Source organism: Sciurus carolinensis, chromosome 5 (genome assembly GCF_902686445.1).
Source record: "Sciurus carolinensis chromosome 5, mSciCar1.2, whole genome shotgun sequence".
Taxonomy (NCBI): domain Eukaryota; kingdom Metazoa; phylum Chordata; class Mammalia; order Rodentia; family Sciuridae; genus Sciurus; species Sciurus carolinensis.
Window position 1 is genome coordinate 154,578,553 of NC_062217.1, and position 576,716 is coordinate 155,155,268.

General features: G+C 39.1%; 1 protein-coding gene and 1 pseudogene across 6 annotated transcripts; one reads left to right on the forward strand and one right to left on the reverse strand.

Moving 5' to 3' along the window:
• Nucleotides 1-9,521: 9,521 nt before the first annotated feature.
• Nucleotides 9,522-480,367, reverse strand: Sorcs1 (sortilin related VPS10 domain containing receptor 1). 6 transcript variants are annotated; one of them, XM_047552965.1, is made up of 27 exons: nt 479,580-480,262; nt 309,643-309,710; nt 228,367-228,466; nt 185,165-185,323; nt 168,524-168,597; nt 143,093-143,157; nt 124,266-124,384; nt 122,250-122,339; nt 116,179-116,358; nt 107,120-107,266; nt 97,675-97,777; nt 97,330-97,406; nt 95,409-95,500; nt 93,748-93,855; nt 92,166-92,283; nt 90,564-90,694; nt 87,362-87,475; nt 74,299-74,470; nt 55,350-55,536; nt 48,877-49,010; nt 46,784-46,907; nt 40,815-40,927; nt 37,401-37,532; nt 29,553-29,652; nt 14,949-15,054; nt 14,670-14,830; nt 9,522-9,792 (listed from the first exon to the last, which is right to left on the reverse strand). In XM_047552965.1, exons 1-27 carry the CDS (start codon nt 480,135-480,137, stop codon nt 9,713-9,715), a joined length of 3,612 nt encoding a protein of 1,203 aa, XP_047408921.1. In that variant the 5' UTR covers nt 480,138-480,262; the 3' UTR covers nt 9,522-9,712. The 6 variants fall into 6 exon arrangements, with proteins under 6 accessions (XP_047408921.1, XP_047408922.1, XP_047408919.1 ...); XM_047552966.1 differs by having other exon boundaries at nt 9,522-12,926; XM_047552960.1 differs by lacking the exon at nt 9,522-9,792 and adding an exon at nt 13,065-13,196.
• Nucleotides 181,149-181,447, forward strand: LOC124984870 (acylphosphatase-1-like; annotated as a pseudogene).
• Nucleotides 480,368-576,716: the final 96,349 nt, after the last annotated feature.

Below are 576,716 nucleotides of genomic sequence, written 5' to 3' on the forward strand. Positions count from 1 at the left end.
TTCAAGCTCTAGAATTACAGGATTTGAGTAAAGCAATTTTGTCAAGCTTGATTCCTAATAGAGATAACGCTCTGAGCTCTGAAAATTTATAGTCATGCTGAGTTACTTCCTGCCTCCTCTTCCCAAGAGGGCATGGCAGTTCCACTCTGAAATTATGCAGAGTGGGTCACTGTAAATATGCTTAATAAACCACCTTGGCATTGCTTTTTCTTTGTTCCTAGAAACTGCCAAGTACATATTCTACCAGAGAACTCACATCCACAGATGCACAGAACAAACGAACCTGCTGGTTTCCTAGAAAATTTTGTTTGCCAAGGAGTTTAAGGTGAGTTGGTTACACGTTCACCCACTGTATTTGTTGTTCCCTAAAACTACAGAGAGCTAGGAGCCAAGTCAGTGTTGGGAAAAGGAATAGTATGAAGAATGTGGAGGGAAAGAAAATACAGATAAAATCAATTGGACCTGATAATAAATGGACAGTGACTTTAGTTATGTGGCTGCTTCTTTATGTCATTTTCTGAAGCTCTGAAATTGATCAGCAGATAATTGATCCCCAGAGGGTTTGAAGAAAATGGAGTCCATGGTGTTCCAGATCATCCTTCAGCCAAGGATGGAGGTGCTGTTAGGAGTCCCTGGCTCCCTCCTTCAATCTGACAGAAATTGAGGTGCTTTCAATGGTAGGTCTGATATATCTGGGATCAGATCTGGGCTCTTGTTTTCTGAATCCCAGTTATTCTCTTGTCTTTGCCACAAGATTGAACTGTGAACATTGTCCTTTGCCTCAGTTTTTGCTTAGACTCCAAATCTCTTATATTCTGATGCAACCCACCTGAATCCTTATACCCTGATTTATTTGCACCATTCCCTTTCCTGTAGGATCAGCCCTTATGCCTTTCCACCCGAGGTCTCTGCCAAGTCTTATAACAGATTCCCATTATTGTCGACTCACAGGGATCACTAAGAATTGGACCACCAGCTTGACTCCTGGCATGATCTCTGATTGAAATATTGATCTAACTTACCTTTGGTTTCAGGACTGGCACAATTTAAGTTTTCTACACCACTTTGGATACTGGATTAAATTCAAGAAACAGCCTTCCTGTTGGGTCCATCCTGCCTCAGCACCTTTTCCTTTCCTATTCTTTCCCATTTAAGTCCCAGGGTGTTTCATAATCGGTAGAACACCCCAAACAAGTTTTTCCTATTTGCAGTGATATGGTGAGTTCTCATGAGTTAAACAAACAAAAGCCCAACCAACCAAACAAGCAAAAAACACTTCTTCAAATATATTCATTTGTAGTAGAGTCACAAGGCCTCATTCTGAGGTTTTGCAAGAAAATTGATACTTTATGGGAAGAAGTGCAGAAGGAAGATCTTGCCCTGCAATGAAGTCACTGAAGAGAAGCCTCATGCATGGGCATGAGAATTACATGGAGGGATCAGATCTGTAATAGGCTAAGCCATATCTAATTGTGCATGGAATTATATACATTCATATCTGAATATGTATATTATACATGTATCTAATATACATATATGTTACTTATATAATATGCATTTTACATATTTATATATCATATAGATATACATAAATAGGTGAGTTGATAGAGAGCTTACATAAGCTGTATAAGCTGCTAGGTCTCAGATTACTTAGTGACAGTATTTGGAAAACATTCCAACTCCACTTATTTACTGAAGTTGGCAAATATCATTCCTTTCCTTTGGGAGAGCTTAGATGCTCCACCTACCAAGTATATCATGTCAAGTAAGGTCAAACAGAGTAAGTCTTTATTTGTGTAACTCAGCAGCAAGGCTGAGATAGGATTCGCTGTATGCCTTCAGAAGAATGATACTGTTTTCCTTGTGTAAACTCTGGAAACTACATTTGGAACAGAACTGCATGAACATGCGATTCCCTCTCTTGAATCATCTCTTATTTGTGGCTGACCCATAGGAGGACTGGAAAGGAGGGTCGGGGAATGGAAAGAGAAGTGGCCACATCCATGAGTTGAAATTCTGATATTGCTACTTTACTTCTTATGTGAACTTGGAGGAGGGTATTAATCTTTCCAGACTAATATTTTCACATTATTAGATGAACATACTCATCTTAAAATATTTGCATATTTTAAATCATTTATTCCCTTATTCCTGAAAACATAGACAAGTACCACACAGCACAACCTTTAACTCTCCTTCTTTATAGCTCATTGCCCCTGACTTATATAAAATGCTTCACATCCTCCTGTCCCATAGTCCCTACACTCTTTGGGTAATGTTTGCATAAATTCAGGAGGCAAAAGGGAAGAAATTATATTTATGGCACATTTGTAAATGCATTTAGGAATTATGAAAGATACACTTGACAGACCAAATAGCTTTCTGATTTGTCTTCCATATTAAAAATAAAAAACAAATACTACCTTCCCTTTTGTATTTCCTGGAAGTAATGTCTGAATATTTATATGGGGAAATTCCATCTCATACTAATTATTCTTTTGTGCTTTACTTGTTTCATACACACACACGCAGTGAGTGAAAGAGAGAAATTTTATCAACTTATGCTGACCCTCCTTCTCTGGATGCCCAGAGGTTTTGATTCCAAAACTCCCCAGGGACATCTATTAAATCTCAACCAGAAGAGAAGCTCTGAAGAGCAACAGGGAAGAATTGAATCTTTTCTGGGCATTCTTCCAGACAGAAATTTGGCCATGCATGTCACTGAGGACAACTGTGTCTGCCTTTGAGCCATCTAAAATGTAGCACACTGAGGACTTTGGAAAACAGTCCACGGCTCTCTCTCTCATTTAATCCAGCACACAACTGAGCTTTGATAAGGAACAAATCCAGTGGGGTTTCTGAGTTTTGTGACTGTGATCACCAGTGAGTCTTTTCAGTTCTCTGAGCTCTACCTTCATCGAATGTAAAAGAAGGGAAACTTTCCTTCCTAGGAAACTTGTGCGGATTAAGTAAGGTAATGAGTGAACAGTGACACATGATGTTAAAATAATTGTAGCTGCTCTCCTATGGCCATTATCATGAATGTTTTCCATGCATGACTTCCTCATTCTTCACTACACTTTTAGTTTATTTATATATTTTATGTTCATATAAGTCTTAACTCTTAGCTTGGGAATTACAATCTTGGTAGCCTTTGGTCCTTCAGACCTGGTGGTCATAGATACTCACCTGTGTTTGGATCTGGCCTTTCCACTGTTAATTCAGTTGACTTATATCTTGACTGTCAGCATCGCCTCCTGGCTGTGACCCATGGGAACTTCCTGTCCTCAGTACTTCAACAAACACTTAGCTACACCAGTCCCAGCCCTTTGTGTGTGTGTGTGTGTGTGTGTGTGTGTGTGAGCAAGTGCCCTTTGTGTGTGTGTGTGTGTGTGAGAGCAAGTGCCCTTTGTGTGTGTGTGTGTGAGAGAGCATGTGCCCTGTGTGTGTGTGTGTGTGTGAGCAAGTGCCCTTTGTGTGTGTGTGTGTGTGTGTGTGAGAGCATGTGCCCTTTGTGTGTGTGTGTGTGTGTGTGAGTAAGTGCCCTTTGTGTGTGTGTGTGTGTGTGTGAGCAAGTGCCCTTTGTGTGTGTGTGTGTGTGTGAGAGCAAGTGCCCTTTGTGTGTGTGTGTGTGTGTGTGTGTGAGCAAGTGTGAGAGTTAATGTGTGTTGGTGTTATTACTAAACCAGGTTATCATCCTTCTTGTGGCTAACAGGTGGTAAGGGAAGTGATGAGCTCCTGATGAGGTAGTTAAAAAGATGGTACAGTAGTTCAAGTGGAGAGGGTCCATTCTCCAGCAGCTTCCATACCTTCTCTCCTGGGAAGCACTTTTCTGTATACATCTCCCCTCCCACCTCAGTCCATTGCAGACCAAAGAAAAACAAAATCTTCCAATAGTTAACATACAATCTATGCAATTGGTCTAGAACCTTCAATAGCACATCTTTTGTATGTTTATGGTGCATAATTAACTACTGTTACTTATTTGTTTAAATCTAAATTTACTTCTGTGTGCATGTGCATATATCTAAAGCATGCACAAATATGCATATATACATATTAACCTTATTTTTTTTTCTAGCATGTACATTTTATAGTCCTCTTTAAAGAATCACGTGTAGAGGATGAATGGGAAAGGAGTTGTTGGTTCAAGTAACTTATTTTTAAATTTTTTATTTTTACAGACTGCATTTTGATTCATTGTACACAAATGGGGTACATCATTTTGTTTCTATGGTTGTGCATGATGTAGATTCATGCCATTTGTGTAATCATACATGTACATAGGGTAATGATGTCTGTCTCTTTCCACCATTACTTTTATGCTGAAAAATTGTATTACTCATATACATATATGGATCTCTGTGTGAATATATACATGTAAATAATTAATATGCCCATGGATAGCAAACTTACAGTTTAAAAATGTTAAACATTTGAAAATTCATGAATTAAGTTGCAGGTGCCACAAGAGCAAAATAATATTTTCATCTCAATATGAATTTAAATTGACAAAAATGAGATAAAATTATCTTTTTATCTAGAAAGCTGTTTTGATTTATTAAAGGAATTTAAGTATCTGCTGTTGGCAATAATGAATTTTTGTATAAACTTCATATTTTGTTTATAAATAATTATACAATTTAAAGAGAAAATATAACCTTATACTAACTTCATAATATATTTCTTGTAAATTTTATTTAGCAGTTTTTTCCAAGCATGCAATGATGTTCTTTTTAGAAAATCTTAGAAAGTATACCAAAAAATAATGAAAAGAATTAAAACATTCCATTTATAATTAGAAATAACCAGTGTTACTAATTTTTAATCTTTCAGTCCTTATATGTCCATACATATACATTTTATTTTCAGTACTGGGGATGGAACCCAGGACCTTGCACACTCTAGGCAAGTGCTCTACCCCTGAGCTGTACCTTAGTTCTATATTTTCTGAAAAAATTTACCTTACTATATAAGACTTTAAATTTGGTTCTTAACATCAAATAGTTGTCCTATGCCATTAAATATTCCTTAGAAAAGAACTTTAATAGAAACTTTCTGTTATGGGTATATATGCATATATATGTGTATATGTATATCATATATAAATGCATTTCTAGTTACCTACTTAGTTTGTGCATACTACTTATTGAATTTTTATGCATCCACAAATTGTTATTAATACTTACAGGTGCAAGATTTTATGATCGTACATACATAAGCATATATGGAATTGGTAGAATAATGTTCGTATGATTCATGTAGTGATTTTATTATCATCTAGAAACTTATGCTTAACTTTAAACATTTCACAGTTGCCTTCTGTTTTTCTTTTCTTTTCTTGTTTTTTGTTTTTTGTTTTCTGCTACTGGGGATTGAACCCAGGGCTACTTTACCAGTGAGGTACACCCTCGGACCTTTTCATTTTTTACTTTGAGACAGGGTCTCACTAAGTTATTGAGGGTCTCACTAAGTTGATGAGGCTGTCCTCCAACTTGCTATTCTCCTGTTGCAGCCTCCTGAGTCCCTGGGATTACAGTTTTTAGTAACCATCCTGGCTGTTTATTTCTTATTGAACACCATATAAATTTGTTTTTCACACAATCTTCTTCATTAAATAGGAGTTCTGACTACAGTTTGACATTCTATGGAACCAGAATAAAGTTCCCCAATATGAACTGCTGGGGAGGTGGGAACTGTACACTCGCTCCCAGGTCTCTAGAGGTGCATAGGGCTGCTGGTCCCACACCAAAGACCTCAAGTGGAGGCCAAGAGGAATACAATGGGAATGGCATGATTTCTTCTTTTCCCTCTGCTGTCAAGCAGGAGTTCTTCCTTCTGTAGTATATCCAAATTACTTTTCAACTATACTCTGCATTAGTTTGCTCTGCTATGAAGTATTTTTTGAATATGTAAATTTGTTCTAACATAACTGATGTATTAGAGAAGAGTTTGAAGATAATTCAAGTGTTGTGTGTGCTTGTGAATGACGGCATGGTTGAGCAATACCAGGTGAATGCAGAACCCCACCCAGATGAAACCAGCTGCTATGGTTTGGATTATGAGGTGTCCCCCAACAGCTCATTTGCGAGACAATGCAAGAAGGGTTACAGGTGAAATGATTGGATTATGAGAGCCTTAACCCAATCAGTGAATTAATCCCCTGATAGGGATTAACTGAGTGGTGATTATAGGCTGGTAGGGTGTGGCTGGAGGAGGTGGGTCCCTGGGCGCTTGCCTTTGGGGTAGATATTGGGTGAGCTGAGTTTAGTCTCTCTCTCTCTCTCTCTCTGCTTCGTGATCATCATGTTCTGAGTTAATTTCCTCCACCACGCCCTTCTGCCATGATGTTCAGACTCATTCCAGACCCTGAGGAATGGAGTCAGTCATCTATGGACTGAGACCTCTTAAGTCCCAAAACAAACATCCTCCTCTAGTTGTCTGATCTTTAGGTCACCACAGTAAAAAAGCTGATGAAAATACTAGTTATGTAAAAATACATATAATACACACACCCTACAATTTTGACCAAATGCCCTTTTTCCCACACTGACCACATTTAGTGTTACAAACTCTTGTCTAATTTCAGGTAACTTTCTGTGCATCATTCCACAACAACTTATAAGCTGCAAGCATTCGAATGACCACTCTCACAAGCAAACTGCACATCTTCTTCAAGTGTTTCCTGCATGTGTATTTCTTAACCATTTCATGTATGTAAAACAGCTACCATTTTAATTAGGCTTGTACCTCTTTTCAATGTGTCCAGGGACACACTTACCCTGAGATATGAAAGAGGTTTTGTGTTCCTAGGCTTTGTGGTATTTCACTTGTGCCCTTTTTGCATAGTGAGGTGATTTTTCCAGAACACCATGTCACATCATATCATAGGACAACAGATTATGTATTACAATCCTCTGGGGGAAACCCTCTGCATATGTAACATGAGAGAATTTTCCTTCAAACTCACAAGCATTTCTGATTTTGTTCAGATTCAAAATTGTTTTTTCTGGGTCAGGTGGCTTTAAGGTTGACTTTAAACACACTCGGACTATGCACAGGTCTCCAGATTGCTGGTCTTGTTCCTTGTTTAGATGGGAGACAGGTTGGCCCTTAACATGGAGACATTTGTGCTTCTGAGGTCCAAATCTCCCGCACGGCCATCCTGAACCCCAATCACTCTGCTGCTTATCATGTTTTGTATATCATGAAATTATATGTATGAGCATGTTGTGTATGCTATATCAAATCACATCATTTGTCCATGGTTTCTGTTAAAGTATGTGCTTCCCGAAGGCAGATATTTTATCTGCTTTGTTGGCAGTTGTGTCATCTCCACCTCTAGCAGTGTCCGCCACATACAGATCAATAAATATCTGTATCCTGTAAACCACAGAATCCTTTTCATGTATTTAACACTAACCGTATAATAGCCATTTCCTTGCAGGTGTTCATCTGGAATTATTTTGGGATTTCCCCCACCATGCAAGCATCAGCCAAACATGCATTCTCAAAATCCTATTAACTCCTCAGGAACTAGGTAAACAAATTATATAACAATCTAGAAATCAAACTTGGACCTTTGATTTTTATTCCACTTTCTAGCCAATTTCCCCCCTCTTTTCTAAAGTGCAATTATTTCACTTAAATTAATGTCTAAGAATAGCTCACTGAATCCTGCAGCTTGCATGGTAACAGAGAGGAAGGGCAGGAGGTGTTGGTTCTTGACAAACAGCAATTGGACATGTAATTAGAGGTGCAAGCTGGGTTAGGTTTGACCCGCGATGCCACCTCCAAGATCGTGGCTAAATAAAATGGACTTACTCACAGCGCTAAGCTGAAAATCAAGGGTTGAGTTTCATCAAACATTTATCTAGTGCCCCCTAATGGCAATGTCCAGAGCTGAATGCTGAAGGAATGAAATTAAAAAAAAAAAAAATGAAAGAAAAATGATCCTTTTCTGAATTAGCATAAAATTTAAAAAGAAAGCAATAACATGCTACCCATCAACATAATGCCAAGTTCTAAATATGTGGGGAAAAAACACAGAACAAGGAGCTCCTCCCTGTGAAGACTGCCTTTGGGCTGAGAGAGAGTTGCAGACTCCACGCAGGCTGGATTTGAAGGGAGTCTGCCAGTCACTGGCCAGTGTTCTCACCAATCCACTTCCCACCCCCACTTGCTCTGCTAGTTCAGTAAATGACATTTCCCAGGCCCCATTGCCTGTTGGCTTTTGGCCAGGTTTGGGCAGTGAGGTGGATGGCCCAGGAAGGAGAGGACCAGAGTGAAAAGCTGCTTTTTACCCTCTCCACTCCTTGACTAGCCATGGCTGCCCTGCTCCAGCTCCTGCCAGACACGTCCTCTGTGACTTTGGCTTCCATCTGTCAGAACTGGCTCCAGGGAGCTCATCATGCCTGGTATTTCCAGACCAGGGAAATTAGAGACTTCCTCATTAGGTTAATCTCATCATGGCCTTCTCTGCTCCTAACTGCCATCTCAGCTCTTCCATTTTTCAAATAACAAATTCCCTGTTTTAAATCACCTCTGTGTGAAATATCTAGGCAAGGCTCTCTATTTGCCTTGCTAACCCCTGACTGACACAGGAGAGAGACTGCTTTTGGTGGGGCACAGAGTGGTCTGAAGAGCCATGCAGGGTGAGAGGAGTTAGTCTGTGGGAAAGGAAAACAAAACTAAACTAAACTAAAGGCAACGTTAAAAAAATTTTAAAAATGAGGAAATTCCCATGCATGCTGAGACAGCACTAAAGACACAAGAACATTCTGACTCTGGTAGGATTCGGGAATGTTGAGGAAGGTTTTGTGCCTGCACAATGTTTTGACCTAATGTAAGGAACAAATGGTGCCCAAAGAGAGCAGATGCGGTCCACTTCTTTATTTTCCACTAACTTTGAATCATCTGTTTGGAATTCTTGGGAATGACTCACCCACTCAGAACACCAGAAATTTAAGGGGTCTTCTTCCTCCAAATTATACACATGGAGGCAGTGAATCTTCTGTGTGTTAAAGTGATTTGCTCAAGGTCACACAGCTGGTAGAGACAGAAGGGAACTCCTGTCTTCTATTCCAGGTCCAAAGCTATTTTCTTTCTACCATCTGAGCCACTAGCAATTCTTCCAAGTCTCAGTTCATTACATGTAGTTTGGTCCTTCAGTAACTACAAGGTTATGAACAAATTTGAATGAGTTTACTCCCTGTTAATTTGTAATTTTGAACTGATAACAATGATCATGTTATTCATTTCAAAGTAACCAGTGAAAGGAAATAATGCAATTTAATTAAGTGACAGGTATTATACAATCAACTGAAATGCAGGCACAATTTAGATTGGAAGATGTATTCTACTTTGTTAATAAAAACAAAACAAGAAAACCTTGAGCTTGTGGTGTTTAACAGTATTGCCTTGTAATTAGCCTTTATGAAATCTTGGAAATGCATCACTTTTTGACTGAATACCGAGTTTGGGGATAAAAATAAATATCTGAGACAAAGGCTTTAGAGACATTATCTGTTTAATAAATATGATTGTAAAAGCAATAAACAAGAGCAATTATACATTACACTACATAGTATTTAACAAAAAATACATCAAAAAAGTCATTTTAAAATTAGAAGTAGTTCCAATACTATAAGAAAACTTTCATTTTTTTTTTTAAATTGGCTTCCTATAAAAATAAGTTGGCAAATGAGGGATTTCAATGCTCAGTTGGAATCCTGGAAAACACAGAACAGCTGCCAAGCACCCCATTGCTCTCAAAGTTGCTGTTTGGAACTTCTGAAAAACAAGCAAAGCGAACCTCTGCATTTTGGACAGTGGATTCAATTAGGAATAAGGCAAAGGAGAAAATGTTGGTTGGGTAGTTCAGGGTACAGCATGCACAGTTTGTCTTCTGGGGTTTTAGAAAATGTTGCAGTGTTCTATTTTTAGCTTGCCCTGAATCTCACCTTCCACACACATCCCTCCCCATACTCCTCTGGCCTTAAGCCCACCAAACTCCTCATTGTGTTTGCATCTGCTATTAGCGAGTAGGTAGGCACTTGGGTCCCTCCCATTTGTAGGCTGACATCACTGCCTTGTCTTTGGGCTTGAGCTGGAATGGCCTGTATTGGTGGTTCTCAAACTTGAGCATGCATCATGATCACCGTGATGGCTTGTCAAAACTGATTGCTGGGACCACTCCCCTTCAGAAATAGAGAGCAACACTATTCATCCCCTAGAGTTTCTGACTCAGTAGCTCAGGGGTACAGACCCAGAATTGGCATTTCTAACAAGTCAGGGTGATGCTGATACTGACAGCCCGAGTCCCACACTTTGAGAACCACTAGCCACAGTCACAGGAACAATGAGGTCCCCTCTGAGCAGTAAGTACCTTGCCTCACTAATCACCTACAGGTGGGAGGGAGCTTTGAGGAGAGGCACATGAGGACGCTGGAGATGCTGAATCTATAGCTGGCCACCTCTGGTCACTCTCCAAAATGTCAGGCATCTCATGTCTGCCTCTATTGTAAATTGGGACTGACAGCCCCTTCTTCCCTATGTCTCTCCACTCATTTATTTCATTGACAAATAATTTTCACAATACTACTCTAGGCAAGGCACTGTGCTACATTAAGAGAATTATACCCTTTTTTCACAATTTTCTAATTAAAATGAATTGAACTGCAACTCTGAGGACTCCCTGTGCTGGTGTGTGTGAGCCTCTTTTGGTTTCTAAACACTTTGTCTTCCAGATGAAATTTGGGAGGCTCCAACTGAAGAGAATCAATGAGGATGTTTTCTATGAGTTAGGAAGCCTGGCAGGTTGGGAATCAATTGAGTTTTACAAAGAGGTGGTTACCCCAGGCCCAACCCATTGCCCAGATTCACATGGGGCCTCCTCAAACATAAAACCTTCTGCATGGTTAATTTCTGGCAGCAGTTTTGCTACTCTTCCCCTGCCTGAGCAACATTAGGGCAGGGAGCATCAGGATCTTTAGGATATCTTCATTATCACCAGGTCCCCTGTGATACCCTGTTGTTGGCTTGGGGACACAGCCAAGAAGGAGACTAGGTTCTCTGGGTGGTTTATCAGAATTGATTTCTCCTGCCCTTCAAGTGGGCTTTGTCCAGTCCAATACTGAAGGGGCTCCAGTAGTGGATGGACTTTTGTTCCCTTCTTTCTCTGGTCCTTCTATCATGATCCCCCTTGGATAAACGGGAATTTCTTCATGGTTTGAGGATCTAAGGATTGTGAGGATTTCTTTTGCTTTGCTGGAGTGGGGTAACTCCTCCCCTACATACTGACTTATCTTTCCATTACTGATACCGTGATACTCAGAGATCAGAGAGCACATGTGAAATCACCAGGATCACCCTAAATAATCAAAATCTCATCCTAATGTAAGATAAGACCTATTTTCTCAGACATTTTGACATTCTCAAACATTAAGTCCATTAACCTGTTTCTCCTTCTGGTTAAAATCAGTTTTTATTTCACAAATATTTCGTATTCTCCTGTGAGAAAGGAAGTATATGGTAACAGCAACTATCACAGGAAGACATTACCCTGCAATACAGTCACATGTTCTACACATTTCTCACAAGAATCTTCCAGAATCTGACCACATGAGATGTCTGTTAATGTGCGACAACACCACTATTCAGCTGTGAACTTTCTTTTCCAAAGAATATGGCCAGGTTTGACTGCTTTGCATATATCAACTCTTTCACATTACATGTTTCCAGGTGGGAAAAGGCAAGGATATTTGAAAAAGACAGGTTCTGGAGGAAGAGACAAAGGGTACATGAAACTGAACCCTGCTGGGCAGGATGCAGCCTGAGCAGTGTGCACAGAAGCTGGCATGCTTGGGAGCATACAAAACAGACAGAGAGCCAAGACTCGCAAGTGGTGGGGTCAGGGTTGGCAGAGCCTGGGCCAGTATATAGGAGACATCAGGGGTCATGTCCAAAATCTTGCAACATGTTTGGGAAGAAAAGTAGGAACAGTTGAAAGATTACTTGGGGATTGAAAGGAAGAAATTCAAAGACATCGACAGATCATGGGCACACATGAGTGGCGGACAAATGGGAAGGCAAGACAAAGGGTAACAACTAGAAAAAATCCCATCTTCTACATCAGTTGGGGCAGGAGTAGGGAAAGCTGCAAGGAGAAAAGTTGAACAAGAAACAAAGGTCCGTCTCTGACATGCTTTGCGTCCCTGTCTCCCTTCCTTTCCTATTGTACCTGCACGCACGATCTTCAGCTTGCATCTTTGTCCCTGTGGCCACAGAGAATGGAGAGAAAGCAGCCTTTGTGACCACTGCTGACCAACAGAGCTACCAATGCTAACTTAGAAGGGGAAAGGACAGTAAGGACAGTGGAACAGAGAAACAGCTCAGGGTTTCAAACTCCTGTGCATGTCTTTGTGTCTTATGAAAAGGCCTGGGATGGCTAATCCACCCCTCAGCCAGGAGTGCTAAAATAGCTGTTAAATCTAGAGCCAAGAATGTTTCCAAAAATACATGCAGGTTTCCTTGGCCTATATATGTTATGAATTTTCTACAAACACGACCGATCAGAAAAAAGAGAAGAAGAAAAGGGGAGGGGAGTGTTTTCCATTAAAATAGAGCACCTGTACACTGCCCCTCCAAACATGTCCTCAAGGTATTGTCCACATGCACAGGCTTAAAGCTAAAAACCCTTGTTGTCTGTGTCAGAAGAATTAAAAGTCCCGGTGCAGTGAGTGTTTTGTTTTTATTTGTTTGGATTTTGATTGTTTTTATTTTATTTTTTGTTTTGATTTTTGTTTGTTTGTTTTTTGGTTTTTTTTTTTTGTTTTTTTTTTTTTTACTGGCGTCCTCCATTCAAACATTTACATAGGTAGGGATTTCTTTTGTGCTTTGATTCTCAGCAACTATGGAAATACTTCCTGGCAAAATAGGAAACAGAACAACAGAGGAAAGAAAAGAAACACAAAGTTAGTGGTCATGAAGGATGATGCGCTGGACAAGAGCGAAATTCTTTCCTGATCAGCAGGTCGCCTGTAGCCTTTGGGGGTTTTCCTTAAATTGCAAATTGTGACCCAGCAGATCCCCGCTTTGGCGTTGAAGGTGGAGTGGCGTGTCTTGCTCTTTGCAATCGGAGAGATGAGTCACCAGGTTGAGTAGAAGGGGAGGGAGGGGAGGGTAAAGCTACTCTCCTAAGAGAAAACGTGTAACACTTACTCATTTAATGACACTGGAAATGGAAAGGTGTCAGAGAATTTGCAATGTGTTGTGAGATGTTCCTGGAGAAGGAGGAATTGCTACTTTAATACAGTAAGCAGCCACTGTGCTTCACATCCTTGCAAATGGGACTGAAAACCAAATAACCCCAAAAGGCAGTGTCTTAGAAGCTTTGCAAGGGAACAGACGGAGGGTGGGGTTGGGGGGTTGGGGGGATGCTTTTCTGGACTTGCAGACAGAAAAGACTTTTCCCTTCTTAACCCAAAGCCATATGCATTTATTACCTTGTCTCCCCACACCCCGTAAAAGAAAATGCACGGTGAAAACTGGATACCACATGTGGCTGCAGTTGTCACTATTACCTATGATATGGGCCAGTCATTGCACTTCAGTTTCCCCTGAATGTCTCCACAGACCTGCCCCATGTAGTGAGGGTTCTGTTTCTGCTTACATGCTCATTTTATCCCCCAAATAACAGATTAAAATTTTTACGTTAAGGCCTTCTGGGTAGTTTGGCATTATGACATTAGAGTGAAGTGTGAAAACTTGTGTAATAATTTATCCTTCAAGGTCAGCAGTGCAGGATCTAGATGTGAACATTTACAGCTTCAACTCCTGAGGCCAAGGAGGAGCCAAGGAGAGAAATGGATCAGCAATGGTGGCTCCATGGATTTGTCTAACTTCCTGGGAAAGTTCTTCTGCAATAAATAGTAGGACTTAGCAACTGAGACCTGCCTATTGGTCTCCCATGCTTACTTCACAGGCAGAGAGAGGTTATTGAAATATGAAATATGAAGTCCATTTTAAGGACTATAAGAGACAGTTGAAAAAAAAAAAAAAAAAAAAAGAGGCATTTGCTGATCTGCTCTGCAATAGTCTAATCCTGCAGTTGGGCTCTCTCAGGATCCTCACTCCCAAATTTTGTGCTTCTTGTTCTCAAGTTCTCAGAAACCATGTTTCCTGGGGGACAGTTTCTAGACAACTGCTAGATTAAAAACAAATCTCTGATGTTCAGACTGGCCACTATCAGTATGTCCCTTCTTTAGTAGTACTCTGGAGCCCTTTGCTTCCACAGGGTTGTCCAGAGTTGAGCTGCCATGTTGGGTTCTGGTCTTACACATCCTGTCCTCCAAACCCTTCCCAGTCCTCCAGTTCACCATCCCCAGCCTCTGGGGCCTCCCATTCTTGTCTATTGTTAGGGCCAACATCTGTTCTTTGCTCATAAACATATGAAGCCCAGCGTTTTAGGGAGGGTTTTTGCAAAAGGGGAAATTAATTAATGAGGGGGGATACTAAATAGAAGCAAGAAAGAGGCATCTTAGCTGTTTCTCTCAGGGATGTTAGAACAGAAGGAAGTGATTATATGAAGCCAGAAAGCAGTTAGAGGGAGGAGAGTCAGCTATTGGTTACTCAGGCTGAACAACTGACAGCTACTGGGAATCATTTACCTACGAGCTGTGATTCCACCTTCTCATCTCTAAGCAGGCCAGGCCTCCTTAGTTCAGTCTGAGGGATATTGGGCCTGTTTTCAGTGTGACTGACTGGACTGATCATCTCTTGTTCTTTTTCATTCTGCATCTGGGCATAAACATTAATCCCCGGGATCTTCCTAAAACATTAACAGAAACCATCACTGCTGTGCAAGGGAGAAGCACCACACTGCCACATGTGCTTCTGAACCTGTCAGAGGGAAGAGGTAGGGGAGACATGGGTGGAGGGACACGCACCTTTTAAACTTGTAGATGACGAACACGGCCAGCCCCACAAACACCACCGAGAGCAGCATCAACATGGCGGAACCACTGTGGGTTGGAGTGAGGTCCACCAGTGGGGCTGGGGGAGGAAACAAGGCATGGTCATGAGCAGAAACTCAGGCAGGTGAGACTCCATGAGAGACTCACGCAGTTCCCACACAGGCTTGGTGAGTCCCAGAAAGCCACACAGGATGAACATATAAGGTGCACATCGTAAGGCTGATAGGTGTGTGCATCTGAGCCTGTCCCAGTCCCCAGAATGCTCCAGTTGGGGTGTCCAAGTGCTGCAGTGGCGCAAGGAAGAGCAAATACCCTGAAGCCAAACTGCTGGGATTCCAGCCTTCCTCTCCCACCTGCCGCTGTTATATCCTGGGCAAGTTAGTCCACCTTAATGCCTCTGTGGTTAGAGGAGACTGATGGTCCATTCCTTTGTGGTCACAAAGATTAAATGAGTTAATGTACCTAATTATTAAGAACCTCTGTAAGTTTTGCTTTTATTTCTAAGGCTGCTACTCTTATTATTGTTATTACTAATCAATACACATGCTCCTCAAGTTACTACGGTTGGGGTAATATCCTGATGAACTCATTGTAACTTGAAAATATCACAAGTCAAAATGCATTTTATACATTGAACCTACCAAACATCACAGCTTAGCCCAGCTTACCTTAAACTTGCTCAGAACACTTACATTAGCTTACAGTAGGGAAAAAAGAAATCATCAAACAAAAGCCTATCTCATGTCACTTACTGAATACTGTACTGAAAGTAAAAAACTGAATGGTTTTTTGGATAAATCTCCTAAGTCCAACCAGTGTAAGTCAGGGACCATCCATATTTATAGTAATAGAATGCTAATTGTTATTAAATTTCCCATACTCTACATGCAAGTTTTTCCCACTAAGCATAGCAGATAACCAGTAAAACCACCAGTGGGAATATTTTTGTGAATTATCCAATCTATTTTGCTCCTTTCCCATCAGTTGTAAGGAACAAAACTGGAAAAGTGACAGCACGTGTTATATTTTTGCGCACGACAGGGAGTTGATGGCTAAGTGAATATTTCACAAGGGCAGTCACTGTGATGCTGGGGAAGAAGTATGCCATCCAGATGGCTCTACAACTTCCTGAAGTCCTAACAGCAAGTTCCTTCCCTTCAAAAGCAGTGATTTCTCCTCCCAGATATAACAAAGCTTCTGCATGCACCAGTCTCCCCGAGTTTCCCCTTAGAGTACAGTGCTGGAAAACATCTCTCCTGAACTCAAAATCTTCTTGCACCTCAGGGTCAAACCTGTTGTACTTGTAATGACTTTGTTTGCAATTAATTTCTACCCTCTCAAGAACTGACAGTTTGCAAATCTGGCCCAGCTCCAGCCTAAGCAATGATCCACGTGAACCCCGTGGAAGCCAGGATACTGACCTTTACCTTCCATCAATTTAAGCAGAGTCTGATGCCCAGAAATGCAGGTGACCTTTAAGCACCATTTTCTGTGGCTTGTCTCTGTTGAGAGCCGAGAGGGCTACATTCTGGTCATCAAGGTAAAAACGTTCAAGAATAAGTGACTGCAATATTAATGGTCTCAGACCAGACCCTCAGTTGTTTCTACTCTGTTTGGTTTTCATAAGATTACATCCCTGCCACTCAGTGGCCACCACTAGAAAGCATATTTCACGTAACCACACAGTTCACTGTAAAATGAAAGCCAAGTCTTCTTCTTTCTCAGAAAATGGGATTAGTAAGTTTAGTAGAATTGGCTCACTGAATATAAGGAAGCCCTCTGCTCTTTTCTCTACCTGTGGGTCAAACAGGTGTGTAAGTCAAGCAGCTGTGTCAGTGTATGTGAGAAGACGGGTACAGCCCCACTGTTGTGGAACACTCAAGGAAAATTTGCTTTCCATTTGTAATAAGAAAATAAAGTCTCAGTGCGATCAGCCAAGTCCAGAAACACTTCGGAATGAGCACTGCAGTTGGTGGGATATCAGCAGGGAAGAAAACACCTGCCATTTATTATGGACATTATCCCTACTTATTTTCACAAATGAAATGGGGACCGTGATCCACATTATACAGATAAGAACAGTGAAGTTCTCCTTGGTTACTGTCACTCCAAAGACTTGGAACTAGTAACTGGAGAACGAAGACTTGAATCACGGACACATGCACACACACTTGCTATATATTCACCCTGGTGGGAGATAATTAGAAATTTTAAAAGATATTCCTTAATCTGGGCATTAGGATTAAGACTGTATAGCACAGGAAGAAATAGCAAGCAACAAGCTAAAATATTGTTTTTAAAGGAGCAGTTAGAATCCTAGATCATATACTTTGAAACTTCGATGGCATGTATATGTACAGATTAATGTGGTGTGTGTGTGTGTGTGTGTGTTTGTGTGTGTGTGTATGTGAAGAGAGAGAGAGAAAGAGAGAATAGAGAAATTAATCCTCATGTACTCTTCATTTAAGTCTCAACAGCCATCAGTTGATCGCCAATCTTATTTTCTTTCCATTCCCATCTAATCCCCACAATCCCAACCACCTGATTATTTTGAAGAAGCTCTCAGATATCATACAATTTCATCATCTGCCACACTAAAAGATAAAATCTCTCTCTTTTCATTATCACAATACCATCATCACATTTTAAAAAAAGATATTTGTAAGGTAATTTCCTAATGCAAACCCTTCATCTGTCAGGGAGTAAATGAAGGCCTAGAGATGGTTAGGGTCAGGAGTAGTTAAATTTCTAAGCCTAGAAGTGAGCTGTCGCCATAGCTTCTTGGTGCAACCAAGAAGACACAGCTTGCTTGAAGCGATGGCATGGAAATAAATGGAAAACTGAGAGAGGAAATTCCTTGGCTATGTTCTCACTAACACAAGAGCAAACACACATAAGTAGCTACATACATGCGCGCGTGCACACACACACACACGAGCTTCATTGCCCATCTTTACCTTCCTCCTCCCATCTTGCTTCCCATCACAAGGTTAAATCTTTTAATCCTAAACCATTCACACTCAAATTGTTCTTAAAGCAGCAGTGTTAACACTGTTAGGTAATTAGCACATCTGTGTGGAAAAATAAGCTTTCCTCTCCCCAGTTCCCAAACTCATGCCCTCCACTCCCTCTCCATCACTTCGTTACTTCTCAGAGGCAGCCAGCCGGAGCAGCGGACAGCAGCGGAGAGAGACTGAGTGAGTGCCACTGCTCTCTGTGTCCCCTGGGTGGCTTCTGCTTGCTGATCTGTGCCTGAATATAAACGGGTTGACTGCTACCCACAACAGCGGCTGCGAATCTTAGTTTGCCCAATACTTAGGTGCATTTCTGTGTGTTTTGCTGAGGAATGGACAGTACTGATAAATGGGCTTTGGCTTGTTGTGTGGAATTAGCATAAATTAATCCCTCTTCAATTGCAGCCTAAACAAGGTAGATGGGTGGGAGAAAAGTGCTGAGCAGTTTTTTTCCATTATAAGTGAACAGAGCAAAACAGGGATACAAGCAGCGCTCCAAGTGACTCAACATTTCTAGGCCTCGATGCTGGCACCCGCCATTTGAAAAATCCTATGAGGATCTTAGCAATGCTTTGAATTATTGTATTCTCTTTGTAAGGATCTGGGTTGATTATCATAATAGGAATGCTTACAGTAATAAACATACCTTTTGTGAAAAATGATTTACATATATGGTCACAGCTGTACATCTGAGAGTAAACTCAGAAATTTGTGTTTGGAGTTAAGTTACTGATAGGGTCCCATTTTGGAATCTGATCCTGGTTCTGCCACTTGTAGACTAAGGGACTTAAACTTACACTCAGTTTCCTCATTTGCAAAATGGAGATAAAAATCATGTTTGGTGTAGTAAGTTGTGAGAATGAAAGGAGATGGAATTTATAAAACACTGTCACAGTCTCTGGCACATGGGATATGCCCAAAATTTTTACACTGTTATTATTACTATCATATTTCTGAAAGTATATTCTGTAGAAAAACAGTCCTGAAAGAATTCCAGAGTGAAGTAATTTTGGGAAATGGCATACCCCTTCTGAAGATTCATGATGCACATCAGGGTATTAAAGGTTTGCAGTCCTACAGAAGAGGAACTCATTTACCATTACTACAGTTTTTCACAAACTCCTCAGACCAGTGTCCCACAGAGAACTTGCTAGGGAATGCCTCACCCTGAGAACCACTGTCCCCCATACTGCAGCTTTGCCCTATGCTTGGTTGATTTTCAAGTTTTGAAAACAAAGGCATAGTAGCATAAACCAGCGAAGTCAGGCAAAACACATGGTGGCTATCTTGTGTTCACTCTTGTTCTATTAACGGCACCATCTTAGAGAACTTCCACCTGCACTATGACCCTGAAACTCTCAGCTTTAACTACATTTCTAATCCAAGAACTGATGCTGTCAAGAAGTTACAAAAGCAAGTTAATTCACCTTAGCTTGATTTTCTTTTTTCCAAAGCACGCCCAAGTCCAACTTGAATTATCAGCCTCCAGTATGAAAATCCTTGTGGTCTGGAACCTATTTTAGATAATTAAGATGGTATGGTAATAGCACAGTGCTATTGTGCAAAATGGGCATAAAGACTCATGCTCATTTGACCAATGAACTTCCTACATTTGTCTTAAATGGTATGATTTGGTTATAGTTTGACTGTGCCCCACAGAGGTATATGTGTTAAATTTAATCCCCATTGTGAGGCATTAAGAGGGTGGGAACTTAAAATGGTGGTTAGAGGTGAGTCCTTTAATTGGTGATTAGCAGTAGATAAGATTATTAGAATGAAACTCCTGTAAGTGAATACTAATGGATTTATAAGAAGAGAGAGAGGGATCAAAGAATATAGATATACACATGTGCTCCCTGTTCACTTCCATGCTGTACCAGCAAGAAAGCTATAACCAGATGTGTGCCTTGAACCTCCAGAACTGTGAGTTTAATAAACTTCTTGACTATATAGTCATCCATTCTCAGGTATCTCATTACAGTTATGCAAAATGGACTAATATGGTCTTTGTGAGTCTCCAATATCCATATATCTATGTATACATATACATATGTGTATATATATATATATATATATATGACTATTTTGCATAATAGATTGAGTCTCATCATTCATGAAATTATCTAGCCTAGGGCATGCCTGACTTTTATATTTTCTGGGTCACTAACATAAAACAAAACAAAAACCAAAGTTTCTTCTTGTTGCTATTAGTAGTTGTATATGATTATGGCTCTCAGAGTTTTCTAAATTATCTAAAAACATTTCAAGTCTGCTCTAAGTGAGTTGTCACCCTCATGGGCACTGACTACATTGCTGGTGCAATTCTCTACCACTCTCTGTATCCAGGTCTTGTACAATGAGTTTGTGGCTTCTCCCACCAAGAGGTGAGATCTGCTTCTTTCACCCTGCGAGTCTGGGCTACCATTACAACATGCATTTGGCAACGGGAGACAACAGCAGTGATGGTGTGCTCGTCATGTGTTTGAAAAGCTGTGTCCTTCTGCTCTCTGTCCCTCTGGGAACACTGCTGTGGCATGCAAACTCAGAACAGTTGTCCTGAAGGATGAGAGGCTGCATAGAGGACAGTTGAGTCATGCCAACCAATGCCAATCTAGAGCAGTCGGTATCCAGCCACCCTCCCACATGTGGGGCAGTGCAGGCCAAGATCATAAGCACTCCCTAAATGTTGACAGACAAGACCAAAAGAACCACCCAGCTGATCTGCAGACTCAGAAGTAACAATAAAAGCTTGTTGTTAAGCTGCTGAACTTCTAGGTGACTTGTTACATAGCAACAGCCTACCTCCTCTCCTTACCATTTTCTTTCAATCACTTAAAATCCAACTAGCAAGTCTCACCTTTGGGTTCTACATTATCCAATTCTTGGAAAGGACTTGGTAAGGGTAAAAATAAGCCAATCTTAAAGGGTTTCCTAAAAGAGAACACTTTAAAAGAATGTGCTACTAAAGCTTATACTGACAAATAGGTATAATCCAGGACAGTCCTGATCACTTAAGGTGTAAGAAACATGGTAGTGTCTAAAGGGTAGCTGGACCTAGGTTCTGAATTCTTCTCTATATTTTATGTGTTTTCTCACTTTTTTCCCCAGACCAACAATTTCCAGGCGCCTCTTCAGGCCTGGTTTACTTAGGCCAGTTACCCTTGAGGCTATTTCAGTCCTTTTATGAGCTCGGATAATTATAAAGAAGGAAAAAAAAAGCTGATAAAGAATCTATTAGAAGTTGAAGAATAGTTTCATTGCCTATCTTGATAGATTTAGGAAAGCATCACATTCATTTCATCACCTTGGGGTAAGGGAGCTATTTAGATCTCTCAGCTCCTGTGAGTACTCATCGTAACACCACAATGAGTAAATAATTTTCAAAAGTCAGTTTCTGTGTATCTGTGAAACTACTTAATTATTTGAAGAGGAAAAAATTAATTTTAGGAAAAACAAAATGAAGGACAAATACTATCACTCTTAATTTACTCACAAGAGACCTATAAGTGATAACTGTGTAGATAATAAGGCAACCAGAGACTAAAAAGACCAGAGAAATTTATTGGCTGTGGAAGTTTCATTAGTACTAATTCTATTCCTAAATGGAAAAATGTTATGGCAACAATTTACTTCACTTTACATTTCAGAACTCCACCACAACCATTTGACATGTGCATCTGTAACGATGTGGCTTAGGTTATGTTGTAGTGTCCAAAGCTTCTTGACTAATATTGGGCTGTATCTTTCTCATTATGAAGCCAGAGGGCAGAATTCATGAGTTTCACAGCCTAGGTTGAAATTTGGAGCTGCATACTCGCAACCCTTACTCATAACATGTCTGGTGGCAGCAACTGAAGCCTGGAAATATTAATTCTCTAATATCTCTGTGATAATATCTTTTTATTACACCCACAAAAGAAATTAAACCAGTCAGCAAAACCATGGAAGCCAAGATAACACAAGATAACGGTTTTATTACAAAACCCACATATACCCTTGACAAAGGACAGTTATCCTAAATGTAGCTGCTTAAACGAGGTAACTGATAGACAGGAGGCAAGGGGGTGACATTTTTTAATATAAAATTTTATTTAACCTGAGATTTGAGGCTCTTCCTTTGAGAAATATTAACTTTTCATCCTCTTTTTTTAATCTTGGAGAAGACCCATCTGGAAAGGTAAGGATAGGACAGCATCCGGATTCTGAGGTATGTGCATGGATACAGTGAGATGTGGATGTATCATTTTCTGCTCATGCTAGCACATGAATAGCATCTAGATAATATCATTTATTTAACTCTCATAAAGCTCACGGTTATTCAATTATATCTGCCATTAAGATTCTTGCTCACGTTTTAATCATTTTTCAACAGCTTTACAGTCACAGCACTTGGCTGGCCTTTGCTATTTCTCTAGATTATGGATAGAGCATATCCCAGATTTGGAGGCATGCTTCATTTTTCTCCCCGTCATCTACCTATTCTGCCAATTACATTGTCTCCAACGACACCAGGAAATTAGATTTTAATGTGTATTAATAATTTTCTCCTATACTTAATATTACCGGCCCTTCTTATTTCTGAGTGGATATTCTACTTATAAATCAGATGTATTTCTGGAGATGGTCCTACACCTTCCCTTGTTTGGAAGATGGAGTTTTGTCTGTGGAATGCTTGCCAACATGGGTTGTTGAGGCTGGTAAAAGGGATGGCTGTATAAGAATCATTTGGGAAACTTGCTTAAAAAAATGCAGTTCCTGGATAGCATCCCTTGGGAATCCCTGGGATTCTTTACTGTGTGCAGTGAGGTCTGAAAATTCTCTTATTTTCACAAAGCTTCTTAAGTTTACTGAAACGTGCTCTGCTTTGAGAATAAATGATTTACAACAGAGATCGCCTACCCTGGGTTAGAAACAGCTTTTCCAACCATAGAAGAGGATTTCACTTATTCTAAGTGGTTAGAAGAAATCAGTTAGCCCTGTCCCTTCTTGTCCCTCTGTGCAGGAGTATCACCACCCAGATTTTTAGTACATTTGCCCAATAAACAATCCTTGTGATATGCCAATAATCCCTGAAAAGGTACTGTTTGCAGTTTAGTATGGATTATTCTAGTTAGACTTTTGCATACTTAGATAAAATATCAGTGTGACCCCCTTTCTTGCTGTCTCTTTATTCTCATGCAGACCTCTTATCTGTTCTACCATAGAAGAATCAACACATTTTTATGCCACTTCCCAATGTCCCTGACCCCAGTCAAATATAAGGACTAAATTTATGCATGAACATGACCGCCCATAAGAACAAAGATTACAGTTTGACGACACTTGAAAGATTTGTACTAGCAAATGAGGGTTTTAATTTACTACCTGTCAGCAGATTCCCCTCACCTGAGAATCTGGTAGGCGGTAGAAAATTTAAACTCATAGTTGAATGTATATTCAGGTCCTGGTCTTCTCACCTGTTTTCAAGCTCTTATTTCCAGCTTCTTGAAGGGGTATTTCACTTATGTGCTTTATGACATCAAACCTAACATAAACCACCAAACTTACCTTCTTTGACAACCAAGAAAGAGGCTTCTCCTTCTAGATCCTCAATGCCATCAAATAAATTACCATCTTGGGGTTGAAAACATCTATGTTATAAAGAGAAAGGATTCTAGACTATTACTCAAACTAATTATTTTTAAAAAATCATTTTTTCTACTTCTTTTCCTTTTCCCATGTTTATCATATTTTAATATCTCAAACCTACACTAATGAGATCTTCCTCACTAGTACATATGGATGAGGGTCAATGAAGTTTATGAAATGCTGGCATATATGTTTACCTTGAATTTTTATAATTTTCCCCTTGATCATAATTTACTTACAGTAAACATACCAATATTAATATTTGATAGTACATGCTTAGATGCTCTGAAACACATCAAACAATGCATAATTTGACACATGAACCAGTTGTTAATGCAACTTTGTTCATATAGCCTTTCCTTTTGGTGAACTTCCATTCAACCTAAAGGTTCATCCCTACTAAACCTTCTGTATGTAATATTTTTATTGTTTTTATTTGCAATTAGTAAATGCTCATGGATTAGCATTGGTGCTTCAGGTCTAGCCAGTATGGAGTGGAATGAGGGTCCTAATTTATCTCATGACTGCTGAGAAATCATAGGTTTAAAGTAATAATGGCAAAATGGTAACAATTGCCTAGAGTCATATGAAGAATATGATAAATCTGAAGTTACCGGAAGCAATGAAACAACTTTTGGCATTTCACGGGATATTTTCTAAATGGCTTGGGTTTGTTCTTCCACAAATACCTATAGAAATCAAATGGTTTGAATCAGAGTCTTCCAGAATCACTGGAAAAACTCTCCTTAAAATGACTTCATTGCTCTTAAAACATATGATTCAAGTATTGTGCAGGCCTGTAAACCCAGTGGCTCAGTAGCCAGAGGCAAGAGGATAGTGAGTTCAAAGCCAGCCTCAGCAATTTAGCAAGGCATTGAGTAACTCAGTGAGACCCTGTTTTTAAATAAAATCCAAAAAAATGTCTGGGGATGTGGGTCAATGGTTGAGTGGTCCTGGGTTCAGTATGCAGTACCAAAACACACATGTGCACACACACACACATAAATATGATTAAGAAGGACAGGGTAAATGCATAAGTGAGAGAGAGGGGAGGTAAGGGAGATGTTGTAAATAAAGAGGAAAAGGTCTGGATGGTTTGGTAAGGTAAGGATGGTGTCATCACAGGTGTGACTTGGAGTGGAGCTCTCTCATGAAGTGACACTGATTTCTGACATTGGAAACACTCCTGTAGGGGAGCGCAGTAGTAGAATGAGGATCAATAAGTTCCACTTCTGATTAAGTCTCTTTCAATAATAGCCTCCTGCTGGTCCTTCTTAGAGTCCCTCTTGCACCTCTTGTTCTGGGACACAAAATTCTAGGGAGTATGGGTTCAATTTTCCTTCAACCTGCGTATCCCAATGCTTGCCACATATAAATAGTTTAATAAATGTACTATGGAAAAAATGAGCTGGGTTTCCCCTGGATGCTTACTGGATATTTATGCAAGGCTCCACAAACCAGTTGTTTGATTACAAGGAATATGATTCCCAACTGAATAAGTTGGATCTAAGGATTAACTGAGAAGAATGAGATTTTGAATATATTGCCAAGGTTATACATTACACACATTACCAGGTTATACGTTATACACATCTAATTGCAGCAAAAGTCATATTTGTTGTTGAGAACCTGATGGGTACAAGTTCTCTGCTAGGTACAATGATGGGGACAATATAAAGATACAAGGAACTGTACCCACAGGATTTACACAGGAATGACGAAGAGGATGGAAAACAATTGGTCGTGACCGTTATCATCGGATAGATATAGATTTAAAACTACATGTCTGGTCAGACCTGGGGAAGATGTTATTTAGGCAAAGCTCTCTGGAAAGAGGCTATGCAAATATTGGCATTGAGCTGAGTCTTAAAATACAAGTAGAACAAGGGATATAAAGAAAGGCAAAGAAGTGGGGAGAAATATTCCAGTCAGGAATAGCATAAGCAAAGATGCATTTTAGTCAAAACACTGGTGCCTACAGTCCAATTACCAGATGATGATTTTTACTCCCTTCATAACTCTCCTGGTTATTCTGCAATGGCATAGTCTTTGTCTGCTAAACATGGACACAAGCAGCCATGAAGTCAGAAATGCCCAAGGGAGCCACTCGGGCCATGCACCTGGAACTTACTGATACAATGTTTCTCATCATCTCCTTGTTCTCACGCAATTTCCAAACTCTTTTGCAAAGAGAATTTCTGAAACACAGCTGTCAGGAGGAGTTAGACCTTCAAGAGGAATTACACGGTAACCAAGGAGCACAGGATGACTAAAAACGAAATAAGGACTGCATTCAAGTTTAGATAAGTTTAGATACCAAAGTTAATAGATTCTGAAATATAATATATAGGAGGAAACCAGCAAAACCAATCTCCAATGACCTCCAGGTATCTGCAAATGCTTACCTTGTATTCTCATGAAAGAAAACAGGGAACTGAATTTGAAAACTAAAATAAGGTTAGTGAATTCCTGAAAGGAGACAGTTCTTTTTCCTTGGAGATAAACCAAATTATGCATTGCTGTTCTCACCAGCAACATACTCTGGCTTGAACATTTTTAAAACAGGACTGCAGAACATCTGCTGAGCAATTAATGGAATGCAGCAGCATGGTATAATGGTCCCTGGGAAGGTATTAGCAATCCTGCTTATGAGACATGAAATGTTGCAAACAGTGGTCCTTTTCTTAAAACAAAACAAAACAAAACAAAACAAAAAAAGTCATTTCCCCTCCCTTCAGGGGAGATGAGAAGGGAAAGGAAGTTGAGGTGATAATTCTTTCCTTACTCTTCCTCCTTTTCTTCAGACTTCCTCCTGCTTCTCTTCCTAGCCACCCAAATATGAATATGTTCATTTCAACTTAAAAGAAATTGTGGCAATTATCTCATCCCACAGATCCTTCATTCAAAGTGTCAGGCTTTCCATGTGTGAAAGGAGAACTATCTCTACTGCCTTTGGTAGACAGAGTCTAACACCTGTTCAAACAGTTTTTGTATTGCTTTTCTAAATCAGCAAGGGCTAACTTAGGATCAATCTCAAACAAGAAGCTGATCCCTCTTAAATTTTGCTTCCTCATCATAATTGTTGAAAAGTACCCATCTTGACACAAATCTTATTTTTTTTTCTATCTGGAAGTCCAGTCTATAGTGATTCTACACCTGGGAATACTACCAATTCTAATACTGCTACGAAAACCATGGTCAAACTCAATATAGCAAAAATTTGCAAGATTCAGTCATTTTGTCTGCTTTGGACATTCTCTTCCTATAATCTTTAAACTGGAGCTAATTACCTGCATATAAGTTTACATCTAGAGCAGTTGCCTGTCAGTCATGACAGAAAGCTTAGTGACGCCAGGTTTGGAATTTGCTCAAAGACCCTACTAGCAAATCTCACAGGAAAGAACCCCCAGTAGCCAAATAGTTGGAACTCAAAGAATTTTCCTACTCTCCAAATTGGACCAGTGTAAGATTGCATTTTTTCCAGGAGCTGCATTTTTCTTTCCTTCATCTTTGTAAATTTACATCCTACGCATCTCTGCTGCAGAGGGCTTTCATTCAAATCTCAATATGGTTTTCTGGGTTCTCAGTAACATACCTCTCTTCTGCCAGCCATCTTTTCCAGGAGCCTAAATTCCGCTCCTCAAATCCCACCTGTGAATGAACTATGGACATGAATTAGAGAAAATTTTCTGGTGTATTATTTCCTGCCACATGGAGTTCATACCAGTGGGATGAATCCCTCATGATTTTCAGGAATGAACTTTCCACATGGAGATATGGGTGCACAGATGCTTTGGGAGGTCCTTCCTGGATCAATTTCACAGCCAAGCCACTGGCCAAAACAGTCTCAGTTAATTTTCAACTTTTTTAATCCTTATTTTTCAACTTGTTCCCAGGAGCCTTTATAAACTAGCATTAGATGGAAGATATCAAATTCCCTAAAATAATATGAGTCATATTTAGCATGTAATAAAATAGTAAGTTAAATGAAAGACAAATAGAGAAAATAAACTATGGAAGATAACTTTGGGAGAAAGAAGAAGGATGAAATGTTGGTGGACTCCAGAGTTGAAGAATTGGAGAAATGGGACTAGCTGCCTGTACAGCTGGACATAGGATGATCCCTTTTTTAGGAGAAGGTTCTAGTAAATGGTAAAAGGAGGGTTTACTTATAAATCAAGCCAGTGCACAGCACAATAGACAGACTGAGGACAGCATTCTGAAACTGAGTATGCCCATAAAACAAATTTTAGACCACAAATGATGGACTAGTTGGTACATCGCTTCAGAGTTCCATATGAAACAATAGGCTCAGTTGTTTTTCAGTCTCTAAACTCAAAGGGAGGAAGTAGCTCCACTTACCATAGGAGAAGATTATGAGGTCCAGCCCACCTTCTTAACAGGATAGATAATTTAATTAAATAGCTTTCACTCCTCTTTTCAAAGGTCTGGATGGCTTCTCAGAGCCCACTCAGGTAAGTACAGGTACTCCCCCTGACATGTGGCACACCCCTCCTCCATATCACATATCTATGAACAATGACTTCTAAATGTTTATTTCCTTAAGGCAAAGAAACTTTTAAAACACAATTTTCCTTGAAATTCTAAAAAATAAAAAAGACAAAATCCAAGAGGAAGAAGGTCAGTAGCCAACCTGCTTGGCCTTTCTCTAGACCTAGAGTGACTTCCGAGAATTTTGTCCTCACTAATTCCACACTCTCAATGCAATGCCCTTGTGGCTTTCTTTCCCTAGTACTTTGGTGTTTGGAATGATCTCTTGAATTCAGTCCTATTCATCCTCTGAGATCCTTCCCAAAGACCACTTCTTCTATAAAATATCCTACATCATTTTGACCATATATAATTGATCTCTGTTTTAAATTTCCCACATAACTTTGGTTTGGTTATTAACAACCAAAAACCAGAAAGCATTACCCAAATTAACCCAATCCTCACACAATCCCATTGATATACTGTGGTTACCAATTCTGATGCACACAGAATTTTAGTTTTATTTTCTCAGTCTGCAAAGTTAGTAGTAGAACAAAACTGAAACAATGACCTGGCTGCAAAAATGTAAAATAAAATAGAACTTAAGTGCTTAAATATGTTCTCTCACTTCTTTATATAAATATTTATGCACTTTAGTCAATTAAGGTACCTCCATGACCCATTCTCTTTGTCCCACTGCATCACCCTACTGCTACCAAACTTTCCCATGCCATAACCAGATTATAAGTTTTGTAAGTACACATATCATTTTCCACTAGTATTTATAGTCCATGAAAGAGCAGCCCTGTACTCTGTAAAAAAAAAAAAAAAAAAAGTAATTGATAAAAATTGTTCTTTTTATTTCTTATTAATATGCACAATAATATTTATAAAGTTCTTGGGACTATTTGTTTAATCACTGAAATTTTTCCATAACCTTAGAAGGAGGATTACCCCAATTTTTACAGAAGAGACAAAAGCTCGATGACATTAAGTACGTTGCAAAGTCATGACCAACTTGAGTTTTCCTTCTTGACTATGGCCCTATGTGACTTCTAAGTCCCTGCAATTCGCCTGCCACACATTAAAGAAAGCAAATTATTTTTAAGGTGAATTATTTTTAAATAGGGTTTTGTAAAAAGAAGAGAAAAACAAGGTTATTTATAAGATTAATGTTATTTTCAAGAGTTCCGTTGAGATGAAGCATGTTATCGTGTGAGGAGATGTATCTAAGTGATTCACTGACAGTTTTTGAAGAAAGACTTACACCTGTTGCCTAACTGATTCCCACTGAGGCAGAACCATCAAGAAAGTAAACTTCCAAGAATTGGTGCCCAGTTTAAGAATAGCAGTGACATCATGTAGCCTTGGTATGACGGAAACACAAAATGGACTTTCCCATTAACCGGGCCACTAGCCAGAATCCTGGAACACAGAAACTGACCTGCTGTTAGATGAGCAGCATGGACCAGAACTTGGACCCCAGGCTTCAGCTCAAAGTGCACTGAGTTTTGATTGAGCTTATGGATCAATACTTCTGAGATCTGGAAGAAGAAGCATTATCGTTAGTTCTACCAAAATTGTTGCACTAACCATGAATAAAAATGCTGAGAAATATTACTGTTTTTATTGAGATATCCCAATATATATATGTATACCTGTAAATTGTATAAGGAAGCCTTATACGATTTTGAGTTTATTCTGGAATATGTGGATATAACTATTTTTTAAGTATGACCAGACTTTACATCCTAATTACTACAAAACAAGACAAACTATTAGTAAATAAGAACACTTCTACTCTTAAAGCTATCCTATATTACCTTAAAGAAGTCACCCTCAGTTTTCTCAGAAAGCATTTGTTACGTATAAGGACTTAAAAGAAGTAGATACGTGTAAGTCACACATTCTGGTAAGATTCATATGATTTCGTTCCCCTTCTCTTGCCTTCCCTTCCCCAAAACATACTCTATGGCTTTCACAGAAGAGGTACTTTGTGAGTACTACTGAATGGTAAATATTATTCTGCTGAAATAATAAGCTGTATAGTTGAAACAAAGTGCATTCACAACACAAGACATAGCCATAGGACAGCTGATCCGAACTGCTCCTCTGGCTGGCATGTGAACTGGACAGAACCATGAATTCTGGGCCATGGAATACTGAACCTGACCATGGGGTACAGAACTTAGTTTTGGTAAACGGTAAGAGGTAAGGTTGATAGATATGGTAAAATCCTGCTCATTGTTTAGACATTTACTTGTTTTTTGTTGTTTTGTTTTGTTTTGGGATATCAGGGATTGAACTCAGGGGCATTCAACCACTGAGCTAGATCCCCAGTCCTATTTTGTATTTTATTTACAGACAGGGTCTCACTGAGTTGCTTAGCACCTTGCTTTTTGATGAGGCTGGCTTTGAACTCATGAACCTCCTGCCTTGGCTTCCCAAGAGGCTGGGATTACAGGCGTGTACCACTGTGCCCAGCCATTTACTCAGTTTTGCTTATACTTATGAAGAATTTCTGCAAAGCTAAGAGGGATAATCATACCCCTATTATTTTTATCTGGTATCCTTGCCTATTTTTAATATTCTGTTTTAATTATGAAATTCATATTTTATTTGATACACTACTTAAATCTAATTAGATGCTTTCTGAGCATCATTCTCCTGGTAAAATTAACCATTTCCCTCCTTTTTCTATTTATTGAGCTTCATTTTCTCCTCTAAGTTGCCAAAATCACACCTTTGATTCTTTTAATAATTAAGCAGGGCCTGATGGCTTAGTTTGGCAGACGAGATCCTTAAAGAAGCCCCTGGTTGGCAATAGAACTAAACTGCCCTGCATATGAACTTCTTTGCTGAACAACAGGAGTCTGGGATGACTCTCCATGCACTGTGGATGAACACCTAGGATCCTGAGTAATCCCAGCCTCTCAAATGCTGTCATTTGGCAAACCATAGAGAAAAAGGAGACCTTAAAACTATGTCGAAAACAACTTTTTACCTCTCTATTAAGATACTCCTTTGGCAATCTTCCCAAATGGCTCAAGTTTATACAGGGAATGGGTTTCTAACCAAGAGTCCAACAAATGAGTTACCTCTGTGTTCTGTAGTTCCTTTCCTATCTTATTATCATTCAGTTGGTAGGATCTGGATAGGAATCTGACAATGGATTTTTAATATAAGTTTTGTCTATGAAATACACACATGCACATACAATATTTAATATACACATGTATATACATACATGTACAATCACAGAAAAATATTTTAACTCAAATATGAAGGACTTGTCATAAGTAATTTAAAAACTGACCTGATTTGTAGAAATTATTGCAGACAAAAGGGAACAATGTACTAGCAAAAAAAAGGCTTCCCTCTTTCAACAGGGTGAAGTGATACTCATTTCTTATCCCTATAAATGTTTTTCCTCAAGTGAGAGATATAAATAAGCAAACCAGAAAATAGATTTCATCAGAACAGCGTGCTTCTCATTTATAATCTTCAGGAAACTCCCTTCTGAAAATGATTAACTTCCAAGATGTGTTTGGTTCCTAGCACTGCTTCATTGGCTTTTTCTGTATCATTTACAAAACTAAGCAGGCTGTGCAAAATAATCGGGTAGCAGAAAGTATGTTTCATGTATTTAACTTGCATCAAAGGACATTCAATAAAGAACACATACTCTGTAGGAAAGAAATTGTGCATAAGAAACAAAACTAAATGAAATTTACATTCCATACAAGAACAACCTCAATTAGAAACATATACTTTTCTACTCAAATAAATTACTGTGAGGCTGTTGACAGATTTTGACAATATTTTAAATGGTTACTATTTCACTTGCAGAAATGCATATCCTGTATTGTAAGCATCAGATCATGAGCTGGTTGCATATATTTTTTTTAAGTCTATTTTATGGGTATTGGGCACTTTATTTTGGTAAAATTACTGTTATCTCTAACACTATGTGCCTGGTATCTCCTGGACATAACTGTTTATCTCGTTCATATTTGAAGAGTTGAGACTTTACTTCAGCTTTGTTGAACCCCTAATCTAGAGAATTTTCATTAAAAATGTGTTCTGTGAACCAGATGACAAAGACAGAAGATATTGAGAGAGAGAGAGAGAGAGAGAGAGAGAGAGAGAGAGAGAGAGAGAGAGAGAAAGAGTTCTGACTAAGTGGGCTTAGAAGATAAAGAAAGCATCATTTTAATAATTTTGCTGCTATCTCTGATTCATCTCTGAAGCACACAAGTTAAAACATCATCCCCAATGTCAACTGACTCATGTGGACCACAGGAATAGGCAATTCCTAACACTAATCTCAGGACTGTCACATTACTTTCACTAGTATGTACAATTTGTAATATTTGGGAGTGTCTGGGATTTGAAAAGAGTACAATAAATGGCAGTCCACAGAGAGGCAGAGCAAGACCTAAATGAGAAGATCAAAAACACTGGCCAGATAAAGATCCAAGTGAAACAATATGTGATGTTTGGGAGACTGAACCTGCCAAAACAGGTAGAATTTACTTCTGTTGCTTTTTCTGTCCAGTCAAGTTGTGTTCCTGTAATGAACTGATAAAAAACATGGAAAACAAAACAAAAATTCTTAGCAACTACATCCTAATAGTTAAAAACATAACATGAACTTGATTAAAGGTTTTGGTGTGTAACCTTAAAAAAGGAGTTTTTTGTTTTTGTTTTTGTTTTTTTTTTTCCAGCAAATTTCATTTATCCATTTCTCCTCTGCCTGCCACCCTCCTGCTGCTGCCCTCCCACATGGTTCATTTCCTATTGTACTAAGACTAAACAACCATGGTCAAAGAAAGAGCAATTTATTCCTGGCGTCTACCTATTAGGAAGATTATGCACATGATTCAAATGCAGCCCACACTTCATTTACATTACCACATCAGAGGACAGTGGGGACACAATACAAATAGGATTAAAAAGCTACCATCCAAAGGTGGGAGGAACCTGAGATAGGAAAAACACCAATTTTCTTCTTGCTTTCTTCACAAAAGATGAAGATGGAGTGTAGCAGTCAGAATCAACTAGGTTGGGCAGAAGTCAGCAAGGTAACTTCCTGGGGGCTTGAATCAACAAAGGCACACTTCTTGCTTACACAAGGTATCCACTGCAGATAGACAGCTCTTAATAGTCACACAGAGAACCAGGCTAGAAGAGCAGCCATCTCAAAGATTTCCATTTGCTATGCCTTGGGAGAGGGAGAAAACTCTCAAAGTTTTATGGGCATTTGAACTTGTCAGTCTGGACGTGGACACATAATCCCTTCAAATCCCAACTCATTGGCCTGCCTAAGTCCTGGGTCTCTGCCCATCCTGAAGAGATGCATAGGTAGGATCCTACACAGTAACACAAAGGCAGTGGACTGGAATCATGTAGTCAACAACTGTGATGATTACCACACAAAGAACACATTCAACATCTAAACCACTTTTAATTAAATTCATTAGGGATAAACAGTCTCGGATTTTCAGAAAAAAAATGTCAATCGTTGAAACATGAAGAAAAGAGAAGTTTAAGAACGACAGAGCAATTGGCACATTTATGAAAAAGGTAGTGCAAAGAAGTGGCATAAGATAAAGATTCAAAATGGGTTTCGACACATTTATCAATGACAAGGTTAACCTTGGCTAAAGTACAGTGCTTATCCATGAATTTGGTATGAGGAACACAAACTCTGGTGAACATAAAGAGAACTGTAGCAAGATGTTGAGACAGAGCCTGCCTTGGAACTGACCCATGTGGTCAAACTTAATGCTGTCACATTTTAAGGTCCCTTCAAATAGCACTTGAGGAATCTTCCTCTGTATTCAGTGGAGGAAGATTTTCCCGAAATTACACAACACAGTATCTGGATTAAAGCATGCAGAAGCAATGCAGCCAAATGCTACCTTAGAGTTAACACAGTTCACTCAATTCAATTCTTTCTTATCTGAAAAAATTCAGCTTAATCAAAGTGCTGAAGGAGTTTTCTGGATGATATACAAGATAAAACAAATTGGCCACCAATAATTCTTTCCCCATTGCCAGTTTTAAACTTCTCTGTCTTCTGCATCCCAAAAGGGTCCATCTCTGACTTACTCTACTTTTAATCATAGTTTCCTATTTCAGTGACCTTCCTTGTGAACTTCAGAGTATCTTCATAATCCAAATCTTTGCATTAAAACTTCAGGACAAACAAGGTAGACCAGGTGGGTGTAGAATACAACCTGAAAGTATGAGCTACATTTCATAAGTGAAGTTTTAGTTTTTTTTTTTTTTTTTTTTAATTCTGCCAAGAGACTATTCCATGTTTATATCTGCCTTTGCTTTCTCCTTTTGATTTTGTATTCTGCCATCTGTCAAATGTGAAAATTAATACAAACAGACAAGGAAATGTATTGTGATTGACATATTTACACGGACTTTTTTTGTTCCTTTTAAACATCCTCATAGCCTTTAAGGATTCTGAAAGACAACACCAATGGGCTCCCTATCTCCCCAGAACAGCCTCACAAACAATCGCCCTGAGCATCACGGCCTTCCCTCCCCCAAGGAGAAGAGATGAATCCAGATGTGTCACCCCTGAGGACTCAGGGGGAAGCAGGGAAGCACAGCACCTGGAAGGCAGAGCCTGCTCCATGCTTGAGCATTTAGCCTCAGCATAGCAAGATGTGCTACCTCTGAGGAGGCCGCTGAGGGCAACAGAGCCTTTTCTCACTTGCTAGAGACGGGGAAGAAAGACTGGTGGAAACCTCCCAGACAAGGGTCACTTGATTAACCCAGTCTGTATCATCCCGATAACAGCATCAAGTACTCTCAGAGTGAAGAATTTTCAATTTACTTCACAGACAAGACAGCTCCATCCGAGCCAGCATCTCTGCTCTCCTGAGAAAGCTCTCCAAGGAAGCTCAGGGAGCAGAGCCCGAGCCTTTGCTGGGTCTTTGCCCTTCCACTCTTCAGGACCCACTGGCCAGGATCCTGGTTCTTCCCTGCTGGGCTTCTGTACACTTATTTTTATAAGAAAGAAGCCAAAGCATGAAGAGAGGGGATGAGGTCAGCCTTTCCCAAGTTGCCACTAAGATTCCGAATAGTCTTCAAGGGAGGGGTTCATTTTTGTTGTTCGGCTTTGCTTTGCATTTGTTTTAAATTTGTGTGTGTTTTATTGTAATGAAAGTCAGTTGTGTTTGCCTGTCCGGTGGTCCTTCTCTCTCCCTTCCTCTTTCTGGGAGGAACCATGTACCCTACTCTTAGTCCATTTGGTTCATGAAGGGCTGTCCTAACCCCGTGAGGCACAGGCCTGCAGGGATTGGCTGGGAGGTCCCACTTCACCCAGGCTGAACTGGTGAGAACCGCTGTGTTGGGGATGGAGTTGACGAAAAGGCTAAACAGCAGTTGGTGCTGGCCGTGGTCATCCTTGTTTTATGTGCTGGCTTCATTCCAAAATAGGCTTCCCATGTGGTAGCAAGGAAAGCAGATGAAGAGAGAGAGGGGAGCAATTTGTAGACACTTCTGAGTGGGTCTGCATCCATCCACACCTGAACTGCACGTCTGGACTTCTAAATTGAAGGAGTTCGTGAGCGCACTTGTTTTCCCCAGGAAGGTGTATGGGAGACTGAGTCAGAGAAGAGGCTCAGAAGATCCCACCTAGATTGAAAACTAGGGGTCTCCAGTAGGCAGCCCATTTCACAGGCTCATGAGAGGTGTCTTGTTTTAAAAGTTGATTTACTGTACTTTTCTCACAGGGTAATAATGTTAGTCACAACCAAGGCACCAATTTCTCAGGGGCTTTGTGTAGTCACTGTGTTTACTTTGGTTTGAGTCCTGATAACTTCCTTAATCAGAGTCACAATTTCTAGCTCGGTATCCTATTTTCTTTTAAAATGACATAAGTCATTCTATCTCCTATCACATTACAGTGTACAAAATAATTTGTAGAATATAATGGGAAGCTGAGCATGGTGGGGGCAAGGTCAGATGCAAATCCAGTGGGTTACCTGCTGCCTGCTCTCCAATCGTTCCTGGTTAGGGAATGATATCAAAAGGGACTTCCGGACAGCTATGTTCTTCATGACACGCACGGAGAGAATTAGGCGTGTTTTCAGATGGGTGAGAAAGTGGCAGCTGAAAGCAGGATATGTGCTCAGAGGTGGGCTGAGATGCCATTTGGGGTTGTTGTTAATAATCGTGTTGTGGTTCTCAGGCCACCTTGGAAGACTAGAGATCATGGGACTGGATTATGGGTTTATTCAAAGTAAATGAAAAAGCTCCAAGTACTGGAGGGGTCAAATCCAGTACTTATTTAGTGGTTGAGAGGAATCCCATTTTAAATCTATGTTCCTGGAAGACTTGAGAAATGCAAATCCTTAGGTTCTTGTTAGAACAACAGACCAAGACTAATCATTTTAGTTGAATGAATGAAGAATATAAATATATTCCTCAATACAGAAGTGGGAGAGACTTTTGAAGTTAAAAGGAAAAGAAGAAAAAAAATGGCCAAAGTGGGCAGACACACACAGACATACACACACAGACAGACACACAAACACACACACACACACACACAGAAACACACACACACATACACACAGACACACACACACACACAGACACACACACAGACACAGACACAGACACACACACATACTCACACACACACACACTCACACGAAGGCTCCAGAAGTGACAGAAATGAAGAGAAGGTGAACCTACACATAGCCGGAAGAGGTGCTCTGGAACCAAGACTACATAATCATTATAAACACAAATCAGATCATCTTAGCACAGTGATAATAAAAGGATAAATGTTTGAATCAAAGCTGTAGCTTTTATAAAACATATGTATCATGTCATTGTCACGTCATTGTCATTGGACTCTCACGACACTCAAGATGAAAGAAGTCAAGCAAACTCTAAGTGGGTTTTCGGCCACGTGTGATCAGCTACTTGCTTTTTTCTCTTAATACCTTGGACGTGCTTTCATACCTATGCACGTAGATTTCTCTAATTAATCATAAATGCTGCAGAGTATTTCTCAGTATGAATAATTCAGTCATCTCCTACAATAAGCACTACAGTACGTGTTGATTTTATGAAACTACAGTTAGGGCCACCAGTGTGTGACTGAGAAATGGGAAACCAGAAAGCTGAAGACTCCCCAAAGATGTGGTGCTCCCAGGTGAGGTGCCCCAGGATCCGTCAGAGCTGCTGTGGTGTTTAATCTAGCCATGGGGGTGGCTCAGTGCAGGAAGAAGCTGGAACTGGCTGCTAGGGGACTCACCTGCTCCAGATCCTCCAGTGACCTTTTGTTTTCTCCTGTTGGATCCTGATAAGGCAAGACAAAGAGCTCAGCAGCGGTGGGTAAGCCAGGCAGTACTGCCACCAGGATGTGCTGGCTTGGAATTCCTGTGGCCTAAGAAAGAGAGACTCAGATGAGTCCTGCAGGAAATGAGGAGAAGGGACCAGGTATTCGGCTGGGGCCTGGATTGAGAAAATGCAATCACATTCCCCTGTCCAAAATGCTTGCGCTCATTCCCATTGCTACAGAGATGAAGTACAGATTCAAGATCTTCTGCAATATGGTCACACTTCCTTTCCAAACTAATAACCCAAACTCACACAGGCCTTTTATACCCCAGCCAAATGGCAGGATAGCCAATTTCCGAATATTCCAGCATTTCCCTACCAGTGTTTCTGTGAGTGCCTGCCACCTCCCTTAGGATGTCTTTTCTCTCTGCTGATAGAACTCTACTTATCTTTCATGAGTCATTTTAAAATCCACATACACTGTTCATAATTTCTCAATTAGGTGACTGTTTTTGAGCTACCTTTTTGTGAACTAGTTACAAATTCCGTGCACTTGGTTCCTTACCATGTGCCTGGAATTTTGCTAAGTAACCTAGTGATATTCTTTTATGCAATAAGTAAATAAATAAAGCAAGCAAGTATAATTCCGCCTCACTTGGATGGTGAAGAACACATCACAGGTTGGTGCCTCAGGAAGTTCACTCTGAGTTTAGTGTTTGGGGTACTTAATAAGAAGAGCTCTTGGGAACAATGCCTATGGGTTAGGGACAGGGGAGGAACTGAGCTGCTGTGCAGCTCCAGTAACAGCCTCAAAGGATCTGTGGAGAGACAGGCTGGCCTCCAGAGTTGTAGGTTGGGCTGAGACGGCCAGGCCTTTATGTGTACAACCATACCTGTCCATCACTCGACTTGAGCCACCCTGTGAAATGACATGATTCAGGACAAGGCAGCTAAGCCTCTGTCTACAGCAACCTAGCAGCTAAGACAAGTCTCTTCTGAACCGGGATCTAGGAAAGATGGAGGCTGAGGGCAGGTAAAACAGTGGCTCAAGGCCATTTAGGAAGAGGCTGTGATGTTTCTGAAGCTGGGTTTCATGGTGAAGCCCATAAAGGCATCCTGAACCCCAGGCCTCCTTTTCCTGACACACAGCAACTCCCCTTACAGCTGACCACATGCTGTTTAATATCCCTATTAGATTGTAAACTCAGAGATTAAACTAAATCATTCTCATTAGACACAAAAATACTTCCTGAATGACATTTAATTAAAGATTTCATCATGATATGTCAATAGCAAAAGCCAATTTGATTAGGAATGAACAACAAATTTTATACCAAATTCTGTCACATAATGAATAGGAAGAAAACTGCCAATAAGCCGACTTTAAGTTTTACATTGTATAGGGATTGTTAGGGTACACTTGGCAATGTGTCTCTTAAGACTTAGAAAGTGGCCAAGTGTAAATTGCTGATCTCAAAGACAGGGATGCAGGGGACCAGGGACTGGATCAGCTACCTCTTGGGATGTGGTAACTGCAGAGTCTTGGGAACTAAAAGGCATTAACACCCCCACCCCACCACCCTGTCCTGAGGGATGTTGATCAACACTTTTATTCTGTGCTCAGCTGATTATAATATGCAGTAGCCTTAGAAATACTGATGGGCAGTGTTTTCTAGCCTCCTGGACAGCTGGTGGGAAGGAGGTGGCCCAGGGCATCTGACCCCTGGACACGTGAAGAAAAATCAGCCCAGAAGGCTGGTCACTGCTGAGCAGGTGCCTGGTGGACAAATCACCTGGTGGGTTTGGATCGCTGCCTGGGATACCTAGGTTCCTAGGGAGGCCCATGTCCCTAGAAGGTTGCAGAGTGAAGGAGGCGGGCTGTGGGTTCATGAAAAGGTCTAAGTCTTCTAGCCTGAATAGCAGGGGAAAGAATCCAACTGTCACTCCAGGGTCAGATGGTTCCAAAGGCCGACAGTTCTTAGTCGGGTAGCTGTTCTTTCTGGCGGCCATAATGCTTAACCATCAGTCACGTCAGGCATGGTGACGCCATGAGGACAGAGGTGGATGGCAATTATTTAGAGACACGTGGAGATCCCCCTTCTCCACCCCAATGTTGCTTCCACCTCCGTTTCTCCTCGTAGAAAGGCAAAAGACAGTAGGGTGGAATAGCGAGGAAACCACAAAATGCAGATTCTAGCCTTGAAGGTCTGATCCCAGAACTGGATGTTTTAACAGCATGACCTTGGACATGTTCCCTGATGACTCTTATACCCAGAAATGAGTATAAGCTTCATATCAATGTCATAGGCTCATCCTTGGTATTAGACGGTACACAGTATGAAGCACTGACCGGAAGGTTCAGAATATTTTAAGTGCTAAATAAAAGTCAGTAAAGGTGATGGTGTGAGGCTTGGGATGCTGAGAGGCTGACGCGGATCTCTTTTCTGAACAGAGTTCTCTGCATGTCTTATTTCAGCACCTTTTTATATCAAGTGGCACCAAGTGTGGGAAGCAGCATATACAGAAACCTAAACTGATTTTCCTTAAGAACCCCAGGACAAAGCAGCTTGTGCCTAATTTCCTGGGTGTGTGTGCTAGGTCCAAGCAGCCCCAGGAGCTCACGGTGCTCACTCATGCAAGTGAAGTAGGTTGGGGGAAATGGGGCCCCCCAAGGTGTGTCTTATCCACTCTTTGGGATCATCTGCTCAGAGAAGGGTAAATCGGACCATCTTGGCATGTTCCTAGAAACATCAGGAGATCATGCTGCATCACAAAACCTCCAACATTAGACTCAGGCCTTTCCTTTCAATTCTGAAGCTTTGTCACCTATTGGCTGTGAGAGTTTAGGAAAGTTACTTAACTTCTCTGAACCTCAGTTGCCTCATCTATAAATAATAATAATAATAAAATAATAATAATAATAATAACTTCCTCTTGAGACTGATATAAGAGGGAAATGTCTGTAAAAGAAGCAGGACAAGACAATGTGACCAACCATCATGTACGAGTCCTGACTGCACTGTTACGCACACAGTGGTGGAGCTGGAACCCAGGCTGCTCTTACTAATTACAGCTGCCCTTGAGCACACTCAGCACCGTGGCCCTCCACTATTATGCACCGTTACTCAGCTTACACCAAAGGCCTAATTGTGAACTCTAAGTAGAATCAGCTTCAGGAGGGACAAGGACCTCGTGACTCTCCTGGTTGTTCTTTCCCCAGTGCCTGCTACATGCCTGCATGTGGGGCTCCCACGGATGACACCCCTCTGCTGAACTAGCTTCCTGTGACTCCAGCTCTTTCCTGTCCCTTCTTTGATGTTCTTCCAAACAGTTCTCCAAGGAAGAGAGAAAATGTGTCCAAACAAGAGAAGGAACTCTGTGCACTCACTTCCACCAGGGATTTTTTGATGACTCTGCTGATGTCCCTCCTCCACTCGGGAATGTCCGGGTTGTAATCATCCAGGTTTGGAGAAAAGGACAAGCGAAGAGAACGGAATTCCTCTGGGGATACAACAGGAGGTGGATTACTGTAAGTTAGGTAGTCTGAACTTTGTATTTCATGCAAAGCCCTCATGGAAGGTCCTCTCCCTTCATACTTACCATAGGGATCCTTCTAGAAGGCAAACTATTCTTGTCCCTGGTATCTCATTAGCTTTTCACTTTCTAAACCAAATCTCTGGACTCTGACCCACACCTAGTTATATAATCTGACCATTATCCTCAGTGCCAGACTTTGCTCTCCTGGACACTAACTGACCCTATGGCCTGAATACTTGACAGGTTTATGACCCCAGGGACTTTGCACATCCTCTTTTGCACATGCCCATTCACCCCACTGTCTATCCACAAAACATTCAAGCTCTATACTTTCCCTAACTAACCATTCTTCCCCAACCCAAACATTTTAAATATTTAATGAAACTACTATGTTTTTCACATTTTTATTATATGATTGTATAATAATAGTTATATAATTATATGCTTTTATCTATTACAGTTAATTTATCTTTTGTCTGCAAGAAGTTTCATTGAAAGGAATTTTAAGTTCCTTAAGTTGGGGATTGTGTTAGTTTTTTGGGCAACCTCTGAATTAGGCCTGGGTTGGTCTAGATCCTCCAGGAAATAGGTCGGCAATTAAACAAGCAAAGATTTTATGAGCAGAATCATCTTTGGGAGAAAATGAGGAGAGAGCCAGGGCAGGCATGGAGAGCCATTGGGCAGGCCACAGGCATGCAGGACAGTGAGAGAGAGGAAGATGACTGGTGACTGCCCTGCTGCATGCTGAAGGCTGAGCAAGACTCTTAGGAGACCTTGAGCCAAAACTGGCTGGCCAAGGAGTCCCCTGCATCCCAGGAATGGGCCAGTCTTAGTACCCTGAACAGACCATCACAGGCTGGGACCCGACCTTAGAAGCAGCAGCCAAGGTCCACCACAGCAAGGAGTTTCAGAGTACAGCATCCAGGGGCTTGTCAGCTTTGCTCCCCATGGTTGGAAGTTTCTAGGGTGCATTTTTGTGGCTTCCAGACCCTTAACCCAGCAGAGTGTTTGCCAAAGAGCATGCTCAGGTAAGATGTCCCCTACACCTGTGAGTGACCCCCACATTGCACTTAGAACGAAGTTCACACGCCTACCAGGTCTTCCTGTCCCACACAGCCTGGTGCAGGCTCACTCTCCTACCCCGTGTCCGGCTAGGCCTCCCTGCACACCTGTGCTCCAGGATCCCTGCTTCCTCTGCTCCTCCCTCCCGCCATCTTCCCTCCATAGCAGCTCACCTCTGCCTCCCCAGATCACAGCCTCCGTAGCCCTTGTCATTATTTGTCTGCTTCCGCAGACTTCCTGACCACTCAGTCTCAGGCAGTCTCCTGTTCACCAGACCCAGGCACACTTCATCTCTGGGCCCTATATTCTCTATATTCTTCTCTATATTTAATATTATTTAAATTTGTCTTCACTGTATACCTCCCAAACCGGAATATAAGCTCAATGAGAACATAGACTGCATTCCTGGCTGTGAGAGAGCTCTAAAACATAGTAGGTTTTCAATTATTATCTCTTGGACATTTAATTAGTAATTAGTAAGGAGTAAATGTTTATTGGATAAATAAATGATTAAATCGTACTGAAGGCTCTCTGTTATTTCTGCATTTACTACTTCAGTACACAGTTCTCGTTTTAAGCATGTCCTTGGATTTCAGTAGGGGCTCAGTGACATCATTGGTATAGATTATACATTCAGGAAACATAAAAGCCCACTTGTGCACTTCCTAATGATGTTGATGAGTTCTCAAACACATGCTTTGAGGACTCTTACATTAGAAGATGGGAATTTATGGCAGTTACCCTATACCAAAGACATATTTTTCAAAGCTTGACTATTTTATGAGTCACTGGTCACCTAGGAGAATCTCACTGATTCGGTTCTGATGGAGAATAATGAAACACATATTAATTAGCAGTGTGGTAAATGGCGGTTCTGAAGATGCACCAACCGAGTCCTAGCTTTGCTGCTCTGAAGGTATAAATTTAGGTCACTCTCACTTTTTCTTCACCTCTCACCAAGCTCTAGAGAGTTCATTACAAGGGACAGTGTTCATCTTAGTGAAAGGATATAAATGATACAGCTACCTCCGTGATGATGGTGATGTCCAAGAAAGGCCACCTTTGTGGCTAAATTTATTCACCAAATAGGGGCTGCATGTGGAAGGACTGCAGGCAAACCCCAGAGATAGAACTCTTTTACAGGTGCCAAAAGAGCATTTGCATTTTTTATTTAAAGGCAAATCCGTGCCCTGGAGCAAATTAATGGAAATAATGCAAACCAAATTTTTTTTTCTTCTAGTCAATTGGGTGGCTCTGGGTAGCCGAGCCTTCCTCTGTCAAATTTTGTTTCCTTGTGTATATGTGGTCCTGGGGATTGAACCCAGGGCCTCCTGTATGCTATGTGTGTTGTTCAAGTATCTACCATTGGGCTACATCTCCAGCCCCTCCATCTACTTCTCTGGAGGATGCCTCCTTCCTCTGACCAAAATGGTATCCTCTTCCCTCTCTATGACTAAGCTTTAGACAGGTGGCTAATGGGAGGCCTCTGGCATTTACTCTAAAAATCTGCAACTATAATTTCTCTCTCTGCCCCACTGAGATGCTACACATTCTAATCTGCTACAACTCAGGAAGGGGTTCATTATCATCAAGAAAGAAAGGTCCCCTGTCTCTCCTTGGCTATGTGGGAGGATGGGAAACTAACTTCCCCAAAAGGGTCATTAATGAAGGCAGTGGCCTAATCACACTGATAACTCCATGTACTCCTTAATATTCTCCAATACTTTCCTATTAGCTAATCTCAGCATTTAGGAATCTTCTGCCTTTTGTTTCGGTTGGGTTCAATCCTGCCTGTTTAATTCTGTCTGATGTGATTCTCCTTTAATAAGTCAAACTTGTCGCTAAAAATTCCAAATCCTATGTATACCACACCCTGGGTAACTCGATTGAAGATGAGTTAAGGATGGTTGTTAGCTCAGGAATTTGGTTAGAGGGGGGAGAGACCACTTCCCTGCTAAAAACTTTAAAGAAGAGGCAGGAGATAATGCATTTTATGTAGGGTGAGTCACCCTTGGGTGACGCCTTTAAGGAGACTGCAGAACAAGGAAGAAGGAAGATCAGCAGTGGGGTAGAAGGTGCAGAGAAACTTCCCCTCTGCGTTCACAATTCTTAGGCTATGAGCTCATTATACTTATCTCATGTTTGCTTATCTGTAAAACAGAGATAATTATAGATTTTTTTCTTGTCTGTTCAAAGGATTCAATAAAACAGATCATATATATAAAGTGCTTAGAACAGGTATCTGTGGGGATTAAGGGCTCCATCAAAGTTAGTTATTATCACCTTTGCCATTATCATCACTGGGTCTGCCATTAAGTAGCAGAAATGACTTTAAACCAGTAATTATCCATGTTTGGGTCTCAAGTTCCTATATGTAAAATGACACCTGAGAAGAAAAGTCCAAAGACCCTCCAGATTCAAAGTTTTCTTTCTGATTCCAATGAGAAGGCCACCCATACACTTAACCAAGAGGACATCTGTCAGGCTAATGGGTGAGTGTCCATTAGTGCAGCCTGTGACATCCAGAAGGGGTAGAGAGAGGACAGAGCATCTGACGGAAAAGAAATCAAAGTCGGCCCTTTAGGGTGATTTCAGACCATGGTCTGGGTGAGAAGCTCAACTCTACCTCTTACTAACCAGGGCAAGCTATTTACCTCCAGGATAAAATGATTAATAATATCACCTGCCTTGTACTATGAAGATTAAGTGCATGCCCAGACCAAAGAAAAAGAGGTGGGGAAAGAAAGAAAAGCAGAAGTTCTCCCCATTTGCACATAGCCACTGCATGACCCCCTGGCAGAGAGGCCACCTGCCTGATGGGGGCCTAGTTAGAAAGCGCGTAGCCCTCATTTACTTCCGCTTACTACCTGGACTGAGAAGAGGACGGGAGAGACAAGAAATCATGAAATCTCATTCTTGGCCAGCCATGCATGGAACAGTGTCCTCAGACACGCTCAAAGGGCGCTACGCATGATTTTCAGGTTTTGAACATCAAATTGGCAAGATGAGAACTGAAAAACAAAACCTGACTCCCCACAGAAAAACGAAGTCTTAAGTGATCTGTCGGAATTGATTAATTAGGGAACTGGGGTCTTGCTGCCCTCTCCCACCCTCTCTTTCTCCTTCCCACCTTCTTGTTCTCTCTTTCTACCTAGCACACACTCTCCCCATATCATTTTAAAATCTTTTTTTCAAATATTTCATGAAGCATATGTACCACTTCCATATTAATAATAAATGTTTGCCTTTTTACTCTCTACTGATAATACCTAGTTCATATCCACCTGAACAGCTTTCTATGCAGAAAAAAATACCAAAAATGGGATCAATGTGGACATATTGTTTTTATCTCCCATTTCCCCAGCAATGATCCCACCTTTCAATTTCAGCATATTATCATTCATCCAGTGCTCTGACCACATTCAATTACCCCCGTTGGTCACAAAATTGTTCGGTACAGCAGATGGTTCCATATCCAGTCTATGGCTACAAGTGACATTCACTTATTATGACCCTTCCTTTGCTTGGTTTTTTTCGTTTTTTGGTTTTTTTTGTTGGTTTTTTTTTTGAGAGCAAAGTAACAGGATTTATTAGAAAAACAAAAGAAAGCAGAGCTTCCAAAGGGGAGAGGATCCAAGAAAGGGATGCCAAAGGGTATCTGTTGTGTAGGGTTTTTTTGTTTGTTTGTTTTTTAATTATTGTAAACAAATGGGATACATGTTGTTTCTCTGTTTCTACATGGCGTAAAGGCATACCATTTGTGTAATCATAAATTTACATAGGGTAATGTTGTTTGATTCATTCTGTTATTTTTTTCCCTTCCCCCCCATCCCTCCCACCCCTCTTTCCCCTCTATACAGTCCTTCCTTCCTCCATTCTTGCCCCCCTCCCTAACCCTAACTCTAACCCTAACACTAACCCCTCCCACCCCCCATTATGAGTCATCATCCACTTATTAGCGATACCATTTGTCCTTTGATTTTTTGAGATTGGCTTATCTCTCTTAGCATGATATTCTCCAGTTTCATCCATTTGCCTACAAATGCCATAATTTTATCATTCTTTATGGCTGAGTAATATTCCATTGTGTATATATATATATATATATATATATATATATATATCACATTTTCTTTATCCATTCATCAATTGAAGGACATCTAGGTTGGTTCCACAATCTGGCTATTGTGAATTGAGCAGCTATGAACATTGATGTGGCTGTATCTCTGTAATATGCTGATTTTAAGTCCTTTAATCTAGTAGAGGGTTGTTGTTTCTTTTGTTTTGGGTTTTGTATGTTTAAAATACAGATTTTGGGAAGAGATTTTAAAAGTATTTAGATAATGGAAGATTTCTCTTCCATTAAAAAAAAAAAAATGCCTAAGCATTAGCCGTTTTCTTTTAGAATTAGTTTTAGCTATTCAAATGCTACCAGCATCCCAAGTGGAATGAGTCAGTCTTACTCATAATGAAACCCAGTCTGCTCTACCCAAGGTAAGTGAGAAAACAGTTTCTCTAAGTGCTCCAGACCAACTTCAAAGAGTACAAAACCAACTTTTTCTAGGTCCTGTGACCACAGTTTTGTTGGTGAATCACATTTCTCTAAAGAAGGAGACCAGAAACACCTCAGCTCTTTCTCCATTCCTGCCCTCTATTGTCTAGGTGAACGTCTAAGCCAGGAGGGCCCAACTGCCAGGGTACCAGACGTCCTCATCTGAGCACGGGGGTAGGGACAGATCAGAAAAGACAGTCACTCACCATATACTGCTATGGTCTTCGTATCCTGCAGGATGGCGTTTCCAGCAGATACCTGCACTGTGATGGTATTCATTCCTTCTGAAGTAAATTTGAATGATATGCTTCCCTCCAAGGTGATCAAGGGCTAAAATAAATCAGACACAGAGTAAGCAGAAAAATGCTTAATTAAAGTTGAAAGAGCAGCTAGCTCTGAGCCATCAGCCGGCTGGTCAATAACTCTGCAGAGACTCTTCCTGGTACACTAGTGTTGAAATTTCTATGCCTCCCCATCACCTGAAATGCGGGCCAGAGAGGAGGGTGGACATTGCATAAATGGTCCCAGGCAATTCTATCCATTCCTTGGGGATTGGACACCTCTCTTTTAGTATCATCCTGACTCAGAGCTGGAAAATCAACAGGTCTTGCTTGCTGATGAGATACATGTCTCTCTTTTTGCACAATCTGTTCTAATCAAGCACATCTTTTAATCCAAGGATACTTTCAAATCAAACAAGAAAGGGGTTTGCTTATTAATCCGAATTTAATAGCAGCCATGGAAAATCTATAAGTTGCCAAACATTCATCTCTAGGATCTTCTAGTAATATGAAATTCCAATGGAACACAGCAACTGTGGACACCTAAACTGGACAATAGTTAGGGGTGGGTGGTGTGCCAGCCTCCTGTGAGAAGCACCATCAACAGTTTCCTGAAAGTAGCTTCCATGAAAACCTAGTGATTGGATTGTGGTTTGAGGACTAAAAAAGAAAAAAAAAAAAAAAAAAAGTGTTGAAGGAGTGCTACCTGTCATACAAGCAGATGCCGGGTTTCTAGAATAAAAAATTATTAATCTGCTGACCTCCCATGACTCAACTCCTCACAAACATTTCTTTCCCATCTTTTCTTAATTAGCTTTAAAATCAAAATTCATTTAATTCCCTGCATGGTGAGGGCAGACTAAAGTCTAGCATAAGAATTATTCTTAATAAGATCAGTTGAGAATTTTGTGTTATATTCAAATTAAAAAAAAAAAAAGGAGACAGAGAAGGAAGTTGTTCAGTGCTTTCATGGTCTCTACCAGCTTTGGGGCAATTAGCATTGAATTCTCCTTTCCCACTGTCGACAGTGGACCTCAGCAGGCTACATCTGCACAGAATAAAGGGCTTCTTCAGTACTCTTGTGTCAGAAAAGTGGGTGTGAGAGCTTCTCTCCCTATCAGGCTTGCAGCAGGTCCTGGTGTAGGAGAGCTCTCCTTCCCACATGTGCACAGCTAGGTCTCCAGTTAGGGCCAAAACTCAGTTCCAGAAAAGAAACACGTTTTTACCAAAATGAGGTGCCTTATGTTGGAAGAGCAAAGCCACCAAGGGAAGGCAACTCCGGGAAGAAGGTGGAGCTGCCCTGTCCAAGGGCAGTTCATCTGGGTGCCCTATGGGGAGGGATGCTTTGGGTCTCATCCCTACTGCCTCACTGTCATTTGGAAGGGGTTTATCTTCTGAGAATGGAATGAGCTCGAAACTGGCACAGACCACGCAGCCTGGAGTGCAGGGAAGAAAAAGGACTAAAGGGATGGGAAGGCCTTGGATTTTGCCTCTCTGGGAAGCAGCTAGAGGAGACTGGAGGAAGCTACTTCCACTGTGGCATCCTCACTAGTCTCATCTGCAAAAGGAAGGACTAGAAGAAAATGAGGATTAGGGTCTCCACTGGCTTTAAATTATTAGATAATTATTAAATAAATAATTAAATAATAAATTATTAAATAATTATTAAAATTATTTCTGACTCTTGAGCACAAGGAATATTTAGGGAAAATATAAAAGATGAGGCTGACCGAAAGAAAGGGCCATGTCTGATTTAGGGTGAGGCCACTGTGTGTGTGTGTGTGTGTGTGTGCGCGCACGCGTGCGCGCATGTGTGTTTATGTGGCAGTGGGGAGGGGGTTGTCATGGATGAGGGTTGCTTTTCCTGGATGCAGGTTGCCTCTCTGTAACGAGATACTTAACAAGACTGCCTGCTGGCCTGAAGCTGGGTGTCCCCCTGAACTCTTGTGTTCATAAGCCAGATTCCCTTCTGCTTGGCTGAGCTTCTGTCACCAGCCCTATTCAGAAGGCAGACTCACCTCCGTGTTGTTTCCGTACCACCACACGTAAGTGAGGGTGCCCACTTGGCTGGGCCACAGCACAGCAGTTGCATTGACTTCTTTGTTCTTTGTGGTGACAAAGGGAAGAGACAGGTGCACATGCTCCAGGGGACCTGAGACACAAGAGAAAGAGGGGCCGCCATGGAGAGGGAAGAGCTTCCACTGCTCTGCCTTCCCTGCTGTGAAAGAACACAACACATATTTCCTCAGAAGCCTCCAAAACATCACAGCCACCTTCACTAAAAGAAGTGCCTGGCGCTTTTGCCATTTTGGGGAAAAGAAATATATTACAAACAATTTCATCTTGTCATTTTGTATTTACAGATCTTATTGCAGGGTCTAAAACGTGAGTTATGGATGTGTGAAAGTTAAAAAATTTACAAGTAGTTTATGAAGTCCTTAAAATGAACAGACATAAGATTTCACAGGGAGATGCAAGCTCTTTCCAAGAGATGATATCCCTGGTGATAAACCAGAATCATGGGAACCTTCCTAGAATCATATTGGGGAAAGGAGTACATAAATCCCCAAGTCATTCCACAAGTCATTTTTCTTCATTATTTCTGCATTTCAAAGGTCTGTGTAGGGATGTGTGTGTGTCAGTGTTTGTATGTGCATGTGTGTGCACATGAGTGTGAAGCTGTCCTGGAAGCAAGGAACACACTATATTTGGGGTTCAGTCAGGCTTGCCCAGGTAAGAGACACTCATGAGGGGTCTGCCAATGTGCTCCAGGCTTTAGAACGCGCCCTTTGTTCTTGCTCTCATTGATTATGCAAATCTTGCCCTTGCCAGTCACTCTTTTCCCCAGCAGGCATGCCTTCCCCCTCTGCCCGGCTGGTGCTTATATACCTTTCTCATAGCCTCATCAGCCTTCAAGTTTCACTTCCAGAATTCATTCCTTTCTCTGCATTTCAAAGATCTATGCAGGGATGTGTGTGTGTGTGTGTGTGTGTGTGTCTGTGTTTGTGTGTGCACATGAGTGTGAAACTGTCCTGGAAGCAAGGAATGCACTATATTTGGGGCTCAGTTAGGTTTGCCCAGGTAAGAGATGCTCCCCTTGACTCATCTGACCTGAGCGAAAAGGATCAGAAGATGGGGACTGGTTCAGTTGTGCTAGAAATCCATTGATATATTTTTTTAAGTCAGAGAAAATCAGAGTAAGACCAATGTCTGTGTGCCATTGTGTCAATGATAAATATGGCACCTTGTTAGTGAGTCATGTCCATTCAATCAATAGTTCTTGAATACTTGTCATGGTTAAGATATGGGGTATCCCCCAAAAGCTCATGTGTGAGACAAAGCAAGAATTGTTCAGATGTGGAATGGCAGAATGGAGAGATACAATCTAATCAGTGTAGTCATCCACTGATATAGAACTGGTAACTCTGGGCAGGTAGGGTAAGGTTGGAGGAGCTAGGGGTGAGCGTTTGGGATTTATATTTTGTGCCTGGGGAGCCAAGATCTTTCTGCATTCTTGTTGCCAGATCCTGAGCTGCTTTCCTGAGCTGCCATGCCCTTCTGTCATGATGTCCTGGCTAATCTTGGGTGCAGAGCTATGGAACCAGCAGTCTATGGACAGAGACCTCTGAAACTATGAGCTCCAAATAAAATTCCTCTCCTCATCATTGTTCTTGCCAGGTCCTTTGGTCACAATGACGAAAAAGCTGACCAAACAGTACAATTAGGTATTGAATACTATCTTCGGTCCCAGAGATTCTTGGTGCTTTATAAGCTTAGGTATTTTTAAGGCATTGAAAACATAAGCAGGGAGAGGAGATGCAGGGCTAATTTTGGTGGAGTGGTAAAAGAAGGCTTCTCAGAAGAAATGACATTGGAACTGTGGCCTGGATAGAGTGAAAGATTAAACCAAGTGTCTATTTGTGATGCTCCAGTGTAAAGACCTTGAGGAGATGTGCTTTCCATGTTGACCAAAGAACAAGGAAGCCAGAATAGTCACAGTGAGAAATGGAAGGAAACATGCAGCCAAGCATGTCTAAGAGGGTTCAAGGACACACAGCACAGCGGCCTTGTAGGCCCTCAGTACATATATATGGGCTTGTATAAATTTATGCTGCAGGTATATACATTATACTTGCATATAAGTGTGACATTTTTCAGATTTCCATGGACTCTTGCATTCATCTACTTTTCTTGGGTATGAACTACTTGTTTTTTCTGTCCAGAACCGTACCCATTAAGCATCTCTGTTCTGCACAGAGGATGAGTCTGCCCTAAAGGAGCCACAGAGTAAAATTCCACCCTGTGTAAGTCCCTGGTTGGTTTTCTGCGTTCAACAAAGTTGAGCAAATTGGTAGATGCTGCTCTACCATACAGGTGCCTGCGATGCACAAAAGGGACAGCAGGTGGAGCTGTATCACTCCATATGAATATTCCTGGCAAGATGGTTGAGAGAATTCAAAATGACTTGGGTGAATTGGGTTTCCCTATTTTCTTGTATAGCTTTCTTGGGCTGCAGGAAACAGCTTACATCTGTGATACTGAACATTATGTGTATGTGTGTGTGTGTGCGTGCTGACTGCTCTGATCTGCGTCTAGCATTTATGTCCTGAAGACTTCTGGCCGCTTAATTAAATATTGCAAATACGTCATTCTTATTTGTCTGAATTGATTTTTAAAAAGTCATCAGAAGAAGTAAAAGGGATTTGAACTTATAAGGATGATATCCAAAAACAGACTTTCTCAAACTTCAGTGGATATAAGAAGCAAACAAATCTGTTTAAAGCATGATATGAAAGCACATTTCCAATTATCATTCAACCATTCAACCACAGGCTCATTCAACCACACTTTACAAAACTGTGCTCTGATTTGCTGGACAATGTAATGAATATTTGTAAAGCAACATATTTTTTCAAGCCATAGGGATCATTTTACCCTAAGGTGGGACCAGAGAGACCTCTGAAACTTGTTCCTATGTAAGGGAGCATTTAAGGAGATGTGTGGACAAAGAACTAGAACATCCACCTCATCTTTTTTCACCTCCCATCCTGCAAGTTTGCAGTCTTCAATGATTTTTTTTTTTTTTTTTTTTTTTTTGCAAGATGGCTGTTGATAGGGCAGTTTTCTGAGCAGAAATCTGCATGCCCTCTCTGCCCCATCTAGCTGAAGCCAATGCTGGCTGCATCACGTGTCTCATTAGTTTGCAAAATAGCAGAGCACAGTGAATACTATCCCCAAGGAATTTCCAACTGTCAGCCTTCAACAGATTACCCAGCGCTCTGTGAGAGTGGCTGGCCCACTCCTGCACGCATTAAAGCAGGAACATGAGCTCCATTTGTTTCTGATGACCTTTGCAAACCCATATTGAAAAACCTCTGATTTGGAATAAAATCACCTTTCTGCACTGGAGAGCGGAGAGATTGTGTATGTAAGACAAGAAATAGGTTTTCTGGGGTTGCTTGACAGGGAGTCAGTGGGGCAGGGGTGGTGGGGAGGCTTAGCAAGCTAAGAATTGTGGCTAATTCTGTAGCTCAGAATCTATCAAGTCCAAAGGCACATGCTACTTTAAGATGATAGAAAACCAAATTTTATTAGTTGACAGGGTCCTGCATATTTTGCTTGATGGATCCTTTGAGAACAAGATGTGCTTCCATTTGACAGAGGAGAAAATCTAGGTTTGGTGAGAGAGAGGAATATACCTAGGATTTGGACTTAATCAGCATGCCATACTGGTCTCTCACAAAGCCAGCTCTGTCCCCACTTGGCACTTAGGCACCAAAAGTCACTCATTACACCTCCCAGGCATTAGAAGCTTGAGAGTGTGACTCAATGCTACTCTTACTGTGATTTCCTTTTATTGTAAAACAGTGCCCAAATTATACAGCTTCTCCAATTCTTGTTTTCTCTATCTGAAAGGAGGGGACTAAGTCATCTATTATGGTACAGTTGTAAAGACAGACAAAGTGAGTTTAAGGGCATAATAAAACACACCGGGCCCTTCAGGAGAGGTGCGGAGCTAACGTGTCAGAACCTGTGGACATTGCTGTGGTATGGACATTAGGTGAAGGTGAGCTACAAACAGCTTTAAATGTGATCCTGCTTTAACACAATCAGTACAAAAGAGTGAATTCTCATCCCTAAGGCCAGGCTCAGAAAAGGGTTCCATTAATATGAAGAGGCAGGCTTACCCAACCACTTCACCCAAGAGGAGTCTGAAAGATTAAAATCAGAATGCAAACATTCAACCACAAATCATCTCCTGCTGTTTTACCTGATCAACCAGGTTGATGGAATGAAAAATAAAAAATTGCAGAGGAACAAAGACACTTATTTCTCTTAGAAGCCACAGGTTCCAGCAGTCCTTAATCTTGAGCAGAGGCAAACTGTCTGCTGTTTTCCTTCCCAGAATTTAGGAAACTGGGGAGGATCCTTGCAGAGAAGCAGGGGATCCCATGAGGGATCCGATCAGGTGTAGGAATGAGAAACAGTGCACAGGGTGACAGGGAGGTTGAGCCATGGAGGGCTCAATGGGAGGCCCCGAGAAGCTGAGATCAGAGCCACTCCTGAATTCTAAACTCAGCGCTGCGCATGGCTGGGGAGAGGTGCCTGCATAATAAATATGTGAGATGTGGACTGCAGCTACAGTTCCCCAGCAGGGTAGCTGGGTCAGAGAAATCCCCTCACAGAACAAGTCGTGGGAAAGGAGAAGCTGCTAGAGAGGCCACCATTCTCAGCAAATGAACTGTCATATGTGTTGCAAGTCATGTTTGTCACTAATAATTAACATGTGTTTGTGGTGTACCTTAAAGATTTTTAGATTGTTCTCATGCTATCTTCCTTGTACTCCCCTCAGCACCGATGGATGGGGTGTCGTGTCTTAAACTATGTGGGAAGGAGTGGAACCTATGCTATGTGTCTTGAACCTAAGTAGCTGTCTAGCAAGCACACTGCTTCCAACCTAATGCTCGGTTTCTTCAGGATGTCTGCAGAGGTGTGGAGAGAGAGAATCCACGGACGGAGACAATTCCTGCAGCCCCTAGCCACCTTTCACACGGACCCTAACTTTAAAGATCAAGAGCTGCAATTCCCGAGACAGGCAGGCCTGAGTCTGGGGCCTGGCTCTGCTGGGTAGTAAGTCTGCTACCTCAGACAAGTCACTTTAGCTCTCTGGTCCTTTGCAAAGCAGGGTTTCTCACGGCTCCTACTTCATAGGACTATTTTGAGAAGTGTGATAATACCCACAAAGAGCTTTTAGTGCAAAGCCTGGCTGGCATACAGGGCAAGAGCTTAATAAAGGGTAGCCAAATTGGAGGAGATAGTGTTAGTCAAATGGGAACCATGTCTAACTCGGTTTAGACCCAAAGAAGGGAGCGTGTGCCTCCTCAGAGCATCTCAGCCACGAGTGTTCAATAGATACAGATCAAAAAGGACTAATATATTTGGAGTCCTCAGCAACCACAGAACCTCTTAGGTATCCCTCAATAGTCTTGTCCTTTCATGTAGCTTTATTATTAATGTTATTATTATTACTACTTATTATTATTAAAGAAAGGAACCTAGTTGGTACTTTCTTTACTCAATTTTGTTCCATGGGTAAGGTGCAAGGGAGAGATAGAGTATCCTGTGTTATTACTACTCTTGCTCTGGAACTCGAAATTTGAACTAAGCCACTCATATAGAGAAATTAATTTAAATTAAACTATTTTTCTAGTTACCAGAACGAGTCCGAGGACTGTAGTGGACACCTTCACACATATGATATTTATGACACACAATTTATCCAACATAATTTAGCTGTTATCTCTTCCTATCCACTCATGACTTCAGATTCCTCAATGGGAGAAAGCTTCAGCATGTCTTGGAACTCTTTCCTAGAGCAGCTTCCTTGACACTGACCACACTCTTTCCCCCTAGATCACCTTCTCTCGAATACAAGGCCATCCTTGGAAGCCCAGGAATCACATTAAAAAGAAAAAGAAAAAAAAAAAACCAACCCCCCCCCCCAAAATAAAACAAGAGTGGAAATTTTAAAAGGATGATTAATAGTAAGACATAACTTGGAAAACGAAAACAAGTGGGTAGGAATCCTTTTGCTTGTGCTAATTGAATTGAATTGTGCATTGGCAGTGATTCCAACCATTTGTAACCAAAGAGCTGGTGGTGGGGGCAAATCATGCCATGTTTCCACCGAGAAGTTCTGCAAATTGCTCAGGTCCAGGCCCAGATGCAGGCGCTGTATCTCTGGGGTACCTGGAAGAAATAATCTCACTGCAGTAACAATTGGAAGCAATTCAGAGTCCAAGACTGCTCAGATTCCCCTTGTGGATTTTCTTCTTACTCTCTCTCTGCTTTGCTCTCTTCCTTTCTTATTTCCTTTTCCCCCTCAGCTAAAATGCAACTCCTGTGTTTCTTCTGGATAAGAAAGGTGGGATTAAATTTTAAAAGGACACAAATTTAAGCTATGTCAAAGCCAACAACAGTAATAACATACAAGTTACATGTAAGTACAGGACGGCGCTGTCAGACCCCAGACTGTTGTCCACCTGCACGGTCACTCGGAAAATGCCCACGTTCTGATAGACGTGTTTGATCCCATCTTCCATGGAGCTGAGGTTGACATAAGACACTGCGATGCCATCGCCAAAGTCCACTTGGATAAGCGTCCGCTGGACATCACCCTGCAAAAGAGCCCAGCGTCAGCGGGAAGGGAGTCAGAGCTTGGCTGCTCTTGTCTAGGGCCCCGGGGCTTCTTTGGTCCTGACTCCCTCCAACAACCAGGAGCGTCCGTCTGTTTTGATAGAATCCCTCTGACATTCCCTGGCAGGAAGAAATTTGCTAAGATGGATACTCTCCAAATATGAAGGGCACCAACGACCAGAAATTTCAAAGTTTTGGAGATAAACAGTGTTTGATTATCAGGTTCAATTTGATATCTAATTACTCAGAAGGTTTTGTTAACAGTCTTATCACACACATCAATAAAAATGGCCCACAGGCAGCTTCAAAAATTCAACCTACCTGTTGTGGTCACCAAGTACCTCCTGCGTCCTGAGTCACCCTCTTTATTTCTGGTTCCCTAACCAGGCTGGAGAAAGGGTAGAGGACAACCTGCCTGACATCAGAGAGTACGCTACACTATTACTTAAAATCATAACGGTGAATTCTCTTAGAATGCAGGATTTTGTACTATGAAATGGTCTCATTTTACTCTTCACAGAATCTGAGTCTGGACAAAAGAACAGGCGAATTTCAAACACTTTATAGATGAAGAATCTGAAGTCTATAGAGGTTTCCTCATTCACTCAAGGTTAACACAACTAGTAACTGGTTGTCCTGGGATTCTGACCCGGTCCTCTGGACTTTGGTTCACCCATTCAACAGATCACCGTGAGTTAAGCATTGAAGACCCCCAAGGCTTGACTCCTAGTGTGCTATTAACAAGCTGGATGACCTCAAACACATCATTCAGCCTGCTTTGGTTTCAGTTACCAAATCTATGAAATGGGCACAATAATACCTTACCATCTTAACTCAAAAGATTCTTAAAAATATGTAGGTAATTAGTAATCTATAAAATGCTACACAAAAATAAATGACTATAAAAATAACACAGCTATAAAAGACCTACAATATTTCTACAAAGCTTGACTGGAATTATATGATTCTAAATCTCCCATGAGCAGCCAAGAGAAGGTAAAGTCTCTATTCCAAAATCCCAGAGCTGTTTAGTTTTTCAAGGAGCAAAGTTGTTAGACCCAACTGGCAAAAATAAAACAACAACAACAACAACAACAAAAACAACAAAAACACATTTCCTTCACACAGTTCATCCTAATCAATCTTTCTTTCTTTCTTTTTTTTTTTTTGATAGTCTTTTGCATTTTCAGGTAAAAAATAAAAAAGGAAAAGAAACACCTTTAAACTAGAAATGTATTTTTGATTAAGTACGGTTTATATGGTATCCTATTTTTTGAAAAGGCCAAGTTTAAAATGCTGACATTTAAAGAATTAATTCACAGGAAAAGCAAAAGCAGTTCAGATGCTATGAATCGGTGTGAACTACTCCTCTGATCTATGCTCAGCCAAGCACTGTCCAGGGGCTCGGTGAGCAGCTAACACTCGGTGAGAACCTTGCACAGCTCTCAGTAGACTCACAGGCCAAAGTCCTCCTCTGGGGTAGGAAAAGAAACTCGACTCCAAATGAGAAGTCAAAAAACCACAAGTTCGGGCATTGTGCAATTACTTGAATTCCCTCTACTCATAAATATAAATGTCAACTCTTCTTGCTAACTTGTCCTTCACTTGGGCAAACAGAGTGGACTGATGAATCTGTCATTCTGTTTCTGGTGAGTTTCCACTTCCAGGTTGTCTGCTTTTTTTAACAGAGTGGCTGGGAAGCCAGCCCTCTGTGTGCACCTGGGGGAAGAGATCACCTCTGGGAACAAGGGTCTGGGGTAAACATCAGGGGTAGATGGAGTTCTCCGGGTCCTGAGACAAGCAGTAGAGTAGGACAGGGGAGAGACGGGCTTCGTGGGGACATAGAGAGCATCAGGCAGGGTCATCCTTGACGAGAGAGCAGAGGGGAGATTCCCACCTGTAGGCAACACTGCTTCATTCTCCCAGTGGGGCGGGGGTGGCCGGTGAGAGCAGCCACCCACAGAACTGGCAAGAGGAAAATGTTAGCCGCTATCACTTTAGTCTACCTTGCCTTGAACGTACGGTTGGGTATTCATTATTTTCCTTTAGTTGACCTTGATTTAGACCTCTTGTCAGTTACATAAAATCCCTCCCAGTTCTGTCTGAATTTCATGTGGTTCTTTGGCTTGATAATATTCCGACATCTTGACTCACAATGAAGTTCTCTATACATACAATAGGTGAAAGAAGGGAGTTACTCAGTGTTTACCTGAGTGCATCAGTAAGCCTCTCTAATGGAAATTTTTAAAATATTTTGCAATGTTGAGGCCCAAATACCACCCAAGACCACTGCAGTCAGGTTTTTAGAAGATTCATTTATCTATCTAGACATATGGTACATACGTCTAGATAGATATATATCTCACCTTAATATACATCATATATCACCTAAACACACACACACACATATTTTGCAGGGAGGTAAATAATAACCAAATTAACAATGCCAACATCTTCTGGGATTTCATGAGCTTACACATCATTAGTGGGATTGATGCACTTTAAATAATCACACCAGTAAGAAAATGGTATGGGGGAGTGTCCCAGGGCATGGTCAGCATGTGCGGTCAGGAGAGTTGGGAAGCTGACCTACTGGGAACTTCAAGAAAGTCTAAGAAAATGAACTAAGAAAACCTGAAGGCAGAAAATAAATTAGCCAAATGGAGAAAGTGAGTGAGTGAGGTGGGAGGTGAGGGAGTCTAGGTAATGGGAACAGAGAGAAACTGATGTGCAAGGGCCCCATGGCGTGTGGGAGGTGGTCCTATGGAAACAGGTGAGGGAGATGGAAGAAGAAAAAGAGACAAGATCATGTTGTAAAATGAGGCAGACAAAGGCCTGGGGGGATCTGTGGGCCCAATTTCTGAATCTGATCTTTCTTTTAAGAGCAAAGGGGAGCTGTTAAAGTGTGCCAAGTAGGAGTTTGGGGTAAGACGGCATGGTGGTACCTGACCTCTCTGGCTACCATATAGAGGACAAAGTGAGAGAGGTCCAGGTATGCTGGGAAGCTCATGAGTGGGTCATTCAGTGTAGATGATGGCAGACTGAAAGAAAGCTGCCTCATGAAGTTTTATGCATCTCTCTGAAAATTAACTCCAATACACCTTATTGGTGTTGTCATCAGTTATTCTAAGAATTTGACAGCAGCATCTCTTATAGATAGACATGATAGATATTGTTTTGGATGTTGACACCCAACTACTACCCAAGAACCACCTGTTTCAGGGCTTTTGGGAGGATGCTCAGTCCTGTTGCAGACCTAAAAGGTCCCCAGTTGATGTGCACTCAGGGTTGAGATCCTCTGGTTCAGACTGTTGAATGGCAGGCTTTCTTGTGATTGAATTCATCCAAAGTGAATATGAGACAGCACAAATAGATGCTATTCTTATTACATTTTAATGTGATTGATAAAATTTCATCAGATGCTTTATGATTCTAAGGGCTAAAGGTGCATTAATAAAGCCAGGAATGGAAGGACTGAACTCACTGTTGATGGACAACAGCGTAATCACTTAAAGAAGTTCCAAGATATGTACAGTCAAGATTTGCTGCCTTCTCTAGGACAAGGAGTTGCTGGCTAATACCATAGTCATTTGCGAACTCCTCAGAGCTGGATGTGTTCTGTTAATGGCTGGATTCTAGGTGCCTAACAAAATGCCTGCAGATAAGTCTTTTTTGTTGAATGTAGTTTGAACACTGTGCATTTATAATGTGTTTATCAAAAAAATTTAACATATTATCTCATTTAGCTGTTAAGATAACTGGGAGATTGAAAGGACAGATGCAATTTCTATTTGATATGCTAGGAAAACTGGGGCAAGGATATGTTAAGTAAGATTCCTAGAGTCACACAGTTATTAAGAGGCTTACCAAGGGGCTTTAGATTGTCCATTTAGCACAGTCTTCACTAAGTTTCTTCAGATGAAAGTTGCTAATAATACCTTTCAGGTGAGAGAAAGGTGGTATCAAAGTTGAGGCTCCATTTTTTCTCTTGCTTGACTCTATTTCTGACTTTGACTCTGTTTTCCCCTCTGTCGACATTTTTACTTGGACACTTCTACCTAAAGAATAGTTGGCATGAACTCCATACTCTGTACCTTCTGTCTGCCCTCCAGTGAAGCAGTATCATGCTCAAGCCATAGAGAAGATAGAGAATGCAAGAAAGAATCAGTATCCATAATCCATGGTTGAAGAAGTCTCGTGGGTAATTGCGAGTTACTTGAATCTAATGAGTTAAAGCCAATGTTTCTGCACCTGAACCCGGGTCAGCAAACACCTGGGCTATCATAGAACATTCTTTACATCCATTGCCCCTTAGTCACATGCCCTAATATAGATTCAGAACTGAGAAGACTGGCTCAAATAAGTACCTGACAAAAGCAGAAAAGCTACAGGAAATCCAGATGGGGATTCTCCAGGGGCATTGCTGACTTCTGTAATAGAAAAACAAATGTATCAAAAGGCCACAAGGAAGGCGAGACTAACGGGGGCAGCGAAAGGTGGACGAACCTATCAGATCCTGTGACACGGACTCAGAGAAGAACGGGAAAATAAATGCCACAGTAACTCAGCACGGAGGCCTCAGTCCAGAAGTGAGACACAAAGAAGTGTCAGAGACCCGCTGCATGGAAATCAGGCTCATGCTGGTCTGCACAGAGCAAGGCAGTGGGCCCGACTCATGCTTCAGTGACATTTTGTCTCAGAAGAGCTTAAATAAAGATCATCCAACAAAAACTGCCTTGTAGAGACATGGTTAGCATAACCCATTTTTATTAAAAATAAACAAAAAATGTCACAGTTTATATACCACAAGTCTGAGCGTGTGGGTATGGGACCAGAGAAGGTGCTGACAATGTGACCCATACTGATTACTCTGGTCTGGGTGGCATGAAGGGAGGAGTAAGAAGACACCAGGAGCTCTGAAGGACAGAAGGGAGACATGCAGGAAAAGCACTATCCCATCAGATTTCAAAGGGGATAGAAGCATTGCACATCACAACATTTTATCTCCACTATTACTGTAAATATTGAAATATTGATTAAATACATTGAACCTAAGCAGAAGGTGACACAGATATTATATTTGATGATGAGATACAGTCAGCTTTGATTTGGGTATCTGTTGTTATTTTAGTACTCTTTTGGCCACAAATTAAGACCAAAATAAAAATCCTTAAGCAGCATTGAGCATCCTAAAGAGAAATCATAAATCTCAGCCCTTTACCTTTATGGCAAAGAAGCTCTAGGAAGGGAAAAGTCACTCAGCACCACCCAGCATGCTACTCCAGGTCGGCAGACACAGGTTAGCAAGACCTGGACAAGTGGGAAAGGAGAAAACTATGGAGCAACGTGCCCTGGACTTCAAGTGAGGTGCTTCATCTGTCAGTTGAAGGAGTACATGGGGAGAAGTGTTATTCACACAGTACTTATTCAATAGGATCGAACCCACGTGACTCACACACAATGGGAGGTGGGCAGTTAAGATTACTCTTGAAAACGCCCTGGTGGTCACTAGGAAGCAGAGAGAGGTTTCTTGAAAGTTTATTGTGCGAGAAATAATAGGAACTGCTTTCCATGTATTATCTTATTTAATCTTCAACCCCGGAAGACTCAGGCCTGTTTAAATTTCCCTAGAATCATTAGACTAGTCCTTCTGAATTCCAAGTCCCACACGCCCGCTCATTCACAAGACACTCAGACTACTCTGCTGTGCTCATGCCTGCTTGGGTGCTGACGTGGGCATTCATTCACTGTGAAATCAGAGGGCTAACTGCTCTGGTTTGAAGGTGCCCTCCAAGGGTCATGAGCTGGAAACTTCCTCCCCAGCATAATGGTGCTGAGAGGTGGGACCTTCTTGATAAAAACATGAGTGCAGGCCCCTTCTCTCTCCTGAACACACATGCTCTCTTGCCCACCTACCTTCCACCATGGGATGAAGCATGAGACAACTCTTACCAGATGCGAGTACCTTGACTGTGAACTTCCCAGCTTCTGGAACTGTAACTAATAAGTCTCTGTTCTTTAAATATTACTCAGCCTCAGTCTATTAGAGCAGCACAAAACAGACTAAGACACTAATTAAATCCTTTAGGGGCATGCCGACATGGAAAAAATTCTTCTGAAAATACTGATGTAAGAGGATCCCAGTGCAATGTGCCAGGTTCTATAAAACAACGTGGAAGCTGCAAAACTATAATTGTGAGGACCCCTGGTGGTGTCATTATTTGACAAAGGATGAGAAACTGTAATCTGGAAGGAACTGTACCGTGTTGGACCTTCCCATGGGACATTTTATAATGGTGAGCTGGGGATTTCATAGGCAGGACGAAATAGTCTACCATAAAAGGCAGTTATGCCTTGTCTCCAGGCACGTTCCTGGTCCTCTTGTGCTCCTTTCAAGAGGTGCTGCCAATGCTGAAAGCTGAGTCTGCCACGGCAGACTGACTGGGAGAGAGTCTCCCCAGCATGTCTGGTTTGAATCAGGCCCTATGGGCTTTTCTTCAGTTTCAAATCTGAGCTCTGGACAACACTAAGAGGTGTAGATACCTGCATAACTGCAGAACAGAGGCAGCCTCCTCCCCTTGCCTGTTCAGAGATGATTTTCTAAAGCACAGGGTCTCCCCAGGTGCACAGGTCTCCTGAGCCTCTCTGTAAGCAAAGGCAACAGTGAACTTGTATGGTCTGACCTGGAGAAGGAACGGCCACCCGCTGAAGAGGATGATGCACAAGGTTTAAAGGCACAAGTCAGGCCTGTCAAGGCCAGAGATGCCAGAGAAGTCACAGTATTGACCGACACATGATTGGACTGGATGCATGATATTTTACCATTTCTTAATCAGATGGCAACTAGCTGGGTTTTTAAGCCTTTCGCTGAAGACTCTGATTCTTGGAATTTGCCTAACTAAATTTCCAAGTATTTCTAGATGTAATATCCAGATCAAGAACTGCCAATAGGAACCTCACAAAATGATTTAGTCCTTCACATAACACCATATGTTTGAAGGAACCACAGATTTTCAAATTTTCTTTTTGTGTCTTTTGTACTTGGTGTCTGGCTTAGGGTAGAACAGCACATAGAGAGAAAGAGGGGCACTGGGTTTGTGTAAGTAGAGACATGACTATAAATAGGGCCTCTCTACTGCATGTAGATATTTTTGGATGATTAAAGACTTTCTCTACATCACCATCACATGGTGGCTTAAGGAATTAGCTCAGTTAGGATTTGGCAGGAAAACTATGGGGTTACCAAAGGACATAAATCTTATAAATGTTTTTGAGTTGACTTTTAAATCACTCATAAAGTAAAACATTCAACTATGTAATAAGAACAGAACTACATTTTTTAAATGAGTAGTAGGAAGGTTTCCTTAGGAATCAACCTGTGTAACAAGATTTTCCTAGTAGTAAAAGATGTAATAGAAATATGTAAGTTTTATGATAAGAAAGAAAAAAGAGAGAAAAGGCACAGTAGAGTCATTGGGAAAATGTGGAGAGTGATGGAAAAGAAAACTAAAATTGCACACAGTGAATAGATTGGTGAATATCATCTTAAACAAGGAGAATTCAGGGACACATACACACAACCAAGACCACCATGACAGCAGCAGAATCACTATTTTAAGTCTTGCTGTGAATGTTTTCAAATAGCTTGCGTTTTACTCCCTGCCATAACTTGGTGGACTTAACCAAGTCATACAAGCCCTTCTATGAAATGCATGTACCATTTCTTACCCAGGAAGATGCTTCATCTCCTTTCCAAATTATTAGGCTGTTGTGGAATTGAAGCGAGTTTACAGAGGCCTATGGGGGCGCTACATGGGGAAGAGGTGCCCTGCAGAGGTTAGTTAAAAGTGACTATTACATGTCCTTTGAAACACTTGAAGCATTTGGATCTCAATTTTTTCCCCTGTAGATTAAAGATGGGCAGATCCCATCAAGAAGAATAAAATAATAGCATTTGCAGGTAAATGGATGGAGTCGGAGAGTATCATGCTAAGTGAAATAAGCCAATCCCAAAATACCAAAGGTTGAATGTTTGCCCTGATGTGTAGATGATGATATATAAAGGGGGTGGGGAGTGGGGGTGAGAGAAGAAGGGAGGAACTTTAGATTACACAGAGGGAAATGAGAGGGGGGAAGGGGCGGGTGTATGAAAGATGGTGGAATGAGATAGACACCATTACCCTATGTCCATGTATGATTACACAAATGGTGTGACTCTACATCGTGCCCTACCATAGAAATGAAAACTTGTGCCCCTTTCATATACAATGAATCAAAATGCAGTGTGTAAAAATAAAAAAACAAAAAAAGAGAAAAAAAATGATGGGCAGAACAGAGGAGTCTCATTGCTACTTCTAGTTCAAATAGCTCTGACTTTTATAATTCCATTAATGCTTGTCATTGGTAGTACTGACACCCACACAGTCATATCCTAATATATCTTTGGGTTGCAGTAATCATCTCAACTCAGAGGTGAAGGTACAGGACTTGGTGCTACTGGGACATGGTAGAAATTTTACACTGTACCTCTGTCCTGGATCTGGTTGAAGACTGAGCTGCTGAAGCCGAGGCATGGAATAATGACTGGTAAACCGTGAAGCCAGAGCTGAAGGAAGTTATCCACCGTCAAGGATTGGCTGGTGTTGGTGTGGTAAAGCCCTTGTTCAAGAGTGCCTGCCACCACGTGGATGACATTAGAGCCGTGTGGCCTCAAGCAAGCAGGCTAGCAGGATGAAATTCCAAACTGCAGATTATTTCAGGACTCCAGGCCCTGGGGTGTTCACTGGGCTGAAATCCTCAGTAATAAGTCAGGTACTTCTCTTTGCTGGTCAAGACAGAGTAAAGCTCTTAGCAAACATCTCTCCTCTGAGACCCCAAGGGACAAAAGTATCCCAATTTATGTGTACTGCTTTTGAGAGGAGAGAAAAATAGAGCCCAACCAATGCAACTTGAACTTCAGACAGGAGGCCGCTGGCTAAAGACAACCCATACTGCCTGTCCCAATTCCTTTTGTCCTTTGTTACCTCAGGCAACAAGGGAGAAGAGATGAAGTGGCTCAATTGCCTCATTAGAGTTAAAGAGAGGAAAGCTGAATGGGTAAGCAATAACACATGAGAAAGTCTCAAATCTCATGGCTCATTGAAATCAGTTCCCGCTTCTTTGTGTGGAAGGAGAAAACACTGAGGCTTCTATGTCAGGACTGAGCTGGCCTTGAGTCTGATACCTGCCCCAACTCAACACTGTCTGCCAATCCTTTGTGCTACTTCTAAAGGCTCCAAATAGGCTTTCCTCTAGATGAAAAAGTAGGTCAATTTCTGTCATGAATTCAAACAAAGGAGTGTCTCACAGCACGTTTTATTAAGGCCATCTTCTCTGCCATCTGATGGCAGCCAGCACCCTGCAATATTTATGAAGTGTTATTACATTGTGGGCACTTTCCTGCCCCCATCAGTCTTTGAATGTATGTGAAATTACGGCTCATAGGAATCCATCTAATGAGGACACAGCCCTCATGTTTCACAGTTAAATCTCACTAAAGTTATAACCATGAATTTTCCTTCTTAAGTTTCCCTGTTTGTATGTAAATTGAGGTATTGAAACAATGAGATACAGATCAAAGTTTTAATTTCAGTCCCTTGCCTCAGATTTAATTTTAAAGTCTTGAAATATGCAGAGAATTGCATCCCTTTATTCTTACAGCTGTGTAAAACAGACGTAATTTATCTTCTGTAACATGCAGACACTACTTCCAAATTGGGTGTGTTGAGTTCTAGAAACTGATTAGGTCCTTCACCTGTGCCTGCAGGTTCTCGCACTGGATTTCTCTGTGACGTTATCATGCTGAAAGTCTGTAGGCTCATTAGGTGCTGGTTAGTGGCTCAGAGGTCATCCATCTTGAGTCAGCCTCCAAATGCTGAGATGTCACTTCTCACTGCATGATTGGGTCTCAGTGCAAAAACACCTTTGATGGACTTGGTGAGACTCAGGCATAGTTGAAAAGGTTTGGTTTCTTAGACACCTCATGGATTCTTCCACTCCCTTTGTGGTTGGTTCCTGGATCAATTGTTCTTTGTTCTTAGAGAAAATGACGCATAAATACAATGTATGAGCGTGTGTGTGTGTGTGTGTGTGTGTGTGTGTGTACATGCCTGTGTGTATGTGCATGGGTATATTCTCCTCAGTTCTGCTACAATGAGTCTGAAACGGAAGCAAGACCGCTCCTTTGTCTTTCCAATCCTAATGAAGGCCCCCCTGCTTAGCATACACCAGTGAGAACTCTAAAAGCAGCAGGGATAGATGCTGACAATAGAAGTTTTCATCACGCTCAACTCTTAGATTGCTCTCTGAGTAAGACTTCAGGTAAGACAGGCAAGCGGGTTATAGAGAAATGGTGTTATGGAGTCACCTGCATCACCTAGATTTTGAGGGTGACTTCATATGCTATTTGTAGGAAGGAATTTAATATCTTACACATGTGAAATCTGCAGTATTCTGGCTCAGGCGCATACTGTCATGTGAAATGACAAGTTAGCCTCCGTACACCTTGCCTTTGACTTTCTACTGTCAATAAGAAGTTCTCTGCTTTGCTCTGGTTTTAGCAATGTTATCAAGCTTTATCAAGGTCATATTCTCTACCATTGGTGGTCCTCCCCCTCCCGCCCCCTCCTTCTTCTTTCTCTCCCTCCCTCTCTCTCTCTTTGTACTAGGGAGTGAATGCAGGGCCTCACACATGCTAGGCCAGTGTCCTACACCTGAGCTACCTCCCCAACCCTTTTGACTTTTATTTTGAGATGGAGTCTTGCCAAATTGCCCAGGCTGATCTTAAACTTGGGACCCTCCTGCCTCAGCCTCCTGAGTAGCAAGAGTTATAGGCATGGGCCACCATTCTTGGCTTCATGATATTCCTGTGTTACAATTAGAACATGTACTAGTAGAGGATAAAGGAAGAGATTTAAATGTCAGATGGAGATTTTAACATGTTTTGTAGGGTATTCAAATTTTAAGAGTCTTTTCAAGTCTGGGCTTTACTCTTCCTGGGGAAGCTTAGTCAAGTCCACATACAATTATTGAGTTACTTTTTCTCTATCAGTATGCTAGACATGTTGAACAGAGATGCTGAAATTGCCACCAGAAGTGACATGATTCCTACATTAATGATATTCATAGTTCATTGGAGAATGTCAAATATATTACTATGATATGATGCAATAAATCTGTTTTTGGTTCTCTACTTTTTAGTACTTTATGCTTCATATGGATGGATTTTCACATAGTGCTCAGTACAGCAAAGGTTTGAGTTAACTCAAAACATGCATTCCCACTTACATCTAAAGTAAGTCTGCTCATGAATAAAAAGTACATGACTTAAAACCAGTGCTTGGCAAAATATTTGTTGAGGATCATATAAAGAGGCATACATCAGACTATGGATTCCTTAGCCTTTCGGTGCTTTAGTTGATATGCACAGGAGACAGAAACTATGTGGAGGGATTTGGATGCAAACAACTGAGAACAAAGAAGCGGGCTTCATCAGCCCACAGGGCCTCCAAGTCCCACACAGGGACTCCAAGACTACAGGAGAAAGTTGAACCACCACACAGAGACAAATTTCAGTGCATGAATGAAAAAAATGTCCCTCTTGGGGAGGGGAATCTTTTTTCCATTTCTGCATTAATCACAACTATGGTGTCATGTCAGAAGGTAGTAGGGACCTCTGGTTCCCTCTGGCACCTGAATGACTTGCTATTTTTCAGGCATTAGAGGAATGACATTAAGTATTCTTGTTGTTATAACACCTGGCACCAGATATGGGGCGTGAGTGAGACACTATTTCCAAAATAAATTAGGTGCATCAAATCTAAGTGAGAAGTGAACTCTCAGAGATTTCTGAGAAGGACGTAGAGGCACCATGTATTGCCAGTGGTGGGTGAATTTTTAAATTCATTTTAGCTTTGGATTTCATTTTTGTTAAAAATATCATATCTTAATTCATATCTAAGCCTCAGGAGAAATTTGATTTACCATACATGGTTTCTAAACTCCTTGGGTACTGCATTCATAGCTTATGCTTTTCAATACTCTTTAGAATAAATTAAACAATGTCAGATACAAGTAGGCATTCATGAAAGGCAGGGTTTTGTGAAGAGGGGGAAACTCAAGAGAGGATTTAGTTATCTCTCTTTGCTGAAATGTTTTTCAACAAACTTATCTGCAAGCATAAACAGTCTAATAAAGGAAAATATTGGTCGATTTGCTGACTAGCGTCTGAGAACACTGGAAAAGTTGTAGTCCAAAATGGCTCGGGCAGAGATGGTGCTGGCTTTTCTTTGTACTTCTTCGTCTTTGTTGCTCTCTGCCCCCAGTCAAGGGTTTCTACAGAAGCATACAAAGTACAGGAAGTTCTTGCCCAGAGAATGTTTCTTTCCACAGAGAAGCAACGGAAAGACAAGATGCCACCAACCTTGAACCTGACTCCTGGCTCTACTACTTAGTAGGCGTGTGATCTTGGGTGAGTTACTTTGCCTTTTTGTGCCTCAGCTACGTCATCTATAAATGACAGTGATGAAACACCTACTCACAGAGTGCTGTAAGATCTAAGTGAGATCATCCAAGCAATGCACTTGCAAACTAGAACAGAGAGTGCTTAATAAATGTTGTACTTCCAAATTGTTGTTTCATTGTGCAAATTTCAATGCTCCCTGGCTACATAGAGACATTTATTCTTCAGTGTTTGTTACATGCACCACACACACCTATGTATATAATCAAGAGAGCAACAGAGACAATGAGGTTGTTCCTGCAAGAGTCTGTAAAGCACTGGCACAGAATCTCACATTCAAATGTGTGGTCTCCAGGGTGGGTTGTCTTGGCTTCCATCTCTGCACAGGAGACAAGAGCCTCAAGAAGTCACGTCTGAAACAGAAGGCAGCAGACTTCACCCATCACTGTATCTTTGCCCTCTCAAGTGGAATGAATTGACTTGGTACTTCTTCCTTTCCCGAGAGCAGAAGGCATGAAGTCACACATCTTAGTACCAGTCTGTTCCCACATCATGCAGTCCAGTGTGAAATGCCTGATGATCTTTATGACATGGAAAGCCAAGTGGAACCGAGACAAGGCCTTGTCCCTCAAGTGTTCTTTTGTGCAAAGGCATGAGCTGACCAGAAGCTCTCTGCTTCAGAGAGTGCTCTAGTATGTTCTTAGAAATGAAACAACAATCTCAATTCTTCAACAGAATAAACTTCTACTACTTCAAAAGAGATACCCTTTGGGGTATCCTAATCAGGTTGCTGGTGTCTCTGGGAAATATACCATGCAGGTAAACAGGGTAGAGGGTTGGTCTAGGAAATGAATCCTTCCCTAAGAATCCAAGAAAGGTTGTTTTTGTTTTTTGCTTCCCCCACCCACAAAGATCTAAATACAAAGTACTATATTATATATGGTTTTATATGGTATTTGTTAATTAAGCTCTTTGTTGAATATAATATACATTTAAAATATACAGTTATACTTCATTTTTACAAAGGGAATACATCCATTAATCACTCAGATTAACTAATTGAAAATTGCCAGTACTACCCCAAATTTCTCTGTCAAAGGTATAATTAGTCTCAATTCTTTCACCAAAAATTGTCTATTTTTAAAATTTAATTAAATAGACTCAAACAATAGGCATTTTTTTCAGTCTGACTTCTTTAGCTCTATATTGGAGATAAGATTCACCCTTGAGTCTTTTTTGCATTTAGCTTTAATTTGTTCTTTTTCATTGCTATATGATATTCTATCCTTAAATACACTGTAAATTGTTATGGTTTAGGGCTCTTATAAATACTTCTGTCATGCACAATATTTTATATATATTCTGGTATATATATGCATGAATTTATAATGAGCAGTCTCCCCTTTATGTGGGGGATACATTCCAAGACTCTCATAGTGTGCCTGAAACCACAGATAGAAACAAACCACATACAAACTGTATTTTTCTACACATATATAAATATGGTGAAGTTAAATCTATATACCAGGCACAGTAATAAAATTTATCTACTAATAAAAAAGAACAACTATACAATGTATTGTAGTAAAAGGTATTTTAAACTGAGAATTTCTCATGTCAGCCTAGGATCTGAATCCCTTAACAAGACTCCTAAAGTGCAAGAAGTAAAATCAAGAATCAATAAATTGGATGGATTCAAACTTCTCAGAAAAGGAAACAATCAATAATGTGAAAGAGAAAGCCTACAGAGTGGGAGAAAATATTTACCACATGCACTTCAGAGAGAACAGTAAACTCCAGGATATATAAAGAACTAAAAAAACTTAACACCAAAAAAGAAACCAAAACAAATAACCCAATCAATAAATGGGCTAAGGAACTGAACAGACACTTCATAGAAAAAGAAATACAATTAATCAACAAATACATGAAAAAATGTTCATCATCCCTAGCAATTAGATAAATGCAAATCAAACTACTCTAAGATATCATCTCACTCTAGTCAGAATGGCAATTATCAAGAATACAAGCAACAATAAATGTTGATGAGGATGTGGGGAAAAGGTACACCCATACATTGCTGGTGGAACTGCAAATTGGTACAACCATTATGGAAAGCAGTATGGAGATTCCTCAGAAAACTTGGAATGGAACCACCATTTGACCTAGCTATCCCACTCATCCTTTTATACCAAAGGACTTAAAATCAGCATACTACAGTGACACAGCCACACTGATATTTATAGCAGCTCAACTTACAATAGCTAAATTATGGAACCAACCTAGGTGTACTCAACAGATGAATGGATAAAGAAAATGTGGTATATATACACAGTGGAATATTACTCAGCCTTAAAGAAGAATGAAATTACGGCATTTGCCAGTAAATGGATGGAGCTGGAGAATAACATGCTAAGTGAAATAAGCCAATCCCAAAAAACCAAAGGAGGAATATTTTCTCTGATATGCAGATGCTAATTCACAATAAGGGATGTAGGGAAGAATACAGTTACTTTGGCATGGGTAGAGGGGAGTGAAGAAAGGAGAGGGGTACAGGGGTAGGAAGGAGAGCAGAATGAATTGACAGTATTGCCCTATGTACATATATGACTACATGACCGGTGTGATTCTACATCCTGTACAACCAGAAGAATGAGAAATTATACTCCATTAATGTATGATGTGTCAAAGTTCATTATACTGTTATGTATAACTAATTAGAACAAATAAAACAAAGAAAAATAAACTAACACATTCCTGTTTTACAAAAAAAAAAGTAAATTTAACTGTAAAACAAACAAAAAGCCCCTGAGAATTTCTTTCTGAAATTTCATTTAATATTTTCCGAGTGTGGTTGATGGTGAGTAAATGAAACCATAGAAAGTCAAATACTACTGTATACACTTTGAGTGGAGAATGTTGAGTCACAGGTTGTACAAATGTTCAGCTACAATACTTACCACCAGGCAGGTCTCCAAAGTGGGCAATTCCAGTCTACGCCCCAGATAGCACTGTGTAGGGTAAGTGGTTCCACATTCTCAGCAACACTTGATATGATTAGTCTTTTAAATACAAATCTTCTGATGATATACAATGTTTTATTATAGTTTTAACATGCATTCCCTTGATGTGTAGCAGAGAATTCTATTATATTCCCATTACTCATTTGCTTACTCTCTCTGAAAATTCCTTACTTTTTCATTTGTGAATATTCCATTGAGTTGCCAGTACTTTTCTTCTTCATGTGTAGGGTATATTTATACTTTCTGGCTAACAAATTATTCATGTAATAAAAGTACACTTTTCCCTCCAAAGCTTTCCTTTTTAGTTTCTAAATGGTGTCTCTTGAAGAACAGAAATTTTTAACTTTAATATATTATCATTCATGGTTTCCTTTATACCCAGTGGGTTTTGTTTCCTTTAAAAAAAACCAAACTTTGTCAAACTCAAGGTCATAAAGACACTCTTCTCTATTTTCTTTTAGAAACTTTAGTTTTATCTTTCAGGGTTAGATTGACAATTGAGTGAGAATTATTTTGTGTATTATATGAGGACATATGGATATTCAATCACCTCGATATTCTATATAGATATTCAATGTTTCAGCACCATTTATTGAAAAGACTATAATTTGTTTATTGATATATATTTATGTATTTGTTACTGATATATATTCATTCTCCATAAGTATATGTATGCATATATATTCATTTCACTAGAGAATACATAAATATATGTTTATATATACCTATCTGTGTTTCCTGACTCTATTCCCTTTCATGGTCAGCTTGAATATAATGGATATATAAACAATAAATCTGGTAATGTAAGTCATCCAACTTTTGAGTTATCTTTGCTATTCTTGAACTCTTGCATTTTGATTTAAGCTTTATGATCTTATAAATCTTAACAGAGAGAGTGCTGGGGATTCCTTTGGGGACCTCCCTGAATTGGAATCTAGGTGGAAAAAAATTGATGTCTTTTCATAATATTGAGTCTATCAATTCATGATCAGGGTATACTACTTCATTCACTTAGGTTTTTTTCTTTTTTCTTTTTCCCCTAATGTGATGTATTTTTCAGGGTAGAGCTATTAAAAGTAACTTGTTAAATCTGCCTATAATATTTTAATGCTATTATAAATTACACATAATTGTATTTATGACTGTCTAAATATATAGAATATATACATACATCCATGTGTATATTCACATATACACGCACACTCTCCCTTTGTGCTAATTTTTCTTTACGTTATATTGTGGTGTGTGTATTTGTGCTTTTTCTGGGGTAATTTTGTTTGTGTCTGAATAATCTTTAGTGTTTCTTTTTTACAGAAATTTGTTTATGTAAGTCACATCTCAGTTTTTTCCTGAAAATATTTTTATTTTAATTTCTTTTACTTGGATTTCATATTTGTTTTTCCCATGGCACTTCAGAAATATCATTTCACTTTTTTCTGAGTTGCTTTTAAAATTTCTGTTTTTAGATTTCAGCGGCCTGAATATGGCAGCTAAGTCTGTTTTTCTTTTGCATATATCATCCTTTGATTTGATGATTTTCCTGAACCTATATACTTATATGCTGGTATCTTTTATGAGTTTTAGGAAATTCTTAGCCATTGGGCAAGGGGTATAGCTCAGAGTTGGAGTGTTTACTTAGCTAGCACAAGGCCCTGGATTCAATCCTCAGCACCACCAAAAAATAAAAATAAAAAAAAAAAAAGAAAGAAAGAAAGAAAGAAAAAAGAAAAAGAAAACAAAATTCTTAGCCACTGTCTCTTCAGAAGTGACTTTGGCTCAGTATGTCCCTTTCTCTAGGACTATAATTCCATCTATGTTAGATCTCCCATCATTTCATCACTTTCCATCATCTCTAATTTCATTTCCTTCATTTTTTTTTCCTGAATCCAACACTTTCTGACTGGCCTTATTCTAGGATTCTAAAATCCGAACCTATTATATAGTTTAACATATGAATTGGAAAAGTTCTTGAAGAGAAATATAAAATACTGGACTCGTCCCAACTAATTCCTCATGTCTCAAGAAGAGAAGTTTAGCTTCCCAGTCTTCTGGATACCTCCCTCTTCCTGCCATATATATTTGGTTTGCTGCAAGCTAATCTGTCATAGCCTCAGGCCAAAGTCCCCACAGAGTTTATTTATGTGAAATATGAGCAATTCCAATTGACCTAAATTAACTTGTTTGATTCTAGTTCCAACTACAGAAGTTTGGGAAAATCTCAGTATTTAGAATATTGGTCTTGAAAGGCACTCATTTAGGAGTATTAAGAAAAGAGTATTAGATTAAAGCACTGGTTTTTAAGTAGCCCTTGTACCAGAAGGAAAAGCTTCTTCTAAGCCAATTTCAAACTCAATATTCGTTTATCCCATAGGAACAAAAATACAAATAATTTTGATCTAACATGAGAAAGCAATCCTAATTACTTCATCTTTTTCTTTCAAGTCATGCTTCAGAGCCTCTGACTCAGCTCTCTCCCTATCACTGACCTTGTTTTTCTCCAAGTGCAAGGTATAACCCGTGAACTTGATCCAAAAGAAGTTCTTAGGCTCCACGCCAACCCTCTAAATGAAAATCTTTGGGGATGTGACTAAAACGCAGCGTTTAAACATGCTCTCCAGGGGAATCTATGCATGTCAAAGACCTGAAGCCAAGGACTGTCAGAAGAAACTGGAAGGTGATGTTCTATGTTTAATCCTGGTATCAATATTGACTTTCTAAATCCCTTTTCATTCACAGGGCCCAGTACTGTGCTAGGCACATTTTAGCTTCCCCCAAGATACCATTGAAGGTAGGACTGCCTGGTGCAATAACCGAGATAATGTAATGGAAGTACACATCCTTTGGAGGCCTTCTTCTTCATCTACAAGATGCCAAGAATCCTGTGTACATTCTAAACCACACAGGAGAAATTCCATCTTATCTACCATCTACGTAGTCAGAAATTTCAGACATCCATAGTTTGGCAAACAATAATTGATGCTCATAATGATGTGTGTGTGTGTGTGTGTGTGTGTGTGTGTGTGTGTGAAATTACTCTGGGAATGCCATTAATGTATCCTGAGGAAAATATTTTGCTGAAAGTGCCAATAAGGCAAAGTTAAAAAAACAAAAACATAATTGTAAATAAAATGAGGTTAAAAAATATACATAAACAAAACCAGACTTTGTTAGAAAAATATCACCAGCTCTAGAAGGTAGGAGGGAATCAGGAGTCAGCCTACCTCTTCCAGCTGCACCATGAGAGTGACATTGTGCCCTTGCTCTGCAGTCAGCTTCCCATCCGCAGTGACGATCCGGAGCCCACGAGGGGCCTTCCCAGGACACTTCTGGGGTTTGGCAGTGTACTGTTCCCGTACTCCATCAGTGCAGTTATTGGAAACCACCTTTCTATACCTAAAAGGAGAAAAGCTCACGTTGTAAACTAGCTCCTTACCATGCAGATTACTTCCACATTTAACTACACCTAGCTGCTTGGCCCTGAGGACCTTCAGTAACCACCCACCTTTCCTGTTACTCTGAGCGTTAAGGCTGATTCCTCTACAGCACCCAACAGAGAGGTAAATAACTGGACCAGCAATTGTTATCTATTATTCGTCTCTTAATCGACTTCTTTTATTCATCTAATCAATTGATGAATCACTTCTTTCATTTGGGAGCTGTAGGAAATGCATACAGTGGCGGACACTGTCTCTACACTCAGTAAGTCTAAAATCTAGTTGAAGAGACATAAATCGATAATCTATGGGATAATTTAAAGAACATATAATTAAGGATTAGAATGAATAATACAGTAGTTCTCTCTTACCCACTTACGTTCTAAGACCCTAGTGGATGCCGGAACATGAATAGTAAGAAACCCTATAAATACAAGCTTTTCCCTATATACATGTGTGTATTATAAAGTTTATAAAGTTTAATTCATAAATTATATTCAAAAAGAAATTAACAAAAATAACAATAAAATAGAACAATTACAATAGTAGACTATAATAACATTAGTGTGAATATGGCATCTCTCTCTCTCTCTCTCCCCCAATATCTTATTGAACTCCCAGCATCTTCTTTGATGGTGTGAGATGAACAATGGTTGTGTGATGAGATGAAGTGAGGTGAATGATATAGGCATAGTGATGTAGAGTCAGGCAAGGTTCATCTCGCTACTCAGAATGAGACACAATTGAAAACTTATGAATCATTTATTTCTGCAATTTTTCCACTTAATATTTTCAGGCTGCAGTTGACCATGGGTACCTGAAACTGTGGAATGTGAAACCGTGGATAAAAGGGGATACTGCATAGATAGCAAGGGCATTTGCAACTCAGAGAAAGGATGCTCCAGAAATGGTGTAGTATAGAAAAAGCTGTCTAAATTTGGTAATTTCTAGTCATTTCTTGATTAAACTATTGAAACCTTACATTGAGGAGGCTTCAGTTTTGGCATTCTGAGTAAATTCTTCTAACTTTTACTTATTTCTGGTTTTAGTTTTAATGAACCAATAAATGAATTATCCTACAAATGTATCCTTTTCAATTTATTAGATATTTATCAGCTTCAGAGTAAATTAGAATCTGTTTGCAGAATGAACAACCTTTACGAAATTTGAGGTTCAATATTACCAAATCATTTTTTTTCTTAAGGGTCTCAGTGACCCCCATATTTATATTTGATTTCTCAAATCCACTTGCCTGGAATTAGTGGTAGAACACACATTGGAAGAAATCGAAGTATACTAGTCCAGAGGTTGGCCACTTCTTAAGGGGTCAGCTAATAAACATTTAGCCTTGCAGGCTATGTGGTCTTTGTCACAACTACTCAGCTTGGTGACTGTACCATGAAAGGGGCACACAGTGCCTGAAAGAATGGGTAAAGCTAGGTTCCAGGAAAACTTCCTTTACAACACAGGCAATAGACTGGATCTGAGTTGCAGACAGTTTTCCAATTCATTTACATCTAGTCAATGTCCTTCCCTCTGTTCCTGAGTCTCAGGATTGATGAGCAAAAAGCAGGGTTAAGAAATCAATGAGAAACTTGCAAAAGCACTTTGGACACTATGGATCAGCACAAGGTCAGCCATTAATACTTAACCCATGTCACAGGGTAGGTGCATGGATTCCATGAATTAATGTACACAGATTGCTGACAACTGTCCTATCACTTAGCAAGTACTCATGAAATGTTTTCAACTATTTTCAGTTAATATGATTATTTCTCTTCCCTGTTCACAAGTTTCATGGCTTCCAAATGCCCTACAGATAAGTCATGAATCCTGTAATTCTTTACAGAAAGCTCTCTACAAGTTGATTTTATTCTGTTTTCCGAACTCTTTCTTCCAAGCAAGCTTACTCTGCTCCATCTGAATCTCTCTCTAATTTCCTTGAAAACTACTTCTTTTCTTCTGCTCCTGCTGCTTCTGCATCCTCTTGCATGCCCAATCTGGTTATTTGTCCCTATAAACACATCCTGTCTTTACTACTACCCTGTATTCCCTCTTTAAAGGAGTAAGATTGACCCACCTCTATACTCTTAAAGAAGTTTTCAGGATTCACTTGATAGAAATTCTTTGAATTGCCTGATTTTCTTCCTGAGAAATGTATAAGTTTAAGTTCCTTGAGGGCCTCCTTGTGCTCAGATATACAAAGCTGTGAATCTACAAAACCACTGATACATGACTGTACCAGCTTACATGTTGACATACCTGCATAGCATTGCTTGTGACTACAACCTAAAATACTCCAAGCCCCTCACCCACCAAATTAGCAGTGTTGATCTCTATCCTGGGAGTCATTGCTTCTCCTCACAATCCAGCAACTAAGGAGTTAACACCTAGCTGACTAGCCTCCAAAGCTCAGCTCTGGCAGTTAGATCACTGCCCATTCTGACTGGTCATTGTCATGTCTGAGCAATTTGAACATCAGCCTAGAAAAAAAAATAATTCTTTTTTTGACGTTTATGTGTGTACCTTGATTAAAAGAGAATAAGGACAGGTGGGAAAGAGGCAAAGGGAAGAAAAAAATCCCAAGGTGCAGACATTGGAGAATGACAGTATTTTGGTAACAACCATGGTAGCAAGAAAATGACCAGCAAAACCTTCTGGAATAATTATGGCATCTCAGTGTGTTTAACTGTGCATTAGAAATTGCCTGCTGGTTTCAGAGGTGTGGCACTGTGCACACTAAAGGCAGGTTATGATTTTTAATTGCTTAGCATCGAGCACACCTGTGGCTCCATCTTGGCAGCGCTGGCCACCATTGCCACTGGAATCATCAGCTACTGAGCACTCCTTTTGTTTGTCCCTGTTCTGACCAATCAATACATCAGGCTTTCCTGAATTCTGCAGCAACAGGAGCTCTGCTTAAACCCAAAGCACGAATCTATCCCCCTGGGATTCTGCCACAGAGAAGACTGTTGGTGATTTTTTTTTTTTAAATGCTCATTAAAAACCATTCTGAAACCATTTTATTTCTTGGATGAAAATGGCATCACATTAGCCCTTCCAGACCTGTCCCTGAAATTTAGAAGAAAATTGTGCAGAAATACTGAGTTAATTTACTCAAGTAAGCACACACCTGCTTTTTGCATTACAGAATGGTTCTATTTTCATCCCAGCAGCTGTCCCTGGGTCTGAGTTACATAAATGAATAATGCATTTAATATGTTATTAAATGGGGCTGCTACCTCCGTAATAACAAGGCAACTTATGATTATGTTGGACCTGAGCTCTGGATATTACCGAGATGCATTTAGTTGGTAAAGCATTCTTCAATCTGCCAAGAAGAAAAGTGCTTTGTAATGGCAAGGGAGTCTTTGTACAATTACTGAAAAGGAAACATTCTGCAAATGTGCCTTTGATATTACCTACGGCTCATCAGTGGAAACTGCCTTATTACTCCAACACCCCCAGTTTCAGCCATTCTCTTCATTCCTATCTTGATATGACTCTGTCACCTCTTCCTTTTTACCCATACCTTCTTTGATTTTGCTTCTGTGCTGCCTGCAAGTTTTAAAAAAAGATGAAGGACATATTTTCTCCTTTGTGATACTGAACTTGGAAAGAAGCAATTTGAATGTCCATACTTCAGATTTTTCTATTTAGCCTTTTCTTTTTAACTTTGTGAATTTGGGGTGTTGGTGTCAGATGACATGTATTTATGACTATTCACTTATTCTTTATACATTAAGGTGACAGTATTGCCTATGCTCAGTAGATCTCAAAACTGTCTTTTATTTTTTAAAAACAACATTATTTTAATTCACAAACATTAACGTTATATTTATAGGGTACAATGTGATATTTTGATGTATGTAGACATTACAGAAATATTTAATCAAGGTCACTAACATATACATCCACTTATTTATTGTGGTAAGAACATTAAAAATATATCTTTTTGGAAAATTTTACATAGATACTATGTTGCTATTAACTGTGGTCCCCATACAGTGTGACAGATGACTAAAACTCATTCCTCCAATCTATCTACATTTTGTACGCTTCAATCAACATCTCCATCTTCACTATCATCTGCCCGCTGTGGTAAACACGCTTCTATTCTGGTTCTATGAGAGTAACTTCTTAAGATTCCACATGTAAGTGTTATCATGTGGTGTTTGTCTTCCTGTGCCTGGATTATTTCACTTGGCAGCATGTCTGCTAGTTCCACCCATGTTGTTGCACATGACAGAGTGTCATTCTGTTTAAAGACTTCACAGTATTCCACTGTAACATACACCGCATTTCCCTGATTCCTTAATCTATTAACAGACACCTAGTTGGCATCCATTTTGTGGCCATTGGAATAATGTTGCAATGAATATGAGAGTCCACTTATCCTCTTTGACATTCCATAGGTTGTAGCAATCTCACTTCTATCTACCTTGTGAGTCACTAGAGGCACTTTATAAATATATGATGCCTAGGCCATGCCCCTAGGAATTCTAATTTAATTGGGAACTCTGGATATCAGTTTGTTTTTATTTTCACTTTAAGTCCCCTGGTGACTCTAGCTCCCAGCCAGGATTAAATACCACTACCCTGGAGGTTAAAACTAGTGTTGTGTAACCAAATTGTCAATTGTTCTTCATTCTCTGTGGGATGCTCTTTCCTCCTGTTACACTTTGACTTACATGTTAAAAAATGAGCTTAGAAATCATGCTTTGCTTTGAAGTTGCTTCTTCCTTTTTTATTTTTTCCCACAGTAATTATATCATGTAATGACCAAGGTAAACTGGAATGCCAGGTCTTGCTGTACCCAAGTGGGTATTATTGCCACTGAGCCATGGTTTTCCATATTAGCACTCACAATGAAAAAAAAATAGTTTAATTTTGTGGATTGTACTATGTGCTTTGGTTTCAAGGGAAAACCCTGCTTTGTTCTAATGATACTGCACTTAATGAAGTAGGAAATGGAGCAAGCCTTAAAGACAGAGAAGGGGTTGGGTCTGGGGACAGTGTGTGGCTAAGATTTAAAATATTCCTAGACCCACTGCCCTTAACAATGCATGTAATGGGGAAACAGCAATATCTGTATGTTCACGTGTATAACTGAAAGAGTTAAATACCTATAGATCTCTGATATCAGCTGTACGGCTTAACTATGGAATAGAGGTAGGTTCTTCTACCCCTTCATTTAGAGAAACTGCCCCCCAGGAAAGCTGTGGGAGGATCCCAGTTCTCCTCATCTTCAGTGAACAGGGACTGTGCCAGACATCCAGACTGACAGGCCTTACTGATGGCAGGTTATACGTATCCATTGTGAATCTTTATCTGAAGTCACATGCAGCTCAAAGATGTCCATTTATTCTTTAATTAGAATCCAGGTGATAAGTTATGCTTAAGGATGATAACGTGCCCATAAATCAACAATCATCCTAAGCAGCAGCCATAACTTCAACATTCAGAAAAGAACAGAGCTCCTGGCTAAGCAGGTCTTCCAAGTTCTTCACCTTAAAATAATAGCTCTCTGGACTTTTCCTTTAAACCAAGCAGGCAGACCTAGGAGTTAGGGGGCTGGGATGAGACAGAAGACCAGGTGGATGGAATAAAGTTTCTCTGGATTAAGCAAGAAGAAAACACAAGTCATTTAATTTGAATAGTAAATGGAATATGATTTCATTTTGAACACAAGCTTGATAAAATGGGACATATGGCCACACTTGACTAAATGACTTCATATAAAGAATCATGAGAATGACTCATAGGATTCACAATCTGAGTCAATTCATTGTGAAACTAAATGATAGAACTGTGTTTCCTTTTCTTGAGCACCTGCAGTACAAGGAATCCTACTACCAATTCATTTCAGTTGATCGAGGAAATTTTAGAGTGTAAAGGCAGCTCAGAGATCACCCAATCCCCTTATGCACATCAGAAAAAGGAGACAATTTAGAGAGTTGCATAAGGTCACACATGATCAGCAGTCCAGGGCCTCTGGTCTGATTTGGTGTTCTCATGCCACTTTGCTAGAGAACCAAAGTGAGAAATATTGGCATCAGATCTGCTATTATTCTCCCTCCCCCAACCATTTTACAACCCAGATTGTCAGTCTGTGAACATCCCAGCCAGCTATTGGTCCACTCGTCAGCCTGCGAACATTCTCGGCAGTCATTGGTCCAGATTGCCAGCCTGCAAACATCCTAGCCAGTCATTGGTCCACTCATCAGCCTGTGAACATTCTCATCCATCATTGGCCTGTTATTAGCCTGTGAACTACTTAAGAATAGTCCCCCACCATTCTCTCTCTCTCCTCCTAGCTTTCATGCTCTCTCCTTCTGGCTTTCACTCTCTCTCTTGTGCGCACACGCTCTCTCTCTCTCTCTCTTTTCCTCTCTTTCCTCTCTGTCCCTGCAGGAAGACACTCTGCCTGTTTTCTTAATAAAATCTCTTGCATGAGTTTTTGCGTCTGAAGTGGTTTCTGGGTGCTTTCATTGGTGCCATGACTCAGTGACTCAGATGGGCTCTTCTACTGCCACTTAGGCGAGTGGAATCCCATCAGTTGCCCCAGACTCCCCTCCCCGACTCCAGACGCTGGTCTCACCTCCCATTCACCCAGACACTCTCCTCCACATCCACCACCAGCTTCAGATTGCTGAGTTTTCCTCTAGGTCAACTTAACCTGACCCCCAGCCTAGATGATCAATCCAAAATGGCCACATAATGGCACACAACTTTTGTGAGTGAGTGGGCAGATGGAAAGGGATTAAGGGAGACACTGCCTGTTTGCTTAATAAAATCTCTTGCGAGAGTTTTCGCATCTGAAGTGGTTTCTGGGTGCTTTCAAGAAACACTGACGCCAATGCTATTGATATGGGTAGAAACAGCCATAAGAGGAAGTGGGTCTCCATGACAGTAATATGCATCTTCTTCATTTCGCAGTCCCTATGACTTCCCATGAAAAGGTGGGAAACCTAGTCTAAGAAGCATACTCTGAGGATTCAACTTCATATTGACAAACAATTATTGTGCATCCTCATTGAGACTGCAGAGTTCTTGGCTAGAAAACAGCTACACAGGCCCCTGCAGCGATGAGTCTGTAAATAATGCAAGTGATTTCCTTTCTGTGGACTTTAAACACATGCACCACTTTTAGGGCCAATTATTCTCCTTGATGCACACTGACAAATTCCATTGAACAGAGATCAGACAGAACATCAAAATCCCCACAGGGCACCTGGAATAGAGTCACATGGGAAGAGATCACAGCTCATGATGTCCCTGAAAATAGAAAATCCAAGGGAACAGTACATTAGATAGGGGTTCAGTGTTTCTATGGCTGATGTAGAGAGGAATATGTTTATAAAAGCTTGTTTTAAAATATTCAAAATGTATGTTAATAGTATGGAAATTGTTATTTTTCATAGAATTTAAGTGTATAATTTTTTTTCTTCAACTCACTAAACATTTTATATAGCTAGAGAAATTAAACTATCTGTTTGAAATTGTGCTTCTTGAATAAATATCCCCATCGTATATTGATAAACTAACACTGAGAAATAGTAAGAGCTGTCTTTGAACATTCTTCCATGAGGAATTAATGGCTCCTATAAAGAAATTCCACAGGCAGAAATTTCTACACATACTTTTAAAAAATATATATCTAGAAATAACTGCAACTTAATAGCAAGAAGAAATCTGTCCCTTGAGAAGATTATCTTGTTTTCTTAGAGCAAACCAACCCAGTGCCACTTTATTTGATATTTACAGAATCTTTTACTACTGGCATGAAACAAGCAATGTCCTAGTTAATTTAGCAACTTAAATTTGCAGTATGTTTCTTGGTTCCAACAAACTATAAACAAAATTTCACCATATGTATGAATAACTGAGTCTATGCTTGTATATGTGTAAACTGAGATAATTATAGACACTGTTGGAGGAAAAAGGGGAAAGAATTTGGGGTTATTTCAGTATTAACATGAAACAATATGAAATTAATAGGGTTTTCATTTTGTTTGAGCAAAAGGAACTTGTTTAGCAGTCAGGTAAGTGAGTTTTCTGTTTCAAAATGGCATGGAGGCCACAGACATGTGTTTTGATGTACCATGGTTCTATCACTTTCTAATTATGTGACTTTAGGCCCCTATTGAGGTTCTTTTTGTTTTATAGACAGGAAAGCAGAGGCTTAGATGAAAAATGTCCCAAATATCAGTACTACAGTGACAACCAGGCATCAAATACATGTCTGGGTTGTAGATTCACAATAAAAGAAAGTTCTCCACCCCTCTTTTTTTCCTCTAGCAGAGAGAGACCCCTAGATGGTAACTACTGATGGTATTTGTAATTTGTAATAATCATGCGCTCAGCATTATGCTATATGATTTCTAGGTTGTATCACAATTATTCCCACCTTGAAGGCAAATATGAAAACTTTATAGATTAAGAAACCAAGGCTCAAAGAAAATAAGCCCCTCACTAAAGATAAGTCAATGGCAGCTTGGGATGGAAAACCCTTGATCATTTCATTTCAAAATATCTCTCTTTTACACCATACAAAATATCCTTAATTATATTTCACTTTCCATCCAAGTTGGAAAATTCCTTTGCTTTTCATCTGGATGTGAAATGGTTTGTGGAAGTTTTCAGGGACCAAAGGCAAACAGGCAGGGAGCTGACCGTGGAAAACACAGCAGGGCTTTGCAGATGCACTGCTCCAGGTGTAGACATTAGGAACCCTGGGACCAGTGGACCAAGGAGTCAGGATGAAGGCCTCCTGGAGGCACAGTCTGCCCTTTCTCACTTTGTATTTGAACCACCTTTTCTAAGTTTTAGCCAAGAACTGACACAGAAATTGTCCAAGCATTCACTTCTGGACAGTGACACCAATAAACATTTTGGCATCTCCTCAAAAACAACCTTTCTATTGGGCATAATAGTAACACATGCAGGAATTTTTCCATCTTGGGGAAGTGATGGACCTGAGAACAGTACTTTATACACACAGTAGTAAGCCGATTGTGAAATCGACCATATCCATTTATACATTGAGTCATTCAAAACTAAACAAAAAAACTATAGTAGGAAGGTCTTCCTGCCTGCTTCCAACTAAACTCTCAGAAAGGTGGTGCCGGGAGGTTTGCTCACTGCCCTGGACTAACAAGGAGGATCTCTGGTTTAGTAGACCCACCCAGTTCAGGCTCTGACTGCATTTCTGCGCCAGAAGTTATGCTGTGAGGGGCAGGACAAGGCAAGCAAGACAACTCAGGAGTAACCTGTAGGCACTCACACGAGCCCAAGTCACACTTGGGATTCTTCTGCACTTTATCCACTTTATTCTACACTGACTGAGTACAAGCTTCTCAGGGACAGGTTAAAACTGGCATTGGAGACACTCAGGGTGCACAGTGGCTCCTTACTGCTATAGCTTCCAGGCACTGGCGACACAGCCTGTCCTCCAAACGATGACCAGTGGGGCCCTGTCACCAGTCATCTCTTATTAAGCCAGAAATGACCTTGTTACCTGATTAATCTAGGAAAGATTTACTTGAGCTTCCCCTCATCTTACCCTTACTGAATCCACTGGCATTTCCATTTTAAAGAAGGTGGCAAATGGTATGCCTTTACTCCATGTACAAACAGAGAAACAACATGTATCCCATTTATTTACAATAAAAAAAAAAAGAAAAAAGAAAAAAAATTTAAAAATTGAAAAAAAAAAAGAAGGTGGCAATGAATTCCAACTCCTCCCTTGTGGGACTCACAGGCAACAGGTGGGCAGAAGGTTCCTGTTTTAAGCCTTGTGAGGGAACCATTTGGCAATGCCTGATACTCAGGTCTACTTGGCTGAGTGGAATTTGCTTTATAAGCTTGCAGGAACATCTTCATTGCCGAGATTGAATTAGCCTTGTGTGTTTTTAATAACCAGTAGTATGGTATGAGGATGTTAATTGTAGCCTCGTTTATGGTGGCAGAAAAAAGCAAATAACCCGAATGTTCATGAAAGGGGACAACTAAATAATTCTATAATACTTAATACCTTGGAATAAAAAGAAATTATATGGAAAGTAGCCCTTTATATTCTGATTTGGAAAGATGTTTAAGATATGTTTTTAAATTAAAAAGGCAAATAGAAGAACAAAATATCTAGTCGGAAATCACACAAAAACAGCCTTCCAAATTAATTTTATATACTTTCTCTTGGCACAGTTATTACCTGGAAAATGCTAAGAAAAGTGTTTGGAAGCATGACTACCAAATATATAGTGGGAAAAGGGCTAGGGTGGGGTAATGATCCAAGCAGACTTTCTAAACATATAAAACATATTCATATAATTCTTTTGTAATTAAATCTTTTAAATGAAAAGGTAGCAGCCTTGTAGGGACTACAACATTAAATGCTGAGCCTGTGCCTTTGAAATATTGCTGTGAACACACAGCCAAGGGACATCTGAGGTGATGTGTTGGAGTGACATTAAGAAAGAGAGTTGGTTTTCAATTTCACCCACATTTTACCTCTTGCCAACTCTAGAGCTGATCACAAACACTGCCCATGGGAATTCGATGTAATGAGGTCTTCTTAGAAGAGGATTCAGGTCCTTGTCCCAAATGAAGGTCTTCCAGTTCCTCTTGCAAAATGTGCAATTCACACAATATACTGATCCATGAAATTATGACTGACACTTGTCCCTTTGACTGTCACCTGTAGGACCCTAATCCAGTGGTTATTCCTCCACCTATAAATACCATTCTTAGAAGTGCCAGTCATACCTACTGATGTCTAGAACTTATCACATGTTCTTTTTCACATAAGTTCTTATGCTGATGCTGATGCTTTTGTGCAAAATGTTTGAAAGGCATATACAAAACCAGAGGATGGCAATCTAACAAAAATCATCTGGGATCAGAAGCTACCATTAACACTCACTGATATGAACACAACCCTGAGGGTACAGGTTCAGCCCTGGGAGGTAGTGTTCTGATTTTGACTATTGGACATAAAAAATTGCATTGACAAATATTTATGTACCTGGACACTTATCACCAAATAATTTTCAACTGAGATTGTAATTTTAATTTTAAGGCCATAGGAGATACATGCTTCTGAATAGGAAGCTCTACTTTAATCATTTGGTATTTCATTTTCTATAAGTCAGTATATTTAGGACTTATACAATCTCAATAAACTACAAAGTGAGGGGTCATTCAATCTTATTCTTGTGATTGCATTGCATCTGGAACAATTGTGACCTATTGTGCTTCAGTCTCCTCTCATCAATACCAGAGTGAGAATAATACAAAGTCTCGGACTGATTGATTTGGTGGTTAAAAAAAAAAAAAATAGCAATTCTTAAATTACCTTTAGGACTGATTGAGATGGTGGTGGGAAAAAAAAAAAAAAGCAAATCTTAAATTACCTTTAGGGCTTTCCAGTGCCCTTTACCATGTTCAAACGTGCTGGTACCTACAAATAATAAAACCTTTGTCTTTGGCCTTCCTTCTCCAATAAGTTAATTTATCAACCCTTTATATTTTGTTCTCCAAGATCCTAGATGCTAGAGACCTCCCTGACCCATTGCATTTTTCTCATGTTTTGTGCTCTTCTTTAAATGCATCATAGTTTATTCCTTCATCCAAAGGAATTCCTAACATCAGACATAGAAATAATTGAAGTCCATTTCTGCATCTTTTATTTCCTTTAAAATATTGGATTCTAAAATTAGTTTATATTATTTAAAATAATTAATATTTTTTAAATTAAAAAATATTTTTAAATTTTTAATAAAGAAGTACATAAATGAAAAGTACACTTCCTGCAGTGGATTCTGTGTCCTGCAACTGGCATGAGAAATGAGAAGAAACTTTGTCAAATAGACCTGGAATACCGTTAAGATCTTAACTCCCATTTTTTCCCTTTTCTTTCTGTTCCCTTCCATTCCCTTCCCTTCCCTTTTCTTCCTATCATTTTAACCTTTTTAATATGAGAATTTGGAAATATGCACAAATGAGAGAAAACAGTACAATAATCCATACTCATTAAATCATCTTTTAAAATTATGAAAATCTTTATTTCTTTAACATCTAAGAACAAAACTCAGACATTAGGCATCTTTAAAAGTAAAGACTTATTTTCCTTATCCTAACCAAAATGCCTTTAACACAGCTAAATATATAATTTCTTAAAATCAGTTGTGATAGTTAATTTTATGTGTCAATTTGACTGCTCTACAGGTGCCCAGATATTTAATTAGACATTATTTTGGGTGTTTCTGTAAGGATGTCTTAAATGAGATTAATATTTATACAGGGAGACAAGCAGACTGCTCTCCCTGATGTGAATAGCTAGACCTAAACCAATCATCTGAAGGCCTGACTAGAAAGTCTAACAGCCCCCCAGGTAAGAAAGAATTCCTATGACTAATGACATTCAATGTGGGACACTTCCTGGTCTATGGACTCCAACCTAAACATTGCTTTTTTTCTGGGACTCAAGCTTCTCCATCTTTGGATAGGAACTATACCACTAGCTAAGCATCTATTTGGCCTTCCTCATGTAGATGCAGTGAGGGTAAAAGGTAACCTCACATGATTAAAGAGCTGATAAAGTATCAAAGAGTGAAGAAATTTCTGCTAATATCATCATCTTCTTCTTCATCCAAGGAAACTTTTTTCATTTGTTTATTTGCAACTGGAGTCTTAGTCCCAGAAACAATGTACACTATCAATGATGAGATGTGTTGCCTTATTAAAATGAATAAATGCACATGCATTACACAGTCTTGGATCAGAAGTAATTCTGTCAGTTTAACACGTGCTCAATAGCTGCAAAAGCTGACCCCCCTCAGATACTCACCCAGTACTATTGAGGTAACTCTGCCCCACACTGCAGTCCTTTGACAGAGAAGATGGATTGAACCAAAAAGCTGGCAGGCACTGCCCATTGCTGTGTCGCTCATAGCCATAGTCACTGTTGGGGGAGAAGCCAAAACAAACCTTTCAGTAGGTAGCAAATTACTCGGAACAATTCCATGTTAGTCCACAGCCAACTTCTACTCCAATCAGTCAAAGGTATGTATTCCCTGAATCAATGACTTAAAAATGGAGCCTGCCTTTCATAGACTATCAATTATCCATGGAAACATCCGGCAGAATCAATAATTCCATTTAAACAGCTTTAAGCTAAAACACTGGATTGTGTTTTCTTTTGAAGGATATAGGATATGGACTGTAAAGAGGCAGTGGTGGAAGCTAGAGCCATAGAGACAACTCCTCCATAGAGTTTAACACAGCCACATGTGGCACAGGCCTCCTTACTGGTGGTGTCTTTGGGATGCTCTTCCAAGACAGCTGGATCCACCAACTAGAGCTGAGCCAGGTTTCCCCGTGCACAAACCATATGTTTGAAAGTCACAGCCAAAAAAAAAAAAAAAAAAAAAAATGTCCTTCAGGAGTGTCTAGAGCATCCCCTAAGGAAGAGTTTCGTCCTAGGAGTGAGTTAGCACTGATGGTTGAGACTAATAGCTCTACATCTCTCTGGTTTGAAAACTGTCTTTTCTCTCAACCCTCTTTCATTTTTGCTTTCAGGAGCCTCTGAGTTGCCTTGTATTCTTGGCTTCTGGGAGATGAAACCCAGCACAGAGGATGACAACAAATTGTACCCCTACATGCACAGACAAATTGCAGGCAGCAATCAGCAAGCATTAGTAGGAATTGGCCCATCTGTGTAATGGAGGTGAGATACTGGCACACCAGGGGTGGGAAGGAAGACATAGCTCAGCTCAGGGGCCTGTCTCCAGGCAGCTGGTACTTAGAATTCTGCACATACCAGCTAGATTTGGTGCTGGTTCAACACAGCGTGGGTAGGAAGACTTCAGAATCCCTGCCTCCAGGACACTCAGTGCACACTTCAGGGAATCACGTTACAAATGCTGGAGCATGCCTGGCAAGGTCACCTGGGGGAATGTCCAGGGAGCCAAGCTAAAAGGGAACATCCAGTGACAGCACTTCTCATTACACTGCAGTCAGGTGGAATCACTGAAACCCTGGTCACTGGTAAAAGCCCAACAAGGTCATGGTAAGCCTTCCAAAATATTTTCAGAAATCAGACAGACCCCAAATCCCATCTGACCAGAAAAACCTTACAATGGCCTTGTTTATGATTCGTTTTCCACTTGTCTGAATGCAATTCAGCTGGTGCGATGAGAGACAGATCCCCATCACAAATGAATGCAAGGATCGGGCCAAGAGTCCTCAGGGACAGGGAAGGAGAGAAGCCTGATTGCTTTCCTTATCCTGGGTTCCCTCCACTCCGGAGTAGCTTCCAATGGAAAATGAAGAACGGGAACAACATGCTGGTTTATTTTGGAACCTTGCAGAAAATAACCCTAAAGAAGTGTTTCCAAAAGAAACCAGGGAATTGAGGCATCTCTTCTCACTTATTCTCCTAAATTTTCTAACAGAGAATAAGTTTGCTGTCTGTAAACAAATGACTGTTTCATAAGGCCAAAGCTAAACTGGTAGTGTAACAGACTAACTTCCTCTGCAAACTCTCCTTGAGTAAAGTGCACGATGGAGAAAGAGGACTGTGAGGAGTGACTTAGAACCTCATGGTAAGCTTTCCTATGAGTGTATTTCAGGGTGTCGGTGCCAACAGGCAAGACAGGGATAAAATATTTTTGTCACTGTATTAGAGTAATGTTGCACTGACTCCAACAGAAGTCCTCGCTGGGGAGGCCCCTGCAGAGCTCCTTGTGAGCTCATGTAACTGCAGCTCTTTTGCCCTTGGCTGAGTCCAACAAGGTACAGCACTGGTTCTTGAGTTGCCTTATCCACCAATAGGTGGGGGACAGCTCTGGGTTGTTGGTCAGACCACTGGAGCCCAGTTTTGCCAGACTTTCTCAGTACTACTCATTCAGAAAACATCTCCACTGGCCTACTGTAAGAGAAGGCAAAATTCTTCTAAAATATGAGGTGTGCATATACACAATCTCTCAGCTCAATTACTGATATTTTGATGATCAGGTGTTTGACCTGTGATGGTTATGTGGCTAAAAATAAATAGTTAAAAAATGACTAGCTCTTATCCAGGCCACAATTCGGTTATTCCACATCTATGTACCTATTTAGTGATTATTTTCTCTAAACTAAAAAGTACACACACACACACACACACACACAAATATAAAAGAAGAAAATATAAAATTATATAAAATATAATTTATAAAATATTATATAAAATATAAAAGAAGTAAATAGCAAAAATGTGATAGAAATGATTATTAATGGAGTAATTATTTATCATTAATAATTTGTCAACCTTACCTGATTGCTAAACACTGACTAAAAATAAGGTGAGGACATTTTTGGCCCCAAAAGCTAGGTTTCTGCTTAGCAAATGTACCAGCAAGAATTCTATAGCACTCTGAGTTTACTTTAAACCTCTCAAAGTTTCAGTACTTCTCCAATTTAACAAGCTCCTTTACCACTAGGTTCAGAATCAAAGATACATAATGCCATTGAATCCATCCTTACTTTGAGTTCACAAATGTCTTCCAGATCTGTAGCAGCTGTGCTTGGCAGATCATTGATTGACAATTTTCAGGGACAGAGAATTAACTGCCTTATAAGGTCATCATTTCCTACTGAGAACCTGGATTTCAGAAAGGTCTTATCTGGTGTGCAAATGTGTTTGTGCCCTGCAAAGTCCACTTATTGTTTTCAGCATTCCTGTCTGAAGTAACACAGGATAGACCTGGCTTTTTTTTTTTTTTTTTTTTTTTTTTTTTTTTTTTTTTTGACCAATGTATCTATCAGCTTTATGAAGGTAATTACCAACCATCTTCTCAATCCTCTTTAACTCTAAATAAATGTCTGGTTTTGTCATGACATAGGCATATAGCTAGTAAACCATGATGTCCCCAAGAGATAATCTTGTAAGAATCTAGGCTTCCAATTAGCCCTATGCATGTCACTACTGTTTCCAATCTAAACTTTCTTCAAGGGCCATATGGATTTGATACAATGAATGACTCCATGGAATAAGGATGCCGGCTCACCAGTCAAAATCAGCCTCTGTGCAAACGCAGGGTTCAGATTCCATAGCTCCTGCGTATTTTCCTTGCATACACTTCCGCTCTGATTTTCGCTTCTTGTATATCCTCTTGGCTCCCATGATACATGCTTCCCCCTGTGAGCAGACAAGCATCACACACAGTTGGGCATGTAGCTTGGATGTCCCCTGCTCCGCCTTAGGGCAGGATAGGGAGGTATTCACAAACCTTAGTGTAATATGGATTCTGGTCTTGTACTTTTTGCTATCATAATATGTGACCATAAAGGTAATCCTAAGAAATACTGAGAATTTGTCTAATAAATCCTTAACTCTTGATGTATTTAACAAACTGGTACAGGGTAGGGTTAAGTGTTAGTGCTAAGAAGAACACAAAAGTAATATAGACTATAACTAGTTGGCAAACCTGTAGTAATTAAGTTCAATTCTCCTCTAACAAAAGATTTATACAGTTGGTCATTTATAAGCAAATGAAATAAGAGTGTAGCTAAGAAGTGTAAAGAACCATTTTGTCCCTATTTATTATGCTTCTGCCCACACATCTTTATAGCACTGATTTTTTATGTTCATCTACCAGACAAACAAGAGAGCTAAATTCAGTGTTTTCCATGAAATAAATAAAAGCTTTGAATATCACAATGCTTATGCATCCCAAAGGGGAAAATAGCAGCAATGTAAGCGAGCGATAATTTTACTGTTGAGCCTCTGAATAGGGTGGGTGTTTCTAGCTAATGCAGCGCCTACTGTCAAACATAGCTCCTTTTGTGTTTCTGAAAGACAAGAACAGAAGTGTGTTTAATCTGTTCTAGGCTGTCTTTCCTGAGGAAACTCAGTTTAACTGGCTTCATTACACATCATCATGCAAATATATTACTTAGTCCAGATTTGGAGTCTACCATGTTTCCCTACCTGAATGAGGTGATGGCTTTGCAGCAAGAGCTTCCACCAAATCCTCTGAGAGGCCAGCAGAATGGCCTCTGCCTTAGGAAATTAATGGGACATTTTCACCCAAGCCTTTTGATGTGAGCTGAATAACTGAGGGGCCAGGATGTAGGAAAGTTTCCTATTCATAATTCTGTGTACTTGTACTTTGAGTACCTTAGAAAGAGGCAAGCAGCACTATATATTCCTAGGGAATTGAGGCAATGGGCAGGAAGGATTTTTCTAGAACCACTTGGGGAGCATTACTTTGTTATTTTATGCTTTGCCTCTGTCTGAATTGGTAGATAAAATGGAAGATCTTTTACTCACCCTGCCCTCACCATGCCAGAGTATGACATGCTCAGATAAATTATGTTTAGATCTCAGTGCTGAGTTGGTATTTCATTTTGAGTTGTAAGTCTAAGCCAAGCACATTTGAATTTTATCTCATTATATTCTAGCATAATAAAACAGAAATAACTTCACCACAAGATATAAATGTTGAGCTTGTTCAATGCTGTGTAATGCAAAATATGTAAGGAAGAACGAAAGGAAAAAGTGTCATTTTGGTCTAGAGAGCTCCAGTTTCTAAGCCTGAAGGATTAGCTTTCCTTCAGCACTTCCCACACCCCTGCCCAGGGCTCAGTCTCAGCTCTCTTCCCCTTACCTGGCTGTGTAGCTGCCAGGGCCTGTAGTCCTCCTCAGCACACCGTCTGTCAAAAATGGACTTGTAGTCTACTTTAACCAGCTGCCATTCAGAGCGGTGGCTGAAGTGTCCAAACACTCTACAGGTTCATGATGATAAAAATAACAATCATGACAGTATTCCCAACAGCTTGCATATGTTAACTCTGAACATGGTGCTCACAGGAATGACATGTTATGCTGAGCACATCAAATGGATCAAAACTTTTAATCCTCCAAATACGTTTATGAAGAGGATACTATGATGGACTCTGCATTGCAAGATGGATGACTTGAAGCTCAAAGAGGTTTGTCAACACCAAAGTCAAGCCACTAGTAACTGGTACAGCTGGATCCCAGAGTATCTGACTTAAAGGCCCACTTGTATATGTTGTACCACAACAATAATTGACAAAAATGACTGAGAAAAAAATTACAAGTGGTGCATTATAGGTGGCCTGAGATTATACTTGTAGATTCTAGAGTTAACATGCTTGTTTCTTACGGTTTCCATGCTATTTGGTGTTCCCACCAGCCCCTAGGGAAGTAGGCAGCAGAGCCAAATGGTAATGATTTGCTCCTACGTTGAACATTCTCCTCTCCCTACCCAGAAACCTAGGTATTTAATGCAGTGTTTGAATAAATAATCATAGGTGTAGATAAAAGCCACAAAGTGGATTTTTAGATCAGCTTTTTAAAACTTATGTTTTGTAAATATAAAAATTAAGTAAAGTTAAATTAGGGAATAAATTACTAATCTAGCTATGTTTCTAGGCATATTAAATTTTTCTTGATGTTTTCTATCATTGAAAAAAGTGCAATATGGGGTTAGAAAATATACCAATTATTGACTTCAATTTAAAAATTTTCAATGATGACAGGATCAACTAGTTTGAAACCTTTCTTTCCTGTTTTTCCATGGCCAATTTTAAAGGGGAAGCAAATAGCTCAGTTTCATATTTCAAATTCAAAGCTCATATTTTGAAACTCATAGGCAGCCGAGTCATTAATCAAGTCCTTCACAAATTAATGATCATCACTTTTCAGACAAGAATGAGTGTAAATGCAATTTCACAAGAACAGATTGTTCTCATGGTTTTCCTAATATGCCTTACAATTGGGTTAGGTAAAGAGCCAGGGAAAAATAAAATCCCTTGTGGGGTTTTGATCAAATGCTGTGTTCTGACTGAAAGAGAAATTATTCTTATACGCCTGAGATTTTCTGCATATACACTCTGCTTATATTAAAACTTTTAAGCTCATAGCTTTATTTGCTCTTGAAATAATTGCTTCTAATTTCCCTAAACTCATTGAGTACAGAAAGAAGAGAGCTTTGCCCTTCTGCTATCACCCCCCAGTCTGAGTTTCCTCAAACTTATCAGAGCCAAAAAATGGCTGCCCACATTTTTTTTTCCGTTTAGCTAGGTACTCCTATAGTAGCATGGACTGACTGTGCTAACAACTTCAAGCCTAACAGCCTCAAATCAAAGGGGGCTCGGCTATAAAACATCTTTCTGTTTACTCTCTTAAATTAAGGCTAAACCACACCATAGCTTTCCACTTACGTCATGATTAGAGTTTCTTCTCCAGGTTCACCCAGAACCCCGTCCACAAAAAGTGGAATAGATGTGAAACTGTATTTGCTCCAAGATCTCCCTTCATCGAAACTCAACCTAGCGACAGAACAAAACAACAGTCAAGATCTCAGGAGAAAATATGAAAAGTCCTTTCTAAGAAAATATACTCTCCACCAGTAGAGGATGCATTTTAAAGGCGGCTGGGATATTGTCAAAATGAGTCCTCCTTCCATCTGATTAGATATTTTTCATTCTACCAATGGGTAGAAATACAGGTAGCCAGTCCAGTGGGACCCAGTGTTAGGATCCCAATAAGGGATAACTGTGCAAAATGGGAATAAGAGTCTTCAACGGAAATTTTTTCTTAACTTGGATATTTTATTACTCTTTAAGACCTCAATGTGAGCCTCTCCAAATCCTCACTGGTATCTAGCAGCATGTGATCCTGAAAAGCAATGACTGGGTCACCTGGATTTCAACAGACCCACCTGTAAATGGCAAATTCCATACTGTGTCCAGTTATATACTGTTATAAATCATAGCTCACTTCATTGAATTAATGGATGGGAACAGAAGGACGGGTCCTTGAGAATAAAAGTGGAGGAGGGCCCCATTCTGAGGGCTACCAGTATGGTCTGAATGTTTGTGCCCTCTCAAAATTCATGGGTTGGTGGCATTAGGAGGTGAATCCTTTAGGAGGCAATCAGATGATAAGCGTAGCGATTGTGTTGCACCTTTCACCAGGGGACAACACAGCAAGAAGATGCCATTCGAGAACCAGAAAGCAGGGTCCCCACCAGGCACCGAATCTGTCAGTGCCTCCTTGATCTTGAACTTTCAGTTTCCAGAACTGTGAGCAATAAATTTCTGTTCCTCATGAGCCACCCAGTTTCTGGTGTTTTGTTACAGGAGCTTTTCTTTTGCTTTCTGTCTCTGTGGATGGCGCTCCCCACGCTAAGACTTGGTGTCTCTTCTGCAGCCTTCTCTTTGGTCATCAAAGTAAACACAATGGAGGGAAAACCGGGTTTTTGGTTTTGAACAAACTCACATGTGACACAGTCTCTTTCAAACAGAGGAAGAAGCCTATTGAAAACTCCTGTGGAAGTTAGAACTAACACATTCATCCAGGGAAGACATAGAGCCAAAGTGGCGGAATGTCACCTCAAAAAAGGAAGCTGAGGAAGCTTCATGAGAGAAACAAGGAATGAGTCTGACTGTCATAAACTGCTAATCTCTGTGCAGAATGCACATAATACACCTCCTAAACTTGAGGAGATATTATTTGGGATATAACTGCAAGTAGTTTAACTACTTAGAGACTGAGTGCTAGTGAATGTCCTTCTACCTGTGATAGAGCTGAGAGAAAAAGATACTGGTACTGTCACATTTGAAAACCAAATGCAATTCTATTGGGGACAGAAATTACCACCCCATCTCTTTTTTTTTTTTTTACTTCTAACTTGTTTATTCTTTTTTCTTTTTCTTTTTATGCAAAATTGCAGGCAACAACAATCTTCTTTTCGTGGAGCAAAGGTGTTAATTACACTCAAGCTAATCTTGACACTTTACTAAGCACAGTCGCAGTGTGATAGCCTGATGCCCAGGTCTGCCCTGTAGTGCACCTGTCCCCAGGTGGCAGGTACTCTTACCAAAGATGTCGAATTGGAAGAGAAGTGTGTTTCATGGCAACCAGGACTCCACCTTGATCTAGGTACAAAACACTGTGCTCCTCTTCAAAGATCTAGATGAGAAAAAAAGTACACACATGGACATACATCCACACACACTCATGGTACAGAGACTCGGTTTTCAAATGAGAACAAAAATCACTCCCAGGACCAAAATGGATTTCCCTAAAAATTTGGGGGAAGAGAGCTAAAAAATGCTTCCCAACAGGGGGCTACATGTTATATGACATTATTTTTAGGTAGGAAGAAAATAAACTTAAAAACATATAGCACATGTTTGTGTTAATATTTCATTATCATTATTGTAATATCCATTTATTTTCATTTCTGATGTCAGAATATCAGGAAACTGTCATATATATCCCTGGATGGAAGGAAACTCAGAGACAGGTTGCTCCAATAGTTTGACTTTTACAGATTAGAAAACTAAGGTTTAGACAGATGTAGTGACTTGCCAAAGGCCATGCAAACAGTGACTGTTGGATTTGGGACTTGCTTCATTATAGTACCCTTTTTGATCTAATTATTTCAAATTTCCAACTACTATCAAAGAAAGATACTCGTGTTTAATTCACAAAAGTTCTACCAAGTTGCAAATAGTTCTGATCAAAATGAAATTGTCACCTTGGGTGCATGTGCTGTTGGATCTTTCTCCAAATGTGAAGTGAATAATTTGAAGTCAAATGGAAACATGAAGCAACGTCTCTAAATCCTCTCTACAAGATGTGTGCTATTCTTGTAGTCAAATTGCTACTAAAGCCTTTTCTGATGTTACACAGAACATTCTTTTTTCCCCCGAGTTTCTTTCTTATACCCAAAACACACACCAGGACTGTAAAAGTAGAGATTTTCCATGGCTTGTTTAGGGTGTTGGAAGGAAGAAATGGAATGCTGGATCTCTCTTTTCCAGAGGAAGTTTCCTTAAAAGGTCTATCTTTCTACATAGCTCTACGATCTGTTACTCTGGGGTTTCTTAAGCAATTTTCCCAGACCTGGTTTTCTTAAAATATGAGAATCCTACAGATATTCTTCAAACATCTGAAGGTAGGAAGGCAACTGGACCATCATGTGGATGTTTCTAAAATTTAAAATACTGCTCTCATTGCCAAGTGTGATTACCTGTGCATTAGATTTCAATTTACAGTGCTAGTTATTGTATGATAATTAAACGTCAGTGGGTTATTAAAACATATTTATTGAAGTGTAACAACCATGCATTAGGCTCATATCTTGTTATGATTCCTAAACCTCATTAAATGCCTGGTTTATAAGCCATGGATATCTAATTTTCATTCAGAAGAAAGGCATGAAGCATTTAAGCTAAACACATTGGTTTAAAGTGATTCCATTTCTACTTTATCTAACATATGCATCCTGATGGTTATTACTCTGTCTTTTGCACATGAGATTTAAGCATCTCAAACACCACCTGGGTAATGGCTATTTCCATATCATTGCGTTCTTCTCTGTTCTGGCTTCAAGGAAAGAGAATTTATGTTGGCAACCTGGAATTAGATATGCAATCTACCCTTCAAGTTCCAGCTTCCTATTTGATAAACCCACAGGGATTTTGTTTTTACTTTTATGGGAAATATTCTGTCAGATCTAACATAAAAAATATTTTTTCACTTATGTATGTTCTTACATAAAGACCCTAATTAAGAATTATCTTTATTAAATAACAAAAGAAATTAGTGTTATAAAAATTTGCTAAACTCAATGATTTGTTCCAGATTTCATTTAAAAAAAAAAAAGCCATACAGTATGCTTTAGGATTTATTTGTAGCTGTACCACTGCTGAGTAAGTTCCTAGACTTGAACCAAGTTGGACAATTTTTATGCTGTTTAAACTTTGGCCATACAACCCAGGGTCTTTTCTTACCTGCCTCCAAGTATTCCCTGCATCTGAAGAGACAAACATGCTGATGTCACTGTCTGACAGTTCGGAACCTATATTACCTAGAAAGAGTACATCACCATTAGAGGAAAAAAAAAAAAAAAAACTTTCTGCAAAAACTAACAATGGCCTAGATCAGCAGTCTGCCTGGCCTGAGAAGGATTTTGACTGTAAGCATTTTGTCTGAGCAGGAGTTTTCAGCACACTTGCTTTAGGGTCAATGGTTTAGGTGCCTTTCAAAATATTTTTAGCCTGCTCATTAAATTCCAAGCACAGATATCTAAAGTCTGCCCCATCTACAGCAGGAAGTAAAGGAGACGAGCTTCTTACCTGAAGCAACGATGATGCTTGGAGCTGTGTCTCTGCTGGCAATGATCCCTGATGTGTAGGGATTCTCAGATACCTTCAGGTGAAGGTGGAGTGAGCAATAGGGCTACAACGAGGAGAAATGAGAGTCATAATAGCACAAAAGCTAAGGGGTCACTTAAAGCCCAGATTCAGAGCATTCATGCATCCGTCTGTCCATCCCACCAGCCCATTTATCCTTCCATCTCTGCTATCCTTCTACCACCCATTCATCCACCCAACCACCATCTTGCATTCCACAAATATCTAGTGTCTACTAAATGTAAGACAATTGCCAAGTTTGAAAAATAGAAAGCTCCTTTATTTTAGGTGTAATTTACTGACATAAGTGCCATTGGGTAATTTGATGAGTATTTAAGTACCATGTATATATAAACTAGATGAAGTTTATGACAGGGTTGCAAAAACTAAAATTGGGTCTCTGTCATTGGAGAGTTTACAATTCAAGTAGAGAACAGAAGATCTTTCTATTTATTGCCATAAAGAGAGACTATTTTAACAGTCATAAGATAGATAGAGACAAAACATCATATGAGATTCTAGAAGGTGAGGAGATACAGTCCAACTTTGGATTAGAGGTGAGTTCTCAGGAGAAAATAGTGGATGGGTAGGCTCTGAACTGTGGGTAAGATGTTCAATCATGGGTAACATCAATAACAAAGAAGCAAAAGAGTTGCAGTGTAAAATTAAGAGGAGAAATGGGATCTGAAAGCAGGAAAGTTTGAGTCAGGCTGGGAGAACTTTGAAGAAGTCAGCTGGCATCTCTTAGTCATTCTTCTCTTGAGACCCCAATCTTAGTATAGAAAAGACTATATGACATGTACCACTGTTCTAACATCCTCCAAACAACAGACATAGAGTCTCTACTACCAATCCAAAGTTGGATTACACCTCCTCACCTTTAGAATCTATTTGATTCAATATAGAAGTCATACTTTTAGACAAAATGCACTAGTAATAAACATTTAAATGAAAGTTTAAGGGGCTTGTTTATCCGTATCTAAAAACCTTGATCAAATTCCCTGATTAAGCTATCAACAGCTTTAAAAAAAAAAAGAAAAAGGAGGATAATAAATCTTGTACAAATTTTGTTTAAAATACTCCTGTACTAAGTTGTCAAAAATACAAGTTTGTGTTTGAACCCATGGTTTTTTTTCCATCTCTCAGGAAGATTACTTTCTAATCTTATCGACTTGAGTCTTTGGAATCACCAATGTATCTCTGTTATTACTTTTATTCTGCTTTGTAAGTCTCAGTCAACATATATTCAGAGAACCACAGAGATACACAATGATTAAATTTATATAGGATGGAGTAAATGATGAGCTAAAAATGAAACTCAGAAATAAAAGTAGCCAAAACACTGGCAAAATAAAACTGCAGATCGTGAGAGACTGTTTTCCTTACTGTCAACACAGAAAGTAAAACTCTTGAGGAACAATCAATTGTTTTTGTATAAAAATTGCATGTAAAACTTTCAAACAACATTCCACTTTATAATGCTCTGTAAGAGTAAGAAAGATAGCCCCTCTAAAAAGAAACACCAGAGTCACATATCTGGCTTCCTTTTGTCCAAGAGAAAGACTAGAACAGCACTTATTATTTATTGCTAAATGCTGTGGTGGGTCCCAGGACAGTATCGCCCAACACTCAGCCAAGGTTAAGACAGGATAAAGTGGGGGCATCAATCATTTTCACCAGGAATGTTTTCCTGATGGCTGCAGCCTATCAGAGCCTCCCCTTCTCTGACAAACCACAATTTGTTTTATGATGCACAACCCTGAATTACCTATTTCAGAAACAGGACAGTTTTATCCCCTCAAGAGTCACACTCTACAAATGAAAAGAGCATATCAACTGCTTCTTTGCATCTTCTGTGGAATTGTGCATAGAATCCAATAAAAAAGATGAATCAATAAAAGGATGTAATATCAAGTACTGCATTTTTTATTGGGGCATGAAAGACCTTAATTCACTATTCTACTCAGAACAATGCCAGAAGTACATGGAATTGATTATAAATCACATAATCTGAATAATGTGACCATCACTGTAGTATCCCAAGAACTGCACCAGAGTTGGGGATCATGCCTAGACATCTAGGATTAATGCAGGGTCTTTTACACCATCTAAGAGAGTAGAACATTCCTGCACCAGGAAATACTCAGCTTGCAATCCTGAGTCAGCTGCTGCCACAGCTGGAAGACTGTGAAGCTCAGTTGCCACTTTGGCCAAGGATTATTTGGTACGGGAAACGCTATTACAAAGGAAAGAGGACGCTTTCAATTGGCTGGCTGTTCCCTGCTCTGTTGCTATGGCTTTCAGTGAACCAAGACGTATTGATTGGAGAAGAAAGACACCGGTTTGCACAGTAGCAGCAACATTAGAAATGATCTTTTTGGTACATATTTTCTCCACTCTCACATTTGTAGTACTGGATTGCCCCCAGCTGGTACATGGAGAATATTCTGCGGGGTTTTTTCCCCCTTTCTTTCATATTTTTTTTTTCAAAGCACTTACACAGTCTATTCAAATGTGTCAAGAAAAATGATGTTAAGTGACTCATCATCAGTCTTTTTTTAATATTTTTTAGTTGTAGATGGTCTTTTATTTATTTATTTTATGGGGATCGAACCCAGTGCCTCACACATGCTCGGCAAGCACTCTACCACTGAGTTACAGCCACAGTCCCTCATCGTCACTTTTTAATTTAAACTTCTGTACCTGCTTCGTACATCTGTCAAAAAGTTAAAGTCACCAAAGTTAAGTCACCAAAAATAAAAGACTTATGATAAAGGCTATCAAGCGACTCCAGGTTCCTGCAGGACACAGGCCAGGCTCTGGGATTCTTATGCACATTTTGCACAGGCAGGGGCAATTTTTTTCTTTTTTCCAGTTCTGGGGATTAAACCTAGGGTTTCACAGATGATAGACAAGGTCGCTGCCACCGAACTACATCCCCAACCATTTTTAAATTTTATTTTGAGACAAGAGTCTCACTAAATTGCCCAGGATGGTCTTGAATTTGCAAACCTCTTGCCTCAGGCTGGGGAGTAGATGGGATTACGCGTGCATGCCACCATGTCCTGCTCCTTCCTTTTTTTTAATCAATGGTAAACAGACCCTGCAACCTACCTACCCTATACAAATGATCACAGGGGTTGCTTCTATGTTTCCAGGGTTGTCTCCAACCCAATAGAGTCAAAGCACAGCTTATTCCATGAGTGGTCCTCTATTTCTCTTCTATTTCCACATTAAAAAAATATAATGGAAGGGAGATCAATAGAGCAGAAGAAAGGAATGGGAGAGAGGGAAGAGTAGGAGGGAAAACCAGAAATACTGGGGAATGAGATTGGCCAAATTACGTTGTCCTATTTTGTGAATGTACAAAGAGTAAGGACAAATTCCATCATTAGGTACAATTATAATGCACCAAGAGAAAATGTGGGAAGCCACTCTTATCTAGCAGAATCAGATAACGTTGAGCTTCATGACACAGAGGCTTGACTTCGCGGAACTGGAAGACGTGGAGGTCTGTCCCAGATTGCCGAGGGATGTGTGGCACTGTGGGAGTGGTTCCCTGTCTGGTTCTGTGGTAGTTTCCCTGAGCAAATTGGCTCCACCCCATCCTGTTCATCACAGAAGAAGCCCCTCCCATTCTGGGCCCCTTGACCTGTGTAACTAAATAAAAGAGGTTTGAACTACTCCATGTCGTTAGAGGCCAGAACTGTTATGGCCAGACTCCCCCTCTCATTTAAAAGCAGTATCAGCTCTTTTGTTTTTATGATTAGATAAATTTATGGGTAATTGATTATGACTAACATCATCCTCTGGCAGTTAACCCTTTTCTCATCCATGCAGGATATGGCTGAGAGACCCCTCCTCCACAATAAAATATGAAAAAAAGACAAAAATATGCAAAAACTTTGAAAAAGAAAATACAGGAATGTACATGGAAGCCACCAATAACTCAGAAAGGATGCAGGGACCAGCACCTAAATTCCAAAGCCCTACTTGCACAAACTCAGAGACCAGGTCACATCATCAAATGGTCAATTCTAGGAACAATTGGATCCTTAGTCTTTAACCTTTTCAGGGTCAGGTATAATGTTTGAGACTCTGATGCAAATTAAGGATCATGAAAAAGCTCACAAGGACAAGTGCGCAGTTTGCATTCAATTTCAGGGAATTCACAAACCCTGAACACCCATCAGTGAACTCCTAGGTTCTAACCACCTTTCTTTTGTCTTCATGTTCTATTTTACCTGACAAAATACTTTGGATGTTACAAGTATTCCATAAAAGTCTGCTGGATTTAATGGAACCCCTACTATTTTCCACCTTAAATACTGTTCATTGACTCTTCCTGTCTAATGGAAGCATTGTGCCCTTTGATAGACACCCCCATCTCACCTACCCTCTGCCCTCTGCTCCTAGGAGTCTGATTGTTTCAGCTTCCACATATAAGTGAGAACATGTGGTACTTGTCTTTCTGTGCTTGGCTTATTTCACTTAGTGTAATGTTCTCCAGGTGATCCATTAATTATCCTTCCTATTTCAGGCACTGTGGATGGCCAGTGGGGAATTCCCAAATGATAAAAGAAGACATTTCTCCACTATGATATAAACAGAGGTAACAAATGTTCAGAGGGTATTTGAGAGTCAACCAGCTTAAAATTGTTTTTCCTCCCAACCTCTGTAACAGCCTCTAGATCCTATCTTCACAGTACCTTTTCCCCAAGACTACTAATCTGAATATTGTACTAAAAAATGACAGATCAGAATTTCATAAATGATGAGGGAGCAAGCAAGTTCCTAAATACCTGCAACCCCCTTTCCCAAAGACATGCACTTGTGTGCAGTTTCTGACTCTGAATTGCAGTTAGGACTCCATTAGTTCTTCAGTAAAGATTTAGTAGCAAAGGAGAGGGAGGCCCTCAGACAACTGGCTGGGTTTTGGGTATTCAGCTCTTTTCCAAACCAGCACAACATGTAGCGTCACACACAGTGTAGTGAGGTGGGAAGCACAGTCCTGAATCTCCTGGGGCAACTGCTTGCTCAGCTCCAGTAAAAAACTGCCAAACAAATCCATTCAGAAGTCAGAGCCCCTCTCCATGAAACACTGTGCCTTCCCCAGGGGATCAAGCACTTGTCACAGGTTCAGTTCAGCTCACATCTTGCCTCTTGGGAGCTCGATCCCGGGGCTTCGGAGGCAGGTGGACCATGACCCATAATACCCTATCTAATTGTACAATGCAGTCTTCAGAGGGAAGAAATCCCAGCTGAGCCCTCCAGGCAATCAGTCTGAAAGTCCTAAAAATACAGCCCCCAATTACCCTGGATGTCTTACTTCTGTAGAATACATTTTCCCAGGAACATTCCATTTGGGGCTGTGATTCTGAACTTGTTCCACATTTGTAACAGCCCTGCTGGAAAAATCTCTTTTCTAATCACGAGGCTCTGCTTTTGGTGACACTGTCACTTTCCAAGTACTCACAATCTAAAATCGCTTTTTATCTCCTCTCTGCCAACCAGTTCCGGAGCCTAGAGAAGGTTTTTAACAGTCTGGGTCTCCTGTAGCTCAAAGATTTTCTTTCCTATTTTGTGCCGTTGGCAGATTTTTAAAAAGTGATTTCGGTCTCTCCTCCCCAACCCCTTTGTCATTTCGCCCTCCTCCACCGGTTGCCTGTTTTTAAAGCGCCTATGTTAAAACTGAAGTAAGCGACAGGGTTAATGAGGGAGGAAGGACCAAAGACTCCTGGGTCCCATACATCCTCATCACAATAATTCATCTCTCCTCAATCTTAACGAGTCTCTGGATTTTGTGAACTTTGAAGCCGACTAGAGCTCATGAGCTCCAGGAGGTGGATGTTAGAACAAATCCCTTGCAACCATTCAAGGGAACACATGGCTTCCACCGGAGTTCAAATGTGGAACTCAAACAACACCTTTCAAACACACTCCAAGCACAACTCCAAAATACAAGGTGGATGTTGAGCACGCAGGTAAGATTCTTGGAGATGATCTTTGGAAAGCCAGAAAGACAGCCACAGTCCCGGTTCAAGGAACTCCCATTTAACAGGGGAAGGTGGCTGAGAAAGTCAATGGATGTATGTGCTGATTTCAGATAGCAGTAGAGGTCATGAAGAGAAAGGAATAAGGACAAATATAACTTTACTGGATTCTCAAGAAAGATGTTTGAGAAGGAAGAACCTGAACACAAAGAAAAAGCTTGACTCGTGGAAGGGCATTTAGCAGAAATAACAAGAAATTCAAATATTCTAAGATGAATACATAAGTTCATGCCCCGGCACCACTAGGGTTTCTGTGTAAGGAGGATGGAGGGAGAGGATAGAGATCAGGGAGAAGTAGACAGGGACCAGATCACATGGGACCTGCCAGTCATGATGAAGTATTTGAACCAGAAAACCATTTGAATGCTGAAGTGAAGGAGAGATATAATATGGTTTTTCAAAAGTTTAAGTTGATAGTGTTTTATGAAATTTGAGAAAAGAGAAATCTATTTTAATATAAAGAAAAACAGTGGGTTTCCTAGGGTCAAGAGTGTGGTTCTTAAATGCAAAGAAGCACTGATGAATTTTCAGGGTGTTGGGAATACGTCCATCTTGACTGTGATAGTAGGTATATACATTTGTCAAACTTCATCAAAGTATTCCCTTAAAATGGTCATGAGGTAGGGGGGTACTGGGAATTTAACTCAGGGGCACTTGACCACTGAACCACATCCCCAACCCTATTTTGTATTTTATTTAGACAGGAACTCACTGAGTTGCTTAGTGCCTTGCTTTTGCTGAGGCTGACTTTGAACTCACAATCCTCCTACCTCAGCCTCCTGAGTCATCAGGATTATAGGTGGCAAAGTGGTTTCTTTTTATATATATAAAACCAAAAGTTTGCTTTGGCTATTGTGTGGAGATTGGATTGCCAGATAGAAAATGGGGATAGTAAGGTTGGATCCAACACTGGGGGTCAGGGTCAGGTGGGAAAGGCTAGTGGCTTGGATTAGGATGGTCCCAGCAGGGATGGGGAAGGAACTAATAGTGTATGTTTATTTTGGAGGCACAGCAATATGACTTTGTGACTCTAGGTTGCAGTGAAGCAGGGAACACTTTGCTATGTTTTGAGTCACTTTTTTTATTTTTATTATTACTACTATTGTTTATTTTGTAGTGCTGGAGATCAAACCCAGGGGGTTATATCGTGCATACCAGGAAAGTGTTCTACCACTGAGTTTTATCGCCAAACCTAAGAGCCATTTTAATGACCCATTTATGAGGCCAAAAAGGCTAGGCAAGCCTGTTTGTGTCACATGGTTTATTCTCTCTCATAGGTTCTCTCTCTCCTCCTCTCCAAAGTACACAAAGGGAATGGAAAACCCTGTTAAGGTACTGGCACATGCAATGCATCTGTGACTACATATCACAATGCTCCAACTTAGAACAGCTTAGCTAGGAAGGTAGCCTTATTTATTTTTTTCCCTTTTTTTTTTTTTTAATGCCACGTAACTGTGCCTTGCATATTATAGGCATTCAATAAGTAGCTATTATATTTACTAGTCTGTCACTGGCTTTGTGCACTCACTATAACAAATGGCTGTTTTTCTCCCAGTTGCCAGTAATAAGGATGGAAGCTGAGGGGAAGCTGCATTTTAGACCGCTTCCCTGATGCACAGTGACAACTGCGATATCCTCTGCCACTAATAAGGTCAAGCTGTAGCTGCTGGCATCTTCTCGAGCAGGAGGGTGACCCACCTACCACTGTGCAGGAAGAACCTGCTAAGTGACCCTCCAGACTTCATGGGATGGAAGAAGCAAGCTGAGTGAGGATAACATCAAAGTCAGGGTCGGTGTGAAGAGTGTGAACAATGACAGATGGGAAGAAAGATGACAGGTCGGCTACACCCACACCATGCACCAAGCACTTCTTGCTAAAACTAAGTGGCCTTCTCTCTAGGTCTATATCCTGGCCTCTCCTTTTTCTTCACTTAAACCCAACTTCTGAACTATTTTACAGAAACTAATCATGTTAATTTAATAAAGCTTTACTTTGCAATTAATCTCTTTCTCCTCTCCTTCATTCACTGAGTGTAGCAAGTATGACACAGGACTCAGGGCTACTGAGAACAATAAAATGTGACCCTACAGTCTTTTATTTATGAATTTAGCCTCCCGGAAATAGAGAAGTAGATTGAAGTCTCCTTGAAGGCAAGATTCAGCTTTGATCCTTCTCTTGGATACTATCATATCATTAACTAAATAAAAAATTTACACTGAAATATGTATTGCCCAAATGTAAGATAATGAAAGGAAGACCATAATGAAAGCAGTGGTCAGCAACTGTTTTTCAATGGGCCATAAAATAAATGTCTTAGGGTTTTTTTTTACCGTAGTCTGTCAGCATGACTTGATTCTGCTTTTGTAGAGTGAAAACAGCTATAGACAATATATAAACAAATAAGCATGACTCTGTTTCAATGAAATACTATTTAAAAAAACACAATGGGTCACATTTTTCCCCAGGCCATAGTTTTTCCAAGCCCAAGCGTTATAGACTGAGACAAATAAGTGGAACATAATATAAAGAAAATAAACGTGTTTAAGTCAGGCATGAACTTCTCTCAAAATGCAATCAAACATTACCACAGGAAAATATACCACACAATCCTGCATTCAGTTTACCAGTTTTGCAGCTAAATGGAATACTCATTGTGATTTTCACAAGAAAGTAAGAGTGTTTAGGGGACACCCTCGCGATAGATGAATACTACCATATTCTGCCAAAACTATCATTGGAGGTGCTTTGTCAGGATGTGGGTTGTAGGGCAGGAAATGTACATCAGAGAATAAGTACATGTTTAGCGTGTATGAGAACCTAGGTTTAATTCCAAAACAAACAAACAAATAAACAAACTTGAGGGAAATAATGATACTGGACATGAGCATAGGACTGACTATGTACTCTTATCTCCTTGGCCCAGCACAAAAGGCAGCCCTGTGATTCTTTTTTTTTTTTTTTTTTTGGTAGGGGTTCTACTGGGGATTGAACTCAGGAGCACTTGGCCACTGAACCACATCCCCAGTCCTATTTTGTATTTTATTTTATTTAGAGACAGGATCTCACTGAGTTGCTTAGTGCCTCACTTTTGCTGAGGCTGGCTTTGAACTCGAGATCCTCCTGTCTCAGGCTTCTGAGTTCCTGGGATTACAGATATGCACCACCATACCCAGCAACCTTGTGATTCTTTTCTGCAAATTCTGCCTTCATACCCTTTCCTGCCCACTTTGTTCATCAACTGAGCAAAAACCCCAGAATGAGCTTCATCCTCTTGTTGAATGGCACTTCCATCCCTCCACTGTGTGGGGTGCTCAACTCCACTAAGAAGACTCACCAGCAAGCAATGCACAGGGTCCCCTCTGAGATCTGTGTCCGGAGCCTGCAGCAAACGCCAGTCTCTGCCTTTGTTGTATGTGATGAAGGTCTTCACTTGGTTGTCAATCTTCTTGTTAGCCAAGAACATTCCCTTTATCCCTGCTACCTGGGAAAAATTGACATGGCTGAAAAATACATCAATTTGAGAAGAAGGGACATCTTTGTTTACATTTTATTTTTTAAAGCAGGCTGTCAAATTCAGCTAAGAGCACACATCTTGGAGGAAACAGGGTGAGAATGGAGGTGGGCAGAAGATGCTTAGGTATGACTCCCCAGCCTATTGGACAGAAAGTACCAGATCACCCCTTTGATGTTTGGGGGTCATAACACAAGTTTGATAGAGACTTATTATTACCTTCAGGTAGGTAGGCAGCAGCCTTCAGTTGCCAAGAGATAAACTCTGGTGTTGTCAGTTCTATTACATGACAAGTAAGCAGTAAATAAGGGCTGCTTTTATTGTATGCTAGACTAGTACCCAGAGTCTTAAATATCTTATCTCATTTAATCCTTTTAACAGTCCTCCTAAAGAAAAATCACTCTATTCCACATGAGATCTCAGGTTCATCCAGGTAATGAGGCTTTCCCAAGATCACACTGTCTAAGGACACACAGTAAGTGCTAGACCTAGGATTTTAACCCAGAACTCGATAGCTTCAAAATTTATGCTCTTAATGAGAAAATCATTGAGCTATCTGCAGACTTGGACGACCGAGAAAAGTCAAAGATCCTAACATAAATAATTACTGTTGCTTTTATGTTTCTGTACAAGATCTCTCTGTTAATTCACCAAATTCCATGAACATTTTGAGAAAAACCCTAAAACTGAAGGAAATATAGTTTTTTTCTACATCACTAAATAATCCCTACCCCATTCTTATAATGCCCTTTTTTCTCACCATAAGCAGTTCTTATCAATTATTTAACTCTGAGAAGACAACTGTTTCCTTTCTCCCATATGTAAGAAAGAGATAATAATTGAACAATTGTCAAAACTGTGCAGTAACAAGTCATCCACAGTGCAGTGATTTTCAGGTGGTCTAGGGTTTATCAGACATATATTTTACCCTGTATAAAATAATCCCAACCCAGGGAAATGGGAAGGCAGTGAGGAAAAGGACTGTAATGTGTTGAGTTGTGTGATCCATCTCTTCACGGGCAGCAGCTCACTTTATGCTCTCAATAACCAAGAGATATATGTCTCATGAGTCACATTTGGAAAATGAGAAAGTGGAGATTTAGATTAAAAGCTACCCAAGACACGTGCTTAGGGCATAAGTGGATAAGCTAGTAAGCATCTCTGAACCCACTTAACTGGGGCCCAGTATATTACAATGTGAATATTTTGAACCATCAGAGTGAAACAATTACGACATCTTTCTGTCCTTGCTGAATACCAAGCACTATCCCTGGTCCTTCATATACAAATTTCAACACTTGCTATAAACCTGTATAACAACTTTTATCCCAATGCTATTGATGAGGAAACTGAGGTGTAGACAGAATTAATTTTTTATGATGACAGAGTATTGGTTTCCTACTTTAATCTGTATGCTTCTCAATATTCTTTCAATAACTACAGCTCCGAATGTGTCAAATCAAAGAGGTTGGGCTTCAATCAATAGAAGACACACGCTTTGCCTTTGCTTTGGAGGCAGTCAGACTTCATTAGTTTGTACCTGCTGATTTGGCATCTGGAATAATTTAGAGTTGGGCTAAATAAGTACTCTTTTGGAACTACAAGTTTGTTAAACAAATAAATGGTTTAAACGAGTTGCTGAGAGGAATACTTTGAACTACTTAGGAAAACGAGCCACATTCTGGGCAAGACAGCAGCCAGGACAATTTCTTGTGCATTGTCAATGCTCAAAAAAAACAAAGGTAAGCATGAGCAATTGGGGTGCTCTGCCTCCCTATGACACTATGTTAGTTGCAAATTATATCTAGTTATTTGCTATACATGCTCCATAAGGGCTGCTCACCAGGAAACTCCATATTACTTTTGCATATGTTCAAGCGGCTGTTAGAAACTTAAATGTGACAAAACTGCCTGTTCTTTAAAAATTAAATTTCATAAATCAGAACTTTCAACTAAGTCATGCTGGTGTTCGCTCTGTACCATGACCAGAAATGAGAAACGGCTCTCTTAGCCATTCAGTACTCTAGAGGGTCCCAATAAGTGCCAAAGAAATAAAAATATGACCTATTCCAATAGTTTCCTTGCCCAGTTTTCTTCCTGTCCTCTCCCTCTTTTGGCAAGAGCATCAGAGCAGGGTTATGCATGTGTAGACCTGGTTCATCTGATATGCAGAAGTGCTGACTTTATTGGGTCCCAACTGCTTGGCATTACCAAAAGACACTTGAGCAGAGAGCTGTGCTTTGTAATTCATCTCTGGCAGCTTGGCCTTCAGGTTTATCTTGAGGAATAAAAACTTGGCAAAGTAGAGGGAATGTGTATCAACAGGGGTTAGAGTCTGTTTATTTCCCTCTTACAGACAAGGCACATTATCCATTTGAGGTGTCTTTTATTGTCTTGCTGCTCTGGTTTGGTCTGTAAAGATGATCAGCCCTGCTCCTAGGTTTTCTGCCACTCACTCTTGCTCTCCCTTTGAGCTTGATAAATCTCACTACAACCTTATGCATGAGACACTCCTCCAATGCCTTCTGTGTACCCTCTCATTGCAGGCCTTCCAATATCAAAAGGGCTCCAAATGTGGAATTGTGTGGGTGTGCATGTGTCCTTGTGGGTGTAAGTGAGGAGTGGGGACCCACTGAGGATGAGAGAACATGTTTATTCTGCCAGATGACCTCTTTCTGTACCAAGAATACATGCATGTTTAAGGAATTGAGTGGAATTGAGGGATGGCCCTGGTGGGAAAATATAATATTCCCAGCAGAAACTCTGCCTTCACGTGGACATGTTCTTTCCAGCAAAGACACTTCCATGAAATGGGTACAGCATGCGGATTGGGGCTCATCTTCCTTCGGGAAAGACCTGTTAACTTTTATGCCACTGAATTCTGCGGAAAGACTTTTGAGAGGGCTGAGTGTCCTGGGAAGCTACTTTTTTCTCTTGACTTCTCACGTGGAAGAATTGGATAGGAGAAATCTCAAAGACAATTAATAATTATTTCTGATTTTTTAATAGTATAGGGGCCAAGCTATCATTGTGATTAGGTTTTAAATATGAATATACAATAGCTCAAACCTCATCCTAGCACAGAGCACTTCAAAACTTTTACTATGCCTGAGCATGAGTGTCTCAGAGTGCTACCTTTCTTATCTTGCTGTCTCCATGCTTATAGGCCACTCCCAAATTCCTCAGACAATTTCTTGATGTGTCTCTACCTCTACCTCAAGATCCAGCTCAATAAACCTTTCCTAGATCTCTTTTCATTCTGATTGCCATCAACACTTTTCTGTTCTTCAACCTGCTTTTTGTATACACAGATATATCTTGGTCTCAGCAACTGTGCAAGCTTTTTAAGGATGACAATCTTCCCCAAAACTTCTCTTGTATTCTTTACACTCCTTATCACAAGTTAATTCACCTTTGTCTTCTTTTGTGTACGCTGACATTATAGTCTCCAACCTTAAGATAACCTTCAGATTGCTGTTCACTCCACCATACTGCTTCTTTAAAATTATTAAAGGTAAAGTCGCTTTGTACAAGGAGGCTCAATTTTGTTTTTAATAAAGTAGGTAGTAAGAGTTCTGCATTAGAAGATGTAATTACCACAACACTAACATAAATTTACTGAGTGCTATGACTCACAAGACACTCCATGGAAGGCTCCAGAAAACATGAGCACCAGGGTCTCTCCATGCATTCTGAGTGGTAGAGTCACTAACGCTCATTGTGCAGATGTATGAACCAAGCCTCAGATGTGGACAATTGCTTGCCTAATGTCATTCAGCTAGAGAAATTTTGATCTGGACTACGAGTCAGTCTAACTCCAGAATTCCTAACACTGTGGCTGTTTTATTTTTTCAAACTTTTGTCTTACCAGAGTATCTGCAGAGAAACATCATATTAGGATATAATAATTATAGGAACTGCCATTAATTCATGCTTCAGTAATATACTCAATCATCATTCAGTAAGTCTTTTTTGAGCATCTACTATGTATCATGTACTCTTCTAAATACTGAGGATAAAACACATGGAGTGTCTAAGCAACTATATCTTTATTCAATAGATGTTTTTTGAGAATTAGAATGTTCTAGATGCTGGAATTTCTTTGATTATTTAAAGGAAGAACCTCACATACCTCCCTTAATTTTTTGACTCACTCTCTAGATGGATGTCCCCAGCACTAGTGCTGCAGCCTTGGTCAGCCTTGGGCAGGACTTTTCCTTATGTCTATTCTGATGGTGATTGAGAGATGATTATTCCCACTCTCAATTTAAACCACAAACCCTAAGTGTCAAAATTTGAGGAGAATAAAAAAAGACGAAACAAGTATGGCAAGAAAGAGAACATTTTCATGAGTCATTTCTTTGTGATGGAATATTTTTATCTTTTAAAGGGAAGATCTCAGCTAGGAGAGACATATACTCAGAAGCAGCCAGGGGTACCTCTTCCACCAGGGCACCCACTTGATAAAAAAAAAAGGTCTAAATATTCTTTCTCTCCCTATTCCCCTGATCAAAAAGAACTCTCCTCCTAGAGAGACAGGAGCCTGTTCTACATCCTGTAATAAGGCTGTCTTGAGTTGGAGAGCATTCTTTCTTGTTTTGTAAGAGGCAGTTTTTCTCCAAGAAATCACATCCGTAGTATTGGGACTGTTGAGTTGTCTCTTTTAAAGGTAGGGCGACAAGAGATGCCATGGAAGGAACCCTGCTCACTGGTTATGGCTTTCCTGATGCATGCTACGGCTCACTGGTCAATCCACATTCTTGTGCAGTCTGAGTTTGTCAGCCAGGTGGCTTCACTCCCCACACGACCTTTCCTACTTAGCTTGGGCGAACTGTCATTGTCCATTAAGCCAAAGGGCTCTTCATCATCATTAATTAATATTCCCTTCCCCAAGGAGGGAGGATATTGTCCAAAGCTGTCAGATTTCCTTTCATCATCCACACCACACAAATACACTGAAATCACATGTCTCAGATACACTCATCACATCTCTTTGGCTCTGGCCACCATGAAGCATGCTGTCTTGTTATTCAATTCACACAACACTACTGGAACTTTTGTGCTATTCAGGAATAGCAATGTTTTAGGACAACTTGCTTCCAGGCTTTCCTTACATACATGCATCCACTGTGCAAAAATTTGGAACCATGTGTAAGTACTGACTTTTAAGTCAGGACTCACTTCAGAAGGTGGTGTATAGGTCCGGAGTCATCAACTGCTGATTCTCTTTACAGTAACTGTTTGCTCAGATAGTTTTCTTATTCCTGTATAATTTCTTCCATTGCTCAGTAAAGTCTAACACTATTTTCCTGCCCAGCAATGTTTTCAATCTTGAGGTCATTGCTCTTCTGTAATCCGATAAAAGTGCAGATACTAATCTTTCAGGGCAGAAACAATGCTTCATAGTGAAGAGTTTGCATATTCTCGGATTCAGGTCCTAATTCTGTCACAAACTAGCTTTGTAACCTTGCAAAAGTAGCTATATTACCTCAACCTCTACTTATAAGAGGGAAGTGATTATAGTCCCTTTATATCCCAAAGTTTATATATGGATTGAATAATATGGTTATGAAAGATTATTTCCACAGTCCTTTGCACAAAATGACACCCCAAAATATTAGCTATTATTATTATATCCCATCAACAACAACAAAACAAAAACATTTCTAGTATGTTTTCTCTGTAGCCCAATTTCCTGACTCATATTTCTTAACCATCTTAAACAGAGGACAAGTTCAATGGCTAATTCACACTCAGAGAAAATTCTGGAATTTTAATAATGAAACCACAGGAGATTGTCCCCAACACTTCATCCTCAACATTTTTCCATCTCATTCCCTACATACATGTAGTGCTAGAGTAAAGAATGGAATACTTTTAGCCAGGTTCCAACATGTGTGAAACAAAATGGTTTTAATGAGATTGCTTCTTTCTGCATTTCCCATAAGGACCCACCAACAGTGTAGATTTTTGAGATATGGACCCATTTACATGCTCATAGCTGATACAGTTCACCTCTGTTAAAATAGCTTCAAGAGCATGGAGGTACAGGAACAGCAGGTGACTGGCATGCAGAAGCATATAAAGAATGAATAGCATCCTCCTTAGTAACCCCCAAATGTGAACAGGCATACACTCCATGTATTCCATCCCTGTCTCCCCCATCTCATATGTTGCTCATCTCTGCTCCTTATTAACTCATGTATGGATTTTCTTACTTTTCATTTATCTCTAAGCTCTCATGATTCATTGCAACTCTACTGGGAAATTCATGCTGGATGGCTTTCAGCTTCCTGCCAGCCAGAACAATCAGATTTAAGGGAACATTTGTGCCAGGCTCCGTGTCCGCCAATATTCTTTGTATCTAGGTAATCAGCAGATACGGCACTGCCGTTCTGATCACATCAATTTCAATTCAAGTTGCTGCGAACTGTCAGGCTAATAAAACAAAGATGCTTCGCTCTCGGCCCCAGGATGCAGAACACCTTTACATAATGCAGTCACACCACTGCTCAAAGTGATGATAATCAGATCCAGCAGTTTCCCTACCGAGAGTCAACTGCAAGAGAGACACAAAAGGGAACCGCAGGATTAACAAAGAAATGTTTGCCATGGCCAGAGGTCACCCTGCTTCCTATTCTAATTCCATACCCATGCCAACATTTGAATTCAGAAAACAATCCCTGAAAACAGTTGCAAATAATAAGACATTGCAAAGTCATTCCTGTTCAGATCTGTCATCTTTCCCATTATCAAGGGACCAATTAAAATGGTCTTTATTTCTGGCAGAAAACAAAATTTATAAGGAAAATCTACTTTGAACTGACTTGACAAAAGAGAAGGGAATAATCAGGAAGTGAAAAGGTACCTAAAATCAGAAAATGTACTGGAGAGACCAAAGACAGAACTAGACCCAAGAAGCCCCTATTAGGCTGGGGCGTGATGTCACACCAGCCGGACACTTGAAGACACTTCCATTGTAAGTGCTGGATCAAGAGAAGAGAAATGCATGGCATTTCAACAAGACACACTTGAAAGTTTAAATGTCCATAGGGCGTTTACAAAGGAGGAAAGCAATGGGCCAATATCCACTTGTTTATAAGAAGACAACTAGTTGATGTTTAAAAAAAATGAAATGAAACAAATACGGTCGCGCTAATTGCAGTATGAGAAGAAGTAGAAACCCAAAATAATGGAAATGTGTTGAACATTTCAACAACGTGGGTAGATTTTAAGACTATAAGAGCAGAAGATTATTTTGGTGTTTAAGCACATTAGAACATATTAACTGTGCCATCTATAAGTTGTTGAGCATTACTGTACTTCTGGAACTGTGCTCAACACATACAAGAATTAATTCATTTCATCCTCAGAGAGATTCCATGCTGGAGGTTCTAGGCTTATCCGTATTTTAAACAAGAACATGGCAGCTAAGAGAGTATAGATTTGGCTTAAAAATACAAACAAATGGCATAGCAAGGGTTTTCACCCAGGCAAACGGAATCTAAAATCTATACTCTAAATATAATTTCATCCAAATGGAATTCAAAACTAAATCACCAGAATATGTAAATGTTTTCCAGAATACATGCTCAGTTTGAGGCTGAGATGTGAGATACTATATTTATCTGAAACATGGGCAGGAGAGGAAGTGGGAAAACCTTGTGAAAGTATACAAAAGTTTGCAGTACATTTTTCTAAATACATACACAGAAACTAAGGTCCTTCTAGTCTGTCATAATTCTATCATAAATACTTGGGCTGAGAATTGGGCAGACCATTTATTAACAAGTCTTTATATATAGAGAGAAGTCTAGTTTCTAGAAGACATTCTTATACATATCTGAAGGGGAAGGGAGATGGAAAATGCTAAGAGGAATTACAATGATGGGCTTAGATTTTGTAAGTGAAATTGATTTCTTTCATCCTGGATATAACTCCCTTGCTTCTTATTATACAAACAACCACTTGAAAGCCTGAACTTACTCTCCATCAAATGATCGTGACATTATGACAGTACATATTTAAATCCCTTTTAGATTTTTTTCTTAGATAGAATATAGGTATGATTTTATTTCCCGAATCCTGCATGTTTTTAAATGGCTCATTGTAACCCATTATACATTCTTCATAGTATATGATATGACTGACAAATGGCTAAAATTCAACCCCAAATATTAGCTTTCTTTCTACTTAACTGTGCCTCAAAAGGCAATTAAAGCATTGGTGTTTGTCATGAAAACTGGCTGATCTAACATGGATGAATGTATTTTGAATTTTTGTTATTTTGAGAAACAAATAGACTTAGTTCCCTCAGGGAAGTCTAGTAAGCTCTGGTTTTGTTGCAGTTTGTTAAATTACTTTTTCCAGATTTTAGAGAAAAAGACCTCTTAATCTTATCTCACACTTGGCCCAGGAAGAGGAAGATCGTTAGCATGGGGAGGTCACTTGAGTTAGAAAGTATGCTCTGATGTCATGCCAGGATGTCCCTGTCCCCTTCACTCCTCAGAAAGAAATAGAGGAGCCCTGCCCACTGGTTCTTCATGCAGCACCCTGTCTGCCTTGCAAAACTATTTTCAAATGTCATATGCAGATCACACCTGTGCAAACACTTTCACTGTCTGACTCGACTCGCCCCAGACACTCTCCAAGTTCTCTGGACCTTTATATTCTGCAGACTTGGTCAAAAAAGGATTCCTCCCAGAGAGTTTTGTGGATTGCAAATTAACTAACGAAAATGTTTTGTAAATCCCTTCATCTCCCAAGTGGAATGAGACTGCACATGGAAGCAGTAATAAAATGATCAAACAGCTAGCGCTGGCTCTTCCTTGGCTGGTCCAGCCACTGCTGTGGTCCAGGACCACATGTAGCTGGTGACATACCTCATAGAGGTCGATCATGACGTTACCCTCAGGGCCTCTGCTGCTCTGGACATTCTCCAAGGCCAAGGTGAAATAGACCCCACGGGTGTCTGAGATATAGAGGTTGTAGGTGTCGTTCTGGTTCCATTCTTGGACTGCTGCAAACACTTGGTTCTCATCTGTGCTAATGACGTGCATGTCCTGTAGGAAGACACAGGAAGTGAAGAGGGAAGAAGAGTTTTATATGTTAACTGTCATGCATCCAAAAAGCATGGAGTCTACTGAGGTGTATCAGAATAGGCACTGTAATGGAAGACAGAGAGCTTCCATTTGCATATATAAGAAATAATAATTAGTTTTAAGTGTTAATCATATGTTTCCTTTGTCACATGTGAGGTTGGGCAGTAAGGTTGAAGCCAGAATTGGGGACAGGCAGTTAGTGTAGAAATAGGGGATGGGGTCAAATCGAGGAAATGGAGGCCATGAAAACCATCTGCCTCTGGAAGTTGGAGGCTACCCCTGGGAGAATGGAATGTCAAGGATCTCTGCAGCCCATTGATTACCAAATTTACCTGTCCTTGTCAAGAACTGCAGGCAAGGGGCTGCAACTTAATGCCCCCTGAACCCTTGCCTGGCTGAATCACTTTGGTCCTCCCCCTGCCCATTTGCTTCTCATTTTATGCATCTCATCTGCAAAACCAGACCTAGTCACATAGGCAGGAAGGAGAGATAAGGGGGGAGAGAACTGGAGAACAAAAGAGACCTGAACTTATAAAAGATGTAGGGTGCACTCACTTCTTGGGACTTTAGAACATCAGCCACGGCCCCCTTCTTCCTCCCGGGAGAAGTCTGTATTATTACCTTTAAATAAAACCTGCTTAATAGGCTTGCCTTGGCGTGCTTCTCTAGTGTTCAAACTTCAACATTAGAGGGAGCAGAACTTGTCACCGGTAAACAGTGGTATCAAGGTCATGAGAAAATAAGAGAGATGCTTAGTAGCTCAGTTATAATTCAATTTCCTCATTAGATAATTTGAAGAATACTTTATTAAATACATCTGACTATGGAGAACCAATCGTTCTGATATATTTGTCAAGTTTAAATATGGTACTTACTCATAAGGCTTATATGAGGCAGGTATGAGGAAAGTCTGCGGGAATGGAGAGAAAACAGAAAACCCTTCATCTCTTACCATGGTCCACATTAAAAAGGTAGGGGTGCCATCTGAAAGCTTGTTAGGCACACAGAACTTCAGGCCCCATTCATGAAGTCAAAATTTGCATTTTAATAAGATCTTTTAATAGTAAGGCAGTGGGCAGATGCATCTGGGTGGGAATTCCAACCCTTTCCCCTTGTTCAGAACTCTAGCGAAGTGGAGCCTAACACAGACCAGAGCTTGCTGTCCCTGACCAAGGGCTCCTGTCTCTTTTAAGTGATGCCTGTTCACATGCTCTCAGTTGCCTTTTATTCCAAATCAGTAGACACAATATAATTTCCAAAAATTCAAAATAAAATCAAAGAAAACACAAGTTCCCAAACATGAAGCTGTACCTATCAAAAGGGTAAAAGAACAATGTGGAAAGACTCCTGGCCTTTGTATAGCTCCTCACTTAAATCTTCACAAATGAACCTCGCTCTGTTCTCAGAAACTTCAGGAGATCTGGCTATCATTCCTTGGTAACAATTCTAGTGCTAGAAAATTCTCCTTAACTTCTATCTTAATTTTTTTCAATGAAGCCTGAGTTGGTTTTCTTTTCTTTCCTGCAGTGCTGGGTTCCCTGGGCCTCAGGCATGCTAGGCAAGTGCTGTGCCTCTGAGCTTTTGTAACTTGAATTCAAATCTTGGCTCTTTAATTTAGCCATGCAGGTGAAACTCTGTGCACAGAATTTTACCTACGAAATAGAGATAAAAATACCAACTGTTCCCACTGTATGGTGAAGATAAAAGTAGTTATTAACCGTTAACACACTTATAATAGTGTCCAGTACTTAGCATATATGCTCGAAAATGCTAGCTATTTTCAGTTAAGGGACCACTTATATACCCCTGGTCGATGAGGCAAGGTTGATTTGGCTTTTCTGTTTTGAAAATGTTAGAGTCCTCACTAGTGCATTCAACAAGGGGTGGTTTCCTTTCTAATGGAATTAGCTGTGCAAATTAGCCCCAGGGTTGCCCTTCCTTTCTCCACAGAGGGACAAACCCTCCAAGGCTTCCCTTTCATTACGAGGCTAAGACCAAAGTCCTTGCCCTGGCATTTAGAATTGTCAGATGACTGCTCCCTGTTCACGTTTCCTTCCTTCAACAGAATGCAATGTAATCCCTGAATTCAAATTAAACTATTTCAACAGTAAGCTGGTCCTAGTATAGTTATACCTCTGTGCCTTTGGAGTGAATATTTGCACAGGATGACTTCTGTGAGCCTCACAATAGGTATTTCACTAAAGAATCCTTGGTTGGGGAACTAAAGTAGATCATCTATACAATCCCACCTTGCAGAGATGTTTGTTTTGTAGATTTGAAACTGAAACACAGATGTATCAAGTGCTGTGTTCCAGGTCACTTAAGAGAATCAGACACATGATGATAGTAGATTAAAACAGCCATCTCTAGACAGGCTGAGAATATCTCTCTTTTTCTTCATACACTCTAATTACTTTGAACAGCCTTTTAAAAAATGATGTTGATCTTCAATATTTCAATTCAAAAATCAAACATTTAAATGTCACTTTTCTTTTTCCAGTTTGCCCAAATCTTCCTTTCCTTCAGGAAAATGTGTTCTTTCTTTTTCACTGAGTCACAGACTAACAAGGGAGGGATCTAATAGCTTTTCTATTGAAGCAGTTTTAAAAACTGATCTGTAGGACAACAGCATTGTTGGTTTTTAATAAAATGTAAAAGGGGGAGCAAGGGTTCTTTGATAAAATTTCAAATTAATGCTGAATTAAACAGCTTTCTTCCTGATGATGCATTCAGGGATCTTCAACATACCAGTGAACTCCTTTTAGTCTCTAGGGAAAGAACATACAGTGGAGTCTATTCCTTTAAATTTATTTGACCATAGATCCAATTTTTTGCATAACATCATTGAGGACATTTTATTCTGGGTAACACATTTGAGAAAATACTATTTAAAATCTAAGCTCCTTATTTAAAAAAAAATAGGAAAAGAAAAATTGACAAATCAGCCATCCAAGGTTTCAAAGCAAATTAGTGACAGATCCAGGTCCACTTCTGGGTCTCCTCTTGCGAATCAAGTAGCCTCCGCCCTACCTGCACCCTGGTACACATCGATCTTCCACCATGGAGACAACCAGATCCATACTAATAATAATATTACCTTGCTTTTATAGAGTATCTGTCCTCCAAAATGCTCCAAGCACTTTCCTATGTATTGCCTCATTTATCTCACTTCAGTAGCTCAGAATGAGCCCCCAGTAAGTCAAGCGAAGGAAGACTGCCACTATGTCTCTCTGTCTAGAGAACCACATGCTCAAATGGCAACATTAAAATTCACCCATCTCCCTCCCTGGTTATTCTTGACCATTATATATATAATTTTTTTTTTTTTTTTAAACACAGCTCTGGGTAACTCTGGTTTACAAGAGTTGATACTATGGCAATAGTTGATTAAAGAAGATTTGAGCATGAAAGTGCTGGTTTGTCTCAATTCCTTTGGTCAGCAAGGAGCTTTGTTCCTTTAAAATCACATCAGCCTTGGACCTGATGAAGGCCACAAAATATATGCACCTTTGCCACAGATCACTCCTCCTTCTCTTCGAAGGTGTAATGGGATTGCAATGAAGCATCTCATTGCTTTATATAATAAAATGCACGTGGACCAAATAATCCATTCATTTGTGTTCCAGCTCCCATTTTCTGTGGGGACAGGCTAAATTAGTCACTTCATTCCACCCTTAGTGCTCAAAGGAGGCTGAGCCATGAACACACTCATCTGGCAGAGCAGAGGGAGGGGACAGATGGACGATTTACGTTCAGTGTAAAACTTTTCCTTCCAAATTGGCCGCAAACCACTGGGGGCAACTGTCAGCAGTGATCTGTGTGATGGATGTGGCCAAGCAATGCAAAGTTTCTGTCCTCCAAATCTCCAGCAATGGGTCCACACAGTTTCTTTGATTTTAAACTACCATGTTGAGGGTTCCTAAGGTCAGTGGGCTTTCCCGCTCCATGCTCCTGATAATATATCAGATATGAGGGGAGGACAGTAATGCTATGTTTTAACAAGAGAAGTTATTCATTTATTTTAAGAAAATAAAATGTGTATTTAAAAAAAAACACTAGCTTAGGTATCCAAAGACTGGAGTTCTAGCCTCAATTCTGTGGCAAATAGCATTTGATTTTGGCTCAGATTTATTTTACTCAAGGACTACACTCACCCCAGGATGAGCATGAGGGAGTAACTCAAAGCTGCAGTTTCTTGATCTGGTCTCAATTCCACAAGCTTCTTGAAAAGAGCAGCTCTCTGCATTAACTATAATTCTTATTTTTAAAGATACACATCTTGCAAGTCAACTACTTCAGGTGTGTTTTTTTGTTTGTTTGTTTTGTCAAGGAAATCACAATTTATTTCAGTGCTACGAGGCAACTATTGTTTTATCTACTGAGGTAATATGTTCATCTCTTTCAGGACCCTTCCTTATCGAGTGTAATTTTAACAACACTCTGTCTTCCTGTTACAAACAAACTTCATCCAATTTTCTTCTAAGGCAAAACTTCAATGTTGTAAGTTCTTACCTCATTAAAGAAAAAAAAGTTAAGTGAAATCAAGAACAAGATGCACTTAAATGTGTATTCTAACACAGACATATAGGCCTGGGCAATTACCACTCATTGATCTCTTAGCAGCTGAAAATAATAATAGCTACTAACATGGAGGTAGTTCCTGGGAGTTAATAGTGTAACTCGATGTGCATTATCACCTCTAATGGCTGAGACTTTCAGCCCACCTTTCACTGTTCGGATAAGGGGTAAAGTGGGTGCTGCCTAAGAGGTTCTGCCTAGAGAAGTCAGAGCAACATTTTATCATTCCTCTCCTAGGAGAGAAGATCTGCTATGCCCTTGTGCTAGGTCTTTCACATAATTTCCTGTCCAGATATCTGTATTGGCTAAAGGTGGCATACTACAAAGTCATGGATGAAAAATATAAAAGAAAGAGACAGTGTTGAACACTCAATCAGAAAAAAAGAAAAAAAAAGTTCATTAGGTTCTTTTTTCAACCCCAAAGCTCAAAGTCGAGCTATAATTCTATTTAAACCTTCAAAATCCCTTTGTTAAACATTTTACATATGTATCTCTTTGTTCTAAGATCAAGCCCCAAAACACTAACAAATCAGGCACTTAAAACACATCGCATTGGCAGGGCTCCCTCAAACTGGCAGCTCTGAATGCCTGCATCAGTTTGACCTCCACTAGGTGGCGCTCCGTACCAACGTAGTATTTTAGTGTTTTCTGGAAAGACAGCCTGGGGTTGCCAGAGGTTGAGGGTCTTTAACTTCTCTTTGCCACTATGTTCAAAAGGGAATGTTTGGGGAAGTCTAAAAAGTTAGCTGGGCCTCAGAACTCTCAAGGCAATCCGTCTCTGAAGTCCCATTGAGAAAGAAAGCCATCATGTGGCTGCAACACCTCTCAATAAACAATTTGTAACAATATAATGGGATAAGATGAATGAATCCCACTTGTTGAACTGATAGGCCATTAATCCAAATAAATTGTTTATGACTTTATAGAAAACCAATGCCTACTGTTTGAAATCTTTACTACTGAAAAAAAAAAAAAAATGTAAACCATTATATGATTTGGATGCTCCCCAAACAAGAATCCCAGAAAGAGATGAAGAAAGCAAAGGAGGGTGGCATGGGGACCGAGAGAGGAGGGTGGCATGGGGACCGAGAGAGAAACAAAGGCAGCAAGACTGGCAAACAAGAAAGGAGGGCAGACTCACCCTGAGAAACGGAGATGGGGTGATAAGAAGCACTTGACTGTGAGAGGCTGAGAGGGTCTTTGGGAATGGGGTGGAGGCAGGACAACAGCGGGAATCAGGGAGCACAGAAATGGAAAAGGCCATTCCGGCATACCTTGGGCAAAGCGTATTTCGGAAGCTTCATCTGGGCAAACGCATTCCTTCGGTAAGACACGTAGTAATGTGGTCTTCCTCCTGACGTCAGCTGGATCACAAAAACAAGGTGGTGAGAGGAGCTGCCGTAAAAGTCTCAGATCACAGAAAGCTCCCTCAATGGGAAGGAGGTGGCTGCCCACTCAGCAGCACGGATGCCCACGTGGGCAACTGTAAAGAATCGGTGTTTGGTTCGGAAACAGTTAAGGCATGGTATGTGTAAGCCCACTGGACAAAAATACAATTCTTTAATTTGCGCTGTGGCTCAGAAGCCAGAAAACATTCTCTAGTTTTTGTTTGTTTGTTTGTTTCCAAATGATACAAGCCTTAAGAGTGCATTGGCTTCAGCCTGACTCTCCAGCCCTACAATAGGTTGCCCTTGCCAACCAGGGCCAGGCAATGGCTCAGTTTGAATAGTGGAAGGGAAACCTTACATCTCTGGGCACCAGGGTCTCTTTTGATGAAGTCACACTGATGACTGAGGGCATGTCCTACTGTCAGGAACGTAGCATGCTAGATGAAAGGCAAGCCAGGATCATGGTCCAAATCCATTTTAGGTCTCTATCTTTCAGAAGAAAATTGTGAAAATTTGAATCCTGGTGGGTGGGAAGGAGAGAAAGAAGTTTTATGGTCTCCACCTAGACACAGGCACCAGACTGGCCACAGCCCCTGCCGGTATCTCTCTCCTTGATTGCCACTCTTAATCTACGTGAATACCTGGACATGGAAAGTCAGCAAGAGTTTGCATATTTAGAATGTCAACAAATGCTTGGGGTGATGTTCATCAGATGCTCAGAGTGTGGCGGGGAAGTTGCCATCTGCTTGGTCATTATGTGCAGATTGCCCTAGTCCTCGTGGTGGGTTATAGAGTCGTGTTCATAGTGGCGTGGATAGAAAATGTGAAATTCTAAATGCTGAATTGATTTTGATTTGTTAAGCACAAATGTGGATTAGAAACTGTTACTAGAGACCAGAAAAGGTTCCTGGGAGAAGCACTGATAAAGAAATGAATTAGGCAGACCAACGTACATAACTGTATGAATGTCACTTGAAATTATGGGAATGTTCATTACTCATTTCCCTGAAGAAGAAGGAAATGGTCTCTGTGCGTGTGTGTGTGAGTGTGTGATCATTTATGAAACACTTAAAATTACAAAGACTGATATTGAACACCTAAACATTTTGCTTCTTCAAAGCATGGGATTAAATCTTCTGAATCAGAATTTCTCGTCCATGTGTATGTGTGCAGATACATAGTACCTATCAACTATTTAGCAATTATACCTTTGTCATTAATGGAAAGCAATAACTGAATATTTAAATGCGTTGTTCATACAAACCCAATATTTTCCTTAACTGCTCCAGAGAAGCAAAGCACACTAACTCCCAGTCCGTTCTACCCACTCAGGGAACTGTTTCCCTCTTTTCACTCTCTTAGGAGGTGCAAAGCCTGACTGAGCACCTCTCATCCAAAGTCTCTTCCTCCTAATCGCAGTCAGTCCTGACAATAACAGTCGATCCCTCTTACTCTGGCTTCTGCTGCGCACTACCTCCAGGCAGCTCAGCACCCCCTTCCCACCCTTCTCTCCACTTTTAAGGTGGTTCCAGGAAGGGGACTGACTAGCTTAGCATTCCCCTGATAGAAGAGATGGGCATATCTACGCAGCCGTGCAGTGACTGGGAGCTGCTCTTGGAAATCAGTCAAGGGGACAAATGGAACTGTGCGTCACTCTGGAGGCTACCTTCCTATTCCAAGCAGTTCCTGTGTGACCTGCGGATGTGGTTTTCCAGACAGCGCCTGCGGATCGGCATGTACAGAGGCTTCCCACTCGTAATGTTCCTTCCTTCCTTCCTTCCTCCCTCCCTCCCTTCCATTTTTACTCATGAGCTGTGTGAGCAGGCGGAAACGCTGCAATACAGACAGAAATAAGGGTGAGAAATGCCTTTGGGACAATCAGTACAAGTGGATCTTTCTTACCTGAACAAACACGTAATCATCCTGGACAATCAAAGAGTCTGGGTCAATGTAGCCTGGGAAAGGTTTATTTTTGTTGGTTTCCGTGCAGTTCTGCATGCGGCAAGTAAGATATTGTGAATCTGAAAAAAAAAAAAAAAATTGGGGAGGGGGTATACAGGTAGCACTTTAGAGTCATAGGAGTGGATGGTGTGTGTTTCCCTTGCCATCTCCACATCTTTAAATGAACTCCCAATCTTCACATTTGAAATTGTTGCATTATTGTTATGATTACTATCATTATTCTTTGACTCCCTTACGATTACCAACATCGCTCTCTCCCTGTGGTCTCACCTTGCCATCTCAGAACACTAAATACCTGTTCTTTAATTTTTCTCTCCTCACACCAAATGAAAATATTTTCTCAGGCTGAGATTAAATAATGCCTGTGATTTCATAGCCCCATTTTTCTCTTTAGCAGGCTTCACCTCCATACTCTGACTTTTGACAGAGTTAGGGAAACATGCAATCATTAACCATCTCAGGGGGCAGTGATGCTGTTACAAATAATGATTCTTTAACAATACAAACATGTTTCTTCTACGAATTAGAATCAAACAGAAGAGAGGGATTCCTGAGTCAAAAAACATCGTTCTCACTTTTACAGATGAGTAAACTGAGCCCTGGATTTCACGGGAAACTAAACCAGCTGATAAACACAGTCTCCATATTGATAAATCATCCTTACATCAATTCTATCTCTACTGCTAGAAGGAGGTTGTATTGGGGAAGCTATTTTGGTTTCTCCATCCTCACTATTCTGGCCCCTGTGTAATCAGATAGTTTCAGCTCTTACTTAAAATGGTTTTTGCCGTATTGCACCTAGAATAAATTATAAACCTGCGCTGCCCACCACTCCAACTTCCTTTTTCCTCCCACACTAATCTCTTTGTCTCTTGCTGTGATTCTTCTAATTCAGCCTACTTTATGTTCTGGCACTTGGCCAAACTTTCCACCACATCAGAGATATTTTATTTGTCTCTGCCTACAGTGCTTCTCTCCCCAGGCTACTGAAGCCAGAATTAAGGACAGGTAGTTAGTGTAGAAATAGGGAATCAGGTCAATTCGAGGAAATGAAGCCATGAAGCCATCTGCCTCTGGAAGTTGGAGACTGCCCCTGGAAGAATGGAATGTCAAGGATCTCCGGAGCCCATTGATTACCAAATTTACCTGCCTTTATCAAGGACTGCAAGCAAGGAGATGCTAATTAATGCCCCCTGGGCCCTTGCCTGCCTGAATCACCTTGGCCCTCCCCCTGCCCATGGCTTCTCACTTATGCAAAACCAGGCCTAGTCACGTAGGCAGGAAGGAGAGAGAGATAAGGGGGGGAGAAAACTGGAGAACAAAAGAGACTTTAACCTATAAAAGATGTAGGGTGCGCTCACTTCTGGGGACTTTAGAACATCAGCCATGGCCCCCTTCTTCCTCCCAGGAGAAGTCTGTATTATTACCTTTAAATAAAACCTTCTTAATTGCTTGCCTTGGCGTGCTTCTCTAGTGTTCAATCTTCAACATTAGAAGGAGCAGAACTCGTCACCAGTAAACGGCGGTATCACTACCACCAAAGAAGGTTCTAGATTCCAGGTCATGGTTACTTGCAAGGATCTTCCCTGACTGCTCTGTATTACATGCCATCATGTTAATTCCTTCCATGGAATGTCTCACAATACCAAATGTTAATTGTTTGTTTCTGTATCCTTTCCAAATTAGAATATAATCTTCATGAAGGCAGGTAACTTTCTTTTTTTTTTTTTCTTTACCTAACTCCTATGTTCCTGGCACATAATAGGCAATAATGATTATTTGTTGGATCACACCTCTTTATTGGGATGTATATTTTTAATTAAAAAAATGAGTGGGTAAATTTGATTTTAAGCCCATCATAGACATGTGCAGGAATCTGTTCCAAATGAAAATATCTGAAGGCCATGACTCAGATGCAAAGGGGATGGGAAGTACTATATTGAAAAGGACATGAGTATTAATTGGAGAATTTTAAGGACATCAGCCGGGCTGAGTTTTTCAGGGCCACTTTCACATTGGGTATTCCATGCTCAACAAGAAGAGCCACTAGGTGGCGTTATGCACAATTGCCCCATCTGACCAACAGGATTTGGTTGCTGATAAGTTTACAGGAGTCTGATGAAATAGGGTTTTCTCACCATCTTCCTCAGCCTACTGCCTTCCGTGGGGTGGGGTGGCTCCCAAGTACCCCATCTTCTCCTGGTGAGACCACTTCCTCAGCTGAACTAAAAAAAGGACCGCTGCTCATTCTTTCCCATCTTCTTTTTCAGACCTTCCTGTGGTTCTATTTTAGAGCATAACTCAAGACATTTTTTCCTTAAAAACAATGTCTGAGGCTCATCTCTTCCCCAAATGGTCCTCCCTGTAGAATACAACGTCTGTACCTCACAATTTCACATTCCACTGGACCTTTTTGCTGCCTTTAAGTGACTTCATTTACTCAAAAGGTAGCTTGAGGTCAGAGATGCTGAAAATTCGTGACTTTGAGATCTGGGCTTGAGTTCTGGTGTGGCCATTTACAAGCTGCTTAATTCAAAGGAAATCACTTCACCTTCCTGAATCTTGCTTCTTTCATCCATTAAACAGAGATGACAATATAAATTATTGAGTAGATTGACTTCTAGACAGAACCAATTATGAAATTATATATTATAAATGTTTTGAAATTCAAACTTGTTCAATTCCAGTTATATCAAGAATGAGAGTATTCTTGCTTTCCCTTTTGTTGTCACAATGATGAGATCAACTTGGGGCACATAACAGATTCTTAACAAAACTGGCTACACTGAATTCGAATACTATAGCTATATTTCTGTCTCAGGTACTACTGTTATGACCTTCTCAAAGCCCATTCTTCTCCATTTGCTGGAAAAAACAATACTGGACATGCTGGTTCATCTTTCCTCCCAATGACTCAGAAGTTCCCATATATGGGATGAATCCCATTGGGTTAATAAGCACACTCTAGCTCTTCCTAGTCCTCTTGGTGTTGGTGTGTTTAGAAGAGGGCACTTAAACCCAGTAAAGGAGAAGTGAGGGAAGGTACCAGGTGATATAGCAGAAGGCCCTCCTCTGCCTCTGGGTTACACTGAGTCTCAATGTGGTGCTTCCAACTGCTCTACTCTCCTTGTTATCTGAAACAGCCAGGTTTAGCGTCAAGCTTACATGAAGAGTAAGAAAAACAGATGGGAAGGACCCGTATGTCATCATCCAGCTACTGACTGTACTGAGTCCAGAACTGTACTACTGCTATGATTCACCTTCTGATGAGACACTGAATAAAAACTATGGTTAGAGTTAACTGAATCACAGGTTCTTGATCAGGAGTTCTTGTACCTCCAGTTACAAATGCAAGTTCCACTGTAACTTGAGAGCTGATGCATAATGAGGACTTCTGATAGATACATGGTCCTTGTCTTTTTTGTGGTACTGTCCAGTAGTGTCTTTCTTAAGACCTCATTCTTGTCTTCATAGAGCACCAACAAACATAAGATGAAAAACACAAACATGTACTTATCACATTCATAACTCATCTATATGGAAATTCTAAATCTGAGGGACTGGGGGAGAAAACAGAGGGATGTGGAGAGTAACATTTGTTGAGCAACTCTGTGCCAGATTTTCTGAAGGATGTTCACATTTACTGGGTTCACTTAATCATCACGACACTACAGACTATGATATATCAACTGATTTTTCATAGACAGAGAGTAAAACTCAAAAAGTCAGTGATTTGTAGAAATGGCAGTGTGTGTTTTGACTTGGTTGGCTTTACTCCAGCTTTGGTTTATTTCTACCACACTCTGCGGCATGAAAAACCTCACTGAGTTTGGGGCCAAATTTTTGTGATATATATTTTGGCTTCTATCATAGTATCAAGGGATATACCTAAATCCCAAGTGAAAACACCCATAAATTCTTCTTTTATGAGATAATTGGTGATAGGGATCAAGATACTTAAAAATCTTATCCCTTTATCTTAGGTTCATCTCTGAGAATTTTAAGGGAATAATGATCTATACAAGGAGGTGGTCTCTTGGTAGTTTAATATACGCATTTTTCATCAGTGAAAACAAAATGATCAAAAAATGTGGGACATGCATAGTTGGTCATGAACATTCTGCTTCTATGACGGAATGCATATTGAATTTTATGTTATAAAAGGAGGTTACCCATTAATAACATTGCACCAAAGTGAATTTCTTAGTTTTGAAAAGTACACCTTGTTTGAAGGGAAGCTGGGTAGAGAGTACATGTACTCTAAACAATCTCAGTAACTTTTCTCTTTGAAATTATTCCAAAATAAAAGCTTTTAAAAAGTAGGTTACCAGAAGGAGTGCTTTATGGGCCCAGTTTTGATTTTTTTTGTTTGTTTTTCTTTTATTTTTTTGCAAGTTGTACATATAGCTATCAATAGATGCATGCCTGCTCAGGAGAAATGAATAAAACATATATCTCAGATGTCAGCAATAGTGAAAAGTAGCCATGGGAGGAAGTCGGACAACCCATGTACCCATCTCTAGTCCTGCACCTCTGAGCTGGGTAGGTGGGGGTGGGCTTCTGAGACCAGCATGCTGTGGGTTCCTCCACCCCTGATGCTGTATTCTGCAGCTGAGTTGTACCGTGAAACCGTCTTTGGGCTTAGAATAAAAACTATACCTTTCAGTGACACCTGAAACGTCTCAGGAAGGAGTCTTCAAACCAATTCTTTCTCAGAATGGCTCAAAGTGAAATTTACAAGCTGAAGGGTAAATGATCCATTCTGAGCTGCCTGCCTGGTAAAGTGTTCCCTGGTTTGTTCCCTTTCTCCTTCTAATGGAAATAGAAAGAAATTGGCTGCAGTTCATAATGAGGGACCAATCACTCTGACTCCCCCAGGGCTTGCTGTAATAGCATTAAGTATGATGAACTCTTTCCATATTTGATTCTGGTGAGCGTATGATGCGATTCCATAGGAAGTGTCTTGTAATTTGGCATTAATTAATGTCAATTAATGTATGCAACTGCTCCACGTTAGAATTAATTTCATTACTTTTCTTACACAGGTGTTTTCCTTGCCACAGGTAATTAGGACGCTGTGCTGCTCTTTCTGAGCATTCACACTATCTGCAACAGCTGCTGCTTGAAATAATGCAGTCCCTATCCACCCCAAACCTGTGCTGATCTAGGGAAGTGGAGCTGCCTTGACAAGGCCAGGTTCTGAGTAGAGGAACAGGGGTTTAGGTGCAGGCCCGAGGGCAGCTACCTTGGTGACCTAAGCAAATCACTCATCCTCTCTAAACTCTGAGTCATAAAATGGGGAACAAAAGATATCCATGTTGCCAGTGGTTACAATAGAAGACATTAGTCCCGAAATGTGTTTAGCCTAGTGCCTGGTTAGACTGTGCTCAAATAGAGGTAGCTGTAATTATTAAAGTCCTCTGCAGAGCATCAGAATGCAAAGCAGTCGCCCAGGGATGTAGGGCTCACAGTGATGTGCTGTGAAGATGTCTTTCTCTTGGACCCTCTGCTGCCCCGTGGGCAGTGTGTATCCCTGTACCCATCTGAGGCCCCTCAGCAGGGTTGCTCCACGGCTTGGCCTAGTGGGCCGGAACTGATCACCTTCACTGACCTGAAGAACATGAGTCAGGGGGAGCCAAGACCTAACTCCTCTGAAGCTTCCCCAACCCCTGCCAGCTACACAGCCCCTGTTCCTGTATCTGACCACCCAGGTCCCAGTGGTAGCTGAAGCTGTTCTGGAAACACTGACCCATCTCTCCCAGAGACTCCAGACACCCATTGTCCATAGCCCCTCTGAGGGCAGAGTGGGCTGCCCACTTCACCAGGCAGGTTCTATTGACAATAAAACTATGTCGGGTTGCAAGGAAAAAAAAAAAGTCCTCTTTATTGCTCACTGTGTAATATTTTACAAGTGTTTACAAGTAAACACTTGTAAAATATTACAGACAGTTCTGAGATAGCGTCTTTATTTGTATTCAATGTTTGGTTTGGATCAATTTTTCCCCCTTCCTATGGAATCATAAAAGACCTCTTACACTCAAAGAAATCTTTTGAGAAAGAACAAAGGTGGAGGCATCACACTACATGACTTCCAAATCTATTACAAAGCTATACTAATCAAAACAGCATAGTACTTGGATAAAAAAAAAGCAGACACCTTGGCCATTGGAGCTGGATAAAGAGCCCAGAAATAAATCCAGACACTATGATGAACTGATTTTCCACAAAGGCACCACAATACACAGTGAGGTGAGACAACTCAGTGGTACGGTGCTTGACCAGCAAGTGAAAGGCCCTGGATTCTGTCCCCAGTGCTATGTAACAAAACAATAAGAACAAAAACCCACAATGGGGAAGGGACAGCATTTTCTATAAATAAAGGGAAAACTGGATATTCACAAGCAGAAGCGTCCATTAGACTTTTATCTCACATCATAAGTGAATATCAACCCCAAATGATTAAAGATTTAAATAGGAGTCCTGGAAATGTAATGTTACTAGGCAGAAATGCTCCTTAGCATTGGTTTGGGCAAAGATTTCTTGAATATGACTCCAAAGCAGAGGCAACCAAAGCACAAGTAAACAAGTGAGACTGTGTCAAAATAAAAAGCTTAGGCACAGCACAGAAAACAGTCGAGTGAAGAGACAACACACAGACTGAGAGAAAATATTTGCAAACCATACAACTGATCAAGAGCCAACAACAAAATATATAAAGAACTCAAGTCAATAGTAAGTAAACAATCCAATTAAGCAATGATCAAAGGACCAAAGTAGATCTCCAAAGAAGAATACAAGTGGCTGAAAGATATATAGTTAAATGCTCACCATTACTAATCACCAAGGAAATGCAAATTAAAACCACAATGAGATATCACCTAATACCCCTTAGATTTCTTTTGTCAAAAAGACAAAAGGTAACTGTCAGCAGCAAGCCAGTGGAGTAAAGGGAATCTTTGTGCACTGTTGGTAGAAATGTAAATTAGTACAATTATTATGGAAAAGAGTATAAAGGTTCCTCAGAAAAATAGAATCCATATGATTCAGCAAAACCACTTCTGGGTATATATTCAAAGGAATTAAAATCAGTATGAGGAGATAATCTGTACTCTTATGTTCAGTATGGTATTTTTCACAATAGCCCAGATAGGCGATCAACTTGTCCATCAACAAAATGAATGGATAAATCAAATGCAGGATATGTACACAACGGAATACTATTCAGCATTTAAAAAGGGGGAAATCCTGTTATTTGTGTCAACAGGGATGAGCTTGGAGGACATGATGACAAATGAAATAAAGCAACAGAGACAGAGAAAACAAGTCTTGTACGATCTTATATCCGAATTCAAAAAAGTTGAATCCACAGATAATGGAGAGCAGAATGGTAGTTACCAGAGGTCCTGGGAGGAGGATGGATGGGGGAAGGGGAGGCATTGATCACAGGGTACAAGATTTCAGTTAGACAGGAGGTATAAGATTTAGCGACCTATTTCACAGAATGGTGACAGCAATAAATACAATAAATAATAATGTCTTGCATATTTCAAAATGTGAAGAGTAGGTCTAAAAGTTTCCACCACAAATAAAATGAAGAGTGTGTGAGGTGTTGGATTTATTAACTTGATTTAATCATTCCCGGATTGCCAACATAAAATCAGAGCATCACGTTATAATCCACAAGTATTCACAATTACTATTTGCCAATTAAAAATAAAAATGTAAAAATAATTTCATCCATTATGAAAAATATGCTCCTTGTGTAATTGCTAAATAACAAACATCCTGTGTAGACAGTGTGAAATAGTGATCAACAGGCAGAACCAGAAAACAAGGAGGGGAATGAGAAGCCACCTTTGCACCCAGCACCAGGGGCGGCTGGCCTGGAGCCTCCTTTCTTTGCAGGAGAGCCCTCCCTCTGATGAAGCATCTCTTAGGTCCCAGCTCCATCTGCAACATGCTCCGCACCTCTGAGGCTTTTTACTGAGGTAGGCTGAAGACTCTCTCTAATGAGAGTCATTAGAATTTTAGAACCAAAGAGGTTGTTAAAAAGCAGACTATTACTTTAAGATCTGGCAGGTCTTTATCATGTTTTACCCACAGAAACCTGTTTCCTTCCCAGTCCTGCCAAAATAAAACAAAACTGCGATGTTGCTGGCAAGTTCATGTCTTGAGGGCTTCTGCTATTTCTAAATGGTACTCTTACTCCTGGCTGATGCCCTGTGTTCATTCAGAGAGCTCCGCTGACTAGAACTGCCTTTACTTTTCCTGTTACTCAAGCCAAACTCTTCCGAGGCCTTCTGTAGAGTTTTTCCTGAGGCGCAGGCAGACTTCTCCCTTCTCAGAATGTCTCCATTGATGGAAGCAGCAGCATTAACCTCCAAAATAACCAGAGCAACCTCTCCGCTGGGTCAGGAACTGTGCTAAGTGGATCACATGTTTTTTTTTTTTTTTTTTTTTTTTTTTAATCTTTTAAACTTTGTTTAAAAAAAAATCAGAGAGAAGTACTTTTTACAATTGAAGAAATCCCAACTTAGGTAAGAGATTTGTGCAAGTTCATATGCTAGTAAATGACAGAGCAAAAAAATATCTATCACAGACCTCTGGAACTTTCTATTCATTCTATGATTCAAGAAATATTTATTTTGCAACAAATACCTTAATGTTCCTTAGTACTGAAGACATTTAATTGTAAACAAAACTGAACGATGCACATAAAAAAGCACTTCAAAATGTTTTCCCACCCCCATTAATTTCAACTTTGAAACAGAACAATCTCTAAGACCCATACATGGGCATATAAGCTTTTTGTTTGTTCTTTCTATGGCTCCATTATTTTTAGATTACCAGTAAATGGCCCCAGTGCCCATCCTGCACACACACACCACATTTGGGATGTGTTCATCAGGCAGCTGCTCATGTGCACTTTCTTCCTATCAGCATCCTAGAGTCCTCTGTGACATGCACCATGTACAAATTGAAATCTTCAAAATTGAGACTCATCCCTCTGACCCTGAATGTTCACATAGAAGACAAGCCAGTTCAGTGAAAATGATAAACTTCCAAACACTCCTCTGTGGCATGGCGAGCCTTCACTTCACCTTGCTTTCTTATATAAAATGTCTTGATTAAAGAGTCTAAACATTGTTTTTTTATTATTGGCCTTTGGGCTTTGGGGAGTTCATGACTGCAGTAAGGAACATTCTGGGGTTATAAACTTTTTGCCAAGCATAAGATTAGGAATTGTGGATATGAGAGGAACCCCAATCATAACTGGTAGAAATACAAGAAGTCACTGATCAGTTTCAATGCAGGGTGGTGAGTGTGTCCCATGAGATGGCAGGTGCCATGGTCCACAGGTGAGAGACTTCCTACCTTCACACCTCTGCACAGATGATCTGCTCTGCACCAGGAGGTTCTACTGAGATATAGCGTTTATTCATTTTGCATCACAGAGTGTTGTGGACTTATGTCCCCCAGGACCTAGAGTGCTTTTGAGGATAAAGGAAATTTACTCTTTCCTTTGTCAGGGGTGGGGCATCAAGGAAGACTGCTTGGCATGGGGACAATGATAAGTCATCATCCCAGAAAGAAGGAACACTGGGCAAGAGCCCGAGGGCATGAGATGTGTTTGGGAAATGCCACCTTGTGCTTTGCAAGCAAGACACAGCAGAAATCCACAGCACAAACTCCTTGAGCTGAGCAAAGACATAAAGTTCTCCACAAGGTTACCCCAGCCATGAAAAACTGAGAAGCACATGGCTCATTTAACTTTCCAAATTAAGCTTACAGAAAAAATGGGGGAGGGGGTGCCAGAAAGCCCCAGAGACAGAGTGGGAAGGACAAAGGGTAGGGAAGAGCAGGAGAGAAAGTAGCAGGGAGAGAGCGAAGGAAGGGAGAAGGAAATGCAAACAGAGCAGTGCATGGGAAAGGAAACAGCTTCCTCTCCAAGCTTTTCAGAGGTGGGGAGAGGTGTGTAGTTTTTACTTAACATATATCTACGAATTGTAAGATTGATTCCAGGGCAGAGGGACAGCTCAAGGGACTGTCTCTGTGTCATGTAGATACATTCTATCAACTATTTCTCACTTATTAACTTACCGTTTCTATCACACTCCACTCTGAGTATTGTACTTTGAACACCGTAGATGCTCAACAAGGAGTGAAGTGGTATAATTCCTGTCTTCCACCATGGAATACACCAGAATAAGGGACATGACTGCCTGTCCCTTGATATTCCAGCCACCTGCCCATCATGTCAAACCTCTGCCTGCCAAGCCTGCTTGTACTCCATATCCTTAGCACATGCTATTCCATCTGTTTGGAATGTTTGTCCACCAGAGAGACATGACTCTCTCCTTTACTTCCATGATGATGTGGCTCAGCTATCAAATGTCACTTCATCAGAGATTTCTTCCTCCTCCACCTCCTTCCCCAGTCCCTCTCTATTCTGCCTGCTCTGCTTTGTTTTGCATATACATTGGCACACACTTTCCTCACATAAATGCGTTACCCATTTGCTTCTCCTGTTTTCCCCAACTAGAAAGCAACCTCTTCAAGAGCAGCCTTCCTTCCATCCCTCATTCATGCCTAGGAGAGCTCTTGCCACAGTATGGGAGTCCAACAATATTTGTCCAATGAATGAATAATGCATCTGGAGGGAACCAGACCTGGTTTTAAATCCTAGCTCTGAGACAATGGGGAAAACACTTAATCATCGTCAGCCTTGTTTTCCACCATCACTAAAATGAGGAAAGTAACCACAGCACCTACCTCTAAGGGTGGTCTTAAGTACTGCAGCTGAAAATTACGCAGGGCAGCGGCCCCCAGCCAGTAGTGGAAATACGATGCACAATACTAATGCCACTGTTGCCTAAGGACGTACAGTGCAGAAGCAGGAGATGTATGACTAGGCATCAATGTCTCCGTGGTCCCAGTTTTGTAAAAGCAAGACCCAGAAACATTACAAATTTTCCAGATTCTTAGAAAGTGTCACACAACATGCTATAGACTGCTGCAGTGGCATCCTGTGGGATCCTGAGTGCTCACCAGAAAGCCAGACCTCTGTCCTGGAGTTAAGACCTAGGGGTACCACATTTCACTAGGGCACCTCTGTCCTCATCCTCAGGGTGCAGGTGAGGCCCAGGTCTCTTACAGATGGGAGGCCCATGGGAGGCAGAGCGGGTAGTGCACACTGGCTACAGAGTCAGACTTGGGAGCTGCCAGGTGAGTCTGGTAGGGCATGACCATCGGGTTCTTCATTGCTCTGTTAGCTCAATTTCCTGCTTTTCTGATTGGTTTTCAGGCCCATCTTTAGCCTACTAAGTCAGAGAGACCACACTGAAACCACAAGTAGTTGAAATCGAAAGAGACCTTGGCAATGGGGAAAACGGGGTCAGAATGCCGTCACTCGGAAGAGCAGAGCACTCTGTGCCTTGGGACCAAGCCAACTTCGCTGCTCCCTGTGAGGGTGGAAGAGTGGGGAGGATGCACCTGTTCAGCGAACCGGGAAGTCGTAGGAATCGACCACAAGTGGACCGACCGGAACACAGATGCAAACTGCTCACCTCTTCCTCGGCTCCGCCCTAGGAGCTATTCCTCGGTTGACTGCAAGACAAGGGACCAGAAGTGTGTGGAGAGGTGGGGATGGAATAATGGCAACTGCTTTGCTGCTGCTGGAACTGGCTGGGGCTGGGTGCCAAGATTTTGTCTAAAAATACCAAAGTGTGGAACCTTCTCTAAAATATTAGAAAAATTGGATTCTTTTGAGGTTCACTGAAGAAGACATCAAAATAGCCAAGTTGTAAATGAAAACTTTTAATGCTTGCTCCTTAATTAAACACAGATAGGCCACGTTTACTGCTCATCCAATGGGTTAGATAAGACTCAATCATGACATCCTTCATGGCTGAGGGCTGGCTCACAACACAGGCTTCCTCATGCTGCAGGACTATGTGTCGCTGTAACTATTCCAGAAGGCAATGTGACAGGTCTAGGAAGATTTAAAATGCATAAATTCTGACCCAGGGATTTCTCTTCAGCAATTTCTTTCAGTAACGTGCGCTGTTTGCACAGGCATGAATGCTTGCTAACCAAACAAATAATATGTGTGTATCACTGTTAGATAAAAGTCTATGTATCTTTTAATGAGATTGTGATTATTAAATTGGAGTCCACTGCATAGTGGGTTTCTACATAGTGGTCAGCCACGAAGCTGCTACATTTCAATGTGCTGATATTACAGAAAGATTTTTAACTGGCTGTTGTGTTCACCAATGCTAAGTTTAGCACAACAGTTTACACATGAACACTGCATGAGTGTGTGTGTGTGTGTGTGTGTGTGTGTATACACCTACATATTCACTACATATCCATCCTTGTACCCTGCTCTCAAAGAACTGGTGGGGAGGAAAAGTCAAGATCAAAGGATACCCTAATGCCATGTAAAATTTCAAACCGAATTGAAAGCAGAAAGAAAAATCGTGGATGAAAGCAAATAAAATAGGAAGTTGATTTAGACTGGGAGTTTAAGAAAGTCTTCCCTTAGAAATCAGGTTCTTAGTCTGGGGTCTCAACCAGCCAAGGTGACTAATCACATTGGATCAGCCAAGACGGGAGGAAGAGAGAAGGGTGTCCCAGGCAGGGGAAGCAGCAAGGATTATATACAATATGTACACAATACTGCCTCCTGGGAACGGGAGTGAAGATCAGGAAGTGGATCTCAGGTGTGGGTTGATCTGTTTACACACTGCTTACCCTTTCTCTTATTTTAAGTTGCTATTCTGGTGTGAAAGCAAATGAGGCTCATCATGAAACCTCTGGAGCACTCCAGGGCTCAGCCATCCACCATCCGAGACTTTAGGAACTGCCTTCCCTGTCGCCTCCCGGGCTTATTTCAGCAGTGCTGGGTTTCTCTACCAGGTTCGGTGTGGAAAGCAGATGGGGAGGCAGGAGGACAGCCAGTAGGAAAGGGAGTTCCAGTTGCCACTACAGACAGAATTAGTGCATAAACGGTGACATCAAGTGGGGAGTTTCATTTTATTTTATTTCGGCTGGCAGAGTGCTAGTTTGAGGTTCATTTCACAGAGTTTGGGGGCAGTCATTTTCACAGTTGGATAAAGGGCCAAGGTTTATTTTTCCTGAGAGAGAGAGATTAGTCCTTGGGATAGTAGTTACAAGGTGACTTACTCATGCAACTAGATACTGAGACCAGTACTTGTCCCTTGTCCCCTGTCCCTGCTGCCATGGATCACCACCAGTACAGAAACACTCAGGTCACTGGCTGGACCTTTCATTTCAGAAGTCAAAGGGAGATGCAGTCATGGCCAAGCCTGGTGCTACACGTGACCCGTGCTCATGCAGAGCGAGGCTCATGCAGAGCGAGGTGCACCTGTTTCACACGCTGGTAAGAGGCATGCTCTTTCTCCTCCCAAACCACGGACACAGGAAACACTCAGTCGCAGGGAGCCAGTAAGTGTCTTGGGCTCATTATGAGTCTTACGGGACTCCCCAGACCTGTGGTTAAAGAGCCTGCCTTTCTTTTTATTGGTTCTTTTTAGTTGTACATGACAATAGAATTCATTCCGACATAAGTATAAAAGCATGGAATACGATGTGTTCTAATTCAGTCCCCAGCACTTCCCCTTCCCTTCCCTTCCTCTAACCCCTTGTTCCCTTCCCTCTACTGATCTTTCTGCTCTACACACAGTTTATTTATATTTTAATTAGTGGCTTGTGGATATACATGATGGTGAGATTCACTGTGGGATATTCATATATGAACACAGGAAAGTCAGGTCATTTCCATTCCACCGTCTTTCCCTATCCCATCCCTCCTCCCTTTTCTTCATTCCCCTTTGTCTACTCCACTGATCTTTCTTCTTCTTCTTTTTTTTTTACTACCTCTTCCTCACTTTGGATTAGCTTCTGCATATCAGAGAAAATATTTGACCTTTACTCTTTGAGACTAGCTTGTTTCACTTAGCATGATAGTGGAGCGCCCCATCCATTTACTGACGAATGTCATAAAGTCATTATTTTTTTTATGGCTGACTAATACTCCATTTTATATATATATACAACATTTTCTTTATCCATTCATCCATTGAAGGACACCTAGGTTTGCTCCGTAGCTTAGCTACTGTGAATTTTGGTGCTATAAACAGTGATGTGGCTGCTTCACTGTAGTATTTGATTTTAAATCCTTTGGATAGATATCAAGGAAGTGGGATAGCTGGGTTAAATGGTGGTTCCATTCCTAGATTTTTGAGGAATCTCCATATTGCTTTCCAGCATGTTTGTACCAATTTGCAGTCTCACCAGCAATGTATGACTGTACCTTTTTTCCATACACTTGCCAGCACTTGTTACTTGTATTCTTGATATTTGCTATTCTGACTACAGTGAGATGAAATCTCAGTGTAGTTTTCATTTGCATAAAGAAGACATGTATACACAGTGATATGCAAATATTTTCACGAATTCAATAAATCTTAAATGTTTTAGGTGCTGAGCTTTGTTTTAGATGTCAAACAAAGATTAAATAAGATATATCTTTTTATAAAGTTTGCAGTGCAACAGTTCAGTCAACATTTTCTAACAACATATATTACACGTTATACACGAATACAGCTACGTGGATAAGTCAAGAGAATGCAGGTCTTGTTTTTAAGTGTTTGTACTGGGTATAAATGATATGCACAACCTCATGCCCATACCCACATCCACACAGAAATATTGAAATTCAAAAGAATCTTGGCGTCCTGAATGAGGACCTGTCAATTTGTCCTCAGTTTAAAGTGGGGGCCAATAAAAAAATGTTCCATCTGATAAATATATTCAAAGTTTTCCTATAATACTTCCTCTGATTGATTGTAATTGAACTTGCTCTTTTCAGCTCACCTCCCAAGTCTGTGAGTAACACAAGAAAGAGTAACATCCTTGTCACAGATGTAAAGTACAAGACAGTCACAGTTCAGAGCATCCTGGGTAAGAAACGTGTGTGACAGTCATAGAACAAAAGCTTTCCAGAGCTCACCTCTTTTCAAACACAGGCAGGGACTCTGGAAAATTGATTATCAATTTTAATACAGGGATATATGAAGTGAGACCAAGACTAAACTTTGAATAACAAACCCAGGTAAGGATTTGCCACCCATCTTATAGAGATGAGCTGAACTGGCAAATGAGGCTCCAAAATTCCTGAACACATTAAAATTTTAAAATTCCATGTTAAGAGTAATATACACCCATACATACATAGGATTTGGGAACAATTATAAAAGGTGTCCTATAATATAAACAATGGGTTCCATACACTTAAGCTTTGTACAAAAAAATAACAAAGGAATAAAAAAAAAAAAAAAAAAACCAAGGGATTGTTTCAATCAGGGAACAGGAAGAAAGAATAGAGCCACAGGGCTTCTTAGAGCAACTGATCAGACTGGAGCTGGTTTTGATAACTACCTCTCAGATCCTGCCAGCAATGGCTGCTGTGCCTCACCATGTTCTGTCTTCTCTCCTGTTTCTTTTACCCTGAGCCCTGGTAATGACAGTCCCAGAGACAGAGAGTGGGGGAGGGGGAAGGAGAGAGATTCCAAAAGAGGGAAAAGAGATTATGATACTAAGACAAACTCATTTTTTTTTTCACACTGAGACAGGTCAGGTATTATGCTTAGATCCTTTATTTCAATTGGTAGGTAATTTTTTCTTTCTGTTTTGTTTTGACAGGGATAACTTTTCAAATTAAATCCCTTTATTGAATTTTCACCCTTGGATAGTTTCTGAAGATGCTGCCTTTGCACAAATACAAAAAAAAAAAAAAAGTAAAATAAAATAAATAAAATTATTACTGATATATTTCATTACTTGGGAAGGCTGAGACTGAGATGGCATTTTGGTGTGATCAACCGCCATGCCTTCAGGGAGCAGAGGAATAATGTTAGGTCTGAGAAAATGTGCAGATCAGGGAGAGCAGAGGACTTGGCTTTGGATGTGGGGTTATGTGCATTCAGTGCCAGAAGCCAGAACACAGCATTATCCCCTAAAGCCTGAAAATAAAAGCAATCGGGGATGCTACCAATTCCATCTAGAGACTTCTAAACAAGGGTGCATTCATGGGAGACAGACCCTAAAGCTCTTTCATTAGTTTCTTGTTGTGGAACTTCACTCCTCAAAGCAGGTTCCACAGATCAGCAGCATGGGATCATCAGGGAGCTTGTTAGGAATGCAGAATCTTGGGCCCCTACTGAATCAGAACTCACATCCTAATGAGATCCCTAGATGGGTTGTATGCACGGTAAAGTTTGAGAGGCAGCGCTCCAAAATGTTCAGGCCACCTGAATCAGCTAGGAGGTAAAACTGACTACTGGTCAACTATTCATCCATTCATTCAGCATGAGTTTGGTGAGCTGCTTCTACATGTAGACATTGTGGTATGTGCTGCCGAAAAAACTGAACAAAGATATATGCTCTCTGTTTCATGGAACTCAAAAACCAGTGGGGAGCAAAAGTTGGGACCAAATCATTACATACATGGAATATACTATTTCAAACTGAGATAAAACCAAAATAGAAAACATATTGGACAAAAGCAAACAAAAGAAGGAACTGGTTTAGGTTGGGAGTTTAAGAAAGTCTTTGCTAATAAACAGGTGAGTTTAACCTGAGGGTTAAACTATCTACAGTGATCAACTGCATTTACTTGGAAGAGCAGGGGTAATGGAAGAGGGTTTCCAGATAGAGGAAATGGCAAGAATGAGAGTCTTGTGGCAAAGCACAGAACCCCGTGTACTTCAAGAACTGAAGTCAAGCCAAAAGTCCTTCAGGCAGGGAAGGAGGGAAGGCAGAGTGGAGATTACACTGGGGAAAGGGGAAGGCACCAGGTTAGTTAGGACTTGGCTCTTTATCATCAGAGCAATGGGAATTCAACTGGAGCTTTAAACTGGTGATGCGTTTACTTTCACATCAGAAAAATATTGATCTTTTTCTTGTGTTTACATTTGGACCTGGAATCCAAGATAGCATCATCTGCTCCAGAGAAATGAAGGGGCCAGTCCCTGCAAGATCCCACCACAGAGATGGGAAGACGCTCTGAACTGCTGAGCTCATTACAAGAAACAGCCTGCCTGGGTGTATAGGAAGAAGGCCATGATCAGTCTCAGACCCTGTTCTGCACTCACACTAACTATGCCAAAAAAATGTATCCCTGCTCCCAAAGGGGAAACTAAGCCTCTAGAAATTATAACCATGAGAAATCTCAAGGGGGGCTTGGAGGATGTGTGGCTCCTGGGGAGTCAAGTTGCATGGGTGACTTATTTTTTTGCTTTTTTTTTTTTTCTTTGGCTCAAAGCTGGAGAAGTATAGGTATCCTCTGCCTCTGTGTTCAGGAGAGGCGAAGACAAGTACACAGAAGTAATGAGGCAACCAGAAGGAATGAGCATTCTTAAGAATTGTGAGGAATAGTATAGAAACAGGGACTGTCTTGAAATGCCATCATCGCTCCGATTCAGGGCTGGGCTCCTTACTCTGTGGCAATTTAGGTTAGTCATGCTCTTTCTCTCCTCTTGAAACTTCTTTCTTCCCACCTCTTTTCTCCCCTTGACCCTCTTCTTCTATACCCTTTCTCCTTCTTTCCTTTTCTCCCTTTCATCTGTAGTGCACTACCTCATGTGTGGTGGTACCCCAGCAACTTCTTAGCTCTTCTGAGCTTCCTCAGGACCAAAGAAGGGGTAGGAAACTTATGTGTTTATTGCTCAGATGTTTGTCAGATGCAGCCCTTCATATGCTTTGGTTTCTGTAATTCTTGCCTGAATGGGCTTGTGATAGAGACCCTGTTTTCCTCTGTGCATTTACCAAATGCCTTAGATAAATCATTACTTAGTTTTCTAGGCTTTGGTTTCTCCATCTATAAAATGGGAATAGCAACCTACAAAGTTGTCTTGATGAAGAATATGATGTGCTTAGTACAATTCCTGGTACAGGGCAATTTCTAAATCAATGTTAGCTACTAAAAGAATCATTATTATCAGTATATTTGTTTCACAGCAAAGAAACAGGTATAAAGGTTTAAGTGGATTTTCCAAGGTGACAAGATCAGTGTGATCTTAGAGACATTCACACATGGTTTGAATTGTGTATCTGCAACCCACCTCCCCCAATATCATGTACCTAAAGTCACATCCTCCACAAAGTGTGGTCCTTCATCGTGGCACGAATACCCAGGGTTGAGAAGAAGAACCAAAGTGTGAGCAATGGACTCAGATGACTTCCCCCTTACTGCCCATGATGGGGGCACACAGGATGATTCTTTCTTTCTATGTTTTTAGGTCCTTTGTGAAGCTCTAAGCAAGATAGGGAGGCATTGCCTAGATGGTATTTGACAAATAAAGAGCCTAAAAAAATAAAACAGCAGCAGCAACAACCACTAAACACTTTAGAAATCAGTTGGAATCCTCTCTTTACCTTGAAAGATATCTTGAGTGGATGAGAGGGTAGTGCTAAGTATTGTCATTATGCAAATATAATTAAATCTGGATAATATGTACTTATACATACACATGTATTAATATGTCTATATATTTTAACCATGTATGTTAATATATGAATTTATGAAAACGATTAAGTCAATCCTGGATTACTGAGAATAGGAACAGTCCTCAACTCCAAATGGTCTGGATTATTGCCACAGTGATTACACAGATGCGGTTCATGACAGATTGATAGAACTAATATGACTATGGACACTGGGGCAAAGTTGATTTACTTACGACCATCCACAGTTCTGGCCTCAAGATGCACAAGGTCTGGTTCCTTGTTCGACCCCATCACAGACCTAAAACATAGAGATGCATAAAAAGAAACATCTGGATTAATAACTTCCAATATGCCTCAGTACATCCCATAGACTATCAATATCCACACACTTCCCAATTCTCGGATGCCCCTACTCTATTTATGTATATAGTCTGACAGTAAAACTTCCACTTCAAATAAAAATGATGATAAAACCTTTTTTTGATGCTGCCAGGCTGAACTCTGGCAAGGATATTGGGTGTTGTTAGCTCGGACTTGAAAATAAGTCTCACAAATGGCCCTTGCATACTCCCATGATAACCCCGCTGGAAGTGTATTACACTTTCAAGACTTATCAGGCAGGTGACAGGCATGTTGCTTTAGCTGGGTGACTTGAACATTGATTTACATAACAAACTGATCTAATTAATTTCTTTATTTGAAATTTTCAGATGTACCTACTACTGCCATATGAACCATGATCAAATCACATGACCCAACCAAAGAAGTGGCAGCTATGGCAGAGTGACCATTCCCTGCACTGTAGAACCAGTGTGACCGAAAAGTGCAGATGCATTTCACTCTTGGATATGTACCAGAAGTCACATGTGTAAATAAAACAAAAGCCTATTCAAAATGCCTTGGAGGCACATATTATTTTGCACAATTTTGCAGTGAGCCAGTCTAAACAGAAAATAATTATTTCATTACATAAATAATATAGGCAGTCATACTTTATCTCTAGAACTTTCAAAACAGCAAGATTAATTAAAGTTGGGGCTATGTGTACTTTTTAAAAAAATAATCAGGATTGGCAGAACTTTAGTTCATTCCTTTTCTACATGAAAAACTGTCAGAGGCCTTCAAAGGGTCCCTCTGCCTGCCCTAAGCCAATCAGCACAGCCATTCGATTCACACTACAAAAGGCAGATTCCAAAAATACACATCACCTTCAGGATTTTGTGTGATACCTAAATGACAGGCCCCGTCTCACTTTTGCTGCCTCATCTGCCACACTCAAAGAATGTGCCATTCCCTGAGAGTGCTACATTCCTTTCCCACCCCTCAGGAGCCTCTGTAAGCTCTGTCTCTAGCTTGAAATGCTCTTTTCCAGCTTCTCTAGAACCTCTTAGACCCCTGGACATGACTGGAAAGTCACTTCTGTTAAATAGGTCCCAGGTACAACAGGAAAAACCTTTCCTCCTATGAACACATGTTTATTTTAATATAAATCCTATAAGATATTTATCACAGTTTATTTTAAATAATTATTTTTGTGTTTTTCCAAATGTTAAAGCAATTGCTTATGCAGATGAACAGAAACACACACACAAACACACAGACACACCCCAAACAGAGCTACCAAGGAGGGAGCTTTGTTGTAAACACTTTATATTCATAGTTGTGGCATATAATAGTCAAATGTGGAATGGCAGGAGGAAGGAGCCTAGGAAAGATTAAAGAAATGAAGGAATAAAGGAAGGAAAAGAGGGAAGAAAGGAGAAAAAGGAAAAGGAGAGGGAGAGAGGAACGGTAAAAGTCTTGTTAATTCTTTGAAATAAGAAGTAATCAATGTCCTAGGGACATTCCCAGAACTCTTCTTTGGAATGCATTTTCTCAGTCCCTCTTCATCTTCAGAAAAAAAGTCTCCTTAAGGACCTCTTATCCCTGTCAGTGAGTTTTCTCTGATTGATACCTAGCCTGAAATTCAGAGTCTACTCTCCAAACAGTAAATCCAGTTTTCTTCTTCTCCCATGAAGCAAATATTTCCTAAAATGACTTAATAATTCCTCCCAAAGAGACATGTGCCATGTGCTTGGACATTTCAAGCCATTGGGATTTGCCTGAATGAAGAAAAGATGGCCCTTTTGCCACGATTTCAGTTAATCGCTGCAACAACTGCTAGTCCATAGGCAGGAGCCCTCCTAATCCCCAGACTCCGAACCCTGGCCCAGATTTATGGAGGATATTTTCTCACAAGGTCACAAGCCAGGAGAATCGAAAAGAAAGCTGACTGCTCACCAACCCTCAAACTCTAAAGCTCAGCTGTTGACTGTTTCTTCAAAATATTAGTGGGCAGTTTCATGTTGCTCATCCGTCCCTCTTGCATGCTGCTCTGAGTGTCTTCCTCGGAAGGTCTCCCACATTTTAATCCCAGGAGAAATCTGGCATCCCACAAGCACAACACTGAAAACTAGCAAGCTGGTCTTCTTGGTTCATGGTCAGTGTCAACAGGTGGCAAAACAGTTTCCCTGGATCTAGGTGCATCTTTCCATGTGTTCCTGTCTGCAGACCAAGAGTCACAAGAGTTTATCAAGATTTCTGCATCATCTCTAAGGGCAGGAGCTGTTGTTTCAGATAACAATTCCATCTACCCTTCAACTAAAGGAAAAGATACAAGAGCAGAATAGAGTCCTTTGTTTTCCAAAATTTAACGTAGCTAACCAAACTCTTACCATAAGTTTTTTCCCCATCTTTAAACAACTATAAAATTAAAGTTTAAATACTTAAAAGGCAATGACAGGTCCTTGCTGCTTTTACTGTGTGGCCCTGGTGAATTCCAGAGAATTAAAGCCAAACAACGTGAAATCTGCATGCAGGTGCTGGTTTTGATGATCCTGTCATTGATTAGACACCTTAAAGCATCACGTCACTGCAGTTCATCAACTGATACGGTAACCACAGACCACATACATGACTACATTTCAGTTGGGACTATGGATGTTAGTAGTTGTCTGTGTGTTTTAAGATTATTGTGTTTCTTCTTCGTGGTTGTTTTCATCAAAGGAAAATGGCGTAAGCATGGGATTTAATCCAAAATGAACCCTTGATGGTCTTCCTTACAGATATTTCAAGGCTGCCTTAGAGCATCTCTATCCAAACTATTCCAATATTTAGCACAAGTGTTTGGCGCCTTGCTTTTCGCTTTGATATCACCCTGGACTTATCGCTCTCATGGTTCATCATGGTTTGCTACATACTTTGCACAAAGGACTCCCTTCGTACCCTGAACTCTCAAGTGGAGTGACTTTTATGATGGGATTCTCTGTGCTTAGCAAAGCATAAAAAAATGTATGTTTCTTCAATAAATACATGGACAACATTTTTACATTGGTCAGTATTTACTATTATATCCAATACACCAGGTTATTCAATTCTAGAACTTGGAAGGACTATCTTTCTATAACAAATAAGATGAAAAATTTGGTCCAGGATCCTTTTATTATAGAAAAAAGCTATAGGGAGCTGTATCTTGTATCCCTTTATCACTAATCATATATTGCCTTTATGTGCAACTGGGAAAACGAATTCTCTTCTTCAACTGGATTTCATGGAAGGGAAGGGGACTCTGCATGTGCTCATGCTGGTATTTCTACCTGGAATTCCTTCTTCCACTTGTATAGCTTTTATCACTGGGGCTCATTTGTAGATGACTGAAGTAGAAAGTAGGCATCCCAGAGGGGGCGCCACTTAAGCCACATTGGGTCTCCCTTCTGAGGCTTCTAGAACCACACATATGCTTTTGCACAGCAAAAAAAGGGGCTAAAATCAGTTTTCCTGGAATACACATTTAAAGTACCTATATGACTTCTAGTACATTCCAAAGACTGAGAAAAAGCAGCTGATTTCTTTATTTTTTCCTGCTCCTTTCCTTATTTCAAGAAATACATAGGGAATATTAATACTCATCTAAGGAATTAGAGTTAATATTTGAGTTAAACACTTCTTGGTATGGGTATCCCACTAACAGAAATGATTTATCCAAATGATTTATTATCTTAAGTCAATAGACAAAAAGACAGGAGTCAATATGAGTCAATGGCCCAAATGTCAACTATCAAAGTAAAATTAACTTGTTGACACATTCACTTTCTTATTCAGTGAAATATCCCAAGCCCCACACATAATAGTGAGATAAGAGCAAGGGGGGCTATAGAGACCCTGACTTTAAGGGTTGAGAACTAGAGAAGAGAGAATAATCCAATGATACAAGATTATAATACTTATTTGAAGTGTGTAGATAGAGACCTGGAGAAGAAGAAAGGTCCAGGAGACCTTTACAGCAAATGGATTGAATCTTCCAGAATATACAGCAATATGATCAATGGCCAGCAGGGGTAGAACATTCTCTTTAAATATGAATGGCAGGTGTTAAGGCCCAAAGACCTAAATCTAAAAGGGTCTTACACAAAAGCATCTGCTAGTTAGTCAGTGAGCTAGATCTGGTGTTTTCAAAGCAGAGTAGTAGAAAATAAAACAAAAAAATTAGACACTCAATAATGAGACACCTCTTGCATAATGCTAAGGTTTTATATTGATCCCAAAAGCCATGGAATGGTATTACAAATGTTAAGTATGTTATTTTTTGAAGAGCTAAAATGGAAAACCTCAGTCCCAGTCTATGTGTGTATGTGTCACTACTGGGGGAAATGAAGAGACAGTCTATAGGTTGTGCCAGATCAGCTCCAATGATGAAGACTAGACAGAGACAAATAATAGTGTGATAAGAACAAGGTGCGATAAGAAGACTAGACAAAGCTTACTGGAGCCTCCCACCACTGTGTTTCCAGTATCTTAAGTTCTTGTTCACATTTAGAAGTCAGTTTGCAATAAAACCTAAAGATTACCAAAGCCGAGAGTATGAATGTAGCAAAACCCACCCTGAGTTAGTACACTGGTGATTTTAGCAATGCAACATCAGCCTTCTGAAATACAATCAGCCCGATGCAGCCTTTGTAGACATTTTCTAGTGAGAAACTCAGAAATGTCACTAGTTTATCATTCTCCTGGCATTTTGTCTGAGTTTATACCAGTTTAATACAGTGCTCAATAAATGCTGCAGAGCCACAAAATATCCCGATGTAGATAACTGCAGAACAAGTATTAAAAAAATAAATACCATGACTGGATAGCTCCTATTTATTCAGATTTGGAAATGCACTTAATGACATATGGGGGGATGGGGAGAGATCTGCAGGAAGAGGACTGGGAGGGTGGAGACCCCTGCCTCCTGCTTTCTTTCAGATGGAGCATGCATATGTCCAGGAGCCTCTGCATGAACAATGCCGGTGAAGCAAGCAGTCCTGTCTGCAAAAGAGAAGAGACAAACTGCCTGGCAAGTATTCGCAGCAGGATGCCTTGATTTCCTCTTGTACATATGGCCAAAGGCTTCCTTCTCATCGGCCACCATAGACAGGCTCTCAAACATCCTCATGAAAACCCTCTCTAAAGCCAAAGCTTCAACCCTTGAACAAGCAGCTTAGCCTGAGGTCTCATCTGCTGCCCACCTAAGGCAAGTGGTCTAGAGAAATAAAAAAGCACACTCAAGGCATCATTTTCACATTTCTTTTTAGCTTAAAAAACATGCTTGCTTTTTGTTTCTTTTATTCTGGTTCCCAGCTTGCCACATGGGTGGCACCAAAGGTACCTACTGTGAGTAACAAATAAGTAGATGAATAAATAGAAATAATACTTAGTTTCCTGCCTACAAAATGGCTACAGACTTAAGCCCATCAAGTTCAAGTTCTGCATTTTGTCATCTCTGAGTCAGAGTCTAACTATTTAATGCTGTGAAAGAGAGTTGTGGCCTCAAAATAATGCTAAGTGCCACCAGGAGAGTGTATCTGTGAAGATGTTAAGTTCAGGGTAAGAGGAGGGAGGTTGGAGGTCCTGCTGGAACAGAAAGGGCCATATTAACACAAGACAAGGAGAAGAGAGAACATCTTCACCTTTCCTTTCTTCCTACTTCTAACAAGGACCAAGAACTTCAGACTAAAGGGTAGAGCAAATATACATTTAAACAAATGGAAACCTGAGCATTTTGCTCCTGGAGATAATATGACCCATGGAAATTCTATCTCATCAGAGAATTCCAGGGATAGCTATTTCCATTTTTTTTTTCAAACATTAATGTTTGCTTAATAGCAAAAGGAAAAAATGAATAGTCTCTCAATATGTGATAGTTTGTTAGTTGTAAGTTGTAGAAGGCACTAGAGTATTTATATATTAACTTTGGAAAATATGCACAAAACAGAAACTAAAAATAGGAGCAAAATGTAATCAGATATTCTAATATCTTTTGTGCATCCCTGACGCAATGGTGCAGGTAACACACACCATGGAGACTCTTTCTCTAAACTGAGGATGCCTGGGCTCCTCTGGCACTTAACACCAGGCAGAATACCTGTTTGATCCTAAATTATTATTGCAATGGGTTAATGAATAAATTGAAAAACATTAATGAAGACCTATAACTTGTGAGGTAGAGTTGTAAGCATACGGGGTTTAACGTTGAATAATACAGGAAAGCCTCTGCACCTCATGAAGCTTACATTTCAAAAGGGAAGTCAGGAAAATGTAGAAGATGCATAAATATGTAATATTGCAGGTGGTGATAAACACATTCCCAGAAAGCTGTGTGGGAGATAAAATATATGAGCTATAAGGGATTTAACTACACACACACACATACAAATAAAGTATTATCATAGGGTGTTGATGAAGGACCTGTGTCCATCTATTAAGTCTGAGATTGATGTTAGGTAGGGCTGTGTGGATGTGCCCTTCTCAGGGTCCCATTCATCATTTGTCAACAACTTGGATAAGAATACATACTGTATGCCTAGACAATTCAAACGTGACACAAAATCAGAAAAAATAATGACAAAAGAGAAAGGCAGTATTCCTTCTGAAAGCAATTTACTTGCTTGAGGGCACACAGCTCATAAATGATGCAATCAGACTGGAACCTAGGCTTTCTAATTTCCCTGCGGCTACCACGTGGGAAAAGGATAATGGTAATAGTAAAAGCAATTAATAATAAGATTGTGTAAAGAGTAAAAGAGTATGTCCAGCTAACCAGCTATTCTCTGGTTAATGGTATGAATTAAGGGATCCTTTGAAGACAGAAAGTATGTGAGCAATAAACTAGTGCACCGGCCTCCACTAAGTTACAAGTAAGGAAGCCAATCTTTCTAGAGGAAACACCTTGTCCAGAGTCATAACACTAAGGATCGAGATCAGACCTTCTCACCCAGGCCCTTCATTCCTTCCAGAGATGAGGTGGAGATGATGAGGAAGAAGAGGAGGAAGATGAAGGAGACAAAATCATCACCTTTTCTTTTTATTCCTTAGTGTCTCAGGTTAACTGGGAAGGGGATGTATTTATCTTACACTCAGAAGGTAAGGAGAAATAATGGGAAAAGCTCAGACATTTTGATATCCCCTAAGAGTTATATGTATTAAGGTTTAGGGAGCGCAATCCCAGGCATACCAGGAGAAGCTTCCATGTCTTAGTTGGAACCAGACTGGATACTAATCTGCAGGACAGACGTTCAAATGCAAGGTTTCTAAGTTTGAAGGTGGCCTATTCTGTAGTCATGTGCAAAATGGTTAATAAATTCTGATCCTTCACAGAATAGTGTCAGTTTACACCTGAGCTGCCAGGAATCTGGTCCTCAGATTAGGCTGGTTTAAGGACCTTAGTAAGTTGATTCTCCATATTTTACCAGCTTCTTATGACACAAAAACAGTCTCTGGCTTTATTTCTGGGTATCAGTTCTTCTGGTTACTGCCCATCAGCTCTTCAGATGAGAAGAGAAATAAACTCATTCTTGTAAGGCTCAGAGGGCAGGGCAAGCTATGGTTAGACATAGGAGGAAATTAGATTTATCTTCAGGGCAAGGATAGATATTTCTGTGGTGTCAAGTGGCAGCTATTCTTCTTGGTCCTTTCTTTATTTACAAAGAATTCCTGGAGTCTGAACACGAGGTGTGAAGGGATTTGGCACAGGGCAAAGGTGGGGATGCACTTCTGTAAAAAGGCCCTGCCAGTTTGGTTTCAAACTTCTACTAACTGCTTGCCAAAGAAACCAGTGTGCTGCTGGAAAGTGAAAAACATACCTTTTAATTTCTCTCTCTCTCTCTCTCTCTTTTGCTTGTTTTTTTTTTTTTTAATGACTATTCTGCTAGAGATGTGAATTTCTAAAGATGTGATTCCACAGCTCAGTGTGACAGAAAGAAAAGAGAGGGAAGGGAGGGGAGAAGAGGGAGAGAAAACCGATGTGGGGAAGAGAGGACAAGTGAATCTGAGGGGCAGATGCAGGCGAGGAGACAGGGTGAAGCTGACAGGAGGAGGAGAGACCTACTTTCCATGGCTATTCCACCTGGGTCACAATGACCTCCTGGGGTTTGTCTCTCATTGATTCCACAAGACATCCCCCATTTGGAAGCAAGATTGACTGTTACATTATGATTGTGGTTGGTAGTATTTACCTAAAGAGCACTGCTTTGAAAACTCTACTTGTAAAATAATATGTGTCTATTTAAACCTAATGAAAGGGATACCAAAAGAGTAAATGGAAAATAAGACATTTACGCAACCAAACCATCTAGAAATAACCGTCTTTAATATTTCGTTCAGCATTTCTTTATTTTTATACAACTTCCACATCACATCATTAACATAAAGTGATATGACATACTATTAGGGTGCACAGTTTACCAGCTGTACCATATTCCATAATTCACTTAACTAATTTGCTGACTGCAAGATATTGGCAGTAACTAACTTTTAACTTAAACAGATGATACTTTACTATCTTCACAGGTAAATATTTGCATGTCTCTCATCTCCCTGATTTTTCAAGAAGTATTACACAAAGGAACACTGGCCCATAAAGAAAGGGCATTTGAAACCGGACGTGGTGGCCCATGCCTGTAATCCCAGCGGCATGGGAGGGTGAGGCAGGAGGATCTTGAGTTCGAAGTCAGTCTCAGCAAGATCAAAATGCTAGGCAACTCAGTGAGACCCTGTCTCTAAATAAATTACAAAATAGGACTGGGGATGTGGCTTAGTGGTTGAATGCCCCTGAATTTAATCCCTGGTATCAAAAAAAAAAAAAAAAAGAAAGAAAGAAAAAAAAGAAAAAAGAAAGAAAGAAAGAAAAAGAAAAAGAATGGGCATTTGCTTAAGACTCTTGGTTTCAACAACTGCTTTCCAGAAAGGTCGTACACAATGCTTTCGTAGAAAGCCAGGTGGGGTGGTATACACCTGTAATCTCAGCTACTTGGGAGGCTGGGGCAGGAATGTTACTTGGGCCCTAGAGTTCAAGACAAATCTGGGTTCCATAACAAGATCCTGTCTCAACCCCCAGCCCTGCCCCACTCTCAAAATAAGGCCAAATAGTCTCTTCTTAAAAATTCTATTTATTTGATAGATTAATAAATGGTATGTACTTTTTGTTTCAATTTTTATTTTCTGTTCATGAGAGTAAACATTTTATGTTGTCATTTTTTAAAATAAATTGCTTATGATTTTGGTTGTTACAGAGATCATTTTACTCAAGACTTTCATTTGTGAGAATACATAAAACATTTAGGATATTTACCTAGCTCCTGTAATATATTTTGACATGTTTTCCAGTTGGTCAATTTGGAAGGTATATTCTTTGGGGAATTAAAATGACTGCTAAACAATAGAGGTCATCGTCCTTCATGGATGTTTGGTTTTGTTCCAGGGGAGCAGTTAGCCTTGTTTTTATCCTTGACTAGGACGGAGGAGAAGAGGGAAAAGAAAGGTGTGTGTGTGTGTTCCAGTGAAGGTATATGAAATGCCCAGCACAACAAAGACAGGAGAGTCTAGAACTACTAGTGAATTTCACGACTCAACAATCCACACAAGCAAATCAGTCACAGGGAAAGACATTCTCCTCTGAGGTCCCCACTTCAGGGCAGACCCAAAATTGTTCTAAAGAGCGAAAAAGAAAAAACAAACAAACAAACCAAAAAGAAATAAAAACAATTTTATTGATTCTTGTCCACAAATAGCAGTCAGCACATTAATACTACATTAAAGCCAAATAGGGATCATTTGGCCATCGGCTCAGAAGCAGAGCAGAGAGATACCTAAAGTGAGAAAGGACCACTAATAAAGGAACGACAGAATGTAATCCAGGATTGGGATTGCTCCCCATCTTTTCTGACCACTGCATTGGTTGAGCAACTAAACCACTGTTATGGTTTGGATGTGAGTTCCCCAAAAAGCTTACATGTGAGACAATGCAAGAAGGTTTAGAGGAGAAATAATTGGGCTATGACAGCCTTAACCCAATCAGTGAATTAATCCCCCTGATGGGATTAACTGGGTGTTAACTGAAAGTGGGTAGGGTGTGGCTAGAGGAGGTGGGTCCATGGGGGCGTGATTTGGGGGTATATATTTTGTATCTGGAGAATGGAGTCTCTCTCTCTGTTTCCTGATCATTGTGTAAGCTGCTTCCCTCTGCCACACTCTTCGACCATGATGGTCTGCCTCACTTGGAGCCCCAAGGCATGGAGCTGGCTGTCTTTACATTGAGACCTCTGAAACCATGAGCCATCAAATAAACTTTCCCTTCCCTAAAATTTTTCTTGTCAGGTCTTTTAGTCATTGCAGCAAAAAAAAAAAAAAAAGCTGACTAAAGCACCATGATATAAATAAATATATGGTCAAGAAAGAACAATTATTCCTTACAGAAGAAATCCAATTAGTATATGTAAAAGAAATGATCAAAATAAAAGCTTCTGAAGAACAGACAGGAATAATTTGTGCAGGTCAGAAAAACGAATGGATACTAAAATTAGTGGATAAAATGTGCAGCTTCAAAGTATCTCTTCCAAAATATTTATTAATCTTTATAGTTACTTTAATATATATTCACACAGTTTTTATCACTCCTCCTGCCAGGCGCTGGAGTTTAATTCCTTTTGCTTTGTGCGTGGGCTAGACATAGTGACTTTCTTCTAACCAACAGAGAAGGGAACAAGAAAAACAGTAACTTCACAATGGAGAAACCTGGCAGACACCACCTTAACTGAGGGTTCAAGGTCACCAACATCGGTAATAAGACATACTGATACCCTGTTCTCCTTGACGTGATGTGATGAGAAGGTCATATTGTTTCTGTGGGGTCATTTCCAGCCATCTATACTCTGTAATCATGAGAAAATATCAGGCTAACCCAATTTGAGGGACATTCTATAAAATACCTGACTGGTGTTCTTCAAAATTGCCCAGGTGGTGAGAGACAAGGAAAGATGGAGGAGCTGCCACAGAACTGAGAAGATTAAAACATCATGACAAATAAATGCTATATGAGATTCTGATTTAGTTCCTGGATCAGGAAAAGCAATATTAGTAAAAAGTCTGGAGGAATTCAAAACACCTAGTTAACAGTATTCTACCAATGTGAATTTCTTAGTTGTGAACACTTGACCATGTTTATGCAAGACGGTCAAGTCAGTGAGGCTGAGCAAAGAGAATAATGGGGATCTCCTACTATCTCCATAATTGTTCTTTAACTCTAGAACTATTTAAAAATTTAAAAAATGATTAGGGAAGGGGAAACTCTATCCAAATCTCCTAAGAATAACCTGAATGAGAACTACTATAAATAAGGAAGTAATCTATGTTTTACAAAATCAAAGTGATCACCTGTAATGGATTGGTCACATTGCCGTTTTGCCACAGAAAGCACATAAACAACTATATTATTTTGGATTTTATAAATTTATAAATCATAGACATCAACAATTGCAAAAAATGAAGTTACAATACTTTTCAATAAAGTGATAAAATTAGGATAGTGTCTTGATTACTGGGATCTACTTACTCTGAATTTGTTCAGAAGTAGGAAATTATTTGGCTGCTATAGTTCTTATATACTGAGGATTCCCTGGTTAATATGGGAAGAGCCCCATTTCAGGGGACAACAGGACCAAAAGTTGTTGCAATAGGGGTCAGACATGAAATCTGAACCTTGATGTGTCTGTATGCCCTATCTGTTTTAGATTCTTCTCCCTCAGGTCTCTTGTTTTCTTTGGCCACTGAACTGCTGAGAGAGGATAAGTGTTCATAGGAGGCATATGGAAGAGTTGCTTTGTTCTCTTGGAGGGTGATGCAGAAACCGTCCCAGGCACATAAATATTCTAACAAGTTTCATCTTGTCACAATAGAGTCATAAAGTTGCTCTGTTCAGCACATGATAATGGCTTTGTAATTCAATTATTGGTAGTATTTGTCTTCTGGGATTTATCTGCCTTAAACTTCAGGCACTCACGTAAAACCCTTTACCATAAATCTCATAAATGCAGGTTCTGTCCCCACCCCGGGGCATATCTTGCCATGCCTGTGAAAACCTTGACAGCTTTCTCTAAATTATGGAATTGTTCTATTTAGAGGTGTTGATGTTTTAAGTGCCAGAGCCCACAATAAAGAACATTGGGACAGGTCCATTTCCTCTCGAGATTCTCTTTAGAGGAAGATAGATCCTGATGGACAGACAGACAAAGTTCCATTCTCTCCAAAAGGTTCTTTTCATGCATTTATCTGGCACTTTTTCAAAGAGATTCCTGCTGGTCATAGGAGGTCTGACGGAATGACTTTTAAGTTCTCTTTGAGTCCTGATATTCTGATGCATGAACACACCAGGACTGTCATCTATATGGATTCACTAGTCCTGGTTGTTTTAGGATTTTCTTCTATCCACTCTGCATTTCTTTCCTACTCAGTCAATGAGGCAAACCTCCGTTTGGGGGTCTTCTCTACCCTCCTATATTGAATTTACTATTCTGCATCTTAGTCATTATCTACTAAGACAAGCCTATCTAATCTTTGATTGGAAAAATATCTAGGAATACCTCATCCCCAATATCCATTAATCATTTCTCATTCATTAACCACATATTTATTGGATGCCTATTTCATCCCTTCCAAAAGACTCTTTTTTCATTTCAACATCTCTTTAAATCAGAAGGTATCTTGTGATCATCATGTGAGTTTAATCAGCATATTTTTTTACTGATAAAATAATGTGCATCTTCATCTAATTAAATGTTAGATTTGATGATATGTGGCATGTGCCAGGCACTCTTCTAGGTGCTGTTTAATTTCTTCTCATGTGTGAGTGCATGTGTGTGCATGCACACGTGCGCATAAGCACACACATGTGTGAGTTTTCCCTTTCTTTGTCCTCTCGCCCATTCCTCTACATGTAAGGATTAGCTACATAGTTAACCATACATTTAACATTTAGCTATGTTAACATTGGCTACCCCTACATTTTAGTGCTTTGTTACAAGATATGGACAGGGGGAGTATGATTCAAACAGAAGTGGAATATACACAAACAGATACTGTGACACATGGGAATTTTCTCATATTTTGGGGGAGATACTTATCATGCTTTAAGATGTGGTGGGAAAAAAATCTCATCACATTAAGTTGCAGCATAATTTTGTTTTTGTTTCCATTTGGAAGTTACATGCAATGATTAATTTGAATAGTCAACTTGATTGGATTAAGAGATACTGATGATGAAGAGGCTTCTAGGTGTGTCAATGAGGGCCTGTCTAGGAAGGAGTGGAATGTGGGATAGTGAACTGAAGTGGAGACCCTCCCTAAGCATGGGTGGCACTGCCCCATAGTATGGTGGCTTGCATGGAATAGAAGTTGCAAGAACAAGGAGGAAGATGCAGATGCAAGCTCTACTCTTCTTGAACGTGTTCTTCATCACTGATTCAATCTTCTGAGGATATCAGACTCTTGCTTCTTCATTCTTCCAAAGAGGACTCTGCCAGTGATTCTCCAGGCAGTTTCCAGAACCTTGGTCTCAGATTAGAGTAGCACTGTTCATTCCTCTTGTTCTGGGATTTTTCCATCTCTTGGATTACACAGCTACTGGTTCTTCCCGCTCTCCAGCCTACAGACAGTCATTGTGGACTCTCCAGCTTCTGGTCATGTAAGTCAATTTAATAAATCCCCTTTTTATAATCATATTTCCTCTTGATTCTCTTCCTCTAGAGAACCCCGACTAATACATTACATATGTTTTTAAATGATGTGCATAGTTGACATGTTTTCATTGGCTTATTGTGGTGATTTTGGATTGGGATCAATTTGGCTAAGTCAGAATGCTATTTCCCAGAGTCTCTGCTTGGTTTCATGTTAGAATTAACCAAAAGGAAATAACAGTATATGCAGGGTTTGAAAAGCAAAAGAAAAAGAGCAGTTATTTCCCGAGGAAGGCTGGTTTGGCTAGACATAATCAGAGGCAGAAGCAGAGGAGTGGCAAGTTCTACTTTATCTTTGCTCTTCTCTCCCCGATTCCATGCCTGGTTTTTCTTCCCGACAGTCTGGTGACCTCAGGCTCCAAATCTGCTTGCCTGCAAACTGTAGTGCATCCTCTTTAGTAGGTGCTCCCTCTGCAGTTCTACCTAAATAAGGCAAGCCCCCTTGAGGGCAAGGACTACACTTCCTGAGCCATTGTGGCCAGGATTTAGCTTTTAAAATAACTCAGTTGATGTTAATTAAGTGAATTGGGTAATAGATATAAATAAAACTGGCAGCTCAATTTCCATGCATTGTTCTTGATTTTGGGGCAACAAAGAAGTAAACTATATGTATATATTATAAATTCCCTTTGAAAATGGAATTTATTATGTTGAATCTAAATGAGATTGTCACATTTCAGAAAGACACTAGTAACTCCTACCTGTTTCTTTTCAATAGTTACCATTTATTCATCATATACGACATGTGTTTAACTTAGTCATCATATACCTCATGTGTTTAACCTAAATTATCTGATTTTAATTCTAACAGCAAATAGATCAGAAGAACACTCTTTTGTGATGACCATTTTACTGATGAAGACTGTGAGGCTTAAAGAAGTGAATAGTTCCATGTTATGCTCCTTAAAAACAGGTTCCAGCAAAGGCATTCTGACTTGTTCTTGCTCTTAAACACTAATTGCCATTCTTATTGACCAAAAGACAATATTCAAAAGGTAGCCCATTAAATGAGCAAAGGTAACCATAAACAAAAACAGTCAAAAACAGAATCCCTTAAAAATGAAGGCTGAGATATTACTCAGCCATAAAAAATGATAAAATTATGGCATTTGCAGGCAAATGGATGAAATTGGAAAATATCATGCTAAGTGAGATAAGCCAATCTCAAAAAACCAAAGGACGAATGATATCACTAATAAGTGGATGATGACACATAATGGGGGGTGGGAGGGGTTAGTGTTAGGGTTAGAGTTAGGGTTAGGGAGGGGGGCAGGAATGGAGGAAGGAAGGACTGAATAGAGGGAATAGAGGGGTGGGAGGGAAGGGAAAAAATAACAGAATGAATCAAACAACATTACCCTATGTAAATTTATGATTACACAAATGGTATGCCTTTACGACATGTACAAACAGAGAAACAACATGTATCCCATTTGTTTACAATAAAAAAAAATGAAGGCTGAGGTGTGATCATTAGCACCAAGCCAATTTCTTTTCACATAATTACAAATGAGGAAGCCTTAGGAGGATTTCCCCCCACCCAATGTTTTACACTCTACCATCACAGGAATCTTAGTCAAACCTAGAGAAGTGACTGAATCTCTGTTGCTCAAAGACAGAGGAGCTGCAGCCCAAGGGGACAGGAAATCATCAAGATAAGAGAGACAGGAATCAATGACTGCCTTTAGTGAATGAAGGATGCAGGAGAGAGGAGATGCATTCAACACCTCAGCAGGGGACATTTAGCTTAATTTGTAGGGAAAACTTGCTAATCATAGGAAAAGATGAAGAAGTGGAAGCAGGTGCGAGAGGGTTGGGAAACAGCACTCATTGGCGAGATCATTACCAGGTCTTTCAAGGATAATGAAAATGATCTTATCTGGCACTCATGGTGCAGACAATAGGGATGCCCCTCCCCCAGCACTGCCCTTGGGGTGTGATCTCTAGGTTTCCTGTCACTGTTCCCTGTTCCTTACCCAAACCCCACAGGATCCAGCTCAGAGGGCAGGGTCTCCCATCCAAAAGAGACCATTGGGAGGATAAGGGAGAGTAGAAGAATGAAGTCCACAGTCCAAAGAAAAGAAGGATCTGAGTGCTTCTCCAGAAGCCCATATTCTGAAACATGCAAAGGGTCTGTTAATATCAGCAGTCTAGGGCAGACTCCCAGAGAACAGTCTAGAACACAGTCATTCTGCCTTCCCTTGAGTTCCTCTGCTGACAAGCGCACTCCTCAGGACAGGCAGCCTGTTGAGTTAATAAACAGCCCAGTGTGTAGAAAAGTGTGCCTTCTACTGCTCTAGAATTCTCCTCCCTTCAATTTATACTTTGATTTTGGATTCTAACCTCTATAAGAAAGAAGAAAAGACAGAGGTCACCAATTATGGCTGCCTATTTTAACAAATGAAGCCTATTCAAGATGTGTTTCAATTTGCATGTATTCATGGGTTTACGTATATGCATACACATGAATATGTGAGTTTGATTAATGTAACCCATATGTGTGTACACAAATGTGTGCGTATGCACATGTTTCTGCTGCTCTGTAGTGTATGAGATAGACAGAAACATGCAAAACACAGAGTCTTGGCCCTTATGGAACTTATCTTTTAGCAGGAAAGGGAAAGGAAAAAATAAAAATGATGTATTTGAAGAACATACTAAATGCTAAGTTACATACTGATAATAATGATACCGTTCCATAAGACTTTGTAGAAGGAAATTGAAGCTCAATTAAGTAAAATATTTTCTTAGAATCACCCAGTTAGAAATTAGTGAGGCTGAGATTTGAATCTACTCTAGACCTGTGGTCTTCCTACCAATCACACACGTATATGTCTAATACAGTGCATGTTATGTTGAATTACATTTCATTCATGACAAAAATGATGATTAAATTCAGAGGAGAAAGACATTCTTCTTGCCCAGAAAATTAGGATGAAACAGAAAAGTTCCACATTAGAGGTAGGCCTTGAAATAAGGTCAGTAAGGCCCCCCATGATGAAAAGGATCTCCACACGTCATCCTTGTACACAAGGACTAATGCTGTCTGGATGTACATTAATTAATCACAGCTGATATGAATAAGAACAGTTTATACCCAGGTGAGAACATACACAAAACCATACATTTAAGAAATACAGACTGGCCCATAGACTTATTATTACATAGATTCACTCTTCTGGTGTTTGGAACTTTGCATATGCAATTGAAGTGAGCAGAAGGTCTCCAAGAGAAGATGCAAGCCCAGGTGCCCAAGAATCAAGCTAGGTTCTCCCTCTTTCCAGTTTTGCATTATTAGCAATGAGGAAGGAGAACACTCCAGTAGGGAAATGCACGTTTCCTGAGGCAGTAGGATGACTCCGGGAGAAGTAGGGAGAGGCCTTTCACTACTTCCAGCGGGAGGCAGGGTGTTGAGCCAGTGTAATGGGAAGGAGAAAGGAAGAGGAAGTGGCAAACATGATATCAACAAGTAGAACCTGTGGGACTTAGAAACCCAGAGGTTCAAGAGGAGGTAAGATTCTGAAGTGTGAAGGCTGGGATGCAGGGCATATAGGAATATGGAAGCCTTTGAAGGAAGGAGAGAGAGAAAGCAAGCAAGACAGCTAGCTGATTCTGAGTGGTGACAAACTCCACGGCCACCTCAACATAAAATTGAAAGTGAGTGATGGATTCATTCAGAAATGCTTCGCTAAGACCTGTTTCACAGCTTTGGGGAAAGGATGAGGCAGAGCATCTCAAAAAGAAAAGAAAAGAAGCAAGCAAACAAACAAAACCCCAGCCATCCTCCCTTCTGGATGTATTACCGACATATCTGGTTATTTGATAGAGTCTGTTTGTCTGCCTTTCTTTCCTGCTTGCTGCCTTCCTGTCTGCTTTCCTTCCTTCCTCCTCTTGGGGACATCATCAGACTCCATTTCAATTCCAGTTTGCAGGATGTGGGGAAAGATGCAAAGCTCAGTTTCTTGTTACTGAATACACTAAATCCATATGAGGAAAGGGAAAGGGTTACAGCCATCTCGTGCCAGGTCCTCTAAGTCCTGTTGAGGTTTTAGAGGACATGGCATGTGGGTGGCTTAGAAAAGTTACTACTTCCATGTGGAATGGTCAGTACATTTCAGTGAAGAAGAGGGGCATGATAACCTTGTGTGTGTGTGGTGTGTGTGTGTGTGTGTGTGTGTGTTGAATGGATTCAGCAGCAATATTCAACAAGAACTCATGCAATACAAGTCAGAATCAGAAAGAGGAACTATTATATATCATCATCCACTTATCAGGGAAAAGGGGTGGGGGGTGGGATTGAGAGAAGAATGGAGGAACTTTAGAATACGTAGAGGGAAATGAGAGGAAGCAGGTATGAAAAATGGTGGAATGAGACAGACATCATTACCCTATGTGCATGTATGATTACTCAAATGGTATGAATCTACAACGTGCCCAAACATAGAAATGAAACGATGTACCCCATTTATTTACAATGAATCCAAATGCAGTCTGTAAAAAGTAGAAATAAATAAATAAAAGAGAAAGTATTTCATATTCCATAGACAGATGTGTGACTACAATTTTTTTTTTTTTTTTTTTTGCAGACTTGATATCTGAGGCTAGAGGAAAGAGTCCTGGATAGGCACACTAGGCCAGGTGTGTGGAATATCCTCCTACGTAATAGTTCTGAGTAAGGAGAGAACTGGAAATGAGCTGTATGGGCCCACAGCATGTTGGGGGTCATGAAATTAGACTGGAGATGGAATCGTATGATAGGCATGAAGAGCACAGGCTCCTTAGATACACTCTAGGTTTAAATTCTGTCACCACGACCTGCTAATATGTAGCACTGAGCAAAATGTTTAAGCTTAATGGGACCTGATTTATCTATTTACCTCCTTATTTCTGATCTGCACTTAGAATTAAAATATCTATGAATAATATGATCTCTTGTGGTGTTTTTCCATTACTCTCTCCCCTTTCTTGGGTAGAAGCAGCTCAGTCTTTCCTAGGGTTTTACCATTCTTTACTCCCTGTCCCTGTGGCTTACCAAGGTTGATTCTACCCCCAGGTATGTCTACAAGCATGTTACCTAATCAGGTCCATAAAATTTAATTTCAGAAGTTTTTCTGAAACAAGTCCTAAGAAGGTATTTTCTTTTCCTGTGAAGATGCAAGCTGCCAGAGGCTATTGCAAAGAGAAGGTCTGCCTGAGAGTGAAGCTAATGCAGAGGAGAATGGAGCTGAGTGACGGTGAGAGATCAGGATCCAAGCCATTTCATAAGCCTCTGGATCTAGTGGAGTCTTGATAAAGTTAGACCTTCTGATGTTTCAGACCAATGAGCCAATATCGTTAATATTTTTTAAAGACAGATTGTGTTTCTCTATCACATGTCTTGATAGTCTTGATCAAGAAACTATTTCCCATCATTGATTTTGAGGACTGATTTAAATAATACAAGCAAAACACTTGGCACCAGCCTTGACCCACCAGAAACACTCAACAAACAGAACTTGCAAAGATAAAGAATGGGCAATCTTTCCCATCCACCAACCTTGATCAATGGGAAACAATGCGGGCATCATACATGCTCAAACACATTGCCTATGGAGTTACAGGCCTTTCTTTCTCTCTCTGATAAACAACATGGCTATCGTATGATGCCTGGAAAATATTGAAACAAGGTTGGCTTTCCAAAATAACAAAGTTCACTGTTGAGCAAACTCTCACTTTTCTATGCCTGAATTAGTCACAGAAATATGTAATCACCATTCAGCTGTCCTTGATATCAGTCAGCTCCATGTATATCAGGCCAACGTGATCAATATTATAAGTCTGAACTATTTTTAACAATTAAGAGTCCCTTGTTTTTTGCATATTTACTATATTCCTATATTCCTGAAGAGTTTATAATGAGAACTATTTTCTATTGCTTTATCCTAAACTCAGATTCCAACAAACCACATTCTTCAACCTCTAACAGAGAATTTAGCTTTTGCAGAAGCTTCACTTATTTGAGTGTACCAATGACCCTTCAATTCCATGTTTTTCAATGTCAAATGCAACACCTCAACTTTTACGTACAGAACTATTAAACTAAAGAATATGTAGTTTTAGAATTTAAGCGGAGTCTTTTTTTTTCCTCCATTTTTCTCTGGGGGATGCAAATGGGAAATAAATCTTGAATGTTGGGTTGATATGAACAAATACCAGCAAGGGACAGAGACTAAATTTGCAAACCTGTCTCTTACATATTATGCATGCTGTGTTGGATAAACTACATCACTTTTCTGATTCATCAAAAAGGTAAAAAATAACCACTACTTTACAAAGGAGCTCTGAAGACAGAATCCATAAGAATCAATAAGTACCTTGTCCATTATAGTTACTCAAAATACAAACCCCTGAAGGAGCCTTATCTCGCCAACACTCAGATCTCCCATCTGTATTTTTTTCCCCTGATGGGAATCTATGCTCCCTTCTTAAAACAACAGTATTTTGAAAACATTTTCCTTTTCTTTTTTAGAAGTCATATTTTCCCCATCCAAGTCACACAGTGACTCAGCCTCCAGGGTAGACCTGGGTCTGGCCTCCATGGGTAATGAGTCCTTGATCCAGGCCAGGACACTCAGATTCAATTCCTGGAAATTCAGGCAAAGAGGCAACTGCTAGCTTGTTAGCCTAAAGCTGGTAGTGTCCATCACTTGCATAAAATGGGGAAGGACAACCTGAGAATGGACACAAAGCAGGGGAAAAGAACCAACAGAAAGAGGTAAAATCGGTCATTATTAAAAGGTTATTACTGACAGTCACCGGGCCCTCAGCACAAGTCTTAGACACTGCGCACGGAACCAATTCATAAGAAGGATCTCATTTAATGAAGTAGGTATTAATTATCCTACAGAGGAGAAAACTGAGGCACACAGAAGTGACTTAACTTCCTCTAACTCCCTACTTAGCAGACCTCAGTGTCCCTGAGGCCTTACTTTCCAGGCTACACCATCTCCCAGAACTTTTCACATGGGAAAGAGCAAGGACCACTACTGCTGTCAGTTAAATAAAAAGGACATCTATTCCAATAATGGTAATATTGTGCCAAAATGTGTTTTATATGATGCCTTATATCAGTTCTGGAAGCCATATGAACTCCTTGGAAGATAGTTCGTATTTATGGTAGTTATGATGGTATTAACAGCAATTCCTGTGATAAGGTGAGAATAAGCTATTTTAACCCATAATTATTTTACAATTGCCATTTACTGCTTCCAGGGGTGGCATGGCTATTGTCACCCCCAAATAGAAGTAATTCTGAAGTGTGTTGGATGATTTGGAAAAGATAAGATCTCATCTTCATTTTTTCTGTATGGCAAGTGTTATGTTATTACCCATGATCACTTAATGATTCAATTTAGCACCAGAGAAATCCCTCTTAGGTCCATCTGTACCTCCAGAGCCAAGATCCAAGCAGAAATGCTTAAAGCAAGTTTCTTTTAATTAAACTTGTTGAATCATCCTAAATAGCCTCATAGTTTCTATGTACTTTGAAGCAGCTTGGATTCCAGGAATGGGTCTACTAGATATGGCTTTGATTGACAACTTTTCTGCTGGCATCAGGAAGTAGCTCAGAGTCAGAATACAGGCCAGGTGGGCAGAGACCATGAGATTTTCATCAACAGGCAGTGTACACTTCACAAGGGCTCATCCCTTCTCTGGAAAACACAACCAAGCTTACAGAACTCGAGGGGTCTTTTGCCAAGCTCAGTTGGAGAGATACACAGGCAGCACTGTGGCCGAGCTTTGAGTATCTGCCACTCATCTGCCTGAGTAGACTTGATGTCCAGGCTCACCGCCTCAACCCAGAAAACAAGGCCAACAGGCAGAGGCAAGAGTGTCCACTGATTTAATAGAGCATGGTCTTTGGAGACAAATAGCCTGCATTTAAATCCTGGCTTTTGCTCCTTCTAGCTGTGTGACCTTGACCAAATTACTTAATCTTTCTGTGCCATAGATTTCCCATCTGTTGATGATAATGAATGGTTTCCTTCAGAAAGCTGTTATGAGGATTAAATAGCTTCAGTTTGAATAGTGCTTATCACACTACTAGGACTTGAATGGGAAAGATGTGTCTTTTTGCTCCCAAAGGAAAAGAGAGGAAGTTTTATTTATGTTACTTAACAAACAGATTAATTAGGATTCATATACAGTAGTGGGAAATGCTTTTATAAAGATAATAATTTTAAGACATTTGGATGCCATGGCTTTGCTAATAAAGCTTCCAAACAGAAGACCCCTCTTTAAGGAATAGATAAGAAAGGACGTGGTCTGTTCATCTTATAATAATGCCATGAGAAAATAAGACCTCCAGTGAGTTAGAAAACATTGTGTATCATGTGCGACTTACAGGGCAATATTCTTGTCTCAGTTCTTTTTCCTTCTCTATCATAGTAGTCTATGCCTTTTGTTTTTACTGGCAGGAACAAACTCTGTCCAACCCTCTGAGTGGGTACTGTCTCCTCTCTAGTTCTGTGTTCCACGTGCAGATTTGGAGTCCCTTGGAAGCTGCCATAAGTAAAAACCAGTTCCTCCTAACTCTCCCATTAGCAAAGCATTAACTTCACTTCTAGAAGGAACTTGGAGGAACACATTCATTTATTTCATTCCTTCATTTATTTGTTTTCTGAGATCTATATACATACAGCACCAAGAAAAGAACAGAATGATTAAAAAAAAAAAAAGACATGGACTCTCCTTAAAAAAATAATAGTTGACATTATAAGTTTAAGGCAAAATTACACAGAGACGAAATGGTTTCGTGAATCAGTGAGCGGGGAATGCTAACCAGGGAAGGGAAACTGCGTGAGAGGCAGAGCTGAATTTCTGGACCTGGGAGAGGTCAATTTGGACTCGGAAAGCAAGTCTCAGGTGGGCCCTATCAAGAGAAGCAGCAGGAGAGAGGTGAATAAACTTCTATGCAGCAAAAGTTTCTTTATGTAGAAAAGTCTCATTATGACAGGTGTTATGATTTAGATGTGAGGTGTCCCCAAACCAAAAACTCGTGAGAGACAATGCAACAAAGTTTAAAGGTAATTCAGCTTCCTCTTATCAGTGAAAACATTTGACCTTTGATGTGGGGGGATTGTCTTATTTCACGCAGCATGATAGTTTCCAGATCTAGTCATTTCCTGGCCAATGTCATAAAGTCATTCTTCTTTATGGCTGAGTAATATTTCATTTAAATAAGTGTGTTATAGAGAGCCTTAACCTAAATAGTGCATTAATTCTCTGATAGGGATTAACTAAGTGGTGCAAGTGGTAACTTTAGGCAGGTAGGGTGGCCTGGAGGAGGTGAGTCATTAGGTGCATGCTTTTAGGGTATATATTTTTGTCTGGGGTGAGAGGAGTCTGTCTGTCTCTGCTTTCTGGTGCTGTGTCCTGAGCCATGTTCCTTCTCCATACTCTTTCACCATGACCTTCTGCCTCACCTGGGACCCCAAAGAATGGAGTGGGCCATCTATGGATGGCAACTTCCGAAAAAGTGAGCCCTCAAGTCAACGTTTCCTCCTCTAATTGTTCTCCGCAGGTCTTTTGGTCGTAGCAACTAAAACCCTGACTGAAGCAGTGGGGGAGGAAATGGCTTCCGTCCATATAGAAGTCCCTCCGTGTTTTCTTTGAGGCAGTTTATTTTCAAACAGCTTGTCTTTCACTTTTTCGGGCAGTTTCATTTGCTTTTTAAGAGATTTCTTTAATGCAGTTCTCTGGCTTTTGACTCCCACAGGGATTTTAGGGCAGTGTTTGAAAATGAGAAAGATAAAAATGCATTCCTCTTAGAAGTTCATCTAGCAGGGGGAGAGGTGGAGTGGAGGAGGGAGCCGTTATGCTCCTTGCGCGAGCCAGTCTGCGTGTTGAGTGCTCAGGCCACCGAGAGGCAGAGGGGCCCCAGGAGGGGCAGGCGGATACTTTCACCGCCTGGTTGCAGGGAGCTCATTTTCCTTAAAGGTCACAGTCAGATGACTCTGGACAATGTGAGTAAGGGGGACAAGGGACATTTAACTTGGCTGAGCATGTCCCTTTGTAGTGCTGTTTTCAGCAGCAGAAGCCTGGAAACACCCCAGGTGATTTTTCCATAGTCAGATGAGATGAGCTGGGGCACGGCAAAGCCCATATTTTGGCAGAGGTGAGGCTGGGCATTCGAAAGGTCTTGATAAGAAATACTAAGATTACCAGAAAATGTTCCAAAATTTGTTTTTATTCTGCTGCTAGGATCTAGGCCCTTGGAAACACAAAAGCCAAAATTAGCCTCTGTTATTTCCCTTCTTTTCAAGTTTAGCCACCTATTCCCACAGACAGAGGTCACCACTAATTTAACCAGGGAGGGTTAAAAAAAAAAAATACTACCTTCTTTGCTTCCTTTTATCTCTTGCTGTTCCCTCCCTGCTCCTGTATTTCCATATACACATCCCACTAACATATATAGCTTATTTTTTTTTTCATGGTATGAGGTTTGAACCTAATGGCACTATACCACTGAGCTATTTCCCCAGCCCTTTTTCCTTCATATTTTCAGACAGCCTCACTAAATTGTCCAGCTGGCCTCAAACTTCTGATCCTCCTGCCTCAGCCTCCCAAGTCACTGGGATTACAGGCAATGTCAATAGACATTATGATTTACCTCCCATCTATATTCTTAGAGTAAAATGATATGTAGATAGATAATAACACACTCTCAAAATCAAACAAGGCACAGATAGATCAGTGTGAATAACTAGCATTTACATTACATGAATGCAAATGCCTGTATTTGTGTAGGCTATAGGCTGAATATTTATATACCCCCAAATTCACACGCTAAAGCCCTCACGTCTAATGTTGTGGTGGTATTTGGAGGTGGGGAATTTGATGATAATTAGAGTTACATAAGGAGATGTAAGGGAGATCTCCTTAGGTACACAGCAAGAGTGAGCGGAGCTCTCTCTCTTTACACCATGTGAGCAAACAGACAAAAGGCAGCCATTTGTGAGCCAGGAAGAGGGTCCTGCCAGGAATCAAATCTGCGAGCACCTTGATCTTGAGTTCCCAGGCTCCAGGATTCTGTTTAAGTCTCCAGTCTGCAGCATTTTGTTACAGCAGCCTGAGCAAAGTAAGACCGTCTATGTAACCGTGCTTGGTAATTCATAGAATATTTCTGAAAGGCTAAGCAAGAAACTAGGACAACTGATTGTGTCCCACACTACAAGAAGTTCCAGAAGACCTGAAATGCGGAATGAGGGGAAGAGCTGCATTCAGACTAAGTAAGCCCTGTTTATTGGAATATGCCACTATGTGAATAAAATGCCTTTAGTCATAGAAATCACTGTGTCTTTAAAAATATCTTTCTCACAGATTCATCGGAACATATCAAAGCAACATATACAAAGTCCCTGCTGTCCTCTAATCTTAATGATCCACTTTTGACTTATGCAGAAATTAGTGACATGACTTTTTACATTCCCTTATAATATTCACTACCTCAGTGTCACACCCTGCCGTATGAAGGTGGAGATTCCAAGGCTCATTTACAAAACAATATCTTCATATGCCAGAGGATATGGCGAGACTTACCAGTAGAACCTATTTGGTACCACCCCTTCCTGGATAAGCTGCCATCTTCTCCCAAACTCAGCCGAGCTGTATAACTGTAGAGAAAAGGAGATAATCAGCCCTATGGTACACCAAATGCACAAGCATCAGTTTTTGTTTTTGTTTTGTCAAAATTTGAAGTTTTATATGTCAAAGGATGCCACAAAATGGGACAAAAACTTACAAATTGTATATTGATGGGAAATGACTATCAGAATAAAGAACTTTTTTTTATAATTTAGTAATAAAAATAGAAATGACAATTTAAAAATGGCCAAATTATCTGAAAATGTATTTCTTCCAGGAATGTATACCAGTGACCTATCAATACCTGATAAGAAGCACAACATTCAGTTCAATGCAAAAGAAAAACAATTTAATTTAACAGGTCACACTTACTAGGATGTCTGCTATTAGAAAGAGACAATAACAAATGTCAGTGAGGATGTGGAATCCTTGGAACACTCTTGGGTTGCTGGTGGGGAAATAAAATGGTACATCTATGCTGAAAAACCATTTTCTATTACATTAAAAAGTTAAACAAAGTTACTGTATCATCCAACAATTCCCCCACAAATATAGCCAAGAGAATTGAAAACACACACACACAGAATAAGGATCCTGCTTCCCTGAAGTTTCTCCTTGGTGGAAAAGACAGGAAACACATCCTTAAAGCATGTCCTGTGTGCCCCAGGTAGTTTTTTGTTTTTTAAGTCACTAACAATAATTCCTACCATTTATCGGGCACCTGATCCATGCCAAGTGACTGTTCAGCATACCTCATCTCTACTCTTCACATAAATTCTACCAGACAGATATTAAGACCTCCCTTTGATAGTTGAGGAAACTGAGGCTCAGAAGGGTTAATTGACTTCTTAGAAATCACATGCCAAAAAACTGGAATCCACACGGTGCTCTGCTTGGAGGCAAAGTCTCTGGTCCCACTTGAGTTGGCATCAAGAGAACATCGTGGAGACTGGAGAGTGGAACATTTAGACCTGGCTCTGCAGGGGCACTCAGTGTAACTTGCACCTGACGACAATGAGAGAAAGGCAAGGGTCCCCAGGATAAAGGAAGGGTCAGACGTCAGCAAGGGGTGCTTCACAGACATTGTGGAGAACTAGTTGGGACATGAGTGAATGGCAGGATTCAAACCGAGGAAAACGGCATTACTCACAAAGGGAGCAGCCTGGGTCAAAGTGGTGATTCAGACAGGGACCCTCTATGAATAAGCCTGGCTCACTTAAATAAGTGTGAATGAGCATGCGGACAGCAACATGGAAGAAGCTTTGAACATCAAGTTAGGGAGACCAGAACTGATCCTGCAGGAATGAGGAGCCAATGCTGGTCTTTAGGAGTCACCAAAGGAACCTCAGGTTATAAAACACTCCACACTGACTAAGCTCTTACCAGTACCAAGGGTCTTGCATGCATTATCACATAATGCATCCCTGTGAGAAATGAAATTATTTTGACTATTTTACAGCTGGCCACACAGCTGGTGAGATTTAAAGTCCACTTGCCACCCTGCTTCTGTACCCTCCAAGGGCATGGAGTCCCTACTCATGTGATGGGGATTGGCCCTCACATATTTCATCCCCTAAAACATCTTTTTCTTTTCATACAGCTTATTCTTCATTGCTCCTTGACATTCCTGCCCCGGTAGTCCTCATGTCATACTGGAACTTTTTCTGCCCTGAACAGCATCCTCTGACCGCAGCCCAGAGCACCCCGCTGCTTTAGGTACTGGAATTTCCATGGGCAGTTTGTTACTGATTTGGAAAAGGTCAGTTAGAACATCTCTTTCCTGCTATGTCCCTGGTCTGTAATGCACCTGCCCCTCAATATTCCACCATGGCCTCTGCCAACTCCCACATGGAGTGGAGGGTGAGTCACACTGCACTGAGCACCACCACGGCCCAGCCTGCCCATCTCTGCTCAGCCACAGCTCTCCGTAGAGGGTCAAATGACTCACCAAGTGACTCACAATGACTGGATGCACCGGGCGTGACCGAGGAACAATGCATCCCAAGAGAATATTTACTGACCCTTTAAGGCACCTCTTATGGCATTGTTTCCACTTGATCAAAACATACCCTGACCCCACAAAAGATGCTACTAAGACAAGTAGCTGGATCAGTTAGTTATAGAGTATTTGAGCATCCAGTCAAGGAGAATCTGTGGCTTTTTTTTTTTCCGACATTTTTTTTTTTTTTTCTTAGCTCATTGTTAGATTTTGGATCTTGAATGTCTCCCAACGTCCCATGTGCTAGGTCTGGTCCCAGACTGGCCCGATTGAGAAGTGTTGGAACCCATGAGAGGTGAGGTCTCATGGGAATTCCTTAGGACACGGGAAGTACCCCCTTGTTTTAGTCAGTCTTTTCACTGTTGTGACCAAAAGACCTTACAAGAATCATTTTAGAGGACGAAAAGTTTATTTTGGGGCTCATTGTTTCAGAGGTCTCAGTTCATAGATGGCTGGGTCCACTACTCTGGGCAGGAGGAAAGGAAGAGCATCATGGCAGAAGGGTATGGCTGAGGAATGCAGTTCAGGACATGGAATCAGGGAGCAGAGAGAGACAGCTTCACACTCCAGGGACAAAATATATACCCCAAAGGCATACCGCACCCCAATGACCCGCTTCCTCCAGTGACATCCTACCTGCCTACAGCTACTACCCAGTTAATCCCTATCAGGAGATTAATTCACTGATTGGGTTGAGATTCTCATAACCCAATTTTACCTCTATGCTTTCTTGAATTGTCTCATACATGAGCTTTTGGATGATACCTCATATCTAAAATATAACATCCCTGAAGAAGGTGGGACCCCAGCCCCTTCCTCTTCCTCTTTTAGGTTTTTGGTTCAAAAGTGAGCAATTTTGCTCTGCCACACTCTCCCACCATGATGTGCTGCCTCACCACAGGCCCAAAGCAACAGAACCAATTGACCATGGACTGGAACCTCCAAAACTGTGATTCAAATAACCCTTTTCTCTTTATATGTTGATATCTCAGGTATTTTGTTATAGTGATAGGAAGCTGAAGAGCACACCCAAGATTCCTGGAAGGCAAAGGTTTCTTGGAAACAATTCATGTTTGATACATTTTAAGAATGCCAAGATGGGGAGGTAGCTCTCCTTACAGAGATAAGAAAGATGGGGCAACTCACACCTTGAGTCAGAACCCAAGAAGCCAGAGGATGCACCTCATGGTTCTTATTCCCCTGCATGACCTGGCCATCTTGTATTTTAACACTAAGTTCTGTACCACAACAGCAAGATCCCCATTTCCCACTTTACCTGTTCTATTTGTGCAGAGCTGCACTTTTTTATATGATCTTAGGGTGAAGAGAGTTCACACCACTGTCATGTGCCTATGTCTACCTGCAAATACACGTTAATATCTATATTTACATAAGATATTATGTAAATTTACAACATTTACATATTTACAAAAGTCAATACAAGTGTAACAGAATCAAAATGGCTCAAAATAATAATTCTGCACATGAAGGCTAGACTCACGTTAATCCTGCAAGAATCATATAGAAACTCTAAGGGCTCATATGGTTACTCCAAGGAATTGCCATCCCTGTTCCCATAGATAATTCATCTCTGTGATGAATCGCTGGGTACCAGCATCTGTGTTTTTTTTATTTTTTCCCCTGTCTTTGTAAATTTATCACCTAGGCTTGGATTCAGAGCCTGTGGACCAGTCAGGTATGTCCCATGATATTTGTTCATATCTTCAAAAGGCTGCTTTGTTATTTGTGAGCATCAAGAGGTCCTGGATCAGTGGGTACACAAAACAATAAACCAAGCCTCTCTCCTTCAGCCCAGTGAAATCCGTCCCAATTTCATCTCTGGAAAGGGACCCTTTGGCCTTGGTGGATGGGCCCTCTCATCCTCCCACTCCCATCTAGACACATCCCCCTCCTGCACCCTTACCCAGGCTACCCACCCTGGGGCAGGTTCCTTCAAGACTGTCCACCTTGATGCCAGTTTCCTTTCATGCCACATCAAAGGCTGCCTTCTCTATAAACCTTCGCCTACCCATGAAGAGTCCCACCGGCCTCATCTCCACGGACCTGTGATACAACAGCAGATACTGCTGAACTTCAGGCCACATACTTAATATTTATTTTTTAACAGTCTTTAAAGGGAGTCTTCTACTAATGCAAAGTAGACTTTTCTTCCTATATAAAATCACTCTAAAATATCTGAGAATATTCCCTGCTTTTTTAATGATTACAAATTGTTTAGATGTCACAAATCCCATTTTTCTATGTCTATAGATGCCCAGAGCATAGCAGATAATTGAGGGGAAAGGGGTTGATTTTGCCCAAGTTAAGTTCCCTGTCATAAATCTACATAGTCAGGAACTCAGGTTTTTCAACAGATGGATAATGGAATTAGAGGAATATGCTTTGCTTCCAAGGATACATAGCTATAGTCTAATATCTTAAAATCAAGTCTATAAATATCAGTACATTTGAAACTTCTAAAAATTTGCAAGTAGAGTCTTGCACATTCACCCTAAGATAAAGTGGCTCTGTATACCCCACCTACGACTTCAAGCATTTTCTCCCTAAGAAGTTAATTGTCCAGCCTGTTTTTATACCAAGAAAGGGAAAAAAACAGCAATGCACAGTCATTCAAGTTAATGTGTTAATTAAGCCTACGGAGTCTAACAGCAAAGTTCTCCTCTGCAAAGAAGGGAAAGGTATCAAAGCACTTTCCCCACGGGTTCCATCTCAGCTGCCACTGGAAGGTTTTCGTGTCGAACAAGTCAATGTCCTTTAATAAAATTCATAGTGTTGGCAGCACCTAAATAAGATTTATTTCCCTCCCTGTCCGTCTCCAGCTCCAAGGTTTCTTTTGACTGTCAGAACACAGAACAGAGAACTATCATTGCTATCTGTCACATCAGAGAAAGCAGCAGCAGCTTTCTCCAGCCATGCCAAGACGAGAGAAACAGAGAGAAAGAGATTAGGGAGAGAAAGAAGGAACACTCCAGCAAGTTTTAAGAGGGCAATGTGCATCTACTAATCCTTTGTCATGCACCCAAAAATGCCATTCACAAAGGGTATTTGTCTTTATTCTGCTAACACTGGTACAAAATATGGGAAAAGAATGGAAGGAGCAGAAATTTTGAAAGGGAGTAGGGAAGGATTCTGGTTAACCAAGAATACAAGGCAGAAAATCCTTCTAGTCTAAAATCATTCTATGATAGCTGAGACCACTTTCCTGTCTTTGAAAACACAACTTAATGAGCACAAACCCAACATTCAAGATCTAGTAGCAGCCCCAGGGTCTAACCCTCCACATTGTCATTATGCTGAGCTGAGGCTGCCAACACTTCTCTTTTCTGCCACATTTCTCTCCTGAGGTTTTCTTTTTCTTAAAAAATCTCACATTGACTTGTTTTCTCACCATCTGCCTTTGTCTGCTATAAGAAGAGTATAGATAAAAATAGACTTAATTGTAAAGGATGTGATTTCAAGGGTTAGTTTTGATGTGAGTTTATAACCAACTCTCAGACATCTGTGGCACCCTCTTCAGGCAGCCTGTGAAGCTAAAAGTTGGATGTGGGGCGCCCTCAGGAGATAATCAAGAAGAGTGTCAAAAAAGGACTGAATAACTTGGGTATGAGAAAGAACGAGATGCAGTGGCTTTACTCACAATTCCTAATCTATAGCAGATTAAGATGGGGTGAGAGAAGCAGGTTTGAAAGCAGTTTCCTGTCATTGCCCCCCCATCTTAACATTCACACATTGGTTCAAACCCTAGAAGAATGGCATCTTTTTCCTAGTAGAAGGGAAACTCAACATTCTGTGTTGATGCAAATGTTTGTAATTGTCACTGTCCCTGGAAAGTCTTTTCAATACTCCTCCAAATTGAATCAGTGTATCTTCAGATCTTTCAGAGTGTTGGATATACAGCATGAATTTTCTGTTACAGCTACAAAATTGGGGCAAGGACGCCAATGCCATGGGAATTGGTATAAGACAAATTGCACTAAAGCTAAGCGTCTTGGTAATGTGTTTGAAGTCTCTGGTTGCCAGAACAGGATGCTGTTCACCACAAAGCTTCCTGGGGCAACTTCCCTAGTCAGGGGGTAGTTTCCTGGGAATCCTCCACACAACTCCTGGAGAGACTTCCTTTGGCGAAACCCTTCCTGCTGTTGGCTCTTTTCAAGGTTGCTTGCTCACTCCTCTTTTCTACTTTGCCCTTAACATTTGGGAGGCAGGGGGCCTTCAAATTGCATTTCTTGAAAAGGCTCACAGAAAACCCTGCCAGTTCTATTTATTTGCCTCATCCTAATACTGCCCCAGGGATGGCTGCAGAACAAAGCACTCATCCACCTCATGACTCTCTGGTACTCTCTTCTGTTCCTGCCTTCCTTTTAGCAAGAAAGAGATGGTACCTTAAGGACTTCAAATAAATTCCTAATGCCAGGCCTGAGGCATTGCAAATACCCAGCTCTTTTTTTTCCTCCAGACTCAATAGGAAGGAAAAAGAGTCAGTCCAGAGAAACACAAAGTCTTCTGAAGTATGTTCTGATGGTTCTAGTTCCACAGCACAAGTGAGAACCAGAACTCATGGTAAGGGGAAACCAAATTCAGCAGCACCTGCAGTGGTTCCCCGGCACTTCTCTATAAGCTGAGGAGTCTTTATCATGGCTGGTTGGTATGGGCCATCGACAGTGAGACAACATGATGGTAATCCCAGATTCCACCTGCCCCTCGGAAGCCAGAATAAAAGACAGGCAGTTAGTGTAGATAGATGATCAGGTCAGATAGAGAAAATGGAGGCTGGTTTGGATCCAGGAAGCTGGGAGACTGGAATGTTAATGTCTCCAGAGCCCTTTGATAACAAGATTATACCTATGCCTATACGACCCCTCCCAAAAGGCTGCAGACAGGGAGTTGTTAATTAATGCCTCCTGGGCTGCTTCCTGCCTGGATCATTCCATTTGGCCCTTCCCCCTGCCCATCTGCTTCTCACCTTTTCGCCATCCCACTGGCAACTCCTAGTCACAAATGCAGGAAGGAGAGAGATAAGCAGGGAGAGAGCAAGAGAATAAAGAAAAAGTAAGTCTATAAAAGGGGCAGGGTGCTCTTACTTCTTGGGATACCAGAATACCAGCTATGGTCCCCGCTCCCTCCAGGGAGAAGTCTGTGCTACAACTTGTATTAGTCAGGGTTCTCTAGAGGAACAGAATCAACAGGTATGATTATAAAAAGAGAATATATTAGATAGACTTACATGACCAGAAGCTGGATAGTCCACAATGGCTGTCCGCAGGCTGGAGAGCTAGAAGAATCAGCAACTGTGCAATGCAAGAGGCAGAAGCCCCAAAACAAGAGAGATCAACAGTGCTACCCTAGTCTGAGACCAAGGCTTGTGGAAACTCCCTGGAGAATCACGAGCAGAGTTCGCTTTGGAAGAGTGAAGAAGCACAAGTTCAATATCCTCAGAAGATTGAAGTGGCAATCAAGAACCCTTTCAAGAAGAGTTGAGTTTGCAACTGCTTCTGCTTCCTTGTTCTTCCAACTTTTATTCCACCAAGCCACCATCCAATTGATGGTGCTGCCCATGCTTAGGGAGGATCTCCATTTCAGTTCACTATCCCACATTCCAATCCTTCCTAGACAGGCCCTCATCGACATACCCAGAAGCCTCTTAATCATCTGCATCTCTTAATCCAATCAAGCTGACAATTCATATTAACCATTACACTCCTTTTAAATAAAACCTGCTTTATATGCTTGCCTTGGAGTGCTTTTCTAGTGTTCAAACTTCAACATTTGAGGAAGCAGAACACGTCACCAATAAACCGGTGGTATCACTTCCAACCCAATAGATGCTTCTCCAAGAAAAAAGCTAGCTTATCAAGGATATCAAAGAAAATGCATAGTAATGGATACACTGTTTTGGAGTGCTTCAGTGGGAATTTGCAAAAGCTTTCAAGGCAAGCACTGAAGGAGAATGAGAAGTCCTAAGAAAAGAGATGTAGAGAAAAGTGTTCCAGAGGAATGGATCAGCTTAAGCAAACGGAACAGCAAAACTCAGAATGGTGTTTTGGGGATTTTTTTGACCAAGACAAGAGACCCAGTGTGGTTGTAATGCATAAAGAAAAGTGAAGTGGGATTTGAAGCTGTAAATGGAGCCCAGGACCAGGTTGGGTAGGAACAATCTTGCCAAACCTTGCAGGGAGCTACTACAGACTGGATACAAATATCCAGTCAGCAAAGTCAAAAGATGAGAGCACCGTGGCTGAGCATTCAGGCTCTGCTGATGAAGGGTGAGAGGGAATGGTGACCTACTGCCGGCTCCATCAATCCCTCCTGTGACTGGATTTGTCAGATCTGACACTGGCCATTCCTCAGCTGTCACTGAAGGCTGTCACATCCCCTGCGGTTGGGCTTGGCACTCTGAGATTGGGGAAGTAGACATATGGAACTGGAGCTGACTGAGAAGAAAAAGTCAATATGTGATGTTGGGCCACTTTATTTGGAGACACTTCCTGTGCACCCAGGTCCAGGGGTATATAGCAAAAGAAGGTTCTTAGAGACAAGTGTTGATGACAGAAAAGATCAAGAACCAACTGAAAAGTTGCACATGCAAACATATACCTCTATTTCAGAGCCTATGTAGGCCTGAGATAAACTAATTCTGTCTGTTCTAACCTTTTTCTAATCACTTGTTTTAACACATGCATTGCTCCTTGTTCTCGTACCCTATTTCTCTCAAATCATTAGGATCACATAGATCAAACTGTTCCAAATAGTAACTGAAAAATAATGATACAACCTGTTTAAACATGGCATCTCAGTTGAATGTAGGCCTTCCCTGTTTGCATATGATGGCTTTTCAGCTTGGGAATTTGTTTTATAAACAAGGATTGGGGTTGACATTTAGCAAGCTCCCTGGTTTCCACTCTAATTGCCAGTTTTGTACTTGGATACTTAAATTATTTACATATTCATGAGTTTAGAAATCTGCCCTGACATTGGGAAACTTCAAGCACATGGAAATCTTGCCAAACCAGCATGGTATATAATGCTCAACATATTTCATACGAATAACTGAGTGCCTTTTTACTTAATGCAGTGCCTTGGGGAAACGTGATCATATAAGATAGATATTAGTTTCTTAAGTGTTTATGCTTGTGCAGAAATCATTTGAATATCCCCAGGGGTTGAAATTCAAGGATCCATTTGTCTTTTATCTCCATCTTACCCTTTTGACAGTAAAGGGTCGCTAGGTCTATTCAAAAACAAACAGAATCACTATGGAGATAAATACTTTCATATTTAATGGCTTGATGTTATTATAATCAATTATATTATCCATATGCTGTATATACCAGTTCTTCTTTGTTCCATTTATCTGGTTCCATGGTAGCTTTTAGTGATTATCTAAAAGGGCATTCAACATTGAATTAAAGTGCTATATCTCCCATGGTGGAAAGACACTGGACAAGGCAGGCTTTGGCTAAGGCAGGCTGTGGCTATTTGTTGCCTGAGCTTCCTTGGTCTGCCATCTCTCAGGTCTTGAAATAGTACATTGGCTAGCATCCATGTAACGTTTGCTCTGTACCAAGCTCTGGGTTAAGTGTTTTACATACATTCTCTCAGGGTCTCCAAACAGTCCTGTGAAGCAGGTATTGTTACTATTCCTTCCACGTTACAGGTGGAGAAAATACAAAGTTAAGTGAGCTATTGACCATCATACAGTCAGGGCAGAGTAGAGAGGTGACAATCTTATCAGCTTGCTCTATTGCCTCTCAGTGGTGACATCTCATCTGCTGCTGTATTAAGTAGGCAGCATGTCTCAGGGAATGTTCAGCATTCAAAGCTACCATGAGAAGTGTTTTCCCTGCTTTATGGCCCAGTAAGGAAAAAGAAGAATCAAATAAAAAGGGATAAAGGGACATTTTATTTTTAAAAAGTAGGTAAGAAATCGCTTAAATAAAAATCTGAGGAACTGTACAATGGTGGGGGTGGGGAGAGAGAGAAAGAGAAAGAGAGAGGAGCTAAAAGTAGCTTTTAAAATTTACTTCTGTGCAAGTATCTAAAATTCTACCATTGGCCACCAAACACATTGGCAGTACATTTTTCCTTTTCTACCAATATATAATTTTAATTCAAAGTCAGCTTCCATCTATACAGAGAATGCCAACTGTTCATATTTAAGGTTTTCATTATTCCTGAACGGAATCTCCTTTATCAAAACTTGTTTCCTCCCTTCAAAATCACGTTTTCACTTTGCATGTATTGACACATATTTATCAAAATGTTGAAGTTGAGGCCTGAAAGAGTTACACTTTTGTATTTCTTTCATACACTGTGATTCCTTGGAATTTATGAGAGATCAAGGGAAAAGCAGGTTTCCTACATAGAATTACTTGGAATTCTGTCTGGTTGAGCTTCAAAATAAATGACACAATATAAATTTGTGAATTTTGTATAACTGCCACCAGAGAAAGACTGGCCCAACAAGCTGTCCTAAAGACTTTGTGCTCCTTCCACAGAACCGGTCATTCAATTTAAATGAATTTTTTTTTTCTTAAGCACAAAACAATAGGGAGAAAAACAAATATAATGTGAAAGATGAAGAGACAAAGTGAATTGGGGACCCATATGAGGCCATCAATAAGGTTTCTCTGACTTCCGCACTGTTCATGTTCAAGTTTTTGAGTTAGTTGTAAATGCTTAAAACCAAGAAAATATCCCCTTGGGAACAGAACGGGATTGCTTCTCTCTAATAAATCTGGACATTGGAGCTGCCATGCTCCACTTAGAGCAGCAGGCTGGGCCCTGGCGCTACCCTCCCCCTTCTGCATGAACGCTGGCTTTCCAGTGGTCTCCATCCAGCCTGAGTTCAGGCCTGCCTGTGCAGAAATTGATTTCATGGCTGAGATGGTCTTGGGCATCCACGAGGGTGGGGAGAAGCAGGGCGCGGCTCAGGACCCTCGGTTGGTGGTCAGGGCAGCAGAGCTGTAGGGAAAGGAGGCTGGCCAGCCTGGATGAGGAGACCAGGGGCCTCTCCTCCAGAGCTTGCCGCAGCCCGAGTCCTGGCAGCCCTCATGTTGGCTTCACAGCTTCACACTTTCTCTTTACAAATGGCTCCTACAGTGGAAACCCTGACAGAGATGCCAGCAGCCCCGTACCCGGCATGCTCCACAAAGCTGAGGTATATGCATATTCTTATACTTTTTCCTGGTTTTTTTTTTTCCCCCTTACAGTCACATCTGCTCTTTGTTTTCTCTCATTTCAAATGTTTCCCAACACATCATGTTTAGTGAGGTGTTTAAGACAGACTGAGAGATGCCGTTGGAGGCAATGTTTTATAGCACAGTTTGTACACTAGTTTATTGCCAAATTAAAATAAAGATGTAATCTGGCAGACTCAGCCTGCTGCTAAGCCTTCCTTGGGTGGTTTCCTGTATTGAGGCAAGAAAGTCAGGGAAAACTAGCAATGAACTAAAAGCCTGTATCTCCTTTTTCCTGTCTGTTCTGTTTCCAAATACAAAGAAACAAAACAACAACAAGAGCAGAATGTTCAGTTTGCCTACTGCTTAAATTACATTTAAAAAGAAACAACCAATAAATAAAAGAGCAAGATCTTCATGCTCCTATGATAAATGCCATGGATTTCTTCATGTGGTTCACAGGGATTCACTATGAATTTGAGGGGTATGATTTCCAAAGGCACATCCTCACATAGATCCTCAAGAGGTCAGAGTCTCATTCCCGTTTCCACGCTGGTAAGTCCTAGGGCAGGGTGTTCTAGCAGTAAGGCTATTTCTTTAACAACTTAAATGGGAAAAATAATTTATACTTTCCCCTTTGGTCCTTCTTGGAGAATCTATTCAAGAGAGCATTTAACTCTATGCAATAACCCCAGTGGTTGATTTTATATGTCAGTCTGAGTGGGCTGAGAAATGCCAGATAGCTGGTAAGCATCATAGCTAGGTGTGTCTTTGAGGGTGCCTGCACTTTACAGTAGCATCTGAATCAGCTGAGAAACCCCACCTCCCATGTGGGTGGACATCATCTAGTTATTTCAGCTTCCAAAGGGGGATTTGCTCTCTCTTTCTAAGCCAAGGCCTCCATCTCCTCTGCTCTCAGACACCCACATTCCTAGTTCTTAGATCTCTCAATTTGGGCCTGAACTTACATTATTGGCACTCCTCCCATCTACCCCCATCACCACCCAATTCCCATGCCTGTGGACTTGGGCTGAATCTCACCACTGGTTTTCTTCATTTCCTCCCAGCTAGCAAATGGCAGATCTTGGGCCCTCTCAGTCTCCATAACTTCATAAGCCAATTTTCATAATCGCTTTCTTATTGGTTCTATTTCTTGGAAGAACCCTGGCTAATGAAACCACCTAGATATTGAATATCACCAATAGATTCCTCCCCCCCAGGAAAAAAACTAAAACATCAAAATGTCCTAATTTTGAGAAATCTGAGGATACCATACCACATAAATTTATCCTTAATTAAAAACCACTTAAGGCAGCTAGAGGCGGGGTTTGGTGGTCCCAGGTGTGATTCAGCCCCATGGGGGGAAGAGGAGGTGGGTTTGAGCATGGCAGAAGGGGATACCTTGGTGTCAGTGGATTAAGAAATTTTGGGGAAGGTGCGAGGGGTGTTTTTCTGCAAGTACACTCAAGCTGAGGGTCAAAAGCTAGGATTGGTAGGCTGGGTCCAGAACACTGATGTGGCACAGTACAAGGACAACTGCCAGGTCCCATCTCCATGGTACCTCAGATGCAAGAATGGCTTGAGATAAGAGGAAGTTCCAAAGTGCACACTGACAGAGCAAATTTCAACCAGGAGAAAGTCATCTTGAAGTTGGATTACTCTGATTTACAAATTGAGAAATAATGGCCTGAATTTAAATTTTCCAAGAAAAACTCAGTTTGGGTTTTTATTATCAATATAGAACTATTCTGTGTTCAATATTGGAATTATTTATTTTTGTATGAGCTACTTGTTATTACATATTACATGTGTGATGGAACATAACTTTACATAATTCTAACCATAAAACCATCAGAAAAAAAAAAAAAAAAACCAGCCAGCCTCCCATGGAAGTGATGGGCAGTGAAACTCTAACTTGGGTCAGTAAAGACAATCTGTTCAACAAAACTCTTCGAGATCCTTATAATGCTCACATCAAAAAGCCTCCAACGAGTGTTCAAGGCATCCAAGATGAAACAGCAGGAGCAGAGCTATGGAACTCATAAGGGCTCTCTTCAGGCCAGAGATCCAAGTTCTGTCCTCAGGGTCTTAAAGAGTCTCACTTATGGAAGTACAGAAAAAACAATGTCAGGAGGTACAAAACAAATAAATATGACTATGTGTTTAAAGGGGGAGAAAGAAAGAAAAGAAAACGAAAGGAAAGGAAAGGTAAAAGAAAAGAAAAAGAAAAAGAAAACAGCATTAAAATAAAAAGAAAACAGCAAATATGGGAAGCCAGGAGAGACTGTTCTCAGGATAGTTCTGGAAGAGATGCTCCCCAAGGAGGCAGTTAGCTAGTTAGCTGGTGGTGATGTCAGCGCCTGTTCCCCTCTAGCTGATTCATTCTGTGGCTCAAACTTTGCAAGACTGAATCTTGGGCCCCCTTTGTATATTAGCAGATTACCCAATTTGTCCCCTGAGGATGACTTATCCTTCATTCTCTCTTGCAGAAACAGAGAGGTTGGCAGAAAACTGGCTTCTACCCATCTGTACACCTCAAATATCACCCTTGAAAACGAGAACCTATTGGATTTCATGGAATTGTTTTTGCATTCATGGGCCATCCACATATGATACCAATTGCTCGTTTTCCCTTTGAAGAAAAGTATGAACTTCTCACATTTTTGAATCCCTATCATCATATAGAACATAGATGGATAAGGCTTCATTTCAGTTCTAAAGGGTCTGTGGTGACAAAAGGTATCTTCTCTTCCAGACTTTCAACATGTGAAGCCAGGACTACCCATCTCCCTAACCTCAGCTTGACCTCAGTTCGTTCTTACATGAGCATTTTAGCCCTTGACATCCACAGCTCTGAACATATCACCCTGATCAAAATTCCCAAAGTCTGCTAATTAGGACAAAAAAAAAAAATTTATGCCTGCACAATCAGTCAAAAAGTGAAAATTAATCAAGATTAGGTTCTAAAAGAGTGTGTGTGTATGTGTGTGTGTGTGTGTGTGTGTGTGTGCGCGCGCGTGCACACAGGCATTTTAATTAGCTTTACCAAACTTCAGTTTTAGCCAAATACACAATCCTGTAAACATGGTTTTTGAAACTTTATATGATTATTTCTGACATTCCTCATATAAAAAATGTACCTCTCTCAAATAGGAATCTGATATATTCATTAAGGTCCAGGTGAAGTCATTTCATAGGACTTCAAATTTAACATATCACTAAATCTCCATCTCCTCAACTCGGGTACTAATTTCATAAATTTCATCCAGTCACTCTGATTATGCATCCATTATGCAAAAGTGAGGTTACTAACTTTTTGACCTCTCTCAGACATTGTGAAATTATATGTATTAATTAAGTTTTTTGATATGGTTATTACATACTGACATTACAACCACACAGAGTACCTAAAACATGTGGAGTCTAGTATTTGTGGTTTTATCAAACACATTGGAGGAGCATCTGCGATTATAATTACCCATACAAACATATATTAAGGCAAAGGAAATCAACACTAAAACTATTCACCACTAATGGCTGAGTTGGGATCACAGGCCACGTGCCCTACCTCCTGCAGGGTAATACACTCTGCCACAGGGAGTCAGGAAGCAGTGCTTGAAGTAATAGGACGTGAAGGGTTACATTTCTCCTCCAGCATAATTGCAAAGATGCATAGTTTTTACTTAGCCAGGTAAATCTGGCCTTCACTGTGCCTCTGGCATCAGGGGAAAAAATTAACCAACTGTCGAATAAAATTCAATAACCCAGTGGATTAAATGACTAATACTCTGTGTCCTGGGCTGCTCAGCCCTCACCTGTTAACTGAACCATCCTGGACCAGATGCACTGTGGCTTGACTCCAGGAACAAAATTGTACATTCTGTTCAAAGGGTACCCAGGCTGCTCAAGAGGAAAAAAGAAAAACCCAAAAACTACTAATTGTAAATCTTTTCTATTTTTAGGCATAATGTGCATTTTGTTTGGCAGTAAAGACACCATGAATAAAACTCAAAGCCTAAGATGTTAATTTGCTTCCTCCAAAATGCTCACATCAGTAGAGACCTTGGGAAATTGCTTACACCATTCCTCTGCCTTCAGAGAAAACCCCAAACACTGATGCATGCTCAGACAGATGAAACCCTGGAATCTCCTCCCAACTCAGGCAGGCAAGTATTTCTTTCAATATAAAAAATTTCTAAGACATGACTGCTCTAAAGTGACTCCTCAGAATGACTTCACTGATTAATAATACTTATCCTGTTTTCCCTCAGTTACAGACTCTCATATTTGCCTATGTATGTTGTTTTTTTTTTTTTTATTATTTAATTTAATTATATCTGCCATTGCCAGCCTTATATTCCAGCTGAGAATATAAGCTCCTTAAAATAGGTGTTATTTCCTTTTTGTAGTGCATAGGTAGTACAGAGTACCTAAGATACCATATGACATTTATGGGGCACATTCATGTAATAAAAAGCATAACCACATCTCATGCTTTCTAAGAAGAGGACTCCACTAATCTTCCCATTTAGTGAAGACAAGTCCTGAGGTAACTGGATTCTGAATAACGCTACCTGTGCACATTATTGTACTCTAGTCATTTCTCTCACTATTTTAGCAAACCCTTAGTGTTCTTAATCTTTTTGGAATTTATGCTTCCCTTTAAGATTCTGAGCAAAGCTATGAATCCTTTACCAAGAAAATTGATCACTACCCATATACATAAAATAGTCTTAGATTCTGTGGAGGTCAGTGGCTCCTGACAATCTTAGAGATCTGCTAAAGTTTGGATGTAAAATGTTGCCTAAAGGTCTGTGTGCATCCCAAAGGCAGGGCTACTGGGAAGTGTGGATATTTAGGAGGTGGGGTCTACTAGGAGGTCCTTAGGTCAATGTAAGGATGCTCTGTGGGGGCCCTGGCCACATCTCACACTTTCTTCCCTTTGCCTCCTTGCTGATGAGGTAAGCGATTTTATTCTGCCATACCCCCTTCCATAAAGTTGCCTTGCTGGAGGTCCAAAGCATGGGGACACTCAACTAGGACCTCCAAAGTAGAATTTCCAAAACTGTAAGTCAAAATAAATCTTGTTTATAAGTTGATTATCACAGTTATCTGTTACAGTGCCAGAATGTTCACTCACACAGCATCTAAGTTAAGAACTGCTTCTCCACAGTGTCTTGCTTAGAATCTAACCTGCATTCTGCATGCTGTTCAAGATGTTCATCTGGGTTAAGCAAGAAACGTGAGGTCCTCTTTGCTTCCCCATATCCCACTGGCACAGAGTGCAGGCTAGTGCACAGAACTGAAGCAGCACTGAGATGAAATGCAGAGGTGATTATCTAGCTCTCTTTTTCCCTGGAGATCTGAGCACCAATGTCTCCACCAGGTCATCGTGCTCACCTTTTGGTCTTGACTGTACGCCAGAATCCAGTCTTCTTGCTTCGGGTGGAAAAGCAAGCTCTGGATGTAAAAGTTCAGTCGGTACTTTTGATAAGTTGCCCCTTCATCTGAGCTGATCAATAAACTGCTCTCAATCTCCGGGTCTGTGAGTAACATGATCTGCAGGAAGAATGGTACGGGAAGAAAACAACCGAGAGGTTACAAACTTACAAAACTCAAATTGCGCCGAAATTTTGACAAGGGAGAGAAAAGGGGCAGGCAGAGAATTCTTGGCCAAAGAGCTTCACTCTGCTGTTTCCTCCACTCTCAGGGCCCAACACCACACAATAATGGGAAGTGAAAGGGGCAGGGGAATTTCTAAGGATGGAAAGGGAAGGGAGGACCGAGTTTCTTCCACAGGACTCTCACTTTTTACATTTATTTTTTTCTTTTCCTCTAAGTTCTTTCTTCACCTTGACATTTCCTTTGACTTCTTTAACGGCAGCGCTCCTTTGTCCAGTACCTTATGGGCTCCATTTGGGACAGTACCTGAGCAAGACTGGTAACTGTGCTTTGTGGGAATGGAGGACACAGAAAGAGGGAGGACTCCACTCTGCCTCCTTTTTTCCTTCCCTCTCTCATACCCCTTCATTTTGCATCAAGAGTGTCCCTTGTCATTCTACCCTCAACCGGATTTTCTGAGCCTTGAGTCAAAGCCTGGACTTTTGAAAGCTTTCTCTAGGTACACTACCTAGGTTATTTTATCCAACATATTTATCGCCTTCTAACCTCCTATGCAAGTTACTTATTATTTCATTGTTTATCTATAACCTTCTGCTAGAACACAAGATCCATGAGAATAGGGATATTTGTCTGTGGGCAAAAATAGGAGTGGAATTTCCATGGAAAGCCTACTTGTATTTGGTTGCCCTTCAAAAATTTCAGCCCAGGGGCTATAAATACGCAAAAATTTACAGCTTCAGATGCTTTGCACTCACTGGGATGCAAGCATTGCGAATAGTCCACAGTGGGAGCGAGATGGACGAGGTGGCCTGGAAGCTGCTTTCTATCCTCTCCTTTTATGCCTCCAGGAATGTATGATAAAGTGCCTCACTCGCCACCCTCTGTGGGTCTCCTTTCACTCGGTAGAAGTGCACACCTAATATCTCCAGACATGGGGCCTAATGCTACCCATTGACTTCTTCCCCATCAGCTTATTAATTGGCACTCTCTGAGTTTGGTTCAGAGAAGCAAGAAAGATGTGCTTAATGTGTAGCTGTATGAAGAGAAATCACTGCAGCCCAGGGTTTAAAGATTACCAGCCAAGGATGCAGCAGTTTCAGGAAGAGGGAGAGAGGAGAGAGAGTGAGAACAGAGCCATGACATAAAGCAGCAGACTGCCCAACAGACACATAGAGGTTTCTCAAGGATTCAGAGGCAATCATATTAAAACCTAAGAAGAGTTGGTGTGATCTTTGAAAGGGGTTGTGTTTCTCACTACAAATGGCGTAGAGTCTGTGTTCCAGACACATTGTGCCTGAACTCTATGCTATCCAGGATTAGTTAAATTTCTTGCTATTCTTCAAACCTCTTCTTGAAGAAGACAAAAGAGGTGAGGAGAATGTGGTGACTGTCATCCGTACTCCAGATGAGATAGGAAGCACACAAAACTGGAGACTAATCCCCTCTCATACCTTATTCAGCGAAGCCGCTGCCTGCCAATCATAAATTCTCACACAGTTATAGGTTTATGTGTCTCACATTCACCAAGTAGACAGCTTCCCTCACTGGATGGTTGACAAGAGTCATCAGGTAATCTTCTAAGTACAAACTCACATGGCTTCATTAAACACCAGTGCATGCATTAAGCAAAGCTGTTTAGATGGCTCCTAAATTCACAGAAACATTTCCAGGTGATTTCATATTTATTGGCACATAAAAGCTGTCATTCTTCAAATAACAAATAAGTCATCAAATGATCATATTGCTTTGTGTGTCTAACCACAATTAACACTAATTTATAACAACCTTTCACACTACTGCCAAAAAGTAATTTCCATGATAATATGAAGAGGCTCAATTTAACAGAGCATCTATTGTCTCAGACAAGGTGATGATTTTCTCCCTCCATTTTCCTAGTTATCTGCTGACCGGAATGTTTTCTTCTCTTTTTATTTCACCACCTGCTTCACCTGACAATTTCATAAAAATAAAATAAAATAATTAAAACTAGGCCTGCAGCATATACCCAATCAAGCTGATTTTTATTTATACTTTATTTTAAATATTTTATGTTCATCTAGACTCTAAAGCCATCAGACTGTGTAAAATATTTTGTGTCTAGATAATTGTGGGAAGATAGCAAATATTTTCCAATATATGGATACTTAATATAGCATAATTAAAATTAGTGTTTTTTTATTTTTATTTTTTTTTCTGAATGCTGAAAACAGACAGACCAAAATCCCACCCTGTCTATACAGCACTCACACAAAACCCTCCATTTGGGACTCGGACATTCGAGAAATGATGGAAGAGGATAGGAAATTTCTGTGAGCTTTACAGATATACCAGTACAATTCAAACTTTCTAGTAGTCCTTCTTTCAAGTTTCTGCTCAAATCTACTCAAAACAACTTGGTCAATATGGGTTCATTTTTATGTGGCCATTTTTTATTACACAAACAACTTGATTGAGATCTCAGTAGAATACAAAACAAAAGAAAAATAAATGGTATATGAGCCTATCCAGTTAAACTACATATGTTTCCTTCCTCTTCTTTAATCACATCTATATATCATATCACAGATAGAGATCTTTATTCTTATTTTTTTCATTGAATATCATGACCTATGTTCATTTGCAACTGAATCATAAGTGCACACAAGTGTGCACACATGGGCATGCCTCCTGTCTACAAGGTATTCCAATCTCTTCATCTCAACCTTTAACTAACTAGGCTATTATTGGTACAGTGGTTGAAATGTAGTAAATACTTAATTTCCCAATGATCCCTATTTTTGCTGGTTCAGGATGGCTCTCATTATGGTTTGGATACAGAAAATCTCCTCAAAAGCCCCTGTTGATGCAGAAATATTCAGAGGTGAGATGATTAGATTGTGAGAGCTATAACCTAACCAGTCCATCCTAATGGGCTGAACTGGGCAGTGACTGTAGGCAGGTGGGGCATGACTGGAGGAGGTGGGTAACTGAGGGCATGCCTGGAAGGTTACATCTTTCCTGGGGCCCCTTCCCCTCTTCTCTCTGTCTCCACTTCCTGGTCTGCCACAAGCTAAGCAGCTTTTCTCTGCTGGGCCCTTCCCTGATGATGTGCTGTGTCACCTTGAGCCCAGACCTATGGAGTCAATCATCGATGGACAGAGACCTCTGAAATCAGGAGCCCTAAATAAACTTTCTCTTCTCTAAGTTTTTCTTGTGTATTTTAGTCAGAGCAATGAAAAGCTAACTATAACAGTTTTCTACCCTCCCTTGGCTCTTCATTGACTTTGAATAAACGATGTTTGATTGCATTTAATCCTTTGTATTCTGGAGTATGATGTAACAGAATTTTAGAAGAACATAGGAAAAGGCATGAATCTAAATTTTACACATTCCCTAAGGGAGCTCCCTAAAAGGAGGGGTCTCTTTGCCTGGAACAAATCTTGTTCCATAGTAGGTCCATATATCTTTGTAAATGAATAAAAGGACGAACAAGTGAATGAGTTAATCCTTTCATGCCTGCCTTCTCCTGAAGGAACCTGCAACACCAGGACCCTGTAACACTGGGAGTCCAAGTCCTCCTGAACAAGTCTCCACTGTTCGATGTGGAAACAAGGTAGGTGAAGACAAGAGAAAGAGACTGCTTTTAACAGGAGTAATTATTCTCTGTCCAAATGAGCCCACGAGTGGTAAGGACCAGTTCACCTATGCCTTGGAGGGTGTGCAGACACTGCACAGACTGCATCTGCAGATGGATTGTTTTCCAATAAAGGCGACACAGCTCCCGCCACCCAACTCTAAGCAATCATCCATCATCCACTTCAGAAGGAGGAAGAAGCTTTATTTGCTTTTCCTCGAGGTGACAAATGAACATGAAATGCAATTTATAGATTTCAAATACGTCACTCCTCTCTTTCTTGGTAGTATTCCTTCTGACAGCTCAGTGTCGTCAAGAATTAAATGCGTCCTCACTCTCTCCAATTTGCTCTAGATTCAACAGATGGCCACATGATGTAATTCTACAAATGGTTGGCAAGCAACTCTCTGATCCTTCCAGGTGTCTACTGTGGACCTTTCTCCCAGAGGAATCATTTAGCTTTCCAGATTCCTTTTCTAGGAGAAGGTTCCAGAATTCCACCATTTACCTCTTTAGATAAGGTGGAATTAACACAGAGCACTTCATCACCTCTCTGTCTATATGTTTCCCACCATTTCTTTGGTCCTAATGCATTTTATGCATTGTTATGCATTGTTATTATTTTATGCATTGTTCATTGGCTCATTTCTCTACTCTTTGTCACTCGTGGGCTGGAATCAAAGCAAAAGTAATGTCCTGCTGATGCAGATTTCTCCCTCCTCTCTCTCTCTCTCTCTCTCTCTCTCTCTCTCTCTCTCCTTTGCTCAAGGCTTAACTCAGCTCCATTTGTCCACATCACAGGTGCATAGTAAATGCTTTTCATAATGGTAATGACAATGACAAAGAGAAACTGCAACAGCAGCAGTTATCTGCCTGCTTTATTCAAAAAGAAATGGTTCTATCTATAAACAGAATAAGAGGCTATTTGCAAGCCTTTGGCCTCAAAATTAAAAGCAAATTAGGCAAAATGTAATCAGAGCAAGGAAATAATTTGCTGACCAATGTGGGAAGAAAAGTGCCTATTCCCAATGTGGGCCAAGTGTTCATCCTTCCCAGACGAGTGGACAGTGAGAGCAGTAAGAGCTTATCAATTGCCAATTGTTTGAAGGGAAGTTACAAAGGATCCCAGAATGGGCCATGGGAAGGGAATCATTGAAGTACAAAAAAAAAAAAAAAAAAATAGTTAAAGCAGGAGAGGAAGGTGATTAAAAGGAAAAAAGTGCCCATGAAGCACACATTGATTGAAATGAGTCTGTGGAAAGATGGACACAACGTAACCACTTGTCCTAAATCCCTTCTTACCAAACTCAGTGAAGCTCACCTAATGCACCATTTTAGTTCATTAACACAAAATAGTGTCATTCAATACTAAGAGACCGAACATTTGGGCAATAGACCATCTACTTGTGACCTGATAAGTGATTCAGCAAAATTGCTGAAAAACTTTGGCATTATAGTCTAAAGAGTTCATTGGTAGAGTTTATTTTTAAACGGTTCTTTCCTTTATAATGAGGGCCCAAAGAATTCAACATTTTAGGGGAAAAAAAATTTTCAAGGAGCATACAGTACAATTTGAGTCCCTCACATGAATAGGAGACCCTACCTATTCATTATTTGCAACTATAATGAGAATTCAATTACTCCACACTCCTTTGTCCAGTCCTATGGCATTGCTAAGAGACAAGTCAGTTCACCAGAAATGAAATATATGGGGTACACTCCTTGGAAGATAATCCAAGAAAAAAATGTGTAGGGCATCTCTTATCTCTTGGAACTACTGAACACTGTCCTCTCCTTTGAGACATCTTAGAAAATCTCAAACTTAACAACAGTATGTTACTGTGAGAGTGCTTCTGTTGCTGCAGGCAGCACTGAGCCTGCATGGAGATGCTTGCTCCTGCGTGGGCAGATTGATGTGCAGACCAAGTGTGGGTGCACCAGAGACTTGCATTCTGACTGCGGTAGGTGTCTTCACCAATAAGTGCACTTCATCACTATTGAGAAAGGAAAAGAATGTGCTCAGCGAACGCCATTCAAACCACAGACAGAAGGAAAAACAAACTTTAAGTCTGTTCTAGGAACTAGCGTTAGGGCTTGAGTCCAAAGACCTGTACTTGAGCTGCTTCTCTGCCACATCATCTGTGTCACTTTGAATGCCTCATAGCTCACCTGATCTTTGTCTGAAACCCAGTTTCCTCCATGAAGGCTGTGATACCATGTACTGAGCATAAACTCTGTACCAGATTCTACTAAACCTTGGAAACATAATTATCACATTCAATTGTTTTACAAAACTACTTCAGTTGGCTGTTATTATGTCCATTTGAGAGATAAGGAAATGAAGTTTAGAGACATGAGGCTCAAGGCTATACAGCTAGTCAGGGATAAACCTGTCCATGTCATACACTGCATAGGTCTGTATGAAGGTCAAACAGGATTGTCTCTATGAAAGCAGGGTTTGGTTTTTGCAAAAGTGACTATTATTACCTCGCAAAGGATGGCACATTTGGTACTATATGTTCTACTAAAATATGATAGTCCAGTTTTAGGAAAGAGAGGGGAATGAGAAACCTTGTATTGCAAATATCTCATAAAAATATTGCCAAGCTAGGAAACAGAGTGGGCAATAAAGAACTGTATACAAGATAAGAGAGACTTTCAGTAACAAGATGCTACTAAGATATTCTTAGAGAAAAAGTTTTTTTTTTTTTTTTTTTTTTTGCTTTAGAGTCAAAATACCCAGTTTATGCCAAATTTTTCATACTGGCCTTTGCTTCCTCTTTCTTGTCCTTCACCACTACTCTCCTTAAGACTGATTTTATGTTTTATCATAAAATAGATAAGAGAGTGATAATGATACAAATGTGTAAAACACTCTGATCTAATGATAGCATTGGTGGTTAAATCCACATTTCCCCCATGCTAGTTCTCAAAGAAGTTTATGCTAAAACCAATAAGAATCATTACAAGTAACTGTTCTCCTAATAAATGCAGCCTATGTCTAATTGGCCTCTGATAATATAGACTCATTTTGCTGGAGAAATAGCTATCATTATACTAGAAAGATAGTGGAGAATATGGAATATTGATTAATTTTTAGCATTGAATCACTGGTTTAAAAATCCAAACATGGTATTTTAGAGGAAAAGAATGATGTACAAATTCAGGGGATATTTTCATTATTTTAGTCACTATGGAAACCAATTAAATATCTTGAGAATATTTGATAAGCCTTAAAAATCCCAGCATTACTCACTGCCTCTCCTCAAATGCAATCAGAACACACTTCCATGGTCATTACCAGTCCCACAGTAACTTCTCTCCTAAATCCCCAAAGATCTATAAATGCCAAAAGGTTACATCATTTTAAAATGTTCGCTGCTATCAGAGGGAGCCATGATGCTGTGAGGAATGGGCATTCATCTTCTTTGCTCACGAGAAACTTTACAAGAAATGATGTTCATTTAATGATAAGAAATCTCTTTATTCCACCCGAAAAGATAAAGGAAAGCAGGTGGGGAGGAAGGGAGGGCAAGAAATAGAAGCTATTGGTGCATTTCAACACGGTTTCAGGGGAGGGCAACTTCTCTTAAGTAATGCACTTGATTTTAGAGTTCTAGTTTGAGTAAGTGTCGAGTTGAAAGTCAGAAATGCAAGGAAAAGCCCACAGGAATACATGTTTTCTAAAAATTAGAGAATAGAATGTACCCACATTCTTCATCCTATGCTCTATTTGTATCATCTTCCTGACAAGTATGTTTTAGTTTTACTTACTGATATTAATGCTTTGCGGTAAACTGGCAAACATATGAGACTGTATTGGGGAAGATTAATGAACCCTCAACCACATGAGACCTTGCTAATGTGCTTGGCTATTAAAGCTCTTATAAAAGGACTGTGGGAGACCACCAGGGGTTTTTTCAGAGAGGATTTGCAGATTGGTGAAGTGAGAATCCTTCTGTGCTCCACTTCGGCACTCTCAGGAAGATGGGGCTAGTGTGGGTCCTACAAGAAGAGCTCCTGTTAACAGACCTAGCTCATGTAAATTTTCCTTCTTTCTCCAGTGATTTAATTGAAGACATTGATCATCTCAAGTTGTTTCTGAGAGATAAAGAAGGATGAATGTGCATATGGACATGGCCCTGAGCGTAATTATCTGTCACTTTTCCTTTCTTCTTTTCCTTCGTTCAGAGAGGTCATATTGGAGCACCATATTTTTTAGGATGATTTTGTTTCCATCATTTCATTCTTAGGCAGTTCAGTATCTGGGGCTAGTTCTATCTTTAAATACATATCTCAGAATGAGTAGAACCAACATTTTTTTCTTAAAGAGAAAAGAATCTCTATTACACTTATATATTGTTTAACAAAACGACCTTAGAAAAATGGCTCAAATCAAGCATTTTGTTTTGTTCATGATTTTGCAGCTCAGATCTGGGAAGCACTCAACTGGGTAACTGGTCCCAGATCTACATTTCAAGTATGGTGGCTAGCACTGGATGCCACACTCGCAAGCTGGCTTCCTTACCATATTTGGCCTTGTCCTCGTTCTTCATCCCTGTGTGCACCTCAGACACCAGGCCCCTTCCATGTGGCTTGATGTCACATTTTATGGCAATTTCATGGGTGGCCAAACTTTTTAAATGGTGCCTGGCTTTCTTCTGCATAATTGTCCCAGGATGAAACAATTAAGGGGCTTCAGAAATCTCAGGAGACCAGTGTTGCCACATTCTTTCAGTCAAATAAGTCACTGGTTCTAGGCCGGTTTTAACATGAAGGAGTAAAGTAGATTCTTTCAAGGAGAAAGAGTGTGTGTACTCACACTCACACACATACATGCACAGAGGGATGGCATATTGGAAGTATGTGACCACAACAATTTTCTGTACAATTTGTCACTTAATTTTTTTTAAAGGAATATGACAAAAGAGTTGTCATCATAGTCAGAATGAATAACAAGATGTTCAGAATCACAACATACCTGGAACACAAATCTTGAGACTGTCAGAATTTCCTCTGGGTTCAACTATGAAAAGCATGGTTACCCTAAAGGCTGTAAAATTCTAATCTGGTAAAAATTCAAGGTGAGTATATCTATTGAAGACAAGGTGAGTATATCTATTGAAGAATGTTACTTTTAGTTTCAAAGACATCTGAAGACCCCCAATTAGGAAATTCCTCTCTGTGGGTTTTTCCAGGTACATGAATTGCCCAGACTTAGAGGGCTAGATTTGTTAAATGTTCATTAAAGTGTGCCTAAGTGATTTCAATAAAAGGGTCTATATGTAGACATTACAATTTCATCTTTTAACTAAAGGTTCAATACCATAAAAATGCTTTTCTTTATAGCAAATTATTCTCGTTTCTCTGTGTTCACAACAAAAGCACCAATAAAACAGACAGCATATCTTAGCAACTGGAAACAGAATCCTTAGTGCATTCTTCAGTGGCTCATCAAATAAAGTTACTGACTTTTAATTAGTGTTTCACCAAAAACAATGAGAAAAGGCTATTTGGTTGGAAGGTGAATAGTAAATGTACCCCAGAAACACATACTGAGTTCGAATTCTATCAGGTCCAAGTCCATGTAAAGGTACTTTATTTTATGTTATTTTATTTTATTTGCATTTTGCCGTGCCGCTCAATCCTAGTGGTTCTATGCCAAACCTATAAAACACTTATCTGCTCCAAGTTATCACCAACCAGGAATCCACACTTTAAGAAGATAACCACAAAATCAGCTCTCTTGACTTTTGTGGTATTTCTCAGCACACTTATGAAAGTATTTTATGTTCAAGAGTAACAAAAATGTTGCCTTCATCAAACTATTGCAAAGAACATGATCTTTCAAATACCTGGGCTAATATGGTTCATGTACCTATTCACAGTTTTGCAAAGGATAGGATCCTTAATAATCAGAGTAATTCCTGACCAAGGTACAGTCATACAATTCAATTAGAAAAGTGCTGATCTATTCTGTGACAGTACAAATGCATTTTCAGACCAAGGTTAATATTTATGATGGGTTGAATGGGCCTATAAAGATACTATCATTTAAAAAGTTGGCCAATCTTGATTCAGAGGTTACCTTGGACATAGGAAAGAAGGTTCACAGTTTGGCTCTCTTTGAACACTTCCTAGACAAGGTAAACATATGTCATATGTTGCTCTGGGAAGTTCTGGCTTATTCTTATTGTGCTCTCCTAAATATCATTATTGGCACTCAGATATTTATGGTTTGGATGGTAAATTATTTGAATATCCTAATAATAGATTACTTCATCTGGCACTCTCAGAAAATTGCTCCCAAATGTGAACTTTCTAAATAACAGAGCACTAAAAAAATAGTAACTATGTTTCATTAATGAACAATTCCTCAAACTCATGCATGAATCCATGATATTTCTTAACAGGGATTAGATTACTAGATATCTTTCACCTTTCTCTAAAACTCAAGATTACATAAAAGGACATCTCAATTCACTATAATATAGCACTGCCTTCTGGAACTACTGAATTGATCCCCTGAATGTGAAATAGTTTTATTCAGCTTGAATATTTTCCCTGTGCCATGCCCCACCTACCCCTCTTATCCTTTCCCTGTCAGACAGGCTCCCATAAACATAACAGAAACCTCTTTTCCACATACATGCTAAATTCTTATGCTGATATACTGTGTTTAAATTAAGACAAAATTTCAACGCAGTCAACACCAATTTATGTTTTTCTAAAAAAACTTAAATATCTTTATCATCAAAATGGATCCATATCTGCAAAAAACACATTGGGTGGCTATTTCCCCATTCTTAGACATGCCTGATTTTCACATGTATGGAGCACCGCACATGACTGATAGGTTCCTTCCATAGCCCCAACCAATTACACACTATTCTGATGGCCCCACTTCCATTGTATCAGCCTGGAGCTTAGTCTTGCTACTGGTGAGTTCCTCAAATCTGACCTCTCCACAATCCATAAACAACTGGTACTGGACCTAATTCCTTCAATTCTGAATTGAAGGAAAAAGATAGACAAGGGGCGTTCCTGGTGATAAAAGACAGTTGTTTAAGTTACCTGTCATGTGTCTAGCTTTTGGTAAATGTGGATGCCTGTGTGAAAAGATACAACAATTTTGTTTCTTTTAATTTATTAATCTTATTAGCTTTAAAGTTTAGGAATTACATTCTAATACAAGCAAGAAGAAATATCTGTTCAATTACTGACATTTTTGAGGAATGTCTTCCAAAATGTTCACAGGTAAAAGAAAAGATAAATCACAAATGTCACTAAGTCAAGACAATTTTCACTAATATTGTAATGTTGGTTTCTCTAACATTTGTTCCTACACAGACATACACACATGTACATTAACATTTGCATGTGAAGTAAGAAAGAGAAGACCAAGCAAGAGATAAACACAGCAAAAGTATCACATGACATTTTCTGTTTTCTTCCTCTGCTTTCCCTGCTTTAAAATAACATTGCAAACAATTTTCAGATCATTAAATATTCTTCTGTGTTATCATTTTTCATCAATGACATAGAATTTGATTACATGGGTATACTACTATATAATTAACTTTGTATTAGAAGTTTCCAGTTTTCACTAATATAATCTTACAAGCTAACATAGATTAATAGTTCTCTGCAGCAATTATTATTTCTTCAAGTACTTTCCTAGAGGTAAAATTTATGTATCAAATAAGAGGAATTCTGTAACTGCTTTCTATATAGGCTACCAAATGTCTTTCCAAATAAGAATGTACTAATTTAGTTCTATGAGTGGAACTTTAAAGTACTGATCCTAGGTTTTATACTTTTATAATGATATTTTCCAAGATGACTGGGAAAAACTATGCATTTGTGCCAATACACATTGATTTCATTTCTAATATTAATGTTTTTTTTTGGTTCCTTTTCCTCTTCCTTTCATTCTTTTTATAAATAATGTGTGTATAGTCTCTTGAATAGTCTCATTTGATAGATCACCAGATCATATTATTTCTCCATTTTAAAACATAGTTATTCCTCTTTTTTCATTTGTAATATGGTTTAGGCACATTTTCTATTTTCATGCAGATTTCTGGAAGAAGGAGATAAAGTAGTGTTCTGCATGTATTACACACACACACACACACACACACACACACACACACATGTAACCCCAGATGAGATTCTCAAGCTTGAAGACAATGAAGAGATTAGGAACTCTTACCTCCAGATATCAGTAACTGTTCTGTGAATAAAGAAGCTGCACAAAAACACGATTTCTTCAGTTTTTACTATGTCATCAATTCATAGTCAAATCTTTCTTGTCACTCATTTATCATACATTGTAAAATGCTACAGTGTAGCTCTTTGCAGGAGAAACTCAAATTTGTTAAACTGCTGTTTAAGAAGATTTTCTACTCACATGACATTTTTCATTTAAGCATTACACAGTACTTTGTAAATGTTAATTAGGGTATTCCAACTGGAAATTGAAGCAAACCTCTAGAGAATGAAATTAGGCATGGAGGGGAGCAATCAGTTCTCCAAGATAATTCCAGAGCATCGTTGGCATTTCTGTGGTTCACACCCAAGAACCTCAAGCACACATCCCAGTCACTAGATCACATAACACAAGGGTTTCCTACCCAGTGAGCATGGGTTTAGAGTGGTTATCAACCAAACTTTTAAATCTATCTAAAACACCAGGGAAAAAGCAAAAAAAAAAAAAAAAAAAAAAAAAAAAAAAAAAAAAAATTATCTCATCGACATATTTACATTCATTTTATAAAGGAGGCACTAAATTAAATCTTAAAATTTGCTTTATCTATAAGATATTTCAACAAAAATATAGAAATACCTTCAAAAGACAACAACAACAAAATATTTGAATACTTTCTCAGGCAGAAGAAAGAAAGAAAGAAAGAAAGAAAGAGAAACTTTGAAACAGACGGTTTTCTGAGAGACTTTTCATTCCTGTGGGATTGCCAGATGTTCATCATGCACCCACTCATTTCTTCTTTTTCCTTCTAATTAACTTCAGCAGTTCTTAGCATCAAGTCCCTGTGCTAAAGACTGGGGATTAAACTGAGAAGGAGAAGCTCAATGACTACAACAGGTACTGCCAAAGAAAGAAGAACATTCATTGGAAGAAACACAGTGTGGAGCTATTGGAATGTACAAAGTTTCATGGCGACAGAGAAAAGCACTTTCATTTCATCCCTGTTGTTAGATTGAGGGATGGAATGACAGAGTATCTGACATAAAATGGAATTTGGAGGATGTGTGTATATTTTTGATAGGAGCTTTCCACTCTTGTGAAAGAAGTATCTGAGAAAAACAACTTAAAGGAGGAAAGGTTATTTTGTCTTATAGTTTCAGAGGATTCAGTTCATGGTCAGCTGGCTCCCTTGCTTTTAGGCTTTTGGTGAGGCAGAAACATGGCAGAAGCATGTGGTGGAGGCAAGCTGCTCACCTCATGGTAGCCAGGAAGCAGAGAGCCAGAAAGGAGACTGGGGACAAGATTTACCATTCTAGGGCATGTCCCCAATGGCCTACTTCCTCCAACTATACCTCACCCCCTCAATTTTCCACCAGTTCCCAACAGAGCCACCAGCTGGGGACCAACTTTTTAATACATAAGTATTTGTGGGTATTTAAGACCTAAACCATAAGAGATGGGAAGGATTTCATGGCACAGAATCTACAATGGGAAGGACAGAGAGGGGTAAGCCTACTTTGCATATCCAGGTAATAGCAAGTTCCTCATTACAGCAGAATAATCATGCAAAAAGGAGTGTGGCACAAATAGTACCTATTCAATCTCCAACAAATTCTCAAGCCCCAGACTGCAATTGCCACAAAGGATACTGTTAGACTGAAAAGAATGACTGCAGAGAGAGATCATTTTCCTTGGCAAAAACACAATGAACCTTAGGTGCTAAAGTGTCATGGTCCACAGGGTGACTGACCAGCACCCAAGTTCTGTCTCATGTAAAGAATGTTGGCTTACACATCAATGTTCATAGCTGCTCAGTTCACAATAGCCAGATTGTGGAACCAAACTAGATGTCCTTCAATTGATGAATGGATAAAGAAACTGTGGTATATATATATACAATGGAATATTACTCAGCCATAAAGAATGATAAAATTATGGCATTTGCAGGCAAATGGATGAAATTGGAGAATATCATGCTAAGTGAGATAAGCCAATCTCAAAAAAAACCAAAGGACGAATGATATCGCTAATAAGTGGATGATGACACATAATGGGGGATGGGAGAGGTTAGTGTTAGGGTTAGAGTTAGGGTTAGGGAGGGGGGCAAGAATGGAGGAAGGAAGGACTGTATAGAGGGAAAAGAGGAGTGGGAGGGGTGGGGGGAAGGGAAAAAATAACAGAATGAATCAAACAACACTACCCTATGTAAATTTATGATTACACAAATGGTATGCCTTTACGCCATGTACAAACAGAGAAACAACATGTATCCCATTTGTTTACAATAAAAAAAAAAAGAATGTTGGTTTAAAGAACCCTGTTGACCAGACATTTTCCAATCATATCCAGATAGAGTAGGCATGACTCCCATATGACCATAATCCACAAGAGCTCTAGAGCTGCTCCAGAAGAGTCCTATGCCTTCCTCTTTACAAATCCACATCATCCTCTGTTACCTCCCCACACTAAAAGTAGGAGTTGGTTGGCATTTGTCATTCATACAAGGGAGAGAAGCATAAATTCCAAGCTAAAGTAATATAAGTAATATATTCTTGTTGATGTTCCGAATGAGATAGCAAACGGTAGATTAGGAGGGAAGAAAGCACATTAAACACTGCTGATCTCTCTCACCTCCCACAATTCACAGGCTCTCTCTCATTTTCTTTTTTCCTTGGCATAAATAAGCTGTGCCCAAAGAATCCCTAGTGAATTCACTCATCTGCAATTTCCTCTTCAAGCCAAGAGGTATTTGAGTTGAGATGCCTGTAGGAACCAGGATCACAGACATCAAATCCCAGTTATGCCCAGGTATGTGACTTTGGGAAATCACTTATTTCATGATGTAAAAATGGAATGGGGCTAATGATCTTCCATTCACAGTGTAAGGGATCACTATGATTAAATGGTGCCAAACGAAGAAGCATAGCATTATCCAAGTGAAATGCATTGTCATAACACCTTAAATGTTCAATATTATATAAATTTGAGGAATGCCAGAATATTTTTATGAAGGTTCTCCCCCGACCCCAAGTCTCCAAAGAGTGCATCCTAAAGCAAAGAAAGGAAGATACATTCGTCAAAGGTGTTTAGAGGCACGACCCATCTCTGTCCATGAAGCTTCCAGGGAGCTAAGGTACTGAGGAACACACTTCGGAGACTAAGAGTCAACAATATACATTTCTGATTCAGCAAATGCTAAACACCTGTTAAGTTACTCTTAGCACTGAATCTAAAATTTCTGTGCTTTTTAGATCAAAATCAGTAAAGCGGTATTTTCAAATTGATCTGTGAGAACTTGATACAAAATAATAAGAATGGGAGGGACTGTGGTTGTGGTTCAGTGATAGAGGGCTTGCCTAGCATGTGTGAGGCACTGGGTTCAATCCTCAGCACCACATATAAGTAAGTAAAATAAAGATATTGTGCCCATCTACAACTAAAAATATATTTAAAAAAAATAAGAATGGGAATAGTGAGGAACAGACCAGTTGATGGTCCTAGCCCCAAGTGTGTTAAGGATGCTTTGTACTAATGATCTTACTTCTATGGCAAGATTACCAAATCCATATCATTCAGAGAGTCTAGGACTTTCCTGTTATCTTTGATCTTTATGGACACCAAGGTGATTGTGTCATACACACACACACACACACACACACACACACACACAACACTAAAGTTATATAACAAGATTAAATTAAGAAAATTTACTATGAATACATGATTAAGAAAAAGGTTCCGTGTTCCCAATAAGGATATTCTGTAAAGATGGATCAACCATCCAAGAGGCAATGGTGTAAACAGTGGGCGATGATGGGGAGAAGGGTTCACTTCTGCCACTGTCTAGTTCTAGGGCATTGGGAAAGCCACTTAATCTCTGTAAGCCCAAATGTTGTCATCTAAAAATGTTGGGTTGAAAGAGAAAGACAGTTTCTAGTGTCCCCCACATTATATTATTTTTGCTGGGGTGAAAGATAATATTTTAGTGAGGTTATGGTAAAATGAAACTGGAGAGAATCATATCCTATATACCTGAAAAAATGCACAAGGGTTGCTTGCTAATTAAAAGAGGGTTGTGTTGGTTCTCTGTGGAAAACAAAGAATTTCTTCATTTATATGTTGACTGTTCAGATTTTCTGAAATCAAGGTAAACCAATGATAAAAAGAATTTAGCAGCTAGCAAGTGTGTGCTAAATGGAAGCTTCTAGTTGCAGAAACTTCAGCATGTTTCTAAATCTAAGTTTGCAAATTTTCAAGAAGATGTAGATCTTCTTGACATACAGCATTTCTCACCAGTCTCTTTATCAAATTTGTTTTCTCCCTGAAGGTAAACTCTTTTAGTGCTGCATTATACTCATAAGCCCCGACCTGCCAAGGCTCCATTGGCAATGGCACCTAAAAGATTATATTTACTTCTTTGAGCTAAAATGTAAAGGTCACTTTGTTTATTAAAGCTAAGCCTTGGGGTTAAATATCTTTTTTTCACTTTTCGTATCTGGGGTAGGAGACAGGATGGGAGACAAGAAGATGAGAAAGGAGAGGAGAAAGAAAACCTAGAGAAACAGAAACTTTTATAGATTAATTAATCTGAAATTTTGTTCCCTGGATCCTAACCAAATTTAACTTGGCTTTTCCATAGTTAACTAGAGATTCCACTTCCAACCAAGAATAAATCATACCTAGAAGAGGCAGTGCCTTTCTTATCTAGGATAACACTTTCCTCACTGATACATCATCTTCAAAAGAGTTTCAGTAAGATTTTCTACCAGGAAAAAACATTGCCACTTTGCTCTGGCTCTTCTTATCTGCTTAAAGAGCTTCAAACGCTTCCAAGTATTTTGGAATTTATAGGCGATGGGATCAAACCCAAATGTTCACTATTCAAATATGTCATTTGACTGAAGGATACATTCGATACATTTTTCTCAAGACTGAATATTAACCTCCACGATGCTCTTAGGAATCTCAACCTCACAAACGCCCCTTTGTAGTTCAGTGTCTATATGGATGTGATTTCATGGAAACAACACATATTTTATTCTAAACTCCAAATACAACCATTTTCCAATTTAGACTCTTGCTGAGGAGGTTTTTGGCTGTACTAGAGTATGTGAAACACAGAGGGTAGGAACAAAGAACCAGGTGCATCCATGAATTTTTAAAACAGGTCTGCTGAAAAACATTCAAAACAAAACCCCTCCAACCACCCTTGGGGTAAAACATCAATCTGAATGTTATCCAGCATCATCTCTGTTATGTGTCTACACTAGCTCCAGACAGATGGCCAATTTGCTTCTACCACCTTCCGTCCCTGCAGCCAGCTGCTCCCGGGTGACGGTTTTCACAGGCTGGAACTGTGATTGTGCAGGTACCCAGGGAGCAGCACATCCCCAGAGTGGCCCAGGATGCAGAAGACAAAGCTAACTCTCACAATCCTCCAAAATAAAATTTTAAGAAAGAACAGTAGGCACACATGGGCTAAGACGTACAGCTAACTTCACTTGACTTTTCTTAAAAATATGAGGTACTGTGTCTTAATGCTCCTACAAGGGGAATTGTTTTCTGTCACCTTATTCTTCCATTTCCTACAAGAGATCCTGGGATGCTTAGTTTCATGAGTGGATCTATGTGATGAAAAGCAGACCTGTTACATGTATTTCCACAATAGAACATTTGGGAACAGGATCAAACAGGTCCTTACTGGGGAAATCAGAATTGCTCACCTGCCTTATTTTGCTTCAATGTGAACAGACCAGGCTTGTAATTTCGATACCCCAATACAATTAGGTATATTGTCTCACTGTAATTTACCTTTGGTCCATGGTATCTTCTCATACTTTAGCTCTAAGCTATGGTTCCAATCTCTCAAATGACAAATAATAATGTTCTATTAATAAATAATTAAATGCAACATTAGCACTCACACTACATAGCAAGTAATCGGTCACTTGCAAGCAGCATTTTGAAAAAATTAAAAAGTATTCTCTAAGTAGCACTTACATAAAACCAACATGTGAATATAGACTTCTTTAAGTCAGTACCTCTGTTCTGTAGAGTATTTCTAGGAGTGCACACAAAACCATTCATGAGGGTTGCTGTGTTTATGTTTCATAGTTCACCAAAAGATATCAACATTGCAGACTGAGGGGCCAGAAGTAGGTTTGATCTAGATTAATCTTGAGAAGAAACCTGAAGTCTCTCATGCCTTCACTGGCCTGGGTGAGAAGATCCTCCTCTGTCCTTCAGAAGTCCCCTGGGTGTAATGCTAACCACAAACCAATTACTTTAGGTCATTACTGCTTCTTTACTTGTATATCTCCTGTACCAGACTGGAGTCTTCATACCAGAGGCTAAATTACTATCTGTAGGGCCTTCTACAATAGGTAAGTTGTTAATCAATGCTTGTTCATTGAATGGATGATAACAAAATACTTTAAAAATTTTATGACAATTTATTCATAAATTAACTCACTAAACATTTATAAGAACACTAAATATTCACATATTATCACATTACATAAAACATGCTGTTGTTCATAATTTTAAGGCGAGCAGGAGGGACAGGGGAAAGGGAAAGGAAAAAAGAAAGATATTAGAGAAAAAAGGAAAGGGAAAGAGGGAGAAAATCTCTAAATACCATTGTTTGCAGCACTAAATAAAATCCCTATATATGTTTAATTTATTAAACAAAATTAATCAATGCTTTTTATTATTATTTCATAGTAAAAGCAAACACTTAACCCTTACCCTATGCTAGGTTCTATTTTAAGGACTTGACATATATTAACTCATATACACCAATACACTATTGGGGAGATACTATTTGTATTGCCATTGCACAGATTAATACACTGAGGCACAGAAATGTTGCATGACTAGCCCAAGATCTCACAGAGAACAGTTGATCAAACAACTATTTTATGTAGGCAGTTCAGCTCCAGTGTCAATGTTCTCACCAATGATACTGTATCTCATCTTAAATTTGTAAGCATTTATTAAGCACATTCATTTATAAATTTTCAAGTCACTAAGTGAGGCATGTGAGGCATCTGCTTGTCTTCACAATTGCCTTATGTTGTCAGTTCCTTTACTGAGGACATGCTCTCTCTTCTAGAGCAGAAAGCAAGCACCTTGAGGTATAGAGCCCAAAAAGGTCATGCATACTGTAAAAGTGCAGAGTCAGAAGAAATGTTTGAAGATAGTGCAGCCCCAGAAGCTACTATGGGGGAGACAAGGTGCATTTGAGCTTGACTTCAGGAAGACCTGAATGTAGAGTAAAATATGTGTGATGAAATGAATGCTTTGCAAAATTTGATTTCATAAATAATTATTTTAAAAACGGTACTATATGTTGGCTTGATGAACGTGATAACAGGAAGGAAGGACACAGGTTTCACACAGGAATGATCTTATCCCTTCTGATTAGGAGGACTGGCCACTTCTCTTTCCACCTGATCACAGTCAACCTACAGTAAAGACCACTGGCCCAACCCTCTCTGCTTACCAAAGCAGAATCAGATTGCAAGAAAAATACCATGGTTTAATAATGAGCTTTTCTTTCTTTTTTTCTTTTTAGTACTGGAGACTGAACCCAGCGTCTCACACAGGCTAGGTAAGTGTTCCACCACTGAACCCCAACACTTTTTTTTTTCCTTTTTCTTTGATTTTTGGAGATAGGACCTTGCTAAGTCACCAACGCTGGCCTTAAACTTGTGATCCTCCTGTCTCGGCCTCCTGAGTAGCATGAGTAAAGGTGTAGACCACCTCTCCTAGTATGAAGGTAGTGTTCTTGGTGAAAAAGATTGATGATGACACAATTCCTCCTCTAAAATTGCATGTGTTTACAAAGAAGTAAATTTTACATTATAAAAGGAACAGATAAATGTTTGGAAAATGAGGAATCGTGTGGAAATATGCAAATTAGGGACATGTAATCACATTTATTAGTGTATTTATTGAAAGAAGTTATTTTTTTTTTAACCAAAGTTTGGTCACCCCCCCCCCCACACACACACACACATACACACAGAAACACACAAAATTTTCTTCAGGCCTGGCACCAGTTTTTGCTCTCACAATCCTCTGTGCATTTGAATGATTAGATTCTGTCTTCAAGATAGCATGGCTGGGGGTTGTTAGAAGCCAGTTGTTCTGGGTACTGGTAATACTCAGTGTCTCCTCTCCCCACATCTATCAGCTCTTTAGGCCTCGTTATCTCAATGACACATCTTGGCCTCTCTCCAACTTGTATATTGTTTATTGATTGATGTGAATAATGTAGGGAGAGTAGAACATTCTCTGAAAGTTATGAACAACTGATAAAAGAGGTTCTGAATGTACTGGCAGCCAGGATCGTAACAGGCAAGGGATGGAAGGAGATAGATTACTGTGCATCTGCTCCTTGGCTCCCATTCTGGGCCTGCAGCAGAGAATTGCTGGAGAAAGTTTCCTATTACAGCTGATTTCTACAAGGATATTTTTCATATCAAAATCTCCAAACATCATACTGAACAGATGAATCCTGTTGGTGAAACTGACATGCAACCATTGAAAAATCAGTCTGTCTTACAGGTTAAATTTGAGAAGGATATGGGGTCAGTTTGTAGGGAGAGCAGGAAAAAAAAAGGCATTCCAAAACCTGAGTGTTTTATTAGAAAGAGGAAGTCAGTTGGGCCAGGCAGAGATGATCTAAACAAGTGGATAGAGAAACAAGAGTGAAAAACTATGTGTCATAATCGTTGCATTGAAGAAAATCTCTTATTCAAAATAGAGGACACTGTGCTTGGGGACAAATTTGGCTCCTTGCCATATCAGATGCAGTTTGGAAATATAATTAACAACTGTGTATGGAAATAATTAATCTCTTGCTCTTGGGGAAAATTTATAGTGAAATGTTGTTTTTCAGAATAGACAATGGGGGATTGTGTTCTGGAATTCAGACATCTGTACATGCTATGTGAGAAGGAGAAATCTGCAGGTAGTGATACCATGGGTCCAGTGCCATGTTTCTTGGGTACCTTCTGGAATAAAAAATGGAAGATACTCCTTTTTGCATCCTGCATAGCCTCCACGCTTGACCATCTCTGATTCTCTGAAACAAACTTCTGATCCTGCCCATTTTCTGCTTAAAATTTCCAATGCATCATTGTTCCTTTCAGCATAATATTCAAACTTCTCAGCATGATATACAAAACCTGGTAAGATCAGAACTCCCTGAGCCTGGAGCTCCTCTTTCCCACTACTGTTTCCTATCATCCCACTCTAAGAAGAGGCGATTTTTCTTTATTTTTCCAATTTCATTTCTCTGTAATGCCTTTCCCAATTCTCTGCTTACTGTAAAACTGGGCAGTACTGTTCTCATGGGCTTGTAAGAAATGCTAATTCTGTCATATGTATTTTCCACTAGTTTGAAAACTATAAAGAAGATGTAACCTGTTCATCTTATCCCATCTTTAGAATATTGCCTCATATATAGTGCTGATTAAATCAAATAAAGTCAGAGGCTTTGTTGAAGACAGAACTGGGGGCCGTTTGGCCATAAAACCTTGACAAATACTGTTCAATGGCCTGAATACAATTTGAAAATCTTCGGTATGATTTGAACCCCCTCTTCAGATATCTTTATTGACCTTTCAAGTTTCATCACCAATACCCCAGAGTGGAAACCAAACAAAGCCACCTATTGATTAATACAGGGGGAGGGAAAGGATATGATTTGGGGTCCCGTTCCTTCTTCAACTGGAGCCTCTTGCCCTAACAAGAAAGGCACACCAAGAGAAGTAAGGTTCATCTCTGTGGGGCTCTGTTATCCACTTGGGAGGTGAAAGGAGACATGAAAGTAGGCAATGGAAGATGTTTCTTATCTCATTTTTTTTTTTTCAGAAATGAGAAGGCACTCATTTTTTTCTCTGCTTCATGTACACTGGATGAATCTGAAGATTCAATATGGAACTTTGAACATAGATAACACTCTGACAAAGCTGCATGCTAGGAATTTGGTAGAATCAAACTAGAATTTCACAGATGAGACAAGAGGAGATGAAGGAAGTCCAATATCCAAAAGTGTTACTGGACAGGAATCAAGAGTCAGGCAGGGGAAACATATGACATTTAATAAGAATGGAACTCTTCAGAGAGGTGCTGCAGGTTAGTATGCAGGGTACTAGTTTAGAGATCCACAGAAGTATTTCATTTTAATCAGAGACCAACTCAAAATCATTTCACATTAAGTCTTTATATAATGTCATTGGTTTCTAATTTCAGATTTAAAAATTCTTTATTCAAAGTAGCAAAATAAAATCCTTTATAATCTTACTACAGGAAGTAGCTGGCCAAATAGAAATTCTTCCACAAGATGAAAAGAAGCAAACAAAGAAAAATAGGTGTCCCACCACCATAACAACAAAACTAAAGATCAATCAATGAAGAAAATATATAAATATATAGCATTTATATGCCACAACCTTTCCAAAAAATAATATAATTTAGAATTCCTATAATGTATAGAATACTTTAATAAGTAAAGAATATAATTCAAAATATTATAAAATAAAGCTATGCTTCAGTTATTTAGAAAATGTACTTAGAGCACAGAAATCCATTAGTATGTTGAACCCACAAGCAATACTGAAATATATGGATCTCTTAATGAATGAGCATTCTAGCAACCTCCGGCACTGAAGTGTTTTCAGAATTAAAGAAGGTGCTGTGGGAAAGAATGACATCGTTTCCAAAGATAGATAACCCATTATGTAGGATATAACTGCACTAAGAAAAGGGTATTCATTTATATTTACTTCTGCAATCTAGCTCCTGGATATTCAGTTATTTCCAGAATAGCCTTTCATTGATGCCCTAACATTATATGCAAACTAACCATAAGAGAAATTGAATTTCAAAACTATTTGTATCAACATCAGGATCCAATTGTCTTAACCTTTTAAGCCTTCCAAATACTACAAATATATCACTCCCCAAGCTTTCCAAAGGACATCAAAAGATACTTTATCTCAATACACAACATTTAAGTTCATTCACTATAATCACTTCCTAATAGACATCACAGCTGCAAATTAAACTAAAATGGTGTTTAGAGATAACAAATCAATTGGTTAGATTAAAGGATATTTTCAAACAAGTATCAGAAAGCCTGATGAGGATGATAAGGAACTAACTAGGGAGATTTGAAGAGATTAACTTACTCCTTGAAAAGGTATCTTGGATCTTGTAAAGCTTGGAATCTATTACCTTCAAGGCTCCCATGCAGCAAGCCAGCAGCTGCAAATTACTACTCAGTTTTACACAGTAAAGGTCAGGTAAAGAGAGCATATTGCAGTAGGCATCAAAGGAACTAGAATATGTTAAGCAGAAAGGACCTGGTGGCATTTATATGAGATCTTAAGGTTACTCTCCATTTAACTCATTTAAATAAAGATCCTATGATGCTAAGTATTTTATTCCCACATGCCAGGAAGATTAGAAATATTGCCCAAGGGTGCTCAGTCTGTTGACTGGCTTGCCATTCATAGTTCCCAATCCTGAACTCATGCCAACAGGGAACAGATTTATACACCCACATGGCATCTGGGCACAAGCACACACACACACATACACACATCCAATAATAATGATCTAAAAAAGAAAAAAAAAGGGTACTCCATAGAGCAACTTCTATCCCCATTCAGAATAATGCTATTCAGAATAATATAAAACTACAAAATAGACAGAAACCTAAGTTCTGTGGGACTGGAGCCCATTTGATTAGAGAGAAAGCCTTTTAAATAAAGGGGAAATGCTACCTTCTCTATTACCCATGACAAATGCATAATTGCTTGGTTCTTTCCAATATCCTGTCCCACTCACTTACTACTGTGCTGTAAGCGAAGCTGAGACTGTATTTTAATTCCCATAGTCCTGAACAGAATATCAATAAAGGCATGGGAGAAAAGCACATATGTTCACCATCTGACTTCTCTTCACAATTTAGCACAATGAGATTAATGCAGGGGAAACCCAACTAGTTTTATCTTTCTTTCTCATCATTCTTTTTAGGTAACTTCTATAGCTACTTAGCTTGTACTGCAATGTAGGTCAATGACACTATCAAAAGGTTTTCTGCTAACACAACAGTCTGCTCTGAAGAAAGGAGGCAGGAAGGAAAGAAGCAGGGATAGGAATTCCGTCAGTTGGGGGTTGCGGAGACGGCAGATAAAGAATTTTCTCCTCCTAATGTTTGTGTCTGGATAGATACCAAATAGCAGCCCTCTATGCCAGGCTGCCTCTGTTGAACATATAAACTTCTGTTTAAATGGCACTTAGATGCAAAAACAGTTTCATTGACTAAGCACTGGGACTCTGGATTACATCTCTCCTCCAAGAGCCCCAAGGTCCTATTGCTTGCCCCTCCTGTTTGAGCGTGGATATTGAGTTTGCAAATACATATAAGGAAAGTGGATTCTCTTGGCTGGTGATAACTGGCTGGAATTTTGCAGGCTTTTCACTGAGACATAAAACAGAGGTCCTGACCACTCAGTGTCATTAAGGCTCCCTGGAAACTTTCTGCAAAGATAGTGATATTAACAGCAATTGCCCTGGCCCGATTCCATCCCAAGTAATTGCATTTTATCAGGCAGTTTGCAACCAAGCCTCTTCCCATCCAGTCTTCTCCAGTTTCTCTGCCAGTAATCCACTGGAGGCTGAGCTCCAACTACTTCTGGGTCACATCAGGGTTTCTACAGTGAAGTCAATTGGAGAATACATACAGTGGGTCACAATCACCACAGCCTCCTTTGTCATCTGCAGACTCCCCCCTTGATTTGCCATGTCCAAACATTCTTTAAGTCTTCTTAGTTTCCAAGGTCCAGCTCCAACCTCTGCTTTTACACAAAGTTCTCCAAAAGCCTGACCTGTTGGAATCAATCACATCCTCCCTAAGTTTCCTCTACACATAGTTTAATTTAAGTGCACATCCTTTTGTGTTTGTGATTTCCTGTCCCCACTCCTATGCAGTGAGCTAGCAGGATGTGTATTATTATCTGTATTCATGGCTAAAGGAAGAAAGGCACTCAAAGCTGTATGATTTTGTGTGCATAAGAGAAGAACGTAGTTAAGACAAAGTGATCAGATGTCTTTTGTTAGCTGGGGTGGTAATTAAAATCAGAATTCTACTGCCTTTATCCCACTGAGAAGTCTTTGCTCTCCTTTTGAAATTCTCTCTGCTCTACAGATAGCAATTTCCTTGCACACGTTTGGGGAAACCAAGTCAAAACAATGAGTTCATCGTGTAAGTCTCAAGGAATCTGATCAACGCATTTTTTTCTCCATCTATCTGTTTCTTCATCACTTAAGTAAGGTCTCTTCCACACAAAAACATATCCTTCTTCCCCATGGTAACATTTTTCCTAAAGAGTTGTCTTAGAAATAACTATAATTAAATTGATCCTGTGCATAGGAACCTTAGTTTACAGATAGCATAATGTCTTTTCATATATGATTGCATTTTATTCTTAATAATCATTAGAGGCAGAACTAGTAGTTTCTCATTTTACAGATGGAAAAAGGAGTTCAAGATTTCACTATTGATTCTGAAATGAATGAGGAAACTGGGGGAAAAAAGGTTCAAATCCCTTTCAGTTCATTTTTTCTAAAACTGGACTCAGTAGTATGAACCCACCAGACTATATATACTACCCTAAGATGAGATCACCTACTCCTTGCAGAAAAAGATGGTCAAAATAGCAGGTGTCAACTATCTTCCATGGAAAAAGACTGGAAAAGATGTTTACTGTGCTTCCAATTGTATTTTGAGTTTTCTTCCAAAGACAAATTGGGATAAAATATCTTATGGATTCTGAGTTTAGAAAAGGCAAATCCTTTTGCTAGATAAAAATCTCAGCATCTAGTGTTGCAGGGTTAGTACTCAAGGATGTTAGCCATGTACTTTGGGTGTGTTCTTTCATTTAGCATTGACCACACCTCTCTTCCAGGCTATGGTCCCCACTGCATAGTGACATAGGTCCTAGGACCACTCATGTGCTGGTGTCACTGAAGCTAGAGTTTGAGAAGAGGTTGGTGCCTCCAGGGTTACACTCGACCAATCTTCAGCACTGAGTCAGGATAGACAGGAGGAAGCTTCCATCTCCCCCAGCTCATTCCACCCATTCCTGCCTCATAACAGTGTGCACGCTGATGCTTCTTGTTTTCCTACCAAATGTTAAAGCTAAATCAGAAGAGGAAAAGGAAATAAAAAGGATATTGAACTTGTTCAGAGAAAAGCTGAGAGTGTCTCATAGCAGTTGTCCATTTTATTGCAGGTTGTAAAGAAAACAAGATGTGGGATTCAAGCCAAGTCGTCAGACTTAGATTCAGTCTTTGCATAATCTTTTTTGTCCTAGTCAAGGCATCTTCTCTTTCTCTTGTATATTGGTGGATTCTTGGGGAAATTATAGAGATACATAATTCAAAAATAAAAACCATGCCCCAACTAAAAGTCTCTTCCCTGTCCTTAAACATTGGACACGAAGTTGACCTTGGGCTTGGCACAGGGACCGAAGGTGCCAGGGATGAAGGAACTCACTCCCTTTCTTTTGGCTAAGATGCTCTGCAGCTAGGCTGCCCTTTTGAGAAGACAGCATGATCTGATATGCACTGGTCTCCTAGGAAGGCCCTCACATCTTGCCAGGATCCCCCTGCTAGCCCTGTTTAATTCCACTTGTCACTGCAGGAACTTGAAAGATGTGACAGCCAAATTGCAAAACAGAGATGAGTGACAGCACATTTTGGCAGCTTTGAAACAGAGGATGGCTGAGCTGCACAGTACCATGCAAGAAGCTGCAAAAGGGGGCATCTGTTGGTACTGGGCCATCCATTCTTCCACTGGTTCTGTAGCTTCACAGACATCTGCAGCCTACCTGGTAGGCTGGCATGAGCACCTCGCTCCCTTCTGAAAGAAGAGAACCCTCTCCTGCCCATTCACATCTGTCTCTTCTTGAATAAGAGTCTTTTTTTCTTTTTTTGTGCTTTATTTTTTCACTATTTGTGTGCAGTGGAGGGGGACATTGTAGTCATGGATTAAAAAATGTCTATGTTTACACCACATTTCTCTTTGTATTGAGGGTTCAAGTTCAGGATAGGCAACAGCTCATACATCCAAGCTGCCTTAAAGTGACCCTTTCTGGGGCTGGGGATGTACTTCAGTGGTAGAGCACTTACCTCACATGCAGAAGGTCCTAGGCTCTATCCCCCAGCAAAAATCAAAAACAAACACAAAAACGGAGAACTACTTTCAACAATCCCAACTCAAAGCAATAAAAACCACCCTTTACTCATCTTGCAGATAATGACACATGTTAGAACTCCTTCCCAAATCTTTTTTTAATATGCCTGCATTTTGTTTTGTTTTGTTCATTTTCCTCTCTCAAGAATTCTTTGAATAGCAGTTTGTATCTAATAGGCCTGTGTGGGATGCCTGTGTTTCATACCAAGACAGAGCTACTTGCTGTGCAAAGGAATGAAGTAAGAACCCTGGAATAATGGAGTGGAACTCTCAAAAACAAAATTCCAAGAAGCTCCCTCCCTGAGCTTAACAAATGTCTTTGAAAACAACTATAATAGTAGCCTCCCAGGGCTCTGTGCAGTTCAATTGCCACCAGGCATCTCTGCCACGAAGAGACTAAGAATTGTTAATTCCAGCCCCAATTTCCTCCAATCTTAGGTGGAAAAGCAAAGGGGTACCCCAAGTTTTTCTAATCCACTGCTGAAGTCTGCAACTTCACAATCCCTTAAATCTCAAAGATGATTTGAGCACATCTAACATGCCCTCTGATATCACCTCCCACCCGGAGGACAAATGTAAAACACAGTTGTCTTTCTGGGAGAGAAATAATGAACCCTGAATTTTATGTCAAAGGAACAAATGGAGAGAAATCCTCTAATTTCAAATCAGATTCTAACACTGTCCAGTAGAGGGCAGCTGGTTCCAAACACAGAACAATATTGTATACTTGCATCACCAAAGCCAAAAGTCTGTTTTATTCTTTTTTAAAAAAATGCAACCAAGAGTTTCACTGAAAAGACGATGCCTCCTTGGTAGCACAACTCCCTGCTCAGCAAAGTATACAATGCAGGTTCACAGAGTTTCTAGACCAGAGTTATAAGAAACAGTCCCTCAGAGCCTACGTGTTAACATGCTTCCTAGGTGATTTTTATTTATGCTGAGGTTTCAAAGCTTCAATAGCAACTTGGTCTCTCTATTCCCTAATTCTTCAAAGGCACCTGGACATCCATGTATACTGGATTTTCATGAATATTGGGAAAAGCCAAAAATATCAAAACTCTCCAGCTACAGCTATACATGGCTAAAAACAATTGCCATTACTGCTTGTTTCACAGAGCTGATGCTATTATCTCCCATACACCCTTGGGGGAATAATGGTGGCCTTAGGGAGATTGTACCCTGCAATCTGGGGAATGTGAATGTTAACTAATAAGCTCAGAGAAATCTCACCATGCCAAGTTCTTATGCAGTTACCAGCTACATGACCTGGACAATTCCTCTCCAACCCTCAGGCTTCCCCAACTTTAAAGAGAAGTTCATAGTACTTATTGTGCTGATTTCAGAGTTTATAGTACTGACCTTGTAGGTTTCAGAATTTTGTTGTGTTTTGTTTCTGCATGAATTATCTTCAAGCCTGAGAGGTTCTCAGTACATTTCATGTGTATCTATCTTTTATTATAATCACTGATTTGAGAAGCAGGAAGTCTCACTATTTTATTCCTTCTTTAACAAGTGTGAGTCTGGGTTACTTTATATATCACTTGGTTCAAGAAACAAACATTTCTATTTCCATTTGAGGTCTAATTGTAAACAACTTCCTTTCTCAAACCTCCTTTACATCTCTTCCTCCCCAAATTTTAATAATTTCCTTTATATATTTCATATAGAATAAAAGAAGAAAAAGAGAGGGTTAGAATTTTTTTCACTAGGACCCATGTGTTCATATGCTTTCTCTCCATGAAAATGACTTGGAAGAGGAGGATCTCTTTTCTAGGGAATCATGAGGCAATATTAGCACCTACATAAAAAGTAGGTGGCTACAAATTCAGAGATGATATAACTTACTGATTAAAAGTAATGGTGGATGCCCAAGGTCTATCAGAGACCAGGAACAAAGCTATACGAGGAAAAGAGTAAGTTCTGACCACCATGTATGTGCAATGTTGAAAGAGTCAGTTCTTAGCTTTGATTCCCTTTTAGGAGCATCAATTAAAACAATGGAATCTATCTTTAAGCAGATCCTTGCCCTCTGGGCCAGCCATATTGCTCTCCATGTCTTTGAACACAGGTGTGATGCATAGGACAGGTACATTTCTGATAAACATTCCTTTAAGTGGAAAAAACACACATATTACATATCTGTATATTGTGAGTTAACAGAGTCAACCATCTAGGGCAGCAGGAAAGCTCAAAGTTAGAACAAGAAATAGTGTCCAGTTATACTAACAGCATGTCAGAGATGAAAAAGAATTATGGGAGTCCTTTGGTCCTTCTTCCTGCCAGTGCAAATCTATACTCATTATTTTTTGGCAATTTTAATCTTAAGAGATACCAAGGAAAAAGTATTCACAAAGTTGATTTTATTGATTGATTCATTTATTAGCAAGTATTTGTAGAATTTTTCCTGGAAACCCATTCTGGGACCTGGGGTCAAGATGAGGTTTCTTGGGATCTTCTATATGGAGTTCTTTTCAGATTCTAGAAGCATCTGGCTGATCCCATAAAGCTGTCAAGGCTGTTATCATGAAGTGATAAGCAGGAGGCTGAATGATTTTATACAAGCAGACTTAAAATGTGACATATGGTCTGCCTTTACATTTTCTCTGTGCATTGCATTTTATCTGAGATTGTATAATTCATATTTTAAACATGAAATGTATTACAGGTCTATAGAGGAATTAATATTTAGCCTCAAGAACACTAGCAAAAAATAACCCTCTCTGACAAGAGAATTGGAGCAGTATTTGGAAAAATGTAAACCAGGATAGACAGAAATGCAAAGACTTAGGTTCCAGTTGAAGAACACCAACCATCAACTAGGATTTAGGGATAAAACAGCAAGAACATAATCTCTTCTATCCACAGAATTTTTGCAAGGATAAGGTGATTATACTTAGGCACTCTTGCAATCATTTTGAAAACCTGGTATGTTGTAAATTTATAAGGTGGTCTTGTCATTCCCTCTTTCACACAAATGACTCTAAGGAAGGAAGAAGGAAGGAAGGAAGGAAGGAGAGTAGTAGAGAGGGAGGAAAAAATGAAAAGTAACCAACTACGCATTTGTAGATAGGCAACATTCAATTTTAACACAGTTCTCTCCCACATATTTATTTCAGAGTTCTCAGTAATTCCCCTGAGTTGGGTTTGTATGGGAGGAACATAATGAACCATGGGGAAAACTATGGATTTGTAATAAATGGAGCAGAATGGACTGGGCTTGATAATCTTCTGGGCTTAATCATAGGTGCGTCCCCAGTTTCCATTGGTCACTGGGTAATGGAATCCTGGCTGGGTCCCCAGGCACCAAGCTTCTCACTCACACAAAATAGTTATATTCCTACCACTGAGGCCTGCAGGGTGGGAAAGTGAATGTTGAGCCTCTCGGGAAATTTTAAGTCCTCAAACAAATATAATCTTCACAAGTCTATAAAATTTCAAATAGTAAAGAGGGTGGATAATGTAAGAGCAGGAACCAGTGTGGATCAAAGACTTACTTTCTCTTCTCAGTTGGGCGGTAGCACTAAGAGTGCTGAGAGAAGGTAGAGGAAGAGGCTCTTTCCTCATGGAGAGGAACTGTCAAGCTTTAACTTGCTTAGATCTGGAATTTTTAACCTAACAGGGAAAAGGAAATTTCGAGCTCCATTTATTTTCAGAAAAACGGGACTTCTGGTCTCAATCTGACTATAGTCAGACTTGTTCTTGGGTTGCGCTGTGTTTATCCTATGGCTGCTTCTACCAAAATAACTTGGTTGGTAGAATCTGGCTTCAAACCCCATTAAAATGTCAGTAGCATCATACCCCTTGGAAGAGAAGGTGGGGGAAATCAAGCTAAAGATTACACAGAGGAGGTTAAGTCTTTTTTAAAATACATTTCCATGCTCATGTCCCTAAATTAGCATATTTTAAGATGACTGGTTAGTCAGAAACATCAGTCACCTACATGGAACATTTGGGATCTCAAACTATTTCAAGCTCTAAATGCCGTAAGACCAAATTCGATTATATAAACTTACATGTATCCAAAAGGCTATCATTGTGGTATGTGTCAATAGCACATACAGTTTGACAGGTAGAGAGCTCTGTGCCTGGCTCCCCACAATCTGGGACTTTCATCTTTGTTAGCTTGTCACAGAGCAGGCTCAGCTATGCTTAGGGGAGACTGGACCTGCGGTTAGCAACACATCCTCACAAAGTAATCGGAGAATTGTGATGATATGTGTGTATCCAGGATAAACCTGCAGGTAACGTCCCAATTTTTTCCTAATTATTTTATTTATTTAGGCTCTTCATTTATATTGACACAAAAGGTCATCGAGTTGAAAACCATTGTCCACTATGGTGGTCTGCCCCTTCTCCTTCCAGAAAAAGCACACATTTTCATTTGTAGGTCACTCACTCTCTTCTCCTTGGGCAAGACAAATAAGAAGACTAAGAAGAATGTATCCCACCAGTTACACTAGGCATTGGGCCAGAATCACAGCTAACACTGCAGGGGTGAGAGGCAATAGATTTTAATTGGTGCCTAGGGGTAAAGGTCAATTCTCTTGGAACAATGGGCATCTACAGTCATAATTGACTGAGTCCTCTGTGGGAGTTTGTAAATGTCAGTAATGTACTTTCAAATGAAAGCACAAAGGCTTTGGTCCCAAGGAACAAAGTCAGCATTAGGCAGTGGAGGAAACACAGAAATCTGTTAGTTAAATAATGCACTACTGAGCCATAAGGAATAGGACACACACAAAGACTCATCACACGACATACATTCCAAAGAGAGTAGACAGCATCCCATATCAGGTAAGTGTCTTCCTAAGATCCACCATCACTTTCCCCAGCACAAGTTTGCCCATTTTGCTTGATAGTCTCTCAAATTAAAACACTTGAGTCAAGTTGGATGGGTTTGGTTCCTAGGAAAAGCTACATCCATCCCAGTGAATTTTGGGTTTGCTGGTAGGGAAATATCTGCATTTGTGAAGTTGCAGCTGTTATCTCCTTCAAGAGAATCAGGACTCTTTTTAGAAACTAGTGGAGAAAATGATTAAGAACAAGTCAACACACACTACAACTGCCACCCATTCAAGTCCCCACACAAACGCTTGGCTACTTCCCTTCATAGCAGGAATCCCTCCTTCTCTCTTCCTCACCTTCCCCAGTGTTTACCTATTACTTGGATCCAGAACTGGGAGGCCTCCTTGGCATTTCATAAGCTAACAGGGACTATATTTTCTAAATCAGTAATTAGGATGGGGACTAGGGCTGTAGTTCAGTGGTAGAGTGCATGCACAAGGCTCAGGGTTCAACTCCCAGCACTGCAAGGGAATAAATGAAAAAAAAAACAAAAACAACAAAAAAAAAAAAAACTAGGATAAATGATCTGTCAGAGGAGTGTTTTAGAGTGTTTTGTAAGCTTTGGGGTGCAAAACATGAAGATGTGCAATATATAACCATACAGTACAAATTATTAAGATTCTAGGAAATGGAAAGCATGGTATCTATGCCAATATAACCCCCCCCCCATTTCTGCCTACATCCCTTCAATCTGTGAACTCCATGCTGACAGGGCCCTTTGTTATGCATATGAGCATCTCTACTGCTAGCGCAGTTAATAAATGTTGGTTCCATTGAATTATATTTTCCTGTTGTGAATATCATGACCCTGTGTCACACAGTCTCCTTCACTGGTCAAGCAAAGCCTTTTCACATTGCTCTCCTGACCATTTCTGATACTACTGTTCTCTCCAAATTCCTGGAGCCTTTAAAAGTTTCCAAGAGTCATCGGCAATATGCAACCCATCACCCTGTGTGATTTAATCGCATCCCTGCAATGGGATGGCAAACACCATAATGCAAGGTTTATGCACCTTTTAGATTTATATTCATTTCTATCGTGCTTGCAAAGAACCAGGCTAGAGTCAGGTATTTGATTACACAAATGACAATTGATTTCTTCTTAATACGACACCTCCAAATCTCATCAATAATTATGGCTCACCAATTACTGAAGATAAAGGCTGACTATATCAAATCTATAATTAGGTACATTTTAATTCTATTAATTCAATATTAATAATGTCACCACTGCCCATTTAGTAATTTTATATGTAAAACAGAGAAAGAACACTTATAACAATTGAAAATGAATTTCATTATTACATTGGAATTATAATTCAAATGTGTTACAGAGACATTCAGGGAGTCTAAATTGTCATTATAGTCAGATAGTAATGGAAAATAATGTGTTTAAGAGTCAAATGACACACATTCATTTAAAACTGCAAATTACTCCAAGCTTATACACTATGCTCTGTGAACACAGTCCTTCATAACACATACACCAAAAGATGGTTTTCATCTTCTTTTTCCCTTCTCCTTTGACAAATATTTGCCTTTCTGTGAAAGCCTCCTGGAGTCCCCAAAGATAAAGTTCTATGTACATAGCTATTATGATACATAAGTTCTGTGCAGTAATTGATTGTTTATACATTCAAATCCTCTACTCGGCTACACAGTTCTTGAGAGCAAGAACAATGTCTGATATTTCTATTCTACCTCCTAGTTTAAAAAAATACCTGGTACAAAATAGACATTTTGAAACTTTTGGTTGAGTTGACAAATAACAGCATAAGGCATGGCCATATAATTTGAAAGAGATAATAATCAAAACAAGGAGACTAACACTTCCTAAATGCTCACCACGTGGAGGTACCGCTGTTTGCAGGTTTTGATTTTACTTCTCATAACTACCTTATGATGTTGACACCATCATTATATTTCCTTTAGAGAGAAAAAAATAAATAAAACTACATCATGGTAAGTCTCACGACACACCAGCCAACAAACAGAAACTCCTCTACAGGCACACAACTTGGATTTGGCTTAGGTGGAATTTAGAGCCAGGCACCCTGCCTGCAGGGTCCATTATGCCAAAATAAAAGACTCTGCTGAGCAAAACTTACAATGACACCTTCAAATAACAAAGGGTGACTCCACAGTGACAGGAAATAGTTGTTCAATGGTATATAGGACAAGAGCAGAAAACAGGTGTGCACAAAGCTAAGAGGCCATTCCACCCATGGGTGGAAGTGCATCTGAGAGGTGGCATACAAAGGACATTTGCTCATTAAAAGCAGGCAGCAGTATTGGTATTTAAATATGCGGCTGGGGATCTGGGGAGTCAAGATCTGTGCCTACCACACCCCCACACTTGAGTCATAATTGTGTTTTTCTGGCTGGCAAAACCAATTTCGGCCACAGCCATCAACATCGTTTGCCCATTTGAAACCACTCAGGGAGAACAGAGAGATAAAGGTAAATTGTACGCTCTCTGAAAGTCTTAATAAGTTCCTGGTAAATTAGCCCTCCTCTCTCTCTCTCAGAGAGCTCAAGAAATTCTTAAACTTCCACTGCCAGAAATATTTATGATTGTATTATTTCGTTTTCTTCTACCCACTTTCTTTGTGTGTGCTTTGCATGAGCTTTCTCCTGTCACCGCTGCGTTACTTTAAACCCTCGGCAGTAATCTCTGCCATCTTCCCTCTTTGGCCTCACATTTGTGGCTTCCCTCCTATGTCTCTTCTTCTCTTTCTTATCTGGGAGAGCTTGTGTATTCAGGATGTTTTCCTTCCCCTATTCTTTATTTTTTTGATTAGCCCACATCGTCTTTTTCTAACTCTAGGCATGCTCATTTCCTGGTGGCAGATGCTGTCAATCATGACAATACTTAGCATTCTAGTCCCCAAACACAGCCCTCGTGCAGTCCAAGAAGAAATCTCTCTCTCTCAGTCCTTGAAGTGAAGATCCCACACTGTGGACCTCTCTACCCGTGAGTATCTAAACCCACCAGGCTACCCGTGAGCTAGGTTTTTCATTCTGTAAACCTTATTAAAGTGATTGACTTGAATGGTTGAGAAATGAGATCCATATTAGAGATGAGAGACCCAGTAAATGAGGGAATTGGAGACCTGGAGGAACAAAGGGACAAAAGCTCAAAAGAAGACTTCTTAAGGGAAAGGAAGGGTCAACAGAAGGGATGTTTGAAGGGGAAGGATTTCAGCCCTACGGCTTCCCTTAATTTCCTCAGGGAAGAAAAAAGTGGTTTTATTAGAGGTTCATCCACAGTGACTTTGTTTTCCTGACAGCACCAAGAGGAAGCTTGAGGCAGATCTGATATATTGTAGTGAAACAACCCACCCTAGTAAAAATGGCAAACTTCCTGTAGCCGCCAGCATTCATCTCCATCCATCACCAGAGCAGTATGGGCTAGCCACTAGAAACAAATGTTCTAGATACAGTATGTCAAACACCGGGTGATGGAAGTTTGTGAGAAACCACAGGGAGTGCGCTGGAAGCAAACGGACCAGAATGTTGAAAAGACCTCTGACCATTTTCCACAGCAGAGCATAACTTGGAACCAACCTGAAATAAGGCATTTGACCTTCATGAAAGGGTAATAGATGGGCATCTAACACCAGGCCAGCCAGACTTCAGAGATCATGAGCTCTAGAAAGGACAGCTGATGAGGCAAAAATAAATACATAAATAGGTAGAAAAGTAATTTTTTTTTTTAAAAGTCTACTTCTCAAAAGTTAAGCAGTTAGTCTATTACATATATTTGAAGAATGGTCGGCTTCTGAGAGGTATCCTTTCATATTTGAGAATTTCTGATCACCTGAAAATAGGGGCTACCTACCTTCCTGGAACCAGTCAACCACATTAAAATTACGCAACTTTCATCAATCTTCACAATATTTGGAGACTAATTTAGGCAATCACAATCTTAATTAACTTGTTTAAGGTAAATAGAAAACATACAATTATATGTGTGGGTATGTGGGTTTTTTTTGTTTTTTGGTTTTTTTAATTATTGTAAACAAATGGGATTCGTGTTGTTTCTCTGTTTGTACATGGCGTAAAGGCATACCATTTGTGTAATCATAAATTTACATAGGGCAATGTTGTTTGATTCATTCTGTTATTTTTTTTTCCCTTCTCCCCCACCCCTCCCACCCCTCTTTTCCCTCTATACAGTCCTTCCTTCCTCCATTCTTACCACCCTCCTTATCCCTAACCCTAAGGTATGTGTTTTTTATATAAAGATTACTTGAAAAGATTACTCTGGACTTATCTATCACTTTTCTATTTGTCTAGCTAGTTACTTGCATATTTTTCTTTAAAACATAAATTTGGCCACAAAACTTCTATATCATGAGCTTAATAACCTGTAAACTTCATCCTTATAAAGTTACAACTTAGGATTTTTAAACCACTCATCATGTTTAATATTTACTATATTAGATTGCATGTGATACAGACACAGTGTATTATTACCAATGAGGGATAACATGTGTGATGTTGATTAGCAAGGAACTTGCTTCCACCAAAAATTACTAAGTACTACTTAATGTTGTGTAATGTAAAACAATAAAATACTAGTTAATGTTATCAATTCTGAGAACTCAGAAAAATTAGGTGATTTGGGGAATTAATAGAAATGAAGGGAAGGAAAAAGTAAGTTTTTAGAAGCCATGTAATGACCACAAGTCATTGCCTAATTCTGATATTATTTAAATATTTTTAAAAAATTGACTACCTAAGTTTTAGAGACACACGGGTAATATCCAATGAACATCAAAGAGGTACTTATTATATGTAATGTACATATTGTGCTAAAATTGATATGGCTATGGTTTTATCAGCATTTCTTTATGAATCTTATAATAGTTCTTTGATTTATAAAAAAATAGTATGGTGTACTTGGCTGCTTTGGGTGGGTGTGGAGTACACCCAGTGCCTTTTGGTTTTATTTCCACTATTTTGCCAAGCCCTGGAGTTCCAGAAGGTTCTCCAGGACCACCTTGAGGCACCAAGGGAGGTATCTAGGAGCACTGCTCCTGGGCTAAACTCTTGCTTCAGAGGGCACCTGTCTATGGTATTCTACAGTTCATTTGAAACAGAGACTGAAATAACTATTGGAAAATCAACCAGAGAAAAAATATAAGTGTGGCATGCTTTTTTGGATTTTTTATTTATAATGCTCAGGAAGAGAACTGAACAATGCTCAATGGACCTGAACAGTATGAACACTCAGAAGTACCCAAAAAGAATCAGAAGAAATGATCTTTCCCTTTAGCTATGGTTTCTCAGGCTAAGTGTAGAGTAGTAAGCATTTATTCACTAAAAAAGGGCATGTCCATTGAAGTTTGGGAAATGCCACTACTACTATGTCTCTGAGTTCTCACATGACACTTCTTTATGAATGAAACATACATTCTCTTTAAAAGATTAGAGGCAAACAGATGATCTTGTGTACAGAGGGACAGATAAAAGAGCTAGGGGAGAATGAGCAAGTGTCAAGTGCCCGCCAAGGGAAATGTCATCGCCCCCTTTGATGTATTATACAATACTCTAGTTCCCCTTGGCCTTGCCAGACAATGCCGGGTGAGTGCTATGCAAAGTCCTGGCATTTTAAATATTAATCATGCTCTCCTTAGTTAGGAAAGACACAATTATACATTATGGCCTAGAAATGACTAAAACCTATGGGATTCTTTACTGTCCTTGTTTATTCACTTGAAATAATTAATTATAATTAATAATTAACTTACAATTAAATTATAATTGGACTCAGAGAAATTAGTGAGTCCAAGTTGGTTTTAAGGACACCTCCTTCCCAAGTTCCAGCCTGGGTGTCCCGAAACCCACCCTACATTCAATTCAAATACTCCCCATGTGCTAAACACCAACTATATACCAAGGTCCTATGCTCAGCATGACAAAGGTTACAAAACTGATCAAGGCACTTAATCCCATTTAGGATCTTGTGTTCTAAAGGGGAGGTTAGACATCATCAAAAACAAACATAATGCCTTATGATCTGATAGAAGAAGTGGTATTTAAGGTTTACTTTTGAGACTTCACCATTTTAGCTTTTCTTTTACCAGTTGCATGTAACCTCAGGCAAGTCACAAAACTCTCTGGGATTCAGTTTCCATCTCTGTTAAAAAAAATGAGTAGAGTCTGAAAATCCCCCCACTTTTTTTTAGGGTCTAATTCCATGATTCTTCCTGAGAAAAAATTGTCTGACCTATCATACATGCCTCTTTCCTGTCCCAGGAAAATGACAAGAAGAATTAAGCATGCCCAGGGCAAAAAGAGACAGCGAGTCAATAATCAAACACTTATTTAGAAAGTGTCACATACAGTATGGTAATTAAAACCTAAACATCTGGAGAAAATGCAAACAGTGTTTAATGCCGGCAGGTACCAAGAGACCTGCAAGAATGATCAATGTGTTCTGTGGAGCGAGGGTCCTATTTATAGGATGAAAGCCTTAGAAGACTCTCAGCAGGAATGATATTAATTAAGAAGTGATAACACAGATATGAGAAGGAGCAGGGGAGCAAAAGGGGCCCAGGAAACATAAAGAACAAATACCATCTAGATTTTTTTCTTTGCGGGGAATGTAGTGTGCAGAGACCCTGAGGATATGATAACTAAATGAAATGGCTGTTCTCAGTTTTGTTTATTTTTTTCCCTCTCTCTCCCCATGAATTCCACGTGGGGTTTTGTATTCTTTAATCCTCGAAGATGCTATGCAACACCTTGTGAAGCGAGAGCAGGTAAGGTCAGTTGTAAAATATTGGAAAGGCATCACCGATAGACACGCAGGGTAAAAAAGAAATTTTCTTTTTAGGCAGAATACAAATAAACTCGAAGAGAATTTAAGAGCGAGACTGAGATTTCAACATTGATTTTTTTTTTCCTTTGCTATATTTGTATTAGTTCTCCCATCCCCCCACCCCTGCATCACAGCTGTTGCTTTCAGGTACAGGTTAAATCATCTTTTCTCAGAGCAGACTATACGTATGTAGCCAATAAACCTCTGGTGACACAAAGAAGCCACGGAATTTATCATGAAGTGGAAGTGGAGGAAATATTCTCCTTCTAAGGCATGGTGACAGATAGTTAGCCTGCCTGTCCTCTGGCACTAGGACCCACTTGGTCTTTTTCTTTTGGGCCTACCTCTTATATCAGAGGCCAGGGAATAGGAGCGAGGGTCCTATTCTGCAAGAAGGTAGGAGTAAGCCAGAATAACACCTAGGATCAGGCTCTCTAGATCTTCTAGTCAAGATTTCCTAGACTGACACTGGATGAGAAGACAGTTTCTAGTGTCAACTATCCAAGGAAAGTTGCTGTAATTTACAGCAGAGAAACGGACAATGGATGATCATCAATTTAAACAGTAAATTAGAACCTGTTTTATTCTGGACTCTGATCCCAGTAATGCACTTAACAAGCTGCCTGCAAAGCCAGGACACGGTGCCTGCTGTCTGAGGTACGATGATTGAAGAAGAGTTGTTCTTGCCTTTGCAAACACCTAAAAATAGCAATAAGGACGGGAAGACAAACAGGCTTCTGGGAACGCAGGCAGTTACGAGGATGTTGTCAGTTTCATTTTAGTGGCTCCCACCAGTGTGAAAGCAGAGAAAACTCTCTGGTACAAAAGATGTTAACTTGTAAGATAGCACCCTAGAGATCTGAAAGAATTAATGTAGCCCTTTAAGGAGCCTGCCCTTTTCACGGGAGGATAGCGGGAGTCCTAGGAGAATCGAAGCAAACCTCAATGCCTTTGTCCTCTATAATTAATAGAGCCTGATAATTCTTTCTTCTTCCTCCTCCTCCTTCTCTTTAAACATAAACTCATATTGATTGGAGCAAATATATTCACACTTTAAAATGCTGTGCAGGTGCTATCTCTTTGGTTCAAAAATGTCCCTTTGTGGGGGTGGGGGGTTACATATTTCATGGTGATAAATTCACCTCATAAGTAGAAAAACTGTACACAAATATACTGCTATGTCTACTTTATTGATTTTCGCACCATTGTAAAGACCTTCATCGTCCTCCAATATATCTTAAATCTATCAGCATCTCAGAAAGTGACCCTGAAGGCCTCGTTTATCTGTAGAGGAAAAGATCCCTTGGTTTAGGTTCACTCATAAACATTGTGATTTAAACAGCACAGGCCACCGCTGCTTCTAGAGAGCAACAGGCCCAGAGAAAGCTATTCTCTCATAGCTTTTCTCTCATAGTCATGCACAAGGACTTCTCCCTTTCTGGAACTAGGTTCTACCAAGTCAATTCAGATCAGTTAAATACCCCTGGCTAAATGCCCTTTTCAAAGTCCTCCAAATGACTACTCATCACGCATGCAGTCTGATTAGTGTCCATGTGTCTAACTGAGTGGATTCCATGGCAGGGCTCTTTGCCCTACCATCTCTGAGTTCCTTCTAGTCTCAGGAGCTACATCAGGGCCTGAGAGTGTCACTCTTCAAATCCAACTCCCGTGAACATCCTTAGTCTCAGCTACAAACAAGCCTATAATTTCATTCAATATTTGGCATCTTCATTTTTAAAATTCATGTTCCTTTCAAATAGCATCAATAAACCAGACTATCACTAGATTAGAACAATTCTTAAGACTCTTCCATATGTAATTCTTTTTGTCTTGCCTATATCATTGTACAAGGGTAAATGACTCACCCAAAGTCACCTGCTAGTTGGAAACAGATTCAAGGCAGAGAGGTAGAATTCTGTATCTTAGTTCAGGGAATGTTCAATCATAAAACATCATACTGCATTCACTACTAAGATACAGGATTTTGGAGGTGGGATTGTGGTTTGTTTTTCTATTTGTCCTGTGGTGCAAAGCACACTGTATAGCATAGAGTTTGTTGATTGCTAAATTAAATTTACTAAAAATGTGAACTAGAGGAAAAATCAATAGAGATTATGAGGATTAATTCAAAGCCAACAAACAACTAAATCTCATTACAGAAATAAAGGATAAAGGTTCAGTTCCTCAGTTTAAGTTTGTATACAGCAGATCAAAATTGTTTAGGTTTAATTATTGATGATGGGTCAATAAGTAGGCAGTAAGGACAAGAGAGGAGTGTTTATGATAGAGCTTTAATTGTGAGCTTGACATTATTGAGCTGTCTTGTCTGGTACTGTGGCCATCACTTACATTCAGTTATATAAATTTCAGTTAATTAAAATTAAATGAAATTCAAAATTCTTTCACTTAGTTATACTAGTCATATTTCACATATTCAACAGTCACAAGTTGTTAATGTCAAGAGTATTGGACAGTTTGGAGGGACATTTCTATCACTGCAGAAAGTTCTACTGGATACTGCTATTTATAGGGGATAATCACTACTATTGCTTCCAATAATTATATGAAGCAAGAGGAACAAGATGATAAGAAAGGAGAATAAAGTGAAGAGAAAACACTGATTAAGCCTTTACTGTCCTGTGCTAAGCACTTGCAATGTCTAATTTCAGATAATTCTTATAACCTCCCTTGTGGGGTAGGTACTATAATTATCCCCATTTTAAATTTGAGGACACCGTTCTTACAGAGATTAAGTAAATCACCATACTTATACATTTGGTAATTGGTTTAGCTGGAGTTTTACCCAAGCCATCTAAATTCAGAGTCTATGCTCAACTTTTAAGTTATGTTGCATTTACTGAAGCATTAGAAATGTTTAGAGCCAGAGGGAACATTAAACTTCACATCAATGGTCCCTAATCCTAGATATGTATCAAAAATATGTGATAGTCACCTGAGTCCTAATCCAGAGCATCTGAGGTGGAACCAGGACTGGCAGATTTGGGACCACTTATTGCAGTCAGAATTGAGAATGTTGCTTAAGAGATAGTAGCATTTGCCTTCCACAGTCCAAATGGCAAACAGTAGAAACTACCCAAGGTCATGATAAGTATCTAATGACAAATTGGAGATGAAACCCTAGCGATCACAGAATATGGTTTAGGACATATTAATGAGGAGCACTATTCTCTCTCCTCATGGATACTATTAGTTCATGTAATTTCTGTGACACTTAATGTCAGAGTTCAGAATTTGAGAGCTGGGCATGATGGCATAAGCCTATAGTTCTAGCTAATTAGAAGGCTGGAGCACGTTCAACACCAGCCTGGGCAGCATAGCAACCTCCCCCCGCCCCAATATTCAGAATTTGATAATACCAATTTATAAAAATGCCACTCTTCTTTTGAGACAAATGTCTTTTTTCACTTAAAATCAGACATTTTCTTTCTGAGAAAATAAAAACTCTGAAGAATAAATGGTCCTTCAGGGAAAGATATAATAAAGTGGAAAAATTAAGATGCCCAGGGAAGAAACCTGGAATCTAGTCCTGATTGTGCATAGAGCTTTGAAATACATGCAAACCACTTTCTTTCTCTGAATGTGAATTTCTCATCTGTAAAATAAGGGCACAGAGGATTATGACCTCCAAGGTTCCTTGCAGCCAAGACCCAGATCAGAAGGGACTAATCTCATCATTCTTTCCAGGCTACAGTCTTCTGCCAGATGCAGTACCTCCTTCCTGATGTTTCTATGTAGCCTGAACAAATTTTAGAAATGAACCCCCCCTGCCTGTTGTAGGACTATGCGTTCACTGAAATTCTAGTTAATAGATTTACCCCATGTCAAGGAAAAACAGGGCATCAGATGAAAATCCGTCTTTCCTCTGTCTTGTCTATTCATATTCTAATTCTTGTGACTGGTCAGTGCTTTTACAAGACACTCAGCAGCATACATTCAATAAGACTCATTCCATGTAGCTGCCTTTCCCAAATGGAAATGATACACCTACCCCTTGCCTTCCTACATTCACAGTTGCTGATTCCAAAATCACGATGTGCCAGGCAATTCTACACCTTAACACCCAACAACTCATCTTTACGTCTCTAATCGCAGTTTAACTGCAAAGGATTTTTAGCTAGCTAGAGAGGTCAGCCAATCTAGAGAGAAGTCACACCATGAATCAGTAGCATGCTTAATATACATTTCTTACCTTACGCTTGTTGGTAGGACACACGTAGAGATAGCTCAAGATTGTCTTCAAACCCACTTTATCATTCAGCTTCTCATAGGTTGTCCCATAATCAGTTGACCTGTAATTCATAGGAGGCTTTAATGAGGACAGAAGTACACGTCATTCAGCTGCTTGTCAGTATAATGCATGTTTTACGTAGTAGAATGGCTCTCAGGAGGTTTCTAAATGATTCATGTAGTATATAATGATGCTTAATTATGTACACAGTAGCATCATGTGAGTGGTCAGGATTTGCATTTAAATTGAATTGGTAAAAATTAAAACTCCATCTCTCTACTGCTCCTTAATGTACGCACTTTGCATAAAGAATGTGATTAATTTAAGAAGATTAAGAGATGAGGGTGTTCCTCCAATTGACCAAAGTAATAGACAGTTTTTCGGCTAGATATGACATTTCTGAACTTTTGCTTTCTCTCTGGCACAGTGGAAAGCAGGTTCTACTGATTTATCTACAAACTGAGTTTTCTTTCATGAGTCATAAGATATACGGTGGGTTAGTCCCTTCAAAGGTCATTCAGTCTTTTTCTATTATTTAAGAGCAAGGAAATGTCTTAATAATAAGTGAAATTTCACAACCTTCTCAAATGGCCTTTTCCAGTGTTAAGCAACCCAGAGTGAGCAGAATGTTACCTCTTGGCACTGAAACCATCTTTCTTATAGATTCTCTTCTCTTTATTTAGCCACTGATCAATAACTTATGACTTCAGATTGAATACATGGGTTTTAATCATCATCTTTATGAAATTCTACATTGTATTTTGAAAATTTAATTCTGGTCGATCATCATGAAACCGTGTACAGTAGGGAATGATAATCTGTGTTTGAAGAAAGCAACTGGAGACTATAGGTAACTATTCAACAGTGACAGTCGAGAGACAGTAATCTGGGATTTTTATCCTAAGCCCTAGGTTGTTTTCATTTTATCTCAACTTTTTTTCTTTTTTTTTTTTTTCATTTAAAGAATAATTATAAAATTTCCTCTTGGTCTTGTGTCACAAAGCCAATTTCCTATGAAATTTATTCAATCATCCACATCTGTGAACCTCCTTAAACATACCAAATACTGTGCTAACTGCCAGGATGTAACACACAGGCCCTCAAGTATTGAATAGGTAATTTCAACAGGCCAAAAAATAAAGAAATAGTTATAAAGTGCTAGACACAATGACAGAGAAGTTAATAATACTTAGAAGACAAAGTTGGTTTAATCGAAAAAGAACAAAAATGGGGTCATTTTAATTTACTTCTGATCATGATAAAAACTACAAATTCCTACAGGTCAAAATGACAAATAGAGAAAGTTTCTTTTAACAATCTCAGTTCCATCCACAAAGAGCACCACTCAGAACCAGACACTAGAGCAAGAAAGCTGGATAAAAGTATTGCTGGAATTAAGGATTGATTCTGCCTTGGAATTCAAGAGATTTCATCCTAAAATTTATACCCAGATGGCAAATGAAAAGTCAATATTTTGAAGGACTTGGATAACATTCCATATCATTGAGGACTGGAGTATTATGTAAAACTTCTTGCAAGAACTATGAAGCTTGACAATGGACAGGAGTCTAAAACCAGGAAGCAGGGTGAGAGTCATAGACAAGAAGTCACCTGGCACAAGGAAGATACCTAACAGGCTTCTTCAGGACCAGTCCCCTACACTACTACAGTCATGTGAACATTAGCTTGAAGGCCAAGAACATTTGAATAGCATCCCACATCTCTTTCACAGATCTTACTTGTGAACCACATTGAGACTTCTTAAAATCCTCTTCCCACATCCACCTTTCTTTTCTCAAATTCACAGCAAATGTGAGGAGATTTCCTGCAACTTTCTAAAAAATATCTGAGATTTCTTTCCTCCCTCGGTCCACTCTTGGTGTTGGGCTTATTTCTCATCCTCGCCTTTCTGGGCCAACATATTCTTTCTACTAAGACTTGCTTGTCTCCTAAATGTTGTTGACTTTTTCTAGTTTTTTTTATTGTATAGTTTTTCTTCTATTCAATATCTGAATAATATTTACAAATTCAAGAACAAATAAACATGCAATCTCTACTTGAGAGTTGGTGGGAGGCAGATGAAATGTATTCATGCTTCTGCAATAATACATTTTGCTTACTGAGGTGGAAATAAGACAACTTCATTGGATATGAGGGAATGGATCAAATTTTCTAGGAAAATAATGGAAAAGGAGGCTAGAGAAGTAGAAACAGTCTATAGAGACTGTAACAATGAGTTTCTTACTATTTCTATTAATGAGTATATTTACATAAAAATACTATATGCTACAAAGGCAAAGGAGGATTACTCTTTAAGTATTCTGTAGAAAATCATCCTCATTGTGTGTGTGTACATGTTCACACACCCATGCACATGTGTGTATTTAATTCTAATCCCAATGTGAGGAGATGATAATGGAATGAGTGGCACAGATTTGCATTAGATTATTTTTTCAGAATTGATCCTGTGTTATTGCATGCTCTAATTATAGCATAACTTCTCCACCAATCCAGTTTCTTCTAGATATCTGTCACTATTTTTTGTACTCTCTCTCGCATCTTGATTTTACAAAGTTCAAAGATTGAACCAATATTGTTAATTCTCCACTCCAGCAGACCTGAAGGTCTAACTATCATGACTTTTATAATAAGCAATTGACAGAAGGAGAAAAAACAATTCACTTCACGAAACCAAATGGTATAGATTGGCAGTCATCCAAGGGTGTTTCACAGTTAGAATGAGAGTGTTGGCGGGTGTTATGGGTAGAACTAACAATCAGTTGGCACACATTGATTGACACAATGGTACAGGAGTGAAAATATTAAACACTTGCAAACCAGCTGGTAAAAAGTTACAGCAAAAAGCTTTCTGAGCAGCTGCTCCTATACCCTCACCATCATGGACTATCAGGTACCTTGTGGGTTTCTTCACAGTCCAGCAAGCAAAAGATTGAGGACTGGCACAGTAGAAGTCCTCAAAAACTTTTTCAGACACCAAGACCAGCATCAGTGCTGTTTGGTCCATGTCCATGACAATTAGCCAGCATCCAGGTCGGGGAGACAGTGATCTTGGTGTGGTCCTGCATCCTGAAAGGAAATTACTAGGGCCCAATAGCATCTCCAATTCACAGTTATCAGATGCCTCCAGTTATCTTCCTGTGGTCAACTGTGGAAGCCAGAGTCTCCTAAAAACAAGGGCTCTGAACCAGCAGAGGAGAAAGACAGGTTGAGCAGCAGGTTGACCAGTAAGCTCATGTACTGTTTGTTAAGTATTTGAAGAATCACCCCTAGGCATAGGGGAAGGAATATTTTCCAAAATCAAAATATCTGGAAATGCTTGATTAGGCAAAATTTAATGTTCCTTTACTTCACAAATTTTCACAAATTGTATTATTCTAATCGGCACTGAACCTCTTACATGCATATTTCATGTAGCATTTTCCAAACACATTTGATTATAGGATCCATTACTGAATGATACCAAACGAGATTAGTGTTCTGAGCAACACTATTTGGGGAAAGGAATACCAAATACAAAAATGCAAAAGAAATAAATGAATCTTGGCTTCATGAGGAAAAGAATAAAAAATATTTAAAATAAATAAAATTTGCAAATGAAAACACCAGTCTGTGCTTACCATAAAGTGACTACTATTGCAAAGGAAAAATCAGAAATAAAAAATGCAAAAAAAAGGAAGTGTTCTTATAATATGAATCATGCACAGACCCATTTAAGATGCAATTACGAAGTCTTAAATTCTCAACTTGTATCATTTTTTGAAACATTCCAAAGCAAGCATTTTTATCTTCAGGCTTTGTAGGTTGGCTTATCTATAGATTAAAAACAAAACTTCTTTCAACACCTAGACTATGCTAGAAAAAATTGAAAGTTTAAAAAAAAAAAAGCAGCATTCCAGGAAAATAAATATGTAAGTGATTAAATCAAAGCTGCCTCCTTTTGCTTTTGATCTTTAATCTTTATTCTGCTCTCTTATAAACTTCTTAAATAGTGACTTTCAGAATATTTGAAAGCATGTCTTTAAGTATTTACTAAATACACACAACAGAGACAAGTTGCTCTGAAGGGTGGAGAAACCACATCAGAGGCATCCCACCTGCCTTCCAAGATCCTATGATCTTTCTGAGATGGCAAAATTCCCCAATACACTTGCAGAAGGGATCAATACAGGATATGCCCAGTTTCCACAAGAAGTTGCAGAAATGAAATATACAATTGGGTCTCTTGTAGTCTGTATGCAATCAAACGAGATACTAAATCAACAGCATTTTTTTTGTAAACTCAATTAATCTATAAAAATCTTTAGCACACAATGAATCAAAATGCAGTCTGTAAAAATAAAAAAATTTTAAAAAGAGCAAAGTGAAAAAGAAATCCTTAGCACATTGACTAGCACACAATAAGTAACCTATCAGTGATGGTTTTCATTATTTGTTTTATATATTTTTTCTATTTCTTTGTGTTTTTTAAAATTTTTTTTCTCAACATTTACTTTAGTGGGTTTTAACCCATAAAGTGAGTCCACAAAGAAAATTTCAATCACTGAGCCTTATTTTCATTTAGTTTGCCATGCAGAAAAGGCATTGATAGAACTTTTACAATATCTTTAAATGCAGCTGAATTTAGTCCATCACATTTTGAAGGAAATGGGCTAGTAGTTTTGTGTAGGACTTGAATCAGAAAGTTAATGATAAGAACTAGAATATGAGAGTTGAAGACTTAATGTTTTGCTTCTATGATAATTTTGTCAGAATTCCATTGCTGTATAGGGTATCATGCTTAAGAAATCTAACAGATAAAATAATAAAAAGGAGCCTTCACTGGGTGCTTACAATGGGATCCAACTTATCACATGCAGAATTTTGTGATATAAATACTGATAGTAATCGCATATTACAAATAAGGAAGACACTTTAAAAAGCAAAACCAGTCATGTATTCATAAATGAACATAGGAAAGTTATGTCCTACTCAGTCATATATAAAGAAAAAAGAACAACAAAAAAAGCAAAACCAGTGGGCACAGTGGCACATGACTATAATCCCAGTTGCTCAGAGGTTGAGGAAGGGGGATCACAAGTTCAAAGCCAGCCTCAGCACTTAGTGAAACCCTAAGCAACCTAGTGAGACCCTGTCCCAAATAAAAAATAAGGATGGGCCGGGGATGTGGCTCAGTAGTGAAGTGCCCTGAGTTCAATTTCCAGTACAAAAATAAAATAATAATAATAAAAGGAAAACCAACACACCTAAGGCCAAAGTACTTGGAAAGTACAGTTAAGGTTCTCATAACTCAACACTGCTTCCTGCAGAAATTTCTGCTTGTAAGCTTCTCCCCTGAGAAACTCTGATTTGGGGGCATCTGACTGATGGTCACTGCAATTTGGGGAGCAGCATTTGCCTTGAAACCTTATTCTCCAAATGGTATCAGGACAGGATGTCAGTAAACTTTCCATTTTGCCCGCTTTTTACTTGTTATTAGGAAGGCATGGGGACTCTAAGCTCCCTACATGCCAAACTAGAAACCAGGAGTTCACCCCTCTGCTTCTCACCAAGAAACATCTGCCTGGTACCCATATCCTGACCACTCTACATGCTATGAGGACAGTGAACACAGTGTTCCCCGGTCTCCAGGACAGTGCTGGCACATAGCAGGTGCCTTCTCCATGTGAAGGGTGAAGCTGTGCAGGCAATCTAAATGACACACTGAACCAGGAAGCACTGAGCTGCTCCTTCAATAAGGCTTTAGAATGTATCCAAATGTTTTGAACCTCTTCATCCCAGAGCCCCAGGGAAGGAAGATGCCCTATTCCAGACACATAGAGACATCCTGCCAAGGTCACAAAGCAAAGACTTGGGCTATAGAGGGAGGCATGGGGCCAGGAAGCATCAGGGTATTACTCAGATCGTTGCCAATGAGATACCCTGAAAGCAGAACAGTGCTTGCCTCTAAATCATGCAGCCGCGGCATCTGCGTTTTGTTTCTTTCCTAAAATCATTAAGAACAGCCACTTTCATTGCTCCTCCTGCATTTGGTGGCATAAAAATAGCTTCCCAAGCTAAAGGCACATGGGCTGCCTCGCAGACTCTGCTCCTTAATAACTTAGGACGCATGAGGTTACAGCAGTGAGAATAATTTAGGGTTTGGAAAATGTTTGCGAGTGAGTCGACATTTAAATAACTTCATTATCATTCATTGACAGATTTTTTTAACCTGTCAGTGCAATTGATATTTCTATTACCATGTTATAACAAACCCCTGCACATTTTAAATACAGTCACCAGATTCCATTAGTCTACCCACTGTCAAGAAAATATCTCCAAATCCATTTTTCATAATACCTCAAGAATATAATAGGCAATCTACATCAAACGATGACGTGGGGCTGAAGGAAATTGTCTGCTGCTTTCTAAGGATTGTGCCCTGAAATATGTTTGCTGTCAGCCTAAACATATAATTTAAATGTTCTGCTCAGACATTATGGTACAGCCTGAGCTGAAGGATCATCTCTCTGTTGCCTGGACAATCTGAGCTTTCCAGGTTAACTTGCAGAATTAGCTCAGGGGGTTCAATCTTGCATTTAAGGGAAGTCACATAAATTTGATATAAAGATATTTTCATTCTGCCATACTATATGAAATTTGTAATGAAACAAAAAAGTTTATTTTTTTTTAAAAGAAAGGAACAGGTATGTGTTGTTAATAAGTATTAAAAGTTCTGATCTTTCTGTGTCATTATACTCCTCCCAAGGTTTCTCCTTATGCTGTATTCTTGATGTTTCTAGTCATAAAGGACAGTTGAGATAAGGAACTTTTATAATGTATTTGATTGGAGTTTGTGCATATTTTTCCAAGGAAACAGTGGCAGTGTAGTATTATCCAATGCATTGCAGTAGCAATTTTTCTGCTATAGGTAATTTTTCCCATGATACAGAGAACATTAAAGCTAACAGGTATACTTATCTCTGACATGTCTGAGAGACATGTCTATTTTTAAGTATAAAAAATATCCAACATCACTGCAGATATACGGATCTTTGACTATTTTGTTTAAAAAGAGGGAAGGCAAGTAATTTATGCAGAGATCACCTATTTGGCTTTTTAGGAACAGGTAAGAAGTAGACATATTATCCTAAATTAGGTAGAGGTTCATGACTTCATTCTTGCACGCATGCACACACACACACACACACACACACGTTTGCCTATCTCCATTGTCTGCTCTATGCACCCTCCACTCCAGTTCTGTTTTCATGCCCTAGGACACACACTACTATTTCTATTTGGCTAGAACTTTTGCAGCCTTATAGATAAATTTACTACTAGCTCCTTCTCATAGATGCAGCCTCTCTCATCTCTCCACGTCTTTGTGACCACAGCATCCACTGCTAAGCAAACAAGTTGGGTAGCTTGGGGGAGGACAGAGAACATGTATGGCTTCTCATCTTTTAAAACTATCCTTCAAAGTTATTTTCCTTGAGATGCCTTTCCTGACCATGCCAATCAACTAGTGGTCTTTGTTCTTCTGACACTCCAGACCCTTGAAGAGTGTACTGTCATTGTTGATGTTTACAGGGTGTTTTTTTTTTGTTTTGTTTTGTTTTGTTTTTGTGTGTGTGTGTGTGCACACTAATAGATTCCAGTCTCCAAAAGCAGGACTAGTTCATATTTAGCCTTTCACCCTTCTTCCTATTGCAATTCATTTATATACTTCAAAGTTGGACTCAAATATACCTTCCTGCAATGAACTTCCTCACATACCTCTGCTCTACAGATTGACACTCTGCTTTGTACACCCAGGTAACTCATTTAAACCTCTCCTTCTTGATTTTCATATTCTGTCATGTCTCACAAATGCATGGGTCTGATCTCCCTCCAAGTGACCAACTACCAGGAAGCAAGTGCACTCGTGATTAGTTTTCTGCGTCTTACAAACCACATAGAGCTCAATGTGGCTGAATGGAATTGAACACACTACCCTGAAAAGTTCTCTGCTATCATTGAAAGTCTTAGTTGCAAAAGTTTATATTAGATTGTTATAGTACTTTTGGGAGTGTGGGGGAGCAAGAAAACATCAGGACTCCTTGCTGAGTTTGTGTCAGGCAAAGATAATTATGAGACATAAATATTAGAGAATTTAGGGATTCATTAGGGAAGAACATATACAAATGTGTATGTGAAGTGTATTATATATTGAATTAATTTATTAAACATTATGCAGAAATATAGCTATGGAAAACATACATTTATCAGCTACACAGGGCAAGATAAATTTGGGAGGGGAGGGTGCATATCTGTTAGGCTTCATAAAATGTTTTGTCTTTTGATACATGCCTAATCCGCAGGCATTTCTGATCCAACTGGTACACCATTCATCACCATAATGAGGTCAAATTTTCATAGGCTACAGCACCCTATACCCATAACTTACTATGCTAAATAGTTTGTGAATTATAGTAGCGAACATCCATGGAATGCTTAATACATACCACGTTCTGGGCTGAGCACTTTACCAGGATGACCTCATTTCCTTCTCACAAACACCCTCTGAGTTAAGTAGGATCCAGATTTTACATTTGAGGAGACTAAGACTTCAGGATCAGTGACATGCTCATTGCCACACAGCAATAATGAATCTGGCCTGTATTTAAACCAAACAAGCATGCTCAAAATAGCATGCTTGATCCATTCAGATGCCAGAAGATTGACAGGAAAACAGAATAGAGTATCTGAGAAAAATGGAATTTCCAAAATGGTACTCCCCAAGTTTAGATGATGTATACTTCCAACAGTGAACAACTGTGGTTTGTAATATGTATTGGTTATCATCCTAAAGTCAATTTTGTATTACAGGGAGGACCCCTTGCCAAACATCTAATAAATTAAGACTTCAAATACATTGATGACAACAGGAACTATTGCAGATTTTCCCTCCAGCCTTGAAGAATGCACTGCTGCAGACAGGAGATGGCAGAGGTCTACCTATTCCTTGTCTTAGGACCCACATTAGAAAATGAAGTTGTGCGGCAACTGCTATGGTCATGTTCTATTTCTGCCAGAGGGCTTCACTCTCCTCTCCTCTCCAATGACATTCAGTTGGCCTAAGGAACCATGTGATTGCTCTGTTCTTGGAATATGCAACATAAATACACTATTTATCAAATGAAGCCAAGAGTTACTTGGCCCTCCTAGCCCTTCCATCAAAGCTTACATAGGAAAGTTATGAAAAATGTATTCTGAAAGGACAGCAGCTGAACACTTAGCAGGGACAATGGAATTTAGTTGCTCCTCTGATAGTAAAATGACTCAAATACCCTCAGTTGTGTAAGCTGATCCCTGAGGGTCATGCTCTATGTTCTAAGGTCAATTGGTTAGGTGCTATTTTTTCCCCATAGACGATGGAATCCTTGGTCTCCTATGATGGGTGCTTACCTGAGCTTTTGCTACCTTTATTTTTCTAAAGATTAAATGAAGTAGATAGCGAGTGAATTACTCCCTCATCTGTAGTTGGAGAAGCCTGGACCTGCTGGTGTCTAGTATTGACCATGACATTCTAGAATTCCAGTTTGGGGAGTTTTAGGAACTCAATATCAACAGTAAACTCTACAAGGCCCTTCTGAGGAGCCCAGCTTATAGAAAAATACCATCCCAAGGTCACTGGAGACCACACCAGTTGGATGTGAAGGCAGGGTACACTGTCTATTGCAAAGGTAAAGTTATTACATCAGACAACATAGTTGGTTTGTTATGCACATCATCACTCTGCTTGAGAACATCACCATTTTCCCCCTATTACTTTGAGGAAAGCTAAAACTTCTAGAGAGAGATTCAAAGTTGTTTTAGAAATGAATTTATCTCTGTTCAATGTTTTAATTTCTTTTTTTTTCCTAAATAAGTTTAAACCCAAGTCTAATTATATATTAGACAGAAATGGAGTTATCCTTATAGAAACACTTATTCTCCTCCATCCCAACCTATGCACCAGTTTACCTCTCTTTTAGTGATTCTTTAACTCCTTCTTACAACTTTGAAGATCAATAAAATACAGTTTCCCATAAAAGAATAAGTTCACCTCTCTGATTCTTCAGGGGAAGTAACTGAGACCTGAGTAATTTGAGCATTTTGTTAAGATCAAAGTCATGAAGAGAACACAGGTTTTCTGATTTTCATGCTGAGATACTTGTCCAAATTTTATGAGGGTGTCCAGAAACACCTTCATCTCATCAAGGAAAAAATCTTATAAAGTCTAACTATCTCAGAGTTCACTAATATGTAAGAAAAAATGGTGATGCTATATCTGAAAACTCCCCCCTCCAAGGGGGCCACCGCTGGTTTTATACAAATTGATTTTCACCCACAATTAAAAGGATTTACAAAAATAAGTCTCCACCATCATAATTAAACAAGCAATAAAACAACTAAAATAGACAATGCAATCAGTTTACAGAAGTAAGGGCAGTGAGGTTGCTAATTATTTGTAAAGGAATAGGAAGAACAGCTTGGTGTCCAGGAAAGCTGGTCGCCCACCAAGCCCACGGTCTGGAGATACAGCTGGGATCATTAAATAAATTTTGTACCATCTAATTAAAAAAAAAACAAAACTCACCCCTCCAAATTAAAAAGAGGCCTAGATATATTAAAAAAAAATTGTCTTGTACACATAAGAATTACACCATACTGATAACTGATCATTCATGAGAAGACAGAATGGACATCAAAAAATATTAAAAACCACAAATAAGTATAATGCTCAGAGAATACTCCATTGTATTCCTGGAGAAGTAAAAATTTTTAAAGCCCAGAAACCAGTCACAGATCTCCATCCACTCCCATCTGCATATAGAGTCAACCCACAGACAAAATCCATTTCAAAACCTGGGGGGTTTGGCTGACAGGGATGTAGCTATACCACACACCATCACTGTGGGCCACACTGGCAACTGTCCACAAGTACCCAGGAGAACTACTGGGTACCACTTGCCCCCAGATATTCCAATTTTTGAATGGAAAAGCTTCCAGCCCTACACACAAACTTACCACAGTCATTTCCCTGGATTCTCAAATGCTTCAAGATGGACACACTATAAACAGAAGCACTGGATTCTTCTTGGTTTTGTTCTCTCCCTGGCACAAGAAGAATCTTGTCCATTAGTAACTGATGCTGTAAAATATTCACCAAAAACCCAAAACTTTGATTCTTTACAGTCAAACATATGTGCAGCCTGTTTAGAGTTAATGCGATTATTAGATATTTGTTGTGGCAAAGTAGTGGGATGGCCCCTTTGGGCACTCACTCAGCAACTACTTACAGTGAGTCTCCCACTCAAAAGCAGGCCTTGCTCTGGCACTGGCGATAAAATAAGGAGAGAAAAGAAAACATACACAGTTGGTGTTCTTATGAGCTTAAGTTCTAGTGGGAAGGGAAAGACTATCAGCACTTAATCAAACATAAATAATTTTTCCAGAATGATAAGGATAATGAAAGACAGAAAGACAAGGTATAGCGCTTTAGGTAGCACAAAGAAGTTCTCCCTAAGGATACTTTTCAGAATAAATATGAATGATGCATCTGGTCCAGGTAGAGGGAAAAATCAAGGGCACATGATAGGTCCGAGCAGAGGGCATGTGACATGTGACAAGGAGGTGAGCGTGTTGGAGCAAAGTCACCAAGAAAGGTAGAACTGTCATAAAGAGGGTCACATGCCAAGAGAAGAGTGCCGAGACCACAGGGAACCACTCAGGTCATGTGAAGTCACTGGAGCTTCCAAGAAGGGAAGAATGTGATCTTACTAAGGTTGGGGTAGAGTGAAGGTTCTGGAGTTGCACTTGGGAGCATGGTTCCTTGTCTGCAGAATGGGGAATCATCATGGTCTCTGCGCCACAGGATTGCTGGAAGGACTAAACAGGGTAACTCGCCAGGGAATTCTAGGCAGGCAGCAGACAAGCACCAGCACATGGCTCACCGTGGTGGTCCAGCTGCTCCATTCACAACCATGTGCCTCCAGGGAGCAGTCAGGAGACATCCTTTGAAGGTCCAAGGAACAAAATTACACAGGACATGAATAAATCATTGACTTGGGCCTGCTTTGCTATCTTAAATTCCCAAAGGAGAAACGATAAATAGATAATGTGTACATGTACCATTACACAAATGGAGTGAATCTACATCGTGCACAACCAGAGAAACAAAAAGATGTACCCCATTTATATACAACGAATCAAAATGCAGTCTGTAAAAATAAAAAAAAAGTTAAAAAAAAATCAATGGAAAGCGAAGATGCACTGTGATTGCTTAACATTAAAATAAGTTCCCTAGATGTATATTCCTAAGGAATATTGAGCAGAACATGTGGATAACAGTGAGAACTATATTATTTTAATATTAGATTTTGAAGTTGAAAATATTACAAACTTGAAAACCAGATTCCATAAAGTATCGACACCCTTGGATGGAGTTGAATTGGAAACATATCATTGTGGAGAGCATGAAGTTTCTGATACCATGACCTACCTAAATTCTTCCTAAAATATTTTGGCTCTATAACATCATATTTTTAGCCCCCTCCCACCCCAGAAATCACCTACATTAATTTTCTACATGCATTCCTGCTTTTTACATTCCTATTTTTTTTTAAATTACAATTCTCTCATTCTCTCAAAAAATAATATATCCTCCAATTCATCTCTCCTTTGAATAGCATTTTCGATTTTCAAAGCTGGCTGCAAGTCTTAATAGCACCAATAACTCCTTCAACTCAACACCTTTGTATTTCTCTCACTGCAGAACTTTTAGTGTTTATATGCCTACCATATAAGAAAAGTGATTAAGGGTCACCCTTCCAAGAAGAGTCAGTGCCAGGGCTTGTCACAATAATGGGCTCTGAAGTCGCCAATGCAGACTTTGCCAATGACCTGCTGAGTGACCTTGGGCAAGGTGCCCAACCTCTCTGAGATATGTTTAATAATGCTGATTGACCTCACAAGGTTGCTGGAAGGAATCACTGATCAACACTGATTGTCAAACACTTAATCCATACATAGCATTTTCTAAATATTTACTGATACACAATGAGCTCATTGCATCTGAGGACCAAAGAGATCTGCATAATCACAGGAAACCTTGAACCCCATAAAACTGTTTACTGTGCCTGAAGTGGTTATTTTTTCTTAAATATCACCAGCATTCTAGGATGGTTTGGTTTTCATATTCTAACTGAAGGAAATGAATCAGATCAAAGAATCTTTAGGGGCACCTACTAGACAAAAGAAAGATTCTAGTCCATTACAATGGCAAAATTATGAAGTGCATAAACCACTGAACTTATCAATCAATGAATCAGATGAGAAGAGTACAGCATAAGACAGAGGCTAATCAGGGCATTGTGGATAATATAAAATAAGCAAGGATCCTATTCTCAAGGAGCTTGCATTTTAGCCTAAGAAAAAAATGCATCTCACCAATTTAACAATTGCTTTTTCTTGTTTACATAAGTATTCAGATGAATAAACAGTGTTGCATTAAAAATGACAGTGGGGTAGCTACTTTGTATCGTATGGCTTTGGAAGATAGATCTGAGCAGATGACATTAATGGAGAGGGAACTGGCTACGCACTGGAAGCAGAGGTGACCATAGTGCAGGGGATTCTAGCTATGCAGGAGAAACCACAAGAGTCCCGTGCTTGTAGCACAGAGGGTGAGGAATACCAAGAGGCAGGCAGGGGCTGGCTTTGCAGGGAAGAAGTTTGGGTGTGACAGTGTAGGATGGGAAGGCACAGGAGGGAATGACAGTAAGCAAGGAACTGAGAACATCTTTAAAGGGTCATTTTGGTTGCTGTGTGGAGAGTAAACTAGAGTTGACAGAATTAAAAAGAAAGTAGGGAGATCAGTTAAGTAAGTGATAATGATGTCTTAGACTAGGGAGGAGTGCCAACAATCATCCCTTTTTTTTTTTTCTTTTTGGTAGGGAGTTATTTGCACAAAAATGGAGTCATATGAAATTGTTTCTATTTATAAATCCTATTTCTAGTCATTATTTACATTAATTTTTAGCCATAAACTTATAACGATTTCTTCACTTTAAGCTCTTCTGTAGCATAATTCTGATTTAATGCCTGAGTCTTCCGTTGCATTTAGAAGTAGGCAATTCCTGAGACATTCTGGTGAAAGATACACTGTAAGGGATGTGGCTTCTCTGACATTGAGGGTGCGGTTTTTATAATCAACATGAATAATTCAGCAGTGTATTAGTTGTGCTTTATTATAATCATTTACTTCAACTTGAACTATAGTTTGAGAGTTATGGACTCTTTTTTTTTTTTTCTTTAATCAGCAGAAGCTCATCCATCACTGTGCATCCCTGAGATCTACCAGGATATAAAACTTGCTATTTATGGCAACAATTGTGATATGAAATGAGAATCAGTATTTTGTTCCCCTGGCATCTAACCTTAGGTCAAGCACAGGATCTAGAGATGGATTTGTACAGGAAGTGAAATGAAAACCCATAGCTAGAGATTAATGCCGCTCAGGGTGCTCAAGGGAATGCCCTTTTTCTGGCTGCTTCCCAGAAGAAAAATGGTCAGTAATGTGGAGTATGTGTCAAAGCTACACCGAGGGGTAGCAGAGGGATGACAGACAGGATGCCCAAGTGTGTCAGCATCACAGTGCATAAGCCTAATTTTCTCAAAATGAGTTATGATCTCCCAAAGTCCTGTTCAGAGATTGCCTTGGGAAAAGAGTCTCCAAGACTCATTACTTAATTCACTCAATCTTCAGCTGTTTATTGAATATTATTTCTGTGGTTAGATCTGCTCTAAACTTCTCTCCCATTACAGTGTAACTTTATATGTCTCTTGCAAATACCACACCATGGACATGGATGTCATCAGTCTTTGTAGTCTGGGATGGGTAGCTGTGGGTATTTTCATGTCATGAGCAGGTTTCCTGGAGCAAGCTTCCTGAGGACAGACTGCCTGGGCAGCTACCTTTGCACAGAGCCTCCTATATGGCGTAAGTGTTTAGGTATTGACTTAATGTTTCTGATAAAGATGAGCCTAAGGAGAATCACTATAGAAATGAAGGCATTTCTACTATTGTTTGCTATAAAACATGTTTGGAAATGCTAAGGGAGACCCTTTTCTTTGCCACACCTGCATTTTTGTACAAATTCTGAATGAGAACCAATCTTTCCCTAAAATTCAGGGAAAAGCATCTCAGGCTTCTTAATGGCATTTAGGGGGAAAGATTCAAGCATCAGTCCACTTTTGAAGAAGTTGAACTCTCCCTATTCTAAAAGTGGGTATCACCCCATGTGAAAAACATGAACAATGTTTGGTGTGTACAGGCAAATGCATGGATTTGATTTACACAACATGATGGCTTTCTAGGACACAAGGTGTTAGAATTCTAAAGTAGGATTTGGAAATATTCAGGTCCTGAAAGAGGCAGTCCCCCAGAGAAGCTTGTGAGCGACTCCCCTCCATAGGTGAATAGCTTCAAAGTGTGAAGAGCTTCTCTCATGCTGTAGTGTGGAAAAAAGGAGCAATGAGAGAAAGCAGTTTGAAAAAAGTAATGTTGTTTTTTCCTGTAATTCCTTGCAAAGTACACTTATTGACATAATTTCTGATTTTACTGATGGTGAAAATAACGCTCAGTGAGCTGAAGGAGGTTTCAAGGTCAGTTTGACTACACAGTCCTGACTTATAACCTCTACTTATCCTACCTCCCTAGCCTAGTAACCAGAGATGAACGTAAGATGGCTAATTTCTACGACTCACTTCCAGACTATGACTCTTAGCATCGTATAAGTGACCAGGTCATATGTGATTGGGATTTTGTTTTTGGTAAGTTATTAAAGTTTTCTGAGCAGACACGGTTTCCTTTAAAGATCCAGATATAGCCAAATATTTCCAATTTGAAAAATCCCCTCACCCTGACAGTGTTTCTCAGCTGGGTTACTACCATCTTCTAGGGATCTCTTTGTAAAATTGTGGGTATTTTAAAACTATCATAATCATTAGAGTTATATAACATCTGGGGCCTTGGGATTAGCTATGTTCTGAATGTTTGTGTCTTTCCAAAATTCAAAGGTTGAAACCTAATCACTAATATGATATATTAGGAGGTAGGATTTGGGAGGTGATTAGCTCATGAGGCTGGAATCTTCATGAATGGAATTAGTGCCTTTATAAAAAAGACCCCAGAAAGCTGCCTTGTCCCTTCTTCAAAGGGAGGAGCCACAGAGAAGGTAGCATCTGCGAATGAGAAAAGGGGCTCTTACCAGACAATGAAGCTGCCAGTGCCTGAGTCTTGGTGTCCCACCCTCCAAGATCATGAGAAATATTTTTTTTTTATTTATAAGCCACTTACCTCATGGCATTTTGTTATAGCAGTCCAAACAGACTAAGAAAAGAAGACAGATATCGCCTATGACTTTCAGATTCGCCAAGGCTCTCAGGTGACTAGGAAAAAAATATTTCTAGAATCAAATTTGAATTTGGATTTAAGCACTTTTTTTCATTTTAAACATATACTGTTTTCATGGGATATGTCTCCTATGTAATCTAAAAGACGACTGTACTCTTTTTTAAAATTTTACTGATAATTTTATCAAGAATGAGCAAAGGTGAGTGTGCCATTTCTGCATATCGCACACTTCGCCGCTCCCACAATCTCATGGAACTGGAGTCACCATCCCTGCTCACTAATCAGTCTGCATCACAGCTCTTCTGACAACTCAGTTATTTCTAATAGCATAATGTCTACACATGTTTGAATACATTCAGTTATTATACATCTTCCTCTTTTTACCTGTCTACTACAGGTGCTGTGGTCAGCAGAAATTTTCTTCCTCCTCCTTAAAAGATATGATTCTCTAATGAATATTTTGATTTACACATGGCAAAGCAAACTTTGTAGATGCATCTGTGGTTATTAATCAGATGTCCTTAAAGTCAGAAAACTATCCCAGATTATCTGGTTAGACTCAATGTAATTTCATGTGCTCTTACAGGTAGAAGAGGAATGCAGAAGAGGACATTAGAGAGACTCAAAAGTGCAAATTTTCTTCACACCTTGAACAAACTTGCAATTGCTGGGTTAAAGTGAGAGAGCTAGATGAGAAGGGATTGGGTGGTTTGTTGGAACAGCAAGCCCTAAGCAGCAAAGAGGGTTCCCCTGGATTTCTTATCTGCAGAACTAGATAGTTCTGTATGGATGCTCTTTTAAGATGCTGAATGTGTGGTAATGTTTGGTGGCAAGAGAAAACAAAGTTTCAAAAGGTATTAGTTCCTAGAAGGCTGATAACAGCAGCACTGGGCAGTTGATTGCTAAGGTGACTATGTAAAGTTTGCAAGTGTCCTTCTTTGGAACCTGGGTCAGATACCTATTAGGCTTCAGTGGAAGTCCAAGTGTAGTCCTTATGCACTACAGTCCCATTTTACTTGTTATAAAACTGTGTTCTGGTCTTCCTGACACACTGTGAGAGGAGTTAGCACACCTTGGCCATCTTACATTTAAAAATGTTAAATCGTAAACACTAGCTTGGGAGTTAAGAACTATAAAATAGGGCTGGGGTTGTGACTCTGTGGTAGAGTGTTTGCCTGGCACATGTGAGGCACTGGGTTTGATCCCCAGCACCGCAAAAAATAAATAAATAAATAAATAAGTAAAATAAAGGTATTGTGTCCATCTACAACTAAAAATGTATTTTTTTAAAAAAGAACTATAAAATAATTTTTTTGTGGTTAAAAGTAACAACAAAAATTCCTGGGAAAACACTTCTCGGTTGATGAGTTTCTAAATATGTCATCATTACAGTGCCAATTCTTCAAAGGCTGGTCTGCTGACATTGGGTGGCGGGGGGACAGGTGATTAAAATTCAGATTCTTGATTCCTTTCCCCAGAGCTTTTCATCCAGTGGACACTGAAAGTGTTCAGAAACCTACAAATTAATAAGCTTTCTACAATTAGGTCAATCTATTTTGGGAAAAGGTTTAGGTAACAGACTTATGTGAAGGGAGTTTGAAACTCTACAGGATGAACAAGACACAGGCGCAAAACAAACAACAAAGCAGAAGAGAGAAAACAAAATCAAAGTGTCAGACTCTGTGCAAGTGTGCATAATCACCGCTCCCCTAAGAACCAAGGAGTGACCCCAATTTTAAAGGCGGAATAAATCCCCTCAAACGACAAGACAAAAAGGACCAATTACTTTCAAAAAGAAAGGTTACTTGGCCCAGTAAAAACACCTTGTGCTTTGGAGACAAGTAGATCTTCATTGGCATCCTGGTGATTCACAAGGTGACCTCAGGTGACTTCTCCATCTTCTCAAAGTTTTAGTGCATCTGTCTTCAAACTGTGAAGAACAGTCTCTAACTCACAAGGAGGGCTTGAAGATTCAAAGGACTGTCATGACTTGGGTACACTGTAACTATTTAACAAATATCTATTCTGTCTGTTCTCAGATAGAAACAAAAGCTTCAAAGATGATAAATATATTCCAAGTTGACTAATCCCACCCCTGGTCTTTAACCTTTTCAGAGAGAAGAGCTTACATCCCATTATTTCTTAAAGGCCAGAAAAGGAAATTCATTAACATCTCTTAGTCATTTGTTCCAGTAAAATCATTTATACCAGAAATGCCTTCTTCAAATCCCACCTAATAAAACTCAAACCTATTATCTATACACAACATGTACTCAAGAAAGGAAGAAATTAAAATAAAACAGCAAATGTAGTTATAGACCTGTGGGCTTAACAGCAAAAGTCAGAAGATTAAAATTTGATGCCACCCTTCTTAGCCACCATCATCAGAATAAATTTCTTAACTTGGTATCTTATCTACCTCCAGTGGATTAGTAATAATTATGATAATAATCCTCTTTTGATATTTCTATAACCATTCAAGCAACATGTGCCAAAACATCATGTTATATGCAACAGGCCCCCCAAATACAGTGGACCCAAAAATGAGTACGAATTGATGGACTGCCCTCTGGAATCTGTGAGTTCAAGCTCACCTAAAGTGAGTTCTAAGTTACTACCTCTTTCAGATATGCTCAGTGTAGGCAGTTATACCCAAATCCTCTGCCTCCACATTTGCTTCATTTGCTTCTGGGTTGCTTCCATAAGACACCTACATGATGGCTCGCAATTCATTATGCCCTACCAACTATTGGGAAGATCGTGTAGACCAGCATTTGGCAAATGGTTTTCTGTAAAGTGCCAGACACTAAATATGCTTGGCTTTGTGGACCAAAGAGTTTCTTTTCCAATTCTGCAACTCTGTTATTGAAGCACAAAAGAAGCCATAGATAAGACATAAATAGGTAAGCACAGCAGTGTTCCAAAAAAGCTTTATTATTAAAAAAAAATGGCATTGCAGGACTTGGTCATCTTTTGCCGATTCTGATCTAGATTCTTCAGACTAGAATTCCTCATTACTGCCCCTTAGCTTTTGATCCTGAGGTTATACACACAGAAACACACACACACACACAAACAAATAAAAACAGTGGTTGTCTTGTAAGAGAGTTACCCTAGAGACCTTCGTTAAGAATAGGATAAACAACCAATTGCGTGGGTGGAGATGTAGCCCGTGGCAGGACTTGGTGCTCTGTACTAAACAACCTCCTGATGATTGTGGAGGTAGAAATTTGAATGACTCAATGGAAAAACAACCTGGTAAAACCTTCATAGAATCAAGCCCTTTTCTGACTATACTGAAGGACTGTCACCACATACATTTTAGAACTTATATCACTCTACCCGCAAAAGCCAAAAGCCATGTGATATCCAGAGATTATTGCTGAAAGACCCAGGAGAGGTTCAATAGAAAGTGTCCCAAGCATCCTTGCAAGATATTCACCCAGCCTGCTCTCCTTACCATTTGTAGACAGCCATTGACATTTCAGAGTAAGAAGATGCCTTTCAATTTGATTTGATTTTAGAAGAGCCACTTACAGCCAAACTCAGATACGTATCTGATCTGCATAAGCATGTTATAATCCTTAAAAGTGCCTCTGAATGAGGGATGAGGTTCATAAGTGTGGAATACATTATCAGCAATATTAATAACACCTTCTCATATTTTTCTTTTACCTTTTGAAAGGGTTTTCATGTCTCTTTCATCTTGCAGATTCTATGCCATGATCAAAGATGGAATGGGAGACATAGGGGCTAATGTGCAAAATCATAAAACAAAAATTAGCAAATCTATCAACCAATGGTCCCAGTGGTAGCTCTGCTGCCAGCTCTCCTCATTTCTTTGACTTAAGCTTCTCCAATTCACCAGGGTAAAGAAAATAATGATGTTTCTGACCTTGCACAGGTAAGTTGGCCTCTCATACAGTGTCACAGCAGGGAAAACCTGGCTCATTCACTATTTTTAATATGTTGGCATCTGTAATCAAGACACTGAGCCTTGTTTAAACTTCATAACACATCGTAGCTGGAATTCTGAACCCATAGATCATTATTTTCCTTGCTGAGAACATCAGTCATTTCTCAGGTCACAATATGACTCCATAACACTGATGCTTCTCCCTAAATACATGAACTATTTTATACCTGAAGAAGTTGTCAACACTTATTCTTTCCTCCCTTATTCCTTCTCTCCATTCTTTCTCTCATTCCAAATTTATTTATGACACTATTAAATGTGCTAGGACCAGGGGCATTGGATTTCAATGTTATGAAAAAAAAAAAAAAATCACACATTCAACCCTTTATAGAATATTTTCAACAGTCCAGCCCCAGACTACTATGGAGGGAATTCTTTCAGAGTTCTGACGCAATACAAGATTGTTTAAGCCACATCCATCTTTCTTTGGAATTATCAAAGATCGCTCTTGTCTTCTGCTCTGGAAAACCTTTCCCATGCTGCAGATGAGGCACCTTAACCTTCACATTTTTTTTTTCCTTTCAAATTTATGGACACCATTTAGGGAGATTTCAATTCCCATTAATAATATGTGCAATTGATCTACATTTAAGAGAATTTAATCATGTCTTGGTGACAAATTTAGCTTAAAGCAGAGCTTCACTTAGGACTTCCAAGTAAATTTCTGTTGAAAAGGTCAATTTCTAACATTTGTCAGCTGGAGCCCATACCAGACAAATTAAAATTTCTTCTACTTTTGTGAGGCATAAACACTTCCAACAATGAATATCACTGGTAGTGGTTGTCAATTAGGAGAACAACACAAAACAAAATAAGAAAGATTTATTTTTTTTAAAGACCTGAATATTTATTTATTCAAGAGTTAGGATCTGTTTTTCCTACTAAAAACTACTTCATGATATACTGGAAAACAAACCAAATATCTTAGTGGATAATTAAGAATCAGATCAATACTATAAATAGTTGGACATCTATTATTGAGGAAAAGAGTTGAAAGTTTCAGTTCTCTACTGAAGCTTATGATCCTAAGTAAAAATATAACATTATAGGAAAAAGTAGAAATTAACATGTAGTCCTCAAGGACAAAGTCTGATAGAATCTTGGCTCTGTATTGTGCATTTTGGAAAAAATAATATCTATGTGATTTTGGATTTCTGGAGAAAGCCTCATGGAATAAGAAGGATATTGTAAACAATCATCTTAGACAGATAAACCTTTGGGTAGAGACATAACCATGCAATAGTAATCATATTATTTATTTTTCCTTTTGTTTCTCTATGTTTTATAATTTTCTACATCATGTAAATTATTTTAGTAAAAAGATAACAAAGTTTTGGGAGGCAGAAAAAATGAGGAAGAAAGAGGGTGCTTTGGAAAAATGGGGAAAAGATTATTTTCAATTTCTTCTAGTCTGCCTTAGATCAAAGAGAACCAAATGTCCTGGTTTCTTTCCGTTTTGTCCTCAATTATTAAATGTCCACAATTTACTCTAAAGAAAAGGATTCATGGCCAAACATCTAAAAATGATTTTGCCTATGAATTCAGCAGCAAAGGACAGAGATTTGGCAGGTGTTCCCTGAACACTTTTATTGTTTTAGCAAAGTGGAATGACTGATAGGACTATGTCTGAGTACCACTGAGGCAAAGTGAAGGAATAGAGAGCCTCGGAATAGGGGAAGCAAAGAGCTCACCATGTCACCTCCACGCGTACCTTCCCGGAATAAGGTTGTGATAGCCATCAGAGACATTTTTTTTCCTTAGAAATCCTTAGAATCAAATATCTCCCACAGACACAGACACACACACACACATACTCATATGCACTTCTCATCTTGGGGTGCGTGGCAATGCTAACCAAGCTGTCCCAAGATTATTGAGAAGCCTGTCGTTTCCAACCAACCTCTGATTACTATTGATCTGTTTGGCTTATTGCAACTCAACCTTACCAGGCAGGTCATGAAAGAAGGATGGATGTTATTAAAGATCCTGAGTAGCTGCTCTGCAGGTATCAGAAGTCAACTAAATGTACCTACTTTTGGGCATACAGAAAGATTATGCAGCAGATCCCATTCCCTGCCCAGAGCCTAGAACCTCTAATGCCATATGGTTCAGACAGTTTTAAGTGAAGCACCTACTGCCAAAGTGTAAACTGGAGGCTCAAGTTTATCAGGCATTACAAGTAGCTGAACGAAGCAAGCACTGGAATAGTTGGATTCAATAACTATCAGTTATTTAGGAAGATATCATGTGTCCTGGACTGTGCCAGGCATGAAACAGAATGTTTAGAAAAAGATAAGGGGTACAGAGCTCTAAAACCTTGAAAATAAAGATGTCTTCATATGTGAGAGCCAATGGCTTATTTAGGAAAGTATAAACATCCATTTTAAGAGGTCTTATACCAGATTCCTAAACACCAGTGGAGAAACAACAGACACACATCAGTCACATAGGAGAGTATTGGTACATTAATACTAATTACTAAAAATTAATGCTGATTCACAATTGGCCACAACTTTAGTATTTCAATATTCTATACCATTCAAAAAATTGTTAAAACTGTGCAAACATTGGTAAGTTAAAATGAAAATGAAATTAGAAATGTGTTAACTGACACAATTTTGAAATAACATCACTATTTGAACTCTTTCTTGATTTATATTATCATCCTTATAACATTTGGGGATAAAAACTAGAAGCCAAAGGGCAGAATCACACCTGACATTCAGTAGACTAGAAGGTTACTGGAAAATGAAAAATCTTATTAACCTGGCACAGAATCATGAGATAATAAATCTAAATATAACTTCTCAACAAGGAAGCAGATATAAAGTGCTCAGCACATAGTAGGGTTCCAATAAGTTGTAATTATTAGGACACATCATTAACTTACAACATAATTGCCCATTTGACAGTTACGCAGTGACTCTAAATAAAGAAACAAGATCTGGTGTTGACCATATTAGATATTATCTTTTGTAAGTCACATTCTCTGTTTACATCACTATAACTTTCATATAGATAGTCACTTGCATATAGATAGCCACTTTCCATCCAGTGAGAGAGCAGCTAGGAAGGAAAAGCTGCCAGCTGCCTGTTTAACACTGAGTCTCAGGGATAAATGACATAGAATCTAAGAATGTTCTTTGGATTTTTTTAGAGAAAAACCGGTGGCATCCAAACTACCTTGCTGCTTTTCTGAAGCAGGTTTTAGGTACCATATATATTATAGAATGGATGGAAGGAAAAGAAAAAAATAATAGTGGTCTGAGAAAGAGGTCAAGTCTCTGGCTTTCCAACTTCGCAGCTTTCTTGTAAGATGGCGCTTACCAGGCCTGCTTGATACCTGCTAGGCATCTGGGGCCAGTGCCTGTTCATTAAGGACGTGAGAGCCTTTTTAATCTTTGTCATGGTACAAATAGCACAAAAAGAAAAGGCAAAAGATCAAGACCACAGCAACACAAGGGAAGGAACCAAGACTGCCCTATTGACCACATGGGTGAAGGGCGAGCTGTTTCACTGAGTATCTGGAGTCGGTAGGTGACCAATAAATAGTTCTTGAATGGAAGTCTTCAATCCCAGTTTTACAGTGAGGAAATCAATTAGCCTTGGTTACGTTACATAAAATGAGAGAAGTAATATTTTGTCTTGTTGGCCTTGCAGGTTTTTATCCCATGACTAATTCAAGTGTCACTTCAATGATCATCTCAAATAACCTACTCTTCATTGGACTGAATATCCTATTTGCATATTAAAAGAAAAAAATATAGCCAACAGTACAAAGCATGAAATGATACCTTATCTTCTCAAATAGATTGTCAGCTCTTAAGGGTAGAAACATCCACGTCTTAGACCTTGCTCCAAGCAACATGCCAGCCACTGCAGTTGTAGACTAGAGCTTGTGTTAGATAAATTAATCAACCACAGATGGAAAAGCATCTGGAAACTGTAATATTTAAATCTGCAAGGTGCTCTTTGTAGGGAGGCTTATGTGTCATAAGAACTATGGGAGAATAATTATTACAAAAACACCAAGGTCATTCCAATAAACTCTTTTCATCCCCCTTCCCCTTAATCGGAAGTTAAAAGAAAAAAAAAATTCCTTTTTGTGTGTGTGTGTGTTAAGTATTCCAAGATTAGATGTAGTTTTCTATAGCTGCAGAGAACAATGGGGGAAGGCAGGTTGCATTCTGAGACAGTAGGTGAGGAATCCTGCTCTCTGGTTCCTTGGGCAGCCAGACATTGGCAAGAATCCCAACCTCCTTGCCTCAAGACATTTAGAAGCTCTAAATGGACAGACAAGCTGGCTACACTCCCTGCCAGCTCTATTTTCAGCATAACACATGGGAACCAAGGGAAAAGCAGACCCCAGCTCCAGGGCCTTGCCACCCCAATGCTTCCCACAGGCCAGCAGCAACAGCATCACCTGGGAGTTTGTTAGGGGCACAGAATCCCACACCACAGAAGATCCAGATGTGAGAAGAACACAGGTGGTTTGTGTGCTCATGAAAGCAAAAGAGCACTACCCTAAGTCTAGCTTGACATTGGGACACACATAATGCTGATGTTACTCAAAGTGCAATAGCAATGAACTAACTACCTTCTACTGTGAATCACAGGAGACTTTGTAAACATACAGGTTTATGGGCTATACCACATACCTACTAAAGTTACTAAAGGAGAAACAAAATCTGTATTTCTAAGTGATTATTTTTAAATGATACACAGTTAATTCTGGGGATCACTGTGTTATTCTTTCATAGCAGTATACATTGAAGACCAGGGGCTACAGTCTCCTCCCGTCTCCTTCTCTCATTTGGAATTCTGACATTCCAGGTTATTTTTCTTTTCCTCACTATTTACACAGATTGGGTCTTTTTTTTTTTTTTTTTTTTTTTCTTTCTATCTCTGAATCATCTGGGGATTGTTTTCCTCTAATAAAATGGCTACACTGTTGATTAAGGAATGTGATAAACCTTCTGTCAATTACCTTAATTGATCTGACAACCTGATTAGACCCAGAAAGGGGATGATTTCCTCAGCAGAACCTTATTAAAAAGAAGAAAACAAAACAAAGGCCCATGTAATTAAAATGTGATCGCTGGCGATGAGTATTTAAAATCAGCCCCTGCAAGACAAACTTTTCTAAATGACATCTTAGAAGACCAACGAACGCAAGATGGTCAGATAAATCAGTAGAATATTAGGGGAAAATGCAGCCCAGAAACACAAGGGACTTTTCTAATTCTTAATTCACTGGTAGTTTTGAAATTAACAAAATCCATTTTTGGCTTAGGGTAGGGACAGCCCAATTACTGGCCACATTTAGCATTATGAACACAAATAGAAGCACAGTTAGTCACACCATTTGTGGTTAGGAGGGTTTTGCTTTGTTTTGATTTGTCCTGTTTTTTTTATTTTGTTTTGTTTTTCCTGGGCAAACATGCTGACAGCAGAATCTTGGGTCCATACCTCAAGAGAAATTGAGTAACTTATCCTAATGGAGCAGAGTTTACAGCATCAATACCACCTCATAGAATCCATGAGAGCACTACCAAAAATACCAACACTCACCATGTATTCCTGATTCAAGGATGGATCCTTTGGTGTTATTTCTGACACCTTTTCTTCTCTGACTCATCGCCAGTGGAACACTCCTTCTAAATTTACTGTACACTTGGGTAGCCCCCAGGCCTTCAGGAGTAGGAAAGCAATATGGGAACTCTGTTACTTTACACAACAAAAATATCTAGGTCCCCAGGGTGCTGTGAAATAGAACATTATTAGCTAATTAGGATGAACTGTCACACTGGAGTGTTTGATTAAATTAATTAATCAAGCCAATGATTGGTCTGGAGGGGGTAGGAAGCTGTTTTTACAGTGCACCTGGTAAATTGTGCTTTTTAACCAATGGCCCCTTAGAAATTTAAAGAAAAAGTATTTTTAGATGAAAGATAAACAACTTAGAACAAAGTTGATGGAGCAATCAGAATGAGCAATTATACCTTGTGTATGGTAGGTGCCAGAACACGTTGGAGTATACAGATTTAAGTTTCTTGTTCTCTTGACCAATATCTTTACAATAAAGTAATCAGAAGTTTCAATTGGAATCGTTTGAAAATTGAGCATAATGATACTCTTGGACAATTACATGGAATAACAGATTAAAATAGACCAAAAGGAATGAACATCAAAGACTTCTGTCTTGATTTAAGGCTTCAGATAAACCAATCCATCCATTCTTTTTTAAAGGCAGAAAGGAGAATTTAAAGACTCGGAGCTTCATTTGACAATCTACTCCCATGCCTAAACCACTTGAGATGTACTCTCCTTTCATTTCTTTCTGGTCAGGAGACAAACCATTCCTTCCACTAAGGCCTTCCTAATATGACTATCAACTCTGGCTTCATTGTGACCAATTCACTTCAGACATAATGTTCTATACCAGACTGTTCGCACGTGACCCTGAACATGCTGCACACAAAACCTTGACCTTGAAGGGTTCCTGACCATTTATATCCTGTATGAGTTTGCTACTAGGCTTTCCTGCAGATGTGAAATTGTAAGAAATGGTCCCAGATTCTTCCTATAGCTAAACCGCCTGGGTGACCCACACTCCTTGTGATACTAGAACTAAGCAATAGTTCAAATAGGATTATAATTGCATCCCATTTCTCTGATTCATAAACAATCTTTTATTCTAAGTCACCTAGAGTTTGATTTGGTTTAAACAGATGTAACTGTTAACTCATTTCAAATGGTCCCTGAACAGCATTTCAATCACAGCATAATATCAACAGGAAAGCTCAGGGAAAGCTATCCTTATGCTCTATAAAATATCTAGCACATTTCACAAGTCTGGGCAAGCACTCCAAGTGCCTTCACAGCTCAAAGTCTTTACATTTGAATAATAAAGGTTGTAGATGTATGTATGGGGGTCTATCAAGGTCCATGGCTCATTTTTTTCATTTATTCATTCACATATATTTGTTCTAATTATTTCACAGTTTTTCCTGGAGTCTCCTTTAAGCAAAGGAATAAATATAAATAAGGAAGTTCTACCCTCCTGGATTCCATACTGTGTAGTGTAACATTCTAGTGCTCTCTAGGTAAATTAAACACTATTTAATAAAACAAATTCTTCAATAATGCTGTTTCAAAGGAAAAAAAAATGTATTTTTAAAGTTTCCAAAACTCAAATAAAATCATAGGAAGAAAAAACAACATTTGAAAACTTTGATCAACTGCCATTCTACCCTTACCCAAGAACAGATATTTACTATGGGATGTCAGCTTTGGTCACCTTCAATAAATACTTTAAAAACTGTAATGGATGAAGTCAATAAAATGAGTGAGAAAAACTCTTTTTGATATAAATTACGTAGTCCAGCTCAAATCTTATGATGACACATACATTTAAAGCTTCTTAATAATTTGTTTTGTTTCTTCCCTATTAGCCTATGAGAAGCTTCAGGAGGGCAGGGGTTGTATGTATGTTTGATCATTAATGTCCTATCTGCACCTATTACAACTGTGTGTCACATAATGCTCTCAGTAATAACGTATACAATAAATAAAATAGGTTAATGATAAAATAACGTAAGGTACTGTCATCTTACAAAATTATGAACCTCCCTAAATTATCTTCAAATTAAAAGAAGTTACTTCAGATGATGCATCTAGACTAATGAAAAAGAGTAAAAGATTACTGCACATAATTTCAGAGAGCCAGGAAAGGTGATTTTTTTCTTCTCTTCCCCAGAAGATTTATAGGGAAAAAGACTGTAAGTAGATTAAAAAAAAAAAAAAAAAAATAGGAGAAGAGTGAAGTTAGAGTTCAGTCCAAGAGAAAAACTAAAGATTTTTATTCAACAATTCATAGTCTTCAAAAATGGGTAATTATCCTGCCAGCTCTTCAGGCCAGCAGCATGAGGTTGAATACATCATCAATTTTGATATAAAACATGAGTATGCAAGTAAACAGGAAGTTTATCCTATAAAACCGAGCTTTCTATTTGCATAGAACTGGTTCATTAATAACAGGGATGGACTTTCAACAACTTACTACAGCTGTGACCCTCTCCCTGACATATGGAGCTTCTTAAAAGAAAAAAATAAATACAAATCAGGGGGATTTTTCAGCAAATTCGATTCCTTTTATCTCCCAGACAGTGGATGGAAGCAGCAGGTGGCAAATTCATTTTTATCTAATAACATTTGGTCATGTGACATTTTATTTCCACAGTTAAAGTAACTTAATGAACAGCAAAAGTGGGAAAAATCACTGCCATTTGGGAATTTAGTGGGGCATGTGTGCATGCATGTGTGTGTGTGTGTGTGTTTGTGTGTGTGTTTGTGTAGGGAGAACAGGAAGGCTTTTGTGTCAGAGGCAAGGCAAGAAGAAGAATGCCATTATATGTTCTATGTAGGAAGATTTATATCTTTCCCATATTTCACTGTTGGGTTATAATTATGCATCAACAGCAGGATTCATTGTTACATATTCATACATGTAAATGATAAAATAATGCAATTTGGTTGACATCATTCCCCAGTACTTCCCCTTTCCTTCTCTTATCCTCTCCCCCTGGTCTCTCTCCTCTACCTTATTGGTTTCCCTTCAATTTTCACGACACATCCCCCACCTTGACCTTTTTTTTCTCCTTTTTCTTCCCTAACTTCCACATAGGAGAGAAAATATATGACCCCTGACTTTCAGAGTTTGGTTTATTTTGTTTAACATAATGCTGTCAAGGGGAATATTTTGTTTTTAAAGTCACTGGTTCCAGTCTACGTTGAGAATAGTTCAGAGCAATTGTAAGAACTGGAGAGACCATTGATTAAATGAGATGCAGTGACCTCAGGCCAAGGCCTTAAAGAAATTGACTTACAAAAATAAACCCCAAGATCGATAGCAGTGGAACTGGAGACCACCAAGGTGGGGGCTAAAAGTACTGCATGGAATAGACCTACATGACCTATGAAGGTGAGCAGGGATATTAAGGGTACCATCAATCTGAACATTTCCACCAAAGGCAGTTGCTTGTGAGTTTCAAAGTTGTACCTTGTTTTACATCTATGCCATGCCAGCAAAACAAACCTTTCTAAGCAGATAAAATCAAAAGGGACCTGTTCTTTTATCACATGATGGCCATAACCAAAGATCCAAAACTCAAGAAGAAAGTCAAGAGCTCTGGCTAGATCTAGAAATATTTGTGGTTAAGGTTTTGCCACAAATCTCAGCTTTCTCACCCTATGGGATGGTGAGTGATCATGAGAGCACATCCTCTGTATGAGGTGGGAGGACTCTTAGCCTGTTTTTGGAAGTACTAAAAATATTTGTTTTTCACATGATAGATAAAATCCAAATGTCAGTTGGGAGAATTTCTAGTGTCTTCACTAGTCAATCTAGTTAGTCAATCTTTTAGACTGTACTTGGGTTATTTCATTTGTCAGTCCAGCGTAGACCCCCAAAGATAGATGTTTTCCTCATCACCTTCCTCAAGTTCCTCTCATGTTTCCTCTGTTACATTCCTTTGCAGTAGTGGTGTTAAAATATCTAGAATTACTAGGAAATTACGAGAATCAGCTATTCCAGGACTCCCCACACCCAAATATTCACTTCACTAATTCTTCTGTGACTTTTAGGTAGAATATGTTTTGTTTAAAAGCAAAAATGTAGTTGGAGAGAATATGGAAAATGGAAACAACTGCACCCTGTTGGTGAGATTGTAAAGTGGCACAACTGTTTGGAAAACAGTATGGAGGTTCCTCAAAAAGATAAAAATAAAATTTGATCTAGTAATCCCACTTCTGGGTAAATAGTCAAGGAATTTGAAAGCAGGGTCTCAAAGAGATGTGTGCACACCAGTGTACTTAGCAGCAATATTCATGTTAGCCAAGAAGTTGAAGTAACCCAAATGTCCACCGATAGATGAATGGATTAAAAATGTGACCCTATACACATATACATATGCATATATACAGTTGATCCTCAAGTTATGAAAATTTTACATCCCCCAAACCCAACATGTTGAAAATATCATACATTGAAAAATATATTTAGTACATCTAAGCTACTGAAAGTCATAGCTTAGCCTCAAATATACTCAACCATGCTCAAACAACTTTAGCCTATAGTTGAACATCATGAAAGAGTAATGGACAGAGCCATCAAGGGAAGAGATCAAAATTCAAAATTTGAAATATGCACATCAATTTCACATCATTGTAAAGTTAAAAGGCAATAACTAAGTCCAATTATCATAAATTGGGAATTATCTATTTGCCTATCTACCTATTAATCTATTATTCAGTCTTAAAAAGGAATTGCTACAATATAATGAACCTTAAGGAGATCATATTAAAATAAATAAGACATTAACAAAAAATAAACACTATGAACACTGTACAATTCCACTTATGTGAGGTATTTACAATCAATTTCATAGAAACACAAAGTAGCATGGTGGTTACCAGGGCTTGGGGAGTAAAGGAGAAGAGTAGTTGTTAATGGATATAGAGTTTCAGATTTGCAAGATACACAATTTCCAGAGGTCTGCTTCACAACTTGACTGTACTTAACACTACTGAACTGCACAGCTGGAAATGGATAAGGTGGTAAATTTTATGTTATGTGTTTTTTTTACCACACTAAAAAGAAGATTAAAATGAACTTTGAAGACATACTTCATCTACCTTCCCTGGAAACTTTCTCCAACTGAAGCACCAACCATAACAAATTGAGCATATTTTATATATTATAGCTGGACCTCAGACTCCCTGTGGTTCATGGAGAGAGGTGAAAACGACTCAAGGTCACAGATTCAGATGTTCTTACACACTGTCCACTCTATTTCCATGGTTCATGCCTCAAATACTGTCGTATTTATATGCCCAGGCCCAGAAATGACAGAGGTTTGAAGGATAGATAGTTGTTCATGATCCACCTGCTGTTGCCTTCCCTGACTCTTTTCAATCTTTCATTTTGTGCCTAAAGTGCATCCTGCAGAAAAAGAGATGCATCTTTCCTATTCACTCTCCCTTGGCCGGAAACCTTAATATTTCATAATTGCATCATAAAACATTAACTTTTGTGTTTTTTTTTTTTTTAAACAACTTCCATACTGGAAATTTGCCTGGGTATGTGTGTGTGTCAGAGACTCAAAATCAATTCTTCTTTTCCAAAATCCAAATTACTTTTCTGGAAACTACCTCCTTCTTCAGAGACAAGGGTCTTGAATGGGGTGATTAAAATAGATCTCTGCTTCTCTCTGTTGAATTCAAAGGGGACAGAATAATTCTCCTTTCCCTCTCCTAGCCACACGTTACATCTGTAAGCACATCATAGCCAATGGGCCATGTTAGCCAGGGATTTCAAATTGAAGTAGGAAATGTAAGACTGCAACAGACAGAAGGTGGGGATTTGTAGCAGCATCCTTTCCCAAAGGCTGTTGAGGTTATTGTTTTCCAGTTCCCTAGGGCTGTGTTAGTCATTGGTCATTTCTAAGCTGGGACTTCACCCATGTTGATTCTGTGGACAATATTTATCCTGCAAAAATTCTCCCCTTCTGAGTTGGTTGTTATTGCTTACAATCAGAAAACATTCCTTACAGTGTTTATTCATAAATCTTCTTCAAAAGAGCAAGGGTTGGTGATAATCAATAAGCTCCAGAAGCAATGAGAGTACCTCTTTCCCAGTGGTTGTCCCTGGAAAGGTTTTGAGACTGTCTCCATACTCCTACCTCCGGTCTTGTCATTTTGCTCTTCATATGTCTTCAAATTCATGCTCATCAGCTGCTTTTCTGCCTCACAATGTCCCAAACACTATTAAAATAATCCCACCTACAGCACTGAGCCTGTTAATCATCCTCCCACCTAATTAGATGTCTGACAGCCAACCTCTTCTGCAGGATTGCTGTCCTTCTGTTGGGTTTTCCATACAGACGTTTTACAGGTAGGTTATGAACAAGTTGAACACCCACACGCATAACTGTCCTCCGTTTACCCTGAAAGGACATTCATTCCACATATTCCAGAAGTATCAAGACAGAGGAAGACCAAATTCCCAGCATCAAGCAAATGACCACTGTCACTGATCGAAGATGAATGTGGAGGGGGGTCTGTAAGGGTGTAAATGTAGGTTACTCTGCTCAGACGTAGGTGGTGTGGCTGCAAGTCAGAACCAGATTTGTGGGGGCATGGAAGACACATGCAGCTGCCAGCCTGATTACATCATTCTTTTTCTATCTTGGTCTTTCCTTATTTTTCCCAAAGAAATAGCTCCTGATTTCATTTATCAAGTCTGATGGTTCTTTATCTGTTCTAAGTTGTTCATTACTGCCTTTATCCTTATTATGTCATTTTCCCACATACTATCAAGCCCAATTATTCAATTATTTATACCTTGTCCCCAGCTCATAAGTACAGGGACCTGCTGCTGACTAGTCTGACTCTTGTCAGAGTAGTGCTGTTTTTCTTTTTTTTTTTTTTTTTCCCTAATTTTTTTCCTTAGCTTATATATTTATTACTTTTAGGAAAATATGGCTCTTATTGGTTTTCCAGGCAGGTTCTTATTCCATATGTCACTCATTGCTCAAAAGAATCTTTCAGGATGGCAAGGAACCCATTCTAGTAGGACTGATAAGGGCTGTTGAGATGGGAACCTGGAACCAACTGACACTTTTCTATGACTTTCTCAAAGTTATAAACCACTCTTATTCTAACCCATCTTCTCTTCCTGTAAGTCTATCCATGAACCCAAGTGTCAGCCATGAAGCTCCCTGTCTGCATTTCCCAACTAAGCCCTGGGGATTTAATAATATGTGTAGGGCAATAAAGGGAAAATATGTTCTTAACACTGAGAACTCAAGTAGGTACCAACAGGGAGGGAAGGAATGGTGGATACTAAAGAAAGGTAAGCAAGCAACACCCATCCTTATTTCATCCCCCAAACTTTCCAACTCTGCACCCAGCACTCACACAGATGAGCTGCATGGCTATGCAGGCACCTAGTCTGAAACCTTGATAACTCTTATTCATCCTACTTTCAGACCTTGATTGCTTACCTCACATCCCCTGGATTTCATCTCTTGACTATTACTTAAATCCCTTCTGCCTCAAGAGCTTAGTACTTTTGTGCCAGAATTTTTACAATAGCCTCTGAAATGTTCTCCCTACTTCCAGAATCACATTTCTATGAAGTGTCTTCCAAATAACACTCAAAGTGCCCTCCACATAAAATCCTTCAATGGGTCCCCAAGGCTTTCAAGGGGGATTCAAAATGACTCAACATCCTCTGCAAAGGCATCTATGATCCATGATGTGGTGCACCATGGCTCTCTAGACTCAAAATTACCGCTTAACCAAATGAACCCTTCTTCCCAGGTATAGGGAAGTACGTGTAAATCACGGCATAAGTCATGTTACTTCACTATTCTGACCTTTGCTGTTCTCTATTTTTTTTTTTTTCCTTCCTCAGATGCTCATCCTATCTTCTGTGAAAAGTTATCATATCTCCAAAGGAAGCTCCAGGACAGTTCTCCTGGAAACACTGCCCCCTGAGCCACACAGTAGATAGCCATGACTTCCCCTTATGAATTTTCATGATTTCTCCTTCTGTGAATTTTAATTGCACTTTGGTTTTGCATTTGAAATAGCATGCACTTATCATGCTGTTTGTTGATTCACTCCTCCTTAAAAACAAAATTGTGAACAACCTTGAGCTTAGAGGTCACATCTGAATCGTCAGATCTTCAGTGTCTTTCAAAGGGTCTGACAACAATACTTATTGAACAGAAACTGAAATAAAAAGTTACATTGCTTGTTTTGGGGACTGGGCATGACAAAATCATAACAGCCTGTAGATATGAATTTTTTTCAGGAATTTTTTTAGTCTCTGTGGGATTGGAACTGTGTAGTAACATTGACTATTCTCTACCCATATTTCCTGGGCCTCACCCCATAGTATATATTAATAGTTTCCCTTAGGCAGAGCATGCCAGAGAACAAATTCCCTCCCCTCTGGAGCAACCCTCAATCAATGACCAACAGGTGGCATATAAATAATCTCATTCTCTCATCCCTCACATAGATAACTCGGAGATGAATAACTCTGACCCCTAGACTTCCCCATTGAGATTAGGCTCCGATCACTTGATCACGTTCATTATCCACTCAGTGGCTGACCTCCCACCCCTGCATAATTTCTCCACTCTCTAAACCACATTTCTGGCCATCACATCCCTAGTAACAGTTGCATTCACATCCTACTCTCAGAATTTGTTTCTAGGTGAACTCAACCAAGACAGTACCCAACACTGGGTTTTTAAGTTTAAAAATAGTTATGTAACTCTATGAAGTGGAAACTAATATTATCCCTGTCATATAGAAGAGGAAACTGAGGTGCAGAGATGTTAAACTGAAGTTCAGAGCACATCACTGAAAGTGCAATCTACCAGAAACAGGACTCCATGTTTTATTCTCCCCATCAGCTTAGTTCTTCTAGTCTCTTTAAGCATCTTTATTGTAAAACTTCATATTCCAGTTGATGATGGTGCCCTTGATTCAAAAGGCAGACCTTTAGGGAAGGGTAACAGTCAGCATCTTAAATAGCTGAACCTGGCAGACCAGCATGGATTGCAAGCTAAGTCTCTTCTAAGAGAAGAACAGATCACTCAAAGAGTGGCAAGAACAGTGATACCCACCAGATCAGAAGGGTATATTCACAGATATCAGAAAGCAGTCCAGCACAATGCATAAAGCAAAACTGCAGTTCTGTAGATAAACTTTTACAGAGGCCAGAGAAGGTTAAGTACGCAAAGCACAGAAATTTCTCTACAACATGAAAGATGGAGATGAGAACATATTAAATACTCAACTTTATAAGTAAAGACATACAAGTTCTAAAAATGAAATTTTACCATTTTAACATAATACTGTCCAAGATTAAAATACAATAATGTGCAATGCATGTGTGACTGTAGTAAAATAGGCATGAGTGTATAAGATGTATAGGAGTATGAATTGGTGAAATCTATTTGAACATTCATTTGGCAGTTTCTAATAGATGCCTTAATATAGACCTTAAACTTTAATCCAGTAATTTTTAAATAGTTTCTATTAATCTTTAAGTCCATTACTTTTCCCATATGTATTTACCTCAAGGATATAGCTCATACCCACTTATGTGTCAGTACAACCAAAGTGTTCTGAAAAAAAAATAACATTATTTTTAATAGTCCATTAAAAAGAAATCACCTCAATTTCCACCAAGACAAGAAAAATAAATTATTATTCAAACATCATTTAGAATAGCTAAAATAATGTTTGAAGTTTTGAAAGCTACAAAGTGGCATGAAAAGGTAACATAAAGCCTTAAAAATGTAGGGGCTGTAATTTTATGTATGGCATGAACTTATTTTTTTAATGTTAATAAGTCTGCAAAAAGATAGGAAGAAAAACAGTGAATTATTAATAGCTATTGAAGATACCTTATGAGTGACATATTTTATTATTCATATTTCTAAAATTTCCAAACTTCTTGCAATGCACATGCATAATTTTGATGTTTATGTGCAATTGCTTTAAAATATGGGTTAGCTAAGCCTAGGATGAGAACCTATAGGTGTTTGTTCTTGCATAAATAGATATGAGGCATTAAATCAAGAATAAATAACTCACAGGTGAAGTAAGAAAATGGTATGTGTAGTGTTCCTTGGTCTAATTGTTCCTTCAAATCTGGATGGTCCATACCTTCACTCCCCTTTCATTTCAATGTTTGCAGCCATAACATCCACCATTGGAGAGTGTTTTGGTTGATGGGTAGGTGCTAAATCTAAGAGCTCATAGACCCATGGGAAGGCATTTGTTTTTGTGGTTTCAATTAGGGTAGCAATTGACAAGCAAACAAAGCACTAAAGCCAAGGCCATACATCTGGTAATGAACTGCTTTCCTGAATTGAGAAAAATGAGCTACACTGTTAATGCCAGCAGCTTCTTGCTATCCCTGAGAACTGCAGCAGAAAAACTGTAACAAAATATAAACCACAATCCAAGATAAGCTTGTTGTGACTGGCTCTATGTAAACGCCCCGCACCATCAACTTACACATTTTGCCTGAAATTTTTAAATTAATGAATATTGTTGGTTTTTTGGAAGATCAAACTGACTCAGCAAGACTTTGTCAAAGAGAAGAAATGGTAGAGATTTTGATAGAAAGTAATAATGAAACCCAGTGTATTTTTAAATTAATTTAAATTACATTAATAACAAGATTCTCAGTGGGACAAAGGGATCAAATCCTACTTAATATGAGATTTCACATTAGCTGAGGAAAAGTTTCCTTTCTTCTTTTGTTGGGTTTTGTCTTAAGGACTGGACCCTGGACCACAGTCATTTGCAAATTTAATATTTTATACCCGTTTTTGTATACAAGGGATCAGATAGTTTGCCTGTTTATTATTGCCTCCGTCAAACAAGTGACAGTTACATCCTTACCACTGCGTGCCTTACAATGATTTAGATGGGTCACCCATCTTGCCTCAGCCCTAGAAATTTAGCCCCCAGAGTCTAGAAATATGAATCCTCAGCTCTAGGAAAACACGGCTTCTTTGTGCTTATGGATTTAGCAGAGAGAGGTTAATTGACATGGCCTAAATTCACAGAGTTGCTGTTGGAATCACAGATACAATCCAGCTTTAAATTTCTCCCTAGATATTTTTAAATTTTCACCAAGGAAATCCTTCATGCGGTAAAGATAAAGCTTTGCTTATTCCCAGCTGTCTCCTAAGCAGCCATGGAATTTGCCAAATCATGCAGATTTACAAGTTTAAAGTTTAGATTGGGTCTCAACATTTATTCAACAAAACTTTCTTTATTTAGTGTTCACTCCGAGAATGGTAAGGTGCTTAGTTCTAGATCAAGACATATGGGAAACTAGAATGGCTTTCCAGAAACGAACTTCTAATGGTGAAGAGAAGATACTTAAATCAATGGCTCCAGCCCAGGAAGAGGAAAAACAAATTGTGCCAGAGAGTAATATGTCTAAGTACTTCAGGAGTTTGGCACCCCTGGGCTTGTCCTCACAAGACAAAGGCAGAGACAACCAGTGGGCCTAACTTGAAATAGACCATTAACTCTTATGATAGAAGTTCAGGGTTTTGATAGCACTGGGATTTTCTACCTGCCCTCCCCTGGATAAACCCATAAAGTCACAGGAAGATGCACAGTCCCAGAGTTGGGATTTTAGCTAAACTATGCCAGTAAGATTCAGCTAAATTAGGCCAAGTTTGGAAAAATTCTACATAATTATCCCACAACAGGAGCCCAACTGATAAGCCCCTGTTGGTCAACTTCTATCAGAATATCTGCTCTATAGTAAGGGGAAGAGCTGGGACCCAGAACTTCTCTACTGGGCCGTATGATTCACTAACAGCAAGAAGTAAAATCAGGTAATAATTATTTTAATAAAACAATGTCATACTAAGAATTCAAAAACACTCTCAAAAAGAAGTATTAAGCAAAAACTACAATTAAGATGGTGACCTAAATTAAAACAATTATAGACTAATTCAAAAATAATGAAAATGCAAACACTATCATCAAATCATGAAATATGCCACACTCCACTGTGCAGATGCAAACTTTTAACTTCAAATGCTTTCATAATTAAAATGAAAGTAAAATAATCATTACATTTTAAAATGGAGAAAAATAACAATCTAACAAAATCAGGAGGAAGGAGGTAAGAAAAACAAAGGCAGAAAATGTTGAGGTAGAGAAGAAATAAAAACATTAAAATGATTCTTAGGTAGACATATTCATATATTAATATTAAGTATTAATATATGATGAGGAATTTATTAATAGGAAAAACAAAATTGGAGAAGAAAATTACCAAGGCACCATATGGAAAAAATAAAATACTTTCTATAACTTGATATTAATAAGCTTGAACATCTAGGTGCAATAATGCATTTCTAATAAAATAGATATTATTAAAATGCAAAAAAATGATTTTTTTCTTTACATTTAAAAATAGAAAGTTTAAAACTTTCTAGAATTGTGAAGCAAGATTATTAAAAGTTAGCAAACTATTTTTCCCTCCTCCATACCACTACTTCCTCAAGAAAAGGCTACATCTTATGGATATTTTGAGCATGGCATATATAAATAAAATAAATATATACATACATATAATTTTCACTCCAATTAATTTTATAATTGAAGTGGTCAGTTATTCTGGAAAGGGAGAATATGCGCAAGCAGCCAAGAGTGATGATTAGTACTGTTATCTTTCCAATAATGCACTCTTGGACTTTAGTCAAATCTCTCCACTCCTTCAAGTCTTCCTTTCTTCCTCTCTAACACAATCCTTGGGTGCTTGTATGCATATGTGTGTGCTTCAGCAGGAATCATGTAGAATGTCTGCTGACTCTACTGCCAACCACCGAAACATGGAATTTTAGAGCTAAGAGGATCTAAAATGTTTTAAAACAATCTCACAAGGTATTAACAGTCCCTCCTACAAACTATGGCAAACACTTTGTACCATCTCTGAGGTTGTAACTCAGTTTCTACCTTCATCTAACTGCAATCTAATCTATATCATGTCAAAACCCTTATCTCCTTTGGGGAAACATTTAGGTTCAACAACTGTAAGTTATCACAACATGTGAATTTAGTTTAAAATCCAAACCTGAGAGTCCAGAGTGAAAAACGCAATGTGCTGCTTAGATCCCAAGCATCTTTAATCAATAGAGTATGGAATATTTGTTCTTCAGTAACACTCGAGGAAGGGGCTCAGTATGTGGCTGATGCATGGGCCAAGTGACTAACTAGTCATAATATAAAATAATAAGCCTCCAGACACTCTAAAAATCATAAGAACCCCCAAAACATATTTCACCATGTCTTTTTCCCAAGTTATCGTATTGATAAGAATGAAAAAGTATGATAATACATATTTTTGCCCAGAGTTTGAGGAAACAGGCACTCAATTTGCTGGAAGGTGTGTATTTAGGACAATTATTCTGGACAGCAACCCTGCATACAATTTTGCTTAAATCTTTGCAAGATTCTCTCATTATTTTCTAGTCATGACCTTTCTTAGTCAAAGGATTTTATCCCAGTGTTATATAAAATAGTAAGACATTGGAAATAACCCAATGTCCAATAATGAAGGCATTGGTGCATATTTTCAAACATATGTATTAAATGAAGATTTCCACCTATTAAAATAATGATGGAGACTGAGACTGATACAAGTATAATTAGTAAACGCTGATATGAGAAATGTAAATGCTACTGTTCAAATGTCATTAAACTAGGCATCTATTTGTCCACATATATAGAAAAATAAGCATATATAACTAAATACGAATAGTTATTATCTTAGGGTACTTGGATTACAGTGAATTTTATATGCATTCATTTCCAAATATTTAAAAGTAAATATTATACTGATAATCAGCAAAGTAACATAAGTATTCTCATTTTTATAATGAAAATGAGTATGCATGAATTAAGTTAAAAAAATGCACACTAAAAAAAACCTCTACTGTTGATGAAAGTACAGACTTAATTCCAAATTTCTTTGGAAAGCCTTATGAACAGTTCCAGACCATTGTCTTTCCTTTGAAATCTGAAATCATCATTTGTCTCTCATTAATTGTTGCCTTGAATTCTTATGAACCATTTCCTCTGGGTAGAGTTCTCCCTGTACAGGTCAGGAATATGTGTCATCATTTCATATGGCTAAGTTTATATGTCCATATGTGTATTTATTCACCTGGCTCTCCCCTGCACAGACACTGGAGCATATGTATTGCTACACCTATGCACATATGCCAGCTCCTCTTGTTCCAAATTCCCAGCACTCTGGCAAATGTCTTCAATATGAGATAGCTGTTTTTATAACTGAGTTGTATTAAGAAATTTCATGAACACACAACTGTGTAGAATATAGATATCAAACTGTCACTAATGTAACTTGCCAACACTAAGGTCTTTTAGAGCCCTTAGCTGGATCCTGTTTCATCCTAGTGACCATTTGTGTCCTTTCTTTGGGTCAGTGTGGACAATTTTGGGGACGCTTTTCTGCCTCAACTGCATATGAGCTGAGGAAGTTCACAGTGTGGATGAAGGCTTTCCTCCAAAGCCCACGCTGGATGCATCTGCAATGGGCTGCACTGTCCATTCTGATCATTCATGCTGAGGGGCCCACCAGTCCTTACACAGGACCAACGAGGAAAAAGAGAAGAATGATTCGCTTACAGAATTGCTTTCTGAGGCAATGGAAACCATCCTGAGCAGACAACACTGCTCTGCCTTTTTCAGATAGTTCCCGAACAGTTCTTTTATAACTCTGAAAACCACCCCAAACTGCATCTGTGGACCATTAAAGTCTGTCCAAGAATATGCAGGTTCCACAGCCCCATTTCTGTCCCTTCCATCATCTTCGACATTCCATTTACTCCACCTTTTGATCTCATGGTGCCAGGGCCCTCCCTGATTTCCTTGCTCTTTCAGATGCTTTGGAAGAAATGTCTGTGTATGTTGGGGATCAGTCTTCCCCTGAGATGCATAATACATCAGCTAAACTCACAAGAGTCACTAGGCAAGCAGCACCTGTCATCCACACAGCTCTCCTTCCCTGGATGCTGTTGCCACCCGCAGCAACAATCCCGTGGGAAGGAATCGGAGGTGGACTGGGAATGAACTATTTCTATTATCTTTCTCTCTAATGGGCTGCTTTCTTGCTTGCTTACTTGTTCGCTAGTTTATAGAGGAAGAGAGGCTTGCTACACTTTTAGAGGAAGAGAAGCTTGCTTGATTTTAGAGGCACTACGCTTTCAGAGAGGCTACGCTTATCAGAGAGGCTACGCTTTCAGAGGAGCTATTTCTTAGAGTTTTGCCACTTCTTCTTAGAGGTGTGTCCTGCATCCTGCGTCCTAGAGGTGTGTTCTAGAGGTACGTGCTAGAGGCATTTCCTAGAGGTGCGTGCTATCAGAGGTGCTTTCTATCAGAGGTGCTTCTTAGTAGTGCGTCCCATGTACTGCGTCCTTCATTCTGCGATCTAGAGGTGTGTTCTTAGTCCTCCATCCTGCGATCTTCTTCCAGGCGAAGAGAATGTCTTATATACACTAAAGCAGCCAATCAGTTCAGGATTAAGTAGCATGATTGGAGCATGCACCACGGTACCAATCAAGAAAGAATGGGGAACATCTGTTGACCACTAGCGCAGAAGAGACATTAACCAATCAGGCAAAAGTAGATCACACCATGTTAACACTAATTATGTGCCACCTCTTGGCCCAATGCCAACCACCATCTTAGAGCTGCTTAAACATGTCTCTACAGGATGCCATACTCCAGCCTCTTGCTGTTTGAGAAGGACACTCTGATGTAATTTTGTGGAAATCTATAGAACACAGGGTCCTTGAGAACTGCATTCAATTTTAGGAAGCTGCCTGACTGCCTTGCTTGCCCTCCATTCATCTCTCTCTCATTCTGAGGACCCTCACTGATTTCACCAGGGTGAAAAGAAAATATTTCCTTTTGTCAGAAGTCACCGTCTTTTCTTTGCAAAGAGGCTATAGGTAAGAAGTAGGAGACTAGAAATGATATTAAGTTGGGGACAGAGATGGTATTCTCAGGAATAGAAACACACACACACACACACACACACACACACGCATACCATACCACAACATATCACAGTACATACACGTTCACACACATGCACAGACCCAAGAATACTGGCATGTAAAATGTATTTGCAGGCCTTACTGTTCATATGAATGTGGATGTAAGAGTAAGGTCAAGTCTCCAGAGTTGGGAGGAATCCAGGTTGTAAATCGCTGCAGGAAAAAATGACTTTAAATGTCCTCCAGTGCACTTCCACCTACTCATTGGTATTTTTGTTATAGCCACACCTATCTGCTTTATCAAAGCAAAACAACTTCTTTAATCATATAATGCAGAAAAGTTCTGTTCCCTGTGCCTCCCCTCCATATAAACATATTTAAAACTACTCCTCTTTGCACAAACTGTTTTTTTTTTAGCAATCAATTCTCCTTTTATTAAAGTAGAAACTAAACCTCAACAGATTCTCTTTTTTCTTAATTTTAAAAAAATTTTTACAGACTGCATTTTGATTCATTGTACACAAATGGGGTACATCTTTTCATTTCTATGGTTGTGCATGATGTAGACTCATACCATTCGTGTAATCATACACAGGGTAATGATGTCTGTCTCATTCCACCATTTTTCATACCCCCTCCCTCTTATTTCCCTCTACATAATCTGAAGTTCCTTCATTCTTCTCTCACCCCTCACCTCCCCACCCCTCCCACCTTCATTATATATCATTATCCACCTAACAGGGAAAACATTTGGCCTTTGGCTTTTTTTGGAATTGGCTTATTTCACTTAGCATGCAATTCTCCAATAATAGATGTTGGTGTGAATGTGGGGGAAAAGGCACACTTTTACATTGCTGGTGGAGTTGCAAATTGGTGCAGCCACTCTGGAAAGCAGTGTGGAGAATCCTCAGAAACTTGGAATGGACCCACCTTTTGACTCAGTTATCCCACTCTTCAGTTTATACTCAAAGGACTTAAAATTAGCATACTATAATATTGCAGACACATCAATGTTTATAGCAGTTCAGTTCACAATAGCTAGATTTTGGAAACAACCTAGATGCCCTTCAACAGATGAATGGATAAAGAAACTGTGGTACATATATACCCAATGGAATATTATTCAACCATAAAGAAGAATAATATTATGACATTTGCAAATTGTTTTTAAAATGGTTGAGTGGAGGAAAGTTATTAAGAATTGGGCTCTGGATACAGAGAGACAGACTGGTTTTTCTCATAATGTAAAATTTGGGATAACTCCTGAACACTTCTGTCTCTCTCTCATATGTAATGACAGTAGCAAATAATGGGTTGCATGAGGCTTAAATAAGATGACACAGGAAAGGTGCCCATCCTACATCTGGTACAGAGGAAGTTGTCTTAAGTGTCCACCTTAGACAGAGGGTCACACACATGTCTCATCCCCTCAATAGCTGAAGAAGTGTGTGGTATACAGAAATATTCCCAATGATAATCAGTGAATAGAACTGCTCTTGTGGAAGTCAAAAACAACTCTGGTATTTTGTGAGTTGCTTTTAAACAGCACAGATTTTCTCCACCTCTACTTAACATATCAAATTATTATCTATTGAACATAGATATAGATACACCAGCAGTGATGGTGTGATTAGAGGTATACTTTTTCAACTATGGTCATTCGTGGGTCACCATCAGGATTCTGTGTGATCCTAGACCAAAGCATGTGCACTTACTCACTTTTAATTTTCTTCTTTAACTATTTTTCTTTGCCTTGTCCTAAGATAATAATAATAACAACGTTGATCAAATGTGCTGTTAATTATTACTAAATGTGCATAAAATCAGTAGTAATAACTAACATTTTAAACCTGTCTATCCCTGCCTGTTTCCACTGTTATAATTACCAGGATTTGGAAGCAGAATCATAAGACTTGAATTACTACTCCAGGTTTCATATATTATCGATGTCTGTCTCTGGATAAATCACTTAAACTCTCTAAGCCCCAGGTGCCTCATTTGGTCTGGCTCACAAATTTCTTGAAAACATCAAGGGAGAAAATGTATGTGGAGGTATATGTAAACTGTAAAGCACTGTTGACTTGCCTGATGTTCATTTTTAGGAGAGGTTCAAGAGATCTCGGTTGCTGCTGCTAATTCTGTAGATGAGTTTCAACAGTCAAGAAGCTAGCTCTTCCAAGGAAAGTGAACTTCCCACATCCACATTCTCCTGGGGGAAGTGCCACTCAGGAGTCTACAAGAGTGCACACCTGCAGCTAGTAACACACTGGGCCTCCCTACTGTAGTGGTAACAGGGTCATGAACTGTATGGAAAACACCCACTGAGTGTTCAAGGATGAGAACAAAATCTATAAATATCCTTCCCTCCTCCACCCCTCCATTTTTCCCAGTCACAGAGCCTCAACCCTATCCTCTACACAGATTCACTTCCTGTCATTGGTACTAGATCCTGAACTCAGTTTTGGGCAGTGTGCACAGTGACAAGACCTGACCCCACTCTGTGCTGTCAGCACCTGGAGCCATAGCACAGCATGTCACATTTCTCGTCCAGTCTGAGAACTCCTGTGGCTTCACATATTGTTTTTGCCAGTGTTTTCCAATCCTGGTTGCACATTAGACTCACGTGGGGAAATTGTGAAAAACAACAATCTGGCCTCATCCTAATCCAATTTAATTAGGATCTCTTGGTGGAGGGGGAGGTCCAAGCACCAGGTGATAGTAAAACTCCTCAACACTGAAGGCTGCTTGGGAATCTGTGTAATCCTTTTGGAAGTACTGTAATCCTTTTGGTGTTCTCTACCAGTCAGAGATAAGGCTGCACCTGGGCTCAGTAGAGCACAAAAAGAAGTAGAAATGAAATACAATTCGTAGGCTTAATTTGGGGCAAATCCATAAATCAAAATAACTGGGCAAGAAAGCAAAATCTGCACCACTCTTTCTCATGAGATGGTCCTTTTCTTTCTTGCATAGTTCAAGTGTAGATTCCTGAACCTTAACCCCAACTTACAGGAACCAGAGCCCCTATTGACTAGATAATTTGCATTTCAACAGGCTTCCCAGATTATGTAAGTACACAAAAGTTTAGAACCATGTTTTTTTTTAAGGGATTGCATTGATTAGAAACCTGCACAATCCATTTACTGTGGTTCAGCTGTTCTGAGGTTCTCCACCTGCTTGGACAACAAAAAGAAATACAGAGATTCCTGGGTTTGACCCCAGGCATTCAGGACTGGTACCTGCGTGGCTGAATTTTTAAAGCTTCACATAGGATTCTGAAGACAATTCCACTGTAAACCTGTGCTATAATGTCACTGAACTGTTAAAAAAGGAAAAAAAAAAAAAAAAAAAAAAAAAAAAACGAAAGAAAACGGGGAAGTATATTGCCAAAGTATCTTTTCTATGGCCAAATGTCATTTCCAAACAAACTTCTCCATGTCAATTCTCCTCAAAATAGTAAAAAGAAACTCTCTTTCCTGTCAATTTGCCTTTCGCTCACAGAAGGGAACACAAATTTAGAAAGTACTTAAAGCAGTGGGCACTCTGAATGTTCATTATTCAATGCCGGAACCAAAAGCTCCCCAGGCATTATTAAACAAATTGATGAACACTGAAACTGGATTTAAAGGGAAGAAAAATGCTGCTAGAGCTGCAATAAACTGATTCTTCATCCACATGTCTTGTAAGTAAAGACCCAGGAACCGACTTCATGGATTTTCATGTGGAGGCGATGGTATTTACATCTCAAAAGCCCACTCTACATCTTTCTCAGTGAGGTCTGCTATTGAGGATTCTAGAATGAACACAGGATGAAATGCAGCTTAATTCTGCCTGTTAACAGGAGAGAGATTTCACAGCTCACCCCCCTGGGTGCTGTGCATGTTGAGACAGTTATTATGGCCTGCACAAATGCAAACTCAAGCCAATTACTGCTTCAACCACCTGGTTTGCTTTTCAGTGGAAGTTTGAGGCAAGCAAGATAGAGTACTCTTTCTGTCTGAGTACATGACTTAACACAGAAGGATCATTTTTTTGTTGTTGTTGTTTCTATAAGCATTAAAGGCAGGTTGAAGCTTCCAGAGCAGTCCATGCTAATCCTACTCAGTAGGAGGCTGCTGGAATTGGGCATTTGTGAGGGAAGACTAAGCAATGTCCCCATCACCATATTATTTTAGATGACAAAGTGGTGGGGGAGAGCCACCTGCCACTCACAGGGAAAAGGAAATGCAGGGTGCATCTCTGCTTCCTAAGTCCACTCCAAACCTTTACCAACTCAGTGGGAGGAAGGTGCTGGAGTTGCCTTCTGTCCCAAGTTTGTGATTGGCTTCAAAACACTATCATCCATCATCCTAATAAGCACTTAAAAAGTAAATCAAAGACTATTAAAACACTTTTGACACTGAGCCTGCCTCCTCAAGCAAACCATAAACGGCCAGAATTTACAACATTTGTTAAGGGGAGGGAGGAGGATGCTGGGTTTAAAAACAAATTTATTAGCTTGTTTCTTACGCTATATTTCCCCCCCGCTTCCTCCCCTTGGGAAGTGATAAACTAAAACTGCTGGATGCCGTGAGGAACAGCCAGATTCGTAGTTAAGGTTCATATCATTATCCTAGCTATTCTGGATTTCAGTTGGTGATTTATAAGAATGCGCTAGCAAAGAACCAGGAAACATTTACTCCTTTAACTAAGGAGCCTGGGGCTATTTGACCAACATCCACACTTAAAGTGCCAGGTGGTGAAATAATACTGTCTCTCCCTTCACCCTTAACATTCCAGGGGACAGAGCCAAGTAGGACAGTGAAATAAACTGGGATAGATGGAAGCCAAGCTGTCATTAATGTTCAGGGTGACCTTGGGCAAGTCATTTACCTCTCCAGGCATGAGTTCCAACTGTAAAAGGTAGGAGTTGATCTTGATAACATTAATGGTCCCTTTCCACACTACAATCCTGCCATCCAGAGTCCTTAGCCAGCACAGTATCCATCAGCTAATTCAGGGTGTCTATGAATGTCTAATATAAGACCTTGATTCTCTCTTCTCTCCAGTTTTGTGGAGTCCAAGTGTTCCCCCTTTCATGCTGACGAACCTGATTTCAAACTGTTTTCTTTTTCCCTTTAACACATGCTCAGCACTGATCTCAGATTTGTACTCTTTTTTTGGGTCCTTGCTTAGTTTGGGATTTTTGGTATCGTCAGTTGACGGGGGAGGCTATACCCATTTTCAAACACACAGATTAACAGATGGGACTGCGATAGCTTCCACTGAGGGAAAACTGTCTGCTTTTAATCCACGGTGGTTGCTTATCTTTGGTTTATATCTCTTCTCTTCATTCCAGATCTGCACTTGATAACTACTGTTAGATGTCTCAAACTGACCTTAAAATCAACCTGCCTAAAACTGAGTTCGTGATTTTCTCCAAAATGTGTCCTGTTTCAGTGTCTTTTCTCTCAGTGGATGGTACTGCTAACCTCCTAGGCATGCAGGGAACCTGGTCTCTATCTCTGACATACCTTCCCTTTAACTGGTTCACCCCCAAGCCCTGTCTTTCACCCTCTGAGGATTTCTTGACTTTGAACAAACCCATGCATTCCCACCAAACCCACCTCTATGCCTATGTTATCCAGCTCTTGTTTTCCTTTAGGATTTCTCTGCATGGTTTGGCAGCATTTCCTCTGGGACTTTCCAAGTGCACATTGGCCCACTCTTGTTCCTTCCCAGCCTGCTAATCTCCTATCCCGCCCCCTCCCTCCTACAACTCCCCACCTCTGTGGTCTCATCTCATGACCTTCTCTTTCCGATCTCCATTCTAGTTACATTGGGGTCATTTCAGTTCTTCTTCCCTGCCAAGCTTCTTGGTGCTACATGTCTACCGTTTGTCTAGGAGGCTTCTATTTTCTTTTCCAAATATAGACAGGAGTTTATTAGAAGAGTAAGAAATGAGAGTAACAGTGTAGGCACTGCAGGGACCACCTCTGGAGAGAAGGAACCGGCTTACAGAGTCAGGGGTTTTGAAGAGTTGGGGTTCCTTTGTCTTGGCTTGTTTTACCTTCCCCTGTAAGTGGCTTAGTGCCCCTTGTATAGCACTCAGCAATTTCTTTTCTATGGGATCTGATGACTTAGTCACAAAGGGAGGGTCCTGACGACCTGTCAAAAGGGGTGAATGGGGCAAGATCTTAACCACTAGTTCCCTTAGGGGGTTATAATAAACCAGGCTGGAGGAAGTTTGGCATGCTGGTTTCCACTTTCTAGATGTCGTTGGCTTCCATGAGGTGCCCTGTGACTCCCAGCCCTGTGATTCATGGACTCTCGGATGCATGTCTGATTTCTTCCCTGTAAGTCATGGCCTTCGCTCTCTCTAAGTCTTTACACCTGATTTCTTATCATTTTGCTGCAAAAGCCTCCCTTGTCACTGTAGCCTAGATAGAATCCTCTACCACAAGACTGCATAAAGACAAAGATCTGTCTTACCTGGCAGTTAATTTTGTGAATATTCAATTTTTTTTGTGGACTCTTTCCCATTAAAATCAAAACATCTTGGGAGCTAAAACCTTTTCTGACTTTGCTCACAAATGCATTCCCAAGGTCTAGTACATCAAAGGCTCTCAGAGATACTTATGGAGTCAATGAAGTGGACAGTTGCTGATGGAAATAAATTTTGTTATTCCTATCATCCCATCCATCATTCCAGGTCTAATTCCTTCCTTCTTATTATAGGATTTTCCCCTCCTGGTGAGATCTCTCACATAAAATTGCTTGCATCAATCCCTTTATAGTGAAGAGGATTTACTTTTTCCAATGTTTTTAGTTTTTCTTTCACTTCTCAATTGGCCAGCAACTTCTCAACTTCAATATCACGTTCTCAAAGAACTTACCCATAGAATCCAATCTAAAAGTTTTTGCATTATTCTCTTTAAGGTCAATTCTGACTTTCCTTTCCAAATAGGATTATCTCAAAATACAGTGAATTTCTTTTTTTTTATGCCTAGAATAATATTTTTCACTTAATGGCACTGACTTAAATTTTCTTCTAATTTTTTTTAAATTTATTTTTATTGTAAACAAATGGGATACATGTTGTTTCTGTTTGTACATAGAGTAACAGCATACCATTTGCATATTCATACATTTACATAGAGTAATGATGTTTGATTCATTCTGTTATTTTTTCCTTCCCCCCACCCCTCCCACCCCTCTTTTCCCTCTATACAGTCCTTCATTCCTCCATTCTTGCCCCCCTTCAACCCCCCATTATGTGTCATCATCCGCTTATCAGCAAAATCATTCGTCCTTTGGTTTTTTGAGATTGGCTTATCTCACTTAGCATGATATTCTACAATTTCATCCATTTGCCTGCAAATGCCATAATTTTATTATTCTTTATAGCTGAGTAATATTCCATTGTATATATATACCATAGTTTCTTTATCCATTCATCAATTGAAGAACATCTAGATTGGTTCCACAATCTGGCTATTGTGAATTGAGCAGCTATGAACATTGATGTGGTTGTATCTCTGCAGTATGCGGATTTTAAGTCCTTTGGGTATAGGCTGAGGAGTGGGATAGCTGGGTCAAATGGTGGGTCCATTCCAAGTTTTCTAAAGAATCTCCACACTGCTTTCCAGAGTGGCTGCACCAATTTGCGGCCCCACCAGCAATGTATGAGTGTACCTTTCTCCCCACATCCTCTCCAACACCTATTGTTGTTTGTATTCTTGATAATCGCCATTCTAATTGGGGTGAGATGGAATCTTAGGGTAGTTTTGATTTGCATTTCTCTTATTACTAAAGATGTTGAACACTTTTTCATATGTTTGTTGATTGCTTGTACATCTTCTTCTATGAAGCGTCTGTTCATATCCTTAGCCCATTTGTTGATTGGGTTATTTGTATTCTTGGTGTAGAGTTTTTTGAGTTCTTTATATATTCTGGAAATTAGTGCTCTATCTGAAGTATGAGTGGCAAAGATACTCTCCCACTCTGTAGGCTCTCTCTTCACATTGCTGATAGTTTCCTTTGCTGAGAGAAAGCTATTTAGTTTGAATCTGTCCCAGTTATTAATTCTTGCTTTTATTTCTTGTGCTATGGGAGTGCTGTTAAGGAAGTCTGATTCTAAGCCAACAAGCTGAAGATTTGTACCTACTTTTTCTTCTATAAGATGCAGGGTCTCGGGTCTGATTTCAAGGTCCTTGATCCATTGTGAGTTGATTTTTGTGCTGGGTGAGAGATAGGGGTTTAGTTTCATTCTGTTGCATATGGATTTCCAGTTTTCCCAGCACCATTTGTTGAAGAGGCTATTTTTTCTCCATTGCATATCTTTGGCATCTTTGTCTAGTATGAGAAAATTGTATTTATTTGGGTTTGTGTCCGTGTCCTCTATTCTGTACCATTGATCAACCTGTCTATTTTGGTGCCAATACCACGCCGTTTTTGTTACTATTGCTTTGTAGTATAGTTGAAGTTCTGGTATGGTGATACCCCCTGTTTCATTCTTCCTCCTAAGGATTGCTTTAGCTATTCTGGGTTTCTTATTCTTCCAGATGAATTTCATGATTGCTTGCTCTATTTCTGTAAGGTATATCATTGGGATTTTAATTGGAATTGCATTGAATCTGTATAGCACTTTTGGTAGTATGGCCATTTTGACAATATTAATTCTGCCTATCCAAGAACATGGGAGGTCTTTCCATCTTCTAAGGTCTTCCTTAATTTCTTTCTTCAATGTTTTATAGTTTTCATTGTAGAGATCTTTTACCTCTTTGGTTAGATTGATTCCCAAGTATTTTATTTTTTTTGAGGCTATTGCAAATGGAGTTGTTTTCCTCATTTCCCTTTCATCACTTGCATATAAAAATGCTTTAGAATTATGCGTGTTGATTTTATAGCCTGCTGTTTTGCTGAATTCATTGATGAGGTCTAGAAGTTTTCTGGGGGAGTCTTTTGGATCCTCTAAATATAGAATCATGTCATCAGCAAATAGTGACAGCTTAAGTTCCTCTTTTCCTGTTCGTATCCCTTTAATGTCTTTAGTCTGTCTAATTGCTCTGGCTAGAGTTTCAAGGACAACGTTGAATAGAAGTGGTGCAAGAGGACATCCCTGTCTTGTTCCCGTTTTTAAAGGGAATGGCTTCAGTTTTTCTTCATTAAGAATGATGTTGGCCATGGGCTTAGCATAAATAGCCTTTACAATGTTCAGGTATGTTCCTACTCTCCCTATTTTTTCTAGTGTTTTGAGCATGAACGGGTGTTGTATTTTGTTGAATGCTTTTTCTGCATCAATTGATATAACCATATGATTCTTATCCTTAAGTCTATTGACATGATGGATTACATTTATTGATTTACAGATGTTAAACCATCCTTGCATTCCAGGGATGAACCCCACTTGATTGTGGTGCACAATTTTCTTAATAAGTTTTTGGATATGGTTTGCCAATATTTTGTTAAGGATGTTTGCATGTATATTCATTAAGGATATTGGTCTAAAATTTTCTTTTCTTGATATGTCTTTTCCTGGTTTGGGTATGAGTGTGATATTAGCTTCATAGAATGAGTTTGGTAGGGTACCCTTCTTTTCTATTTCCTAGAATACTTTGAGAAGTATTGGAATGAATTCTTCTTTGAAGGTCTTGTAGAATTAGGCTGAGAATCTGTCTGGTCCTGGACTTTTCTTGGATGATAGGTTTTTAATGGCTTCTTCTATTTTATTGCTTGATATTGATCTGTTTAAATTGTGTATGTCATCCTGGTTCAGTTTGGGAGGAGCATATGTCTCTAGAAATTTGTCAGTGTCTTCAGTAGTTTCTATTTTGTTGGAATACAGATTTTCAAAAGTAGCTTCTCATTATGTTCTGTATCTCAGTGGTGTCTGTCATATTTCCTTTTGCATCATGAATTTTAGTAATTTGAGTTTTCTCTCTCCTTCTCTTTGTTAGTGTGGCTAAGGGTTTGTCTATTTTGCTTACTTTTTCAAAGAACCAACTTTTTGTTTTGTCAATTTTTTTAATTGTTTCTTTTGCCTCAATTTCATTGATTTCAGTTCTGATTTTAATTATTTCCTGTCTTCTACTATTTCACTGTTATTCTGTTCTTTTTCTAGGGCTTTGAGCTGTAATGTTAGGTCATTTAGTTGTTGACTTTTCATTCTTTTCTGGAATGTGCTCCATGCAATGAATTTTCCTCTTAGTACCACTTTCATAGTGTCCCAGAGATTTTGATATGTTGTATCATCATTCTCATTGACCTCTAAGAATTTTTTTATCTCCTCCCTGATGTTTTCTGTTATCCATGTTTCATTCAATAGCATATTATTTAGTCTCCAGGTGTTGGAGTAATTTTTTTTTTTATTTTTTCATTGATTTCTACTCTCTCCATTATGATCTGATAGAACACAAGGCAGATCAGATCATAATAAAGTGAATTTTGTCGGGCATTTACCTTTCTAGCACATGTTTTCCTCAGGAAATTTTATGCTTCTTGAAGACAGGTACCATCTATTTTGTCACAATTCTAACTTAAGCCCAAACCTTGAGCATGGCTACAGATAGTAGGTGCTCAGTACATTCTTGAGGAATTAATTCAACTAATGGCCATATGGTTCTGATCTCCACATCAAGGTTCTATGTCTGCTGAGGATAGGGAACATATTCCTTGTTTGTTTTGTACATTGCATGTTGCTAAGCCCACAATTACATTAGGTTATGGCTTCTCAAATCTGGAGGGTTGACTTTTTTTTTTTTTTCTTTATGTATGGCTTGCCCTGTGTACAAGTTTAGCAGTATCCCCACCCTCCATCCACTAGATGGCATTCATATCCCCTGTCCCCAGTTGTGACACAAAAAGTGTCTCAGGACATTGTCAAATATTCTCCACAGACCAATCTTCCACCCCCACCCCTCAACACTCTGCTGAGAACCACTAGGTTCTGTGCCTAAGCCAAGGGTAATGAACTGCAAGTAGGCTTGGCCATCTCTGGGTTCTAAAATATCCCTCAAACTCTAGGAGGAATTGTCCCATTATGGCCAATACACAGAGCAAACATCTAAGAATACCTGGCGGCTCCTATGAGCAGTGCTCTCTTCAGGTGCTAGAAACGGCAGCCAAATTGGCCAGGAGCCCATGCTAACTCCTTCCTTAGTAATTGTTTTCTCAATAGCTGCAGCTCATTTTGAACATCCTTGGAACACTAGGTGAATTTATATTTTGTTTACTATTCCCTGAACTTGCCAATTATCTTTTCATCATTGCAACTTTTATTTTTTCTATTCTTCCTGTCCGCTACATCCTCCTGAGGGTTAAGAATCTGCACCTGTTTTATTGCAGTGTCTTCTGCCAAGCAGATGAACACCTGAGCAAGGCAGTGTCTTAATAGTGAACATCCTGGTTGAAGGTGAACATTTGCTATGCACTCTCGCATCCACTGTCTCATCATACTCTGTGTGTGTGTGTGTGTGTGTGTGTGTGTGTGTGTGTGTGTACTAGAGGGAGGCAGAGAGGGAGAGAGTATTCCGTAGTCAAAGATGTGAACAATAAGCAATTACCTCTCCACCAGAAGTTCCAGTATCTAGAGATGAAGAACAATAGGCAAAGCTGAAAAAGTTTCATGCTTCACTTTAGCTATAAATGGAAGAACAACAGCTTTCATAATGACTGCTTTCAAAAATTGTGTAATAGAGGATACATTTTGATATTCTCTACAATATGACCACTTGAACACTTCTTTATGAAGAGGTAGTGGTATGATAGTGAAGTCCTTTTGAATGGAGGAAGGTAAAACATATCTTAATCTCACAGAGGAAGTATGTATGTGTGAAGCACTTAATCTCAACTCTTCTGATTTTAAATTTTACCATCCAACTGACTGTTAAAAGGAACCCCTGTTACTACTGGTCACCCTCTCCTGTCTTTCTTCTTGGTCACTTTTCCTCTTACTGTTGAATATGATCTGCTGCATCTCTGTCCATTAACTTGGAAGGGTTACTTGGAAGATGTGCATCGCTTCATAATCAGGTAGCTCAAATTAGAGGCCGGGTCTGGTTTCCGTAAGGTATGTGTGAAATCCACAATACCCTCCAGCACCAACTGAATAACCCACGAATTCCCTGAGTTGCTTGGTTCAGGGGTTGATTAATTGTGTTACATAGTAAATGTCATGAAGCTTCCCAAAAGCAGGATGTGATTTTAGCTCTCACTCCTCACAGACAACAACTCTGTCTCCATAGATTAGGAACAGCAGGCTGTGGATGCAGTGATGATACACGTGCTGGTTTACTCAGAACAATCTTAACTTATTCCTGTTATCTCAATACAGTTATTCACAGTACCCATTCTCAAAGGCAGTCTAGTTTGAAAGATAAATTATACAGTCATGCTAAATGTGGCTTGAGTTTCACAGTGCACATGATTAGCTTAATGTATTGCCAGGTTTCAGGTTTAATTACATTTAAATGTTTATAAATTTCCTCCCCATACATTGTTCATCATATTAGAACAGTGTTAGAGAGTGGGTGGCAAATTTCACCTTTCTCTTCCAAAGCAACATTATTACTTTCTAAATGGGAGCCTTACACTCCCACCACAGTTACCCCCTATCACCACTCTATGGCAGAGAACAGTGACCCCTGCGAGCAGAAAAGCAGACAGGGAGCCACAGCCCATTCACACCTGTACCATAACCACTGTATTAGACAAATATGACTTAGTGACTTAGACACAGTCTTTGTTTCTGTCTTCCTTTAAATTTTATTATTTGGGAACAATCTTCCCTAGCTCCTGGGCATAATCTCAGGCAGGTCCCTGAGTTTTCTGTTCATTCTTATGTAACTGTTCCAAAGTCACTCCAATTAATTTAATTATTTAATCATTGAATTAAATAAGCACTTATTTAATCCAGTGAATAAAATGTCCAGTTGAGGATACTAATCAACAACAAGTGTTTGACTCTATTCAATCCATTCCCTTCTCCCTCCTTCCTGGCCTTTCCCTACCTTGTCCTTGAACTCCTTAAGCCCATTCAGAAGGACACCTGCTTTGTACAAAGGGTGTGTGGTCTTCCCTCTAAGTAGTCTAATGGGGCTTCTTGACTTTCAACTTGCTGCCTTGACCCAGGGAGGCAGGAGAAGGAGGAGGGTAAGGAGTGAGAGTTGATCTCACATGGCTGGGTGGTTTTCAGTACTCTGTGCCTGGAAGATAGTGAAAGTGACTCTCTTTAGGTTCTAGAGATGGGTCTGCTGAATAGTGTTGCTGGCTCTCTGCGGTGCCAAATCCACAGGTATTTGTTACCGCCTGCAGCAATGCTTTGCACGGATCTCTATGGGTGGTGGACTGGAAACTGAGCTACCTCTATATCTGAGCTACTTCCTTACTTGCTTGCTTGTTTATAGAGGATAGAGGAAATGAGGTTTACTTGCTTTGAGAGGAGAGAGAGAGAGAGGCTATACTTTCAGAGATCCATTTCTTCTTAGTTTTGCTGCTTCTGCTTACAGGTGCGTCCTGCCTCCTGTGAACTAAGGGTGCGTCTACCTAAGGTGCTTTAGTGATGTGTCCTGCGTACTGCGATCTGTAGCCTAAAGGTGTGTTCTCAGTTCTCCGCTCTGCGATCGATCTTCCGCCGCTGCCCCTACTCGCTGTTTCTATCTGCTTGCCTCTTCTTCTTCCTTTCTTCTAATGGTTTCTCTGCTTCTTTCTGCTAGCTGCTCCTCTTACTGTCGCACCTTACTTCTTGCCACTTTTCTCTGCCTGCTGCTGCTCCTTACTCTTCTACCTACTGTTGGCTTATATTCCCTCCAAGAGGTGGAGGGCAGAGCCACGCCAGTTGAGATCAGGCAGGAGCCAGCTGCCCAATCACGAGCAGGGGCAAGCAGGAGCACTTGAGAACACCTGTGCAGCGTACCTCCAATGTGATCAAAACAGCTTCTGGCTGGCTGCCAGGCGCCATCTTCGGCGAGTTTGCATGGCATAGCCCCCAACAAATAGGACCAGAGAGGACACCAGCAACACTGTCCAGCATGGTCCTGGGAACGGTTCCATTCCCCAGCTCCAACACCCCAAAGCAGCAACAGCCTCCTTGACTGGCTACCTAGCAGGAGGTCAGCTCTTGCTTCTCTCTCTGGATTTCCAAGGCAAGAATCAAACTCCAATCCACAAGCCACTTTGATTATCCCAGTCAAGAGTCAGGTTCCAATCCTTGAATCCCCAAAATCGGGGGAGGAAATAGCCCAGAAATCTAACAACTCTCATGCAATCCTCTTCACATGCCTGTGTGCCTCATCTTTATCAGTCATGCACTGTCCTCCTGAAGTAGGCAAGATAGAGAGCAACTTCCTCTGCAGATAACAGTCTTACAATATTCTCTCACCCTTCCCTCCCCCATGCTTCTTTACATCTTTGCCTAACTCCTCTATTTGATTGAAGGTAGTAATTGTCCCAGAACAAGTTCCAAGAGGCATTTGTGTAATAGATAAATACCAGGGGGGCAGGGATCAGACTGGAGTAAAATGTTCACCTCACACTTACTTTGCAATTCTGACTTCTGTTCCATTTGGAGCTTCAGTAGAACTACAAGGACTTCAAGGAGACTATAAACCCTCTTGTGAATATTAATGTTAAGGGCCTGGTGTCCAAAAAGGCAAACCAGGCAAGTAAGATGACATTCCTCCTCCACCCATTAAATTCAACCCAAACAATTCTTATTTCTTTCCTGCATTGCCCATGTTTCCAGAAAAGTTCTCTCTAGGGTCCTACTACATCCAATTCAAGCACCTTACTCCCACAAGGGAAATCTAAGAAATTGCTTTCCTGTGTGCTATGTCTTATACCAAGTTGAGAAATCCCCTCTGATCCGCTGAACTTTTGAAGTCCCAGAAGTAGAAAACACTAAGAAATATATAAAAAGGTCAAGAATCTGAAAATGCCACTTGTAAATGGATGGTCTTATTGGGCAGACAGGTCTCCTCAGGTAGTGAACAAAGCTTACATTAGGGCTTAGAAAAGAATGAAGGAGATAAGTTTCTTTGGGCACTTTAATTTTGAGCCAAGGACAAAGTTATGATTTCCTCTGGGCAGATACCACTCGCCATGTACTAAACATACAACCACCACTGAGCACAAATACAGAACCTCAATGGAGTATGAAATTATAGGGCTGCCTCACTAACGGAGATGAGACTACTTAGTTTTGCTCAACGTGAAGACCACAGCAGGCTCTGTAACCTGCATAGTCCTCAGTCAACTTCTGAAGGTCTTACAACGCACAGACAAAACAAAACATAACAAAACAGCCCTGGATCAGGAGGTCAAAACACAGAGACAATCCAGTGGAATTATTCAAAGTCCTGCTGCCCTCTCCACCTAGAACAGCTTTTGGCTCACAGCAAAGCTAAGAAGTAGAGTTCCCATTCTGTCCCCTACTCATAGCCTCCCCATCTGCCCTGAGCAGAATTTCTTTTTCTTTTATTAAAACTATGGTTGCACCAACATTGGTATTTCGTTATTCTCAAATCTATAGTTTATATTCCGGTTCATTCTTTGTGGTGCCTATTCTACAGGTTCAAGCAAATGCATGACGGCATGTGTCCATCACTGGTATCACAGAGAGTAGTTTCACTGGTGGAGAAACCCTCTGTGCTGTGTCAGATGCTCCCTCCCTCCCACCTGTGATGGCCACTGTCTTCTCACTGTCTCCATGGTTCTGCCTTTCCAGAACATCAGGGAGTTGAAATCATACATGAGACAGTCTTTTCAGACTGGCTTCTTTAGCTTAGTGATATGCATTTCATTTTCCTCCATGTCTGCTCATGACTTGAGAACTCATTGTGGTTTTTGTTGTTTCTTTTACATTTTTGTAGTCCTGGGGAGGGAACCCAGGGTCTCACATGCTAGGCAAGCACTCTGTCACTGAGATAAACCTCCAACTCTTTTCATATTTCATTTTGAGACAGGGTCTTGCTAAATTTCCCAGACTGACCTCATACTTGTCATCCTCCTACCTCAGCCTCCTGAAGAGCTGGGACTACAGGCATGCCCTACATCCACGGCTCATTGCTTCGTAGCTGAATGCTATTCCATCAGATGGATGTACTTAAATTCGTTTCTGCACTCATCTACTGAAGGCATCTTAGTTGCATCCAATTTTAGGCAAGGTGCTGTATTCCTCCGTGTGCAGGTTTCTGTAGACATTGGTTTTCAATTCATTTGGATAAATACCAGGCAGCATGATGGATAGATCACATTTAGTTTTGTCAGTAACTGGCAAACTGTTTTTCTAAGTGGTTGTACCATTCTGCATGATAAGCAGGAAGGAATGAGAGCTGGTGGCGGCTCCTCGTCTTCACTAGCATTTTGTGTCATCAATGTCTTGGATTCTAGTCGTTCTAATAATTGTGCATGGATTGTTCTGTTTCAGTTTACAATTTCCTCATGATAAATGATCCTGAACATCTTTTCATATACTTATTTGTCATATGGATATTTTTTTTTTTTTTTGGTGAATTAGCTGTTCATATAGTTTGCCTGTTCTTTTCTCCAAAAGAGAATTGCTTTATTGTTGAGTTTTATGAGTATTTTTATACTTTCTTTGATTAACAATCCTTTATCAGATGTCTTTTGCAAACATTTTATTCCATTATATTTCTTGTCTTCTCATTCTCATGAGAAAGACTTTTAAAAATCATCTGTTGTCATAATTAATCAACAGTTTGCCCTAGTGAGAAATTCATAATGAAGAAAGAGTCTGAAGAATTGCTCCAGTGTTTCAGATATATTTGATCTTATTTGATCTGATAACACTGTACAATATGATAAAAATGAAAGCACAACAAAATCAAAATAAAAACTTGCCATTTGTTCATATTTTTAAAACCACACACTCTATATATCTAACTCTGCCCATCTATTTTCTCTATTTATCTATCCATTCATCCATTCACCTAAATTATATTAGGCAGGAGCCATTTCAAAAGATACCTAGGTAAAAGAGGAATGTGAAAAGAAAAATAAAACGTAAGAATACGTGGATGAGTGATATGAAAGGACCTGGTCAAAATCATTGCCCACCATCCTTTCTATTTTATAGATGGCAGGGATACAGTCCGTTACCTGAGAAACACATGATCTGGAATCTTCTAGTCTTTTTCTTTTGGCTCTTAATTTTTGCATTTAATCACATCGATTTCTTTTCTTTTGCATTTTAAGGTAACATGAGTGTTGTGTAAATATATAATTTTTTCTACAAGAATATAAAAGCAAAAGGTATAACTGTGTAACTTGAATACTTATCAAGATTTTCATGTTTTTTGTTCTGTTTACAATAAGCTTCAGCTATTTTGATCTATACAAGATGAAAATCCTTTTACTCAAAAATATGTTCATACTAAAGAAACAAACTTTCTAAAACATTTACTTCAAAATTATTTTAAATTATAATTTTATATGCTGTATTACGTACCATATCTTAAATAAAATATCATTTTGCACTCATTGAGTCCTTGCAAATCAAAATATCGAATTTGGCAGTATTGCTAATTTGAAACAGGCAAGGACTCACAATCCTGGATAAATGATTGTCTTCTGTAGTTTTTTGGAAAGCACAAAGAGCCCACCCCTATCCCGTTCCCTATGCTGCAGTCCAGGGCTGCCTCTGATTTCTCCCCAGGGCCCATGGTGGGCTATCATTCATGCTGCCCTCTCTGGTTGATTAGTGTTCATAAGGCAGCACACTCCCTCCATGCTTTTGGATTCCTGGATGAGACCAACACCACACTTAACTGTATCCCTACAGTAGCAATTTAACACCAAAATTACACTGGATCCCTGCTTAGGATGCATTAGCAAGAAATACAGAAGCTAATAAGCAGCCCCTCTTGATGGTCTCTAGCTTGCTTACTGATATTACAATCCTTTAGGCCCCAGGACAAAGCCAACTCTGTGTCTCTCCAACCCCAAATGGGAAATTCCCTCCTTTTTGTTCCATTTAACAATTTATTGAGAAGTGAAAATTTGCAATTCAGGCAATTAGCTTTTTCTTTTATATTTACATAACTTGAATTTTTTTCATGCAGTATTTTACATATAATGGTTTCAAATTGATTTCTGTGATTTTATGAAAGAAAGTATCCCTTTCAAGCAAAGCAATGCAATAGAAAATTGCTGTGCATGTTTTGGGGGTAATACTACAGCCCAAGGGCAGGCACATTCTGTGTAGAAGTGAATCCAATGTTTTTTAAAAAGATTTTCTTGATGGTGGGAAGGAGCTGCAGGTTTATTAGGTTCTCTGAAATAGTTGTATGCCTGGAAAATTCTGCATAAACAGCATATTAAAAAATATGTGATGTTTTATATAAATACATCATCAGTGATCTGCTATTTAAATGGTTCTAAAATAAAAACACTTTGAAATAAAACATGTCATCAAAAAAGGTAATAATTTCCTATTTGGTAAATCACAAGGCTCTTATTGAATATCATCTATCGATGCAGAACACAGGAGTTGATCTAAATGCAGCACATATAGTCACTCTGAGCTAAATTACAGTTATTTGTATCTTGAGAGTTATGTTCATCACAGCATTCTTCATGATAATGGAAACATGGAAATAACCTAAAAAGTAGATGATTGATATACATTAAGATAAAAATTAAATGTCCATACAATATTCATTAAAATATGTGATTTTTAAATAATTTGTGTCTTAAATAAAAAGACTCCATAGTCACAGAGAATTGAGTTTTAATACTAGCTTTCCTCCTTACCTGCTTATAGTTCATTTAATACCAAGCTAGCCACTTAAGTTTTCTGAATCACAACTGTCTTCTCTGAAAAGTGGGGATTTTAAAAAGTAAAAAAGTAACTAACTTCCTGGGGAGGTTGTTATGAGAATTAAATGAGATGATGTGGGTGAAGTGCTTACTCTATGATAAAAGTTACTTTCTGAGTATTTCCTATTATTATTAAATCAAACCACATGGAATTGATTTTTTTTTTTTTTTTTTAGTTTGAAAATGGTCAATGTTTGGAAATCTCACTTGGTACAAATAAATACAAAGATATATTAAGAAAGAAGACAATATAAAATTTCATTTAGAGATATAAATAGGTACAAATATAACTGCTACTCTGAAGTAAGAATTTTTAATGAATTTTTGTAGTATTAAAACAATATTAGATTGAAGGTCTCAAGTCATAACCATTTGTTCTCCAAAATTTCTCAAGGGTAGACACACACATACATGCGCGCACACACACACACACACACACACACGCACACATACCCGAGACAATGACAAATACCTGGGTTAGTCCTAACAGTTATCTATCCAGCTACTAGTAGTGGAACACAGGAAGAAAAATAACGAATGGCACAAGGCTATGACCAGGTTCTCCTAATTAAGTACTTAGGGGAGAGAAGGTAGGGAAGAGGAGTGTGGTGATCCTGTGCTGACCAGGACTGACCCCTCAGCTATTCAGACCCTGTGCAATGAAGTCCATTAATCATCCTCTTACTCCAGAATTAACAAGTTATATTTGGGCCTATCTATATCTCTGGATAAGATTTTATAGTCTAGTTTATGTTCTGTCTTCCATGTAATTACACAAACATACATATATGTAATCTACAATTTAATAGAGGAAAGCAAAATGTTTAATTATGGTTCCATCCAGTTAAAGCATTCAAGGAAAGTATACTGACAGACAGACACATGGAAACATCTGTGAGAAAGGCACAGGCTCTCAGAGGTAAATCAAAGCCTCCTCCTTGGTCTCTTTGTCCCCATGAATATGCCTCAGTGGTTAAGAACTGCTTCATGTCCAAGGGTAGCTTAGCCCTAGAGGAGGAACTTAGAGAGGGGGATTATACTCGGAGATCAGAAGAGAATGGAATTTTCCGGGACAAATGATTTCTAAAATCCTTAGAAATTGTGCATTACTCCTCCCTTTTCCATCTCCTTTCCACTATACATTATATGTAGGTATCCCTGTAGCAGATAATAGAAAAATTCAAATTGCAAAAAGAAAGAAAACTACCTGGGGTATTAGGATATAAAAAGATGTGAATTGGCCATTAAAGAAAACTGAGATCCAGAGATATGGCTTATTTACTTTCCCTATTAAAAATGATCCTTTATTGAAAAAAAATAAAAGACATCATCTCATTTATTTCTTTACAATGAAGCCACATTAAGACAGATTAGAGTCCTAATCAGTTTCTGGAAAAGCAGATCACCCCAAAAAAGGCTACACTGCAGGCTTTCTGGTTCATTTTCCTTCCCTTGCTTTAGTATCCTGAGTAGATGGAAAATCAAACTTTGTCACTTAAGCTGCTGTTCTTGGCTGAATTTTGGAAGAGTCAGCAAGGTCCCTATAACAAACAAATGACCACACAAAATTGCCAGGGTGGATCCATGCATTGTGTGTGTGTATTTGCACATGCACACTGTAAATCAGGGCATTCAGTTGCTGAGATACCAGCAAGAAAGATTAAAATAAATGGTGTATGGTCATTAAAATTCCTGAAGTAATAATTTTGAGTATGGTGGGAAATGAATGATTGCTAAGGGAGAAGGGGTGGGAGGACCCCTTTTGCTTAAGGAAATCAATTAATTAAAGGGTTAAGACTGATTGGTTAGAAAATCACCAGGAAAGGTCACTCCTAACAGAGTCATTATACTTAAACAGTCATCAGCTTACCCTGCAAAATAAGTGGCAGGGCTGCTGAGTATCTGAATACAAATTATTTGCAGCGCATGCTGCTATCCATATCTCATTCTGCGACTAGAGATACACAGAAGCTGGTATGTGCATGCTTATATGTGTGCATGTGTGTATGTGCACTTGTGATCTCATTATTAACCTAAACCACCAGCTCACTAGCATAGCACCTACAGATCAGAGGCCCGTGGTTCACATGCTTGGATCAGATGCACCTTTTTCTCATCTTGGTATGTTTTTTGTTTAGTAGAAATTGAGAAGACAATTGTGTTTTTAGGAATCAAGACCATTTTTAATATTATACTGCTCATCAAGTAAACCTAGACTATCAAAGTCTAGGAAGCCTTGTGTCCTAATACTTTCCCGCTAACTCTTCCTTTGTCCACATCAGCTCAAAAGTTTCCTTAAACAAGGACAAGAAGTGGGGGATTGCCTTTCAGAAATAAGAAAATAACAATGGCCTCAATGGAATTCTAAAGTAGAACTTCAGTAGACCAGCTTCAGTACTGGGCCTGATATATATTAATGTAGATAGATACCAGGATTCTCATGATTCCCACAAATTAATAGCTATATGATTCTAGAACAACCACATGTTGAATTTAATCCTAGGAAATATATACTAGTTGTCTACTTCTTTCTTAATTTTGAGAAGACTCAAATTCTTGTCTTATTTTAGTTTCCTAGTAGACTCTCAGGGATCAATAATACTTCAGAAGCAGTTTCACTTGGATCCCACCTAGACAATTTTAGAGATATTCTTTATTCACTCATTGATTGCTTCATTCATTTAATTAATTTTAATGAGCCTACTTAAATGTGCCCAGCACTCCAGGAGGCTAGGGATACACAAAGAAACTTTGTTATGCCATCAAGGGCTTGACAGTAAAGGCAATACAGAAAAGTGATGAAATACATTCAATATGATGGCGCTCAAAGCAACTAGAAGAGCGGGGTCTCAGAAAGTAGAAAAGGGTATGGGGAAATTACTGGGTAATAAGGGCAGGAAACTGTTTCACCATGCTGGACTGCAGTGTAAAGTTCTTTCTCTGAAAGTTGGCAATCTCCCCAAGTGCACGAATACAGATGTTTGCTTGTTTCTAACTCCTGAACCGGAGAGCCACTAGCTCAGGGGCATCATCACGGGACAGCATTCTGCAGTATTCATGGATGGTGCCTTATGAATAATGGAAACTTTCAAGAATGATTTTGGTAGGAGAACAGGGATAAGTCCTTCTTGTGGGGCTGTGTATGTCAGCACTCTGTCCTGGTAAATTATCTGCAGACAGCATAGTCTATCACAGTGAGCACATCACTGCTCATTTTTTTTCTGCCTGCCATGCTTTTTATTAACTACCATCCATTATTTTTAAAACATTTCTGAAATCAAAGGTAGGAGCAAAAAGAGAAACAAAAGGGTGATAGGAGATAAATGCACTACAAATCCTGGTCCCATGTGCCAGAAAGATGGGGGAAAAGTCTGGTGGGGAAAAATAACAGCAAATTCTTCCAAAACAGGCTTGGGTGCTTCCAGGAGGCTCAGAAAAGCACAGATCTTGGAGACACTGAGTTATACACTGGGGGTGCTCACATGGGGAAATGATATGTCAAGCAGAACATAGGCATTTGGTTCATTTACTGAGTAAGTGATATTAAGAGAATTTTCATCAAACTCCACCTTTACTGGTAGAAGCATACCATGGTAAAAATATACTCTACAAGTATATTATTATTTTTGAGAATTCCATGATATTCTTTGAAATATCTGGAGATACCCTAAGGTTTAAAAGAAAACAGTAAAAATTACTGCCTTGAGTAAAAACAACTTCCTATCTGGTTGCTGATAGCTCCCAGGATGCCATTCATTTGGCATCCAATCCACTTTCATTGAAGAACCTTACAGCACTGCTTTGCCCCAGGTTTTTACTGGAGTCTTCAGTTGTTACTTTGCACTGATGACAAAGCAAAGATATATACTGTTGCATAGAGGGATAGTGGTCTTTCTCCCCAATTCCCACCACACAGGTGTATGCCTGTCTACAGTACAACTTACGATTGCTTCTTGGAAAAAAGGACATCTTAATGGACTTGGGAACTAAAGAAGATGGAAACATTAACCAGCTAAGAAAAACAAAACAACATAATTCCAAGGAGTTCAGACAAGTTCTTCTCTAAGGGCACCAATGACAAACACATGAAATGAGCCACTGCTGTGCTCTCCAGAGAATCAGAAGTCCCATTCCTCTCATAGAAATGGGCCTTTTTAGCAGGTTTGTGACCTGCTAAACCAAACACATAAGTAGAGATTAGACTCCAATTCAAATCATCTTATAGGCACTGACTCCTTATTCAATGAAGTTATAGACTAATTATTAACACTTGTGAATCTGAAACCATAAACCCTAGGTCCTGAAATGTAAAGTCTATCAGTTATCTTTGCGAACATTAAGTTCACCAGTCCTGATTTAAATTTTCTTTTTACACTACAAAGGGATCTAAGTTTATGATTTACATGAGTAGCACGACTGCATTTCAGGACAAGATGCAAAACAGATTACACTCATTGCAGATGATAAATTTGCATCCTTGTGAATGCAGAATATTTTAGTCATGACAAATGGCAAGAGGGGAGAACATGGTCACTCAAACTTGGATGCCAGAAGTAATCAGCAACATTAGCTGAGCGGCTTCAGTCAAGCAAACCCCAGGAAAACCATGGGTCAAGAGTTCACTGATTCTATTTGTCTTTTGCATATTAAAATACCTGGGTATCTTGTAAACAACCTGTGTCCTGGACTCAGTTCCAGAGATTCTGATTCAGTTAGTCTTGGGTGGGATCACACATATATAATATTTTTAAACACTCCCAAGGTGACTTGAATGTGTCCAGGACCAAAAGCCACTGGGTATAAAATGTTGCCAGGCACATTATCAATAAAACAGCAGTTACAATAAAATCAGTGATTTATTAGTGCATTGATTGATTAAAGCGATAATTATAGAATGCTCCCTGTGATTGGCAACGTCCCTTGCTCTGGTGCTGAATGCAAAGAAGTTGCAAACTAAACCCTCTGAAGGAGTCCAATATTCAGTGAATTACAAAGATATTTAAACAGACAATCATATCCAGGGTACCACACCAGGGTTATGGTAGAGGAAAGCACAAAGGCAAATTTTCCCTGCTCTGACTCCCCACAAAGGAAGATGCCTATCCACAGAGCACCTTATAACTTAGAGCATATCGGCTTTCATAAACTTACCAGATATCATAACAATTCTAAATAAGGGAAGACTTTCTGAAATACCTGTTTTTCAAGTGTAGAAACTAAACTTCACAGTTGCTTTTCAGTAAATCGCTTTCTCCTCCTTGTAATCAGAATATCTGAATTTCAACTATGTTTCTACCTCATATAACTTACAATGCTTCTGGCAAGTTCTTAAAATATTTTATTTACTCTTTGCTTTGATGGAATAATTATTACCCCCAAATATGATAGAGAATTCAAGATTTTAAGAGTAAGGCAACTTGGTCAAAGTAAATCCCAAAGTATTTATTAGAAACTGGTTCTCTAATTTAGTGAACCTAAAATACCAGGTTTCCTATCTGCAAAGTCACAGTGAGTTTACCTGTGTCTGTCCACCTTTAATTAGCAATTAGTGAGCTATGTGAACACAATTAAAGAACTCAAAAATCCTAGAAGAAATAGGGTTACCAGTGCTTTCTCATTAACACTGCAAAATATATGAGGACATCTATCATAAGCAAGACAAAGATTTGGGGTAACAACTATTAGAAATTTGGAATGTAAGTACTAGGTTGAAAATCAGTTTGTATAGTTACAAATTTTTCTTCTTAAAAATGAGGAGTCCAAGATCCCACCATTAGAGACACAGCTGAGACTGGAAACAGCACATGTTCACATCTATTCTCCACATACACAGGATATAATTTTTGTTTTCCAGATGACTCACAAAAAGTGATCTCTCCAATAGATTTACTTTTTCGTTGTATTTTATAAAAGTTTAAGGAAAATTTAACTAGGTGAAGTGATTTTCATTTCCGTTCAGAATTTCTGACATTTCTTGAAAGTACTTTGAAACTTAACAATTAAACTGAAGAATTGGCAGCCTACAAACTCAATTCTTCTGAATAAACAAAACCTATTACATCTGACTGGTGCGAGTCTGAATGTTAACTATTCTTTTCTGCCTCCTAAAAACCTGCAAAAGTGATCTCTAAAGTAAGATGCAGGAAGCTAACTACTCCTAAACATTGATTCATTGTTGAAAATCATGCTTCCTCTCTTTTCTAATTTTTTGATGTGGCTTCAAGCCAATAGTTGTGCTTTGTCTTTGGCACATGGCCATTCACGGAACCTGTGCTCCCTGTCTCTACTTGTTTCCTGATTGGTATCATAAAGGCACTGAGTTGCATGATTTTCTTAGGCAAAACAACTGCATGGTTGCTAACTCCATTCCTCAGAATACATATCCAGTAAACAGCACAAAACTGAGATGAAGTGCTGTGAAGAGCCATCAGAGACCAAGACGTGTTTGGAGTTGGTAAGAAAATCTCAGAGCAGGTTTCTTCTTAATCCCAGTACATATTTCAATAGATTGACACCAATACCTTCAGGCATCAAGAAAATAACTTTTAGAACATGCTATTAATGTAGAGAGTTCAGATTTAATGAAATCCTACTATTCACCTGGAGTTTCAAATCTATTTTCCCATATAACAAATCTATATGAGATATATTTGTGTTGGACTAGGTTTTCATGAACAATAAGAAGCCAGAAGCAGAGCTTTTGTTTAGGGCTTTTCTGAACTCTGATTCCCTCTAGAGATCAGATATGGTCTCCACCATGAGAGCTTAGGCATAAGTTTTCCCAGAGGAAGGCTGTATCTTCATTCCCTAAAGACCGAGCATCAAAAGCAAAAGATGGTTCTTGAATACCATATCATGAAGGATTCTAAGAGCGTCGTGGAATACTAAAATGTGGACTTCCCAGAGGAGCTACAAAATGATTCTTCACAAACAAAATCACTGTGTTTCTGATAACTTTATCTCCTAGTTAAATTCAACAGAAACTCAATCTAATCTCCATTCTGAAGTACTGAAGTATTAAAGGCCCATTTTTCAATGTGAAAAATGAAACTCAGAGAGGGCAACATTAACAGAGGCTTCCAGAGATCAACTCTCATGGATCCTTCTTCAGAAGGGCAAAGAATCCATAAGGAAAGAAAGGGAATCCTTATTTCCAGTGGGTTTAAGGACTGGGGGAAATGAATGGACTATCAAATCACTGAAGAAACTGGGACCACATTCCTAAATTCACATTCTCTACCTGCTGTCGTCTACCAAGACCTGTTTCTGGGGCTTAGCCCACCAGCTTTTTGCTGGCCATTATAAACCAGCTTGGAAACTGCATCTTGATCTTTGCCCTACCACAATGGACCGAATAAGACAAAATCCCTAATTTTCAGTATGAATAAATCCTGCAGACTTATGTTAGGAGAAGATGAAGATCATGGACAAATAATTCTCTAACAACAGAAAACCTTGGTCCCCATGCTAACTCATAAAGCTAAGCAAACCAGGACTGTCACAGAACAAGCTGTATCAGTGGTTCTCTGCTGCCTGGAGTTCAGACCGTAGCTGACTTCACTGCCCGCCTCCCGAGTCCCACATGCTTCCGGGTGATGTGACTGAAGGAGCAATTCTACTGAGTGTTTGGGCCACCGAATGAATAAGTAAGCAGGGAGAATTTTAAGCAAGAGTTATTCAGTTCTGTGGATACCATAAACCTGACCCAAACAAACAAACAAGAAGTAGTGGCTATAAGCAAGAGTGCACAGGTACATATGTCATGTCAGCCTGTGGTCTCTGGAGAGTTTCAAAGAAAGGGGACCTCAGGGGTCAGACCTGAGGGAGCAGCACTAACTAGAGTCTCTTGGTGTCAGAAAACTCTGATTGCAAGGTTACAATAAGCCAGAACCCACAGAGGCCTGCCAGACAGTGGAGTCTCCATGCTATAACATCAATTTGTCAGGTTTTGAAGAGATGGGGTTGAACTGCTTTCTGCTACCCTGAAGAAGAAATGTCCCATGCAATGCAGAAGCAAAGGCATCGTTTAAATCCTAACACTTCCTTGAGATCAGGAGTGATAGATTCTCAATGGGAGATGGGCAATAACTAACTGAGGAAGAATGATCCTGGAAGTTGGGAAATCATGGCCAAATAGATAAGAAAACCAGTATCACAATAAATACCAATCTAGTTCCCAGGGTCTTCACACAAAATTTCCCTTGCCCCACCAAAGACAGCTTGGTAACAACCTGGAAACTTTGCTGATTCATGCCTGCAATTATTTCAAAAGGTATGTGCACACTGCAATGAGCATAATTTCCCAAGTAATATGATTTAGGGTTGGGGGTGGGAAAGACAGATTTTTTTGTGATGTCATCTTATTTCTTTCAAACTCAGAGAGTTAAAGCTGAGCTCACATTGGCCTGATTCAATGTTCTCATTTGAAAGGTGCGATGAAGCAGGACATTCAAAGATAAATTCCTTTCAAAAAGCTCTTTTAAGTCTTGGTCCCCAGAAATGCTGGCAGAAATAAATATACATTTTTTAAAGAGGAAAAAAAAAAGAAAAAAACCACCCTGTGCCTTTCATGAATTGATTGCATCTCCTGCTTCTGTAAGCTAAGAAGTCATAATCCTCTGCAATCACAGATTGTTTGAAGCCAATAAACCAAAGGTGACGACCTTGCTAATACATCCCAGCAGGCAAGAGAAATAAAGCCATGCTGAGGAATAACTCTTCAGCACCCTGATTCCCTTTGGAAAGAGGAGAACAGAGCCAAAAGTGCCCCAGCTTGATTTATGGTTGAACAGCATTTCAGAAACTTCACCTGAAATAAGAAAAAAGGTTTCTCTAAAGCTCTCCAGTAGAGTTTCTCTCATTTCCCTTGTCCTAGGAGACACAGAGCAAAGCCCTCTTCTGCTGGATGCCAGGTCTATGACAATGTCCCACATCCCCCTTCCTAAAGTTAATTCTTGGTTGACAGCATAAGTTGCAGTGCTCAGGATTAGGAATTCAATGGACCAAAAAGACATTACATTTCTACTTGAATAACCCCCTAATGCTAACTGAACGGAAGGAAACACCAACAGGAGTAAAGTTACCTCTACTTTGCCGTATTAAATTCCAGCAGGTATGAAAACATCACTGTAGACATGTGGCATAACAGTGTCAATCTACATTCTCCAATTAAATTAATATGTGTCATCTCCTTCATGTGCAATGACGATAAATTAGAGCAAGGCCTGACATTTGAGTAAACTACATTCTGTTAACCTTTGATTACCTCTGATGAATAGTATGGGAAAGTTTTATATCAATTAATTAAATCTACAGATGACAAAGATAAACTTTTTAATAATCTTCTTTCCCCAATAAATTTATCCTGGTGCTGAATATCTACTACAGGCCAAGAATATACTGGGTTTTGGGAATACAAAGATGAATAAGAAACCACGTGACCTTCAAAACACTCTCTGTAATGGTGATAAGCGTACAGAGAATAATACATTCCAAAAGAAAAAAAAATATGTGCAACAGAAAACATTAGCCTATGAGCAGCAATTCATACTCTCCGTGGAACATGGTGGTTTGGAAGGTGGTTTGACAAGAGATCTTTCCTGTGGGAATCAAGGCCTGGGCTCTGGAACTTGACTGACTGGGTGCAGATCTCTTCTCTATTGCTTTTATAGTTTATATATGAGGTATCCTCCAAAAGCTCATGTGTGAGATAATGCAAGAATTGTCAGAGGTGAAATTCTTAGATTATGAGAACCTTAACTGGGTACTAACTATAGGCAGGTAGGGTGTTGTTGAAAAAGTCACTGGGGATGTGACTTTAGGTTTTATATTTTGTCCCAGTTGAGCACAGCTCACTCTGGTTCCTGGTTGTCATGTCCTAGGCTGTTTTCCTCTGCCATGCACTTCCACAATGCTGTTCTGCCTCATCTGGGGCCCAGATCTATGGCGTCAACTGTCTGTGGATTGAACCTCTGAAATCATAAGCCAAAATAAACTTTTCCTCCTCTACATTGTTATTGTCAGGTGTTTTGGTCACAATAATGCAAAAGTTGACTAAAACAACTGCTTAGCATCCACAGGACCCTGGGTAGGTTACTTCCTGTGCCTCAGCTTTCCTCATCTATAGAAAGGGTATAGTGATAGCAACAATCTCAGAGAGCTATTTTGGGAATGAGTTTAGTGAATACACATCTGGCACATAGTAAACAGTCAGGAAAGGCTATCATCATTATTTATTAGACAAATCAAATACAAGGGAAAAGACATTTCAAACAAAGGCCGCTGAAGTACAAGATCCAAAGTTTTTGTTTGTCTGCTTATTTTGAATTATTTATTATGTGTTTATTAGGAGGTACACATTTAATATATATTGTCACCAAAATTTATATGAGGCAAAAACATGTTTTCAGGTGAGAAAATGAAGCAGAGATTTTAAAAAGCTCCCCACTGTCTCAGAACTAGTAAGTGGACAGAGCTTGGATTCATGCCCAGACAGTCCAACACCAGAGCCCAAGTGCTGACCCCTTACGTGAATGGCCTTCTAAGAGCATATGTTGTTTTGGCAGAACCTACAAATAGTTCACCAGGAATGGAACACATAATACTTTTCTGTTACGGAGAATGTCAGTAAGTGGGGTGATGTCAAGGAATGTGGGCACCCAACAGAAGGGCTGTAGAAGTCAAAGCAAGGTCAACGGAGACTCCAGAAAATTAAACTCTACAAAATACATTTTTATATTTTAAAGGGAGCAACTGTTTAGTACAGGCTCCAGAGCAAATTGTGAAGGGAGAAAATGGTGACCAGAAAGGAAATTGATATTACTTCAACAGAACATTTGGATGCCTCTTTGGACCATCAGTCGTGGTTAATGGACACATGAGATCTTGGAGTGAGAGCTGTCTGAAGAAAAACTACTCTAACCAGAACAGGGAGGGTTGCTTAGTGTTCCTCAAAGATGTGGAGGTGGCCTGTCACTCACTAATACCTCAAGGAATGAGGAGGGACCTGACAAGCAGATCAGTGCTTCCACATATATGCAGAAAAATAGCAGCTCCTCCGACAGTGTGGAGTGTGTTTCTCTGACAGTAGCATTAACAGGAGACTTCTGTGATGAACTCCACCAATTCTGACCATCCCTTTCTCAGAGAAGACAAGTTCTAAGTTTTATATCATAAAAAGTCATCTCCTCTGGATGGTATCCCTTAAGCATTCTTTAGGCTTATTAACATGCTTGGATTTGGGGAGCTACTATTTCATGGTTTGCCTCATACCCCTGGTTTCACTTCCTTCACCATATAGTCCTGAATCCCCTAACTACACCCGAAATCCCTAAAGCCCTCATGCCCTCTTGTCCTTTCTCAACACCTCCTGGAACTGCAGAACCAACCACCTTCTTGTGTATCACACATGGCTCCTTGGAGCAAAAACACAGCCATGCCAATGCTAGAGATGGGGATCCGAGGATCATATCACAGGGAAGTTCCTCTCCAGGTGTCCCTAGTTGATCTTCCAAATTGCCAAGTGTCTTTTCAGGTCCATCTTCCACTCAATACATACACAAATGACCAGATGACAATCAACATGCCCCATTTCTCAGTGATGCAGATCTATGGGTGACTCTGCTCTGGCCTCCCTGCTTGGTAAAAGAGATCCCCCACCCAATTCTGTCACCTTCCCCTGTTCTGTGATCTACCATGGCTGGATAATTGTTCCATCTAAGCTCCAGGTGCATGCCCTTGCCATTACCGCAATCTCTACTCTCTCCTACATTTTCCTACACCTTCAATCTTTTTTCACTGATTCCTTCCCTAAACATGTGAACATGGTTAGGTTGATCCTCACTTAAATGATGGAAAATGTTCCTTTAGTACATGAATCTCCGCTAGGCAAAATCATGCTCTTCCTTTTGTTTCTCTTCATGGCTACTTCCTTCAAAGGGTCTTCTCCATATCCTTTTCCCATTTCCTTCTTATTCGCTAGTCATCAGTAGAGCAGATAAAGGCATGCTCTCTGCCGACTCCAATCCTCTAGCACCTCTGCTGCCAGTGTTTTCTGCACTGACAAATCTGTTGGTCACTCGACAAATATATTTTTACCTGTTTATTCTGTGGCATTTAATGTTCCCCTCATTTGTACCTAAGCCTACCCTGAATTTCCTCTAACTCTTCGGTGGCAACTTCTCCAGTCCTCTTCCAATCCCCCTGTTTGGCCAAGCATTGCTGATCTCTTCAGCTCTCCTCTTACGTGGTTGCCTTCCAAAACCCACGTTCGCACCAGTTTTGCCTGAACTCCAGGCTGTGCCTGCATAATTCACTGAAAGTGTCCATTGGAATTGTTTAAATCTACCCAACCTCAACATGTTAGAAAAGAAACTCACGGTCACTTCACTTCATCCATCTCCCATCCCTAACTCCTTCCCTTCCTCCCTTCCTGATTTTTCTCCCCTTAATAAGTAACCACACCAACCACTGGACCACCCAAGACAAGTGGGAAAGTCATGGCTGATATATCTCTCCTTTCCCCCTCTTGCTCATTCAAAAGGGTGTGCCCATTTTTACTTCATAAGATCTACTGAAATCATTCTCTGCTCCCATACTTCATTCCTCCATGCCCAGAAAGGTCAGCTCCTTCTCACTCACTGACTACCATTCTCATGGTCACCAGAGGTGTGTGTGTGTTGTCAGTTAATCCTCAATATGACACCAAGATATTTTTTCCTGAAATTTGCATTTCATTCATTCTTTCCCTGTATTTTCTCTGGGCTAACTATTAGCATACTTAACACAGAGGAATTTGAACCTACCCGTTCCACAGAGAGACTGTGTTGTGATCTAGTGTCTTTTCCTCACTTTACTAGCCTACCAACACCTAAAGGTGCCTGGAATATAGTATACACTCAATAAATTAAAAATCAGTCTCCTCTTAGAGTCTAATTCCTGCTCCTTCAAGATCCTACTTAGGTCTCCTCTCCTCCAGGAAGCTTTCCCTTCCCTGTCTCACAGTGCCAAAATCACCTATGTGATGGCACTGATCTAATGCCTCGTTTACTTATCTGTCTCACCCACTAACTATGAAGTCCCTAAGGATGACAATTGGATCTTATTTATATCTGGATTCATGCCATTTAGCACAAGCCTAGGTGCATATTTATTTACACATTCAACTAAATTGCCAAATCTCACTTAACTGCCTATATGTCAGGCACTGTCCCAGGAACTGAATAAAAAAGACAAACTGGGTCTCTCTCCCTTAGGAAATTCATATTTCTGTGGTGTCATCAGTAGTAAATAAAATTACAGATCATAACACATGCAAAAAATGAAATAAACAAAGAGCTGTGGCAAAAAGAAGCAAGGGCCCAATTTTAATAGGGCAGATATAAATGGTCTTTAAAACAGTAGTCAGTATTCATGTTAAGGCTGTAAAAATGAGGAGGAGCTAATTGTTCTTCATCAATTAGGAGACTATGTTCCTGGAGGGTATGAAATCATGTCCTGAGACGCTTTCGACTTTGTACGTGTATGCCTGTGTGTGCTCAGATCTCAAAGAGCATCTAATTCCCACTGTTTGATTACCTATTAATAAAAAGCTCAAGTTTTGACCTAAAAGGACAAACCAAAGCATGGAGTGAGCAGAGAAGCCCTCTGAGGGGCTATAAGGATATGGGAGCATTTGTTTATCAATGAACCCGATGGTGGTAATCTATATCTTAAGGGACTCCATGGATGTAAGATTTCACCATGCAGTGTTCAAAGGCAGTGTAAGAAAAGGGGAATTAGCATTCTAAATACCTCCTCAATCTATAGCCAGGTTTGATATCAGAATGCCAGTTGCTTTGCTTTTCTCTAGCAAAATTTTCTGCACTTGCTTTCTTGGTTCATATTGATAAAGTTATTAGACCAGCAGGATAATGCTTGCTTTACTGTGCATTTCAGCCATTATTTGCTAAACGGAGAACAGAGAACTCAGCAGAGTGCCAATCACTGAGGCAGACAAGAAATGCAAGGACACAAGCTGAGGCCAGACTCTCGCAGTCTCACAGATCTTCAGGAAGGTCTGTAGCATCTTTGGGCAGAACGCAGCGAGATCCTTGTAGCAACAGCCTTCATGTGGTGTGCAGTAAGATCCTGTTAAAATCAAGGAGGCTGACAAGCATGCCCAGGGCTCTATGAACATAACCAGATTCACTCACTAGACTTTCCCTGCTTGGCATTGGTCACGTTCTTCCTCTGGGAGTGCAATGAGACTGTATTTCTCAAGACAGTATAGCACGTTATTCAAAACTGAACTCCTACATGTAAAGTGATGCATTAAAAGTTCAGAACATAAACAAGTATAATACCCGAACCTAGATTTCAGCAACCTTAAACAATTTCTTAATATCTTTCTTCAAAGCAAAAAGAATGTAATGATTCTTAACATGAGCTAGATTCTATTTTGGGTTAGAACACATGAAAACAAAGGGTATGAAAACATAACAAAACATCTAAGACATGGCCATAGTCTGTTCTTGTAGGCTGACATGGAAACAGAGAAATGTGTTAATAACTCTCATATGACTTTTTTTTTTTTTTTTTTTCTTTTTTGTACCAAGAAGAATTGACCTTAGGGGCACTTAATCACTAAGCCACATCCCCAGTCATATTTTGTAGTTTTATTTAGAGACAGGGTCTCACTGAGTTGCATAGCACCTCGCTTTTGCTGAGGCTGACTCTGAACTCAAAATTCTCTTGCCTCAGCCTCCCAAGCCACTGGGATCACAGGCATGCTTCACACATGACTTTCACACTGCATACCACACTCCCATAATTATGCACTGAGTGTCTGCCCTTCACTAGATTTTGAACTTCTGTAGGGAAGGAACAGTTTCTTACACACAAATTTACTTCCACTGACTACCTGTACATGGCACAGAGAAGGGTCTAGTAGATGTTTGTTGAATTGCACTAAATAAATCTACATCTGACAACCATTAGAAGACAAAGATACATAATGCACTGCAGGAAGAAGGAGAAAGAAGTAATTACCTTTGCCTACAGGGTGGGATGAGGGCAGAAGGCAGGTACACAGGGCACAGGTCAACACCATGAGAAATGCTCCCTCTTACTAGTGATCACGGACATATCCATTAAAACATACAAGATCAAGACATGTTTTCTGCCCAAAATACTGGGAAAAACAAGTACTGAAATTACTCAGTCCGGGTGAAAGTCTGGGGCCTTCTGAAACATGGGTATGTTGTTAGAACCTCCCTGTAACGTAACCTGTAACCTCAAGAATCTATTTACATTATATACGCACATATTCTGATACAGTAACATTATCTTTAGAATTCTATAGTATTTTACAGAGACAGTTACCAAAATTGAGGGACATGTTTAAAAATATGTCATTGATTAAGTACTGTGGATATTAGCAAAAGTTGAGGAAAGGTACTAAAGACCCATAACAAAGGTAAGTAAGAGGCACTGCAGCCCAGGAAGGAAGAGAAAGGAACGCAGGAGTCAGTTCTGTTGTTTACCTGACTGCATGACCACTGAGCATGTTGCCTAATAGTTCTAAGCCTTATTCATCTCATCTGGAAACTGGAACTACTAATAAGATCCATTTTGTAGGGTTGTTGGAATAAAATTAAAAACAAAAAACTTAGAATACTTTCTAGCACATAGGAAACATTGCATAAGGTTAATTAGGCATGCAGTGGTTTAATTCAACATGCAATTCCACACTCTGAGGCCCTTATCACCATGGCCCAGTTTTTAAAAATATACTCACCTGGACAAATAACCAGGACTCACTTGTAAGCAAAATAAAGCAGGTTGTCAGACACCAGTGAGTAGTATATTCCTATTTTCTTAAATAAACACATACCCAAAACTCAGTGCCAACATATGTATCTATCTGTTGGCATTTTTTTTTTTTACTTTTTCTCTAAAGATAGGAACAGAATCACCTATAACTATTAATACCGTTGACCTCAGAAAACTGGATCTGGGTGGGAAGTAAGAAACTCCTAACATTGTTTTTCTTTGTCTTGGCATTTTAAAAAAATCATTATAATGAGTGTACATTATTTTTGTGATTAATAAAAAGCAATAAGGTTTAATAAAATAAATCTGTAAGTCCAGAAACCAAAAGCAACTCCATGTTACACACATAAGAAAGGGATGGGAGTGGGAGTTATAAAAATTCAGTGGAATCCACAATGCAAAGGAACAAACAGCAGAGTGGCTCCTGACCTTGTGTGGGAACTTGGCTGTCTCCTGCCCACCTGGGGGAGGTGCCAAATGTTTGCAATCTCAGGTATGCACAGTGGCATTGGGTTCCTGTTCTATGAAGAGTACTCTTGCTGGGAAATTATCACGCACATCATTTTCAGGGTGTGTATTTCTGTCCAACAACCTTGTGTTTATGGCTGAATGAAAACTGAATTTTGAGAAGAACATTCTTCACTGCTGGCATGAACAATCTGACCCAGGCTGCCCCTGGCTCTGCCCTGAAACATGGAGTAGGAAGAGAAAAGAGGCTTCCAGAAGAGACTTCCAGGTAGCAGGAATCAGGCTGGGAAAGCTCACAAGTTTCAGATCAGCAGGCTTCAGCCTGAGCCCCAGGAGCTCCCCAGACAATGCAGACTGCCCTGCTGCCTGGAGCATCCTGTGGCATGTGGCATTGTCTCCCCACACACCACTAGGGAACTTCTGTTGATAATCACTCTATGTCTCCTGGGAAAATGGAAAACAGGGCAGGCAACCAGTACAGAATCACTGAGAAAGTTTAACCCATTCACATATTCATAAGCATATGTGCCTTCATGTCCCCCATAGCAGATTTTGCTGCTTGAGATGCACTTAGCTTTAGAGAACCAGTGGGAAGCTTGCTTGTATCTTGTGTGGATCTGAGAATGAGACACTGAATTTGACAAGTCAGTCATGGTAATCAATCTCTAAGATAGATTTGTGGGTGTGTGCCCCTTTAAGAGACTGAGCTTTTTAGCTCCCCCAGACCCCCCAGGGCTTTCTCACCACTTAAACCTTTCTCAGCAGAGTTGACTACCCCAGTACAAAAGGGAGAAAAGATGAGTATATTTCTTCTCAGAGACACTGTATCTAGATTTTGACATTTTATTTATCTCAACCTTTAAGCTTATCTTGCGTCAAAATGGTGCCACCACAGTGCTCCACAAATCTCAAAGCTTAATCCACCCTAAGGCCGAGTTGGTTTTAAAGTGCAGTTAATTGTGCTGAATGGGACCTTGCCTTCCCTCCCACCTTGACTCCCTGAGTGTACAACAACACAATGCAAAACAAAGTCCACAACTTGCTCCAGGATTGAGGTGTGATCAAAGACAAGACCAACTGGGAGCAAAAGCTCATTAACTTGGTGCAGAGTCTGAGCCTGGCAGCCCTGGCCTCTTGATTCAGAGAAGCTTAAAGTCCCAGGTCAAGAGAACAAGGTCAAATGCCTCTTGACCTCTGGCCTACTCTAACACCCCAAGGGCATTTGCCACTTGCTTGCTTCTGAATATTCAACTGGCAAAATTTTCAAAGAATAAGACTTCAATTAAAAAAAAAAAAAAGTGCTTATATCTATTTTTTAGACAAGAAGCAATTTCTCTGTTGCCCAGTAATATTTAGGAGTAGGGAAAATTCTGATCAGAATACTACATTCTGTGTAGTATTGTGTAGTATTCTGTGTAGTGTGTGTGTGTATGTGTGTGTTTATATATACTTTTTATGGGGGGGTGGAAAGAAAGATCCAACAAAGACAAAGCCTCTGGAAGACAGAGAAGCAATAAATGTATACAATTTCCTAACATGTCTGCAGGTCTGTCGGCTGTGACTTGCTAATTACATGACCTTGGGCACACCATAAAAATTAATTAAGAAGTTGTAATAACACATGTCTAGCACTAAGCACGGTGCCTGAAACATTGTGAGCAATCAATAAATTTTCTTTATTATTGTTGTCCCTATTACCATTATCATCAGCATCATCATCACTTTCATTAAACAAGCAAGGTGCTGGGTTAAGGACCTGAAGACTAGTTGAAAGGAGAAAATATGCACACAAGCCAAGAGAAAAAGTGACACTTAGCTTCTCTCTTTATTCCAGCACTCATGGTTGTGTGACAACTTGTCTATTTGCATTAGAATGATCTTATTTGGGGATCTGGCACTTCTGGGTGGTGCTTAAGTCCCTTATTCAATGAATAGAATTACATAAGACAGGTTACATGCATGTGTATTTCTCTCTCACCTTAACTGTCTACAGATTTCTGTCCCTTCCAGAAATGAACTTTAGAAGCCAGAGCCCCTGTGCTGTTAATCCATGGACACACTCACCTCCCCCTCCTCCAACCAAAATAATCCAATGCCATAAAGGAATAAATGGATGAAAAAGAAAATTATATATTGATGATCATCTGGTAGAGACAAAATTGTGTTCACCAGTCTGCTCAAAAAGAAACCGAGCATCATCTATATGCTAGGTGCTCTGCTCAGTGTCATGGGTGCTATGAGGATGTACAAAATCTGCTCTGGGGGTGGGGACATGGTTTCAAAACTTTTGCATAGGCTAGATTTCTACATAGAAAGGAAGAGTTGCTGAAGAAGAAAATGAGTCCACATTTGGTCATCTAGTTTCCCTCAGGCCCAAAAATGTGGGCTCTCTCTTCCTGATCTTCATCCTCCATCCACCCAGCACGGCCTCACTTTTCTGCTGAATTAACACCTCCTTCCAGGTTCCCTAATCACCGATATGGGCATCCTGAGCTGCTCAGAACTGTGAGTCCTTCCAAAGCCCAGGTGAAGTGTCAGAAACATGTTCCCTTTTATGCTCTCCTTTCTTTTCTAAACAACCTCTTCAGTGTGTTCTCTTCCTATTAACGTAACAAAATGACCAGATTCTAAGAGTGCCAAGCATCCACAGTGGCTATTTCCAATATAGGACATGCATCACCAATGACAATTGTGGGTATAGAAGAAAAGCATATTAAATATTTTGGGGTATAATATATATTTAGACAAACTGAAAAGCCAGCAAGCCATTCCTGCCACCGTTCCCAAGCTTCAGCCCACCGAGTCTGCTCCCTCAGAAAGGGAGGCTTACTAGAAATGGAATGTGGTGTGATTTTTATTTCCTCAACCCTCTCTCCTAAGATTGGAAGAAACATTCTTCTTGTGCCTCATCAGAGAGAAAGAAGCATACTGAACCCGAGCTCTGTGGTCTAGGACAACCTGCCCCTCAGGCCCCTCAGCATGGCCCTTCCACTGCTGGGCTAGAGTTATGGCTGCTAAAACTTCTTCCCTAATGAATCAAAACTGCCTATCTTTTCATTTTCTAATATGTGGACTACATGGTAGATGGCAGATGTGCTCTGAAAAAAGATGGCTTTCATTCTTATATATGTACATACATTAGAGAAACCTATCAAGGAAGCACAAGCTTTCCTGAGTCATAAAGAGTCTGATCAAGAGTTACTGAAGATGAAGAGTACAGTGCTGGGCACTCAATACACTGAAGAATTACACTTTTATTGAGGTTCCTGCCAAACTGCCTAAACTTTCAGAGACATCACTGAAGATTATCCCTAGGGTTATCACCATCCTACCCTTGGCTCAAGGATTATCAAGTCTTCCAGGACTAACCAATAAGAAGCAGCACTCTCCTGGTCTGGGTTAAGGCATAGGCAGGAAGAGCCAATCAGGAGTGAGAAGAGCTTAGTTTATTGTAAACAAATAGAATATGTGTGTTTCTGTTCCTAGTTCCAGACCCTCGATAGCTCTAGTACAAAATTGTCTTTGTATACAACAAGTTACTGGGTTAATCTGTCCCTAAAGCATTTGTGCCCATTCATTTGAAACAGTAGTGTTTACACCACATATATGTGAGAGGCATTAGACTGTGAGTGCCAGATGTAAGGATGTGTGTGAGTGTGCACCTGCATGCTGCTAGTGAGCTGCAGTGCAGGACCGTGGAAAGCAAGAAGTGGAAGCAACACGGGAAGTCTGGCTTCTGCACACACAGAGGTTGTGCTGCTCCTTTCTACAAAGGCACCTCGCTCTGCCCTAGTTCTCACCAAGATTAGTGAGAACTATGGGAGCCAAGTGCATAAACACGACCTAATGAACAGCATAGCAAAAATATATACTGGACCAAGAGAGGAGGTCTGTAGATAAGGTAATTCTCTGGCCTGCCCAGAGACAAAGCCAGGCCCACTGTTAAGGAAAACAAAAGGAACACAGGAAGCAGGGATATATATAACTAGGAACCTTTTCATCAGGAAGCAGGAGTGAATGAGAGGCAGCCATAGCTGGCATCATGCTTAAATAACAGTAATTATTGGCTCAATTCATCTACATACCTCCAAAGTGAGCTCTCCGTGATGCTCCCCAGGTTATAGTCATAGAGCTTTGTCAAAATGAGAATCACCTGAAGGCAAAAGAAGAAATCATGGTTAGTCTCAAACAATTACAATCTCTTAGAACTGAAATGGCCCAAGGGAGGGCTTAGGATTCCTTTAATGGGTGCTTAACAAAATTGAATGAATTGTTACAGCATTTGCTGCACCAACTAGGGAAAGGTTAGCTCGCCTTCCACTCTTCCAAGATTTTAGGCCAGATCCGCTCCCCGTCTTTCTCCCTGTCACCCTGCAGCAAGGGTTACCTGCTACTCCAAGCATTTCTTGCATTTGTTGCCCTGGTGGGTTTAACATTTTCTTTTGGGAAGCTGGTGAAGCTGTCAAAAACGCATCCCACAAGGTAACCCCTGAGCAGATGGGTGGAAGAGAGGAAGATCCCCTGTGTTAGCAGGTTCCAGCCTTCTGAGCTGGACTACCTAGGCATGTTGCTTTTTGAACCAGGATATCCCTACCTATTAACCCAGGTGGAGGGTAATGATATCTCCCAGAAAAGGTTCCTGTGAGAAGTTAAATTAGGTAATAAATGCAAATTACATGTAAATTTGCAAGGAGCTCTTAAATGTTAGGTCTTTTCCTTTCTCCTTTGTGAATTTGGTTTTGTTTCTTCTCATTTCCCAATTTTGGAGAAAACCATTGAATACAAGCAACTAAATACCAAAGAAGGGACATTCAACAGCATTTTAACAGGAGCAAATCTAGATTTTATGTGATCATAAGACTTACAGTATTTGTAGGTGAGAGGCCTCCATGAGAAAAAATAAAATAAAATAAAAAATTAGCAACAAGTCCTGGGGAGGAAGTTGAGAAAATGAGGGATGCTGGAATCTAAGCTTCGTCAGCTTCGACACAGATACTCATCTGATTTTTTAATCCATCTGTATTTTTAACCTCACTCAGATGAGGTTAAAAATTTAGTCTATCCCTCCAAAATTGAAGAAAGAGCTATTGAGTCCAGGATTTTTCCTGATACCAGAGAAATACAGTGAGGCCTGAGAGTGTGTGACCCAATTAGGACATGACATGCTCATACGGGAATAGGGAACTTAGGGGACAGTTCACCAACCCTTCTCAGTACCAAAGAAAGTCATGGCCATGATCATGGCAGCTTGAGAAGATGGCTTCTTTTGGTGACCGCAGCAATGACCATGGTGGACCTGGTTAAATACAGGAGGCCCAGGAAACGTGGGGAGATTGAACACAGCAGCCTGCTCCTGACCACTGATTGGCCCAACCTAGTTACTCTTATGCAAGGGAGAACATGCTGATCTGCTTGGTTTTCCTTGAGGTTCCTATTTCCCTCTAGGAACTCATAACCTAGAACTTTTGGCCCAGTCCTACTGTTCCCAACTCAGCAGAAAAATGTTGACATCGATTTCCCAATTTTCTCTAAAGGCCAAGAGATCAGTTCTAGCCACCGTGAGCACAGAACATTCTAACCTTGAATTCTGAGGCAGCAAGCGGCCCAAGAGTGCTGAATCCTTGCAAGTTCCACTCTGCTGCCACAGCGCTTGATTTACAGAAGGCAGGAGCATCAGTGAGCAGATTCTTAACACTCTTTTTCACAGCAAGCAAACTGGGACTCCATGACCTTAGATTCATTGTGAGCTCAAGGAAATGAAGAACTCTGGTAATCTAAAAAGGACAGAGATCCCTGCAGACCTACCCTCTAGGACCACCTCACGCCTAACCCCCAGCACAGGCTTCCTTCTAGGAACTTGCTTCTTTAGCAAAATGTGAGCATGTGTGAGGTTCGGGGCACCCTATGGGCACATCAGATGGTACGCCTGTGGGAGGGGGTGGGGGGGCATATGCTTAACAGATCCATGTGCCAATTAAGTCGCTCTAAGTGCTAAATTTCAATCACCACCATCCCAGGAACGCTGATCAGAGGCAGCAGGGTGGCTGTTTGTTTGAAGACTCAGAAGGATGTTGCTGCTTCGCTTTAGTCCTATTTTGCCAAATGCACCTATAAATTTCTCACCAAGAAAATGGGGTGTGGGCATAAAGCATTTCTAGGTAGTTGCTCTCTTGATACAGTATGGCAGTAAACTCTATAATGAAGTTCAGCTGGTCACAGGCCATGTCTCCCATTCATTTGACAAGGGAATGCACAGGCACCCCAGAGAAGGAATCCTTTCACCCAGCATGGTGTGAGCCGCATGCGCACACTCACAGAAATTGTTTAAGCAGTTCCCGGGGTGGATGAATGGGAAGGTGGAAATCTGTTCTCTGCCTTTTCTTGCTGGGCTAGAAATACTAAAATGTCAGTGATACACTCAGGCAGTTTATCAATACTGCACCAGAAGAGGTGTCCTCCCTGGCATTTCAAAGCCTATCAGCCCAAATCAATCTGTTTAATCTTTCTGTTTTCAGAACCATAGTAAGAATGGAGGCGGAACTGCTAACCTTTAGTTATGTTTTCAATCGATTATTTGAGGTCTCTCTTCCCTCCTGTGCCCCTTTACTGCCTCGGTGCGTTCTTTTACCTCCTCGCTCCTGGAAGTTAGTGATGCACAGTTATACAAGACCCACTTTGCTGTCTGTTAGCTAGTTTTTCCCTTGCATTCATTAGCTGTACTATTTAACAGAATCAGCACCTATGAAGGTGGCCATGGCCGAAATCACAATCCTCAAGTAGGAAGAGTGAAAGTTGCACTTTCTGCCTTTTCTGGTCCTAATGAGGATGGTATTGCATATTTTTCAAACTGAAAACAAACAAACAAAAATCCCACAACTGTTTCACCAAGTGAAATGTGATTTATACTTAAATAATAATTTATTTTCATTCATTCTACTGACAATTCTCAGTTTTATGAGTCCAAGTGTATAAGATTTCATTTTAAATTCAATGAGAGCAAGCCTCTTTTGATGAACACACATACACTCGCCAAAAATGGAGTATCCATCAGCTTCCCGTTCATCTTTCCAATCTTGTCTCCATTTTTGTAGTACCAAAATACCCCTGGTTCAAAACAATAAGCAGTGACCATACAATAACAGCCTATTCAGGTTCTTCTCTATATCTTATGATATTATCTTTAAATAGCTTTAGTTCAAATATCTATGACTTGATAACCTCTACCTACATTTTATCAGGACTTCAGCATCCAGTTATTTCTGAACTTTCCACAATGACCTGTCTCAAGTACCTGCCCTGACACACATCAGTCTCAGCACTGCTGTCACCACAGGAAATCTGCCCTGGTCCTGTGGCATCATGGTTGGAGAATCTCCTGGGAGGAACTTCACTTGGTCTATTCTTATAGAGAACGCTGGTGCCCACCAAGTCACCATTTTCCAATCATCCGTTCCTTGGCAGGTGGGAGAGTACCAGACACAGGGCCAGGTTGTGTACAGAAACCTATGGTGAGGTCTTCAAAGAACTGAGCAAAGCCTTCCTCCCAGTGTCGACTAGAGTTTCATAACCTGAGTTCCTGAACTATCACCTTTCTTTCCAGTCTTCCACAATCCATCTGAATAATTCCATCACCTCTGGCCCCTGGCCTTCTGTATATATGGGGGTGAGAAACCCTCACAAAGGACTCTGTGAGAGGAAATGCCAACTCACTCCTCCCTTCCTCTAGCCCCAACCTCTTTCTGCACTGACTTACAAAACAAAAGCATTCCTGGAGATAAACAGAGACACTAGTATGTAGATGACCAAACAGAGTGTTCCACTATAAATTTGCCAAAGTCAGTGAAAAACGTTCTGTTTTACCAAAATGGAAGGGCAAGGCTTCTTTCTTGGTATGTGCTCAAATGAATCAATTTGGCAGCTGTGTAAATTAATAGACTGGCAGTCTCAATCATGTCAATTATTAGCCATGTAGCAACTTTGAGTATGAGAGTATTTTTAATTATTCATTTAAAAGATAATTTAGAAATGAAACATAGATATTTAAGGAGCCCCCTAGAACACTGTCCTAGGAACTTAATTCTATACATCATATTTTCAGAAAAATTCTGTTGCAGGTACTAAGTGTAGCTTCCCCCCAATCTCTCGCTAACTGAAAGAATTCACTCCACAGGATAAAGAAAGGGAATATGTCTATATATTTTATCTGGACACTGTCCTTCACTTCATCTCATCTCCATATGGGAAATCCTAGAAAACAGGAACACGTCATTTTTCAGTCATTAATGATTTGCATTTTCCCCTCTCACTGTTTCCAACCATGAAAACAAACCTCCAGGGAAACAAAGTGTGCCTGAGGCTCCTTAACACTGGCCAATTCAGGCTACAAGATCTTAAAGTCTCTTTCACTCTGATGGTCAGTAGCTCCAAACCCTGAATAATATTGATGTTGACAGGATCCTACTCTATGAAACAGTCTGATTCCTTTAGTATTTCCTCTCAGTTCTTAGGGTGTTTTTGTAATTCTGACACAGGGAGAGACCCCCACAGAACTCAACTGTGCTAATGTTCACAATTCCTCTCTCCTGGGGTGAGTCACAATCTGGCTCCTGTAAGCAAGCAGAGTCCATGTTGAAGATCAGCAGATTGGTGCAGGGGCTGAAGCTGGCTACCTCCATCCCTCCCCAACCAGCTTCCAGCAGGTCCAGAAGTTTCTTCATTGTCCCAACTCAAAAGATGGCCTTTCTGTTTATTACAGCAGCTTGCAAGGGAACATTTGGTTGGATTCATTTACATAAGTGAATGGAAGAAAACAAGGGACCGAGAATTATATGGGACTTGAAGAGACTTGTAATAATCTGTCTTGAGGATCGAAGAGTAGGATAAAAATGTGTTCAATAGTCAGAAATTTGTTTTTACTTGTTTCTGTGCACTCTAATTTTAGAGAAAAGATGAAAATTCACAACTGATTTTCCTTAAAATATGCATGTTCCAGATTGTATCTTTGGCTGAGTATTTATCCAACTTTCCAATTTAAACTGAGGTTTTCATTATTTTGGGCAGCCTTGAATCTTTTAAGAATCTGATCTGATAAAATCTATGAACAGGAAACAATGAATATAACTGTAATGATCCCATTGATCTTCTCAATCCTAGAGAGGTCATCACATCAAGAATAAGAACCTCTAGAATTCTCAGAAAATAAGAGCTTTTTCAGAAGAAAGAACTTTCAGCTTTAAAATACTCCACATTTAATTCAATAAACATGTAGTAAGCCCCCAAAAAAGGGAGGAAAAAAACCAAATGTACGTGCTGTGAAGGTAAAAAAGGGGAATGAGAGTTGGTACCAATCACTAAAAGCTCACAGTCTGGTGGAGAAGTAAATGTGTACACAGATCTTTACAAGTCAAGGAAGAAAAGGTACGAAGGAGAAAACTGTTTCTAACTTTCAGAGATGAAGAAAGAAAGGCATCATGAAGTATAGATGCACAGAAGAGGAGGCATTCTGGGAAGACATGTGTGATGTTCATGGGGACTCGGGGTGCAGAGATGGCATGCTAATGGAGAGGTCCAGAGTAATGAAAGAAAATAATGAGCCCTCCGGTTTCCCTGAAGCTTAGAGTCTGAGCAGGGAGGCACACAATACCAGAATACAGAGAGAGGCCTTGGCTCTGTGGTGAAGGGCCTAAATATCAGGCTGGCTGTGCTCTGCTGGAAAGGGAAGGGGCTTTGGAATCAAAGACCAGATTTTGAGTTCCAGCTAGTCATAGACTCATTAGAATGTCTGTAGCAAGAAGAAACAGATACCTGGAAGTGACACAAATGGTAAGGTGCTTATTATCTGTACAGTAGGAAGCCCAGAGTTTATGTAGTTCCAGGACTCACTTGGACTAACAGTATCATTAAGGATCCAAGTGATGCCCACGTGTCTTCTCTGACTGTATCAATACTCAGTGCTGCCTCCCTTCATGTTCGCAAGGCACCATAACGTGGCTTTCCTTCACACAGAAACAGCTACATGTGGAGAAAAGAAGGGCCTCTTTTGCCCTTATGTGTTTTATTTTGTTGTTTTATGATGATAATTATTTAGTTGGGGACTGTCTTAGCTTTCTATCCCTGTGACAAAATACCTGAGATAAACAACTAAATGAAAAGGAGATTTATTTTGGTTTATTGTTTCAAAGATTTCAGTCCATGGTAAGTTGGCTCCATTGTTTTCGGATTCATAGCAAGGTAGAAGGTCATGGTGGGGAGAATGTGGGGGAGCAAAGCTACTCACCTTATAGTAGCCAGGAAGCAGAGAGAGAGAGGAGAGTCACAAACCCCACCCCCGCAAGGGCCCAGCCTCAATAGCCTAACTTCTATCCACTAGGCCCCAATTTCTAAAGGTTCCATACTATACACTAATGCCACAGGTTGGTAACCAACCCTTTAGGGTTGGACCCTAAAGGACCTTCAGGGCCATTTAAGATCAAAACCATAACAGGGAAGAAACTCTCCCAAGATTCCTCCCAACAAATTCCCTTGGCCCTCACTGACCAAGATAAAGTCGTACATGTACCAGTGCTCTAGCTACAATGAAGACTGGAAATGATTCCCTACGGTGAGAGGTTGACTGTTGCTCAGAGGGACTGCTAGGTAACAACTAGTGTGTGATCTCCAATGAGTCACTTGAGTACTAAACTGATGTCTCTTATTCATAATATCTAGATTTATTGGATGTCTACTCTGTGTGCCAGACAAACTGCATTATCAAGATCAGTTCAAATGATCATTTTTCAAAATATTTTTTAGTTGTTAATGGACCTTTATTTTCTTTATTTATATGTGGTGCTGAGAATCGAACCCAGTGTCTCACACAAGCTAGGCAAGCGCTCTGCCTCTGAGCCACAACCCCAGTCCATCAAAAAATCATTTTTAATGAGGAAATTGAAACCAGAAAACTAACTTAAATGTCTAAGCTAGCAAAGGATGGATGAGTCCAACTCACATCCCATCCAGAATCCTAATGACCCTGCTCATCTGTCCTCTGTGCTATGTTGTCCAAATGAGTGCGGTTGTTAGCAGAGTCAAGGCAGAACCACTGAAGTGCCCTCACTTTCTTCTCACTTCAAAAGCATTTACTGAAAACCCTTTAGGTCAGCCAGGCACCATGGGGCATGCCTGTAATTCCAGCGGCTCAGGAGTCCGAGGCAGGAAGATCTGGAGTTCAAAACCAGCCTCAGCAAAAGGGAGGCAGTAAGTAACTCAGTGAGACCCTATCTCTAAATAAAAAACAAATCAGGGCTGGGAATGTGGCTGCGTGGTTGAGTGCTCCAATCCCTGGCACACCCCCCACCTCAAAAAAAAAATTATGTCCACACAATGCTAATCTCACTCTGCCTTTTTCCAGAGAGTCCTAGGAAATGAGTTGCAACTCTTAATTGGCATCAAGTCAATGGCATTTTAAAATTTTATTTTAACATTTCTGAACCCTGGAGAAGACCTTTTAGTGTTCAATCTCTCCAATGAACTCACTACCAAACCTGGTTGTCCTTGACTAGGGGGTTCCTGATGGTGAATGTGTTCACACCTATCTGTAGATTTAAGCAGACTGTATCATCTGAGATTTAAGTGAACATGTAATTGCATAACTCTTGGATCATCAAAAGGGAGTGAAATCAATAACTGCTAAACTACATTAAGGTGCCCCAGAGGGCACCTTAAATGGTTGTTATGATTGCATACACACACACGCACACGCATACACACATATGTATACTTGAAATCATCAGACAGAAGTCATCTAACACACCCAAGCACAGCAGGAGAAATGAAAAGCCAGTAGAAAGAGAGGGTTGAGTTTGGGCTGTGTAGCCACCCAGACATCAGTTAGTCGATTTTTGCCTCTGGAAAGTATTTAATCCACAATGACCTTCATGTTTTGTAGCAGCCCACAGATAACTTAATGTAATGTTTATCTATGTAATATCCTCTGCATGACCCTGAAATTGAGTGAGTTACACAGCTACTGCACCTCCTCCGGGGAGCCTAAAAGACAAGACAACCAATAGTGATGCAGACAGAGATAGAGACGCACCGATAACAGAATCAGCCCCAGACATAGCAAACTGGAGCATGTACATAGTGGAACACATTTTACCAAATATTTCCCTCCTATGCATCTGTCCCCCTTGCAGAGCCAGAGGTTATATGCAGCTATATATCTATATATGCATATATGTGTGTGTGTGTGTGTGTGTGTGTGGTCTTAATATTTAAGACCACAGTCTACACAGAAGCTATGAAGTCCTGTACCCGAGTTACCACATGAGAAAAATCACAGTTCCCATTCAAGGAAACTCATGTCTCTTCATCCTTTGTCTGCTGAAAATTGTTCATGCTTATTAGTAACAAGCAAAGAATGCTGGTAATAACAGTCCATTAGACTCTAGCTCTAGAGCCAGGTCTTTACATCTAGCAAACAAATCCAAGTTCATCAAATCCACTACACAGAACTTTGCTTTTGATGAAAATCTTGAAAATACCACCTTTGATCTTTGACAGGCTCTTCTATTCCCCAAGTGGAAGGATACTTTTGACTCAAAAAAAGTCCTCCCTCCAAAATCTACTAATCTCACAATGCCAGACAAGACAAACTGATTATATACTTCCGTCCTATGTTTCCTCCTCCATCACTTCCTCCTTTCTTCTATCCAATAATAAAATAATGATCTTCACTAAACACACATCCATATATAGTGAGTAATGTTGGTCATTTAATATTCTTCTTCCTCCTGCGAAATCACTTTGCCCTAAGTGATGCTCTGTATGTCCTCCACATTAATCAGGGGAAGAGACGAGCTATATTAAATTACATTATTATTTTTCTAGGGAAAAAAGTCAATGTTATCCCAAAGGAGTACCGAGATGAAATAATTATACAAAAATACGAGGAAAATTTATTTTCAAGACAAGATCTCTCTACCTGTGGATAATAAAATACAAAAGTTAAATAAACCATGAGATCCAAAGCTTTAAGACACGAAAGCAACTGGGGCTGGGAAGTTGGAAGAGAGAAGCACAACTCAGGGTGGTGTTTGGAGAACCACAGATAAAGAGAACTGTGCAGGATATCCTGTCCAAGCTCACACACTGTACAGCCTGTTTAGTTACCCTCCATAGTGCTTGGAAGGGGAGGGGCATTATATCCAAGCCATCCACCTTCAAGTTAGTCCCCATTCAAATTAGGTCTCCTGGTACATGGCTGAAGAATTCTCTGCATTTTAAAACAGAAAATATTTATTGCATTATCTTCTGTCTGGAATAAAAGAGACAGATGCACCAGACACTTAAGCAAGAAGGGAACAGCCTGGGTTTGGTAGAAGAAAGATGGAAGGGATGTGAGGAATGGAGATATTCCCTTCCAACTTCCCAATGCAATGATCTGAGAAAGACAGATCTCCACATGCTGAAATCACTCTCTGTCTAAATCATAGACACTCTCTAAATATTAAGACTCTCCCTGTGTGAGAACCCACACAAAACGACACACCATTAAGCAGCAAACTGCGTGTTAACGATGAGGACCTTTCTGTTCACGTGCTTCCTTCTACTTAGCTTCAATACAAAGAAATGAAGCACGTTTCCATCTCAGATTCTATGCTTTTATTCATGAATCCAAAGGGGTCATCAGCTCAATTCCAAAAGATGCTATTTTTCAAGGTTAACACAAGATATTTCAGGAAACTAATAAATAAAAACGTGTATATTATGGTGATGCCAGTGTCCAAATACTAACCCCAGCATGATACTGGATAAAAACTGAAAAGAATATGAGGTTATATATTTTTTATTTCTTCTCATTTTCTATATAGCATAACTAAGAAAAGCACAAGAATAAAACAAGACAGTCAATATGCTAAGATCACAACTTTTCCTTTCTTATGGGCTAAGGAAGAAAAAAAAACACTTTGCTCTTTTAAAAATAATAACAAGCAATAACAATTGACTCTCATCCATTAGCAGGATTTTGTTTTCCTTGTTCTATAAAAGTGATCCAAAGCTTTAAGAATCTGGCATGAAACAAAAATTTAAATAATATCTTAAAACCCCAAGTAAAATGAATTAATAAATATCAAAGGTTTCTGTTGGAGGAAAAAAAATTCCTATAGAGGTTAAGTGATCCTTACATATATTCCTTGTCTCTTAGTCACAGAACCAAAATAGTTTTATAAGACTCTAAGTCTTTGCAATGCCATGCTAGTGGATAGGTTTTTTTTTTTTTTTTTTATGACCATATTACCATTCTTTTAAAAGGAATTTAAAATTGGAAAAGATAGGAAAGAACATCTAGCAACCTATTTGATGAATAATGTAGGTTAGGCTTTTAGAAAAACTAGTTCTTGAATAAAGAATATTTGAGAGTAAAGAATAATTTTAACTCTTATTTGTTTGTTTTGGTACTGAGGATTAAACCCTGGGGCACTTTATCCCTGAACTCCATTCCCAGTCTTTTAACTTTTTATTTTGAGACAGGCTCTCACCAAATTGCTAAGGCTGGCAATCCTTCTGCCTCAGCCTCCCAAGTTGCTGGGATTACAGGCATGTGCCACTGCACCCACCTTATAATTTTGATTTTTTATATACTGATTTCGTGTGTGAAGCAGAAGCTCACTCCTATGTACAGAAAGAAGGACAGAATTGGGCTAGATCTATGCTAGAAAGTTGTAAGAGGTAGACCTAGTACTCTAGCAGGCAGAATCAAGTATAATCCCAGGTTTTGTGTGGATGAAAGTTATACAGTTTGGGGGTCTCTTTTTAAGAAATGTAATACAAAATTAAGAATAAAGTGGAGTTCACAAGTGAATACTTATTAGACTGTGAAATTAGATCAGAAGAAATTACAAGTCCCTTAAAGATTCATGTTCTTTCCTTCCGGGAAACCTTCAGGTACTTTAGCAGAAGTGAGTAAATTGAGAGACTTTCTGATTGTAGCCTGGCTCCCCCTCCTCATCTGAAATTGTCTACAGCTCCCCCAAACTCCCAGCACTGAGAAAAGCCTATACCCACAAAGGATCTGAATCTTAAATTTCATTAGCTTCACTGTAAATTCGCCTTTGGACAGGATTCCCCATTGGATGCTCATTAAGCCTTTTCAATTATAGCAGCCCTCGGCTAGGGATCAGGAAATAAGGACTTGAGCCCAGACTCCCATAGCACACTGGGGCACAGAGAGAGTCAATAAACCTCTTCCAGTTCTCAGGTTTTCCTCCCTGGCTTCTCTCTGAGCTTGCTGGGTTCTCCTCCATGATATGCAATACTGAATACCTCCACCTGCTTCCTTCAGGGCCACTAGCCTTCAAAATGCTATTCATGTTGCTCAAGCTAAGAGCTCTGAGTCTTCCTTGACTCTATCATCCCTTTCTTCCTTGAAAACATAGTTATCAAGCTTTTTACAGATCTAACCTCCCTCAGTGCAGTCTGGGTGACATCACCTCTCACTTAGAAGACTGCTCTGCTTCTTACACTGCCCAACTGCACATCTCGTAAGTCACCCTATACTCTGCTGCCACCATAGTACTTTTAAAAAGGTAATCTTATCTCCATACTCTTTAAAACATGTGTGTGGCTGCCCACTGATGTTAACATAAAGTTTACAGGGCATGTGATATAGGTGGCCAAGCGTCACCTGGCTCCTGCCTTCACGTTCAAGTCAAGGTTCAAGTCATGCAAGTGCCCCTTTTATTCTCCCAATTGCATGTGAGCGCTCACATAACACTTTCCCACCCACTTAAAGAGTTTCAGGTTTTGCTGATGGTCCTATTGACTGGCTGTGGTTTTCCTGGGGACAGATTTTTCCAGTTACATGAGCAATTACTGCAGCTGGCCAACAGAGTTGAGTTGGATCACAAAAGCCAGAGCAACTATAAGCAAAGGGCATTGCCATTTCATCAAATTCCAATTTTAGGAATGATAATCCAAATACCTTGGATTTCCTCTGAAAGGATTAAATGCCACAGATAATTCAATGTCACGTACCTCTTTTGTGAGGGCTGAGTGACTATAAAACACATCTATGACCCAATCCAAAGGTTTATGGATTTTTCTGTCCTTTCATTCAAGAGTGTTAGCATTCACATACAAGTCTGCAGGATTCCTGAAGGTGGGCTAAAAGATACTGCAGACATGCACTTTCTACTCTGTGAGTTTCTCCTATCTAGGAAAGGACTGTCCTGGATAGGGACAAACATACCACGCGAAGATTTATAATCAAAGTCTGAGTTCCAGGTTTTTCATCTATTTCCTATGAAATCCTCAAAATGTCCTACTCTGCATAATGGGGGAAGTATTTTGCCCAGTATTGTGGCAAAGTGGGGGCCTAGAGTTAGTAGTTGAGAGGGTTGGATTTTGGTTACAAAGTCCATTTTAATACTTTAATTAATGACTGTTATAGTTTGAATATGAGGCACCCCCCAGAAGCTCCTATATTAATGCAGCAACGATCAGAGGTGAAATGATTAGATTACTAGCTATAAACTAATTGGCCCATCCTGGTTTGAATAGACTGACTGGGAGTAACTCTAGGCAAGTGGGGCATGACTGGAAGAGGTGGGTTAATGGGAGCATCCCCTGGGGGCATTCCCTGCAGCCCCTTCTCTCCCTCACTCCCCACGCCCACCCCCAAGATCCCATAATAGCTGAGCATTTTTCCTCTGTTGGCTTCTTCCCCCATGATGTTTTATCCTGGGCTCAGAACAATGCATTCAGTCATCCATGGACTGAAACCTCTGAAACTGTGAGCCCCAAATAAACTTTTTTTCCTCTAAGTTATTCTTCTCAGGTATTTTGGCCACAGCAACACAAAAGTAGACTAAATAATGACTTTATTAATTAATTTACCCTCTTTTCTTTATTAAATGGAATTGATGAAATTAGAATTCTCTTTTCCAATTGGATAATAATCATTAATTTACTTTATTATTTTTGTATATGTCACTCAGCTTAATATTTTGAATCACATCCTCTATAGGCTTTCTCATCTATGACGCCAATATTTATTCTCTTCCTTCTTTCTTCTTGGGCAAAAATTAGAGAGTCTTACTGACTTGACCAAGATTAGTTGGTACAGATGGGGACACCTGGGATCTGAGCCTGAACATAATGAGTCCAGAGCTCAAGTGCTTAACCATGTGGCTATTCTGAGAAGGAAAGGCAAGAGCTTGAGTGAATGAGTTTCAAATTATACTTATTGCTTTCAAGAAGCCCAATGTCAAGCTCTCTATGTCTGTATGTTCCATCTATCATCTCCCTATCATCTATCCATCTATTTATCTATCTATCTATTCATCCATTCATCCATCATCATAGTCACCGCATATTATTTGTTCTGCTAAGTGTTGTCAGGGATACTAAGAAGATACCTTCTCTCATTGCACTATAGCTGGGGTGAGAATCAGAGTTGAATTTAAATAGAGTATTTTAAAAATGGAAGAGTATAAGGATAAACAGAAACCAGCAATCCCTAGCTAAATGCAGACAGGAACCTGTTCAAGATCTTATGGCAAGCTAGGAGCTTTTACAAACAGCATGCCATTCAATCCACTTCACAAACTGGGGAGATGGATTTGAATGAGCTGGACTTATTATATAATTAAACCTAGATTTTCTTGGCTTCTAGCTGGAGGTGGAGACTTGAGAGGTGGGCTGTTAGCCCTTCTACAGTCCTGGCTCAGGGATCATCTCTGTACCACACTTACTGAGACCTCTGTGGATTCCACAGGCAGAGAGCATACACCTCTGCTTTCTAACTGAAGGTATAGAGGGATCATGTTCAGGAAGGAAGAATGAAGACCCCCAGCAATCTAAAACATGACCATATATCTCCTCCTCTGCTAACAGAAGATTTCATGAAATGAATATCACTCCAATGTCACCAACTGAAACACAGGGAATGAGGCTTCCAGTGACAAGGTTAAGTAACGGTAGAGACAAAGTATACGTCTATCCCACATGGAAGTTCAGTTGCAAAAATGGATAAATATGTCACTGCTGCTTCTCCCACTTTGTAATCCTTTAATTCTAAATCAAGACACAAGTGAAATTTAGAATTCCAACACCCTGTCTGCTCCAGGAAATGTAAATCTCCCAGGAAAGAACCCACTTACTTCCTGGCCTTATGACAGGGACTGGGCCATTGTGAATGACTTAGAAAAAAGAAATCCAACTGTTCAGGACCTGGAACAGGCATGCAAGAAGGTCCTTGCACCCAGCCAGAGGGTTCACAGAGTGGGGGCAGAGGAAGCAAGTAAGTTGGTTAGAACTCTCTGCTGCTGCAAGAGGCTGGAAGAAAAAAGAAATCCATTTTCTTCAAAACTGAACCTCTTCTTTAGGTGTCCTGTTTTTTGTTTTTTTTTTTCTTGTTGTTGTTGTTTTCCTTTAAACTGTCCAAGATTAATGTGGCAAAAAATAAAATGCCCCACAGGCTGCTTATTTTGACGCTTACTACAGCACATAAAAGTGAAGAATTAGCATGGAATGAATAATTTATTTAGCGCTTTACTGTTGTTTTAAACAAATCACTTCCATGAAAGCAATGTGTATTCAAGCAATAAATCACTGTTTAGCACTCTGTCACAAGGAAAAGATACCACTTGGCAGAATTATTGAATGGCAGTGCCTGGCAGAGAGGCAGACACAATAAAGATAAAGACGATGTCCTTGCATAAAATGGGTTTTGCCTAGATCTGTCGGATAGCCTGGAGTGAAAGATCCTTTCCTTTATTTGCAGGGTTTAATGAGCACCTACTTTGGCAACTGTATCTGATGTGATGACTAATATGGAATAGCTTGTTCTGACATCAGAGTCACTATTATTTATTTTATGATTGTAATTACTGTGGGAAAAACACAGAGTCTAAGTGCCAGCAATATTCCATTGAAACTAAATGAGTTCTATACTCTTGGTCACTGTCTTTGGAGGCTTATGATAGAGATGTATGGAAAATGGTGTGAGGACGAGAAGGAGGTGGGAACATGTACTGGTTTCATTGTCTACAGGCCGTGGTTCAGTCAAGGAATTGGAAAATGGCTAGGAAAACATTCTTTACAAAAGTTTTCTTGGGAACAGAGGAATGCCAGTGTGAAGTCCACGTGATGTGTGGGTGCAGAGTGAAAATGTTGATGGGTGGAGAAGGACGTTAGAGAAGAATGGCAGAAGAAGACATTTCAAGGGAACCAGCAGGGATGTCGGATGACTTCCACAGGCCCCAGGACACATGCTTGCAAAAGTCAGCTCCAGGGGCCAGAAACCAAAAGCAGAGTCAGACTCCAAGACTGAGTTGTCAATGCTATTAAGTACCAGCCTTGTTAACTACCAAATCTGTCTGCATCAGAATCTTAGTAGGGGAAACTCGTTCAGGTCAGAAAGAAAGTAATAATCAAGTCAGATACAAAACTGCTAAGTTGTCCCAGATAGGCAAAGTTTTCAAGGTGAAAATAATACCCTAGATTTTGTTGAGGAAGGAAATTAAACAATTACCATAGCTCTGAAGGACCTTTGACTACAAATTTCCAAATGTCTCTTCTTTTTTAAGAGCCATACTGCAACATAACCTGAGGTCTGACATTTGCAGCAGCAATGCCCAGCGCCCTCTATCACCCCTGTCAATGTCTGATAATTAGTACAGGATGATAATGCCTGGTGCTTACAACATAAAAAGCCAAAGACTTGGTTTTTACACATCTGGAGAAGCAAAATCCTTCTATTTTAGCAGCAGCAGCAAGAAGGTTTCTGAAATACCACATTTCCTTCTGGTTGAAATAATCATAGCACTATCAGGAGACCCACAAGGACTTTAGAGAACTGGTTATTTCCCAACACTAATTTAAATGGTTTGGGTGAGACTATAAGTCTCTTCTAGATGGTTTCAAATTTCCCTAAAACTTGCTGAAATATGAAGACATTTATGGCTACAAGAGTAAAGGTGACAGAGCCGAGAATGGGAGAAGAGTGGAGTGACCGAGTGGCTCGGGGAACTCCTCCCCTCTCTCCTCACCTCGCTCTCACACCTGCCACCTGCTTGCCGCCCAGAACACCTTCCACCATGGTCACCTCAGCAAGTTCCCACTTGAACAAAGGCATCAAGCAGGTGTATATGTCCCTGCCATAGGATGAGAAAGTCCAGGCTATGTATCTCTGGATTGATGGTAGTGGAGAAGGACTTCTCTGTAAGACCTGCATCCTGGACTCTGAGCCCAAGAGCATAGAAGAGTTGCCTGAGTGGAATTTTGGTGGCTCCAGTACTTTTCAGTCTGAAGGCTCCAATAGTGACATGTATCTTGTACCTTCTGCCATGTTTCGAGACCCCTTCGGCAAGGATCCCAACAAGCGGGGTTCTGTGAAGTTTTCAAGTATAACCGAAAGCCTGCAGAGACCAATTTAAGGCACACCTGAAAACAGATAATGGACATGGTGAGCAACCGGCACCCCTGGTTTGGAATGGAACGGGAATACACTCTCATGGGCACAGATGGTCACCCCTTTGGTTGGCCTTCCAATGGCTTTTCTGGTCCACAGGGTCCATATTACTGTGGTGTGGGAGCAGACAAAGCCTATGACAAGGATATCGTGGAGGCTCATTACCAGGCCTGCTTATATGCTGGAGTCAAGATCACAGGGACAAATGCTGAGGTCATGCCTGCCCAGTGGGGATTCCAGAAAGGACCTTGTGAAGGAATCCACATGGGAGATCATCTCAGGGTGGCCTGTTTCATCTTGCATCATGTTTGTGAAGACTTTAGAGTGATAGCCACCTTTGACCCCAAGTCCATTCCTGGGAACTGGAATGGTTCCGGCCACCACACCAACTTTAGTACCAAGGCCTTGAAGGAGAAGAATGGTCTGAAGTACACCGAGGAGGCCATTGAGAAATTAAGCAAGCGGCACCAGTACCACATCCAGGCCTATGATATATGATATATGTCCAGGCCAAGGGGACCTGGACAATGCCCGGCGCCTGACTGGGTTCCACGAAACCTCCAACATGAACAACTTTTCTGCTGGTGTGCCCAACTGTAGCACCAGCATCCGCATTCCCCGGAATGTTGGCCAGGAGAGGAAGGGTTACTTTGAAGACGGCTGCCCCTCTACCACTGGAACCCAGAAGCCCTCATCTGAACGTGTCTACTCAGTGAAACCAGTGATGAGCCCTGCCAGTACAAAAACCAAGTGGACCAGACCTCAGCCATCAAATCAAGTCCCTCCTGGTTCTGCATCCCAGTCCAGCTCTTCACCCTCTCTGTTGTCCTGCTTGTCCCGATTGTAACTCAAAGGGTGAATATCAAGGTCTTTTTTTATTCCTCCAGTCCAGTTAATCTTGCTTTCTTTGGCCAGGATAGAGGTGTTAAGTTCCTAACCTCTGCACCTTAGCCCCTTTTTCCCATCACTGGAGTTTCTTGATGCGTAGTGGGAGGGTGGGAAGCAGGGCCGTGCTCCTTCTTGGGCATGACTATGGGATGCAGCATGTTTGGAGGGACTGGGGAGGTTAGGTTAGAATTTCCCCTCATGGTGGAAAGCTCCATTTCTTAAGGTATAACCAACTTTCTGTAGAGAAGCAGGGGTCGCGCTCAGTGAGGGAACTGCCCAGGTCTCCCGCTGCCGCACTTCCCATGCTGGGGGCTGCATGCCCTCCCGTGGACACAAAGCCCAGTAAACTGATAGATGACCCTGTCTTAAAAGAAAAAGTTCTTAGTGCTTGCACTTTCATTTATAACATAGAGCAGAGTAGTATCTTTATATTTAAATATAAAAACAAAAAAATTATGGGTGTGTGGGCATGTGTTTTTCTAAGGGAGGAAACCATCCTGGTCACTGGGTGCTAAATTTGAGGCAAATACTTTGATTTAGAAATAAAGGAGATCCTTTGGAGCAAGGGTGGGGAGTGTGGTACCAGTAACGTTGGTGACTAGGGGCTCTCGGTCTTCATTGCCACTTAAGGGTTGCCCCTGCCCTGTCTACCCTTCCTCTGGAGGTGGACCCTGGACAGCGGCCAGGTGGATGCATGTGACTGGTGTTCACCTGAGCCCAGGGGCGAGGTTTAAGACCTGTGTAAGTTGTCCATGGGTTTCAGGGAGCGAGTTGGCTGGCCCACGTGAGCATGTTCCTGACAAGAGGCATTGGATTATTTTCTGGTGAAACTAGCATGTCAGTAAAGCAGGCCTTTTGATACATTAAATTTTTTTTAAAAGCAAAAACAGAGGTTTAGATTTTAATCAAATTTGTAGGGTTTCTAAGTCTAATTTTTCAAAATTGTCTGCGTCAGCTGTGTCCTTCCACTCTTCTCTTGGAGGAGCTGGGACAGGGCTGGAGTAAAAATCCTTGTAATGTTGTATCCTCGTGTCTTTTGTCCCAGTGCAGAATATCCCCTTCTTTGTTAAGATTCCTAAGGGGTTATCTTTTTTTCTTTTATAATAAACAAACCACACCTCCAGAAAAAAAAAAAAAAAAGAGTAAAGGTGACAGGCTCTGAGAAACGTCATGAATTTCCTGCTTCAGATCACTTTAATGATATTTGCTAGTCTTTCTTTCTTTTTTTTTTTTTCTGTATTGGTGTCAGCATTTTATCAGGCTCAAAGAAAGCTCAAAATGTTGTTGGCTACCAGCCAGGCAGAAATGTTTCACCCTCAGGAAGAAATTAATCAATAAACAACTATCTATTGAATGTTTACTATGTTCAAGGCAGAGCTGGAAATCTCTGTGGGAGAAAAACAGACGAATGAAATGTAATTTCTGCCCATTTGGAATTTACAATCTAGGTAGAATCTGATTGTCGCTCCTCTGTTCAGAAACACAACAGTCCCTTGAATCTGTAGAATTAATTTACTATTCAATAGGACATCAAAGGTCTTTCCCATATAACACATAATTCTTTTATAGTTTTATCTGCTGGCACTTCTTGCAATCCTAAAATTCTACAATTCTGACTTCCTGACATTCTTTGAACTGTCATGAATTTTTAGAAGTCTGGGTCTTTCTCAAATTCTAATACCTAGCTCAAATGTCACCTCCTCCATGAAACCTTCCCAAACTCTCTGGACTGAGTTTATTTTTTCATTTGTGATTCTTTATTATTGTATGTGTTCATTATGGTCAAAGTACAATATTTTTGTTTACCTGTGCCTTAATTAGATTATAAATTTGTTGCTGCTGATTTGTTAAAAAATAACTTAGGTACTAGATCAGAGTCTAACATAAAGGAATCATCAGCATACTGTCAACAAGTAATTATACAACATACAGACATCCCTGTTTTAAAATAGTAGTCAGTATGGGACAGACAAGATTATATGTGCAAGCCTACTAGAAACATTGATACACAGTAGGTATTCAATAATAGTTTGATCACAATCATAAATTCCCACTGAATATCATACTTTAAAGAATGATGGGTCATAAGTTACATTGTGGAATGGTGGCATATTCTCAAAGGGACAGAGATAGAGTGAGTATGATAGGTTTGTGATTCATTAGTTAAAGCAGCCTAGAGACCACAATGATACTAAAAAAATGTGGCTATACAAACAGTGAAGGGTCATCCATAGAAGATCTCTAAAGCCAGGATGAGAAATCTCTAGAAGACTTTTCATGTGTGCATGGTAAAGTGTAGAAAGCAAATAATAAAATTGAGCATACATATGATACATGCAATACTGGAGATACAAAATTAAATCTGATAGATATGAAAGAAATGGATTAGCAAGTATTAAACCTTTTCTTACGAGATCAAACAGGAAATATATTAGTATGTGGGTCAAGAAATATTTATTATATCTACTTCAGTTCTGCAGTTGTATCATAAAAACAGCATATAGACAATATGTCAACAAATTGTCATGTCTCTGTTTGAATAAAACTTTATTGACAAAAAAATACGGGCCTCACACTGCAGTTTGCCAACTCTTGGATAGAGTAATTAAGCAACTGAAAGAAGATATTCAAGAATTTAGTCAGATATACTAGTATAAAATGGTAGAGGCTTTAGCCAGAGTGATAGAAGTAGAAATTGAAAGAAAAGACAAAAAGGAAAGAAAATTGGATACTGTAGGGAAAATTACATGATGACCTTTTTTTAAAAAGACTGTTTACATTGCAGATCATTAAGCAGATGATCTGACCAAAAAACCATAGTAGCTCCAAATCATGCTTTGTTTTTCCTACACAATACTGGTCTTTAATGTGTTTCCAAAACAAAGCAGATCAATTACCATCATTTCAAAATATCAAGCTGGTATTTTTACCTTTCTTAAAAAATATATTGGAAATCTGGCAATATCAGTTTATATTACCACCATGCCCCATCTGCTAAAGGAGTGGAGCAAGGTACCTCCTGCTTGCAGACAAGAACTCTCCAACTCTCACTTGGGCAAACTTAATGGCATTAGATGTACAGCTCTCACAGGCCCTGTAAACCCTGATTTCAGCATCTGGGATTTGCAGTAAGGGTGCCAGGCTGGTGTTCTGACTCAGCCACCTTCCGTGGGAGATAACCTCCGTGAGTTTCAGCTTCTTCACATGAAGGTGGAAAATGCTATCTGCTCCTACTTCATAGGATTATTTTGAGGATTGACTGAAATACTATCTATTATATAAATCTCTGTCACATGGTACTCCCTCAAATATTAGCTATTGTGATTATTATAATTATGGGAAACTGAAGCCCAGAGAAATTAAATGAATTGCCCAAGTCCACTTGCTCAATTGGAGCAGATCAGTAACAGACATTTTATGACTCCAGAACTATTTCCAATACCCTGAGTTTGTTCCATCACAGACACTATTGAGATACTTGGAAAACCAAAGAAAGTCATGCCTTGGAACCAGGAAGAAAAAGCAAAAAGAACAAGACAGTGATGATGGGACAGCATGTCAAACCATTTCTATGGATTATGCCCAAATGCAGCACACTGGAGTAATGTAAGAATTGTATGTCATTGACCTAGTTTTTACCAATGCAACGTGGAGAAATTCTAAAGATCTGTGACAGAGAGTAAAATCCAAGCTACATCGCAAACCAAGGTTTAGAGACTTTTAGCTACTTTTTACCCTTGGAGAACAGTGGTTGGCAGAAATACTAGCAAAAAATCACCAGAGCTTACCTGTCCTGTGTATGAATTCTCAATCCCTGACTATTTCAAAAGTGGAGAAGAAAAAGTGCTAAGTCAACCACCTTCAGCTAATTAGTTCTTTCTACTTGGTGACTGTAAATCAATGACGAGCAAATTTCTAATACTTCTACCTTGGCTGAGGAGCTTTCTGCCACTCACCATCTATCAGCCCTGTCTGTGAGTGGCCTTGTTGAACTCTGTCTAAATGATATCCAGTGTCCTGGTTATATGCATTCCCTCTTTTCTGCAGCATTCAAGGAAATATGCTGGTGCAGTTGTTTGAAATAAGCTGAATGGCTGTGTGAGACCAATTGTAACACAAAGGTCATATATTCTAAGCTGTTTATAGATTGCAATTTGTAAGGTTATAGTGTCACAAGCTGTCAATAATTCAAGGTAGAGAATTACAACTATTAATAGGTCATCAATTCTTCATTCTTCTTCTTCATCACTCATTCCCCTAAGATTTTTAATTTATTTCATTTAGATTTGATTCCTTGAACTATGAACTAAAGATTTCATTTGATTATAAGGAAGAAAAAAGGATGGTATAATATAAGTAATTCCTTAACAAATTTCAGGGAATCTGAACCAATCTTAAGATTGGAATCTTAGATAGGATACTTCATAAAGTCTATTTTCCAGGAATCCAGCATTCTAGGAAATGTGTTTATGTCATTGGTGTTCAAGAGGCCTAACATCCACAGCCCCTCAAAATATGTAAGTGAATAAGGTGTGGGAAAATGTTGCTGAAAAGTCCTGAATATGGAAAGCTGAAGATTTGACCTATTTGTAATGATTCATTAATGATAATTGTATTCTACTAGCAGTCTGCCCAAATTCTTCAGTAGAATAATTAATTCTGAATTCTAGTACAATTTTGGCGACTGAATTTGTTGCACTTGGTTCTTTTGGGAGGTTATAAATTTCTTCCAGTATTTCAAGACAGCTATGGATGCCATATATTCTATCTTTAATGGACAAAAACTATAAGTAAAATTCTAGGTTGATCTTCCAAAGCTCGCTCATTTAACTCTAGGTAAAGAACTTTGGATCTAGGGATGCAGATGACCTTTCTCATACAATGTGCTTTCAGGACAGAGGCAGATGATGCAATCACTCCCCTCAGGTATGCATGATTCAGAGAATTCTAAAGAATAATTGATTTTCCCCCTTTGAGAATTCTTCCCCTGTCTCCAAGATTAGACTGAGGAAAGTAAAAATGGCAGCACTCAGAAAAATAACCAATTATCTACAAGAAGATTGTTTGGAGCTTCTCATCAGAGTATCAGAGCGCATGTAACAGGTGATTTGAGTTATTGTTTGTTCAGTCTTCCTGTCCCTCCTTGTTTGTAAATTCCCTCCCAACTACTCAGTTCTGCACTCCGTAGGCTGAAGCTCTCCTGCATCTCTGGAGAAGCACAAGAAATGTGTTAAGTACCAAATATCCATTGATGATTCCTGTGTTACAGACCCCAAGACTCATTCAATTCTATTGGTTTCCATTCTTTTTGCGAAGTTCCAAGTCCTAGGTCACTAAGGATCAGATATCAATATGTTAGCCGGGGCCCAGTAGTTGTTTCAGTAAGGATTCAGCTACCTGTGAGTGGTAGGGTATAATTAAAGAGTTAGAACAATGTCTTGAGTTATGTTGTGTGTAAGAGGTTGAATTGAATTCTTCAACCATAGAAAAGGCCATTACTGAAACGTAGTCAAGAAAAAACACAATCTTTAGACTCTATCACAACTTAATGTCCATAATTCTCACTGCGCTGACTTATAGGAATAATATTAATATGCATATTCATGCATATATACATACATATAAATAGAGTTAAATAAATATTGATAAAGAGGAATCACTAACAGAATTATGCTTCTGCCTTCCAAGGTAAGTATCATACTTTTTCAGCACACTGTATATTCATTAGCAAAGACAGCTTAGGTTGAGATTTCACAGTAGCTTAGTCCGTGGAATGTGGAAATGTAAACAGAGAACTGTGCCCAGTTTTAAGGATGAGCAAGCAAGCTTAGATTTCAAGGGAGGGAAGGAGACACATGTCTTTCATCAAACTATTACCATTTCCAGAATCCATCTGAACTCAACACTTGAGAAAAAATATCTTCCCAAAGCATTCAACTGTTAAGACCAACTGTCTTTTGACTTCTGTGTCTTATGGATCAGACTTTGCTCTCAGTTCCTTAAGGAGATCAATATCACAGGTAGAAGATACAGACAGGATGGTTAAATATCCTAGAAAAAAGAAGGCTCTAGCTTGCTGGCTATGGTTTGTTAGAACTGTATTTTAATATTGAAACTTTATTAGGGTTTGGTTAAAATTCACCCATTAATATACTATTCCCTAGTGCTAGTTTCCAAAGACAAAAAATAACCAAATGGGAGAACATTTGATGAGTTCTGAAGACAGTCTATTGACAGCTCTTTGATATCAGAGACCTTACACTATTCACATTATGTCATCATACCTAGCTTCCTAGAACAGGGGTATAATAACTGTTGGTCAAATGAATGAAAGACCAAAGGTGTTAAAGAACATTCAAACCATGCTTATTTTTAAATATCCATATTGACAACAGTACACAGTTTATTAAACCTTCTTATCTCAGCATAAGTAGATATGCAATTATACTCTGGTATTATTTTCTTACATACTCTACCTTATAGGTAGTGGAAAACCTAATGAATAGAATTCCAAAAATCAAAGACAGTGTTTCTGTCACTGTTTTTGGACACCACCAAAAACAGCATTACCTTTTGTTCTGTGATGCAAGAATTACACGCAGTGGGCCATCCAAGTAAGAAGTGCTTCTGGATTCCCAAAGATTTATTTGCCTTTTCATCAGAATGAGAGCTACCATAAGCAATGACGCCCACAGCCTTTGAAAGCAGACTATGCCCATATTAGGAGACATGTTATGCACAGCTTCCCCTGGTAAACATTTATTTAAGTTCATACAGTGCATTAGCATCTCTGTCTTTGATTTTACTACAAAAAATTGAAGAAATCAGTACAAGACAGCAGCAGTAGCAAAACAGAAGCTTTAGTCACCCAGAGGCAGCAGTTGTGAGGAACTGTCCAGCAGGGTGACTGAATGGCGTAACTCTTGCTCTTCTTAAGTTGTCCAGGGTCCTATTGGCAATTTGCAAAAATCTCATCTAACTTGGTGTACATAGTAGAGTGATAATTATTCAGAAAGTTGTTGAAATAAACTTAAATTCAGTGATTAAGAAATTGTAAATGAGGGAGCTAAAATTGATTTTTACCAGTTCCTGGGTTAGTGGGAATTAGCAATGCACATCATGCAATAGGGAATCCGGACCCCATGTTTTAGTAATTTCCTTCAATTAGAAAGGAGAAGCATGAAGACAAGAACTCTCACTGAAGCATTACTTCAATAACCAAAATATGAGATTTCAGGAGGGTAGGATGACAATTGATAGATGAGAGCAATTAGTTTATCTTTTTAGCCATTTTCAAATGTTTCCAGTGACAAGCTTATTTACTAGCTAAAAAGGAAACTGCCTAACCAATGTCTCAAGTATTTCTGAGATTGTCCTCCAAAACTTTAGGGAGAGCTGAAAAAACAATTTCTCAAAAATTAAATATCCATCACCATTCTTCACCCTAAAAGTCACCATCCTCTCCATTGTTCATGAAGTAAAGGCATGGAAGCAAATTTTGTCCTTATAAAACACATATTTATAGCTTCTTTCACAAATGCTTTCGATCCTTAAATTTCTGTAGACATCTAAATGTGATAAAAAATATTATGAAGTATAAACTACCTTTTTTTTAAGCTGCTTATTATGGTAAGAAAATATATTTTCAATGATATATGCTTCCTATGCATGTCCCCCAAAGTCTTGCAAGTGAACAGTGTTATATGAAATACTTAAAAATCCAAGTTGAAATTACCAGAGGCCTTTGACTTAAAATTAGAAACTAGATTTTTCTTTCTCATAAAATACACTTTTATGTCATATGTTACATAGAATAGAGTCACTGACATTCAGAGGCACTCCAAATGCCTGGGACAGAAGAACATGGACATGCACAGAACCCTGTCTCTGTGCTGGACCTTACATTAGATATGTTCATGTACTGTATCTCATTGAACACTCCCAACAGTCCATGTCCCAGGGTAAACCCTATTTTTTCACAGATCTAGCATGTACATCTAGCATGTGCCTTCCTTATCTTTGTGTTGTGCTGGTGAACATGACGTAATAATTAAAAGATTTTTAAGAATTGACTTCATATTAGAGAAGAGTCATTTCCAAAATAAATTTATCACTTTGACTATGAGATGGCTACATGTTGTTTACTTTATATTTATCCTACATGTACTTTTCTGAGTTTCTTAAATGTTTCACTTATTTAAAAGCCAAATTTGGAATTTTGAATATATTTATTTGTGTATGTATATGTGTATATGTGTATATTATACATGACATGCACTTAGTGTACACAATTAAAAATAAATTGGTACCCCATCACCCCATCTCTCTCTCTCCTCTCCCCCCTTTCTGATATTTTATGTATAGATTGTAAATCACCTGATAGACCTTACATGTCACTTATTTATTTTTTGAAAGTTATAATTCCTTTCTGTTCTTCACATTGGATAATTTCTAATCAATCTTCAAGTTACTGATCTTTCCTTACACAGTATCCAATATGATCTTGTTTTCATTTAGATAGCACATTTTCATATCTAAAAGTTCTGTTTTGTTCTTTCTTGATAGTCACCATTTGTCTTCTGAGATAACCATTTGTTCTCTCATTGTTTCCTTTAAGTCCTTGAACATAGTTACAGCAGTTATTTTTAAATTTTTGTAGTTAGCTCTAATGTGTGGACATAAACTATTCCTAACATGTGTCCATTCTGTGCTTTAATGGAAGGTTCATGTATTTACTAAGTTCCTCTTAGTTTGCAGAATTCATATTCCAAACTTTCTCTTGCAGTAATGAGCAACTGACAACCTTTTTCAACCCTTTCAGTCCCAAAGCTGTTTCTGTCTCGTAGGTGGTCAGAATTCAGGGATCAACAAAGGATTTGATACAGACTTCTGAATTTCCAACTTCTGTGTCTTCTCTATTTCTAAGAGTTCTCCACAATCTCAAGCCACGTTGGAAACCCCAATTTCCCTACACTGGCACCATGTTTACAGCATTTCTTTCCTTGGATTACAGCCACCATAAGTCTTATGAATCAATCTTTGCCCGCTTCAGGACAAAGAGGGAAACTCCCTACCGAAGGGAGAAACCCAGTGGAGTCTTTCGTGACTTAAATCTCCTTTGGTTTCTGCCTGGTTTTGATTCCTCTCCAGTGCATCCAACATTCTTTGTTTTTGTTTTTTTTTTTTTCTCAGAACTTATGAGACTAGTCTAATACAAGTGACTCTGCTATCATCCAAGTACTCCTTCTTAAAACCATAATGACCATAACTCTGTCTTCTACAAGGGCTATATCCTTTTTAACCCTATTCTAAATAACATTTAGAAGAAGATGATGATTATCATTACTATTCTATGAAAAATCATGTGCTTACTTAAGTTCTGGAATTTCTTTATTTCTTCTCTGATTTTATCCAAGGTGACTTCCTTCAGAATCAACTTTTAACAGAAAAGTGATAAAAAGAAAAATAGACTGATACTGTTAGAGAAAAGGCCATTTCACCAGATTCCTCCTCCTCTCCCTTCACTATATTGCAGAAGAATATGGGAAGCTATCAATCTGCTATTTCTTTCCATGTTCAATGATTTTCTTACTTTGTGTTCAATTAAGCCATCAGAAATGGTAATGTGGAAGGCTGCAGTGGATTTCTATCTCACCCGTCAATGCTGGAATCGCCTTTATTTTGTCAAACCAGAGTTCTCCTATACCACTTTATTCAGGGAAAAGGAATCTATCCAGCTACTCCTAAGATCTAAAAGGGTGGTGGATATATATATATATTTTTTTCCCAACAGGTACCAGAAGAAGGACAACATCTGTATCTCAGCTGACAGGAGGAGGAGGCTGGGAGTATAGCTCAATGGTATAGCACTTGCCTAGCATATGTAAGGTCCTAGGTTTGGTCCCCAGCACCAACCAAAAAAAATTTTAAAAAGTCAGTGGGAGAAAAATATGTTCTCTTTGAACCCCGTGCACTAAGGTAAAACTGCTTAGTTTAACTTGGAAGTAGAGGATTGAGAGCTCAACTGCTTGGTATCCAAGACAATCTGTCACTTCTGGAGAGGATCCCATTTACAGGGTGTCACTGGATTGAAAAGTAGGTACATCATTATTTTATAAGTTTTGGAATTTTCTGCAAGGGGGTAGCCTTTTAAAGGTAAAGTAGGGCAGCTGCTAGGCAGCTTTTGACTGTGGTAATTAAACACTCACATGATGTCTGGGTATTGGTAGAGTAGGAAAAATGCATTAATATTTAACACATATTGCGCTATAAATGGTTGCAATGCTCTACAATAAATAAAATCAGGTCAAAATGTGCCTTTTTAACACAATTGTAACATAGAAATATCTTTAGAACTTGTAATAATCTCTCAGGGGAAAAAGCCCAAAGTCCCATCACTTAAAACTACAGTATACTAAGCAACGTGGTTCAGAGGATTCTGTAAAACACCATCTTGTACTGATGAGACAAGGATTAAATGTCCCCAGGAGGGGCTTTTTTACTCTAGTGGAAATAATGTTAGAATATCACAAGTGCCTTCCCTCACACTCCCTCTGAGGCTGTCTGTCTCCCCTGCTAGTACCCTCATTCTGTCACGTTCACTAATAGTAAGCAGTAACCTTGATGTACGGGAAGCTAACTCGTGCTCACTTCTTTCCTCTGCCACCCATCTTGAAGCATGGCCTATCCCTTGTTTCCTTTCAGCAGAACATTCCAGCACTTTAATGCAATTTTCCCAGCAGAGCTTCTTCCCATTGTCCACTATTGCCATCTTGTCTCCCTTACTGCATCAGGCTTCCAAGCTGGAGCAACCGGTGCTGGGTATCCCTTCTTTTACACAATCCATTCTATAGTAGGATTTCTCTGCATGTGCCTGTATTTTCTTACTCCAGTCTCATTTCTTTGCTGTTCATGTTAAAGGTCATTTGCTGAGCAGGTACAAAAGAGGTGGCTTTGTAAAAAAAAAAAAAAAAAAAAAAAAAAAAAATTATCTTGCAATGAAGAAAGCTGTGAAATAGCCTCAATCTCCCTTTTTCAGAATACCCTTTAGGAAACAAGTAGCAGGAAGAGATCATCTTGTTCTGTCCCTTCAAACCTAATGTATATCATCCCTCCAGGTCTGACAGAAGCAGATGATTGCCCTGTTCTGAAAGCAAAGCTTTCTTGCAGCCCACACAGCTTTGGAAGTCCACCGCAGGTTTCAGATTTTCCTCTCTTCAGAAAGAATGCTGCTACTTTTATCATGATGTGTGACAGAACAAATCACAGGGCGTATGGGAACCAAAGGATAGTAATTCAGAATGACGGAATTTAAGAAGATTGGAGAGACCGGAGCCTTTCTCCACTCTGCCCTTTCTACCTTTTCATACTATTCCTGCTACAGGCATGCATGCAGATGCAGCAGAAGGTCCATTTCTGAAAAGTTGTGAGTAACCCGATATCCAAAACTAAACAGATGAACCAAAACAACCCATTCAAAATGAGAGGACTATCATTTCATTAAAAGATTTTATAATTTAAAGACACTTATACAGAGAATGTAATATTAAGGAGTTTGAGGCATGTTGTTGGAATACTCCCAGGGGGAAATATCTAGAAGTCCCAGCACTTAAAACCATAATATACCAAGCAAAGGATCCTATAAAATACCACACATTGACCCACTGCAAAATGAAAAATGATCTCTTGTTTTGAGTATTGCAAACTTATAGTTGTTGCTAGAACAAGATTTCTGAAAGGGAACGTCATCTGTAGCCCCTGACTACTGCAATTCAGCTCTTCCACACCTAGTTGAAGAGAAGCCTGCCACTCTCTCACCTATTCAGTATTCCAAGAGACTCATCTGACTTATGCTTATGCTCAGCCATTTGTCAAATACCAGGAACAGCAGAGAACTTCATGTTCCATTGCATTTGGGTTACGTTTTATATTTGACATGTAAGACCCTCAGGACACAAGAGAGCTTTCCACCCAAACCAATGCCTATTCAGTGTGTGTTCTGGAAGCCAGAGTATGATTTCAGCTTTCATGTTACCTGGTTGCAGAAATCAAATGACTCAATAATTCTTCCCACAGTGACCTGTGTGACAAGCTCAATAGGGAGATGACACTCACATTCTGGCCCTTCCTTCCGTTCCTCGAATATACCAAAGTAAAACTTGAATCAGTGAGAAAACTTTTATTTGGATTTAACTGGTGAGCTGGCTGAGATGTTTGAAAGTACACAGATCTTAATTGTGATGGGCAATTCTTGCTTAAAAATTGATTTTCTCTGAACAGATCCTCTCTATGTGAGTCCTCAATGCGTGCCTGCCAGCTTCACTGACAAAAGTAGTTATGGTCTTTGGAACAGGTTCAACAGAATCAAGGAAGGGTGAATCCATGACTTCCAGCCCTGAACATCACTAATAATTATCTGTCTTTGATTAAAAAATCATTACCTCTGGAGTAGAGCTGGATTTTAACTCCCAAATGTTACAGAGAACAGTACAGGGGGAAAAGGGAAAAGCATAAAGAGAAACAGCAGAGAAAGGAAAGAAAGAGGAAGAGCAGAGAAAAGAAGAGGAAGAGAGCAGGAGGCTGAGGTTGTATAAAGTCACTTTTGCATTTCCTTTTTGCAACTTCACTTTGAAACTATGCAAATGTCTCATTAATGTCCATGTTTAGAATCTGATTCTGAGGGTAAAAGTAAGTTACTCTTTTGGGTTGTCTTACCTCTACTTCTACCTGTGACAGATCTGAAATGGATGAAATATTTTATGCAACTAAACATAGTATGTTATAATAAGACTCAGTGTGAATACTGTCTCCATAGCTCAGGATAAAGAGAGACACAGGGAATAAAAGGTGAGAACTGAGCTATCAATATAGGATCACAATGGACAGGTTGCTGGATGCTTGTGTATAATCTGTTTCTTGGTACATCTCTCAAGAACCAGAGTCTGCATGGGCTTAAAACCACAAGCACTGGCATGGAAGCCCCTGGCTTCTGTATGTGCTTGCCCAACATTCACAATGCTCAAACTTCCTCTGCTAGTCAGCACAGTGAGGAACTGGAGTGGTCCTTTGTATAGGCTCAAGCTAGGAAAATAGAGGCCTGTTTTAGACTTAATACTAATGGACTGCAAATGCTGTTATTTTATTCTCCTTTAAGACTGAGTAATATTCCATTGTGTATATATGCCACAGTTTATTGATCCATTCATCTATGGAAGGGCATCTAGGTTGGTTCCATAGCTTAGCTATTATGAATTGAGCTGCTATAAACATTGATGTGGCTGCATCACTGTGGTATACTGATTTTAAGTCTTTTGGCATATATGCACAATGCACTATTACTCGGTCTTAAAGGAGAATAAAATTATGGCATTTGCAGGTACATGGATGGATTGAGGAATATCATGTTAAGCGAAATAGGTCAATCCCCAAAAAACCAAAGGCCAAATGTTTTCTCTGATATGTGAATGCCGATCCATAAGGTGGGGGTGGGGAGTGGGCAGGGATGAATGAAGAACTTTGGAATGGGCAGAGGGGAGTGAGTAGAGGAAAGGGGACCGGGTTGGGAAAGATGGTGGAATGAGATTGACATCATTAACCTAAGTATCTGTATGATCCCAGGAATGGTATGGACTCTACATCATGTACAACCAGAGAAATGAATAGTTGTACTCCATTCATGTACAATGAATCAAAACGCATTCTGCTGTCATGTATAATGAAATAGAACAAATAAAAATTAATAAAAGTAAAAAATAAAAAAAAGAACACCAATGGACTACAACACAGTGAAAAAGAGCCTGCATTTACCATAGCTTTCTCCAAGAGAGGAAACTAGAAAGTAGTCTAATGATCTGTAATGCAGACACTCTTGTTGAACTTTTTTGCCAACTCTAAAATCTAGCTAATTTCTTTTTTCTTTTTCTGTGGGGAGGGTACTGGGGATTGAACTCAGGGGCACTCGGCCACTGTAGCTAATTTCTGACAAGTTTAGATTCTACAGCCTGTGCCCAAGGCTCTCCACACCTCTTCCGATCCCCAAGTGGGGCTGGATGCCCCTTCCATGTATTGCTTTTGGGGAGGTCTTCATGTGTGGGCTCTGACCATAGACGTCTCAGATTTCAACTTGGGATGGCAGCTTTACAGGAAGCACCACTGGTGGTATATTTTAGTGCAAATCACACTCACACTTTAATATATGTTCCTAAGCATTCCTACTACTACTGACCATTCTAATTTTACACATGACAGTACTGAGCCTCAAACAGAAAAATCATCAGGGTCATAAGCAGGAATCATAGAGGCTCAACTTGGAGAATTTCTGACTTCGAGATGACTAGAGAAATCCTATTTTAAAGAAATATTATTTTTTCAATCCTAAAACCGTGTTAGTATTTTTTGTTCATTCTGTAACAAACATTAGCTCAAATGTGGCATGGTATCATGCCCCAGTGTTCACAGTTGGGACTATGAGCACTTTATTTGAATATATTTATGAGGGGAAAAATATTCTTTTGAAAGTCAAAGATTAATCACATAAAATTTATTTTTTCAAAGATATGATATAAAAAAGGGAACATCTACTAGAAGAAAAAACAAGAAACAGACATACTCTTTATTCATAGTCCTGACAAGAAAATAAACCCATTCTGCTATTAATATAAGCCCTTAAAATGCTAATTAAAGCTAGTCCCAAGAGGTTTCAGGAAAGTAGCAAGATATTGAAATTCTCTTACTTACAGAATTGATTTTTTCTTTTTTCTTTTTCTTTTTTTTTTTTTTTTTGTGGTCAGTTCTTTATGTTTAATGACCACAGCTTGACAGAAATGCTTTGGGAATATGCTAAATGTCTTAAAAATTAGGAGTCAGAGAAAAATAATATAATCAGGTATTGTTTCTCTGTCAGTATGTTACTATTCAGTATGTAACTTGGTTATAAGTAATCACAAGATTAAAAAATAGGATTAGACCATATAAGAAGCAAATGAACATTGCACAGACACAATTACAGCAATTGACTCATATTTAAAACATCAGTTTGGGGAAAGATTCTGAAATCATTTTTTCTTGAAAATGCTATCCATTGAAATGGTGATTTTGATTTTAGCAGCCGATTAAAACTATTTCAGTCAGAAGTAGTTGCCACTGAGTTGTTTTTGCCCTGAAGTAAAAGTAATGGTTCAGATTCAATTTAAGTCTTGCTGGCAAACGTACTATTTAGCATTACTTCAATGTGAAAATACTGGTGAAGGTTTAACCACTCAGGACATAACATTCTGAAACGGTGCTGAATGTTTTGGAAGAGAAGGGGAAGATGAAGAGGTAATAACTCATTGATAGCAATCTGGCTAAAAGTTGACAGATCTCCTCCAGACAGGCACCAAAATGCGTTTTGCCTTCTCATCCACCCTGAGCACAGACAGCAGAGTGAATAACCAGTCTGTCTCATAAAAATTAAGTGGAAAAGGAGAGATTGATAAAATAGAGGAAATGGATCAGGGGGTTGGAAAGAGTGGAGGGAGGGGGAAATGCTAGGGTATAATATGGTCAAATTTTATTGTTATATTGTGTGCATGTATTAATTGAAAACAACAAATCCCAACATTATGGACAACTGCAATTCACCAAGAAAAAAATGTGCAGAAAAAAATGAACTGGAAAGATCACCACTAGAATGGCTATCAGTATATCTGAAAGGAGAAAAATAAAATGCATGCAGAAGAGTAAATAGAAGTCAAAAATTAGATCAAAGTAACAGAGAAGAGCAGAATAGTCAGGAAATCTAATATGCTGCATTTACAAGAAATACTTTTTTCTTTATCCTTTCAACAGTGGAATATTACGTAGACAAAAAGAAGAGTGACTTTATGACATTTGCCTGTAAATGGATGAATGGATCTGGAGGCCACCCTACTAAGTGAAATAAGCCAATTCCAGCAAATCAAAAGTCAAATGTTTTTGTTGATATGTAGAAGCTTAACCACAATAAACTGGGGGAGGGGAAGAGGAGAAGTTCAGTAGATGAGACAAAGGGGAATGAAGGGCAGGGAGGTGGGTAGGAATAGGAAAGACAGTAGAATGCATCTAATATAATTTTCCTAATATATGTATGAAAGTACCTAACTGAATCCCACCATCATGTACATTCACAAGAAAGGGATCCTATTTAGAATAAGATATAATGTATGCATGCATAATTTTATCAAAACAGATTCTCTTATCATGTATAACTAAAAAGAATAAAATAAATAAGGAAAAGTAAATAAAAAAGAAATACTTTTTTTCTATTATGTTCTCGGGTAAGGTACCAAAGTGAAGGGAATAACAGGTTATCATACAAGATGGGAAGGGACAGGGGAAAGGCTCTGTGGCCATGAAACTTCACTTTTACTTCACCAGCTGAGGTATATTAATCCAAGCTACCTGAAGTCTTGTTCTTCTGGTGCATCAAGTTGTTCTTTTCTTCTAAGTTGGGCATTGACGTTGCCCCCAGAATGTATCATGGTAGAAGTAGAAAGCAATTAAAGCGTTAACCAGAGTCCCAACTGCAACAACCCTAACACAATGCTATAGGGTAATATCCAAACAAAGGTAAAATTATGACTCTCCTACAGGCATAAAAGGTCGTGGGTTCAAGATTTCATCTTATAACAAAGGAATCTGGCAGGTGTTATAACCAAAGGAGTGGCCCACAAGGCATCACTTTATGTAGATTAAGAGAAAGTTGAAATGCCTGCAGAAAGGTAGGCAGAAATACCTCCAGGCAGTGAAGGGAGTCATGAGGCAGAAAGTGTCTGCAGAAAAAAAAAAATTGTTTTGCAAGGTCATCATTGACCTACAATGTGAAGAATTAGAAAATACCTCTCGAGATCAGAATCATATAGAAGGTGAGCTGTACACCATATGAGGTTTTCTGTTTAGGTACCATACTTCTTCCCTTTCACTAGTGGATTACTTGAGCTCAATCTGGAACCCTAGGATTCACAAAAATCATTTTGAATTTCATATCAAAATCACAGGGTAACTTGTCTCAGGCATTACCTTGACCAATACTTGCTGGTTTTCTTTGTATGAAGAAACCAAAGGCATGTTTTTTTCAGAGCTACAGTTTTCCCATTTGCAAATAATTCATCCCAATGATATAGTAGCAGGCAGGCTATGTAGTGCTCATCTGGATGATTTGACCCTTGTGGGTTACCAACATAATGAGATTGGTGCTGAAACTCTCTAGGGACATGATAAAGCCCAATGTGAAAGGGAGTTAAACTCAATGGTTCTAATGCTCAAGGAAGCTTGCCTAGGGCCTATATGGCAGTTACAAAGGAATATCCATAATGTTTTCTAAAAATGAAAGGAAATATGTTTAAAATCACAAGAGAAGCATATGGGACTTGGTTCCCATTGCTATTTTTTCTCAAATTTTCTTCTCATTTAGGCAAAAAGAAAGAGGTAGGAGGAATGCATAATCTTCTTTTTACATCTTTTATTTTTTTTTGTTTTGTTTTGTTTTTAATAAAACTGCACCAGAACAGCCTAGATCCTTTAAGCTGTTGAGTATAGTGCTACAACCACTGGAATTGCCCTCTGATATCCTTTCTTCCAGTCATGTTAACATCCCTAACAGAAAAGCCTATGCATTATGTACGTTCTTACTGAACACCGTGTCGGGCACGTCGTGGGCATGCTGTAAAAGGTTGGTTGGTGAATGTTGGGCCAAGAAACTCGCCGTGTGCCTGTCCTCACCTGTTTCCCAGCTCTGTTCCTTCATGACCACTTTACCCCATTTTCCCAGGCCTGAAACTCTGATATGCTCATAAAGCTTCAAAGCTGGCGCAAATTCGCTGATTTTGAACCACTGCTTTTCTCGTGGACAGCATCTGGACTATCAAATGAGGTACTGCTGCCACGAACAATCCCCCAACTCAATCCCCAGGAGGACAGCTGTCCCAATTCATCTCTAAGCATCCTACACTATGCAAATAAGACCCAAGTTCCAAGTCATCAGAAGAAAAACTGCAACCATGAAAACTTCCCTTATTTAAGGAAGCCTCCCCAGGGGGCATCAAAAGTGAGAGAAATATGTGCTACCCTGCCAATGGCTTTCCCTAAATGTCTACATATAGACTCTGGCTTAAGGTGGAAGAGTATAATTTGGCCATTTTGCAGAAAAAAGGGAAGAGTAAGTAAATTCAAAACGTTGCTTCTATTTAGAGAATTCTGTCTCCAATGAGGCCTGAGCTCCTCCTGTCCCTCCCAGGATCCCTCTTTTCTGCTGTCCACTTGCACCATTCACAGTTGTGTGGATGGAGAGAAGAGGAAGCAAGGACTAAGCACTGGAAATCATTTATTCTGGATGCTTCTAAGAGATTCTGCAGATCCTTTCACTGTCTGCTTTTAATTAAGGAGAAGATCTTAATTGAGAGCAACAGATGGACAGCCTTGCAGATAGAACAGAACTTAATGTACAAAACCTCCTTGTATGGATGATGTCAGGCCCCCCAACTTGATGAGCACATTCTTGCACACACATTCACACACGCTTATATCCATTGCTTTTACACAATTTGTTAGTCTTTTATTAATATGTACCTGAGCCAATGGACGTACATAACTATCTATGAAATAATGGCTTGGAGAAATAAACTCAGCTTCTAAAAATCTATGTCATGGTAGTGTCAACACACAGTGCTAATAAAGTTGGCACAGTCACCTGAACTACCAGGGTCATCTGCCTTGGTCTTTCTTGACATCTGGATTCCCAGACTCTGGTTTCTTTCATGTTTTTAATGTTCATTTAAGAAACACATTTTTGTTTTTGCAAGGAGACCTGGGTAGGGGTGGGGACTAGGAACAATTGAGCACAATTTCATTTCAGATCTCTTTTATTTTTAAAAGTACATTTGAATCTGATAGCCGGTCTTAAACTATTTTTAAAGCCTGATGATTTGACCTGGAATAAAACTCAGCTGTATTAGATACTTTTAGATCTACTGTTAAAGCGCAACGGCCATTATCTTTTTTACATTAACAGAAGGGCAGAATGCCATCCCCTTTCATTTCTCCAGTAAATCAAATTGAATTATTCATTAGCATTAAATGTTTCCAAACCATCCCCTTTCCCCCCACACACCATTACCTCATTTTAAGCAACCAGTGGTTTTATCTCTTCTAAAAATAACCTCCCTGATACTTGAGCTCCTAAACTTTTGGACTTTGCAACAATTAATTTCTATAGTTAGTAAAGCTAACGGTCTCTAGAGTAGAATCATTCTGTAAAGACAATAAAGGAGCAATTAAAAAGCATCCCCTTGTATTACTTTTCAGTACTCCCACTTGTCAGCGACTGTAGATCTTTGGTGCTGGATAATTCCTGGGATCTCCAGTTAGTGAAGGCCATCTCTGAATAAAATCTTCACAAGAAAATCTAAGTAACAAAACAACTAAACTGCTTAAATGCTTAAAGGTCCTTAAATGCTTTGTCAACGACCTGTGTCAAAACATAGCTTTAGATTTACATAAATCCAGTCTAATGGAAATGCACAGGAAATGCACCGAACCTTCATCCCACTAAATATACACACATGCGAACATGCACATCATCAAACAAGCACATACAATGACAAACGCATGTGCCTGTGTATGCATGCATGTGTGGTGTACTCACACACACAAACACACAAATAGACAAACATCACTTTTCTTCTCCAAGATCAGATCCCTGGGCATTATGTGAATTTCGGAAACAAACCCATCTCCCATCCTCTACTCTGACCATCTTGCATCCGCTGTGGCCCATTTCATTAACAGGAGCTCATCAGAGTCCCATCAAAAAGTGAAGATACATTGTTCCTATTACCATTTATAGTGCCATTTGTTTTATTAAGAAAATGTACTTAGTCTGCGGCCTTAAATTACATACGAGGAGCAGGATTCTGGAGTTCAGGGTACATGTTTATTCCCCATCTCTTTATTTTGTCGGAAGAGAAATCACATATGGTTGCCTCACAAGACAGTTCCTATTTGCCCCGGCAGACACTCAACTCTGAAACAATAACTCAGCTCAGGGACTTCAGAGCCATGGCCATTTCCAAATCAGGCTGTAGCCTCGAGATTACGACACCTTAATTTTGACCTTGGAATACACCCATGAGCTGAGCTCATATTTACTTCCACATGATGAAAATGGAACTTCTCAAGTGTAACAAGATAGTGAAATTTTTATTCTCTCAACAACTGACACCACAGTTTCTCTTAAGAGAAGAACTGATTTCAGTGCAAAATGCTGCTGGATCATGGAGCTGTGTATGTTAGGAAAAGATTCAGACTCCATAGTCCAGGTCAGACTTCACAGGAAAGTGTGGAGTTCCTGAGGCAACCTGGGCAGAAGCTCAGGAGGAGGAGGGAAGGAGAGGAGAAAGTGAATCCACCGTGGGACAGTAAACTGTGTCCCCCATGACACCCTGGCTCTGCGGTCCTGGGCAAATTCCAATTAAGACCACAAAACTAACCAAGATTTAAAATAAGTGGGTTGGTTTGTTTTTAAACTGTTTCTCTAAAAAACATTTAAAAAGACTGTATTTCATTGTGTGGCTACTTGGTCACTGAATCTGGGGTGTGATCCCTAGTCTGTGAGACTCTGTGTACCTCCCAAACTGAGAGAAAACTTAGGAAGCACTGTAACCACAGTGACCAATTTTACCTGAAGCTGGAGTTCCCGAAAGTCTCAAGCTAATACTCGGGTTACCCAAAGTAAATGTTTGAAGTAAAATTGAAGAAATAGAGTTAATAAATGATACTTGTCATAACAGGACGCTTCCCAGTATTGTGCTTTAGAGGATGTAGGCAATGAGTGACCCAGTGTTCTTACTTCAAGGAGTTTACAATCTAGAGGGGCAGAGAAGATACAAATTATAGGTCAAGACAGAGTATGAAATGGGGTGAGTGGTGGAGGATCCTTGGCAGGGGGACATAGGACGAGGCACAGTTCAGACCAATGACTCCAACAATGTGTGCAAGACAGGGTGGGGGCAAGATTGCTAGTGGGGAAGCCCAACAGAAGCCATTTTAGCACCTCCTTGTAAGCAAAGTCATGGAGGTTCAACTTGGGGTGGGGAAAAAATGGAAGTGGGTCATTTTAAGAGAGAGAAACAAGTTGCTTCTAAGCAAGGGCTTGCCGCAAGTCAATTTAATAGCTACTTACTGAGCATCTTCCGTACGTGGGCTGCGGCAGTTAAACCTGACTCTAAAAGGATTCATGCCAAACTGTTATTATTGGTTATATTCAAGATTAGAGTTGAAAGAGAAGGAATTTATTAACTTTTTTCTTCATATACTTTCTTTTCCTTTGGCTTCTCATCGTGGCGATGTGTCACTTTTATGATGCCAAAGAGAATTAAAAAATCCAAGAATATATAAATTTTTAAAAGCGTGTTACAGGGCCAATGAACACAGCGAGGGCCACTGGATTTGTATGCCAAGCTGAAGAACGGCTCTGAGCGAATTAAGAATCCTCCTTATCTCATCATTAAAGCAGGCCCAGGAGCATTGCCACAAAAGGTGTTAAGCTATTAGCTTCTGGTCTTGAATACAGCCCCAAGTAATAAAGCCATGTTTCAATTTAAAATGTTACATTTTTCATGCTTCTCATTAAGGCAAACTAATATCACTCTCAATAATTCTGAATTAGTAAGGTCAGATTATATTGGAACTAAAAATAATTATGGAGGGAGTGAATCCTCCCCATTTCCTTTAATTACTGTGTCAGAGAAGGAACCTCCTACCTGAGACTAATTTAAGAAGCTTTGAGAAAGTTGCTTTTTGGGCCATTAGATGCATGGTTTCTCTCACTGTGTGCAGCTGCCTGCAGCCCACGTAGCACATAGTGAAGCCCAGACGAGAGCTAATGAGTCCTCATTCCTATAGCTGTGAAAACCTGGGAGAATTTAAGAAAACACAGCATAACTTCCCTGAATATGCCATATTACATGAATTGTGTAGATGCTAGAATTGCCTACTCATGAGCTAAAATAATTATGTCTAGCAAATCTAGGCTGCTTTCTGTCCAGAGAATCTCATCTGTCTCTATCAAGAACTTAACCCAGCAGGATGCGCTATTGTCTCTTCATCATAGCACAAGTCCGCTTTTTAAGTCCTGAAGGAAACAGCAGGGGCTATTTTTAAACAAGAGGTACCACATGTCTTCTGTCCCAGAATTTGCTGACCTGTCTTATTCAGCTGTACAGGGTTGTTACCAAGATTGCATTAGGGGATTGACATTTTGACAGAAATTGGCTTTGGGTTATATATGGCCCACTCATTACAATAAAAATGTTGTTCCACAAAAGGTACTTTGATGCATACATAAAATATTCACACCTTGGATTAATAAGTTCTTCCAATGGCATAATAAGACCATATGGTTTTGCTTATGAACAGCTAAAATGTGTGTGTGTATAATAAAGAGGTTCACTTCCCCCTTGACCTATATCATAAAACAAGGATATTAATTGTTTAAATAAATACCTAAGGGAGAATATTGGAGGCAATGTGTTCTCAATGTGTCTCCTCCAGATCTAAGTGTGAAAATGTGCCAACACTCCACACAGTAGTCCTTGAGTAATGACATCATGTGTAGCATCTGACTGGCTCCAGATGGGGTAAAGCCTTCTTGGACAGGGGCTGGTCACAGAGAAGGCCCTAACTCTGGCTTAGGACCATTGTACGTCTTGGTTTAAAACTGCATGGCCCTGGAGAGCTAGAAAGAAGGAAGGGAGGGAGGGGAGTAGTACAATTCTGGAAACAGTTCAGAGGGATCCACAGCAAACCCCCTTTTAAAGCAGACTATGGTAGTCATTGTGTGTGGTAACTCCCAACATTCAAGAGTATGTCTTTAAACAGACCTCCAGAGTCATTCTTCTTTGGTTAATTTCTGATTATACTCCATGATTCAGGGGACACGTCCACTCCTCTGCCCACCTGAGAATCTTCTATAAGCCCATACTTTAGGTTGCGGGTAGGGTGTCTGCACAAATGTGAAACATGTCATCCTGATGTAGCTTAGGCATTTATAAAGGACGGAATGCATTCCCATAAGTTTGCCAGTGTGTGTATGTGTCTTTATGTGAATGTGAGTTTCTAAAGATAGCCAAAGCTGTGACCTAACAGAATATAACAAAACAGCAGGTCATCCAGCCCTGAAGAAACTTTCTCCAGTTGCCTACCAATAAAATAATTACTGAACAGATGCTTTAATACAAACCTCTTGAAAAAAATATGCCAGTACATAGTAAGAGCCCTGAATGTTCATGGCTGTTAGAACAAATATCCCAGATGTAGCAATCAATGCTGAGGAAATAAATGAGATATGGTCAAAGATCTGTGCATAAGGGAAGCTATCTCAACATTGTTTATAGTAGAAAATTAAAAGTTGAACACCATTAAAACTTTCAAAACATAGATGTTGATCTAAATACAGAAAATTTGTATGATGGAATAATGTAGATATGAGACATTATGATTTTATGACATTATTTGATGAATAAAGACTGAAGAAAGAATTTAAATTGAAAAATGCAGGGAATTTAAGAACTACATAAGCTGAATAATCCCTCCACTGTATTTCTCCTGGTTTTTTCATAAGAATATATATATATATATTATATGCATAATAATCTGTCAGGGAAAATAATAATCCATTGGGGAAATTCAAGGTGATTTTATTTTATTTTTCTTTCTGCATTGCTCTGCACCTTACATATTTTCTACAACAAGAATATCTGATTTTTGTCATCAAGAAGAAATTCAATTTAATGAGAACACCGAAATAAATGGCAAAAATAGGACTATGACCTCCAGATCCCAGCTGACAATAACAATAAATGAAACTACACGTCTCTTTTTTACCCAGGTCTATTGACAGCCATAAAGGTGAGGACCTAGAATTGGTGTAAACCAAAAAATTTTTTTTAGTTTCTTTACTACCATGATCTAAAATTATATCAATTCTCTATTTTTTATTTCACAGTAATTTGGTTTTGAATGAGATGTATAATGTTAGGTCAGTCTTTGACCCGCTTCCCCTTTATTCTAATACATATCACAGCAAGTTTTGTTTACTTACTTATCTCTCCTATTCAACTTTCAGTTTATTGAAGACTGTGAGCTTTAATTCATGCTTTCAACACATGCCATGAACCCTGTTTCAGGTCCTCGTGATAGGACAGTAGGAGGAAAAAGACAGGAGTCTTATCTAATGTCCTCTGTCTCTGTATCCTGAGAGCCTTGAGCTGAGAACCTAGTAGGTACTAAATAAGCATTTGCTAAAAAGGAAAGAAGAAAGGGAAGCAGGGAGGAAGAGAGGTAGGAGGAGGACTAAATCAGAACAACAGAGTAGGTGCTATAGGGACACACTATGAAGTATAACACAGAAATGGAAGAAACCTAGGAGGGTGTCAGCTAGGAACCCAGAGGTATATCTTTGCAGCAAGAAAAAACAACGCTACATGAAGTATCACCACTATTTAAAATGTCACCTTTTCTGATGATTCTGCTTAGATAGTGCAATGGACATTGTTCACCAATTTACAGACATCTAGAATTATTTGGGCAGTGAGTCCTGGATTATTTTTATTTTTGAACTAAAATTTTCAGCTCTTCTGATTAATGCAAGATGGAGCCAGGAGTGTTCAAATTGGAAGTATGAGGATTTAACTTTAGAGAAGGAATCACTACATCTTTTTGTTTGTTGCCCCCTAAAATAGAATATACTTACAAGATTTCTAGGAATATTAATATCCTTAGTAAACAGAATAAGCACATCACAGGGCATGAAGTTGTTGAGATTACAACTATGGATAAAGTGACTGAAATGACAGGCACAATTGAAGTGTGAACTCCATATATAAAGTATATCAACACTCCTGTGTTGGAAAGTCCAGTGAGTTGCTCTGACAGGCACCAAAAGATAGATTTTTTAAAAAAATATGATTGAAAATGTCACAATCTCATAATATACACAAAAGTACTTTCTAACAAGAAAAATTTCAATGTATGGAGGAACCTGTTGTTTTCTAACTTCCTTCAAATTGAGGTTTACTATAGTAAGAGATGCAAATAATTCGTAAGGCAAGGTAGTGATTCAATTTGGGAAGAAGACTGGTAGAAACACTGAAGTACATCTTGAGACTGTGATTCAATTTTTTGAAAAGTTTACAATGTGCAATTGCTTAACTATGTGAACTGGTATCGTCTCAGCTCTGATCACAGCATCAAACACATTTCTAACATCAGTTACAGTCATCCATCACATCTGTTTTCAAATTTTTGTTCATCAAAATAACCTCAATATTTGAAGCTCTAGAATTTGGAAGTACACGTAAATCTGAATTTGGAAATTTGTTAAATGCTGTTTTAATATTTTTTTGGAGGGTGGAGTAGAGGAGATTTCACAAAAGGCTTCCCTTATAAAATTGGTTCCCTGCTAAATAAGTTCGAAAACCTAGTCAGTCAGAAAATGTTTCAGAGAGTTGCTCTGCAGAACACCCTGCCGCACTTGATCATGCTCCACTGGGTTGAGACCTCCTCACTCGCTCACAGACAGAGCAGGTTTTCTCCTCCAGATTCTCTGAATGACTCTTGAAAAAAAAATGCCATTCAGTTAAAACATCCTGCTTTGGTGAACATTCCTCACTCCTCGCTGCTGCGGGTGTGTTCAGTAGTAGTTCTGTGATGGCCAGGACGGTGGCCTCCGCTGCTCTCATCCGCAAACCACACAGCTTGCAAAACCAGCCCCCTGCTCAACAAAGTTGAGTGGGAGGGGACAGAATACCGGCATCAACCTCAGGACAGTGGTCCTGAGGGAGGCCCTCAAATCTCTGAATAAGTTGGCGGTCCCTTCCTTGTGCAAAGGCAGAGCTCACAGGAGCTTCAGATGGAGATAACAGGCCATGGCAGCATCTATTGGCAGAACTGTCCTGTGGTTTTTTTCCCACTGTATTGAACCTGTCTTGCAGATAATTTTAGCTTCTCTCACATTGGAGCTTTCAAATCAGATATCCCCAACAGAGACAGGAACACAATGATTTTTCACACGCCCCACCAGAAAATGTGTAAGTCAACTGAACCATATGGAGCTGAGCCTTGCTATTCTTCAACACGCTGCAAGATCTGCCTGAACTGACAAGGGCAATGCCCCCATGCTGAGCTGAGTAAAGGGACAGGAACCTTAGGGGGAAAGAAAAAATAATGATTCTACCCTGATCACCAAATAATGTCAGATGCCCAATGAACAGCAGCTCCTTTTATTTGTCCTCTTGACTTTTTTGTCCGTGAACAAAATGAAGTCCTCCTTTAAAAAGGTCTGTTTAGTCCCCCTGTCACTTCACAGTACATCACCTGCAGTGGGGAAAAGCCTGCCAGTTAATAATTCTCAAACTTTTCACTCCTCATTCCAAAGCTGCCTCCCATAGGAAAAAGGCTCCCAGGGAATAAAGAGATCAAACTCAGGGGAACAGATTACCAGAAACAGTCTTTCCTCATGAAAGAGTAAAACGCATGTTTTTGTCTCCTTAATACAAATCCTTACAATCTCCAAACTTCTTTTCCCTCTCTCATAAATGCTGTGTCCCTGTTTCTGTCCTGAAAGTTGCCTGATGATACATCCCTTAGATGCTTTCTAGACTCAGACAACCTTTGTACCTACAAAGATTGCCTTGCAAACACCCACAAAGCCTTGACAAATTCTAATCTCCAGAGACCTTGACAAGTCCCCTGCCTCTGGCCACCCTGGCCCAAAGAGGTGCTTAGAGATTTGTCAGATAAAATACAAGAGAAGACAGCAAAGAACACGACAAAATGTTCTGCCTTCCACTTACGTAATTCTTATTTAGATTTTTTTTTTTTTACTCCCCACATACCAAAAGTTATTGACTTCTCTCTCCCTAGCTTCTTTTAGCATATGTCACAGATGTCTAGGGTAATGAACCAGCTAATTTCCCACACCTGGAGTATCTGGGACTAGAAAACACTGGGATGAAGGATTGAATCTGTTCAAACATTGAGATACCACTATTTTGTATTTACACAGACCAGAGGAAGGAGAATTTTATTTCTAAAGAAGAAAAAAAATATCCCAAACCTGTAAATATGTATACTGTTAAATCCTTGTTTTGATAATTTTTAACATCAGAAGCAATTTCCTGTGGATGGCTTGCATGCCACGTGGATTTAGCCAAGTAACTGAGAGACCTGTGATTCCAAAAGGCTTGATTTCATACGTTCTTGAAAGACCTTGTCTAAGACTGAAATGGGGACATTTGGTTGGCTGCAATTCTATAACTGCCTTCCACCTTCCAAGCTACACTTTGGCCTGCAGGAACATCTTTGAGTGTCGGTCTAGTCTTATCTTCCATACCTCCTTTCCTACTTTTTCACTAGGCATTTGAGGTACATCAGAAGCTGGTGGAACTGCAGCACAGCATAATGATTAGGAGCCAGAGTCCCAGTCCTGGGCAGGTTTGGGGGAAAGTCCAGACAGGTACATTTACAACTTATGGGGTTGTTGGGAGGAATCATGAAAATGATGCATATTAAGTATTTATTAAGAAATAAATATCCTAGTCAATATTTATTTGGCTCTTCCTACTAAAGCACTTTTCTTATATTACATTATTTGGTTTTCGCAATAACTATGAGGAAGAGTCATCATCCCCATTTTACAGATAAAGATGGAAACACTGAGAGATTAAGCAATCTGTACAGAAAAGTTCAGTTGCTTGCCCAAAGTCCCAGAACTAGTTCATGGAAAAACTGGAACCCAGGTGACCTGCCTCCTGTACCTACACACAGCACCACTACCAAACACACAGAACAGCTGCTACCTCCATCACGTTCTTAACAGTTTCACACAGATACCATGACATTTGCTATCTTTTACGTTTTTTGCATAACATCTGGTTTGGGTTAGCTTCTCTCTCCATTCCCCTAACTCCTAAATATTTAGGATGCATCTCAAGTTATATAACACCTCCATCAAGAAGTCTGCCCCTGCCCTTTACAAGCAGAGTTGCTGGTATCTCTTCTCTACTCCAGTATAGTACTCAGTATCTGTCACTGTGGCTAATTTCCTCCTTGGTTGAGCTCCCTTAGAAAGAGGAAACCACATTCTCAGTTTCATATCCCCAAAGGCTTGCAGGCAATCTGGTATACAGTAAGTTGCTTATACATGTTGAATGAATGAACAAATAGAAGTCTAGGTTCTGACCCCTAGCCACTGGGAGGCTCCCTTCAGAAAATCAAAGTGCTCCTGCCCCAAATGTTTGGAATCTAGTCCCCAGGAATAAATGGGTAGCGTGGGTCACACTTAACCCAGAGCCCAGGCTTCCTTGAAATTCAAGAAGAACGCTTAAGGAAGTTAAAGTAAATGGCATAGAGATGTTTCAAATCTCACCTAGAACTCCTCAGAGCCCTAGGAAAGAACCTGGCACCAAGCAGAAGGTAATTAGATCTGAGGTAACCTTGAATCACAGGTAGCCAGCAGGAGATTCGCTTTTACTTCAGACAGGCTAATAAGAGGCCATTCCCCATCCATATTTTATTTCATTGCTGTTCTCTCCCTTCCTGAATTAGCGGTAGGATTAACATCAATAATGGGGTTGTCTTCCTATTTACACACGGTAATTAAACTTAGGTAAAACTCTAAGAGCTCTTTAGGGATATTCATTAGCATGCAGAACCACCTCAGCTTGCGGGCTACCTTTGACCAGTGGGTTGAAGACAGAATTAAATAAAACATGGACTGTGAGATGATACCACAAATTCCCTCCAGACCGCCTCCTGCCAGCAAGCCTGACCTCCCACGCTACAAAGATGTGGGCCCAGATTGCTGAAGATTTTGTTTCTAACAAGCTCATCAGGGATGAAAGGTCTGTAAAACTGGGTGACCTGTGTGACTTGTGACTCTAGCTCCTGCTCATGGAGAATCTCTAAATTCCTACAAAGGATCTCCTGGTAATTTGGGGCTATCCTTGGAGGTGGCTCAAAAATAAAAGAGAGAAAGGAGAAAATTTAAGACAGAAAAAAGGGAGGGGTGAGAATATGATTTTCTGTTTTCTCTACCTTAACTTCCCGCTGAAGGCACTGGTCCCTACGGGGTCACCGTCCGTTTCTATGAATGGGTCAGAGCGGTGAACATGCTTCAAAGTATCCACATTTACAAAGTCTTCTGTGATGGAGACTGGAGAGTGCCAAAATGCTCTCTCCCTCCTTAACTCCACACCCAAAGGTCTACAGAAGCTGAACTCCCTTGGTTTCTGGAATCTTTATCACCAGGGTCCTGAAAGTGTGGCCCATAGGCGGTAGCGTGGACAAAACCTAAGAACTTGTTAGAAACACAAACGATCTTGCCCTAAGCAAAAAATAGCAAAACAGTGAGGGTGGAGCCCCACAGTCTGTGTTTAAAGACGTACTTCAAGTGATTCTAATACACATGCACATTTGAGAACCACTGTTTTACAGAATCTGAATAGAAAAAAAAAATATTCATTTTTGTTTGTTTTAACTGCATATGTAATCATTATGTACAACTCGATAAGTCTGGATAAGTGCATATTTTCAATCTGCATTTTTTACCTTCAGTGTAGGATGTTCATAAGAAGTATTCACAGAAAGAATACCCAGTGTCAGAATCCTACTTTGCAACCAGTAAGACAATAATTGCTGGCTTATGACACCAGCATTAGGATCAGATCTTTGTGCACACACTTAGATTGGCTAATGGAGGGCATCCATGCTTTTCACCAGAATATCTTCATATGTCTACATCACACACAGAGATGGATGAAACGAATCCTATCATTCATGAAGGAACTCTTTCAGTTACTAAATCCATTCTGCAAATGTTTATTCAGCACCTACTACATTTAAGGTATTGCTCTTCCCTTGGGATATAGTGGGTAATGAAGCTAAGACTTTCACTGTTGGGAAGAGACAGAAATAAATGAACCCTGATCAGTGAGTATATTATCCAATGCTTCAGAAAGTGACTCATTTATTCCTATCACATGCTTAGAAAGGGCCAGGTGAAGTGGCTTGAAGTTACCTCCTTAGGTTCATCAAGATGATATCTGCACAAAAGTGAGGGTGTCAGGCATGCAAAGAATGGGAGGAAAAGCATTTGAGGCACAGGGCACCAGGGCAAAGATTCAAAAGTAGAAGTACCCATTTAGGACGAGGATAGCTCTAAAATCAAACTACAGCTAATCGTTGTGTAATAGCTGCAAACAATATCTAGACTCACAAGTAATTTTGAAATAGCAACTAAAAATAATACACTAACAGTATAAGGTGGCTTCTTGGCTCTCTGAATGAACTATAAGGATGAATGTTTTATAAGGAATAGCTCCAATTATCTCCTTGGGAACATCTTCATGAGTTAAGAGTGACAGTTTCATTTCTAACACTTTGACTCAAGGTGAAAAATTTGTACAGGTCTTAGGAAAGCAACTTTTTGTGTGCATGTATGTAGTTCTGGTGGTTGAACACAGGGCCTCACACATCCTAGACAAGTGTTCTGCCACTGAGCCACACTCCCAGCCCAAAGAAATAATTGTGAACAAGGAAATAGTCAAGTCAAAAGTAGACTACTATCAGTCCATTATAAATTGATAAGGAAACATAATTGATCAAAGAGATCCAAGAGTACCATAAATAAGAAAAAAATTAAAAACTTATAAAACCACCCATGAATAGTTTGCTTTGTAAGTTTATGATAATGATGACAGCATAGGGTAGACCGATGAATATGAAGGAGCAGAGAATTCAGAAAAAGACTCACAAGATGTAGATGTGTGATTTATAATGAAGGCTACACTGCAGAATAGTGGAGAAAAGAGGGACTTTTCAATAAATAGTGCTGGGTCAACTGGGTATATCCATATGGAAAAGCATGAATCCTGACCCTGAACTTGCACTATACACAAAAATCAATTGTAGATAGATGGTAGGTCTAAATGTGAAAAGCAACACAATAACATTTCTAGAAGATAATATAAGAACATCTTTGTGACCTTGGGTTATACAAGGACACTTTAAAGAAGACACATAAAGCACTAATAATAAAGGCAAAGGATGGTAAAATGACTTTTAAAACGAGAAACCTCTATTCATCAAAAGAAACCATTATCAGGGTGAAAAGAGAAGGCAAGAGGCAGGAGAAAGCATTGGTAATACATGCATCTATCTGATAAAGGATTTATACTCAGAAAACAAACAACTTGTCAATCAAATGAGAAGACAGCCTATCAGAAAAAGAGGAACGACATCAACAAGAAATTCATAGAAAGGAGAACTGGAGGTCTGATTATCATTTAAAAAGTTAACTTCATTTCTCTTTAAGACAATGAAAAATAAACCATAACACTATTCCTATACCTATCTATTAGAATCGTCCCAAATAGAAAATATATGTAAATACTGGGTTGGTGAAAAGTGGAGCCACTGGAACTCTCCAACACAGCTGGTGGAATATGAGTTGGTTTTACTACACTGGAAAACCAGCAGAGAGACATCATTACCCTATGTACACGTATGATGACACAAATGGTGTAAATCTACATTGTGCACAACCGCACAAAAGAAAGACATACCCCAATCTGTGTCCAATGAATCAAAATGCAGTTTGTAAAAATTTAAAAAAAAAATTAAAAAATTAATTTTTTTTTAAAAAAAGTGCTTACAACTCAGAAATTCCACTTGGAGATACAACCAGCGCATAACCTGCCAAAAAAAAAAGAGAAACCCGCAAGAATGTCTGAATCAGCATCATTTGCTGTAACCAAAAGTTAGAAGCAACCCCCACATCCATAAACGATGAAACTGATAAATTAACTGTAAAGTATTTCTACAAAGTAACATTATAAAGCAATGAGCAAACTACTGGCACATGAAACAACCAACATGAAAAGAACCTCAGAATCACAACTCTGAGCAAAGAAACAGACACAAAAGGACATGAAGCATACAGTTCCATTGAGAGAAAGAGCAAAAGCAAAGTATTGAACTGAAGTTAGGAAGGGCAGCTGGCGCTGAAGGGAGAGGCAGTGATGGGCTCGACATGCGCTACCCCAGCACATGGCAGCTCTGCGTCTGAGAGAGCAGAGGTAGGATGGTCACCTCTGACCTTCTTAGGTCCTACCTTTCTGTGAAAGGCATTAAAAGTTTTCTGACTTTTCTCTAAAGTAGACCATGAAACCCTCACATGAAACATGCCCACCATAACTCCAGAAATGAATTTCTGGGACACAGAGAAGAATCTGAATACAGAGGCTTTGCTGAGCACCCCACCCCCTGTTTGATACCATTAGACAGGGCCCTCCATCCCTCAATCATTCTCCATGAACAGCTGCTCTTCCTTAAACCTGAGCGTAAAACAGGAGGCTACCCATTTCTTTGAATCTTCCTTGATACCTTATAAAACCTATCTTAAATAAATTTGTGTTCTTCTTATTTGCTAATTTATCTTTTGTGATAGGTGCCTCAGCCATGAAAGGATTCCAGCCCATCTCACAGGGTGGCTCTAAATACTAAATAAGGTAACAGTCAACTTCATAAACTCCTAACTATCTTGTAAACACATAATGCAGCCTAATGAGTAAATTACAGATGTGGATTATAGACCTAGACTGTAGACATCATAGAGGGCCAATACTTTTTCTTAAATAAACACTTCTTTTTAATTTTTTTATTTAAATTTTTATTTTTACAGACTACATTTTCATTCATTGTACACACATGGGGTACAACTTTTCATTTCTATGGTTGTGCACAATGTAGATTCACACCATTCATATAATCATATATATATATAGGGTTATACTATCTGTCTCATTCTACTCTTTCTTTCCGCCACCCCCCTCCCACCCCATTTTCCTCTACACCACCCAAAATTCCTTCATTCTTCTCTTCCTCCCAATCCCCCTCATTATGTACTGTCATCCACATCCACTTATCAGGGAAAACATTCAGCCTTTGGTTTTTTGGGCTCGGCCTACTTCACTCAGCATGATATTCTCCAATCCATTCATTTACCAGCAAAGCCATAATTTTATTCTTCTTTATGGCTGAGTAATATTCCATTATGTATATATACCACAGTTTCTTTATCCATTCATCAATTGAAGGCATCTTGGTTGGTTCCACAATCTAGTTATTGTGAATTGAGCAGCTATGAACATTGATGTGGCTGCATCAGTGTAGTGTGCAGATTTTAAGTCCTTTGGGTATAAACAGAGGGTGGGATAGCTGGGTCAAAAGGTGGGCCCATTCCAAGTTTTTAGAGGAATCCCCATACTGCTTTCCAGAGTGGCTGCACTAATTTTCAACTCCACTAGCAATGTACGAGTGTGCCTTTTTCCCCACATCCATGCCAACACTGATTATTGCTTGTGTTCTTATAACAGCCGTTCTAATTGGAGTTAGATGAAATATTAGGGTGGTTTCAATGTGCATTTCTCTAATTACTAGAGATGATGAGCACTTTTTCATGTATTTGTTGATCACCTGCATATCTTCTTCTGTGAAGTGTCTGCCCAGTTCCTTAGCCCATTTATTGACTGGGTTCTTTGTATTTTTGGTGTAAAAGTTTTTAAGTTCTTCATAAATTTTAGAGATTAGTGCTTTGTCTGATGTGTGGGTGGAAAAACTAAGAACACTTGTCATTACAAATACTGGTTTTCAGACAATTATTTATATTCTAATGTTTGAAAATATTGTGATGTTTGGCTTAAATTCCTGAGGGCAACAACAAACTGAGGCTGAGAAGTAGCTATTCCTTTTACAAGGGACCATGTATTTGGTTCACTACTATCCCAACCATTCAGTTTTATTGCCAGAATCATTAAGAAAGGAATATGAGTTTGGAATCCATGAAAGATTTTTTTTTTTTTAACTTGTCTAAATCAGAAGAAGGCAATTAGATTGCTGGGTCTCAGACGGAACCTTCATTTCAGAATCTGCTGAGAGAGAGAGAGCCTACTCACTGTACCATTGCTATCCTGTTCTACTCAGCTCAGTTTCTACCGGCTCCTTCTGGAAGGCACCCCTTTGAAAACTCTAATAGCTCATACCTATGTGCCAAGCAATGGAAGTGCATCACTGGAACTTTGAAAAATGTTGAAAAGCAGGTGCAGAGAGGCTGTGCTTCAGTTCCAACAGCAGGTATCTGAGATGCGCACTGAGTGTGCTGTGCAGTACTGAGCCTGCTGGGCAGCACCATCTCTGCTCCTTTGGAACTTACAATGTACTTAAGGATGCAGCTCCAGCCCAGGCATCTGATGGATAGAACAGGAAAGTAAATGCCGGAACAAGAGCGGCAGACAGAATGAGTGCTCTGGGGTTCCAAGAGAGGAAGCATCACTCTGATCTACAGAAAATCCAAGAAGGCTTTTTAAAAGTAATAAAGTCATTGAAGAGATTGATGTGAAATTCAATGAGTCAAAGTCATCCTGTTCCTAGGAAGAATGTCCTCTGTCCCCTATGGTGATGACCACTGAGTTGAAGTCAAGTCGGGACAAGTGCTTTTTTACCTCAAATTATCCAAGTCACTTTGCCCAGACAAGAAATACAAAAATAAGATGAATAGGACAAATGCCTTTTTACCTTTTATGCTAACTAAATGCACAGCCTCTAATCTCAGGAGCTCACTAATGGGCTCTAAAAAAAAGAAAGAAAAAACATTTCCTTTCTTTAGAATTGCATGTAGTAAATGGACAGCAGTATAGAATCAGAACAATCTCAAAATAAGCTGGCCTGCAGAATTCTGTTCAAACCAGTACTCAAAAATGTTCGCTGCAATATCTGTCCTTTGCCATGCTTTCAGGAGGAGCAAAGAGAAATATCAGGAGTGCATAGATTTGGGGAATTTAACTTTTGTTTCTAAAGAGGTTTTCACATGGAAATTACAGTAGGGACCTTCATTGAGGAAATGTATTCAACCTAACATTTCTAAATGTGTTTGTGATTAACATAATCTATCAACATTGATCAAACCAAATGTTCTTTACAAGGAGTTTTAAAGAAATTGTTTCAGGATTTAGTTTTTGAATCTAAATCCTCAGACTGCATGGGGGATAAATGCACTAAAAGTGTGTCATGTTTCTCTTTCCATTAGATCTTCCCCCACTCACCAAGAAAAAGACCCTTCTGAAGGATTTGGGAAGCTATGGAAAAAGTCACACGTTGGGGTGGGTGGTTGATTCACAGAACACTACTGTAGGAATTCTGGATATGAGAACATAGTAATCCCTAAATTTTCCAGGTCCAAGTGTTTTTTGTTTTGCTTTGTTTTTTTCTGAACTAAATTTTTTTCTTAGTTAAATTCTCAACTAAATCTACCTCACCTTTCTCAATTTAACCCTCTTTCCACATATACTACACACACACACACACACACACACACACTCATAAAACACAGAGTTTTCACTTGGGTAACAATTTCTCTTCTCTCTTAAAACATATTTTTTGAAAAAAGTTTAAGAAAGCCTTACGACTAGTTATTGAAATCCCATTGTGTGCCAGATATTTTGCATAGAAAATCTCAATTAAGCTTCACAACAATTAAGGAAAGTAGAGATAGGAAAGGAGACACACAAGGTATGCTAAAAGGCACTAGGATTTGGATTTAGATCAAAGCATCCACGGTGTGTGTGAATCAAAGCTTCCCTGGTCTATTTGTATGTGTGCGCGTGTGTGTGTATATGTGCACATGCACGTGGGTGCACATGTGAAAGAACCAGGTTTAAGTGTATACAAAAACACAGCACATGAACCAACTCTTTGGGTGTGTCTCTACAGTAGCCCCACCCTGTGAAGAAGAATACAGGAAAATTCTTTGGGATTTAAGAATAAAGATATTTACCCCATCCTTCCTCCCAAAGGCTACGCATTTGTAGTAACACATATTCATTTGTGACCTTCTTGATCTAAAAACTAAGAGCAAAGGTGTTAAGAGTCAGGTAGGTTTAGTCTTGGCAGCTAATTTTTCCAGCTCATCCTTCTGATAACTGATCTCTCTCACCTAAGTGAGTACCTTACCTAAGAGTTAAAACCTTCAGACATGGAATTTACAAACTTAAGTTAGCCCAATCAAATGACTTACATGGCTTCCTGAAGTTCCATGTTGACCACCTTTTGCATTGGTTTAAGCAAAAATCATCCTCTATTTTACATGACTGGGGAACTATTTTTTACAATGTTTCACATGGAGAAGTTTTCATAAGATGTAGTATTTTAGCAACCATTAAAGAATGCATTTTCATGAACATGGAAAGAGTTCAGTTCTGCCAACCCCCACTAGCAGAAACAGTCCTGATCGCTAATATTTGTGCAATTATATTTGAGTTCTCCTTATTGGAGAAAAATATGGATGAGATTTTAATGGTTCCTTCCCATGCTATCTTGATGGAGGAGAATTAAAGAATCCAAAGGGAAGGAATAAAGAGGTTTCAGAACCCCAAACAAGTGGTTCTTGGCATTCCCTCCACCATATGCAACCTTTGGGCTTCTTTTCTCCTTTCTTTCTGGGCATTCACTTTTCCTTATACAGAAGAGCTTGGGCAAAGGCAAGGTTCACTAATGTCTATCATCATGAGTACAACACAAATGATGATACACTCCATCTCCACAGTCCAGACCAACGAGTTATCAAGACTTTGAACTGTGACTGAGGTCAAGTGACAGCTGTGAAGAACAAGTGAGAGACAATTTACTGGATTATAAATCTCAGCTTTAGAAAGAAACTATAACTAATACTCACTGAGGACCCTAGGTTAGGTCTAGCTTCTGGCACAGGGAGATCCCTAATATAGCCTCCTGGCACTCAAGGAGTTCCCAACCTACTGAGCTCCCAGATTGCCTACAGCAATGGATATGTCTTATGCCTTCAGGGTCAAAGGAGAGCAGAGGGTGCAATTGACAAATACCAAACAAGTGACCTACTTAACTCACCTGGAGTAGTGAAGCTTAGACCTTGGTGATTCAATAGTTCAATCTCACCTTCATTTTGCTTATGGGATAACTGAGTCCTATAGAAATGCATGCTAAATCAACCAGTCAGAACACCACCATAGCCATAGACATGAAGGTGAAACCCCTACCTGAATAATGTATTAAAAAGCAGATCCTTGGGTCCCACCCCTGAGGTTCTCATTCAGAGTATGGGGAGGGAGGAGTGGAGACACCCAGGAGGTCCTTCTCACATTTAGCAGATCACACTTGAGATACTTTTCAGGAGGACGAGAACCTAGTAATGAAGGGTTCGGGCTCCAGTGTGGGAAGTCTAGGTCTAAACCCCATGTGATGTATGGTTAGGGAGGCTAAATGCCATCTCCAAGTTCATGATGAGGTACGCATTCTATAGAAAAAAGGGTAATAACTATTTAATGTGGTATCCTGAGAGTTTTACCAGATAATACATGTGAATTATGGAGCCCAGGGCCTGCCATGCAATTCTAGACACCATCTATTAAACTGTCATCAGCTACAGGACATACTGTTCATTACTGTGGAGGGAGGACCCAGTCCCCAGATCTCCTGATTCTCCAATATTTTTTTACCCTCCCATAATGGTTTCCAGGGAATGTGATTCTCCTACATCAAATGAACGATCAAGTGCTCTCTTTCAGACAAGCAAGAATTTTTCCTTCATTTCCTGCTATTTTCTATCCCCAGACAACCTCTCTAGGATTTTACATTGGTTGTATTCCATTTTAGCATTTCAGAATTTAGGCCATTCTGCTTTTGTTGTTGTTGTTGTTGTTTTGTGTGTGTGTGTGTGTGTGTGGTGTGAATCAAATCTAACCCTATAAACATGTTCTACCATGTATAAGGATATATAAAACATGAGACATAGCTTTGTGGCCTGAGAATTTTTTATAATCTCAGAAAGACAATAGTACACAAATTTAAACTAACCTTTCAACATATTATATGGCTATATATCAATATATAGTAGGGATCAAAAAGTCTGGAAACGCTTAAAACAAGAAAAGATAAACTTGTTCAGAAATGGGGAGAAAGAGCCTTGAGGAAGTCACACAACCTGAGTTTTGCAAGGAAGGATGGAAGGAATCTATTGCCTTATGATTTTATAAATATCTACAAATGAAGAAAGATTATTTCACTCACTCACTTCTCAAAGCTTTTAAAACCGTTGCCAGAGGATCAGTCTCATCAATGTCACCTGGCAATTTGTAGGAATGCAGAATTCCATGCCCAACTCCACATTCTCCTGTTCAGACTCTGCATGCTAGCAAGATCTGTGTGTTATGAAGAGATACTGGTATAATAAACACCAAAGCACTTGCTACCCGGGTTCAACAATTACTGACATACAGTCAATCTTGTTTTATTTGTGCCACTGCCCATTTTCTTCTGTTTGTATGATCTTAAAGGAAATCCCACAGGTCCTCTCATGTAAGGTAACTGTTTAATGAAATGCATTTTTTAAAAGACATGCTCTCTTAAAAATAAATGCAGGACATTTATCACATCCAAAAATATAACAATTCTTGAGTACTATTAAACATTCTGGAAGGATGTGCATAAGTAAGGAAGGACTCTCTGTTTTGGAAGAATCAACAGAGATTTAACTAGCCAGCTTGAAGCTCAGGGTTAGTGCTTCATACCAGAGAATTCTGAGGCTGAACAATTACCCACAATATCATCTGACACAGCACACAGGGTGTTACCAATACCATCATGTCAAATTAATTTTGTCAGGTATTGTATTAGGGAACATAAAACCAAAATGGAAAAAAGTAAGAGGTGTGATCTCATAAATGGCTTGCTAAAGGAGTAAATGCTAATATTTTTAAAATATCAGTATTAAAATATTTAAATATTAAAAAGTACTGAAAATGCTAGTTTTTTTTTAAAGTCTGTTAATGATTAAGTTGCAAAGAAAAATACATTCATAGTACTCCCGCTGAAAATTCTAGACTAAACAGAGATTCAGAATTATCCACATGGCAAAGTCTGTCTAAAAGGAGAGATCACAGTCAAGAAACAACAACTCATGTATAGTTTATTGAAGGATCAAGGAGAACCCGGTAAGACCTGTAACCTCAGGGACCTCAGGGATAGTGACAGTCCTGTACCCTCAGGGACCTCAGGGATAGTGACAGACCTGTACCCTCAGGGACCTCTCTTGAATCAGGTGGCTGAAATTGCAATGCAAGCCTAACCATTAGGAAGCTCTCGGAAGACATGAGCAGGTGCGGGTTAGATGAGAGAGTGGTGTGGTGACATTTAGTTGTATAATGTTTATACATTTGAATACAGAGAAAAGGGACACGATCAGATACACTGGACACACAATCCAAACCAAAATCAACTGAGTATGGAGAATAACAAAATGGTCCATGCCTGCATCTCAAGGGCACTCCAAGGGCAAGCTAAGAGCTGGGGCACATTTCAGGAAGATATAGCCAGGTGCTCAGGCAGAGGTTAATTTCTAGAGGACCTCAGATGTCAAACTGCAGAGCTGGAACTTAATTCCACAGGCTAGAAATCCACAGGACTCTTTGATGGGATAAAAATGGCCCTTCAGGAAGGTGCGTCTGACAACAGCAATGAGGAAGAGTGATAGACTACAAGTGGGAGTTCCAAAGAAGGGATTGTTGCAATGATCCTGCAGGAAGAGATAAGCCCCTGGATGGTTGCAAAAGGTCAACTGAATGTCAGCTGTGAGAGTTCATCTGCCTTCCTCCACAAGCTCTCCTCTCCCCCACCAAGGCCCCTAAGTTTGTCAACCTGAAAATACATCATCCGATACAGGAATGAGACCCCTACCTCTGACACACACACACACACACACGCAGGAATGAGATTCTCCATGAAAGGAAATCTCAGGCCTCAGGCATCATGATAAGAGGAAGTATCTCCAAATCTCTGAACTGTCCAACGAGTATGTATTAAACTCCCTTCATTTCTGAATGTTTCAGAAAGTTTACAAGATGGTCTGAAAAAAATGTAATTCACCTGAATTTCTTAAGTGATTTGAACAAAAACTTTATTGTGAAGAGTGACTGATTTATATAGAAGGGATATCTTAAGGAAGCTTGTAATCGAAGCTATCCCTAAAAGAGAGGTTTTGGCTTTTTTTTTTTTTTTTTTCTTTCAGAGAAAGACAGAGACATAAAGAGAAAAGGGAGAGAGGAGGGGTGCAGGGGGTGGGGAAGAGAAGAGTAAAGGAGAAGGTAAGAAAAGAACCAGGAAAAAAGAAAGAGCGTGATGTGAACTTGCCCTGACCCCTCACATCAGAAGTAAAGTTACCAAACTTACAAGATAATTGATAGGGGTCGACTTGTAAGTCTCTGGATATACAATAATTTAAGAGCTGACTGTCGGCAACCTGAAATCTAGCTTGTATGTGCAATTAAATTTCTATAAGTCAAATGTTAAGCAATTTCTTAACGGAACTCTCTATAATGAGTCCTTTAACAATAATTAATCATGTCCCTATTTATCTAGCTGGTAATGATGGCACTTGACTATCAGGTCTTCTTACACTGGGATGATCCTGTAACTCCACTCTGAAGACATGACAAACAAGAGGAAGCCCAGTGACACGGCTGGTAAAATATTCACTGTTTAAATTGTGCTGGGGGAGGGGGTGGGGGAGGAAGGTCTGGATGCCTTCCAGGGTCTGGCTGAGTGATATGCACCCTCTCACCTGGATAATGATGCTGTGAGGCAATGACTGAGGGGTGAGCGAGGTGATGGTGGCTCTCCATTCTTCACTCACGTCCCCATCCCAGCATCCATCTTCTCATTTACGATCTCCTTGACACCGACTCTATTTACATGGCATCGGGATTAATCAGCCCGGAGTGTTTTAGCTACAGGAATCAGGCAATCCGTGTAACTCAGCGTGGCAGCGTGACATTATCACCAGCTAAGCAATATTCGTTCTGTATGATCACCATCTCCAGGGAACCTGCTGTGTGATAGGACTTCAGGTGCTGAAGTCATAAACCATTACCCTCATCCCTGAGCAGCTCCGTGACACTTCCTCAAGGACAGGCATGGAAAGCCACACAGTGGATCCAGCCTGATTTATGAGCAGGATCTACAAGGGCAGAGCAGAAGTTTCCATCACTAGGTGCTGCAGGGAAAGGTACCTACCCTCAGCAACTCAAGTACAGAATTACCTCAGGCCTCAATCACAACCCACTGGCCCAATGGCAAATGGGTTCCTGTCAAGGTGCGCCTCATCACTGCATCACAATTGCTGTTGGTACGCCTGCTGTCCCTCCGTGAAAATGCCAACACGTCAAGGGAAAGAGACCTGTTCATTTGTATCCCTGGTTCTCCACCTGCCCTTTGGTGCAAGAGACATTCTTAAAATATGTTTGATGAGTGAATAACTGACCCAACAAATAAGTCTGGTGAATGTGACAATGTCTATTTTACCAGAGAAGACAGAAAGTTTTTGAACAAAGAGGTCAAATTTGCACTTTTATTGTCTTGTCTTATCCCCCACAAATGAACTAATTAAGATTTTGGAGGAAAGTGGATGCTTTCTGGATAAACTGACTCTTGCTGGGTGGAATGTGGCTGCTGTATCTTTTTCTGGTGAAACCACTCACATAGTTCAAATGGAATCCCAGGGCTTACACTAACACATATCAGGAGAAAGCACTAACAGTTTCTCAGCCGCCAGCTTTCAGTGCTAAACTCCACATACTTTCCGTCATAGCAGAGAAGGAACAGAAAGACTTTCATATTCAGACACACCAGGGTTAGACTTCCATCTGTATCACTTTCTACTTCTGAGACCCTGGAGCCTTTCAGTTTCTAGAGAGGTAGTTTCTTTGCCTATAATAGAGACCACATACCAGAGTAGTCACTAACACACACCTTAAGTGAAATACTGAATGTAAGGCTTCTAACATCTGCCTGGGGCTTAGCAGGTGCTCATTGATTCATATTCTCGAGAGAAATTAGCAAGATTTGTTTGTGTGAGTGGTTGGCTATATTGGTTAAATCCTCAGGAAGACCTCTATGACTATTCTAAGCACTATTGCAAAATACCAACAAACCAAACAGGAAACCAGGGGGAATAGGATTTGGATCACATGCTACATATGCTGATGTTCCTCAGGTTTCCATCTCTGAGAATTCTCTGTCTCTCTCTCTTTCTCTCACCTTTTTACTGGAAGGGTAGAATGCTTATTTCTAAAGAAAGAGATATGTGACCTTTGCAAGTCACCTAGGCTCTGTTGGCTCTCTTTGCTTATATTTGAAATGATTCAGTTGAACTAGGCCGTCTCTAAGGTCTTGATGATCTCTGATTCTAGTGAAATAAAGTTCACAGTTCTAAGATATCAAATCATAAAATCAACCCAGTTACAGACATTAAAAAAAATGAAGTTCAATGATTTTCTTAACTTTTCTCTAATGGGAAGAAGATTAATATCTATTCATTAAGATTAATATCTATTCAGCACATAGGATACACAGATACTGTGCTAGATGCTGTCATGTGTGATTTCAACCAACAGTTGTACCCCACTAAAGCAAATCACCTAACACCAGTCCTGACTTTGTGTTTGGTCATTCACTGGCAAATTGGTATATTTCTGTAATGCTAGGAGGGTACCATGAAGAAATTTGCTTTATGGTTAATATTCCTTTGAAAAGTCAGGGCAACAGGTTTACCAGTTGGGAGGACATTAGTCAGGAAAAAGTCTGATTAAATCTAGATAGGTAACGGGGCTCACAGCCTCCCCAGTACAGGCTGTTCATTCAAGCAGGTAATGGCAAAAGTCAGCCATGGTGTTTCTCTTCCTTCAATTCCCCAAAACCACAGTTACACAGTAAACATTCAATAAATGTTAGCTTAGTCAGTTCTAGCAAAATCCCAAGGGTGGAAGGAGATCCTCCCCTTTTGAAGTCCACTATGTAAAGTCTCAATGAGCCATTCAATTCACTCGCTAAATTTGCATGGAAACTTTTCTTTGTTTTGGGCCAGAATTAGACTCTCTGGGTATGGGAGGAGTTAAAGAAATTAGGTCATTGGCCTTCCAGATGTCACAATTAAGGTTGGGGAACAGATGTTACTCACACAGACACCCCAACACACACACACAGAGTTAAATGTACACGTATACATAGAATTCCTCCTGCCTGGATCCTACCCTTATCCAAGTCCTGGGTTAGTTGCCATTTCTTTAGTGTCTCCGAGGCAGAAAGGAATAAGTGGCCATGAAAGGGCTGATGGAAAGTGAGTCTGAAGTGCAGTAGGTAGAAAATAGAGGTGTCTCAGGGAGCCCTAAATGATGCCTGGGTCCAGGGGAAGTGCCAAGACCTCAAGAGATTTTAAAACATCTCAACCATTCTGACCCTAAAAAACCTAAAGACATCATGAGTGGTCTACTCTATGTCACTTCTTTCAGTCCTAAGGACACCTCTTTTGTTGGTGAAATCGCAGTCCCCACATTCAACACTGATATGTAACTTCTGACATGGATAACAACACCATTATTGGAAATAATGGCTACCACTTATGAAGGATGCTTAAAGACCTGGGCTGAGTACCGTACCTGCATCACATAGTGCTTGCTCTTGTGTACGCTCTGAAGTAGACATTATTTAATCAGGTAGCTGATAAAACCTAGGGTTAAGTATCCTTCTTGAAGTCATACAACTGTTACTAGCTAAGTGAATCACATCTTGACCCCAAAGCCCAAAGCCACTCAGTTCAAAAGTCATTATGTTTACACCCATTCCCCTTTCCTTTGTCTCAATTCTCTATTCTAATACCTCTGCTGTCTGGGCAAAGGAAAATCACAAACAGGTATAGATATATATGTAAGAAGTTTTAAAATTCATGCAATCTGTGAAGGCAACTTTAACTATTTGGTGCTTTATTGTTTTTTTTTTTTTTTTGGAGGTTCATTGAAAGGTTGAATTAAAAGCATAGTACTATCAACACTCCCTCTATTTGAACAGGATCCAAACTTTGCTCCATCAACCTAGTCATTGTTTGAAAGGTAGACCTCATTTTGACAGGATGCTGACTTTAAAACGACAAGATTTAAAAAAAGGAAAGGGAAGCAGAAAGAAAGGGGAAAGATAATAATGCAGAGTAGATTGGATGGCAAGGAGCTAATGAAAAAGACAACATCACTGGGACAGAAGAGAACAATGATACGGCAGTGGGATGAGTGAGAAGTGTCACCTCTTTGAGGACATGTGATGCTGAATCTTCCAAGTCCATCTGAATCTCAGAATCCCTGTCCTTGGTCACTGCCCTTAGAGAAACAATAGAGGGACAACTGCTGCTAACATCCCCAAGCTGCTCTTTTCTCAGAAACTGATTTGTTTTCCAAGGGGACAGCTTAGATTTCGTGGAAGGTATTATCTCCCAGGCTTTAGCAGAGGTCTAACCTGATGAAATCGCACAAGACTCAGAAGTTTCCCATCTCTGTTTAAAAGCACATATAACAAACTGTGCTTTACTCAACCATTGCAGTAACTAGAGATCATGAGAACTATTATGTGTGTTAGTAGTTTCTTCTTCCATTCATGGTTAAGCTGCCTCATTTGGTTTCATCGAGAAGTAACTTTGAAGTGATCCTTTCTAAGCCCTGCCAGGTCCTTTTATTCCCCATTTCTAATGCATTTTTTCTAGCCATGGCCCATAATATTCATCAAATTAGCAATCTGAAAGTAATTGATCATGTCCGTAACCATTTTCAGAATCAATGCCTAGGACTTGAAGACACAGAGGAACATCATTTGGCAAACTGCCTTGAATGACTCTTCAAACATTCTTATTGAAAATGACTGACTTTTCTGGAAGTTTTCTGTAATGTCGATAGGAAAGAAAAACACTACATTAACAGCCTCAAAAACAAATGACACCCAGTCAGTATCTCTAGTCCTGGTTTTGGGGTCATTATTTTTAACTGTTTAGATGTCATCCTTTCTGGGCTAAAAACTTTATTTGTGCTCCATACTGAACTCAGCATCTGCTCTGCTTCCCTTAGTTCCCTTTCCCAACTTTTCTTCACTGAGACCCTGTGTATCTGCTTTACAAAGTCAGGAATATGAACTACCTCTGATATGTTATTCTCCCCCATAACCTATTCTGTTGATTTTAGAATTTCAGATATATGTACCACCCAGTGGTGCCTTTGAAGAAGAAGGAGAGCCCACAGGAATCAGTGGTCATGTTCGATACCTTCAATCGAGCCACTAACAGAACGCCTCACTGTTTCTCTGTGGACTGGGACATCAAGGAATCACTTTTTGAATCATATCTGTTGCCCAGATACAATTCCAGGCACACAAATAAACATCAGACACATAGACATACCTGTCTATTGGTAAGGACTCTGGTTGTGATAATTAACAAGAATCAACTGGGATTAGTTTGAGTAAGAAAAGGGAAACACAGGGAAGTTAGAGGCTTAGAAAGGCACATGGCCTCAACTGGGCTGAAACCAGGATAGAAAAATCATCAAGATCCAAGGAATGTCCTTCATCAGGTCTGTTCTTGATTTCCCTTTGCTGTTCTGCATTGTTTTCTCCTACTCTTCTCCTCAGTCCACATACAGGTGGTCAATGGCCTCTCTAGAACTCCTAATGATAGACATGGCTGCTGCCCTTCTATTCCAATTCCAATTTTTCTGCAGTGGGAAATCCAACTGAATTCAACCAGCAATGAGCAAAGAGAAATGAGGCACTTACTTTGAAAAAAGCCTGCTGGAACCCTCAGCTGGTTTCCCACAGGTATGTGGAGATGTTTCCAAAACAGCAAGCTCTTGTGAGCTGGGCATGAACATAACAAGGAAGGGAAAGAACAAGTGAGGTATGGGAGAAAACTGTTCACTATTGGAGGCTGACAAGGCTAACGTGAAGGCTCCTTGGCCCCTCCTCCCTCAGCACAGCTCAGACCACATGACATTCTCACACTCACTGCTGCGTCAACCCTTCAGAAGTGAAGAAGAGCTGACTGGAGTAATCCCTGCCAGGATCACCACCAACCCTGTCCGCCCTGAAGTCCACCAAGTCCTGAAGTCCAACAAGTCCTCAAGTCCAACAAGTGCACTATCTTCCCCTTTAAAGGGAGGTGCATTTCCAAGAACCACTGTAACACGCATACTTCCCAGTTCTTGCTTCCCTTGGACCCTCGGCATCACAGCTACAGAAGTCCGTGGTCTGATCCTCCGCAGGGGCACAGCACAGGCTGCACGAAGGCTCTGGTCTCTTGGGCAAACAGGTCCAATGATGAAGGTCTTGAACCAAAGCAGTAAATCTTCTAAAGGTAAACACCAATATCTACATGTCAAGAATGATGCTAAGCTTGTCTTCCAACTGAATGAGCAAATGATCATACAACAGTTCAGGGAGATAAGGATTCCTTCATTTTACAGTAAGAAAAACTATAGATGAGAGATTAAACACTCCCATTAACAGTCTGAAGAAAGTTTTTTGGAACTGAATTAATTACTTGGTTACTTTTCTCTCCTTGAGTTATAGGAAAGTTCTGCAGGTTTTCTTAAGTCCTCATCCCCATTCCCTTAGTTTCAGAGTTATCTTGTCCACAAGTGGATTTCTGCCTGCAGGAGAGCCTTCCAGCCATGTGGAGGAAGGCAGCCTTAGCCAGTGAAGCTCCTGATAATGAAATACAGAGTTAAGCAAAGCAGCTGCCTGTGGCACATTAATCACCCCTGATGCTCTGGGAGAAGTGAGATACAATTATAAATCAGTTAATCCCCTCATTCATTGGGAGTGGGGTGAGGAAACTGTTAATCAACATCATAAACACATTTGGAAAGAGATTTCCAAAGGACAGCTTGGAGGAACAGACATAGGCAGATCAATTCAGCAGGAAAATCTCTTACTTGTCACATCTGGAAGCACCCTGGTTAAGTCCTAATTAGATTGTGTAGTAAAGAAGATCTCATGAACAGAAGGAGTGGGGTGGGGGAGGGAGGCTATTGAATCAACACCTTTGGCCATGCTCCAAGTATCAGAAAAGAGCTGGGAGCAGGGAGCTCAGAGGCTGCTTGATCAAGGAAGTGTGGGTAAGAGGAAAAGTGAGCTTGCCACCTTTCCTTCTTTCACATTCAATTAAAAAAACACAAATGTGGATGGATGCTTCTCAACTTATGATGGGGTTATATGTCCCAATAGGCCCAATGAAAGCTGAAAATATCCTAAGTGAAAAATGCACTTGGTACACTTAAGCTCCCAAACACCATAATTTAGCAACATAGCACACTATAGATTACTGGTCCTTTATCCCCATAATCATGTGGTTGACTGGGAACGACAGTTTTCTCTCACAGTCCTCTGCCACTATCTATTACTGATAGAAAGTTTCCTACTTTAAACCACTGGTGGGTAAAAGATCAGAATTTGAAACTGGAAGTATGGTTTTGACATCATAAGGTTGAAATCCTAAGCAGAACCATGGTAATTCTAGAAGAAACTGAGCTATTCTGTAGCTCCACCCAATAACGGAAGGGGACTCAGTCACTGACTCCAAACCTCTTTCTATCAGAATTTCACAATTTTTCCCCCTAAAGGCCATGTTTTAATTTTAAATTCCAATATAAAATAATTTAATCTATGTACTCATTTTGTTAATCTATAAAAATGCTAATCTCTGGATTGTTATAATCAATGTAATCATCAAGTTGAAGGAATATAAGGCAAAACCCAAATTATTTAGATATTCTATATAATCAAGAACACAAACGCATGTAAGATTTCATTTAGGCATTACTGATACCAACGCTTAGGATATGTATTACTGCATTTAATACCAACCAATCTAGAGATTTTCAGGCTTCCAACATCTTTTTAGATGTGGAGACTCGAATTCTGTTCCATTGTAATCTAAGGCATCCTAGAGCACCATGAATCAACAAATTAAAAGACAAAGAGGCAAAAACTTCACATTTAACATTATGCAGGGGGCCTCTGGTAAAAAGCACCTGAATTGGGTGCTTTTCTTCCTACCAAGAATGTCACTTCTCACTGATGAAATAAAAGCACCTTCAATCTGAACCCAGCAGTTGAGACTCTGACCATGAGCCAATACCAGCTGGACTCTGCTCTGACAGAAGAATAGAGTTGAACTTCATATTCACCACTATTCACAGGTTAAAAGTTGATCAGGGCACCATGTATAGTGTTAAAACATTTAGAACTCCAGGGTCAAGGAGGTTTTCTATAGAAAAGGCATGGTACTCATTAATTGACTCCAACAGTCACCAAGAATTTGGGTGTTTCCTCCTCTAACACATTTTCCCTCACTTAATAGCAATTGCACACTTGAGGATCATTAAATCTCTAATAGACTAATAGGTAAAGGGATAAAACTTCCAGAATATTGATCTTCTGTATGCCTTATCTGGAGGGTCTTATTTAATCCTTCTCAATATTCTATGAAATCAACATTACAAGTACATTCCCTATTTTATATCTCAGAGTCAAGTATACCATTTATAAGTGGCAGAACCATGATTCAAATCCAAATAGTGAGTGTCTTGAGTTAACACATCTATACTAGGCCAATTACATCTGCTAGAGATACAGTGACATTAAAAGCCCACCCTGGATGTAGGTTTTTATTTAATGTAGCCTGTAGGAAAGGAAAATTTCTTCACATTTCTGCATAAGAAATGCTGGGTTATTGAATTGCTTCATTTTAGACACCAAGTGGAGGGGCATTTGTGAGATGTAATGAGGAATCCTGGCTCAGTGACAATATTCATCATGTTCACACACTTACACACATGTCATATGTTGAGGAGGGAGTCACTGATATTGACAGAAGTGAACTTTAATTCTTTGCTCATCAAGTCTGGTGGTGACCTCATCAAGCTATTTTTTGTAACTTGGCCCAGAGATTCACTGTTCTTCCCAGAGCTGGTTCCACATGACTTGTTCTCAATGGTGATTTCAACACAAGTGAGAAACACAGCTGTTAGATCCAGCTGGTGCTTTAAGTTCAAGGCATTAGGGAATGGCTCCAGTTTCCTCCTCTTTTTGCATCTCCTCAAGGGCCTCTGTTAAAATATCTTGACTCATACCACCTAGGTCTCATTTGGGCAAAGGAAATCTCCTGGTTAAGAAAATTTCCAGTCATGAAACATTTTACTGGGTGCTAAACTCACAGCCCCTCTATCATTAAGGGTTCCATTTATAAGGCTTATTGGTTTTCTATTTGGTCATTTATGCTTTAAATTAAAATATGAAGATATGAAGCTGGTTGTAATGACTGTAATATGCTTCCACGTTGCTCAAGTTATCTAACTGTAAAGTGCATCAGAGCGTGCTAGTACCCACGATCCTAGAGGGAAGGGATCGGCCCACATGCTCATTTCCGAGCTGCATCAGGCCTGCTGGTTAGGTCTATAAGAACTAAACAACCATAATCTGTTCGCATTTCTATCTGGCTCCCGAACTCACAAAAGCTTGAATAAATATTGGCATATTTTATAAATGAGCTGTGGGAGTGGGAAACCTAGTGTCTTTCTCAGATAAAATCAGTTCCAGGCAAAATCATGGGGAAACTTGCAATTCTCCAAATATTGAACATTATATTGTTTTTTCTGCAAATGACTCATCCAATTCTTTTAACATCCCTTTGAGGTAAACACCCGAAAAGGATCATTAGTCCCAATTGCGTCAGCTAGAAAGGCTAATTAGGAGAAACCTACTCAAGTCCCAAACAAAATTTTAGAAAGTAAACAAACTTTAAACATTAAAAAAAAAAAAAAAAAGAAACAAACTTTCTATGTGCTTTGTTTTGAGGACACTTTGTTTGCTAATTCCTATATTTAATTATTTATGCCAGGTGTCATCAAACAAAGCTTCAGAGGGGAAAAGGAGACTCATCAAAGAGCATAAACTTGAAACTTCATAAGCTTCTCTAGATGGCAAGACAAATCAGATAAAGAAAAAACAAATTTCTCCTAAATCTATGGAAAATGGGTAGGAAGGGGAGGGAGGAAAAGCACAGACTTCACAACCCAATGTACATGGTTCCTGCAAAAGACTGAAGTGTGTCTTAACTGAATTGTCCACTAAATAACTATGTGGTCTCAGGCAAACTGCTTAACTTCTCTTTATCTGGTTGGAACAATGAAGATCAGAATGGAAGAGCCTCCCTGTGGCATGGGGGTGAGGACAAAATGAGATAATGCACACTTAACATTGTTCTGTGCATGATACACATTCTGGTGCAATAAGGACTATTTATTTTAGTGCTGTTAGAAATGAACATACACTTGCTTGACATTGACTTAAGATGTTCTCACTAAACATGCATCATGTACATGAGGACAGTTGGCATCCCACTGGATGGATCAGCTAAGACATATGTAATATTCAATATTATGCTCCATCTTAACACAATACAACAATTACATTAACAGGCCTACAACCATTGGTTCCATTTTTATGACAGTAGAAAAGATACCACAGTTAAAGCATAGTAGGCTTTCAATCTAGAATGTTCAGATAAATATTAAGGAAATGCCTTTAATTCTTTACACAAAGTAAAGAGGTGTCATTTATAAAAGTGAAATACAAATCTACTATAAAACCCAGAAAAGCAAAGCAATAGGAATGTGAGGTAAAATGTGTGACATTAAAAAGATGCTGAACTTCAGAAAGTACATGGAGCCAACTGAGAATCCTGGTCCTATATGATGCTATTCTCTCATTTCTTCCACAGAAACCTCAAAAATTTAAATGAGCCAAAACTTTATAGTCTCTAATATGAGCAAAACCAACTTTATCTGGTTTGATTGTTTCCTTCTTCTCAGAATAACTGAGCCTAGCCCATTTCTGGAAGAGTCAAAAGCAATCTTTACTCTCTGACTCTCCCCTGGTTTCAGCTGGAAGGCATGGGATGCTTTTATCTTTCTCTCAGTAGCTACCAATTAACCACCTCCTAAGAGATCAGCAATGGATCTATGTTACAAAAAGACCAGAGAATCTTCCACCACTGCCATCTATGTTACATAGAGCCAAACATATGATCAGAAGAACTGGAGGTTAAACAAACACATTTCCTTAGAGGATTAGTAAAATAAGGCTACTTATACTAGATGAACTTAGAAAGTCAGTGACAAAGTGGTAGTGTTGACATCCATGAAGAATTTCCAAGTCCCTGGTATCACATTAACCATGTTACACAAGAGTCAATGACTCCACTGAGAACCCCACCACCTATATGAAATGTGCCCACTGCTTCAACGAATGGCCCTGATTCTTAGTTTTCTCTTTGCCACATTGATTTTCTGTGAGTGCTTATGATCAGATAAGTAAGAAATTCAGCAGTAACTTTTTCTTATTGACTTTGAGTTTCACTCCACATTTAATTATGCCAGATAAAAACTGCAGAAATAGTACATGGAATCCAAGTCACATAACAAGAACACAGGGACAGAACATTTCTGAATCACATTTGGCCCAAGATTCAGGGACACTTTTGTTTTTCCATGAGCAGCTGTGATGGTCCATGAATTAGGCTTTCTTGCTTTCACATGGAAAGCCCATGTTTAGTGAGGACAGGACATATACCTTCTAGATATGGTAATATGACTGGCACTCTGGAAGCCTCAATGCCCTGCTTTGTAAAACACTCATGGTAACATGCACACCTCAAAGGTAACCTCATTAGGTTGTTGTAGGATTACATGAGATGGCGTATGTAGAACACTTCACATAGCATCTGACAAAGAGTGAGTGTTCAATAAGAATTTATTAGCAGCGGCACTGTAAATTGAAAACTAATGAGACTAGTAAACCCTGTGGAAGGTAAGTTATAGTTTGGATGTGATGTCCCCCAGAAGTTCATTTGTGAGACAATTCAATAATTCTCAGAGGTGGAGTGTTTGAATTATGATCCAACCTAATTGGTGGTTTTCTCTACTGACATGGATTAACTGGGTAGTAACTGTAGGCAGGCGGGGCGTAGCTAGAGAAGGTAGGTCACTGGGGATATGTCTTTGGGGTTTATATTTTGGCCCTGGTGATCCTGTCTCTTGCTGGTTCCTGGCTGTCATGTTCTGAGTTGCTTTCCTCTGTCGTACTCTTCTGTCATGATGTTCTGCCTCACCCAGGGCTCAGAGGTATAGAATCGGTAAGCTACAGACTGAGACCTCTGAAACTGTGAGACTAATAAACTTTTCCTCCTCTTATTGTTCTTCTTGGGTTTTTGGTCACAGCAATAAAAAAGCTGATTCAAATACTTATCAAAGTCAGAAAAGCCTATAGCTTTTAACCTGTAGATCAACTTTCTGGTATCTATTCTAGAAATAATCTCTTAACACACCAAGAGGTATGTAAAAGACTATTAATAAGATGTATTGTTTGGTATCACACACACATAGATATCAGCTTAAAAAACCATTATTGGTAAAACTGTCAAATAATCAAAATGATATTTGTACAATGTAATACTATTCAATAGCTGAAAAAGAATAAGATAGATCTACATGTACCAATGCACTCAAAATATCTATAAAATTTATTGTTAAGTGGAAAGAAAAATACAAATTCAGAACAAACGGGCAACATGATATACCCTGTATTAAGTGAAAAAAAAATAAGATATATTTACTCCATATATTTTCTTACATAGTTTTTCATGCAGAATAGCACAGAGTCTTATATAATGCAGTAAGGGGCAGTCCCAGACCTTTGGTTGATGCCATTGGAAAAAAGGGTCTCTTCTTCTGCTGGGGGTAATCAACCGGCAATTTTTGGCTATCTTTGCTACCTTTCTGACACATCCTACCCCAAAATGAAATATAGTTAGTAAAATACTAAGAATAAAGTTGGGAAGAAAGATTTCTGAGACATAAGCCTCAAAATGAAATAAAGCTAGAAGTTAGGTCTATCCTGGACTCCCCCACATCTCCTCTTCCAGTGATGAGGATAGAACCCAGGGCCTCAGGAATGTCAAGTGGGTCCTCTATCATTGAACAATACCCCAACCCTATTCTGCGATGTTTTAGTTAGAGCAACGAACCTTCTCTGTTAAGGAGTCAGTTTGTCTTTTATGATTGTTACTTGCAAATAAAATACACTTAAACTCCTATTTCAGTATATTACTCCATCTATGCAGTGAAAAGAAAGGAGGGCGAGATCACATTTCAAACCCACAGTTCGTCAGCAGATCTAGGGCACTATGACTTAAATAGGGCTTTTGGAGTATGAATCTGTGTTTTGCTCAACAAACCAAATAGCTTTCAGCACCACAATTCTTTTATCAGAAATGGACATGAGTATCTTCCCTATCTATCTTGTAGGCTTTGATAAAATGGAAAAGAATAGCTCTTAAGGCATTTTGGGAAAACATAAAGCTTTCTTAAATTAAAGTTACTTGTACCAGTTTCAAATCTGAGTCCATAATACAGACTCATTAACCTTAAGACAAAGCATTTCAAGCAAAGAAATTGTAGTCTTCAAAACTTCCCAAAGCCATCAACCCTACAGTTCAGCAAACTCTTAAGCACACCTTCTGTAATTATACTTGAAACAACCACAGTAAATAAAAGGTGCTGACAAACCAGGCAGCCACAGATCTCCTGTTGTGGTTGAGAGCTTGTGCCTACAAATTTCACTCTTTGAGTCTGCTGTAATCATTTCTGGCATTGTACTGGGAAAAAATATCTAGCAATTCCACCAAAACAGGAACCATGTGTGACCACAGTAATACAGAATAGCTGTACTCTGGCAGGACAGGGTCCTAAAGTTTACCAATTTCTAAAATAAAAGCCTCAAGAAGACTCACTTCACCCAGAAGTACCCCCCGCAAAAAAAAAAAAAAAAAAAAACTCAAGGCATCCAGAGTCAGACCAGTAAACAAGATTTCTCTCTTCTGCTAACTGGGATCATTTTTGAGGTCATTCTAGTTCCACGTGTGTGTTGTGACAGATCAGCAATGGCACAGAAGGCAGAGCAGTCTTTCTCTTGCTGTGTATAGGAAGACCCTGAACTAGCTCAGGTTTTCATTGCAGCAGGGAGGCAGAGACACTGAATTAGCAGTGGTGGTCAAGACCCCCATCTCTGTGTTAGAGAGTCTGCCCAAATTCTGAGATGAAATGTATTTCTTAAAATGTCTCAACTAGCTTTCTCAACTTCTTCCTAAGATCCCAGATTTCACAACTGGTTCTCTTCCTCTTCTGCCACCTTCAAATATAGAATTAAATCAGGAAAGTAAGGTTTGTCAAGATAAAAAATAACAATAATCCTTCCATACAAGTCGATTTGATAGTAAGAAAATATTTTCAGGGATATATTAAGACCTCTCGATACTCAATCTTTAAAATCTAGGCTAGGAAAGAGCTAGAAAATATGCAAGGTAAAGGAACGTCCTTTTCTTTTTTTATGTTCTCAGAGAGAAAGGTGTAGGGATGGGTGTTTCAACAGGTCTTCTCTGCCCCAGGTTTTCATTCAATCTGCAGGTTTTGTGTTGGAAGGTAAGTCTTATGGTGTTGATTTTGTCATTTGGATGGTTCTTGCTCCCCCTGGCCAAATGCAAAGATCCTCTTTCCATGAAGATACAATGGAATGGCAAAGATGTCATTGAAGTTATTAGAACAACTGCACAGTGTACAAGCAATAAAGTACTTCTGATTTTCTTTAAAAGCATTTGACAAGCTTACAATTCTTTCCTAGCAGTCATTGTGGTGAGATTCATTCCCTCTTTTCAGGGGCCATGACTTTGGTAACTCTTTGTTTTCTCCATGCTCATCAACTGTACTGTCCTACATTATCACAGTCTCCAGGACACCCTCCTATATACAACCTATCTGGCCACCATCACCATCAGCCCCTTTGATCCTGGACCTTCCACAGAGACTGCCTATAATGCTGACAACAGTTTACAGTTTTGTGTTTAATCCTGAAATCTGAGGTTCAATGTCTATCTACCCCAGTAGAGTAAAACTCCCCATGAAGACCAAAAATTTGTCTTTGTTTGGGTCAATAAATATTTGTTGAATTGAACTAAACTGCCTCTCTAAAAGCCTGGTACTTTTTGCCTCTGGGTCTTTGGTAATGTTGACTAATTTGACTGTGAGTTCCAACCCTGTGGGGATGCCACAGCTGGTCAATTTTTATATCTTTCTAACTGTGCATGAATGTCTTTTCCATGTCAGTTTTCCAACTCTTAAAATAACAGGTCCACTAAAATGGTCGATAAATCTTTTCTAATTTTCTCTTTCCCATGTTACTGGGGGAAGAAAAGGAATATCTATGATGGAGAACTGTGCATAATGAAATCAGGAGATCTTTCCTATTTCACCACTTGTTTAATGTTTTTTCTGGTGTTTTTCGCCATGTTTCTTAATGTCAGTCTTACCTAACCCAGTACAAGCCTAGTCATCTCATTGAAAAAGAAAAGGAGAGGAGAAAAATGGAATCAAGGTAACCTGGACAATTGACATTGGCTTTAAAGATGGAACATATAAATAAATAAACATAGAAATACACTCTGTTGGGGGCTATGCGGTGTGGAAGGCGCCAGGATGGCGCTTGGCAGCCAGTCAGAGGTTGCTTTGATCACATTGGCAGTGAGGAGGTTGATTGGCATAAGCACACCCAGGTGATTTGTCATTGGCTGTATCCAATTAAGTCCACCCACACAACGTGTGCATAGGTGCTCCTGCTCGTTTTGACCTTTGCCATGATTGGGCAGCTAGCTCTCGCCTAATCTTTGCATGACTGGCGTCAGCCCTACCCTTCACCTCCTGGAGGGGATATAAGCCGGCTCTCCTTGAGCGCCAAGAGAGAAGAAGAAGAGAGATGGTTTTTTTCTAGAGGTTCGAGGTTCCAGTTCCCCGGTTTCCCGATTCATCAATAAATCATTCCAAATTCAGAAATCTCGCTACTCTTTTGTGCCCCGCCGGACGGCATCAATACTCCAAAGTTTTATACACACACACACACACACACACACACACACACACACACATATATATACATTTATATATGGTCATTCTAATTTGTAAGGGAAAAGTTATAATCAGTAATATACCACAGTTGATAGAGCAGACATATAGAAAAGGCATAAAGAACGAATAAAGAAAGAATACCCGATTTTACATGGTCGGGTCAACACAAGCCTCAGAGAAGGAACGGCATTTGATATGAGGGCATCCTGGCTTTAGGAGAAGGATGAGCATGTAACTCCAGCTCCTTCCTCGGGGCTGGAGAAGAGATGTGAGGTTTTAAGCAATATAGGATCCCATGGTGAAGGACTGACAATTCCCCATCAAAGAGTTGGACTTTATCCTGCAATGGAGAGCCACTAGAGGGAAGTAACACAACCAGATCTTTGTTTAAGGACAGGGGCAACAAACTTAAGTGTGCATACGATTGACATGCCTCTAACACTGAGATTCTGATTCAACCTGCCCAACTTCATTTTAAGGGTCCTAGGAAACTGAATTTTAACTAATTCTGGTGGTTGTTATGTAACTATTCTGAGGCCCTCACTTTTCCTAAATCTGCTTCAAATAGCAAATTGTAGCTGCCACTACTAACCAGGATGAAAAGGTCAGGAAAATGAACCTGACCTTTCCTGGTGTTCCTGCTGCATGACTGGAAGGTATTTTCCAAGTGTGCAGTGTCTGCCTTGAAGTCCACATCTGTAGAGTCTTACAGGGCTTGGACAACTCTGGGCCCAGTCATGCATTCCGGTTTTCCAGCCAGTTTATCATCCACTCTCCATGGAGAGGGACACAGTCTACACAGTGCCTGAGACTAACAATGCTCTGAGGGGCTCATGCCAATGTTTTGATTTAAGATCAGAAGAAAAAAATAACTTTTAGCTTGAAGAAAAATGCTTAAGTAAATAACATTAATATATTTGTTTCCACAGCAAAGATTTATAAAATATATTTTTATGGAAAAAGAAGTTCCAAAGGCAAAAGTGCCTGGGATTTACAGAAGTCAACGTGCAGTCCAGAAAGGATGGGTTAAACACACACACACACACACACACACACACACACACAAAGACTAAAAACCTTTTACATGGGACACTGATGTGTTTTATGTATGTCAGTGTGTGAGAGGAGACACGATTTTAATACAAGCAGGAAGAAAAGAATCTGAAAAAGGCAAGAGCTTTGAATTCAGGAAAGCAGTTACTTGGCTTTCTGAATTCTTCTAATTTCTGGGATTTAAAACCCTTCTAGAAAATACCATTATTAATTAGGATCAGTCTCCCTCAAGGACCCACAACACACAGTTCTATCACTGACAGAGTGCAAGAAAACAGCATAAAGAAGAGAAGGGCTGGTATCTCTTAAACAATGCCCAAATCACACTGGTGGTTACAGCTCTGGGTTTTATAAGGTTTTTGGGAAAAGGCCATCTGGCATTATTTTAGGTAGAATCCAGAAATCAGCAGAACAAGTAATTAAAAACGAAACTACTGTAGGTGATGTCAATAAATTTACATAACTTTGTAAACTCCTTCCACTGGAAGGTTGTCTATACATCCCTGATGTTTCTATTACTGTGGATGAACTGGCTTCTCTGTCTGACATTTTATTATTAGAAACTGTACTTTACATAATGAAAATGTATTATTCTGATAATCAGAAAAAATGTTTCAAAGACCTATTTTGAAGTTGCTCTTTCATTCACATTTGTCACTTTGGCAGTTGAAGTTCTTCAACCCTTGGCTACAAGCTAACTTTACATTCTGCTGTCTCAATGATATCCTGCTCCATCACTGCACTTAAGCCAAAATAGGCCATTTGTTACTTCAGTGCATTGCCAATATTTTCTCGGCATTGTGTCCTTGATCAGGTTGTTCCCTGAAAATGAAGCACCATCTTCACCTGGGCCCACCTCCCATACCCTCATTCTGGGAAGCCTTTTCTGTCCCGCTATCTGTGTGGGGCCTTTCCCTCTTTGTAAGCCGTTTGATACTATTCTGTATCTCTCTTGTTGGTACAGAATCATTTCAATGCTGTTTTTTAATTAATTTCTAGTATGCATTCCCTATCTCCATCATCACACTCAAAGTCCTTTGCCAAGAGTGGGCTTCAGCAACACACTGCATATGAGTGATGCTCAGTAATGCCCATCAGCCTCCTTCCTAACAACACAAATAGCCTTAGCAGATCCTCTCCCCCTCTTTTTTATTGAAACTCTTATAATTCTTCATGTCACTTAACACGGCCTGAGACAATGTGCCCTACATTTGTTGTGAATTTGTCTTTCTATCGGGGTGTTGGCTCTGTAAAAATAGGAGTGTGCTCTTTCGTTCAGTACTGTCTTCCCAGGGCATAGATCCTTTCCTGGGGTGTAATATTTGCAAAATGAATATTTTCAACGAATTCATAACTGCTAAGTACTTACTAATCAACATTTTATAGTCCAGGTGAAGTTGTAAAATATCTCTTGACCTTCAGAGTTGAGGCATTGCCTCTATGTGAGCTTAGTGACTTTTCACGACCACTCACATTGGAGGTGAAGACACGTTTGGATGGGGTATTAAAGTACTCTTTTATAGGTCCAAAGGAAAAAGCCAAGGAAGGGACACAACTAGCTATCAGAAGACCAGCTTTGATGCAGGAGTTATTGTGACACAGAAACATGATACAAAGGCCATGTTTAATGACAATAGCAGAGACTTTGTGTGTGAGAAACTTACGTGAACTCTCAGAAAGAGGGGTAAAGTCATGAAATGTTATTGTCTTGTTAGTAGATCACACTTTGGATCGTTTAGAAATCTGGGAATACAAAGTCATAGAGCTTCTTACACAAATTGACAAAAAGAAAACAGGTGGAATTATAAAGCAGGCCAAGTTCTAGATTTTGATAAGGAAAGGACACTGAGAGCTTGGGAATCCATGAAACCAGGAAGCCTTAAAGGGATTCTTTTCATATCCTGGACAAATACTGTAAGTAAGCTTTTTGTCCCCATGTCCAAAATACCTGACATAAACAACTCAAAGAAGGAAAGTTTCAAAGTTTCTTTGAAAGTTTGCAGTTTCAGAGATTTCAGTCCACGGTCCCCTGGTTCCCAGGGGACTGAACAGAATGTCATGATGGAAAGGTGTGGTAGAGGAAAGTTGCTCAGCTCATGTCATCAGGGAAGCAGAAGAAAAGAGAAAGAGAGGGGAAGGGGCCAGGGACAACATAAACCCTTCGAGGACATGCCACCAGTGACCTCCAACCTCCAACTGTATCCCACCTCTAAACAATGCATTCGAATTTTTAATCCATCAAATGGTTTAATCCATTGATAAATTCAGAGCCCTCAGGATCAAATCATTTCCTACAAACCTTAGCTCTGGACATTGGTTCATTGGGGACCAAGACTTCAATACATGAGCCATTGGGGAACATTCCAGATCCAAGACACAACAAATAACCTACTGAGTGTCCACTGGTGTCAGGGACTCTGTTGGGCATTGCATGCACAAGAGAGAATTAAATGCATACAGTTCATATGAAATTTATAATCCAGATTCTTACTGAATAGTTGTCTCCTTTGGAGCAAGAGATAAAGGACCACAGGGCAGGGAGTAAGCTGCTGGTGGAACCCCAACATCACAGCCTTCTAAGATAATATTCTACCTACTGCAGATCTTTGGGCCTGGGGAAAGTGAAAACCTCACTTGTTTTTACATATCTATCACTAGGAAACTCCATATTCTATAACCCAACAAAACTTTTCTCTTTGTTTTTCGCTAAGCATTGAAGTTTATCTTTAATGTATTATTCAGGTTGGGATCTGATTAATTAATCAGAACCCTTTTGTACTGGGAGAATAGAACTAGGCTCTCAGCTAAATAACACCAGATGCTCCAAGTTAGAGTCTGTCAAGAGGATGACAATGTCAAACATTATTGTTAATTATGCAGTAAAAATTACAAGAGTCTAGAAGAGAGGAATGTGGATTTTTAGGAATGGAAAGTTTTCCATTACCGTGGGCATATATATGATGATGCTAAAATTCCAGTTCTGGGTTATGTCTTGTGGGGAGAGGGAATAATCAATAAACAAATGCAGTAACACAATATGCATCGGCTTAGAGTTTTGGCTTCAGGCTCATTTAATAAGGAATATCAGTGTATAAAATTGCTGTTGTTCCACAAGTACAAATGTATATCCCAAGCGTTTCAAAGAAACTGGCCCACCCAAACTGTAATTTAAAAAACCATCTAAGGGAGGGGTTTAATCAAAACAAATGTATTTGTTAGTTTATGTCTCCGAATCATAGATATTGGTGGATTTGACTTAATAGCTTGATGCTTACATATGAGGGTCAGATTTATTCCCTCCTTCCCTCCTTTTCTTTCTTCTTTTTTGTTCTCTACTTCTACAACTTTCTATCAAGGGTTGACTAGCTTTTAAAGAAAAATGGTCACTTTTAAACACTTGACAGAAAAAAAAATCACATGTGTGAAATGAATCAATCAAACAAGAACAGAAGTTAGGCATTAGCCATAAGGAAAATTCCTTTTCTACAATCAGAAGAGGCTTGTTCCTGGGAGAAGAATCTTTGACTCTGCTTTCTGATTCTGAAGGACGTATTTTGATTATAGAGCAGTTCATCAGAAACCCCAGTGATAAGAATGCCACTCCATTCTGACTTTATTCCTAGAACCTTCTAGTCCTGCTAAAAGTAGGCACAAATGGCTTAAATGGAACCTCTCCTCAAAACTGAATTCTGGATAGAATTTCATATGCCAAGAGTTCATCATGTCCACAGTTGAACCAAAACTGCATATATTCAAGAAATGATCAATGGACAGCCCAGTCATTCTTACGCTACAAGGGAAACATAACTGGGTATTTTCTTTTTGGAACCAATAGCACCATAAAGAACTACTCATCAAATACACAAGGTTAAACAATTTGCAGGGCAGAGAATGAAGCTCTACTGTAAATATCCCTATTGCTCAGGCATCTTCCTTCCCTCCACATCTTTAGAACAACTGAAATGAGTCTTTTATTATGCATTCATGCATCCTTTCAAAACTTCATTCATCAAATCATTTACTATATGACTATGTGAAATAAGGTTCTATGTGAAATAGGATTCCTAATTTCCCTCATTCTTCCTTTCTACTTTCTTTCCTTCCTTCCTTTCTTCTCCCCATCATCCCTCTCCCCTCCTCCTTCCTTCCTTCTTTCCACAAGTAACAAGAGAGTACCCACTATGTATAGATCAAGCAGTTTTAGGTATTAGACACATAGCAGGGAGCAAGAAAATCTAGAACACAGTTCTCTAGGAGTTTATAGTTGAATGGACACCAGCACACAAACAGAAATAACAAACAAGAAACTTTCAAACTTCAGGAAGTCTTGTGTTATGAGGATAACAAAAACAGCCTCAGTGATCAAGTGAGCCTGAAGTTAATATAATATTTGGAACCTTTCCAAGGAGCTTAAATTTTACCAGTGATGAAAATATCTGGCAGATGAGCAGCTATCTCTACCCTGAGCTCAGAGGCATCTTGGCATGTCAAGGGTACAGCAAGTTCAGGGTGTGCCTAGAGTAATGGAAAGGAACATGCAAGCAGCTCAGTCCAGTGCAGAGGTTCTCAATGTGTTTCTGGGTATCAATGCCAGTGACATATGACAAAAGCTATAGACACTTTCTCCAGAAGAGATACCAAGCCATGCTCCTAGGCACACACCAGATATTTTGTACAGTATCTCAGAGGACTCAAGGGTTCCTTAAAATCCGTCTGCATATTCCCTGGAGATCCATGACCTCTTGGTAAAATAGAAGACAGGGGGTGTTTTGGCATGTAATGCTCTTCATAAAATCTGACTGAACCAATTGGTACTGAGTGGCACGTATTTGCCAAGCATTTTCAGATACATTACTAACTCAGTATTTGTAAGAGGAAACTGAAAATTCCTGAGATGCAATAAATGTCTCAAGACAGGGTTGTGAAAGCAACCAACGTTTTTGATGCTCAACCTTTCTAACCACTATCCTCTTCCTGACTTAGAAGCTAAGGGATTTGTTGCCACAGGGTTGCTAGTGACATACATCATCTCTTTGCCCTGCCCCATTTTAGTCTCATGGGCTACTGATGTTGCATAGCATTGCTTTACAAAGCCACCCTAAATTAACTTATGTCCTGGTCCCTGCCTGGGCTTAGATTCTTTGTTATTCATGCTTCAATTGATTCTTCCCACACCTAAGAATTTAGAATTTTGTGTCATCTGCAGGTTTCATTAGCAAGCTGCTTATCACAGCTCTTCCAGATCATTAATGGAGCTGTTAAATATGTCTGGTTGTGGACCTCCCTGTGGAGGCCTGCTGGTTACTTGGGAGAGACTCATTTATCATTTCTCAGCAGTAGGAATCAATGGACAGTCTCTGACATGGGAAGGACACTCAAGTCCAAATCAGGATCATTTTCAGATTTCAAGATCTTTCCAATTAGATGTAGCTCAAGAAATTGAGTTTTGAAAGGCAAAACTCATTGTGTCTAAGGAAAGTACCCATATAAATTACCAGACTACCAGGACATTTTTGAAAGTGAAAGGGACACTAGTAATAACCACCCAGGATAAGAAATGCAAACAGAAATCCTGCAGGACAAAGTAGTTAGTTCTCTGCATCTTCAGATTTAAGCATTGTTTACTGAGCACCACCCTTGGCAGATGCGCAGTATGCACTATCCTCTAGAGGAGAATGCTAAGACATGAGTTAGAATCCAGCCTCCCAGGGCACAGAAGCACTTTAGAACAAGAGTCTTACAGAAAACTTAAATCCGCTCCTACCTTTCCAAAAATTTGTCATCTTCTTCCTTGTCCCTATAAATTCTATTTCTACTATCTGTCAACTTCTGGAATGGAAATTACTTTCTTTTGAGTTTCTGGATTATATTCTAGTAAAATAGGATCTTATTAGAACATGAAAGATAGGGAAAGCACAAAATTAATAACTGTAAAAAATGATTTTTTTCTTTCCCACTGAATTGTACAGAAAACTTATAGCAAACAATAAAATTCTCCCCCATCCCCTGTCAGAATTTTTGCTGATAACCATGTGGTTCACAATTATTTTAAGGACAAACCTTTGTGAGGCAAATATCACCTACTCTCTGGGTGTGGCCAAACCAGAAGTTGGGAGTACATTTTCTATATGTAATTTGAAAGCGTAAAGGCAAAACCATTGCTTTTCCCTCACTTAAATCCACTCAATCAATCACTCAACCACTTAAGAAACCTTGTCCAAAGCCAAATTCTCCTATTTAAACTCTAAGTGGCAGAGTACTGATGCATTAGCCTCTCCAAATATGTAACCCCCCATGTAAAAATGTTAAAAAGCCTACTTGCAGGGAAATCCACTTTACACATTTATGATTTATTATATTGAAATAAGAACAGCTTTTAGCAGGCTTTTTGCCATTACTAGAAGCCTTTAAAATCTTTCTTTCTGAAAAAAGAAATCACAGGTCACATTTTGCAACAGGTAAATGAAGTTTGTCAGGCAAAGGTTAGGTAGTAGTTGTATGAGTCAAATACAAATATTTATTTCTTACAAATTGTGTACTTTTCTTGAATCAGAAAAACATTTTTAGTAGATTGAAAATGTGACTCCACCTGGATAAGAAGTTTGAGTTGTCACTGAACAGACACAGTATTTGAATCACACACGGACAGCAATACAAACTCCTCACACCAAGTTACACTGAAAATGCTTGCAAAAACGGCCTAGGGGAAATGAAGAGGTAAACCGAATGATTCAGATGTCAAATAGGTGTCACTAAAAAACAGGAGTAAATAGAAACCCTGGAACCTCAAAATATTTTTGTTTCTTACCTTCTCTGCTAGGGGTTTACAGGACTCCTGCAATCATATAAGTTCACCTCCTGCTGCACATACCTTTCTGAAATGCACACACCTGTATGGCAAAGAGCATTTCTATAGAGTCCCTATGGAGTACACTCACCATTCATATAAGTCAGTAGTTCTCAATTTTTGATGGACAGTAGAATCCCCTAAAAAATACAAAAAATATTGATACCTGGGACATACCCCAAACAGGATCAGATTTAATTGACCCAAAGTAAGACCCAGCTGTTAGAATTTTTAAAAGTTCCCTAAGTGAGTCTAATATGGGCCAAGCATTGAAGGCTCCTGATTTTGATGAAATTTCTTCTGAATTGCATCAACAACAAATGGTTGAAGGATATGCAATATGATTCAAAGAGCAGATACAGAAAGTAGATACCATCATAACAGTTAGAATACAGGTGAGGTGACCAATAACCTAACTATCTTACCTTTAATATTCTCACTGTGATAGGCAGTCAGGACACTGATGAGCGAATCTAGTTGCAAAGCTTGGAACAATTTAGAATCCTAACTCTAATAACTTATATTAAAAAAAAAAAGGTGGACAGTGCTGTACAGTGTGTAATGGTTTTATTTTTGGGAGGGGGAATATTCCGACGAAGATTCTGCTGAGATCTGAAGGATGAGAAGAAAGGAAGCAGGTGAAGAGGGAAGAATCCAAGGCAGAGAATTCAGCATGTAGGCATCACCTGTGTGACAGAAAAAAAAGTTGGGCATGTTCAGCAGTCAGAAAGAAGGAACATCTAGTTGGAACTGAGTGAAAATGGAGAGATTTTTAACTGGGAGTTAAAGGCAAATGGGGAAATGTCACACTCAGCACAGCTAAAAGACTAACTTGACAGCTGGGAGCAAAACGCGAAATGGGTCAGCTAAATGCTGGGAACCCTACTCCCTGGGACATTTATTAATCAACAGCCAACCAGCAACTACAGGGCACAAGATACACTAGGCACTGACCAGAGTGGGCTCAGAGTTGTCAAGTACAGGACCAGCACTTGTTTCCTCTTTGACTTGAGTCAATTATTTACAATCTCTTTACTATATCGATAAAATGCAATCAATAGTTACCTCTTCAACTACAGCTCTCTAGGTAGAGATGAGATACCATGATGTGACTAAGAAATGTCAACCACACTTTTTAGGACTCAAAAGGGTCAAAAATCAGACACTCAGACATGACACAGCTACCACCAATCCAACAGAGAATGCACAATGGAGCAGAGGGTGCTGAAATAAATGCTGGAAGAGCAGTTAAGTTTAGTTATGAGGTGTCTCCCCAGAGCTCCTGTCCAGAGGTGAAATGATGAGATTATGAGAGCTGTAATATAATCGCTTGATTAAATCAATTTGATGGATTAATAATTTGAAAGGAGAACAGTAGTGGGTGGTAACTGTAGGCATGTGGGATGTGACTGGGGAATCAGGTCTCTGGGGACAAGCCCTGGGGAATTATATCTTGTCCTCTTGGTTTCTCTCCCACCCCACCCCAGCCCGGATTCTGGCTGCCTAAACTGAGCAGCTTTCTTCTGCCACACTATGATGATATTCTGCCTCACCTCAGGCCCAAAGCAATGGAGTCAGCAAACCAAGGACTGAACTTCTGAAACTGTGAGCCAAAATAAACCTTTCCTTCTCCAAGTTGTCCTTATCAGGTATTTTGGTCACAGCCATGAAAAGCTGTCTCACGCAAGCACAGAGTAAAAGGTGATTAATTTTGAATCAAAGGACCAGCAAAGACAGGATGGAGAGAGAAGAGGCTGAGAGAAGGCTTGAAGAGCCACCGGACTTGCTTCCCTATTTTTTCTGATTTATTTTGCTCTTACCACCAACTCTTCATCCCTGTAATGTTCTCTGTACTAAACAGCACAAAAGCCTCTCATGTTAGGACACAATTCAAAAGAGAAGCAGGGATCTGGTCCAGGGGAAAGAGACATTATTGATATAAAGGAGTAGTTAGTGAGTTCAAGTAATAGAGGCAAGAGTTTATACAGATGAGTGCTTACCACCAAAGACTTCCTATATTACTTGCAACAAAGATGACTTTGGTACATTTTAATAACTTAATGAATAATTATTTTTAAAAAGCATTTTTAAGACAATGTCATTATACATTTTTATGCCTCACCAGGAAATATTGCTCAGAGCCTAGTAGTGCTGTCATGACTGTGCTCGGCAGGATCTGAGCAGGTGACATAATTTATCCATTAATACACAGAGTTCTGTGATTTCTACCTACCAGGCAGCAGCAATGGCAGTCTCTTTCAAAGGAAAGAGGGACCCATCAGGGTGATAAAAAACTAGAAAAATAATACAGCTGGACATTTCTAATTAACACCCTGGGGTTGCCTTGTGGTTTGCTTCAAAATAGAGATGCTGTCAGGATGTGCCAGGCTCCAGTGTGCAGAGAGCACAACCTTCCTCAGCATGGGCCATGCTGGCACAGAAAAAAAACGTAAGTTCTGTTCAAGGGACTTACTTTCTGTTCAGAGTCTTCTCTTCTGAAGTCTGAATTTATCCAAGAGGGATTGGTGAGAGAGGTCACCCTTCTTTAAACACTACCTGTCAACAATCTGTGCTCCAGTCATGCAGAAACAAGACCATTTAATTTCAGGACCCAGTAGTACCCTTATGATATTTGGTAGAAAAGAATATAAGGAATGTAAGTTGTAGAATGAGCTCCTTCTAGAGGATGGTTATAGAGTATAGATGCCTGGGCTGGGGGTTAATCATGATAAGCATCCTACTCATCATTACAAAAATGTGCTCAGGAATGAGGACAGACCTCCTCAGAGGAACTCAGATGAAGGGATGTTCTTGTATGGCCAGGACCAGAGATCCCAAATCACCATCAAGTCCTGAAAGAGCAAGTCAATTACTACACTCTACTCTCTTGCCTTACTGGGGAGCATGGAGTATGACCACTATCTCACCTTGCAGGGTGACTCAGAAGGAGGGGCCATCAGTCTGCAAAACAGATATAAGACCCTTCTCTGCCACCAAGTTTTTCTTTTCCATCAATTATAATTGTTCTCTGCTCATTTCTGAGAAAGAGAATAATAGGTCATATACTCCAGTGACACAAAAATTTGCTTTGCAGAAAGATGAGGCTCATGATGCTAGGGAGAAATTATCTTTTATTATAAAATCAGCAAATAAACTTTGATAGGTAATTCAGATATTTAGAGGAAGCAAATTAGTATCTTCTTTCCTTTTTTTCAACAAATGTATAAGCAACAAAGGACAATAAATGGGGAAATAAATGAATCCAATTTGCTTATGCATTGGTTAAATGCACTCTCCGCTGACTAGAACTTCCTCCAGAGAAGAGAAAGCGGGAGTTCTGTCTATAATTTTGCTATAGTTTTACAGTAAATATTCCTAGCCCATTAACGTGGGAGTAGTTCATATCACTAAGAAGTCGTGGTTAATTGATCATTTTAAATTGAGTTATTTTAAATTGAGTTCATTTCTTGTTTCCATTTATGCCCTTCCTGTCTGTCCTCTTTCCCCGTGCTGGGTGGACTTTGTCACCATGTGCAAGAAGACCTTGTCAGATCTAGCCTCCAGCCTCCCCTTCTCAGATCCTTAACTGCATGATCACTGATCTTTCCCTTTTCTACTTATTATCACATAAAGCTCAAAGAATATGACTGAGACACAACAGAAAATTGAATGGCATACCACAAGAGTACAAGGGAAAGATGAAATCAGCATTGCTCATTCTTAATGGCAAGAGAGTAGAGTGTAGTAATTGACTTGCTCTTTCAGGACTTGACGGTGATTTGGGATCTCTGGTCCTGGCCATACAAGAACATCCCTTCATCTGAGTTCCTCTGAGGAGGTCTGTCCTCATTCCTGAGCACATTTTTGTAATGATGAGTAGGATGCTTATCATGATTAACCCCCAGCCCAGGCATCTATACTCTATAACCATCCTCTAGAAGGAGCTCATTCTACAACTTACATTCCTTATATTCTTTTCTACCAAATATCATAAGGGTACTACTGGGTCCTGAAATTAAATGGTCTTGTTTCTGCATGACTGGAGCACAGATTGTTGACAGGTAGTGTTTAAAGAAGGGTGACCTCTCTCACCAATCCCTCTTGGATAAATTCAGACTTCAGAAGAGAAGACTGAACAGAAAGTAAGTCCCTTGAACAGAACTTACGTTTTTTTCTGTGCCAGCATGGCCCATATTTCCATCTATGAAAGAGATGCATTCCCAGAAAACAATTACCAGTGAGTTTCTTATATACAAATCTTAATTTCAGGCAATCATCATTAATAAAGTTAGCACATATATCCTTTCTTATACACACACAAATGCACAACTCAATAAACAGTTTTAGTTCCTAGAGAAAGACATTGATAAAAGATCATGGCCTGACCTTTATAGATCTGGCATTATAAAGTCATAAGTCTCTGCTTTTGGGGAGTCATAGCCCCAAATTAGGACTTACATTTCCCAATTTGTTAACCAACAAGGGCCCATCTGCACTCAATTCCTAAATCTGAGCAAAGAAATTATATCTCATATTGAACTACAGATAGATGCAGAGGGACTACTCATGAGTTGTCTCAGGGATCTTATAATATCTAATAGGACAGAGCTGCAGAATATTATTTTACCAATAGATTCCACCATTTAACCAAGAGCAATAAAAAATAATGAATTTCAATCAAGAAATGTTTTCAATATGGGAATTCCAAACCTTATGTAGTCAGTTTATTTTAAAATGAAACATAAAATGATATAGAAATGATACCTGGAAATAGAAGTATATTAACAATTAACCCATTAGGACTAATTCAGGAATGGAATATGGAATGAGAAACTATATCAAAAGGAAATAACATTATATAACTTGATCTCAAATTAATTTATTTATGTACTACACTGAACTTCCCTAGTTCCTTCCTAATTATCTCTTCAGTAGATTCACTTCAACAATTTCCCATCACTCAGAGCCTCTGAGTCCAGGGTGATCCACAGGTTTCACTACACCTTTTATAAACAGAAACCCATTTGGTTCATGGAACATTTTTGTTACTGTTGGCGGAAAAAGAGCACATATATCCAAAGTGCTCTCATAATGGAGCTATCCTAGGACAGGAATAAAAACCTTCCTACAGTGGAAATGTGTCCCTTGGTCCTGTTTTACAGATATATGTGAGAACTCAAGTCAACTTTTATTCAACATGACACAGAAATGGGGATTTGTGGTAATAAATGTGTGTTCTGGATAATAGAGAATTTTTATTTAAGTAGTTAACGTGGATTGTCATTCAGAAAAAAGTGCATTATGTCAGGGCATTATTAACAATGAAATTACCTAATTTTCTTTGATGATTCAAAAGGCACTGCAGGCTGTTGTACTGTCTCAGGAAGCAAGAACTCTCACTTTAGAAAGTCTGAGTTTGAACCCCAACTGTCACTCATTTATCTATGTGATCTTCAGCATGTTGCTCACCACTACTGTGCTTCAGTTTCCTGAAGGACCTACTTCATAGTGTGATGAATTCATATGGATAGAACAGTCTTCCTGGCACATGGGAAACCGAAAATAAATTTTAGCAATCATAAATATTGCAAATATTAAATATCATCATACTAAGGTACTGCTTGATACAGTTTTGGCTTATAGTTGTAGTTGTCCAGGATTTAAACAATTTAAACTTAACATATTGCAAATCAAATGTACTAAGGCAAAGATAATTTTGCAACATTTCAGAGAAAACTAGGAAAATCACCAACTATGAAAGTGCATTGCTAATAGCAATGCCACAGGCTTTTATTACATGCTGAAACTCTTCCCTGTAATGCTTCTTGCTATGGAAAACCAATAAACCATTTTTATTTTCCATTGATCTCTGAATTTGTTTTCAATGATCAATGTCTGCATAAAAAATGCCTTAGCATAATCTAAATCATCTCTAACACAGAATATGAAACCTGTATTTGTTGTTTTCTGGATGGAACATAGGGTTACAGTCAGGCCAGCCAATAAGCTCAAAACAAGGGACTTCACTCTCAAAGAGCTAGCTCCTTGTTACAATGAGGCCACAAGCAAATCCCACGCACACATTATAAAGACACTCTTTCAGCAAAAGTGACAAATGCAAGCAGTTTAGTTTCACTGAAATTATGATATGATATGGCTACAGTTTCCTGAATGATCTTATTTTTCAATGTTTTATATTCCAAGATAATGACCTTAAAACAAAAGCAATTCTTCGCTATGTTTCACACAGTATAAAAGCATTTCTCTCTGATTGAAACAAAGGTTGTATGCCACCTGGTAACTGCTCAAGAAGAAGAGATGTACAAAATTGCAGGAAAACAAGAAGCCCAGATTTTCTGTGAAGTCATCACTAGCAATGAAGGAAAGAGTCACTGAAACACTGTGCATGTCAGATTCAAGGACCTGAGTTCTGTTGCGGTGAAGAATCCAGGGGATTGTGTATAAAGGAAGGGCCTGTTTAGTGCTTTGACTGTGAGCTTTATTATGAAAGGAACTTTGGAGCAATAGGACATGAGACCATAATGAATTCTGTAAAATGAAAGGGACCTCAGAATCCCATCTGGCGCATCCTTTCACCATCAAGCCGGTTTATGTTCCACAATCCAGATAATGGAGACCTTATTCTATTTAGTGTTTTGGGGATGTCAAAAAAATAAAAAAGTCGATTTTTAAAAACTCAGTAATCTACTCACAGACTCAAGAGTTAATGTTCAATCCAAAAAAATAAAACTCAATTATGAGGTACAACAGAATACCAGAGATTTGATTACTATGAGGGTCAGAGAATGCTTCTGACAGACACAGTGTCATTAAACCATTTGTCCTTAGACATCCTTATGGGTGACATCACACGGCTCTCATGTAGCCATCCAATGCCCTGCAGAATTCACCACAAACACACACACACACACACACACACACACACACACTAATCACTGGAATACTGAAATACAGAGGGGATTTAAAGTCTGCATTCTGTCTTCTGTACATTTTATCTATCTTACTCTCAATATTTTACAACCTATCCAATTATCTCCTCTTTGCTCATCTGTAAAAGTGGGATTAATGGTAATGAAGAGGTTTCTTGTGAAGTTAAAATTAATTAATAGATCGGAAAGGCTTTGAAGATAGCAAATGACAGTAATGAAAGTTGCTTTGGTGTGAGGTCTAATGCTGTGTACTCACAAGGTCTCAAATGTAGCAGACCTAAAAGTGGAGGCTGCCAGGCCTCTGCCAAGGGCCGCTTGTCCTCCAACATGCCCTGGAAAAACTCCTTTTTTGTCAAAGCCATACTCTTATGCTCAGAAAAGGGAGCTGCCCAATCAGTATCTTTTCTAACGCCTTTCCTTTATTTTGTGGTACTTGTGGTCAGGAGTCTGTAGCTCAAATTTTCTTCTCTCTTTTAATACTTGCAATTCTGCTTATTTTTAGCAATTTTTTTTTTTTACAGTATAGGAAAAAAGCATTTAATGTAACATTTTAGAAGTTCCTTTTTTACTTTATCACTTTTTTTTCATCACATTTTTCAGGCAATTAAAAAAAAATCAAACTTAAGTTAATTTTATAGAACTGTCAACATCTAAACCAATGTCATTCTCACATTTCAACTATCCCTTTTCTTTCCATGTTAAATCAAGAAAATTTAGGTTTGGCTCCAGCTGGATAAATCTATGAGTAAAAAATAACTGTAATCTTGCTTGACAAGAAGAGTTATTCTAGTGATCTATTCCATCAAGAAAAAGGAAAGACAACTCTAAAGAAAATTAGACATAAAAATGAGCAAGGTCAAACTTTCTGCAAAGGAATCAGAGTATTTAACAAGAATTTTTACCACTTATTACAATCTATCTCAGGGAAGAATGTATTCAAATAAATATAGGAGAAGAGAAAGAGTAACTTGTTCAAAAACATCCATAACAGATGCTCTACCATGAAAAATGAAATGAACCAATTCCCATGTTAACATCAGTAAAGTATCATAACAAAACAGTACATATCTCATCAAAATGCTCACTTTCAGCTTATGAGAAGCAAGGAAAAGAACATGGTTATGTTACAGTAAAATTTAAAAATTTAGAGCATCGTTTTTAGGAAAGTTGATGAAGTACACCATCAATTAAGTTCCTTAACATCTCTATGTAAAGGCAATATGTCCTATTTAGATAGCAGCACAAAAAATATATATGTTTAAAAAGCCAACCTTCTTCCCTTTACAAAGGCAGTAAAAGCTCCATAATTCATTATTTTTTGCTTTATTATGAACAGTTCAGAGCAAATTAAAAGTCTCAAATAAAATAGCTTTTCTTAATCTAGGTTCTAATAAATTTATTCATTCAACCTTTTAATTATTTGCTTGCCTTATTTTATTCACATAACTGTTTTCATACTGTCTCTATAGTATGATATGAACTGTCTTTAAATTATTTTGGAAAATAAGTAAGGCATAATAAATACATGAGTGAATCATTAAAACTGCAAATACACTGATTACATTGCAGTAGAGAAATATATTAACAGAATAAGGTTAACTGAATAATAAATGTGAAACAAATATCAGAAGTTAAACTGAAAGGATAATATTAGTAGCTAACATTTACTGAGATTTTTACCTTGTACCAGACATAGTAAAATGTACTTCACATTTTATCACGTGGCTGAATCCTCACAGAAAACTTACAATGTACCAGCACCTTCAGTTTCTCATCTTTAGAAGAGGAATCTGAGACACAGAGAAGATACTTTTGTCCATGTTCATGTAACTATTTCAACCCCCAGGCATATCATTGCAATACTCAGAGTTGCTTACTTAACTTGTACTTATAGCATTAATATTTATTTTTCAAAGGAATAAACATTGAATTTAATTCTTAATTTATTTTTGTTTTTATATTTTAGTACTAGGGATTGAACCCAGGGGCACTTTACCACTAAGCTACATTCCCACTTCCTTTAATTTTTTATTTTGAGACAGAATCTCGCCAAGTTGCAGAGAATCTTGCTAAATTGCTAAGTCTGGCCTCAAACTCTCCAACTGCTGAAATTATAGGTGGGTCCAGTCTTGAACTTAGTTTCTTCTAAGTCCATGAAAAAGTCATAGCCATCACTTTAATCAATGTTTTAAAACATTGTTGATGTTAACATCAACGTTTTAAAACGTCTCAAAAAATCTACGGTATTTTTTTCTGTTATTTCAACTACAACTTTGAGGATAAGTGAGGCAGGTGAAGTTGGTTTGGAAGGGAGGCACATTTAGGTTGTAAATAAGGCTACCTTTTAATTAAAGTATGAAAACTGAAGCGGATGATATGCTAAAACACTATACGAAGGTAAAACTATTAATAACCCAGCAGGCATAGCTCAGGATAATTAATACAGCTTTCCTGGGACATGAAGTCAGAATTTCAGAGCCAAGAAAATAGAAGTTCTTCATTCAAACACTGTAGATTCTTCATTACAACACAGGGTGCAATCACTCCACTACACACTGATCTGCAAAGCTCCTGAATAGTTGCCATGCCCTTAACACTTCCTTTTTCTCCCTAATCTCTTTTTTCTCATTAAGTCAAGAAGGTCAGGGATATTGTATCTTGACATCTGCAGTCAGTGGTGAAGATGTATATAGACACCAATGTTCTATAGTGGTTCAGTCTAGGGTTTTTCATTTCATGTTATTTATTCTTGGAAAAAAAAAAACCAAAAAAACACTGGTCAAGGGGCACTCTACCAATGAGCAACATCCCCAGCCCTTTTTAATTTTATTTTTAAATTTTGAGACAGGATCTCCAGGCTGGCCTCGAGCTTCCAATCCTCCTACCTCAGCCTCCCCAGTTGCTGGAATTACAGGTATGCACTACTGCAACCTGCTTTGTTTTCTATTCCGATTTCTATTTTCTCACATAGTAATTTATGACAAGGAAACAAATTCATACTGTCTGTTTCAAATTACCCAGGAATATATATGCTTCCATAAAATCAGACAATCAGACAGTAGAAGTGGATGACCTTTCCTTGGCTCATAAAATCTTACAAGATGAATGACTTGTGGATGCTGAAGAGTTAGCTAGGAGAGGAGTGTGCACATTTCTGTATGGCTATATTCCCAAACATGTTTATACACGTGTTACCAATATACCAACAACTACAAAAGTAAATATGAGTAAGTAAGAAATGTATCCTCATAGGAGTTACTTCTGATTTGTGGAAATAAGAATTGTTTTCTTTTTTATTTAATTCTCTGTTTTCATGTTTTCTAAAATGGATAGGTAGCAGTTTTTTAATAAAGCATAATTAAGCTATTTTAGAAACACTTTTGGAGAAAGTCAGGATTCTTGAACACCTTTTAATATTATCATTTCTATGAGAGGACCGCTCTCCAAACTTGTAGTTAACTGACAAAGTTCTATAGAATAAATCATTCAAAACCACTTAAAAGCTATTGGCTTTTTCAATTCTGGTTAATAAAAAGTAGCCATGTGTACCATATCCAGAAAATCAATTCTCAAACACAAGCTGTGTGACACTAAAAGATGTTTAGCATGATTTAATACCCTTTTGATAATTTGAAAGGTAATTCAAAACCTCATGGTTCCTTATGGTCATAATAATAAACATAAATTTTCATTGACCATGAGTCTAAAGTGAGCCTGGTTTTCATTTTTGCATTCTCTATGAAAGGGACTTAGCTTTCTATGTTTACCGATTCATAGAAGCATATGTGGGTGTAAATGGCTAAGCTTTTGATATGAGTCTTTAACTTTCTCATACCAAAGTTAAGTTGCTCAATGAATTTTTAACTTCTTCCTCATTCTTCACATTCCCAATTAAAAATGGAAATTCACTAGGGTCATACTGAAGTAAATCTGAAGATGAAGTGTAAGTGAATAAAATACTGGAAACAAATATAGAATGGCAAGGACAATAAGGATATAAGACTTAAAATATTTAGTAGAATTCAACATTTGCAAAAACCTCACTGAGTTGAAAGTCATAACACAGTGTGACTTCATTATTGAGACCCTTACCCTATTCCTAACCCCCTCACTAGCAACTTTTGTTCACAAAGGTTTAAAATTCTTTTAGATAGAAAACTGTGGCTTTAAATTCCCATTTCCCAAGGAGTTGAAGTCATTTCTATTTTAACATTTAAACAATTATCTTGGCTAAGAATAGAAAAGATTGACTATGGTATCAGCAGCTGGATCTTTCCATTTTAGAATCCTAAACTGCACACTGGAGGGGACATTAGACAACATTTAGCCCTGTCCTACCCATGTCTCCCCTAACCCCCATAATCAATTAACCATTCTAAGTCTACAACAGCCTGTCACTCAAAGACATATTTCTCCTACCTGAGGGAAAGGAGGAAGAGAAGCAAATACATTCTGGTTCATAGTTCCAGCTGTTCCCAAGGAAACAGAGCTTGGGGACAAGAGGTGATACTCACTGACTGCTATTTGAGCCTTCCTTCCAGCCTGCCTTCCACCAAACTCCAATTTCTAGGAGCAGCATTGGGTATTGGCCTGCATTTTATATGCTGAAATTTGATTCATACTTAATCCTCACAATATGTGTTTATTGAAAATCTACCCAGAAGTGGGATCTACTTTCCTGGTGCCACTCACCCTTAAGTAGACAAATTATTTCTCTTGTGGATGGCAGCCTGTTTGACATTGTGCTGTGTTATATTGTTGTGTGATTATACCATCTCTGTAAGCTCTGTCTACAAAACTTTGTTAGACACATCGAGTGGTGTTAACGATTAAAGAACATAGAGTTTTAAAGTGCTATTTCTGTAGATAGCTTCCATCCCAATGAGCTCCATCCATCTTCAAGATAACCCTGAAGGGTCAGTAACTGTGATTCCCATTTTACAGAGGAAGAGACTAAATCTCAGTGTTCTTGCCTAAAGACAGCACCTGAAGAGTGGAAAAGCAGAATCCATAACCCAAATGAAGGCAGCATTAGTATTTTTTTGGAATATGAGAAATGTCTGCAATTTGAAAGAGCACTCTCTTTCCCTTGTACACTATGGTTCCAAAGAGAGCTCTGCACAACTTTGGCATTTCTAAGTAATATGTTTTGACTTAGCCATGATAACAACAATAGAAAGGGCAATTGTTAACAGTTAGTGAGTACGTGAAAGCTCCTAATCCTATGCCAAATAGTTAAATACATAATCTCATTTAATCCTGTTAGAAATGCTAAGGATGAATACCATTATTCCCCTCATTTTGTAGATGAGAAAACTAAGGCTTAAGTTCCCATGCTTATTAGTAAGAGACAGGATTCAAATCCAGCATGTTTGATTCCAGGATCCATAACTTAGTACCACCTTTGTATTCTAATTAAAACATGTATCTTAATTTTATGGAAAGAAGTTCTCAGTTCCTAAGAAGACAGAATCTTTAAAGAGAAGTAGTAACATTAATGGTCATTAATAGTTTTGTGGCTTTTTTTTCAAGTCTTGAGGTTGTAACTAGCCCATCTAGATGACTCCTTCTCTCATTGAGTCTGGAATGGAGAGGGCACTGTGGCTTTGAATTCACCCCTGGTGTTCCAAGCATCAGGAGCATTTTCCATTGCCTTTAGGCCAGGGAACAGCTTCCACAATGCTCTCTGGGGTTGGTGCTGTTGCTGTGATTCAAGAGCCTGAAATTCCCTCAGGCAGAAAACTACCCTGTAAGTTGCTACCATGTTCATTATCCTTCCATCACTTTACCAAATAAAAAATGTTTTTGAGTGCAATGAGAATGTGTTATGCAAACCGAAAGGAAATCCGGAAATATTACTTAGCATCTTTAGCCTTTCTTTACAATGATAATATCTTTCTGAAAGTGAAAAGTCAGCCATCTGCTACAAGGCTCCACAGATGAATTTGTTGCACTAGACACTGGAAACCTAGGCTAGGAAGGAAGAGCCATGATAAACAATCATTTAGTTAATTCTGATTAAGACTTGACTCTTACATTATAAGATTCAAATGCCTACTTTATTGTAATAATGTACTCATTTCTATTATTATTTTTGAACACTGTTCAAATCCCTCCAGGGAAGAAATTCAAAGTAGGACTGGGTCCTCTAAAAAAAGACTAAGAGATATAAAAGGAGGGAGAATAAATAGTGTGGTCTCAATCATATAAGAGGAGAGAAAGGAGAGTTGACAGCTGTTAATTTGTCCCCATTGGGACATGGAAAATCTCCCTCCTGGCAGTAGCTGGGCCCTCCATGATATTGTTGCTTTTCCTAATTCACTAACCCTACCACTAGAAATGAATCTAACACAGAAGAGTTATAGCACCTACTGTATTACAGCTATTTGCTATTGAGAAACTCAGAGAATAAAAAAATTGGGGGATGTGGATGGGGTGTGGTAAAATATGAAGAATTGACATGGCAGTACTGGCTGATTCTCAAACTTATTCTTAAGACAGAGCTGCCCCCAAGATTTAAGTGGTGGAATATGGAATTCAATCTTCCTGGGTTTCTGCCATTCACGGACCCACCTGCTCTCTAAATAAGTCCTGCCTTTTCTGCTGCTACTCACTGACAGTTTCCCAGAATGCAAATCCAAATTCTAGGATGAAAATTGGCCAGGAAATAGGTTACTGGTTGATACAGACCTAGATAACCATATTCTGACCCTTGACTGGTGGTCTGGGTGAAGACCACCTTGGTCTCCTGGACGTCTTTTCTGCAAGACTGCTGGTAGCAACAGTTCTTTTGGAATGGGGAATGAATTAGTCCAGCACTCAAAAACATCTTAGTATAATTTTTGCATGCATGTAACCACATCTATTAAATTCATAGAATGTCATGCATTTTGGGAGGAAAACAGGAATGAAATTCAGTCCCAAAATACAAATGTTGGAAACTTTTACTTTCAGTATATTCTGAAACAAGATTTAATTCTTCACTAAGGGAGGTACATAAGAGTAACTATAATCAGACTGGGTTCAAATTCCTGTTCTCTCAAGAGATGGCTATATCATCTTGATGATTCTACCCCTCATATTCTCACTGTTTCCTCATTAGTAAAATGAACATAGTAAAAAGTATCTACATCACCTAAGCTGTTGTGAGGATTTAAGTGATATGTGCACAGTGCTTTGAAAATGGCACATTCAGAACACTATTTTAAGTGTTATTCCTGATGATGATGATGATGATAATGATATTTCAAAGTCCCTATCTCAGAAAGCTGTTTAAAGGTAAAATAAGGAAAAGAAGAAAGATGGGCTCTCTGATGCTTCCATGTCAAGCTTCTGCCATGACAATCTTGCTGACCCTTCTAGGCCTTCTCTCATGGACTCTGCAGGTCTTGCTTGCTGCTATGTGGGAGCAAGGTGCTTTGCTTTCAGCAACATACCCTCTTTCCCTGCCCTATAGTCTCTATAGGAATTCTTTCTAATCTGCTTTTTACCACAAACCTTGATCCCACTCTGGGTTTGGGCTTTCAGAAAAAAGAATGTGGAAAATTTGGTAACAACATCCATTATTTTTCCTACCAATTTCCACACTAAGGCAACTGAACACAAAGAGAACTACCTGGTTGAATTTCACTGAGCAGTGGAGGGTAACAAGGACGAAGAACAGATTAGTTCCTGAAGATATCCACACATGCATTCTACCAAATAAGCCTTGTGATTAACCACAAGAAACCCAGGTACCAAAATGAATAGTACTTTTGTGAAGGTGAACTGACTAGTTTTTGAATAAGCATTACTTCTGACCTAAGTCTGTCTGACTCTACACCTTGAGGGCTACTTCCACCTTAAAAAGCTCCCTATGATCTCAGGGCAGAAAAGCATCATTCAAATACAAGAAGCAATTATATATGAAACCTAGCTGGGGAGGGAGACAGATTCCCAATAGTTCCTAAGGCCCATACCTGTATTTTGTTGTTGTAATTGGTTATTTCACCTGTCTTTCTGACTATAAACTGAGTTTCCAATCCAAAAGTGTCTTGAATTTAGTTTGACATTGTGGGTATAGCTATTGATTGAATAAGCACTTCCAGAGGAGCTCAGCATTCTCCAGCTAATGCGATCCTCCAACGTGTGCATGAAAGAGATCTATGTCCTGGGGAAGGGGATGTGGTCACAAAATCATGCCACATTCAGGCTGAACAAATGTGCATTTCTATCAGAATCCAAACAATGTCAAAAGCAATGATTCTGTCCTTCAACACAAAGGACTAATTTTTATCAACTATTTTAAAAAAATGACAAAATGAAATACAATTCACATACCCTAAAATGTACTATTTTAAAGTATGCAATTCAGTGTTCTTTAGTATATACAGAGTTGTGCGATCATCCTCACTGTCCAATTCTAGAACATTTTAATCTCTGAAGAAACCCTCATGCCTTTTCAGAGTCACTCCCCATTGCCCCAGTTCTGGAAACCACTAATCTATGTTCTATCTGTGCTCTCTTTGGAATTGCCTATCCTGGATATTTCCTGTAAATGGAATCACGTGTTCCATGGCCTTCTGTGGCCAGCTTCCTTTCCACCACGATGCTTTCAAGGTCCATCTCCTAGCATGTGCTCGGAACATCATTCCTTTTTCTGGCTGAATCACATTCCATGGTATGAACAGACACCACATTCTGTTTACCCAGTGATTTTTACTCAGATTCTTTCCTCATTTTTCCACTCTCACTTAACTACCCTTTCCATGACTGGGGAAAAAAAAGTAATACAGAAAAAAAATAAACCCACATGGTTTATGATTGTGTATGGCTTGTAGAAGAATTCTTAAAACATAAATTGTCACTAATACTTATTTAATAATCATGTGCATACTTTAGAGAACTTCATATATATGTTCACATAGACATGTGTGCATGTGCACACACACACACACACGCAACTAATCCAATGAATATACATGCTGTGTAAGGAGAATGTTGTAAATTTCCCTAATAAAAGGTAAAATGAAGGCCGAATGTTTTCCCTGATAAGTGGATGATGACATATAATGGGGGTGGGGGTCAGAGAAGAATGGAGGAACTTTAGATTATGTAGAGGGCAAATGAGAGGGAGGCATGGGCAGGGGTATAAAAAATGGTGGAATGAGACAGACACCATTACCCTATGTATTCTAATGGTATGAATGTACATCATGAATGTACATTGTGCACAACCATAGAAATGAAAAGATGTACCCCATTTGTGTACAATGAATCAAAATGCAGGTTGTAAAAATAAAAAATATAAAAAAGGTAAAATGTATTTAAAAAAAGTTCCATAATTGTGAGCTGCTATTGACCTGAGTTCACTTGGCATCTACTAGGTACTTAATACTGAACAATGCAAAGATACAAAATGCAAACATTGGCTCTGACTCTATCTAGGTGAGGCTGAGCTCACTGGAAGTTGCAACAAGCATTGGCATCACAGCCCATGCTTCAGAACGCTGTTGCCACAGAGGGAGCAAGACCTTGGCAGGGAAAGTGGTTGTACTCCCTGAATCAGCCTCTACAGCAAGAAAAGTATCAATACATTTTAAAAATGGTTATTTTTATTTATTGTTGACTTTCCAGATAATTCTCAGGCTTTTTCTTCAATCTGTCTATACTTCCTTTCCAAGTAACCCCCACTATATATGTTCCCTTTTATGGATCAGGGCTCCTCCAACCTATGAATCTCTTAAACGATACCTCCCTGCACTACAGTGAGTCATTTCACCCCTGTAGCACTTGCTATGTGAAAAAGAATGTCTTCCTACACATTTATGGGATGATAAATGCCATCATTTTTTTTGTTTAAGTAATTGAGGGCATGATACCCCTGGAAAAATCAGCTTTCCAAATTAATTCTCTCTGGGAAAGCCATCCTTATCTAGCAGAATCAGATTTGCTTGAGCCATCGGATACAGGGGACTGACTCCTAGGAACTGGCAGCCATGACAGACTGTTCCAGATAGCCAGGGAAGCAGGTAGTCTTGTGTAGGAATGGCTTATTCTCTGATAGATATGATAGTTCCCTAAACAAATGGCTTCCCTAATTCCACCCCATCCTGTTCATCACAGAAGCCCTTCCCAATCTTGGCCCCATTTACCTGTGTGACTATAAAATAAAGGAGAGATGGGCTACTCCATCTTGTTCTAGGCCAGATCTGGTATGGCTCGATCCATCACGCCCCCTCCCATTTGAAAAGAGTACTAGCTCTTGTGTGTTATTGACTAGATAGTTTATTGGTAATGAATTGATTTATTGCCGGCACACTGTCCCCTGGCAGTTAACCCTTCCTTCATCCATGCACGACGTGGCTGAAACTCCACTCTCTTCCTTGGATCTAAGATCTGTACTTAGCAAACAACTGCAAAAAATATCAGTGTGCCAACTACCAATCATCATGGCATTATTAACTAAGACTGGGGGTTCTCAGACACATACCATTCAATCCAGTTAGCAGACAGAAATCACATCACCTACTTGAGAGAATTTAAATGGAAGAAATATTAACTGTATTACAATAGTTAAATAGACAATTACAAAGGTGACAAATGCTGGAAGGAGCTACTCCAGGGATGAAGGGAAAACAGGAAGAAGTTGGAAATAACCAAAAACAGAAACTTAGAGGAGGGACTCATGGAATAGAAACTCAGACTTCTGAAAAGGGGGTTGTATTAGTCAGCTTTTTGTTACTATTAAAAGAAAACTGAGAAAAACAACTTAGAAATGATTTATCGTGGCTCAAGATTTCAAAGGTTTTGGTCCAAGGTCTGCTGGCTCCAATGCAGAAACATCATGGCAGAAGGGCACGGTGAAGGAAAGCTAACAGCTCATGGCAACCATAAAGCAGAGAGGGAGACAGGGGAAGGACCATGAACAGGATAGAGTTCCCAAGGTCATGAGCCCAAGGATTCACTCCTTCAACTAGGTTTTACCTCCTACAGTTTCCACAAGCTCCCAATAGTCCATTCAGATTACGAATTCATAAATGGACTACGTTCATCAGAAATGTCTTGGAATGCTCGATAACACTGACACATGCTCTGGGCCCTTGCTATGTAACAAAATGTATGTATGTTGATTTAGTTCATTTAATCTATAGTATTTCCTTTAACATTCATAACATGAATCTTCCATACACACATAAACAGTTACATATGAATACATATACCTATATTTACACACATATGTACACAGATAGCTATACATGTAAACAAATACATGTAGAGAGAAAAAAATGAGAGCATATGCCTTGTTTTGACCAACTCTAGAGATCTAGAATAATATTTTTTTGTGGGAAAGTTTGAATTATTATCCCATACCCACATGCAGGTCTGACTCCAAATCCTGGGCTCTCCACTGTTCTAGGGCTATGACTATCTAAAGACAGAAATAACACACCAAATCTGTTTAAAAGGCCAGTGACCAATAGGGTGCTCACAAATGCTCATGGATGACACTGACAAGGATCCCTGTGTTTTCATCATTGAAGATTTTCTCTCACTAATTTGCATTTACCTTTCCCCATGTCTTTTCATGATTGACAGGTCATTTCTTATGTGTTGAATAATATTCCATTGCTTGGATGTACCATAATTTATTTTTCCATTCACATTCCAAAGAACACCTTGGATCTTGGTCACTTCTGAATTCTAGCAATTCTGAATAAAGCTGTTATAAATTCCATGAACAGGTTTTTGTGTGGATGTGAGTTTTCCAAGGAGCACAATTAAGAATAAATCTAGTTTCATAAGAAACCACCAGTTTTTTAAAGTGGCTATACCATGTTTGCATTTCCACCTGCAATGACCTGCAATGAGTGAGTGAGTGTATTGCTCCACATCCTGGCTAGAATTTGGTATTGTCAGTGTTCTGGATTGTGATCATTCTAATATATGTAATTAATGTTCTGATTTTAATTTGCACTCCCCCAATCACATATGATATTTTTATGTACTTTTTATGCACTGACCTACCATCTGTACATTTTCGTTGGAGAAATATTTGCTAAGGTCTTTGGTCTGACTTTTAATTCTTTTGTTTCATTATTGTTAAATAAATTGTTCTTATTGTTTTGGGTATTCTTGGTATATGTCTTTTAAATAAAATGCATTCTATCACATTTTCATTGATATGGTTAAATTATCTTTACAGAGTATCTACTGTTTGTGAGCCAGTAAATATTCAAGGCAAAATCCAGGAATAAAATAGAAGAAGAAAAAAAAGTGGGAATGTTCTACATCTATGCAAATCTGCCTTGCTAGGAAAACCCTTGAAATAATCATTGAGGAGTCTGTAAACTGGGAAGTCCAGTTTTATAACTAGTCAGAATATATCAAATTCTGCATGTTTAAACAGAGGACTTGAAGTTGATACTACAAGCCAGCAATAGTGACACCACTATTCATCCTAGCTTGGATAGCCATTAATTTATTATAAAGCAGCATGGTGGAGAGGAGAGAATTTGGAAGTAGCCAGGTTTTGCTGTGAATTTCTGGTCTTGTGTTATTAGTTACCAAGTGCCTTAAGTTTTCTGGACCTCAGTTTCCTCATCCATAAAGTGAATGCCAAAGCTTCCTTTAGAATAATTGTTCCAGGCATTTAAGATAGCAAAGAGTACTCAATAAATAACCCCACAGAAGCAGGATTGTTAATACTCTCACAGGAAAAATTAGGAAGACTGTCAGGAATCTCCAAATTCACCAAATACAGGGATGCTTCATTGGGATGCTAAATTTCCCCATTCATCTGCCTTTAAAGTCACAATGTTCCCATGCAGAGCATTACAGAGGAAGTATCTGTCTTTATCTACCTTTGTACCTTTCAGTAAAGTTCTTTTTTTTTTTTTTTTTTTGGTATGGAGAGCTACTTTTGCACTAAATGGAGAATTCAGTGAAATCTATTCTTGAATCATTCTTTCCTGTTTCCACACAAATCACATGGTGGGCGTGTTCCTATCAAGAAAAGCTGCAGCTGAATTCAATTTTCTCCTCTCTACAGTCTCTCTTTTCTGGCTAAGATTTTCTTAGGGAGCTTTACGTTCAGTTTCTTATTGTCACCAGCCATCTCAGCTGATTTTCTTCTGTTTGCTCACTTTAAGGAAAAAACAAAGCTTTATTACTTCAAAAGGCAATACTACCAGGAAGAAAAATTGAGAATGTGAGGAGTAGCTGGACTCACTAATAAACTAAGTGACCTTCTTCATAGTGTCCTGAAATTTAAACTCTAACTCTGACAGACTTACAAATTATCTCAGATCATGTGCTTCTGAGGGCTGCCCACAATCAGTGACACCAAGAACACCAGTCTCTTGTTAAGTTTTCAGCACCATGTTTGGTAGAACATGGGGACTGTGAGATACTCTCTAAATATTTATGATGTAGCAAAAAAAAAAAAAAAAAGTTAGCAATATAACCTTCATGTTGATTCACAGAGAATACTAGCATACTAGAGTCTACAAAGTCCTACAGTCAAGAAATCTACTTAATATTGCATGAGCCAGTATAACCCAAACATATTTGACTATGGATGCCTTTTTAACATTTTTGTTAACGCCTTTTAACATCCTGTAGCAGTGGTATTCCTCATAGCAATCTCTTCCGAACAGTAAGCACAGTAAACACAGGAGCACAAAAGGCTACACCAGCAAAACTATGTAACTTTTGAACAAATTGTAATTTGATCATCCAGCAAACATTATAACAATTAATAATACATAAAGGCAGGTTGTTTGTTCACATGGCTCAGTCTGCATATAATTCATTCTCCTGTCCTCAAAGTTGATACTTAATGCACCCGGTGTTAGAGACTTTGGGAGAACCATGTAGTTCTTCGTGAGTAAATTAAGGTAAGCCTCGTATTTTAGCTCCCATTAAGAGGAACATTACAATGAGGTGACTCTATAGATGTTCCCTGGAATTTCTTTTTGTGATGATTTAGTTGACAACTCTTATTCCACCCACATCCCTAAAGTCACTTCTCACAATTGTACTGATGTCTAGAATATTGGAATGAACGTTTTCATCATGAGACCAGCAAGTACATTGATTCAATATGGTGAGCACCTTTGTGAAAATTCTTACGTGAAGGTGCTCACATCTGATATGCACACTCTACCATTACGCATTTTCAGGATGAATGCAGCTGGAGAGGATAATTTGCATCTGTCATTTCTAATGACGCTAACTCAGATTGGTTCTACTTGTTTTCACAATCATTCTCCTCCTTCATATGCTGCATCTCCCCTAACTTCAGAGATTTTACATGTTCTTATTTTATTTCTGCCTCCAATGTTTTGTTAGTTTTTATCTTATGGTCCCTCCTCAGATTTGGTTTGTGCTTTAGTCATTTTTTCCAGTTTTTGAAACATTTCAGCATATAAAATTATCAATATTACACACTGCTTGTATAAACATTTGTAATTTAATTAGGTGACATATTAAGCTTACCTGTTGTGTAAATTCTAAATTCAGTCTCAAAAGTGATTAAGAAATACTATATAATACTGTTCTTATAAACTGTTAGTACTTACTTGCAACCAGCTGCAATGGTCAAAGTTGTAAGTTAAGGCATGATTTTACTAGAATTTCCTGGATGTTTACATGAAAAAAATAAGTGAAGGATGAAACTCAAGAAAACATACATAGATCCCTATTTTATAAGGTCCAATATTGCTCACTGGTGATGTTCATCTGACATTTGTTATATTGCAACCATTATATAAAGCATTTCACATACCAGAAATCATTTAATCCTCATGAGAATTTCTTGCATAAGTACTATTACTATAACCATTCTACAACCAAGAGAATTGAACAACAAAAGAGCTAAGCAACTGGACCAAGGTCATGCTGCTGGGAAAAACAGAGCCAGGTCCTAACACTGGATCTGAGTCAGAGCTCTTTCTTTTAACCACTTTGCTTTGCTGTCTCCAGAAATTAACACTATCTGTGCTACATAGAGCAAAGGAAAAATAAAATATTTAGATGAGACCATGTTAATTAGGAAGAAAGCAAACATGGAGGAAGAAAATTAGGTAAATGTTTAGGAAAGAGAATTAGGGGTGAAAACAGATAAATAAGGAAAATCTTTTTCACTCGCTGCAGTTTCAAGACATCATTTACTGTCTAGAAAACTCATAGATTCCAATCTGTTAAATGGAAATACTCTTCCTTAATTGCTTATAATAAATATCAAGTGTTATATGAGTAAAGAGAAATTAGCAAATTTTTCAAGGACATCTAATATTAATTTCAAAATGTCTTTTCTATGTAATGTACAGCATTAAATACTATTACAAAATATTTTAGGGCAGTGGTTCTATTTTTATTCATTCTCCTGAAAAATCTTTCATTATTAACTATTTTACCTTTCCAGAGAAGAAGCTTGTGGTGTTTAACAATTTATAGTTAGAAAATGGGGATACCACCCTGGGATAATAGAAGTGTTTGGAATTATACAAAAAAAAAAAAAAAAAAGAAAGAAAGAAAAAACAGAAAAGAAAAAGAAAAAAACCAACACCGCCAACCAAAACAAAAAACAAAAAAACAAACAAACAAAAAAAAAAAACAAAAAACAAAAAACACCACACCTCATTTTATTCAGCCAGTTCTAGCTCAGCTTGCAGAAAATTCAAAACAAGATTAGGGGAGAGAAGGCAATTCATCATCAAGGGAGAGCAGCCTGTCTTTGACATTGAATTATGGGATAGGAACTTTGCATGTGAACTCTTTCTGCATAGCAGTCTCAGTTTCCAGACTGAAGTGTTCTCTGGTGATGGAAACTCCAAAAATAATGAATGTCTCTGGTCTGGACACACCTCTCCCATTCAACCCAGTTCCTTAACATTCCCTTAGCATTCATTTTTCTATGCACAAACTGCTTTCTTCATTTTTCTCCCCCATCTGTGCCTAGGAGCTAGTCACATTTCGAATTTCTTAAACTTTTGTACCTGATGGTTCTTCCAGGACCATTGTTGAGTTTTAGTAACTGACATCCCTCTCTTCTGAGCTTTCCAACCCATCTCATAATTCAGCATTTAAAAATAAGTAATGGTAAGGCCATTGACTGCTTCACTGTGGTTGTATTTGTGTAATGTACTTTCAGCAGCTAGCCTGAAATCCACCAAGGTCAGCCACCACGTTTTAGCTTACTGTCCCACTCGCAAATTACACAAGGTACTTACGAAGTGAATGAATTAAAAATTACAGTAAGATCATAGGGAAGACACTGAAGGATATACCTCTCACTAAGTAGAGAACAGTCACCATTTTTTTTTTTTTTTTTTTGGAAGTCTTCCTTGCGTGTTCCAACACAGATTTTATCTGGAATTGAAACATTGGTGTAAGCAACTAAGAACTGGAAATCTTTTAAATAGTCACATTCTATAGGGTCGATTACAGTGGAGGGGTGGCCATGATACTGATCTTTGTACTTATTCTTGAAAGAGATAGCAAGGAAGTGAATAATTACCACTTGCTCTGGTCACCACCCTTGCCAAATGTTACTAGTTCCATCTTGACAACCTAACGTATGGAGCCAGGACAGAGAAAGATTTCTAGATGCTGGAATATCTGCTAATTAACCCTGTGAGGAAACTTTGCCCTCCACTTTTGGAAAACAGAAAATAAAATTTGAGGAAAGAGATTCTCCAGAAATGAACAGGATGAGGCTAACTCCCTCTGGCTAAAACCCATCGTGAAGGACAACTCTGTGGAACTCAGTACAGATGCCACACAAACATCACCAAAGAGAAATCTCCAAGCACACACAGGATCCTGGATTTGCCCGCCAATAATGAAGGCCTCTTGGACAGACCCCAGCTCCTGCCTTTGGCGGCCTTACAGCTTTCCTCATGAGTTGCTCCTATCTAAAAGATTAATAAAATAAAATGTATGATAAAAAACAAAGAGATTTATCTCTCGCATTGTAACACAATTATGTTCATGCAATCTAAATAATTCTCACCAGTCTGAAATCCCTCAGAGATCCAACTGAATATATTACAAACACTGTGGTCATAAAGCCCATGTTTCCTGGCAATAAAATTGCTGCAATAAACATTTGGATTCTTTTCCATTTTTAGAACCATTTTGAAACAACCTGCTTCTAATGTATTTTATTAGCTCACTCAAAGTCTCCCAATGAATGACAAAACCCCCAGTGCTTTGTCTGAATGGCTGACATTAAATATAATGTTTTTCAGTGTGAAGTCTTCCCACTGCCAAGTAGAGCTTTCTATTAGGTTCCCCTGCACTAAATCTCTTCTGGAAGTATCTTCTGCAATCTATGGACAACTAGTAAAATGAGATTATTTCCCTTGACTCCAAGTCATTCCAGGAGTATCCAGAGGGATTTTGAATGCCAACAATACCTCTAATTTGAAGACCACTTGCTTCCTTACATCAAAAAATTAAGTAATCTTTGAACAAACACCCACAAATCCTTCCTGAAGTTCCAGGGTAGTCTGTTAACAACAAACTTATTGATAAGTTTGTCAGCTTGGTGATCAAATGGTCCCTAATTTTATGAGCTTTGCATGTCACAGGCTGCATCAATTCTGTAATAAAAATATTAAGAGAGTCTTGCACATCCTTCAGAAATGTTTTGTGTCCAGGAGGGAGTTAAAGTTGTTCCATTGCTATGATGTTTAGAAAAGCAAATTTTAACAAGTTCTGCTCTGTATGCAAGCTTAAAGCTTTGTTATTCAACAGAAATAATACACAAGCTCCTAACCTGAACATGTTGACTGATTTTAATGACTTTAAAAAGTTGTATTTCAAATAAAATCTTACAGAACACTCAAAAGGCACCTTTGTCCCCCTAGGGTATCAGGTTGAAGCCTCTATCTATGTTCCACCTTCCCTTCAAGATTATCACTAATTTACTCCTTAAGAATGTGCTGAAGCATGTCACATTTATCATGTCATTCAACCACACAACCATATAAAGAAATATCACTGGCATTTCCAATATTTAATTAATCAACAGAGGTTCACAAAAGTCCATCAAGTTAGTCACAAAGCTAGTAAGTACCAGAGTTACAGTTCAGTTTCAGGTCTATCTCTAAAACCTACTCCTCTAAATCCTCCACCAAACCATCTCTTTAATTTTTTCCTATTTTTCCTGTAGGAATCTAATCCCATCATAACTTTTTTACTTGGTGGATCATATCTTGGGTCACCAAGTCATAGGCTAAACCCAAATACAATTATTTAAGAGGAATTCATTATGAGTCTCTTCCTATGAATTTTTCACTGAAATAAAATTGGCTTGGTTGTTTTTTTAATGATATGAATATAGATGTAGATGTGTAGGGTATGGGGGGGTGCAACTTTTCATGTAACAAAATGAACACCCTCACCACCATAGTTAACCACTGTAACACTGACCCATTTGGAGAGCTGTCCACTCTGAGTCTGCCTCCTGTGGGTGAAAGACTGAAGTACTCAGACCCTTCAGTGCTGTTTTCTCTTTGTATCAATTGATTCTTGCCTTATTCAGGAAAAAATCATATTTCATGTATTGAGTGATTGTGGCTATCACTTAGTCTATTTATGGATTTTTACAACCAGTAAATAGATAAAAACACAAAGGAAAAGAGAACTAAAATGAAGGTATGGGAGAAGGAAATTAGAAGAAAAAGAAACTATATGAATCATGTCAACAAGTAAAAAAGGAATAGTAGCTCAAAGATCGTTGGCCCTTCCTGTGTGTGTCCAGGTCATGGGTTGTTAACAATAGCCAGGACACCCCAAAGTCAAACACTGCCATGAGCTACATGGACCAGCAGAAAAGTGTTCGAAAAATCCTCTCGTTTTGCAACTCACAGCAAAGATCACAAACAAAATGCTGTAGTTCAACGTTTGTGAAGAAAGAAAATCACGTTCAAGCTGATGAAAGAGTACCCAAAAAGAGACAGCAGCACTTTCCCATTTGGCATGTTTGAAGACACAGTGCCACATTTCTAAATTGTCCAATTTGTGGTGGAATCGCACTGTTTTCCTTCATTTTAATTTCAGGGTTTGTTTGTTTTTTAATCACACCTGAAGTACAGAAAGCTCTCAGAGCAAAGATTTGCCTGTTGTCAAAGCACAGTTTCCCAGCTGTCAGACGAGGCCTCCTGTGCCCCCAGGGCTCCAAGGTGGAAATGAGAGGGCCTCAAAGGTGTGGAACTTGACTTTCACTACAAGATGAGCCTTTCTTTTTTCCTTTACTTTTTGAACACTTTTCTTCCAGGTTACTTTTTAACTATCATTTTCATTTTAGACAAGGTTCTGTTCAAAGTGGAAGAGCTGTTTTTGTTGTTGTTTAACTATGGAGAGAGTTTGGCTTATTTGTTTCCTTGCCATTTTGAGACAACAGCCAGGATCTGTTTTCAGATAAGATTCTTGAGGTCTCAAGTCCAGGAGCAGGCGTCCTGATGTGAGCAGGGATCCACAGGAGTCAGATGCTGAATATCTGAAAGGCTTCCTATCACTGAAGCCCAGGTAACCACGTGGAAGCAGAGACTACTTGCTTTGGCAGCACACATGCTAAAATTGAAGGTGGAGGTTTTCTCTTCTGGCTTGTTCCCTTCATCACTGAGGGGAACTAGGAACTGGCGAGAAGATTTGAAGAGGAGAATACTTAGGTCTGAGGCAACAGCCTTTGAGGTAAAATCCCGGCGGGCTGTCCATCTTATCTACTTCAAATTACATTTGCTTTGGTTTTGTATCTACTTTTTTCCATTAGATTTTTTAAATGATTTTATTTTGATTTTTTTTCCTCATTTTATTGCTCTGATTCCATTTTACTAAATATGCTTTTTAAAAAACATCATTCATTGTCAAGACAGAACCACTGTACAAGAGGGTCAGGGGTCATACTTTTTTTTTCCCCCTCTTATCCTTGTCTTCAGAAGGCTAAAATGTGCTCATAAAAATTATGTGGACTCACATAACCCATCAAATAAATTCTAAGAAATGGGACCCTGCTACAGAAGGGGCTTAGCCTACTCCTCTCCTCAGATGAATCAGAGCTATTCTAAGTGAAAGGCTTTCTTCTTCAAAAAACCTCTACATATTTAAAAGGAAGAGGGTAGAGAAATAAGGGTAGCATATGGGTACTCCAGGAGGAAACAGAGGGACGAGGTGGCTCTTGCATTCCACTCAGAGTCTGACGGGAAAAGGGTCATGTCAACGGTTTGGACAAGGCACTGAAGCTCTAAGATGTGGCCCCTTGCCCCGTGATAATGTAAGGAAAGACACTGGACACTCACCCAAAATTGGATCACTGTGGTGTGTCCTCCCATATTCTACCTAAGAGAATTTTCTAAAGTGTACACATCTAAATCTACAAAAGTGTTACCTAAACCTAATGTGAATGTCTACAGTAGGAAGTGGAGTGCTCTAAAATGAAGAACAATCCTGTTTCTTGGCATCAGAAACCAAATCTTCATGTAAGCCACAGTCTGTATAGTGGTCACTATTATAGTTTGGATGTGAGGTGTCCCCCAAAAGCTTATGGTGAGACAATGCAAGAAGATGCAGAGGAGAAATGATTGGGTTATGAGAACCTTAACCCTGAACAGTGAACTAGTACCCTGCTGGGATTAACTGAATGGTAATTGAAGGTGGGTAGTGTGTGGCTGGAGGAGGTGAGCATTTGGGGCTGTGCCTTTGGAGTATATATTTTATACCCGGCAAGTGGAATCTCTCTCTGCTTTCTAATCATCATGTGGGCTGTTTCCCTCTGCTGCACTCTTCTGCCATGTTGTTCTGCCTCACCTGGAGCCCCAAGGGGTGGAGCTGGCTGTCCATGGATTGAGACCTCTAAAGCCATGAGCCCCCAAATAAAGTTTTCCTCCTCTAAAATTGTTCTTGTCAGGTGTTTTAGTCACAGCAGTGCAAAAGTTGACTAGAACAGTCAAGAATATTAGTGTGTGTATAGATGGACATGTATGGAGAGAGAAGGGAAGAAAGAGAACATTGCATTTTCTGATGAAAAACACGGGACTTAGAAAACTGAAATAAAATTTTATTAATAGTCTACAATAGTTATAAACGCAAACTAATCAATTTTTTCCTTTGGTCTCTTCATCTGAAAGATAAATAGAAGTATAGTAATGCATTCTTTGATGTACTTCTTAACACACTTCCTGCTCATAATGAGACTAAGTAAATGCTATAAAACCATAAATACAAATTATTCAAAAGACATTTTGTTTACCTAAAAAGGAATAGAGTTTCCGAAATTATTTTAGGCTCTAATCTATTTCACTTCAAGAAACACCAGAATCAATGGTTCCTGAGACCTTGATCACAAGCTTATTAAAACACTGATGATCTACCAGCTATAAGCCAATCCCAAAAAACCAAAGGTCAAATGTCTTCTCTGATAAGTGGATGATGATACATAATGGGAGCGGAGGGTGGAGGGTAAGAGAAGAATAGAGAACTTTAGATTATGTAGAGGGAAATGAGAGGGGGGAGGGGGAGGGAAAATGGTGGAATGAGACAGGCATCATTACCCTATGTACATGTTTGATTACAAGAATGGTGTGAATCTACATTGTGTACAACTATGGAAACAAAAAGTTGTATCCCATTTGTGTACAATGAATCAAAATGCAGTCTGTAAAAGTAAAAAATAAAAATAAAAAAATAAATGCCAGGGTCTGCAAAATTTTGAAAGTACAGCTTCTGGAACCAACACTTTGGGTCTGGATGAGAGTTTGGAGTGGTTTGAAGCCCTTAGACCTTTAAATTTACTGGACAGTTCACAGATTCATAAAATCATGCAGGCACAAGAGTCAAACCTCTTAGTTTATTCACATTTGAAGACAGAGAGACAGAGACTGAGACAGAAGTATAGGCGTAAAGATAGAGGCGGAGAGAAACGTTACTCAAGATCCCCTCTGTTTCCAGGTTTCAAGATGATTAGATCTTAGAGAACTCTAGAAACTACATGGCTGGTTTTAGGAAAGCCTATCTTAGGCTTAGGCAACCTACCTAAGTACAACACACGAAAGCTAGTTAGAGAATTAACACATAATATCAGGACTGAGTGAACACAGCTCCTTGGACTGAGGTGACTCATGAAAGCTGAAATGGTTAGTCTTCTGCAAATACAAGTAAGATTCATTTCCAAAACACATGCCCATGATTAAAGCTCATATTGTAATTTGTCCTTTATGGACAACTCATGCAGTGCTTTATTTTATTAAACCCTTAAATAATTTATTTACTATAAAATAGCATTCTCATTAGAGGCTACAATAAGGGAGACACAATGTGACTACAGGGAAATGTGGGAGGAAAAAAATGCCAGGGGCTCTTTTGAAGAGAAATAGGACAAGAAAAACAAGCTCCCAAGAGCATTTACTCTATTTCCCAGCTCAGAAAATATGGAAGTTTGGTGATACCCAAGAGTATGTCACACAATTAAGATGGATCTTTAAAGATCCTACTTGGCTGAACAGTGTCGAAGTATAAGCAGAATCCTTTTTAACAGCTATACAATGTTTTTCTCAAGAGAAGCTGACAATGAGCATTTTGTATTATGCTTAGGCAACTGCATTACAGACACTGGCTCTACGTTTTACAATCACTCACAAAGCAATTGGAATTTGACAATAAAACAAACCAGGGCCTTTTCCCTATTACCAAACAAATTTCTGAGCCGTATTGTTCAAAAGAAGAATGTGGCTGAATAAAGAAGTCCAAAGCCTGGAAGTGACTCAGGGTTTAAAGCACTTCCACAGATGCTGTCAAAATAAGGATTTTCAAAGCGTGTTTTTGCAGGGAAGAGAATTCAGGCATGGGAGAAGCATCTGCATAATCTCGTCTAAACACAATACCTGGAGGGCTCATCGCTTGCCAGAGACAGAGTCATTTAATAGTTTCACAATTCACAGAGAAGTCCTAATCCACTGCCGACTACAGTAAAGCCCAGCCAAGTCCACAAAAAAGTCCAAGATGTGAACATACAGATGCAAAATTAATCCACTTCTCAAACCTCCAGTGTGAGCAGATGATGCACTCGTTGCTGCAGATGGATTATTTTGTGGGGTAGCATTGGGGTATCTAAACTCATTAAGAGATCAGTTTTTAATAACTGAAAGAAGTTTACTATAGAGCAGCTTGAAATGTTAGGATGTTTAGGAATTTTTATCCTAAATTTTTTTTAACCTCTTCCAATAATAAATTTATTATAACAAAGTGAAAAGACCATTGAATGAGAGTTCAGTAGGTCTAGAATCAACCTTTTCAACATTCTGACTTGGCCACTGATAACTGTGTGACTTTGGGCAAACCTAATCCATCTCTTGGATTCCTTCTCATTTTTTAAAAAGTGATTAGACGAACACAGCCAAAATAGTCATCTAGTAGAGGAAGTGACCTATCAGCATGGTTTGAGAAGGACAGGACTATCACACTATTTAAATACATGAGGAATATACTATCAGATATAAAAAGAGTACTACATTTAGAGTTACAAAATTTAGATTTTACTTTTATTCTTCAGTGACTTCCTCTATTTTCCCTTAAGTCAGTCTTTGTCTTATCCTTGATAGAGACAAATAACTGTCTCCAAAAAAATGGAGACAACCATTACATTTAACCTGCCACATGAGGGAAGCTTAGCAGGGATTAGGATGTGGAGGCTTAGCATGGATTTAGGACAGTCCATCATTTTCCTGGAAAACATAGCATCCCATAGAGACATGAGCCAGTCTGGTCTTACTAGGTAGCTTTATCCTTAAGTGCAATTTTCCTGGAGAGAGATGCTTTCATTTCATGAATAAAGGGCAATGTAGTATAATGGAAAGATCCTGATAGATCTATGTAAATTGGTTCTATTACTTTCTAGCTGTAATATTAGGCAACGAGTTAACCTTCCCCAATAGCCACTTAATACTAATCTCTTGAGTTGTTGTAAAGGCTGAATAAGAAAATATGTATAGTACACCAAGCCCAATTCCCAGACCTGAGAGATAATTAAAGATGATAAATAACAATGGTTAACAGGAAGACTGCTAGAAACTTATATAGGAAGAGGCATCAAGGAGTCTACTATTTCAGGAATAAAGACATCATTTATGGTGAAGATATAGCAAAATAGTATGAATGCAGAGTAGGGAAAAATAATAGCTAAAGCCCTCTAACTATCTATAGAAACTTCCTATAGCCTCTGTTATTTCCCTTTGGTTGATAGAGTTTCTCAGTTGCCATGGGTTGGGTAATTGCCTTATTGAATTTCTTATCTTTTAAAAGGCTTTGATTTTCGTTGTTGTTCTCCGCCCTTTCTCCCAAACACTCTGTACAGGCTGCTGTGCTGGTGGTAGTTAAGTTCACCCTTTTATCAGAACTGTGAGACACGATTAAGATAAACATGAGGGAGGCAAGCTCCGTGCCTGGCAAGCAACCCCCACTGCATCTGACTGCAGCCTCTGGGTGGTAGTGTGGGTTTTCCCTGGTTGGCAAAGGGATGATAAGCATTCTGGTTGTCTGCATGCTGTCTGACTCGTACTTTACTAGAGTATCTCTGATGCACAGGAGAAATAGTATATATGGACATGACAGGGCCAAAGGTGAAATGCAGAGAGGTGTTGTCACTTGCTGGAACCACCTTGTCTCAGAAGGTCAGCTGTCAGAGCCACAACTGGGTGATCAGCTGATCATCAGGTTTTGCCTCTCCTCCTCTGGGCATAGATCATAGACAGTTGGGAGAACTAATCTCTCCTACTCTTCTATAATTTGGATGCAGAATTTGGGTTACCTCAATGGTAGAGCCTTAGGATAAAATTTCATGAACAACTTCCACTACAGACTCCGGAGCTGCCATGTTCCTTTTTTCCTGGAATCTTCCTGTTCAGCTCTTCCCTAGGATTTTAGGAATGCATGTTCTTTCCAATAGTGTTCCCTCTATGAAGCTAGTATGAGCAAACTACTACTACTGATTACTATTACTTGCTAATATTAGTGGTTACATTATATTCTTCAAATTGCAATTAGAATCTGACTTAGAATCTTGTTAGCTGCAAAAGTCACCCTGGAAAATAGACTGGACCAACCAATGCATAAACTCTAGAACACCAGTAGACATCCATGATCGAATTCTTCCTGTATTTTTCATTTAAGTATATGATAAACTTTGTCATTTTTTAAAACGGATTTTACTTGCTAATTTTGTCTTGTTGGCAACTTTACTAAAGCAAAATAACTAAAGCCAACGTTTCATACTATTTTAGCAAATAGTAAAGCTGACATTACTTGATATAAACTATCGGCAAAGTCTATAGGGGTAAACAAAAAGCAGCATAGATATCTGGTTTTTATGTGATTTCCACCCAAGTCACATTAGTAGTGCACACAGTCTACTTCTCTGACTTTTAGGAAAGACTAATTTATCCCAGACATGCGAAAATCTCTCATCTTCAAAATTTTTCAGAAAAATAAAACATCTTCTATTGTTTTAACATCATCTAACATGTCACCCGCCTATGTCAGAGGAGTCATAAAATGACTCTCCCTCTCACTGTTGTGCCCCCATCATTTAGCACAGAGACGAACCTTAAGCAGGGGTTCACATTAATTCTCATATATAATAAAAAATGAATGAAAGAATAAATGAGTGAAACAGATGAAATAATCCAAAAGAAAGACACCAGAAATTCAAGAGAGTCTGAAGCTATGGGGAGAAGGCAAAGCAGCCTCCCAAATATAAAATATAAACCTGATAAGCCCGACTATTGTCACCTATCTTCCCAAGCCCCATCTCTATCCACCTAAAGCACTGAACTCAAGAAAAATGGCACAAAACTAGATTTGAGTTACTGTAAGTTATTACGGTCTTAAAATAAACCCACCAAAGTCTAGCAATCCTTATTCCACCTATCTTTACAATTTTTAAAAGGGTTTTAAGATGGCTGAAGCTCTTTTCAGACTTGAAATCCTGAAGAGGAAACTAGGAAAAAAGAATTATCCATAGACCCACCAAATCCCTTAAGTCTGCGTTTATTTCACTTGATAACTCAGCTGAGGATGACACAGAGGCATTATGGAGTAAAAGGAGGAGGACAGTCCAGATGGTTCCACACAGAGGGCCTCAGGCATCTCTCTGCGATAAAAAAAAAAAAAGGCCCCTTGATCTCCTCTTGGGTCCTTGTAAGGAGAGCTGGAGCAAAAGTAGCCCATCCCAATCATCCCTCCCTAGAGGGAGCCCTCCAGCAGCACAAGCCTAAAGCCCCAGTGAGGAAGGAAGTAGAGGAGGAGAGAAAATGTAGTGGGAGATGTCAGCCTCCAGTCACCACATTAAGTTGGAGAGAAACAGAATGTTTCCCTGGTGTGACCAATCTTTTTACTATTGTCCCCATAGGAAGCAAGCACAGAGTGGTTTGGATTTGTAATTTGGGCTGGATCACTGCTTTGCTGACCTTCCCTTTCTCATGCGTGAAATAATGGTGGTACTAATGAGGATAATGATAACTGAGAACAATAATAACCATTTCTATCTTCCAATACTTTCAGAGGCACTAAATGAGAGAGAGTAATTATTTTATAAAATGTAAAGCTGTGGATAGAGGTTGGTTATTATTTTTCAACTGTGTGGAACTTTCCAATATTGAGCCCGGATGCTTAGCTGGGGTTAGGAGACTCCCAGGCATGGGAGAGATGGTAAAATGATTACCAGTAATAGCCTCATTGACTACACACTAATGTGAACCAAAGCCAATTTTTTTTTTTTTCACTGAAAGGGTTCTGGAAAGGTTAGCCAAAAGACACTGGGCTGGATACAGTGCACAAGTCAGTTAGACATGCAAACCAGGCTGTTTACTCTGCACTCCCCTGCCCTCCTCTCCCTCACTTCTCACACCTGAAGTGGAAGGAGAGAGACACTGTCAGGAGACATGCTGTATCCTTGATTGATGGACCAAAGCTATGTGGCCCAAGTACACACACACATCCAGTGAGGAAATGAAAGCAGAGAGAGACAGTGTTCTAGAAGAGAGTGATCACATGGAAAATAATCCTATTCTCCATGCAGTTTCTGGAGGGAAAAGTAAAAAAGACCCAAGTCCTCTGTAATGGCGCAATGTGGGAAAACCCCAACAAAAGTGGGCAATGAACACACCCTTCCCCACATTTTGTCATAAACTTGGTCCTTGGCTGCTGCTGCCACACTACTCTCTTCCTGCCTGTGCAATGGAGCTGGTGAATGGCTCCGTCTGAGTCTTCCCTGATAAATCCCACAATCCTCACCCTCTGCTTCTGAGCCCTGGCATCGAGCTGCTTCTGAGCCCTGGCATCGAGGATGACTGATGCCTTAGGATTCTAGTGAATGTTGCTATACTCTCTCCCTTTTTATGGAATCAGTCTTCCGAGGATGAAAAGCTATTGTTTCATCATTTAATGGGGTCATATAAATAGAAGGGGGATGACTGAGGTTAAGAGGGGACATTGATTTCCATTTCCTGGAGAATAGTTCTCCTGATGTTTCTAAACCTGCATTTTCAGCCTTCTGACAGTCCCATAAACTCAGGACGATGAATGGAGTGTCTGTTTTAAAGTCATTTCTGACAGTTCATGCACAAGCATGGACTTGAAATTCTAGAGATGTACTGAGTTCATTTGCTGCTACATTAAGAGACCCAGGTGGAGAATAAGTGACTGAGATCCATTCCCCTCTGCAATAATGCTTATCCAAGAGCCCTTTCTTTAAAAGCTTTTGAGTGATGAAGATGTAGTAACCACCAGAGACTCCCCACCCTTATTAAACAGATGGACTTTGCTTCCTCAAAGCTCAAATGGTCCGTATGACTACATTTTATTTTCTTCAATTAATCTCCCTTTTTTTTTTTTTTTGGATGGTGAAATGGAAAAAGTTTAATATCCCCCCATTGCCAAGTATCTGCCATGCAGTTTCATGACCCATCACTCACTGTCTGATGATCCTGTCTTTGTGTGTGAATGAATCCCTATGCAATGCCAGCAAAGTACACTGCACTCTGCTCATCACTACGTACTGGAGCACCTGCAGGACCAAAAGATGCCAGTAAATCTGAGTATTCCGAGAAGAGCTACAAATGTGATTTAGGAATATTGAAAGCTGATTTATGAAGGAGGAGGGAAAGATCTTTTGCTTAAGTCAACTATGGAAATGTGGTAAAGAGAGCATATGCACGCTTCTGAAATTCACATACACTCACATAGGATTGAAAGTCACACTAGAAGCAACTGGAAACATTTGAGTTTAGAAAACAGTAACTGTGTAACTGTGATGTGTCCTCTCTTAGATGGTCAAGATGCCAGGAACACTTCAAAATGTGAGGTTACCCAAGACTGATGTGAGTTATCTCTGTAGTGAGAAATAGGATAAGAGAAAAAAAAAAAAAAAAAAAAACTTCAGGAGATGGTGGCTTATGCCTGTGCTGGGTGGTGGTGAGTATCACTTACCTAGAAAATAGGTATAATGTATACACAGAATGAGAGACAAAGTCATAGCGCGGGCTTGGCACACCCTAAGCTCTGAATGCACGATGGCTTTTAGTTCTACTGTCAATGGTGTCACACTTGGAATCTTGGACATGAAAAGGTTGCAGTCCTATATTCCTGCCAGCCAAGCGCTAAGACCCTTCATTCTGCTGAGCTCCCATTCAAAAACCACACATGTACTAAGTATAAGCCAAGAACTGGCTTAATAACCAAGCAACTTGAGATGAGAGCGCTATCACAACTCCACTGTTACACTCTCTTTTCTCAATAACCATAAGCTGCTAAAAATCTCCTTTTGTGGCTTTTGACTTGCGAACCAAGTGCAGGACTCGAGAAACAGAAAACTGGATATGTTACTCTGAAGCACCTCAGTCAGACCAATCCTGAAAGCACTTTCAGTTGTTTGGAAAATACTCTCAGATTCATGAGCTGAAATAAGACCATGAACAAACAAACAAACAAAAAAGGCCCTAAAGGCTTCATGATTCCTACTTTCTTATCTCAAGTTCAATAATAAAAAGTAATCATGACAATAATAAGGCCAGGTAATGATTTGAGCTTTATGAGTTAAACACTTGTCAGTCTTTCTCATTTAATCCTTACAAAAGTCTCATGTGGCTTCTGTGTTTGTGGAATGCTCCAATATGCCGTATCTACTGTGCTTGAAGTACAACTTGAACCCAAGCAGCCTGACCTCTAGAGGCATGTTTTCATAACCATGGTAGAGTAGTGGCTCCCAAAATTTCTGAGGGATTCCCTCATATACATCCAGTATACGCCCACCAGTGCACTGTGTAGTATCCCTTCACTGACCACCTCTACCACTTGCTTTGATTTCTAAAGAGCCTCCAGAATAGCATTTGTCCATTCTCCTCTTTCCCTTTGTCTGTTCTGAACTTAGAACAATTCTGTTAAAACTGAGTTTTACATGTCAATCCATTTAAAACTCTCCCATTTCCATCCCCTATGATGGCCTCTAAGGCCTTACACAACCTGCCTAGCACTATGTCTTCCACCATCTCCCATCTGGCCTCCTCCCTTTCTATTCTGTCTCTCACTTACTCATCTTTTTGATGATTCAAAAAGATGCTATGCTCTGTTCTGAACATAGTGGGGTCTTCTCAGCTCAGATACTGTTAAGTTGCTGTTCCTTCTGCCCAGATCACACAGAGGTACACATGGCTTACTCTTTCACCTCCTTGACATTTTCAACTACCATACATCTGCATAAAACTGAAAAAGAACCTGCTTCTCTGACACTTTCATCCTTACCATATATCTTCTCCACATTATTGATAGTCATACAATGCCCTACATATTTTGCAGACACACACACACACACACACACACACACACACACACACACGTTTCTTCCCTAGAATATAAGCTCTATGAGGGCAGGCATTTTTCTTTCTTTTATTACCAGCTAAATCCCCCACACTTCAAACAGTGGTGGTGCATGATAAGTATTTACTGTACTAATGCATAATATATATTCTGAATTTTCTAAGGAATATCTTTCAAGCATATAGAATCTGAATTCTCTAGGAACTCCTTTCCATTAAGTATTCTTTCAAATTGACATTAATCAACTCCAATCTAGTACTGCACTTGATAATATTTTAAAACATTACACAAATCATATTCACACTCAGTATTTTTTTTCCCCTTAAGCAGTTCATTCTCTTTATGAATAGGCCACAGGGTGGGACATATAGCAAGTAGGGAAGAATACAGGATCAATTGCCAATCAAAGGAAAGAGTTGCATTTGAAATGGTGGGGAGAACCCTTAGAACTGGAGAAGTAACATGGTTAGATATTAGTATGGTCCCTGACACAGTTGTCCCTGCCCTCTTTAGAGTTTCCACTCTAACCTTCAGTTAGGGAAGAAACAGAAGCCTTTTAGAAGGCATCATGATCTGTGAGCAAGAAGGACTCATTACCTGACTTCTTGCTTGCTGGAACACGAGGGAAGTCTTTCACCATCTCACACCCACATGAGGCAGTCACCTGGGGTGCCAAGAAGATGCGAAAATTTTTCCTGGCTTAGTGTAAGACTCGGATGTTGCAGGAAGACACTAGCTGGCCATTAACACCAAGGTGAAGTGACTATGGAAAAAAAGAAGTTAGGATAAATGGTCCAAGCTGGGGATTAAATGCTGGGTAAAATCCGTCTTAGGGAAAAAATATAGTACCAGCAAGTATATGAAGGGGGCTTAGATAAGAACTGCATAACACAGACAAGGGAAGAGAGGAAAATTTAAGTCCTCCACAGTTGCTCCAGTGACAGTCAATATGAAGGACCAACTGGGCAATGTTCTTTACTGTAATGCAGCAACCAGACAATGCACACAGACCTGATGCCTGTTCCCAGTACAACTTGCTAATTTCTCCCTAAACCCAGGAGAAATGGAAGAGATGAGGGGAAAACTCTGAAAGATTGTCTGCTCTAGAGAGTTGAATTTAGTCAAAATGCAATGAATTTTAACTGGAAGACAGAAAGATAAATTCAAGTGGCATATGAGTATTCCTTCTTTAAGCAGAAATGCGTGCTGGTGAGTAAGCAGTATTTAGTTATAGAGGAATAAAGTTATATTTCTACTTACCTAAGTCACAGAGTATAAATTTTAAATCTACTTTACATGTAAAGGCCAGTGATTTATCAGTGCCGAGTTTTACAGTAAAATAAAAATTTTTAAAGTTACCAAATGGCTAAGTATAGAGCAGAAACCACAAGGAATATATATATATATTTTTAAAAAGGTTAACCTTTTATCCAAGGAGAAGAATGGTAAAAGTGATTCAGCTAAAATAATATAAAGCCAAATATGAAAATACTATGTACCATGCTTATAATATAACACCAACATAGTTATTTCCGAATGGCGCGTGGGATTCAATTTGCATAAAACCCAAGAATAAAGACACACTTTACAACTTACCCAGGAATTTTCCTCTTGTATTTATGAAACCCTCACTATCTATTTCCCATTTCCACCCAACTAGAAATAACCACATCCATGATAAAATATACTGAGTTGACACAGTTAACTCACGCTTTTCTAATGGGTGAATGACATCTGATCCAGTGTTTGCAGTCCCCTTAAATACAGAGAGTACATTTTTAAGTTAATGTTATACTGCAGAAGCAAGAAATAGATAAATTTATGCTTTACTTGCATTTACAGATGAGGAATAAGATCCTGAAGGTTTTGTGTTTTGCCTTAACAAGTGTTAAAAGGTAGAAGAGACTAGATCTGTCTGGGGTAATCCATATGACCAGGTTCAAAAGCCTGTCTTACCACAAACTATTGATCTGACATTCAACTTTCATTTCTCACATGGAAAAGATAAGTACTTAGTGGAACACAGAGATCATCGTGAAAAGACTGAGCTTTAACAAAATAGCTCACTATATCCTATGCACTCGGTAAACCTTTGTGGAAAACTATCAATATTTTAAAAGCCAAATTCTGAAAATAACCAACTGTAAACTCACTTTTAACCCAAGGTTTTCACTAATTCACATTCAGATATCCCATCTCATTTTCAACATTCACTTTTCTATGCTATCATAACACTAATTTTCCCCAATCCCCCTCTCCCCTAGCCAGGCCTCGATTTCCCTATTGGTAAAATAAAAGCATAAAACTGGCAAGACCGTTTCCACTTGCCCCTCCAGATCCATTCCTCCTGTCCCTGACCATACTTTGTATCTTAGGATGCAGATGCTGAGGCTGCAAAAACACAGCCCCCAAGGCACCTGGTTAGGCCTGCAGGAGCAACTGGCCAGAGTTCTGAGCTAGGAAAGGGAGAAACTAAAGCTTTTACACCTCATTCTCCACCCTTCCAGCTCCGGCCCCTCTACCAGGCCACTGACTGGCACTGTTTCTTTACCCACAGCTCTCCTAAACTCTGAACCAAAAAACTAGAGGTTCATATAACAAATCCATAAAAATACATTAAATGATACAGCCGGAAATGGCCTAAATTCATTCCTACATTTGTTTTGAATGTATTTAACACATATGTAACAAGTGCCTACTAGGTGTCAAGCATTGTACTTTGAGTAGGACTTAAATGAACCAGACATGATTTCCAACCTCATTCGTAAAATGGTAGATGGACTACAAACAACAGGACGTGTCATTTCAATAGAACACAATTAACTAAATACATTTACCTCTAATTTTGTTGCAATCACAGTGATAAGTCTCTTATATGTGCATATGCAAAGAAGAGCAGATGTGTTTCCATCCCCTGAGCAGCTGCCATCTTTCTGAGTCATATAACGCTAAGACAAGGACATTTTTCTTCCAGAAATTTCTGTAGTTTTTTGAGGTGTTTTTACCTCTATAGATTAAAATATGAGCTTTTCAAACATGAGCATGTTTTAGAAATTGTGATGATAGTAAGCAAATAAGTGTCTTAGGCAGACTTTATGATAGACTTAAAATTATCATGACTCTAGGGTTGGGAATATAGCTCAGTTGGTAGAGTGCTTGCCTTGCAAGCACAAGGCCTAGGTGCAATCCCCAGCACTGAAAAAAAAAAAAAAATTATCTTGACTCTAAAGACAGAAAAGTGCATTTAGTGAGGATCTCAACGAAAGCTTAAGAATCCACCTTTGGCTGGTTTGGTTTAAGTCATCCTTTTTGGTAAGGACAATTCTTTAGCTATTCAAGCTGAAACATTCCTCAGAGGAGCCAGCAGCAGTTCTAACCCAGGACTTTGGTGGTTAGTGGGCTGTATCCTGATTACTCTCTCCTGACATTATTTTAAGATCTAACTCCTACAGAGGATTCAGAAGAAAGAACAAGGAAATGTTCACATAAGAGCAAAAGTTTATTTCCCAAGATTCTTAATGTTACTTCCAAATTCTCTCTTCTTCAGAAAAACACTTTCTACTGAGAAACAATGGATATATAATCTTTTTTTTTTCTTGTGATACCAGGGAGTGAACCCAGGGGTACTTTAGTACTAAGATATGCCCCACCAATCCCTTTTTTTTTTTTTTTATTTTGAGACAGGACCTCTCTCAGACCTCAATCGTGCAATTCTCCTGCCTCAGATTTTTGAGTCCCTGGAATTATGGATGGGCACCACTAAACCCAGTGGAATATACTCCTGAATACAAATCAGTATCTCAAATTTAAAAATGTTAAGAAAAATTGTTTCCAGAAATACATCCTCCAAGGACTAAATGTACACATGTTCATGTGTGTGTGTGGGTGTGTGTAAGTGTGTAAGCATGTGCTCTGTCATCATCATGGAGGACAGTGGCCCTAACTGGGGTAAATTAATATGTGCTCTCTAGACAAACATAGAAATCCAGGAGTCTTGCCCACTCCTGTATGTTTGGAGAAAGTTGACTCAATTATTCTTTGAAATTAAAATTAGTGGAATGTCTTCATTAGGTTATTTTTCAGTGACCCACAATTGTCATCATGCCCTATCAACACTCAGCTGGCCCAGCTTGCATACATATGTCACCTACCTTGCCCCGTGAGCCTTTTGAGTTTGCAATCTCTGATCTGTAGTGATTAAACCTATTGCCTGTATTTGTAAATATAAAATATTCAGTGTGCTTTCAACATGGATTAGATAAAAGAGAACAGGAGCTTTCCAGCCCTTAAAAGAGTCCCTCTCCCTTGGCCATTATTTTTCTTTAATGACAAGCATAGTGCTATACATTATTTATTTGTTGTCTCTATATGTGAAGAAAGAATGAATGTGTGGCTAATGACACCCATTGTATTTTCATTTTTGGCCCTTGTCCTTATTGAGCCTTCACAATTTTACTTTGTTATTCATTCAGACACTATGGAGCTGGTACTTGAGCAAGAGGGTTTAGAGTACTGAAAGGAAAACTTGTGTCTCTTCTTATGCAAAACAAACTGCATGCTTTGCCTTCCTAGAGCTGGATTTGAGGGGAACTCTGAATACAGGAAAGTCAAGGACAATGGTAAGGTGCAGGGGATCTGGGTCAGGACAGAGGGGATAAGCAAGTTTATCCATTGAAGATTGTTCTCCGGCAGCAGTATGATATTAGATCCTCGGTGGTTGATGCTTTTAATGGCTTCACCTCTTTGAGTTACATATAAAAAGGGAATCTAGCTGGGGTTTGTTAAAGGTGTCTTATTTTGCTTCCTATGCTCAGTGGGTATTTCATTAGGGTTTTACTTCACCACTAAAAAAGAAAAAAAGAAGAAAGGAAAAGCCCCCAAAACCAGCAGAGTCTAAGCATCTACCTACAAGATGCAAAGCTCTGAATTGTGATTCCTTAGTCTAACACAGCCTTTTCACTCTGACAACTGAATCAACCACAAATGTGCACACAATTGGAGGGCAAGTGTAATATCAAGAGTGTGTGTGCATGCATGTGTGTGTGTGTAAAACCCCACATTTTTGTGGACACAAAATGTCCTGTAACCACTGAGCTAAAATATTTTATTAGCATTATGCTCACCATTCTGAGGAATCAAGAAAATGCAGAAATATTGCTTCCAAAGGCTTGCTGTCAATCTTCCTTCTTCCTCAAAATAGCATCAAAATAATGCAGACGTACTCTTGGCCTATCCTATTCTTTCTATCCCCATATCTGTTCCCTTTCCACACTTTTAACCAGGCAGTTGTCCACCATCACAGTGAGCTCATGAGAATGTGATCAGAAAGAACTGTGTAATTTTTTATCATTTTTATCATTCTTTACCTTACACCTTAACATAGCTTCACAATTTAGACATGGGCATTTTGATTTAAAATAATTACAAGCAGAGAGGAAATTGGGTCTGATCTGCCACGACTCAACTCTACACATTACATTTTCCACAAAAAAAAATATGAAAAACAAAGGAACAGAGTCAACCTAACCCAGTCCTTGATGTGCAAATAATTGGTCTGACTGGCTTTTGTCATCATGGAGGACAGGGGCCCTGACTAGGGTTTATTAATACATGCTCTCTAGACGAACAGAGAACTTCAGGAGTCTCACCCACCCCTAAGTCCTGAAATTCACAGGGCATACCTTGGCTTTCCTTGCTCATTCCTTTATACCACCTCTTCCTCTGCATAAGGACCCTCTATACAAAAATGCTGATTCTAATCTCCCTCCTTTTAAATACCATGGAGCGCCTAAGGCTTGAAAACTACATGTTTCTTTGCTCTTGGTTCAATATGCTCAGTGGGAGAAATTTGTCATTGGAGTTGTTGCTGTTGGAGAAATACAGAGATCTCCTTTCCCCTCAGCCCCTGAAGCATCTGTTGCCTGGACTTCTGTTTGTATTAATGAAATATGCCATCTGCAGGCTTTTGCATTTCACTAGGAAGCAGAAAAGGAAATCCCCAAGAGGAATCCATTAGCCACTATGATGTCCACTGTGCTCCATCATGCATGACTCCTGGCCACATCCAGGGGCCCCATGTCAGAAGAGGGCAAACTCAAAACACAAGAGACCATCATTTTGAGTCAACTCAAAAAGATCACACTTCTATTTGGACTAATGACTACAGACATGGTTTTTCTTCTGTCTTAATTGATGATGGAGTAGTCAGAAGCCTTTCAGACACAAATGATACAAACCCAACTCAATCAAGGTCAGACTACAAGGATCCATCAAAGTGAGTTCAAGAGAATCCACAGGTGTGACCGACTCAAGGTACTAAGTGAAGCTGTTAGGAATCAATCTCTCCCTACCTCTTAACTTGGCTTTCATTGCTGTTGGGTTATACATGAGCAAATTCTCATCAATGTGTAATCTTTCTGCACTGGGTATACATCTCATCTGCTTAGCAGCCCTAACTTGAAACAAGTCCTAGTTATCTCCTAGTTCCTGCAAAAGTCTGGAAATTCAAAGGTCTGGCTTTTCTGACACAATGCTTCTGGTCAGGGTGGATATTAAACCTTCATTAACAGACCAGAGTTACTCCAGATCTGGAGTGTGAGGACCACAGCACTGAGAACACAGGGCTGAGGTGGGGAAGGGTGAAGGAATATAAGTGTAACATTCCCAGAGGAAAGGCATATCTAACAATAGAAAACCAGAGCTATCCACTCTAGAGACAGAAGGCAGAAAGGTCTTCCAGGATTTGGCATTTTGGAAAAACACTTGGTTTCATGTGATTCTAGTATGACAGAGTCGCTTCCTTTGCTGAGCTCTTTTTCAAAGTTTTTTTGAATGCAGAGATGTTACATCTGTATCCTCAGGTATTTCTTCATCTTTTTACAAGACACATCAGGATCTAGGTTATAGGTAAAGGCAGGTGAGAAATCTGTGGCTAGAGCTAAGACAGAAGGAGCTACCAAGTGTGATACAACTTGAGTCATGCGGAAGATGGGATCTGAAAGAGCAGAACCAGAAGAGTCAAGAATGACCTGAACACCTGAACACCGGTGGTGTTATCCAGAACAATTAACCAAGAAAAGAAACACTGGCCAAAATATCCAATTTTATTTCTCAGTAATCAACATGTATTTCAAAAGTATAAAAATACTCATAATCACATTAAATGAGTTAACATTCATTCAGTGAGTTCTATATGTTGATAACTATGCTTAATATATCTAGTCTAAAGGAGGAACTGGATTCTGGGTTTGAATATAGGAATAAATTCAATGTTAAGGGTCTGAAAAGTATTAGGACAAAAGGTGATAATCAGTTAAGATACAAAAGTCATTTAAAGGTCAAGAGTATAAGAGAAGGTTGATCTAGAAATAGAATAGAGGATATACGAAGATCCTGTGGTAGAACTACAAATACAGTGATCAGGAAAGAAAGAGGAATTCTTAATAGTTAAAGCACCACACAAGAAGGTTGGAAAGAGGGGAGATAAGAGTAGGAAAAATACAGGATAGAAAAGCTAAGAAAAACAAAGTAAAAATCTGTACTTGAGGTAGACACCCGTGATGATCAAAACAGTGGCATTGCTATTGGGTGCATGCAATGAAAAGTTAGGATTAGGATCTCTTCATGAAGTATCCTCTCCTGTTGCTGTACACATTTGGATGAAATAAACGGGAGATCATTTTAAGATGATATTATGCCACATGAACTTGACCACATTGCACAACTGATAAGAACAAGATGCTTTTCCCCTATAGTAATCAAGCAGTCAGTGGATCCAGCTACACATTGAATACTTAATTTCGACATTTCCCAAACCGAGCACAATGCCCAGCATATCACAAGCTCAATAAATCTCTGTTGAATGAAAGTTATGGACAGATGGGTACTAAATGCCTTTTATTCCAAATCAAATCAGATCTGAAAACTACCTATTTATTCTGCATTTATTTATTTCCTGAAGAAGTGCCTTCCTTCCACAAACCATTCATCTAAATATGGAATGGCATGATAATAGAAGAAGCTACAGTAACTGCTGAGTATCTGGAATGGCTCATGCAGAGACAAAAAAAAAAAAAAATCTTTACTTAGCTCTCAGCATCAGGAATAAATTCTTTTCAACACATTTTTAAACAAATGAAAATTATCAATCTTGTACATACATGTGTGGTACAGAATGAATGAGTTTCTCAAAAATTCGTATGTTGCAACCTTACCCACAATGTCATGGCATTTGGGTAGTGAAAACGACATGAGGGTGAAGTCTGAGAATGGAATTAGTGCCCCAATAAAAGAGAGCCAGGGAGCTCCCTCACCCCTCTGCCCTATGAGACCCCAGCAAGAAGACAGCCATCTATGGACCAGGAAGAGGGCCCTCCCCTCACCAGAGACTGAATAAATTTCTGTTATTTATAAGCCACCTGGGTTATACTATTTAGTTGTAGTATCTCAAACTGAGACAATCTGAGTTTTGCTTTCTTTTTTCTTATTGTTGTTTTGGGTTTTGTTAGTTGGTTTTTTAGTTTTGTTTCATTTACTTATTTATTTGTTTTACTTTAACTGCTAGAAAATTTGTAGTGAATTTGGGGAGCAATTCATCAATTGAGAAGAACCGTATCTGTGCAAACACTAACGAAAAATTTATCTTTGGGCTTTATTCAAATTTTCTTCCACTGACTTACCTAATATTCATCATCCTTTGATTTTAAAATTTCCCCTTTCTTACTCCATAATTTTGTAAAGAGCTTTACAAAATCATTTTGCAAACGGATCAACAAATGGTTATATAAATGAATTGATAGCTAGTGAAGTTTGTTTTCCCCCTTATTAACATCTACTTTGAGTCCTGGAGAATACCTACAATTTAACCATATATTTCTATTGTCGAAATAGCCAGTGCATCAGCATTTTGGTCGTTACCTCTATTTCTGAACCCCACAAAGTCATGTGACCATATTTGGAAATGGGCAGGTCAGATCACTCAATAATGTGAGATCCTCACGTCAGCTTCTCCAGCCTCAAGATCCAGCAGAGTACAACTGGTAGACTCTTCAGTTTTTGGCTACCTGAGTGATAATGATGCACAGCAGAGCCCCCACATGACCTACACTGGCCATACAGTGTAAGTTATGCATAAATCTTTGATGTGTTAAGCCTCTGATAATTTAGGGTTGTTTGCCACTGCAGCATCAGCTAATTTATCCTGAAAGCTATGTGCCGTAATGAAATGTAGCACAGAGCCACTGAAGTGGAATCACTAGACTAGTTTACAAAGTATCTGAACCAGCAATATAGGAAGTGAAAAGAAAGGCAAAATATCAAAATTTGATTACAGGTTTTGAAGTATGCTTTTAAAACTGTGCAGAAGAATTTGGAAAGGTTTAGAGACGAATGGCAGAAGTGATTAGGATAGACAGCGATAACACAAGGAAGTATTAGAGGTGCATTTATCGTTTTGCATTTATCATTTTACCTACATAATCTCAGTGCTTGGTACATTTCATGAACTTGGCCCACGTATGCAAGAAACAAAACTGTTTATAAGGTTTGTGTTTCAAAGGCTATTTGCAGTAATCCAATGTAACCCTTCAAGGGAATAATAAAAATTCCAGGTTTGGAATCAGAAATATCTGTCTCAGCCTAATAAAGTTACTTTGGCTTGTTTGGTCTTGATTTTTATTAGTCAAACAGAGTTTTGCACCTGCCCTATGGCACTATGGAAGCAATCAAATCAACTAGAGGTAAAACTAGTGGCCTGTGTCTCAGAGCTGGTCACCAGAGCTAAAGAAAAAATCTTCTGAATATCCATAGGAACTGGTAATTTTTCAGATATCTTGAAAGTCAAAGAAGTAGATCTACAACATATTAAGTCAAAATAATTTTCAGATGGAGGTACATTATTGGGATTTTAATTGGAATTGCATTGACTCTGTATAGCACTTTTGGTAGTATGGCCATTTTGACAATATTAATTCTACCTATCCAAGAACATGGGAGATCTTTCCATCTTCTAAGGTTTTCTTTAATTTCTTTCTTTAGTGTTCTGTAATTCTCATTGTAGAGGTCTTTCACCTCTTTTGTTGGATTGATTCCCAAGTATTTTATTTTATTTTTTTGAGGCTACTGTGAATGGGGTAGTTTTCCTAATTTCTCTTTCAGAGGATTCATCACTTATGAATAAAATGCATTAGATTTATGAGTGTTGATTTTATATCCCACTACATTACTGAATTCATTTGAGTTCTAGAAGTTTTCTGGTGGAATTTTTTGGATCCTCTAAATATAGAATCATGTTGTTGGCAAATAGTGATAGTTTAAGTTCATATTTTCCTATTCATATCCCTTTAATTTCTTTGTTCTGTCTAATTGCTCTGGCTAGAGTTTCAAGGATAATGTTGAACAGAAGTGGTGAAACAGGGCATCCCTGCCTTAATCCAGTTTTTAGGGGGAATGCTTTCAGTTTTTCACCATTTAGAATGCTGTTGGCCATGGGCTTAGCATAGATAGCCTTTACAATGTTGAGGAATGTTCCTACTATCCCTATATTTTCTAGTGTTTTGAGCATGAAGGGGTGCTGTATTTTATCAAATGCTTTTTCTTCATCTATTGAAATAATCATATTATTCTTAACTTTAAATCTGTTGATGTGATGAATTACATTTATTGATTTCCAGATGTTGAATCAACCTTGCATCCCTGGGATGAAACCCACTTGATCATAGTGCATTATCTTTTTATATGTTTTTGTATGCTATTTGCTAAAATTTTGTTAAGAAAGTTTGCATCTATGTTCATTAGAGACATTGGTCTGAAATTTCCTTTCCTCAATGTGTCTTTGTCTGGTTTGGGTATCAGGGTGATATTAGCTTCCTAGAATGAGTTTTGAAGGGTTCTCTCCTTTTCTATTTCATGGAATACTTTGAGGGGTATTGGAATGAGTCCCTCTTTGAAGGTCTTGTAGAACTCAGCTGAGAAACCATATGATCCCGGACTTTTCAGAGACCCAGAACAGCCAAAGCAATCCTTAGCAGGAAGAGCGAAGTAGGGGTGTCACACTACCGGACCCTCAACTATACCTCAGAGCAACAGTAACAAAAACGGCATGGTGCTGGATCCAAAATAGGCAGGTATACCAATGACACAGAATAGAGGACACAGAGACAAACCCACATAAATAGTTATCACATACTATACATAAGTGACAAGAACGTACAATAGAGAAAAGATAGCCTCTTCAACAAATGGTGCTGGGAGAACAGGAAATTCATATGCAGCAAAATAAAATTAACCGCTATCTCTCACCCTGCACAAAACTCAACTCAAAATGGATCAAGGACCTCAGAATTAGACCAGAGACCCTGCACCTAATAGAAGAAAAAGTAGACCCAAATATTCATCATGTCAGTTTAGGACCTGGCTTCCTTACCATGATTCCCAAAGCACAAGAAATAAAAGCAGGAATCAATAATTGGGATGGATTCAAACTAAAAAGCTTTTTCTCAGCAAAGGAAACTATCAGCAACGTTGAGAGCGAGCCTACAGAGTGGGAGAAAATCTTTGCCACTCATACTTCAGATAGAGCACTAATATCCAGAATCTATAAAGAACTCAAAAAACTTTACACCAAGAATACAAATAACCCAATCTTTAAATGGGCTAAGGAAATGAACAGACACTTCACAGAAGAAGATCTACAAGTAATCAACAGATATATGAAAAAATGTTCAACATCTCTAGCAGTAAAAGAAATGCAAATTAAAACTACCCTATGATTTCATCTCACCCCAATTATATGGTCTATTATCAAGAATAAAAGCAACAATAGGTGTTGGTGAGGATGTGGGGAAAAAGGTACACTCATACATTGCTGGTGGGGTTGCAAATTAAGCTAGCCATTCTGGAAAGCAGTATGGAAATTCCTCAGAAAACTTGGAATGGAACCACCATTTGACCCAGCTGTCCCACTCCTTGGCCTATATCCAAAGGACTTAAAATCAGCACACTACAGAGATACAGCCACATCAATGTTCATTGCTGCTCAATTCACAACAGCTAGATTGTGGAACCAACCTAGATACCCTTCAACAGATGAATGGATAAAGAAACTGGTATGTATACACAAGGGAATATTATTCAGCCATAAAGAATAACAATATTATGGAATTTGCAGGTAAATGAATGGAGTTGGAGAATATCATGCTAAGTGAAATAAGCTGATCCCAAAAAACCAAAGGTCAAATGATTTCTCTGATAAGTGAATGATGATACATAACAGTGGTGTCGGGGGAGGTAGTAAGGGAAGAATGGAGAAAGGATGGATTGTGTAGAGGAAAATGAGGGGTGAGAGGGAATGGGGGGGAAGGAAAGATAACAGAATGAAGCAAGCATCATTACCCTATGTATATATATGATTACACAAACCATGTGATTCTACTTTTGTAGAACCAGAGAAATGAATGTTGTACCCCATTTGCATACAATGAATCAAAATTTTTTAAAAATTCAGATGGATAAAAGAAGGACTGTATTCACTATCCAGAAAATGCAGTGGTAGAAAATACAGGAGGGTAGTGAGTCTACCTTTGTGGAGTTATCCACTTAGAGCCAAGAGAGATCACAGTGAACTGAAATCTACCCTTGCTTAGCAAAGCCTTTCCTTACTTCTTCATTCTGTTATCTGTCTTCTCAGAGCATAAAGCACAGGCCCAGGGTGATTACCAAGCCTCCCATCTTAGATTGCCTTTAATATCATCTCCTGTTTTATTATCATCCTTCTTGCTAATTCAACTCCATATTGGTATCACATTTGCAAGTGAACCCCTCTAACATCAAAGATAATTAGAAGTCAAGTTTTTGAGGGTAGGTATTACAAGTTAACTCCCAGGGCATTATCACACCTCATGCACTGATATGGCACGAAGTATCTCTTATAGCACTATACACATAGCAGGCAGTAACTCGTGTCAGTTGACTCAATAAATAAATACATGAATAAAAACAAAAATAATTTAAAAATTCAGCTTCTGTAGATAAGTACCTGAAAGAAATGGCTGTGTAGCACTATACAATTCTATTCTCTGGTGGTAAGAACCTGATTTAGGTTAGTCAATTTGAAATACCTAAGAGGACCTGCAGACAAAGAAAATCAGAGTAGTGATACTTATTAGATTATAGAAAGAGATCAAAGACTTAGAGCATGGGTCACTCAAAATAGGGATCAAGCAAGGGCCCAGCAAATGAACAGCAGTAAGCAATCTCACAATGCTCAGTGTAACCTAACAGACCCTTCCCACCTGCTATTCCTCTAAAGCAGGATTCTGTGCATGAAATCAGAGACCACTAAATGAGTGGCAAAGTGTGATTTCTTAACCCAGCCACGCATAACTGGCCCCAAATTGCTACAACTGAAAATGCTGAAAGCCAGCTAACCACAGTCAAGCGAATCAATCTGATTTCCATAGAACATCTCATCTTAAAACATGCTCCTTGTAAGGGAAACCGCAGTAAGAAAATCCAGAGGTTCCACATTTCAGGTCACAAGTGCAAAAAGCAGGAAGCCCCAATCTGTGTGGAGGAGCAGGGGAAGATGGGGACATGATGGTTTGCACAGGGTTATAGGTCAAAACAAAGAGGACAAAGAAAAATAACCAGTTCTTTCAAAATGAAGTTCAAATTAGAAGGTGACAAGGCACCGTGGAAATCATACATGTCTTTGATTTCAGAGTACTTAAATGTATAAGGCACCACTGACTTCCTGCAGTCTCTGAGCATCAATTTCTCTTATAAACAGGATAGCATCTCTTGTTTCTCAGTCATCACCACGGGATGACATAAGACCATTCAGGGGTGTGTGTGGCATACAGTAGGAGCTCAATAAAATATAAGCCTTTCCTCTTTATCATAACAGACAATTTTTTTAATAGAACAAAAATGTGTGGAATATTGGAAAGATGCACAAAATTCACAGATAAGGACAAAGCAGGAGCTCAGAGCTAATAAGGATGGAAGCAGCTCCCTGCTTTCAACTAAGGTCTTGGGTTTTCAAGTGCAAAATTCATACGAATGTGGATTTGAGCCCATCTCATCTTTCTTTTAAGTAGTTTAAAGCAAAGTGCAACAGAGAAATTTGGATGGTGACTGATATCACCTTGGGAAGACTGGAGAGAAATAGATTAAAAGTAGATGGCTAACTGTAATTTAACCAGATTATAAAACCCCATTCTATGGTGAAAGCCACAGGGTATTTTCTAAGTAATATCATGGCTACTCCTAAGGAAAAATCACTGAGAGAAAAGACTAAACTCTATCATAGTATGTACAGTTTGAAAACGGTCATGAAAAAAAGAAAAACAAGAATATTTTATATACACACACACATATATATATAAATAACTGAAAAAAATGCAGAGTGGTTCCCACTGACACAGAGACAATGTTTGGGTCACAGGGAGAGAGAATATGAGGAGAAAATAATATTGTGTTTTTACCTATTGAACACACAAACAGGCATTCATATATTAATTGCATAATGAGAGAGAGAAGAAATGAAGGTAAGCATGTCTACATCCAGAAATTGGCTGGCAGATAGGGTATGCCCCAGGGGGACGGGGGCAGCTCCTGGATGGCTCTGTGAATGTCACTGTGCCTGTCTGTACTGCGTGCCAGGCCTGAGAAATGCTATGGAGCCTGATTCTGGCCTCCTCTATTCCAGAGGGCACACAGAGGTCACCTCATAAGGGAAAATATCCTTTCAAATGACATCCTTATTTCCATCTCTCTGTTCTCAACCTTGGACCTAACATAAACAAGCGCCTGCCTTCCCTGACCCTGGTCAACCGTGGTATTTTTTTGATGTATTTTTTTCCCAAGTGAAATCATCAAAAGTCTGTTTTTCATTTCCTCCTTTTTTTTTTTTTTTTTCTTCTATTCAGAAAGAGAACTGCTGAGCAGAAAGTAGCAGGAGTTCTGTCCCAACAACAGAGTTCTGCTGTTCTTGCTCCTCTGATGGCTAAACCAGGAAGGTGTGGAAAAAGCTACTCAAATTAATTATGAAGAAAAATAGCACAGTATTTGAAAGGAGAAGTGGAGAAAGAGAAAAAGAGGTGTGTGAGAGCCTGTGTCTGAAGAAGGAAAGAACATAAGACCCTGATCTTAAAGGATGCATAATGAATAGCTTGTAGTATTTCGTTACTTTTATGGATGAAATAGCTCTATCCATTCATGGTATTAGTGGCACCATAGCATGACATCCCTACTGTGTTATTATATAATATCTATCATCTAAAAGCAAAAACATTGGGGAAAAATATCTGGGTTCACGGTCAATTTAGCACTTTTCCTATAGTCTGAATCTGAAGCTGGAGATAAGTCATGCACTGGGCACAAAGATAGATAGGAAAGGAAATTCAAGTTGGAGTAGTGTATGGTTAATTTGAATTGTCAACTTGATTGGATTAAGAGATGCCAATGATTAGGAGACCTCTGGGTGTGTCCATGAGGGTGCGTGTCTAGGAATGATCGGAATGTGGGTTAGCCAACTGAAGTGGAGCCCCTCCCTACGTGTGGACAGCACTGCCCAATAGGATGGAATAAAAACTGGAAGAACAAGGAAGCAGGTGTAGATGCAAGTTCGGCTCTTCTTGAACATATTCTTCATCACTGCTTTGATCATCTGAGGATATTGGACTCTCGCTTCTTCACTCTTCCAAAGTGGACTCTGCCAGTGATTCTCCAGATAGATTCCAGAAGCCTTGGTCTCAGACTAGGGTAGCACCGTTGATCTTTCTTGTTCTGGGACTTCTGCATCATGGACTGCACAGCTGCTGGTTCTTCCAGCTCTGTAGCCCCAGCCAGCCATTGTGGACTATCCAGCTTCTGGGGATATAAGCCAATCTAATAAATCCCCTTATATTATCATACTTCCTGCTGATTCTGTTTCTCTAGAGAACCGTAATCCATGTAGTAACAAGAGAACCCTAATACAAGTAGTAACAAGTGAATACCCAGTGTTGCTGATATCATGCTAGACATTGCCAGAGAGGCACAGACAATATCAGTCATTTTGACAAGCCATTCTGTTCACTGTTACTGCTTTCCTAGTGACAAAAATATGTCCCCCACAATCTCCTATTTCTCTTTCATCTAACATATAAAAATCATGGGGCAGAGAAACAAAGGGAAAAAAATAAATAAAAGGGAGGAAAAACAAACAAGCAAACAAAACTGAATAAAGGCCAAAGAGTTTGAAGCACCAAAGTTTATACCGTGCAATCAGGTACATGGTAAAACCGCTCAATGAAGTTGCACCTCCCCACTAAATGATGACATATTTCAAGACTCTACTCAGTTTTGCCTACAACTTACATTGAATACTTAGACTAGATGAACCAAAGTGCACATATAATGAAACACCCTAGCAGAAAACTATACTGTCCAATAAACAAAAACTAAAACAGACTGGATTAATTCTTGAAAGTAAGTTCCAGTAGAGAATGTTGAAGTAGATATGTGAAGAGTCACAAGGTAGTACAGTCAGAGCAGAGATTACGTCAACAATACATTTTATAACCCCAGCAACTATGATCTATCTAACCCAAGAGATGTAAATATAATGTAGCTTAATGTTGAGATTATAAACAAGAATCTGACCTGCTTTGAATTTGAAGATGATATTCAATGATACTATTGAATAATTTTTAGAATGCTTAGTTTGACTCAAAATGTGAACATTTTCCTTTACCTATATGATATAGTTTAGCCCTTAAATACGTTAGCCCTGGAAACAGGGAACAAGGGTTTAAATCTATGCTTTGTCATTTACTAGCTAGGTGACTTGAATACATTACCCAATCTGAGCTTCCGTTTCCTCATTTGAAAAATGGAGACAACACAACCTATGGAGGTCAGAGTGAGAATTAAATAACATATGAAAACTACTTTGCACCATGCTGCAGTGTTAGTGTGCCTACAAAATATGGGTTGTTCCTGTTCTTGTTGAGCACAGTGGCCTCAGGAAGACAGCAGAGGTGTGTAACTGACCTTAATATGCTTGGCATGTTCCAAAACTAGTTCCCAATTCTGACCAATCTCTGCAGTGGAGACAAGTCTCCCTGGAATGTGCTTAAGTCTTGTTTCCTCTCCAACTCTAGTTTCAGCATCAATATCGGGTATGGAATGGGAAAACTGTCAGACGGTTGACATACAACAGAATTGGAACTGCTCATTTTTAAAAATTTGTTTTTCTCCAAAATTAGTGACTACTGTCATTTGCTCCAAAATACATATAACTGAGCACAGAACACTGAAAGGAAAAATGAACCATTGATAGTATCAACATCTCCTTATCTACTTTTTCTTAGGAACTAGTCATCAGTTTAATGTGAACACAGATCAAGCTAGATTTCCTCTAAAATTTACATCCTGCCTTAGGACACACAGATGCACACAATGACAGGAGTTTCAATACAAAGAAATCCACTGATGTCTAATATGTACATGAGAGGATTTTTGCATATTTGTTTGTTTTGATCTTTCCTGGCATCTTTTGACCAATTTTACACAATTGTGTAGCACAGTTCTTAGAAGAAGCCTTAGAAATCATCTATGATTTCCACTTGATACCCAGAGAAACACACACACAAGAAACTTCTCATGAGGTTTCAGCATTTGGCCCACCACTGAATGTTATGAAAGTTGGTCCTCAATTTCAACTTTCTTTAGAGGAGGTTTTCTCCCTTTCTCCACAAACACTGCCAATGTGTGCCTTATGTTCAAAAAAAGACAGAAGATACACAAGTCGTTGGTTTCTTAGACACTGCTGGAAATCGATACACTAATATCCCCCGCCCCACATAATACAGGCAGATGCATTTACTTCCCTGGTCCCAGGAGGCAGAATCTCAAACCTGGCCAAGTGCTCCCATCTATCTGAACACAAAGCAAGAAAGGCAGCAGGGAAATGTACCCCGAGTCACTGTGCCCCATCTCCAGAGCCATGGCTACATCATCTTTGCACACAGAAGAAACTAAAGCATTTGGATATGGGCTAAATCTCTGAAACTGTGGCGACTGGGGTTGCATTATAAGGCGGGAGCTAATAATAAAGGTGAATAAAGGGTACAACAGGCTTTTGGCCAACTTGAAAATCTCTAGGTCATAACAGAAAAACTAATTCAGTGCCACAGACACCTGGTCATTTGTGTCTTAATTTAATCACTTGGGTCTCCCCCACCCCCACTACTAATAACTGTAGTTTAATGGGATTTTAACATTTCCAGCAAGGTGGCACACATCCCCAGCTCTCAGAAGAGGTAATTGACCAAGATTGTATTAAACCATCATTATGGGAAAGGCTTCAGGTCCCAGAGAAAGGCTACCGATGCTTCTAAATTGGAATGTTCTTCCTGCCTTTGTCCCTAAGGTGATTTGCCAATAAACTAACATGTTGGGCAAATGTCTGTAACACGTGATTAAACATAATTCAATCTTATTAAATACCTATTTAAAGTCACATTTATCTCTGTTCGACTTCATTACCTCCTTTGACCTACTTGTCCCTTTCTTTCCACCCTGTGTATGTCTTTGCTTTGGAAAAGGCCCCCAAGAACCAATATTCCTTTTCATTTTAAGCTTGCCTTAAACCTGACCTCCTCCAAGGAAACCAACAATCATTCTGCCCTGTCTAAAACAAACGCACACAAAACACCACCAAAATACCCTTCAGTGTGTGCTCCCAAGTTTCAAACTGACAATTAAATTAATTAACTATTTTAGATCAAGAAGTCTAACATATCTAACTTCCTAATGCTTCGAGGACACATGGTCAGCATCTTTGAAAATCTCCATGCATCACCCAGGATACTGTGGTTCAGAGACAAGAAAAAAAATTTTTTTTTTTTTTTAGATAGATATCTACTTTAAAATTCTTGGATTCTAGATAATAATCAATTTTTCATCAGAAATATAATCATCCTTTTGTTGACCTTTGTTTTCATCCTTTGTTGATCCTGGGAGAGTTTGTCTTCCAGTAATTTGATCTAAACCACTTTCAGGCTCTGGGATGAAGTCAGAAATCTTCCTTAGGAACATTTTCCTGCAAGTCTGAGGACAGCCTGTCTCCATGTCTCTAGCCCATTAGGAAACGCCAAGGAGAGGGGACACAACAGTCCTGCACATTGTCAAGATACTTCCTCTGATGAATGTGGATTTTATCTCCTCTAATTGTGGGCATTTCCCTGCATCCCAGTTATGAGGGAGGATCTGTGACCTCAATATAATTGTATTAATGAATCACTTGTAAGCAAAAGAGACACAGTCTGTCCATGACAGAAACAAGAGCCTAAAAGATTTGTTAGGAACTAATGAGCAAACTGGGAGAATGCTTGTAAGCACACTGCTCGCCATAAATAGCAACAGCAAGGGAGCGGAGGAAAACAGCACCAGCCATAGGCAAGTAAAGTAGCCTTTCCTCCCCCGCCTGCACATTTGAGCCTTGTGGTGGTTAACATGATTTACAGATCTTTAGTGGCTTCGGCAGCAAGTGAGATGAGGACCTGCTTGTGACAGGCTGATTATTCAGAGAAGATACGTAAAAACTGCCCTTGGTACATTGACTTTTCAAGGAAGCTGGATGATAATGAGCCAGATCTTGCATTAGGTGAGAGATTCTGGAGTGAAATTAACTTGTTTAGGATTCTATGTGGCTCTGGAGGGTGTTTCTTACATGGCTCCAACCAATGAATGCACTTTCACTTAAATACAACTTCCTTCCTTTCAGTACTGGCTTGAAATTCTCATTTTGCAGGCTATATGTCTTTGGCCTAGATTAGGACTCCACCCTTATTTTGATTTCCTTAGAAGCCGAGTTGTTTGAAAAGGTCTCTGTCATCAACATGTCCTTCAGCTCATTTTTCTTCAGCATCTTTGAGTCTTGTGCATCTCTCCCATATGGTATAAACGTGCCAGCTGTCTGGTTAATTCTAAAAGGCAGCAGGAGAATGGAATGATTTTTCTGAAGACAGCAGTGACCTTAAGCAACAGAACTGGCTCTAGACAGGTCCTCTGTGTGTACCTCTTGCCTCTCTGTCTGGGCCTCACCCCCTGCTTCTTTCCTGTGCGGACAGCTCACCCCTTCTGATCTCATGCTCAAATTCTGCCTTCCCACATGGCTGTGTTCAAAGCCACACAGCCCTCTCTGATTTTCTCCAACTGGTAGGTAAGACCTACTTCCACTTCTGAATTTGATGGCACAAGGCTTTTAGAATAGGGAGTTGAGTAAATATGATAATGAAAACCAGTTTTGGAGTCAGGCAGGCCTAGGTATAAATCTTGCCTATCTTATTTAATAGCTGTGTGACCTTAGGCCAATAATGTATCATCTTGGAACCTAAGATTCCTCATTGTAAATGAGGACATAAGAGTGACTTTAGCTACTTCATGGATTCAATTTAAAGTATTTCTATAAAATAGCTATGAAAGTGACTGGAACTCAGGAGGTTCTCACCACAGGACTACTTTCCCTCCAATGTTTCTACTAGATTGTAAGCTCTTCACTGTAAGCGTAAGTTCTCACGAATATTCATAGGCACGAGAAATTTCACACCACTTGTATTTCTGTTCAGGAGTGTTAATCCGTTTTTGCAGATAAATATAAACTAAGCCTAAATGTTGCTTTACATGAGAAAAGTTATGCACAGAAGAAATGGAAGAGTAAAATATCTTCTGGGAGACTAGGAATTGGGGCTGACAGTATGCTCTACTCTCTACTCTCCTTTCACAGTTACAGGATCCTGCAAACTTTTCCTGGCATTGAACAAGGAAGAAAAGCAAATTGGCAGTGCAGGGCAGTTATGATTTTGGAATCATCAGGCCTATTAGTGTCTGACTCCATCTCCCAGCTGTTTGGTTTTGGAAAAGTTTTCGAACCTTATTGAGCCTCAGTTTTCTCATATGTAAAATGGGGAATAAAGAGGAACACTTTATGAGGATTAAATCTACTGAAGAAATTCATATAATGTGCTTAGCAAAAACTAACAAAAACCTTAACCACAGTGTAGGGAATTACTGAGTGACACTAATACCCATCACACCTTTTCCTAACTGGGACTTCAAGAATTCTATTACCCACTTCACTTGGAGATGGAGCCTCTTCTCTCCTCTGTCCTTGCTTCATAATGCTGATACAATGCAGCAGATTAATATTAGATTTTTGGGCATTTCTCTTCACTACCCTTGGCTATCAACCCAGGATCCAGTAAGGTCCCTGTATTTTATTCTTAGGGGCTACGAATATTTCTAGTGACAAGGCTCTGAGAAGGAACACATTTCAATTCTGCAAACTTGTTAGTAAGATAGTTTCCTAAACACATATAATACAAACTTAAAACCTCCTTTCAACCAATTCATTATTTGCAAATAAGGATGCTCTTTCTCTGGGCATGAACTTATACAAATATCAATGCAATATCAAAAGTTTTGGTTCAGATTCAAGATGCCAAGCACAAGTCCTGCTGGAGCAAGTTCCTTCAGCTGGTTGCTACTGACAGCAGACTGGCTGAAATTGTTCTGAAGTACCACATGCATGATAATAGCTGTCTAGATACAGCAAATAGATATAAGCAAATGAATGGTCTTGGAACTGTCTGCTGTCATTCATTCAAAAGAGTATCTCTTGGAGTCTGACTACCTTTGTTCAAAAATAAATTTAACTAGAATTTAGTTGCCGTGGGACGAAAGAACATGGAATAAATCAGTCAGGCTCAAGCAAGAGCTGCCAGTTCTTTCAGTGTTAAGAGAAATACAATGATTGGGCTCAATTGCTCACTGGCATAAAAAGAAGGGAGGAAAAAGGATGTACAAATAACTCTGTTGTTATCAAAGGCTCCACATGAGCCTGAACAATAAGGACTGCTTTTGTTCATCAGGAAGAAACCAGGTGGAGATGGTTTAACTTATTAATTAGGAAAATGATTCACATGAGCACAATTTGAGTTTTTATGTTTTACTCACTCTTCCCAACTTGCCATTTAATTTGCAAATGGGAGTGTGTTCTTGTCATCTTACATTCCAGAGGCTTCTCTGAACAAAACCCTTCAAAGGAAGATTTTAAAGACCCTTTCCAATGGCTCTTCTAATTCTTTCTCACCGCTCCTAATAACCTCGTTGATGCCTTGGCTGAAATCTCTTTTTCTTTATTGATTTTAGTTTCCCCATGACTCACACTATTGCTATTGTTGAGTTCTATGTGAGAGACCATTGATCATTTTCTTAACTTTGCAAAAGCTTTGCCTTGTGGAGTAGGAGCTTCTGTGCGTGTCAAGGTAAGCTTGTGGGCTGGAGGTGGAACTATGCTATTCTGCACTACAGAGGAGTTTCCATCCCCTATAAGCAAAGCAGTCTCAGTAGGGTCTTCAGCTATGTCTGAGTGTTCTCTATATTCGAGAGGGGAAATAAACTCAAATTCTCAGGGAAGGAGAACTGAGTTTCACATAAAATTAGAACTGTCAAACTGGCAGTTATCACCATTTTACAATCATAATACTGAAACTTCACTGTGAATTAAAAGAACCAAATAGCCTCAATAAAAATAAAAGTAGCAAGAAAATCTGAAAACCTAGTTAGCTCCTCTAGAGCCCTCAGTTCATCATCTTAGTTATGCTTTTAGTTGCAGAAGGAATGTGTTGATTCTTTTAGACAGTTACAGATAGCACAGCATCAAATAATCTGCATTTCTGCAAATCCAGTTTGATATATATACATATTAAAATAGAAAACAAAATGTTCTCAAAGTAGTGACTGATGCTAAATGATTTTGAGACTTAAATCATATATTAAGTTATTGAACAAAAACTTTACAAAATCTGTCCAGCAGAGCAAAAGATAGGAGCAATTTAGCTGCACAAGAATAATTCACCCCCATAATGCGACAACGTATGGTTGGCTGAGAAGACCTGAACAACTCACAGACAATGACAGAAGCACACAAATCAAGAAATCTTTAGGTATAGCTGATGTCAACCCACTCTACCACTGAGCTACATCCCCAGCACCAACTTTCATACCTTCTCTCAGCTCTTAACGTACCTCAGGGTAGACAGATTTCCCTAGGGATGCTCAGCCCCAAAGCTCCCTCTTGGCAAGGAGTTATTTTATCAGGAAAGTCTAGCTCTTTCTTTTTATAGTAGTAAAATACACATACATAAAATTTACCGTCCTAATCACTTTGAAGCATATAATCAATTGCAATAAGCACATTCACAATGCTGTTCACCACTTCTGGAACTTTCTCTCTCATCATCCCAAACAGAATCTCTGGAGTCATTAAATAATAACTCCCTATTCTTCCCCACCCCAACTCCTGGTAACCCACATTCTACTTTCTGTCTCTGTGAATTTGCCTACCCTACGTTCCTCACTGAAGTGAAAAGCCTAGAATTTGAACTCTTCAACTTCCTGTTTGCAAACAGCACCTATCTCTGTGGAGGCCCTTTGTACTCTCTCTAGAAGCTTACCCTACATTTCTGTTTTAGTCAGCTTTTCTTGCTATTGTGACTAAAAGACCTGACCAGCACAACTGCAGAAGAGGAAGAGTTTATGTAAGAGCTCACAGTTTGAGAGGTCTCTATCCATAAACAGCCACCTCCATTCCCAGGGTTCCAGGTAAGGCTGAACATCATGGCAGAAGAGTTGTGGCAGAGGGAAGTAGTTCACATGATGATCAGGAAGCAGAGAAAGGGAGACTCCATGCTCTAGATACAAAATAAATGCCCCATAGCCACACCCCCAATGAGTCACTCCCTCCAGCCACACCCCACCTGCCTCCAGTTACCACTCATATAATCCCATCAGGGATTAATTCAGTGATTAGGTGAAGGCTCCTCCAAACCTTCTTGCATTGTTTCACACATGAGCTTTTGGGGGACACTTCACATTGAAACCTTAAGACTATCCTTAGTTATGAGCTTATCATCTTGCATTTATGTTCTTTGTTCCCCACATGTCTGTGCCCTGCTGTTGGTCTAGGCAATGTTAAGAAAATGAGCTCTTTCTGGGTCTCCTCTGGAGCTTTCATATCATGTTCCTACCTTATTCGCTAGTTCAGCTTCCACTCCCCCAAGACTGGCTCTCCTCTCCTACAACTGATCTACTGACTGCACAGTCACCTGCAAAAATGGCAGTTCCCATGGTGTGGCTGTAAGTCTGTTCTTGAATACTGGGCACCCTGGAGAAAAGACTCACTATTTTATCCTTTGGAATAATTCTAGGCAAGAGTCCATGCTACAAAAGGATGCTATCACAAGCATCCTTTGTGATTGAGTTACCTCCCATCCATTTGATAGACCGGGATGCTGAGGAACATCACAGGTGAGGAAAATCATTTATCCTCCTTGTCCACTCCCTGTCCACCATTCCAACCTCCTTCCAACATAAGCCACTGCTCTTAACCAAAATGCAGAAAGTTTGGTTTCCATCAGAGATTTTTCCTTAAGAATAAAGTAGTAAAATATAACCCACAAATTAAATCTCAGTCTCAACTGAGGTAGAATTCATGATAACTCTCTTTTGTTTCCCATTTAAAAGCTTCCAATTCTGGTCAGTCTCCCTTCCCTTTCCTCCCTCTCTTCAACTCACCTCCTCTCTCTCTTCTCTTCTCTCTCATCATCCCCACCTCTCATCCCAAACTCCTGGCCAGAGTCACATCTCTAGAAGCCCCAGGCAATCCCTCTGTTCATCCCTAAACCCACACTTTAACCACTGACGAAAAACTTCATATTTTTCCTCTCCAAATCTTGCATCCTTAAACATTCAGTGAGTACCTGCTTTGTTCTTAGAAGTTCTGTGCCACACTTCCTCTCCATTCCTGTCCTGTGTGTTCATTTAAATAACATAGCACTTAATTTTTAAATGAGTCAACACAGTCTCCTTGAAAACTGGAGTTATTATATGCCATGTATATTATGTGTCCAGCACAGTGCCTGGCAATATGTAGCACACAGACGGTAGACAAGAAATACTTGTTGCTTGATTGATAATTCAGCTGCAGCTGGGCTGGAGCTAATCTCCTTACTGTCAATGAAATAAAGGGCTAGCTAAGCAAATTAATACTGTAAACACAGAGAGTTTGGCCTCCTGTACTGTAAAAATCAACACACTATTTTAAGCAGCATTTCTAAGCCCGCTTCCATTCAAAGAATCAATGTGCTGATTGAGAGTATTGTCTGTCTGTTAAAGCATTAACAAGATCCACTAAGATTACCATGCTCCACAGCTCCGCTGTTATCCTGTGTGTGCAATCACATTTCTGCCTTTCTCATATATTCTAAGAATAAAATCAGGAAAAAATGAGTCCTTGCACATCTTACACACAGGCTTTTATCATGTTTTGAATTAATAATCACACTTTTGGGAGGGGGTTGGACAGTTTGGGTAAGAACCCACCAACTTGACCCTACCATCTTTCTCAGGTTCTTCATTATCCTGAAGTGTAGGTTCTGGTACGTGGGAATAACTTTTGGAATCCTCTTAGAATCACAACTCATGAAATGTGCAAACCCAAAAAAGGATAACAGTCATATCCTTGGAAGGAATGTCAGTCTTAAGTGGATCCCCAGCTTTCCATTTCAGTTAAATAATTTTCTTCAACTGACTATTTCTCTTTCTCCAGCAAATATAAATAGCTGACTCAGCAATTCTTTTTGCTAAGCATCAAGGGACTGCTAAAAGAAAAGTATTCACAACTATAGATCCCTCAACCTTTGCCACAAATTGCCAACTTTTCTGTGTGAGTCATTGAGATCGTCCTCCCTACAGGTGCAGCTGCTACTGCTATTACGAATACTACTACTAATAAAAAAAATTCAGAGGGTTTCATTGGCTCTGGTCAAAGTGACTGACATACTCTCCCTTTCACAGGGGGGAGGGTGGGAGTGAGAAAGAAAAAAGAGAAATTCTGTGGGTGCAACTGATTGCAGAAAAAAATAACTCTTTATTACAAATATATTACAACTTCTAAACTGTATGCACTTAACTCCTACTGGCCAGCAGTCCCACCTTCCACCTCCAAATAGAATAGGACACTTAAGATTTACATTCCATCGCTCCAGGGCACTTAATGTAGTTGGACTACAATGCAGGTGGTGCGGGGCAGAGAGGAAGATGGAAAGGTCAGCAGAGGACAGATCATTATTTTTCCCAGATATGCAATGGGAAGCCCTGCAGGACTTTAAAGGGAGTGACCAATCAAATTTATCTTGAAAAACTGAGCTCCTGCTGTTCAAGTGTATGACTCAGGCCATTAGTTGAATTATTGTAGCTCTGCAGATGAAAAGGAGCATAGGTAGACATCTGGAAGGGAGGAGGTATTTTAGAAATCAACTCAAGCTATTCCACATGTAAATATGTGCAAATATGTCTTTCCTCCAAACCCCACCTGGGTGTAGGTCCCATCCTGCTTACCACTGTGAACCTGTGCTCAGCACAGGGCCTGATACATATTACACATTCCCGAAATACTTGTGAATTGAATCCAAATACCTGAAAACAGGGCTGTGAGAAGAGCCATGCCACAAAAAGTAAGTCTTCGCCATGGTAAATTTATTCTGAAGAAAGCAAGCTCCTCACCTTCCTTTCCTCATTGCACATCTCTCCTCGGACTTACCAAGATTGATAATTCATACACATGCCTCTCTCCTCTTCTGGAATGTGAATTCCAAGGGCTGCAAGTATTTTTACTCACCCCACAGGGCACGGAGCACAGTGCTTTGCACACAGTAGGTGCACAACTGAATGCACTGAAATATAACAACAGTGTGAGTCCTCTTCTAAGTAAGCAGTCGGAAGGTAACAGTATCATACACACAGGAGAGATTCCCTTCCACAAAAGGAGAGAGGTGCTCAATCATGCCACCAAATATAAGTAATCCTATGAAATTAACTCAAGTTGCTGAAAAAGAATCATGAAAAAAAAAAATCATGAAAGAGTGAGGATCAGACGACATCTGCCCATTTAGGATGAACTTACAGAAATTATGCCACAGAACATGCATTAGGGTTTCCTAGTGCCTCCAGCCACCTACCAGTTTGTCAGGTTAACACTGTAATGTCCAGAAGGCAATAATAACTGAGCAACATGCTCTGCAGCAGTAGAAAGAAAACAGGACAATGAAATGACATATATTAAGTACCAAGCAAAGCCCTTTTTCAAGTATTGTCAAAATCACGCGTCCTTTCGTAAAATGATCCCAGGTGATTTTTACAATCAGGAACCAGAAGGTAAATTAGAGAAGATACTAAAAGGAAAGAGGAAAAAACTACAGATATTATATATGGTTGTTATAGCAACGAAAACCATACCCCATTCCACTCTCATTCTTTCCCACCTCTTGCCATGATCCTGGTTTCAAATTAATAACCTCTGATAATCCTTTTAAGTTGCTCATCAAGATGAAAGGAAAAGGTGGCCCTTGTTTTGTAGCGAAAACTCTGCAGTCATAGGAGAAAATGTTCAAAAAATGGGATGAAAAGAAAAGATGGCTTGAAATCAAGGAGGTGACATCCAAAAATCGGTTTATGCAAAACTCGTGGGAGCATTTTTCATCAAAGATTTTTCACAGGAGTGACTTTCAAACATTTATGCAAGGGATAGGGTGAAGAATCCTGACTTTTCTTCACACCAGTGATCTGCTGAAATCTTAAAAACCAAAGGGAATGAGAGAACAGTAAGCAAACAATAAATCTTTATTTTTCTGAGTCAAACTAGGTTTCTCACAGCCCAGGATGAGAATGAAATGCCGCATGTTCAGACCGCATGCTATCAAGGTCTGAAAGTGGTGGGTTTTCCTAGGAAAACTTGGGGCCATAATCGTGAACATTGGGAGCAGACAAAACCTACCTTCCAAAAGAAATGGAGGCTCACAGAGGACAAGTGACTTCTCTATAGTCCCAGATGGAAAGTTATGGGGCCCAATTAATAATATGCAACATCTCCAAGATTCCGAGATATAGCAGAGGCTGTTTTCATGCAGCGTATAAGTCATGTCATCTTCTCAGCCACGTGATTATTATGCCCAGGTTAAATATGAGGAGATGGAGCCACAGTGAGGTTAAACATCATGCCTGCGATCATCCAGCTGGCAAGAAGGAAGGTGAGATTTCCAGCCCAGGCTATCTGACCTTAGGGTTCATATTCTTAACTCACTGGGTCCACACTGAAAACCCCCCAATACTCTATCACACTCCACCCCTCCCCTGCTTGCACACACAAAATGAATTTGAGAGGAATTGGTTCCACCTGACTCTATTTGGGAACAGATCCTCTGCATCTAACTCTACTTTAGACAAGTCTAAAGGCAAGGTCTACTCCCTCCCCTGATAAAAACACATGCCTATTGTTCCATTTTGGAAAGGAAGCATTTTACCACCAGAAGAATTTTGGCCTTTGTGGTCACGTGACTCCCCACAGCCTCTCTCATCTGTAGGTTCCCTCAAAGGAATTCCTGCACTGCACATACCAGCCTGGAGCATCGGCCATCATTCCTGCAGTCTGGGACCAGGCAACAAGAGGAGCAAGGATGGAGTAGAAAGATGGAGTAGACATTGAATTTTATGCAGGCAGACAATGATCAGGTCCAGAGGTATTCAGAGGGCCTCTAAACTGATCCTGCTTAGTCCCAGCCATTCTTGCTCTAGAGGAGCACCTGAACCCAGCCTGCTCCTGAACTGGAGGTCAGCATATCCTTCTGACCCAAATGTATCCTCCTAACTCTAATTTCACCTCTTCAAAAATTAGTTTTTGCCCTTCCATGCTGGGTTAAACCCCCTCGATATGTACTTTCACATATCACACTAAAATAATCACAGCTATAATCATTCTTCTTTGGTCTTTACTTCTGCGCGTGTAAATTTTTGAAAGGAAACATTCAATTTGCTTTGTTAAACTGCTGAATCCACTGTTCTTGACCTGGTACCTGGGACATAGTAGGTGTTCTATTAATTTTTTAAAAAATAAAAATCATTATTGCAAATGATCTTTCCTCCCGTCAAATGCTTTCTTAAACTTCATATCCGATCATTCTGATCATTCTTATTTTCATGACTTTTCTTAGTTCACTCTTAGAATAATTACTAGCTCCTTAATGCCCATGAGAAAGAAAAAATTTGGTGCCCAGATCCAAACCACCTTTGCATACTTATTCATTTACTATTTTTAAGAGGCTCTATCTGTCCAAAGAGAATGTTTTCTTCCTATGTCCTTTTCACATGTTTCTTCCTCTTTCTGATTTTCCCAGATTTTCACAATGCTCATTAATCTGATCTTCCCATAAACTCTTCCCAATGTTGATGATCTACATTTCTCATTAATATTCTCACGGTCCTAGAGACTTGTGCAGGCTAGGCAAGCACCTAACACTGAGAAATATCCTCAGTCCTTTTGTATTTTTTATTTTGAAATAGGATCTAGCTAAGTTTCACAGGTCAGTCTGGAACTTGTGATCCTCCTGCCTCAACCTCTCTAGTAGCTGGAATTGCAGGTCTGAGCCAGGGTATCCAGTTTACCAGTCCTATCTTCAGACAATCTGAGACATCAGTTCATATTTACATTTCATTTTTCGTTCAGGTTATGAACATTTTGTGGACAACTTATCTCCTAAGGTTAGAAATTACTTTTAATTCTCAGGGCAATTTTGCTGGTTGTTCATAAGTACAAGTTAACATACACACAGCACATCTTAAAATTTTAAGAGACTTTCCATTTAAGCTGAACAATATATTTTCAGCAAGAAGTGTGTGCCAGGCTCCCAGGAATGGAGGCTCAAGAGCCTCGTTTTTTTTCACACCCTTTCTGTCCTTCACTCAAGGTTGACTCCCACAAACAGACTGTAACAAGAGCTCACTGCTGCAAGACTTTGTCCTTAGGACAAAAATGCTCCTTTCCTAGACTTTCCACTTCTTTCTCCTCCTGTCCTCACACAAGATGGAAATCTGCGTGAAAGAGAAATTCCTCTGGTGCCAAACACATGAGGGTAAACAACATCCATCTCCCCTGGCAAAGTTTCTCCAATCTAATTTGTGTAATTACCTATCTCCCTAATGATGTGCTTGTTTACAGATTAAAGCCAAGAATCCAAGCACAGAAATAACATTAAATCTGATGAATTAAATTCCTATTTGCTTAAATCATCTGGATATCCTTTCTTTCTTTAGAAAGATATTACAGGTATAATGGAGCATATTTAAGTCATTGGTTTTGGAAAGACATATCACAATTTTTAAAATTAGAAATGAAGCTGGTAACTGGTGAGGTGTGCCCTTAGTTTTAGCCTTACTGAGGGGAAGCTCTGCTTATTTGGAAAATCTCAAGAAATTTACCAAAAGAAAATGCAATTTCCATTACTATTTACCTTTCTAAAATCTCTCCAAATGAAATAAAGATACTGCCACCTAGACCCTGTGGTCAGGTCCTGCAATCAGTTGGTGACTTAGCTGTGAGCTCCTGGCAAGGCCTGGGGGGTGCCAAGGAGTTTGGAAAGAGAAAGGGGTAGTCAAATAGAAATGGTGAGTGGATTCTGTCAGGTATAGTCAGGCCCTTGGACACACCAAATGCAGAGCTGAGAGAAGCCTGCAGTGTGAGGCCATCCTATCACGGGTAACTAGGATGCTCAATCAAAGCCCTCAGGACAAAGCATAACCAAGCCATGTCATCTGCTCTTCTGGTAAGATCTTCTTGAACTATGTAGAGTAATTGGACAATCCTTTCTAAGAAAACCAGAGTCACTGACATAGAGTCATAATAATCCAGACATAAACTAACAATAGTAACTAACCAGTACTCAGTCCCTCTGGGCACCTGGGCAAGCACCAAGGGCTTCGTGTGTAATCTCTGACTTGTCTACTGCAACACTTCTGTGGAATCACTATTATCAGCTCCATTTTGCCTCAGATGAAAGTGAGGTCTAGAATATTATGTCACTTGTTCAAGGTCACCTAGTTAGCAGAAAGTAGAGGGATTCTCAAACCCAGCTCTATGGGTTTCCAGTGATTAAGAAAATCTATATATTCCACTCCTTTATATGAACAAAGCCAACACTGAAGGACCATTCAACTTAAATCCAGCAATTAAACAATCTCATCTTGATCTCATGGTCATTCACATTTTTTCTTTTTCGGCCATTCAAAGAGAAAGTAAGTATATGTCAATGTTTATCAGAACACACAATAAGTACCTCAACTTGGGCAACCCACGTTTCCTTGCAAAATCTGTGAAGTTAGCTCTGCTGTCAACATCATAATTATTTCATACAGAGCAATTCCAGCAATACTGGGTGCCAAAGAACACTTTAAAAAGTGCACTATGTTAAAAGTTGTTGAAAATTCAAACTTTTAATTTCATGACATATGCAGTTTTATTGTCAGCAATAGTTTCACACAACCATTTTTTGTACTTTGCTTCTTTGTTGTTGACTTGAAAGCGTAGAGTTTTCAAATAAATGAGCAAACATTTGTTCTTATTGGACCGTGTTGTCACAGACTGAGCTAAGGCTCTGAATGTTCTCAGCGAATGCTTAGAATGTTGTTTTTAGGTGAAATGCTTTTTACAAGCTGCCTTCAGTAAGAAATCTTTATGTTACAAAGGCCAAATGTCTTACCAACATTTGTGATAAGAATTATATAGAGATGTAACATATATGTTGTACCTATATGCATATTACTGTGAAAAAAAAACTGTTTTCAGGACATTCAAAAATACATCTTCCCAATAGGTCATTCAATATCCCAACCTCTGATACACAGTACTTAATTTGGGTTGGGCATTAGACAAGTGCTTTACACACAAGCTCACTTGTAATACTCAGGTTAACCTTGCTAGATGGATACAATACGAGTTTCATTTTATGGAAGAAGAATCTATGATGGAGAAATGAAAGGACCTGTCCAATATTTTTTTCAATTAGTAAATAGCAAAACCAGGGACTCGAACCCACTATATTACACTGCCAGTGTTTTGAGCCCTTTATGGAAAACCAGGGCATCCATACTCTGGAGACCTTCCTAGCATATTTAGTTCAGCCTCTGCAGTCCTTGGATTTCTCATCTGTAAAATGAGGCCACTGGAGGAAATGATCTCAGATATTTTTCTGCTTTGTAAGGGACACAACAGAAACCAACACGCAATTACCAAAATCAGACTGGTGGAAAGCAAAGAAAGAAATTGTCCAGCAAAATCCCAAGTGCATTCCAACTGAGTCTATAAGAACCTGAAGTGAACATCCCCTTGGGCAAAGTTTCATCTTAGCCACTTTTCCAGAGATGGACACCATGGAGAGGAGGTGCACATACACATGAGTTAGTTTCACAAATTAAAATTATTACTCTCTCCTCCAGGTAAAAATATGAACTTCAACATTTCTCCAGAGGCAACTGGGAACACTGTGAGTACTCTCCAAACTGAGAAAGTATGCAGTGTGCCCAAAAGGGATTATTAGACTATATTTCAAGAAGGTGGGAGTTATATAACACAGATTTGCTTTGGGGCAGTACTCAGCACAATTGATTAAAAATTATCCCTGGCTTGTTATCATGTAATAAAAAGAAGTTATTATTATTATCATTACTTAGCTGTGTCCCCAGCAATGTGGAGTGGTGACAGGCATGGGGTGGAGGTACCCCTTGGGTTCCTAGTTAGGGGCCTAATTAGGTCTATTTTAAAGGCTGATTGCAGCAAAGAGGAGTTTTCACCTTTGATCACGACTCCCCAGATACCTGGCTTCATGCTGAACTCAGAAGCTTCTCCAGCACAGACTCACTGAGGGAACTATGCTAGGCAGCAGGGTCATTTCCTGTCTGCAGCTCATCCCTAAGCATCCCTGACTACTGCACAATCAGAGGCACCAGGATTGACCTTCTTTAAAACAGCCCCATTCCCCTGACCCCCATGTGTAAAACTAGAGGAAAGCAGTTCTTGACAACTCAAAACACTTGAAACATCCTCATTCTCAGGACTGGAGGTAAATGGCTGGGAAGGAAAAGATCGGGACACTTTGTATCATCCTCTGCAACCAATGTCATCCTTTCCCCTCCCCTGGCTATCTTCCCTACTCAATTCCAAGAAAATGGCTCCTGTTTTAGTCCTCTGGTTTGAGCTTCCCAGGACCACTCTACATTTCCTTGTGTTTCCAACTGAAGTCCTTGAGAGAGGTTGGGAAGGAGGAAAGATATTAAAACATGAGCCAGAGAGATGCAGTTTCCAGCCAAATTCCTACTGGTAAACACTGGATTCGGGTGGGAGCTTGGTTTTTGTTGCAGGGAGAACCTGAGTTGAAAGAAGTTGAAACAGAAATTGCTGCTCTTGTGTCCATGCTCAACTGCCCTCAAAAGACATTTAAATCATATTCATTAACTGACTCTCCTCAAGCACCAGTATGGGAAGGTTCTGTGTCAGACATGGTGACTAGAAGAAAACAGACATCATCTGTCCCTTAAAGTTTCTTAACATTCACTTTGAACATTTATTAAATGCCACATGTATGCTCGGCAAATTTGCCCACTGCCTTTATGCATATAATCTATTTGTGCACTGGTCTAGATTAACATTTTTAGTGTATTGCAAATCCATCCTTCTATGCCCCAAAAGTCACCTCAATCATTAGTATTTCAGTCTAGCGTCCAGTTTCACCTGTGGCTCTTCTCCCAGCTCTTCTAAATGCCGTTTCAAACCCTCTCATCACCAAATTATAAGTAAGAAGGCATTTAAAGGTCTACAGAATGGATATCAACTTTAACTATGGCATTTTCATTTTGAAGTGAAGGAAGAAGGCCCAGGGAAGGAAAGTGACCACTCTTAGGAACACAGGAAATTTGTGGTGGTACTGGGGCCAAGACCCGGATGCCCTGACCATTAGCGTAGGCCTCCTTTTATGAGGCTTCTGGCATAGCTGAGGTTACATGTGTTCTCCTTCCAAGAGCAAAGGACAAGGTACAGAACACAGCCAAGATAACGCTAGCATGATACACACTTGGTGACCTACTGCACATTGGGCTGCCCTCCTACCTTGAAAGGGGGTGTATGCCCAACATGTGGCACTGTCACCACAAGGCATCCATGGTCAGGCCTCAGCTGCTCACACCCATCTCACAAATGGGCTCAGTGGATGAATGAATTTTACAGCTTTCTGATGGTCTTTCTCCAACTACTAATTCATTGTTGCCATGTTTTCCCTGTCAAACTAATGAGGTCACTCCCTAAGACCTTCAGAATGACGTCCAAATTCAGGTCCAGTTTGCAATGTCCTTCACAGTGTGAGGCCAGTCCTCCTCCCCAGTTTCCTGTCCTTCCCCACCTTCCACCCTTGCTGTATTGTGCCATGGTCTGTCACATGTGCAGGTCCTTTCACCCATAGCATGTTTTCCTTCCATTCCCATCAAAAAATCCTATTGTCCTTTATATTTCCCTGAGACCTCATGCAAGCCTTTGCTGATACCACTCACTCTGGCTGGAGATCCTCCTTGTAAATACCTGTATATTGCATGTACCAAATTACATTATAACTATTTATTTCCTCCCTTAGACTGTGAGCCAGTTGAGAAAAGGACTAATTTGTATTTTCAGTCCTAACAGAAAGTTAGGGACCTGACAGGCTTTATACCAATAAAACAAAAAGTGTAGAATCAGTAAACAAAACTCAAGTCTATAAAGCTTTGCTGACCATAGATGAGTACCACAAGGGTCAGCCACGGGGGTAGGCACATGATCTCACTATACAGAAGGCCCAGCCACAGAAACCTCGCCTGGGATAAAAGACAGAGCATGATCCTGCAGCTAAGGGTCTCTGCCAAACAATCAAGATCCCTTTGCAGTGCCTTAGTTAGTACTCAGCAGCGAGCATCTGAGCCCCAACTGGGGAGCCAGGATCAGCACTGTCTAATAGGGAACAGCTCCACCTGCTGAATTCCTTGGCATTCTTCTATCGCTTCAGCACAGCTTTCTTGTAACCTAAGAGGAGCAGTTACAATTTTTAAGAAATGACAGGATCACAGTGGGGACAGAGAGGCATTTTATATTCATTCACTTGCCTGCATTTTGTACAGGATTATAAGGATATATGCACGACAAATATCCACACCATCTATTAAGAAGGAGGAAAAAAAGAATGGTTATGTCAATATTCCAAGGCTTTCTGCAGTTTCTCCTTTAAAGAATTAAGTCATCAGGATGCGTGGTACTGTTTAATCTATCTCCCTCTTCAGCAAGGTGGCAATGATCTCAATCCTCCAGTGGAAGAAGGGTGAGGTGTGAAAGCGTTCAGATCTCTCTCCTCATATCCATCAGTGGGATAAATAACAATGTAAGTGTAGGTGGTGATGAGATGGGGTGAAAAATAATGGAACGGATTGTCTGGAAGTCACATCTTGGGCAAACATATAGAGCATTTCTTTGTGGCACAAGTTAGTTGAACTACCAGGAATACCAGGGAAAGCAAATATTGCTGAATTGAATTGCCTAAAAAAGAAAATGAGGAGTCTGGAGATGGGCCAGAGACCAGCAACTTCTGGGAAGGAAAGATTTCACCAGTTTTCCTAGACTGGCAGACTATAGAAATGGGTCTTGTCTAAAGGATTAAAAAGTCATTTATTATCCTGGTTTTCTGTCTTGATAGTGGTCCAAATACTGCATTTTTCAGAAACTGTCCTACACTTAATCACTATGCAGAAAAATTTACCTGCATGCACCAAGTGTTTTAATGAAGAAAGAGAATAGGTCTTAATTATAAACCCATGATTTTGTAAGCAATCTACCATAAATAAAACTTAAGTAGGCCTAAAAAGAAGAAAGTCCATTAAAATACAAACAAGTTGGCTACAGGGTAGTTTAAATAATAAATCAAGGTCAAACAATTGGAGTTTATTCTGACTGAATTAAAGCAAATTAGTTCTTACGGTGAAATACAGCAGGTTGCACACATTCAATCTAACCTAAACAGTCTCTAATTTGGAAAAAGAAATCAAGGACTCCTATTTAAATTGAAAGGAGCATTTTCCAAGGGAGAGGAGTTTTTGTAGGAAGGAATGATCCCGAAGTCTTCATTAAATTACTATTATTTTAGCTCTACTTTTAAGTTAGTGCTTTAGATACTACTGGATTTTAAACTGTTCTATCATTTTACTCATAAACACACAAAATATTTGTTTAAGCATACAATGGGGGCAAGCATTCTGGTATTCACAAAAAAGCATCCCTACCTCATCAGTATACGCTTATTAACAGAATTTGTCTCAAAATTTGATTACAAAGCAAAGACACTGAATGAGATTATCCAGCTATAAACACAACTGACAATATACATGTAGAGGATGGAACAGACGTGCGCATATAAATGTCCTTCATGCACACCCACCCTCTCAAATACTAATTTACTAATATTCATGGTGAAGAGTAGCTAAGCACTTACATCTCTTGATAAAGATTTCTATGAATGCATTTTAATTTTTTTTGTTTTAGTTGTCAATGGACCTTTATCTTACTTAGTTATATGTGGTGCTAGAAATCCAACCCAGTGTCTCACACATGCTAGGCAAGTGCTCTACCACTGAGCTACAACCCCAGCCCTTGTGAATGCATTTTGACACTATTTTAATCATTACAACTTGCATTTTGTTGCCTAAAAATGTTCCTTTTATTGTAAAAGTGTTTTTCCTCATTTTTGTCAATTAGCTCCTAAAGAACCAGTAAGTCTGTGGAGTTCTGAGAAGTTGATCTTCCAAAAGGAGTCTGGGATCATAACCTCTGAAATCCTACCAAATGTCAGCGAACAGGCCACCATGCACTAAGTCCACAAAGGGTCAGGGCTACTCCTGGTTTTCACTGTGAATAAATCCCCAATCCTTGGCTGTGTCTGTTCCATATTAGGTGCTCAAATAATAATCATTGAATATAGGAAAGACTTGAGATTATTTGAAGATAATATGTCATAAAGTTCTAAATAATGTAGAATATAATGGTTAAGAGCTAAGTCTTTTTTAATTTTTTTATTTGTTCTAATTATTTGTGCCTGACAATAGAATGCATTTATTTTGATAAATCATACATAAGTAAGTCTTTTTGACCCCAACTGCCCCCAAATTCCCAGCTCTTCATTCTACCATCTGCTATACACGTGAGCTTGGGTGAGTTACTTAAATACCTAACTGAGAAGGTCGAGGGAATAATGACTACACACACTTCCTATTGTACTAAGAATAGTACAGTTCATAGTTTCCCTTTCTAGGGAATAAGAACAGTACCTAGTTCCTACCGTTGCCAATAATGTGCATAACTGCAAATAGTGTTTGGCCCGTAATAAACAACCAGTAAGTGTTGGTTATCATTAATTATTGCTCAAGTCCTCAACAAATAGCAGTGTTTCCCTGCCTTTTATTGAAATTCTGTCACTCCCAAACCCAGTCAGGAAACCCACTGACTCTCAATTCACCCCTTCAGAGACCTGTGCCTGAAAGGAAATAGAGATTTCACCCAAAACCCTTTTCTCATTGTCATCCTGCCCTCAATTCAGTCCATTATCACATCTGTAATTTTCTCTCTCACACCATGTAATATGTCCTCATGGTTTCTCAAATATTCTGGTCCTGCCTGACTCTGTATCATGGGGGCTGGTTCTCAATTTAGCTCCTTAAGTTAGGAACATGTAGTTATTTTCTCCCTCAGGCCTGAGCCAACGCTGGCCCCTACCCGCCAGCTGGAGCATCAGCCTTCATCAAATCACATCCTGACCCCTATGCTACACGAAAGCTGCGGCCTCCAATGCAATTTGAATTATTTGGTCTGAATCTAGGCTTCTCTCTCTCTCTCTCTCTCTCTCCCCCTCCTCCTGTCTATCTAATTTTGGGCCACTTTTCCAGAACAATTTGTATGAGGCAACCCAGATAGTTTACAGTTTATGAATCAGGATAGTGAAAAATATCCAGGTAGCCTATCTTTATGGTGTATCCATGCTGACCATTAATCTTCTATACAAAAAGAGGTAAATACAATCATCCTGAACTGCTTTAGTATTCTGAAAAAAATATATGCCTATTAAGCATCTCCTATGTGCCATATCCAAGTATATAAAAATGAATGAAATGAAGCTCCGTCCTCAAGGAACTCATGCAAAACAGATGCTGTGTAATGCTTGGAGGGTGGCCTAGGAAGAGGGACCCAGCACAGAAGATTAAATCACTTTTCATAAAATTCAGGTACTTCTTCTTCTTGGGAGTATGAAGAAATTACCAGAAAGAAAGTAATATCCAAATGAGGACTTAAAGAACTTGCAATGGTTGTCAGCATGTCTGCCTTTAGGCAAGAAAACCAAGTCAAAGGACCACTTCCAAGTTGACCTGCCAAAGACAACTACGGGATCTTATGTTCCTCACTTACATTCTTCCCAACTCCCTAAATCAGGGATTGCCCCACTTTTCCTGAAAAGGGTGAGAGAATGGATAGTTTAGGTTGATGGGCTATAGAGTCAACTTTACTGCTGAGCAATCACAGACAACATGTAAATGAGTGAGCATTGCTGTGTCCAGAAGTACTCTACATCAAATCATTTCCATGGGTTGCAAAATAGTCTTCTTTTGATTTTTTTTTTATGCCACTGAAAAATGTAGAAACTTTTCTTAGCTTGTGAGTCATATAAAAACATATGGTGGGCCAGGTGCAGTGGCACACACCTGTAATCCCAGCAGCTCTGGAGGCTGAGACAGGAGGATTGAGAGTTCAAAGTCAGCTCAGCAACAGTGAGGTGCTAAGCAACTCAGTGAGACCCTGTCTCTAAATAAAACACAAAAAAGGGCTGGGGATGTGACTCAGTGGTTGAGAGCTCCTGGGTTCAATACCCAGTACCCATTCCCCTGAAAAAAAAAAAAAAAGAAAAAAGAAAAGAAAAAAGAAAACAGGTGGTGGGACTCAGATTTGGTCCAGGGGTTATTAATTTACAGAACACCATCCTAAACCACCTTGAATCCTACCTGCAACAGCAACATAAATGTCTCTTCAAATTTTTTTTTTTTTTTTAGTTTTTCATTCAGTCAGCAAATATTTATTGAGCATGCACCACATGACAGGCACTTGATAATGGCAACACAAAAGTAAATGGAATGCTTTCTTTGCCTGCCATGATTTCATAGTCTAATAAAGAGAACGAACATTTACACTTATAGCCCAATGCAACAAATACAGGTAGAGTTGATGTAGGTCCCTATGGAAACAGAAGAATATCTAGCAAGCATTCCCTGGGAGGACTAGGGATCTCTTCACACAAAGAGTAATATTTGAATGAAACACTGAAAGATGAATGGAAATTAGCCAGACAGAAAGGGTGAAAGGGCCTTGCTGGGAGTACAAACAGCAGGTACATAGTCAAGAAGGCATATAATGCATGTCATGTTTGAAGATTCATTTGTCATATAGAGTAGACAGAGATGCATTATATGTCTTCAAAATATTTCTTACAGATATTTTCAAGACCTACATATAGGTTAAGTTGTACTAGCCTGCTTGTAAACTTGGTGAGCTTTTAAAGCAAACAGAACTTTCTTCTTCTCCTTTCCCAAAGGTTTTAATCTAAACCAAATGACATCAAGAGAGCCTCATACAAGAAATTGAACCAGGGTTTACATAACTGGAAAGAAGCCCACTCTTACATTTGGGGACAGTCATTTATATATCTTAGGACATATCTAGCATCATCCAAAAAGCTTATTGTCAAGTCATTTTTGTCTTAAAATGACAGAAGTCCTGAGCCAATTCTTTACTATAGTAGCACAAAATGTTCAGCAAAAATTCCTAAGTCACAATACCCCAAAGCCAGGAGTGGACCTCGTGACATCTCAAACAGCATTCTGTCTCAGTGTCATGGGCAAGGAAAGGGTGGAGGTCAAAGGTCAAAGTGGCATCTCTTCAACTTCTCGTGGGCCAGTGAGCCAGTCCTGAGAACAGGAGCTCCCTCTGTCCCTGGCTGTACCTCTCCTCACAAGCTCCCTGTTATCTTTTATTTTTCTTAGATTGAGAAGGTATACAAGGAAGGAAAAGAGATGAACCAGTAAAGCTAAGTTTATTTTCTGGGAATTTTCTATGTATTTAATTTACATATGTTATCTGCTATTGGCAAGATAGAACTAATACAGTATGGATAACACTGCTGTGGAATATTCTATTGTTTTGTCTGCCTGTCTTAAAAACATCACACACCAATATAAATGTTGACCATTATTAGTAAGTGTGAGCCAATTTGTCCTAATGCACATCAATCCCCATACTGAATTAGGAAGCATACTCAAGAAAATGTCAAAAACACCCAACTTTAGCTCTTTCAAAGCAGAAACATACAGAATATCCTGGAAGAAATCCCACCATCATTTATTTAGTTAATCAAATGTTACTGTGATAAGATGAAACAGCAACACTTTATAACTTGTGTGTGTGTGTGTGTGTGTGTGTGCGCGCATGTGTGCGCATGCATGTGCACATGTGTGTGCAAGCATGAGTGTGTGCATGTGTGTAAGATTCGGGGAATGATTTCATGGCTTTGGGAAACGCAGATTCCTTTGTCTAATTTGCGGCTAACAACTTTTAGGACTTTCTAAACCAAAGAGTCCAATCTTATATTTTAAAATACTGTTGGCCTCAGTTCCAAAGGGACACTGAGATGATGAAGAAATAGAGGGCCATCACAATGACAGCCTGTGAACTCTGCTAATAACTTCAAATGAACCTGAGAACCAAAATATAGGTAGGTAGAAGCAGCTTTTGTGGCTGCCTTCCAAGCCAATTTTGTCAGCAAAATTCCTAATCTTGTATAAAGCCTTAACTTAAAGATCGCTTCCCTTTAAAACTCTGCTCCTGCTTTCAGGCAAAATTAGTTGTCTCCCACTCCTCTTTGCTCCCATAGAACTCAGCACAAAACCATATTATAGTTATTAAGCACTTATAACCCTAAGTTGCAATTTATGTTTTTATATGTCTGTCTGGGTACACAAGGATATGCACCCTCAAGGATAAGGATCAAGCCTTATTCAACTTTGCATTGCCAGCACTTAGCACAGCTCTGACACAATCGCCACTGAAAGCATGTTTTAGTATTTTTATTAAAAAATGCATGCCCATGTTAAAAATTAAAAACAGCATAGACTGGTATAAAATGAAAGATGAAAAGTTGTCTTTTCACCATCCAGATGATCAGTCCCACTTCCCCAAAATAAAACACCCTTGAGGAATTCTTAACACACACTGCTTCCTCTGCATACCCTGCTAACTTACACATGTGGCTCTCAAGGCCACTGCACATGGGAGAACGGATGTCCGTGCTAGCCACTGGACGTGGCTGGATGCAAAATCCCTCAGAGCATCAGGGCAGAGAAACTCTGTGCACTTGGAAAGGTACAATTTGCTTAGGACCCAGATAGATGCTGCATGCTCTTTTTTTTTTTTTTTTTTTTCGAGGGTGGGCGGTTCTCACTAGGCATGTGACCCCTTGCCTGCTATTACTATGCACTTTTTATGACTTGATTATGTTACAAGTTATCTCCACTCAATGGCATTTTCCCTCTCTTATTCACATCTCTTACTCTTTTTGTGATTTTCTCCATGAATCTACATGTCCCCATTGCAACTTGGCTTTGTCTTTCAACATACCCTTCTCCGTCTGTGGTCTTTCCATCATTCTCTTTCTGTTTTCTCCCCTTCCATCTCCCTCTTCCCTCTCTCTCTTTCTTTCTCCTCATACATCCCTCTGTGTTTCTGTTGCCTCTCTCCCCCCTCCTCTTTCCCTTTCTTTCTTTTTCTCTCTCCTTGTTGGCGTCTCCTTCCACCCAGCACTCACAGTCCTTAGACATCCACACCATGACTTTCCGAGACTGTATTATTTTTCACTTTTTAGAGTAGAGGTTTCAATGTTGCACATCAGTGCCTGGGTTGCTATAAATGCATACAAATACACGGGCTGCACATCATTATCATGTATGTTTTATATGCATAGACATGATGGAAAGATGGAAATCAAGAACAAGACAGAGGCTGAGATCTAAATGGAAAGATAGGAGATTTTATTAGGGAAGTGGGGGTCACTAGAATTCCTGGAATGTTAGGTCAGTTTGGTGAAATTATCTCCAGAATTCTTTCTCCAGGCAACAATCAACAAAAGGCTTGGTGACACGTGCTGCTGTGTACACCCCAGGAGAGGCAGGGTGATTTGCTTCTGCAAAAGCCCTGGGCACAGGACTTTCTCCCAACAAAGTGATGGGAAGCAGAATGGGCAAGGTGAATATGAGTTCTTTGTCTGGTTAGTTGCCAGGAATGTTCAATTCTCATGAGGTTAAGTTCACAAACTTGTTTGCTTTCTTTTTCACTCTTTTCACTTTTAATATAACTCCATCAATGCATGTTTGTTGAAAAACAACCAAAAATAAAATAATATATACAATCCCAACATTCATCAAAATCACCAGCAAACATTCTGAGTCACAAACTTCCTGCATTTTTTATAAGAACTAATTATTTTATATTACATAATAACTGGAAAAAAATGTTGAGCCCCTAATAGGCTTAGGTATATTTTTAAGGACTAGGAAACAACATAGACAGAAAATTTCTGACTTCATGGGCCTTGGTTTGTCCTATTTTGTAATCGTTTTTCTTTTCTTTTTTACTTTTCTTTCTGGTATTTTGTGATGGCTTTCCAAACAAAATAGGTATTTATATAATCAATCTTTTAATGGTCTCACTAATCTATCACACTTGCAACAAGGTCCTCAGTTGTTTGTACACGAAAAGCTGGTTTCTCCCAAAGTAATACCAAATAAAACAGCAAATATTTATTAAGCAAGTATTATGTGTAAAAAGCTAGAGATGTTGAGAGGGATGCCAAAAGTATTAGGAGAGTGTCCCAGCCCTCATTATAAGATAACAGCATTGAGTGAAAGAGGATAAATGAAGAAACAGAAGCAATATCATGAGCAAAGCATTATAAACATCTTTAGTAGGCTACAATTTAGCACAATGGATATTGGGATTAATAGTAACAAAATCATGATGATAATAACAAGCAGCTACCCCTTATCAACTGTTTACTATGTGCCAGATGCTACCTTAAGCATTTTTATATATAGTATCTGTTTTAACCATCAAGTGGCACAGCGAAGTGAGCATTATTATAGTCATTTTACAGAGGAGGAAAATAAAGCGTAGAGATACAAAGTTCATTGCCCAACTTCACTCTCTCATAGGCAGAGAAGCAGTATTTTACACAAATCACTCAGCATTATGATAAATTTTAAATGAAGCACTTTTTGCACTAAATCACATACTCTCACTGCACCTTGGCTGTGGGGACATCCAGGAAAGATAATTTCCTAGGATACACTGAATGACAGAAATATTGCCTGGAGCCCCTGTGCTATCCCATGTGATCTACAGAAAGTTGCACCAGGTCCTCAACTCTGGGAGTCAGAGTTTCCACTGAAGAGCTGATAGCAGTTACAGACCTCAGCTCTACATGGGAGAAAATAAAGCATATTAGCACAAATTGAAATTGTACAGATAATGGAAGAGGTTCATGAACTCTTGAACTCATCTGCAAATCTTAACGAAATGATTCTTAAACTCAAGTGATTCTAAGAATTTCCTAGGGAGTTGACAAAACATACAGATTCTGGGGGCCCTGTTTCCCGTCAGGGGATACAAAAGCAAGAGTCATCAGGACAGTCCTCTGGGAAAGGCTCACCGTTACCTATGAGAGAGTCCATGGCTGAGCAGTTAAAAGTCTCTGCATCTTTTCAGTAAAATAAAAGTCAGGGCAAGCAGGGCTATAGTTGTGTTTCTAAACTAGGTTGTTGAATGTGCCTAAAATAGCCTTTTTCCCTTTAACGATGTTGATCAAGATTGCACGGTGGGAATTGCTGCAATGAAGGGAGAACCTTTCACTTTTAACACCACTTCGCACACCCCTGCACAGGCCCTGGAGCAGAAGGACAGATTGTCCATGACTGTGTGTCTCAATAGCCCCTGCACTCTGATTAGGGGAAGATGACTAGAGGCATCAATCCATTGGCTCCAGGGCACAACATGATTAGCTGGTTGTCTGATAACATGATTCTTATTAGCACTTTCTTTAAAAAGAATCCAAGTTGTCCACACTGTCACTCTAGGGTCATTAACCATCAGGGAGAAACCAAACAGCACATCCCACACACCCTCCAGAGATAACAAGATGACACACGTAACTAAGCCCAGGCGAGCTACTCATAGGGATGGGCGGAGGTTAGGGCTTTGATCCAGCTGCATGGTGGAACAGCTCATTTCCAAGTAAAGTATCATTGTTCGGTGACCTGAGAATGCACACCTGGGTGTGCAAAAGGGAGAGCCCCACATTGTATCCCTCATGCCAAGGGTTTCCTTACCACCCCACTGCACTGACTTGCGGACTTATGACCGAGATGGTTAAAAATTAACCTATACAAAGAGGAAGCATGATCCAGTAGAAAGAGTTCTGGAGCCAGAAAGGGTCAAAATGAAATCCTGGCTCAGTCACTTCACCAGGCAACCTTGAGCAAGTTCTTTAAGCCCGGACTTCCATCACTGCAGAATGAAGAAAATGATACCTAGTTTATAAAGGCATTGTAAGGACTGAGTGAAATAATTTGGTGTTCCAGAACATACTCCCAGCAAAGCTGTTCACTAGATTGTGGTTATTTACGTTATTATTAAGACAGACTTCCGTGAGCATTGATGTGTCTTAACTAGATACAGGGACCTGTTTCCAGTATTCAGCAAATTCTCCTTTGTTTACTTCCCCCCAAAAGGCAAAAGTGAAAAAAGCAATAGCTGGTGATTCAGTGTAATTTTTGAGCAAGTAAAATCCATTAGTATCAGCTGGTACTCCTCCAGTTTGACTAATGCTGCTCCCGAATGTGACACTCGAGGTTCCTTGACTGAGGTCATGTTTCATCCTATTTTTAACTAGATTTTACCTGCTAAGAAAATTAAAGAAAGGAATGGGTGGCCATGTTCCTTTTCTCTCCCAGTCCCCTATTGCAATAAACCGAGCCATAAGTAATCTCATCTCTGAAATCCATTAGCAATAGAATGTGGTAGGGAGACTGACAAAAATCTCACTTCCAGAAAGTCCCATGGTCTCTTTGAAGATCACTTTTTAAAGGCTTAAACAACACCAAGAGCATGACTTTTGGTGAAGCCACTTGCTCTGCAGCCTAGTAAACATATCTTGAACAGCTGAGCCTGGAACTAGGACCTCCACAATTAATCCACATTTCTTCCCACGATGACAAACTTATGGACACAGGTGCACTCGCTTTACCCAACCCTGAGGCTGGGATGCAGTTCTTCTTACACCTGCCAGTGGTGGACCAAGCCAAATGGTTCTGACCTTCTTCCACAGACTGACCTGCTTAATAGCAACAGCCTGGTTTTGGATATGTGGAGAGTATTTGTCTCTCCGATCTTAGAGAATTGAAGTGAGAATAAAACTTGAAGTAATGGAAGTAATGTTCCAATCTTTGAAAACGGAAGCAGTTTGCAAAGAGTAAAAACGGGCTATATCTGATCTAAAGTGGTATAACAACATTCAGGAGTGCTATAGAAACAAGACACAATGTCTTTTATACGCATGTAAAATTTCACATAGAATTTTCTGCAAAGAATTCATGAAACCCCCTCTACCACCTATAGTTTAGGATACATTCTGTTCTTTCATTATAAACCTTACTAGATTCCACCTTTGCATTTTGCCAGCTGTTTGACTAGCCCATCAACCCAATCGGAGCAGAGTATGAGCTCCCCAAGAATAGCCTTATACTTCCACGCAACCCAGCCACACCTGGTTCTCACCACAGCTCTTCACCGCCATCCCCTTTGGCTCCGTAGAGACACCATGTGGCTACTTTACCTTCCACAGGTGCATTCCCCCATCTTCTCCAGTCAGTTACAGAACAGGAACTGAGACACCCACATAGGACAAATATTTTACACACATTTAGTGACTTAACATAAGCTGGCAGGGAGCCAAAATAATTTATTCTCCAGGTAGCCTGGCCTATGGTGCTTCTAACCCAAAACTTAAAACAACAGAAAATTCTTTTGTGAAAACTATGAGTGGAAAATGTCAAGGTAAAAATGAAACAATGGTGAACCCAGCTGAGACTTCAAGTGCAAATGAGAGCAGTCCTGTCTTTCAGTGACCACACAGGTATTTATGTTCTAATTGGTCTTGGAATGTACCCAAACTTATTACAAGACTGGTGTGCCTATTTTTTTTTTTTGCTCAAAAATAATTTTAAAACTGTTTCTAAAGTTAAAAACATTAGTTAAACATAGTTTTTAATTAAAGTAGATTAATCTCCTGGATATAGATAGTAATGTATGTCTCTTCTCTTGACCTTTATTCATGCCATCCATTCAGCTCAAAATGTCCTTGTCATCATCTCCAACTGTTTCTCAAAATTTTCTCTGTATTTCAAATTCGGCTGAAGTGCCCACTCCGCAAGAAAGCTTGGAGACCATGCCTGCCAGGAGATTCCCAGCCGCTCTCGGAACTCCTCCAGCATATCTGCCTTCAGGGGACACACATCCACTGTGGTCTCTTAGAAGGAGCCTTTGGGTTCAAGACCAAAAGCCCTTAGAGGGCGGGATGACTGTATTGTGGTGCCCAACTCCCCAAATAGTCCTATGCCAGTACCGACCCATGGAAGGAATTCAGTAAGCATTTGTGGAACTAAAAGTAAATAAAATCCGTGTAAGGTGCTTAGCATGCATTCACTCCTTGCATGTGCCCAATTATTATTCTCATTAGTAAATTGGATTATTCCACCTGTTTGTACAGCCTAGTTTACAAAAAGAGTTTCTAAGGCTCCTCTTTAAAAGGATGTGGATAGTGCCCCTAGTTGATATTCATGTCAATTTACTCTAGAAAAATCCCATTGAAGAAGAGATGTTAACTTTCCAATTCACTTGATCTTTTTTCTCCCCTTTGATTCAGAGATAGCAGGCTCCTTAACGTGAAAATTGATGAGATAAACCTAATAAACTGTGTTTTGCTGAAAATTCATGTGCCCAGATCTAAACGAATACCTGCTTGGATCCAAAAGTTCTTGATTTCCCACAAACAGATATGTATATGAACTGTGAGAAAAGAAAAATCATGTGAAATAAAAGGTTTGCTCACTTATAGGTCAAAAATGTGGGTCATTGTGTCATTTCTCCATCCTCAACACTCCCAAGGCACTTCACTGAAATGTGATTAGGTACACAAAATCTTATAGGTTGAATGAAGTATTAATTAATTTTAAACTCTAAGGGAGTTTAGTGATGTTCTAGTCTCTTAGCGTCATTTCACAGAAGGTGAAACTGCTGACACAAAATTTCAATATGCTTTAACTATATACACAATTTTTTTATACAGCCAGGACTATAACCCAAGGTTTATTAATTCCCAGTGAAGAAGTTTCTTCGCCTAAAAAAAAAGGTACCGTTTACTGAGCACTTATTATGTACTAGGCACTACATATACGACACCGATGTCAAAGTTTTAGGAAAAAGCCGGTTGAAGACAACTTGTATTTCAGATGAGAAGACTGAGGCTCAAAGAATTTAAGTGTCATGCATATGGCAATATTTTAGTAAACAGGAGAGTAAAGGTTTGAACCCAAATCTGTTTTTTCCCATGCTATTATCTCCAGTGTCTCCTCACATTAGCATTTGTCAAAAACATAAACTATCACTCAGAAAAGGAATTATGTGGGCTTGCTAGAGAAAGCTAAAATCTTTTATCATTTGCTTTAAAAAAAAATTGGGGTCAAAATAAAAAGCATTCCAAAATACATAGTTAAATCAAATGTTTGATTCCAACTTCTTTTATAAGATCAGATCTGTCATTAAATAAGAAAAGGAGTTCATTCCTGAAGAAAAACAGATCTGAAAGCTGAATGATCACAGGTTACCCTCATCAAATCACCAGAGGCAGACTGCATGTCTCATAAAGATGAAGAGGTGAGCAGAAGAGAGAAAACCAGATCACTACCTAAGGTAAAGAGGGTCATGCGGTAGGCACACTTCGAAGTCCTTGCTTTTCTACAAGGAGACAAAGCTTCCAGCCAAGAGCAAATTCTCCCCACCATCAGAAATCAACTCTAAAGATGACTGAGGGGCTACGGTTGTAGCTCAGAGGTAAATGGCTTGCCTGGCACGTGTGAGGCACTGGGTTCAATCCTCAGCCCTGCATATAAATAAATAAATAAAATAAAGGTATTGTGTCCATCTACAACCAAAATATATTTTCAATATATTTTCAAAAAGGCGATGACTGAGCACACGGATTCTGAAAGGTCTGAGTTTTTCTGTCCTGCCTAAATGTCCACAGGACAAGTCATCCTATGGGGTTTCAGAGTTGGATAAACCTGAGTGGCCAGACCCTGCTCTGCCCTGAACTCCTGTTTCCTCTTAGCAACTTTTTTTTTTTAGCAAGAATACCTACTCGTGACATTTTCATGAAAATTAAGTGAGGTATAAATGTAAGGTAACTACCTGGCCCTACTTGGTAGTTTATTAAAGTTGGATGGTAAATGTCAAGTTCAGAGCACCTAAAGGCAAAGAGATCCATGATCACCAGCCAGACATGATGATGTCCTTTGATAAAGGCAGCATTAAAGATAATCATAATGCCAAAATACAAGTCAAGTAAAAGCCTCTGCTAACAAATCTTTTAACACTATTGCCAGTGAGAAAGAGGGGGAGTTTTGAATTGAAACATTTGAATTAACTCCAATATTAAAATACAAAAAGGAAATATTAATGCTCATTGTCTACTTACTACCTACCAAGGATTTTATAAAAATTAGTGAGTGTAGCACTTTGAAATTCCTGGGAAATAAGGACTAAACCCATACACCATCATGCACACATATATAGACAAACATATTTTTTAACACTCTAAGGATTACTATATAAATTTAGATCAGGGCACAGCATGCCTGGGATGAGTAGGGTAGGAACAATATGTTCTTCCTTACGCACCAAGCTCATGACAAATGATTCATACCCAGCACCTTTCATGCCAGAAGATCCCCCCAGGTGTTCCACCAACTCTAGCAACGATTTCCATCAAGCAAGAAGACTGCAGTATAGAGGAATCACATCACACCCACGGATGAGGCAAAACAGTCATGTCTTTACACAACTGCACAAGTCCAACAGCTGAGGGGGCAGAAGAGAAAAGGGAAGGAGGTGAGTGAACAATCCAGAATCTCTCACCAGTTTGACAGGCAGCCTATAATTAACATACATTTGCACCTTGAACACAGGTGTTATTGTAATCAGAGGCTCTTCTTAGCCTTGTTTTTTTAGTTAAAGGTGAGACAGTTTTAGAGGCAGGCTTGCCTGTGTCCCTGAATGGATTTATGAAAAGATGGGAACCCCCAGTCCTGCCCTTGGGTTTAGGTTATTGGACTTTCATCCTGGGGGAATGTGAAAGAATTCCAAATAGGAGTACGGGGTTTCACAGTCATAGTGCCCTCTTAGGTATATCCTAGCACTTAATTCTTGGTAATTAATCTGACAGCCACTGCCCCCACTTTGGAGATGAGGAAATCCATGCCCAGAGCACGATCGACTTGTAATGGTCAATCCACAAATGCACAGAACTACAACTCCAGTCTCCACTCTTTATTTTTTTCCAAAGTTGACAAAAAAGTTGTTCTGCCTTCTTTCCCTCTAAAAATATTTTAAGCTTTGTCTCTCCTATAAGTTTGGTCCAGAAAAGTAGGACTGGCTTCATTTTGAAGACTTTGAATAAAAACTATTTTTCCTTCTCCAATATCCGTATGCATACATTAAAAATAAAAAATAACAACTGTGTGTGATGAGTAGGGCAGGAACAGGAGAGGGATGGGTGATATGGATACAGAATAAGAGCCTTCAGAGGGTAGAAATCTCATCTCATTAATTAACACGATTGGAGTACTCAGATCTTAAACACTCACCACCTTGATTATTTTCCACATTACCTCAGAATTGCCTGCATAATTTAAGCCTTGACCCTAATAAGCCATACTGGACTTATGAGCATCATTTATTTAAAAAAAAAATAAAGGCTGGCAGTGCTTGCTGCCATTTCTTAAGTGGAGGTTAAAATTTGCCAAAGATATACTCTCCTTTTCTCACTCTTTCCAAGATCTTTCAAGACAGAAACTAAAGTAGAGAGGTCTAGTGGGTAAGTGATTTTTTTACAGCTCGAATTACATTAAAAGCCAGAAATATTTTGAGCCCAAAGGTTTTAACTTCTTAATACAACATGATCTAACATGTTTGATATATTTAAAATTCCGCCCCCAACACCAGAGCTATGCATTCATCACTTAAAGAGGGTGAAAGTTTTTCAGTCTAAGAAGATTCAAGTTCAAATTGCAGGATTAATTTTACTGGCTATGATATGAAAGACATGATAGTTAAGGTAAAGGATAAGGGCAAGGGTGGTCAGGATTTGAATGGAAAGAATTTCGTCTTCAATTATTTGATTAAACCACTCCTGAGAACCATATAAAACTACAGCCTCTGTCACGAAGGCTGCAGTGTAGGGAACTCTCAGTGCTGGTACTCTCAGGACAGAGATATAAATTCAAAATACTACGTATCATGATTTGCCTTAGGACAAGGAATCCGTGATGACGGATGATATTTTAAAATGCTCACAACTCTAATTAAAAAGCTGACAGTGAGCACAATTCACAAATGTGACAGTCCTCTGGGGAGGTCTCTGAAATTTATACCACGACCAAAAACATTTTCAAAGGTAGAAGGCTGTGCACCTTACAACCCTACAACCTCAATGACCGGATTGAAGCTGAAACTTGGATTTTTTTTTTCATTTTATAAATCTTTGATTTTTAGGATCTTCTTGTCTATTAATGGCAGCTTGAAGAACTTTCCATACTTTTAAGTTGTTTTAGTCAAAGCCAGTTCTTTACTATTTCAGCTCATTGAAGTTTCTGGTGCAGTTGAAACTGGAATAGCTCCCTGAGATTATAGACATGCAGGCTTTTCAAAAAATCTCAAACCTTGTCTGTCATGACCATGGACTTGCACCCTGAGTCCTCTGGAATCCCCTCCTGGAATCCAGCAATCCTTTTCCTGCCTTCATAAAAGGAATGGCAAGCCTTTATTTGTGCTCCTCACTAGAGGAGGTCAGGCACTGGGGGAGAACAGGGAGCTGTTGTCACTGGCATATATCTGATCTTCCTGAGACTGATCATGCCAGAGAACAACCACTCTTTCATGGGCTGGAAAGCCCCAGCTCTCAAAACACGCTTGCTAGTGCTGTTAGAAGATGCTGGAGAGTTCCTGCCCTGAAACTTGCTTGCATCCACTCGGTCCTCCAAACATAAGATCCAATAAAGGGCACCTTATATTGCCCTGCAGTTCACCCTGTGAAGAAGGGGTTAGGCGCTCCACATAAAAATAAAATTAAAAAAAAAAAAAACCATATATGACTCTTCTTGATCAGACTTGAGCCAGTCCATAAGTCTAGCAAGTAAAAGGAAAGTCACAGTCACTTGAGGCACTGTCCATTTGCCTGGAAATTTAACCCTTTCATGCCTACACTAAGAGTACTTTAACCCTCCCGCTCGCCCCCCCGCCGAATCTTCAGTTCCACACACCTATACTACTAAACACACACACACACACACACACACACACACACACACAAATAAATAGGGATTTGCTGCTCCATTGGAAGCTTTCTTAGGGCTCTAGAGAGGGCTCTGATGATTTTGGTAGGAGAGGGAGGTGCAGGTTGGCCTCTTTGTAGGTTATATTAACTCCTGAGGGAGGAGGGCAGAGAAGACTTCAGTTTTCAGGATTTCCCAAGACCAGAAACCCCATTTCCCCGAATTCTCCATCAGATCACACAGTGGACTTTAACCCTTTCCATCTTTCACTCCTTTGCCCCCAGTCCCATCTACTCACACTGCTGTTGTGGCCGGACCAGTGGACCATAGCTTGGTTGTGTGCGGAGTCGCCTGTCAGCGCAAACGTGGTGCTGGTCAGTCTCAGCTCCTCCATCCGGAAGCGGGTGGCTTTGTCCGGGTCCCGCTCCCGAGTCCCAAGCTCCGGCTGCCCTCCATCCCTCAGTACTCCCCGGGGGCTCCTACTGGATCCCTCTACCCTTTCTGCCTTCTCCTGAACCGCTCCGCTCCGTCTCCTTCGGCTGGAGCGTGTAGCAACCGACACCGACGCCCGGGTGCCCCGGGCCCGCTCCAGGGACAGCGCTCGGTCCCCGGGGGCCACTGCAAACAGGGGGCGCACAAGGAGCGGCAGGGGCGTGGCAGGAGCCCTGCCTGGCGGCCCCTGGTGGAAAAAGCCCCCTGGGGTCGTGGTCCAGCGTGGGGCCGAGCTGGGGTGCGGTGGAGGGCAGCAAGAGCCGCTGCTGCAGGCGCCCGGGGCGCAGAGGACCAAAAGCCCCGCGCCGGCGAGAAGCGCGCTCAGCCGGGCTGGGGAGCCGCCGCCGGCGCCAACTTTTCCCATCGCGGGAGCGGAGAGGAGCGGAGAAGGGTCCCAGACCGAAGGCGGCGGCGCGGGGCTCTCCGCTGGCGGCGGCGGGGGCAGGTGCTCAAGACCCCAACTCCATCCAAGTTGGGCCGCGGTGGGGCGGGCGGAGGAGGCGCCGGGCAGGTGGCGGCCGCTCGCCGGGGCTGGGTTTGTGCCGAGCGCGGGTTCGGACCGAGCGAGCCGCCGCCACGCGGGGGTGGAGCTGCACTGAAGTCACAGGCGGAGCGGGCGCTGGCGCGCTGGCGGGCGACGCGGGAGGGAGGGCTGGCGCTGCCGGGGCTCCGGGCTCCGCGTCCCGCCGCCGAGCTGCGCTGCGCACCCGGGCTGCGGGCACTGGATGCACCGCCGCGACCCTCCCCTCGGCCTCGCAGGCGCCGCCGCCGCCGGCTCTGCGCCCCCGCAGTCGCGGGTCCCCGCGATGAGCCCGCGCACCCTTCCCGTGGGGGCGGCCGGCCCAAGGCTCCCAGGGCTGTCGCTGTGTGGAGTGTTTGTTTATTTATTTATTTATTTTCCTGCTTTATCGTTTCTATCAGTCTCTGCTGCTTTTCCCTGTTTCCCCTTTTCTGGTGTTCTCCGGTTTAGGAGGTAAATGGGTGGGCTCTTCCTCTTTGCCTTTCTTATTCTCCGTGGTTGGGCATCTTCACCTTACTCTGAGCAGAGCCTGGGTCCCAGCAGCCTCGGGGGGAGATCCCGGAAAGGCAGCAGCAGAGAATGATGTAATTAAATGATCTCGAGGACGTGTGTGTGTGTGTGTGTGTGTGTGTGTGTGAGAGAGAGAGAGAGAGAGAGAGAGAGAGAGAGAGAGAGAGAGAGAGAGAGAGAATTTTCCATCGTTATTACGCTTAGATTTCTTTTCCTGACCTCCTAAATCACTCACTATATTGAACCCAATCTTTCTGCCTGCAAACATATTTGAGAACACTTTCCTAAACCCAAGGTCCCACTTGGAGTTTTGTAGTCATAATACATTTTGACTTCCCGAAGGGACTGCAAACTCTCTGAAGACAGGAACACCAAATTGTGAACAACTTGGAAGAAATGATCTGTTCGGTTTGTCATTTTATCCTCAATTCTTGGCACAGTGCCCTACTTTGGTAGGAAACCTGTCAGTCATCAATTCAATAAATACGAATTGTAAGTCTATAATGTATCTGTATATGAAGTAAATACAGGAAAGGGGGCTTAATGCGCTTTTACCCTCTGTCTTGTGGTGCCTAGCTCAGTGCTATCAACACAAGACTTGAGATCCCCATTAGAAAGTCTGTGCTGGACACTATCACTCCTTTGCTGTGAGATCTCAGAGAGGTCACAATCTCTGAGTTTGCTCACTTTAAAATAAAGTGGTTGCATTAGATGACCTTTAAAATCCCTTCCGCTCCTAAAATTCTGCAATTCTGTGATTATAATATCAACCCAACTCAACCCTCTTACTACTGTTTAAAAGTTTAGATGAAGATTTATAGTAGGTGAATGGGCTTTGAAAATTGCAAAGAATTTCTGCAAATCCAAACCTTTTTCATACAGTTTGCTTCGAACAGTTGAAATGCCTTCACATTTCTTTGCTGTCTTCATATACCTAATAATATTCTCTTATGGTGATTATTAGGCTACTTAGTGAATATTTGATGATTGAATAAAAGAATGACACAACAGAATTGTCCTAATTCTGGTTTCTAATTCCATTTTGTTGTTGTTGCTCATTTTCACACTTGGAGTGATAAACTCACTGAAGATTTTGAGTTCTGGGTTTGTGAAACCAGAAAGTAGTGTAGAGTGGTACTGATTCTTGGATTGATGAAACCTTTTCTAATGCTGCCCAAGAGAAACTTCTAGGATATCAAGCTGATCCAGAGGTTTTATAAAAAGACTGAGTTAAGTCACTGTTCTTATGACCAATGCAAGAAAAGTGTGAATGCAGAGAGGAAGGCTCTTTGCCATTAAGTAGAGTACAGGATGGGACAGAAGCATTTACTATTGTCATTAAAAGACCTAAATGGATTGTTCTTCCAAAAACACCTTTCACTACACAGGTCTGGAGCTTCCCAAAACGGAAACATCATTTGGCAGACTGTGGTCTCTGGCTGGAAGAGAACGGAGCCAGAGGTCCTCTTTCCTCTCCAAATTGCAAGTACTCTTTCTCAAAACCCAGGGTGCTCATTTTCCTCCCCTCAAGAAGGTTTTCAGAGCTTTGCAAGATCATTTGCTTAATGTCTTCTTTCTATGCCCTGCTAACCTCCTTTCTAGTCTGGATAAGTGTGTGGGAATCCCTCCAAGAAAGGAAAAGCAGATTAAAGAATCAGAACCAAAAAAAATTAAAAACAACAACAACAAAAAAAAAAAAACCTTCCATCCAAATACAAGACTAGAAAAAGCAAACAACAAGGAAAAGAATAAATGAGTGGATTTGTGTTTTTTGGCTTTTGTTTCTTCTTCCTATACTAAAATCTGTATTATTTCAGTTTTAAAATGAAAATTCTTCTGAAGGAAATTGGTACAATTAGAGTGGATTTCTCCTTCCCGGAGAATAGAACTATCATCTTTCCAAATACTGTCATTAAAATGATCCCTTTGCAGTCCATTTGCTGGGAACTCATAGAGGGCAGTCAGTATTTTTAATTCCTGATTTTAATTATCTATCTGAGAAAAACAAAGTTACAAAAATGTAAATTAAATTGGCTTCAAGAGATATTGTGGGTGCTTATGTGTCAATTTTATTTCTTGTAGCTCTGTTCCCCATTTGACTTGTGCTAACAAGTAGAAAGGGCAATTGCCAGTAATTTCCTAAACTATTCCCATTTTTCCAAAGATCCCATGTATTAGGCTAGTCATGGTGGAAAGTCTATTTCAATGTGTTTTTAATGCAACAACATACTAAACAACTTAAGAGGCTTTATTAGTACAATACAATAAGAATGGATCATTTATTAGGAATATAATTAATATAAAAGACCAGTAGAGTTCATACACTGATAATTTCCATAAGTCTTTATATTATGCCTATGAAAAATCTGCCATTACTTAGTCTGTTTTCGTCATTCCACATCTGGACTAGCTAGACCAACAGTTCCCTTTACTACCCACCCACCTCCACAATAGCTCTGTTCCATCCTTTTTCTCCTGTAGTTATCTCCAAAGCACCATAAATTGACCTATTTATTTGCAGAAAGAAAAGAATATGACTTTGTGATATAGTTAATTTTAATGAAAAAATTAAAATTTAGCCTCCCTAATCATCATTTACTGCATAATGAAAAGTGTAGACACCTTACCCTATAGTGAAGCAAATGTAGTCTTTCAAAATTATAAAAATATGATTTCTCATCACTGCTTGATACCCTTACCAATTTAATATTGAAAACAGAATACTAGTCACACCCCTTAACATGACCCTCAGCTTCCTTTTTCTAAATACCCTTTAGCAGTTCTCTCTCCCTCCTCCATATGCTCCACTCATCCAGGACTGAACTTTCGTCTAATGTTTCAAGTGTTTTCTAACACAGGACTTTGCACATGTTGTTCCACCTGTCAGGAATCCCCCCCACCCATTACCTTCACCTCACCTAGTTGACTCTTCTTCTTTAAGATTTTCACTTTAAATATGTATCCAGGGAGACTTTCCCTGACCCCCCTACCCAAAGAAGACATTCCTTTCCCATTTTCTGCATCAGTCTCTTACCGGATCTTTCTTAGTATATATTACAGTCTTCCATGATTTTATTTAGACTATTTTTCCCTAATAATCACTAAAAAACATTACATGTGAATAATGACCAAATCTTCCTTATAAATCAACTCTTTCCCTAATGTCTCCCTTGTGACCTGGTTCATTCATAAATAAATAATGGCCAGCTGGCACTTGTGTAATAAGACTACCTGCATAACTCTTAGTAGCTAACACTTTGTAAATCAGATATGTGCACTGTGAGAAACTGTGCTAAGGATTTAAAGTACCAACTCAAGTGAGTTTTTTTTTTCTCCCAAAGTTTATCTCATATTATCATTTTCCCACTTTACAGTGATGACCCAGGGTCACACTGGAATTTAGTGCAAAGTCAAGGCTTCCACGTGGTATCCTTATTCCTGATAGGCAGGTAACTTTATGTAGTGCTCTTCTCACTTCAACTACAACTAATGACACATAACACTTATTGGAGACGTACTGTGTGCCAGACACTCTAGTGCTTTTAATCATTTTTAGTAATGATAAGCAAGCAATACTGGAACCAAGTGAGCAAGTTTGCTTGGAAGGAGAAAACATGTATACTGCATTTCCATTTGCTTTTGTTTGGTATATGTGGTGGAGTCATTTTAAAGAGAGAGAAATAGTTACTACTCTCTTAATAGTACTGCAGGAGCCACAGGTTAATTCTTTTATCGGATTTCCTTCTTCCCCTTTTCCTACATTTCTCCATTTCTTATGGATACCTTGGCTGCAGTTGCACTAAATCACATTATATGCCTCATCATTAGAACAATGTCTTTTAATAGCTTTCATAATACTTGGCTCTCCTTGGATACCATTGAGACAAGATGTCTTGCATTTCAGATCGTTTTCATGAAGAACTGCACAAAGACAACCAGGGAGAATAATATGCAGGTTATTCTCAACACCAGCCAAAGGAATCTGGGATTTTTTAAAACTGTCCCTTAAAATACTTTCAAGTAACAACAAATACTGACTGAGGTCTGAATCCAGTCATTGTACCTTTCTCATATACCCAAATTAAGTGGCTTTAGTAGAAAGACTTAAACCTTCTTACCTGTAAAAATAAGGCTAAAAATATCCACCTGACTCATATGGATATATTGAAAGTTAATTCAACTTTGTATGCCTTGCAAATAACAGTACTGCCTTGTATTTATGAGTATTCTATCTCATTAGACCTCTAAACTGTTTTTGTTTTTTCTTCTAGTTTAATAAATCTTGCAGCAGCTCCGAAAGGTAGGTAGGGGGCAGTTTTTGCCTGCATCTTACAGAATAAAAAGACATTTATCCAAGGTCATAGAGTTAGAGACAAAACTTAGAACAGAATTTTGTTATCCTTTTCCCCTCATTTAGTCTGTTCTGTCTTCAGTTTGTATATACATATGAATTAAAATCCCACATTATTTATATTTGGCTATTACATTCTGTTCACACAGACATTTCAGGTTTCAAAGATGTTTATAACTAAGTAGGAAAAGAAAAGCATGAAATATCAGTGTCATTTTGTGAACTCATATGCAGATATATTTTCCCATTTAAATATTCATACTTAATGTAAAATAGATAAAATGTACACTATAAGTAAGTCAGTTTGTTTAGAGATGACATTAATAGGCTTTTTAAAATAAACCTTTACCCAAAAGTCTAAGAATTCATTAATGTAACTTCTTTATAGTCTTAAAATGCTTAAAATGATCCAAAAACTGTAAAAAGCGACTTCTATAATTACTTTCTCCTGACTTCCTCAACCTGCAAGTCCAACATGAAAAGGCTTTGATGGAGTAAATCACAAAACCAGCTCTAACATTTTTTCCAGCCCAACTTCACTAAAATTACAAATAGGAATAATAAACTCATATACCCAAAGTTGGGGTTACATTTCCTTTGGTTTCTTCAGGAAAACTGACCAGAGGAGCAGAGGCAGAAGAAACAAGAAGCTACTTCCAAAGTTCTTTAGGGGCCAACAATAGGATAACCCAAAGCTTCCATCTCACAAGAAGTCTTAGTTATCTTTGTCTCTTTTACAAAGTCCTAATCCACAGAGGAATAAAGTTAATACTGCTGCCAAACACAGAATTCTGAGGCATAATAACCCAGCAGGAGAGTGCTCTATAAAATGCCCAGTAGGTATTGAAGAACAAGATTTGGGGGAGGTCTCACTCCCTGCACAAGAGTATCTTGCAAAGAAAAGGAAGGAATAAATCAAAATAAGCAGCACAGTTGGGTAGACATGAACTTATGTGTGGTGTTTCCCATTTCTAAGTTGGATCTGGACCAAAAGCAATGTTCTCCAGCCCTCCAGTCTAGATATCCCCATCTCTGGCGGTGTCACAGAGGTTCACCAAAGAAGGGAAAGGTGACTGAAGGCATGGAGTTTACTGTGTCTGTCTGCCTCTGGTGCTCGGAGTCAACAAGTGTGAGTTTACAATTCTAAACTTTGAAATGAAAATTATACCTTTAAAGCCCATGGATGCCACTCACTAGTTGTACATTATCATCTGACTTTCAGAATGCCTGTTGCCGAATCTGTAAAATGCGAGTTGTATCAGTTCCTTATGTCAGGGTGCTTCATGTGCAACAGAGAAAACAGTCACTGCTGCTAGTCATTGTTAAAGTCACTTCACGCTTCAAACACCAACTCCAATTTCATATTCAACATACTTCTCTGGATAGAAGACCAGGAGATAAAATCCATTTAAATTTTCCAAAAATCAATTTATTTTCTGCTAGGAAGAAAACCATATGTAAAGACCACCATACTCCTGAAGATACCATGAGTAGAAAAGGGTGTTGAAACTCAGTTTTGTTTTCAGAAATAAATTGAAAAGATGGGTTAAACTACTGCATGCTTTTTCTCATCATACCAGTCTTCCATGTGAGCCGAAGTACAGCAAATCTTTATCTTATAAACTTTTAGGCAGTCATCAGTAGATTGACTAAGCTTTAAGTATGCAGTTAAACTGTTATGTACAGCTTGAAAAATTATAGAAAAAGTCAAAGGGAATCCTAAATAGATCATGCAGTAAACATTCAGTGTATTATGTGGGGATATTATGGAGTCTGAAGTCATGAATGAGTTCAGACAAATTCACTGATGTGGATCCATGCTTGTTTTGCCTCAGAAAACTTGTCCTAATGTGCTCAGCTACACTCAATGGCTCAGTCACTTTTATCAGGAATGCCTATATGAGTCATTGTTAGGTGAGGTCTGTTAATTTTCTCTAGATTTTGGCCCCCTTACTTATTTAGACTTAAACCTATTTTTACTTCCTTAATATCTTCTGAATATGGATTTAACCCTGATTCACAGTCTCCCAGAACCTACCAGCCCCTCCTCATAGGTTAATTCTTGGTCCTGATCTACCATGTCCTATTATATCATCCCCTAGATCCTGGCATGACATGAAGGAACACCAGGAATTTATTCATGGAATTTTGAATTGTATAGTGCTTAGTAGGTAAATAGATCTCTTTTCTATATTCTCTTGGCTCTCAGTGACTATTCTGACATTGCTCTTCTATGATTCTAATCATCTGTCTCACTCATACAGCTCTTCTGTTAGCTAACTTCTGTAGGTTAGGGGGTCCTGTCAGGTATCTATGGCTTAGCCTCAGTTCATAACCAATGCAAGCACAGAGAAGACGTTCTGTAGGTGTTTGTTGAATGAGTGAATGACAAAGCTAATGTTCTCACATCTTTGATAGCCTTTCTTAATATGGTCAGATATTCAGCACTAGGATGAATCATAGCCACCCACCACAGATGTCACATAAAGCTAAATTTAAACCTAAGGGAAAAGTTGAATCAATGAATAAAGCAACTTAAGGCAAACCCTCATTAACTGAAAATGCTCCAACTTATTGCTTATAGTTGAAGATCATTGAGAGAACAGAGCCCAATAACATGGACAGTGCTTGTTAGTGTTTAAAAAATATTTTAAAAATTGCATTGAAATTAAATCTACAACCGTGAAAGTGTCAAGATCCTAATGACATATTTGCTCAGTATTTTTATTTTTACACACATGTACATGCATGCCCATACACACACAATGGATGTGTTAATTTACTTAACTAACTTCAATAACCATTTATCTTGTATATCAAAGCACCATGTTGTATACTTAAATATATATAGTAAAAGACAAAAGAAAAAGAAGTTTTTGATATGTGCCTATTCAATTTTTCAATTACTTCTAACCTTTGCTTTATGGCTAATGCTTATTATTTTCAGTTTTAAGAAATCTTTTCCTATACCTTCTTCATGAATGTATCTTTTTTTCTGGAAGTGGTATTCTTATACTTATGTCCACAATTCGTCTGGAATTGCTTCCTTCCTTATACATGGAAGGAAGTTGAAGGAACATCTTTTATCAGACGGATACCAGCTAACCCAGGCCTATTAATCAAAAAACACTCTTTTCCCTCTATATGACCATAGCATGTTTATTGTGAATCAGATGACTCTGTGTGCCTGTTTCTGAATTTTCTCTTCTTAATTAACTGATCAGCTCAACAAATACTTCTTAATAAGTAGCATTACAATAAATCTTTAAATCTGATGTGAAGTGCCCTACTTAGTTTTTCCAGTCTGTTTTGAATCATCTCGTCAATTTCTAAAAATGCTGAACTTTTTAAATGGAATTGTACTATATCTCTAGAACAATTAGAAAGATACTAACATTAAAAAATCGTATCTTTCCATCTATGAATGTATTATTCCTCTGCCTTTATTTGTATCTTTAAGTTCTATCAGCAATATTATTAGTTTTCAATGTACAAATCCTGTATATACGTCAATAAATTAACTCCTCAGTGTTTGAGGTGTTTCGTGGCATTTTGATCATTATCTCTTTATCTTAATTTTTGATTAATTTTTTTCTAATATCTGAAAGCAACATTAATTTTTGATTTGGTATCTAGTCACTTTAGTTGTACTTATTAATTCTAATAACCTCTCAATTCTTTTAGAATTTCTATTTACCCAATGATATCCTGAGGAAATTAAACTTCTGTTTCTTTTTGAACACATATACCATTGATTGATTATTATTTGTCTAGGAAGGAAATATATGATGTATTTTGAATGGAAATACTGACGATGTACAATCTGATATAATGTCAGTGGGATCACAAAATCAGGGAAAATGTCTCATTATTTCACTATGAAGTATGTTGCTCACTGGGAGTTTTTTAAAAAATGGACATAATATGAACTATTTTTCTTTTATTCTTAATTTGTTATTTAGAAAAACATGAAGCAGTTCTGAATTTAATTTTATACTTTTTCTGCATCTTTTGAGATAGTCACTTTTTTCTTTATTCTAGTATCGCAGATTGAATATTAAGATAATCTTGCATTCCTAAGACAAATTTCACTTTTAATAAATCTATAATTCTATTACATTGATGAATTTGATCTGCTTATATTTTGTTTGGTTCTTTGCAAGTATAATCATGGGATAGCTTGTCTTTAATTTTCTTTTACGTAGTATCTTTGCCAGATTCTAAAATCAAGGTTTTGTGGCTTTCTAAAACAGTTTTTTAACTTTCTGTATTCTGAAGGAGATTGTATAACATTGGTATTATTTCTTCCTTCTCTAGAGAAAGTAATCATCAAAGTATCCTAGATCCAGATTTTACTTTCTGAAAAATTTTATTACATATACAATTTTTAAAATATGTACCAATGTATTTAAATTTTCCATTTCTTTTTTGGTTTTGATAATGTGTTTTTCAAATAATTGATCCATTACATCTGATGTATTATCTGATATTATTGTGGCCAATTCTAGATTTCTTTTCATTTATGATTATATACTATTTTTCAATATTTTACTTTCAACATTTCTATGCCATTTTATTTCTTAGTTTGTTTCTTATAGAGATTATATATACATCATGGCATTTTCCCCCTCAAGAAATCTTTGTTTGTAGTTGTTGTATTTAGATTATTTACACTCATTATAATTATTAATGCATTAAGGATTAAGTCTGGCATGCAATGTTTTGTTTTCTACTTGTAGTTGCTATTTTTTCATTCATCTCTTTTCCTTTCCTTTGTTGGTTATTTGAACACATTTTAAGGTTTCTTCCACTTTTCTATTATAGTATTTGGTGTATTTCTTTGTGTATCATTTTAGTGGTCCCTTTAGGTACTGTATTATCTATGCATATGTTATTATAGTCTACTGCTATTATCTGGCACAAACCACATTGACTGAATGTTAGAAATCATAACTTCTTTAACATCTCTTTATCATCCCCAATTTACAATATGATTCTTCTAAATATGTCTCTACATACATTTATATCTCATTAGATGGTGAAAACTATTCCTTCCATTCCATAATTTAAAATGCAAATGGAGAAGGAAAGTTCATTGGGTTTAATAATTTTGGGGGGATTCTAAGTTTCCAAATGAGAAATTTGTTGTCATTTTCTCTTATTAATTAGGTATATTTTCTCTCCCACCACTTTCAACAATTTTTTCCACTCTAAAAATAAAATAACAATAAAGAAAATTAAGAAAATAATCCCATTTGCAATGACATAAAAATACTTAGGAATAAATTTAATTAAGGAGGTAAAGGACTTGTATATTTTATAAAAAATTGATGAAAGAAATTAAAAGACATAAATAAATGGAGGGAAAAAAATCCCGTGTTTATGAATTGAAAGAGTAAATGTTGTTAAAATGTCCATGCTACCTAAAGTAATCTAGAGATTCAATGCGATCTTTATCAAAATCTCCAAAGCATTTTTATTTTTTAAGAACGGGAAAAATTCTAGAATTTATAAGGAAATACAATGAACCCTGAATAATCAGAACATTCTTGAGAAAGAACAAAGTTGAACGTGTTAATTGTCTGATTTTAAAATATATTACAAATATGCAACAAGTGAAATAGAATGACCCTGGCAGAAAGCCAGACATATACATCAGTGGAACTGAATAGAGATCCCGGAAATCAATCCATGCATATATGGTTCACTGATTTTCCACAAAGATGCAAACAAAACAAAACAAAACAAAACAAAACAAAGAAAAGATACCACTGTGATCAAAAATAGTCTCTGAATAAATGGGACAGGGAAAACTGGTTGGCCACATACAAAAGAATTATAGCAGACCTTTGTCTTACACTACACACTATAACCAATTTAAAATGGAGTAAAGACTTAAACATAGGACTTTAAACTGTAAAATTCCTAGAAGAAAACAGACAAAAAGCTTTGACATTGATCTAATTTCTTATATATGACACCAAACACTCAGAAAACAAAAGCCAAGATAGGTGAGTGAGAACTAAGCAGCTTCAGCATAGCAAAGGAAGTAATTAACACAGAGAAAAGACCACTCACAAAATTGGAGAAAATATTCTCAAATCACATATGTGATAAGGGGTTAATGCTCAAAATATGTTACTCCTAAACTCAATAGCAAAATAAAATAAAGTAACTTGACTCAAAAATGGGTAAAAGACTTGAATAAATGTGCCTTTGAAGAAAAGATATACATGGTCACCAGGTATTTGAAAGGATTCTCAACATCATTAATCATCAGGGAAAACAAAATCATCAAAGTAAGTTACCAACTCCTACCTGTTGGGATGACTGCTATTTAAAAACAAACATAAAGAGTGTTGAAATAAAGTGGAAATTTTGGAATATAAACTGTTGTAGCCACTATGGGAAACAACATGGAGGTTCCCCCAAAACTTAAAACTAGAATTATCATATGAGCCAGCAATCCCACTTATGGGTGTTTATCCAGGATCTGGAAGAGATATTTACATTCTCATGCTTACTTTAGCGTTTTTCACAATCACTAAGACATGGAGACAACCTAAATGCCCACTGAGGGGTGAATGGATAAATAAAATGTGATTCACACATATAATGAACTATTATTCAGCCTTGAAAAAGAAGGAAATTCTGCCTTATGTGACAATGTGGGTGAGCCTTAAAAACACTATTCTAAGTGAAATAAGCCAGTTACAGAGATATACTGCATTCGCTCTCATGTGTGTGAAACTTAGAAGAGTCAAACCCAGAAAAGCAGAAAGTACGATTGTGGTTCCCGTGGACCAGGGAAAGGGGGTTATTCTTCAGTGAGTGCAAAACTTCAATTGTGCAAGATGAATATATTTTGGAGACCTGCTGTACATTGTGCCTATTGCTAATAATAATATAATATACTCTTAAAATTTACTTTGGGGTCCCATGAAGAAACAGCAGAATTTTTATAAAAGATTTTTGAGTATATTTAGGTTTTTAGAAGTTTGACTATAAGAGGTTTATTTTCATTTATTCTTTTTAGATTTTCTCCATCCTTGGACCTGTAGTTTTCAACCATGATTTCTTTGTACTTTTCAGTCCTTCTTTGTTTCTCCTCTTGTTCTGTAATCCTGATACTACAAAGGGTCAACTATTACAGATCCCCAGGTTCCTGAAACTGTATTCAAAAAATTTATCTGGACCCTTTACCCTCTTGTTCAGATTGAGTCATTTCAGCAGCTTCTCTTAAGGATTTCTGCTTTTTCCTTCTGTCCTCTCTGTCTCTTGAATTCATCCACTGAGTTGTATTTTAGTTATTGTGATTTTTAGTTCTAAAATTTTCATGTGATTGTTATTGTTATCTTCTTTTTAAAATGTTTTCATGAGTGCACTATAGATAGATGTCACATTGAGGTTCATTTTGACATAATCACACATGTAGGAATAAAATTCGTCTCATTTCTGTCCCCAGCGCTTCCTTTTTCTCCCTTCCTCCCTCCCCCCGATTCCCCTTCTTCTGTTCTACTGAGCTTCCTTCTATTTATTTATTGCTTTTTTTTTAAATCAGTGCTTTATAGATATTCATAAAGGTGGAGTTTGCTGTGGTATATTCATGTATGTACATAGCATAATTTTGTCAACTGATTCCACAGTTCCTCCCCTTTTCTTGTTCCTCCTCCCTCCCCCTCAATCCCTTTTCTCCATTCCACTGATCTCCCTTCTATTTTCATTGGCTCTCCCCTGCCATTTCCACCCCCCACTCCTTATTTTGCTCTGGCTTCCCCATATAACAGGAAAACAGTCTACCCTTGATGTTCTAAGTCTGCTTATTTCATTTAGCACAATGTTCTCAGTTCCATCGATTTACCAACAAATGTCATATCTCATTCTTCTTAGGGCTGAGTAAGACTCCGTTGTGCATATATGTCGTGTTTTTACATCTATTCATCTGTTGGTGGGCACCTGGGCTGGTTTAATAACACAGCCATTGTGAATTGTGCTGCTATGAACATTGATGTGCCTAAATCACTACAACATGCTGATTTCAGTTGGTTTGGCTAAATACCTAGGACTGAGAGAGCTGTGTCAAATGGTGTTTCTATTGCTACTCTTTTGAGGAATCTCCACACTGCTTTCCAAAGTGACTGTACTAATTTGCAGTCCCAACAACAATGTTTGACCGTGTACCGTTCCCACCACATTCTCATTGGCATTGACTATTTGAATATTTAATAATTGCCATTCTAACTGGAGTGAAATGAAATCTCAATGTTCTTTTGAATTGTATTTCCCTTATTGATAGGGATGTTGTTGTTTTATATTCATATATTTGCTGGCCACTTCTTCTTCTTCTTTTTTTCTCCCCTGGGAAATAAAATCAGGCTTTATTTTATAAAAGAGGGCTGCTCTTTGGCACCTTCAATATGACTCCAACAAGCTCATGGCTAAGCATTTTCTAAATGAAGAGCAGCAGAATCAAAAAGATTGCAACAGACACAAAGCAGAGAAAGCAAAGAGTGAAATGGGATGCTGGGAAGAAAAATGAAGTGATCGGCTTCATTTAGTTTGCCATTGTTTAGTGTCCCATTTTTATACAGCAAAGGATACAGAGACTATTATTTTAAAAGTAAGCAATAAAGCAAGCACTAGGCATGTGTGGCCTGGAGTCTTCCAGGGCTAGCTGACAGGGACAGACACTTACACTGATCCATCAATTGTTGCCATTTCTTCTTTTGAGTAATGTCTGTTTAGTTCTTTGGTCTATTTATTGATTGGGTTGTTTTGGTTTGGGTGTTAAGTTTTTTTGAGTTCTTTATATATTCTGGATATTAATCCCCATCAGAGGAGCACCTGGCAAAGTTTTTCTGTGATTCTTTGGGCTCTCTTTTCATTCTGTTGTTTGTTGTGCAAAAGCTTTTTAATTTGATGCTGTCCCACTTATTGATTCTTGGTTTTATATTTTGAGCTTTAAGGATCTTGTTAAGGAAGTCAGTGCCTACACCAATATTTGAGAGTTTGATCCTGTTTTCTTCTAGCGTTGTAAAGTTTCCAGTCTAATTCCTGGGTCTCTGATACACTTTGAATTGACTTTTGTGTAGGGTGAGAGATAAGGATCCAGTTTCATTTTTCCATATATGGATATCCAGTTTTCCCAGCTCCATTTATTAAAAGAATACCTTTTCTCCATTGCATGTATGTTTTTTCCATCTTTATCATGTATCAGAAGAGTATATCTCTGTGATTTGTCTCTGTGTCTTCTATTATATTCTGTTCCATTGATCTTCATGTCTGTTTTGATGCCAATAAAATCCTGATCTTGCTACCACGCCTCTGGAGTGTATTTTAAGATCAGTGTCATTCTTCTTGATCAATATTGTTATGGCTCTTCTGGGTCTTTTATTTCTTCCAGATGAATTTTAGCTTTCCAGTATTCCAATAACAAATCTTCTAAGTAACGAAATCAGTAACATTATCCCATTCACAATAACCCCCTAAAATAAAATAAATTCTCGGCAATAAATCTAACCAAGGAGGTAAAAGCCTTCCACAGAGAAAATTATAGAGTGCTGAAGAAAGAAATTGAGTAAGAGTTTAGAAGATGGAAAGACCTCCCATGTTCTTGGATAGGTAGAATTAATATTGCCAAAATTGTCATATTACCAAAAGCATGATATAGACTCAGTCTCCATTGAAATATCAATGAGATTCTTCACAGAACTAGAAAAAGGAGTCCTAAAATTTTTAAGTCCTAAAATTTGTTTGTATCTTCTGTTTCATGGCTGTTCTTCTGTCTCCTAATTGTCAAGACTTTCTCTTATTACATTTGTTTGCAGGTGTGCTCTTAATTGTTCATTGATGTACTTTTTTTTTTAATTTTACAGACTGCATTTTGATTCATTGTACACAAATGAGGCACATCACTGTTTCTGTGGTTGTGCACGATGTAGATTCATACCATTCGTGAAATCATACATGTACGTAGGGAAATGATGTTTGTCTCATTGATGTACTTTTTGATGACTGCTTTAAACTTTCATATATTTCTAAAATTTAAATCACCTTGATGTGAGACTCTATTGCTTGTCTTTTTTTTCATTGAAATTGAGATCTTACTGGTTCTTGGAATGAGGATAGATTTTTGACTGAAACCTGGGGATATGGAACAGGATCTTATGAGAATCTGAGTCGTATTTAAACCTTCTATTTTAGCTTTTTATTCCTAACAGGCGAAAGAGGGCACTACCTCATTACTGCCAGATGAGGGGAGAATTCTAGGTGCCTCTTTGACACCCAGATGTGTGTCCCCTCTGATCCTGCTGGGTGATATGAGATCTCCACTAAGCCTGTACTAAATACTTCCCTGGTTGGGAGAAGAGTATTGGTCCCTGCACAGCTTTTGGTAACTCCTGAGTGAGGGTGGCCTTGTTACCACCAGGCAGTGGAGAAAGCCCCTACTCCACTGAATTCCTCTTGTTCAGAAGCCCTATGTGGTCTCCACTCTAGGGGAAGAGTTTCTCCTTACTGTCCAATAGGGATGAAAATCCTACTCCCTCAACTATCTTCTCTAACACTGTGAACTGGCTTCCCTAGGCTCTCTCCTCTGGCGGGGGCTCTGCACACCATGGTCCAGCCTGACAAAGGTACAAGTTTAGGCTCCCCTCTTACACTTTGCTGGCTTCAGTGGAAGCAAGGCCTCTATTGTGGCCTGAGCAATGAAATTAGTAAATAAAAGATTTGTGCTTTTTTTGGAGTTGAGAAATTCCTTCATTTTTTAATTTGTTCTAATTAGTTATACATGATAGTGTAATGCATTTTGACACATCATATACAAATGCAGTATTAATTTCTCATTCGTCTGGTTGTATGTGATGTAAAGTTACACAGGTTGTGTAATCATATATGCACGTAGGGTAATAATATCCAGTTTATTCTACTATCATTCCTAACCCCTACCTCTTCCCTTCCCTGCACTCCCCTCTGTCTAATCCAAAGTACCTCTATTCTTCCCTACCCCCCACATTGTGAAATAGCATCTACATATCAGAGAAAATATTCACCCATTGGTTTTTTTGGGATTGGCTTTTTTCGATTAGCATGATTTTCTCCAACTTCATCTTCATCCATTTACTGGCAAATGCCATCATTACATTCTTCTTGAAGGCTGAGTCATATTCCATTGTGTATATATAACACAATTTCTTTATCCATCCATCTGTTGAAGGGCACCTAGGTTGGTTTCATAGTTTAGCTATTGTGAATTGAGTTGCTGTAAACATTGGTGTGGCTGTGTACCTAAAGGACTACTTTTAAGTTCTTTGGGTATAAATCCGGGAATGAGTAATTGGGTCAAATGATGGTTCCATTGCAAATTTTCTGAGGAATCTCCATATTGCTTTCCATAGAGGTTGCAGCAATTTTCATTCCCATCAGCAATATATGAGTGAACCTTTTCTCCCACATCCTCACCACCATTTATTGTTGCTTATATTCTTTTTAATTGCCGTTCCACTGGATTGAGATGGAATCTCAGTGTAGTTTTGATTTGTTTTTCTCTATTTGCTAGAAATGTTGAACATTTTTTTTTTATTGTAAACAAATGGGATACATGATGTTTCTCTGTTTGTACATGGCGTAAAGGCATACCATTTGTGTAATCATAAATTTACATAGGGTAATGTTGTTTGATTCATTCTGTTATTTTTTCCCTTCCCCCCACCCCTCCCTCCCCTCTTTTCCCTCTATACCGTCCTTCCTTCCTCCATTCTTGCCCCACTCCCTAACCCTAACTCTAACCCTAACACTAACCCCTCCCACCCCCCATTATGTGTCATCATCCACTTATTAGCGAGATCATGCGTCCATTGAACACTTTTTCATCTATTTGTTGATTGTATTCCTTCTTCTGTAAATTGTCTGTTCAGTTCCTTAGCCCATTTTTGATTTTTTTTTTTTTTTTTTTTTTTTAGTGTTTAGGTTTTTGAGTTCTTTATATATCCTGGAGATTACTGCTCTATCTGAGGTGCTTGTGATAAAGAATTTCTCTGCATCTTTCCTACTACTTTGATAAAGAGTCCTGGCTTTTGTTAGGACTGTGTGTGTGTGTGTGTGTGTGTGTGTGTGTGTGTTGGCATTTCTAGGCTGCCATTTTTTTAAACTCCAAATCTGTAACACATGAGTTCAAAAGAAAACCAGGGAGCTCACCACCACATCAACTCCCTAGGCTCCATGGTCTCCAGTTGTTCTGCTTTCTAATTTTTGCCTTAAAATTTCATTTCATGTTTATCTAATATATAATACACAGGGTTTTTAAGTACACTACTTGCTATCATAAATACAAAAGAATATTTCTTTTTAAAGTTTTAAAAAATTTGTTCTAATTGTTTATACATGACAGTGAACTGCATTTTGAAACCTTGTACACATATTGAACATAAGTTCTCCTTCCTCGGGCTGTATATGGTGCTGACTCACACCAGTAATGTAATGTATATGGTGCTGACTCACACCAGTATACATGTAGATAGGTAATAATGTCTGCCTCATTCTACTGACCTTCCCATTCCCACTACCCCACCCCTCCACTCACTCTCCTCTGCACAATCCAAAGTTCCTTCATTTTTTCCAATCCCCATCCCCACTATGGATCAGCATCTGCTTATCACAGAAAACATTTGGCCTTTGTTTTTTTGGGACTGGCTTATTTTGCTTAGCATGATAATCTCCACCTCCATCCATTTATTGGCAAATACCATCATTTCATTCTTCTTGAAGGCTGAGTAATATTTCATTGTGTATATGTTCCACATTTTCTTTATCAATCCATCTGTTGAAGGGTATCTAGGTTGGTTCCACAGTTTAGCTATTGTGAATTGAGCTGCCATGAACATTGATGTGGCCATAACACTGTAGTATGCTGATTTTAAATCCTTTGGGTATAAACCAAGGAGTGGGATAGTTGGGTCAAATGGTGATCCCATTCCAAGTTTTGTGAGTAATCTCCATACTTCTTTCAATAGGGGTTGCACCAATTTGCATTCCCACCAGGATTATATGAGTGTACCTTTCTACCCACATCCTCCCCAACACTTATTATTGTTTGTATTCTTGATAATTGCCATTCCAACTGGAGTGAGATGAATCTCATACTAGACAAAGGTGCCAAAAACATACATTGGAGAAAAGATAGCCTATTCAACAAATGGTGCTGGGAAAACTAGGAAATCCATACATGGAAAAATGAAATTAAACCTTTGTCTCTCACAAGCACAAAAATCAACTCAAAGTAGATCAAAGACTTAGGCATTAGAATAGAGAGCCTATGTCTAATAGAAGGAAAAATAGGCCCAAATCTTCATCATGTTGACTTAGGACCTGACTTCCTTAACAAGACTCATAAAGTGCAAAAATTAAAATCAAGAATTAATAAATGGGATGGATTCAAACTAAAAAGCTTCTTCTCATCAAAGGAAGCAATAGAGAATATGAAGAGAGAGCCTGCAGAATGGGAGAAAATCTTTTCCACATGTACCACAGACACAGCACTAATCTCCAGGATATATAAAGAACTAAAAAAACTTAACACCAAAAAAACAAATAACCCAATCAATACATGGACTAAGGAACTGAACAGACACTTCACAGAAGAAGAAATACAATCGATCAACAAACATGAAAAATGTTCATGATCTCTAGCAATTAGGGAAATGCAAATCAAAACTACTCTAAGATTTCACCTTATTCCAGTCAAATAATGTTTATATTTCATCTTCCCACAAACCAAAGTTTGTCTTTGAATTGGAAAATTCAGTATTTAGTATTTTATATGATTTGCCATTATTGTGTAGTGCTATGTAAGAAATCCCTCAAATCATCAGCTTAAAGCAAATATCATAAGCAACAACAGTCCTTTATTCTCTGTCATTCATTAGTAAGTTGCCTGGGAATTGGATGATTTTTGCTGAGTCTACATGGCCTGGCTAATAGAGGCAGATTGTTTACACCAATGATCTACATGTCTGTCATCCCTCTTGGGTCCTCAAGCTATCTGCAGGATGTTCTTCTCATGGTGATGGCTAAAGAATCAGAGAGCAAGTCCAGCTGTGAGATAATATTTAAAGTCTGTATCTTAGATGCTCCCATCTCATTGACCTAAGCAAGTTGCACGACTGAGCTCAAATTCAAGCATGTAAGAAGCTCACTCTATCCTCCACAATACCACTGCAAGTCGCAGAAGTAGTGTAAGGAATGGTACCGGACTAGAATTTCATGATTACAAGATCTTAATTTGTTCTTTCTACTTTATTTCACCATTTCACCAGTTTATAAAATCATTAGCCAGTATTTCTAAAAATATCGCTCCTCAGACATTTTATCTTTTCTCTTTCTGGACTAATATTAGAAGTGTGTTACCACTGCTATTCTCTTTTCTATATTTTCATACTTTTTCTCTGTGACCATTAATTTGATGACATCATCTTAACATAATATCCAACTAAACAATACTTATTTCTTCTGTTATACCTTCTTTTGAATTATGAAGATCAGAATTATATTTTTGCAGTTGGAGAATTTACGATTTTCTATTTATTATGGCTTAGATTAGTCTTCAGATTTTATTCATGTTATATTAATTATATTAATAATTTTAGAGTGCTTGTCCATGTGAATTTTAAATGATTTGTGTGTCTGCTTGTTTCTCCCCACCCGCTATCTGTTAGATTTAATTTCTTGCATGCTTTGTACTTTTGTTTTCATCCAAGATGCACAAACTTAGAGTCTTTGGGTGATGCTGTCTTTATCATAATCACACACACCTCTCCTCTGGATGTTCTGGTGGTTGATAGGATACAAGGACTTCATCTGAGTAAGATTTGCCTTTGTTAGTGCTGTTCTGCCAGTTTCGCCCTTACTACTAGGATATGTAGTTCCACGGTCTCAACCATGAAAAGGACTCGCCACCTCCATGGGCCGTGAACTCCAACTATTTCTTTCCCCCTAACTGTAAGGTACTTGGAATCCCCATGTAGCGCAGCTCTTTCATCTCAGCAGCTGCTGCTTCCTGTTGCTTTTCTTGAAGTTTTACCCTACACTGTGCAAATCTTGAATTGCAAACAACTCAAGGAAAGAAAAATATTTTTACTTTGTGCATTTCCTTCATTATTTTCAATATCTGCCCTTAAAGTCTTAGCCGCTTTTTCATTTAATCAACTCGAGCTCCTGTCTCTTTGGCCCAATGTGTCTGCTACTTTTTATTAGGAAAATATTCCCCCAAACAGGAATTGACAAATGGACTTGGGAATAAAACCCTGGGAATATGTAACTCAATTCGTTGTGCGAATTGTAGCCCCTGGAGTCCTCTATGCATAGTTTATTTCCAAAGCCTTTTAAACAGTTATTTTATGTTATTGCCTAAGTTTTATAGTTTTTCTCAACAGGGGATTAGTCTGATTCAAGCTATTACATCTTGGCTATTACTAGAAGTCCGAAATATTGCAATGCTCTTTTGTTTTTATGTGTCCACTGACCCTTTTAAGCACCTCACTGGATTTTAGTCATTGCCAACAGGAGTATGACATTTTCATGTGGGGGATTTATTTTCATTGACAAGATGTTAGAACTTCTTGTCCATCACTGTCACCTGTAGCCCTGAGTTCTATCTTGAAAGAACTAATTGGAGTAAAAAGGATCATAAGGAAAAGAAGATTGCAAATATATATTTGGACTTTATTTGTAGTGTTTTTTTTTTTAATCATTAAAAAAGATATGTTTTGCGTTATTGAATGATCACACTTTTCCTTCAATTGGCAAATAACAAAATGATTCAGATGGAGATTTTAATTTTAAAGAAAGATATTGTTACTTCTATGCTTGAAAACTAGAAAGAATGAACCGAAAAGTGTAACACAGAAAAAGGATATAGAAGTTCACATTGTAATTTGTCAGAAACCACTGGAAAATTGTTACTGATGTAAATTCTTTTGACCCACCCAGTACTTTTCATATTTTAAACGCTAGGTGTAGAGCCCAGAGTCTGTGTTTTACAAGTCTTCCATTTGATTCTGATGTTGGCAAAAGATTGAAAATCTTTTTGCTTATGTTGTTGTTCTAGAGATGGAACTTTGAAAAACACTATCCCAGAGAAACGATACCTGACATACAGTAAATGATTAATAGATGCTTATTGAGCAGGTGAAAAAATGGATGGGATTAATGAATGAAATTTGTTCATTCTGCTGTTTAGAATTGCTTGCTATTTGGTATTAGTCTCTCTCTATAGCAGTTTTTCAAAGATGATGGGAGGGTAGGTCATATTTATTGAGTCTCATGTGGTAATGTCACAGTTAATAAGGTTCTACAGTTCCTAAATGTTAAACAACTCCAAAATGCTACAAGAGGATACCCTGTATCCTGTCATCCTATAGTGATGGATCTCAATGTGTGGTCCCCAAAGCAGCAGCAGCAGCAGCACCTGCCTACTTGTTAGAAATTCACACCATAGCCAAGTATGGTGACACATGCCTGTAATCCCAGTGACTCAGGAGGCTGAGGCAGGAGGATTTTGAGTTCAAAGCCAGCCTCAGAAACTTAGCAAGGCTCTAAGCAACTTACTGAGACCCTTTCTCAAAAAAAAAAAAAAAAATTACATATATTATATATGTGTGTGTGTGTGTGTGTGTTTGTAAAGGGACTGGAGATGTGGTTTAATGGTTAAAAGCCCTGGGTTCAATCCCTGGTACCAAAAAAAAAGAAAAGAAAAGAAAAGAAAATCAATGCATACAATATACCCACCTAAACCCACTGAATCAAAACGTTTACAGACTTTCCAGGGATTCTGATGCACACAAAAGTATTATAACCTCTGTTCTAAAATATATAATTTAATAAACAATGAATCATAAGAAAATGAGTTAAAGGTGATATACTACTGTCTACAAAGTTTCAAGTGATTGAACATTTCAGATGTTCAAAGGAAAGTCTTTAGTTCTATATACCTTGGACCACCAATTTTTACGTAAGACTTCCTATGACAACACAGGTACCTTAATATATGAATTTTGTGATTAAAGTTCACAGTCTAACTCCTACCAATGAGATCATGATCATTCTAGATGGGTGGCTTTGTGGTTATCTTGTAATAAACCTGCATTACAAAAGTTGGTTAGTGAAGAAGACCAGAGATGAGTCATGTGGGAGAATAATATTCAACCTTGAGTCATTTTGGGTATAGTCTAGTTGTGTCATGAAGATATAAGAGGGACAAGAATTTCAGGGCCTAGCAACAGAAATTAAGATCCAACACTAGGTATGTAGGGATTGCTGAAGTCAGGGCAAGCCACTACCCATGACAGGATTACCCTGGGTATGGGATCTTTAGACAGAGGAGCCCAGGAAAGAAAAGCCAGAGTCTCTCACAATATCCAAAGAAAATAGATCAGTTTTCAATAGTTGCCAAGCTCAGAGAATGGAAAACTGTCTTTGGAAACTACACTTCAAATAAAAGAAGACAAGGCTAAGATGTAGCTCAGTGGTAGAATCCTTGTCTAGCGTGGACCAAAGCCCTGGCTTTCATGCCCAGCACTGCAAACGTAAACAAGACTACACTTTCATTTTCCACTGCACCCTCACTTTTATTCAACTACCAAGTCAGAAAGTACCTGGTAAGGCAGAATGGGAGAAGTGAAGGCACATACTGATGAAATAGAAGTCTACCATGTCCCTCGTTTACACCACAGGTTTTCAAGAAAGGAGTCTTCTACAGCCTGGGGGAGATAAGAGCACTCTAACCCTCAATCACAGTCAACATTTGCACTAATGTCTTGAACTGGACATTCTCACTTCTGAATGGGGACTCTTTGTTACCTAAAGTGACTCCAGGCTATTTTATTACCAAAGAAAGTGAGGAAAGTTATCAGGGACCTGAAGTTTTTCCTTTAGGGTTAGAAAAACTTTGTTAGAACTAAACACATTTGAAAAAGATGGTGAGAGACAAAAATAAACTTGTGTTTTATGTCAGGAGTCGTGCTTGCTCAACATAATGTTTACACACGTATTAAGCCTCCAACAATTTGGTTCAAGTCCAAAAGTCCTAAAGACCAGAGCTGAGCCAGCTCTGTGCATGTGAAGCCGATCATACTGTAAGTCCACAGGGGGACACAAACCCAGATGCCCAGAGAAACATGAAGGCTGAATTCTATATTTAAAATAATTTGTAAAGGCATAGGAAATTTTTTCACATGCAACGTTCTGTTTTAAATATAAAGGTTCCCATCTTTTGTTTATGCTCCCTTCTTGAAGTATTAGTTGTCACCCACTGGAATGTGATCTAGAGTAAGACACACTTCTAAGGCCTCAATTTCCTTCTCTACATCATGAAGGACTGGGCTGCTAATTTGAAATGTCGGTAGTGATGATTCTGTAACATCATTATAAAAAGAAATTCATCTGTGGAGTCTTTATTTGGTTCAGGTTCTTTCCCTTCCGTTGAAGTGTGATATTTAGCAAGTTTGCTGATTTTCTTTGTTACAGGTGCTTCACCCATAATGCCTGTCTGGCATTTCTGCAGGGTGACTGCATAGCTTGAAGAGGTAGTCTTAATGATAGGATGATGGTTCCCAAATTTGTCCATGTCCTAATTCCTAGAAGTTGTGAATCTATTCCCTTTCATGGGAAAAAGGACCTTGCACATGTGATTAAAATGATGACCTAGAGAGGAGTAGATAGTCCTGGCTATCCAGGTGACCCTACTCTGACCACACCATTCCTTAAAATAAGGTGACTATTCCCAGGGTGAGGAGAGGAAGTCTATAGAATAATAGAAAGAAGTAAAGTTTCTGGTTTTAAAGGAGAAAAGGAGCCACAGTCAAGGAATGGGGATGCTTTCCAGGGTAGTGGTTCCTAAAGCACCCAGATGGGAGCACAGTTCTGCTGTTGCTTTGAAGCAAAAGTTTTTAAAGCTTCAATTTTTGAATCCTACCTTTTATGAAGCATGGCTAAGACCTAATCAGACTTTGACCTCTACATAATAAATTTGCACTGTTTAAATCACAAAATGTGTGGTAATTTATTATGTTAGCCACAGGAAATTAATAAAGGTATTCACATTATAAAAAGTTCAAAACCCTGTACAAATGAAGGCACTTTGGGTGGTAAAGTTAGTTATTCTAAAATGATATGAAAAGAACATTGATTCTTAAGAAACATTCCAGAATATGACCAAGGATAGAAAAGTACTCAATATTATCCAGAGAGCCAGCTCCTTCCTCTTCTTATCCAGATGGTACATTCTTCTGTTAAATATCCATTCACGGAAATTTGCTGAATTGGTCACCAGCTCTAGAAAACCACAATTTTTACTATAGAAAAATTCATTACATTTTAATTAAGACAGATTTTTTAAAAAGTGCATAATTACTTTATTCTTAGTAGTGCTACCACAAAGAAAAACATTCTGTACACATTATGGGCAACTATTCCCACATTAAATAAATTTTGAGTTTATAGTCCCAAAGAATATTGCTTTATCTTTATTTTTAGGTGACACCTGCACTTTTTTTTTTTTTAATATCGGAACTATTTGGATCATTTAATTTGTGGAGACTATCTAAGCATTGTCCCTTCTTTTCAGACCCTACTCTTCTCACTTGGTTATAGTTAGGAGTAAGAAGTTCTTACTAAACTACAGTTAGATAGGAGTAAGATTTATAGTGTGCTATTGCACAGTAGGTTGACTATAGATAACAGTAGGGTACTGTACATTTCAAAAGAGCTGGAAGAAAGGACTTTGAATATTCTCACCATAAAAAAATAAATAAATGTTGGAGGAGACAGATATGCTTAAACAGGTTGAAGCATTATATAACATATGAATGTATTGAAAGATCACCTGGGGCCCCATCAATATGTATAACTTTTATGTTTTTACATATCAGTTAAAATAGATTTAATTTAAATTTAAAAGTAGTCAAAAAAATAAAGAAAAAGAAAAAACAAAACAAAACAAAACACCCTTCTGTACTCTGCTCTGAGTCACTGAGTTTGAAGTTAAGCAAATTTCACTTCTCCTTTGCTGGTCAGCTTGCTGGTGGTTTCAATCAACAAAGATGGTAGGGCATGAGAATAACAAACAAGCTTGCTGCTTACTGTTTGCATCAGCACAGTGTCTGTTCTTCCTCCTGCCCATGCGGCTGTCTTCTGTACCAGTGGGGAATTCCAGTTTCCTGATCTGAATGCTACAGAACTAATCCCTGTGTGCCCCTGGCAGATATCAGCCACTCTTCCTTGGAGGTTTGAGCTCCACTACGCTGAGACAGAGGCACCAGCCCTGGGCAGCCCACCTCAGAGGGCTGCGTCTTCTCTGAGGGGTTCCTTTCTTCATTCTTTTGTTCTCTCAGCGCTTGGGTTGCAGCTGCCTATGAGGTTACTGCCTCGCTGATACCACTTTCTTTCACTCATCTCATAATAATATCAGTCTAACAGCTGGATAAACATGGTACATTTAAATTTGCTTTGTTAAAATTTTGATAACTTGTTCCAAAATGGAACTGGAATCCGAATGATACAGGAACTGGCAACGAGAATTCTTCCAGGAAACAAACCCTCAAAGATAGGGATTTGGAATTGATTTCTCTATGTCTTTGGGCTCACAGTGCTGGGCTTCTTGATAGAGGACTGAAATGTTAAATCCACAGCAGTTAGCGACATGATCATTAATTAAACCATATCCCATGTTTGTGATTAAGTGGTCTCTGAGGCAAGGCCTTTGGGATATGAAATGCTTGTTGCATTTGACTATGATGGCAGGAAAGTTGATAACCCAGGACTTTGGTGTGAAATAACTGCTTCCGAGTGTTGTAAAGTGCCTAAAGAAATAAATCACAAACTGAGATCACAGTTAAGGAAGCAAAGGACATCAAATATGGCCCTAAAAAGAATGTTTTATTCTTATAGCTACAGAATTAAACTCAGTTAATCCAGACATGGACATTAATTGTGAAAATTGCAGACCTGCAATTTACATTTGACTCACAGTTTTGCAAGTATCTCAGGTGAAAGTTACAACATTTATTGAAAAGTTTTGAGGCCCTATAGTTGAGTGGATTCAGATGAGACTGAGAACCATGAACTCCCATCATTTCGAATGTCCTTCCCTAGGGAAAACAATCTACCTGGGGGTTTGAGGAGGCTAGATATCTCTTACCCTGAAAACTTCATATTAAAAATAAAAGATCTTATAATAACTTCATTTGGAAAGTTGTCTTACAGACTGATGCTTGTTGTTCTTATGTCCCTGTGTACTTGCCCTTATAACCATAGGATCATAACTTAGAATCCCAGGGGTACAACTTAGAATCCTCTGGGATAAAAAGCACAAATTCTGACCCAGAAGAAAAGAGCTAATAGTCTAAACAATTTTTAAGATTTAGCTAACTGACACCACCAGAAACCCAGGTAAAGAGAATGAGTTTTAATAGCTTCTGTGGTAGCCCCTTAAAGCTAAAGGATGGCCGGATATACTATGGATTGAATATTTGTGTGCCTTCCATTCACAGGCTGAAATTCTAATCTTATGTGATAGTATTTGGAGATGGGGCATTTGGGAGATAATTAGGTCATGTCAGTGGAGACCTTGTGATTGCTTAGTGCCTTAACAGGAACAGACAGAGAGAGCTGGCTTCCTCTCCCTCTCTAGACCGTGATCTAGAATCAGATCACCAAACATCTGATTTGGGGCTTAAGAGAGAAATGGCTGTCAGGGGTGGGGTTGTGGCTCAGTGGCAGAGCACTTGCCTAACATGTGTGAGGCACTGGGATCAATTCTCAGCACCACATATAAATAAATAAATAAAATGAAGGCCTATCAACATCTAAAAAAAATTTTTTTTCAAGAGAGAAATAGCTATCTTTTTAAGCTACTCCGTCTATAGCATTTTTGTTATAGTAATCCAAATAGACTAAAAGAGAATGTAATCTTTGGTTAGGCTAAATGTTTTGATTTGGGTGGATTGACAGAAATACTGGATTCCACCTTCACTGATCTAGAAGAGTGATAGCAGTTTTGTAATGGTTTCCTTCATTAAAGCCAGAGATGCTGAACTTACCTGGAATAATGTAAAGGACAAAAAAAAAAAAAAAAAAAAAAAAAAAAAGCCAAAGTTTCTAGGAGATAGAAATATGGGACAAAACTGGTATTCAATGTGTTATATTCATCTTTCCCCCAATTTGCTCAGAGGACAATCATCTCACTAAGGTGCTGAGACCTGTGTTGGTAATGTCAGCAGTAGCAACCTTGCTGAGCTTGTGGTAGGTTTTCTTTCTAGGCTGGATGTGATGTCAGAAGGGATGACAGGATCCCAGAGGAACAAAAGACTATTGGCATCTCACTAAGGTGCTGAGACCTGTGTTGGTAAGACTATTGGCAACACATAGCTGCCCTGCATGAGGAAAGAATGTTTACCATAATTATAAGTAAAGATATACTGGAATTTATATCATTTCTAGGGGAACTTCTGAGCTTGCTTATTGATTATGATGCTTCTAAGAATAAAAGAGATGATTGGTCTAATAAACACTGATTCACATAAAACAAACTGTTATCATAGAGAATCACAGAAAAACTAGTTTTCATATTACAGGCAGTTCACAGAATTTTAGATAGTTCTTTAATGGGCAAGTCTCTTTTGTTTAAAGGTGACCATGCCATTTTGCCACAAGTATAGATGAAAACATTTATCCAAGACTTCCCCCAAAAGCATAGAGCACTTTTAATAAGGGAAAATCAATTTACCTTAAATTAGAGGGTGGGGGAAGAAATAAGAACAAAGGACAGGCAGCTAGTGTAGATGGATGATCAGGCCGGTTGGAAAGACAGGGGCCGGTTTCAAAAGGGAAAGAGGGAAAGAAATAAAATGCTAATACCTCCACAACCCTCCCCCTCTTCATCCTGTTGCTAAGGTTACCTGCTTCCAAGGGGTTGCTCCTCCCTGCCTGGAGTTGTAGGAGTTGCAAATGAATGCTCCCTGGGCCACTTCTCTCCTGCCTAAACCCCTGGGCTTCATCTAGCCCTTGGATCACTCCATCTTTTGGTCACTACACTTCTTGGGTCACATAGGCAAGAAGAGAAAAGGAGGAGACATGAGAAGAAAAGAAACCTAAAATATATAAAAGGGACAGGATACCCCCACTTTGTTAGGCACCAACTTCCAACCAAAAATAAATAAAGAAATAAGGGAAAATCGAAATACTTAGATGGCATTTATCAAGGTCTGTATCAGGTTGTATTTGATCTGACATTAATTTCCGGGGATCCACAATGTGACACTGTTCTATAAATTAATTAGGACCCAATGGAGTTAAAATAATAAAAAAATGGGATACTGGCTGAAGTTTGAAATACAGTATGCCCAGTAGTTTTATCAATACACTCTATATTTCCACAGTTCTCAAGGAGTAGTTGTAATAGACAAATCTGAAAAATATCACAACCCATATGTGGTCTCTTGAATCCACAGATACTATTTTCAAAGGACAGGTCAAGTGGAAGCCCTCAGAACTTTCCTTCACTTAGAATAATAAAGAAAAAAACTATGAAACATTCCTATGACAAAGTTTAGTTCACACTGAAAACTTGAAATATTTTTTAGTACTGACACTTATCATACCCTAATAATACTAAATGTTTTCCTATTTAGCCTCTGAGAAAAGGACATGGATCTTCAAGAACAACTGTGATTTCCATAAACACAATTAAGTGGCAACTCTAATTGTAGTTACTGTTCCAGATGTGATAAGGTAAGTTTAGAAGCAAATCAACATATCTCCAGGCACCTACATCCCAGTTCCTTAGTTGGAAAATGTCATTTGTTCCCCCATTCAAGTTCAAGTTTGCAAGATTCCTCTGAGGTAGGTTGATAACACCCTTCAACTCATCTTCCCAAACTTGCCTCATGGTAACATCAAAACCTTTGCCATCACTCAAAATAGAGTCTGAAGAAATCATGAATATTTAAATGAGTCCACTCTGTGCTGCTCACAGTGCACCTTTGGGACCAGAGAATAGGACTGAAATACAGTAATTATTTCTGTTTTATTTAGACCCCTCCAAGCCAGATGGTGGGAGATGAACTTGATAAAAATTCAGTGTAGTGCCATAATTGTGAAATTTTAAGGTTTAGTAGTCTGAAGTACATTGACATATCCCTTCCAAAGAGAAGGATGAGTTGCTTTGTTATACATTAATACTATTAAATGGGAGGCACAGTGCTTAGTGGGTCTTTTGGGTAGATTATTGGCAGTTTTTACTCATTTTAGTGTGTTACTCCAACACTTTTACTGAGAAACCCATGAGGCTAGAGAAACATCAGCTGAGCACTATTCTTAGCACTTGAATTTCAGCTCCACAGTACATGACCTCCTTGCTACTTAGCTACCACCACTCTTTAGCAGCAAATTCTTATCTGTGGTCTCAGGGTTGGCTCTGCAAAAGTTACTCTGAAGAGGCACCGATATGAGCCATGCAACAGGTCCCTCTCAGAGACCTGAGTTCCATTTCCCTGCTGCTACTTCTCCAAACCAGTGCATTCAGTAATTCCTTCTTTGTGTTCAATCCACCCTAGGGATAGTAACTGTCCCCTCTGTTATTTTCTTTGTGACTCTTCAAATTCATCATTTTGTTTTTGTTTTCCATTCTCTGATACCTGATTAACAATGTGTTCTATTAAATAATTTTTCCTTTAAAATGGTGTTCTGTCCTCTGGTTGGAACCTGATTGACACTTAAATGGAAATTTGTTTGCAAAGGATTTCATAACCTTTTCCTACTTTACAAATTGAAGTAGAGAAGTATTTCCAAAGATCAAGGTGGGATGATAGGCTACTTACCATGTTAAAAGAAACAAAGACCTTATAATGATATTATTGTTATACAATTCTCTTAACATCTTAGATTACATATATATAAACAATTTTCATGAATAAAAAATGACTTAGTGAATTCATTTACATTTTATGTGACCCTATGTTTTACTATAAAATCTCCTATATTCCTAAATTCGAAACTCTGAAGTATTCTCCCATATTTTGACACAGCAGGATCACCTTTCTCCCCTTGTATCTGTGAGCTTCAAAAACTTTTAGCCAAAAAACAAGTATTTTTATCATCAATTTTACTCCTATAATTTCCAGGCTAAAACAATAAAATGTGACAGCAAATGCTTCTGTTTTTGTGCCTTAGACTTTCTTTCAGCTGGTCTTTGGTTTTATTTAGTCTCAGAATTTTCTGATTTGAGGGATTGATGATGGTGACTGGAAGCTTTTAAAAAAGCTTTATTTTAAAAGCTTTTTTATTTTTTTTTATTTTATTTTTTATTTATTTATTTTTTTATTTTAAAGGCTTAATTTAAAAAAAATTAGTTCTGGGGAGTTTTGAATATTTCTATGGTACGATGTTAGAATTATGTTTGTTCAGTGCTCTCAATGTTTTGATTTATAAAATCTGTGAATATTCCTGGTTTCTTAGTTTTCATCTTTCCTTGTTTGTTCCAAGTTATTTTTTCCTCATGTGTTAACTTTTCATTGCTGTGACCAAAATACCTGACACAAACAACTTAAAAGGATGAAAGACCTATTTTGGCTCATGGACTCAGAGGTTTCAGTCCATGGGTGGCTGGCTCCGCTGCTTTGGGCCCAGGGTGAGTCAGAACACCACAGTAGAAGGGCCTGGCAGAGGAAAGCTGCTCAGTTCATGACAATCAGGAAGCAGAGAGCCAGGGGAGAAAAGGGGTAGGAGAAGAAATACCTTTCTAGGGCATGCCCCCAGTGACCTCCTTTCTTCACCCAGTTTCTACCTTCTACATTTTCCACTGCCTCCCAGTGAAGGGAGGATTAATCCATTGATAGCTGAATAGTAATCCACCCATCAATGGATTAATCCACTGATGATGTCAGAGCCCTTATGATTCAATCCCTTCCTATAAGCTCCACCCCTGAACATTGTCGCCCTGGGGACCAAGCCTTCAGAGCATGACTCTTTGGGGGATACTTCATGTCCAAATAACATCTGCTTCTCATGGAAAGAAGACACTGGTGGCCACTAAAAAGTGTAAAATTGATAGAAAGGTATTTATTTCTCTTGCAGACTTGAGCCTCTGTGCTAAGAAGATAGTTGTGTAAACTTCTTTTTTCCTCCAGTATGGAAAGTTTGGGGAATAATCCCTGGGACAGCTACCAAAGCATTCAGGGAATGTGAATTAACACACAGGGGACCACAGTTCCATGGAGTCACCATTTTAATGAGGAATATATGTAATGAGATACACGGTTTCCAAAAACAAACAAACAAACAAACAAACAAAACCAAAGCAAGTCTCAAACATTCAGAAATGCTTCCCCTTCTACCAGATTTGTCTTATAGGACGATATGTATAATAAAGCATATGAATGTTAATTTTTTTTTTTTAAAAAAGAGAGTTACAGAGGAATGTAGGCAGAGATAAATAAGTAGTCTAGAAGAATCATTTTATGTACTGTTTACACAGTTTATGTTTTCATTTGATTTCTTGGAAGTCTGTCAATGACTGAGAAACTCTTATTATTTTAACACAGTAAAGAAGGGGAAAGAAGCTGAAGTTGAGTTGGAGTTATTTAATTAGGGGGCTGTGCACCTTCTTTGACAGAAGGCACAGTACTCAGAGTGAGCAATGGCAGGGAATGTTCTCCATGTCACACTATTTAGGAAAACATAGTCTGGTGGTTCAGTGATCAACTTTTGAATACACAGACCAAGATCAGAATTTCAGCACAAATTACTGATAAGTTGTCCCTGCTTACCATTTTTTTTTTCTAGGACATAGTTTGTTCTGATAACTGTTAAGGCCCTGATAACTATATTACAGCAATCCCTGAATACCCTCAAACTAGTCAACTCTCCTTATGTGAGAACCTGCTTTTATTCCAAGACCAACAACAATAATATGTTCTGCACTGACAAAAATGGTCAACTCAACCTTCTGCTCTAGAGATTTAAAAAAAAAAATCTCTCTTATACTTCTGTTTTATTTATCTGATAAGTAGAGATTATGATAGCATCCATAGATTTATATGAGAATTAATGGGGATTATTCTTTTAATTCATGATGAACAATGTGTATCATGTCTGACTCATAGTAACAACCCAGTAAATATTAGCTATCACTATTACTATTTTTAGGGGAAAATAGGCCCCTTTTGGGGCCTTGCTGACTGGGGGAAAACTGCTCTTCCTTGGTCTAGTTAATTTCTGGAATTGGAAAATTACTTGTTGGTGAGTCCATTTTTCATACGCAAACCCATCAATATTGAGTCCTCATCCCACTTCTTTTGTCTAATCTCATATAGGAAGTCAGTTATTTCCCGTTCCCTAACTCAAACCCATAACCAGATTTCAAATAACTAGGGGCAGACCCTATGCCCTAAGACCTACTGGAGTTATTCAAACTAGCCAGCCACCTCTATGAACCAGAATTCAGTGGGTATAGTTTGAGACACCCATCTATGTCATCCAGAGTTTCTAGACTCTATTTACTCAGGGTTGGATATGTGTCCTACTTTGGGCTTGGGGCCATCAGCAAGCAAGGTTTGACAAGGACACATTGCACTTTTCCTGTTATGTTGCTCCAGACCAGCATGATGAATGGAAGCTGGTCTATTCTACTGGACAATGAGAGGCGTTGTGGAACAGAACTGAGGCATCCTTGCCACCAGGGAACACAGTGATGGATGGGGGAATGAGGTCCTTTTAGACCTCACCATCTTTCAAACCCTACCTGACTGCAGTTGCCTATGTGAGAGCCCCACTGAGATCAGCAAAAGTACTGCCCAGTCAAACCACAGAACGGGAAACAACAATAAATAATTAAAGAAGTAAATCATTGCTATTTTAGATAACAAAGTTATCGGATGGTTTGTTGTACACTGGAGAGCAACTGAAGTCGGGCAGAAAGTGAAAGGATTCTGGAGGGAATAGACCTTTGTGTGTGTAGGGGGTGGAAAGGGAACGACAAGGGATCATATTTGTGTATATATATTGACATCATTTATACAATGCGGCATGAATTAGGGGACATAAAATTCAAGCTTAAAATCCAACCATAGTGACTTGAAGAACTAGAGACCGGAAGAAACTAAAGGGAGATAGTATGACATGCTCACTAGTGCCCCTACCATGAGGGCACTAATCCCTGGAACCTGTGAGTATGACTTAATTGACAAAGAAGAGACTTTGCAGCTGTTAAGGATCTTGAGTTGTAGAGATTATTCTAGGTTATCAGAGTGAACCTTAAATTACAAGTAAATGTATCTGTATAAGAAAAAAATAGAAAGATATTTGACATTGACACAGAGGAAAAGGTGATATGAAAGCAGAACAGAGAGAGACTTAAAGATGGTGAACTTGAAGACTAGATTGATGCAGCCACAAGCCCAGGACTTCTGGCTGACACCAGAAACTGGAAGAGGCAAGAAATGCACTCAGTAACATCACCCTGCCAACCTCTTGCCCTCATCCCCATGAAACTGAGTTTGGATTTTTAAGTTCCAGAATTGTGGAAGAATCATTCTGTTGTTTAAAGACACTGTGATGTGGTAGGTCGTCACAGCACCCACAAGAAAGAAACAAATACAGGGTTTGTTTACCAAAAATGAAACCAAAAATCTAGCAAAGAAGAGAGGCACACATTTGCTGGTAAATGGATGGAACTGGAGAATATCATGCTAAGTGAAATAAGCCAATCCCCCAAAACCAAAGGCTGAATATTTTCTCTAATATCCAGATGCTAATTCACAATAAGGAAGGTGGTGACTAAGGAAGAATAGAGGTACTTCAGATTTGGCAGAGGGGAGGGAAAGGAGGGGAGCGGGTTTCGGGGTAAGAAGGAGAGTAGAATGAATCAGACATTATTACCCTATGCGCATATATGACTACGTGACCAGTGTGATTCTACATCATGTACAAGCAGAAGAATGAGAATTATACTCCATTTATGTATGATATGGCAAAATGCAATCTATTGTCATGTCTAATTAATTGGAAAAAAATACCCTAAATAAAAAAAAAACAACAAAATGTATCACACCTGAAAAATACATGAGTTCATACAGATGTTAATGAGCCCAATTTAGCGACTCTACAATTTGTACATATTTTAAAAGACATCATGTGTGCCATAAATATGTAAAATTTTTATTTGTCAATTAGAAAATAAAAATATTTCACTTAAAAAAAGAAGATAGCTACAAATAGGGAAATCTCAGAAATCTATGAAGTTTTCTGAAGTTCTGAGCTAATCCCTGAGTTAATCATGGGGAAAACTTCACAGCATATAGCAAAAAGTGTCAATTTGAAATTACTAAGCAGTGAAAAATTTGCTACCCTTTAGAAGGTAGACAGAAAAAATATTCACAGCAAAGTAACGGATGCACGTTCTCTAAAATAATTCATTAGGAATGCAAAGAAACAGGGTAAGTGTACAAAGAAGAGAGAATTACTAATAGAAAACAATCCCACGATCACTAATACCTTGTCAATAGCAGAAAAGAATCTCAAAAAAGCAACAAACATAAATTTATTTACAGACTTAAAAAATATGATAATGATAAATAAATACATGGAGATTAGCATCAGATGACTGAAAACTATTAAAAAGAACCAAATGGAAACTGGGTTGCACATCCTGTAATATCAGCTACTTGGGGAGCTGAGGCAGGAAGTTACGAGGTCAAGATCAACCTGGAAAATTTAGTGATACACTGTTTAAAAAAAAAAAAGTCTGGGGATAAAGCAGCGTTGGTAGAGTGTCCCTGGGCTCAATCTTCATTTAAAAAAATCAAAGATAGTTAATTTGTTATCCAAAAGAATAAGGTCATAAAAGTATGGAATGAAACTAATGGAACAATATTAAGTACCAAAATAAATAAATAAACAAACACCCTCCCCCCACAATTTATATTTGCCAAAAGTTTCTGCAAAAATTAACGTGGGGCAAAGATCCTTTGCATAAGATACTTAAAGCATAATCACATAAGAGAAAAGTAATTATACATTGGACCTCATTAAAAGGCACCATTAAGAAAACCATTAGATAATTCAGAGGCCGCAAATTACTCGTATTGAAAATATTTAAGAAATTTCTACAAATCAACAATAAAAAGGCAAACAACCCAAGTAAAACAGACAGACAAATTTAATAGATATTTCACAAAAATAGATGTCCCTATTAGACATCTTTGACTGCCATAACAAAATACCACAGACTGGGTGGCTTCAAAAGAGAAATTTATTTTGTTGTCAGTCTGAAAACTGAGAGTTTGAGATCAAGGTGACAATAGGGTTGGTGTCTATGGGTTGCAGACTGCCACCTTCTCCCTGTGAACTCACATGACCTATTTTTGGTTTGTGTGTATAGAGAGAGTGAGTACTTTGATATCTCCTTACATAAAGACACTAATTCTGTCAGATCAGAGCCTGACCTGTATGACCTCATACAACTTCCCTTCTTTCCTTAAAGGCCCTATATCCAAATCCAGCGACACAGGGTGTTAGCGATTCAACATGCGTTGGGGCAACTTGAACGTTCAGTCCAACTGACCTCATCATGCCATGAAATAATACTGAACATCAGTTTTGTGGGGAAATATAAACTAAAGCCACAAAAAACATACTATGTCAACTCACTAGGATGGCTAAAACAAAAGCCAGTCAGAGAATACCAAATATTAACCTTGATGTGGTACAACTGTTATCCTCCTCACTCACTAGGGGTAGGAGAGAAAAAAGAAACTACTTTGAAGGTTTTCTGTGAAGGCAAACACGAATATACTCCTTGGTAGTTGATGAAGATAAATGAAAATTGACGTTTATAAGAAGTTTATACAAAATGTTTACAACAGTCTTACCCATAAGTCAACAATTAAAAACACAGGGACAACCCAAATGTATAAAAATAGAAGACTATTTTAGGAACAAATTGCCATGCATTCAAATAATGTAATGCTAGTCTGAAATAAAAATGTATGGATTATTGTATTAACAGCATCAGGATATATCTTGAAACAGTGTCTTAAGTGAAAGAAGCAAGATACAAGAAAACACACAGTATTAGTTGAATTATGTGTTATTCTAAAACAGGCTTAAACATGAAGAAAGTGTTAGGAAGGGCACATGATTGAATGAAAAGGGGCACTGGGAATTTTCCGCAGTAATAAAAAAGTAGCCATTTATCCACATCATGTACAACCACAAGAATGGGAAGTTCTACTCTGTGTGTGCATAATATGTCAAAATACATTCTACTGTCATGTATATCTAAAAAGAACACATAATTTTTTAAAACAGTTTTTTTTTAAAATTCTGGGATTTCACATTTAAGATTTGTGAATTCCATATTGTATATGCTTTATCAAAAACGGGGGAAAGAACTGCAAATATGGAATTCAGTGAGTGGTAGATGAGTCTAGAATTCCAGAGGTGTTCGCTCTGTGACTTTGCTGCCTCAGTCTGTGATGACTGTCCTGCAGCTCCCCAAAAGTGAAAGTTGAACCACATGTGGTCCTGCCCACCAGCAGTGGTTCACAGAACTGCAGGCCTCAGATGGCCTCCCACCCAGGCCAGCTCTCTAAAGAATGACCTATTGCTTGACCAGTCAGTCACTCCAGACCAGCTGCAGGTTGGCTAAATTGCTGATCTTGCTTGCTCCCTGGGGAGCTGAGCCACATTTCCTAGATTTGAACTCCACCCAAGTTGTGCTTCTTTGGGTACCACATGAAGTTTCCATATATCTTATAGCTGCTCTGTCCTCCTACTTAATAATTCTTTCTATTAAACCTCTTCTGTTTGAACCGCTGTTTTCCGTCTCAAGTGAGAACAAACATGTGCTGGAGAAAGAGGTGAAGATAAACACATGCCCACAGAGCAAGGAGCACATGGGACAATGTTAAAAATGGAAGAATCTGCTTAAATATCATATATGTCTATAGTATATAAAATAAAAATAAGAATAAAACAGTCAACCTAGGCTCTCATGGTAGTGAGGATGGCAACATGACCAGTGGGAGACTGCCCTGGACAGTCAGTCTCCTCTGCACTGGCCTCCGTCCGCATGGTCATCTCCTCACTAGCCACAGGGCGTGGCCCTGCTCCTGCCTTTCCTGACCCCCTATATCTTTCTCCCTTCCTGTCCCTACTCTAAAGTCCTCCTTCCCACTGATGGCCTAATCCTTATCTTCAAAGCCACCCTCAAGTCCATATCATTGATGCCTGTCAAGGGGCCTTCCCCAGTCCCACCCCTAATATATTTTTTAACATTCTCTCTTTCATGTCCTGAAATAATAGTTCTAAAATATACTATAAGTAATTTTGTCTCCTTACTCTGGAAGATCTGATGTTTGTGATGTCAGTAACAGAATCCTCAGATATGTGTGATTTCCTGGCTCAGCTTTATAATTCACTGTCTTTATGGCCATCTGGAAGTGGCCTGGCCTACCTGTACCTTGGTTTGTTCTATAAAAACGCGAGTGATGATTGACTTGTACTCAAAGGAATGTTAGAATACTGAAAAGTGTGAGTTGCTAGATGACATACAAAAAGGGTTTAGAACAGGGTCCTTCACATAGTGAGAGCTGTGGAAATTACTGCATTTTAAAAAGTCATCACAGGGCCTGGTACAGGAAGGAGATGTCCATTATATCCTTGCTCATGGGTGGATTAATTTAAGGTTAATCCATGTTCATTATGCCCTTGTCAATTGATTGAGGAAGACAATTTTTATTTTTTGCCGTATTGTGAAGTCTGGAAGCCCGCATCACAACCCCCTCAGATTAGCTCTTTGTTACAACTATCTTACAAGAGAGTTAAAGATTCTTTTAAGCATATAATGAAATGAACTAACCGATAGACAACCAACAAAAGTAAGCCCTTCTCTTTTCATAGTAGGGCTCTCTCGAAACAAAAACACAGCTGGAAAAGAAAAAAAGAAAGGAAGAAAAAAATGAAAAAAGAAATCCCTCATACACAGTAACTGACATTCATTGTGTGTGTTTTCAAATGAAGGCAATGCGGGAGGATCCTGTCTCAAATGTGCGGATCTTGTGAAGTTTGTCAAACTCATATGAGGCATTGAGGACATGCTGCACCACGTACTTGTGCGGGCCAAATCTCTGCCTTTGTGTAACTTCACACCTAACAGATGTGGGTGAAGGTCATAGGAGACAATGTGTGACATCGTTCATAAGAGAGAGACAGGGGATGTGAGGATTCAGAGGAGACAGACCTCAGAGCCAGCTGAGGAGCAGTATTCAGCAATGACTCAACCGATGTGGCACGGAGAGAAGCGTGACCTTGAAGTTTGGGTGGAATTTTAACTGAAGAAAAGGGCGAGGAAAAACTAATGAACTGTTTGGATTCATGAATATGTTAGAGCTGGCAAACAATGAGACCCCATTCTCAGGAGACAGTCTGTTCAGTTTAATTAGGAAGACAGAAATTAAGAGTAATAGACTCAAATATTTAATTAGAAAGCCTTGGGTACATAGAGAGTACTCATAACTAAATAAAAATCCAAACATCCATCTCATAAACTCTGAAAAGGTAATTAAAATCACAAGTAGGTAAGATCCTTATTTATCAATGGTATAACAAATAGTTCTGTCCCGTGAACTAGACGCTTAGAACGGCACCAAGTATCTTTGGCAATATTGCCCCAGATAGTGAGCAAATGGGCCATTCTTCCTTTGCAAAAGTAAGGCTATTGTATTCTGCTCAACAAATCACATGCTCTGAGATTCTGCAGGGGTGGTGGCCTTCAGCCAGCTGTCCTCTTATGACAATGACCCACATTCAATAATGGTCATCATGGAGTCCGGAGCACAGAAACAATGTGAAGCTAGTCCAGCCCATGAGGCCACCAAGCTGCCTACCAGCTGGCCTCTAAGCTCCAAGTCTCCAGCTGCAGCTGAATCAAACAAGTACTGACCACTGACGTGAGCAGCATCTTCTCAAACAACCACCAACAATGATGACTTTTTCTTCTTTATTTTTTTCTTTGTTATTTTTTTTCTGAAGAAATGATAACCCTGAAGATCAAAAGGCCAGTACAAGAGGTTGATCTGGCAAGAATAAATGTAGGATGGACTTGAAATGAGCTCTCCTTTTAGGATCAGATATATGACAGTTTATCATGATGGTTGGCACATAGAGAAAAATTAATGAGACCGTATTAATATTATTAATATCCTTTATTAATATTTCCTTCTTCTGACCCTGTAGTGTGTGTGTGTGTGTGTGTGTGTGTGTGTGTGTGTGTGTAATGGAATACTATTTGGCCATAAAAAATGATGAAATCCTATCATTTGTGAGCTTGAATGGAACTAGAAAATATTATGTTAAGCGAAATGAAATACATAGAAAGACAACTACTATATGTTCTCACTGAGTTGTTGAAACTAAAAAAATTAACCCCATAGAAGTAGAGAGTAGAATAGAAGTCACTAGAGGTTAGGAAGGGAAAGGGAGAGAGAGAGCCGTGAGAAGATGAATAATGGGTTCCAAAACATGGTATAGCTAATGCCACATAGCACAATGAGACAACTGTAGTCTGCAGTCATTAATTATAGATTTCAAAATAATGAGAGGAAAAAATTTGAAGGTTCTCAACACATAGAAGTGATAATATTTCTCTAACAAAAAATTGAAAAGGTAAATGAAAGTATTTGAGGAGATGAAAATGTGAATTACTTTAATTTGGTTATCATGCCGTCTACAATGCATATAAATGCCATATTGTATCTCATAAATAAATATATATGTATACATGTCAACCAAGAAAAGACACAGGAGGAGGAGAAGGAGGAAGAAAGGAAGAAAGAAAACCACTTGCACATTGGCTTTGACTCCCAGGACATTCATTTTAAAATCTAAACCATTCATGTCATCCCACTGCTTTTCTTGTATGATTCATTTTGACTCATGTTTTTATTTTCTGGTGTGATTTTTGTGTTTATTTTCATAATCTTCTGTCTTCTCAGAGACTACACAGTAATTCATGTAGCTAGAACTACTTTTGATACACCAAAAGATAATTTATTTTATTTTATTTTTTGGTACCAGGGATTGAACCCAGGGGCACTTAACCACCAAGCCACATCCCCAGTCTTTTTAAAAGATATTTTACTAGAGATAGGATCTTGCTGAGTTGCTCAGGGCCTCCCTTATTTGTTGAGGCTGGGTTCGAACTCTCAATCCTCCTGCCCTCAGCTTCCTGAGTTGCTGGGATTATAGGCATGCACTTCATGGTGCCCAACTGATACACCAAATCAGCAGTGAAGGGTCATTTATACCTCTGGGAAGATCAGATTAAGAAAAATAATGTTATATTTCTTCAAAATAATTAAATATATAGAATAACTATCTAGTAAAGGATAGTTGATCATCTAGTCTATATAGAAATGATACAATCAAAATACCAAATGTTCTGAAAGAAAATTTTATAGGCTAGGATTATTTATGTCATTTTGGAAGTGTCTGGAAAGCAGCATGTTTTTGAATGAAAAATAAAATTTTTCAAATAAAAAAACTAAGTTTTAAGAAAAAGTTTGTTTTCACTAACAAGCTTGAAAGCATCAATTTGAGTGTTTGTATCCATAATTTACTCAACAGTGGAACAAATATGCTATATGACATCTGCCTGAGGCATTGAACTGTAAATATTTCACAGCTTCATAAATGTACCATGATTAAGTATATTTTAGTAGTCGACTGAATAAGGTTTTACTGTATCAAAATGAAAAAGTTTCTTTTTTTGGCTTTATCTGGGTGCTTTGAAAATGCATCATAAGTTCATTTTATTTCTTATATATTGGTTTAAAAACAAAAGTTATTTTAGTGATACCAAAGAGACAGGGCAAAGTGTCTCAAATCCTAATTCACAACATTCTCCTTTTCAAGAAGAAAAATTATGATTTTTTTCCTATGTAAAAGTTATGATTATACATCCTCATCTAGGGCACAACATTTTAATTTTTGATATTTGAGGCATAGAGAATAATAGCCCACAAGGAGACCCATATCCTAATCCATAGACCTGTGAAAGTATGTTACTTACATGGCTTAGAGAGTTTGCACATGTAAATCAGTTAAGGATTTTGTAATTGGAGGTGAGGATGGAAACCTAGATCCTAATCAGAGAGAGTTTGGAAGATGGTATGCTGCTGGCTTGAAATGGAGGAAGGGTAGGGGTTCCCTGGATGTAGCTCCATGGTACAGTGCTTGCCTACTCTGTATAAGACCTTGAGTTCCATCAACACCTCCCACTCACCTCCCATCTCCACCACTCTCCCCCCCAAAAGAAAAGAAAACTACAACAGAGAAAAAGGTCACATGATAATCAATACCAGTAAGTTCTACAAGCTGGGAAGTGCAATGAATGAATAAATGGGATTCTCTGGAGATTTCAGGAAATCCATCACCCTGATAATACCTTGATTTTAGTTGAATGAAACCCATTTCATACCTTGGACCTCCAGAACTTATGTATGTTATTAAGTATTTTTTATGCTACTAGTTTTCTGACAATTAGTGGCAGCATTAATAATAAACTAATAGAGTATCACATGACATATATTTGGTACTGTTTTAATTAAACACATTAATAATGAGTGAAAGAATTTTAATGCAAAAGCAACCTCGAACATCAATCAACCAAACATAAAACTCTACAAATGTTTCCAAGCACTATCTTACAGAGTTTTCAGTAGTTAAACGCACATATTTAATCAGTATATTGCTTGGGATTCTGGGAACTTGGAAATACCGATGAGTTTGTCTTGTACCCCTAACTCCATGTCCTATGGAAGTCCAAGTTCTATGAAGGAGTACAGCATTTAATAGGGCTGGTAAAGCAAGCTCAGGAATTATTGTAATACAGGAGAGAAATAATAAGGTCACAGATCTTTAGTGTGAGAGAAGAGGGAGAGAGAAATATCCCAACTAGTTGGTATGAGCCAAGGATTGGTTATTAGAAACAAGTCAATTTTAGACTTGCAAAGGTGGACAAAGGAAAGAGATTGAGTAAAAATGTTAGGAAACCATGAGATCATGAGGCAGGAAAAGAGAATTCATAGTTGTGTGCATAAGACTGACAAAGCAAAGAAAGGCCAGTCAATGGAAGGCCCTGGAAGCCAACTTGGGGATTTTGTCTTTTTATTCTGTAGGCAGTGGGGAAATTCTCCAAACTCTTGTAACTTTCTTACTCCCCAATGTTGAAATAAGCATGAGTGACTTCCCTGAGTGGGTAGTGAAGGAGGTACCACCCAGGGGTTCCCAGGTACTGCAAAAGTCTACTGAAACAGAGCAGAACTCGCGGTTCTTCAGAATGGGAATTCACGTGCATAACCGGGCTGAGAAAGGAATGGAACCTGAAGAGGTAAGAGAGTCCTTCAGGGCTTCGGGGCTTTCAGGATTCACTACTTGAGAGGAAGTAGAAGACCCTGGTAAAGAAGGCTGTGGGCTAGGCTGAATGTGACCCACCTCTCACCCTTGGGTGCGCTTGGTCTATCATGGAGTGAAACAGTGGTGCAGGCCATTCCCAGAAATGGGGCTCACAGTACCCTCTCACACTTGTTCCCACAGGCTCGTCCCCCTGCTTTGGCTGAATGGGTTCTACAAAACCCAGGGTGACCTAACACCACCAGTGTTGAAGAGGGCAAAGCCTTCATCTCAGCTGCGTTCAAGAAGGACCTGGAGACTTGCATTTGGTGGACATTGGGCAGACCATGACACAGGAAATAAAGTATCAGTTACCCTTTCCAACCAGGACCTCCTTTTGTCCTCTGATACACAAGAGATCTATGGTCATGGAGGTCTGGGCTTAAATAATTTCTAGTGTGAGTCCCGAAACACATACTTTCACATTTCTGCAACTGTGAGCATAATGGCTCATGATTAGGTTATGGAGCCTAAAATGTTCATTGATATAGACCAGCTTCTGTTTATTCCATTATAAAACCGGGATAATAATAATCTACTTTTCATTTTTCCCACATTATGAACGGTCCACTGGTATGGTCAGGTTTTTCCACAAGTATGAAGGATTGCTGAAAGAAACCTGTAAATTTTAGAGGGTTTTTAGAAATTATTTTTCAGCGTTATTTGACACATCAGAAAAAAAAAAAAAAAAAAAAAAAAGAATAGAACCAAACAGAACCAAAAAGTCTCTGAAGCCCAGGGACTTAAGTGACTTGTTTGAAGGTCACCTGAATCTTAAGACTGGGTCACCTCCTCCAGATCTCTTGATTTTAGACCTGGACATTTTTGATTAATATGTCCTGAGCCCATATTCCGAGTCTTAATTTCAACCTTTGCTCTTTCTCCTCTTACTAGGAAACAACTAACAATAAAAACTCTACCTTGGAGTCATTCAGAGAGTCACTCAGTTCAGATTTACCTCCTAGGCTGGCTGCTTTATGACTTCTGCATTCCATTCTCTAGGCACTGAAGGGAAGCCAGTCCTTTCCAGTCCCCGTGGTTAGAATCGCTGGGAGCACTCTTATTTGTATTCCTATCAATGTCACTTTGAACGCATTACAGCCTACATTTAGGATAATAACCAGTCTGAAGTTTATGAAACAAAAGATTGATACCAGCTTCATAAAACTCTGGTGAAAACAAATACCTTTTCTATATCTTGCTATGCCTGTAATGCTAGGAGACCTCATGCTCAGTGGCTATTAAAAAATTGTAATTAGTCATAGTAAAGGCAAAAATAAAAATAACAACCGGAAATATTCTCCAAGGGCCATCCTTTCTGTTAATGATCTTAGTTTCTTTACTGATTTAATGACAAGGAAGAATTACTTACAACTTTCTCTAGGTCACAAGGATATTTTCTCTTTTTAAAAGAAAGGAAACACTTCTGACTACGTGGCTTAAATGTCAACATGCTGTTTAAAAATCACCTGGCTTGCCTGTGCCTTGGACCCTTGGACAGCTGAAGTGCCTGGCCACAGCTAACTCATTCCTCAAAATCAGGGGTTATGAGAAAGATGTAATTTTTATGAAATATGATCTTCTGGAAAGTCAGTCAGTCCCAAAACTTACTAAGAGTCTGTCCTACTTCATCTATTTATTTTTGCTCAGGAAACATGGCGATTCGATATTTAAAGGCAAACCCCCTCTCCCCATGATTTAGTACCACTCAGATTTGGCTCCTCAAATTAACAAACATAATATGTTAATCAAGATGAACAGATCCTCAATTTCCACAACTCACTTCCTCTTTTCTTTAAGAAAGAAATATTGAGAACCTATTATATGTTAAGCCCAAGTTCAGGCTTTAGAACAGGGAAAAGACCCGATTTCATTTACCTTGGTTAAATGACAGCCACATCAACAAAAAGGGTATTGATGGTGTAGTGTGACCCAGGCCACATGATCCAGGCCATGTCACAATGAAGGAGTGTATAATTACTGGCCTGTGCCTTTGAAGAGTTCACATACAGCCTGGTTAAGGATTTGCAAGGTAAATGTTATGATGGACATAAGCAAAGATGGGTAATAAGATAGACTAGCAAGAGGTGATTTCCTGGAGGAAATAATCATTAACTGGCTCTTAAAAGATGGCAGGATTAAAACATCTATGTATATAAATACACACACGCACACATATGGAGGAAGATAGGGAGAATATGAATGGAGATGGAGACTTGGAACAGCTTGAACCAGTGGAGAACAGAGTTCGGTGCTGCGTGGTGAAGGGGAAAACTTCGCTCACAGACTTCCTCCTCTCCCAAGTGTCTTCAGCCTTCAATCCTGATTTCCCCATGTGCTTCTTCCTCACCCTCCAATGTTTTTTAAGTACCTGATAAAAATACCACTTGCTCCTAGAAACACTTCCTGATGTCCAAAGTAAAAACTTAGTAATCTTTCTGTTGTGAATTAAATGTCTCCGACTAGACACTAGAGTGACTTTGAGGTCTACCACATCCATGTCTAATGTTTCCACTATATTTAATAATTTGCACATCTGCATCAAATCTTTCAATATTAATTTAATTTCATTCATTCACATTCTGATTCTTCTTATTTTGTACCTAGAAAACCTAGAGCTGACAATGAGCTTTAAAAGCATCTATATCAACAGAGAAACAACATTATCCCATTTGTTTACAATAAAAAAAAAGAAAAAAAAATAAAAGCATCTATATCATTAATTCTCAGCCTTATTTGTATATTTAAGTATGAAATGAGCCACTGAAATGCAGTGAGAAAACAATAGTCTTTTATATAAATAAGTGCTGCTTTGATTAGATGCTCATGTTACAAAAGGAAGGAACTCTGACCCTTTCCTCAAACCATATACCAAAGTTTGACATACGATCAGACCCAAATATGAAAGATAAATTTAAGAAACATCTGGAAGAAAACACATAACAATAATAGTGAAATAGGCAAAATTTCTTAAATACAACACAAAAAAAGCACCAACCATAAAGGATTAATGATTTAAGCATTGGGTTGGACATAAAGATGTGACACCTACAACCCCTTTAAGGAAGGATTTGTTACCTCAGCTGCTGAGAGGCTACAACAGTGTTCAGTCATCCTCTGGTTTTAGGGATTGCCTTGGGTGAAGAGCCACTTTGCTCAAAGCCCTTCTCCTCTGGGGACTGCTACAACCAGTACCTGGTAACGTGCTGCCATTTTGGTCCAGTGTAGGACAAGTATAGGAGGATACATATGATCTAGAGCTTTCCATGGTTGTCTGAGACTAGGCCTTCATTATTACCTGACTTTTCTCCTAATTCCCCTTCTTTCCTTGGGTGTTGATCCAAAAAGTAATCTCTGCAAACATCAGGTACAAAAACCTCTCACAAAGCCTGCTTCTAACTGTGTTAGAAGTCATTCAAATTTAAAACTTGTTCATTAATATATTAAGATTTGAAAGAGCAAACTACTGCCTCAGAGAAGATATTTGCAACACATATGCCTGGATACTGTCTTACATCTAGAATAGAAAAAGAAAGTCTGCAAATCTGTAAGAAGATGACAATTGTATTAAAAAGGGAGAGACGACATGCAGTAATTCATAAACAGGGAGTCACGTGCACATAGGCATGATAAAGGTGCCTAAATCTCCAGTTAACAACATTCCAAAATAAGTAAATAACAGCAAAGCCAACACAGTACCACTATCCATTTGCTAGAAGGTCTAAGAAACTGTGGTTGATAATAATAAATGTTGGTAACGATGTTGAGCAACTGGATAATTCATACATTGCTGGTGGGAAGGAAATTTATTCAACTACTTTGAAATATGTCTTGTTACTATCTACTAAGGGTGAATATACAGTTTATCCTATGTGCAACAATCTTACTATTAGTTATATGCCCCAAAGAAGACTGTGTTTATCTTCCAAATGATCTGAGCAAAAATATTTACAGTAGTACTATTTTAATAATGAAAATTTTAGAAACAAACCCAATACATATCAGCCATAAGAGGAATTTTTTAAATGTGGTATCTTCAGGTGAGGGAATAATGTGCATCATTTATAAATGAATGAGCTACACAAAATATCATGGTTAACTTGTACATGCTTACTATTGAGTGAAGTAAGGCAGACACAGAAGATTTTGAGTTTGATTGTAGTTATGTTAAATTAAATAACAAGCATGGTATTGGAGACCATCATGTGGTTATTTCGGTGGAGGGAGTGTTAATGGGAGAGAACCTGAGGGTGTCTTTGGGAGCTGTGGAATCATTTCACTATATTCTCCTCCAGGAGGTATTTACATATATGTTTATATGGTAAAAATTCTTTGAACTGTACAATTAATATTTGATCACTTCATGGCATGAATGCAATATATTCAAAACAACAAAAATCACTTGGGGATTCTATTCAAAATATACATAGATATATGGTATTTGTAAAATGCACACACACGAGTGATATAAAAAGATGTTTGTGTATATGCACACATATGAGATATATAAGAAATGTATACATAAACATATTTCTTCATACTCCGTCCTATAGAGAGTAGTTTCACTGGTCTGCCTTGGAACTTGATGTTATCCTACTTTGGAAAGTACCCATGGTGATTCCAGTGTTAGGAACCACACTGGAAACTGGTTGTAGTGGCCCCTACCTGTAATCCCAGTTTCTTGGGAGGCTGAGACAGAAGAATTACAAGTTTGAAATCAGTATCAGAAACTTAGAAAACCTTTTCCGAAGCAAAACTAAAAAGGGTTGGAGATGTAGCTCAGTGGTAGAAGTGGTAGAGTAACCCTGGGTGGTTCAATTCTCAATGCTGAGAATTAAACAACAACAACAACAACAACAACAACTACAGATAGTGTTTTGTTTTGTTTCTCACATTATCTACTATAAGTGTAAGAAAGTCAGCCCTGAGAGTAGAATGACTTACTCAAGGGGCAGCAATAAACTTGATTAGTGCCCAGACTGGTTTTGTAATCACACATTTATACTGCACATTTAACCATGACTCTGTGGTACTGCCTCTTTCCTCATATTACCAAATAAAGACATCATCATTCATTGATTTCTGGACATTTCTCAAATCCCCACTTCACAAGAAAGCAAAGTACACCTTCCTGACTTGGTTTCCACCAAGTCTACCCTGATGTGCTTAGGTTTGTTGAGGGACAGAATTTGTTTTTAAGCAGAATTAAACTACATTTCACAACAGAAATGCTTTCACTTGTCCAGATTCGATAATCAGCTGGCTGCAATCCCAGAAACATCCACACTGGAAAATCTCCTTACAAGGACAGATCCCTGTTGAATTGTCTCCCTGTTGGGGCTTTGTGAGGAAGAAAGAAAGTAAAACATAAAGCTTTTAGCACAGTGTGTGTTCAATGAATATTAAGAATCATGATAAGAACAATTATAATACAAACATGATTTTAACATGACCGCAATACAGTTATCAAGTGGAGTAAACTTAATATTAGTGCCATATATTTTATCCAATACTGTTTGTATTCCACTTTTGTCAGTTAATCCAAAGAGTAGACTGTAGATCATTTTCCCCTCCAGTCACATATTGCTGTTAGTTGTCAGGAATTCTTAGCATCTTCTCATCTGGAACATTCCACAGCCAGTGTTGGTGGTTGTTTATAACATTAATGCTTTGAAGAAATAGAGGTGACTTCTCCCCTCATTAATCAATTGTTACTCATTTTGTTTTTCTAATGCAGGCCCATCATTCAATTAGGATGTGCATTCTGTGCCAGAATATTATGTAGGCAAAGTTATGTTTCTCTCAAGAGATCACATCTAAAGGGTTATGATGTCTATATTATTTTTACTGATAATACAACTTTTTATTACTGAGTTTCAAAACAGTCTTATATTTGTACTGTATAATTGTTATTTTCCCTCTATTGCAAGTAATAAACACTGGTAGGAGTCCCTTAAAGATGATGCGGATATCCTAGTTCTCATCAACATTCCCTCCTGGGTTTAGCATCCACTGATGACTCTTGCCTAGTTTAAACTTTACTATGAGGGTTGCAAAATGAAGGCTTCCCAACTCAAATACTGCTTCTACACTTAGTCCTTGGCATTTGGCATTTGTGAGCAAGAGCTTTCCTTTCTCCTCCAACTATTAACATAATTATTACCCATCCTAACACACAAGTTCCTATTACCCTAGTGCTTTATAATTCATCCATATACTTATTTTAGTGATCACATTTCAAACTGTCACCTCCTTCATGGTTATACCCTCATATATTTTTTTCTTAGTACTTTCTTACAGTGCTATCCTTTCCCAGTCCCAGAATCAAGCATTTCTTTGAGGAGTTCTTGGACCTTTTAGAGGACACCATTTAGAGATATCATTGATCTTGTGACGTCAATAACCACAAGGGGCAAGAATAAGGGTCATCCACAAAAATGAATATTTCTGCAGCACTTGCCAGATGTGTCTGAAGTTCACAGCATGACCCCTCTGTGTGAATCATGTTGTTCCCTTGGCATTCCACACGTATTCAGTCTGATCCTGCCTCTCTGCCATTGATCATGCTGTTCTCACCACCTGTGATACCCTCTTGATAGAGGAAGAAATTGTAGCTAAGTAGTCCTTGCTTCTTTATGCCCTAAGTACTACCAAACTCTCTCTTTCCTTGTGAAACCATACCTGAGTGTGGAGGCTGTGGAGACATCTTTCACTGACTACTTATTCTGAACCACACTGTTTAGCACTGTTTTCTCTATACTTTTTTGAGTAAAACTCTCAGATACTTAAGCTAGCTTAGCAAATGGGGGTGACTACTGGAAGATCCTAAGGATATTTCCTGGAACATAAGGACTGATCTTTCATCCGGACCTAAGGAACAGTCTTAGCTGGAATCTGGAAGCCTCCAGAAGCAGACTATACTATTCATCTTATTTCTCCTCCTCTCCATTTTCCTGGGTATACTTCCTTTGTTCCCTATTTACAGACAGGTCTTTTGAGCATGTGTCCCAATCAGGACCCTCTTATTTCTTACATGTTCTTTGCATTCAAGGACTTAAGGGAAACATTTGGAAATTAGTTTTGAGAGAGATTCTTATTGGCTCAGTTTCATTCAGGTATCTATTCTTTACCCAAAGTGACCCAAATGTGGTATTGGACCACAAATACCCAAATGTGGTATTTGTGGGTGGTATTGCAGATATTTTAGGCCTTGTAGGTGGGATGGTGTGGGTAGCATGGGCTGTTTCCTTAAACTAGCCTATTTTAGAATTGGATAGAATACTGCTTGAATTTGAATTTTGTCAAGTACAGTAAGTAATGTGACTTTACAGTGAAATTCTAAACTCTACCATGAAAGGAATGTTCTCTTTTATTTCTGTTATTCTTTTCACAATAGTTAAATTCCTAAGGTTGACTAAGTTTTGCACACATAAGATGCAGGATCAGGGAAAATGTTAATTTGAGACACTCTTTCATCTTAGTAAATGAAAGTGTATGTGACTGAGTCTGCAAACTTTCCCTACACGGAGACACTGCAAAAGGGAAAATCTTCCTGTGAAGAAGAGAGTGATCCTCTTATTCAGTTCAACATGGTACCCAGTGAACAGGAAATGGACTAAATTGTTCACCTTGACCGATTGGGGGAAACCTCAGTAAAGGTCATGATAACTTTGAAGTCAATAGTAAAATATAAATAAAGTTTTCAAAATGCTACTCATGTCAGAGTGAATCAGCTAGTAATGTGCATAATAGTACCTCCACAAAGCTTCATCAAGGGGCACTGAGTTGGAAAAATGAGACCTTCACCAAAAGACTTCTTTCTAGGGAAGCTTCTATTTTCCCAGTGAAGACTTAATCCTTCTCACAGAATATTGCCACCCTGGGAGAGATGTCTGAATGTCAGGTACATGTTAATATTTATGAGGAGCACCAGAATGCTGGATCCAGATGTATTTGTCTTTTAAAATTTGTTCGTATATTAGAAACCCTTATTTCATTTAGAACCGAAATTCATTTAATAGACCCTAGTTTCTACAACTTAAGAACTAGTTGTACAAGGTCAGGCTCAGGGCTTAATTTTAAGATAACTCTAGGGGGAGTCAAATTTTCAGTCTCTACAAGCTGTAATTTCAAAAAGAATCCTAATAAGGATGGGTCTAACATTGAAATTTGTGATAGAGACATAAGGGTACATGCAATTGAAAATCTTGTATGGCTATATTTCATTGAATGCTATTAATCTGCAGAATGGACCAACTCCTTTGTCTTGGTCAATTTTGTTGCCAAAGTGAATACTACAGACCAGCCAATTTACAGATATTAAAGTTTTATTTAGCTTAAGTTCAAGTTCAAGCTGCCACATCTAGTTAGGGACTTCTTGCTAGTGGGAACTCTAATCAAAGTCCTGAAACAATACAAGACATCACATGGAGAAAGAAGCACATCCAAGGGCCAGAGCAAACTCAGCTTTTACAACAGACCCACTATCAAGATAACCCATGATCCATGAAGGATTTAATCCACTCATGAATTCAGATCTCTCATGACCTAATCATCTCTTAAAGATGCCACCTCATTCCACATAATTTCTCACAAGGTAGGTTGAACTTTGACATGTGTTTTTGTGGAGACATTCAAAATAGCAATGGTAGAAGAGAGTGGCCTCATCATTTTTTGGAAAGATACTATGAAAAACAGTGCTTGATTTCTTCAGTATCTATTCCCAATTCCCCTACAGACCAGGTCACTTCACCAAGGTTGATTAGCACTGTTACTGATAGCCAGCCTGTCTGCCTCAAAGGTAGACCCTAAGAACTGGGTACCAGGCTCTCTTACAAGGATATCAAACAACTAAGGGAAGTCTGGCTCATTATGTGAGTCCACTTTCACCTTGGAAAGTGCATCAGTTTATTCTGAACAGGATTCACATATTCTTGGTTGTGTTTCATGATATCATGCAAAATGTTCATGTGTTGTTTGAATCCATAATAATATTATGTATTGGATATCATCATTTCAAACCAAGTGGTCACCTTTTGACACAGAAAGTTTGTCTGTAGGCACTGACCGGTGGTCCACTTCTACCATACACAGAAACATGACTTATGTTCACCACATATTTGCTATGGATGTTGCAACAGTGCTCACTTTATTTTTTGATTTTTTTATACAGAGAATAAACAGCATTTTCATTTTACGTCACCTTCATAAATTGTAACTGAAACTCAGTATCAAATTTATGGCATCATTTCTTCCAGCATTTTTCTTTAGAAAAAGTAAATAATGTACCGGTTGTAGTACTATCTTTCTTCATACCAATTATACTCTGCATTAGAAGTATGTCTACAGCTTAACTGTAAAATTGTGTTCAAACTGATATTTTAAACTTGAAAACTAATTTAATTATATCCTGATGAAAATAAGAATTTCAATTTAATTACCAATTATGATTCACATAGGTGTCTTTGTAATTCATGCTATCTGCATAAAATATTCAAATAAGCACATTGCAATGCATATATCAGTGCATAGAAAAAATCCTTCCAGTTAAATCAGTCTGTTGATATTGCCTAGATTGGTAATGTTTATGTATAGCACTGGAAAATACACACATTCAATTTAAATGAGCACTGGTACACACACAAAAAATAAATAAAATAAGAACTATTTCAAATCTTAAAGTGAAATGTAACCAGCCCTAAACAATGGGATTGTGTTCATCCACAACAAAAATAAGTAAAATTGTTTTGTTTTAGTTTTTAAATTTAATTTTTTAAGTTAACTCCAATTTGAAATTCTGTCCACTGATCACACTTTTATCTGACTTGGAGTCCTCAGTCACTGACGTGTGTATGAAATCCCAGTTCTCTTTCCTTAAAATTGTAAATTTATATTCCTGTGTGTCCATGGATCAAGATGATGCTGTGATGCTGGTTTTTTTTTTTTATTTCAAATAATTACAATTTTTCCTGACTTTCACCTCTTTCCTGTCTTGGTATTATTTACCCACTCTTGTCCTGATTTCTCCTGAGATTATATTCTTAAGAAATTACATGTACCCAAATCTTCATCTCAGGAATTGTTTCAGGAACTCAGTGTAAGACACATACAAGAAAAGATGCACAATATCTTCTTTCAATTTTTTTTCATTTACCTCTTCAATCAATGCTATCAGGGTGATGTTTATGTCATGTGCTTTAAAGCCTCAATTTAGTTTAACAAAAATCTTAAAGATAGTTCATCCTTTTCAGTACTCATTTTGAACAGACCACAACTAGGGACCTAGTGCAGAAAGACTGGTATTAATTTATCTCTTTCCAAAGAAATGTCAGGTCAAAATTGTGTGTTTGTTTTCGTGTGTGTGTGTGTGTGTGCGCGCGCGCGCATACCTACAGAAAGAAGGAGGGGGCAAAAAAGGAAGAGAGAGAATGACAGAGCATAAACCAGAAGGGAATATATTTACTACATCTATTATTTTGATGTCTGTTGACACATATTTGTTGTCCCTCAACATGTGTTGGGGGAAGTGATAAATGAGTCATTCTGTACATTCTGAAAGGTTATGATCTAAAGGAGAACACACAGAAAACCTTTGGTAATGCTAATCCAGGATACTCTCTCAAAAGTGCTCCAATAAAGGAGAAAGTTCCATCATGCCTGTGATAAGGGAGAAATGGTGGTCAGTGAGGGCTCTCTGGGGATCCCTGGGAACGTGGAATTTAATATGGACTTTGAATCTCAAGACATGCTTAGTTTTTAACCAAAACAGCTGCAAAAGTCCTCCAAAGCTATGGTTTTATACTTGCTCACATGTCACATAATAATTTTTATTGGATTCTAATATTTAGTAATAGCTGGTATAGAGTTTTAATTTTTGAGTCATTTCCCAAGTTTGTAATGTGACTATGAAATGACATTGACTTATTTAAAAATATAGGCCACAATTTATGTAAAAATGGATATTTCCTGTACATAAAAATTCCTAATCCCTGGTATCCTTCAAGCCTCCTCTGTAAAATGGAGGCTATCATACCTGTCTTGCAAATAGTAGAGCTTTGCTTTACTCAAAGTCTCTAGCTCAATCTCTGCATTAAAAAGATACTCAGTAAATTTTTATTGTGGTTTCATTATTATGTGCATCATTTCCAAGGTTAATGAAGTTAGTTATATTTTAAGGAATTATTATCTACAAAAAAGAAAAAAAGTCATATACACCAGTATTGTGCCAAGTCACATTAGATCCTGAGGCAGAAGAAACCAGCGATACTGCTCCTGTCTTTATTTAAAATTTTGATATGTTGTTCACCATAGATTGTTTTTACAGTAATGTTGATTTAAAAATGGATTAAGACATTACTTTTCTCTTGAGACAAATGTCCCCTAACCTCATGTTAGTTCCAGGGCTGAACACATTTGTGATTTCTTCCTATGTTGAATGCTGACCTGGCTGCCTACAGCCTTCTGGTTCAGGCCTGGAACAATCATTCCTGCAGAGGCTGAGAGATACCAGCAGTTTGTTCCTCCAAGATCGCCCTGGACTAACAGTATCTGTTGTGTCCAGATCATAGTGTCTTTTCCAGCTGTACCCACAATGCAGTGACTGGTAGTTGTGAGGTAAAAAAGTTTAGCCTCCTTTCTCTAATTTGGGAAGATTCCTAAGGGTCATTTGAGTTCCCTGGATGACTGTCCAAGGCCTTTGTTATATCTTCTTCACGCCTGACTTCTCTCCCTTCTCAGGTTTACCTCCCTCACTTTCCCTTAGGAGTTGATTCCAAGAACATTCCCCAATTCATATCCTCCACATAATTTCCATTTAAGAATCTGACTTCCAGAGACAAAAAACCCATAACTGTTACGTTCAAGAGTGGTTTGAGGGCAAAACTTATGATGTGCTTTTGGAGCTGAAGCATACACTGGCTTACTGACGATGAGGACTCTGTCACTGGTTGTTGTGTGAAACATGGAGTTAACAATATCGCTGCAACACTTTTGCTGGTGTTGAATTGAGATGGTATACCCCTGAAAGGAAGTACACTAGTAGGCACAATATATGAAGTATTTGAGAAATACTGGGGAAGAGGAATTGAAAGAGTACCACTATTGGAAGACATAGATACTTTGAAAATGACAAAAAAATCTAGGGGCCTTTTATTATTCTTCAATTAAAATCTGGGGGTGGGAGCCAGGGGTCTGCTTGTTAGCATTTATAGAGATTCAATTCTTCTGCAGGTAGAGAGCAAGAAAAGATGACAATTCCTAAGTCTTACTCATGAGATGAAGAATTTCAAAGAGGGTAGGATTCTCAGACTTGTTAGTCAGCTAAAGGCAGATTTCTATTTGGGAAGAAATAGGATTCTCACATTTGGAATTAGGTTAAAGAACAACAACCAAAGAAAGTTGATTCCTTAGATTCCCTTAAACTCTCTCTTGCCTAAGAAGCATAAACCTTCATCTTGACACTCCATATGCTATCCCCTACTTGAAGATTATGCAGAAACATAAACAGCACCTCCATATTTTCACTAGATCAGCAACTAGGGATAATTCACAACATGACCTACCCTGGGAACTGTTAGGGAAAGTTGTGAAATTGTTAGGGAAGAAAGGAACTGTGCCGTACATGAGATGCAAGACCTAGCAAACACAGGCGTAGTTGAAAGAATACACATGGAAACAGATTATCAGGGTGCAGAATACAGAGTTGAGTTTGGGAGAGTTTACTGATATAGGGATATTCTTTCAGGAGTTAGAGAAAGCAATGAGTCCTGGTTGAGTGAATAAGAATGCCAGAATTTTTGTGGGAGAATGTATACGAAGAAATGAAGATTGAGAGAAGTGGGCTTATTAGAGTTTTATACTATGTAAAAATACGTCAGTGAGTATTTTTCTATGGGAAGACTTGAAAGACCATCCATCAATCAAAGTGATAAGAAGTGAGATGGTGAACAGGAAACCTGCCTCACAGAGAGGCTCAGAGGTCACTACCCTTTTCTGCCCTGTGTAATTATACAGTCTGAACAGACCCAGACTTCTGGACATCGCACAGAGCACTGTAGTCATGAATTTGTTGATGACATCATGGTAATAAAACCAGATAAGAAAGAAGTGACAAGTTCACTAGATGACTTTGTAAAAGAAATACACTTCAGAGACTGAGAGATAAAATCCATGAATATTCAGGAACTTACTACATCACTGAATTATTTAGAAATCCAATGAGGCATGCAGGGTACCAACTCCAATGTAAAGGACTCTATTGCCTCCTACCATGTCTATCATGAAGAAGGAAGCACAATGCCTGTTGAGAACTTTCTGGCATATTCTACCCTTGGGAATATTGCACTGACATACATATTGCGCTCATGAAAAGTGTTATTAAAGGTAGCTGAAGTAGAATCAGGCTTTGATGTAAACAGTTTTGTATTTTAGAGGTGATTTTAGTAGGAAAAGATGCAGGAGGAATTTCTAGTAGACGAAACAAGGAGATTCACAGCATAGCAATGTAAGGTGCTGGAGAAAATCTATGTAATCTGCAGTAATGTATTAACATTTTCAAAATAATCTTAAGGAGACTACTACTACTATCCTCAGAGATGGAGGGCCTAATGACAGAACATTAAAGTCATGCAGCCTGGAGTATTCGTCTCAAGCGGGATTCAGTTGGATCTTCCCAGTCATGAAGGCAGGAAGACCCAGTAATAATGCATTCTAAGGTGGACACAGTGCACATAGGATTGGGCATGAGCAGGGTTGAAATGTGCAAGTAAGCTGTAAGAGCAGGCGATGGAGATTCCCATATGATCTGCTATTTCGCAAGTGCCTCTTACCAGTCCTCACCTGTGGCTTCTTGAAGTTCCACCATAATTAGCAGATAACAGAAGCATGAAACTCAAGCTTGGTTCTTAGATAGGTTGGCATGTGGTATGGTTGCAAACTGAAAATCAATTATAGCTTCATTACAACTTAATGAAAGAGGCCGCCAGAATCCTTCAAGAACGTTTAGGAAGTAAATGAATCTGAGGGACTCATGGGGAAAACTGTTGGATACTGTACGGCTCACTGTGACCATCCCACGGCAGGACCAAAGCCCTCACTGCTCTAGCTGCTGATGGTTTTGAAAACAAAGAGTTTGTTGCTGAGTACTATCCAGGTATTTCCATTTTCTAAATAGAAACATCTTGCCCCAAGTGACACCCTCCTTCCTGGGGGTACATGTGGTGATATAAAGGTCCAGTGCACCCTCATCTCAATTTAGAACAATTCTGTAGGTTCATTCCAGTCTCAGAGTTCCGCATAAAATCAGCTGAGTCCTTGGCTGTGACTGCACCTGAACCTAGTTTTCCCCTGGCATTTCTACTTCCTTTCCTTCTTCCATAGGTGTTGCTTTCAAAAATAGTGCTGCAGAGTCTACTTCCTGGGTGCCCTTGTGAGTTGAGTTACTGTATTCACAGCTCTCCTCTCCAAACCACACAATCACCATCTTCAAATTCACTCTATGACTTTCCTCGTACTTGCATACACAGAAATCTCTCAAACTGCCTAAGCACTCATCTTACTTCAGATTACCCATGTAGATTGAATTACCTGAAATTCCTGATTTTATCACACCCTCTATATCCCCACTGTATGGAGGCAAGTTTTCTGTTTGTGGTGCTGGTCCTGCATTCTCAGTTGAGTATACTTGCCCTCTGCGATTTATTCCAAGGTTGCAGTCCCTGTGTCCATGTAAAAACATGGTATATATTATTTGCCTATTCCAATAATGTCAGCCCTCTTGTACCTGATGAGTTTGATGGATTCTAAATTGAGAAGCATCCGAGTGAAGAAGACCTGAGCCTGGTAATGTATGGTCACTGCTGAGACATCATCTCCAAAGACTGAGGACACACAGAAAGCTTCTGCCTGAGTGGGATGAACGTGAAGAGGCATCTTGGAATTGCCTTTTAAGCTTTGATAAATAAATAAGCTCGGTTCAGCCTATGTGGGGAAAATTCAGGAAAAAGAGACAAAGCATAGACTCAAGTTCTCACTGACGAGGGTCACTCCCAGAATATTCCATGTAAAACTTTGCAAATATTAAAAAATGAGTATTAATGCTCTGCAGCATAGTCTATTACTGTCACCTAGGGCAGGACTACCAGTCATTGTGGCTGACATCTTTTCTCTTATACTATTTAGCAAAATTAAAGTGTCAGTCTTCATTTCTCCTGATGGCTTCAGTACAGTACCCTTTTCTAACTAAGATATTTTTTTTTCTCTTTCATTAATTTTAAAGAAGGGCTTGCTGGATTCAAAGCCCTATTTTCAGATTGACATCTTGAGATGAGACCCAGGATACTGAAGGCAAAGACATCAGGACAAATGAAACTTGGCAGCTTTAAAGGAAGAAGAAAGCATTTTTCCTCTTTACTGACTTGAAATTTTCTAAGCAGAAAGCTTGGGAGAGTTCCAAGGCCCAGAGATGGCCTCATTGTTGTTGAAGTGGTATGCAGATTCTTAGGGGGGACAGACTTGTGAACTGTGCCTCACGATAGTTTCAAACACACTAGGGATGGGGAGGAATCTTCCTACCAAAGAAGCAGTGCTGATGGTAATATTAGTATTCACTTATTCAGGTGATTGCCTGCAAGCTGTTCCACCAGGGCTGGATCCACCTGCACTTCTTCTTTCGGTTGCCTGAGCTAGATCAGCATGTGCTTCACAAATTCAGGTCCTGACACAGCCCTCTAATCCAAATATAACTAGAAAGAGCAGAAATCTCTCAAACTGCCTAAGCACTCATCTCACCTCAGATTACCCATGTAGTTTCATTAAATCACCTAATGGGTGACTTAATCCAAATTTGCTATGGAAGATTTTCTGTTTCATTTCTTGGTCTTCTCTTACCCCCAGTTTTATCATTTACACAGACTCCCAAGATACTCAACCTGCTTCCAGAAACCTAGCCAAGACCCACAATCTGTTCTTCTACTAATATTGTGATTCTTAATCATATTCCTTCAATTCCCTAACAGCCAAATTTATATTTCCTATGTTCATAAAGTGCTGTAACTATCAGTCAGTTACACCTCAATAGAAACCAGTTTACTTAGCGATGAGTTAGAGAAAAAGTAATACAAAGAGATTCAACTGGAGGAAGGAGTGAACTTTCATCACTTATAGAATATTAACTTTTTAAAAGAAAGTAACTACTAATCCAAGACCAAGCTCCCCAGAGACATATCTGTGTCTGATTTGTAGTTGTGCATCCCTTGAAATTTGCCACAGGCCTTGCATAAGTGGTGAGTTCAAAACATGCTGCATTAGCTCCAATCAAATGAGATTAAAGTTACAGAATGGCTCTCTAAGGAACATACTTCATGTAGCTGATTAGCTTTGTGGTTTAAATCATCAGCTTTTGGGTCAAAAAGACTTAGTCTCTGGTTTTGGCCATTACATAATTCCAGGAGTGTGTGTTTTGGCAAGTTGTATAAAATTGTTGAACTTTAATTTCTTTATTAAATGGACATAATAAAAATACCTATCTTGAAGACAGTGTTGAACCCCTTACCTATATTTTATGCAATCCTTTGTATTAATAAAAATAAGAAGAATAGCACTAAAACAAATAATCATTTTCTATCTCTTGTGACCTTGGACTTAGGGTTACTTTAGTGTATTAGTCCTTAAATATTTTTTTCATCCCTTTGAACTGCAAGAAAAATAGAATTTCTAATATTTAAATTCCCCTTATCATTATAATTCTAACAATATTATGAGGGAATGAGATCATTGTGCCTGAAGGTTATTAGAATAGGACAGGAGTTGGAAAACTTTTTTCGGTAGAGAACTGTATAGTAACTGTTTTGGTTTTGATGACGGCAGATGACCTGTGTCATAACTATTAACTCTGTCACTGAGTCATAATTGAATGGGCATCACTCTATTCCAATGTTAGTTTAAAAAACAGGACGTGAACCAAAGGTGTTAAAACCCGGGGAAAGCACCCAGTTAAGTTAGTGAAAATCACCACTGAGTTCATTTGCATGGCTTTCAAAGATTTATCTTCTAACCAGCATCCACAATATGCCACCCTATCTTTATAATAAACCGTATACCTATGCTTAATGGAAAAACAGCACACGTACCCACACACACAGAGGTGGCTGGTTAAATTTGTTCTTTGGGCTATTTTGCCTAGAGAGTGTGGCCACCAGGAAATAGGTTTCACTATTCCATGAAGAATTGACAGACGGAACTCTAGAGAAGCCTGTTCTTATCCCAGACAGTGGTGACCTAGTTATATCAAGAAATACATACTTGGTATGGAGACTAATAAGTCGTAAATTGCTAAAACATCCTAGGACATGTAGCCAAGGCAAACAGATTCAATAACTAACTTCGGCTTGTCAATCTAGTTTCAGGCTGTTTCTCTGTCAAGAACATGGTTGGTTAGAAAATCAGTTACTGTGGCACTTTCCCAGTTTCAGTCCATTGGATCTTAAGTGGAAATGAGAGAAGGAACTTGTTCTTTTCTCTACATACAAATGAGTGATAGGTCAGGGAGAGAAATGTTAAGTATTCATTTTCTGATTTGAGCTTTGGTGCAGCCAGAGTGTCTTCCCTCCTTGGGTTATTGACAGCATGTGTCCAGAGCTGACTTCCTTACAACAGTCATCCAGTTATGGGGAGGGGCTCACTCCATTCACAATGGAAGAGTGGAAAACATGGACTCCAATCAATGGCAGTACTGACTTGAGACTTGGGAGATTTCTGGTTGTGCCACCAAACTCCCTCCCTTTTCCCTCCAGTCAGCCTTTCTACCTAAGTAAAAGCAATGCAGCTTCAAAACAAGTCTGGTACCCGACCTTTAAAAACATCTATGGCAGAAACTGTCATCAATGGAAAATATTAAAATGGCTATGTCAACCAGATTGAAACCATAAACAATGCACAAAATTCTATAATCTATGATCAACCTTAGAAAAATAACAAAGAACCAAGCTGTTAAACAAATTGCTTCTCAAGGGTTATTTACACATAAATTTACATTAGTTCACTGAATGAGATGATGCTAATAGATTGACTATAATTATCAATTGCCTAACTTTTATTACCCTAGCCCTAGCTCATATATAACCAGATGACAAGATGTAGATTGGTTCTATGTTTAAAATTCAAGGTTGTAGTTGGGAACACAAATTGCCATGCAAAGCTAAATTGCAGACTCTAGTCTATCACAGCTTTCAGTAAAATCATATAGGACATTAAACTTGAATGAACATTACAAGAGCTAAAATCCAGTTTGAATTGATGCACTTTCATTTCAATTGTATTTGATTATTCTTGTTATGTCATTACTGTATTCATAACTATTGCAATTTGTTAGTGCAGGGTGATTTCTCCCTAAGACTAACATGGCTTAAAAATCAAGAATTCCAACAATGGTTTGCTCCAAGCATTCATTTCAGAGGCAATTCATCGGATAATATTTCATTCAGGAAGTTCAAAGCAGTTAACTTTGAACATTGCCAGGACTTTGCACATGGTCTCACCTCTGTTGAAAATACCTTCCTTGCCTCCAAGGTCTTCCTGGCTTATTCTTCCTCTTCTTTTAACTTTCACCTTTAATTTGCATCCTCTTTGATTCTCCTATGTAATGTCCTTTGTACAAAAATATAAAAACGATAATAATGTATTAGATTTATTGTTTTCATGCATGTAAAATTGTTTGGTGTTATTAGGGTTCCTCTAATATATAGCATTTTAATTTTATGTTTATGGACTTACCTTCCAATGAAAGAATATAATATTCTTAAGGGGGAAAATATTCTTGCTTAATTTTGTATTTGCAGTATTCGGAACAGTGATGACACAAAACAGAAGCAATGTATATTAATTAAGTTTCTGCCTCTGTAGAATGAGGATAATGGTATCTGTGCTTTCTGCCTTTTAGAAAGAAAGCATGAGTATTGTCAGGATCAATTGAAACACTGTCTTTAAAAATTTGGTGTCAATTAAAGTGTACTCTACACATATTAAAAGTTATGATGATCTCCCAAATAGAGAAGTGTAATCTATATGGGAAATCCTGAAGATGCCCATCAATACAATTGAGATAAGGTGTGGTAAGGACTCAGGCTCTTTCTAAGATTCTCAACTAGAATAGAAAACCTAATTTAGCCTGCATTAAAAGGAGGAGGGAGTTGCATGTATAGTATTTACAAGGAAGATGTAAACTGTGGAAAGATGGTGACATGTATTGAATACAGTTCCCATTAAGTATTTATTTACAGATGTTTTTTCTGTAATGTACACTTTGCTGAACTTGCTTGCCTCTGCAATGCAGTGTTCTTCCTCTTCTGAAGGAGTCAAAGAGAGAAACGTTATGTGGTTCTTGCTCCTTCTCCATGATGCATGAGAAAGTGCATCACCTGAAATATTTACTTACAATATATAAAAAATAAAAGTATCAGGCTTTATGGTAATTAAAATCAACTATTGCTAATACTATAATTTGAGTGGATCACACAGTTACAATATTAAACAAATAAACCAGGGACTTCAAAGGAAACATGCTAGATGATTGAACATTAAGTGAAGTTAAAGAATAGGCCAAAGTAAAATGCACTGATAAAAGTCAGAATATTGTTTGACTATGGGTGCATTTTTGAGTGAGAAAGGTAAAGAGAGAGCCCTAAGGGTACTGGATATAATCTATACAGATTTTAAAAATCATTGAGCTGCCCATTTAAGATTTGCACACCTTACTTGATGTTTTTGATCATTCAATAAAAAGTGTTTAAAAAAAGAGGGAAGCAAAACTATTGTGAAATGAGATGTTTGGAGACAGCGTGTGAGAAGTAGACACACAGACTCACTCTCCTCTCCTCCTAGATTAGACAAGATGCCCCTAAAAAGAAAAGATGAAGGCTAGATTACTTAATCCTGTATCTCTGTCAATATGGAGATTCTTTCATTAAACAGCATATTTGAATGCTTTCAATTAGTGCTATTATGAATAAAGCTGTTGCAAACAGTATTTACCTGCCTTCTCATGGTCAATTGTACCTGCATTTCTTGGGTATGTACTTAGCAGCCAAAAATCATGTGGAACATAATAGGTTAATAATAAGATAATAGGTTATTAAATAAGTTTAATAAATGAAGAAGTGGGTGAAAAAATGCTCTTAAAATGGTCCATGCAGAGAGGAAAAAACTCGAATTTGAAAAAAATAATTTTCAATGAACACAGTAATTTACATATTTATGTGGTACAGTGTGATACTCCAATTCATGTATGCAATGTATAATGATTAGATTAGGGTAACTAACATTCCATCTCGTTTCTTTATGTTTGGAAACTTGATCTCCTCTCTTCTGGTTCTTCATAAAATATACAATAGGCTTTTGTAAACTGATGTCAGTGACTGTGCTGTAGAACTCCAGAACTAATTCCTCTTATCTAACTGTAGTTGGTACCCATTATCTTGACTCTTTTCAGAGGGACAGTGTTGCAAGGGGGTGGAAACTGAATAGAAGACATTAGAATTGGCTTGTAAAGGAGGACTCAGCACCTGCTTTCAACCCAGAAGAATATCTGGAGAATCTTTCTTTTTTTTTTTTTTTTTTTTTTTTTTTTTTTTGTGGTGCTGGGGATTGAATGGAGAATCTTTCTTTAATATAAGATCCAGATGTGAGCAAGTAGGATCAGGCAGTCTGCTATATGGATCTGCCCAGTCCCTTTACCTTGGAATAAGCCTGTGTGTGGGTATGTGCAGGGTTACTGGAGGAAGAAAAAGAAGATTCAACTTTAGTAAATTCCTTGCAATACCAACTTTCATTTTTCAAAGTGATGCAAATTGCTTATCTGAATTTATAACATATGTATATGTTTTTATAATGTCAAATGTCCCCTAACATCATCATCATATATTCCTTGGTTGTTGCTGAACTCTGATGTCTGATGATTTTCAAAGAAGACAAATTGCTCAAGTTGAAGCAGACCAATACTCCTTTCTCACCAAAACAAACACCAGAAACCAAACAGAGTAGAAATTACTTCTCTTCTAATACATGATATTCTAGCCTGAAAAATTTTTCTTTAATTCATAATGTGTGGACTAGTGAACTTAAATCTACTTCACCATCATATCTTTGAGTTCAATAAGCTTCTTTATTGATTAAATTCATTCTTTTACAGTTATCATATGTCTCAAAATCTGTGATCAATTCAGCAGCCATCATCCAATTAAAAGTTTCTTCAGTTTCTAAAAAATAATGCCATGAACATTCATTAGTGTTTATAACAGTCCAATTGCTTACTGACAATAAGTTATTGAAATATTTGCTTTTGAATTTTTATTTATTATTTTCATGTCTTCTCCTCTCAGTAATTACATTTATAATTGCAAGACTTGCTCCAGCAGTGGTAAACAACTGTGTTTTCCATTTAAGAACAATGTTGTGTTTTTGAGGATTAATAGATGATGACAAGTGTCAGAATTATGTACAAAATAATATATTGTAGTTCTAAAGTTGCTGGAGATGCTTTGCCAACTTTATTCCTCCTGTTGTCTCATACTCAGCAAAAGCCTACAAGAGGTAAAAGAAAAATTCTCCTGAGGTTTCAGCCCTTGGGAGAACATTTCATAATAAGAATAGAGAAATTACAGAACCCTTAGCTCAGGAGGCTATCTCCACCCCTGCAGACAGGAAGGGAGGAGCCCCAGTTTCAAGGAGGTGAATCTGCACATACTAATTAGTAATAAGGACACAACCCTCAGTGTGAAGGACCATCTCAAGGGCACATCTCTCAGACATCACAGGTGACAGCTGCATGCTACAGAAAGTAATTTTTTGGCTTCAGAATGACATATAATCAGTATGTTGTCTTTTGAGAGAAACAATGCCACATGAGAAATGGGAATTAATCTGAAGGGGAAAAATGTATTCTTGATTTTTGCAGAGTTTTTAAATTTATATTTACAATTGACAGTATATGACAAAACCATACATTTTGAAACAAATCCCTAAAGCCAGTTTGTTTTTTATGAAGCAGTAATCCATATTCAAGGATCATTGCTGACCCAGTACTTCCAACTACAAGGATAGATTCTCCATTTTTGAATTAGTATAATATACTGTTTGTTTGAGCTGAAGGAAATTAAGTGAAAATATGACATAAGTATCAATTATCCCTGACTAAAACATTAGAACACCATATCTAAAAATGAATGGAGGGAGCCCCGTGAGAACTTCTTGGCTATATTGCTTTTGCAGAGATAAATACTTTAATTTCATTTATGGATTTGCATCAGAAATTAATTTTTCATAGTACATAAATTTGAAGATTATTTGCAATATGGAAGTTGTTTGTTTCTAACTATAGTCAGGATCTTAAACACACACACATGCATTATACATAAGATATACATAAAACATGAGTGTATGTGTGTATATGTATCTTTGTGTATCTTTATCTATACTTAAATGTTACCAGTGAGCAAATATCATAAGGAAGGAAGGAATGTTCAGTATTATCTGATAAAGTTTTTGAGGGTGACTAATAAAAGGGAGTGGGAAGAGAGAGGACAGTGGTAAGTGGGGATGAGCAAAAGAAACAACAGATCACTTGTTTTTGAATCAGTAAATGTAGTATCTCCAACTGCAGGTAGACATACTCAAAAGGTGTGCATACAGCACATGGACATATGTTATATGAGATAAAATGTGTATGATATAATATCAGAGTATTACACACTTTCCAATAATAGCAAGTATGATATACTGACATTTAGCATATGCACATAGTTATTTATAGTCAATATACATATATAGGCATACATATGTATGTGTGTATGTATATCTATATATATGTACATAAAAATGCAGGAGAATTATCTAGGTGATCTTGTGATCATCCATTTATTGTTTGCAATTCACAAGAATAGTTATAGAATGTGTTGGGAATATGTACTCTGAGATAAGGAGGAACTGGTTAAAATAGCCTGGGCTCTGTTCCTGTTGGCTCTAGAAACAGGAAGTCGTGGATGATTTAGCCTATAGGTCATAGGAGCTTGGAGTGTAAAACTCAGTGTGGGCTGATTGTCAGGGGCCTTAGCTAGGCTGCAAGTAGGGTACATGCAGATGTGATTTTTTTTTACCCCAGTAGCTTTCCTGAGCTTTGGGGAACTGGCCTGTGATTAATCCAAGACTTCTATTATCTTTGCTGCCCATTTGTAATTAATAAGCTTCATGTAACATGTGATTGTCATGGGTGTATTGTGTCACCAGAACTGGACAAGCTGTAATCAGTGTATAGTGAGGCGATCATTAGGAAAGTTTGTGTGCCTCTGAAGCATACAGCTTAGAATCCCAGATCAAAACTCAGATCATTACTCACACTGCATTATCTAAGGTAAACCTTATTCATGTTTTATTTTGTTTTTGTTTTTATTTTCTTATTAGAGATTTATTGTCACACATAGTAGTGGGTTCATCCCCACAAATTCAAACTTGCATGGAATTTGATGTCAGTTCACCACCCCCTGCTTTTCCCTGCCCCCTCCCTGCTATACTTCCTCCCCTCCCCCATTCTCTTTCCTCTACTCTGCCTCTTTGCTAAATTCATTTATCAGTTTTGGGAGTCTTTCAGTGAAAATTTTGGGTCTACTAGGTATAGGATCATGTCATCAGCGAACACTGATAGTTTGACCTCCTATTTTGTAATTTGTATCCCTTTAATTTCCTTCTCTTGCCTGACTGCCCTTGCTAGAGTTTTAAGAATTATATTGAATAGAAGTGGTGAGACACGATCTCCTTGTTCTGTTCCTGATATTTGAGGAAAAGCTTTCAATTTTTCTCCATTCAGTAAGATGTTGGCTATGGGTTTGCTGCATATAAGCTTTAAAATGTTGAGGCAAGTTCCTTATATCCCTAGTCTCTCCAATTTTTTAAAAATGTATTTATTTATTTATTTTGTAGTTTTTACAGACTGCATTTTGATTCATTGTACACAAATGGGGTACATCATTTCATTTCTTTGGTTGTACATGATATAGATTCATACCATTTGTGTAATCATACATGCACATAGGTAATGATGTCTGTCTCATTCCACCATTTTTCATACTCCCCTCTCATTTCCTTTTACATAATCTAAAGTTCCTCCATTCTTCTCTTACTCCCCCCACCCACCACCCCCATTATATATCATTCTTCACTTATCAGGGAAAATATTTGGTTTTTGGTTTTTTTGGAATTGGCTTATTTCACTTGGCATGATATTCTCCAATTCCATCCTTTTATTTGCAAATGCCATAATATTCTTCTTCTTTATGGCTGAATAATATTTTAACATGAATGACTTGCTATATTTTATCAAAGGTCTTTTCTGCATCTATTGGGATGACCATTGGTTCTTGTTCTTAATTCTATTGAAGTGATGAATTACATTTATTGATTTGCATATGTTGAACCAGTCTTGCATCCCTGGGATGAAGCCCACTTGCTCATGGTATATTATCTTCTTTATATATTTTTAATGTGGTTCTACAATATTTTATTAAGGATTTTTGCATTTATGTTCATCAGGGATATTGGTCTGTAGACTTTTTTCCTAGGTGAATCTTTTTCTGGTTTTGGCATCAGGAGTATAGTAGTTTCATAGAATGTGTTTGGGATTGTACCTTCACTTTCAATTTCATGGAATAATTTGAAAATGACAAGTGTTAATTCTTCTTTAACAGTCTGGTAGAATTTTGCTGATAATATACCTGGTCCTGGGCATTTTATTTGATGGTAGGTTTTTAATTGCTGTTTTAATTTCAGTACTTGATATTGATCTGTTTAGGTTTTCCATATCTTCCTGGTTTACTTCGGGCAAGTCGTATGTGTATAGAAATCTGTCAATGTCTTCTAGATATTTCAGTTTATTGGCATATAAATTTTCAAAATAGTTTCTAATGTTCATATGGATATCAGAAGTGTCCATGGTAATATCTACTTTTTCATCTCTAATCCTATTGACTTAGTTCTTCTCACTTCTTTTGGTTAGTTTGGCTAAATGTTTATCAATATTATTTTTCTTTTTGAAGAACCAACTTTTTGTTGTGTTGATCCTGTGTATTGTTAGTCTCAATTTCATTAATTTTAACTCTGATTCTTATTATTTCTTGTCTTCTACTGACTTTGGAGTGTTCTTTTTAAAATAAGACTTTGATGTGGAACATAAGCTTATTTATTTGTGATCCATTTTTTTAATGTAGGCACTCAATACAATGAAATTTCCTCTTAGTACTGCTTTTGTACTGTCCAATGATTTTGACATGTTGTTAGCCTCCTTTTCATTTGTTTCTAAGAATTTCTTGATTTCTTCTATCATTTCTTTTTTTACCTGTTCTTCACTTAAAAGAGTATTGTTTTCATTTTGCTTTTGCCATAACTTCAACTTCTAATGCCACTGTTTGAATATGAGGTAGTGATAATTTATATTAATCCTAGAAAGGAAAGGAAGAGGTAGTATTAGTCAATTCAGGATTTTTCAGAGCAGAACATTAAAATATTCAACATGAAGATGATTATTTAAGGAAATAAAGATACCTGGGCCTAATCCATAGCAGGTGAGATCAACAAAGAAAAAACTACCTATTAAACAGAAGAATTAGAAAGGATGAATGGTCTAACATGCCTTGGTCTCCACTTTGCTGGGCTTTCTGAGGTGGAAGCTTTATTTCTGTCTCTCTGCTAATACAGTTATAATCCACATAACAGCATGTCAGTCAACAACAAAGTGCATACAAAATAATTATCCCAGAATATTATAATGCACCTGCTGATGTTGTAACATCATAGCACCATATATTACTTAAATGTGTATGTTGATGCTGTTTAAACATACCTACTGTGCTTCCAATCATATGAAAATGTAGTATGCATCATTATGTACAGTATATAATGCTTTATAATGATAATAAATGACCATATTACTGAAAAAAAGAGTATTGTTTAATCTCCAAGTGTTTATATGGTTTCTATTATTTTTCTTGCTGCTAATTTCTAGTTTATTCCATTATAGTCCAATAAAATGCATGGATCATATCGATCTTTTTTACTTGATAAGACTTATATCCTAAAATATGGCCTATTTTGGAAAATTTTCCATGAGCTAATGAGAAGGTGAATTCAGCTGTTTTAGGGTGAAATATTTTTTGGATGTCTATTAGGTTCATTTGATTTATAGTATTATTTAGGTTTGATATATTTTATTGGTTGTATGCTTTGATGAGGTTGTGTTGAAATCATCAGGTATTATTATTATATTGGCTGTATCTGGGATTTAATGTCAAGGAGCATTTTTTAAAAAATTTTTAGTTGTAGATGAAATGATGTCTTTATTTTATTTATTTATGTGATGCTGAGGGTTGAACCCAGTGCCCCACACATGTGAGGCAAGTGCTCTACCACTGAGGCACAACTCCAGTCCAGGGAGTATTTTTTAAATGCAACTAGGTGTGTTAACATTTGGGACATATGTATAGACTATCATTTTATCTTCTTGATGGATTGTTTCCTTTGCCAGGATGTAATGGCCTTATTTGTCTCTTCTGATTCATTTTTGCCTGAAATCAGCTTTGTCAGATAAGAGGATAGCTACTTTAGCTTGTTTTCAAACTCCTTTTACAAGGAATACTTTTTTTTCCCATCTTTTTACCTCCAACCTGTACATGTCTTTGCCTATGAGTCCCTTTATAATAGTGTCTAGCTGGATCTTGTTTTTTTAATCCGTTCTGGTAGTCTATGTCTTTTAATTGTAGTGTTGAGACCATTTATATTCAGAGTGATTATGGATATGTGTTCGTGGTATGCTGCCATTTTTATTTTTTGCTATACTTAATTCTGTCTTGATTCCAATTTAGCTGATGAGTCTTCTATTGATCTTCTTTTGTTTGATAGTTCCAGATTTTGTTTCTGAACTCCACTGTGTGCAATTTATCTTTGAGGATTCTTTGTAGTGCTGGCTTGGTTGTCATGAATTCTTTTAGTTTACCTTTGTCATGGAAAATTTTTATTTCCCCATCAAAGATGAAAGAGAGTTTTGTTGGGTAAAGCAATCTTGGCTGGCAGTTGTTTTCATTAGACCTTGGAATATCTCATTTCAAGCTTTCCTTGATTTTAGAGTCTGTTTTGATAAGTCATAATTGAGCCTTCTTGGCTTGCCTCTAAATGTGACCTGATGTTTCTCTCTTGCAACTTTTAATATTCTTTCCTAATTTGTTGTTAGGCATTTTGATTATGATGTATCATGGAAAACTTCTCTTTTGGTCAGGTCTATTTGGGATCCTGAATGCTTCTTGTATGTGTATGTCTTTTTCATTTCAAAATTGGGAAAAGTTTTCTGTGACCATCTCGTTGAAAGTGTTCTTAATGCTTTTAGCTGGCATCTCCATTTTTTCTTCTATTCCCATGATTCTCAGGTTTGGTTTCATGATGCTGTCCCATATTTCTTGTGTGTTCTGATCATGTTCTATTCTTTTTTCCCCTTTATTGTATTCTGTGTACTCAAATTCATGTATCTGGTCTTCAAGGTCTGAATTTCTGTCTTCAAGGACTTATGTTCTCTTTTCGATGCAATCTAATCTGTTGGTGTTGCTTTCAAGTGGATTATCAATTTGATTCATTTCTAGGAGTTTTGATTGGCTTCTCTTCAATATTTTGTTTCTTCATTGGTCTTCCATCTCCTGTATTCCTTAGATCTTCTTTTAGTTCATTGAATGTAATAATAAGTTTTTCATAATCTTTCTTGGAAATTTCATCCACTTCTGTTTCCATGGGATCCTTTGTTGGAAAGTTCTGAGTTTTGGTTGCAGATATTTATTTGCCTCATGTTTTCATAGATCCTGGACTTGTGCATCAACTAAAGTGGATTTCCCTTCTTTTTTTATTTCCCTTTCTACACACATGTCCTTACATAAATAGTTTTTATAATTCTAGAATTTTGATATGTGGGTAGATATGAAGGGGTGGGAGGACATGAAGTTTTCTTCTGGTTGTTCTTCCTTGAAGCCTGGCTTTTGTTTGGGGGACTTTGTCTTCCTACTTCTATGAACTGAAGTTTTGTTTAGGTTCAGGTATCATTATATCTTGTGGGGGGTGAGATTCACTGTTGTTTTGCTAGGTTGTAAGACATTGTCAGCAGCAGGGTATCTACAGTAATCTTGAATTGTCCCAATCTAGCCCCTTTTAGAGGGAGGAGGGAGCTAGGAGTAGCACCAATGCCAGTAAGTGATGTATAAAGATAAATGTCTGGAGTCTACTTTGACATCTGTAACATAAATTGTCACTTATATAGGATTGGTGAGGTCAAAGATTAACATCAGTACCAGCAATGCAAAACTGAACTTGATCTGCCATTTGACATCATTTACTGTGTCCTCACTGTATTAATAATTACCTTGACATAAATGAGGCATGAATCGCATTAACTATATAATTCAATTATTAAGTATGATTACAGTTGTGTAAGTTCAATGAAAATAGGTTGTAAAGATGGAATAAAGTTTGAAAGTTTTTAGAAAAGTGATCAGAGGAGAGGCAGGAGGTAGGTAGCAAATGTCAACTGTAAAGAAGGAATAAAAGAGTAAATGAAAGTGATAAAATAAAGAGAGGAAGTGGGAACAGGATAATTTGGCTATTAGAAGGGAAAAAGAGTGAAGAAGGAGCGATAAGAGGCCAGAAGCAAGGTAAGAGCAAACTGGCAACTGTGAAGATCAAACCCATGCATATTTGAACCCCACCTAAGACAAATCAAAGCTAAATAATAAACAAGTGCAGAAGGAAGCAATTAATGTGAAGGTAAAACTATAAGAATCTACATATATTTTTAAAACTTATCCACACAGTGAACACACACACACACACAAATATACACGAACACCCTTACCTATATGTACACAAAATTATGCATAATAGAAGACATATTTCAATAATACAATGAACTGATGCTTGGAAAAATTATCAAAATAGTTAAAATTTTAAAAAGAAGAAAAAATGGAATCAAATGGGAGTATGGATAAAAGAATAAAAACAGAAGTGAGATAAAAGAAGAAAGAAAAGAAAACAATCTTATGGGATGAATTCAAACTAAAAAGCTTTTTCTCAACAAAGGATACAATCAATAATGTGAAAAGAGAGCCTATTAAGAGGGAGAAAATCTTTTCTACACACACTTTAGATAGAGTGCTTATCTCCAAAGTTTATAAAGAACTTACAAAACTTTACACCAAAAATACAAAGAACCCAATCAATAAATGGGCCAAGGAACTGGACACTTAACAGAAAAAAATATATAGGCAATTAATAAATATATGAAAAAGTGTTCAACATCTCTAGTAATTAGAAAAATGCAAATTAAAACAACTCTAAGATTTCATCTTACTCCAATTAGAATGGCTATTATTAAAAAAACAATGATAATAGATGTTGGCATGGATGTGGGGAAAAAGGCACACTTTTACATTGCTGGTGGAGTTGCAAATTGGTGCAGCCACTCTGGAAAGCAGTGTGGAAAATACTCAGAAAACTTGGAATGGACCCACATTTTGACCCAGTCCTCAGTTTACACTCAAAGGACTTAAAATCAGCAAACTACAGTAATATAGACACATCAATGTTTATAGCAGCTCAATTCATAAGAGCTAGATGGTGGAACCAACCTATATGCCCTTCAACAGATGAATGGATAAAGAAACTGTGGTATATATACACAATGGAATATTATTCAGCTATAAAGAAGAATAATATGGCATTTGCAGATAAATGGACAGAATTGGAGTATATCATGCCAAGTGAAATAAGACAATCCTAAAAAACCAAAGGCCAAACATTTTCCCTGATAAGTGGAGAATGATATATAATGGGGGTGGGGAGTGGGGAGTGAGAGAAGAATGGAGGAACTTTAGATTCCGTATTCGGAAATGAGAAGGGGTATGAAAAATGGTGGAATGAGACAGACATCATTACCCTATGTACATGTATGGTTACACGAATGGTATGAATCTACATCGTGCACAACCATAGAAACAAAAAGATGTACCCCATTTGTGTACAATGAATCAAAACGCAGTATGTAAAAATAAGAAAAAAATTTAAAAAATCTTGCTGAGAAATAAGGAACTTGTTTCAGCCAAGGTGGTCAAGATGGTTGGCAGGGATGGAATTTTAATATTCACAGTTGTTTTTGGCTCTGCCTTTGGTTACCACCTGCCTTTGTGGTTAGGAAGCACAGCTGACTGTGACAGAACTCAGCTCCAGTCTCCTGGTGTAAGGTGGAGTATCACAATTTGAGTGCTGACAAATTTTGTGTTTCTGTGATGAGATGAGAGTGTTGAAGGGTTCAAATTAAGAGAGTCTAATAATTGGGGTTTAGTTTCAACTGAGCTTTGGAACTCTGGGATTGGGAGTTTAAGTTGGTCCACATTCCCTTTTACTGGGGGAATGCCAGTCGCCTCAGGATGTCTGTATTTCTAGGGTCTCTGGTAAAATCCATTTTTAGGGGATAAGGACAAAACCTCCATAGGTTCCAGCCCCACCCGTATCCATATGGAGTACCGGGTAGCTATCTGCCTTGGAGTACAAATGCTACTGTATATTCCCTACAGGGCGGGCGATGACGGTACCTTCCTCCCTGGCGAACCAGATCCTAAATGGTCCAGGTACAGTTTTCTGTGTGCCTATTTCAGTCTCTGGGGCTCAGGTGTCTTCAGGGAGTTTCCTTGGCTTGTTTTTCAGTTGACTGCGTGTTTCCTATTTCTTGTCACTGGTAGCAGTTGCCCTGGGCGTGGTCACAGGGTCCCCTGCCGCGCATGCGCGTAACAGCAGAGCCTGTTTTTTTTTGTTTGTTTGTTTTTTCCCTCTCATATGGTGCACGCACCCTGGCACTGGCAGTGATCGCAGCAGCGAGGACAGTGGGACTGCCTTTTCTCACTGAACACATGCGCACGGTGGGGACTTTTCCCGTGGCCTAGCACGTGGACCGGGTGGTGGTGCGCGTGCAGCAGTGGATTTCCCTGTGGGGGGCACCTGGGGCGCGGGGGCTGGTATTTCCTCGCCCGGTGCGCAGCGGGCAGATCCCAGCTACAGCCACGGAGGCCTTTCGCAGGACGCTTGGAGCTGCTTCTCTGTTCTTTGCTTAGTCATGTTTTCCACACCAGGAGCGTTTTCCAATTGGGGAAGAACTAATTGTGCATTTGCTTACCTTAAGCTGCTTCCCCTATTGACTGTGTCCATTGTAACCTCACACAGGGCGGGGGCCGTAGCTCAGTGGCAGAGTGCTTGCCTAGCATGTGTGTGGCACTGGGTTTGAGTCTTAGCACCCACATAAAAATAAACAAGTAAGATATAGGCATTCTTTCTATCTACAATCAAACACACACACACACACAAAACAGAAACAAAAACAAAACCCTAACACACTGTTTTCCCCAAGCCAATTTTTCTTTGTTTTTGTCTGCCAGCCGCAATCTTGTCTGTCTGCAACACCCTCCCTTCCTTGGAGTGCACAAGAAGGACGCTTCTTTAACTTACTCTTTATTACAATCAAGTTTCTGATCTTGTGCGTCTCTATAATTGCATTGATTTTTATTTATTTTTTTTTACTATTCAGTATTAAGTTTCAGTGCCATCCCTTTGGTTACCCACCTTGTGAAGGAGTCATCCTCTTGCTTTGAGAGTCCGCGATGGAGCCCCGGCTGTGGGACCTTGCTTTTTCCCTGATGGGCCATCTTCCTCTCTCCGGGCCTCTCTTTTGTCTGTAGTCGCTGCTCTGCTCAGTTGGCCGCCAGAGCTGGTGGGTCTCTGAGGTATTGTTTCTTATGTTCAAATTACCAAATTTTTGTAGCTCTATGAGGTTTTTTTTTTGTTTGTTTGTTTTTAAAAAGCTCAGTATTGTGTTTTATGAGGTTCTTGTTACCTTATTAAGGAGCAGTCTTCCCGCTTTATGAGTCTGGTACTGACCTACCTACCACTGGTCTGTTCTTCCTTTCTCTGTTCCACCCTCTTGTCCTGCATAACCCTTATTCTTTCTTCCATGAACACAGATTGTTTGCCTTGTTTGGAACTTATATGGATGAATTATAGAGGATCTACTCTTATAACTATCATTTTTCCCCTCAACATTATGTTTATGGAATGCAACCACACTCCTGCATGAAGTTGTAGTATAATATCCATTTTGTAAATATACCGAAATGCCTTTTTCTGTGATTGATTGGCATTTGAGTAGTTTACTCACATTCATTTTAAATAGTGTCTGAATGAACTTTTTATGTCATTGAAATGCATATTTTGTGAGATACAAAAAACAATATGTCAAACAGTAATTGGAGGGAAAGAACTAATATGTGTCAAAGAAAAATTGCTCCAGACAGAATTAAACAAACAAGAAAGACTTCAATTAGAATTATTGCAGTAAGCAAAGGAGATGGGATTCAACTCCACTGAAGCAAAAGGCAGGTGACATTTTAAGCCCTTGAACGAGCTCATGGAAAAGTACTAGAATACATCGAGAGGAGGCTGGTTTATGTGATGAGGCCATCACATAATGGCTCATAGCTTTTATTGAAGTTAGACTCCACCTTTCCCATAGAGTCAGGGATATAGAGACCTTATCTTCCTATTTTTCTTACTGGTTATATTACAAAGATAAAGTTCTGAGCTCCTTAACAAACATCCTGACTACAAAGCTGGCAAGAGTCTAGGAGAAGATATGCATCTCAAAAGGGTGGAGAAAGAACTTATCATTGCAAACTTTCTAGGTAATTTAGTGAGCTCTAGGAAAAGAGAAGGCACAGACCTAAAGTCTGAAAGAAACCTGTGTAACATTTAGGGAAGGTGAAGGGAACATTGAGCTCACCTTGGTCATAGGAATCACTGAAATACAGCCTGATAACATTATTGCTGATTGATTTTTTCCCCATTGTCTTTATTATATTCTCTGGTTATAATCTATTCTTGAAATCGTCCTATCTATAGATGTTAGCAAATAATTTGAATGTTTTTAAAGTGTCATATGGGCCTAACAAAATTACCTGCCAACCAGACTCAACCCACAAGCTGCCAATTTACAACCTTTGAATAACATGCATCTGCCACTTTGTGATATCTTTTTTATAACACACTATTATGATGACATTTAAATCATGCATTTTATTATGTAATCTTTTATGTGCATAAATAAAACAATATTAATTCTTTTATTGAGCACTGCTTATCAGGCAATGTGTTGAGCTCTCAAATCCATAATATTTCATATAACCTTTACTCTCAGAAACTATACATGGTTATCAAAAATTTTCAGGCCACCAAATGGAAGCTTTAAAATAGGTAAATAAGCATGCCCAAGGCTGAAAAAATTAGCAAGTGGAAGAGATAGATTTAAGGGTGTGCTTAATGTTTAGTTGAATGCTGAACCACTAATGCTAGTATAACAACCCCTCTCTTCTATGAGTTGTGGTATGCAAAATGCATGCCTAATGAATTATCTTTGCTTTATAAAGCTAGAATATGAACTTATTGATGACAGGCACTATGCTGCATATATTTTTCCTAAATAACTTTAAAATTTTCTTGGACAAAGTATATGTTAGCAAATGTTGATTCAATTTTTGAGGATTGAGTATGGATTTCTTTTTTCTTCCTTTACTCTAAGAAAGAATACATAAATCTGAGCATATTATTGGCTCTCCATAACTACAATCAACTCTATTTGAAAGTAACATATAGTGGTGGGTAATGCACTGGTTTTCCTGTCAATACCCTGGAATTTGATGTAATTTTATCACTAACTAACTGCTATAGATTCTAGTCCTTTCATTTCTAAATTAAACTCATTGGATTCAAAACTCCTAATTTACAGTTCCTCCATGATTGACTTATATTGAATGGAGATGAAGCCTGAAAACTAGCTTTTGGTTCAAGTTCTCATGGCTCTTCATCACTTAATACGTTTTCTGTTGCAAAGATTCCAGTGTGAATCCTGGTCTGGTGACCCAGTTCTGATAACTTAGCACTCAACCTTGGAGTTTGGACTAGGGCGCGATCATTCCAAATTGCTCTTGAACCAAATTTGGACTGCTTTTTCTTCCTATTTTGCTAGCTTTTTCCTTCTTATGTGAACATAAATTGCACAGTCCTGTGGTCTGGTATGTCAAGCAGCCTGAGGGCTGAAAGTTAAAACCTCAGAACATTTGGATAATTACACCTCCCTCTCCGTCTCCCTCTCCCTCTCCCTCTTCCTCTCCCCCTCCCTCTCCATCTCCCTCTTCCTCTCCCCCTCCCTCTCCCTCTTTCAAGAAGTTATTGCCTCAGTGGAGGCAGTAAGGCCTTTCCCAGAGCTGGATGCTTGAAACATGGTTCTCTCTTGCAGATTTACCTATCTGTGACTTTCATCAACAGTATTGGCATCATTCCCATGTTCTCTTGAGATTGATTTATTTTTACAAATAACTGACATGCTCTCCTGAAGAAAAATGCTTAGCTAAGCTAAGTACTTAGCTTCATGATCATGTAAATTAGGATTTTTGACTTCAAGCATCAGAGGTTGTACTCATTCTCCAGCAGTAAGGCCTGTCAAAGCAATAAAATATCTATCAAATAAACAATCTGACCTTAAAACCACACCCAGATACAGGATGACATCTTCCAGGAAATAGGAACTCTAGCCAAGGCCCATGCTTAAAGGTCTCAGAAATTCTGAAATGTTCTTGATTTGAAGGAACTACATTGTTAAGCTTTTAGTGCCATAGTAGGTGTTGTCTATGTGAAAAGTTAAATGTATTTGTATCTGAAACCCACCCAGGTTTGGACCTGGTATTTTGACTTGTTGTTTCTCTGATGTTTCTATGCAGAGATCTGCAGAGACCTATTCTCTTCATTATGTCCACTAGGAAGACTTTTTTTTTTTTGTACCTGGGATTTAATCCAGGGGCACTTAACTACTGAGCCACATCCCCAGCCCTTTTTGTATTTTATTTAGAGACAGGGTCTCACTGAGTTGTTTAGGGCCCCACTAAACAACTGGCTTTGAACTCGAGATCCTCCTGCCTCAGCCTCCCCAGCCACTGGGATTACAGGTGTGCACCACCACACCAGACTTAGGAAGACTTTTAGATATATAATAATGAATGATAGATAACATGAAATCATACCTATGTTATGGCAGACACTGCTCCAGTTTCTCACAGTAAATGATTTCACTATAGTTATGTGAGTTGAGTTGCATCCCAATTCACTTCCAAATGTAAAAATCCTAACACAGGGAGAAGTTAAGTCATTGGTTTTGATTTTACATGCCTACCAAGTTGAAAAGTCAGGATTGGAACTGGGGATGTTTCATTATAGAAAGTCTTACATGTTAACCTATCCAGAAATCTAATTTTCACTTGTATAATCAGTGTTTGAGGTTTAGAACTTATTCATTGTGGGGTTCCTTGGACAAATTCCAGGACACACTAGGAACATGTTAAAGAATGGTTGAGTGAAAAACTTGGGCAGGTGGTTGGTGGGAATACTTTTGGTTATGGAAGAATGTTTGAGCTTCCTGCTATTTTAACTCATACCCAAATCTGACAGCTCATGGATCAACTAAGTCTGTTATCATCAAAGAACGATAAGTATCCATATTCCTCTGGCCACATGAGAATATCAGATCATTTCCTTTTATTTGTGCTCAGAATAAGAGGGTAATAAATGACTTTCCAAACTGTACCACTGCTTATTTCTTTTCTATTTCATCTAAGGACTCTTATTTGAGCTCATTGCTCAATTTGTGCTTAAAAGAAAATATGTAGTTTTAAATACTTTTGTTACACAATAAGAACCACCTAAAAATCAACTTGGACATTTAAGTGTAAAAGTTGAAAGAAAGGAACAAATTAAACTTATAATAGTTAACAAAATGTTATCAGTATAATATGAAAATCCAAGAAATAGAAAAAGGTAATAGGGAAAATTCAATGACATCAATATTTGGATATTTGAAAAATATATTAGTAATCTTGTAGCTAGAATGATGAAGTGAAAAGAAAGGATACACAAATTACCAATATCAGAATGAAAAGGCAGTATTACTAAAGGTCCTATAGTCATTAATAGGTAACTAATAGGTCATTAATAGGATTATATATAAAGTCATTAGTAGGATAAGTAATAGGATAATTAATAGTGGAATTGTTACACTTCTATAATAATTATGTGAGGAAAACTATGGGCCTTCTCCCCACTGAAAGAAGCAAAATGTGTGATATAAATATAATCATGAAACAGCAATAATGATTAAAATTCTCTGCAAATTAACCTATGATCATACAACAAATAAAGAAACATTTACTCATGAAAATCTACTACATCTTAGAGCAGCAAATGTGTGACACTAGATTTATAATCTGTTCCATCCCTCTGCCTTCCCTGGTTCAGCATGGTGCACCCCTCTGGATGGAGATGTTAAGGAAGCCAACACTGCCTTTTCCCTTACTCCTCAAAGGATATGGTGTTCCAAATAGTTGGGCATTCCTGCACAACTTCATACCTTTCCTCAACTGCAAATGTCAGCACTAAGTGCCTGGAAAGTATGAGTGAGAGGTCAGGGTAACCCTTCCTTCACTTAAGTTCCAACTGTAAGTTCAAGGTTCTACCTTAGGTGCAAAAGGTTGAGAATGCAGGGACTTTTGTTAATTTTGCACCAGCTTGCTTGAAAATTGGAGGTTGACTTGGAAGGCAAGTCAAGAAGATCAAAAGCTCCTAGTCTTGCACAGTGCCCTGCTTTTAAAGCAGGGGTATTATTTGAAAGAAGCAGACCACTGTCATTATCAGGCTTTAGAGATGTGACTCAGAAATTTTTTTCCCAAGGAGAGAAGTAATATGTAAGAATGGAGAAATCTAAAACTCTCTCAAAGTAACTAACTTCATTTGAAAGTGTGGGGAAGTTGAAGCCTAAGATTACTCTTGAGATAATGGAAATTTTATCCAAAGAAATCATATATGAAAAATGTTCAATTTTGATAAAGAATTAATCTAAACTGATAAGCTCAATGAGTTCCAGGTAAGATGAATACAGAGGTCCATACCAAGGTTCTTCATCATGGTAAAAATGTTGAAAGCAAAAGAGGAAGAGAAAAATCCTGAAAGCAGCAAGAACAAAAATAAGTGATCACACGCAGCAAATCTGTATAACATTAATAGCTGACTTCTCCTCAGAATCAATGGGAACCAGAAGAAAATGGGATGACATGTTTAAAATGCATAAAGAACAATGTCACAAAAGAATCTTAGGTACAAGGAAATTAACATTTAAAAACAAAGGTAAGAAAAAGTCATTCCAGATAAACAATAACTTAGAGAATAAATTGCTAGCATCTTTTCTTTACAAGAAATAAGAAAGAAGTTCTTCACATTGAAATGAAAGGACACACTAGGAAGTAAATCAAATCTACATGGAAAACAAACATAAATTAGAAAATAATAATGAAAAAAGAGTACCAGTGAGGTAGCAATGTTGTTATAAAAGGCACTATAAATACATGTTTATACTTTAAATGATTTAAAAATCATTTATGTAAGGAAATGTTTTGTTGGGCCAACAACAGGTTGAAATATAATATATTTGACAATAATAGCACAAAGGAATTAAGAGGAATTAAACTGAACTGAAGTAAGAAAATGATACCAAATAGTAACTTAAATCAAAATATTAAAAGGAGAATAAAAACTGTAAATACAAAGGTTGATGTAACAAACTCTATAAACATGATTGCTCTTCTTCCTTTCCTTAGTTTATTTAGTTGACATAAAATTATAGGAAGTTATAACAATGTACTTTTGGATTTGTTAACCTTTATAATGTAATTTACATAACAAAAATAACACACAAGTGGGAAAAAAGCAGTAGAGCTATCCAGGAGTAATAGTTCTGTGTATCTTTGAAGTTAATTAATTATCAATCTGAAATAGTTTTTGATAAGTTAAGATGTACATGGTAAGCCCTAGAGCAAATACTAAGAAAACAATTAAAAATTTAAAAAAAATGCTAACTTGATCAGAATATTAGCTGACTTCAAGAGACTTAGAAAAGTGAATGCAATCCTGATGAAGAAGAAAAAGTATGGAGAAGACATTTGAATTTCAGATCTTACTACAAAGCTGCAATAACCAAGACGATTTGGTTCTCACATGAGAATTGACTTGTAGATTGAGGTAATACAATCAACAGTTCAGAAACAACCTGTATCCGTGATCATACTTATATGGTCAATGAAGTCTTCAGCCAGAATGCCAAAACCATTCAATAGGAAAAAGAATTGTCTCTCCAATAAATGGTACAGAAATACTAGGACTTTCTTTTGCAAATGAATGAATCTGGACCCCTATTGTATAGAAAATTAACTCACACTGAATTGAAGACCAAAAGTTAAGACTTAATTCCCAAGATGTGTTAGAATAAAACATAAACATACATCTTTATGACTTGGATCAGGCAATGGTTTCTCAGTTGTGTCAACAAAAGTATAAACAACAGCTACAAAAATAGACAAATTTGACTTCATCGGAGTAAATATCTTCTGTGCTTCATAGGATATCAACAAAATATGTTAGCAGACAATCCACCTAATGGGATAAAGTATTTGAGAATTATATATTTGTTAAAGGACAATTATATATATTAGGAACCATCATGAATCAAAAGTAAAAAGATATATAATTCAACAAAAATGGGCAAGGTATCTGAATATGCAAGACCACAAGAAAAACACATCATTGTCCAAGAAACAAACTAAAGTTTTCACAAGATCATTAATTATAATGAGTTATCACTTTATACCCATTATACATTTTATTTTATAAAAATAAAATTAAATATCTTTTGTCGATTGTAATTACCTCAATCTACATGTCAATTCTCATGTGAGAACCAAATCGTCTTGGTTATTTCAGCTTTGTAGTAAGATCTGAAATTAAATATCTTTAATTTTATTTTTATAAAATAAAACGTATATTGGGTATAAAGTGATAACTCATTATCATTAATGATCTTGTGAAAACTTTAGTTTGCTTCTTGGACAATGATGTGTTTTTCTTGTGGTCTTGTGTGGAGAGTCCTCAGAAAGCTTGGAATGGAACCACCATTTGACCCAGCTATCCCACTCCTTGGCCTATACCCAAAGGACTTAAAAGCAGAATACTACAAAGATGCAGCCACATCAATGTTCATAGCTGCTCAATTCACAATAGCCCAATTGTGGAACCAACCTAGATGCCCTTCAATTGATGAATGGATAAAGAAACTGTAGTATATTACTCAGCCATAAAGAATAATAAAATTATGGCATTTGCAGGCAAATGGATGAAATTGGAGAATATCATGCTAAGTGAGATAAGCCAATCTCAAAAATCCAAAGAAAGAATGATCTCATTGATAAGTGGATGATGACACATAATGGGGGGAGGGGGCAAGAATGGAGGAAGGAAGGACTGTATAGAGGGAAAAGAGGGGTGGGAGGGATGGGAGGGGAGGGAGGGTAGGGGGAAAATAACAGGATGAATCAAACAACATGACCCTATGTAAATGTATGATTACACAAATGGTATGCCTTTACTCCATCTACAGAGAATCAACATGTATCCCATTTGTTTACAATAAATATAAATATATAAAAATAAAAAAAAATAAAGATTAAAAAGTGTAAAAATGTGGAGGAATTGGAACCTTCATTCACTGCTGGTAGAAATTAAAAATGATGCAGTCACTTTGCAAAAACTGTTTCTCCAAAGATTAAACATTGGGTTAAAATATGATTCAGAAATTCCATTCCCAGGTTTATATTCAAGAAAATTCAAAATATATGTCAATACAAAAATGTGCTCAAGATTGTTCATGGTATCATTATTCATAATAGCCAAAGTGTATCCAGCCCAAATGTCAATCAACTGAACACTGGATAAGTAAAAGTGGTATATTTATAGAATGAAATATGGTTCAACAGTTAAAAAAAAAGTTCTTATGCATGATATAACACAGATAAATCTTGAAAACATTATTACAAATAAAAGAAGAAAATCATAAGAGACCATATATTGCATGACTTCATTTTGTGAAATGTTCAGTGTAGGGAAACACACAGATGGAAAGTACATTAGTGGTTGTCTGGAGTATGGGTTGACAGGGAGAAAGGAGGAAGAAATCATAATGCGTATTGTTTTGAAATGGGGAGAAACTGATGAAAAATATCCTAAAACTTAATATGAACCTGAATGAAAAGATCTGAGTAGAATTTTTTAAAAGCAAATCTTGAATTATGCATTACATAGGGATGAATTATATGGCATATGAGGTGTACCTCAGTAAAATTTTAATTTAAATGAAGAATCTGTGAATGTTGTTAAAAAAAAAACAAGCCAATAGATTCCACAGATTGATTTAAATATAGCAGTTCCATAAAGACACAAGTGACCAAAACTAGGACAAGAAGAAAACAAAATCCAAATACCACAAAATTCAGTAAATGCACTGAATTAATAATTTATTCATTTAAAAAAAACTATAGGTAAAGATAGCTTTACGGGTCAATCCCTGTCAAAAATATAAGGGAAAAAATATGAATTCTACACTAACTCATTCAGAACACAGAAGAGATTCTGTGTTCTCAACCACATTTTATGAGGTCAAATTTATACAGAAAGCAAACTAACTTTAAGGAACAAAAGTTACCACTATTTTCCTCATGAATATAGACAAAACTCCTTCAAGATAGTATTAGAAAATTGAATCTGAAATATGCAAAATGTATAATAGCATGACTGATTGGGATTTATACCAAGAATGTGAGGTGGTTTCAACATTTGAGCAATAATCAATTTTATTTGTCACACAAAGAAAATGAGAAAACATGCTTATTTAAATAAATGCTGAAATAGCATTTGACAAAAATCAACATACATTCATTGTACAAACTAAACAAACAAGGACAAGAACTTCCTCAAATTGATTTTTATGACCTTTTTTAAAAAAAAAAACCCACAGCTAAAATAATATTTTAAAATGACATAATGAATACTGTCTGCCTAAGATAGGATAATACAAGGCTAAGTACTCTCAACTCTTCTATCTGCTATTGTGCTAGAGTTCCTAGTCTTTTAATGGTGGAAGAATAAATTGAAGGCATACAGATTACAAAGAAGAAAGAAAAATGCCTTAATTCACAGATGATATGCAAAGGAATTTTAAAAACTACTGGAATAAGAAGTTAATGAAGCAAGATCACATGATATGAATTTTATAATATCCAACCAATTTTATATCATTGTATGAATAATAAGAAATTACAAATAAAATTACAAAAGCAAGAGCAGTTATAATAACGTTCAAACATAAAATACTTAGAAGTAGAGCATATAGAGCAAGATATTGCATGGTCTTTGATAACTAAAACTAAAATTTCTGTGGGACATTTAGAAAGACTTAAGTAAATGGAGATATATGCCATAGACTTGAATTGGAAGACTTAATATTGCTAAAAAGTCAGACTGTCAAATTGTATCTATTGATTCAACACAATCCTTGTCAACCATTTGAGAAGCATTAAAAAAATGGATACCATCTGATAGTAACATTTTATAAAAGTACAAAAGATTTAAGATATATGAAATGATTTCGAAAAGAACAAGTTGAAGGAACAGCACTACCTGATTTCCATATTGCTCAGACTATACAACAGTAAAGGTGATATCATATTTGCATTTAAATAGATATATAAAGCAATTGAATAGAACAACAAGGCCAGAGATATGTGGGTGTGTGCATGTGCGATTTTTAGTAGATGTGTCAAGGTAATTAAATGTGTAAAAAATAATCTTTTCACAAAACAGGGATGAAACAATTGAACATCCATTTGGGGAAAAAATGAACTTTGATATTGACACTATGTGCAAATAATTCACCCAAAATGATACATGCAGTTTGAAGAAAGAATAGGGACAAATCTTTACTGTTGGGAATCACGTGTTTGGTAGATTAGGCATAAGAATCTTAAAAGAAAAAAAGATACTTGAATTTATGAAACTTAAGAACATTATGTTTTACAAAATATTTAAAAATCAGCATAGACCATCCTCGTGGAAAGAGGGTAGTAGATATGTTGAAGGGTGTTGTGACTGTGATTCTATTGCTTCTGTGGTTCTATGATGTTTCAAGAAAGGGGAACACATTTTGGTCCTCCTTGTCTAATTCTTTACAATGCTTCTATGGTAATGACACATTTAAACATTAAATGTCCATTTATTTTACTGCATTAGGAGGGATGGGTGTTTAGAACTCAATGTTTTCACAGTCCTGTTTATGAGGGTTGATTGGCCCAGGGGAACAGAGAGTCCTTCAAACATTCCTCCTAATCTTTGTAAATATGGATATTATTTTCAATTTATATAACTACAATTCATATCATTTCAATTCATATAATTGTCATTATGGTTGTGTTCAAACCCAAGAAGGGCATCAAGTTATGTTGAAAATCTAATAGATACTGTGCAAGGTAATTTATACATATAATTTTTTATAGTACTTATGGAAAACCTCTAAGGTAGATAATAGACTTTATTTAAAAATATTGAAACTGAAGTTTTTAAATATGGCCACTTACATTATATTTGATCCAATGTTGCCATTTTCAATACTCTTTTCATTATATCACAATTGTGAAATTAACTGACTAAATTTACTCAACATCATTCATCAATCAATAATTAAAATCTGACCCATGAGAGGTCATGTGACAAAAGTAGTACAATGAAACAGAACTATCTCATTCTTAGAAAGTTTCAAGGTTAGATAAGAGATCTTTCTCTTTGAAACTTCTCAGGCAAATTAAAATCCCAGAAATATCTTTGATCATAGAATCATAAAATTAGTTAGCTGGAAGGGAAATTGAAAATATTTTAATTCAATTCCTCCCTGCTAGAGATGAGGGACCTGATGTTCTGAAGTGTAAGATGCCCGGAGTCATTTTGGAAAACTAGAGAATTATGTTTCCAAGTTCCAAATCCTGTCCTCTTGCAGCTATCGCAAATGTCCCCAATAATATGCTCTATACAAAATTCAGGGAGGATGGAAATGCACAGTGATTCCAAGGAAAGCAGGCAATCCTGGTGGCTTTCCTCACCATGTACCACGAACAATAGGAAAGAGGTAGTAGCAGGTCCACAGCAGGTCTGCAGGAGCCTGCAGGGAAGAGGAGGTGGGAAAACCAGAAGACAAATGTCATTAGCATCAGATGTTAGATGGACGGCTTATTGATTTTCTTTTAACTTTAGTCGTGAGGAACGTGGGTAAATAGCAGATCATGTCAGGGGAACCAAGACGGAACTTGGTAAATCAGGAAGAAGCAAAGCCTTAAAAGGGAGGTTGAATCTCGGGGCAGACATCTCACATCACTAGGTCCCTTGTGTAGTTGTTCAGGTGAGAGAAGGTAACTTATTCTGGGATTCTGCCAACTACTGCAAATACTGTAGCTTCCTGTCTATAGTTGTACAGTTCTTCCTAAAAGTCACAGTTGGATTAGAGGAGTAAGGAAGCTTGATTTTTTTTTTTTTTCTTTTCTGAATAGGAAGGAGCCTGGAGATTATGTGGCAGATGGAGATATAAGACACTTCCAGTCTCTACCATGACCTCAGCCCCACAAAGCCCAGTCCCTGCTGAGAGAAACCAATTTTCTGCATGCTCTAAGTTCAGAGGTCTTGACTTCTGGGCAGTAAGAGTGCTACTGAATTGCCGACTCTAATTTTCACCCCAATATTTCAAGCACCTAAAGCCACCAGGCAAGGAAAGGTGTCACAGGCTCTGATCACTGGGAGGAGTTAGGCTCCTGTGATAAATGGGACAGGAAAGCATATTTTTGGCTCATAAACGATCCACATGGGAATCTCCTGAACAAATGAAGAAACCCAGCAATCTCATCCAGAGAAAGGCCTGGTAACTAGGAATGAGGGTTTGTGTGATCATCCCCACCCTTGGAAATTCACCTGTAACCTAGGAGACCCTAGGATGGAGACCATAGAAAATAAGTGGCAGATAAAGATGACGATCACAATCAATTTAGGCTAAAAATCAACTGCAGTCCTAAGGGCTCCAATAATACCACAAGTCTCCTTACAATATTTTATCCAGGGTGGAAAATAAGAAAAGCTCAGCTTCTCTCAGGACTCAAGTGCCCAAGCAATAGATTCCAAGAGACACAGTGGTGTACTGCCCAGCTCTAACCCTCTTTGGGACTGAGACACTCTCTCAGCTGCTGATAGAAACTGCTGCCAATAATTCAACAACCCAAAACTTGGTTTCCCTTGTCGCATTTGCACTGGCTGGAAAGACCCATATGGTCCCAATCCTCACCCACTTCTTGGCAGGCCTCATCCAGTGATTGAAAGACATGTTACTGTCAGCCAGCCTGATTTCTTCCTGTGGCTTATCCTGCCTCCTTTACTCCCAAATCCTGTGGATTCTGAAAGCACACCCAATGTTCTTCCTGTCCAGTTGCGAAGAAAGCTCACCTGACATCCTTATATTTCCCTTTCCTGTGCCCTTTGTTCTCTGCTACAGTTCCATATTGTATGTTGGATGATTGCTCCTTAGCCTTTAGTATATATTTTAGGAAAATATGGGGCGATACACCTTCCAGATTAGTTAATGCAGATTAGTTAATGCATCAATGCCTATAAATTGTTGTAAACTATGGGACACATTCTCCCTGGGATTGAACTTTAGGATGACATATTGCCAACCCCTAAACCTGAGCACTTCAAATACATTATTCAATTGGCTTCAGTTTTTAATCATTCACATGATTAAATCAGCCATTATTAATGCTTTCTTGAAAGTAATACATCCCACCCACAGTTTCCACCTCTGGTCATTTTTAAATGATCATTTTCTTTGATTTTTAATTGTCTGCATATGTTGTGTCTAGATGGAGTTATTTTTCCTCCTTGGAGTTTTTAGAGCTTATTGAATCTTGTCAGTCAAAAAAAATGGATAGTATTTCTTATATTGGTTTTCTCCTGAGATGTCTGAATCTATGTTTTGTGGTATCCTTTTAACATATTTCATGTGTTTCTCATAGGGTTCTTTTTTCTATCCAATACTTAATTTTAGTGATTAATTTTTCATCTCTAAAATTATATGTTTGTTACATTTTCATACATTAAGCCTTTGCTTAAAATTTCCCTCTTTTCCTCTACTTTCTTGAATGTATGCATTATGATTATTTTGAAGTTCTTTCTGGAAAATCTAATTTATTTTAGTGTCTTCATCTGTCTTTTGTTTTGATCATCGATATGATGTTACTTTGTTATCAATTTTGCCATGTATCACACTCTATTAATTGGAAGCTGGATTTTTGAATGGAAAGAAGAATCAGGAATCATGATGATGTTTTCTTCCTGCAGAGATGCTTACATTTTCTTGTCAGGCAGGTATTGTTGCAGCAAGTAAGCTTTATCTTTTCAAGATTGGTTTTAGGCTCCATTGATGTATTTCATTTTTGTGTTTAGTCCTTGGGAATGGTCCTTACAAGTAGGGCCAGACCCTTCTGAGGTAACAACAGAAATCCCCAGGTGCTTTAGTAAGGCCCCTCTTGGCAATATTTGAACTCCAACTACCATTTCCCAAGCACTGAGCAACTGCTGATAGCTCTTCCTTGGGTTATTCACTTACTAGTTGGCTTCCAGGCAGATTTCCCAGTGTATAAAGAATTTGGTTATTATTCAATGACTTGAGAATTTGCTATGTAGGTTTTTGAATTTGCTTATCAGTGATTTTCTCTCCTCCAAAATTTTTCCCTAATATTCTCCTGTCTGGAGGTCCTGGACTTTGTTTGGTCTCTGACTGTTAAGATTTTAAGTCCACCCAAACTGGCACTTTCTGCATAGGGATTATTCCTTGCACTGCAAGATTGAAAAATGCACCCCCCACAAAAAGGGGAGCAGGACCAATATGTCACTCACCTTGTGTATTTTCATTAGTCCATGTATTATGGCCCCTCAGGTATTCTTTGGGTTGCTCTTAAATGCAAACACATAAACACGTAGATCCCAGATGGATGTATGTGCATGTGTGTGTTTGTTTATAATTACTTTGTATGCAAGAGTTAATCTAGTTCACATGTTTGTAACTGGATCTCTGCCTCTCCTGCTAGCTCTTTTCTTTTATCTTCTACTTCAATGCTGCCTACATTTCAGTGTCCTGAAATATTTATTATTCTCTAACACTGCTCTTTCTTATGCCCCCGCTTTTACATATGGTATTCTCTCATTTCTCATTCCTTTCCTGCCTCTTTCACTTCATAAAGGTCTTCTTGTCCTTCAGATTAGTACTCAGTCATCTTTAGCTGTCTCTTCCCCCCATCACCAGGATAAATTGATTTTCTAATAGAATACCTCAAAAGTCTGTCCTTAATTACCTCCATTCTCTTTTCATACGCTATTATAATTAAATGTTTATTTGTCTTCCTTTCTAGATTGTGTTTCTACCTTTTAATTAGGAGGATCCCTGTTTTGTACAATCCAGTAACCTCAGAGACTACTAGTGGGGTGCCCGGCACACAGCATGAGCTAGGTCTTTTCTTGGTACACTTATCAATGAATGTTTTTGATCCATCACTATAGACATCATCCTCTGTGAGACTGGAAGTGAACTTCGAGCCCTTTCATTCATGAAGAGAAAGACTTGATGAGATTGGAAGTTTCTTTGACACTATCAATTCAGCCAATCTCCCATGAGATTGCAGCAGGCACTAAGCCCAGGTCTTTATATTGCTTCGTTTACTTGGAGACACAAATTATTATTAGATTACTTGATCCTATTACCACTTGTCTTCTTTAATTCCCATTTCTACCCCTTCCCCTGTCACCTGCACAACCTCATAAAAAGCAACACACTCATTTCACCTCATAAAAAGCAACACACTCATTTCACCTTGACTAACACAAGTTAACTTTCCATATTGCTTTCCCTGTACTTCAGCAAATTCAAAGAGTCCTTTAAGGCTCTGGCTATCCCTTCACCATATCACGAAACACCCCGATCCACTTCATGCCTCATCATTTGCTCGTGTCTTGGAATATATCATCTAGTTTTCTCAGATTCACACTCTCTTGGGTTTTGCCAATTTTCTTTCATGTGTTTTATCTTTTCCTCACTACAGATGTGTTTTGAGGACAGGTAGTTGGCATTTTATCTTTTTCATGTTTTGCCAAGAATAAAAAAAAAAAGCAGCACGTTAGTGAGCTTACAAGGGAATCATGAAAAGTATTGTTCAATTAAAAGTTTAGTGATCTGTATTTCTTGGTTGGGAATGTTGCAGTTATATTGCTTACTAAAGAATTTTCCTTGCTTTAAGCAATTTTATCATAAGAGTTCAATATTTTTTACCTTATCCAACTTGCCATATCTTTACTACTTATTTTATTTACTTGTTGCTATTTCTTTAATTGACATTAAATTCTTTCATCTATCTACCCATCTAACAACTATCCATCATCTAACATCTCTATCTTTTATCTGCCTGTCTACACTTAGCCTCAGTTTAAACATGAAGTCATCAGTGAAACATATAACTTAAGCTTATTTGTCCTTGAAAAAGGCTTTGTTTATACCCATGAAAGTAATAATTTTAATGTTATCTCTCTTTCCATATCACCCAACTTTTCCTGCATGGCACCAGAGCTGTACTGTCTGAGCAGATAGAAGCAGCCTCACCTCCATTCCAGTCTGTCTTCTTCAGTCCTACAGATACCTGTTCACTCTAATTAGACACAATTGCTGGTGCCAGTCAGCTTGAGGAACTTATCCAGCTACTTAGATTTTGCCCCAACCTCAGCTCTTCCCAGTTTGGGATAATTTTTATATTATTAGCTCTACATCTGGATTCTCCTTCTTTGTCCAAAACTGTTACACTGATAACTCAGCATTGCTATCTGCCTGGCCTTTTAATTGGACTCCTCCCATTTTGTCCATGAGTCTCCATCCACTTTCCAATAGCCTAGTCCTTTTGAATCCCAGCAGTGGAAGTCAGGTGGGATGGAATAGATATGGATAACTCAAAGAAATCAACAGCAGTGAAAGCCAGTCACGCATCCTAACTCTTCCCAGCAGCAGTAGAAAAATACTTGATTATGAATCAAACCTAGCTCTCTGTGCATCTGTTCCTGAGATACATAATTTATTTAAAGTTCAATGTTCTTAAACAAAAAAAAAAAAAAAAGGAGAGAGAATGTTAATGTTGAATGTTGGGGTTTATGAGATGACTAAGTGAAAATATGAATTAAATGTTTTTATGACCCTTATCAATGAATATGTGCAATAAATATGTGAAGTTATTTTATTCTTTTTATTTTAATGCTAATATTATACTTATTTCTATTACTGTAGTACTATTCACAGTAGATCCAAGCAACTGGAGCAACTCCCAAAACTTCATTTCTTGGCAACATCAGAGAATCCAAGGAGTGCTGCCTGAAGCTTCACTCTACCTTCAGCCTCTGGGCTTCAGCTCTGTGACCTGTCTGCAGAGACAGTTTTTTCCTATGAAGGCAAGTCTTTTCTCAGAGAACCATGAGATCATGGAACCAAGAGACAAAAATTGAGAGAAGTTATTTTTAAAAATTTTTTGAGTAAATATTTTCTAAGAATCAGAAGGCAGGATGCAATAATACAGGGATTATTACATGGGAATAGATATAAATTCTGTATTTAGGACACAGATGCTATGCAGGCAGATGATGATGGTGGAACTCTTCCTGTTGGGAAGAAAATGAGGATTGAATGTGGAAGAGTACATCCTTGAAGGGCAACTGAGTGGAGTTCTGGTTAAAAGGTGCATTTTCTTCCTGAGCACCCTTCATGATTTTTACAATAGTCATTACAAAGTTGTCATCCTTTAGACCAGACTTGAGGTTTTGATGGTTATTTCTGATTGGTAAAAGAAGCATTTGGCTGCAGGAGACAGCAAGCTCTTCCTCTGAATGGTAGGACAATAAACACTGTTTGGTCGTTTTGTTAATTTTAACCAACAGTAAGTTTTTGCTATCCCCACATGCTGCTTACACAGAGTCCGTGGAAAGGTCTTTAACTGGCCTGGGCTGGCTGGTGGAGGCTGAGTTGTATGGAAGCCAGGGAACACAGAGTCCTGCAAAGAGATCATAGTGATGACTAGGTACAGGGTTTATTTCTTCATCTCAGGGCCATTAAACCCAAAGTAATTTCCCTGAGAGTTTTCTTGTGCTTGAAAATAGCCTGAAAGTAGACAAGAAGCCATTGTGTCTGAGGTAGTGATTAAAACATGGTTATTTTGCATGGTTATCTGGCCAGGTATCTTAGTTCATCTGGGGTGGCTTCTCAAGAATAGAAATGCACTTCTTACAATTCTGGAGACTGCAAAGTCCAAAGTCAAGGTTCTTGCAGATTTGGTGCCTGGAGAGAATCTACCTCCTGATTCCTAGATGTTCTTTTTCTGATAGTGTTCTCACATGGCGGAATAGAAGTAAATTCTCTTGGGGTCCCTTTTATAAAAGCAATAATTTCATTCAAAAGGGCTCTAGTCTCATGACCTAATTACCTCCCAAAGGTCCCCTCTCCAAATATCACCACATTGGGGATTGGGTTTTAATGTGTGAATTGGAGGGTGGGTATGAATAATCATTCAGTCTACAACCTCAGGCATATGTAGAATACGAGGGTGAGAAGCACTGGGTACTTAGCAAACAAACTCATTGGAATTTTCTGCAACCCGAAGTCTTCAAAAGACTTGAAACAGCCTGATGATATAACAGGAACAATGCATGACTCTGAGTCTCATCTATTTTGAAGTTCTCGCTCTGCCTCTTATGAGCTGAGGAACATCAACAAAGTATTCCCTCTTTCTGAGCTTCAGATAAAATGGACAATCTAAAGCTCTGAAAGGGGAAATAATTTTTTCAAATAAGAATAAGAATAAATATCAATCTCATAGTTAATAATGATACTACTAATAATATCCATCTCATGAAGCTGTTTCAAGGATCAAATGGAGGGACATGTGAAAAAACTGTTAGTTTAACAAGGCTGCTGTAAATACCACAAAACTGTTGACTTAACACATAAATTTTATTATCTACAATGTTGTCAGGTGGACATCTGACTCGTGTCAATAAGTTGAAATCCTGAAGTTGGAGTGGCAGCCTCCTCTCTCCTCCTCTCTGAAGCTCTGGGGAGGAGTTTGTGTCTTGCCCTTTCTGGCTCCTAGAAGCCCTCTTCATTCCTTGGGTCACCACCCCTCCTTCTTTCTTCAAAACTAAATAATTGGCTCAACCCTTCTTCATACACTGTGTCCCTCCTCTTCTGTTTCTTTTTTCTACTTTTAAGAAGTCTTGTGATTACATTAGGCCTACCTCAGTAATTCAGGAGAAACTCCCATCTTCGGGTCCTTGACTTAATCACATTTGCTGAGACCCTTTCACCATATAAGGAGGTTCAAGAATTAGAATGTGGGCATTTTTAGGAGAACATTGTTCCATCACGGGGTCCTGTCAGATCAGAAGTACGGACATGTTGCAATATTGGAACAGGTTTACTTTTAATTGAAAAACTGAAGAATTGTGAGGGCTGTGCCTATCTCACTGTCACCTTTGTCTTGGAAGGCCACTTGGCTTTTCCTTGGGCCTAGAGGACTAAGTGATAGGGCAGTTGATTTATCTCAGTGTGAGGTGTCCATTTAAAATTCTTTGGGTTAAAAGAGTTTTCTAGAACATTATGCAAAGTGTTTGTCAAGTTGCCACATGTGGGGACAGTGAGACAAACTGAAAGTCAGCAGTCAAGCCTGGGTCCTTACTGAGACAAGTAAGAAGGAAAAGAAAAAGCTGCCCACTTTCCCCAGACAGCAGAGGCTAGGATGAGAGGACATGCAGTGTAGGTGAGGGCACCATCGTAGTGCTGAGGAGCCCTGAAGAAAAGGCTTCCGCCTCTGTGTAGACCCAGGGAGTGGGGAAGATAGGAATGGAAAGTAGGCTGTCTTATTTTTAAGTGACAAATAATGATTTCTATGTTTATGGTATACAATGTGATGGTGCGATGTGGAGTGATCAAATCAGACTAACATTTCCATCACATTAAATCTTATATCATTGGGCTAAAAACAATTAAAATCTATTCTTTTAGCTATTTTTAATAATTGTTATGATGTTAAAATTATTTTAATAATTTGTACGCTTTGCTTAATATTCCCTCTTGCCTACCCAGACTTCACACCTGCTCCAGCCTCTGGTAACCACCATCCACTCTCTACTTCTATGAGTACGACTTTTAAAACTCCCACATGTAGAATAAGATGATGTGGTGTTTTTCTCTGTGCCTTGTTTATTTTAGTTAGTCAAATATCCTATCGATTTGTCCATGTTGTTGAAAATGACAGAGATTCTTGCTTCCTGACAGCAGAATAGTATTCCATTGTGTATATTCCACATTTATAAAAGCTCATTTCATCATTGATGGGTACCTTAGTTCATTCTGTGTCTTGAATATAGTAAGTAATGCTGCATTGAATATGGAGGTGCAGTTATCTTTTCCACTTTTCCACATGCTGATTTTGATATCTTTAATTTCTGAATCAAGTGATCATCTTTAGTTTTTTTAGGAACCTCTGTACTATTTTTTTCAAAAGGACTGCACTAGTTTACAATGCTACGAAAGTGTACAGGGGTTTCTTTTTCTCCAAAAGAAATGGGAAACTATCAAGTCAGAGTGAAGAAAAGTGCCTCAGTAAAGCCCTGGCTCAAGAGGTCTTCACAGAGGCATCTGGGAAGTTCTTAGAATGGAGTAGCCCTGGCCAGAGTTCCCGGCTGCGTGAAGGGCACAGACTGCACCAAGTACATCTTGGGGAGGACAGCTTTTCCCTGAAGCTGGTCAGGGCAAGCCTTGAAATTACCTATGGTCAGGCCTGAAAGAACATAGGTAGGATTTTGGCTTGGAGTCAGATTCCTATGCTGGAATGTATTTAAAAACAAACAAAGCAATATATATATATATATATATACAGACCTCAGAGGAGTTGCTATACTATTTTTGCAGTCAGAAAATAGGTGCTTTCTTGTGGGAAGAAAAACATTGTGGATAGAAATGACTCTTGGAATTATAAGAAGTGGTGTATCAGGAAAAGACATTTGTCATGAAATATTACATGCTGACCTCTTCCCATGTAATTTGACTGGGATTGCTGTAGGATCAGGAACAGGCCTGGAAATAGGACTGGGATCCTAGAATCCAGCTACAGATTTTTGCCTGTGAGTCTAGGTTGATTCTTTATAATTGAAAAAGGAATCTTTTTTTTTTTTTTTTCTGTGATGCAGCTGATTTGAGCAGAAACTACATATTTTGACCTAAAGACAGATTGAGCTGAGGATAGGAAATATGTCTTTTACGTTTATTTTCTTTATTTCCACTGGGCTCAAACTGTTGCATTCCTGGTAGCACATTGTCCATGACTTTGTCCAGTTGGGTTTTAACTAATTCAGATAATTGCCCTCCTACTACTTCTCCTGGGATCCCAGTTCACCTATAATGGAGCTGACTGTTAAGGAGTTTGGGACACTAGATTAATGTGTTCAATTCTGGGCAAATTTCCTTTACTCAGTTTTATGTCAATAAAGAGATCAATAAGACTTTTTTTTTTTTTCTTAAAGCAAGAAAAGAAAATGAAATGGACTGGAGAAAGTGGGATTTTATTTGTTTGTTTTTTGTTTTGCTCTGTTTCATTTTGGCTGGAGGGGAGAACAGAAAGGAAGCAGATAGTGCCAGGAACACTAAAAGAAAGGACGAATTGAGGAAAGAAAAGCCAAGCACGTCTCTCAGAAAGTACTTTAGAAGACAGTAGTAGTCAAGAATCAATAGCAAATTTCCTGTCTAATTTCTAGTACTCTCTGTGTGAAATGAACCTCAAGGTGTTCATTTCAGTAATTTCTATGGATTTGGTCAAGTTTCAGGTTGTTAACTTCAAATTGATATTTAACCATTTAAAAATCCATTTCTATCTAGGTTAACCTGCGTGACGAAAGTTGAACATTAGCGCTGGAAGGATTGAGGAATCTGGGTGAGGGAGATATGTAGTTTCAATCTCTTCCAAAATGTAAAATTATAATATATTTATGGGTTTTCCCAGTGATAACCACTTCACTCCTCATCCCCACCCCAGAAGATACCCCCATATCCATCAGTTTTGGAGCTCTGAGTTCTCTAAACACTGACAAGAGGCTGGCAGGTAGCACTCTAGAAGGTTCTATCACCCACAGAGATAATAAAACACCAGATTAGTGTCTACCCTGTCAGGGCAGGTGAGAGCAGAGTTTCCAGATTGGTACCACACTGATAAAATTATCTGAGTAATTCTTAGAGATTAAAAAAAATTTACCTAGGAATAGGAATGATAGTCAAAAAAAAAATTTCTTTTTTTTTTTTTTTTTTTTTTTTTTCTGGTACTAGAGATTTAACCCAGGGGCACTTTTCCATGGAGACACATCCCCAACCCTTTTTGTTTCATAATTTGAGACAGGGCCTCACTAAGTCACTCAGGGCTGTGCTCAGTTACTGAGGCTAGCCTTGAACTTGTGGTCCTCCTGTCTCAGCCTCCCAAGCCACTGCGATTACAGGTATGCTCCACTGTACCTGGCAGAGATACATTTTATAAGACCAAAAAGCAGGAAAGTTTAAGTGGAATCAAGACCTGCTCCCTCTCATACACGTTCAATGCCATCATTCTGATTCTCTCACAAAATTCATCTCCAGTGAAATCTCCTCTCCAGCCCCAGCCCAATGACTACCTTAGTTCTTGGAATAAAATTCAAATCCCTGAACACCATCTTCTCTGCACCCTGTCCACGCTGGTCATCATGAGTGGCCAAGGTGCTCTTCATGCTATAGAGTCCTCCACACAGGATTGCCTTGACTTTTACTGCACTGTTCAATCCCAGCCTCTTTCCTAAGTTCACCCCACTCACTTTTTGTATTATTGCTTAATTAC

What these genes read in the sequence shown, in the direction of transcription:
- Sorcs1 (XM_047552965.1), bottom strand. Translation starts at nt 480,137, where the DNA reads ATGGGAAAAGTTGGCGCCGGCGGCGGCTCCCCAGCCCGGCTGAGCGCG. An exon ending in ATGATTACGTGTTTGTTCAG is followed by an intron (nt 122,340 to 124,265) that starts GTAAGAAAGATC and finishes TTTGTGATCCAG; the next exon opens with CTGACGTCAGGAGGAAGACC. An exon ending in GTCATCTACAAGTTTAAAAG is followed by an intron (nt 14,831 to 14,948) that starts GTGCGTGTCCCT and finishes TTAATGTTTTAG; the next exon opens with GAAGATCCCGGGGATTAATG.